The sequence below is a fragment of the Columba livia genome, chromosome 5 (genome assembly GCF_036013475.1).
Source record: "Columba livia isolate bColLiv1 breed racing homer chromosome 5, bColLiv1.pat.W.v2, whole genome shotgun sequence".
Lineage (NCBI taxonomy): Eukaryota > Metazoa > Chordata > Aves > Columbiformes > Columbidae > Columba > Columba livia.
In genome coordinates, this window is record NC_088606.1 from 67,607,570 (window position 1) to 68,076,773 (window position 469,204).

Consider the following 469,204-nt stretch of genomic DNA (forward strand, 5'->3'; position numbering starts at 1 on the left):
GAAGAGACCGAGCGCTGTCGGGGAATTAAGGGCTCAAAGGTGGCTCAACTACTGAGTTCCTATAAAAAAGCCTATAAAAAGTGCTGGTATGTGTAAGTGGCTGCCTGATGCTCCGGGTTGCTCTGCGGTTGTTTTTCCTGCCCACAGCTCTATCAGGCTCGTAAAGGGATGTTGCCTTTTCTGTAAATGCTTCCTCTCCTGGGGGAAGAGAAACACAGCGCTCTGGATCCTGCCCTTGGATAAACATCAACTAATCCGTGCTTAGGAGGGGCTGGTTTAATACTAAGGAGAAAAATATATGAATGTGTGCCCGGCAGCCATGGTGGATGCTGCTTTAAAACCAGTTTTACTATTAAAAGCCTGAATTACGGAGCGTGGCGAGGGATGCAGCCGCTATTGCCAAGGAGACTCTCGGGCTGTTCGGTGGGTTTGTGGCCATAGGAGGAACGTCCAGCTTATTGAGAAAAGCGCTTTTCAGCCTGTTGGCCGTAAAGCATCCACAACTACACCAGAAAACACGTTTTCAAACAATTCTAAGCCAGACTGGTGCATTCCCAAGCAAGCAGAGTAAATGAATGAAAACTAGCGGGGATATGTGAGTAGGTAAAGCTGGGGTGGAATTGTTAATTACTTGTAAATAGGAACCAGCATTGCACAAAGCAGTTAATCAGGGGTTTGAGGTTTGGTTTGGTTTGGTTTGGAGAGGGGTGGGTCGGGTTGGTTTGGTTTGGTTGGTTGGGGTTTTTGTTTCTTCCAGGATGCAAGATCATACTTCGGCCAGGAGAGAGGAAAAGACGTTAAACAGGGATCTGAGGGGGATTGCACAGAGAGGATATTTAAAATGCATGTTTAAATCAAGGTTATCTAATGACCTGGTGCTCTTCAGAAGGTCTGGTTACACAAAGCCTTACGTGACCAACTGATTTTTGCTGGGCAGGGTGTTAAGGGCAATAAGGGCGACGGGTGCGCGGGAGGATCGCGCCGGGGTGGTGTCTGCTCTGCCGCGGGTCACCCGGCGCTTTCCATTAGCGGCACAACAGGCACCGGGGGTGCTGGTGCAGAGACAGGGCAGTGCCCGCTTGCTCCGAACCCGCACGTGAGGACGCGTGGGCTCTTGGCAGCACCCGCGTTTCTCTGGCTTTGCAGCAACCTCCTGACACTGCTGTGCATCCAGCCCTGGAGCTACTGGGAAGCCAAGCCCGGCTTGTCTGGGCTGGTTTGCTCGGCAGAGGCGCTTGAGCTCAGCCAGAGGCTCCAGAACGGGTGTCCCTCGCTGACTCCCATCCTTTGTATTTATTTTTTGTAATCAATGGTGGCGTTCTCTCCATCTTGGGAAAGAACCTCTTGCAGTTAATGAATAACCAGAGGGTGATTTATCAGCGTGGGTCCCTCACCAAGAGGAGATAACGGCCGGGGCTCCCACCTCCCGCACCGTGGGAGCTGCCGTGGGTGTGCAGGGTGAAACCGCGTCTTCTGCTGTCCCACCTGTCCCCACCTGAGCGGGGACAGCACGAGGACACTCGCGGCCCAAGCGGCCGCCAGCAAGAGAGGCGCTGGGAGGACACGGCTCCTTGGGCTGACCGAGTTGTGCCTCCCTTGGCCTTTGTGGTGGCTGTTCAGGGTCACAGCTGGAACACCGAGGGGATTGCGGAGCACAAGGGTGATGGGAGCACCCGAGGAACCTGGGGGGTTCAGCTGGAGAACAGGAGCTGAGGGGAGACCTTCTGATCTCTGAACTGCCTGAAAGGAGCTTGGAGCCAGGGGGGTCGGGCTCTGCTCCCCAGGAACAAGCGCCAGGAGCAGAGGAAATGGCCTCAAGTTGCCCAGGGGAGGTTGAGGTTGGATCTGGGAACAATTTCTTGCCCAAAGGGCTGTGGGGCATTGGAACAGGCTGCCCAGGGCAGTGCTGGAGTCACCATCCCTGGAGGGCTGGACAGACAGACATGAGGTTCTCAGGACATGGGACAGGGATGGGGGAACGGTTGGACTCGGGTCTTTTCCACCCAAAATGATTCCTCAGTTCTACAATAAAACAGCCCCAAGCTGTGTGGGGAGCAGGTTTGCTCCCGCGGTCGGGCTGCTCCCCAGACACAGGCAGATCCATCTGGTTTGTACCTTACTCATCCCTGATGACCGTGTGGGCGATGCCGAGGCCAATGACCCCGGAGGAAATGACGCTGTCACGGCGCTGCCGTTACCTCTCGCCCGCCGCTTCGCGCTCCCTCTGCGCCTCTGAGCCCTCGGACAGAGCCCGATGGTTACGAGACCAGGAGGAAGGCAGCGAGTTCTAACAAAGGGAGTTGTGTGGAGCGTATTTCTCAAACATCCCTCCCTTGGAGCTGTGCAGACCGCAGCGTTTCCCCTGCCCGAGACCACCAGGTGAGGTAAGGATGGGATGGAACGATCCCAAACCCTTTCCAGACCCTCTCAGCAGCTGCTGCACATCTGCTGGCGGCTGTTGTGTGTGCCGGCTGTGGGGTCTCGCTGCCAGATACAGGTCCAAATCTGAGCCTCATCTCACCACCTTCTACCCTTGAGACCACAAAATAACCCACTTTTCAGCCCTACTGATCCAAAAGATGGTGCCTCAGCCTCAGGGTGCTGAATCCAGCGTCAGTAGAACTCCCAAACAGTTTTCCTCCATCCTGGCTGGGTGGGATTTCAGTCTCAGATGTTGGCTGAAGGTGTCAGAGATGCTTGTTTTCCCCACGTAGGTTAAGCTTAGCGGTAGGACAGACCGCCCTGTGTTGAAGGTGGTGTGGATACGCGTTCTCCATCGAATTCAGACGGACCCGAAGCAGACTCCTGTCGTCAATTCGCTTCATAGAAACTCTGCAGAGCGCAGGTGAGGCCACAAGGACTGTCCCCAAATCAAATCTCGACACAGCAGCTCCTTCCCACCCGAACAGCCGGTGACCGCAGTGCTGGTGGGTGCCACACGTGCAGGAGCCTCGGCAGCTCCTGGGGACGGGTGGTTGTCCCTGCCACCCACGCCATCTCACACTAATTCGAGTCAGGTAGGTACATTGGCTTATTTTCATTCTTAACCACGTAAAACGTGCCAAAACGCAGGCTGTTTATCTTATTTACAATTTCATTTGTTTCTGCTTGCCTGTGTGTTTTAACGGGGTTGGAAATAAGCAGCACCCGAGCGTTTTCAGGGCTCGCACACCAACGTGCCGTGTCCCGATGGAGCAGAACTGTGCCCAAGGCTTTGTGTTGGTTCTGCTTCTCACCCTGAACGCACGGAGACTCCATCCAAGGATAAAATCCATCAGATGGGTTGTCTTGTCTAAAATAATGTATATTCTCAGGATGCAGACCCTACCCTGCCCTGGCTGATGTATTCAGGAAACTATAGTTAGCCAGGCCACCTAACTCCAGCATACCTGGTGGTTTCAGCGCATCCTATTCAATGTATAAACCTCTTTCAAACGCGGATGAGGCCGATGGGCGCAGTCTGAGGTTTGGGGAGGCGCAGCTTGTGCACAGCGTGATTTTTTAAGCCTGGGGAAGGAGAAGCGCCGGGTACAACCGGCTGTGAGAGGGACACAGCCCCGCCGCCCCAGCCTGGTTTACTGTAGTCAATCAGCAACGTTTCTAGTCACCTGAGCGGTCTTTAGATCACAATGAGAACTTCTATAGGCTTAATATGCAAAACAAATGGATATATGCACGCTCGGAGCGTATAACGCATAAACCATTAGAGACACTAAATATTCCAGTGTTTCCAATAGCTAATTAACATCTTGTTTGGCATTTGGTGGTGCAGCCCCACCTGGATCAATGTTCCGTCTCCTGCTCAGCCGAGCCTCGTGTTATCTGAACCGACGGCTCTGCACGTGTCCAGCAGCCCGTGCCCCCGCGGGGCTGAGCGCCGGGACGGAGATAAAGACGCACTAAAGAGCTTTGCGGTGGGGGGTGGGGTGGGGTGTGGGGTGGGGGGACCGCTCAATTATTTTTTTGTTTTAAATTGGACTTTGAGATTCAGCGCCGGAGGGAGCAGCGGCCGCACCTTCCGTGAGTAACGTCCACCCGCCCCCGTCCCGGCGCTGGGCAGGGAGGTGTTTGCATAGGGGGTGACGGGGGAACGACGGGGACATGTGCGTGGGGAGGGGACAGCAGGGGACGGGCAGAGGGGGGACAGCGGGAAGGAGAACGAACGGCACGTTGCGATGGGGGCTGCGTCTCTGTCCCCTGTGTTCTGTGCAGCAATAGCGGGTCAAAGTGGCGCCTCTTAGGTTTTTTGGGTTCGGATCTCTCCAGTACAAGTTTGACCCTGAAATAATAGAATCGTCATAGTTTGGGTTGAAGGGACCTCCCCAGCTCCCCCAGTGCCAGCCCTGCCATGGAAGGGACATCTTCACTAGCTCAGGTTGTCAGAGCCCCGTCCAGCCTGGCCTGGGGTGTCTCATCCACCCCCTCTCTGGGAACCCGGGACAGGGCTCTACTGGACGTGCTGGATTCTGAGCTCGTTGCCGTGGGGGAACAGCTGCTCTTTCCCCTTTCAGGAAGGAGCGAGGTTGGGCACGTCCCTCGGTGCCACCGGCAACGCGTGTCCCACCTGCATTATCTCTGTAACCAGGTCCAGGAGGGGCGACGGCAGCAATCCCTGGGCAGAGAGCTGAGCGGGACCGAGAGCCGAACCCGCCTGAAGCAAATTAAGGTGAGGAGGACACGGGCCGTGGGTGCCTCGCTTGATTCAGACACCAGGGAGGGAGCAACAACAGGTGAACCCACCCAGGGGAGTTTGGTCAAAGTGACTTTAGACCTGAAGGCACAGTCTGGGACAAGTGCTGCTGCTCTAACCTCTGCCTTCCCGGTGCAAAGTGCGGGTGGAGGTCTCTTAATCCCTGATGGATCTTACGATATGATGCTGTGCTGATGGTACCACGGAGGTGGAACCACGTCGAGGTGCCTGCTGGCTGCTGAGATAGCGCAGCGCTGGGTACAGACACCTGGGGGGTTTAACGCTGCTCCACAAAGGCACCGTGTGGCTTCAGAAATGATTTCTGGGCCGTCAGCATGCCTGTTTGTGTGATAACTTCATAGCACGGACAATAGAAACGCGTGTTTTGTTCATCCCGTTCCCCCACGGTGTGTGTTACACTTACAATATTTATGGGGAGGAGGGTTTGTTGGGGTGGCAGCCGCTGTGCCGCAATTTGCATCATTAGTGGGTTGCTCTCAAATGACTTTTCAGTCTCGTTAGAGGGATGTGTGTCTTTTTGGGACTGGGAAGACTGGTCTGTGCCATGTTATGGGAAGGATGTGTTGCAGGACTGTTTAAGGAGAGAGGTGTTGCGGTTTTATTTTCGATAATCTACCACGCAGGAGTTTGCACCGTGGGGTGGGGAATCCTGGGCAAAGATGGGTTACGAACCCAGGGCAGGTTGGTCTCGGGGTCATTTGCCTTTCAAATTGTTTGCTCATCTTTGGACCCCAGTGCCACTGCAGGAACTTGTTCCCTGGCCAGCTCGGTGTATTTACAGGTCCCTTTGCTGGCTTTGGCAGCGCCGGTGAAGTGACCCAGAACAGCCTTGGCCTCCCCTTGTTGTTTTATTGTGCCGGAGCCGCTGAAGCTCCAGCTCCCTCCTGCCACTCCTGGGATTTATTAACTGGCCCTGAGACGTGTATGGGATGCTCCGTAGACCTGATGCCACAAGAATAAGACTTGAGAGCGGGCAGCGTTGCATTGTGAGGTTTTGCAAGCAAGACCAGTGCACTGAGCTGGATTCTCAGGTCCTAACTGTGCCTGTGAACATGTTCTCAAGTGAAATTTGGGGGTCTGTGCTCATCGGGGGATTTACTCCTGACAAGATGCTGTTGCTGAGCGGGGATAATGTGCTGCTGGGAGGACGCGGAACTGACCATCAGGGCTTGAATCCTTAGCAGGAGCGTTTGGTTCTGGGGTCTAACTAATACAGCCCAACATCTAACCAGGGCCTGACCGGGTTTAGGCCTGGACTAGCGCTTAGGCTCCGGGTGAAGATGAGTTTTTTGCTTCCTTCCCATGCAGCTTGTGGATGTGGGAGGTGAGTGTGTGTGCAGGAACAAGGGGCGTGGGGAACAGAGAATAACAATTGTCTTAATGGCAAGAGAGAGGGAGAGAGAGAAGAAAAAAGGGCTGTTGAGCTCTTTCTCTCCATCCCCGAAATAATAGACCTATTACTATCCCCAAACCTCAGCCCCCCTCCCCTCCCCAATAGAAGAATTGGTCACTGCACAGCTGTGCGAGCGAGAAAAATATATTTATATATATAAGAGAATCTGCCCTTCTGAATTGGTTTGTGGGGATGGACAAAACCTCATTGTGCGCTTTATCTGCCCCGAAGAGAATGGCCCCACAGTCTTGGGCTGGCAGGGGCTCCGCGTTTGGTTAACTGTGCTCAGATCACTGTAACTTCATTTAGATACTGTACTGTTATGGTTTTTTTTATTGGGGCATTATTATTGATTGTGGGCACATCTGGGGAAGAAAACACAACTGTTTCCCCAGCCCCCGCGCTGGAAGGGTGTTTGGGGGGGGTATAGACGGTTTGGGAGCGCTGCGGCTCGCTAAAGATTGGGAGCGGGGGAAGTGATTTTTGGGGAGGTACCGGATTCCAGGGGAGCCCCGGGGGCGGGAGGAGGAGGAGGAAGAGGAGGAGGCGGGGGAGGAGCGGGGCGGGGAGTTGCGGCCGGAGCGCTCGGGCAGCGCTCGGTCCCGTCGATGGGCAGCGAGCGGCCGCGCTCGGCTCCGGGAGCCCGGCGGGGCGGGGGGGGGCGCTGAGCGGCGGGGCGGGACGGGCCCCCCCGGCACGGAGCGGAGCGGAGCGGCAGCGAGCGGCCCGGGGGGATGCCCCGCTGCGGGCACCGGGGGTAGCCCGGCCGGTGCATGGCACAGCTATGGAGGTGGTGGACGAGACGGAGGCTCTGCAGCGGTTTTTTGAAGGTAGCGTGCGCGGGGGGGTGTGCGTCCTGTTTAACCGCAGCCTTTGCCCACCTAGGACAGGCTTAAGGAGGCCCCTGCCGCCTCGTCCAGCCATGCAGGGGTCCCTGAGCCCGGGTTGCATCCCACACGGGCGCCGCGGGTCCCAAACGAGCGCTGGGGTGTGTTGTGTGGGACGTCGGACGCTTGTGTGCACCCCGCTGGGGACCTCGGGGTGGCCGTCACCAGCCCACGGACCGGGCACAGGTTCCTGATCGTGTCTCTGGCGTAGACGTCACGATCCCCGGAAGGGTTTAAGAGACACGGTGATGAGGTTCTCAGGGGTTAGTGCTAGAGTTTGGTTGTGTTTGGACTCGATCTGGAGGGTCCTTTCCAACCAAAATGATTCTATGGGGCCACACTCTTGGTCCCGCTCTGCTCGTCTCAAGACCAGTGGCCTCTGTCCCTGTGCCCTGAGCTGTAGGTGTTGGGCACAGCACATTGGGAACAGGCTCAGGGCTCCACGCTTTGCTGGGGAAATGGCTCCTCTTTGCTCCAGGAGGTAGCAGATCCAACACTGGTGGTGTCCAGCAGACCCCCCATCTCATCAGCATTTCCAGGCCAGACCCCTTGGGGCACCGCGTGTCTGTGGTTCCCGTTCTCCTCCCCATCGCTGCAAACCAAAGGCAGCTTTTACTGAAACCAACGCTGGAAAAGTGGTTGTAAAGAGAATTTGGCCTCGCAATCAGGCAGGGGTGAAATACGGTTGCTGGTGGTGGGGCTGAGCTGTATGTCTGGGGACGTGTTGGGACCCCGATGTCCTTTGTTGTCCCTCGGCTCGCTGTTTCTCTGCCCGCTCTGGCTCTGTTGGCACGCTTCGCTCTTCCTTGTTGACTGTTGTTGCTGCTCTTCCTCGCTCGTTGTCTTTGTTTCTCCTTTGGTGCTGCGCCCTGCACCGCGTGCCCCTTGTTCTCCGGCGGGCTGCTTGCCAGCCGGGGGTTTTATTTGGTGTGACACCGTTGTGCCGATCAAGGGGGAACAACGTGCCTGTCCTGACGAGGTTCCGTCCCACCAGCAGGTCCTGGAGCTGGTGGCAGAGCTGGGGGGACCGTGGGGAGCGGGTTGTGTGCGGGGTCGGCTCTGGAGCTCGGGTTCCATGCACAGTGCTCGTGCTCTGGGGTGCGAGGACTCTGTCCCCTGTGTCACTTTGGCTGCTGGAAGGATTTAAGGTAGTCACAGCCCCAAGCGTGACAATATTCGAGAAGCGTTTAAACAACACCCTCAGACACATGGTGTGAATTTTGGGGTTGTCCTGGGCAGGGACAGGAGTTGGTGATCCTTGTGGGTCCCTTCCAGCTCAGGACATTCGATGATTCTAACCCCGGGAGGAGAGTGACGATGCGCCACACGGAGCAGACGCTCTCAGGAGCGATGCCTCAGCACCACGTCTCCTCTTCTGCTAAGGCAGACGCATCCCCTGGTTGTTCCAGCCGTGGTTCTGGGTTCCCGGGAGTGCCAGGATTAGCGAGGAAATGATCCTGTGGTTCTATGACGAGCATCCTTGCCCGCAGGCGCTCAGCGTGCGCTCCCACCCCGCTTCTCCTCATCCTTGGGGGGCATGTGTGAGTTTCAGGGCTTCATGTGGACCAACCTCCTCAATTCCACCCACCCCCTGTCCTCTGGGCACCCAGCACCTCCCCAGGCTCCTTACAGCACTTGCTCAAAACCCCGACGTTATTTACAGGCGTTGGACTTCAACTCTTCTGCAGAAGTGGAGTTTTTCTCCCTCCCCAGAGCATCATTTTGCAGGGGGGAGGTTTCTTTCTTTCTCTGCCTTGTTATTTCTGGGTGCTGGGGGTGATCCAGCTTGAACAGGGGGTTGGACAAGACGACCCACGGCAAGGTTATTCTATGATCTCAAGAGGTCCCTTCCAAGCTCAACCGTGCTGGGATTCTTTCTTTTTCCTTCTTTGTATCTTTATCTTTTTGCTTCTTTCTGCCTTTCTTTCGAATTAAAACCACCTAGTCCCTGTGATAATGTGGAAACTGGGGCTGAAGGGTATTTCTTACCCTCTGCTATTTACTTACTTGTAAAACTTCCTTTATAGAGCTTCTCCGAGCTTCACTTTTTCCATGGAGCCCCGGCATGGCCGTTGGCTTCGTTAGGGCAGCTGCGTCCCTTTGGTGCTATGGTAGAGCATCTGTTTCAACACAGCGTTTGAGGGTGAGAGGGACAGACGAGGAAGTTTGACCGCGAAGGATCGCGGTTCTGTTCGCTTTATGCAGCGAGGGAAGAAACCGGGTTCGTTCCTTTAGTTCCTGTGTTAATGGTGCTGCTCGGCGGGGGTACGTGGCCAAACTGACCCTCTGCTGTTCGGAACCGAAGGTCAGTGCCTTAAATCACTGGCTTTGCAGCACGGAGTCGGATTTTCCCTGGAATCTCGCTGTCCTGAAGAATTAATGGTTTCTGGATGCGTAATCCAGTGGTGAACAATAGATCTGTTAGAGGTTATTACTTTACAGGAATAAATTCATTAGTAGAATTGATTCCTCGCTGCCCCATCACTCCTTTCAAGGTGTCTGCTGGTTCCTTGCTGACGGGGAGCTCATCTTTAAACCTTATTTTTTTCTTATAGTGAAATATTTTCTTATCTCACAGACCATCTTCTGGCCAAGCGGAGATTTCGCACTAAGGGCATTTCTTCTTGCAGGCTGAAAACCCCGAAACAACTTGGGAATCCCCTTTCCTTCGCTTTCTTCAGGTTAGCGCAGGATCCCAGCGAGCCGTTAGCGGCCTCATCACGCAGTCCCCTGTAACGCTCCGTATTGCAGAGCGTCAGGCCAGGATTAACTGGGCTCTTCTCGCAGACCTCTGGGGAGGGGGCTGTGCTGTGAAGGAGCGGGGGGCTGTGCTGTGAAGGAGCGGGGGGCTGTGCTGATTCCAAACCCTGGCGCTCGGCTGGCGGCAGCGACAGCGCAGCAGGTCCCGTCCGCAGAGCGGGGCTTGTCTGGGAAGCGAGCACTCCCAAAATCTCAGGTCCAATTGCCTGTTTGTCCGCATAAATGGACTTTTATATCCATAAAGAGGGCTCTCCGCATTTGCATGGGCAGGATCTCCTTATTTCTTTGGAATGCAGCCGGCTGCTCTTAAGAGTGAGATCTGAGACACACGGGGACAGAGGAGCAGAAGAATGATGTGAAAAGTCGTTTAATCAAAGCTTTGCTTTGATGTTTGGGAAGGGGCTGGGGAAAGACTAACGGAGGGAGATTCAGGCTGGACACCAGGAAGACATTTTTTAGATTGAGTGTGGTGAAACGCTGGAGTAAATGGCACAGAGAGGTGGTGGCTGAACCATCCCTGAGACATCCCAGGCCGGGCTGGACGGGGCTCTGAGCAACCTGAGCTGCTGAAGATGTCCCTGCTCATGGCAGGGGTGGCACTGGGGGACCTTTCAATGTCCCTTCAACCCAAACTGTGATGATTCTGTGACATAATTCACACCCTCCTGGGATGAAGATGCTGTGAGCGCGGTTGTGGCGCTATGGCCTCGGAGTGTCCTCCAGGTGGCCGTGTCCTGGCTTAGGGACACCATCATTGTCCCTAAGCCAGGGGATGCATTTTGTGATGCTTAGCACCATCCTGCCTAGCGTGGGACGCTGGGGGTTCTGGCAGCGGAGGCGCAGGAGCTCAGCCTGGTCTTTCCATAGTGTTGGGAGTGTTTACCCAAAGCATTTGTATTTTGTATCAAAGGAAAAGCAGGGAGTTGAAAGCGGCTGACCCTTGGCTGGCATCCTACAAGAAACCTTCCCGTCCTCCCTGCCTGCCCCGGCGCGAGGGAAACGGTGACGCCAGAGCTCAGCTATTCGGGATCCCGCTCTCTCTCGCCTAATTTATGAGATAAGAGGTTGTTAAAGAATGTATATGGGGAAAGATGTGCAGAGCGGGGCCGGGGGGCGGGGGAGTGGGCGAGAAATGGAGAAAGAATTCCCAGCGCTGGAAGTTTGGAGGGTTTGGGGTTGAGATGTCGCTGGGAAAAGCAGGAGCTGGTCAGACAGAAAGGGCCGGATTTCAGTGAGGACGTGCGAGTCCTGTGGGGTTAATACATGTAATTTTTCAGCGTCCGTGTGTCTGTCCGTGCTGCCGGGGGGTCGCAGGAGCCTTCGAGCCAGGAGTGAGCAATGAGCACCGGGTGTTTGATCAGCAAGGCAGCGAGTGTGTTTGTATTAGCGGGTGTTTTTGCCCAGAGGAGCGTGTGTATACATGTGTTAGTGGTGTTCATTACTTGCTTGGTGATTTTTATTGTGTATTGTGGAGCGCTTTATGTGTGTGAGTGGGAAGCGCCGCTTCGCAGCCCTGCAGGAGGAGGTCTGGGCCGTTTCCCCATTTTTCCTGGATGAAGAAACATGAAATGCGGAGAGCTGAGCCCAGGACTCGCAGATTCACACCTTGTCCACTGCTCTGTGCCATAAGGGTCGCGTCTGTGTGTCCCGTGTGTCTGCAGGAGGGTTTGGGGATGGATGGGAACAAGTGGGAAAGGGCTTAGCAGGTGAAACTTCCACTGATGTAAACCAGTGACGCCGTGAGCTTCAGGGAAGAGGAGCGATGGTTCGTCTTCCAGCTCGCGGTGGGTGAAGCGTCCCTGAGCTGGGGGCTCTGGCCGGGCGGGTGACCCCGCTGTGAGTTACAGATCACGGGGGTTCCCTGGACCACGGGCACAGGGTCAGTTCCTGGAGACTGTGGAAAAGAGTCCCAGCGAAACAAGGGGCTGCTCTGGAGGCAGAAACCACGCACATAAACCAGGACAACCGGCCCCATGGGTGTTTTTAGGCATCTGGGTTTGCCATAGCAATGCAGCGCATCGCAGCGTCTAGTTCTTTGAATTATTGGAAAAAATGGCTTTTTCTTAGGGACATGGTTTAGTGCTAGAGTTAGACCAGGTTATGGTCAGACTTGGTGATCCTGGGGGGGTCTTTTCCAACTGAAATGATTCTGCTTCTTGGGAGCTGGGCTTCCCGCTGGCCGTTCCCCTCTGCCCGTCCAGTGACTGTCGGTGACTGAGTCAGACCCTCAATCTCCGCATCCACCAAACGCACCTCGGAGTCGGCACCGTGCTGGAGGGAGGATTGATTTCTGTTTGGTGTGGGAAGAGTAAGGGCAGAGGGGAATGGCTGGGAGAATCACAGGCAAAAAGCACGACGTGATCTCGGCCAGGGGTGCTGTGTGCCCAAACCCGGCTCTGGGGAGCAGCGGGGCCGCGGTGGCTTTGCGGGTGACAGTCTCTGCGGGGCCTGGCTGGCGCGCTGGGGGACGTAAGAGGCTTTGCGTGGGAGCGCTTTGCTGGCCCGTGACAGAGTGGTCCTGGGGAACCTGGTACAGCACTAACACATGACCGTCCCTCCCGGTAATCCCCTCGCAGCCCCAAATCCCGGCGGGTCGCGGCAGCCTCCCGGCCTCCTCCCCGCGCCTCCCACTCTTTGCCGAGGGGACAGCAAAACCAGCAGCGCGGGGAGCCGGGCGAGCCGAGCCGGGCAGCACCATGACGGGAGGGGACGGCGGGGAGGCGGCGGGAGCGTGACACTGCGGCCACCATGCTCAGGATGCGCTGGATCCGGGCAGGTAAAGGCGCCGACCCCCTGGCCCTCGCACGGCTCGGCTATTTTTCCCCTCCGTCTGTCTTTCCAGCGGGATCGTTGCCGGTTCTCCTCTCTCTGCCCTCTGGCTCCAGCTTCTCCTGCCCACCCAGCTTGTCGTGGTCAGCACGTGCCGTCAGGAGAGCGGGTGACGTGAGGGTGCTGGTGAGCCCAGCTCCATCCTGCAGCTGAACCAGAGGTGGGAAGAGAGGAAAACCTTCCCTTGAGCTCTGCAGCACTTGGCCGAGGCCAAGGGGACGTTCCTGGGCACAGGGGAAGCTGCCACCGCCATCCCAGCAGGACCAGCAGCAGGAGGTTCCCAGCGTCTTCAGCCAAAGCGCTTGTCCCCACCTACAGCTACCTGCAAGGGGGTTGTAGCATGGAGGGGTTGGTCTGTTCTACCAGGTAGCAAGTAATAGGACAAGAGGAATCGGCCTCAAGTTGCGCCAGGGGAGGGTGAGGTTGGATGTGGGAACAATTTCTTCCCCAAAGGGCTGTGGGGCATTGGAACAGGCTGCCCAGGGCAGTGCTGGAGTCACCAGCCCTGGAGGGCTGGACAGACGGACATGAGGTTCTCAGGACATGGGGCAGTGCCAGGGGTGCGGGAACAGCTGGACTTGATGATCTTGAGGGTCTTTTCCAACCAAAATGATTCTGTTCTACGATCTGCTTCTCAGGCCCAGGTTGTGCAGAACAATCTGCCCTTTTTCCCCAGTTTTCCCCAAAACTCCTTTTCTTTCCTGCATGAGCAAAGGCCAGGAGACATCCAGAAGATGGAGCAGAGCCAGAGAGCTGTTAGTAGGAGGGTGGATCCCTTCAGACGTCTGATAAGGGCCGGGTTGTGATTCAGAAGGAGCGAGGTGTGCACACCCCCGCCGGGGCTCCGCCAAGAGGTATTTTGCTGGTGTTCTGGTTAATGTATCTTCCCCAGGTCGTTGTCCCGCGAGCGATGCCTGGACACGGCCCCGCGGGAGGGAGCGGGGAGACGTGGCCGTCGGGGCGGCTTCGGAGGGCGTTGTTTCTGGAGGTGTGATGGGGGGATGGAAACGGGCACGGCGGTGACTCAGATATCCGGCTGACCCGCGCTGCTCCCGGCTTGCGCAAGAGCCCGCGGGGATGTGGGGAGGAAATTCTGGTCGAGAAAGAGCCTTTTGGGGTGCTGGATAGGCAGGACTTCCCTCTGTTCCCTCACCCTTGTGTGCTGGAGGCTTCACTAGGGCGGGGGTCAGAGTCACCCCAGCTGGACAATAACCGTGGGATGACATGGTTCCTGGGCATGGTTGGCCTCGAGAAGTGCCGCCCATCCAAGTGGTGTGTGGGGAATCATAGAACCACAGGCTAGTTTGGGTTGGAAGGGACCTTGACAGGTCATCTAGTCCAGCCCCTGCCATGAGCAGGGACATTGCGGGGAAGTTGCTCTCTCCTATCATAGCTCAATGGTCTCCTCTCTGCTTTCATCTCCATCTCTACCTGTGGTCACTTAGTGAGAAATAAAACCAGAAGAGATCTTTTGAAGAAGGAAGAGGGATGGAACCCTTGGTATGTGGCCTCTTCTAGTCAGGAACCTTATGGATTCCTCCTGTTGGGACACGACCTGAGTGATCCGGAGGCGGGAGCGGTGCCAGGCTGTGTGTCCACCCCCAGCAGTGCTGGAGGGGTCTGCCCTTCCTCTGCTGCCCAGACAGGGTCCTGGGCCGTGGCTTGATGTCCCATGTCCCTAGGGATTTCCCTGGCACCGCTCCAGTGGAACTTTGCAGAACAACCCCCTTCTCCTCTTTCTAGTAGTCTTGCTGGTTGGACTTGGACTTTGCACTCTCTGATAAGAACCCTGGTGAGCTAAATGTGTGTGAGGAATGATTAACTAACATGTACGGTGCCAGGGGACGGGGGAGCAGCTGGGGCTGGGGACACAAACACGAACAGGCTGGTGGCTTCTGGGCCCAACCTGGTGTTTGGCCAATGCCCCTCCCGTGCACCAGCTCATGGGGTGACATCCTTTAGGAGACAGAACCCCCACCAGGGCCTGCTCGGTGCTTCCCAGACATGTACCAGATCTAGGGATGGACAGGGAAGGATGAGGCCGTGTCAGGTCAGCAGGACAAGGGAGGACACTGCTCTGCAGGGACATGGGGTGCTCTGACAAATGGAGGCTTTGGACACCACACTTGGCTCTCTGGTGGCTTCCACCTTTGGTTTCGTGGATAGATCCCCTTATGGGGGTCCAGCAGAGGGAAACAAAGACGCTGAGGGGTCTGGAACATCTTTCTCATTGAGGAAAGGCTGAAAGAGCTGGGGCTGTTGAGCTGGAGAAGCTGAGAGGGATGTGATCAATGGGATCAGTATCTCAGGGTGGGTGTCAGAGGATGGACCAGGCTCTGTTCAGTGGTGCCCAACGCCAGGGTGAGGGGCAACGGGCACAGACTGAAACACAGGAGGCTCCATGTGAACGTGAGCAGAAACGTCTTTGCTGGGAGGTGCCAGAGCCTGGCCCAGGCTGCCCAGAGCGGCTGTGGAGTCTCCTCTGAGACATTCAACCCCCTGGGATCCTGTGTGATCTGCTCTGTGACCCTGCGTGAGCAGGTGGGGCCGGGAGCTACAGAGGGACCTTCAGCCCCACCCATCCCGTGGTTCTGTGATTCCCACACCCCTCCTCATCCTCCAGACGTTCTCCCGCTGGCACCATTTGCCTCACACAGCAGGGACAGGGGACATCTTCTGTCTGAGGCAGTGGAGATGGACACTCCGGTCAACCTTGTGCTCCCCACCATCTTCCAGCACACGTGGAAGCGCATTCGAGGCACGTTCAAATGAAACGCTTCCTTCCCAAAGGAAAGTGTAATGTGATCCTCAGGGTTCCACCACTTATCTCGCTGAACTTTGTTTGGATGCGGTTACTCAAAATGGCGAGAGGGAGATCGGGGAGAGCGGCCAGCCCTGGCCACGCAACCGAGATACCGGATTCGTTGTGGAAGGAGAGCAAACGCCTGTGGGTTTTGCTGGATATTTCTCTTTCGCATCCCAGTTGCTGTGACAGGAGAGCTGGCGTCAGTCTCTGCAGTGCTTAAAGTTTTCTGAGCCTCTCAGGGCTCATCCTATATCTTCTTTTCTTCCCCCGCTCTCCCGCATCCCTTTTGCTCTATCCGATCTTCTTTCCTTCAGCTGCTCCATCGTTAGTTTGCAGCGTATCGAAGGAGATGTACTGAGTGATGCCCTAAGTCATTGCAAACCACATCAGTAGGAAAAAAGCAACCAAGCGGGGCTGTGATTGCGGAGCAGCGTGTGGTGTGAACGGGGACCGAACGGACAGGAGCGGTGCGGGTTGGGACCACAAGTGAGTAAGCGATGCCACCGGCCGCAGTCTGGCTTTGCGGAGATCTCCGACTTCTAAAAACAGGAATGAAAGCCATTTTAGCTGGAACCAAATTAGGTTGGGTTTGGTTTTTTTTAACAGAGTCTGTTGCCATCACCCCAACATTGCAGGCACGTGTTATCTTGGGATACTCGGAGTGACAAACCTGCTTTTCTTACCCAAGGAGAAGAAGAGAATACTTGGCGGGGAGGGGGTGGGCATGGGGCTTGCGGAAGGCACAGGTGGGGGTTCCAAAAGAGCTGGAGCCCCAGTTCCTGTGAGCTTTCTCTGCTTTGGTGGCAAGGACCATGGGCTGTGCTGAGCTTCACTCTTGAGAAGTGGATGTAATATAGATTCATCTGGAATATGAAGATTCCCTTAGTTTATGTCCAACAATACTTATTAATCAGCAACTACAATTTATGACTTTTAATCCCGTGTGCTGATGACAGCTGACTGCTGGAGATCAAGATAAACAGGGAACCCAACATCTTATCAGCCCGTTTGATCTTGGCTTATCTCTTCTGTTGTGACAAGTAATGGTTATGGACATTGATTCAATAAAGCACTAAAAAGTGCGCTTTGGCTTTATTGGAAATGAAACACCTGCTTAAGTAAAGCAAAAGCTTAAAAACAGAGCGCTCTAAGGGCTATTGAGCCATTTCATAGTTGGCTGCTTGCTGATAAAACAGGGTGTTTCACAACGATGGACCCAGTGTCACTTTACGCTGCTTGGAAATCGGGTCCATCTTTGTGAAACACGCTGTATAATCAACGTTCTGCTCCTTGTAAGAACAGAAACTTGGTTTTGTTTTTGTTTTCTGATGAGGTCCCATCCAAATGAAAGTCTCAGGTCAATGAGAAGTACTGGGGAGGGGAGTAGGAGAACTTCTGTTCATCTTCCCCCCTCCTGTTTTAATTCAGTCCTTGGAAAGGGGGGTTGGAACGGAGAGGTGGATAGTGAAGAGTTGTCACACACAGCGTAGTAGAACAGGTAGTGATAACGGATGTTTCAACACTCATCTCATTGGCATTGGAGGGCTGAAGGGACACAAGGAACAGCAACATGGGGACCTTGCAGCCTGGGGATGGGTTTCGCAGCCCAGAGAGAGAAGTTTGAAGCAATTCCTTGTCAGGAGAACGTCATGTGCAGGCTGAACGCTCTCTGAAGCAGACAAGTAGTGGGATTTACTGTTTTTTTTGTTGTTTAAACCCTTTTCTCTGCAGTTTTGGAAACCAAACCCCACTGAGAGGGAGCTTTGAGAACTAGATGGTGAGAACGGGATTGAGAAAGTTGGTCTGATGTGTCCTTGGTTCGTCTTTTAAGATGCAGGTTGATCAGCTGGTGAATGGTCCATGTTAGCGAGTGAAAAGGGGAGAAGCTTTGGGAGGTTGAGGGGCTGCGGGAGTTCAGGGTGCTCCCTGGGGATAGTTCCAGCCTTAAGGACACTTGTGGAGTTCTCTGGTTTTGCAGAGCTAGACTCCAAGTCTTGTGTACATGTTGCTGCTTTGACCAGCCTGTTGTTTAAATGGGTCAAGGTGGGTTTTGTTGGTTTAGGGTTTTGTCAGTGCAAGAGAGATGTATTAAGTGGTGTTTTTTTCTGTTTTGCAAACATTATAGCGCTCGGTAAATCCAGAGGCTTTGTGTCCATGAACAGTGGGGAGGTCTCATGTTGTTAAGACATTTGTCCTCACTGCAGGACTGAGCTCCGAACCTCTTGGGACTGGCAACAGGACACCTGCTTTGAAAATATCCTTTCTTAAAATAAAGACGCTTAACTGAGCTTCAGGTTAGAAGGAACTATTGGATCTTCTCACCCAACCCATATAACAGCTCTGAGCAATGCAGAAACCGTGGAGGAATAACAGGTTTGATGTTTTATTTTACTGCCACAGAGAATTTCGTGATGAGGTTGAGGTTGCCAGGAGAACTGTGGAGCTTCGTGTGGTTTTGTGTTTGTGTTCCATTTGTAAAAAAAAACCCAACCAACAAAACCTCAACCAAGCAAAAACCTCCAGGTTTGGGCTTTTAAAGGAAAGAACTTGTCCTGGTGAACTGGGAGAGAACTGGTCAGTCTTTGTCCTCGGCTCGGCCCCGAGAACCTGCATGGGCTGAGAACTTCTCAGAGGGACTGGAGAAGTCAAAGAGAGTTAGAGCAGACTGACAGAACCTTTGTTTCTGAATTTCCAATGAGAGCACATCATACAGGTCGATCAGCACATGGTCTCACTTGCTGGTCTCAATACAGGTCTCTCAAAAAGAAAGTTTGGTGTTGTGCGTGGCAACTTCTTAATAGAATCATAGAGTGGTTTGGGTTGGAAGGTACCTTAAAGATCATCTAGTTCTTCTAGCAGATCTTCAGCTCTGTGTGCTCTTTTCTGAGAATGACCCAGGAGGTCAACTCCAACCCTATGAAGAATGGCCCAAGAGGTCAACTCCAACCCTATGGAAAATGGCCCAGGAGGTCAATTCCAACCCTATGGAGAATAACCCAGGAGGTGAACTCCAACCCTATGGAAAATGGCCCAGGAGATCAACTCCAACCCTATGGAGAATAACCCAGGAGGTCAGCTTCAACCCTATGGAGGATGGCCCAGGAGATCAACTCCAACCCTATGGAGAATAACCCAGGAGGTCAGCTTCAACCCTATGGAGGATGGCCCAGGAGATCAACTCCAACCCTATGGAGGATGGCCCAGGAGATCAACTCCAGCCCTATGGAGGATGGCCCAGGAGATCAACTCCAACCCTATGGAGGATGGCCCAGGAGGTCAACTCCAACCCTATGGAGAACAGCCCGAGAGGTCAACTCCAACCCTATGGAGAATGGCCCAGGAGGTCAACTCCAATCACTGAGTTGCCTCCGAAACCTTTGTCCAGAAGTTGAGAAGTTGAAGGGCAGTTGAACAGTGAGTGGTTTTCTGTGCTGAGAAACTTTGATTTTTCCTCCCTGAGCTTCTCGTAGCTGTGGAGACGCCGTCTGCTGCCTTGGGTTGTGTTGGGACTTCTGTAAAGCTTCTTATGCATCCCCACCAGGGTTATTTCAATTTTTTCCAAAGTCTCTCAGATATTTCCATGCCCTTGTGCTCTGTCATGAGGCAGCAGAGCGATTGCTGCCACTTACCAAGCGATTCATGATGCTTTGTAAGAATGAATGTGGTTTTTTCCCTTTATTTGCCATCCCACCAATCCATGTGCCCCCTTCAAGCTTTGCCAATGGAGAACAGCAATAGGAGATGCTGAATGACTTTGGCCAGGGTCTGTGCTGGAAACCCCTCTGCTCTTTGCTGTCTCGACACCAACAGCTGGATTTCAGCTCTGCTGGTGTTTGGTCTCTCCCAGGTTTTCCCTCTCAGTTCCATGCAGGTGCAGTTTCTAATCGCCATGTCGTTTGGCATTTAGTAAAATCCAGGGGAGAAATTCAAGGCTGATATTTGGATTGACGTCCAGCCCAGCAGAGCTCGGGGTGTGTTGTTACGGAGACCCCTCGATAACGCTTGTATTTATCAATCTAAAGATGCTGCTGGTACCACGAGCGTTGAGTGAAAAAGATGAAAAAGTGGATTTTTACAGGAAGGTTGTATTTTCTGCTCCATTTCTGCAGTGCTGGGGTTCAGCCCCGCTGGAGCCATGGCCCTTGTTTTTGGGGAAAGCAAAAGAAGGTGCATCTGAAGGAAAATAATTCCAAACAGAGATTCAAAGGGAAGAGAGACAGATGCTGCGGAGGTGATGGGAAGTGATAGCTTGGGGACAGTCACAGGGGACAGGTAATGTCAGGCTGATGGTGGTCGGGGCTGGAGGAGCTGGTTGTGGTTAGAAGATGCTGAATGGCCCAGCTGGGAAATCCTGGTGCTGTGTTATCACCAGGGACACTGGCAGTGAGCGGAGATAAGAAAGGGAGCGTTTAGATCGGGCTTGGAGGAGAGTGGGGCTGCAGCATCGTCCCCCAAATAGAAGCAACAAAAACCCCAGCCACGCAAGACAGAGCCCAAGGAGCGAGCTGGGGATGAATGACCTTGTGCTGGCCTGGACAGAAGGCTCTAAGAGGTCTTTTAGTCTGTTGATCTAATGACTCATCCAATTTGTGTAATTTCCTCGCCTCCTCACTCACAACTCGGCTCTTTGTCGCAGTCCAGGCTGGCAGCGGGACAGATTTGTTCGCCCGGGACCTACACACGGCTTTGCCCAGCAGGTGCCTTCAAACAGCAGCAGCAGCAGCAGCAGCGTGTGATCTCAAGAGGATGTGCCGGGGAGGCTCAGGTTGGACATCAGGAGGTTCCTCACCCAGAGGGTGCTGGACACTGGAACAGGCTCCCCAGGGAGGAGCTTGACACTGTCAAGGGAGCGTTTGGACAACACCCTCAGACACATGGTGTGAGTTTTGGGGTTGTTCTGTGCAGGGGCAGGAGTTGGACTCGATGGTCCTTGTGGGTCCCTTCCAACTCAGGACATTTTATGGCTCCCAGAGATCTGCCAGGTCCCAGGAGAAGGCTCTGGCTTTAGTTCGCAGGTCCCTGACCTTCCTCCTGTCTCTTCTGTGCTCAGCCCTTGGTGAGAAGATATTAAGATGTTTTTGTTTGCAAATCTTATTTGTTTACAAATATGTAAAGGGTGAGTGTCAGGAGGATGGAGCCAGGCTCTTCTCGGTGACAACCAATGGTAGGACAAGGGGCAATGGGTTCAAACTGGAACACAGGAGGTTCCACTTAAATATGAGAAAAGACTTGTTCCTGGTGAGGGTGGCAGAGCCTGGCCCAGGCTGCCCAGGGGGGTTGTGGAGTCTCCTTCTGTGCAGACATTCCAACCCGCCTGGACACCTTCCTGTGTAACCTCATCTGGGTGTTCCTGCTCCATGGGGGGATTGCACTGCATGAGCTTTCCAGGTCCCTTCAACCCCTGGCATTCTGTGACTCTGTGAAGATCTTACCCATCGTCATCCATCCCTCGTCCTTCTGCGCTCACAGCTCGGGCGGTGCCGCCGTGCGGTTTATCTCACACTGGGCACACCTCGCCCTTATTTTAGTCCTAGGATTTGCCTCTGCCTGTCTAATACGTGGAGATGACTCTGTTCTGCGTGTCGAGAGCCCGAGGAGCCGTTCCACCAGCGGGAACGTGTGCGGTCGGTGCCTTCCTCCTCCCCGAGCCCCGGTGACCTCCTCCTCCTCTCCTCCTCCTCTCCTCCCCACGCAGCGTCCTCGGGCCGGCACCTTCCCCAGCGTTCGTGCCGCTCCGGACGTGGCGCTGCTTTGAAGTGAGACCCAGAACACCCAGCGGGGTGGATGGGATCCAAGTGGCACATTCGGGATCCGATTTGTGTTGTCTACCGGCTGTTTGCTAAAGCCCTGGTGCGGGAACTATGTGCTGGTGCAGGAGACAGCTCACAGTTAGTGCGAAAATGCAAACAACACGTTTCTTTTCAAAAAAGCAAACGTCAGTTTCGGTATGAAAGCTTATAGGAAATAGTCGGCATGGTAGTAATCCCTAAGGATTTTTTTTTTAATAATTATTTTAATTGCGTCTTTACTTGCTGTTTATTGTGGGTGGTGAGAGAAGCTTAGTTTAGCTTAACTCAGGAAAAGGCAAAGTGTGAAGAAGGTGACTGAGCTAGTCCAAAACCATCTTGTTAAAAGCAGGTTTTTTGGAGCAGAGGGCTCTTTACCGGCTAGGTAAGGGTGTGGAGATATGTCATGCAAACTTAGATGAGGAACTGAAGGCTGGGAATTATTCTGGCCCCTCCCTTGGGAGATCAATTAATCAGCTGAAGCCTAATTCAGAATTGCATCTGTGCAAAGGATGCGTCCTCTGTAGAGAGGAACTCTGGGTTTGGGGGCTTACCCTGAGTAAAATCCTGTGGTCTGCGTGGTTTGGGGAATATAATGCTTGGCATTGTCTTAAAAAGGATGAAATAGGAGAGAAATGGTGTGCGCTGTAGCTGTGTGCCCGGCTGCCCAACTGCACTTGGTGATGTTGTTCTGCTCTCAGATCCCGGGAGGTGACACTGGGTCTCGGGAGGTTTGTCCCGCACGTGCAGCAGAGGCAGATGATGGTGGAGGAAACCCAGCAATGGAAGCAGCTCTTGGTGCCCCTCGTGATTTTTGCAGGAGTCCATTCTGGAGCAAACGTAGCGCTGAAAAGCAAGCGCCGTGTGGTCGCACGTGTGAGAAGGTAGAGCCCAACGGCCTGACGCTCCTGCTTGTGAAACATCGCTGCTGGTTGCACAAAAGCAGCGCTGGCCCTTCCCCGATCCCGGGCAGGCGGCCCATCGCGATAAATCGCTCTGCCCTCGCGCTCGCCCCGCTCTGGAGCTTGGCCAGAGCGGACAGCAGAGACCTTGTTGCCTCCCGGTTGAAGGGAGGAACGAGACGCCCAATCTGGACGTGGTGTTCCAGGCGATGCTTGGCTGCCTGTGGGCTTGTATTCTCTTGCTGTTTGATTATTAATCCTCCTGCCGAGGGACTGTTTCGTGCCGGGGGGTTTCCAGGAGAAGCATTGCAGCTCCAAGTCCCCAGTTCCCCGTGTTTGTGGTGCGTACATCGTCAGAATCGGGCTGAAAGTGGCCTCCTGGATCTCCAGGTTTCCCAAGAGCTGTTCCAGGAGCCTGGTGGCCCTGCAGGGAGGTCAGTGTCGCTGGGCTTCCTGTGACATGAGTGACATTGCTCTGCCATCAGCCTCTCCAAGGGTTTATTGCGTCTTCTGGTCTCCACCGAGCACAGCGAGGCTGTGGGCAGCGGGATCGTAGTCTCTGCTCAATGCCAGTACATAGCTGGTAATAAATATTAGTGTTTTTTCCTTATATTGCTGATGCACCCTGGCAATAAATCACACTGAAGAGAGTTTACCCTGAGAGGGAAAAGAGCTGCAGCATCGTCCCCCAAATAGAAGCGACAAAAGCCTCAGCTACCCAGGACAGAGCCCAAGGAGCGAGCTGGGGATGAATGACCTGGGCTTTAACCACCACAGTGGTGAGCTCGTGCGCATAGGTGTGACCCCATAGAAACAGATCGCTCCTGTGATCTTCCCCGAAACTTGCAATCTGGGTAAAGTCAGTGTGCTGCAGGGAGCAGAAGCGTTGACCTGCGGCTTCTCTTGTACTCTCCAGTTCGACTAAAGCCAGGTGGAGCGGGGTGGCCGCGGTGCTGGGATCCCATTTAGGGCACGGCCAGAGGAGCTGGAGACGTGGTTTGTTCTGCCACCAGCGTGTATGAACATCAGCAGAAGGGGTCTGATGGTTGCATGGAAAACTCTCTCCGCATTCCTGTTTTCCTCCCGGGATGGGGAATGGAGGTGTGAGGGTGGCAGAGCCGCACAAGGCAGCACTCCCTCCCTGTCACCCGATGAAGTGACCTTCTCTGGTCCTGTTGTCCCCTCTACCAGCCCATCAACACCCTCAGCAGAGAGATGGGAGATAACGGCGGCGTCTTCGGCCTCTGCGGGCTCCAAACAAACGGGGCGAACCTTGCGCCCCACCAAATGGCAACGCTTGTGTGGGTGCTGCTGTTCCGGCCATCTTTCGGGCATGAATGGACAAGCGGGGCATTGACAGGCTGCGGGGACACACACAAACGTTCCACTGTGTCCCCTCTCACACCTTCCCCTCCTCCTCCTCGGCCCCCGTGCCCGGAGGACAATGGCTCCATCCACGCCAAGGTTCACAGCTGGCAAGGGCGGAGGAGAGGCCAGGACACGGGTGGAGGAGCCGAAAGGAGAAAGGGATCCAGGAGGGTCCGGAGGGATAATGTGTAGGGGAAGGAAGGGATGAGGGGAGCAGGAAGGAGGGAGAAGCAAGAGGAGGGTTTGGGAAGGTGTGGGAGGGAGGATGGGCTCAGTCGTCCCTTCTGCGTGGATCCACCCGCCTTGTCCTGCGGGGCTGCCGGAGGGACGTGCCCATGTCCTGCCGTGGCCTACGGGATGGTTTCCTCTCGGGATGGCTTTCACCACTTGCCACATCCTCCTTGAGGCCTGGGAGGTGGAGAGAAGGCGTTATCTCTCTATATACACCTACACGGGGTCTATGCACCGGCTCATAGCCCCTTCTTGCTCATATGTCAGGAGTAGCAACACCATGCACCAGCTATGGGAGCAAGGGTTGCTGTGGGCACATTGAATGGTTTACAGATGCATCCCAGCTTATCCAAAGGTGCTTTTGTCAGACATATTCTTCTGTGTGTGTTATTTCAGGAGTTGTGGGCCTGTGTGAGAGCTTTCCAGGAGCTTTCCAGGGGACGTGCAGATGCTGCTGGGGACCGGGCTGTGGACTCTGGTGATGGTTTAGTTGTACTGCTGCAGTTCATTACTCTGAGTGCTTTACTGCTGGCACTGGTTCACTGTTCAGGTTGTTGCTCCAGGGTCTTCCTGGCCGCTGGAGATCCCGTAATACTTTCTACTCGCTATGGTAAATGTGGGGTCTTGGCTGAATCCCACCCATCCTGTATCTCCATTCCCAATGCAAGCTGTTCTCTGCCTCCCACCCGAGCTGGCGTGGAATGGTTTCCCCTCTCGGCAGCGAGAGGTTTGCGGCGGGGTGAACGTGGGAGCCGGGGTGTCATCTGGGAGCTCCCCGAGAGCTGCCAGGGGCGAGGGGGACAGGTACGGCCAGGCTGGGTGCAGCCCTGGGGAAGGTGTTGCGGGGAATGCGTGTGAGTGTCTGTGTTCAAAGCCCGTCTCAATTTCTTCATTCATTATTTCAAATACATGACACGCAAATTAAGCTCTTTGGAGCCCACATGTTCTGGGTAATGCCCAACTTCTCATGAACCCCCATCGCCTTAGTCCTGGGTTTGGTGTTTTCCCCTGGAACTTGTGCCACAGGTTCCCAGAGCTTGGCCTTGACCGTGTTTCTGGGGTGACTTTAGGTCTTGGCTTTTCTGCTCCAGCATGAACGGGGGATGCAGGAGCTGAACGGGGGATGCGGGAGCTGAACAGGGATGCGGGAGCTGAATGGGGGATGCAGGAGCTGAATGGGGGATGCAGGAGCTGAATGGGGGATGCGGGAACCGGACAGGGGATGCAGGTGCTGGACAGGGGATGCAGGTGCTGGACAGGGGATGCAGGGGCTGGACAGGGGATGCAGGGGCTGGACAGGGGATGCAGGTGCTGGACAGGGGATGCAGGGGCTGCCCCATTGCTCTGGAGGGGCACAACTGTCCTTGGCCATGGGCTGCCATGGGCACGTCCCCAGGATGGGAGGCGCAGTGGTGGCTGTACCTCTGTGTTGGCTGGGACAGTCCTGCCTTTGGTGACCGGAGGGGGAATGTGCCGTGTGTGCGTGCGCACAGGAGAAGGGTGTCCTAACGCGACGGTATTTCGGAGCGAGTAACCAGCCTGTGGAGCTCAGGGGTGGTCCCAAAAGCACTTTGGGGGAGACGGGGGAGTGATCTGGCTTTGGCGTCCCACTCGGGTTACAGGAGCCACTTCTGCCGGGAGTGACTGGTTATCGTTACAGTCAGGTAATAAAGAGCGTTAATTAAGGAGGAATGCTGGGCTGGTATCTGGGGGGAGGCAGGGGCTGCGGGGTCACCAGGGTTTCCAGCCCTTCGTACCCTCTGGGCAGCCCAGGAGCCATGGGGACATTGTCCCGCTGTCCCTTAGCCAAGGAGCTGGCTCTCCCCGGCTGGCAGGCGGGGTCTGGGCAGCAACGGGGTCTTGTCGTGTCCCACTCCATCACCTTTCATTTGCAGCCCCTGGTGTTGTTTGTAAGTAGCAAGGAATTGTCCTATGGCCTTTGGAGGGAGATTATTTCCAGAATAACCAGTAGCACTTCTGAGGTTAAGGGATGGTTTGTCCCTTGTGGATCAGCTTCTAGGGAAGCTTCTTTCACAGCTGGGGACCAGCTGCAAGACCTGGAACAAGGGACGAGGGACCTGTCTGGTGGGAACAGGATGAAGTCAGTGCTGTCCCTGCTTCCCTTCTCATCATTCCTGGAGCTGTGGTGAATGATTCTTACCCATGAAAATGCATTTATCTGCTTTCTGGGAGAGCTCCTGCTTGGAGAAGTGGGTCTGGAGCCGAGCGCTGACCCCGCAGCTCCCGGGGCTTAGCTGGTGTTTGGTTAGCGAGCCGTGGCACAGATTCCTCGTGCCGGCAGCCAATCCGCCGGACCAGGAGGATAAACAGGAGGACGCAGCAGAGGGTGCTGAGCAGCACCAGGCCCCGGGGAATGTGCCGATGCGGCAGCGCGGTTGCACAACCCCGCGCACTCGGCTGCGAGAACGCGCTCCAGCGCATCCTCAGGAGCTGCTGGGAGAGGGGACACCACACCCTGACGTGTGGGGCCATCACCCGGGAGCTTCTGGGGTCTCCTGTTCCATGGACCCACGGGATATTTTGTTATTACCTGTGGTTTTGTCACAGGGGTGCTCCGTGCCTCAGTTTCCCCACAAGCACCCTGCCCTAATGTGCTTCGTATGAGGAGAGCACCAAGGGAAGATCCTGGGGCAGGTGGTTGCAGCGATGAGCTGAAGGACAATCCCAAAAGCTGCGGGCTCTCCAGGATGCTCCAGCCACCAGCACCGCATCCACGAGCCTTTTCTCTCTGTTGTGCCATGTCTGACGGCTCCCAGACCTGCCGGGGACGCGAGCGAGCGCCTGCCTTCACACCGGCCTCCAGGGCAAGGTTTGCCGGCAGCAGAGCGATGGACACGGCCCTTCTGGAGGTCAAGGACTTCACAGCAAAGGGCCGGTGGCACCTTCCCGCAGGCTGCTCCCTCTCCTGGCTGCGCTGTGCTCCCAGCACTGCCCGGAGCTCGGTGTAGGTTGGATCTGGGGAACAATTCCTTCCCAAAGGGCTGTGGGGCATTGGAACAGGCTGCCCAGGGCAGTGCTGGAGTCACCATCCCTGGAGGGTTGGACAGACGGACATGAGGTTCTCAGGACATGGGGCAGGGACAGGGGTGGGGGAATGGTTGGACTCTGATCTTGAAGGGCTTTTCCACCCAAAATGATTCTGTGACTGCAAAATCCCTGGGATTGCAGGTGCTTGTCCCCATCCCTGCTGTGCTGGCAGCGGGGAGGGAGATTTGGCCACCGCAGTGCTGCTGGAGCTCTCCTTGTCCTGTCTGAAGTGAATGTGGGACAGCACTAGACATCTGCTGCACTTCTGGCACGTTTTTTGGAGAAACAACCAGACTTTCGGAGCAGCCCGTGGTGGAGACATCTCTTATACCTGTTTTGGGATGCAGACGTGTGGCAGGCAGGCTTGGCAGGGTCTACAGCTTTTCCTTTGTCTTAATGGGGCTTCGTTTGTAATTCAGGTCTGCAAACCCCCCTGAAAAAAGATTCACCTCCTTGGTATGTGGCTTCAGTGCCACAGGGATGCTCCAGGCTTGGCACAGCTGCTTCTCCTCCTCCTGGTCACTGGTGTCCCCCCACCCCTCGCTGATGTTCCCCAGCCCCTGAAGATGGTTGACCTCATTGTCATCTCCAGGTTCCCACATCTGGTTCTCGTTAGCAGAGCCCGGGATGAAGTTCTCCAGCTCGCTCCCTTCCTCCCACCCCTGGGTGACCCAGGCAGGATTAGGGGTGATTAGAAGACAAGCAACAGAGCAAGAATAGTTGGGGGGGAGGGACTGTTATAAATAGAAATACCATAAACTTATCAGCCTATCACTCGAGGTAAATTCTGGGTTTAATCTCTCAGACCTGTAAATATGACGACCCGCGGGGGCCGGATGCCGTTAACTCTTTGAGAGCCACGTGCCCATCTCTGGGCAGCGGGATGTGCCAGAGCACCTAAAAACAGGATGGGGAGCAGGTTCCCCAGGCAAGAGGGTGTCCCTAGGATGTCCCCAGGAGGGACAGGCTGGTGGAGCTGGGGCAGGGAGGAGGTGGCGGCGCGGGAAGCATCTCCGTTTGGATGTCGACGGTGTTGGGAGGTTTGGGGAAGGCAGAGAAAACCAGTCCAAACATTGGGATTCCTGACATTCTCACACGTACGGGGGCCTCCGCTCACCCAGCTCTGCTCACGAGGAGGGTGCCAAGGGTTTAACGTCTCGTTCTTCGGGCAAAGTTCACTTTTTGGGGGATCTCCTCGAGCCTTTTGCGCGGGAGGGCTTGGAACGTGGAGCAGGTGGAGGGGTGACACGGTGTGGGTGGCGACACGGGGGCCAAGAGGAGGACGGGACATGGGGACCTGGTGAGTTCAGGGGTTTTTGCAGCAGCACCAACTGAAGGAGCTGTGAAAGAGCAGCAGCTTCCCCAAGCTCCTCCATTTCTCTTTCGCTGGGAACCCGTCTCATTCAGAGCTGTACGAACGTCCAGCTCCCCAGGGTCCCTCCTCGGTGCCGTCCTGCTCCCTCCTAATCCCCCTTTGGAGGGGGAGGGCGCCTTGTTAGTGTCGTTAGGAGCTCGTGACTCTATGGAGAAGTATTAGCTTTTTAATTAATCACCTAAGCTGGCTTTTGGTAAGAGCTGCAGGCGGTGGGACGTTCCTCGTGCAGCCCTGACACCCCGGTTTGTTGCAGCTGCTGCAGGTGCCTCTGTCCCCAAGCAGAGGAAAGTGTTTTGATTTTTAGCGGGCACACATGCAGCTGTTATCGCGTCTCAGCCCCCGGCAGCTGATGCAGCTCTCACGTCACGGCGCTTATCTCCCCCCAGGGTCTCAGCTGAGGGCTCCTGAAGGTGCCTTTTAAGATGAGGTAGCAAAGAAATAGGAAATGACAGCACACCGCTGGATTTGAGGGCGTTTCTGGATAGGTCCTGAGCTCCTCTTCTGCCGTGGAGAAGCTGCGGGAGACTGGAGCTGTGGGGGAAACCCAGTGGGGTGCAACATCTTGAGACCTTTTATGGCCAGGCTCAGTAGTTTGTGGAAAGGCAGCAAAATTGGTAAAGTGCCTTTTTTTTGTTCTCTTTTTTTCTTCTTTGAACCTGGGTCCCGACCCCAGAACTTGAGATGAGGACGAGTTTTCTGATCATTTTTGCAGTGGGTGTTTGCCAAAGGTGTTGTGTGATTTATTGTGTGGACTCTCTGGCCAAGAGCAAGGGGTCCTCACCCCCAGCAGAAGGGTTTTGGCTGATGTTGAGGGTGACGGTGGCCAAGGAGCGGCTTCTTGTAGAGCAATGGTGAAGTGTCGGGAGCAGGCTGTGGCAGGGGGATGAGCGAGGGACACCAGCACCCATGGGAGCTCTTCCAGTCAACCCTAACTCCAACCTGGATAACGCCGTGGTCGCTACCACGTCACTGCAGCTTCAGGAGAAGATGTGGCTGTCCCAGAGGTGTCCCCCTTTGCTGACATGGGGTCTGCACCTGCATACGTGATGTTCTCAGGGACATGGGTTAGTGCCAGGGTTGGGTTAATGGTTGGACTTGGTGGTCTTTTCCACCCAAAATGATTCTATAAGCAAGGTGCTGGCACAACTGGGGACCTCGCAGGCCCTACCTGCCCTGTCCTCTTCTCACCACAATGCGTGGTTTGCCTTTGTCCCCAGGTCCCCAGGCTCTATGTGGTGCACAAAGGGTTAGGAATCTTGCACGGGAAACGCTACCCGGGTTTTTTCCCCTTTCTCCAGCGTTACTAAGGGAGAGATCCCCCCTGTGCACACATACACACACCCCCCCCCGTCCGTTTGGCAGAATTCCTGGCTGGATTTATGTCTGACGATTCGCTTCCCTTGGTATGAAAGGGATTTGCAGAGGGGAGAGCCGCAGTCGGCCCCGGGCTGGGCTGAAATCCCCCGTTTGGGGTTTTTTTGCGGTTCAGTGCTTGACCTTTCCCTGGGCCGTGGTCTGCAGGGGGAGCTGGGGTCAGGGTCTTCTCCTGGACAAGGGACACGTCGTCGTGGTGCTTTTTTCCCTTTCAGGAAGGGCCGGCTTCGTTATCTGGGCTGGGGGAGCTGGCGGGGAGCTGGGTTTTCTCTTCCACTTTTCTTGGCAGTGTCTTTGGCACCGAGGGCTGGCACCGACCCCAGAAGGCTGCAGACTCCCACTTGAGAGAGACAGATAAAGAAAGCGCTTTCTGTCAACAAAACCCAGCCCAGCTTCCCCAGAACAGGAGAGGGGAGGAGGAGCAGCAGCATGGGAGACAGGAGAGGGACGTCCATGGCTTCTCCATGGAGGAGACGAGGTGGAGAAGCCTCCTGCGGTGTCGGGAGCTGATCCAGAGCTGTTTGTGGCAGCAGCAGAGAAACTCCAGTGTGTTCGGCAAAGCTGAGACGGGTCCGAAGGGATGGAAACCATCTTTCCTTCTCCTCCTGCCTGCAAACCTCCCCGGCGAGACCGGTGGCTCTTGTGGTTCCTCTGGCAAAGCTCTTGCCGGCCCCATCAGTGCCAAGTTGTTGGGGTTGGTTGGGCAAGACCTGGCTCTGGTGCTGTGTGGAGCTGTGTCTTGCAGAGCTCAGGCCTAACCCCATGTTCTCCCTTCTCCCATGTGTGCTGAGCCTGGTCCTGAGCAGGCCCCGTGTCCCGGAGCCAGAGCCTGGCCTGAAAATGGCTGTAGACAAACCCCACTGGCACGTCCAGCTTCCAGGGTGGTGTCACTGCCATGGCTTGTCCACACGCCACATCTGTCTGCTTTTACACTGAGATGTGGATAGAATCATTGAATCATTTGGGTTGGAAAAGCCCCTCGAGATCACCAAATCCAACCATGTGCCACCCCCGGCACTGCCCCATGTCCTGAGAACCTCACCTCCGTCTGTCCAACCCGCCAGGGATGGTGACTCCAGCACTGCCCTGGACGTACCCATGGACAGATGGTGGTCCTTACACTGAAGGATCTGCAGATCTTCTCAGATCAGTTTTTGACTCTGCAGAGGTCCGGTTGTGTTTCTGACCTGCAAAGCAAAGACCTTTCGTGTCCTCCTCACAGCTCACGCTTCCACCTGCTCTCCCCTCGCAGGCCACGACATTAATGGAGCTCTGGAACCATCGAACATCGACACCAGCATCCTGGAAGAGTACATCAGCAAGGAGGACTCGCCAGATATGTAAGTGCCCCCCTTGCTCTGCAGCAGGAACAGCGTTCACTATTGTTTTTGGTGCGGTGATACTGAGCAGTTTCCAGCCCTGCAATTTGAGGAATTGTTTGGAAATCACTGTGCCTCCGTCCCTCCTGGAGTCCTGCTTTATTGCTCCTTGCTCTCTTACTTACTCATTTCCAGTTCTGCTTCCTGGCTCCTTGCCTTTGAATTTCCCTGGTCTCTCATGTCCCCTCTTTCCCCTCTCTGAGGACACCACAAAAGACTTTTCCTTCATTTGAGCAATGATAAAGCCAGCACTGGGAGCTCGGTGTGAAAGATTAAATCCCAGCACAACCCGAGTGTGGAGAAGGGAAGGTCTCCCTCTGTGCACCAGTGTTGGCAAAGCCGGGGGAGCAGCCCCGGTGGTGGGGGACACAGGGTGGGAGCAGGACCTTTGGGGCTGACGTGACAAAGTGACCTCCCTGTGCTGGTGTGTCAGCTGGAGCAGATCCTGGTGTCCTCACGAGCTTTGGGGTTGGTGTCCTGGGCACTCCTGGGCTTTACAGTGGATTTTAAACCCTTGGGGTTGCATCAGTGCCACCCACCCTGGTGGAACCTGTATGCTCCTGCTGGTGCCACCATGATGCTGCCTGGTTTTCTGTTTTCTGGGTGTCCCAGAGCACCTGGGTGACTCCATCCCTGTTGCTGCACGGCTGGGAAGGGTGGGCAGAACGTACCGTCTTGCTGTTCCTCTGCCGAGGTTGTCCCTCTGCCGAGGTTGTCCCTCTGCCGAGGTTGTCCCTGTGCTGAGGTTATCCTCTTCTCTCTCGCAGCTGTTTCCCTGACATCCCCGCGCACCCCCAGCCCTCCAGCTCGACCCCCATCACCGCGCCTCTCGCCAGCTCCATCTCCAATGTGACCAACCCCTCTCCCAGCGGTTCCCTCCACCTTCCGCCCCCGGGCAACCAGCTCCCAGTCCGACATGGGCCTCATCTGGCCAACCCTTGTGGACCCGCCTACGGTGCTCACCTCAACTGCAACAACAACAATGGCATGGTGGTGCCCAAGGGCTACCTTGGTGGCCACTGCCTAAACAACGTGGTCCCTGCAATCAAATCAGAGCCCAAGGCCTCCTACGCACCCGGGTAAGTGGAGCTGGGGTGGTAGAATGAGGGCAGATGGTGGGACAAGTCCTTCTCCAGGCTGGTGGCACCTGGAGGGTTGGTGTGGTTTGTCCCATGGTGCCTCCACTGCTGGCAGCGTCCATCTGCATTAAGCTCTTGCTTCACAGAGGGATGGTTTTTTACAAGTGTAGGTGCTGAAGTTTCCCAAAAGATTGTTTGGTTTGGACCTTGTCTGTGTTGAGTTTGAGAGGCTCAGTAACATCCCCCACGTCTGCTGGTGGTGGTGGAGCCATCAGCTCTGGGTGACCGGGATGCTGCACATCTGCACATCTACAAATGCATGATGGGAGAATATTGTAGCATTGTAGTGTTTGTTTTTTTTTTTAAGAAGGAAGAGACAAAGAATAAATTGGAATGACACAAAATTCAGTCTCCGGGATGTTCCCATAGCTATCCCAGCAGAAGACAATTCATTAAATGAGATGTAATTCCATTGGCCTGATGTTGTAGATACTTCACTCAAGAGAAGAAGGAGGTGGCGTCTGAGCAGGGTCTGGTCCTTGCTGCTGTCCCCCCATCACAGGGGAGTGGGAAGAAGATGATCTGAAGCTGGACAGATGAAAATCAAAGTGCACAAAGTCATCAGGCATCCGCAATAGTTTGTACCAGGAGGAGCTGGGCCCCTTCCTCCATGGAAGAGGGTGGATGTGAGGGGACAGGATGGCCCCTGGACATCTACAAGCCCCTGTCTGGCTTTTTTCCCTTGTCCTTGTGCCCTCTAGTGTTGTCAGCAAGTATGGCCTGGAGATTCCCAGGTGTGGGAGCTTCCAAAACGCTGAACCAGCCCCACTGAGGTGACTTTGGATGAACTTGGAAAGATCTTCCAGCAAGAGACAAGCTGAAACAAAATCTGCCCTTATTTTATTCCCAAACCAGAGAGTTCTCCCTTCCTGAGTTCCAAGAAAGCTTAGGGGGAACCATGGCCAAAAACATGACGTGATGGGTTGTCGTGTCCTGACGTTCTCCAGGGTGAGAGGGGTCACAAGGAAGGATCATCGTTTGCTGTTGGAGGTGGAGACCTCGGTTTGGATGTAGATGAACTGCGTCAGCTTTGATGGCAGCTTTTCTCCAGCATCCCAGAACTATTCTTCCCCGTTGTACCAGAATTTTCCTGGAGGAGCAATATCTCACGTGTTGGATACCAACAAACCCTTCGCTTGTGCTGGGCGTATCTGCAGGACCTCCTGATGTGAATTCTGCAAAACCTTGGCTTGCCGAGGCACAAATCCTGATAAATTCAGAAGAAATATAGTGCAAAGTCATGGCCAGGAGCCTGGAAATAAGGCTGGTGGTAGATGCTCCAGACCAAGTGTAGGAGGGGATGGTGGAAAGGTGCTCCAGGTGGAGGTGGAGGATGATGATGGCTCTTTGTCGGGGTTGCCCTACCTCATCCCTCTCCTGCTAGACAGAGAATTGGTTTATGGGGTTGTGGGCTCCTCTGGTGCATTTGTCCTATAAGGAGCAGATTTTGCTGAGTTACGAGGCTGCGGACACCTGCTGAGGCTGTGTGTCACTGGTGATGGAGCAGCTGTGGACAGACAGACAAGATATCTCCAACCCAAACATCTCCATGGGCCAGAACTTACTGCAGACATCTCCCTGCTGCAGCTTTGGGTTGCGGTGACCGTGGCTCGGTCTGGCCGGGAGCAGAGCTTCCATTTTTTCCATGTGTTTGATCTCCAAGACGTTGCTGGAGAATAGCTGGTATCTGAGATGGGCAGGTCCTTCCGCGGTGCACCAGGGCGGTGGAAGGCTTTCCCCTGGCCTGAAGGTGCGCGGTGGCCGAGCTCGTGCTGCAGCGGGAGGTGTGGGGAGGGGCTGCAAAACTGAAAGAAAAACCAAAGAAAAATTGGTTGCGATGAATTTGGAAATGGCTGAAGAGCCCAGCTTCTGGAGGTAAATAAGGAAAGAGAAGGCACCTGAGAGCTCCCCTTTTCATTTGGTTGTATTTTGCAGTCAGGGATAGATCCCGGTGGGGTTGGAGGTGTCGCCAGCAGCTGTGCTGGTGCTCAGGTCCGTGCAGGTCACAGGGCAGAATCCGTCCTGTGGGCTTCCCAGCCTTCGCTTTTGGGCATCAGATCCCAGCTCCCAGCCCAGTTTTACCCATTTACCCGTGGGGAAGCACACAGAACATCCCTGCTCAGCGTCTTTTCACTGGAGGTCTCACCAGCAGGTCACCAAAGTGTCTGTCCCTGCTCCTGAGGTCCGGGGAACCACGTGGGGAGCGGGGTGACAGTGACAGCTATGACAGATCCCATCACCCCGGGATTTCCAACCAGAACCTGGAGAGCGCTTTGATCCAACTGGACCTCTTGGTTGTACTGGGAACTGGTTTAAAATTATTTTCCCTTCTTTTTCCCATTGCTTTGCAGCACTTTACCTGATTCTCCCCCCGACTCGGGATCCGAAGCCTATTCCCCTCAGCAGGTGAACGGTAAGTGCTTCAAAAAGAGGAAAAAAAGCGTAATAATCCAAACCCCAAACCCACATCCTCCCCCTATTTGCTCCGTGCAAGTGGTTGGCTCTGAAATCTTTATCAGACGGGAGAAAACAGGCGGCTGCAATACGTGGGGAGATTATCAGTTAGTAAATATCCCCAGACTTTCGCCTATTGTTCTGCTGCTGGTCTTTGCGAGGGGGGAGAGCGAACGGAGAGGGGACGGGAGAAGGCGAGGTGGGAGCCTGGGGATACGGGGGGACACCGGCGCCGTGGGGTGTCCCCAGTGGGGCGGCATGTGGACCCCACGACCCTCCTCGTCCTGCCCTCCGCCGCGGGCGAGCGAAAGGCAAGAAGCCTGTCCCTGACATGGAGCCCGGCTTGGGGAGGCAGAAATGAACCCGCCGTTCTGCAGTAAGTTCCTTCTCCAACCTTTTCCTCCCCTCAGTGGGTCCCGGGGGGTCTTTGCTCCCCGTGCAAAGGGCAGACAGAGCTGGGTCCCCCCCCAGTGTCACTGCCCTGGGGAAGCCACCCCGTGTTCTTTGGTTCCTCCGATGACCTTCGCTGCTCTTTGGCGGAACAAACTCGTTGGTGAGGAGGGCAGGTTCCTCCGAGCCCCCTTCCCTGGGCACAGCAGCCTCTTCCCCATCCCGCCCAGTCCCACCAGCAGCAGCGCCTGCTCTGTTTTTTGATGGAAGAGGTCAAGAGTTCTGTTTATCTTGCTAAAAAAAAAATCCCTGGAATTCCTCCTGGCCCTTCCTTAAATATAACAAAGAGGCCGGGTTGCTCACGGTGGAGAGAGCTCGGGGAGCCCCCCAAAGCAGCTCCGTCCTCGCCAGGGAAAGATCAAATTCCCAGAGCTGTTTTTTACCCTGGATCTGGGAGCCCAGAATGTGGGTCCTGCGTCTGGCAAATGCCTCGGGCCCTTCCCCAGCCGGGCTGGGAGCCCGTGGAAGGTGTGATGTGCGGTGGACATGGTGAAGACGTGATGTCTTGCCCACTACCATCACTACCTGGCTGAAAAGCAGAGATAGTCCATCGCGGGGATGTCACCTGTCATCCCAGGGATGTCACCTGTGCGAGTGGAGATCCTGGTGGGCAGCAGAAGGCTCTGGAGGCAGCAGGATGGGTGGAAGCGGCCCAGCCTTCAATAGGAGGGCTCGGCGTAAATACATTTGACGTTCCCAAACCTCGCAGCGGGAGGAGTTTTCTGATTCCTGGTCAAGAGCTTTGGCCTCGTTCCTCAACCGCTGCCCGGTTGTTCTGAGACCAAAGTCCGTCCAGCCCAGTGTCTGGTGGCACCTGCTTGGGGAGCAGCCTGGCAAGGACTGTCCCCTCTGTCCCCTCCACGTCCCATCCCCTGTGACAGCCTTGGACAGCCCCTGGATGTGTTTTTTCCACACTTTCCTGGTGCTGAGCTTAATCAGACGCCAACGGAGGGGTGTGGAGCAGCTTGTCTTGCACTTAAAACACCTGCAAAGTCACCGTCCGTTTGCACCCCTTGGTGTCCAGATACCCCATGGGTCTGTCCCTCATTTCTTTGGTGCCCAGGGGAGTTGAGATCTTCTCTTTTAAAGCCGGGATGGGAGGGAAGGACTTCCATGCAGGAGAAATGTTGAGGTTCCACATGAAGCTTCACCTTCATCGTGCACCTTCTGAAACATTTCGTATGTCAAATCTCGAGCACGGAGGTTTTCCTGCGCGCAGATGTCCTTGCGTGGATCTGCTCACAGCTCAGTTCTCACACCTCTGGCACTGAAGTTGATGATTCTTTTCATTTCCCTGTATTTTTTCACTGCATTTCTTCACCTGCAGAATCAGCTGCGCAAGGGTTCCGTTTTTGCCAAAGCAGCACGTTTTGGGTGAAAAGCTGCTTCTCTTTGCAGTTTCCTTCTCTTCTTTACACCTTGTGCAGTGTAAAGCTAATCACTTATTTCTGGTCATTCCCGAAGCATGTTGGGAGGGATTCAACCACGTTGCTTGACTTCATGCACTTTATTTTTTGCTCTTAGCCTCCAAAAATGTTTTGGTTGCAGTTAAAGCCCTCGGCTGGGCTGTGCAAGGAGCTCAGGGCTGGTTGGAGGATGAGCAGCTGCAGAAAGGGGTGGATTTGCATGTCCCTCCACACACTGAGCTTTTTTTGATGGTGTTCTAGTCAAATCACCCCTTGTCATGGCCTGGCTGTGGTACCCAGTTCAAATAGAGGAGGAGAAAGGTGGGATCCCATTTGAATATCATCCCTTTTTTGTTTATTTAACTGGAGAGATCAAAGTTTCCTTGTGGTTTAAATTAAAAAAGAAAAACAAGCAGCAAGTGCCCCCCCAGAAATCCTCACCAGGGTAATTCATGTTGTCTCTTCTTTCTCTGCTTGTTCCCATGTCCGTCCGTGGGAATCTTCCCTGTTGTCCCTCAGCTTGAGGACCTGGTTGTCCGTTGAATTTTGGGTTGCAGAACCACGGGATGGTTGGGGCTGAAGGTCCCTCTGTAGCTCCCGGCCCCACCTGCTCACGCAGGGTCACAGAGCAGATCACACAGGATCCCAGGGGGTTGAATGTCTCAGAGGAGACTCCACAGCCGCTCTGGGCAGCCTGGGCCAGGCTCTGGCACCTCCCAGCAAAGACGTTTCTGCTCACGTTCACATGGAGCCTCCTGTGTTTCAGTCTGTGCCCGTTGCCCCTCACCCTGGCGTTGGGCACCACTGAACAGAGTCTGGTCCATCCTCTGACACCCACCCTGAGATATTGATCCATTGATCACATCCCTTTCAGCTTCTCTTCTCCAGCTCAACAGCCCCAGCTCTCTCAGTCTCATCACAAAGATGCTCCAGACCCCTCAGCATCTTTGTAGCTTTCACTGTACTCCCCCCAGTAATTCCATGTCCTTCTTAATCTGTGGAGCCCAGAGAAGATAAGCAGGACCCAGATGGCTGAGGGGCAGAGGAGCCGGGTCTGTGCAGGACCTGTGCTCAGGACACCCCACACACCTCTTCCCGCCGCTCTGACCTCTGTTCCTCTCTCATTTTCCAGATCCTCACCTCCTCCGGACTATGACCCCCGAAAACATGTGCCATGTGACCCCCCCTTCCCGCCTGGAGCACCCTCCTCCTCCTCCGCCCCCGCCGCCGCCACCCCCCCACCTGCAGGGCCCCCCGCCGCCCCCGCACCCCCACGCCCCCCACTTCCCCGCGCTGCAGCGGGACCTCTACCTGAAGCCCGAGCCCCTGATGCCGCCCTATGGGGTGCCCCCCATGGCGCCCGCCGACCTGCACCATGCCCAGCAGTCGCAGATGCTGCACCAGCTGCTCCAGCAACACGGGGCAGAGTAAGATCCGGGGCTTTTCGGCATTAATCTGTGTGGTTTGGGGAAGGGGCGGCTGGTGGGGGGCTGCAGAACATAGGAGCGAAGTTATTGGGTTTAATGGCAAGTTAAGGAGTGTGTGCTCTGGTTCTGGGAGAGGTGTCGAGGTGGAGATGAGCCAGTGTGGGGCGGGGGTTTGTGGTGCACAGCTTGGGGCTCAGTGATGGAAAACAAAGACGGGGCTCAGACCACGGATGTGACAGAGCTTGGTGGTCATGGGGCGGGTGGGTGGTGGTGCTGGGAGAGCCTGTGGCTCCCTGCGTGAACGTTTTGGATTTTCTGTGAGATCCCCACTTTTCCCTGGTCTTGGGGCTGTTCCCTCCCCACCTCTCAGCCTGTGCTCTCCCGCGGTCCCCGCAGCCTCCCGGTGCACCCCGCCAAGAAACGGAAACACTCCGAGTCACCCCCCAACACCCTCAACGCCCAGATGCTCAACGGGCTGATCAAGCAGGAGCCGGGGATGGGGTCCGTGCCGCTCAACCCCGACCGAGCCCCAACGCCTCCCTGGCACCAGCCGGGAGCGCTTTCACCAGGTACGGGGCTTTTTGCCCCCCCTTTTTTCTTCCTTTCCCTTCATACCCCCAGCATGCAAACCCCCAGTGCCAGCCAGGGGGATTCGCCCCATCTGGAACCCCAAGGAAGGGACAGCAGGGCAGTGGGTTCATCCTGGCCCAAATCTTGTGCCCGCTGGCAATGTTCAGATGACACTAGTTGCTTCCTTCCGCTCTTACCCAATCGGACACTCCGTCAGAGGGATTAAAATCAGTATTTTCCCCTTCACCACAGGCCTGATTCAAGATAACGACAGTCTGAACGGCTCCTACTTGGATCCCAACTACCAGTCGATCAAGTGGCAGCCGCACCAGCAGAACAAGTGGGCGACTCTGTACGATGCCAACTACAAAGAGCTGTGAGTAATTCAGAAAGAAAAGGAAAGTCTGATTCGTCTTTTGCATGTCGGTGAAAAGGGACATGGGTCAGGGGGATCCTGCTCACGAGATGGGCCAAGGATGTCCCTGTGCTGCCCCATGTCCTCTCTGTCACCTGCTGAGCTCTCCTCACCTGCACCGTGGTGGGGATGCTCTCCCTGCTCTACCTTTGCCATCGGGAAGATTATTTCTCTGAGGGAGGGTCAGGAGATGGGGCTGGTGCTGTAGGAGCCGGCAGAAGGCGGTTCGGCAGCTTGGGTGACAATTCAGCAGCTTGGGTGATAATCAAACAGGTTTGGTGGCAGTTCAGCCTTGGTCTGCCATGGAGGGTTGTGTTAGCAAATCCAGCCTTGCCCTGAGCGCGGTTTGGACCAGCAGCGCCTTTTCCTCCTGCCCAGGCTTAGCAAGGGCCTGGATTTTGAAACAAGTATTAAGGTTTTCTAGCCAACACATAGCACGGGTGGCTGGAGATCATCTAGAACCACTTCAGCCTGGCTCGAGACACCCTCCCTGCATTCCTGGGAGGTGACAGGGAGCTGGCAAGCGGCAGGTTGGCTTCCAGGAACCGCTCGCCCAGCAAACCCACCCCCCGCTCCTCCTCCTCCTCTTGGGGGGACACGGAGGAGGGGGCGCTGTGATATTTGGTGTCCGTGATACCAAATAACCCCAGGCCTTGTGTCGTCTTCAGCGACGGGACACGCGATGGGTTGTTCCCACGGCTGTTGGAGTCGGTCGCTTCTTTGGTGACATTCCATCCCATGTAAAATGTGTTTCCTGTGGTTTCCCCAGCCGTGGCAGGAGGGAAGGGCGACTTGGCGACTTGGTTACTCCTGGTTTACTAAACCATTTCCATAATGTTGATCAGCTTTAAGCTTGTGCAAACCCAGCCCTGCTCTGCCGCCGTCTTTGGGCTCACTCACCTAAAACCTGCTTTTAAGACTTCAAGCAAACCTCCTTCTGCGGCATTTAGGTCGTCATCCCGTTGTGTAATGGGTAAATTCCTTTTAACTGACTTCACGGAGGTTTTAGGAACCCACGTGCAGTTTGTTGTGCAGCTGGATTTGACCAGAATTAAGGGTTGAGGTCAAGGGTTGATTGATTCATTTTTATTTACATGCTACCTTGGCGGATTCTCCGTCCTTTGTGGTGGGTTTGGGGCTCGAGGAGAACCCACGCAGGCTGAACCTGCATCACTGTCTACATTTAAGATCACTTAATTCTCCCACTACAGCACCACAGCAGAGCAGATCTATGGGAAACACCAAAAGATTGATTCTCCTTCTCCTAGAATGGCATTTCCTTCGGTTGTCTAATTCAGGTTTTAGTAGGTAGGAGCCTCTTCCATCCTTTCTGCCTTTGGGGTATACTCAACAAGTGTGTCTGTTAGAGATCCGTGAGTTTAGTTTCCTCTGAGATCATAAAGCGAGGATCGACCATTCCCAGGCTGGTTTTTGCTCCAAATGGTCTTTTAGTTTGTGTGTGCCGGTGGATTTTCCTGCCCATGGAGGGAACAGATGTTTTTCCCCCGTGATCCAGGTGCTCACAACCTCTTCACAGCCCCAGGAATTTCAATTATCTGATGTTTTTTTCCTGCTCTTGTTCTTAAGAAAAGAGACCAAGGGGCAGGTCGAGGAGGGAGACGGAGCCCTCAGGATGCCGGAGCCCATAGAAGCCGCCTCCACACAGGGGAATTATTCCATTTCATGGTGTTTCCTCCTCTTCTGCCTCAAAAATAGTGGGGTCCAAAAGAAATCTGGTGGTTCCTGCTGCACAGGAGAGATCCAGCTGTGCTGCTGCATCTGGGCACGACGCTTTCTGTTGGGCGAGGGGAATAATTGCTTTATCAGTACTTTATTTAATATATTTTTGAACCTAAACAGAATAGTTTAGGCCATGGATTTATGTGGAACATTCCATGCAAAGTATAATCTTACAGGGCAAAAAATACTGTTAAATAGTATCCTGTGTTCTTCTCTTGCACACACAGGATTATGGTCCCTTAGTGTAGAATCATTTAGGTTGGAAAATACACTTAAGATCATTGAGTCCACTCGTATCCATCACTGAAATGTTCTCATTTTCTGCTGTTCTGGGCTATATCGTGGGGCCAGGTTCCATCTCAGCCACTGATGAGATGGGGGATGCACAGGAGGGACTTCAACTCATTCTAGAGTTCCTAAGTAGCTTTTTCTGCCTCCCCAGAGACCTGTGCAGTGAATTTAGTCGTGTGAGCGGCAGCAGATTCCCCATCCCCAGGCAGATGTGGGGCAGCCCCCTCTGCCACGAGAAGAGCAAAGGGAAGCCGGGCTCGTATGAACTACGCAGGTTTAGTTTTGAGACGGGACTACCTAGAATTAGGCTGGGTTAAGGAAATGGAGGAAAGAAAGGAGCGGAGAGTTACTGCTTGGATTCGAGTGGAGGTGCCTGGAAAATCTGTGTCTTGTCTCGCTGGGTTTGTGTCTCAAGCTTTTTTAACGTGGGCTGAGGAATCTGTGTTGGTTGGAGACCCAAGTCTCTGGCTTAGCTTTATTGATAGTACTTTTATATTTTTTGTTGGCCTTTTGCACTAGTTTAGTGGTTTCGGGCTCGCTGAACCTTCCGGAGGAGTTCGCTGGTCTGCAGCAGCGGTGGGACGGGGCACTTTGCTCCTTTACTCCTGCGAGCAGGGCTCATTCGTCTCCCTGACAGCTCCTCCTCCCGCTGCCCGATTGTGGAGGGGTTGAGGGAAAGCAGCTGGTAAATGGCAGAGCTTTGCTCCACGGAAACATCCCCGTGCCGAGCCCAGAGCCTCTCACCCCGGGAACTGGGCTGGCGCCGCTCGCTTCCCACCAAGCCAACCGGTGCTGTCCCCTGAACCTCAGGTCTGCGGGATAAGCCTGAGATTTCACTCCGCAGCTGTCTTTATAAACAGCACTAAACCTGGTTTTGCTGCAGATCCTGGGTCTCACCAATGGGATACAGAGTTGTGTGATGTGGTCCAGTCCTGCTGGATGTGTTTTTGGGGTAGGTGACACACGGTGCTGGCCCCAGTTGGGCTGATCCCGTTGTGATGGATCGCTCAGGATGGATCGCTCAACTGGAGGTTCCTCCATCCTGGTGGTTGTATCCTGGCAGAGAAACAAAGCGGGGACTGTGTGGAATTAGCGAGTGGCCCTTGAATTAGGGGCTCTCCAGATGTTACATCTTTGGAGTGGGTGAGATATTGGGGAACCTGGAAGGAAGGAGAAGAGAAATGGGGGAGACTTTTCTTCCAGAGAGGAAACTGAGGTGTGTGAGCATCCTCTGACAACCTGCTGTTGGCTGCAGGTCCCTGTAGGGTTCCCTTTCCATCAGAGACACATTTTTCTTTGTGGTGTTTTTCACTTTACACATGAACGTGGAGGACGAGGGTGCTCCCTCCTCCTTTGTGTGTGACGCCAGACGTGGCTGGGGGGGGTTGTCACCTCCCACCCTCACCCGAACTGGAGAAACCTCCCTCCTCTGTTCTGGCCTTAATCTGCTTTTGTCATGGGGAGCGTTTTGGCTAAAATAATCCTTTTGTTCCTGACGTTTTGCTCTCTGACCCCCTCGTTCTCCCTGGGAAAAGCCACTATGGCTTTGGTTGCCCTGGGGCTGTTGACTTGTCGTCGGTGGGTGTCACCCCTAATCCCAGGACCTTGGGGTCACCTGCCCTTCCTTCTCCTACCCCCACACAGACACCACGTCTCAGGAGGGACACGTGGTGGTGATTCTAAGGTCCCCATGGGTTAAAATGAAGTGGAGAATGTTGTTTTGTAAGTGTCACCAAAGTCTTTGTGGTGCTTCAGGCCGTGCTGTCCCCACACCGTGTGGCAGTGGGGAGTGGGTTTGCTGCTTCCAGGTGGGATTTACAACAAAAAAACACCAGAATAGGAGCTGCAGGGGATCCTGGAGCCTGGCTCCGCTCTATCGCCACGTGTTTAGCAGCCGTCGGTTTGAGTGAGGAAAACCAGAGCGTGTTTTGGTTAACCAGCGCGGTTTGGAAGTTGGGTCAGACCCTCCCTCTCCTCGGCTTTCTCTGGTACAAACCAAGGGGTGGGTCGTGGGTGCTCGGGGGTGCTCGGACCAGCCCAAACCACAATTCCCATCCAGAAGAGCCAGACGGAGAATTGGGGGCAGGGAGGAGGGTGAGCGAGGGGAATTCCTCTCGTGTTTCTGGGCTAAGGTAGCGCTCTGCTCCCACCGCCTGGGTTGTGTTCGGGGCCCCGCGCGGCAGCCCCGGGTCCCTGGGGTGTAAGAGATGAGCAGTTACTCATGACTGCCTGGAAATACCCCCAGGTTTCATCCCCATTAACCCCTTAAGAATAATTTTCCTCCTAGAACAAAGGAGGTGACCAGCCCAGGGACACCAGGGCGGCACGAGTGACCTGGCTGTATCTCCTGCTTCCCAAATTCCGCTGCTGTCCCCCTCGTCCGTCACTGTCAGTCTGTCCCCACCTCCCATTGCTCTGGGCAGTATCCATCTGTCTGTGTATCCGTCTGTCTGTCTGTATGAAGAGGTGGAAGTCAGAAGTGCTTTGCTTTTGTGGAAGAGCGCTCTGTAACTGTTAAGCCTGATGTCAAAGGCTGATATCCTCACCTCACCCACAGTGCTTTGATGAAAAACAACGGGATTTCGGTGTTCTGCTGGCTCTCTTGGATGGGGAGGGGGGATGAGAGATGTCTCCTTCCCCCAGCGCCGGGTGAGCAGCGTTCTGGGGGCCCCACCAGCCCAGGTCTGGCTCTTTGGGTGGTGAGAGAAAGGGGACTTTGCTGCAAAGGCCACATATTTCCCTCGTTCCCATGGTAACCAGCCCATTAAAGAGATGTAGATTAAACATCTCCAGCTGGTGTGTGTTCATGGGGCCCCCTCATCTTCCTCCTCCTCCTCCAGACCTGCTCGCTGGGACCTGGAAGCTTCCTTCACAGCAGGTGGTTGTGATTTCGGCAGGAATCCAGCACGATCCGGCACCCAGGGCTCCGCTCTGGGCTTTGGACCTGGGGAACTCCAGCGTGTGTTAAGCCAGGCTTAAGCAGCTTGCTCTTGTTAGGAGCAGCCCTTGGAAAGGAGATGCTAGTCTGTTGTGGCTCATATTTACCTTGTTTATAGTATTAGTGCTATAGCACAGCATATAGAGGGGTGGTTGCCCCAGGACGCTCATCGAATCCTGGAGAACAGGAGCTGAGGGGAGACCTTCTGATCTCTGAACTGTCTGAAAGGAGCTTGGAGCCAGGGGGGTCGGGCTCTGCTCCCCAGGAACGAGCGCCAGGAGCAGAGGAAACGGCCTCAAGTTGCGCCAGGGGAGGTTGAGGTTGGATGTGGGAACAATTTCTTCCCCAAAGGGCTGTGGGGCATTGGAACAGGCTGCCCAGGGCAGTGCTGGAGTCACCATCCCTGGAGGGCTGGACAGACGGACATGAGGTTCTCAGGACATGGGGCAGTGCCAGGGGTGGGTTATGGTTGGACTCGATGATCTCGAGGGGCTTTTCCACCCAAAATGATTCTGTGATTCTAACGCCTGCTGCCGTTTCCGCAGCCCCATGCTCACGTACCGCGTTGACGCTGACAAAGGGTTCAACTTCTCCGTGGGCGACGATGCCTTTGTGTGCCAGAAGAAGAATCACTTCCAAGTCACGGTCTACATCGGCATGCTTGGAGATCCCAAGTATGTGAAGACCCCCGAGGGCCTGAAACCCTTGGAGTGCTTCTACCTGAAGCTGCACGGAGTGAAGGCAAGTGGGAGCCAAGGGCCAGGAGCAAATCGCACAGGGAAGAGGGGTGTTTGGTGGATGGTTGGGATCAGGCAACACCCCATCTTCATGTGCTAAGGTGTAGGAAGGCGCTGAAGGCAGATCTTGAACGATGGGTCCTAAGATGGGCTCAATCACTGCCTGGGTGTCTTCAGAGCTGCCTCTGCCTCACCTTTGACTCTTGAGGTACACGGGCACCTTGGGAAGATCCTTTCACCCTCAAGGTGGGCACCCATGTTTGGAGAACAACCACGCTCATGTTGGGTGTTGGAATTTGGTTGTACTGAGTCACAGGGGGGCAGAGAGCTGTCCTGTGCCGGGGGAAAGAGGTGGGATGGGGGAAAGGTCTCAGCTTTCCACCCTTTGCCACATGCCCAAATCTTTCTCTCCAGCTCGAGGCCTTGAACCAGTCCATCAACATCGAGCAGTCGCAGTCCGACCGCAGCAAACGGCCCTTCAACCCCGTCACGTGAGTGTTGCCGGGGTGTGTTCACGTGGGGGAGTTCACCGGGAACCAGCAATAGCAGGAGAGGGTGGAGAGATCCCAGGATGCCTGTGGGTATCACACTCTTCAGTTTTCTCCTCCGTTTCCCACAGCAAAGTTTTCCTCTCTTTACATTCCCCACTCCATGCCCAGTTCGTAGACCTTCCGTGGTGGAGCAGACCAGGAGATGGCTGTTCCCTCAAGACCGTTCTCTCTCTGTTCTCCTTTCCTCAGGGTCAACCTGCCTCCGGAGCAGGTCACCAAGGTCACCGTGGGGCGGCTGCACTTCAGCGAGACCACGGCCAACAACATGCGCAAGAAAGGCAAACCCAACCCCGACCAGAGGTGAGAGCTCAGGTGCCTTCTCCAAACCCTTCTGAGCACGGGACGGCGCCCTGACCTCTGTCCCCTCTCGGCAGGTATTTCATGCTGGTGGTGGCCTTGCAGGCACACGCGCAGAACCAGAACTACACGCTGGCAGCCCACATCTCGGAGCGCATCATCGTCAGAGTAAGTCCCTCTGTGCTTCCTCAGCCTCTGCAGACACCCCGCAGCCCTTTATTGGATGTTCTGGGTAGAACCCCTGGGATTTGGGACCCAGGAGCAACAACCGCCGTGTTATTTGGTCTCCTGCTGTGCTGTGTGGTTCCAGTTGGGGTTGTTGGAGCAGCTCTGAGTGCTGAGATACCAGGTGGCTACAGAAAACAAGGATGTTTTCTGGAGAACAGGAGCTGAGGGGAGACCTTCTGATCTCTGAACTGCCTGAAAGGAGCTTGGAGCCAGGGGGGTCGGGCTCTGCTCCCCAGGAACAAGTGCCAGGAGCAGAGGAAACGGCCTCAAGTTGCACCAGGGGAGGTTGAGGTTGGATGTGGGGAACAATTTCTTCCCCAAAGGGCTGTCGGGCATTGGAACAGGCTGCCCAGGGCAGTGCTGGAGTCACCAGCCCTGGAGGGTTGGACAGACGGACATGAGGTTCTCAGGACATGGGGCAGTGCCAGGGGTGGGGGAACAGTTGGACTCCATGATCTCGAGGGGCTTTTCCACCCAAAATGACTCCGTGATGCTATGATATTCCTTTATGGATCAGAGCAGGCAGAGCCGGGGTTCCTGCAGGGCAGCAGATGATGCCAGGGGTGTCAGGCCCGGCTGGGATCTGTGCTGGTGCTGGCAGTGGATCCCTGGCACTTCCCAAAGCTCCATTTCGCACCTCCACGGCCATCCTTGACCTCTGGCCTTTCTCTGTCCGTCTATCCGTCTCCCTGGTTCTGCTACCACCGCTTTTCATCCCCACGTCCCCGTCTCTCCCCAGGCCTCCAACCCCGGGCAGTTTGAGAGCGACAGCGACGTGCTCTGGCAGCGAGCCCAGCTCCCCGACACCGTGTTCCACCACGGCCGGGTCGGCATCAACACGGACCGCCCCGACGAAGCCCTGGTGGTCCACGGCAACGTGAAGGTCATGGGTTCGCTGATGCACCCGTCGGACCTGCGGGTGAAGGAGGACATCCAGGAGGTACGAGCCACAGTTTGGGGTGATCAGGGGCCTAAAGAGGCACCGCAGAAAGTGTGAGTGTCCTTGTGAGCTGCTGATTCTGACATAGTCCTTACAGGCAAGCTGAGCTTTTGTTGACCCAATGGGAAGTGTCTTAGAAGTCTGGCTGTCCCAAGCGCAGCCTGTCCACCATTTCTTATGAATTTTGGCTCTTCCACTGTTAGCCAGAACTACAAACGCAGAAGTTACAAAACTGGAAAGAGATTAATCCACACCAGGGTTTGCCAGAGCCTCCACTCTGCTCCAAAATCCTCTCAGCTGGATGTTCCCAGCCAGAAAATCTGGGTACAATCACGTCTCATATTTATGAGACCTACCCTGTGCCTGGCTGTGCAATGGGACTTGGTTCCTCCTGGTTTCACTGCCCAAGGGACTTGTCCAGTGACAAGAACTGGGTATTAACCCCACCGTTTGTCCCCGTGGCCGGTTGGGGCAGCGCTCAGCACCATCTCACAACCGTTTTACTGCAAACCATGGTGGGTTTTGCTGCTTCAAGGTCAGATTTGTGGGAGTTTAGGAAGCAGCACCCCCGCTTAGGAGCTGGTGTGTCTGTTTTGTCGCAGGTGGACACCACGGAGCAGCTGAAGAGGATCTCCCGCATGCGGCTGGTCCACTACAACTACAAGCCGGAGTTTGCGGCCACGGTGGGCATCGACGGTGCCTCGGAGACGGGTACGTGCCCCGTGTCACACCGCGGGGTCCTCTGGGGTCTGCGGCCGACAGCGGCGTTCTGTCCGCGGTGCCGAGCGGCGCTGCCGGGGGCAGCCCCGGGCCAGGGGTGGGAGAGACCGGGCTTCTGATCTAGAAGCTTTTAGTAAAAACTAAAATGACTATTATTTTTAAATATTTATTTAAATATTAAATTAATTATATATTTTATATAAGTATATAAAATATATTTGTATGTCTTTATAAATATATAAATAATGTTACATGTAAATTTTATAATTTCTAATTTATTATTTTGTACTTATAAATTATAATGTAGTATATATTATATATAATACAATACGATATAATATAACATAATATGACATAATATAACATAACATAACATGACATAACATAATATAACATAACGTGACATAATATAATATGACATAATATAACATAATATGACATAACGTGACACAATATAATATGACATAATATAACATAATATGACATAACATGACATAATATAATATGACATGACATAACAATATATAATTTCTAATTTTATACATATATAAAAGTTGTATATAAGGTGTTATAGATATAAATGTAGATATTAAAAGTTAAAGAAGTATACATTAATATATATAGACAAATATAATATTTATTTAAAAATGTAAAGCAACTCCCTCTTTGGGTGGTTTATAGGGCTTCTCCGTGTACCCACCTCTCCCCAGGGGTACTCAGGGCACACATTACACAGGGGGGATGGAAATACCCTTGTGCATGTAATTGGGGAACCAGCTTTATCCGAAGGGTGAGCAGGGTTCCTGCCAACGCCCACACGGCGCGGAGAAGGAGCTCTGGCAGGAGGACCCTGCCCAGAACACCTTGTTCCCGCACAGGCGTCATCGCCCAGGAGGTGCAGGAGATCCTCCCCGAAGCCGTGAAGGACACCGGGGACCTGGTGTTTTCCAACGGGAAGACCCTTGAGAACTTTCTGGTGGTGAACAAGGTCGGTGGCAGCGCGGAGGGGCAGGGAGGGGCTGTTGAACCTGGTTCAAGGGAGTTGCCGAGCTGAAAAACAACACTGGACGAGGGGAAATTGTGATGCCTGGGAAACGTTTCTAAGCCAACACCACCCCTCTGAGCTTCAGCCCTGGCTGGTCCCTCGACGTCAGGAGCAGCAGAGATCGGCAGGGAGGAACCGGCCTGATCTTGGTGAAAAGTTGGCAGCATCTCCCTCAGAACAGGGCTCCTTGTTGGCAGCCTCCTGAGGGGAGGCTCTTAGTCATAATCTCTCCTTTCTCGATAAGATAAGGTGGTTATGTCAAGATAACCCAGAGCACCGGGCTGCCTGACCTCTCCGTCACCTGTGGCAGCCCGTTTGTGGCTCGAGGTGTCGAGGGGACAGCGTCCCATGTCACACACGAGGGGACAGCCTCCCTGAGGGGACAGCCAGCCTCCCAAAGCCACCAGCTCCCTCCTGCATCGCTCTGTCCCAAGTAGGAGCAGCCAGGGCTCAACTTAGTGCCTCTTTTCTCCTTTGTGGAAGCCTCGAGCCCTGCGGTTACATCTCCAGCTGGCAGGAGCTGTCAGAGTGACGTTTTCTGTCCCATCTGCCCGTGGCCAGGCCATTGCTGTCCCATGTTCTCCTCCTCGGGCCACAGCTCAGCAGCTGGAGACCTTCTGATCTCTGAACTGCCTGAAAGGAGCTTGGAGCCAGGGGGGGTCGGGCTCTGCTCCCCAGGAACAAGCGCCAGGAGCAGAGGAAACGGCCTCAAGTTGCACCAGGGGAGGTTGAGGTTGGATGTGGGAACAATTTCTTGCCCAAAGGGCTGTGGGGCATTGAACAGGCTGCCCAGGGCAGTGCTGGAGTCACCATCCCTGGAGGGTTGGACAGACGGACATGAGGTTCTCGGGACATGGGGCAGTGCCAGGGCTGGGGGAACAGTTGGACTCTAATCTTGAGGGGCTTTTCCAACCAAAACGATTCTATGATTCCATGGTATCTCTTGTTCTTGCGCCCAGGGGCTGTAGAAATCTGGATGTGCCATGTTGGATGATTCTCGAGCCCCAGAGCCAGGTGTTTTGTGGCCTTTCCCCTGGGACAGGGCATGGGCGAGCTGTCAGGGCCACCAGACCCGTGGGAGCAGGAGTTCCTCCATGTGCCGGACCACTTAATCTTCCAACCTCTTCCCTGGCAGGAGCGCATCTTCATGGAGAACGTGGGAGCCGTGAAGGAGCTTTGCAAGCTGACTGACAACCTGGAGACCCGCATCGACGAGCTGGAGAGGTGGAGTCACAAACTGGCCAAGCTCAAGCGGCTGGACAGCATGAAGTCAACCGTGAGCTCTGGGGCGTTCAGGTACGGGCTGAGGGCATGGGAGCAACGTGGAAATTGTCCTTTTTTGAGCCCAAACAGCCCTGAGCGACAGCTCAGCTTGGGAAAGGGGAGATGGGAAGGAATTATAGGGTGTTGGCCATTGTCGTTTGGCCTGGGGTAGATTCTAGGAGCTGAGATTGGTGAGACAGGTCTGACACACACATACCAGCCCAAAACACACCAGTATTAAATTGTCTCCTGGTTTCCCTAGAGAAAGTGAATGGCATTTTCAGGACAAAGAGTTTCTCATGCTTGCAAAACTATGACACTGAGCTCATGTAGGTTTTGGGGTAGAATTCAGGCTCTCTGGGCAATGACCCTGAGCAGATGAAGTGACAGGGGTCTGTGACTGTCACACAGAGATCCCCCCATACCAGAAATCCCGGCAACCTCCCCGAGCGCTGTCCCTGCACAGCTCAGCCCTGTTCCTCCTTTTCTCCTCGCAGCCAAACTGGGAGCCAGTTCAGCCGCACGGGAAGCGTCCCCCACAAAAAGAGACCCCACAAAGTAGCCAGCAAGGTAAGAAATTGCTCCCAAAGGAGCGATGCTACATGGGGGAGGGTGGTTTGTCCAAGAATGGTTGTCTGCGTGGTCCTCATGCATTTTCTTACATGTTCTGCAGAGGAAGAGACCCTATCTATTCCCTTTTATTGTTCCATCCCTAATGAAGCTGTTATCTGGCTTCTGCTCGGCAGGGTTCAGGGTTTGCAGGGGAGGAGGAATTGAGTGTGAGATGGGCTGGTTGGGCTCTGTGTGAGGATGGGAGCGCTATGGAGTCTGGAATTTATTTTTGGGGTGTTTTTCTCTTGCAGTCCCCATCGGTTGTCCCGGAACAGGCCTGCATCAGCCAGCGCTTCCTGCAGGGCACCATCATCGCCCTGGTCGTCATCATGGCGTTCAGGTGAGGTCTCCGGCTCATCGGTTCGCCCCACACCATCCCTGGGCTGTGCGGTGAGGGAACGTGAACCTGCGGCTTCATTCGTGGACTGAAATTCAGAAGCAGATCAGTCCCTCAATGTGTCCCTTGCCCCGTGCCTGTCCTCAGCCCGTACCTTTCTCTTTGTTGTTTTTCTTCCAGTGTGGTGTCCATGTCCACGCTCTACGTGCTGAGCTTGCGCAGCGAGGAGGATCTGGTGGATATCGAGGGGTTGGTGCCTCTGGGCTCGGTGGGAGGGATGCGGTGACCGGGAAAAAGGGGTTTGAATCACAGAAAACCAGCCACTGTGGGGTTACTGAGCGCGGTTCCAGGGAGTCAAGCTGTCAAGCCAACCAAACATGTCGCAGTTTAATTATCTGGAGCGAGAAGTGAGGAGCAGAGGAGGAAAAGGAAATATGCCGCTGTTTGGCTGCTCACAAAGCCGTTCATGGCCGCTCTGAATGTTCTTCGGAGTAAAACAGCGTCGCCACACAGTTTGCAGTGGGGCTGGACCAGTCTGTTCTGGGCAGGAGTTTTCCTCTGCAAACAGTGGTTTTAGTGTGGATTGAGCACTGGGGGAATGGCCCCAGCGTCACTTCGGGCACATTTCGCTCCTTGGGGGCCTCGCGGTACCAGATAACGAGTCTCTTTTTCTCTCTCTCTTCTTCCTTTCCTGTTTCTCTCCCTCCTCTTCTGGTTGCATTTTTCATCCAACCCATTTTTCTTTCCGCTTTCTCTTTAATTTTCCAATTCTTGTCTTTTCATTTCCATTACCTTCCACATCCTCTTTTAATTTCTCTTTGTCCTCCCCATCTCCTCCCGACCTCCCCACCTCCGTCCCGTGCCCCGTAGCTCTTTTGCCGTGCCCACCGCCTGTCTCCTGGCCCTCTTTCGGCACAGGGGCCCTGGGGTGCCGGTCGCTCTATGTCCACGGTATGTTACTGTTTCCTTATCCCACTATTTAATTGCTGCATCCCTTAATTCCTCTTCTTTTTTCCATCCACACCGCAGAAAAACAAGAACCTTCAGCTACATTGAAAGCAAAGAAAGGGATATGAATATATCTCAGCAAGTGGGAGTCCAGAAAGAAGGATTACAGACCTGGTCAGGAAGGGGGGATTAGGATTAGGAGATAGAAGAACCAATTAATCCAAAACTAAATAAAGAAATTACATACTACAAGCAAAGCAGGAGCTTTGGGAAGAGCGGAGGGAGTATGCAAAATGATGAAGACTTTGAAGAATTAGCCAAAGCGCTGTTCCTACCCTCTCTTCATATATGAGGGAGCTTTGTTGTGGGGGGTCACTCTCAAGTACAGGACAGAAAAAAAACCCTAAATTATCTATTTTTATGAGCCATCAGCGCTGGGAATGTTTGGAAAGGTCCTGAGGAGGGAAAGCTGAGTAAAGTAGGTAAAGCGCCTGGATGAAGGGATGTGCGGGGCTGCTGCAAAATACGTCCCTTAAAAGAAAAACAAACCATCCCTGTCTTTCAGCACCCTTCGAATAAAACCCTGCATAAAAAGCAGTGGAAAATGCAATTAATTTGTTCTTCTAAGAGCTCCACAATGGGGTGTTCACAGGAAACTATTAAAGAAGGAATTGCAAGACAAAGCCAGGAAGGGAGAGCGGTGACGAGTGGGGGAACGTGAGGGACAGGGGAGGGTTTTGGCTGGGCTGAGGGTTAATTCCAGAGGCTGGTGCCCACATTCCCACCAGGAGACCCAGCATTGGGTGTCCTTCCACTAGAAAGAGAAATGTAATAAGAGAAGTCTTGCAGGTGACAAAGTGTTTTGATTCCTCTAAATGAGTGAAAGCTCCGTTTATCTGTGAGAAACCTTGAGCGGTGCTGAGGGGAGAGACAAGATGTGGGCACAGGACGAGGAAAACGTGGGGCTGGTCAAACTGAGCCGCTCCTGGGCCTGGGGAGGGTCTGGGCAGGTAAAATCGTACACGTCTTTGGTAGGAACTCAGGACAAATTCCTGCTCAGCGGGCAGGTGCAACCCCTGAAGGACAGGGCCTGGGTTTATCACATATCTCCTGGGGTTATCCCGTATCTCCGTAGGCAGTCACAGGTGCCCAGAAATCGTGTTGCTGAGGGTTCCTGTGCAGATGGGGGACAAGCAGCCCCGGGCAGCGGTTCCTCCCTCCACATCTGCCTCAGCTCTGAGCCGCGGAGCTGCAGCGAAACCACCGAGGTTCCGTGGAGTGAAGCTGGGTGGGATGGTGCGTGTTTCTCAGAACAACAAAGCGAGGAACAGTTTGTCTCCAAGAGATAAGGGGCACCTCCCAGAAGGGATGGTGAGCGCCTGGAGCCCGTTATGGCTTAATATTTTGAGATCAGAGAGTATAAATCCACCCCGGAGATGGCTGCTGGGATTCAAACGCACTGAGCGCACCCTGTGCCACCACGAGCATCGAGGGAGTGTGGCTGGTGTCCTCTGAACCCTCTGGCTTCACCCTGCCAGACGTGGGGCTGCCACACGATGTGCTGGGACGTTTTCCGGCTCTCCTCGCTGTCTCTGTGCCTTGCTGCCTCTCTCCTGCCGTTCTTGTCCCAGCTCACTGCAGCCTCTGCTCCTCACCCCTGTGCTGCTCCGCCGCCCGCTCGCCGCCCCAGCCGCGTCTCTCTGCCAGTGACCCCGTTGAACCCCGTGCTGGAGGTTTTCACCCGCGTTTTTCTGCGTTTCAGGTCGAGCCAGAATGTCGATAAAACGCAGCTGGTGCGATCCACGGCCGCGTCAGACGGAACCGGTGGCAGGACCCCCACGCACCACGGTAGGTGGACATGGTGACGGCTCCGTCTCTGCAAACACCTGAAAGGAGCTTGGAGCCAGGGGGGTCGAGCTCTGCTCCCCAGGAACAAGTGATGAGAGGAAACGGCCTCAAGTTGCACCAGGGGAGGTTGAGGTTGGATCTGGGGAACAATTTCTTCCCCAAAGGGCTGTGGGGCATTGGAACAGGCTGCTCAGGGCAGTGCTGGAGTCACCATCCCTGGAGGGCTGGACAGACGGACATGAGGTTCTCAGGACATGGGGCAGTGCCAGGGGTGGGGGAACGGGTGGACTCGATGATCTCGAGGGGCTTTTCCACCCAAAATGATTCTATGGGCCGTGGTGCGGGTGGTGAACGTGGCTGCTCCCCTGTGCCAGGACCGTTCTGTTTCCCTGCTGGAAGGTGCTGGGGCTCTGGTTTTGCGGGAGGGATGTCGGGGACACTTGGCGCTGCTCCTGCTCAATGTCCCTCCACGTGTCCCTGCTGTTTCCCCGCAGTCCCAGAGGACACACATGACTTATCCTTCATCTTACCCGGTCCCGGCGTGCTCGCCTGCTTCAGCCCCCCGTGTTTCTCCGTCTGCTGCTCCGCTGCTCCCACCAACATCTCTGTTGTCCCCTCTGAGACCAGTCCCACTCGTGCCACTAACCGGACGGGTAAGTACCAGTCCAGACACCCCGGAGATGCTGGTACAACACTGAGCTGCGTCTGTCCCACCTCGTGTCCCCGGCCCCTCTCACCTCCTCTCCTCCCACTGCACGTTGCGACAAGGACCCTTCAAAACGCGTTGGGTTTGCTCCGCACCACGGAGTCCACAGCACTGCCAGCACAAGGTCAGGAGCAGCTTTGTTTGCTCCCTCACATGCCTGTGTGACCACGAAAGCAAATGGCACCTGGGGTGCGTGAGGAAGAGTGCGGTCAACAGGTCAAGGAGGTGAATCCCCCTGCTTTGCCCTGTTGGGGCCACATCTGGCGTTGTGTGTCCAGTTCTGGGCTCCCCAGTTTAAGAAGGACAAGGAATTACTGTAGAGAGTCCAGCACAGGGACACAAAGATGCTGAGGGGTCTGGAGCATCTTTGTGATGCGGAGACACTGAGAGAGCTGGGGCTGTTGAGCTGGAGAAGCTGAGAGGGATGTGATCAATGGATCAGTATCTCAGGGTGGGTGTCAGAGGATGGACCAGACTCTGTTCAGTGGTGCCCAACGCCAGGGTGAGGGGCAACGGGCACAGACTGAAACACAGGAGGCTCCATGTGAACGTGAGCAGAAACGTCTTTGCTGGGAGGTGCCAGAGCCTGGCCCAGGCTGCCCAGAGCGGCTGTGGAGTCTCCTCTGAGACATTCAACCCCCTGGGATCCTGTGTGATCTGCTCTGTGATCCTGCATGAGCAGGTGGGGCTGGGGATCTACAGAGGGACCTTCAGCCCCACCCATCCCGTGGTTCTGTGATTCCAAGTGCTGCCGGCCTCTCTCTGCCTCTCACCACCACTTTTCTCTCCCCTTTTCTCCACAGACCAAAGCCAGACCTCCCTCCAGCCGGTGACAAACATCAAAGCCAAATCCAGGGGCATGGCCGGGAAAGCCGCCTCCTACGCCAAGTGGCCCAAGACCCCTGACAGGTCTCAGAGCTTCGGCAGCCCCGCCGCCAGCCCCTCCGCCCCCTTCACCCACCTCCAGGCCAAAGCCAAGTCCGTGTCCCAGCTCTGGCTCCCCCGCAGCAGCTCCGCGCTGGGCCAGCGGCAGCGGCGCAGCCTCCGGCAGCCGGCGAGCGAGCGGCCGCACACCGAGCAGCCCGGCACGGACGGTAGGTGAACCCGGTTTGCTTCCCTCCCTACAGTGGCACCAGAGTCCTGGCTTCTCTCCTCAACCACCTGGATCTCGCTGTGTCCCCACCCTGTGGTCTGTTTGCCACCAGTTCTCCCAGTGCAGCCAGATTCACCTTCCAGCCCTGCCCTTCCTCTTCCTCCTCGCTGCCCTTTCTGGCCGTATAAACCAGTTGCTGGTTCCCTCCTGAGGCTGCTGTACCAGCATCTCCGTTCTCACCCCCATCTCGGCTTGCTCAGCCATTTCTGTATCAGATCGAGAGGAATAAGTGCACAAATTCGGTTGTGCTGGCGGCAGAGAGGAGTGTTGATGGCCAGCAGCTGGCACAGCCTGGGGCACATCCCATACCTGGACATGGCATTAGGGCTGGTTTATAGAGTCACACAATCACTTTGGTTGGAAAAGCCCCTCAAGATCATTGAGTCCAACCAGCGTTCCCAGCTGCCATAGCTTTGCTGTTCCTAAATAGTCCATTTTTCTCCCCACAGGGCCAGTCCCGGTGCTGAGCTCCGTCCGGATCCTGGAGATCGACCTGCCCATCCAGCCCCAGCACTGCGCAGCCGCCGGGACGTGCAGGTGAGCGGGGCCGGGGCTGCAGCCCCTCGGGAGCTCTGGGGGAAGCTGCTCCTGGAGCCTCGGGCTGTTTTCTGCTTCACCCTGTGCTGCTTTTCGGCCAGAGGAGCTGAGGCTCCGAGTCCTTCCCAAAATTGCGTTTCGTGACGTGCTCGACCTGGGGAAGCAGCCTGGGAAGCTGTTCCCTCTAAAGTCTGAGCCCAAGACAAAGTTGGGGTCCTGTCCTGGCCATCTCGGGGAGCTCTGACGCTCTCTCTGTGTCCCCAGGGCTGGAAACGTCACCTACCGCATCCCTGTCAGCCAGCTCACGGCCGTGAACACCAACCTGACCCTGGAGATGAAGTGAGTGCGCAGGGCTCGTCTCTGGGCTGTTTGGGTCCCCCTGAAGTCACGTGGACCCTGCGCTGTGTGGCCGCGGTGTCCCTGTGCAGGGACAGCAGGGTGTCAGCATCTCTTCTCTCCCCAGCTCCTCCTCTGCCGTGTCCGTCTCCCTCTGTGGCCTCGTCTCCAGCGACCCGTGCCAGGACAGCGCCAGCACCAACAGCTCCAGCGACGCCGCAGACGCACAGGTACAGCTCAGAAAATAAATCCACGCACCTCGCGTCATCCCAGAGCGATGCTGACCCGCCGGGAGGGAGAAACGGCCCCAGGTTGCGCCAGGAGAGGTTGAGGTTGGATCTGGGGAACAATTTCTTCCCCAAAGGGCTGTGGGGCATTGGAACAGGCTGCCCAGGGCAGTGCTGGAGTCACCATCCCTGGAGGGCTGGACAGACGGACATGAGGTTCTCAGGACATGGGGCAGTGCCAGGGGTGGGGAACGGTCGGACTCAATGAGGGGCTTTTCCAACCTAAATGATTCTGTGATCCTTTATTTCTACCCCGCCCAACTCCCCACGAGCCCCAGGACGGGGCTCACACGCGGAGCTGTGCGCTGCCGTAACGCATCCCAACAAAATCTCTTCGGGGGAAGCCGGGATTTTGCAGCTCTGTGCGTGTGGAACCCGCGTCAGACCCTTCTCCCCTCGAGTTTCGCCTCGCCCCGCTCAGCCCAGCTCCGTTCTGCCCTCGGGGACGTCGTTCCCCCCTCGACAGCACGTGGCTGTGGCTCCTCGACAGGGAGAACGTGCCCGGTGCTCAGCCTCCTCTCTCCTCTCTCCTCAGGACTCCACGCACCGCTGGCCCCTGGTCATGTTGGCTTTCCAGGAGTTCACCTACCACTTCAGAATCGCGCAGCCGGTGAGTACCAGCACCTCCTGCCTCTTTCCTCTTGTCCGGGGCTGAGCAGGAGAGCGATGCGGCCACAGAACCCTTTCTGGTTGGAAAAGATCGAGTCCAATCGTTCCCCATGGCAGGTTTAGCGGCCACATTGCGCCGAGAGCCCTGTCACAGCCGTCACCTTCCGCAGTGACACAGACAGCTCTGCTTTCTGGTTAGAATGTTTTCTGAGTGTACTAGTAAACCCCAAATAGTTGGTTTTACTGGTATTCTTGTTCTAGCACTGTGCTGTTTTCTACCAGCCTACATGTTTATAAACTCCGCCAAACGGGTAACGTGTTTTTCTCTCTGTGTTTAATAGCAAATACATTTAACTCATTATAAATGGGCATTTTATGCTTACTAACTTTTTAAAAACAGATGAAAAATATCCTCTCAAAGACTGATAGGTTAATTTTAGTTTTGAAAATACTAGACATTTATACAGGCCTAAAATTACATTCCACCCTTTGAAGGCAACCGCGAGGCTCATGTGGCCCCTGGAGAAAATGAGTTTGACACCCCTGCCTTAAGGTGAAAACCTTGACTGTATCAAAAAGGCGGCTTTAATATGAAATGTACTCTTGAACACCTTCTGCAGTGACACAGACAGCGGGAGGATGATTTTTCTCTGCCCCAGCGCATAATTCACACCCCAAATGTGTCCCACTCCCCTCTACAAGCTCTTTGTGTCTCTCCCAGGGCCAAGCCAACTGCAGTTCTGCTCCCGAGCACCTGGGACGCCTTTTCACCGACTATTATTTCCAGTTCTACTGGCTCTGTGAGTGAGTCCTGGCAGCACCAGCACCCTCGCACCGGAGAGAGGAACTGGTGACACTGGGGACACTCCCGCCCACCCTCCTCCGCTCGCCCCCGGCTCCCCGTGGGACGTGGAGCCGGTTTGGTCGCAGCCGGTGCCACCAGCACCAAAGCGCACGCAGAACGTAGGACATAAACCACAAAAAACCACGACCGGCCCCCTTGGACCTCCCGGGGTCACCTCGCAACATCCCACACCACCCCAAATATCCCTCTCTGTCCCTTTACGGGGACGCTTGTGTCCCCTGTCGATTCTCCCTCCCCGCACGACACTGGATTTGGAAGCGTCGCACCGGACCGGCTGCGGGCGGTGGCTCCGTCCCGCGCTGGTCCCCGTTGTGCCACGCCAGTTTCTTCACAAACACTGGAATTTGCTCGACACTGGAGCCCTTTTCCCAGCGCGGAACGCCGGAGTTTGGCCTGGAAAAGGCGCCGCTGTGCCTGGTCCTACTGGAAGTCGTACACTGGAGTTGCTGCTCCTCCTGTTGGCTCCACAGAGCCCCGGGGACCCTGGACTGTCCTCTGGGGACACGAGAAGGTGCAGCTTCAACGTCAGCCCCATCTGTCCCCTCCTCACTGTTCTCTTCGCTTTCATCATCTCCAATCTGGACGGATCGACTCCGGAACCCCCCAAACGCCGCTGCGGAGGCCGTGCCACGCGTGGGGACGCTCGGGAGAAAAATCACCTGCGTTCATGCCGTGGGACCTGCTTAATATTTGGCCGCCTGGTCGGTTCTCAGGTCACTGCGGCCACCTCTGCCCAGATGTGCGGGAGCGAGGCCACCAGCAGAGCCCAGCTGGGGACACCGAGGTGGCTCCACCACGTCCCCAGCCATCGGGTCCCCACTGCGGGGACGGCAGCGACCGGACCGTCATTGTCACTTGCAAAGCAGTTTTGTTGAGTCTATTTGGGGTATTTTACTGTTACAAGTTCTTAACTTGCTAAACTACTGAACTGTATTTGGATTTTGATTTTTTAAGCCGTGTAAATGGGTCTCGTAATCCCGTCCCTTCTGAGCTGCGCGTGTGGCACAGGAAACCACCGTGGTCACTGAGCTCAGCTGGGCCGTGCCAGACCCGGTTCCAGGTGACATCAGCGTTTCTGGAGGCTGAGCCTAAACCAGGTCCTGAGGTCTGAGCTGTACTTTTTTGTAACCCAGAGAGATTCTTCCTCCGGGAACCCTCCTCTCCCTTCTCTGGGGACAGTTTTCTCTCCTGTCACCGCAGCTCAGAACTCGTTGCAGCGAAGCGGCCGCAGCTCGGTGGTTCCCTGTGACACCAACAGGACGCAGCGTCTGTGCTGCCAAAACCGCTTTGTTTTTAGGGCGGTTTCAGGTCAGATCTTCGTCCCTGACCCCCCCACATGTACATCTTGTCCCACTGCGAGGAAAAAAAACACATCTGGAGGGGGAAGAATCAATCCAATCGCCAGAAACGCACTGCGAGCAGCAGCCGGAGAGGAGATGGAGCCTCTCGGGTGTCCCTGCGATGGGGTTCACAATGCCCCCCGCAAACCAAGTGCCTGAAGGGCAACAGGAAAAGCTTTTAGTGCCTTTTTTCTGCTAAACGGGACTGCGAGGGACCGGTGGGTTCCCCCCATGTGCCTCAAAACCGGTGGCCAGGTCACTCACGAACAACTCGAGGGCGAAGTCCAGCGTGACCCACGCGCGCTGTTGCGCAGCCGCGGGCTGACGGCAATCCTCGCCACCAAAAGAGGGGAAAATGCAGTTTTTAGCATCTAATATCGCGATATTGGTCTTTTGTCTTAAAATGCGTCACAAAACATACACCAGTTCCAGCAGCCGCTGCGCAGCGAGGAGCTCCGAAGGGTTTTGTCACAACAGAAGAGGCGCAGGATTGCTTCTGCACCTGCGGGAACAGCCGTTTGCATCAATTCCCCCCCAAAAAAAGGTGTTTTGGCCCAAACTGAAGATGCGTTTCCCCATCCCCAATCAGTAACACGAGAATTAACAATCAGGCCTCGCCCTGCACGGGACGGAGGGAGCGCTGAGCCGGAGTTTGGGGCAAATCCGCCCTTTTCGCTGGGAACTCGACGCTTCGTCGTCTCTCTCGACACCCTTGGCAGGAAAGGAGCGCGGAAACGAGGCCAAACTTTGGCTGTTTCGGAGTTTGTTTCAAAAGCAAATTCGCAAACGTTCTGTCCTACCGCTAGAGCTTAAAGCCTGTAAATAGAGACTACGCCTCCGCTGCGAGAATTAAGCAAAAACAACAAGTAAAGCACTAATTTGTTTGGTTTAAATGTTGCCGTCACAGCTTTAATCACTGTATATTGCCAGCGAGTTTGTAGTCGCATTCGTAGCAGGTTATTATTGATCATCGTTTTTTATTTGTGGGGAACAAGCGTGGTTTTCCCTCCTTTCTTTTCTGACTTATATTTATATTTTGCTGAATTTCGAGTGCTGAATCTCTAGATTCCTCACTTTGGGTTGGTTTTGTTTGGCTTATTTAGACTTTGTTTTATGCTGGAGGTAAATATGCCCGTATAAATAAATATATAAATACTGCTTTGTATCCAAGGGCGGCTCCTGGCACGTTCCTCCCTCTGCAACAAGAGGTTATAAAAGTGCTTCCCACGAGACGGAGGAACCGCGGCGTCGTTAATCAGCGGGAGCCTGCAGGTCAGAACAGGCTGCGGCTGCTACGGGGCATATTTTCCAACAGGTAGTAAAATAAAGCACTTGTTACTCACATCTCAGAGGTTGGGGCATCTGCAGAGGGAAAACTTCCTTCCCAGACAAATTAGGACTTTACCTGTTGAATTTCAGATGTTGAGATCTGGCTTTGAAAAGCTGGGCTACAAAGTCAAAGCTATCTCTAAAAATAGTCAGGCACGCCGTAAATAAACGAGGAGTAAATAAAGGGAGCACCACAAAGCTGCTGTTTGGGGATGAGAACAGGCAGATCCCACCAGAAAAAAGGGTGTGGGAACACGACGGTGCCAAAGGTCGAGCTTAGGGAGGTGGGGCAGGATGAGGAAGAAGTGGGAAGTGCTCGATTCCTGGAGTTTGGCTGCACGAGGTGACACTGAAACGTCCGTACACGGACGTGGAAAACTGTGATAACCATGGGGCCCATCCCCAGCTGCTGATATCAAAGTGGTTTAGAAAAAGATATCTAAAGACAAACCCTTGTGCATCACGGATCCAGTTTTATTCAGGTATGGTTTGCTTGGCTGGCAGAGAACGGTCCGTGCCTGATACACGTTCTGTTGGTGAAGTAGAAAAGAAATACAAAACGAGGTTCTGGGGCTCCACACCTGGAAGCGAACAAGAGATGGAGTTGGTGAGACAACGTCCCCCGTTGGAAGCCATTTCCACGTCCTGAATTCGGCTCAGGACTCTGTACAGAGCGGCTGCTGACGCCTCCCGCACCCCCCGCGCCCCGCCGGGCGCTGGGACCCGGAGCTCACAGCAGCGGGACGCTCCCGGGCGGTACCGGCCGCTCCGCGGGCTGGGCCTCACACGTAGATCCCGACCCAGAGCAGCAGAAACAGGACGCCGAAGCCCATGAAGAGCGACGCCACCAGCGAGATCAGCAGCTCCTTGTAGATGTCCCGCGTGTACTTGGTAGAAGTCACTTCATAGCTGCGGCCCGGGGGTTAAGGCGGGAACGGCGGCCCAGGGGAGGGGACCCCCCATTTCCCTCCAACCCCTCCATCTTCACCCCGAACCCCCCTCCCCGTCTCCCTCCCGCCTCCAGCCTGGGGATACACGAAGAACCAGGCGGTGAAGAACATGCCGATGGCCAGCAGCACCACGGTGAGGTGCGGGAACACGGCGGGGTTCACCGGGCTGGTGTATCTGCTCATGGCCTCCAGCTCCTGCGGGGACAGGGACACGGTGAGCGGGACCCCGGGCCTGGACCGGCCGCCAACCGCGGTCCCCAGTTCCGGCTTCCGCTCACGGCCCCTGACCGCAGCTCCAGGCCCCTGTCGCCACCCGGTCCCCTGTCGCCACCCGGTCCCCTGTCGCCACCCGGTCCCCACCATGTCGCCAGGTCGCGGTTCCCCCTCCGCTCCGCTCCGCTCCGACACGTCGCCTCCCGCTCCCGCCGCCGGAAGCGGAACGAAGCGAGCGGGCGCGGGGCACGCCGGGATAGGTGGGCGGGGCGAGCGGGAGCCGCTCTCTATTGGCTGCAGGCGGCTCCCGGCGGGCACTGCGGCTGGAGCGCGGGAGCGGACGGCGGGTAATGGCGGCCGGTGGGACCCGGGGGGAAACGGCGGTTCAGGGGAGTCTGGGGGGTAATGGAGGCTGAGGGGAGAATGAGGCGAGAAGGGAGCGGGGAATAATGGCGGCTAAGCGAGGATGAGGCGGACCCGGGAGGGATAGTGGTGGCTGCGGTGAGAATCCCAGGATGTCAGGGGCTGAAGGGCCCTGGAGAGCCCATCCAGTGCAATCCCCCATGGAGCAGGAACACCCAGATGAGGTTACACAGGAAGGTGTCCAGGCGGGTTGGAATGTCTGCACAGAAGGAGACTCCACAACCCCCCTGGGCAGCCTGGGCCAGGCTCTGGCACCCTCACCGGGAACAAGTTTCTTCTCAGATTTAAGTGGAACCTCCTGTGTTCCAGTTTACACCCATTGCCCCTTGTCCTGTCACTGGTTGTCACCCAGAAGAGCCTGGCTCCATCCTCCTGACACTCCCCCTTTAGATATCTGGAAACATGAATGAGTCCCCCCTCAGTGTCCTCTTGTCCAGCTCCAGAGCCCCAGCTCCCTCAGCCTTTCCTCACACGGGAGATGCTCCACTCCCTTCAGCATCTTGGTGGCTGCGCTGGACTCTCTCCAGCAGTTCCCTGTCCTGCTGGAACTGAGGGGCCACAGCTGGACACAATATTCCAGATGCTGCCTCACCAGGGCAGAGCAGAGCGGGAGGAGAAGGGGAGAATGATGGAAGGAGGGCAGGGAATGGTGTGTTGAGGGAGGCAGAAGAGGGGATAATGGCAGGGCTGGGGAGGCTGCAGCTGGGAGATGTGAGGGGGGGCGGGGGTAATGGTGAAGCTGAGAACAGCTGGAAAGGGGGTGGAGGGGTGAAAGGTCACAATGGGGCTGGGAGAGGGGAGGGTGATGGGAGAGGCTGAGGTACAGAGGGGGTAACGATGGGGTTGAGGGTGTAATACTGGGCTGCAGGAGGCTGAGGTGAGGGGGGATGGGGGTGTAATCGTGAGCTGGGGGAGAGTGAGGTGAAGGGGGGATGAGGGGTCTGTGTTGGCTGGGGGAGGCCGAGGCTGGGAGCAGGATGACAGCAGCTAGTGCAGCCCATGGGCTGATGGTTTGTAGCCACCTCCCTTTGGTCCCCAGTCCTTGGGTGCTGCCCCACAGCCCAGCATCCCCCGCCCTGCACCCCACACGCTGACCCCAGCACCCCCTTTTCCTCTCCCCAGGATGGGAATCCATGGCCTGGCCAAGCTCATTGCCGACGTGGCTCCCGGGGCCATCCGGGAGAATGACATCAAGTCTTATTTCGGCCGCAAGGTCGCCATCGACGCCTCCATGAGCATCTACCAGTTCCTGATCGCCGTGCGGCAGGGAGCCGAGGTGCTGCAGAACGAGGAGGGCGAGACCACCAGCCACCTGATGGGCATGTTCTACCGCACCATCCGCATGGTGGAGAGCGGCATCAAACCCGTTTACGTCTTCGACGGCAAACCCCCCCAGCTGAAATCGGGGGAGCTGGCGAAGCGAACGGAGCGGCGGGCTGAGGCCGAGAAACACCTGCAGGAGGCTCAGGAGGCCGGAGAGGAGAACAACATCGAGAAGTACAGCAAGAGGCTGGTCAAGGTGACCCAGCAACACAATGACGAGTGCAAGAAGCTGCTGACGCTGATGGGGATCCCCTACCTGGAGGCGCCAGGGGAGGCAGAAGCCAGTTGCGCTGCCCTGGTGAAGGCCGGGAAGGTTTACGCGGCTGCCACGGAAGACATGGACTGTCTGACCTTCGGCAGCCCCGTCCTGATGCGGCACCTCACGGCCAGCGAGACCAAGAAGCTGCCCATCCAGGAGTTCCACCTGAACCGGATCCTGCAGGACTTGGGCCTGACCTGGGAGCAGTTTGTGGATCTGTGCATCCTCCTGGGCTGCGACTACTGCGAGAGCATCCGCGGCATCGGGCCCAAGCGCGCCGTGGAGCTCATCAAGGAGCACAAAACCATCGAGAAGATCGTCCAGCAGATCGACACCAAGAAATACCCTCTGCCCGAGAACTGGCTGCACAAAGAGGCCCAGAAGCTCTTTCTGGAGCCCGACGTGGTTGACCCCGACGCCGTGGAGCTGAAGTGGACGGAGCCCAACGAAGAGGAGCTCGTCCGGTTCATGTGCGGGGAAAAACAGTTCAACGAAGAGCGGATCCGCAACGGGGTGAAGCGGCTGAGCAAGAGCCGGCAGGGCAGCACGCAGGGCCGGCTCGACGACTTCTTCAAGGTGACGGGCTCCATCACCTCGGCCAAGCGCAAGGAGCCCGAGACCAAGGGCTCGGCCAAGAAGAAAGCCAAGACCAACAATGCCACGGCCACCAAGGCCAAAAAGGGAAAATAACCCGACCGGGTGAGCGCAAACCACCGCGCGGGGGGTTTATGCTTAACCGGGAATTTTTAGGCTGATAACAAACATTTTTTCTGTCCCGCATGTTAGCGCTAGGCAGGATGGTGCTCGAGTGCTTCGCCACAAGGTTAGTGACTCTGAGAAGCCTCTTCTCACGCAGCAAGGGGAGAAATGAGCTGAAACAAGGGCGGTTTGGGGGTTTTGGGGAGCAGGGAACTGGGGAGCGGCATTCAGCAGTTCCAAACTTTGGCCACAGGGAGCAGAGGATACCCGGCAGTTAAAGAGAGACGCTGATCGCAACCACGGTCTCTGATATATTACCAGAAAATCAAATTTGAACAGCTCGAGAGCGCAGCAGGAGCTGGTAATAAAGAGATTTTTCTGCCTGACGCACTCCACCCAAAAGGAAACGGGTACGAGGAGAAACTGGGGCGATGCGCGCAGGAGTTGGGGAGGAGATGTGAAATAATGAGGTAAACGCCTCCCTTTAACAAGGTTCAGGTCTGGGTTCTGCCCTCCCTTAGTGTACTTGCTTCTCTTTGTGCCAAAAAGAAAATCAATTAATTTTAATCCCAATTCCAGCAAAATTTTGCCCCCTGTTAGTGCATAAGCTGAGAACAGCTGGGCTGAGCTTAGAGCCCTCAGAGCCTGATTTTGCTGCTGGGTTCTGGTTTATGGTTAAAAATGAAACCTCAGACAGAAACCCATTCCCTCTCTGACGTTGTGATCCACCCTCTTGTCACACACCCCAGACAGGGCCCGGGCTGAGGAAAGAATGACACTGTCCCCTTTTTTCCTTAGTTTATTTTATTGTGTATCTTGCATAGTCTTTTCCTCTTGTCAAAGCGATGTGCTTGGTTTTGTTTTCAGAATAAAGTTTATACACAAATCTGATGTTTCCCATTCTCTGGAGAGGCGGCTTAAACCTTGTTGGTGAAGGTGAGGAAGAAGATCCGGGTTTTCCAGGGCAATTTGTTAGTGACAACAGCCCAGGGCTCGAGCACAGGTCTGAAAAGAGAAGATTCAAGATTTAATCCTGGTGTTAACAGCAACTTTTGGATGTTTGGTGGACGTCAAAGTTCTGTGAGTCTGCTAAGCAGCCGGGCTTGTTTCGCAGGGGAATTCAATTAACATTGTGAAAATAATTGTGATTTTTGAGGCCCATCAGAAAATTTTCTTCAATGGCACACAGGGAACAGCAGCAGGCATCTGCTTCTCCACTCAGGTGGGTTTCACAGGTTTTGGTTTAACCTTAATCCCAAACCCAAAACCGGAGCTATTTTGGCAGGAGGAAGCCAAGGCAGCTGCGGCTTTGGGATCGATACAAGCGTCAGCACGCCTGTGGCTTACCCGGCGTGTTCTTTGCAGAGTCTGCACCCAAAAAGCCAGGAAATCACTGCAGGGAACAATCATTTTAAAAATCAATGGGAGGGGTGTTTTCTCACCCGCTCTGTATTTCTACATTTAACAAAGTTTCTGCCTGTGAATCTTTGTGCGTTCAGCCCCGAATCCTCATCACCTCTTGTCACTCTGAGCCACGGGGGTTTTTCCACCTGCTCAGATGGTTCAAGTGTCTCTTTTTCCTCTTTCATGCACCTTCCACCCGCGTTTACTCCAGGGTAAGTTACTCCTACACTATTACAACACACAGAAAGCTCTACTACTGCTAGTGTACAATATGTACACTGTATATTAGGCTATACTATGTGTTCTCTAGTAGGATATATAGCAGGCTCCACACTAGTATGATACACAGATTATCTACAATTTGAGTTCTGAATGATGAAGATAAACACATCTCAAATAAATTAATTAAAGTTAATTAAAATATGTTGCTGTTGCTGAGATCTCTCTGCCCCTTCACCGACGCTCACCTGGAAGTCGCAGCAGTTCAGACACTTTATCTACTGCAAACTTTGTCTTCAGCCTGAGCCCCATTGCAAAGTCCTTTGTCCTACTGCTTCTTGCTGATCCGAACTGCAATTAATTTATCATCACATTATTATAGATCATGTTATTACGGTGCCAAGAATACCTCAAGGCATGAGACAGATGAGGAAACCTTTCAATAGAGTTTAACAGCCTTTTCAGGTACCTTTAATTTACTGAAAGGAACAACGTTTTCTCAGGGGATTCACACAAAGAAAACCAGCCCTTAAATTAATAGAATTTCTCTAATGAACCCAAAGTAAAATCAGAAGCATGATTACAGAAACAGGCTTTGGTGTTCGTAGGCTCGGCTTATGCTGTTACACTGGAATAAATGGTTTATACCTTAGGCTGGACGAGCGTTTCCTCGGCCTCAGGCTTTTCCTTGGGGCATTTTCTGTAGCTGTGGCTTGAGAAATCGGTTTTTTCTAAGTCCAGACTCTAAAACCTGTTACACATGCAGGGAGAGAAACCATTTATGTACGTGTGTGACCTTGGTTCCAGCATTCACGCTTTCAACTGCTCAGACTATTAATACATAGTTTAAGTGAAGCTCTAAACTCACACAGGCCAAAGAGGAGAATAAATTCCAGACCCTGGCATCCCATTAAACATTATTTAGCACATTTTTTCAGCTTCTTTCCCACCTGTGGCTCGGTGCAGATGAAAATTCCGCCCCCTCTTCATCACCACAGAGCAAACAAAGGTTAATGAGCCTTGTGCAATTAATGGAGGGGGACAGGACCTGAGTCCAAACTTCTTCCAGACTCTTCTGAGAGTTTCTAATGATCCCTCAGTGCTCAGCTGTGATTTACTGCAGGGATTTTAGCCCCGATGGCCAAAGAGATAAATAAACCCGGACGCCATCCCCCCACACAAGCCCTTGGGGACAGCGGCGTCATCTCTGGTTGAAAATCCAGGGCCACGATACTCAGTGTCACTTGTGTCACCTCTGCAAGAGCCGCTTCCCTCGGAAGCATCGGAACCATCGGCAGAATGGAGGAAAACGGGTCGTGTTTCATCTTTCTGCCTTAGGATTGTGTGGACAGCACAAAAGGTGCATCAGAAGGTGGGTCAGGTGGTGATATCGCGCAGGACTGCGGGATCGGGCTTCAAATCTAGAGGAAAATTAAACCCCACAGCATCCAAACTTACAAGTTTGCTGGTCTCAAGGCAAAAACTCACTAGCAGAATATACCCAAACTGTATATTTTTACACACCTGAATTTCTAGGCATTATCCTCAGGCTTTCTTAGTGTGCAGCACCATCTTATTGGGACAAAACCGCTGCGAAAAACATTTTTAAAGCTGCTTTTCTGCCCTGAACATCCACGAAGTGCAGAGGGAAGACGCGGGCAGGACGGTGCTGTGGAGCCGCACAAAGCCCCGTAGCCACGGCGAAACCGCGATGCTTGCTCTCTAAGAGGGGTAAAAACATCACAAAACCACAACCAACCTTCTGCTTCTGCCCCCAAATTATTCCTCGTTTGCAGCGCTCAGGTTGGGTGGATCTGTCGTGGATTTTTGTACACAGGGATGTTCTCAAAAGAAAAGGAGTTCATTTAGTGGAAGGGAAAAGCAGCTGCAGCCAAAGCCTGGAAATATCCGACCAGTTATTTCTGGTATGTTGGAACCTCAGAAATATTTGTGAAGTGAAAACTCTGCCTGTTACAGAGATATAAGTTAAAAAATAAGAAATCTCTAGTTTTGTAGCACAGCAATGTAACTCAAATGCAAGAGCGTTCGGTCTGAATATTGCAGAGAAACCGTTTCTCCTCTGCCCCTGCTGCAGGAGGGAAATTGGAGGGATGATCCACATGGTGTGAAGGGACCCAGGTTTGGTTCCTGTAATTCACATCCAGCTCCTCTGTCCCTGCTCTTCCCCCCAGGTACCAGCCCACTGCCGCTGCCTTCTGGTTCTGGTCATTTTCACTACCAGGTGGGGTTTATTCTCACATTTTCTATTCTAAGCAAATATTTCCACTGCTGTTCATCACTCTGATATTATTGTTAATTAATGCCCGTTCTACTGTTTACACCAGAGTCTCTCAGGCGTGTGAAGGATCCCCAATGTCTGCAAGAGAGGAACTGGGACCGGGGAGGCTCGATTAGAAAAAAAACACTGTATTTAAAGTGTTGTGTGGTCTGGAAATGAGGGCACTGCTTTTCTTTCTGCTATAAGGAGCCTTCTGTAAGCGATTCTTACTTTTTCTCCTCCTCACCTCCTGGATTCCCATGAATCCAGCCATCAGATTTCTATTAAACACATAACACATCAGGTATAATTCATTCCTGAGCCCCATGGGTGCGAGGAGCTGCCTGAAAGTGCCGTGTTCCCTATGGCGAGCGGGGAAAAGGTGTCAATAATAGTTGAGCTGGCGCAGATACAAAACTCAGTGTAATAAAACCCTGTTTCACTGCGATTTGCCACACTGGGGGGAACGTTTCCCTCTGCGCTGGAACCTGACCGAGAATATCGACAGAAATCAGGTAATTCTTGCTATTTAGCAGGAGATTTGGGGTCCCAGGCTGGTGTGAGCAGCTGAGATCCAGCAGGGCGGAGCAGAGCGGGCATTCGGGACTCCCGGCTCATCTTCTCCCAGGAAACATTCAATACATCCCCCTTTCTGCCTCCTGGTGACACGAGATGACAAGTTTGCAAATCCCTCACGCCTTCTCCACTTTTCAAATGATACAATACTGCGCTCAATTTTTTTATTTTTAAAGGAAAAAATGGATTTTTTAAAAAAATTTCAGCCCTGTGATTAAGAGAATTAGGACAAAACGGCTTTTCTGAAGGGTTTGGGGTGAGCTGTGAGGGTTTGCTGAGAGCCTGAGCGTGGTTAGATGTTATCTCAAATATTAAAGCTTTGTACTTCTAATTAATGATTGAACGCAGCCCTCGCGGCAGCAGCCTCCCATGGCAGCCGCCTCCCATGGCAGCAGCCTCCCATGGCAGCAGCCTCCCATGGCAGCAGCCTCCCATGGCAGCCACGCTGTTGCTTTTTCCCGTTTCACCCTTTTTTTCCTCCTTCCAACAGCTACATTACTGCAGAGCAGGATAACATGGCTCCTGGCAATGACACCATGCTGACCCATTTCATCCTCCGAGGCCTGACAAGCAAGCCCGAGCTGCAGCGGCCTCTCTTCTTCATCTTCCTCATCATTTATCTCCTCACCCTGACGGGCAACCTGGGGCTGATCGCCCTGATCAAGACCACCCCCCCGCTGCACACCCCCATGTATTTCTTCCTCTGCAATCTCTCCCTCGTCGATCTTTGCTACTCTTCTGTCTTCTCCCCAAAGCTGCTCATGGGCTTCTTGGTGGACAACAAAACCATTTCTTACTCGTCCTGCTTCGCCCAACATTTCTTCTTCCTGCTGTTTGTGACCACGGAGGTGTTCCTGCTGGCCGCCATGGCCTACGACCGCTACGTGGCCATTTGCAACCCGCTGCTCTATGCCGTTGTGATGCCCGGGAGGGTTTGTGTTCTGCTGGTGACCGGCTCCTACATCGGGGGGATCTTGAACTCGCTCATCCAAACGTGTTTCTTGCTGCCGTTGCCTTTTTGCGGCCCCAACATCATCAACCATTTCTTCTGCGACACCAACCCCCTGCTGAAACTGTCCTGCGCCAACGACCGCCTCAATGAGCTTTTGCTCGTGGCCTTCAACGGGACCATTTCCATGTCCGTGCTCTTTGTCATTGTCGTCTCCTACGTCTACATCCTCCTCTCCATCGTGAGGATGAGGTCTGCCCAGGGCAGGCACAAAGCCTTCTCCACCTGCGCCTCCCACCTCCTGACCGTCACCTTGTTCTACGTCCCCGCGGGGCTCAGCCACATGCAGCCGGGCTCCAGATACTCGCTGGACATGGAGAAGGTCACCGCCATGTTCTACACCCTCATCGTCCCCATGCTCAACCCCCTCATCTACAGCCTGAGGAACACGGGGGTCAGGGATGCGCTCAGAAAAGCCACCACAAAGAACATGGGTTTGAGTTGCCGGCTGGTCAAACTGACCCCAATCCGTTGATAAAACTCCTATTTCTTCCTATTTCAAATAGTCCTTACTCCTCTTGTGGAGGAGTAAGGAACCACATGTGTTTACAGCAAATCTGAACCATGCTTTAAAATCTGCAGAGACTCCATTTAACAAACATCCTGTCATTAAAGGCCTCTGATAAATATTTCCTTGTCACCTCTTGTTTGTTTCTTTCTGTGAAATGATGTGATATCACAGGAGGTGGTAAAAACAAGCTCATAAGGTATTTCCCCCTCAAGCTACTTAAGAAGCTGCACTGGTTCAGGCAGTGATTCCCCCAAGGCAAGTTCAGGGAGGACTGGAGGCTTTTGGCAAGGAATATCCAAAAAAAGAAGGAAAAAACACCCCACTTTGGGTTGAGTACAAGGAAAAAATACCATCTCATTTGCTTCCAGGGGATGTGCCATAGAATTGGGGAAAGGAAGGAGAACCAGGGGGTGAGAGCAGTAAGTTCTGTGATCTGGCACCTCACATCTGCTTTAGGAGAAGCAGCAGCAGCTGGGAGGGATATTTCTCCCTGTTGACAAGGAGGTCAATGGGATTTCCTATAACTAGCTAGGGAGAAGTATTGTTTTCACGCTGTTTTCTTGCCGTGGAGTGGTTGTAAGTGATATTTCCTCCCTGCCGGCTCTTCCTCAAGACAACGGAGCAATAAGAGCTGCGATGCCCAGTCCCCAAAGAGCAGAGGGGGTCACCTGTCACTTAATGTTCATTTGCACATGGCTGCATCTGAATTAGTTCAGACATTGGGGTTTTTTCATAGTTAAAACATAAACACTCCTAGCAAGATTTCTTTCAGCTGGCCATAGGAACCACAACCTAAGAGAAAATATCACACTTACCTTCCCTGAGAGCTTGCTTTGTCCTCAGCTTGCACACAACGGGGCTTTGCTTTGCATTAATTCATGGTGTTTTCATGGTGCAATGTAGACCAGGACCAAGCACAGCTCTAAAAGTGGTTAAAGGCCCTGGGCTGAGCTTAATTAGTGCCCTGAGCCCTGGGCAGAGGGTGTGGGTGGGGGCCCCAGCTGCTGCTGACCATGGTGATTATGGTGATCACACGCCCAGGTGTCTCAGGGAGAGGAAAACTGGGGGTTTACCCTAAACACTGTTAAAGCGCCATGTCCAGGCTCCTCTGATGCGTCCTGATGCACAGAGGACGGAAGGACGGAGCAGAAAGGAGCAATGAGCCCCTTTGCTGCGTGTCAGCGATTCTCCTCCCTCCTCTGAGTTATGCAGAATAAAGGGCTTCAGCTCTCACCTTCCCCACCTCCCGGAGAACTTGTCCAAATCCCTCAACTTCTCATGAAAACTCCATCAGAAACTTGGATTAAAGGCTCTATATAATTTCACTTCATGCCATCTTAAAGCTGATTTAAACTCGTTGCCATTGTGCTCATTCATTATGGTTCTTTTAGGAAGACCGCGGTTTACAAAGGTATTTATTTTAAAACATATAATTTATTCACTTTAGCATTGTACAAGCAATAGTGTCCTTCCAGAAACTGTATAGTTCATTAAACACAAAATGTGCAGCTTGATTAAATGTTAAAAAACCTTTGCCTACTGTTCTCTTGGGAGTGTTTTCCACCTCAGTCACACGATGACATACAGAAGAGCTGTAACTCAGCCCATGTGGCTCAGGGTTTGTCACACAAAGCCTGGACATCTTACTGAGCACCCAAAAATTAGAAGGTCACTAAATGTAAAGACAAGACAACCCAAGGTTTTATTCGGGACATGCTCTCTAATGTGCTGACACACGTGTGCCCATGACAAGTTGCTAGCAGGACTCCATGTCCCCAGAGCCACCACCACGGCTTTGGGCTTCCTGATGGCTCTTGGTCACAAATTGCACCTGAGGTCCCAGCTGACCATGACCTGGATGGTCACATTCTGCCCTGCTGTTGCCAAGGTCACTTATTGTGGATAAACCAGCCCCTTGTGACAGGGTGGCCTCTGGCTGTATCCTGCAAGCCTTCTCAGGCCCTTCTTCTGCAGACAACCGCTATTAATATTTCCCACTCACAGCCCTTATGAAGGGACCTCATCGATGAGCACCTCGGCAAAACCTTGTAAGAACAGGCCTAATAGTGATCCTAGAAAGAATTCAGAGATTCAGGGCCGTATAGCATTTCTCTATATATCACTGACTTGAGCAGCTCCTCAGTTCTTCGAGTTAATTTGGGAAAAAATATTATTGAGCAGGCAACAGAAATGTTAGTAATTATTTACCTCCAATTTGAGCATCCGTTTTGTGGGCAATATTTTAATTTAACACAATCTAGACACAAAACATCGTGGTACTGTTTCCGTTTTGCTAGGAAAGCACTGACACTTATTCTGATTAATAATTGAAGGCTCACACCACAATTAAACTGAAGTTGTTTGCAGAGAACAATTCGTTATGCTGGTTCTCCATACCCTTGCGTCTCCTTGTCTGTAAGCAGACCGCTAATGACCAATAACTTCGTTAACTCCGAAGCACCGAAGAGCTGCAAATAACGCATTTTTCAAAGCCTGGGTAGATGTGGCACCAGCTTTCGCACCCACAGCTTCCTCAGGGCCCCCTTCACCTCCTTGTTCCTCAGGCTGTAGATGAAGGGGTTGAGGGCGGGGATCAGGATGGTGTAACACACTGAAACCAGCTTTGCCTGATCCTGCGATCTCGCCTTGCGAGGCTGGACGTAGGCCAGAGTCCCCGGCATGTAGAAGATGGTGATGGCAACCAGGTGGGAGGCGCAGGTGGAGAAAGCTTTAGGCCTCCCCCTGGCCAAAGGGATCTGCAGGATGGTGTGGAGGATGTAGGCGTAGGACACCAGGACCAGCAGGGCAGAGCCCAAGGTGTTAAGCCCAGCATCAGAAACCTGCAGGATCTCATTTACGCGGGTGCTGGAGCACGAGAGCTTCAGGAGGGCAGGTAGGTCGCAGAAGAAGTGGTTGATGCTCCTGGCCCGGCAGAAGGACAATGTCCCCGCCAGGCCGGTGTGGAGCAGAGAGCTGAGGAAGCCCATGATGTACACCAACGCCATCATGCCATAGGAACGAGCCCTGTTCATGGTGGTGGCATAAAGCAGAGGCTTGCACACAGCCATGTATCGGTCGTAAGCCATCACCCCCAGCACAAAGCACTCACAGATGGCCAGAGCAAAGAAAAAATACATCTGGGCAAAACAACCCCAAAAAGTGATGTGGCTTCGGCCCATCAGGAAGGTCTCCAGAGCCTTTGGGACGATAGTGCTGGAAAGGCAAAAATCTATGAAAGATAAGTGGGTCAGGAAGAAATACATGGGGGTGTGGAGCTGGGGGTCGGTGTTGATGACCAGGATCATCGTCAGGTTCCCCAGCAGCATTAAAATATACAGGGATAAGAAAATGGTGAATAGGGTGGTTTGGTGCTCTGGGGCATCGGAGAAACCCAAGAGGATGAAGCCGGACAAAGCAGTGAGGTTTTCCTCATCCGTCATTTCTGCAAGGTGAATTTGCATCAAAATAAAATGGCTCATTGAAATGAATCCCTGAGTGAGAAATACCGTGGAAACATTGGAGTTTAACCCATAAAGTAAATGCAAAAGAAAATGGTGTATTCTTTTTAGAAAAATACAAAGTGTATTTCTGCTTTTAATCCAAGTTTTGAAATCAAATAGGTGAAGGAGCTAATTACACAGCCGGATTTTAAAAGGGAATAATTCCGCCACGATTTATATGGACTGCACTAATGATACACTAAGAAATACCAAAGTATTTACTTAAGTGTAAAAAAATGAAGTCAAATAAACACATGCCAAAATGTGGAAAACAGAGACAATTCAGATTCTCACCGCTGATTTCTGGACGTTTTAAGGATTATCTTTCTTTCTTATTTTCTTTAGATTGGATCGGTGCTTTCCTGTGGCCTCACCAGCTCTGGAGGAGCCTTTTCCTCATGAGACAAAGCCACGCACTTGCAATCGCTTTGGGGTTTGGTGTTGATTTTTAATTCCTACAATTTTCAGCTTTTGAAGAGAAATCTCTGCTCAGGGCTGGAGCAGCGTTGTTACCTCCAACACACCTTTCCAACGACTGTGCTGAGCCATGACGCACTCCAAAATCCACCTAATGGTGGTAAAATACATCATATCGTATAACAGAATCATAGAACAACATATCCAAGCCCAACTTTTCAAAGCTCCATCTTGGTTATTCCCACCATGTCCCTCATCCAGCCCCTCCACAGGTGGATTATCTGATGGAAGAATTAAGTCCCAGCACCACCCGTTTTACTTTATTGACCTCTTGGTCAACATCACCTGGTCATGGAGACGTAGGTGTAGCTCCGTCTGGATGACTCTTGAAGCACGTCCTTGAAGCACGAATTTCTCTCTATTGACAACACTTCCATCACTGGGATTAACTGGTTTGTGTCCTAGAGGTGCCTGTTTCCATCCCATAGAGGCAACCGGTGGTGACCAGCTCATAACGTGAACCATCATGTCTTAAACAGCTTCGACATGCTAAATATTTAAAAGTATTTAAATACTAAATAAATTATTTAAAATAATAAAAATATTTAAGTATTGCCGAGTACAGCTGGAGCTACTTGTGCAGAACTTCAGAGAGGAGCAGAAGCTTTGATTCTGAATCTTCTTCTCATCTCAGCAGAAATGTGGGAAGCTTCAGCCATATGAACAAAACAGAGGCATTAATTAGGCTTTTCTTTGTTTAGCTTTATGAATTGATCATTTGAATGTAGATTTTTTTTTTTAAATGACACAAATACTACAGTATTGTGAGAATTTAAAAAGCAACCTGCTCCTCATCCCTTACAACACCGAGTCCAGCTCCCACAAAAAGGGACCGGTGTCCATTTTCCTAGTGTTGATCAATACTAATTAATATATTTTTTGCTGTATGAAGTAGACAAACAGCTAAAGAAATCAGTGGAGTCACAGCACGAAATGTGTTACAGGTTAAGGAATACCAGAGAGATCCATGAAGCACCGGGCTGGTTCTCCTTGTGCCACCGGGACATAAAACCCTTCCAAGCACACAAGAGGCAGCACAAGGGTCACCAGCTGGAGACCTCAGACCCTTCGTTACCTGTTTGGTTTAAAGCAGTGCTGGAGGACATGGTGTCCGCAGGTCCTGGAGACACCCACCCGATGGGTTGGAGATGCCCACCCGATGGGTTGGAGATGCCGGGGAGCAGCTCGCCCAGGCTGGCAAAGGGTTTTATCCTCAGGTGTTTGTGTGCCACGCTCTCCCTCAGGAGCCTCCTCCTGCTGATAATTATTTCGATCTGCTCAGCAAAATTCCCTTTCCATTGTCCCCCCCCAACACCTTTCTGGCTGCACCAACACCCCCCCGGCCGGCTCTCCAGGAGGGGCCTGCACAGGGACCACCTGGGCTTGAAGACAAACAAGTCCAGGGCAATTTGTGCTTTATTCATCCAGCTATCACAAACTCTCTATTTCAGTGTTTCGATGAAAAAGCCCTTTACTACCAACAGGGAAAGCTGACGGATCATCTAATGTTGCGTTGAAAAGTGCCGGAAACAAACGAAACAAAGCATCTGCTGTGCGAATGGTTTGACCGTGGCCATGGGGATTCCTCTCCAGCAAATACATTTATTTCCATACACTTCACTGCTTTCTGCACAAGTTTGTTCAAAAGCATCATTTTACACAGCTGCTTTGACCATATAACAGAAGTAATTCAGATTTACCAGGTTTATTCTGATAAATCCTGAGCGTCCACTATTCCTGAAAGCTTCTGCCAGATGAAGAGACGTTCTAAAACCCTTAATACAAATACTAAATGATAACTTTGTTCCAGACATTTAGAAAACACAAAGGATGGGGCAGATAGAAGAGAATACCCAGCTATGAAAGGGAGGGGAAGCAAGATGGAGAAGTGTGTTGATGAGCAACACACCATCACAGCATTATTTCATGTGACCTCACATCATGGTCTGGACCTCAAATTCATGGAAAATTCAGTTAACATCCTCTTAATAGCAGGAACATTACCAGAGGTTATTCATGAATATAGAACACGAGAGATCAGACACTGACTGGTTTAATGTCAGCAGAGCAAAACCACCACCTGCATTCTCCCTTTTCCTCCCTGAAGCCTGAAATTGATTATTATTTTTAATAATTATAAATAACACTTATTTTAGGCCGTATTTAAATAACATTTGCTTCGGACAATAACCTTCTGCCCAATACATGACAACTGTCAGGTCTTATGCTACAGGCAGGGAAAGTTCTGTCCATCCTAGACTTGGTTCAAGGCGACCTGGTGTGTAGACCTGGTTGAAGGAGAACCGTGTTCTCCAGGTGTCCTGCTTCCAGGTGCATTTAGTCCCTGCTTCTTGAAGGTGCAATATCTCACCTTTTTTCTTGAAGGTGCGATATCTAACCCTTCTCACCATGGCAGGGTTGCTGTCTCCTTTCAGCTGACCAGGAACCGTGGATGGACAAGGAGGAGAGGACTCTGCCTTTTGCTTTCCTCATGGAGTTCTTCATGTCCGTGTTCCGTAGGCTGTAGATGAAAGGGTTCAGCATGGGGACGGTGATGGAGTACAGCACCGAGACCACCTTGTCGTGCTCCAAGGAGTGTCTGGAGCTGGGCCGCAGGTACATGAAGAGGGAGCTGCCGTAGTACAAGGTGATGGAGACCAAGTGAGAGGCACAGGTGGAGAAGGCTTTGTGCCTACCGGTCACAAAACGGAGCCGCAAGGTGGTGGAGAGGACCAACAAGTAGGAGATTAGGATGAAGACTGTGGTGCTTAGGATGTTGAACCCCACCACAGCAGAAACCATTGCCTCGTTGATACGGGTGTCAGAGCAGGAGAGGGCGAGCAGCGGTGGGCCGTCACAGAAGAAATGATTGATCCTCCTGGACCCGCAGAACGGGAGACAAAATATGGAAACGGTGTGTATGGTAGAGCTGATCACACCGGCTAAGTAGGCCCCAGCCAACATCCCAACGCAAAACCTCTGGGACATGAGCACGGAGTAGAGCAGGGGGTTGCAAATGGCCACATAGCGATCGTAAGCCATGGCGGCCAGCACGTAGCACTCAGCGGTGGCACAGGCGGCGAAGGAGAAGAGCTGGGCGGCACACCCAACGAAGGAAATCACCTTCTGCTCCACCAAAAAGGTCATCAAGGTTTGGGGGATGATGGTGGAGGAGTAAGAGATGTCCAGGAGGGACAAGTGGCTTAGGAAGAAGTACATGGGGGTGTGCAGGTGCGGATCTATCCTGATTAATATAATTACTCCCAGATTTCCTGCTAGAGTGACCACATAGATGGCAAGGAACACAACAAAACACATCGCCTGCAGATCTTCCTGGGTTGTGAAGCCCAGGAGAATAAACTCGGATGCAAATGTATCATTATCTTCAACCATATTGAATATATAAGCAATTCAGCTGCTTTATGTCTTTCAAATGAAAATGTTTGACAACATCTGTAATAATGTTAAGAATGTCAATTTTTTACTATCAAGCAGTTACACCACTAAGTCAATATAAGGTTAATTCGCTTTGAGAGTGGAAAACCTCAAGTTCTCAAGGCTGATCTCCCTGCTCAGCCTTAGAAAACCACATACAAGTCCCAGCAACACACGTGGAAGCAGGTGGATATTTTAAGGTAAGGAAGGAGGGCAATACCATACCAGAATAAAGCATAAATGAATAAAATCATTTACACTTGGAAGTCCATGATTTTCACAATAACTGCTTGGAAAACAAAATTATTGCTCATCTTTTGAGTGCTCCCAGTGCAGTGTTAGTCCATGAGGAATAAATACCTGTTCTTCTAGGTGAAAGCACCGGAAAATGCGACTTTCCTTAGTGTAATTTTTCCTCTTGTAGGATGGTGCAGAAAGAAGAGCCGGAATTTGTGTTTGCTTCAGACGTGATGTCTGACTTGGAGAGAAAAGATAATCTCAGGCTGGTTCTGCTCACCGGGGAGAAATCAGCAGCTCCTAAAATCACACCCTATGACAGATAGAATAAATAAACATTGATTTTTCCTGGATAACATTAATCATTGCTTGACAGAGTTACACCGGAGAGCAAAACAAGAGTCTGTGCATCTGACAAACAGCCCCAAACTTAAAAGCCATCGTTATTTGATGACCCATTGCTGAGGGGGTGAGGCTCACGTCCAGACCCAGACATCTCATTTGGGATGTCCCATAAGCAACGCATCTGCTCTCCTGCTGTTATTAACGGGGATTTAGAGCTGCTTTTCACCACCCGTGTCAAGATGCCGGGGGCAAAGCAGAGTCCGAGGCTTCGCGGGGTGCCGGAGAGTGCGTCACAAATCATGAACATCGAGCGGTTTGGGGCCGAATCCTCCCCCCGAGGCAGTGTCCACCTGCCTGGGTGCAGACATCAACTGCCATTGGAGAACTGACCCCAATTTCACAATTAACTAAAGCTCGCCCACGCTCTTTCTTACTTGACAAGCCAACTGCTCCGCGTGGAGCCACCCGAGGTGTAGATATGAAACCTGGGAGGTTTCCAGGGCTACGGGTTGTGCCGTGTACGTGCTGCCCACCAGGAACCACATCTGCAGCCCAAAGACACCCACTAAAACGGAGATCATTTAAATTAAAACCCCATGCCTTGCTGTCTTGGATGAGGTATTATTCATACCGGCAGCCAGGTGGGTGCTCCACACTCCGCTCAATAACTCCCAGCAAACCCCCAAATATTTCTCCATGTCCTCCTGGGGACAGGACCTTCATTTGTGACACTTTCCTACTCAAATTCTGCAAGATTTTGCATCTCGTGGACAAAATGGTACAAGACCTTTCCCCAAGCTGCCCCAGGACTCACCAAGCAGCCTGTCTCTAGTGTTTTCCGAGATTTAATTTGTGATGTTATGAGTTGCAGAAACAGCAGAGGCTGCCGAGACCCAACAGCCTTCAGGGTCAGGGACCCATTTTCCTGATGTCAGGGTGGACGTTATCCCCAAAAATCTTAGTATGGAAACAAGGGGAGGGTTCCAGATCTGTAGAGCTAAAATTCACTGTTTGGCTGACTGCTGTTTTAAGCATCTTACACCCCAAACTATCCTGTGAATGCAGAAAAACCTCATTAATAAGATGGTTTAATATGCAATGCCCGCAGCATCCCTCTGGTTTCTCATCCTGACCACCCTGAGGCAGAAAGGGGGACACTCGGCCACTCGTCCCGGGGACCCTGCAGATGCTGTGGGACAAGGTGGGATTTTCACAGCGGGATTTCTGCCATTTGAAGTGGTTTTGATACTCACGGCTGCTCCTGTTGCAGCTGGAAAGGTCCAAAGGTCTGACAGGTCTTCTCCCATGTGATATCTACCTGTGTGTCCAGAGTTTTGTCCTTCGCGGTGGTCATGGAGCTGGGGGGAAATAAAATAAAAATTAATAAAATAAAATAAAATTTAAAAAAGAAAATAAAATTTAAAAAGAAAAAAAGAAAATAAAATTTAAAAAGAGAAGAGAGAGAAAAGAAGAAGAGAAAAAGGAGGAGAAGAGAAGAGGAGAGGAGAGGAGAGGAGAGGAGAGGAGAGGAGAGGAGAGGAGAGGAGAGGAGAGGAGAGGAGAGGAGAGGAGAGGAGAGGAGAGGAGAGGAGAGGAGAGGAGAGGAGAGGAGAGGAAAGGAGAGGAGAGGAGAGGAGAGGAGAGGAGAGGAGAGGAGAGGAGAGGAGAGGAGAGGAGAGGAGAGGAGAGGAGAGGAGAGGAGAGGAGAGGAGAGGAGAGGAGAGGAGAGGAGAGGAGAGGAGAGGAGAGGAGAGGAGAGGAGAGGAGAGGAGAGGAGAAGAAGGGAAGGGAAGGGAAGGGAAAGGGAAAAGGAAAGGGAAAGGGAAAGGGAAAAGGAATAAAATAAAATAAAATAAAATAAAATAAAATAAAATAAAATAAAATAAAATAAAATAAAATAAAACAAAACAAAACAAAACAATAAATAAAATAGTCCTGAGCTGCGGGGAGGTGTCGGACCAACCGATGCTCAGCTCAAAGGGGTCCTGACACCCTCCACTGCCAGATCACAATATAACCAATGTGGTTTGTAAATTAATGACACCAGAAGGTGTTATTTGAACAATACCAACTCTAAAATGGTGCTTTCTGTAGTTTCATACATCCTAAAAAACCCCAAAAGATGGTTAATTGATGTTCCTCCACTGCACGTGTGATATCTCTATTCTAAACCCTCCTTGGAAGCGCTCAGCCCCCAGCGCAGCTTGCACGCAATGGAAATGCAGCACGTCCTTCTCTCAGTTCACACTGGTGCTCAGAATGAAAACAAATGAAAAAAAAGCAGCATTAATTTTCATTTTGATGTATCTGCCTTTATTTTGCAACCAGCAACTCCAGGCACACTTTGCTCCCAGGCTGAGAGGCTGTTGCACCCGCTGCAGCTCCTGCCGGAAAGGACAAAACTCACCCCTTTGTCTGCTCAAAATAAACAAGAATAGAGAAAGACCCTAATTTTATCCACCTAACGCTCAGCATTTCCCAGCAAAGTGTGGGTTCACTCCCCACAAACGTCACCGGGATGAATCCACCACCCTCAGCCAGGAGCCGGGTACCTATATAGGCAACCTCAGCCATTTAACTCACTACCCAGCGCTCACCTGGGATTATTTGGGTAGTGACGGACGTGATTTGCGTAAATCAACTACATCGAAATTAATTTCTTCTCCTGCATGGGCTAAAAGTTCAGCCTTCTATGTATTTTCATTCTATTGTGAAATTTGGGATGGGTTTGTCAGGAGTGAAGATGGGCCGTAGATCCATAGGAAACAATTGATGTAGGAGATAATAATTTAAAAAATACTTGAATCATTTAAAAATAATAAATAATTTAAAATATCAGGAATTATCACTTCAAATTGTGTATGGTTAGTCCGAATTATTTAAGATTTTAAATGTATATATTTATAATAGGGCAGAGCAAACTCAATAACCTAGATTTCATAGAGCCTGAAATCTCACCCAAGAATTGCATTAGGAAAACAAAAAGAAAGGCACTTTAAAGCGTCATTTCAAGGGGAACTTGGTCAGAAATTGTTTAAACATCTGACATTGCCCATTTATTTTTAAGAGGCTCTAAAGCTGATGCTGGGAAAGTAACCGATGTAAACGGGCTGGGCCAACTGGATAGATGCTGCTTCTGATTTATTTAGATGCTATTTCCCAGTGTCCTGAACAAGAACAAAGCACTTAGCCAGCCAAGGCTTACGAGCAGTTAAACAAAAGAGATGTTTTCATCTTAAATAAAAAGGAACAGATATTCCCACCAATGCCCAATAGATGGTGACGATGTATAAGAAACCCTGATCAGTATTTTTCTATCGCAACTTGACAATTTCCCCCTTCCAGCACCTGTTATGGCCATTTGGCACCTCTTAGGGCCAACACCAGAGCCCAGCGGTGCAGAGAAGGAACCAAAACAAGTCATTCACCTATAAACAGGCGTGGATTTTATTTAGAAGTAAATGAAACAAAACTTCTGATAAGGAAAAGGGTGTCTAAAGAATAGATCTATTTGTGTGCTGTTGTGCTTTGCAAATGGCAAGAGTCAAGTTCAGGCTGGTAACTTTAGGATCAAATATGTAATAATAAAATAAAAATAAAATCATCATCAAAATTTAAATAAAAATAGCAAAATAAAAATATAGCAATAAAAATATAATAGTAAAAATAAAATAATAAAATTAAAATTAAAAATATAAAATGAAAATTAAAAATATAAAATGAAAATTAAAATAAAATAAAATATTATATAATAAACTAAAAATAAAAATATAAATAAATAAAAGCAATTACAACAACTACTATAATAAACTATTAACAAATTCATAATCTTGATTGTAACAATAATAAAGATGATGATTTGTAGGTGCTGACCAGGGTCAGGTCCCCGTTTGGGTTATTTTCACCATGTTCAGAGGGTATTTTCCCCACAACACAGCTGAGATCAAGTGTTTGCAGGTGGAAAAATCCTCATCCCAGCCAAACATTGTCCCTCCACGCCCCCTCCCAGAGGAGCTCGGTAGGATGGCGACATTATCTGACCTGCCCGTGCTGCACTGCTAAAGAAACAGAAGAGTTATTTTGGGGGGGAGGAGGAATATCACGGTTACTGTTCCCCCTGCTGGTATTGAATTCCCACAGCAACAAAAAGTTTCTGCTCAGAACATGGTGAAAGGGGGGGAAGCTGCACTTTCTGGCAGGACTTCTTGCAAGAGAAATAAAGATTATTATTATTATTATCATCCTCTTTTTGCTGTTGTTTCAGCATGTGTTGTCTTTTTCATTCCTTTTCCCCACTGCCTCACTCCAAAGTGCAAATCTCAGGATGCCAACTCTACTGATAATATTATTGTCTTTGTATTTAACAAACCACTGTGGGCATGAAATAGGAATCTAATTAGAGCTTTGTTTCGAGGCTTGGAAAGGGAGAAGTTGTAGGGGGGAAATAAAGGAGAAAGGCCTATGGTTTCCTAAAGAGAAGGGACAGAGATCAGTTTAACCCTGCAATTCAGCTCAGGAGCCTGGCTTCAAAGACACTTCTATTCAAGATTTTGTATTTCAGTCACTTGGTTTATTCACCATCACCCCCTAAATGCATTAAAGCTTCCAAGTTTATCCATTTGGATCTTGTGTTTCCAGCCTTCCAAGGAAGAGCTTTTCACAGCACCATAAATCACTGAGACCGCCAGTGCCCAACACCACCCATTAAATTATTCAGCATTTCTCTGGTGTAGACATTTTTTCTGCTAAAACCAACAATATTTCCCACGTCCATTTACTGAGCAGCTAAACTGAGGCTAGAGGGTGACAAGAAAAAACACTAACACAGATGTGTTGGCATATACGTTTAATACAATAATATATTGCATCATACATTATATAATATAGATATTTAATATTGTATTTTTACATGCACACTCCAATCTATGTATGTGTGGATAACTTGCCATTCATAGGACCAGAGATCTCCTAGATGTCCCTTCTGATCAAAAACTATCCTGTGATGTTCCACTTCACAGGCACATCAGGTTGCCCATGGCCTCGTCCAAGCAAGTTTTGAATGTGTCCGTGGGTGGAGGCTCCACAGCCTCCGAGATAAATCCCATGTCAGGCTTTACAGAGCGGGGTTCAGAGCCTGACTGTGATCCTCTCTGTTGTTCTCCTCAGAGCATCCTTCACCTCCTGGTTCCTCAGGCTGTAGATGAGGGGGTTCAACATGGGGATCACCACCGTGTAGAAGACAGAGACCACCTTGTCGGTGTCCAGGGAGTAACTAGAGCTGGGGCGTAAATACATGAAGATTGTTGTCCCATACAACATGGTCACTGCTGTCAGGTGGGACGCACAGGTGGAGAAGGCTTTTTGCCTGCCTTTGGCTGAACGGATCCTCAGGATGGCAAAGGAGATGAAGATGTAGGAGACCAGAATGGTGGAGATAGTGCTGAGCTCAATGACACCGGCCAAGGAGAAGAGGATCATCTCGTTGATGTAGGTGCTGGCACAGGACAGAGCCAAGAGGGGAGGAACATCGCAGAAAAAGTGGTTGATGACATTGGAGCTGCAGAAGGGCAACCTGATGATGAAGGTCATCTGTATGATGGAGTTGAGGACACCCCCCATGTAGGACCCCACCACCAGCCACATGCACAACCTCCGAGTCATAACAGAGGGGTAGAGCAGGGGGTTACAAATGGCCACGTACCGGTCATACGCCATGACGGCCAGCAGGAAACACTCCGTCGTCACAAAGATGATATAGAAGAAGGCTTGGCCCATGCAGCCAGTGAATGAAATGGTCTTCCTCTCTGATAGAAAGTTCACCAAAGTCCTGGGGGCAACCACAGAGGAGAAGCAGATGTCAACAATGGAGAGGCTGCTGAGGAAGAAGTACATGGATGTGTGGAGCCGTGGGTCACCTCGGATGACTATGATTATCCCCACATTGCCCAGAAGAGTGATGGTGTAGATGAGCAGCAACAGCACAAACAGAGCTGCCTTCATCTCCGCTCGGTCGCTCAGGCCCTCGAGAATGAACTCAGCCACCCATGTACGATTCTGCTCTGCCATCCAGGGCTTTGTGTCTGCCGAGGAAGGAAAAAGCCTGAAATATAGGACAGTGGAAACCATGTCTTGATTTATTTGAACTGAAATGGGATAAGTTTATAACTTACACCCAGACCATTGATTTCTAGGGAGCTGGAAGAGGGTGGACTGTACATAACCACGTGCTCTGAGGTTGTCTGAGGAACAAGGAGGTCCCTTCCAAATGCTGAGCATCCCAGCTTTCCCAAACACCTCCTCCCGCTTTCTGACTTGGGTCAGACCTTTGGGAAGGTTCACTTGTACCTCAGAATCCCATTTGGGTACCTACACTTCTATGAGATTGATGGATACAGCAGCAAAAAGGGTTTCAGGTGAAACAGACCAAATCATCAGTTCTTCACTTGACCTCCTATGATTAAGTTTTTCCTCCAGATTTGTTTCTACTGCTCCCTGTTTCAAACTGATCATGACAACATGCCCAGAAGAAGAGATCTCTGCTTAAAATTGTAGTAATTTGGTATAAATGTAAAAAAATTGTAGCTTTCTTTCATTTGTTTTGGAAAAGACATTGTGGTAATGAAAAGGGTCTTTAATTTGTTGGGAGGTGGGGAGGAACAGAAGAGATGGGTGTTGCATGGTCCTAAAACTTATTCAGAACATGAGGAGCTTTATACTACAGCCTCAGAAATCTTGGGGAGGTGAAGCCAGGGAGATCATGAGCACAATTTGTGTGAGAAGCTGTTATTTTAAACTGGGGTGAGCATCCAGCATTTCCTTGGTACAATTTAGAGAATATACAAATAAGAGAGTAAACACCATAAAACCTGTTGTGATTCCCCTGTGACATTCAGAGCAAAAGTGTTACCCACAGTGTCATGGTCTCCTGCATAAAAAGCTGATGTGGGTTTAACAAATGATGAATCAACCCTTTAGTAAATGAGTCTCTGTTTATAGGGGACAGTAGGCACTACAAAACATCATGATCTGGTCATATTAATCATGCCTTATATTTCCAGAAGTGGTCTGGGAGATGAAACCTGATTTTCAGAAGTGATTTAAGGGTCAGGAGACAAATGTGGGTGTTTAGGAGCATGAGCCAGCTGTATCATGCTGACTAAACCCAGAGAGAAGTGGGATCCACTGTGCTGTCCTGGAATATAAAGTCACACGGGATGCTCTCCTTGTGCAAACAGCAGCGCCCAACAGCTAATTGCACCTCGTTTCTGAGTGAAAACAAGGTCTGACTGGGACCACCAGCAGAAAACACGAGGGAGGGGAATGGTCAAGGGAAATAAAAGATCCAGACTGATAAATCACTGTTTTAAGGTGCCATCTGAGGAGGAAAACCACCTCAGAGGGAGGGTGATGGTAGCACAGGGTCGCATCTGGTGGTCAGGGCACTCAAAGAGGAGTCAATGCCATGGATGAGACCATGGAGCTGTGCTGAGCCAGACTCTCAGCTGGGGTTGCCTGAGTTGAGGCACCAAGTCAAGCTGTTCACCTGAACAAAAGTGGGAAATACAGGTTTCCATCCCCAATAACACAAAGGCTCAGGATAAAACTATTAAATCTTCACAGGATTAAAGAAGAGAATGAAAGTCTTACCCTACCAGATGAGCACCAGGGTTAGAAGACTCATTGAAGAACCATTCTCCATCAGCAGAGTATTTCTTTATAGGAACATTATTTACTTTTTAAAGTGATTATCACTTTATTTCAGGGACAGCAGATGGGTTAATCTTTCCTTGAGAGCATTCTCCTCTTCTCTTCTCCCAGGCTCCTTAAACATACCATAAGCACCACAATTTCTGATCTGTTGAATTCAAAATACCAGAGTGCAACCCAGCAGAAATATTTCATCTCTTTAACCCACACAGAGAAGCAAACCTTTACCTGGTATAAAGCACCCCAAAGGTGGGATTGACACCAGAGCAGGACAGTCTAACAGAGCTCACCAGGACCTTTTGGGGAAGGGTCACACTCACTTATGGACAGGGTCACCTCCTCTTACCAGCTGCAGGGTCTCTGCCCCTTTGGATGCCACCACAGCCTCAGGATGTCTCCATGATAAATCTGCAGGACCAGCCCTTGAAGCCATCCTTCCAGATGAACCAGAAGGTCTCTCTTAAGCCTTTGAAAGCCTCCTGCATATTTTAATTGAATGAAGTTCTTCACTTGCAGCAACGTGCTGCTTTTATGTGTGTCTGCAGGTCTTTTTGGGCGATGGACACCTCTCCTCAGGGAGCAAGTGTTTGTCACTGCTTTGGCTACAGTTCAGGTGTCTAAGAGACACAAATCTTGATTGTACATTGCCAGCTCCTTAATGAGGATCCAAGAGAGTCACAACAGTCTGAACTCCTAATAAAAGCTCAGCTACGGATGCAGAATCCCATGCTAATTATTGTCACAAATATCAATAACTATCACAACACTTGGCAGCCTCAAGGGACAGAAAAGGTGGAGACACACAAGTTAATCTTCAAAAGCCCCTCTGAAGACCAAGAGGGAGGTGAGAAGGTGCATCCAAAGGGCAATTTACTCCAAGTGTCTTAAACACTTCTTGCAAGCAGCTTAGGCTGTTGTAATTAGCTCTGGATGGGTGCCTGGAGCAGATGGTTGGGATTACAGGAGATGACAGCTGACCCAAGCCTCCAGGCGATGGTTAAGTACAGGGAGATCAGAACAAGATGGATAGACAGTCCATTAATCTTTCTTTTCCCTCTATGCTTCCGATATTTCTGGGAATATCTCAGCTGCCCATTTTTCCCTCCCTTGTGCAGAGACGGGTCATTCTGCTGCTCCACCTCCATGGCAAGATCTCCCATCACAGCCTGTTTTGACAAGAGATGGTATGAATCCCGTTCTTTCTGTGTATTTTCTTTTTGGCTAGCAGAAAATTGATAGCATATTCATGGTCATTTCAGAGTAATTTGCTTCTGCTCAACACACCCAATAGATACCAACATACTTCAGCTTCTGGAGCGTTTTTAGGAGTTTACGATATTTCTCACAGTGTAGCTGATTTTTTCCCTTTGAAAATGGAAGCCTAGATTTTAGATTACACTGACAGCACAGACTCACCATATAAATAACAGTTCATATTTGGATCATATTTGATCCATAAGTGGAATTTATTCATCTCTCAGTTGTCAACAACATTCTGCATAGACACATGGGTAATTTCGGGAGGCCTGTGTCCATACATCCTGTGCTATCTCAGGTGGAACTAGATGGATCAACAGACTCAGCAGAGCCCAGAGAGGGATTTGCCATGGCCAAAGGAGACCAAGCACATTGTCACATGGACAGGTTCTCCATCAGTGTTGTTGAGAACCCAGAGGAGTGGCTGAGAGATGGACACATGGGATGGGTTTGAGCTCACCTTGCTCCAGGTCAGCACAACATATGGACCAACACAAGCTATAGGTGTCCCAGCTTCTCCTCCAGTCTTCTCTTGGCCAAAGGGATGGCTCAAACACTCCAGGACTTTCAGGAACCCATGACCATCTGGAGGAGCATCTGGAGCCCAGCAGAAAACCTTCCATGATGCTGGAAACCAGCACAACCTGAGGGGCAAACCCAAATCTCGGCAGAGAAAAGCCACGCAAACAACCATGCTGACCCCAGACAAGTGTTTGGGTTGGGTGTAGCTCCATAAGTGACAATATTTTAACAGCCGTTTGGGGAGTTTCTGAGCCAACCTTTTCACTTCTGATTCACATTTGTTCCCACTTTACTACCAGCCCTCCAGATACAACTCAGAACATCCCCTCTTTTCTTGAAAAGGGAAATAAAAACATGTATTCCAGTTACTTCTTGCAAAAGAATGACAAGGAAGGAAAAACTATTTGTAGAAAGCATTTACACAAACAGTTATCCAGTGATTAGGTATAAACCTTGAAATGTTTATCACTAAATTCATCTCCCTCGTGTCAGCTCTGCAGCTGTGTTGTGTGTTGCCTCATCTAAGGGCGTTTTTTGACCTATTAATTTTCCTCTTATAATAGATAGAAATGGAAAGGAGGAGTTGCAAATAAAAAACACTAATATATAAACCGAAATGTGACATATGGTAGTGACATGACCCATAGGCTGGGTGGGTCTCAGCCACCCTGAAGTTAAATTCATCAGTCATCGTACATTTCCTATATGCAATATTATGTCTTTATACAACAAAGTTCACCCACGTTTATTTTAACAAGAACCATGGTCTGTTGCTCCTGCAAGGGAGCAGGACTAACATCAGATTTTGTGTTCACCTATTAAACTTCAAATTTGTCCAGTTAAATCCCACAGTTAATGGTCTTTCTGATACACATAACTACATGCTTTGAGAAAATTAGAGAAAAAAACAGAAATATTAATTCTATTACAACTAACACACCATGACTTTAATGTACATCCTTACATTTGGATATACACACTGAAAAATTCCACTAAACAGCACATTTAGGAACTGTCACTGTCCAATGCTTAGTGCTGTACATCAACAAAATAATTTGTAAGTATTTATTCACTATTAAATGCATTTTGAAGGGTTAATGTGCAGCAGAAAGTTTTTAAGAGAGGCTTCCAGAGGCATGAGCGCTGGCTGGGCTGGGGGTGCAGAGGGCAATGGGTGGTGGGTTGTGCTCTGGAGGTTGGGCAACACCACAGGGGTTTGTGCTCTTTAATCTCTTCCAATAGAGCCAAGGGGGACACCATGGTGTGCAGGGGACCATCCCACAGTACCTGAGCAAGGCCCACAGACCTGGGCCAAGACTCCAGACCATCAGGCAAGTTGGTGGTGATGAGGCAAGTCCAAGGTCAAGCCAAGTCCAGTCAATCCCCTGGTCAGGTTTGGGTCCAGCAATTTCTAGAGAGGCCCATGATCAAGCCAAGATGCAGATCAAAGTAATCCATGGGTATACACACCTATTGCTAAACTGGAAACCAGTATTCCTCCAGCATAACTCAAGAGAAAAGCCAGATCCCTGGGCTGAGCTTAAATAGAGCTCCTGGGCAAATGGGCAGAGGGTGGGGGTGGAGACCCCAGGTGAGGCTGGTCAGACCATTAGGGCCTATTAGTTCACTCTGGAGCAATTAATCACTGTTTGAAAAGGCCCATTGGTCACCATTGAATATAGAGGATGCCCAGACTCACCTGCTTAGCTGTGGACATCTGTGCCATAGGTACATTCATGTGGATCATCCCACCCTTGCTGGAAAACTGGGCTGTCCAGTGTCCACAGAGGGACATCGGCAGCTCCAGAGTCAGTTGTGCTTTGTGAACCATTTGGGGATCCTCCGAAAGACCTGAAATGTCTCAAAACCCATTTTCATTCTGTCGGGAAGGTCAGACCGAAACCTTTGCATAGTCCACAAGTGTCTCAGAAGCACCACTTCATGAGTGACCATATGAGCATGGTGTCCATATGAGCCGGTCACCACTGCCATGGTGTATCTGTGCCCAGTGATGCCTCATCCACATGACGTCTTTCAGGATGGCTTTCAGAATTGCATTTCGCCCCTTTTTTTCTTCTTTATTTTCTTTTTTCCCCTCTCATAAGCCCTGCCATGAGCAGCCCTGGAGGTTTTCTCCCAGGAGGACACAAGCAACCGTATTTACAGCCCTGTCACCTACAAGCTCAGCTATTTGAGCCTGGAAAGGAGCACATCTCACATCAGATGGTTAATAGAGGTTACACCGATGTGTAGATTTGGGATAAACCCTTGGCTCCCATCACTCGGTAGCAGTGAAGATGCAGGAGAAGCCGAAACATCAAGACAAAGCAGAGTCTCACCTGCCTTTAGGCAGTGGCCTTTCTTCTTCGTGTCATGTCCTCTTTTATTGGGCTCTGTTGGAAAACAGCCTTACCAAAGTAGGTTTTCTTTATAATAAGAGGGAGTAATGGCTTATGTAAATTGGTTTTCATTTACTTAGGGAGCTAGAGCAAGATGAACTGATTTATGCGAGGATGAGTCTTATTTTGTTATAAAGAAATGCAATATTTCAAATTGTCAGCAAAATACAAATCAGCCTTTGAAATCAGCATGTTTTAAAATTAGCTCAGTTCTCAAGTAAGCGTCTTAACTTAATGCCCATGTTTTTAGGATGCTTCCACTTGATGGAGCTCATAAGGGTATAAATCATGACTTTACCAATACAAATTTTATCTGTTGTAAATGATATATAATAATTCAATAAATGTGATTTGAAGGCTGGAATAATGATTAAAAGCCAAGGGAAAACGTCTGGAGGTCGTTAGCGCTGTGTAATCTGCATTTCACCACAACTGTGACTTTCTGTTCCTCCAGGTTTATGTGCAATCCTACAAGGTTCCTCTGCGATGTCTTCTGGAAAACAATTTCTTTCACACTGAAAGCGAATAAAGGTCTCATTATTTTATTAAATCTGAAAACATGAATGCTAGAATAAATCTGTAGTGTTAAGTATCCAAGCATAGGACAAAAAAAGGATGTTTGGGTTGTTTCAAATCCTTGTTCTTTTCTAAGTACCACAATTGAAAAACAAAAAGCATATACAATTTGAGTTTAGAAACTACAGCAGAGTATACCAAAGTGCAGTAGTTAAACTGAGGATAAACTGATAAACTGAAATAGGGTCCAAAACTGAAACTCGATGGTTTTAGTCGTTTTGATATTGTTCTTCCTTTTGCCTCAGCAGGTAACATCTGGTCATGGGGGGAAATCACACACAGACCAAATTCATCCTCTTAGGAATTACAGACAGCCCTTGTGTGCGGGCTCTTCTTTTTGGGTTGTTTCTGTTGATTTACATTGTCACTTTGGTGGGGAACATTGGGATTATGGTGTTGGCTTGGGTGGTTCCCAGCCTCCACACCCCCATGTACTTCTTCCTCACCCATTTTTCATTCGTTGACGTCTGCTATTCCACAGTCGTCTCCCCCAAAATGCTGGTGGACCTGTTATCGGAGAACAAAACCATTACATTCGCTGGCTGCGCGATGCAGTTCCACTTCTTTGCTTTCTTTGCCACTGTCGAGTGTTACCTCCTGGCCACCATGGCCTACGACCGCTATGTTGCCATCTGCAACCCCTTGCTCTACGTGACGGTCATCTCCAGCCACGTCAGGCGGCGGCTGGTGGCCTTGTCCTACCTGCTGGCCTTTCTCAGCGCCGCCATCTACACCAGCTGCACGTTTGGGGGTTCCTTCTGCGGACCCAACCGGATTGACCACTTCTTCTGCGACACCGGCCCCATGCTGAAGCTCGTGTGCTCCGACACCCACACCAGTGAGATGGTCATCTTTGCCTTTGTCCTCATAAACACGGTGGGCACCAGCACGATCATTTTGGTCTCCTACGCCTGTATCCTCCACACGGTCCTGAGGATGTGCTCGGCACGGAGCAGGTCCCGAGCCTTCCACACCTGCACTTCACATTTGACAGCCATTTCTTTATTCTACGGGACGATATTCTTCATGTACCTGCGACCTGCATCGAGCCACAGCAGCCTGGATAAGGTGACCTCCATCGTCTACACTGTGGTCACCCCCATGTTCAACCCCTTCATCTACAGCCTGAGGAACAAGGAGGTGAAGGGTGCTCTGGTGAAGTGCAGGAGAAGAATGCTAAACCTGTTAAACCGCTGTCTGTGCAAAAGAGCTGCATCAGTTAGGCACTGAACTGTTTATTGTATGTAAGAAAGCCTGTGATGCATTAAACCAGCTGGATTTTTCCCTAATCTTCACGATTTTATGTAGGTTCTTTCACAGTTTCTGCACAAAATTGGATGACAGAACTCACCCTGAGAAACAGACCCCACAATCACATCCTCCTCAGGAGGAAACCAGGAGGAGCGGAAACCTCAGACTTTATTTCACTTTGCAGTCACCAGCAGCTCCCTCCAAATACGCTCATAAGCTGTGCTTGAAGTTTAATTTAGTTCCACCAAAATCTATACCATTTCAACACTGACTTGATGAGCACTGAATCGCTCGAAGGGGAAAAATAAAGTAATGATCAGGTGTGAAATGAATTGTTCAGCGGCATCAGCACATGGTGCACGGTCTGCTGCTCATCGTCACAGCCATTCCCCTGGGTTGGTGTGGGATTTCTCATTGTGCATCCTAGCTTGAAGGGATCCAGAAAGAAATACCGAAATGAAATTGGAAACAACATATTTTGAGAAATGAAAAGCTAATTATGGGGTTGTAGTTTGTTTTTGCTTTTTCTTTTCCAGATCAGTTGCAGCTACCTCAGTGCTTTTATTTAGTACGCCAGCTGTTGAGTCGGAGCATGACTTAGCCAAATATTGTCATCTACAGGTGTAGGCTTCTTCATCTGACCATTGTCCACCTTGTTGCCAGCTTCTCTAGGAAGCATTCTTACTCCAAAATAAACATTCTAAATAGTTTATCTGAATATTGCATAAAAGTTCCCACTTCTCCCCATTGACTGCAGAGTTCAAGTTGTTCCCTGGACCAGGAAAACGTGATGACTGTTGTCTACACCCTGGTGATCCCCAGCCTGAGGAACTGCAAGTGAAGGATGCTCTGGGGAGACTCCTAGGAAGAATTCTTCTTTCCTCCCAGGTTCAGACCGGTAAAAAGACAGAAGCAACTAAATGCTAATAATTCGGGAGTCCTTGAGATGGCGTCTTTGTTCTGCAGCTATAGCAGTGAAAATAATGAGCATATAACATGGAGACCCAAGAAAGCTCTGAAAATTCTCTTTCTGGGGTGCAGGGAGTAACCGTGGGGGCTGCACAACTGTGCAGCAATGATTTTTTTCAGTGCAAAGAACGTGCTGAAGAGTTGAACTACACACCCCAGGGACCGGGTCCTTGAGGAAACGCAGAATGAGGCAATGGATAAATATCCTCAGCCACCCGCCACGGGCAGCGCTGGGCAGGCAAGGACATACCGGCAGGGATGTCACAGACACCATCACCGTGCTTTTGTTCTTGTGGTCTCTGAACTTGTGATCCCATCAGAGCTTGCTGGCCAAGACCATGAGTAAGTATTTCTGGGCAAAAAGGGCCAACAAGGGCTACGGTGTCATGGATAGCCAAGAAGATAAGTCTTCAAGGGGATTAGTTTTTCTTTTCTTTGTCTCCTTCTCTCTATAGCCCACATTTTGCGTTACCTGATGACAAATTCTATAATGGATATATGAGGCCAGACGAGAAAGTCATCAAGCCCGTGGTAGCACCTCTGGGAAGCAGTTGGCACCAGGGACACCAGAGAGGGTCTTCACAAACCTGGTTGGAGCACAGGAGAAGTTGTGAGGAAGCAGCAGGACACAGCTCATGTTCTGGCCTCCCTATGGAAGAGTTTGTAACTTTCACTGACTGTGAAAGTGCTTAAATTATTAGTTTTTAGGCTGACAATGTCAGGTGACACTAATTCCAACTTTTGTAGATGCAGTGTGCCTGTACTCGGGTGTGCAATCACCCTAAAAGACTTCTGTTTTCAGTCGTGTTTCTAAAAATAAAGGTCTTCCCAGCCACACACATTTGTAATTATGAATTTTAGGGCGTATGTCTGATCATTCAATGTTTGCTTGTGCAAAACAGAAAACTCAATGAGGTGCTGCTTTTACTGGTGTGAGTCACAAAAATTAATCCAGTCAAACTGTTGGTTTGTATCAGATGGCGAATCTACCTGCATTTGTCTTCAACACGTGTCTCCAGTTTCTCTCTATGCACTTCGAACTAAGGAGCCTCAGTGTTCAAGTAATTTAATACAAGACTGAGATTAATACAAGTAATTAATTAATACAAGTAATTAATACAAGTAATTAATACAAGACTGAGATTTCGCATTCACAAAAGTCAGGGAATGCACAGTCAGCAAATACTTACAGAGATACATGTAAACATACGTGCATGTATGTACCCACCCATCTTTTAATATCCTGTTTTCTGTATATATTTCATTAAAAATTAACCACATTATATGCAATATATAGAAACTGTTTGTGTGCATACCTGTACACACAGCACCATGCACAGTGTGTGTGTGTGTGTGTATGCACGTTCACAGCAAACGCAGCTCTCGAAGTGATGCAAAATTATGCAAACGCCAAACCTCTGTTTGACATAAAACAGCACAACCAAAACTTAATAGTGCAGCCCTTCTCAACGCAAAATTTACTCTGCTTTTTTCCTTTGCATGTGTGTGTTTTGGTACAGAGGAACCATGCTAGCAATATGGACACCCTTTTCTTAGCCAGTGGCCCCAGGACCCCCGCTGCAAATTATCAAATAGCCACCATGATCCATGTCTCAAATTAAGTCCCATTCCCTTGTCCATGGAGGAGAGGAACCATAGTTTGGTCACCAGCTTCATCCTCCTGGAGTTCACCACCGACCCAACGCTGCAGCTTCTCTTGTTCCCAGTGTTCACCTTAATCTACATCATCACACTCGTGGGCAACGTCACCCTCATTATGGTGATATGCCGCAGCTCACAGCTCCATACCCCAATGTACTTCTTCATTGGGAACTTGTCCTTCCTGGATCTCTGGTATTCCTCCATCTACATCCCCAAGATCCTCCTGAACTGCATCTCCGAGGACAAGAGCATCTCCTTTGCTGGGTGTGCTGCTCAGTTCTTTGCCTCCGCTGGCTCAGCCGGTATCGAGTGCTACCTGCTGGCAGCGATGGCCTATGACCGGTACGTGGCCATCTCCAACCCGCTGCTCTACACCGCTGTCATGTCCAAGAAGCTGTGCATGGGGCTGGTGGCTGCCTCCTACCTCACTGGCTTTGCCAACTCCATCCTCATTACCAGCCGCACATTCAACCTCAGCTTTTGTGACTCCAATATAATTGATGACTTCTTCTGCGATTTGCCCCCCGTGGTGAACCTCTCCTGTGATGTGACAGACAGCTACCAGCTGCTCCTGTATTTCATCCTGACCTACAACATCATCATCCCCTCCGTGCTCAACCTCACGTCCTACGCCTCCATCCTGGCTACTGTCCTGAAGATGCGTTCGGCTGTGGGGCAGTGGAAAGCCTTCTCCACCTGTGCCACCCACCTCACCTCTGTCACCATCTACTACAGCTCCATCCTCTTCATTTACGCCCGGCCCAGCTCCAGCTTTGTGGGGAGGAACAAGGTGGTCTCTGTGTTTTACACGGTGGTGATCCCCATGCTGAACCCCTTCATCTACAGCCTGAGGAACCAGGAGGTGAAGGAGGCACTGAAGAGACTGATGAGGGGACAGACAGCTTCCTAACAGAAAAACACAAGGATTACATCCCCAAAGATGCATATAGCAAGAAGTGTACCTATCTTTGCTTGCTTGTGTTTCCGTTTGTTGCTTTTCACAATAGGTGCAAGAGGATCCAACACAGGAGCATAAACTCTTCTGATCCTGAAGTGCTTCCTGATGCACAGGAGGTTCAATGTGCAGACAGGCCTCCTCTCCTTCCAGCTTCTCCCTATACATCATTTATATCTGGTATCAAATGGGATCTTAGCAGTTGCTGGCCTCATTTTTGTACATAATCTTCTTCACCCTTATAATAATTAAAACTGTTGGAAGGAGAGATTAAGTGGACCAAAGTAGATTCATCTCCTTCAAATTTAGATAAATAAAAGTTGAATGATTAAGTCGGAGTTCCTTGTCTCCATTTGTGATCCATAAAGTTGTGTTTCTGTTTTTCTAGTTCTTGTTCAGACAAAGAGTGCGGTTCGAAGGGTTTGGGTTTGAAGATCTCCCAGCTTTCTCCCCTTGCCCTGTTTTCATTCATGCCACAGGCTGGGGTCAGGCTGTATGAACTGGGTTCCTTTGGGATGAAATCAAACTGAAAATGGTCTTGAGGGGGACACCTAATGCACTTCCAACTTCATTAGGTGTTCAGATCCTCCCCAGAATAAATTTAATCCAGATAAATCTATTCTGAAATGCTTATACTATAGTCAGCAGGTCCATGGTACCAGTACTTTTGATGTTGAGACCTTCTCCTGTTGCACCACATCCATCCTAACCATCTGTCCTAGGATGTGACAAAACCTCCTCTTACTCCCAAATATTTCAGAGGGGACCTGGCGGACAATCTCATAATCAGACAATGGATTTTTTAGATGTCGAGATCCAGGTGAACCCATTCCCATGCTTGTTCTCCAGTCCCAGATTCATAACAGTAGGAAAATCACGTTTATGAAGACCAGTCAGACAAGGAGGATTTATGTAGTGTGTTTAAACTTGCCACGCAGTGTAAGAATTTCAAAAAACACAAGGAAATCTATCCCAAGGCCATTAATGACAAGAAATTTAAGGTGTGAGGTGTCCTTGAGATCCAAAGGTGAGGTGAAATGCCATGAGCTTCCCCACCTCGTCTGCTTGGGGGCCAAAAGCAGACAGGGACAAATCGCCCCATTAGCGACAACCAGGGGAACCACATTATCTGCACCCGTCATGAAGACAAGGATGTCTCTCTCTTTAGAGTGCATGACCAAGCTCGCACTAACACAGAGAGCCCTCCAGCAGGCCTGAGCTCCAGGCTCCCGCCATACAGCTGGTGACAGCTATTTCCATCACAAGTGACACTGCTCCCCTTCCCAGAGCAAGGAGTGGTCCTTGGGGACCTGCCACCCTTCTAGGAGTCATCAGCTTAACAAGACCTTCTGGGGTTTTACCAAGAAAGTTTCCTAATCACCATGAAAGTTTCTCAGCGAGCTTGTAGGTAACTTACCTCATTCTTCTTAACAAGCCATAAGAGACTAATTAGTGAGGACTAACAAGAAAGAAACTTTCCTCCTTGTTAACAACAAAGTGCACTTCTACAGCTGCCTCACTTGTCAGAACTAGTCCAGGTCCCAAAGCCAATGAGTTGGAGGTCAGTGTGTTGGTATGTGACCGTGTTAAGGACAATTGTGTGGGCCTGGATGGATGGAGAGCAATGCTCCTCAAGGCTTCTCTGATCAAAGTACCTGCCCCTCATCCCTGGGGTTAAATTCCCATCTGTAGACCAAGGTCCTTCTTCCTCGGTGGGATGATGCCATGACCCAGCAGCACCCTGAGCTCCTTGCTGAGGGGTCTGGTGTTGTGCTTGGTGGGAGCACTGGTTGTGGTGGGAGCTTCTTCCCGGCCAGGATCGGGTCTGCTCGGGGTCGCTTCTAAATGCTTCTACCTCATATTTGTTCCTGGCCAGCACTATTTTCTCTCCTATTGGTCTACAGAGTTAGCTACTACACTATAGTTGCTAAAGTTTGTTAATCATTCCCCTGTATCTCATGATATTTTTTTTTTGAGGGCAAATCACACAATTGCTCAAAAATAAGCAAAAGCAATTAATAATATAACTAAATGAGATCAAAATGCCAGGACAGGGAGCAGGTAACTGACTTGTCAGTATTTTTACAGTAACTCATAAGAGATGCCAGATGATAATTCTCTGGTCCTTGAGCAAGCTGCAGGCACTGCGGGCATTTCTCAAATAAATGTGAAACTACAGCTACAATTGAGCTAAAATAAGTTGCAGAGAAGGCCTGATGAGCGTTGTTGCAGTGAAATGCTGTTATGAAGCCCAGTGTTTATTGCTAGTACTGGGAGCACTAAATTACCCAAGTCTCATGTTCACCAGAAATGTGCCAATTATTTAATATGGAGAGAACTCTTGTCACACTGGAAGTATAGGTGTTACTTGTTATTGTTTCTCAAGACAGCAGTGGTAATACAAACTACAAAGGGTCAAAAGGGCTCAAAGTCTTGAAATTAAAATAATATGAGGCTGTAAACACAAATAACAGTAGACGTAAACCAAGAGGAGTCAATGACCCAGCAATTAGGAACAGGCAGAGACTTCCCGATACATTTGTCCCCAGTAGCTCACAGGAAAGATATGCTTCTTTTATATCATAGTATTACAGGAATTGAAAGTATACAGGAATTGATCCACCAGGGATAACTATTTTTCAGATGAACGTTTCCTCCCCATCACTCTCCTCAGCGCATCCTTCACCTCCTGGTTCCTCAGGCTATAGATGAGAGGGTTCAGCATGGGGGTCACCATGGTGTAAAACACAGAGGACACTTTGTCAGCGTCCTGGGAGTGCCTGGAGCTGGGTCGGGAGTACATGGATGCAGCAGATCCGTAGAAGAGGGTCACAGCAGCCAGGTGGGACGTGCATGTGGAGAAGGCTTTGTGTCTGCCCACCACGGAGGGCATCCTCAGAATGGTGGCCAGGATGTAGGCATAGGAGATAAGGATGGTCAGGCTGGTGACAAGCAGGTTGAAACCAACCACGACAAACATCACAATCTCATTGACGGTGGGGTCTGTGCAAGAGATGGCTTGAAGCGGAGGCCCCTCGCAGTAGAAGTGGTTGATGACGTTGGGACCACAGAAGGACAGCTGAAGTGTAAGCCCTGTGTGGATAGTGGCATTTGCAATGCCAGCAAGGTACGAACCAGCTACGAGCAGCACACAAACTCTGCTGGACATGGAGATGGCGTAGAGCAGTGGGCTGCAGATGGCCACGTGTCGGTCATAGGCCATGACAGCCAAGAGGTAGCACTCGGTGGTGGCAAAGACCGCATAGAAATAAAACTGTGTGAAGCACGCAGAGTGAGAAATGATCTTCCTTTCTGCTAGGAGATCCCAGAGCAGCCTAGGGGTGACTGAGGAGGAATAGCAGATGTCTAGGAAGGAGAGGCTGCTCAGGAAGAAGTACATGGGGGTGTGAAGCTGGGCGTCCAGCCTGCTTAACACCAGCATCCCCAGGTTCCCCAGGAGAGTGATCACATAGATCACCAAGAAGACCACGAAGAGGACAGCCTGGGCATCCCCCTGCTCTGAGAACCCCAGGAGAACAAACTCAGCACTGGAGGTGCGATTTCCTTTGGCCACCATCGTAACACAGCTGCTGTAGGAGAGCGGAGACACACCGAGTCAGCATCCTCCTCTTTTCCTCACAAACAAACGTTAAAGATGCATTTATTCTTATCAGGAAATACAAATTTCAGAGAGAAAAACTGTTGAACAATGTATTCAGTGTTTGTCTCAAAATGCATTTGAAAATAAACTAAGTGCATGACTGAATGTATTCCTAATGGTTTTATTCTGGTCACTGTTAATTTGGTTTGATAAAGTCACTTTGCAAGTTGAAAGGCTTATTCTACCCACTGAAGAAGTTTGTTACCTATCAGATCCAATGAGGTAGCCCCAGCAATTTCTTCGGACATTGGAAATCAGTCTGCATTTAAAAAAACAAATCAAAACCAAACCAAACTTGTTTCAGAAGATCAAAAGAGACAGAGCACTGGTGAGCCACCAAGACATTTTAAAAAGAATTTCCTTTAGGAGAGCCAGAACAAGTTAAAATAAAGCTCTAATTTCTTCCATTCCTCTGTGTGAAACTCTGAAACCATATCTGAAATGGGAGTTTAAGTATCAACCCCCCCTTTAAATATGGTGATATCCATATGATATCCATATCATTCTTGTGATGCCACTGAACTGAGAAAGACAGTGGAAAGAATTTTAAAGGGCTGGGACCAGTGGAAACCCCACCAATTCTGTGGTGCCATTGCAAACTGGGGGAGTAAGATGTTGATAAAGCAGTTTAAAAATGAAATAAAGCTAATACCTTCTTAAAGCAGAAGTTAGGAATAGTCACAGAAATTGCTCGGGGGGGGGGTTGATTTGTTAAAGTACCAAATGACACCATTAGAAAGGACTCTTCTGCATCAGGAAAGTTCAACACGTGCCCTACCTTGACTTACACGTGAGGCTCCCTCACCTCTGGATTTAATAAAGAAAACTTGTATTTCATTCCAGGATTGAAGTCAGTTGCAGAAACTTTCACCCCCCTCTAAAACAGTTTGAACTGAACAGATAACCCAGGTCGTGCTTCGATGTCATGATCTTCACGGTATAGCAAATAATAGACCCTGCAAAATCATCTCCTCTGTGTAAAAGGTCTGAGATAAATCAGAACCGGAGGACATTAAGCTTTGTTTGCCACCATTGTAACATGTCCCAGACGTTTCGCAGAGCCACTTCATCACCTCGTCCAAGCTGCTGCCCCCTCCAGCCACTGGACAATAATGATAAATCCCAGTAATCTGATTAAAACAATCAGCTGAGATTGAGGGGCTGCTGACCTCTGGTACCTCAGTTGGCTTTACTCACAGTCTGAGCTACTGGCCACCTTTAGCTTGGAAAAAGCAACTTATAAATGCCTGGGTTTCACACAACATAGCCTCGTATTGTGTGTGAGAATGGGCTCCTGCCTAAAGTCCTCCCCTTGCAACAGCCCAGCTCTTTGCAGCGTTATTGAGGCTAAAACTCACCTGTCTGCTCACATCTCAGGGCCTTTTTTGACTTGTTATCTCCTAGAACAAAATGTTATAGGTGAAATAAGCTCACATTTCTCCCAGTGTTGGTGTTAAAAGTGAGAATGATTTGCCAGGGATGAAGGGTATCAATACTTGACCAAGAAAATTGGCTGTTTATAGGTTTGTTTCATTGAAGGGTTTTACCGCTGCCCTCCCCTTGGGGTCACACACAAAAATTCTCTTGGGAACTGATGACTTCAGAAACAGCTCCTTAAGGAGGAGACGTGCATTGAGAAATAAACATGATTAGTTTCAGCAAGTTAAACATAAGCTCGAGTGTTTTCCCCACTTGTTCACACAAAGAATTTTGTATATGTATAAATAGAGTTGTGTATGTATACACATTAACTTATCTCCTGGAATAAATAATTTATGTCTTGGAGTCACAGAGAATGACAAAGAACTGGTGTAAGAAATGGAGATGCAAGGATTAGGGAATAGCTCAGGGTTTAGAGAAGCATTGCAAATGCTGTTGGGGAGGGAGGGAGAGAAGGGAAAACTATTCAGAAACTCTTCTGCTGCATTTTTTAAAAACATTACCTGGGTTATCCTGAAGTGTAAAAGCCCAAAGGTTTGGATCTGGGCATCTGTGGGAGTCAAAGCCACGCTTATGGAGAAAAGATTCTCTTTTATTGCTCTTAAAAACAGACAAGTGTGCTAGTAGCTGTGATTACATCTAGGGAGTTATTTCCTATCTATCCATGGCAAAAATCAACCTTGCTTGGGAAGGTTAATATTTGGGATCGGTGAGCTTCATATCAAAGCAAAAGCATCACTCTGACACTTTTCTGTTCTTTCTTTGTGGCTGCTGGGCATCCACACTCAGCCCAGTTCTAAATTATTGATTAAAAGCTGGTCTCACACCCTCACTTTTGAGCAGGGTTTCTGAAGGACTCCAGAACAGCACAGTGAGCTGAAGCTTTCACCTTATAGAACAGAACATGCCTTATTTCATTAATTAGTTAATTTATGTAAATTTAGTTAATTTCTGCTTCAATTAGCTCTTCAGAACACGCCCAGCGTGTGGCAGCCCATCATCTTCCGCTGCCGAGCAGCAAGTGGAGAAAAACGGGCGTTTTTTCCAGAAAACTTCACCTCACCCTGATGTGGGTGTTTAAAATAGATCAGATGAATCAAAGTCCCCAAATTCACAGTTGTCTCCATAAGGGGAACCGATGGTGACTAATTCGGATAAAAAGCCTACAATTAGATAGGATGACTCCTGGGCTGAGATGACTCAACCCCTGAAACCTGGAAGCAGAAATTATTAATAAGAAATCATAATAAATATTTCCTGAGATGGAAAATAAACTTCGCCTGGATGGAGACATAAGTAGGAGATGGTGGGGGAGTTTTGGCCAGCGTTGAGAGTCTTGGAGCCACCAAGTGAGTCGGGCAGGTCTGAGAACAACATATTGCCAGAAGCATGGAGGCTTTCTGTGTTGTCAACACCAGATGACATCCTGGGAAAAGCCAACACTGCTCAGATAATGTCTTGAAAGTCTGTTCCTGGCCAAGCTGAGTGACTCCTTGTCACGGGGGATAGAACTCCAACCTCCTCCTAAGCTGGTGGGTGTCTGTGGGGGAGACCCATCCAAGAAAGCAAGATACACAACACGGGTGGTCTACATGCAGTATATATGAAGTGTGGGGCTGTGCTGTTCCTCATAAAGACTATCTTTGGACAAAGCAGAGAAAATAATAAACCGTGTTTATTGTTCTACAGCAACTTAAGCAACTATGTAGGAAATTTGAGAAGAAAGTTATGAAAGACAATGTACTTCTCCAACATGTAGTCCTTAATTTAGCTTGTCCCCTTCTGCTCTGAGTCACCTCTTTCAGGCCACAGAATTTAATATTGAGTAAACCCTCTTTGGTAAAAAGTGTCAGCTGTGCATGTTCTAGAGCTGCTTCTAAGTTCATTTACTGTGAAAGCTTCACTGACAATGCATGTGTTTTTAGGATTGTCTTTCCTGCATTCCCTCCTTCTTTCAAACACCGTAGTTACAGGTGATTTACTTCTCAAGGGACCACAATGTGAATTAATTCCTAATTCAAACTCAGCACGACGTAGAGCACCTACATCTCGCCAGATGCACAGAACTGTCCGGTGCCCTTCTTCTGTCAGGTGTCACCCTTATTTCTTCTGCTCGTTCCGCTGTGGCAGGTGATGTCTGCTTTGCTTTGGTTAGAGCAGGACCTGTGGCAACCCATGAAGGTGAGGAGCTTGTTCATATCTCTTCTGAGGGTGCTCCTCACCTCCCTGTTCCTCAGGCTGTAGATGATAGGGTTGAGCATGGGGGTCACCACGGTGTAGAAGATGGAGGCTGTTTTCCCTTGATCTTCTGTGCGCTTGGAAAAGGGATGTAAATACAAGAAAGCCACGGAGCCGTAGAAGAGGGCGACGGCCGTGAGGTGGGAGGTGCAGGTGGAGAAGGCTTTGTGCCTGTCCTCCGCAGAGCGGACACCCCGGGTGGTGAGCAGGATGCAGGTGTAGGAGACAACGATGGCCAAGACTGAGGTGGTTACGATGAAGCCAACACACACGGCCAACACCATCGTATTGAGCCGGGTGTCGGAGCACGAGAGGAGCAGGAGGGGCGGCATTTCGCAATAGAAATGGTTGATGAGGTTTGGGCCACAGAAGGAGAGTCGGAGGAGAGCGCTGGTGTGCACCAGGGCATTCAGGCTCCCGGCAGCGTAGGAACCCACCACCAGCTGGACACAGACCCTGTGCGACATGGAAGCCAAGTAGTGCAGGGGCTGACAGACGGCCACGTAGCGATCGTAGGCCATGACGGCCAGGAGGATGGCTTCCGTGGTGCCAAATGCCGCAAAGAAGAAAAACTGGGCGATGCAGCAATTGAAAGAAATAACATTTCTCTCTGCAAGGAGGCCCAACAGGAGCTTCGGTGTGACAGATGAAGAGTAACAGATGTCCAGCAAAGAGAGGTGGCCGAGGAAGAAGTACATGGGCACATGAAGCTGAGAGTTGGTCCTGATGAGGACGATCATCCCCAGGTTCCCCACCAGCGTGGTGAGATAGATGATTAAAAACACCACAAAGAGCAGCTCCTGCAGGTTGGTGAAGCCCAAGAGAACAAACTCAGTCACATGTGAGTGGTTTCCTCCAACCATTGTCCTGGCACCAGCACAGAGAAGACAAAGAAACATGAGGAAGAGGTTAAATAATTTCTCCCAGAAGCATGCAGTGCCTGAGGCTAACGCAGGATTTGGTGTTTCCTGAATGAATACACCCACTTATTTGTAGGAAAAAAATATGATAGTTATCCTCAGTGGGCAGGCTGAAGGTCCGAAATAATACGTTGAAAAATAATACATTGACAAAATGATACCAAATAGTTTGTATATGGAAAAGAAATCTTAAAGCTTAAATTTTAAAGCTCTGGCTGTCCCATTATGGGAAGAATTGGTCTGCAAAAGATCTTGCAAACAATATATTTTCATGAACATCCACTTTCTTTCCAATATGTGGGCATGTTCAGGAGGATTTAATTCCTTTTGCGGGGGGGAGGGATGCTGTGATTCAGTGGGAAGCAAATACAATAATATTGTGCCTTAATTTGCCACCTTAATTAGTGTTGCATTAAATAGATAGCAGACCACACAGGAGTGATTTTCTGACTCCGTAGCAATATGTTTGGGTCAATTAAAACGAGAGCAGCATACCTGATAGCAATTTCATGCACGTGTGGCTTCAAGACTAAAAACATCCCCTTCTAATCTGAATTACACTTGCATGCCATCTTCCCTGCACCTCTCGGTTCTGCTAACATCAGGATTTTTTAATCCAAAGTTAGGAATTAGGATTCAGATGTACTGGAGGATGAGGTTTTTTTCCCCTTCAGGAGGGACCTTAATAACTTCAGTATTGCTCCATGGCAGAGTTCCTGCTTCTGCAGGGGGTGGACACACCGATTAAGGAAACCCTGCCCTATCTAGCAAGGAATTGCCTCAAAACCTCTCAAAATTTCACCCTCAAGTCGTTCTCGTAAAGACTCACCGGTCCTTGTGCTGAATTTAAACAGCAGCTCCGCCGGTATCCCCAACCCCCAGAAGGTTTCCCTATGGCAGCCTCCAATGCAGCTGCAATGTTTTAGTTTCCTCCGCACCCACAGGACAAATTACCGAAGGGTCCCTGAGGCACCTGAGAGCAGAACGAACCCTCCCCAAAGAGTGCGGGGTGACACAGAGACTTCTCTGGGAGGTTTTAGGGGTGGGATCCCCAAGGGGCATCAGAAATGACACCTGTGGAGCCTGAGCCATTCAGCTCCCATACACAGCTCAGTAACGAGGATGGGAACACAGGGCAATGCGCCTTTTCCTTGAATTTGAAAGATTTTTTCCTCCTCTAGGAACACTGGGGAAATAAAAATCCCTAATGGATTAACTTAAGGAAATTATTGCTTTATATTTGCAATGATCTGTTAGGTTGTTTTCTTTTGTACTACAGATTTCCATAGAGCAGATGTGGATATAGTAAAGAAAAAGCAGATTGAAGCACAGATACCAATTTTTCCATTGTGTTGTCATTTCCTTTTTGTGAGATAATGTCTCGTTTTCCACTTGTGCTCAAATAGGATTTGCACCATTGCTTCCAGGAGGTGGATTCTCCGAGCAGGTTCTACAAGCAGCATTTGCAGGGCTGCACCTCCCCAAAATCCCGTCTGCAAGGGTAGATGTGTCACCCACGCACGTGTCAGGACAGTCAGCTTGGAATTAAGTAGTTCTTCTGGTCATTTGCAACTAAGTGTGTGAATTTCAATCAGTTTGGGGAGGGTTTTTCGTTTGTGTTTTGGTGCTTTGTTTTGTTTTTCCTGCTTCCCATCTGCTGGTCACACACTTTGGTGTTCGGTACCACTAGAATTTCATCTGGTATATTTTTCTTCTTCTGTTCTTATTCACAGTTTTAAACAAATAAACAGAGGTGGCTGCTTCTCATGTTATCCACTAGAGATGACCTTAAAATATACATATTTGCTATTTCTTCACTGCTCGCTTCCCTCTTTCCATCAGCCTTGCTCTCCGTTTCGTTTTCTAGCGCTGGTGAAACAACCAATTCTCCGGGATGACTCTTCTCCTCCCATCGCTCTTCTCAAAGCAGCTTTTACTTCCCCATTCCCCGGGCTGGAGGTTCATTGCAGAAAGCCCCTTGACCAGCTGCCAGCCCTTTTCTAGGGGTGTCTTTGCTGCAAGAACATCCCGGTGGCTCATCCTCAACTTGGTGGCCACCACAACCTCCACATCCATCTCTTCCAGGCTGCCATCCAGCCTGTCCTGGGGCGATTCATTCCCACTGCCAGGACTCGGCAGTTTCCCTTTTTGAAGTTTGGGTGATTCCCGTCTGCCCATTTTGGACAGAAAAGAAAAGCTGTCTTTGAAAAGCCGTTTTGCATCATGTGCTTCAAAATTAAAATATCCCCAGGGTAGGTGTATGGTGCTCGGGAAAGGAAACTGAAAGTGTGGTTGTTCTTTGTAAAAAAGAGAGGTTGATTGCAGACAGGGTTGTGCTGAATCACTTTAATACCTTTAAATGGGTTCAGATGATCCAGTTGCAGTTGTGTACACCCACCTTGAGCAAGGCAACATCTCACACACCGGGTGGCCGTCTCCTCATCCTCATTAATTCCCTCCTTCACCTTGGGTGTAGCTGAGCATAGACATCTCAAACACATCCATTACACCTAACAACACCCAAACCAGCCGTTCCCAGGGTCTGCACAGTGTAAAACATCACCCATCCCATCTCAAATATTCACATTTTATCACACACAGAAGCGTCCCTTTCTCTGGGATGTCTCTTAGACTCACGTGCTGACACTGCAGGTGCCTAAAGCCACCCGAGGTTAGTCCTGTCCCATGTGTCTCTCTGTCCTCGCTCAACCCAACCTTCCCCTTTTCACTTTCTCAAGAAATGTGGAAAATGCAAATTTCTATTTCTTGGGTTCAAAGCGTCTTTCTGAGCTACAAAAGTTTGTAAAGGCAAACACAGAGAGGAACTCACCGGTGTTTGGGTATGGCCTCCTTGCTTCTTCCACCAGGACCTCAGGAGGGTTTTTTGCACCAGGACAGTAACTGTGTCTAAAATGAGCCATTATAACATCTCCCAATTCTCTTTCAATAACGAGAGATATATTGGCCGTTGATTTTAAGGGAAATAAAGCCAAAATTAGGCTTTCTTCTTTGTTTCTGTGCTAAGGGAAGCCAAAGGTTGCTTGGTTTCCAGCTAAAGGGTTATGCTCCTGGTTCTTCCCACGTATCTGGATGGCACACGAGGAAGAGGAGTCACCACCCCAGTGCAGGATTTCCACTATTGTAAGCCAAAACCTTCAACCCCTTCATAATAAAAGGGGAAAAAACAAACAAACACAACAAAAAACCATCCAAATCTGTTTCTGAGCCTTTTTTTTAACACATCAGCTAGAGGAGACCTCCAGAATGAGATTCATTTCACTCTCTTTTAGATCCAGGTTTTATTAAGACTCAAATGTGTCTGTCATTACCTAATTGTGAGTTAAGGTCTCATTACAGCTAAGGTGACTCTGGCAGACGCAATCAGCAGAGTTCATCAGTCTCTTCAGCTGTTTTTTGCAGTGTCTGCCTTGCACTGAGCCCCACCGGCTCGACCAGATCTTCCTTGGTCATAAAGGGAACCCAGTCAACGTATAGAGGTGACATGGTGTTTATTTAAAGTTAAGGAGATAAGTCCTTCCCCTGAAGACATCTGAAGCAATTCGCAACTCTAGTCACTAATATCTAAACAAGGGGAGGTGGCTCCTACCCCCGTGACAGCCAGATTTGCTCAGCTCTCTGTTTAAAACAGATTTAACTAGAATTAAGGCGATTCTGCCTAAAAGCACAAGCCTAGCTGGCTCCCGCGAAACTCTGAGATGCTGGTTTTCCCCAAATACAGCAACCCCTGCTTGAAAAACGAGCAAAACGCTTTCGGTTTTGAGGGCAGCAGCTCCGGTAAGAAACCACAACGAGCACAACAGCGCTGCAGCCACTGACTTGTGATTTTGAGACACTAAAAAGCTCATGTCCCCATTTAAACACCGGGTGACGGTAAAGGCAAGACCAGCTGGACACAAAGTTGTTGAATGTTGTTGTATTTTACATATTTCACACTAACAGCCATAGGTCACTGCAGCAAGAAGAGATGCTTTGGGGGTGTAAATAAAACATTAAAAATCATATTGAGTCTTTTATTTAAAGGAAAAGGCGGCAATCTTCCCCGCAGCTGAATTAAACAGCGTCTTGAGGGTGACAGAGGGGCAGAAGTGTGGGGGAACAGCAGCGGTTGTACACAGGGGTTCCAGGTCCACATCTGGAGGTGATAAAGAGGAGAACCCTGCTTGCTATGGCTGTGTCCAGGCTCTCATCGTTGTGAAACAGATAATTTACATGCAATGTGGGATAACCGTGTCTAAGTGCAGATTTTTAACTCATTTCTGGGTCAAAGAAAGGAAACACAAAGGAATTAATGTCATATTATTTTTGACGCGATGCCACTGGCAAGTTCTCCATATGCTCCATGTTGCAGACAAGGGTCAATCTGAGACCCTGAGGCACTGTAACTGTGGTCAGACACTGAAATAGGAACCAGGGAGGGTGCGAAGCCTCTGCCATGGGATGAGGGAGCACGAACAGCCTCGGGGAGGTTTGCCCTGGGCCGACGGTGCCAGACAAGCAGGTGACCCTGGGCTGGATTAAATAATAACCAGGGAATTACCAGGCAGCTTTGGGAACAAAGGAGGACCTGGTGACTGACCCTGCTTCGTTCACAATACAGGTCACCCAAATATAACGTTTAACTTCAATTTTCATCTGCCTAAAATGAAATTAGATGTATGGTGCTGAGCATCATTTAATGAGGTTCGAGCATAAAAAAGAAAGAATATTTCCTGCGGAGCCTGGTGTTTATTTGCTGTCACCTCTGTTTTTCTTGCTAAAGGTGTTGGCATCCTGTGGCCGGTTATTATGTCCCTTAGTGACTTTACAATGCAGTCTTGAAATGGAATTCAATTTAGTGGAATAGTAGAATCCACCTCATTTATTCTGATTTGCTAAGCAAAAGGGAGAGCAACACACGACACAGTTCGTCATTTTAGTCCAAACAATTGCAGATATTTTTGCCATATTCTTCTGGTTTAATCTGACCTGATACATAGGATCAAATAAACAGTAGAGGGCAAAATTGTAAATGAGGAGTAGTACATGCTTGTAGTTCCCTACCTGTGTCTTCATTAGGTTAAACTAACTACTAAGTATAATTATCAAGGTTTGGAAAACTGAGTGAAATTATTAGTATCTTGAACCATATTGATATTGTATCAGCCGGTGCAGTTCTAAATCTAAGCGCAGAAGACCCTAAAAATACAATCAATATGAGATATTTAACCAAAACCTGACAATATCACCCACATCTCCATTCTATCTGGCCATAAATTTACAGCATGCAAGCTCGTTTTATTTTTGTGAGTCTCCTCAAAGCCTCCTTCACCTCTTTGTTCCTCAGGCTGTAGATGAAGGGGTTCAGCATGGGAGTCAGCACGGTGTAGAGCATCACAGCCCATTTATCTCCTCTTGAGCTGTCTGAGCTGGGCTTTAAGTACGTAAAACACGCTGCCCCATAGAAGATGCTCACCGTGGTGAGGTGGGACGCACAGGTGGAGAAGGCTTTGCGCTTGCCCTCAGCTGAATGAATGCTGAGGATGGTGGAGATGATGGCCATGTAGGAGACCAGGACAAACAGGCTGTTGGACACAGCAAATAAAGCTGCTGAAGTTAAGATAATGAGGCTGATGGTGGTGTTGGAGGTTGAGAGCGATATCAGAGGGGAAATGTCACAGAAGTACAGGTCGATGACGCTGGAGCCACAAAAGGACAAGGTGAACATGCCAACGGTCTGGCCTATGCCGTTTGTCAGCCCCACGAGATACGACCCGGTCACCAGCTGGAAACAGCGTTCGGGGGACATGACCGAGTGGTAGAGCAGGGGACGGCAAATGGCCAGGTAACGGTCGTACGCCATCACAGCCAGCAGGAAGACTTCAGTCATCCCCAAAATACTGTAAATGAACTCCTGAGCCACACACCCAGCGTAAGAAATCACCTTCTCCTCTGACACAAAATCAGCCAACATCTTGGGGGTGATGACAGTGGAAGAACCGACGTCTATAAGAGCCAGGTTAGCCAAGAAATAATACATGGGGGAGTGGAGCTGAGGGCTGGCCATGATTAACACGATCATGCCAAGGTTCCCCAGGATAGTGGCAAGATAGACAAGCAGAACCATCAGAAAGAAGGTGACCTGTGTCACCGGGTCCTCTGTGAACCCCATTAAGACAAACTCAGTTGGTTGGGTGCAATTGCTTTCTGCCATTAGTTGGATGCTTGCTTTCCATGTGAATGACTTGCTGGAGGTTTCTTCTACAACGGGTGGAAAACCCTCTCTCCAGCAGGACCTACTTGGAGATAAATTACACCAGATCAAAAGGAAGAGTTTAAGCACAGATCAATTAGAAACAGGTTGCCAAAAGTAATATCTCAGCATGGGTAAAACAAATGGGGAGCTGCAAAAAAGGCAAAGCTTTGTAATGGTAAGCTCCCTAAATGTTCTTTATGGGAAAGCTTCCAGTTGTCATGCAGGAGCTCTTTGTGGTCAATAAGGAGAGGAAGCCCCCTGAGCATGGTGACCCCCAGACTTACCTTCTCAGCTGTTGTGGTGAAGACACAGGACAGCCAGCTCCCTGGTTTGGGGGCGAAAATCCAGAAAATCGTGAACGCCTGAACCCCAGGTCCCTGCAGGCAGAGGTGAAGAGCTGCTTCGTTTTTCGCAAGAGAAATCTACAGGACACGGATGGCTGGGACGACACCGTCCTGGCTCCTGGGTCTGGTCCTGGAGCTCCGGCTTGGTCTGAAAAGCAATGAGTCTCACTCACATCTCAGCACTATTGCTGCCTCCCTCCTGATGCTCTTGAAGGTGGATGTGAAGACACATCTGCCTGAAGCTCTGCAGGAGAGCTTGAAAATAAACCACCCTCAGCAAACGCCCTTACTATTTCACATAATTTGGGGATTTGGGGACTGTGAATCTCTTTGAGCCCCGGGAGAATAGCAAAGCTCAAAACAAGTCATTATCTTTTCTCTCTGCTTCATAGTTTGGAGAAGAAGCGCACCCAGAGGAGATGACCTCAGCTGCAGTGGGCAACAGGGCTTGTAGCTCTCTTCAGAGCAAACCACCGAGCAATACTCCATCTTTCACGGACACTTTCAGAGACAGTTACAGCCCCACAAGTGCCTGGTTTGACATTATCATGCCAGGGGGCTGAGGGCAACCTCACTGATGGGGCAGAGTCCCACAGGAGCTCAGCCAGGGCTGGTAATGGGGTCCATCAGCAGTGCCAGACACTACAGACGATGAATCACCTTTCTACCCATCTTAAAATCCTTGTGCTCAAACCACAGCTCGCCAGTTTGGCTGCAAGGAGCCAAAAGAAGTTCACGGCGACCTTGCTAAAGGTAAATGCTGTCCACTACTCTTCTTCTTGTCCACACAGCCACCAATCCTCTCATCAGCAAAAGGACTCCAGTCAGTCAAGGATGATTTACCCTTGGAACACCCATAGTAGCCGCTCACAGTCGTCTTTCTGTCCTTTCTCCACCTGGAAAGGGCTTCTGGGGGAATTTGTCTCTTAATCCCACTGGGGATTGATGCACCCGCAGTCCCTGTGCCCTCTGTGATGACGACATTTACCACCTTCTCCCCATCACACTGGAAATGCACCAGTTGCAAGGAAAAAAACAAGAGCCTGAGGGAGAGGTGCCCAAAACTGGAAGGAAGGTGATGGGAAAGACAAGGAGTGTGATAAAGGACAGAAAGGGGCAGCAAGAGGGGAAAAGAGCCCTTCTGAAGGGATGAGGGAAAGCTCTAGTGGATCTGATGGAGTTTCCCAAGCCCAATGGGAGACACAGGGCACCACTTTATACAGCAATGGTGAGTGCCAAGGGCAGCAGAAACTGACAGGGGATAAGGTCAGATGATGTATTTTGCAGAGTGGAAATTGGAAATACAGAACTATATAATCATTTTTGATAGAAGAGACCCTCAAGATCATCAAGTCCAACCATTACTCCACCCTGGTATTGCCCCATGTCCTGAGAACCTCATGTCCGTCTGTCCAGCCCTCCAGGGATGGTGACTCCAGCACTGCCCTGGGCAGCCTGTTCCAATGCCCCACAGCCCTTTGGGGAAGAAATTGTTCCCCAGATCCAACCTCAACCTCCCCTGGTGCAACTTGAGGCTGTTTCCTCTGCTCCTGGCGTTTGTTCCTGGGGAGCAGAGCCCGACCCCCCCTGGCTCCAAGCTCCTTTCAGGCAGTTCAGAGATCAGAAGGTCTCCCCTCAGCTCCTGTTCTCCAGCTGAACCCCCCAGGTCCCTCAGCCGCTCCATCACACTTGTGCTCCAGCCCCTCACCAGCTCTGGTCCCTTCTCTCAACTCACTCCAGCTCCTCAAGGGCTTCTTTGGGGTGAGGAGCCCAGAACTGACCCCAGGATTCGAATCAGCTTAGACACAGAAAGCCCAGACCCACAGCGAGTGGAGAAACAAGCTGAAACCTCCCAAAACCAGACACAAAAGGAAAATAAACGTCACATGGATTTGCACCAGAGTTTGACCAGATCCAGGCTCTCACCTCTGTCCTCAGCGAGGAGAAATTGTTCCAAGCAGAGTCAGGTTAGACATCACCTGGGACACGGAGAATTGGTGTTTTGGAGCCAGAGGCTGATGGGAGAGTGAACCCCCACACTCAGGGCAGAGTTTGGGGTTTCAGACACTTCCAGGATCACAGCCTCACTTTTCCTTTTCTCTCCAGTGGAACAACCAGCTGCAGACACCACAGATGAGCCCTGGTAGGTCCGGTCCTGCCCGGGGCTGAGTCCCCTCCATCCTCCTCCATCCTCCTCCTCCTCGCTGTCAGCGCAGCCTCTCGCACCTTCTCATCTCCTCATCTCCCCGCTCGATACCGGCCCCGCGGCCACCGACCGGCTGACAGCGGGAGATGGATGGGGCTGGGCCGGCACCACGGGGCAGGGGACACGTGTGGGGCTGTGATGGACACGGGAGGGCTGGGGACACGGTGTCTTTGCACCAGCCCTGGTCCCAAAACCCAGCGCTGCCTGCGCAGCCCCCTTGGCCCCCGGCAGCATGCGGGGGACGGAGGGTTTTTCCTCTGTTACGGTGGCTGCGGTAAGGATTTAAGTGCCAACTCCAAAGCAGAAGTGATGGCTGAGCCCCAGCTTCGAGAAGGAAAGAAGGAAAGAAACAGAGATGGAAGGAAAGAGAGAAAGAGAGAGGGAAAGAAAAAGGGAGAAAGGGAGAGAAGGGAGGAAGGAAGGGAGAGAAGGGAGAGAAAGAAGAGGGAAAGAAGAGGGAAAGAAGAGGGAAGGAGAAAAAAGAGGGAAGGAGGGAAGGAAGGAAGGAGGGAGGGAAAGAAGGAGGGAGGGAAGGAAGGAGGGAAGGAAGGAGGGAAGGAGGGAAGGAAAAAAAGAAAGAGAAAGAAAGGGTTTTCAGCCCTCACCCAGTGCCACCATCGCCTGGATGCCGCTGGGGACAGCCAGCCACCAGCATCCCCACGGGGATGGCCCCTGTTCCCTCCAGAGCCACAGCATCCTTCACCCCCCCCCCCAGCTCGGAGGGAAAGGGGGGCTCCGGGGTATTCCCCCCAACAGCCCCGGTGTGGGTCACCTCCCCTCCGCATCCTCCGTCCCCGCGGCACCAGCTTGTCCCCATCCATCTCCCGCTGTCACGGTGTCAAACACAGCGCTGGGAAACGTGGGGCGCGGGGGCTGAGCCGCGGGGTCCCGGGTGCCACAGCAGGGACGGGACGTGCCTTTTGTCCAGGGTTCTGTTTAGAAGCCCAGAGTTCAAGAAACGCCCTATTTTAGGGTGAAAACCATTACAAACCTGACAAAGATGCACAGCACCCACGAGTGATTTTTCCCTTAACTACGACATACATTGTAGGTTTACATTTCTAAAGAGCAATGACAGAATTCAATAGGGATTTTTCCCGTCACAAGTGATAACTGGTGTTTCATATCTTCTATTTTTCTTCCGTGAAATAACAGTCTAACAAGTTTTAAAATAAAATGCTTTCTGTAACAATAGAACTTTAAATAAAAACACGGGTTTGATTCAGATACTTTTGAGAAGACGCGGATACTTTTCCAAGATCTTCTGAGAAAGCAATTATTCCAACAGAGACCAGACGAGGCCTTAAAAAGACAATATGCTGTGTTTCAGACAAGGTTGCACTTCAGTTTTTCAAATAGTGTAAGTGCAATATTATTTAATCACTTCTTCTCTCAATGTGCCACCGATTTCCAGCTAGCCCACGTGTGAAGCTTTCCTTTTGGTTTTGCATTCTAGCTTAAAGAAAGCACTGTATGTCTTTTCACCCCCAATTGACTAGATCGTTAATAAATTTAAACAAAATAATCCTCCCAGAGCCGCAAAAGCTTCAGGGTCTCAGCCGGCGCGTTGTGGACGCCTCAACGCCTCGCTCCGACTCTAATCCTGGGTGTTGATGGCGAGATGGGTGACATGAGGGGGACAAGGAGACCCCGGTTGAATTGTCCCTGCCCAGCCCGGTACCCCGAGATGCGGCTGGGGACCAGTGGTGGCCCCAGAGCCACCGCTCGCCTCCCGTCCATCATCATCACCATCATCGCATCAAGGCATGAAGGCAGCTCGGGGAAGGGGGGGACGTGCTCCAGCCCCCCCCCCCCAAATGTCTCCACCCCCAAGCAGGGGCATAAAACCCCCCGGCAGACAGCAGGGGGACGGTGCAGAGGTGGCGCTGGGAGGGGACGTTGCTGGGGTCCCCGCTGCCACCACACCGGGACACGGAGCCGCAGACGCCTCCTGCCCACCCGCTGCACCCATGGCAGGTAACACCCACCTGGTGGGGTCCCATGGGGGGGTTGGGGTGCAGGGAGGGTTGCCCAGCCCCACAGGAGAATGGGGGTGTAGTGGGGAGGGGGATAAGTCCCCGGTCCTCCCAGCCCCTCTGTGCCGAAAGGGTGCGATGGGGTGGCTGGTGGTGCCCCCACAGCTGGGGTGCAGGATGGGGCCCCCACAAAACCTCCCTCACCCCCTGCAGCCTTCCTGGGGGGGTCAGGCGAGGGAGCCCCCTGTGTCACCAGCCTGGGCTGTGCCGGCGAGGGGACAGGGAAGAACCGGCACGTGTCCCAGGCGGCGGCGCGGCTGGAGATGGGCAGTCTCTGGGAGGAGTTCAACCGCCTGGGCACCGAGATGATCGTCACCAAGGCAGGCAGGTGGGTACCGGAGAGGGACGGGGGCTGCCAGGGTGGGGGACACCCCTGTCCCACCCCCCCATCCCCGCAGGAGGATGTTCCCCACCTTCCAGGTGAAGCTGTCGGGGTTGGACCCTCTGGCCGACTACGTCCTGCTGATGGACTTTGTGCCGCTGGACGACAAGCGATACAGGTGGGGATGGGGAGGCTGGGGGGGCGGGGTGGATCCTGCGGGTGCTGAGCCCCCCCACCCCACAGGTACGCCTTCCACAGCTCCTCCTGGCTGGCGGCGGGACGGGCCGACCCCGCAGCCCCCGGCCGCGTCCATTTTCACCCCGACTCCCCGGCCAAGGGGGCCCAGTGGATGCGGCAGATCGTCTCCTTCGACAAGCTCAAGCTGACCAACAACCTCCTGGATGACAACGGCCACGTGAGGACGCGGCTCTGGGACGGGTGACGGGGGGGACACGATGTACCCTGGCATGGGGGGGTCCTGCCCATCACCCCCTCTTTTGCCCCTTCCCAGATCATCCTCAACTCCATGCACCGCTACCAGCCCCGCTTCCACGTCGTCTTCGTGGACCCGCGGCGGGACAGCGAGCGCTTCGCCCACCAGAACTTCAAATCCTTCAGCTTCCCCGAGACCCAGTTCATGGCGGTGACAGCGTACCAGAACCACCGGGTGAGCCCCGGGGTGCGGGGACACCCCGATGTCCCCCCCACCCTTCCCCAGGGACCCCCTGACCCCGCTATCCCCCCAGATCACCCAGCTCAAGATCGCCAGCAACCCCTTCGCCAAGGGCTTTCGGGATGGTGACCCTGAGCCGTGGTAAGGCCACCCCACCCCGATACCACCCTGACGCCGCGATGAGGGGCTCCATGTCCCCCCTGAGCCCCCCAATCTCTCTGGCAGGTGCGGGGTGCCCGCAGGGTCCCTGCTGGGTGCTGTGCCCTGCGCCCGGGCCACTACGCTGCCCCCCAGCTCTGAGAAGCAAGAGAAAGGTAGGGGGGCTCGGGGGGCGGCTGACCCCCCGTTGCTGTCTCTCCCCCGCCCAGGGGCTCCCCACAGCCGTGGGGCACTGGCTGCCACAACCGGCCCCCCACAACCGGCCCCATCGGTGGCTCCATCCAGCTTCCCCACACCCCCCTTCCAGCATCTCGCTTGCCCCCCTGGTGCTTATGGGGGGACCAAACCCCACACCTTGCCCTACCCCCTGCCCGCCTTACCCCCCCTCAGCACCTACAGCCCCACCGCCACCCCCCACTTCAGCTACGGGCAGCAGTGACGGGGGGACACCCCCAGGAGCCCCTCCCCATCCCACCATGGGGGGACAGAGACGCAACAAACCCTGGGGACAGTTTTATTCGCTACCACAGAGGGGATGAGGACGATGCTGCAGCAGGGGGGCTTGGGGGGGACCCTGCCCCCCAGCACCCCCAGCAGGGTGGGGGATCGGGTCCAGCTGCTGCTCTGACCCCCCGGCATCCCCACGGCGCAGTCACTCCCCGGCGTGGGGCGCGAAGGCAAAGGGGCTCAGCTTGTACCCGGCGCCCACGTAAAACTTATTCTGGAACTCCACCCTGCCGAGGAGAGGGGCTGGTGAGGAACAGCTTTTGGGGGGGCGGTCGCACCCTTGTCCCCGCGTCCCCCCCTCTGTCGGGCTCACCAGTGCAGGCGCAGGGCATGCAGGAAGGCCGAGAGCCCCTCCATCACCAGCAGGATGGCCACGGTCAGCACGGCGAAGGCGGCAAAGACGGGGACCAGCACCACGCCGCCCACGTAGCGCAGCCCCACAAAGCCGTGACGCATCACCATGGTCCACAGCACCTCCGAGAGCTCTGCCGGGGGGACAGGGAGAGGGACGGGGGGGTGAGGCTGTGCCCAGGCCCGGGGAGGGGGGACACGGGGGACACTCACGCGCGTGGGCCAGGCTGAGCGCCCAGAGCCGCAGGTAGGACGCGGTGTTGGAGACACAGCCCAGGCAGTACTCGATGGTGTGGATCGCCTGATGCATGAAGATCTCAGCAAAATCCCGATGCTGCAGGGATGCGGGGGACACAGGACATCAGTGGGGGGCACAGCCACCCCCACCCCGCCGCCCGCACCCTGCCAGTGCCCCTCACCTCAGCGTCACCACTATGCCCCCCGCTCTCCATGTCCTCCTTGGTCGTGTTGACGGAGTTGCCGGATTCCTGCCCCTCCAGCAGCGGCTCCTGCTCCTCCGCGGCCACCGGCTGCACAGGGACAGCGGTGACACCCCGCTGTGACACCCCCCACCTGACCTCCCAAACCATCCCCCCAGCCTTACCGCGGGATGTCCCGTCCTGGGTGCACGCCGCCGGCAGCGCAGGTAGAGCGGTGTCCCCAGGAGCAGGACGGGCACCGACGCCAGCGCAAGCACCACCAGCACCGTCTGCACTGGCACCTGCACCAGAGTCCCCGAGCTGAGAACAGCCCCACTCATGACACAGAGGGGACGCCACGATGCTCCCAGCCTGGGCAAAGTGTCCCCACGCGGGTGTCCCACGTCTCCAGGGGGTTCCTACCTGCCCCCGGTAGAGCGGCAGGTTGCCGGGGTTGGAGGTGAAGAGGAACATGTCGATGAAGTGGATGAGGATGCTGGGGGCCACCATGGAGTCGGCAGCGCTGAACGTCACCCACTTGTAGAAGATGAGGAAGACGAGGTAGCCGAAGAGCGCCAGGAGGAAAATCATCTCGGGCAGGAGCTCCAGCACCAGCCGGTGCCACTGCTGGAAGTGCCTGGGCAGGGGGACATCAGCCTTGTCCCCACGTGTCCTGGGCTCCCACCCAGGTACAGCACTCACCCACTACACCCAAGTTCAGACGCGGTCCCCTCAGCGTGACCGTGGGTGACAAGAGCCAATGGGGACTCACACATGGTTGAAGATCCCCAACATGACACCAAAGCCCATGTGCACGATGCCCAGCACCACGGACATCTTCATCTTGAAGGAGTTGAGGAAGTTGAGATGGTTGGTGGCCAAGCTCCAGATCTGTGGTTGACAAGGTGGGTAAGATTCTGGGTCACCCCACCGAGGGTCCCACCTCGTCTGGTCCCCCACGGGACACTCACTGGGTCGATCCCGAAAGGATAGGGCCCTCGGAAGACACCGGTGACGTTGGGGTCCAGGGTGAGGGACGGGTGGGTGGCGAGGTAGTCAGAGCTGTGGGCAGAGCGAGGGGGGTCAGTGCAGGCAGGGACCTGGGGGGGTTCACAGGGGAGTTTGGGGGTCCCACCTCCAGGAGGAGTGGTTGGCCATGGTGGCCACGCTCCAGGCAGAGGGGAAGATGACGGTGGCTTTGCTGAAGCACTCATTGTAGATGAAGCCGGTGTAGATGGAGAAGGCCCCCATGAGCAGGATGAGGTAGCGTCCCTCAAAGAACGTCTGCCAGATCTGGGAAGCGGGGAGAAATGTGGCTCCCATGTCCCACACCACCAACCCTGACCCACATTGTTCCCATCCCACACCACCAGGTCCATCCCACACCTCCAAGACCATTCCAAACCTCCAAGATCATCCCATAACTCTAAGACCTCCCACGCCCCCAACCCCATCCCATGCCCCAAAACATGTCCCACACCTCCAGTCTGCCCTCCCGTGTCCCCTCACCTCGTTGGTGGCCTGTCGCAGGCTGGGGCTGTTCTCATACAGCACCATCCAGAGAGCAAAGAGGAACATGAGCAGCCCGTGCCCCACGTCCCCAAACATGACAGCGAAGATGAAGGGGAAGGTTATGATGGCGTAGGGTGCTGTGGGGACACAGGGACCGTGTCACACAGGGTCCCCACCGCAGCCCCGGGCCGTGGTGGGGAGCAGGGGCCCTTACCAGGGTTCACCTCCTGGTAGCTGGCCACCCCGTAGGCGTCCACGATGCTCTGGAAGCCGGCGGTGAACTTGTTGGTGCGGATGAGGGTGGGGGGGCTCTCGGAGGTGGGGACGCGCTGCACGAAGCACTCGACGCTCGAGCCACTCGTGTACTGCAGGGGGGACACCCGGCACTGACCCACGGCAACCCCAGGGGGGCACGGGGACCCCCGGTGACCTTTGGCATGAGGACAAGGGGACACCAAGCCACAGCTGGCATGGACACACCAAGTGAACGCCAGCAGAAGGACATGGGGACACCAAGTGAACCCCAGCACAAGGACACAGGGACACTGAGCAACCCCTGGCATGGGAACACCAAGCAAACTCCAGCATGAGGACATGGGGACACCAAACAATCCCAGCATGAGGACAGAGGGACACTGAGCAACCCCTGGCATGAGGACATGGGGACACCATGCAAACCCCAGCACAAGGATGTGGGGACACAAAGCAACCCTGGCCCTGAGGACACTAAGGAACCCCAGCACAAGGACATAGGGACACCAAGCTGCTCCTGGCATGAGGACACAGGGACACCAACAACCCACCGATCCCTGGCGCAGGGCGTCCTGCACTTGGGTGAGGTCCCGCACGGGACACCAGACCTCGGCGATGAGACACTTCTCGGTGACGTCGAAGCTGCACTGGTTGAGGACGAGGTAGATGGCCTTCATCTTCTGCACCTGCACCCGCCAGGTGGGCAGCGCCACCACCACCTTGTCCAGCACCTGCGCCAGGTACTGCTCCGTCTCCTCCAGCACCTGCAGGTGCCCCACAGCAGGTCAGGGACGGGCTGGGGGTCCCGGCGTGGCCCCCCCCGGTCCCTGCAATGGTCCTCAGCTCACCACGCTGAGGTCCTGGATCTGGTTGACCAGCCCGGTCATGGTGTCCGCCCGGCTGGCCTCGCTCTCCGGGTAGGGGTAGACGTGGCAGTGGAAGCTGCAACAGACGGACAATGTCACGTCGGGGGTGACAAGGCTCCCCGGGCGGGGCAGAGCGGGTTTTGCTCAATAAAGCTCTACATGGTGGGGGCCACCACTCACCAGGCTGAGATCTTGCGGATCTTCTGCCCGATCTGCTCACCCCAGTAGGAGATGAGGAAGATGACCCAGGTGATGTCCTCGCCCTGGGGACAGCACAGCCTGTGTCGCCCTGGCCATCCTGGCCCCCCGTTCCCCACCAGCCCACCCACCCTGGCGTCCTGCTCACCGTGGCCGGGTCCTCCATGGGCTCGGGCATCTCCACGAAGCTGGCCACCAGGTAGCCACGGCACGCGCGCCACAGCAGCCGCTCGAAGGCGCTGACCCGCCACGGGTGAATGACACCGGCCACAAAGCTGTGGGGATGTGGTGGGGACACTGGGACAGGCACAGCTCCACCGCTGTCCCTGCCCCATGGCCAGGCCAGCCCCCCATGGACCATCTCCAACCCTTACCCCAAACTTTACCTACAATTCCTGCCCCATGACTATGTTGTTGCCCCATGGCTCATCTCCAGCCCGTGCACTACAGCCTTCCCAGTTACTCTATGGCCATGTCGCTGCCCCATGGGCCAGCTCCAACCGTTGTCCTACAGCCTTAGCCACAATTCCTGCCCCATGGCTCATTTCCAACGCTTCCCCTACAGCCTTCCCAGTTGTTCCGTGGCCAAGCCAGTGCCCCACGGCCCATCTCCAACCCTTCCCCTGCCCCATAGCCATGTCGTTGCCCCATGGCCTGTCTCCAACCCTTGTCCTACAGCCTCACCCATGATTCCTGCCCCATGGCCATGTCGCTGTCCCATAGTTCATCTCCAACCCCTACCTTACAGCCATGCCCACTGCCCCACGGCCACACCACTGCCCCATGGCCACACCACTGCCCCACGGCCCCTCTCACTTGATCTTGCGGTCGAGATGCTGGTGCAGGGAAGGGTCGAGGATGGGCTCACGCTCCGAGAGCGCCCGCGGCCGCGCCGGGGAGCCCAGGGGAGCCTGTGGCGACGGGGAGCAAAGAGACAAAGCTGTTGGCACAAAACGGGGGCGCGGGGCGACACCCCCGTGCCGCCGCCCCCCCAGACCCACCGGCAGGCTGGTGAAGCGCTGTCCCTCGCGCAGGACGTGCAGGTAGCGGCGCAGGTCGCGCAGGCGGGCGCGCAGGGACGCGCGGTTGCCGCTGACCTCGCGCAGCTCCTGCGCCAGCTGCTCCGACTGCTCCTGCAGCCGCAGCGCCTCCCGCGCCAGCGGCGCCCGCGGGCTCCCGGCACACGGCCCCGGCGCCCGGCCCGCCGCACGCAGCTCCTGCTGCAGGAACGCTGCGGGAGACACGCCGTCACCTTTGGGGAGCTCAGCGGGGGGACCCCCCGAGCAGCCCCCCAGCGGCGCTCACAGAAGGTTTTCTCCATCTCCTCGCAGCGCCGCACCTCGCCCACGAAGCGCCGCTGGAAGGCGCTGACTTTGGGGTTCAGCTGTGGAGGGGGACACGGTCACGGGACAGACGTGGTGGGATGGGGGGACAAGCAGCAACCCCCCCCCGGGCAGACCAAGCACCCCCAAACTACAGCCCACAGAATGCACCCCAAGTCACCTGCACCCAACCCCTGCACCCATGGCACCCAAATCCAGTCCCTTGCACCCATACTACCCCAAATCACCCACACACATCCCCCTGCACCCATGGTGCCCCAAATCCAGTCCCTTGTACCCAAGGCACCCCAAATCACCCCCACACATTCCCCTACACTCAAGGCACCCCAAACTACCCAAACCCAGTACCTTGCACCCCAAAACAGCTGCCTCCACCCCCTGCACCCAGCTTCCCGCAGCACCCCAAACCACTCACACCCACCCCTTGCACCCCAACACATCGACCCCAACCTCGCTGCACCCTCCACACCCCAAACTCACCTGTACCAAACCCCTGCACCCACTGCACCCCAAACCACCCATCTCAAACCCACAGCACCCCATCCCGCCCAGATCAACCCCCCTGCACCCATGGCACTGCAAACCACCCACTCCAAAACCCCCTGCACTCAGGGCATCCAAATCAACCCCCCTGCACACAGGGCACCCTAAACCACCCATCCAAAATCCAATGCACCCACAAGCACCCCATCCACCCCAGATCAACCCCTCTGCACCCAGGGCACTGCAAACCACCCACCCCAAACCCCACTGCACCCAGGACACCCAAATCAACCCCCTGCACCCATAGCACTGCAAACGACCCACGCCAAACCCCACTGCACCCAGGACACCTATCCCAAGCCCCCAGCACCCACTGCACCCCATCCCACCCAGACCAACGTCCCTGCACCCAAACCACCCCCATTGCACCCAGAGCAAACCAAGCCACCTGCACCCGCCCCTTGCACCCAGGGCACCCCAAACCCGCCCCCCAGCCTCCCCATGGCCCCCCAGCCCCTACATACATCCCTGAACTCCAGCAGCCCCCGCTCGCCCAGCTCGCTGATGCAGCTGTAGGCCGAGGCGGACTGGAGGAAGAGCTGGGCCAGGCAAACCTCCTCGCTGCGGAACAGGGACCCCATGGTGCCCCCGGGACCCCCTCCCGCCCGGGCTGCAGAGGCGCGAGGGCACCTGCCTGGGGGAGCAGAGGGTGAGGGCTGGGGGGGGGGGTCAAGGTCAGGGGTGGCAGGAGGGCTGGGGGGCTCCCTGGGGGTCTGGTTTAGGGGTCACCCCAGGGGTCTGGCTGTGGGTCCCACGGGTCTGGTTGGGGCTTCTGGGGACCTGGTTTGGGAGTGTCACCCAGGGGGTCTGGGGGTCACCCTGAGAGTCTGGCTGGGAGTCCAGGGGTCTGGCTGGGGGTCACCCCAGGGGTCTGGGTGTCTGACTGGGGGTTCTGGGGATCCAGAAGGGGTTTTGAGGCGTCTGGGTGGGGGTCAGCCCAGGGGTCTGGCTGGGGGTCCTGAGCGTCTGTCTGAGGTTCTGGAGGAGTCTGGATGGGGTCCCAGGGATCTGACTGGTGGTCCTGGGGGTCTGGCTGGTGGTCACCCCAGGGGTCTGGCTGGGTTTCTGGTGGGTCTGGATGGGGTCCCGGTGCTCTGGTTGGGGATCCCGGGGGTCTGCCTATGGGTCCGGAGCTCTGCCTGGGGTCCCGGGAGTCTGGCTGGGGGTCCCAGGGTTCTGTCTGGGAGTCCGGAGGTCTGTCTGGGGTCCCGGAGGTCTGTCTGGGATCCCGGGGCTCTGTCTGGGGTCCCGGAGCTCTGTCTGGGAGTCCGGAGGTCTGTCTGGGGTCCCGGAGGTCTGTCTGGGATCCCGGGGCTCTGTTTGGGGTCCCGGAGGTCTGTCTGGGAGTCCGGAGGTCTGTCTGTGGTCCCGGGGCTCTGTCTGTGGTCCCGGGGGCCGCAGCGGCAGAGCGGGGTGAGCCGGGCTGTCCCCGCAGCCGTCCCCGGGAAGCGCCCGTCCCCGTCCCCAGCCCCACGCGGCTCTTCCCGGCACCGGGCTTGCAAAATACTTTCCACCCCCCTTCCCCCCCACCTCCCGCCCCATCCCCGCCCCGCTCAGCTGCATCTGACTCAGCGCCACCGCATCCCCGGGCACCGGCCGCCCCCCCGGGCCCGGCGGGGCCGCGCTGCCCCGAACCGCCGCGGGCGCTGCCCGGCGGGAGCGGAGCCGCCGCCCGCCCGTACCGGGAGCGCGGGGCCGATCGCGCTCGGCACTTCCTCTTCCCCAGGAAGGGCCCGGCCGCGGGGAGGGACCGGCCCGCCCGGCCCCCCCACCGGGGCTACCGGGGCAACCGGGACCGGCTGCCCAGACTGGAGCGACCAGGGCCGGCCCGCCCGCTCCCCCCGACCGGAGCGACCCGGACCAACGCTCCCCGGGATGCCCCGTTCCCCGGGCACACGGGGCCGGGAGCGAACCGCCCCCCCCACCGGAGGAAACGCGGGATCCCCCAGCGCCGGGACTGCGGGAATGTAATGGAAACCCCCGGCCGGTACCACCGGGACCCCCGTGGCTGCCCCGGGGAGCTGGAGGGTGGGAATGACCCCCCATGCCCCAGAGCCGGCTGCAGGCAGGAGAATCCTCCTCCCGGGAGAGGGGCGGGGGCCCCAGAACCCTTTAAACCCCCCAAACCCTCTAACCAACCCCCAAACACTTTAAATCCCCCCCTCACCACCACCCCTTGTTCCTTGCCTGCACCCCCACCCTCCACACCCCACATTCCTGTGCCCCCACCCCAACATGGGTGACAGCACCCGAAGGACCCCTGTCCCCCTCCCCAAATTGCAACCATGCACCCCCAGGCTGTACCTGCCCCGGGGGGGGTTAACCCCCCCCCCCCGCCCCAGTGCTGGAAAGGAACACACAGAAAAAGCCGGAGCTCCGGGTTAGGAAGGGGCCGGTGCCCCCAGTGCGGTTAAGGGGGTGCAGAAACCTCCCAGACCCTTTATTAGGGGAGCAGGGAGGGGTGGTGGGGACACCCGGCTGTCACCGGTACAGGTAATCGGCCTGGATGTTGGCCGCAATCTCAGCCTCCCACTTGTCGCCGTTATTGAGCAGCTTCTCCTTGTTGTAGAGCAGCTCCTCGTGCGTCTCCGTCGAGAACTCGAAGTTGGGACCCTGCCGGGATGCGAGACGTTCTCTCAGGGCTCACCAGACCTCCCCAGCCCCCAGGCAGGGGGTCTCGCTGCCCCACGGGCTCTGTGTCCCCCCCAGGTCACCTCCACGATGGCATCCACGGGACAAGCCTCCTGGCAGAACCCGCAGTAGATGCACTTGGTCATGTCGATGTCGTAGCGGGTGGTGCGGCGGCTGCCGTCGGCGCGGGGCTCGGCCTCGATGGTGATGGCCTGCGCGGGGGGGACACAGCGGGGGACACTTCAGCTCCCCCGGGGGCGGCGGGAGGAGGAGGAGGGGGGAGGAAGGCCGACCTGCGCGGGGCAGACGGCCTCGCAGAGCTTGCAGGCGATGCACCTCTCCTCCCCGGACGGGTAGCGGCGCAGCGCGTGCTCCCCGCGGAACCGCGGGCTCAGCGGCCCCTTCTCAAACGGGTAGTTGATGGTGGCCGGTTCGCGGAAAAGGTAACTCAGCGTCATGGCCAGGCCTGGAGGAAAGAGAGGGGGCTGACAACACGTTTTGGGGGGGGCTGGCACCCCGCAGACGGGACGGGGAGGCCAAGGGGGGTTTGTTCTGCACCAGAGCAGCTCCAGGACTCACCGCGGAAGAGCTCGGTCCACAGCAGGGTCTGCGCAGCGCGGTCGGTGATGGAGCGCATGTCCATGGGCGCCTCCTGGACGTTGACGTACTCTGTGGGGACAAGGGACGCTGTGCCCACCCCATGGGGACGGGGGAGGGTGTTCCCACCCCACAGGGACAGGGGAAAGGGATGAGGACACGGAGCCCCTACTCACTGTAGCACTCCCTGGGGACGGTGGTGCTGAGGGGACGCAGGTGACCCAGGGGGGCCGGTGGGGCTGTGGGGAGACAGAGGGGTCAGGGGGGGTTCTGGGGGGCAGAGGGGGATGCGGGGGTGCCCGGTGCGGCTCTCACCTGCGTGGGCAGCCCGGTACAGCAAACGCAGCGCTGCCATGGCCGGTCCTGCTGTGGCAGAGGGGACCAGCCTGTCACTCTGCCAGCCCTCGGGTGTGGGGACAGCAGGCAGTTAGGGGGGCCCTGGGACCCCCCCACTTCCCACAGGGGACCCAGGCATCCTGACCCCCAACCCTCCACCAGAAGAGACCCAGACCCCCCAGAACTCTCCCTCCCACAAGGGACCCAGGGATTTTATCCCCCCTCCTCCCACAAAGGACCCAGATGCCCTGACACCCCCCCAAGGGACCCAAGTGATCCCCCCACCTCTCCCAAGGGACCCAGGTGTCCTGACACCCCCAAGTAAGGAACACAGGTGTGTCCCCCACCCCTCCAAGTGTCCTGACACCCCCACCAAGAGACCCAGGTGTCCTGACACCCCCCAAGGGACCCAGGCGTCTTGTCCCCCCACCACCTCCACAAAGGGACCCAAGTGTCCAACCCCCTACCAACCGGAGCCAGGTGTCCAGGTCTCTCCTTCCCACACTGGCCCCAAGTGTCCCCTCAAGGGATCCTGGCACCCTGCTCGCCCAACCCCAGGGGACGCCCCAAGACCCCGCTCCCCAAAGGCCTCAGGCGGCCCATGTGTGTCCCCGGGGGGGTCCCAGGCATCCGGGCCGCCCTCTCTCCCCCACGCGGGGTCTGGGGACCAGGACGAGCCACCATGGGCCACCACAGCCCCCGAGTGACCCGAACAACCCCTCCTGGGCCCGCCCTAGGGCCGCGGCCGCCCCACTCACCTCCCCCAAGGACCCGGGCGTCCTGACCGGCCCCGCCCCCGGAGCGCACTGCGCAGGCGCGAACGGCAGCGGAGCAGGCGCAGAGCGGCGCCAGCGTCACGGGACAGGGAGGGGGCGGGGCGCTGGGGGCGGGGCAGGCAGCGCCATGCTCACTTCCCATTGGCCAGAATCCGCTGGGGGAGGGAAGGTGGGCGGGGCTTCGCGGAGTGGGCGGGGCGGCAGACGCGGAGGCACCGGGCCCGGGTTCGGGACTGTAGCCGGGGTGGGTGGTTGGCCCTGGGGAGCGAACCACAGGTTCCCTCGCTGCAGGTAACGGGGTTCCGGCCAGCAGCCCGGCGCCCTGCTGAGCTCCGGGGCGGGCAGCTGAGCTGTCCCGGTCCCCTACAGCCACCTCCTGCGTCACCGCTGGCTTCGCTCCAGCCCAAAACTCACCCCAAATTGCCCGGGGCACCACGCTGCCACCAGGCATAGGGTGACGGAAGTGGACGTGATCCTAAGGGGGTGGCTGAGGGTGACAGTGTGAGGGATGGGGACACTGTGGGTCTGGACCCCCCCAAAATGGGGTGACGGCGGCAAAGCCAGGCAGGAGAGCTCCATGCAAAGGCTTTACTACAAGTTACGCGGAGGAGAAAGCGACAGACGGCACCAAGGAGAGAGAACAAGGTTCATCCAGAAGAAATCTAACGAGAGACGGGGCTACTGCTGGGCCTGGGCTGCTCCTCTGAGAGAAATATAACTTTTGGCCCTTCCAGATGTGTCCTGACAAACAGTCCGGAGCGGGAGGAGCAAGCGTGGAGGAGGCGTCCTTCCAAATCAAGACCCAACTCGGCTGGGTTCCTTCCAGCTCAGGAAACAAGGGAACAGGGTGGATTTTGGCCCCCGGGGGTCCCAGTCCCCGCGTGGTCCGCGAGCAGGCTCAGAGCAGGGTGCACATGCCCTTGCGCTTGATCTCCAGGGTGGCCGTCATCAGCCCCTGCTTCTGCGGGGTGTACGGGGGGTAGCGCACCGAGTTGAGGGTCTCCAGGCCCATGTTGCGGTGCAGGCAGCCGCGCTGGTGCGTGAAGGTGTCGAAGGTGAATTTCCCGTGGTATTTCCCCAAACCGCTGTTTCCTGCAGGGCACAGCACGGGTGTGAACTCGCTGCGGGACTCTGCTGCTCATCAACACCGCTAAATAAACTTTTTTACGGGGTTTTTTCACGCAAAAGCTCCTGCTGCGGGGTAATGTGGATCTGGTGGAGGAGCTCTCACCCTTCCCCGCGTCCTTTCCAGCTCTACGTCCAGCAAATCCTTTCACTGCTCAGAGCCCTGAGTGCATCTTTCTTACATTATCTACATCAGCTTTGCTGCACCTACAAGGCTCAATTTCCCTTTTTAACCTCAATGGTGCTCTACCATATCTCTTAGGAGTTCCCAGCGTGGCCCCTGCAAAGCTCAGCGTCTTCCTGGAGCTCCTAAAAATACGGAGCCACGTTGGTAACACCGGTTCTTGTGACTCCTGAGGTGGCACACGGCGGTTAATAGCTCGGTGACTTCACATCCGAGCTACCGGGGAAGCTTTGGCAAATTCCATCTCACCACGATGACTTGACCTTCACCTGACCGGGGCTGCTATAAAACAGCTTCACCTGATAATTTGGGGCGGTTTGTCTGCATCATTTCCATAAAGATAAGTTACAGGATGGGAACCACGAAGAATTGTTCCCTGAGCCACAGTCAGGTGAGGAATAAATTGCGCTTTGCTGTCGTAGTGTCTGTCCCATTATGTCTGAATCAGCCCTCAGCCCCGACAGAGATGCTGAGCACGTGCAGCATAAAACCAAGATATTTTTCCCCAGAGAATATTCTGGGAAAGAGACAAGGAGATTGGGAAAGTATTTGGGGAAAATATCCTCAGAGGTTTCCTGTATTCATGTGCTCTTCCCTGCAAAATGCTACAACCAGAGCCCAGGGCTGGGCAGACCTTGCTTTTCACTTGAGAAAACGGTATTTTTTGATCTTGGAGAGCAGAAACTCTTTGTTTTTGCCCAGGAGGATCTCCAAGTGACCATAAGCAGGTTCTCCAGATGTTTTTTAGGGTTTTGCTCCTACTATTTAATCCTAAAAAGCAGAATGAATGTACGGCCTGCTCCTACCCAGCACCATGAGGAGGAATCTCGCCTGCCCAAGAGGGACAAGGCGTCGGATGAGTGAGGGACAGACCAAAGGGAGCAGCGCTGGACGAGCTCCCAGGCAAACCTCAGCCAGGCAGGAGCCCAACCCTGGCACAAAATTCACCCACGGTGCTTAGAAATACCAGGGAAACCACCAAGTGGCACAAATTTCCCTGCCTTTTATATGAAATATTTGCAGGGAACACTGTGGCCAGGGACGGGGCAGGTTTGGGGGATTTGGACCTACCGATCCCACCAAAAGGCAGCGAGCTCAGCGTCACGTGCATCAGGGTGTCGTTGCCGCAGAAGCCGCCGCTGCTCGTCCGCTCCAGAACCTGGTTCACCACCTGCGAGGGAAGCAGAGGAAGTGGACGTGGGTTTCGCAGCCTGACTCGTCAAATGTCACCCAACTCACCCGTCACCCGACTCAAAAGACCCTTCCAGAGCTTTCCGTGGGGTGTTGGTGAGGGGGGCACCAACCTCACCGCCCCATTTCCCTGTCCCCGCTCGTGTCCCTCACCTTGCAGTCACAGGAGAAGGCGTAGATGGCCAACGGCCGCGGCCGCGCGTTGATGAAGTCGATGGCTTCGTCCATGTTGGCCACAACGACGATGGGCAGGATGGGCCCGAAAACCTCCTCCTGCATGGCGGGGTCGGACGGCAGCACGTCTGCCAGCACCGTGGGGGCTGCGGGGAACAGTTACCGTGACAAACCACCCGCTGCACAGGCACAGGCCATCCCACTAACCCCCGAAACCCACGTCCTCACCGATGTAACGCTCCTTCTCATCCGTCTGTCCCCCGATGGCCACGCGCCCGCTGCGCAGCAGCGCCTGGATGCGGCGGAACTGCTTGTCCCCCACGATGCGGCCGAAATCGGGGGATTCCTTGGGGTTGGAGCCAAAAAACTCCACAATGGCCGCACGCAGGGCGGGCATCAGCTTCTCCTGCATCTCCAGGCTGCAGAGCAGGTAGTCAGGGGCCAGGCACGTCTGCCCCGCGTTGAAGAAGCGGCCCCAGGCCACCCGCCGGGCCACATTCTGCACGTCGCAGGTGTCGGACACATAGCAGGGGTTCTTGCCCCCCAGTTCCAGCGTCACCGGCGTCAGGTGCTTGGCGGCAGCTTCCATGATGATCCGTCCCACGGTGGGACTGCCTGCGGGCCAGGAGAAGACGCATCTCAGGGAGAATCCCACCATGAGTGTGGCACTCTGGGGAGCCACCAGACCCACAGATACATCCCAGATCCTCCAAGAGATCCCGAAAGCAAGTCCCCAACCCAGGGTCTGCATTCTCAGAGGGCGGGGAAAGGGTTCTGCTTGCGGGCAGGCTGCCCTGTGTCATGCCTTGGGCGGGGTAAGTCACAGTGGGGTGACAAGAGGGGATCCCACCTCCTCATGGCACAAAACTCAGGCCTGCAGGACGTACCGGTGAAGAAGATGTAGTCAAACTTGTTCTCCAGCAGCTTGGTGGTCTCCTCCACGCCGGCGGTCACCACGGCAAAGCAGTCCTGCAATGTAAGAGTCCCCCAGTGTCACCATCTGCCCCAGGTCACTCTGTCCCTGTCCCCACCAACAGCATCCTGGGCTGCTGGACGTGTGGATAACAGCTGAGCGTGGAGAAAGGACAGACAGTGGCACCTGGGACCAGGGATGGTGTGACACTGGTGTGTGCGGGACAGGGTTGGGAACACCGTGGCCCTGGGACAGAGAAAGGACGAGGACAGGAAAAGCTTCTTACACTGTCCAGGTAGCAGGTCAGCGTTTCAGCAACAAGTTTCTCAGTGTTCTTGGTGATCTCCGAGGGTTTAATGATGACACAGTTACCTGGGGAGAGACAGACAGGACATCAGAGCAGTGACATGGGGACAGCCAGCCCTTCTGGCACCCCAGCACGGGGACAAGGTGCTTCAGGGACAGGGGACAAGGGACAGGTTTGACTCACCAGCTGCAATGGCCCCGATGAGGGGCACCAGGAAGAGGTGGATGGGGTAGTTCCAGGGCGCGATGATAAGTACGACCCCGTACGGGTCCTTGCGGATGAAGGCCGAGTCCAGCTGTGTCACCTGCGAGAAAGGCCACCATCTCAGTGACGTCCCCAGCAATTCCTCCCACTTTGTTCACCCCCAGCTCAGCCCAGAGCTTCTCCCTTACCAGGTTCTTGTCCACATGCTCGTCCTTCATCCAGCGGCACAAGTTGTTCAGGGTGTCGTTGAGCTCATTCTTGCACAGGAGGATCTCGGTGAAATAAGCCTCGGTGGACGGCTGGGGACAGAAGTCACATAAGCATCGTCCCCACCCCGACCCCCATCCGCAGGGGACATCTCCCCTCTCCTCTGCCCACGAAGGGCAGGAGAAATTATTAAGTAAAAAATTACGAAGCAGAAGTTGCTCTCACCTCCTGCAACCCCCGGGGAGTATCAGAGTCCCAGAAATTTTATGAAAATAGGTATTTGGCCAGAGGAAAAAACAATATTGAACATCATGGGTGACACTAGATGAGCTTTGAGGGTCCCTTCCAACCCAAACTATTCTGACTCTATAATTCTATGATCTTCACAATATTTAAGAGCTCTTGAGCTCAATATCTGCGAACTGCTCCCCTGGTAACAGTGCCCTGAGCCCAAGGGACACCGAGCAGTGTCACCAGAGCTCCAGAGGAGCTGGTACCAGTGCCAGAGCCGCTGAGCTGCACTGGGACAGCGCTCTTGTGTTTGTGTCCCCACCACCTGGGGACATGAGCTGGCAGCAAAGCCCTGAGCTCCCTCCCACAGCTCGTGCATGAAAGCTGAAGTTAGGACCTCGCTTTGTTCCAAGAGAAATGGGAAGAAGAGCAAATGCTTAATTAAACATCTCGTGATGGAGCTTGGCAGAACCAGCCTCCCAGTCCTGACAGAACCCACCGCAGCGCCAGGGCCTCAACAGGTTGGGTGAGACAGCCCCAGTCAGGGAATTAAACAAACCCAACAGGTTTCTCCACGATAAACTGTCCCAACAATGCAAGGACTAAACAGACAGTGACGGGGAAGCAATGGTGGGACATCAAGGTATCACCTGCAGGCAGTGGGTCCTCTCTGCTGCATAACCACAGCCATGAATCAGAGGCTCAGCGAATAATTTTGGGTAGAAAAGCCCCTCAAGATCATTGAGTCCAACCGTTCCCCCACCCCTGGCACTGCCCCATGTCCCCGAGAACCCCATCTCTGTCTGTCCAGCCCTCCAGGGATGGTGACTCCAGCACTGCCCTGGGCAGCCTGTTCCAATGCCCCACAGCCCTTTGGGGAAGAAATTGTTCCCCACATCCAACCTCAACCTCCCCTGGTGCAACTTGAGGCCATTTCCTCTCATCTCTTGTTCCTGGGGAGCAGAGCCCGACCCCCCTGGCTCCAAGCTCCTTTCAGGCAGTTCAGAGATCAGAAGGTCTCCCCTCAGCTCCTGTTCTCCAGCTGAACTCCCAGGTCCCTCAGCCGCTCCCATCACACTTGGGCTCTAAAGTGGCTCCCGCACAGTGAAGCCGCCTTTGCAGAGCGCAGTGGTTGCAAAAACCCTCTACTCCGATGTCCTTTGGATTCCTCCGACCCAAAACCATCCCTGGGTGGGAGCCGTCCCCCATCACCACAGCAAAACGTCGCTTTGGGCCTGGAAATTCTGGTTGCTGACTCTCAGGTGGCAACTTCTCAAGTTCTACCACCAAGCCCCACTCCGGAGACCTTCAGGTGAGACACATCACTGGACACATCACTGCCAGACCAAGCTGCTCCTCGACATGAGGACATGTCCAATGCCTGGTGAAGCAACGGAGCTGCTCTCAGCCCAGGATGACAGTTGCATCATGAGGAAGATGATGAAATTACTGATGAAGACGAGCCATTAAGGGTTTTGACGGCACACAAAGGCTAGAAGGTGGGACATTAAGTCTGATGTCATCCCAGTTCCTCCAGAGAGGAACCGGCATCGCTGGAGATGATGTGCAACCTCGGTACGTAACACCGGATGAAATGCCCATCGAACTATGAAGCCCCGACTGCATAACAATCTTATTACTAGACAACCGGCTCTAATTACCTACAATTAGCAGACATGAAGGACGCACTTGGAGCACTGATGCCTATCAAGGCCTGGCTGAAGGAGAAGGCGCTCACCTCAAACAAACAAGGCAATTACTAGCCTAGGAAGATGTCAGGGCACGGCTGATGTGCTGATACACCCACGGACACGAGTCCTTTGGCTCTGAGCGCTTCCACTACCACATAAAACCAGTTATATGGCACCAGGACATGCCAGCTCTCCAAAAACAATTCCTGATGCCACCTCACCAAAGTGCGGCCTGTTGGGCTGTGGCACACGGTAGAGAGGGAGAAAAAGAGGGAGAAAAGGGTCCTGAAGCAAAATAAGGAGAAAGAAGAAAGGAGGAAGAAGGAAGAAGGGGAAGAGGAAGGAGGAAAAAGAAGAGAAAAAGACAGCTAAACATGGTGAGGATGCTCCTGCTTCCTCAACAGACCACCCAGGGGCTCCCGACATGCCACAACACCCAGAGTCACATCCAGGTCCCCACCCATGTCACCACCTTGGCCTTGAGCAGCCCTGGGAGGAATGTGCAAAGCGAGCAGGTTGCACAATGCCAGTAAACCCCCAGTGTGACCAGGCTGGCGAGCAGCACCCCAGGGCTGTCACCCTGTGTGGAGGTCCTGCAAAGCCACCGAGGAGTTGATGTGTAGGGTGGATGTGGCAGGTGACACTTGGTGACAAGTTCCCACCTTGCAGTGGCCAACAGGAGCTTTGCTCAGTTTAAGGGCAATGGGGACAGGGTTGGTGGCACCCAGGAGGGTGCAAGACCCAGACAAGGGGGTCTGCAGAGCCCCAAAAATGTGACCTGGCCCTGCCTCTCACCTTGCCCATGTCCAAGGCGGTGGCCTCCAGGATCTCCTGCTTCTTCTCATCCAGGAAGCGTCCCAGGGCCTCCAGCTGGGCCGTGCGATACTCCAAGGGCCGCGTCTTCCCCGAGAGCCAGGCTGCCCGCAGGTGGCTCACCAGCCCCGCATAGGGGTTCTCGCTGCAGGGATGGGGACATCAGAGGGATCCCAGCCCAGACCCAGCCTCTCACACTCCCAGTGACGATGCAGAGGAGCTCCACATCACCCCAGCCTAGTGTCACCCCAGCCCAGCATCAAACTGGAGTCCCAGAGTCCCTGGGGACACCTGGGTCTTCCCCTTGCTGCTGGGAACAAAGGCTCCTGTCTCCTACATGCCACCGTTCCTGGCTGTCGCTTGTCCCCTCCCTTGGGCCGCAATGCTGGATGGTGGCCCACAGACCTCCAAACTTGTCCCACAGGCAAGCACCCCATCTCCCTTCCGCCCCTCACTCTCACCTGCTGGCACTGCCGCTCGTCGGCCCCTTCCCGCTGCCTGCACTGTCTGCGCTGCCTGTGCTGCCCGCACTGCCACTGGCGGCTTTCCCAGCATCGCTGCCCACAACGTTGCACTGGCCGTAGCCCGTGGGCGGCAGCCCGGAGGGCTCGAGGGACTGGTACATGCCGAGCTGTTTGTAGGAGCTGCCGGTCCTGCGGAGAACGTGGTGGCCCTGGTGAAAGACACGGGGCGGTGGATGGTGGAGCTGGAAGCGCTGGAGATGCCAGGGCTCCATCCCAAGAGGTGTCACCCCAGAGCAGAACATCCGTCCCTGAGCCCGCGGTGTCTTTGAGTGGTGGTTGGGAGCTCCGGGCTGTCCTGACCGGGGGTGACTCAGCCCCGGTGCAGTTGCCCCAGGCTCCGGTGCGCCCGGAGGGGGATGCTTGGAATTCCCAGAACTGAAACAAGTCCCTGGCCGTGGGGCAGCATCCCAGGGTCACCCCTGGAGTCCCCAAGAACCATGGTGTATGGCAGCATCCCAGGCTGATCCCAGGGATCCCTTCCTGAAGGGAACCCCGCCATGGGGTGCCCAGTGCCCCACAGCCTCCCCCTGCATGGGGCTGGCAGAGTGTGGCTGTGAGGATAAGTCTGGTCGCTGGGACCTACCTGTGGGGCTGAGCGGTGGTGAGAGGAGTGCGAGGCCCAGCTGGTGCTGCCGAGGGTCAGGGTGTCCCTCCTAAATGCTGTGGGGCTGGTGGCCATGCCCCATGGGCAGGGGCGGGCAGGAGCCTGTCCCGCCTCCATGGGGCTGGCAGTGGGGACGCGGTCTGGGATGGAACCTCCCCCATGAGTCGGTGGCACCGGGGACCTCCCATGGCCACCAAACCACCACCGTGAACCCTGACCCACAGGGACACCCAGACACCTCTCACTCTGTCTCCAGGGCCACCTTGACCCCTAGGGACTCCCGCACACCCCTCACCCTGTCCCCAGGGCCACCCTGACCCATAGAGAATCACCCACACACCCCTCACCCTGTCCCCAGGGCCACCCTGACCCATAGGGACCCCACAGACAACCCCAAGTCACCCCTCCACCCACTGGCACCGGTTCCTCTGGCACGGCAGCCCTCGCCAGCTCCCCAAACTCTGGCTCCCCTGGCCGGTTCTAATTACCCCCCTTCGTCAACAGGAAGGGCAGCACCCGGCCCAAGACGCCCCGTCACTGTCCCCTGGACTCAGCCCCTACAGCCACACTCCCCGGGGACCCCACAGCATCCCCCAGGGAGGGGGAAAGGTTTCCCCCCGGGCAGCACCCCAATTTGGCACCGTGAATTTGGCTGTGGTGCCCGTGGCAGCCCCAGGAGCCAGATCCAGCTTTGAGAGTGCCACATGTGTCCCCAAGCAGCCCCCAGCAGGCACATGTCCCCAAGGGAGAGCAGAGCATCAGTACATGGAGTGGGCTCCTGGGGGGTGCCAGGTCCCAATTTGGGATGTGTCTGGGGAGAAGATGCTCCGCATGGCCCCTGGGGTGGGAGACAACCCCAGAGCAAGGGGGTCCCAGTGCACATGTTGCTTCCTGGCAGCTCCCAAAGACCCACAGGGGTTGTCCCCCTTTGTCCCCCATCTCGCAGGACTCATGACCTCAGCACCTTCCCCGAGCACATCTCAAGAATCCCCCGGTACCGGCTGGGCCGGATCCTGCCCTGGCTCCCCATGACAGAGATTTCAGCCTCCCCACCGCACCCCGAGGTGCCCCCACCCTGCCCTGTGGCACTGGCACCACGCAGCTGCGGGCACCCTGGCATCGCTACCTGCCCAGGCACCCTTCTGGCCCCACATTTTGGTGACAAGGGGACAGGCGGATGCTCCATCACCCCCCAAACCTGCCCTGCACCCCCAAAGCAGGGTGTTCCCCCCACCCAGACACCCCGTCACATCCCCCAGGCCGGGAAGAGGAAGCGAGAGCGGCAGAGCCTGGGACCGGCACCCGGCACTTGGCACTGCAGGGCACCCCGAGCTGGCAGCACCTGCGGAGCAGCTCTGGGGGCTGGTGGGAGATTTGGGGTGCTGGGGGGGACAGTGGTGCTGGGCAGGGGGTGGGATGGGACCTGTGCAAGTTGGGGTGGGTACTGTGCAAGGGGGGGTTGCGATGGGTGATGTGCAGGGGAACTCGGGGAGTGCTGTGCAGTTTGGGGTGCAATGGGTGCTGTTCATGGGGTGGTCAGGGTGCTGAGGAGGGGATCAGGGCTCTGTGCAGTTTGGGGTGCTATGGGTGCTCTGTGGGAGGGTCAGGGTGCTCTCTGGGGGGGTCAGGGTGCTCTCTGGGGGGGTCAGGGTGCTGAGGATGGGCACAGGGCGAGCACCGGGAGTGCAGGCAGGAGGCAGCAGCAGCATAGATGGGTGGGAACCGGGACCCAGGGGTGCGGGACACGGCGGGGTGCGGGACCCCGGCGGGGTGCGGGACATGGAGGGGGCGGTGCGGGAGCGGCTCCTTTAAACCTCGTCGTTCTGCCTCCCTCGTCCGAAAGAGGAAGCGGCGCCCGCCCCGCCCCGGGCCGGCCCCGCGGCTCCGGGTGTGGGGGTGCAAGGTCCAGGGGTGCTGGGTGCCGGTGTTGGGTGCTGGGTGCCGGTGGGGGGTGCAAAGCACATGGGTGCACCGTGCGGGGGTGCAGAGTGCAAGGTGTAGGGGTGCAGGACACGGGGGTGCAGGGTCTGACGGTGCTGGGGGGCAGCTCTGGGGGCACAAGACACATGGGCGCAGCATTTTGGGGGCACAAACAGGGTCCCCCCAACCCCTGCCACCATCCAGGCCCCCCACGCTAGAGGCAGAGATGGAGAAAGACCCCAACTACCTCCAGGACGCGGCCAAGGCAGTGGCAGGTGACAGGCTGGGAGCTGAGGGGACAGAGGCGCAGGTGAGACCGGGGGACACCCGTGGGGACTGGCACCGCGGTGGCCGTTCCCAGGGCTGAGTGGGGTTCCCCCGCAGCTGGATGACTTTGTGGGGGCTCAGTCCGACTACAATGAGGAGGAGGAGGAGCAGAAATATTTCCGCCGCAAGCGCCTGGGCATCGTGAAGAACGTGGTGGCCGCCAGCCTGGCTGGCATGCTCACCTACGGTGTCTACCTGGGTACGCCCTGTCCCCACCCTGGGGACACCCCTGCTGTGGCATGGGAGGCTCAGGGTGGGGGGGTAACAGCCCTGGGACGCCCCCCCAGGCCTCCTGCAGATGCAGCTGATCCTGCACTATGACGAGACATACCGGGAGGTGAAATACAGCAACATCCAGCTGGAGGACATCGACCGTAAGGTGCTGATGGGCATCAATGTCACTCCCATCGCCGCATTGCTCTACACCCCTGTCCTCATCCGGTACGTGCGACACCCCACATGCCCCCACCAGCCCCCCAGCACAGGCACCCACACTTTCCCCTCCTCGCCCTGGCAGGTTTTTTGGCACCAAGTGGGCCATGTTCCTGGCGGTGGGGATCTATGCCCTCTTTGTCTCTAGTAACTACTGGGAGCGCTACTACACGCTGGTGCCCTCTGCCGTGGCCATCGGGGTGGCCATCGTGCCCCTCTGGGCTTCCATGGGCAACTACATCATGCGGTAAGCACCTGGGGTGGCGGACGGGGAGGCTGGGGGCTCCGGCTGACCCGCTGTGCCGCGCAGGATGGCACAGAAGTACTACGAGTACGTCAACTACAAGGAGGACCACGTGCAGGAGCAGCAGCGGCCACCACGGGGAGCCTGCAACACTTACATCATCATCTTCCAGACCGTGTTCTACGCCTGCTTCCATGTGAGCACCAGCGGAAACTGTGGCACAGGCTGGGGGCCACACCGGGAAGCCCAGTGCTGAGCACCCCCCGTTATCCACCTTGCAGCTCAGCTTCGTCTGCGCTCAGATGCCGATGCTCTTCTTCCTCAACAACTACCTGTACCAGCTCAACCACACGCTCTACAACATCAAGCACTGCGGTGAGCGCGGGATGGCGCAGCAGCATGGGACAGCGTGGTGGCACCGGGACTGAGTGCGGTGTGTGTGTCTCCTGGGCAGGGACGCTGAGCCACGGCACGCTGTCTGGCTTCAACACCACGGTGCTGCAGAGCTTGCCCCGCAGTGTCAACCTCATCATCGTGGAGAGCGCGCTGATGGCGGCCGCCTTCCTCGCCATGCTAACGGTGAGCACTGGGGCGGGCCGGGGACACGCTGTGACACCGGCAGTGACTCACCGGTGACGGCGCGGCAGGTCCTAGTGCTCTGCGGTTCGGCGTATCAGCCCATGGAGGAGATCGACCTGCGCAGCATCGGCTGGGGCAACATCTTCCAGCTGCCGTTCAAGCACATGCGGGACTATCGCCTGCGGCATCTCTTCCCCTTGTTCATCTACAGCGGCTTTGAGGAGCTTTTTGTCTGCACTGGCTTCTCCTTGGTAGGGCCTGGGGAGAGGGTAGGGGGGTGACAGAGCGGGGACAGCCTGTCTGGGTGATGCTGAGCTTGTCCTCACTGCAGAACTACGGCGTGTGCGCCCTGGGGCTGGAGAAGTTGGCGTATCTCCTCATGGCCTACGGCTTCTCCGCCTCACTTTGCTCCAGCCTGGCTCTCAGCATGCTGCGCCTGCGGCGGCAGATCCCGCTGCTGGCCGGAGCCTTCATCCACGCCGCCCTCCTGGTGACACTCTTCTGTTGGGCACCACAACCCCGGCTCGTGGTCCAGGCGCCTCTGCTCTACACCATAGCTGTGCTCTGGGGCACGGGGAGTGCCCTCAACAAGACCAGCATTAGCAGTGAGTCCCGAGAACATCCCTGTCACAGTTTCTCTTGTCCCCTGGCATCACAGCTTGGTGGTCCCCAGCTCCTCGGACCTGCTGACAAGGGGCAGGACAGACCCACCGCGGCTGGGTCCTGCTAACGGTGCCACAAGAGGGGACACCGGCACGGGAGGGGGATGCTGACAGCCGGTCCCTTCTGTCACAGTCCTCCTGGGCATGTTGTATGAGGACAAGGAGCGCCAAGACTTCATCTTCACTATCTACCACTGGTGGCAGGCACTGGCCATCTTCACCGTATACTTGTGGTCAGAGCTGCCCATGAAGGTAAGGCTGGGTGGGTGGCTGTCCCCACAGTGTCCCCTGGCTGGCTCTGTCACCCTGGGAACCTGCCAGGCTCAGGGGAGGTGCAGCGTCACACCGTTCCCCCATTCTGTCTTCCTGCAGGCCAAGCTCTCCATCATGCTGGCGACGCTGGCGGTAGCAATGGGGGCTTATCTCTGGATGGAGCACAAACTGGCGCAGCACGTGGCCTATCGCCTGCCCCGCATCCCCCGCCCACGCCTCAGGATGCACGGCTACTGCTATCTGGAGGAGGACGACTCGGACGAGACCGGCTCGGAGAGCGACGGCAGCAATGACGACAACGACGAGCGGCCGACGGAGTCCGCCAGCAGGGAGGAGCTGCCAGAAGATGAGAACCAGCTGGGTTAGAGGCAGCCTAGAGACAGCGCCCCCCCGCCCTCTGAACCTGAAGTGGGGTCCACAGCACTCCCTGGAGCTACCCAAACCCCTTGAGCAGGCCCAAACCTCCAGATTCCCCTCAGGCTGGGCTTGCAGCACCCCCCCCACAAGCCCCAAAGACCCCCAAGCCAGGCCCACAGCCCCTCAGGCCAGGCTTGCATCCCTCAGGCCAGCCCCACAGCCCCTCAGGTTGGCCCGCAGCCCCCCAGCCCCTGAGGTCAGGTAATTCTTTGGAATTCGCTTCTGATCCTAATGAGCAGGACTGATCAGTCAGGAAGAGAGTATAAAGAACAGGTCAGGTATAACACCATCCTTCTAGATACATAATCAGAGTTTTCAGTAAATCGTTGGTTAGGGAAAACCTGAACCAAAGGGTACTGTATTCCATTCCATTTACTGGCTGCCCATGGCTGCATCCCTCTTGAGTTTAACCCCTGTTAGAAAGTAATGGTAGCTTTAACTTCCACATTTCTGGAAGCAGTGAGCTCCATACTATAGTTCTGCAGCATCCGAAAAAAATACTACCTTTGGGTTGTTTTAAACCTGCTGTTCATGATTTCCCCTGTGTGCCACCTACTAGAAAAAGTGAGTGAGAACTCCCTACCTTCTCTTCACAAGCCACCGTTTTATATAATTCAATCATCTTCCCAAACATTGTCACTGTTGTCTTTTTCAAACAGAAAAGTCCAAATGCAAATAGTCATGCTTTAAACAGAAACCATTCTCTGTGTTTCATTATTATTTTCTACCTTTCATTTTGTTCTGTTATTCCTTTCTACCTTCACCTTCTTTCTGACCTGGGAAACCAGAGCTTCACACTGTTGTGGCCATGCCACTGATGTACACAAGATGTCACAATTTTTTCCTGCTTCACTCTGTCCTCCTTTTCTAATAATTCCAGATATTTTTGACTTGGAGCTGGGAATTAAGTTTCCAAAGAATTACCTATACATTACCCCCCCACAGGCCCCCTGAGGTACCACATCCAAGCAGCCCGGACCCCCTTTTCACAGAATCCCAGAATATCAGGGGTTGAAGGGACATGGAAAGCTCATCCAGTGCAATCCCCCCATGGAGCAGGAACACCCAGATGAGGTTACACAGGAAGGTGTCCAGGCGGGTTGGAATGTCTGCAGAGAAGGAGACTCCACAACCTCCCTGGGCAGCCTGGGCCGGGCTCTGCCACCCACACCCCAAACAAGTTTCTTCTCAGATTTAAGTGGAACCTCCTGTGTTTCAGTTTGCACCCATTGCCCCTTGTCCTGTCACTGGTTGTCACCCAGAAGAGCCTGGCTCCATCCTCCTGACACTCCCCCTTTCCATATTGATCCCCATGAATGAGTCCCCCCTCAGTCTCCTCTTGTCCAGCTCCAGAGCCCCAGCTCCCTCAGCCTTTCCTCACACGGGAGATGCTCCACTCCCTTCAGCATCTCCGTTGCCCTACGCTGGACTCTCTCAACAGTTCCTTGTCCTTCTGGAACTTTTGCTACCCTACAGCTCAATAAAATCTCTCCCCACACCGCCTCCGTTGCCCCCGTACTTCGCCTTCGCGTCGTCGCGGCCTCTCCGCCCTCCATGAGGGGAAACAAGTAGCGGGGCCCCCCTGGGCGGGGACTACAACTCCCGGCGTGCACCGCGCGGACGCGCGGTGCACGCCGGGAGTTGTAGTCCCCCGGCCAGGTCTTTTTCCCTGCCCGTCTTCCCTCCCCGGACTCGTTCCCCCACAATCCCCCGCGCAGGCGAGGGGGTGATGTCACGTGTGCCGCCCGGCGGCGCATGCGCGCTGCGGGCTGTTGTTGTGGCGGCGCGGCCCGCGGCTCACCCGGCCGGGAGCGATGAGCGACAACGATGACATCGAGGTGGAGAGCGATGTGAGTCCGACCCCCGGCACCGCCACACACACCCCCCCGCCCTCCCCGACACCTCCACCCGCTGCCCGTAGCGCCGGGGGAAAGGGGCAGCGCGGTGGGGGGGTAACGTTTCGTTCGTGTTTCCTTCCTCCTCCTCCTCATGGGCCCGGTTCCCTTCACCTTCCTCTTCCTCTTCCTCCTTCCCGGGCTCCTCTCAGGAGGAACAGCCGAGGTTTCAATCCGCGGTACGTCCCGGGAACACGTGGGGGCGAGGGGCGGGGGGTGGACTTTTTGGGGGGGGGGGGGGCGCGACATGGGGGGGAGACACTTGTGTCTCTTGGGGGCTGGGTCACTTGGGGGGACACACTGTGGGGATGGGGCTTTGGGGGGGACCCGTGGGGTTTATGTCTTTTGGGGGGGATCTGTGGGCCTCGGGCTCCTTGGGGGTGCTGGGGATTTGGGGGTGTCCTGTGGGGCTGGGGCTCTTGTAAGGGGGAAATGGAGTTGTAGGTTTGGGGGGGGGGGGTGTGACATGGTGGGGGGGTTGTGTCTCTGGGCGGCGATCTGTGGGGCTGGGGCTCTTTAGGAGGAGTGTGGGGCTGGGGCTTTTGCAGGGAAGTGGGGGTGTCTGGGGGGGTTATGTGTGCGGCTGCATCTGTTTTGGGGGAGGAGACATGGGGGTTGTGTCATTTCAGGGCATCTGTGGAGCTGTTTCTTGGGGGGGGGCTGTATATGGGGAGTTTGACATGTGGGGTTGTGTCTCTTGGCAGAGGGTGGATGGGGGAACCTGCGGCTGGTTTTTGGGGGGCCACACCCCAGGGGGTGCAGGACAGGACGCTGGGCCCCGTTCCCCAGCTCTGCCTCCCCAGCGGGGCCCGCGGCTGCCCCGGCAGCAGGAAGGGAAGAAACCGAAAGCATCGGGAGGCGCCTCCTTCCCACGCCGCAGTGCTGCTGCCGCGCTGGAACGGCAGCCGCGGGCGCTTCAGCCGAGCTCCTGCACCAGCTCTGGGCACCTCGTTCACTTTTGGGACCCCCTGGGCAGCACCTATGGGTGAAGGGAGCGGGTGGGGGTTCCCTCCAGGGTGCCACCCCCTCTGACTCTTCTCTCCCTTCCCTCGCAGGCCGACAAACGGGCTCATCACAACGCGCTGGAGCGCAAGCGCAGGGACCACATCAAGGACAGTTTCCACAGCCTGCGGGACTCCGTCCCCTCCCTCCAGGGAGAGAAGGTGAGTTTATGGAGGGTAGTGGGTGCCCCGGCCCACGGCACGGAGGCTGGACGGCGATTTCTGCAGCCTGGACCTGGTGGTGGCTTCTCATTTTGGGATGCCGCTGCGGGGGACGTTTTGGTGCTCTCAGCCCAAGCCGAGCACCGTCAACGGGGTCCAGAAATGATCTCCCATGGAGCCGCCGAGGCTCTGGCCCACCACGGGCACCCCCGGTGGGTTTCAGTTCCCCTGGTAACATCGGCACAGCAGAGTAACCAAAATCCTTCCTGCTGCGCTGCGGGTGGGACGGGGCAACCAAAATGCCGTCGTTCTCCCCCAGGCAAGGTCTTTATCTCGCTGTTTATCCCACTATTGCAACAGGCATCCCGGGCCCAAATCCTGGACAAAGCCACAGAGTACATCCAGTACATGCGCCGGAAAAACCACACGCACCAGCAGGACATTGACGACCTCAAAAGGCAAAACGCTCTCCTGGAGCAGCAAGGTGAGCGAGGGGGGCGTTCAGGGGACCTGGGGCGGGGGTGACACGCGCAGCAAAGCTCTGGGTGACGCGGTGGCCCTGCCCTGCAGTGCGCGCGCTGGAGAAGGCCCGGTCGAGCGCCCAGCTCCAAGCCAACTACCCCGCGACGGACAACAGCCTCTACACCAACCCCAAGGGCAGCGCCATCTCCGCTTTCGACGGCGGCTCCGACTCCAGCTCCGATTCGGAACCCGACGAGCCACAGAGCAGGAAGAAGCTGCGCATGGAGGCCAGTTAGGCCCCCCCGGGGCCTCCCCCGCTGCTCTCGGCCGCCTGTAAGGACTCTCTTCCTTCTCTCGTAGAGGCTCTCGGACTGCAGCTTCCCAGCCCTCCCCGGCCCCTTTCCCCGCTCCAACCCCCACAGCCCCGGGGGAAGCTGGCCAGGCAGGGGCCTCGCAGCACCCAACAGACTTGGGGGGGTCGCACTATGTCCCCGCCACCCCCCCCCTCCCCAACTAGCGAGCCCCCCTCCCCTCTATTCTGATTTTTTAGGAGCATTTCTATTTATACCCGGGGACCACGGCAGTCCTGAGTTGAGGGGTGAGGCTGCACAGGAGCCCAGCAGCCCCCCCTGTGACCCCCTCCCAAAAGGCCAGACCCTGCGGGCAGCTGCATACCACCCCCCCCAACAAGCCCTGACGGGGGGGTCTCGCTATTTATTTTCTGCGTGTGCAATTCCACCTGCCCCCAGCACCTGCGAGAGCCGGCGGGGGGGCAGCACCCGCACCCCTCCCTCTGCAGCACTGGGCCGGGCTGGGTGGGCTGCGCGTGGGTCCTGCCCCCTCCTCCCTCCCTCCCTCCCTCGCCCCCCGACCCCTCCCCACCTCCGTGGCATTTTCTGAACTCTAGTGTCCCCTCCCTGCCCCGTAGGTGATCCCCCCCCTCCCCATTTTGATGCCATTCATTCCATGGATCTAAAGGTATGTTGTACATACTGCCCAGAGTTGTCTTGCAAGTTAAGGCTTCCCTTTACTATAAGACTATAAATAATAAAACAAAAAAAAAGCTTATTTTATCCTTCCCCGTGGTAACTGCCTGTTCTTGGAGTGGGATGGGGGGGCGAGGTGGCACCAGGGCGGCCCCCAAAACAGCCCGCGCTTGGTGTCACCTCCTGCCCTGCGTCCCCAGGGCTGCCGGCGGTGGCACGGAGGCGGGGGCAGCGATGTGCGCTCCTCGCGCACTGGACACGGCAGCTGTCGGTTCTGCTTTATTGATGCCAAAAGCTCCGCCGCGGCCCGTGGCCCCTCAGCTCCCGCCGGGGGGTCAGCGAGGTGCTCGGGGGGGCACAGCGGGCGCTGGCAGCCCCGGGCCGGGCCGCTTTTTGGTATTGCTAGCACCCTGAGGACCTCGCTCTGCCCGTCTGAGATGCCACAGGGGCCTCCCCATCGACCCAGGGGCTGGGGGGTCACTCCGCAAAGTCCAGGGGGGCTGCAGGACCCCCCCCTTACTCAGCAGCCGCTGGCTCCAGGTTGGGCACTGGCAGCTGCAAGAAATGCATCACTGCTCTCACCACCTTCTCTGGGGCGATGTTGTAGACGGGGTGCGTGGCCTGCTGTGAGAGGGGGGAGGAAAAAAGGTTAAAAATGCCTTTTTTTGGTGAGGTGGAGGAAGGGCTGAGCCCTGGCAGCTTGTGACACCTACCAGGCGGTTCTCGGGGACACCCAGGACCACCTCGTGGTGGAGGTCGCCGCTGCCGAAGTGCTGGGCGATGGCCAAGCCGCTCAGGCAGTAGCAGGTGTGGTAGAAATCCCGGGACCTTGGGGGGACATTGGGGTGCTGAGGGAGGGTCTGGAGCACCACTCAGCCCCCCCCAGGCTGGTACTCACTTGCCCGGCTTGTCGAGCAGCCCCCCGGCTGGGCACTGGCAGCACAGCAGGATGTATTCCTGCAGCGCCGACTGGTCCAACATCCAGTGGGTCATGCTGAGCGCCGTGTCGCCTGGAGTGGGGGAGACAGTGAAATGCCTGGGGGGGGCCTGGGAAAGTGGAAACCCCCACCCTGGGGTCTCCTCACACCTCTTAGAGATCCACCAAGGTGTCCAGTTAAGCCTCAGTGCCAAAACCCCCTGAGAACAGCGACATGAGGAGCCACGGTCACTTTGCGCTTTGTTGGCTCCCTAAACCGCCTTCACCCCTCCCTGGAGATGCTGTTTTGGGGGGGCAGAGGCAGGCGGGACCCCCGGTGCGTGACTCACCCCTGGCGTGGAGGGCGCGGTGGAGCAGGGGCAGGAGCCCGGCTTGCCAGAAGGAGTAACACCCGTCCACCAGCTTGTTGCAGCGGCCCTGGAAGCCGCCCTCGAAGCGCATCTGCCGATGGGTCACCCAGCGCTGTGCGGAAGGGACAGGAGCGGGTGGCAATGCAGGGACAAGGACCCCCTGTGGCCAAGACGCCCCCCCAAACCCAGTGAGAGCCGTGGTGCCACTCACCAGCAAGCTCCGGAGATCCAGGAGATGTTCCTGTTTGAGGATGACCAACGCTGCCATGCCGCAGAAGGTGTAGCCGCCGTGCGCCTCCATCCCCGGCACCCCGCCGATGCCGCCCTCCCAGTTCTGGCACCTGCGCGGGCACAGAGGTCAGGATGGCACCAACATGAGGGACTGTCTCTTGTCCCCACGTCCCCTGGCTCTCACCTCGCAATCCACTCGGCCGTCCCGGCAAAGAGCGCGGGCGTCAGGACGTTGGTGAGCGAGGCCACGGAGGCAGCACAGTAGGCACTTCTGCGGGAGGTGGGTGCTCAGAACCATGGCACCAGGTCCCCACCGTGGCACCGGGTCCCCCGCACATCACCAGCTGCCCGCCGTGACACCCAAGTGTCCCTCTGCCAGCGCTCACCCACCTGACGTCCACCTCGCCACCGACGTGCATGAGGAAGGAGCCATCGGGCTGTTTCAGTGAGTGCAGATATTCCAGCAGCTTCTTCCTGCAAAATCCAGGGGGCTGCGTGGGGGGGACACAAGTCTTGCCCCCCCAGCCCCGCGCCATCCACCCAGACCCCCCCACGCCACCCAGGTGCCAGCCATACCTGTTGATGACGCCGAACGCCTCCTCGGTGCCGATGATGCAGAGCGCGTTGACAGCGGCGTAGGTGGGGGCGAGATGGGGGTCCTGGCCGGGCCCCCCCCCAAAACCGCCTCGGGGGCTCTGGCAGCGGCTCAGGAACTGACAGACACTGGGAGGGGCAGGGGGAAGGTGGGGAAGGGGCTCGGGGCTCCCCAGCCTCACCCGCAGCACCTGGTGGGGTGTAACAGGGCCAGCCCGGCCCTGTTACCCCCCCCGTCTCCCCCCAAAGTCAAGGTTCTCTCTGTCCCCCATCTCCGTCCATCACAAGACGCCGGAGCGCGAGGCCATGGCCAGAAGAATGGGTGGCATTGATGGCACTGACAAAGCACTCCTTTGCTGCTGCCAGCGCGGGGACAGCGGGACGTGGCACCTCCGGCATCACGCGGGTGGCCCACGGGGCCACCGGGTCCAAGATGGGGGTCCCCAGGCTGCTGTTGTAGCCCCCCCAGCTCTTGCCACCCTGGTGTCACTTACTCAGAGGCAACTGACTGGGGAATGGGCTCGTCCAGCAGCTCCAAACTGTGCAGGATCCAGTAGCAGAGCCAGGGCCGGCTGGCGTCCAGACACTGCGGGGACAACAGGGGACAGTCAGGGTGGCCAGGGGGTGGCGTGGGGCCTGGGGTGCAGGCAGGAGCAGGCAGCGCTCTCGCAGGAGAGGGTACAGGCAGGAGAACCCCCGGAGCTGCTGCAGCATCAACACAGGGACAAGCACAACCCAAGGGGACACCAGGAACCACTGCGTCTGCCCCTGGGGCTGATAGTGACAGACTGGGGACAGCAAACGCCCAGTGACAGCCCTGGCGGCACCACTGCGTACCTCGTAGGCTTCGGTCAGCTGCCGGAGGCCTCGCTTCAGGTAGTGGAAGTGCTTATCCCGGTGCAGGACGAACCTGGAAGGACAGGCAGGACGAGGCTCGCAGGGAAAGCGCCACAGGGGACACCGGCCGATGTCACCGCGCTCAGGGGCGGTGGCCGAGAGAAGGGGTCGGTGCCCCGCTCTGCGTCTCAGCAGCCGCCGCAGCCACCGGTTTGAGGGGGAACTCGTTTATTTATTATGGAACTTACTGCGAGGCATGATGGTTGGTCTTGCAGGCGTCAAAAACCTCCTGCACGATCTCTTCCACCTTGGTCTGCCTCAGGTGACAGCGTGGGGACACGTGGGGTAGGGCAGGGGGGACACAAAAGACACAGTGAGCTCTGGAAAGTGTCCCCAACATGGTCCCCTCCCCGATACCCTCGATTCGGGGGGCTCCTGCCCCGTCTCAGGGGTTACTGGTGGCATCAGCTCATCACCTTCTCCAACAAAACCAAAGTGACCAAAAGCTACTTGGTCCCGGGGATCAGCTTAGCAGGAGCTTAGGCCCGGGATTAGGCAGGATTTGAGCAGCGGTTTTAAAGACAGAGTTTGGTTTGTCCCAGGACACCCCAGGGAAATCGCCGCGGGCCCCGCTCCTCCCGCTGAGGCCGGGACGGCGCAGCTGGCCAACCCGGGACTTGTGACACCGTCCCGAGTTTAGACTCGAGCTTACAACGCAGCTGGCGCCGTCCCAAGCCGGGATCATCCCCCGGGTCTCCAGGAAACACCCCGGCTTTGGCGGGGGTGTCTCGGGAGGGGTGACAGGGACAGCCCCGTCCCCCGTGTCCTACCGGGACCCCCCCGGGTCGGGAACCGCCGCCGTCGCCTTTCACCCGGTCCCGGCCCCCCCGGGAGCGTCAGCACCGCCGGGCCGGGACGGGGGGGGGCCCGGCTGCCCCCCAGGACCCCCCCAACCCCCGGGGAGGCGGGGGGTGACCCGTGTCACAGCCCCCGCGGGTGTCCCCCGGGAGCCGCCGTGCCCGGTGGGTGCCCCCCCGAGCCCCCCGGTGTCCGGAGCCGCGTTGTGGGGGGAGGGTGGATCTCGCAGCCCCGCCCCAGCGCCCCCCGTCCCCGCACCTGCTCGGCGGAGGTGGCGGTTCTCAGCCCGTCGTCCCGCAGCCGCCGCCGCCCGCCCTGCTCGCGGGGGGGGGACGAGGCTCCCGCCATGCTGCGGGGGCAGCGGCGCGACGGCGGCCGGGCGGGGACACGCGACCACGCCCCTCCAGGCCACGCCCCTGGCCGCGCCCCATTTATCCCGAGCCCCGCCCACGGCACCGCCCCGGCCGCGCATGCGCGGTGGGAGCCGGCTGGGGAGCGCGTCACCGCGCCGTAACGTCATGTCGGGCCACCTGGTTTATTGCGTCATTGCAGCGCTGTGTTGCGTCATCGCGCCGCGTTGTTGCGCTGTGTTGCATCGCCAAGCTGGGGCGCTGCATCGCGCAGTGCATGGCGTCATCACACAGCCACAGCATCCCGGGTGTCAGGGGCTGAAGGGACCTGGAAAGCTCATCCAGTGCAATCCCCCCATGGAGCAGGAACACCCAGATGAGGTTACACAGGAAGGTGTCCAGGCGGGTTGGAATGTCTGCACAGAAGGAGACTCCACAACCCCCTGGGCAGCCTGGGCCAGGCTCTGCCACCCTCACCAGGAACAAGTTTCTTCTCATATTTAAGTAGAACCTCCTGTGTTCCAGTTTGCACCCATTACCCCTTGTCCTGTCACTGGTTGTCACCCAGAAGAGCCTGGCTCCATCCTCCTGACACTCCCCCTTTCCATATTGATCCCCAGGAATGAGTCCCCCCTCAGTCTCCTCCAGCTCCAGAGCCCCAGCTCCCTCAGCCTTTCCTCACACGGGAGATGCTCCACTCCCTTCAGCATCTTGGTGGCTGCGCTGGACTCTCTCCAGCAGTTCCCTGTCCTGCTGGAACTGAGGGGCCACAGCTGGACACAATATTCCAGGTGTGGTCTCACCAGGGCAGAGCAGAGGGGCAGGAGAACTGCTCTTGACCTCGTGTCACAGCATCGCGGCGCTGGGGTGACAGCTGTGTTGTGTCATCGTGCTACAGCGCCACGTCATTGCAGTGTGGCACCTCGTTGCATCATCACCCTGCAGCACCGTGTCGCGGCACTGAGCACTGTGGCACACCGTCACACTGCCACACCACTGCGGCATCAGGCCGCAGGGCTGCGTTGCCACACCACGGCGCCACATCACCCTCTGTGCCGCGATGCTGCCGCACAGCAGGCTGGCACAGCACGGCGGTGCAGTGTCACTGCTGCAGTGCCACCTCACTGCACCGCAGTGCTGCATCGCTGCACAGCGTCCGCCCCACAGCGCTGCCCCACGCGCTGCTGCGCTGCACCCTGCTGCAGCCTGCGCTCCACCAGCCAGGCCTGCGCTGCCTCGCTGCACCCCCTGCTGCATGCCGCACCCAGCACTGCACCCCAGCACCCAGCGCTGTACCCCAGCACCTGCCACTGCACCCCAGCACCCACCACTGCACCCCAGCACCCAGCGCTGTACCCCAGCACCTGCCACTGCACCCCAGCACCCAGCACTGCACCCACCACTGCACCCCAGCACCCACCACTGCACCCCAGCACCCAGCACTGCACTCACCACTGCACCCCAGCACCCAGCACTGCACCCCAGCACCCACCACTGCACTCACCACTGCACCCCAGCACCCAGCACTGCACCCCAGCACCCACCGCTGTACCCCAGCACCTGCCACTGCACCCCAGCACCCACCACTGCACCCCAGCACCCAGCACTGCACCCCAGCACCCAGCGCTGTACCCCAGCACCTGCCACTGCACCCCAGCACCCAGCACTGCACCCACCACTGCACCCCAGCACCCAGCGCTGCACTCACCACTGCACCCCAGCACCCAGCACTGCACCCCAGCACCTGTCACTGCACCCCAGCACCCAGCACTGCACCCACCACTGCACCCCAGCACCCAGCACTGCACCCCAGCACCTGTCACTGCACCCCAGGACCCGCTTGCAGCTCCCACTGCAGCCCTGCCTGCAGGGCCACCCTGCTCCACCCTGGGGACACTCCAGCCCTGGGGACATCTCACTGTCTCCTGGTGCATCCCTGGGTGCCCCACACAGTCCCTCCATGGGGGTTCCGTGTGTCACCCCAGTGTCCCCTGCTGCAGTCCCAGCCCCTTGTGTCCCTCACTCTCTGCGAGGGGGGTCCATAATGTGACCCTGGATGTCTCCTCCCCATATTCCCCAGTGCAATCCCCTGTGTCCCCTGCTGCAGCCCCTGTGCTCCCCTTGATGCCCCAGAGCATCTCCCAATGTCCCCACCCATGTCCCCTTGTCCATCCCGTGTGTCCACCAGTGTTTCAGAGCATCTCCCAGTGTCCCCAACAGTGTCCCCCGGTACACCCCTGGCTAGTTCCCACTCTGCATCCCCCGTGTCACCCGCGGTGTCCCCAGAGCATCTCCCGCTGCACCCCCGATGTACTGTCCCTCGTGTCCCCCTCCCGGTGCCCCAGCCCAATTCCTGGTGTCCCCTCCGGTGCATCCCCGATGTCTTCTTCCCCGTTCCCCACGGCATCCCCCGCTGCATCCTCGGTGTCTCCCCGGTGCTCCGTCCCCCACATCCCCCTCCCGGCGCCCCAGCCCATCTCCCGGTGTCCTCTCCCGGTGCATCCCCGATGTCGCCCCCGTTCCTCACAGCATCCCCCGGTGCATCCCCCGCCCTCCCGCCCCCGCCCCGCGCCCCGCCCCGGTGCCACCCGGCGCGGCGGCGGCAGCGCAGCGCTCCCGCCCCCGGTAACGGCGGCAGCGGCGGCCCCGGCCCGGCCCGGCCCGGCCCGCCATGGCCAAGCAGTACGACGTGCTGTTCCGGTTGCTGCTGCTGGGGGACTCGGGCGTGGGCAAGACCTGCCTGCTCTGCCGTTTCACCGACAACCAGTTCCACCCCGCCCACATCTCCACCATCGGTACCGGAGCGGGGGAACGGGGAGAAGCCGGCGGCAGCAGCACCGGGGAGCGGGGGAGCCGGGGGGGCGGGCAACGGAGGCTCTGGGGAGCAGCGGCACCGGGGGATTTGGAGCACCGGGGAGCGGCAGTACCGGGAAAGCGTGGGCACCGGGCAATCGGGGAGCCGTGGGCACCGGGGAACGGGAAAACTGTAGGCACTGGGGAACCGGGAGCTCAGGGGAACCGCAGCACGGGGAAACGGGAAACCGTGGGAACCGTGGCACTGGGGAACCGGGAGCACCGGGCAGCTGCAGCTCGAGGAAAATGGGATAACCGGCGGCAGCGGCGAGCCGCGGCAACGGGCAGCGGCGGCACCGGGGAACCGGGAAACCGCAGCACCGGGGAGCCGGGAAACCGTGGCGCTGGGTAACCGGGAGCACCGGCCACCTGCAGTTCCAAGGAACCGGGGACCGGGAAAACCTCGGGGACCAGGAAAACCTCGGGGACCGGGAAGCCGCGGGCACCGGGCAACCGATAGCACCGGGCAGCCGCGTCATGGGGCAGTCGGGGGCACTGAGGAGCCGGGAACCGGCAGCACCGAGCAGCCACAGCACCGGGAAACTGTGGGCACCGGGGAGCCGCGGTACCGGGAAACTGGGGGCACCAGGGAGCTGTAGAACCAGGAAACCGAGTGCACCGGGCACCCATGGCACCTGGGAACCGGGAGCAGCGGCGAACTGGGAAACCATGGGCACCGGATAACCGCAGCACCGGGGAACTGGGAAACTGGGAGCACCGAGTAACCGCGGCACCAGGAAACCAAGAGCACCAGGGAGCTGCGGCACTGGGGAACCGGGGGCACCAGGAGCACCCGCCCAGCAGCGGGACCGGGGCCAGCACCCACACAATGACCCAGCACCCACACGGTGACCCAGCACCGGGGCCTGCCGGGCCTGGCACCGGCTGTGGGCACCGGCACTGGGCTGCCACCAGGACCATGGGTGGGCATGGGGGAGCCCCGGCACACAGTCTGGCAGCACAGCGTGGATTGGGGTGGACCAGGAGAGGGTGTGGGGACCAGAGAGACCCTGGTGACAGCAGCGGCAGTGATGGGGGGACACCCTGTAACCTTTCCCTCCCCATCCCAGGTGTCGACTTCAAGATGAAGACGATCGAAGTGGACGGCATTAAGGTGCGGATACAGATCTGGTGAGTGCCCGGGGGGGATTTAGGGAGGGGGGCCTGGTCCTGCTTCCCTCTCCTCCCCGGGTGGGGGCTGAGGCCTGAGCACCTCGTGCCAGGGGTGGTGGCACCGACTGACCTGCTGTCCCCACCACAGGGACACGGCGGGGCAGGAGCGGTACCAGACCATCACCAAGCAGTACTACCGGCGTGCACAGGTACGGGGGTGCGTCCAGGAGAAGGGAAACTGAGGCACAGAACGGGGTTGGGGGGTATAAATGGCCACCCCCCCTCCCACAGGGCATCTTCCTGGTGTACGACATCAGCAGCGAGCGCTCCTACCAGCACATCGTGAAGTGGGCCAGCGACGTGGACGAGGTGGGGGTACAGGGGTGTAGAGGGGTGGTCCCCCGTGGCCAGGGGGTTCTCACGCCGCCCCGCCCCCCTCCAGTACGCACCTGACGGCGTCCAGAAAATCCTCATCGGGAACAAGGCGGACGAGGAGCACAAGAGGCAAGTGGCCAGAGAGCAAGGGCTGCAGGTGAGCGGGGGCGGGCGTGCGCCCCCGGGCGGGGCAGGGACCCTTCCTGCACCCCCAGGGTGGCCAGGGCCCCCCCCGCGCCCTCAGCATGGCCAGGACCCCCTCCAGCCCCCCCTTGCACTCTCCAGGGACCCCAACAACCACCCTGCACCCCGAGCATCCCCAGGTACCCCCACCAGCACGGCCAGGGACCCGCCACCCTCCTGCAGTCTTCTCTGTAGCCAGGGACCCCCCCACAGCCCCCCGTGCATCGAGGGACACCCCCCCAGTTCCTGTGCACCCTCAGAGCTGCTCTTATGACTCCCTGTTAGCCCCCAGCATGTTCAGGGACACCCCCTGCACCTCCAGCACTATCCCCTGCACCCCCAAAGCACCCAGTGTCCCCCCCAAGAGACCCAGTGCCCAGTCCCAGAGATGCTCCCACACCAGCCCCCCCAATGCCAGCTCGTCCGTCTGGCCACACCTGGCTGTGCACATGCTGGGGGTGGAGGATGCTGGGGGTGACCCCCCCATCGCCCCCCCAAATCATGGTGCCACTGCCGGCCCCGCACCCCGCAGCTGGCCAGGGAGTACGGGATGGATTTCTACGAGACGAGCGCCTGCAGCAACCTCAACATCAAGGAGGTGCGGGGGGGGTGGGGAGGGCTGGGGGGATCAGGGGGTCCCCCAGGCTCACCCCCCGTCCTGTCCCCCAGTCCTTCACGCGGCTGACAGAGCTGGTGCTGCAGGCGCATCGCAAGGAGCTGGAGGGGCTGCGGGGCCCCCCCCGCACCCCCACCCTGGCCGGCCTGGAGGAGGATGAGCAGCAGCCCCTGGGAAGCGAGGACACCCCCAAAACCTGCTGGTGTTGAAGCCTGGGACCCCCTGACCTCCCCACTTCCCGAGCTGTGTTTTGGGGGGAGGGCACGATGGGTGTGGGATTGGGTGGTCCCGATGTGGGGGGAGCGGCGGGTGCCTGGTGGTGGTGGGGACCCAGGACCCCACCTGGGGGTGGCGGGGGCCGGGCAGGTGTTGCGGGGGTGCCCCCCATCCCAGCACCCGGGTGGGGTGGGGAGGGTGTCATGGAGGCTCCGTGCCCACCCTGTGCCCATGGGCCCCCCCCGGTTTTACACACACACACACTCACACAGAGTTTGCAAAATAAAGGTGATGCTGGAGGCGGCCAGTGGCTCCTGTGCTGCCGCAGGGGGGCTGTGGGCACGGTGCCATACTGGTGGCATGGTGACACAATGGCTGCACCCCAACGGAGCCACTGGCACCACGGGGCAGTGGCACAGGCAGTGCTGGGACACCGCAACCCGAGCGGGCATCAATAATTGAGGCTGTGCCGGGGCCGCCGGGATGGTGTCCCCTTTCCAGGCTGGGGACGGGTCTGGGGGGCACTGTGCCCATCACCATGAGGACTGTTGGCTTAGCCCTGGCTGTGGGGACAGGGACAGCGCGGTCAAACTGGATGGTGGTGGGCACTGGGATGCTGCTGAGCACTGGGATGAGCGGGTACCAGGGTGATGGTGGGTGCCAGGAAAATGGTGAGTACGGGGGCAACAGTGAGTACCAGGACAATGGTGGGTACAGGGGTGATGGTGGGCACCAAGGTGATGTTGGGCATCCCAGCAGACAGTTACCAGGGTTGACGCTGGCACTGGGACCAGTGGCCACCAGGACTGGTGGGCACTGCAAGAGAAGGCAGCAGGCACTGGGACAGCGATGTCAAGGCAGCCGCAGGAAAGGAGAAGCACTGGGACACCCGTCCCTCCCATCACCTGCCCTGCTCTGAGCCACCCACCTCCTGCATCCCATGCAGCCCCAGCTCCCGGAGTCCCGTTATTCCCCAATACCCATGGGTGCTCCCAGCCCACGCCCCACAGCATCCCGCAGCTCACGGGCATGGGGAAGAGCAGCTGTGCTGCACCATGAATTATTGAGGCAGGTAGGAGCATCGCCTTGGCCCCGCGCCACCCGCGCCCTCGTCCTCCCCGCCCGCTGTGGGTGCTGCCGGGTGGGATGGGTGGGATGGCTCCGGTTTCTGCCAAGTCACGGCGGGGCGAGGAGACCTTTGGAGCCCAACACATCACGTGGGCGCCGGGCAGCCCTTAAGGCACCGACGGGCGCGAGGGGGGGTCAAACCGACGGCACGCCCGCAGCCATGAGCATCCCCATCGCCAAGTCCTTCTACGACCTGAGTGCCACCTCCTTGCAGGGGGAGAAGGTGGATTTCAATGTCTTCCGGGGCCGCGTGGTCCTTATCGAGAATGTGGCGTCTCTCTGAGGCACCACCGTGCGGGATTACACCCAGCTCAACCAGCTCCAAGCCCGCTATCCCCGGCGGCTGGTCGTGCTGGGCTTCCCCTGCAACCAGTTTGGCTACCAGGTAAGTCCCTGGGGGTCAGTGCGGGTGCGAGGAGGTGGGGGAAAAAACACGGCAGGACCTCGGCTTTCTCCTCCCCACCACAGGAGAATGGGACCAACGAGGAGATCCTCAACTGCCTGAAGCACGTGCGGCCGGGTGGCGGCTTCGAGCCCAATTTCACCCTCTTCCAGAAGTGCCAGGTGAATGGGCAGGACACCCACCCCGTTTTCGCCTACCTGAAGGCTCACCTGCCCGCACCAGCTGACGAGGCCACGCACCTGATGTCCGAGCCCCGGTTCATCACCTGGAGCCCGGTGCGGCGCTCCGACATCTCCTGGAACTTCGAGAAATTCCTGGTGGGGCCGGAGGGGGAACCTTTCCGACGCTACAGCCCGCGCATGCCCACGGCCCAGCTGGAGCCCGACATCCAGCGCCTCCTCAAACTGGCCAAGTAGGGCTGGCTCCCGTGTCCCCCGGCTCAACGCCAGCTGCCACCCCCCGGGATGGCCCCAGCTCTCCGCCGGGTGACAGCCCCCCCCGAAAACGCCGTGGGGAGGCGGCTCGATGGGGGCAGAGGGCTGGAGCCACCGGGGTGGCGCGGGCTGGTGGCAATAAATGAGCCGGAGGGAGCGTGTCTGTGTCCGCGTGGTTTTTGGGGATGGCTGGGGGGAGGCTGCCAGGAACCAGCCCCAAGGTGCTGGATCCAGGAAACAGCAGCAGGATGGAGCGGTGCCAGGGGAGCAGCACCTGCGGGTGTTGGTGGGGCTGGGTGCCAGCAGCAGCACCCCACCCCAGGGGAGCGATTTCGGTTCACCTGGCCCCAGGAACACACATCCCTCAGCAGGGCAGGGCTGGGCTTACACACCCCAGGGAATGGGCCTTGGCGGGGGGCGAAGTGACCCCCACATGAGCTCCACACAGCCCCTGGGGGAGCAAAATTAATTAATTTCTCAGTGGGGTTTGGCAGGACACCGCTGAGCAGGGTGGGTGCTGGGATGAGGAGAAGGCAGGCTCCGGTATGGGGGGCGAGGAATCCCATGGGAAAAGCCCCCCCGATCCCTGCATCAGACCCCAACACCCTTCACCAGCTCCAGGGGGTGAAGCCCACCCCAAAGTGCTCCCGCCTGCACCACCAAGCTGTAACACATCACGTTTATTGCCCCACACACGTGGGCTCCTGAGGAAGGTGGGGATCCTTTGAGACCCCTTTTTGGGGTGACAACATGCTGGGTCCATTTTATGTCCTCAGCACAAGGGGGGCTCGGCCTGGGGTGTTCCCCCTCATCACCGTGGTTGGGGTGGGAGTCGCAGGGCAGCAGGTGAGCTGCTCCCAGGCACGTTGGAGCATCCAGGTGATCACCGCATCTGGGCTGGAGGTTCGGAGAACAGAATCATGTAAGGGACGGTGTTGCCACCAGCGATGCGACGGCTTCGCGACACAGGATTCGTGTTGGGACACAAAGCAGCTTCAGAAGAGAGGGGTCATCTGGCGGGGGTCGTCCGGGAGGATGCTGATGGAGTCCTCGGCGCGGCCGCAGAGCAGGCACAGCATGGTGTACTCCTGCGGTGGCACAGGACACCGCGGGGGGGCTGTCACAGCCGTGCCACAGCCAGGGAAACCCGAGCTGAAGCCAGCACCTGATCCTCTCGATTGCAATCAGAGCTGGGGGGGGGATCTTGTTTCCCCCCACCCAGCTCCCCTGAGCCCATTTTCCAGTGCTTTGGTGCCGAACAGGCAACGTGCCAAGGAGAAGCGTGGGTGAGACACAGGGCCCCCCCAGCACACCACTCTGGGCCACACACATCACGGACGTGGCTACGAGGCAAGAGGTGAGCTGGGGGACTAGTGCCAGGAGGCTCCAGGTAGCCCTGAGCACAGGGACGTGGCTCCAAAACCTGCGAGACTGGTGGCATGGTTGGCTCTGAAGCCATCCCTGGCGGGGGGGTCCTAGGGATGTCTCTGGAGCTGGAGGGGGTTTAGGGGGGACAATGCGCTCCCCCGGGTGTACCTGGTAGTCGTCCACCACGCTGAAGGTGTATTCGTGGCGCGCGATGAGGTGGTGGCAGTTCTTGCATAGGTCTGCGGAGGGGACAGCGGGTTAAGGGGACACGGCTGCTCCCAGCCCTGGGGTCACTGTCCCTGGGGTACTCTCTCCCGCCCCCCAGTTCTCTCAGACCCTTGTGGACAAGCACTGAGCATCCCCCCAGTCCCCACGGTGGCTCCCAGAGCATCAGATCCCCCAATTGTACCCCCCCTGGCCATCAGCTCCCTGACACCCCCTCCCTTCCCAAACCCTGAGATCCCCTCGGGTGTCACCTCCCCAGCCCCTGTCCCCCCAGGAGCATCAACCATCTTCCCCCGTGTATGGGGCCCCCAAATTAACCCTCTCTCAAGCTCCTCCTCCCCAGCCCTCCATCAACCCCCGGCCCCCAAACCCCAAAGGTCGCCCCCGGCGCACGGTCGTAGGTGACGATCTCCTCCCCGCCGTGCACGCCGGCCGCCCGGTTGCCGAGCAGCACGAAGTCCCGGCGGCCGCACTGCGCGCAGCCCACGAAGTTGAGGAGGAAGGAGCCGCCCTCCAGGCAGGTGGTGCCCTGCGGGGACAGCACACGCTGGCACCGGGACCGGGACCGACCCCCGGCGCCCCCGCCCGGCTCGGCCGTACCCGCTCCGGGTACTCGGTGCCCACGCAGCCCCCGCACATCCCGCTGCTGCCGCCGCGCAGATCTCGCGAGACTTCCGCGGTGGGGGGCGTGGCGTGTGGTGTTAGCCCCGCCTCTATGGGCGTGGATTAAGTAAAACTCGCGTGTGGGGGGGCGGGGTGTGAGGAGAGGGCAGGGTTTGAAGAACAATGAACTTTATGTGTGGGCGGGGTTTAGTTAAAAGAGGGCGCGGCTTGTCCAGGGGGCGGAGTTTGCCGTTTAACGAGTGTATAGATCGGCGGGGCTTGTGATTGGGGGCGTGGTTTTAGGGAGAGGGTGGGGCCAGCGGCAGCCCCTCCCGCACCCGGCGGGGAACCAGCGGGCGGGGCTGTGGCCCCCGCCCCGGTATCCCCCACCCTAGCCCCCCGAGCTGGGTCCACACGGGGCCTCCCCGGGATGGCCGGGGCTGCGCCTCGGGACCCGCCCTGCTCCCCCCGCGGGGTGCAGCCCAGTGGACAGCCCCTGGGCCGGTCCCGGCGCTCCGTGCGGGGCGCCCAGGGCTGGCTGGGGGGCGTGTGGGACCAGCTGCGGGCAAGCAGGGCTACTTGATGGCGTGCCTGGGCTAGCTGGGGAACACCCGAGCTAGTGGGGGGCATCTGGTGGTATCTGTGGAGGTGCCTGGGCTAGCTGGGGGGCACCCAGGGCTAGCTAGGGGGGTGCCTGGGACCAGCTGAAGGACCCGCTGGGATAGCCAGGAGTGCTGAGGACTAGCCAGGGGAACTCGGGGGGAGCTGGGGGGCACCCAAGGCTAGTGGGGGACACGCGAGGCAGGCTGGGGGTGCGCATGGGACTAGTTGGAGGAACCCCAGAGCCAGCTGAGGCGCATCCTGGGCAAGCTGGGGGCCTGCGGGGGCTGGCCGAGGTTACCGGGGGCTGCTGGGGGGCCAGCCGGGGTTACCGGGAGCCGGCTGGGGGGCCAGCGGGGCCAGCCGGGAGCCCCCCCGTGGCAGCGGGGCGCTGCGCCGCTCCGCGCCCGGCAGGTGCCGGTGCCGGTGGCGGCGGCGGCCGGGGGGGGCCGCTGTGCTGCATTGCGGGGCGGGCGGCCCGTCCCCGCCCGCCTCCGCCCGGCCCTCCCGGGGGGAGCGGGGCTATCTGGGCCGGGCAGCGCCGCTGGCCCCGGGCAGGAATGTCCCTGCGCGCCCAGATAATGTTATTTATATCGCGGTGTAGGGCGGCTCCGCTCCCCCCGCCCCGCTCCGGTCCCGGCTCCGGCCCCGGGCCCGCCGCCGCTCGTCCGCCCGCCGCCCCGTGCAGGTGAGAACCGCGGCCGCCGCGGGCGCCGCCGGCGGGGACCGGGATGCGCCGCCTCCGGGGGTGGGGAGGGGACCGGAGGGCACCGGGAGGCGTCGCGCCCCGGGGGGAAGCGGGGGCACCGGGGCGCGCTGCTCGCCCCGGGGACACCGGGTTTGGGGTGCGGCACCGGGCACGGTCCCGGGGGGCTGCGAGCACGGGGCAAAGTTTGGAACCGCTCCGGGGGGGCTCGGCACCCCCGTTTCCCTGCGCGGCGGGGGGGCGATGTCACCTCGTGTCCCCCGAGGCTGCTGTCCCCGTGGGGGACGCACAGCTGCCGGGACAGACGGGGCGGGCGAGTGGCGGTGACTTTCTGGGGACACCCTGGGGACACTTTCCCCGGGTGGGGGCAACCCTGAGCGTGGTATCCGCACTGGTCCTGGGCACTCCTGGCACCGCCAAACGTGTGCCAGTGGGACATGGTGGGTGAGCCGGCTCCGGAGCTGATGTGGGTCTCAGTGGGGCATGTCGCCGAACCCACTTCCACCACCAGTTTTTAGCAACTGGAGTTACTGGGAAGAGTTTTCTGGCCGCCGTGCCCTTGGCCCCCTTGTCCCGGTGCGGCGGCAGCAGGATGCTCACGGGAGGGTGTTGGGACAGGGAAACTCATGCCCGCGCCCCAGTAAACCGGGGGCCACCCAGGGCTGATTTTCCAGCTCCTGTTTCAGGGCGGCTTTTGCTTTTGCACATCTCCAGTTCCAGGAGTCAGGGCATTGTAGCACCCTTTGCTTCACTGGATTAAGCCAATGAGGAGCATTTGAGGGGGTGGCAAGCAAAGGAGACCCCTGCAACCCCTGTGAGTGCCGGTGTGACCCCCAAAGAGTATTTCGCAGCTATCGAGTGGTTTTAGGGCCCTGGCTGGTGATTTTGGGATAGGCGAGGAGGTGCAAGGGGGGCAGCTCCTAAGAAGGGAGTGGGGGCTCAGCCCTCGCCGTGCGCATGGGAGGCCTATTTATAGCCAAAAAATGTCTGTGGAGTGTCAGCACGTGTGTGTGTCACCACTGGGTTAGGTGACATGGGACAGTCCCGGCATGGCTGGCATCCGCACCGACTCCGGCCCTGGGGAAACCCAAACCTTTGCCCGCTGGATGCGAGTGTGGCCAGGGAGCCCTGGCCAGAGCGGGACGTTGCCGGCCGGAGGAGCTGTGCCATGCCGTGCTGTGCCATGCCGAGCGGGACCATCTGCTCCCAGCCCTGGCCATGCGCCTGGGAGGCAGGTGGCTGTTGGGGGGCTGCAGGGATGCCCCCCAGCTCCTGCCCCTTCCCAACAGCTCTGGGGCTGCACCAGGAGTGTGGCCAACTGCTGGTTTGGTAGGGATGCAAAATAAAAGCGTTAATTGGCAAAACGAAGGAGCTGGGGCGATGCTGGGCAACGAGTGCTCCAGGGACCCACCAGTTTTCTGGAGGAGGTGATGGGGCAGCTACTTGGGGGTGTTTCGGGGGACCTCGATGAGGTCTCATGTCAGTGTTTTGGCAGCACGCTGCAGTGGCGAGGGCTGAGCTGGGGAAGCGGCTTGAGGGTGCCACGGGAGCCAAACCACCGCCCCAGCCGCCGCCGGGGTGCAGAGGGGACGTCCCCCAGGCCCGGCGGGGGGACCTTGGCAGCGGCACAGTGCCAGCCCCTCACCGGGAAGTGCTGATTCACGGCGCTGAGCCGCCGGCCGGGGAAGGCGACGCTGCCCTGGCCCCGGCCGCAAGATGCTCGTGGTGGGGCTGGCACCCCGGCTCTCCCGGCATTCCTGCCGCTGAGCGGGAGCAATGACACCCCCCGGGTGGCAGGTGCTGGTGGCAGCGTGGCTCTGCCAGACGGGGCTGTTTGGAAGGCTCTGGTGCGGCAGAGGGAGATTTAAAGGGTCGGCGAGCGCCCGGGCTCAAAATGCACGTTAGCGGCTCCCTTGGGCCCTTCAGCTCCATCTCCTCGGATGCTCGCGGCCATGGCCCTGCTGTTGTGGTTCTGTGGAGATGGCTCCGCCAGGGCCAAGGTCGCCTGGGCGAACCGGCTGCAGCTCCTGTGCTGTTGGGGTGGGGGGGGGTCCCCAAACTGGGCTTCCCCAGGGGGTTTGCTGGGGCATGGGAGGGGGAGCCTGGTGCCGGCTGTGCCGACTGGCAGCAGCACAGAGCTGGAGCATGGAGGGCTGTGGCCGCGCTCCTGCACGCTCCTGCTCACACTTGCGTGGCCTTGCACACTCTCATCTGCCTTCTTCATGCACTTGCATGGATTTGCATGTCCTTGATTGCACATGCATGCTCCTGCATGTCCTTGTTTGCATGTGTGTGCTTTTACATGCTTTGCACACTCCTGCATGTTCTTGCTCGCATGTGCGTGGTTTGACACACTCCTCCTGCATGTCCTTGCTCATGCATGCATGCTCTTGCACACTCTGGCACGCTCCTACATGTCCTTGCTTGCATGTGCATGCTGCATGCTCTTCCATGTCCTTGCTCACGTGCGTGCTATTATGCACTCCTGCATGTCCTTGCTCATGCATGCACACTCTTGCATGCTCTGACACACTCCTGCATGTCCGTGCTTGCGTGTGCATGCTCTGACACACTCCTGCATGTCCTTGCTCGTGCATGCATGCTCTTGCACTCTCTGGGATACTCTTGCGTGCTCCTTGCTCACATGTGCGTGCTCCAGCACGCTCCCACATGTCCTTGCTCACACATGCACCCCTTTGCACGCTCCTGCACATCGTTGCTCACACACACATGCACTCTCTGGCATGCTCTGGCACACTCCTACGTGTTCTTGCTCATGTATGTATCCTTTTGCACGCTCCTTGGTGTCCTTGCACGCTCTGGCACGCTCCTGCACGCGAGCGCCTCCCCCGCCACGGCCCTGCCTGCGTGGCCGCGATTAGGGTGCAGCACCAGGGCGCACCCCAGCCCTGCCAGCCCTGATAAAGCTCCGCCAGCTGCTGGGGGGACCCTGGGGAGCAGGTGGCCGTGGGCTATCACAGCTCCTGGGGACACGTGGGGTTTGGGGGTGCCTGGGGTTCCCCACAGCCCCTGGCAGCTTGGGGGTGCCGGTGGGGTTCCCGGCAGGGGTGCTGGTTTTGGGGAGCCCCAGCCTGGCTCCCCGCACCCCTCAGGGGCCCCCGCAGCCTCCTCCTGCCCAGCCCGGCCTCCGCCAGCTGCTCACAGGCATTTTTAGATACCGGCCATGTCCTATCTGTGTCTCAAATGTCCCCGGGGGCGGGTGCCCCCCCCTGCCAGCAGCTGTCACCCGCTTTCTGCCACGGGTGCCGCTGAAGCCCCTCCATGGCGCAGGCGTCGGGGTGGGTGTGTGCTGCTCCCGCGGCCTCCAGGGCACCCAAATGTTGGGGGGACACCCAGGGCGGGGGGGACACCCCTGGGGACATGGCTGGGGGTGCAGAGTGGGCAGCCAGGACCTGGGTGGGGACAGTCAGTGTGGCACAGGCTCCGTGGCGGGGTGACCCCCCTGCGTGCAGCAGCCAGGTGCCCCCCAACACCTGGGTGACGCTAAATCCCTCTGAGCCGCTTAATCGGCAGCACTGAGCTGCAAATCCCCAGCGAAGCCACTGCGGCGGTGATGCCGGTGCCCACGGTCCCATGGCTCTTCCCCAGGGGCCTCTCGCCGGTAGCCGACGGCCACCCGGCCGGGGGACGCCGGGACCATGACCTCGGCCAACGACTACGAGCAGCTGGAGCTGCAGCAGCAGTACAGCCGCATCAACGTGCGCTGGGACGCCTCCGACGATGAGCTGGACAACGACAACAGCTCAGCGCGGCTCTTCGAGCGCTCCCGCATCAAAGCTCTGGCAGGTCGGGGATGGGTCTTGGGTCCCCTCAGTCTTCCCGGCTTGTCCATGCCGCCCAGTGTCACTGTGCCTGCTCTCATTGCAGACGAGCGAGAGGCCGTGCAGAAGAAAACCTTCACCAAGTGGGTGAACTCGCACTTGGCTCGTGTCACCTGCCGCATCTCGGACCTCTACATGGACCTTCGGGATGGCCGGGTGCTCATCAAGCTGCTGGAGGTGCTGTCAGGAGAGCTTCTGGTAGGACTTCCGTCCAACTGGGTACACAGGGACCCACGTCATGCCACGTCCCATCACACCATGTTGTGCCCCACCATGCTGTGCCCCACCGTGTCATGCCATTGCCATGTCCCACTACACCACACCATGTCCCACCAGCTCTGGTGCTTCACCACGGTGGTTGACCTTGGCACTGACTGAGGCTCCAGCAGGGCTGGGTGGCAGCAGGGGTGTCCCTGGGCAGGGGTGGGGGTGCCCAACGTGGAGTGAAGGGTGCTGAGCGCTGCCATGCTCCAGCCCAAGCCCACCAAGGGCCGGATGCGGATCCACTGCCTGGAGAACGTGGACAAGGCGCTGCAGTTCCTGAAGGAGCAGCGGGTGCACCTGGAGAACATGGGGTCCCACGACATCGTGGACGGCAACCACCGCCTTGTCCTTGGCCTCATCTGGACCATCATCCTCCGCTTCCAGGTGGGTGGGGGCCACCCCTCAGCTCAGCACCGCGTGGCTCATTCCCTCCTCCGTGGGTGTTCTCCCTTGACCCCGCGCTGTCCTGTGTCCCCAGATCCAGGACATCATCGTGGAGACGCAGGAGGGCCGGGAGACGCGCTCCGCCAGAGATGCGCTGCTGCTCTGGTGCCAGATGAAGACGGCAGGGTAGGTGGTGGGACCCGCACCCCACGAGGTCCCCACGGTCCCCAGAGGGTGACGGCGACACCCTGTCCCCATCGCAGGTACCCCCACGTGAACGTCACCAACTTCACCGCGAGCTGGAAGGACGGGCTGGCTTTCAACGCCCTCATCCACAGGCACAGGTAGGTGGCACTGCAGTGGGCACCGGGGTGGTGGTGGCACCGGGGGATGTCCCACAGGTGTGTCACCACCATCCCACACTCTCTGTCCCCAGGCCCGAGCTGGTTGACTTCCAAAACCTGACCAAATCCAACGCCCGCCACAACCTGGAGCACGCGTTCAGCGTGGCCGAGCGGCACCTGGGCATCACCCCACTCCTCGACCCTGAAGGTGAGGCTGCCACTGCCCACCCTTCTGCCTCAGTTTCCCCATTGCGTCCTGGGACATGTTCAGGAGCTGTGGAGGGACCAGGAGGTTTCCACCCCATGGAAGTGGGTCTGGGTGGTAGCAAGGGGGGACCTCATGAGGCCGTGGTGACCTGATGCCAGTGGGGTGACACAGAGGCCAGGTCAGGACTGACACCTCTTGTTCACGCCGGGCAGATGTGTTCACGGAGAACCCCGATGAAAAGTCCATCATCACCTACGTGGTGGCTTTCTACCACTACTTCTCCAAGATGAAGGTGCTGGAGGTGGAGGGCAGGCGCCTGGGCAAGGTAAGCGATGGCATTGGGGTGTCTGGAGGGTCCTGGCGAGGTGCCGGCACATAGTGCTCAGCGCTGGCCCCGCTGCAGGTCATCGAACACGCCAAGGAGACGGAGAGGATGATTGAGGGCTACGGGGGTTTGGCGTCCGACCTGCTCACCTGGATCGAGCAGACCATCGTCTCCCTCAACAGCCGCAGCTTCGCCAACTCGCTGGCCGGTGTCCAGCACCAGCTCCAGGCCTTCAGCACCTACCGCACTGTGGAGAAGCCACCCAAGTAAGTGTCCCTGTACCTGTGTGGTGGTGAGCACCCATGGGTGCCCCCCAGGGCTGAGGTCTGTCTCTTTGGGGCAGGTTTCAGGAGAAGGGGAACCTGGAGGTGCTGCTCTTCACCATCCAGTCGCGGATGCGAGCCAACAACCAGCGTGTCTACACCCCGCATGAGGGACGTCTGGTCTCCGACATCAATCGGGTACGGGGCCCATCATCACAGCACCCTCGTGGGTTGTGGGGACATGTGGCTACACCTGTGGCACCCAGTGGCCTGAGGGCAGCTCTTCTCCCAGTATCTCCAGGGGTTTTGTTGCCCAGATTGTCCTGAGGCAGCTCAGGTACATCTCCCGGGGCAATTTAGGTCCATCTAAGAGCAGTTTTGGTTTGTTCTAGAAGAAGTTTTGTCCATCTCCTGGGGACATTTTGGATCCATCCTGGGGCAGTTCAGATCCATCCTGGGGTAGTTTAGTCCATCTTGGAGCAGATTTGGTCTGTTCTAGAACAACTCAGGTCTGTCTCCTGGCGCAGGTTGGGTCCATCTCCTGAGAGCAGTTCATGTCCATCCTGGGATGGGATGGGTCCTGGGGCAGTTTGGGTCCATCCATCTCAGAACAGACTGGGTCTGTTCTAGAACAAGTTTGGTCCATCTCCTGAGGGCAGGTTGGGCTGTCTCCTGGGACATGTTTGGTCTGTCCTGGGATGGATCCTAGGGCAGGTTGGGTCCATCTCTGAAGGCAGTTTGAGTCCATCCTGGAGCCGGTCAGGTCCATCCCAGGGCAGGTTGGGTTCCTCCAGCCACACTCCCCTGCCCATGGTTGCCCATGGTGAACCACGTTGGGGTTCACCAGCAGAACAAGATGTGGGTGGGTAGAAGAGACACAGATGTCACCCCTGTCTGATGCTGCCTTTCCCCAGGCCTGGGAGCAGCTGGAGAAAGCGGAGCACGAGCGGGAGCTGGCGCTGCGCAACGAGCTGATCCGGCAGGAGAAGCTGGAGCAGCTGGCACGGCGCTTCGACCGCAAGGCCGCCATGCGGGAGGCCTGGCTGAGCGAGAACCAGCGCTTGGTGGCCCAGGTCAGGCTGGGGACACCCGCCCCGGGGACCGGGATGCTCCACCAGAGCCTCACCACAAGCTTTGTGCCGGTTGCAGGACAACTTTGGCCAGGACATGCCGGCAGTGGAGGCGGCCAAGAAGAAGCACGAGGCCATCGAGACGGACACGGCCGCCTACAAGGAGCGGGTGCAAGCCATCGAGGCGGTGGCCAGGGAGCTGGAGGTGGAGGGTTACCACGACATCCAACGCATCACCAGGCGCAAGGAGAACATCCTGCGGCTCTGGGAGCAGCTCCTGGAGCTTCTGGCCGCCCGGCGCCAGCGCCTGGAGATGAACCTCGTCCTGCAGCACCTCTTTCAGGAGATGCTCCACTGCATCGACTGGATGGATGAGGTCAAGGTGAGCGTCGGGTGCCACCATGGGTGGGGTTGCCTTGGTCGCACCAGGCAGGGTGGTGGTGGGAGGCAGATGGGGTGCTGGTGGTGGCTTTTGGGTGGAAGTGGGTGACAGCCGGGGCTGTCCCACAGGTGCAGCTGGAGTCACCCGAATCCGGGAAGCACCTTCTGGAGGCAGAGGAGCTGCTGCAGACCCACCGGCTGCTGGAGCGCGACATGGCCTTGCAGGCAGAGAAGACACGAGCCATCAGCGCTGCCGCCCTCCGCTTCGCCGATGCCGAGGGTAGGTGTATGGGGGGGTGGCTAGGACACCCTCCCAATGGGTGACCAAAAGGAGGCTGAGGGGAGACCTTATCGCTGCCTACAACTACCTGAAAGGAGGCTGGAGCCAGGGGGTTGCTGGTCTCTTCTCTCAAGTAGCAAGTGACAGGACAAGAGGAAATAGCCTTGAGTTGTGCCAGGGGAGGTTTAGATTGGATATTAGGAAAAAATTCTTCCCAGAAAGGGCTGTCAGGCATTGGAACAGGCTGCCCAGCACAGTGGTGGAGTTGTGGCGGAGGAAGTGCTTAAAAGGTGTTTAGATGAGGTTCTTAGGGACACGGTTTAGTGCTAGAGTGAGGTTATGGTTGGACTCGATGATCCTGAGGGTCTCTTCCAACCAAAATGATTCTATGATTCCATGACCACCCTGCTGATGGGTGCCCACCCTGCTCCCTGGCCAGGCTACCGTCCCTGCGACCCCAAAATCATCCGTGACCGCGTGAGCCACCTGGAGCTGTGCCGGCGGGAGCTGCAGGCGCTGGCAGCCCGGAGAAGAGCCCTGCTGGAGCAGTCCCGCTCCCTCTGGACCTGCCTGTGGGAGCTGGACGAGGCGGAGGCTTGGATCAAGGAGCAGGAGCAGCTTTACTCTGCCTTGGATTTCGGGAAGGACCTGCCGGGCGTGCTGCAGCTCCAGCGCCGCCACGCCGCCTTCGAAGCCGAGCTGCGTAGCCGGGGCGGGCGGCTGGAGCAGGCACTGGCGGCGGGCGAGGGGCTGGCGGCCGTGGGGGGCCCGGCGGCCAGGGGGCTGCGGGAGCGGGGGGCCGCGGTGCGGGCGCTGTGGGCGCAGCTGGAGGAGCTGGCGGCGTTCCGCCGGCGCGGCTTAAGCCAGGCCCAAGGTTTCTTCCAGTTCCAGGTGGAGGCAGAGGAGCTGGCGGAGGGGCTGCGGGACGCTCGGCGGCGGGCAGGCGCCGAGGAGCTGGGGCAGGATGAGTCCCGCACCCGCGTCCTGCTGCGGCAGCACCAGGAGCTGCTGGAGGAGCTGGCGGCGGCTCGGGAGCAGCTGGATGCGCTGGCCCAGCAAGCCGAGGGTTTCCCACCGGAGCTGCGGGCCGGCCCCGAGGCACAGAGCCGGCTGGCAGCCCTGCGGGAGCTGCACGCTGAGGCGGCCGCCATGGCCGAGCGGCGGGGCCGCCAGCTGCAGGATGCCCTTGACCTCTACACTGTCTTTGGGGAGAGCGATGCTTGTCACCTCTGGATGGGGGCCAAGGAGACATGGCTGGGGCAGCGGGAGGTCCCGCAGGCGCTGGAGGACCTGGACGTGGCGCAGCACAGGTGGGGCTCTGGCGGTGGTGGTGCTGCCATCCATGTTGTGAGTTGCCACCCGTTCTCAGCCCGGCTGTCCCCACAGGTTGGATGGGCTGGAGCAGGAGATGGCCACTGTGGCTACCCAGATTGCTGCCGTCAACCAGGCAGCCGAGGGCCTGCTGGCCAGTGGGCACCCCCGCAGCCCCCAGGTCCGGCAGTGCCAGGAGCAGCTGAACCAGAGGTACGGTGCTGGGTGACACCAGGGTGATGGGTGACACCTGGGTCCCCACTGGCCGTGTCACCCGTCTCTGCCCTGCAGGTGGGACCGGTTCAGGGAGCTGGCAGCCGAGCGTCGCCGGGCGGTGGGTTCTGCTCTGCGTCTGCTCAACTACCGCCTGGAGAGCGAGGAGACCCGGCAATGGCTGCAGAGCAAAACCCGGGCGGTCGAGGCCACCGCCGAACTAGGTCGGGACCTGGCCGGTGTCCTGGCCACCCAACGCAAGCTCTATGGAATCGAGCGGGAGCTGGCGGTTGCCGAGGACCGCCTGGCCACCATGCGCTCCCAGGCTGAGCTCCTGGCACAGGAACGACCCGAGGTGGCCGGGGAGGTGACTGAGCGGCTGGTGGCGGCAGCGACCGCCTGGGAAGAGCTGCAAGGAGCCCTGGGTGAGCGGGCGGCCTCGCTGGGGGAAGCCGGGCAGCTCCGGCGCTTCCTCCAGGACCTGGATGACTTCCAAGCATGGCTCTTCGGTGCTCAGAAAGCCGTGGCGCTCACCGATGAGGTGCCGGCCTCCTTGGCTGAGGCGGAGGAGATGCTGCGGCGGCACGAGGCTGCCCAGCGGGACGCGGAGGAGCACACGGCCGCCTTCACCGCCTTGGTGGAGACGGGGGAGCGGGTGTTGGGGGAGCAGCAGGACCCGGAGTATGAGGGGCTGCGGCAGCGGCTGCGCGGCGTGGAGGCCGGCTGGGCTGTGCTGGCCAGGATGGCGGACGCCCGGCACGGCTTCCTTGTCCAGTGCCGCGGCTTCCAGGAGTTCCTCCGTGACGCCAAGCAGGTGGAGATCCTCCTCGCCAACCAGGTGGGTGCTCAAAGTGGGAGTCACTGGGTCTCGGGTGACCCAACAAGGTGCTGATCTCTCGATGTGACCCCGCAGGAGTACACGCTGGCACACTTGGAGCTGCCGGCATCGCTGGAGGGCTCGGCGGCTGCCCTGCGCCGCTTCCAGGACTTCCGCACCAGCCTGGAGAGCAGCGCTGAGAAGGTCCCTGAGGTGGTGGCCAGCGGCACCAAGCTGGTGGCCGAGGGGAACATCTTCTCTGAGAAGATCACTGAGAAGTGCCAGGCTCTCCAGGAGCGGTGAGTCTGGTGACGTGGCAGCGGGCAGCATGCAGGCAGCGCGCAGGCAGCAGAGCTGATGCTGCCCATCTCTGGTCACCTCACCAGGCACAGGGATGTCACAGCCAAGGCGGAGGAGGCAGCAGGCTTGCTGCAGGACAACCATGAGCTGCAGACCTTCCTGCAGAGCTGCCGGGAGGTAAGGACGCAGCACGGCTGGTGGCACTGGGGTGTCCCCCCAAGCCGAGCCCTGACACCCCTTGCCCGCAGCTCGACGCCTGGGTGGAGGAGAAGATGCTGACAGCACAGGACACCTCCTATGGTGAAGGTCGTGGCCTCCATGGCAAGTGGCAGAAGCACCAGGCGTTCATGGCTGAACTGGAACCCAACCAGGGCTGGCTGGAGAAGATCGAGATGGTGGGTACCAACACCACTGCCTGGAAGTCTTGCTGGGTGGTCAGTAGGTCCCCATGCTGGCATGGAGCCACGCTGTGGTGGCCGACGATGTCTTTGTTGTTGCCGGCAGGAGGGGAAGGAGTTGGCGGGCCGCAAGCCGCAGTACGGCGAGGTGGTGGTGCGGCGGCTGATGGAGCTGCGGGGCCGGTGGGACGGGCTGCGCGGCGCCGCCGAGGAGAAGGGCCGGCGGCTCCTCGAGGCTCATCGCTCGGCGCTGTACGCCCAGAGCTCCGCGGAGCTGGAGAGCTGGCTGGGGCGCGCCGAGGAGGAGCTGCGTGCCACCGAGCTGGCCAAGGACCTCACAGCCACCAACCTGCTGCTGAAGAGGCTAACGGTGGGTGGTGGCACCTCACCATTTCCTTTGGATAGGGGTGCACTGCTCTTTCTTTGGGGCTGGGAGGTCTGAGGTGCCGGTTGTGTCCCCAAATGGTGCTGGCTGGTGACTTAGGGATCCCCAGCTTGGTTCTGTCCCCTGGTTAACGTGGCTCTCCCCTACCAGAGACTGGAAGAGCAAGTGCGAGCACGGCTGAAGGAGCTGGAGGAGCTGGGGTGGCCGGGACCTCCCCCGACGGGGGACGTGCCGGACACGGCTGGGCAGGAGCAGAGGCTCCGGCAGCGCTTCCTCGACCTGCTGGAGCCGCTGGAGAGGAGGAGGAAGGAGCTGGAGACCACCAGGGCCATCTACCAGCTGGGGCGGGATCTGGAGGATGAGACTGTGAGTGTCCTGCCATAGCAGCATCCAGGGGCACCCATGGGTGCTGCATGGTGCTCAGCGGGTGCTCTCCCCCGCAGATGTGGGTGCAGGAGCGGCTGCCCCTGGCGCGGTCCACGGAGCACGGCACCGACCTCCCGAGCGTGCAGCGCCTGGCCAAGAGGAACGAGGTGAGTCTGGGTGCAGCGTTGGCACCCACCACCCTAAATAGCCCCTTTGGGGCCACCCAACCCATGGGTGACCCCCACTGTGACACCCACCCTGCCGGCAGACGCTGCAGAAGGAGCTGGGGGGCCATGCCCCCCGCCTGGCCGAGGTGCTGAGCCGTGGTGAGGCAGCGGTGAGCGGGGCCGAGCCGAGGCCAGAGCTGGAGGCACGAGTGCGGGAGCTGCGGGGGCTGTGGGAGACGCTGCAGGAGGAGGCGGCCGCCCGGCACCGGCGCCTGCAGGATGCCAGAGAGGCCCAGCAGTATTACCAGGATGCCGGCGAGGCCGAGGCGTGGGTCAGCGAGCAGGAGCTGTTCATGGGAGCCGAGGAGAAGCCGAAGGTGAGGGGTGGCTCTGGAGGGTGCCTCTGGGTCTTGGGGGGGCTCTGTGCTATGTCATGCTGTGCTGTTAATCGTCCTGTACCACGTCGTGCCCTGCAATAACACACCATCCATCCCGTGCCACGTTGTGTCATCACATGCCGTGCCACTGCACCCTGTGCTGTGCCATCCATTTGGGTTGGAAAAGACCCTCAAGATCATTGAGTGCAACTGTTCCCCCACCCCTGGCACTGGCCCGTGTCCCTGAGAACCTCATGTCCGTCTGTCCAGCCCTCCAGGGCTGGTGACTCCAGCACTGCCCTGGGCAGCCTGTTCCAATGCCCTACAGCCCTTTGGGGAAGAAATATTTTTTCCTAATTTCCGCTCTGCACCTCCCCTGGCGCAGGACGAGGAGAGCGGTTTGATGATGCTGAAGAGACACGTGCGGCAGCAGCGGGCTATTGAGGACTACGGCCAAACCATCAAGGAGCTGGCGGGGAGGGCTCAGCAAATGCTCTCCGCAGGTCACCCTGAGGGGTAAGTGTCACCACCGTGTGTCCCTTGTCCCTGGGGACAGCCCCGTGCCCTCAGCACCAGGGTGGGTGGGTGGTTCAGCTGCAGCTCTGGTGGCTTTGGCCGCCCTGGCTGCATCGGGGAGGTGGTGACAGAGAGACACAGGGAGCACAGAGTGGTTCCTAAAAAAACAAACCCCAGTTGGCACCACGGGCGGGTCGGGCGCACCTTTTCCTGGGTGAGAACTGGGGTGTCTGTGTGCCGGGGCCGCGCAGGGAGCAGATCATCCGGCTGCAGGGCCAGGTGGACAAGCACTACGCGGGGCTGAAGGAGGCGGCCGAGGAGCGGCGCCGGCGCCTGGAGAACATGTCCCACCTCTTCCAGCTGAAGCGGGAGGTGGAAGACCTGGAGCAATGGATCGCCGAGCGCGACGTGGTCGCCTCCTCCCAGGAGATGGGGCAGGACCTGGACCATGTCACGGTGAGGGTGCCGGGGTGGGTGCGGTGGTGCTGGTGTGTGGCTTTGCGGGGGAAAATTTGACTTTTCTCTCGCCCTCCGCAGCTCCTGCGGGAGAAATTCCGTGAGTTTGCGCGGGAGACGGGCAGCGTGGGGCAGGAGCGCGTGGACCGGGTGAATTTGGCCATCGAGGACCTCATTGACGCGGGGCACACCGAGGCGGCCACCATGGCCGAGTGGAAGGATGGGCTGAATGAGAGTTGGGCCGACCTGCTGGAGCTCATCGACACCCGCATGCAGCTCCTCGCTGCCTCCTACGACCTCCACAAGTATTTCTACGACGGTGCTGAGCTCCTGGCCCTCATCGCCGCCCGCCGCCAGGAGCTGCCCCAGGACCTGGGTGAAGATGCCGGCACGGTGGAGGCTTTTCACCGCATGCACAGCGCCTTCGAGCGGGACCTACAGCTGCTGGAGACACAGGTGAAGCTTCACCCTGCTGCTGGAGGGATGCTCAGTACCCCTGAGCCGGCGGGATGCCTGGTGCTGTCACCACCATCACTCATCATCCTCCACATTCTCTGGGCAGGTGCAGCAGTTTCGGGAGACGGCAGCGCGGCTGCAAACCGCCTATGCTGGGGAGAAGGCGGCCGGGATCCAGGAGCAGGAGCAGGAGGTGGCGCGAGCCCTGCGGGAGCTGCTGGAGGCGTGCAGTGGGCGCCGGGCCCGGCTGGTGGACACGGCCGACAAACATCGCTTCTTCGGCATGGCGCGGGACCTGCTCTCATGGATGGAGAGCACCGTCCGGCAGATCGAGACGCAGGAGAAACCCAGGTACGGGGGAGACCAGCAGGCAACCCTTTGCTGTGACCCATTGCTGATGCCGCTGCTGACGCCGTCACCTCTCTGTCCCCAGGGATGTCTCCTCGGTGGAGCTGCTCATGAAGTACCATCAGGGCATCCGAGCCGAGGTGGACGCTCGCAGCAAGAACTTCAGCACCTGCATCGAACTGGGCAAGAAGCTGCTGCAGCGCAAGCACCAGGACTCGCCCGAGGTGAGAGCAGCTGGGGACCGGGGAGGAGGACAGGGACGGTGCCACCAGGGCCACCTCATGACGATGTCCCCTCACAGATCAAGGCAAAGCTGGTGGAGCTGATGGAGAAGAGGAAAGCCATGATGGAGACGTGGGAGCAGCGCTGGGACCAGCTGCGGCTGCGTGAGTGTGCCGGTGGTGCCGGAGGGGACCGTGGCTCGGTCGGAAGGGTGGTGACAGGGACCTGAGCGCTGGCTGTCCCTGCCCACAGTGCTGGAGGTGTGCCAGTTCTCCCGGGACGCCTCGGTGGCCGAGTCATGGCTGATGGCGCAGGAGCCCTACCTGGCCAGCACCGACTACGGGCAGACGGTGGATGCGGTGGAGAAGCTGCTCAAGCGGCACGAGGCTTTCGAGAAGTCCTCGGCCACTTGGGAGGAGCGCATCGCCGCCCTGAGGAAGCTGACAACGGTGAGGAAGGCTCAGGATAGAGCACGGCTGGTCCCCACTCACCTCTGCCTCAGTTTCCCCACCCTGTGGCCTTGCCACTAATGCCTTTGTCTGCTCCCCTGGCAGCTGGAGCTCCTGGGTGGGCGGTCGCTGCGTGACGGGCTGACAGGGGACAGGGTGACACACACCGAGGGTCCCGACTACCGCCTGGACCTAGACGGGGAGCTGGAGGCCGGGTAAGAGACACTGGTGCTGGGTAAGATACGTTGGTGCCATCCCCAGGCACTTGTGGTGACATCTTGGGCAGTAGCAGCTTGTGGCACCCAGGTGCCATTTCCAGCATCTCTACTCTCAAATAATTAAGGGGATTTTTAGCAATTTGCCTTTTTAGAGTATTAAATTGATGCAGGGAAAGGGCAGAGATGAAGGTTGAGCCCTGCCACGCTGGGACTTCCATCTCTGGGGGGATTGCGGGCGCTGGGACAGGGATTTTGGGGATGCCACACTCCGCTGGGGACACTGAGCCGGCTGCCTCCCTACCGCAGGTCTGAGGAGGAGGAGGAAGAAAAGAAGGACACAAGCACACAGGACACCTCTCTGCTCACCACCGATGGACCAGAGCCGGTCAGTTCTCGAGTTTAGCTTTCTCCTTCCCCAGCAGCAAAAAAACCCAAAAACAAACAAAAAAAGCATCATCCCGCATGTCCTGCAGCCCCCGTCACCGTGACCACGCATGCCGACACCTCCCGCATCCCCCCGCCGTGTTCCTTGCCTTGAGTTGAATAAATGCTGAATGACCCCAAAAAAGGCCGGGCGGGCACACAGGTGCTGCACCTTCCCCCTCACTCCCGCTCACGGGGTGTCCCTGGCGTGTCCCTGGGGTGGCTCGAGCGCCCCTGTTCCCTACCACTGGGCTGGCACCCATGGGTGTGTGGGTGTCTCCAGGCTGGGGTGGCAGCCAGAGCTGGAGTGTCTGTCCCCGGGCAGGCAGATCTCTGCCACCATCCTCTGCTGTCGACAAGGACGCATGTGTCCCAGGAGACGCCCATGGGGACATGGTGTGGACCCAGCCATGTGGCACCGGGCTCCCCAAGTGCCCAGTCTGAGGAGCAGGGAGAGCTCTGTCCCCGCATGGAGGGGGCATCAGGCAGAGCTGCCCATGGGCATATGGCAAGTGTGCTCCTGGCTGGTGGCCACATCAGCCCCACAGCATGTAGCCCTTGGGGCATCATCACCCCACGAGGCATCGTCACTGTGTGGGGTATCAGCACCCTGCAAAGCATCTTCACCCTTGGGACATTGTCACCCCAAGAGACATCATCACTGTATGAGGCATTGTCACCCCACAAAGCGTTGTGACCATCGGGACATTGTCTCCCTATGGGATTGTCATCCTGCAAGGCATCATCACCCCAAGAGACATCAGTCTATGGGGCATCATCATCCTGCAAGACATCGTCATCCTGTGGGACGTTATCACCCTGTGGGGCATCATCACCCTCGGGGTATTGTCACCCCACGTGTCTGCCACCTTGTGCTTGCTGCCACCCTGCTACCCCTGCCTGCTCTGCCTGCTTGGGGACAGGAACCCCTTCTGCCTCTTCTACCTGCTTGGGGACACAAGCATCTTCTGGCTCCTTGGGGACAAGATCACTTTCACCTGCCTGGGGACAGGACCTCCGAGTACCTAATCAGGGACAAGATCATTTCTGCCTGCTTGGGGACACAGGTGTCTTCTGGCTCGTTGGGAACATGGTCCAACTCTGCCTGCTTGGGGACATGGGCATCTTCTGGCTCCTTGGGGACAGGGTCCCCATCTGCCTGCCTGGGGACATGGGCATCTTCTGGCTCCTTGGGGACTTTGTCCAACTGCCTGCTTGGGGACATGGGCATCTTCTGGCTCCTTGGGGACAGAGTCCATTTCTGCCTGCTTGGGAACACAGCCACTTTCACCTGCTTGGGGACACAATCCTTCTCTGCCTGCCTGCTCAGGGACATGGTCACCTCCCAGCTGCCAGGGACAGTGTCCCTCCTCCTGTCCCTCTCGGCAGGAGCTCCGCATGGTGCGGCAGACATGGCTGCAGGGGGCTGGGGACATCCCTGGCTGCAGGAGGAGGGGACAGCTGCCCCACCTCCCCTATGGTGCCTCTGGTGGGGTCACTGTCACGGAGCGCTGGGGGTGACCCACCCCTTGCTCATGCCCACCGCCAGGCCACCAGCTGGGGACACATCCACATGTGGGGAAGGGACGGGACCCCAGGATGTGGCTTCGGGCGGTGACACCGGGGCGTAACACGGCTGTTGCTTTGCGGCAGCCGGCGCAGACGTTGGGCGATGAGGAACTGGTGTCACCACGGCCGCCGCGGGAGGAGCCGGAGGAGCCGGCCACGCTGCCGGCCCGTTCCTGCGGCGTCCAGCTCGAGGGCTACCTGGGCCGCAAGCACGACCTGGAGGCGGCCACCAAACGGGCGTCCAACCGGTAGGCGCTGTGACGGCAGCGGCAGCGGTGTGGGGACGCACGGGGGTGACGGGGCCGCTGCGGTTGGTGGCAGGTCCTGGAGCACGCGGTACTGCGTCCTGCGCGGCGGCCAGCTCGCCTTCTTCAAGGACGCCAAGAGCCGGGCGCTGGGGCTGCCATGCCACGGCGAGGAGCCCCTGGGGCTGCGGGACGCGCTGTGCGAGGTGGCCCTGGGCTACAAGAAGAAGAAGCACGTCTTCAAGCTCAGGTGAGGTCACAGCGCAGCACCAGGTGACGTGGCACGGGGTGGCACGCGCCTCAGTGGCACCTGCGCTCTGTCCCCAGGCTCAGCAATGGCAGTGAGTGGCTCTTCCATGGCAAGGATGAGGTGAGAGATGCCCCGGGGGGACATGACGGGAACAGTGGCATCCAGGAGGCGACATGGCAGGGCTGGAGATGCCAAGGGGACAGGAGGGACCATGGGAACCTAGGGTGCTGCCCAGGGGGCAGAGGGTGGCTGGTGGTGACCAGGGGACACAGGGTGGTCAGTGGGGACACAGGTTGGCTAGAGATGCCCAGAGGGGGGACACAGAGGGGACAAGCGGTGCCCAGGGGGGACACAGCAGTGCTGGAGATGCCCAGGGGATGGAGGGGACAAGTGGTGCCCAGGGCGGGACACAGCAGTGCTGGAGATGCCCAGGGGTCAGAGGGGGACAGGGGAACCCAGGGTGGTGCCCAGGAGGACAGAGGGTGGCCAGTGGTGCCCAAGGGGTCAGAGGGTGGCTGGTGGTTCATAGGGGACACAGAGGGGACTAACAGTGCCCAGGGGGACACAGGGTGGCCAGTGGGGACACGAGATGGCCAGAGATGCCCAGGGGGACACAGAGGGGACAAGTGCTGCCCAAGGGGATGCAGGGTGGCTGGTGATGCCCAGGGGACATGGGGGTTGGCCAGAGATGTGCAGGGGGACAGAGGGTGGCTGGTGGTCCCCAGGGAACACTGGTGGTACCCAGGGGACAAGGGGGTGGCCAAAGATGCGCAGTGGGGACACAGGATGACCCATAGTGCCCAGTGGCACACAGGGTGGCTGGGGAAGTTGTGGGGCAGCTGTTATCACCCAGGGGGAACAGGGTGGCCGGGAAGGTGACGGGGGTACCATGGGAGCCCCCCGAGCCCGTCCCTGTCCCCACAGGAGGAGCTTCAGGCCTGGCTGCAGGGGCTGAGCGCGGCAATAACCGAGTGCCGGAGCGGGTGGGGGAAGGCGCAGAGCCTCCCGCTGCCGCCCCCGGCCCCCCCGGAGCCCCTCCTGCCCCGCAAGGACAAGGAAAAACGGTTCAGCTTCTTCCCAAAAAAGAAATAACCCCCGCCGAGGTGGGGGACCCGTCACACCGGTGGTGTCCGCGGCCACGTGTGCGGAGGGACCCGCGTGTGCACGTCCGTAGGGACAGCTGGATCTATAGGGGCAGGTGCCGTGTGGGCACACGGAATTGTGGGTGCACACCTGTGTGTACATACAGTGGCAGGTATAGGTGTGTGCGCACCCTCTGTACGTCGGACCCATGCCCGTGTGCACGTGTGTATATATATATATATATATTTGTATTTATATATATACATCCTTTTCCATGCTTCAGGGTAGGCACACGCCTCTGTGGAGGTGAACACAGATGTCCCCGTGTGCACACACGTGTGCGAGGGGGGTGTGCATCCAGGGGTGCCTCCACGCGTGGGGGGGTGCAGCAGCCCCATGCACACGTGTGACCCCACCCACATACGCGTCCCCCCACATGCACACGTGCACACGCGTGTCCCGCATGCAGGTGCACCCCCCCTCCGCACGCACAGCCACGGGTGTGCATGCCCCCCACGCGTGCATGTCCCCCCCCAGCACCCACCTAGGGGGCTGCTGTGGGTGTCCCCCCAAGCCATAACCCCCCTCCCAGCGTGTGGGTGCAGAGGGGGCACCCCCAGCCCCCGCGGGCACCAACCAAAGAGCGCCGTCCCACCCCCCCTTGCCCGCACCCGCCCCGCGGGACCCCCCCTGCACCCCACGGCCAGGGGGAGCGCGGGCAACCAGAGAGGAACTTTTGGTTCGATTTGGGGTTTTTTTCTAATAAAGATGTGAAAGCAAGGTGGGCGCAGTGCTGGGCACCGGGGGGGCGAGGGGTGCCCCATTGGGCTGGGGGGCCGTGGGGGGGCCCCGCTTCCAGGTAAGTTGGGGGCCCCAGGGTGCCCCTTTTCCTGGGCAGATTTGGGATCCCCAGGGTGCTCCTTCTCCCAAGCAGCTTGGGGGTCCAGGGGGTTCCCCCTTTTTCCAAATAGGTTGGAAGTCCACAGGGTGCTCCTTCTGGGTGAGCTGGGGGTCCAGGGGGTGCTCCTGGGCAAGTTGGGGGTCCCCAGCTTGCCCTCCTGTGTAGGTTGGGGGTTCACAGGGTGCCCCTTCTCCCGAGCAGCCTGGGGGACCATGGGGTGCCCCCTTTTTCTGGGTAAGTTGAAAGTCCCCAGGGTGCTCCTTCACCTGGGGGTGCCCCTTCTCCTGGGCAAGTTGGGGCGTCCACGGGGTGCCCCACCTTCCAGGTAGTTTGGAGATCCACAGAGCGTTCCTCCTGGGTGAGCTGGGGGTCCATGGGGTGCCTCTTCTCCTGGCAAGTTTTGGGGTCCATGGGGTGCCCCTTTTTCCAGGTAGGCTGCAAATCCCCAGGATGCCCCTTCTCCTGGGGGTGCCCTTTCTCCTGGCAAGTTTTGGGGTCCATGCATTGCCCCTTTTTCTAGGTAAGCTGGAGCTTCATGTGCTGCCCCTTCTCCTGGGTAGACTGGGGGTCCGGGGGTGCTTCCTCCCCGGGGGGTCCACAGGACGCTCCTCCTTCTCCTCCTCACCCACCCTAGCTGGCAGCGTCCAGGGTCTGGAATTTCTGCCGCAGGTCCCTGACGAGGCCGTGGCGAGGGGGCTGCTCGGGGGGCTCGGGGGTGTCGGGGGGCTGGGGGCAGCGCCGCCGGTATTCCTCGGACGCCTGGTAGGCTTTGCAGCGCTCCACCACCGCCTTCAAGCAAATCTTCTCCCGGGTGGTGGGCGAGCGGATCTGGACGTAAGTGGGGGGCTCAGGGCGGGGTGGTAACCGCTCCAGCACCAGCACCCGCTGCCCGGGACCCAGGGGCGCCTCGGCCGCCACCCACAGCGCCCCATCGCTGCCATGTCGCGCCGGTGCCGGACTGGGGGTGCTGGGTCCCCCTCCAGCTTCGGCGCTGCGGCTCCGGCCGCCGCCACGTTCCTTTTCGGCCGGACGCCCCCCCCGGCATGGCCCCTCGGGTGCCGAGCGGCTGCGGCTCACCGGAGGGGGCCGGGGGGCACCGAAACGGGCACGAAGCTCCCGAACGTCGGGCCAGGCAAAGGGCTCAGGGCTGGAGGGGCTGTGGGGAGCAGCTGGGGAGGGAGGCACCGCCAGCCCCCCATCTCGTGGTGGGGCCAGCGCAGGGGTGCGGGGACACGGGTCCCCCGCCTCGTCCGGCTGCAGCAGGGCACAGCGGGTGCGGGCGCGGTGGCTCTTGATGCGGAGGCTGTATTGCCGCGCCAGCTGGTACACCTTGGTGCTGGGGTGCGGGGGGGTCAGCAGCAGCTGCGGGGGGGGCCCCTCGTCCGTGGTCCCAACGTCCGTGGTCCCCACGTCATCCTCCTCCAGGATGAGCAGCGGCTCGGGGGGCTGCACCCCGTTTTCCCGGCACGGCTCCTCTGGTGACACCACGGGTGACGCCGTGGGCTCTGCCGGCTGGATGCGCGGCTCAGGGCTCACGGGGGGGCAGGGGAGGCCGTTGAGGCGGGACACGGAACTTCGCACCAGCCCCTTGGGGATGAAGCTGAGGCTCTCGCGGCGGCAGACGCTGAAGCCGCCGTCCCCGCGCTCGGCGTGACCGTAGTAGTTCTTGATCTTGTCGAGGAGCAGCCGGTCGCGGCTGGAGAGCAGCGATTCCCGGCGGGCTCCGGCCAGCGGCTCGGGCGAGGGGACGGAGCTGCGGGATCCCCCGGGCTCCGCGGTGTCGACGTGGGGGACGCCATCCAGGCTGAGGGCGCTGCCGCTGCGGCTGGCCAGCCGCCCCCCCGGCCCCTCCAGCGCCAGGCTGCTGCGGCGGGACAAGCTGCCCCCAAAGCGCTCGGCGATGACGCTGGCCTGGTCCAGCACCGAGGGCGGCAGGATGCTGCCGGCAGCTCCGTCATCTTCCTCCTCCTCCTCCTCCTCCTCGCTGCTCAGCCCCTGCGAATCCTCCGCCACCGCGCGCTCTGGCTCCCTCTCCCTGACGGTCCCCGCTGGGGACGGGGTTTTGGGTGCCCCCGGCCCCTCGGGGTGCTCCCCGGTGCTGCCAGCCTGCAGGGGGGTGCTGGGTCCCTCGGGACCCGCTTGGGGGGACAGTGAGGCCGCACTGACCTTCTCGCAGGTCCCCCCTGGCCCCCAACTGCTCGGCCGCTTGGGTCCCTCTGGTGCCGGGAGGTGTCCCCCATTCTGCATGAGAGCAAAATGTGGGGGTCACGGGCTGTGGGGGGACCCCCAGCGGCTTCCAGCAGGATCCCCCCACAGCCAAAGGTCTTGCAGCAACGAGGGGTGCCCCAAAAATGATGTGGGGTACCCCAGGGGTGATGTAGGGTGCCCTGGGAACAATATGGGTGCCCCAGAGTTCATGTGGGGTTCCCTGGGAATGACGCAGGGTGCCCCAAAGCAATGTGGGGTGCCCCGTGTAGCACTATGCAGTGGGTGCCCTCCCTGGGGTTTGGGGGGCTGAAGGGGGTACCTGCTCCTCCTGGGGTTCCACTGGCACGCCCCTGGGCTGCTCCTCCTGGCAGCCCTTGCCCAAAGCCTCCTCTTCTTCTTCCTCCTCCTCTTCCTCCTCTTCCTCCTCCACCATCCCCTCAGCTGCTGCCCAGGCTCTGGGGTGCTGGGGGGGCTCCCCCACTTCCAGGAGAGCCCCGTCGCTGCCGGCGTGCTGCTCACAGGGGGAGCGCTGGGCTCAGTGCCCCATGTGCCCCCCAGCAAACTGCGTGACAGGGCTGGGGGACACCGGGCACCCAAACCCCCCTGTGCCCCAGTTTTACCTTGAGCCCTGCGAGCCAGAAAACAGAAACATAGAGGTTAGTGGGGGCAGCAGCCAAAATCCCACTCTCCCCAGCCCCTGTTCCCCCTCCACATGGCCCCCTGGCACCAGTGGCCGTGCCGGCTCACCTTGCTCGCCCAGCTGCCGCAGGATCTGCTTGGCGGGCTCTGCGGGGAAAAGGTTGACATCCAAATCAGGCGACGATGGCATTGTCCCCATGTGCCCCAGCCCATCCCCAGCTCCACCAGCATCCCCAGCCATCCCCAGTCCCCCCTGCCATCTGTACCCGACTGCCTGCGCCCCGTGTGCCCGTGCAGCCGGTCCGGCAGCGTCTCGGCACGGTCCCGTTGCTGGAAGGGCTCTGCGGGGACAGGGGACACCTGTCAGCACTGGCACCTGGTACCCACCATCCCTGTGGACATCAGTGCCACCCTGCCACGGTTTTGCCCCAGGGGACAGTGGTGATGGGGACGCTGGGGACACGCAGCTCTCACCAGACTGGCGGCGGCCCTGGCGCGGCTCGGCGCTGTCACCCAAGGGCTGGGAGGACCAGCTCTTCTTCAGGTGCTCGGGGCTGCAGCGGGGCAGGCGCGGGGGGTCTGCGGGCACGGGGGGTGACGCTGGGGGACAGAGGGGACAGGCGAGGGCAGGGAGGGGACCGCGAGCTGCTGGTGACACTCACAGAACAAGTCCATCTCCAGGATGGCTTCCTTGGCCTGGGGTGGAGAGAGATGGAGGGTGAAGTTGGGGTGCAACCGCTCTCCCCTTGCCGTGTGGGGGTGACCCCCATGCCAGCACAGTGCCCGTCCCCCCACCCTCACCTTTTGGGGGATGATGGCGTGGTGGTTCTCCAGGATGAGCCGCTTGATGTGGTGGGTCCACAAGCGCTTCTCCTCCACGCTCTTGGCCTGGATGGGGGACAGGGAAGGTGGTGGGGTCGGGCAGAGGGGTCCCTCGGGTGCCCCCTAACCCCATTATCCCCCTACCTGCAGGCTGTGCTGCTGTTTGCCGTGCTTGTAGTGAGCCAGGCTGAAGCAAAGTGAGTCCCGCGTGCTCTCGATCAGCATCAGCGAAGAGCACTGCGGGGAGAAGCCAGTAGCCATCAGCACCTTGTCCCCAGCACCCACCGGATCCCCATCCCCGGCACCCACCGGATCCCCATCCCCACACTGCCTGGGTCCCCATACCCAGCACCCCCAGATCTCCCATCCCCAGCACCCACCGGGATGTGGCTCTTGTAGACGTAGTGGTCGCCGCGGCGCTTGGTGATGAGGAGGGTCTTGTCGAAGAGGAAGACGGTGCGCTCGTGGCGCACCCGCTGCATGCGGAAGGTGCCCTCCAGCACCAGCTCCCCATAACTGGTCAGGTCCGGCCCCTTCCAGCCCAGCAGCAGCGACTGGATCTCCTGTTTGGGGTCCCCAGGGGACAGGTGGGTGCATCAGGCCACCTGTTGCCACCACAGTGTCCACCCAGTGCCACCCGGTGCCACCCACCTGCTGCCGGATGGCGTGCTCGTGCTTGCGCTTCATGTCATTGATGTACCAGGCGACGCAGGTCATGGTGTCGATGGCCTCCAGCACCACCTCGTAGTCATCCCCTGACTTGCGCTCAAAATGTTTGGCGATCTCCTGCCGGCAAAGGACACGGCGTCAGGGCTGCGCCAGGGGAGATGTGGCAGCCAGCGCCAGGCGTGCGCCACGCTGGGGGACTGGGATGTGCCAGGGAAGGGTGATGGTGCCATGAGCTCACACCACGCCGGGTGCCAGTGCCGCACCAGCCACCTGAACTCACACCCTGCCACATCCCCGTGCCACGCCAGGCACCCAGACCCTACCAGGTGCCAGTACCTTGCTGGGTGCCCGTGCCACATGCCTGCAGCGTGTGCCGGCTCACCTGGAGCAGCAGGTGGTACTTGAGGATCCTCTGGACGGGCTTGAGCAGGTAGGCGCCGAGGGGCAGCGCGTGCCGCAGCCGCTCCTGGCACTCACGCAGGAACCGCGCCTGGGCTTTGCTCCTCATGCACTCGGCCAGCGCTGCCACCGAGCTGTGGGCACGGAGCGGCTCAGCCCCCTGGCCGTCCCCTGGCCGTCCCCTGCCCACCCGTGCCCCCCTGCCCACCTGGGGTAGTTGTTGCAGTACTGTGTGTAGATGGCAAATTCCTGGCTCTGCGAGAAGGGGGAGTGAGGTGAGAGCCCAGCAAGGTCCCTGTGGCCCCCCCAGTGTCACCCTGCACCTCCCCAGTATCCCCCCACCATGCCCACCCTTACCCGTGTGACGAAGCAGACAGCCACGGCCACGGGGTCGCTGGCACAGCTCTCCAGGTTCTGCAGCAGATTGCTAAGGGGGGACAGAGGGGACAGGGTGACAGGAGCTGTGGGACAGGGTAGCAGCGACTGTGACCCCCAGCGGCACTGGGAGCACCCACCTGCTGAGCTCGTAGATGTCCTCGATGTTGCCGAAAAGCGCGCTGACCTGCTCTGGCCGCAGCACCGGCTCCTCCGTGTCGATAATCTTGCCCAGGTAACCCTGCACGGCAGCCATGGTTGGCACCGGTGCCACCAACCAGCCCCCCAAAAGCCCACCCTGGGGTGTCGCCCCAGCGCTCACCTCCACGATGCTGCGCAGGTCGCGGGCGTAGGTGCGCTCCGACTCCACAATCTCCAGCACCACCCGCCCCAGGTAACTGGGCTCAGCCCCGGGGCCACCGAAAGGTGCCAGGGGGTGCCCACCACGGTTAACTGGCCACCCCCCCGGGGATGCGTTGTTGTTGGTGTTGTGCAGCCCCTCGGCCCAGGACTCGGCCCCCCCGCCGGCCAGCTCCTCCATGGCGCGGCTGGGCTGCGGCACTGGGCTCAGGGCAGGGCGCTGCGGCACGGCGGGCACCAGCATGCCGGCATCCCCCGGCACCAGCGGGGCACAGGGCGGGTCTGGGGGAGGAGAGTGGCACAGTTAGGGGGTGTGGAGACCCCCCGAGGTCTGGGGGTGCCCAGGGAAGTTCACACCCCCACCATGGTAGAAGAGCCCCTGGGGTTGACCTGATGGCTGAACCCTCCAGGCTGGGGGTGCCAGCATCCCCCATTCCCAAAAATCCTCGGCTATGGATCGGCAGAGGCGGGATAGAGCCCAGCCGGATCGTGGCACAGCCCACCTGGGTCTCCTGCCCGTCCAGACCCTGAGATTTGGGGGTTCGCTCCCCTCTTACCCCGGATGAGGCGCCCCAGGAGCCAAGTGCTGCGCTCCCAGAGGACGAGGCGTCCTGGTGAGACCTGTGCCATCACCACACCGAGTCCCAACCCGCCGGCACTGTGTGCCGGGGCTGTGCGTCACCACCGCACCCAGGGGACACCTTCCCGGTGAGCTCAGCTACGGCTCGCCCTTCCGGACCGCTGGCCGCTCCCGCGCGGCACCAGGATCCTCCTGTGCCACCGAAACCGCTCAGTGCCACCAAAACTGCTCAGTGCCACCAACTCAGTTGGGGCACCTGAAAACCAGTCGCCAGCGGCAAAGTGTGCCGGAGCGGCGAGGGCTCACCGCCGCGCTTTTTGGCAGAGGGACATTTTGCAGCAGGGCACCGAGCCGGCTCACCCCGGCAAGCGGGTGGCCCTGGGGACGGTGACCTTCAGTCAGGCCACGTGCCGGCGGCGGGGCCGCCCGAGCCCCCCGGCACTGGGGGTGCTGGCACCGAACCGGTCAGGCTGGTTCCCGCCAGCTCCTCCCCACAGCCGTGCTGCATGGCCGCCATCCCGCCACCGCCCTCCCCGCGGCTTTCCCGCGCCAGCCAGGAGCCCCCCAAAAACCCACCACAGTTCCCCCAAAGCGAGGCCCAGCCCCACAGCCCCAGGCTGTGCCACAGCCCGGGCCCCCACATGCCAGCACCCTCTTGGCACCCGGCTCTGGATGATTTGGGGAGCAGTGCCTCCAAACCCCAAATCTTTCAGCTTTGCCCTGGTCCCACAGCCACCTCAGACAAGGGGGACACAACCCCATGGGCACCCTGGTACCAAAGGGGCACCCAGCCCTATGGGCAGCCCATCGTGCCGGTGACACCGGGGCCAGCAGACCGCGAGCATCACCACCCTGCAGAGTCCAACCACCATCCCCACCCATGAGGGGACAAGAGGGGACACTTGCGTGGCACAGGGGGGATAGATAGTGGCACAGCCGCCCCATGGCTGCCACTGGGGGACAGCTCCCTCGTGCCCACGGGGGGTCCCCCACGTGATGCCCCATGGCTGGGGATTTGCGGCCACTGCAACTCGTCCCCAACGGCCGCCCCCGGCTGCCCTAATCCGCTCAGCCCGCTGGGATTACGGCGCCGGCCCCACGTCACAGGGACGGCGGCCACTCGCCTCGGCCCCCCGGCCACTGTTGGCGCCGGGGGGGGGGGTTATCCTCTTACCCCCCCGTGCACCGCAGTGGACACGCAGCCGGCCAGAGCCCCTGGCTCTCACTTGCCACCTCCTCCGGGTGGGGATAAGCCCTGACCTTCACACCCAGGGGAACAGGCTGCTCCCCCTGACGCCCCCAGGCTGGGGGCTGCTGGGACTCTGAATGGGGCACAGGAGACGCCCCCAGGCTGCCGAGCTGGATGCAGCCCCGAGGTGCTGAAGGCAAGGACACGGGGGGCTGGCTCCAGCACGGTGGGTTCCCAAAACTCCCCAGGCAGGGGAAACTGAGGCAGGGGCCGGGGCTGTGCTGAGCCATCAGTGCCAGCACAATGGAGGTGGAATTTTCTCTCCACCGCTGGATCGCCAGTCCTGTAACACATTCCTGCGCGGGGGACGGGGCACAAGGCACGGCCCACGGCGCTTTCCCAGGGCCACGGCACAGCACGCCGGGAGAGGAGAGGGCGGGCAGGCTGGGGGTGCCGGGTCGGGCAGCCGGCCGAGCGGGGCCGGAGCAGAGCCAGCCTGGCGGAGCCATATAAGGGAAGGCGGTTCACCATTTCCAGGCATTTTCCAGGATCCCAGCGGCCCTGGGAGCGGGGAAGGTCGCTGCCGGCTCCCGTCCAGCTGCCGCGGCGCGGCCGTCGCTCCCAGCCCCGGCTGGCACCGCCAGCACCCAGAGGGCACAAGCCGGGTGCTGGCACTCCTGCCCGCGGCATTGCGGTGCCGCAGGTGGTCCAACACCACGGGGGTGCCCGCACCACAGCAGCCGCGATGCCATGCCTTGACGGGACCAGAGCCCACACCGGCAGTGCCACAATCCTGGGACACGGTGGCATTGACTCTGCGGGGCTGCCAAAGCCTCTTAGTGCCCGGCGCCCGTGGCATCCCGCGTGGCGGGCAGCCACCTAATCCCACCGGAGGGGCACGGGGCACGCTCACCCCACACACAACGGGGGGTCCCCGTGTGGTACCCCCATCCCAGTTCCCAGCGCACACCTGGGGGTCACCCCATGTGCCGCAGCCTCTGTCCCGCACCCCTGGCTGGGCCTGGGGTCCCCCAGCCCAGGTGCCTCCCAGGACCCCCAGTGCCCTGCACTCCCCTGGGACCCGCAGCCCTGCCCCACGGCTCACCAGGACCCTCTTCCCTAACGTTCCCACCAGTACCCACAGGGACCCACGGATCCTGCCCCACTGGGACCCACCAATCCTGTTCAACGGGGACGCAATGGCTCCCACCCCGTGGGCACCCACAGTACCGGGCACCCCCACGACCCACAGCGTCTGTTCCACCGGGGCCCGCGGCTCCCACGCCGCCACCGGGCACCCCCGGTAGCCCCGACTCCTGCTCCACCGGGATCGACATCTCCCGCCCCACCGGGGTCGATATTTCCCTCCCCACGGGGACCCCGGGCGCCGCTCCCGCCGTGTCCCGCTCCCGCCGTGTCCCGCTCCCGCCGGCGCGCCCCGGCCCCACGCGCCCCCGTTCCCGCCGCTGCCCGCGCGCCCCGGGCCGGACTCACCGCGCGCCGCCGCCGCCCCGGCCCGACCGTGCCCGCAGGAAGCGGCGGGAGAGCCCCGGGGGCGGGGACAGCGGCCGCCCCGCCCGGGCCGCCGGGCTGCTCCGGCATCGCCCCGGCCCCCCCCCGCTCCCGGAGCGTCCCGGACACGGTCATGGAACGTCCCGGACACGGTCCCGGGGCCGTCCCGCAGCAAACCTGGGCGCCGTCCCGGGCGCGGTTCCGGCATGAACCCGGCACAGTCCCGGTACGGTCCAAGCACGGTCCCGGCACCGTCCCGGTATGGTCCCGGGCACGGACCGGGTACGGTCCCCGTACTGTCCCGGTATAGTCCCGGTACATTGCCGGCACGGTCCCAGTACGGTCCCGACACCGTACCGATACGGTCCCGGGCACGGACCGGACACGGTCCCAGTACGGTCCCGGTACGTTGCCGGCACGGTCCCGGTACGGTCCTGGAGCTCACGGAGACACGATGTAGGGGGAGCCCGCACCCACCGGGGAACCCCGTGGGGTCCCACCCCAAGGGGACACGGGCACCCCGTGGGGTCCCTGCCCCGCGCGTCCCTACCAAGCGGGCACATCCGCCGGTACCACCGCCATGGGGTGCCGCTAGCGACACTCCCGTGAAGACCAGGGCAGCGAGGGTGCCCACGCGTGGGGGGACGCACTGGTGTCCCCTCCGGTGTCCCCTCCATCACCGCATCTGCCCCTCCCTCGCCCGGCTCTGTCCCCAGCCTGGCCGGGCTGGCACTCGCTCTTCTCGGGTCCCACAGCAGCCCGGGTGCTCCGAGCCCCCCAAATGAAGCAGGGGGGCAGCTGGACCCCTGCCCCACGTGTGACAGCCCGTGGCACCTGCCGCCACCAGAATAGCGCCATTCTGCGGCGGGTGACCGGGCGCCTTGTGCCGCCGTCACCGGGCACCCGCTGGCCCCGCTCAAAGGCAGGATTGTTTGGGGACACCCGGCCCGGCCCCCGCTGCCACATGGCGGGGCGGGTGGCACGGCTGGGGCTGGGGGGTCCCCGCCGCCCTCGCCGGGACGCCAACACGTGCTGTGGCAGCAGCGGGGGTGCGGGAGCAGGCGGGTGCCGGTGGCGCGGGTGGCAGCACCCGGGGAGCCCCGGGGTCTCGGGTGCTGCCCGGGGGGGGACAGTGGGTGCTCCGCCCCCCTGACCCAGAGCCTGCGCCGTGCCCCAGTCCCTGCCCCTCTCCTCAAACTCCTCTCCGCAGATCGTCCCCCCGGACCGCTCTCTCAGGACACTCTCCCCTGTCCCTCTCAGCCCTCCTGTCCCCAAACCCCCTCGACTTCCTTCCCCCCTCCCCAGACCCTCTGCCTCCGTATACCCTCCCCAAACCCTCTCCTCAATCCTCAATACCCCTTCCCCTCTCCCCATAACCCTCCCACCCTCAGGTCCCCAGGACCCCTTGCCCAGACTCCCCTTGCCCATAGCCTCCCTTCTGCACCCTCTCCCCAGATCCCCTCCCTACACCCCTCTTCTAAGACCCCCTCCCCAAATCCCCCTCCCTAAATCCCTTTCCCCAAACCTTCTCCCCACTACCTCCCCAGGCCCTTCTCCCCAGGCTCCCCTCTTCCAATAACCCCTCTCCTACACCCCCTCTCCCTAAATCCCCTTCCCCAAACCTTCTCCCCGACTCCCCCCACCCTTGCTCCCCACTTCACCCGCCCGCCCCCCAGGGGGCGCCGCAACTCCCCCCTCCCCTCCCCGTCACCCCTCGCGCCGCCCTTCCCGTGATGCCCCGCGCGGGCGAGGCGGGAAGGCGGCCCCGGCAAGATGGCGGCGGGGCTGGCGGAGCGGAGCGGCCTGGAGCTGAGCGTGGCCGCCCGGGGCCCGGCCCGCAGGCCTCGGGACCTGCTCTTTAACCCCCCGGGAACGCTCCCGCTCCCCGTCGGGCGCTACGGGGACAGCGCGGGTGGGTTTTGCTACCAGGAGAGCGCTCAGCTCGCCGCCGCCACCAGGAACCGCTTCGTGAGGTGGTGAGTGCGGGACAGGCCCCGGGGATCCCCCCTGCTCGGACCTGCCTCTTGAGAAGCTGCTAAATTAATGTACACTGTGATTAACTTTCAAAACACGCCATTATTAACCAATTGACATGAGATAAATGCTTTCTGACCACCTGCAAAAACAAGGGATATTTTTCAAGTTTTAGATCCTTCTGCATGACAAGAGGGAGACACAACATTCGGTAACACATGTTTTAGAAGTAGAGTGCTTAGTCTATATTTAACTAATCGTTAATAGATGTATTGTGTGTAAGAAACCACATTATAACTAACATCACCAATTATTTCTTAGTATAGATGTACGTCAAAATTTTCAGAATTGTAATGTATGTGTAATAATTACCTGAATATAAGCAACACTAGAGCATCCAGTCTTAGCAGCACTGATGGCGGGTGATCCCCACCGCTCCCTAGCACTGATAAAATAAACGCTGCTTAACAGTAGAATTGACTCTGCTGTTATGTTTCTTTCTTTGTTTCGCTCTCCCCCCGCTGCCCGTGCCCACCATCCTCACGCTCCCCCGCTCTCCCTGCTCCCCTCAGGACCACGTCGGGCGACACGGTGGAGCTGGTGGAGGAATCGCTGGATGTGAACCTGCTGAACAACGCCGTGCGGCTCCGCATCCAGGGCTGCCCGCTGCTGCCGGGCGGCGTGCACCTCTGCGAAGTGCAGAGCCACCTGGTCGTCCTGCTGGTCACCGCGCAGACGGTGCATCGGCTGCTCCTGCCGCATCCCGCCCGCCTGTACCGCAGCGTGAGTACCGGGCTGGCCGTGTGGCACGGCCAAAATTCACTCTGGCAGCCGCTTGCCTCGCTCCTTCCCATCGGGAGCCCCCAGTGAAGCTGCTGAGTGTGTTGCAAAATAGTAAAACCTTTGCTGTGCTTCTCAACGTGAGCACAAAGTGCTGTCTCCCACCCATACTGCTTTTGGCTATGACAGGGTTAATTTTGGCCATTACAGAGTTAATTTTGACTATTACAGAGCTACTTTTTGTTGGGCTGGGGTTAGTTTTTGTCGTGGTAGCTTCTGTGGTGCCGTGTTTTGGATTTGTGACCAAAACAATGTTGATAACAGGCTAATAGCTGAGCATTTGCTGAGCAGTGTTTGCACAGCCTCAAGGCTTCTTCTGTTTCTCACTCCGAATAGATTTGGGGGTGAGCAGCAGTTTGGGAGATGAGCTGCTGAATACAAAGCTCAGCTTTTCCTGAGCCCTTTCTGTTTGGGCTGGACTTTTTTTCCCTGCTGAGCAGACTACAGACTGGTTTTGGCTGGGATGGAGTTGGTTTTCTTCGCAGCAGCTCATTGTGTGGTGGATTTGTGACCAAAACAGGTTTGACTAATTCGTGACCGATCCATTTTGTAGCTCTGAGGATTTGTACCTCGGGCTGGAACCCTCTGGTACTTCCAGAGGCGCAGAGCTGGAGCCTGTCAGCCTCTCCTGAGTTCTGTAGAAAACTCTGCACTTTACCATCTTGCTTTCCAAACTTTTCTGGTTAAATTTCTTCATAGATCTTATAAACTGTTAAACCCTGAGTTCTCTGCTTCTTGGCCAGATCCAGTTCATCGGTGCGGGGTGGTTCTCTCTGTGGAAGTGAAAAGTGCTGGGAAAAGCGATCGGATGGGGAAAGTGAGCTGGAAATCTCCCCCTTTGTTTGGCACTGGATGTGCTCAGCACAGAGGGGAGGCAGAGGCCGCACACATCAGACTGGCAGCGTTTGCCCCCAAGCTGGGGGTGGTTCAGATTTGTGAACTGGGCTCCCATTTTGATAAAAGTTGGTGACATAACGCAAAATGAGGTGGGACGTGGCAGTCCTGGGGCCCAGTCCTGTGACAGAGGGGACGAAGTACCTTTGGGAGGTGGGGACTGAGGGCAGGAGGGGGAGGCCTGGCTGTGTTTGTAACTCATCCGCTATACACAGCAAGGTATAGAATCTTTATTTCACGTGGAAGATGGATCTTATGCCAAATTTACATCACATTTACCCACTTACTGTCCTTATTTTTTCGCTTGTGTCTGCTTCTGGTATGTCTTGTTAGGTTCTTTCCTCTCTTGGAGAGCTGATCGCTTGCTTTTAGGGTTCCAGGCAGCTTTACAAGGGCTGACGCTGTGTTGTGGCAGAGCTGCTCTGCACAGGGGGCTTGTTACCAGCATTTTGCCATGAGCTGAAGCAGCTGCCAGACTGCAAGACTCTTTGGGGCTGTTACAGTGTATGAGGGCGAGAGTGAGCAAGCATTCTGCTAGGAAATCCCAGGTTTTTAAATCCCTTTCCTGTCTGCTCTTAAAGAGCAGTGATTGTGCGTTAACAAGGGAAACGGGAGTGGTAGGAATGAGAGTTCTCACTGGAAAAGTCATTTTTATCAAGGAGCAGCGTCGCAGTTGCCATTCCACAGGTATCTGGTTGTCTTTTTCCGTGCGCTCAGGATTTGCACTCTCTGCCATTTCTCTCCTCCAGGAGCTGATCACAGAGAGCCAAATCCAGTCCGTGTTTACAGATATTGGCAAAATCAACTTCCGAGATCCCTCCAATTACTGTGTGATTCCCAGCGTGCCGGGCCTGGCATCCAATTCGGTGGCGTCGGCGGCGTGGCTCAGCAGCGAGGGGGATGCTCTCTTCGCTCTGCCCTCGGCTTTGGGAGGGATCTTCGTCCTCAAGCTGCCTCCTCACGACGCGCCTGGTAAGGAGCAGGAATAAACTGTGAAACGCCCCTCTTCTCTCTTTGATCTTCGCTTCGGTTTGATTTTCGGCACGTGTCATGCAAATTTAATCTGCACGCATGCAAAAACTTTTTCACGTCGTGTCTGTAAGCCCCTTGCTGGTGGCAGTAATTATTTTCTTCATGAGCACTCAGTATATTTCTTAATATCACTTTTATTTTACAAGGGACGGTTTCAGTTGTGGAATTGAAACAGAGCTCAGTGATGCAGCGTTTCCTTACTGGCTGGATGCCAACTGCCATCAGGTTAGTGTCTGGTGACCAATAAGCAACTAATTTTGTCTTTTTTTTTTTAATTCCCTCACTTACGAGTTTCTAGTTAAAGACGCACAAATCAGTGTCTATAAATACTCTGCCAAAAATGTTAAGTGGGTCACAGGCCCTATCACAGTGCGGAAGTTGGGGCGCAAACGCTGGATTAGTTCATCTTAACGGCGTCCCGCTGATTCTGCGTGTCTGTGTCTCCAAACATGTTCTGTCTGGTAATTGGCCTCGAAGGATTTGCCCAGGATATGGCTTGCGGCCAGCGCAGATTAAGGATTACAACAGTTGCATGTTCTTGCCCTTGTTCTGAAATGTCGGGCTCGTTCCTGATCGGCAGAGGTGACATGGGGGTGACAGGGACACTGTCTGCAGACGGGGTTCAGCGTTGAACCGTAATCGTTACCAAATTCTAGGCCCTGTTACTTGGAAATGGGATCAAGTCCCCTCAGGCCCTGAATTATTTCAATGTGATGATTTTTGGGGCTGATCAAACCCGTTTCCCTCTGGATCCTTAACATGTGTTCTTCTGGGGCTGGGGAAGCAGGGGATGCGCTTCAGCGGGTGAAGAACTGGGCGTTACTGGTGCAAAGGGCTCTTCTGCGCCTGGAATGCTGATTGGCACCGTCCTGCAGCGCTGCTCTCTCCTCCCCATCTCCTGCCACTCATTTATTTGATTTTATTTTGTGATAGAAACCCTGTGCCTTGGATCTGTGTGTGAGCTTTGATTTTCTTTCAAGCTGTTGAAATAAACCCTGTGTTTTCAGAGGTGACTGCGGCCCGTCCGACCTGCCTGTCAGCCTCTCCGTCCACTGCCTCGATCACGACGCCTTTCTCTTTGCTCTCTGCCAGGACCATAAGCTGCGGATGTGGTCCTATAAGGTGAGTGAGGCCTGGATTTGGGGGAGCAGCATCTCCCGTCACCGCTCGGGTGACAGTCTGAGGCTTAAGAAACGACGGCTGGGTGGTTGGCGTAGATTTGAGCTGTTTAATTGTCACTGAGTCATCTTCTGCACGCTGGGATTTAGGGCAATTTGTGAGAACTGTCGTGGCATGTGTTTGCAGCCACATGTTTGGCAAGTGGGTGGGTTTTCTTTCCAGCGAAGCCTTGTGCGTAGAGCAAGAGGCAGCGTGAGGTTTATTTACAAACACACTGAGCGCTCCGAGGGCCCAGGAGGCACAGCAAATGGATTTTCTGCTGCTTTATCCATAATAAGGGTGTCTTTGTAATGTGGCTCCTTGTCAACAAGAAGTTAATAAAAGCCTCTGCTTGCTACATACTGCTTGCTCCAGATACCGGTGCCAAAGCTAATGGAGCAGCACAACTGCTTTCACGGCTCATCTGCGCTGGAATGTGTGTGGTTGGGAGGGAGGGGAAGGTTTATCGTATGTGCCTGGGCTCCGAGAGCCTGTGTGCTGGGTGGGAGAGGGCACAGGTGAGATGGGGAAAACGAAACAGCAGCTCAGATGTGTGTACGGACGCTTTACTCACATATTTTAGGGGAAGATGTGAGGCCAGAAGGGGAAGAACGAATGTGAAGGGCAGTTTCTCAGTCCTGACTCTTTTCCTGATAATTTTTATTTTGCGTAGGATCAAATGTGCCTGATGGTTGCGGATCTGCTGGAGTTCGTGCCGGTCAGCAGGGACCTGCGGCTGGCGGCCGGGACGGGGCACCGCCTGCGACTGGCCTTCTCGCAGTCCCTGGGGCTGTACCTCGGCGTGTACCTGCACGCACCCAAACGAGGGCAGGTACAGAGTGGTGGGGCTTCCATCTTGCTTGGAACACATGGAAAATGTATAATTTCTCCTCCAATTTGGGTCTATAAGGCAAGAAATAGGGAAAAGTTTCACAGCTGACCCTCTGGAGAGAGTAGTGCTTTCCAAATAAACAAACATTTTTAGTCTCAAAGCGCTGCAAGATGCACTTGCTTGTGCCTTGGGAGTGAGCTCCCTGTGTGACTAAGCTGAGCTCAGTCCTTAGTTCACTTGTTCACCTCCTGTCCTGGCAGGATCCTGAAAGCACGGATGTGCTGTGGGAAAAGGAAAGGTCCAAAAGGAGCTAAAAGCGTGGAAATATTGATAGTATACTTATGTCAGGCTCCTGGGAGCGTGCAGACGCATCACTGCGTTGCCAAATGTTGACTTCTGTAGGACTTCTGTGAATAATAAATTTAGCAGGACAGAAAGGACAGCACAGAGCAGGCTCATCTGCTGGACAGCTTACCCTCTTGGTTCTCAGGGGATTCGCGTACGTAGCAGAAGCACATGTTGTGACTTCTGCTGTCCCTCTAGTGCTCTGCTTCCCTGGCAAGAACATGCAGAGCCTGGTTTGTGACAAGTGGCCTGAGGATTCGGGGCTTTTCCACCTCCGTCTCCTTCCCTGCCCACACCGTGTTGTCACTCGCAGTGCCCAGCAGTGGCTGCAGTACCGTTTTTCTGCTGCATTCTTTCAAAAGCACTAGAAATTCTTCAGGTTCAGGCAGAGACTAGTGTCCTTTCCGGAAAGGTTGAAGTCAGTGATGTCCGTACGTGGTGCAGCGGGGCAGGTTTTGGCAGGGTGCGCCCTCCTGCCCTCATCCTTTACAGATCCAGTGACTGAAGCCTCAGGGACAGAGAGGGACAAAGAGCTGAGTTGGTTTTTGGTGTCACCGTCCTTTAGCAAATGACTTAGGAGCTGTTTTTGTAGTTCTGTGTCTTCCAGCTCGTGAGCACCGAGAGCAACCGCTACAGCCTGGACCACATCTCCTCCCTCTTCTCCTCGCAGGTGAGCGCTGGCGCACCGGGCCGAGGGGGAGTTGCCTCCTGGGAGATCAGAGGGGATTTAACTGTGAATAAATAATTCTTCCCAAAACATGGTTAAATGATATGAGGAGATGTTTTGCTGTTGTTAACTACACGATCTGCTGTACTTGAATTGCTGATAAGAAGGTAAATATGTGCTTTCTCTCCCAGGAGACTCTTGTTGACTTTGCCTTAACCTCAGCTGAGATCTGGGCGCTGTGGCACAACGAGGAGAACCAGACTGTTGTGAAATACATCAACTTCGAGCAGTGAGTTTCTGTGCTGAGTCGCTGGTTCCCTCACAGGAGTAACCGCAGGGGCAGCTCCATGTCCTGCTCATTAAAAGCACCAATCGAGCTCCTCAACCTTTTTGCTGCCCAAAGTGTGTGGAGATGCAGTACCTAGTGCGGTGTTCATGTCACGTGCACAGCTATGGCTGCTTGCAGTGCAGATTACACGGAGTTTTAAACTTTTTTTTGGTTCTGCTTTATAATAAAGCTACAGCTCAGCTGCAGGAATGTGAAAAATGTAAGAAGCCGGGCGGCAGGCTTGCTGGGAGTGGAGTCTGCTGCGAACGTGTCGGAGGGAGGGCTGGATTCACCATCAGCTCCTTCAAGGTGGCTGGTCTCCAAGAAAGATGTTTTGAAGAGACCAGGGATGTGAAATCACCAGCTCTGTCTTTATAAAGCTGAGAGGGCAGGTTTGGTGCCTAACCACACCAGGGAGTTCATTCTGGGTAAAAAATGCTGTAAGCATGCAGGTTTAGGCAGAAGAACCTACCGGTGTGTCTAAGAGTTGCTTGGTGAGCACTTGTGGTGGGGAGAATGATGATGAAAATTAACGATTCCAACCTGTTCTGTGAGCTTGTGGCTGGGGATGCCACTGTGAAGCTTTTCTGTCACTTGTCACTAGTCGAAGCTCCTGTTGCCAGATTCGAGGGGCTGCGGTTGCTGTAAAGGCTGCGACCGCTGGTGGAAGTCACAGATTTGGCTCCCGGTTACGCTGTGTTGGAGCGTTGCGATGCAAGGCTGATTCTGGCTTTATTTTTCTTGCAGAAACGTCGCGGGCCAGTGGAACCAGGTCTTTGTGCAGCCGCTGCCTGAGGAGGAAGTGACGGTTCGGCACGATCAGGACCCCAGGGTGAGCCGGCTGTGAAACAGCAACGAGAAGTAATGGAGCTTTTCTGCCCAGGGGAAGATATTAAGACAGTTCAAGTGTACAAATTCTATTGATACAGTCTTAGAATTAGTCCAAATTAAAGGGGACAAGCCTTGGCCTCTGTTACCACAGTGCTAAGCATGGTTATGAAATCAGAAGTTCAGGGATGAGGAGAATTTAGAGTCAATCAAGGGAGACCCTTGAGACAAGATGGGAATAAAGAAGACGTGGAGTGTGCAGGGAGCCGTGTTGGTCACAGGAACTGCAAAGGGGTTGGAAGGGGAAAGTTTGGAGCAGCATGTGAGTGTAAACTGAAGCTGGAAAGAAATACAGTGCCGGGGCACAAGTTTGAGAATGGGAGGAAGGACCAGAAGCAGCATCTTAAATGCTCTTTTGACACACGTTTCCCTAACTTGCAATCGTTTTCTCTTTACAGGAAACGTACCTGGAGTATCTCTTCATGCCTGGCCGCTTCACAAACACCGCTATCCAGAAAGCTTTACAGGTCAGCAAGAGGGTGTTTGGTGCATTCTCTGCTCAGCTTCTCCTTCCCAGCCCTTTAGATGTGAGGCAACAGGATCCCTTGGAGCTCTTGGCAGGCGTCAGTTGGTGTTTGGTCATTTGTAGACCTGTCAGTAGGTGCTGAAGCGAGTTAGCGGCTGGTGTGCCGTGCTCCAGCCGGCGTGTGCTGACGGCAGGAGGTAGAATGTGGTTTCTAGAAGGTGTTTTCCCTACGGACAGCAGGTTGCTGGGCTGACTTCATGTTGTCTGCTGCTTTAGCCAGGTGAACAGAGACTCTCAGCTCGCTGTAGTGCAGTTTCTCAGAATATATCCCCTCAGTTCTGGTTCCTCTAGGACTTGTAAGAGCAGAGCAAGGCAACACGTGCTGCCTTTTTGTGGAAAAATGGAAAAAAAAAAAAGAAGCTTCTACTGCTCTGACTTTGATTCTTGGTGCTGTGACCTTATGGCAGCTTATAGTACGGTACAGGAGAGCTGCTCTGAAGGTCTGTGCAGCATTTCTTTCCTCACATTCCGATTCTGTCCCTGCCAGGAGACTTCCTCCGTTTCCGCAGGAGGAACAAAGCTGGGGTGCATCTGCATACCCTACATTTAGCCACCCGCCGTGATTTTTAACACTTCTGTCCCACAAAGCGCTGGATGATGCAGTCGCGTTTACATCGCTCAGTGCTGCTCAGACCTTGGGGAGGCGGCTCTCTCAGTTTAAAGTAAGAGTTTGCTGTGCTGCTTTTCAGATCTTTTCTCAAGGATCTGAGAGACACGTGGATCTGACGTGGGATGAGTTAAAAAAAGAGGTCACCTTGGCTGTGGAAAGTGAGGTAAGATATTTTATTTCTTCCCCCCTGTCTTTTGTTCTTACATGATAGTTCAGCAAAATTAAGTGAGATACAAAGCGAACCCAGGCCTTGTTTTGTCCTTTATTTCTCCAAAGGAGTTATGTGGTGTTTTTAAAAGTACAAATCTTCATCCCTCCTGTCTGTGTTTTCCATTCCCTCTTCTTTTTTTGAGTCTTTTCTTCTTTCTTGGTGTTCTGTCAACTCCCTGGGTGCCACCACCATGCACAGCTGTTGCTCACAATTTTGGACACTGCAGGATAATCTGCTAAGGGAACCCATCTGAAAGATCAACAGACTCTCCTTTTGGGTCTGAATTTCCCCCATTTGATCCTGTTTCTCTGGATTTTACTCTGATATGCCAGTTCTCTAAGCCAGCAGCCCTTCCACCTGCAGCTCGTCCTTGGGGCTACTTAGATTCTTGGTAGAAAGCTCCCCAAAAAAGGCGGGTTTGTATCCTCTATATCAGTCTTCGCGCGTTATGTTTTATGGAGATCTGCAGTGCTGCTCTGGGTCTTGATATTGGTGATTCTTTACAGAAAGATGTGTAGAAATGGTTCCTGTGGGCTTTGTTCCCCTTGCTGTGCTATTCACTGCTGTAGGGGAAAAAAACCCGACATTTTGACGGTCAAATGGTGGGGAAGAGAGCCATAATAGGCGTTTATAAACCTTAACAACATAAAAGTGTGACACGGGCCGTGAGAGACAAGACAACAGTGTGAATGTGCCAATTTTTCTCTCTGCCTCACCACTCGTATTCACCTAAAAGTCTCATTTTGGTCCCACCAGTTCCAGGGCAGCGTGACCGAATACGAGTGCTCGCCGGAGGAGTTTTGGCAGCTGCAGGTGGAGTTTTGGTCCAAGTTCTACGCCTGCTGCCTTCAGTACCAAGAAGCTCTCTCGCGGCCCTTGGCCTTGCACTTGAACCCCTACACCAACATGGTGTGTCTGCTGAAGAAGGTGAGAGGCTGAGCGATGGTGCCGCTGCGGCAAATTAAAGCGCTGACTTCCAGGGAGGAGTTGTTCTCCTGCGGTGTGGATTTGGGGAGCTTGAAAAAGGCTTTCTTTCCTTTTTTTCCCCCCTTTCCAGGGCATGCTGTCTTTCCTCGTGCCCTGCTCCTTGGTGGACCACCTCTATCTCCTCTCTAACGAGCACCTTCTGACGGAGGACGACGCTGCCATCTTTGATGGTAAGTGAGGAGATGCGGAGCTTTTTCCTTGTTGGAGGCTTAAATGCCGTGTGTCGGGGAAGCCCTAGACAGCGAGATGCAGGAATATCCATAGAGGCATCTCGGAGCGTTCCTGACTCCTCTATAGAGATAGTTTTCTTATTTTGGTGTTCGTAAGGAGTTCTGTTTTGTGAAACCTGCTATTGTGCTCACACCAGGGATTAGAAAATAGTCTCAAATCTGCTGTGACTCATTTCAGAGAACTTAAAAGGGAAGAATCTTGCGTTTCAGGCTGCCTGTCATTCAGTGACAGGGACCCGCGTTGCTGGATCTTTTGATTTTGTGGCCTTACAGTCCCCACCGAGAGCTGTAAGACCTGCTCTGCCTCAGTGCAAGCGCTTCTGTTTCAGGAAATTCCCCAATCTCTGTGTCTTCCTGATGGAGTAAACTCTTTCAGAGATTAGACAAAAAGGAAACTCCTCTGAGCACCCTGGGCTCAGATCTGCAAACTTAGTGTGATGTTTTTGTATAAATGTTTTAATTTTCACTGTGCCAGTTCTTGTCTCTGGGAAGTAAACGCTAGCGTGCGGAAAACTTGTTAATGTTGTCACCACAGTGCCCTCTATGCTTTGCTGGCCGTGGAGTGACGTTTCACTAGCAAAAGGCAACGGAAAATGTTACCTAAGCTCCGCTTTCATGCTGGAGTGATTTTTCAGATTTTTATAAAGAAGAATTGTCATCTGTTTGGTTGAGCTATTTCTGGATCGGAGGGGAGCGGGAGGCCTGGGCTGGGCTTGGGAGCCGGGCAGTCCCTGCCCTGTCTGTCTCAAACGTCTCAAAAAATGGGACTTAATTTAAAAAGCACAGACAGGACGGGTTGCATTGCAAAGCAGTGATTTAAACCCTCGGTGCTGAACGTTTGGATCGCTTCTCAGCAGGTGAAAACCCTCTCTCAGCTGCGAGAGGCGTTACTGCTGCAACGGGAGCACGTTCTGCTTGGCGGAGCTGAGCACAGCCATTTGCTCTGGGCTTTCTTTGCTGTTATGCTGCACTGATTACTTCCTTTCAACCTGTGTGGCTGGAGAAAAATCCCTTGGAGGGAATTTCATGGTTGCATCAGTATTTTTTATAATAAAGCTCAAATCTTTCTCTCGTCAACTCCGAAGTTTTAATTCAACCTCATATTTATCAGGGAAGGGTCAATTTGATGCGTGGGACTGAGATGAGTCTGGTAGTTTGCTGATAGGAGCTGAACTAACTGGTTTTTGAATGGTCCTCCCACCTTTCGCTTTGAAATATCTTGTGAATATACAGTTAGATTCTTTCATTGCAGATTTGGAGATGTCTCGTGATGTTGTCTGTCTTGTCCAGTGCCTTCGCCTGATCGGAGAATCAATCTCCATGGAAATGGCATTCATCATGGAAATGGCTTGTTCCCGCCTCCAGCCTCCAGAAAAGGCTGCAGAGCAGATCCTGGAGGACTTGGTAGCTAATGACACGTAAGGAGATGGTTGTTTGGGAGATATTTTTTTGCAGAAGCTCCCCTGCAGGGAGGGTTCCTGAGCAGGGATTGCCTGGAGCCCTCCTTGATTGGCATCAAAGTGTGTTTGGGACGTGCCTGCGCTCCCTTTGCTGCAGGAGACTTTTCTGGCTCTCCTCAGAGAAGGGGAGCTGCATACTAGTGATGTTTGCAGCGTCTTCTCTCCAGACCTCCCCTTGCTGTTGCCTGGGGCCCTCCTGAAAAGGCATTTTTGGGGATTCAGAGCAGGAGAGGAACAAGTTCCTGTTAGGTGATTGTTGCAGTGTGGAAAGCAAGTGTCCGCAGACGCTGGGCAGAGGTCAGAGCCTTGGTCAACGCTCCTGAAATTGTTCCCACGTGGAATGCCAGCTATCCCAGTGTTATTTCCTGGTAGCTTGGGGCAGTGGAATAAATAGACTTGTCCCTGCAGGCTCTGTAATAAAACTCCAGCCAGAGGAGGATTCCCTTTGAGAATGTCCCTGCCGATCAGATCCCACTGCCGGGGAGGAGCAGGGAGGGAGGGAAGGGAGCCCTCTTGAGTTTAAACCTCATGTTGCTGATGATTATTTCATCTTTTTTTTACTTGGCAGGGAAAATGTGATGGAAGATATCCACAGCAAACTGCAGGAGATCAGGAACCCCATCCATGCCATTGGAGTGCTCATCCGAGAAATGGACTACGAGACGGACACTGACATGGAAAGAGGTGAGAGCTCTGCGGCCGGGCGTTCGGGCTGGGAAAGCAGTGGCACCACAAGTGTTCTCTTTGATCGAGTTCCTCCTCTTATCTCGGTGATTTTTATCTTTCAGCTCATCACCTAAACATGCGCCTGAACCTCACGCAGCTGTACGGCAGCGGAACCGCTGTCAGCGTGGTTTGCTGGGGGGTCTGTAAGATCGCCACCATCCGCTTCCTGATCTGTCGGGACCTGCTGATCCTTCAGCAGCTGCTGCTGCGGCTCGGGGATCCTGTGAGTATGGCCCTCGGAGCTACTGCCGCGCTCTTTGAACTCCCAGATCTGGGGTTCTGCTGCTGCCAGAGTCTGAGCTCTGTCTCTTCCCACAAAAGGCTGGCGGCTGTTTGAATTACCGGAGGCTCGGGCGAGCCGCGTTCTCTCCTCCAGCCGCTTTTGTCAGCCTGAGCAAAGCAGCGGCATGCTGCACTCACACCCTGACTCTCTGTTTCCACACCAAGCAGCCAGGAAGCAGGAAACAAAACTCTTTTTGCTGGAGGAGGATATATTTCCAACCTCCCCTCCAAAACAGCGCTGCCCAAGCACGCACCGTTCTCCCATCTTCCCCGTCCCTCCCATGCTGCTGCACAGCCCAGCATGCACACGATTGCAGCTTTGTTCTCTGGCAGCGCGGCACCTTCGCGTCACAGCAGCCGTGTTTACCCAGAGGCTGCGGTTCCAGCCTCTGCAAACAGCCACCGTGACGGCAGCTGTGTTTGTGTTTGTGGGCAGGGTCCGTCCTGGTGGCCCTACAGCCAAACAAGAGACGGTGCTGATGGTTTGGGTGGACACGGGTGCAGAACAAGTCCCCAAACAAGAGGAGTGATGTTTATATCAATATTATTTACTTGGAAATCTTTCTGCAGAAGTTTTTTGGTTGAAAATAAATCCCCTTCTTCCTGGATAAGTTGCTCTGATGGCATTTAGAGCGGGTTTCAAGGTGCCCTTCTGGAGCCAGGCTCTCCCAAGGCACATGACCTGCTGCTTGCTTGATGAGGAACTGTTGCTTGGCCACCTTGGGGTTCTTGTGTCCTTCACAAGCGTGGATTGTTTTTCCTCTGGTGTCACTGAGCCGTGCTGCCATGGCCGGGGCACACAGGGTGCGATACCTGGGCAGCAGGGAGGTGATCTCTGCAGCAAAGCTGAGATTTCCCTCTCAGTGACATTGTTCCAGGAGTGCAAAGCAGCTTTTTGCTGGTGTCCTGGCATCAGCAGGCGCTGGGGATTGTAGACTAGAGAACACTTGGCGTGCACACAGCTTTGTTAAAATTTCCCCCTTGGTTCTGACGTGACACTGTCATGTCTGCCGGGGTTATTCTGGTGCGTGCTTGTCCTCTGGGTGGGCTGAGTCACCTGCAGGGCCACTGGCCACCTTGGCCACCAAGGTGAGCCTGAAACAGACCTCCCTGATCACCCTTGTCCTTGTGTTGCACTGAGCTTGGCCTCTCGCTTTGCCAACCCTTGTGCTTTGCTTGCAGATGGTTTTGGGAGGGGGACAAGTGTTCCAGTCCCAGCAGGACCTGCTGCACCGCACCTCTCCCCTGCTGCTGTCCTACTACCTCATCAGGTGGGCAAGCCAGTGCCTGGCGTCGGACGTCCCCGTCGACACGCTGTAAGTCTCTATTGTGTCCCTTGTGTCCTTAATTACTTGTAGTTTCCTGCAAATCCACCTGAAATGCCCTTCCTGGTATGCAAAGCTGGTGGTTGCTGTGGGAGTATCGCTCTTGGAGTCAGGTTGTGCTGGGGAGGTTTTGTTTTGTGTTTTGTTTTGGTTTTTTCGTTCCATGTTCTGAGCTGACTCTTTGCCTTGTGCTAACTCTGCCGTGTGAGGTCTCGCTGTTCTGCACGCTGTTGCCTTTTTTTCAGTAGTGGGAGTCGTTTGAGTTGAACAGTGAGCACAATTAAAGCAGGAGGCGTTTTGTTGTCTCTTTACTGACGGCTTTTTCTTCTCCAGGGAATCTAATCTGCAGCATCTGTCCGTGTTGGAGTTAGCAGACACCACTGCTCTGATACCCCATAAACTTGGTAAGATGTCCACAACTCCTCAGCTCTCCGTTTCTGTTCTTTATCCCAGGGAAGGGAAACGCTTCATGCAGTGAGTGTTGTCGAATGATCCCACTTTACATGGAAATGTTTGTTGAAAAACAACAACAACGAATTATCGTGTAATGTTGGACTCGGGACGAGAGACCTGGATCTTAGTCTCGGCTTGAGGAGGATGGCAAGGCCTCACTCAGCCAAACATCGTTAATTCTGGCCCAAATTAATTCAGCCAAGCTCAGCTCTTGCTCGTGCACGTTACAGTGGCTGTAGTGGGTCCATGGGTCCTTTATCCCACAGTGGCCAAGAGCAGCAGCTTGGGAAAGTGAGAGAACGTAGAAGTGTTTTTCCAAAACGTGCTTTTGCAATTCAGACGTGAGTGTTGCTCACCGCCAGTAGCTCGCGGGGGGAATTGCAGCTGATAATTCACTCACATGTTAAAAGTCTTGCTGCAAAGACATGTGCTTTGGGTTGCTGTCTTGCGGGAGAACATAAGGCAACTTAATAAGGAGGATGTGCACCTTGAAGTGGTTCCAGAGGAGGTGGTGAGCAGGGTAGGGAAGCAAGCGCACAGGTAAGGACCTGCTGCAACGAGTCTGCGCGGCACTTCGGGCTGAAACGCTGCGGAGGGAGCTGAGAAAAATCAGTGATGACCAGTCAGCAGTGGCACGTGTGACGGGCTGAGAGCTGGGCAGGAATTTCCTCCGCTCGCTGCCCAGCCTGGGGCATTGTGCTCTTTGTAAGCTGCCATCTTCAGAGCCCGAACTCTCCCCGGGTGAGAGTCTGGGTTTGGGAGGCATTTGCCTCGCTGTAAATGTCAGTGCGTGAAAGCAAAATTGAAAACATCCTTTGTGTCTGCCGGTGTCGTGGGTTATTTCTTGGCCCGCTCATGAGGAAAGTCCTGTTTGGCTGTTGCGCTTCAGGAAAAAATATGTGAAACGTCGGGAAGATAGAAAGGAGGCGGCAGCTTGGGGAGAGGCGTTGGGAACAGTCAGCTCATGGGAGGCTGGGCTGCTCAGGGGGCTGGAATGAGCAGGGAGGCATTTGAACAGAGCCAAATCAGCACTCCCTCAGCCCTGCCCTGCAAACTCTCCATGAGCAGCACAAGTGGCGAGAGAGCACAGCCTTGGTTTTTTTTTCTTTTCATGTTTTAATTGAGCTGCAGTTAATAAACACTGCAGTCTGTGGCTCTTTGATCTCCTGCTGCTCCCTCTGCCTTAAACAGACAGCGAGAGAAATTCAAAACCAACAAGTTCGAGTATTGAACGTGCTTATTGTTTTGTTCTGACTTAATCTGCCGCATTCGGGCTGATGAGCACCGCACGGTATAGAAAGCCTGGGGCGGCTGCTCTGGGGTCTCTCCTCACCCTTTTGTTAACTTGTATATTTTAGTATCCGGCCCTCAAACGATCGTGGAGCTGTTCTTTCAGGAAGTGGCCAGAAAACACATCATATCTCGACTGTTCTTGCAATCCAACACTTCTTTGGCCGAAACGAGTTTGAACTGGCCCCATCTCATCACCGCAATCGTGGCCGACTTTCTGCCGCTCCTGTATCCTTGGCTGCAAACTCGGTGCTCGCTCTCGCTGGGCTGCGACCAGGGGGAGTTTTCATGCGGCGTAGAAATGCTGGAGTCCCTGTATAAATTGTGTGAGATTGCACAGAGGCTGCGTATCACGTCCCAGTTCTGAGACTGGGAGCACTGCTGGGTCTGCGAGAGGAGGGCTGGGGCCAGCAGAGGGGTTAAGTTGGCCTTTTCCACCACATGCAGTTACAAAATCGATGTTTTCCGCACCCAAATTTCAAGGGCAAGTCCCCTGGACTAGTGACTGTTGTTAGTGTTAATGGGATTTGCGGGTATTTTGAGATTTCACAGAATCCATCCCGTTTAGGTGCACAATAAAGGATTGGAGTTTTTGACTTTAAGCCCCTGAGCTCCAGCAGCTCGCCTTGGCGAGGTGCGATGCCGGGAGATTTGGAAGGGTAACGAGATTTGGGCAGTCGTGGATTAGATGTACTAATGGTTTTGTTCTAATATGGATAAATCTTATTACAGAATAACAACTTGTGTAAAGAGCAGCTTAATCTTCTCTCCTTCCCCCTGCCACAAACTGAGTGCAGGAGCCTTGCTGAGTTTCAGACTAGTTCTCTGGGCTGGATTGTCCTTTGTTCTTCCTTAACCTCGGCCCAGGTGGCCCAGTAATCCCAGTTTCCTCTTCCCAGAGTGCCTGATGGGGAGCTGCCAGTACACCCAGCTGCAGGTGAGTGCTTCGTGCCGGCTCCGTGACCAGACCTGCAAGAGGAAGAGCAGGAGCAAGTGAAATAATCTCCTTCCGCACCTGGGATAGTTCCAGTGGCAGCTCTGCGCTTTGGCCCGTGCGGAGGCGTAACACGGCGTGAGCTTCGTGCGCAACTGCCTGAGCTCTGCTGAGAAATACCCGCACAAAATATTATCTTTCGAGTTGGAATTTGTTCTGCTTTCCCCTTGGTCACTGCTTTTTGAGCTCAGACCTGAGCTCATTGTCCAGAGTGCTCTGTTCCCATGTCTGCATTTCAGAGGTGATGGGCTGGAAGTTTGTTGTGCAGTAGAAATGGGCTAAAACTAAGGATTCTTTTGGAGAATTGTTAGAAATCTCTTTTAGAACCATTGCAGTGTCAGTGCAGTAAGCAAATCGTAAGGCAGCAAATATTTTCCATCTTCCTCATGCGTCCCTCTTGTCCCCTGTGGCATCCACCTCAACCTCTGCCCAGAGAAGGGCTTTTTGCTCGATATTTTGTACCTAGAAAATGCTGCAGAGAGTCTGCTGGGGAGTGATTGAAGATGGTTCTGATGTATTTCCTCTTTCATCTGTTTTCAAGAAAATCCAGGCGTAAGTGCTGAGGGTTATTATAGACCCTTTTTGTGGGGGAGCTCAGCCTCCCAGGGCTTATCTGACAGCGTGATACTGTGGGTAAGAAATATCTTTGCGGATCTTGTTTAAATATCACAGCAAAGCCGTGACCTTATCCCTGTGTTAGCTGCTGCCGTGCCCGCAGCCTCTCCTGTGGCACCATTGCAAACAGATTGCCCACAAGACTGGAGATCAGAAGGTTTTCTTCAACCCAGCAGCAGAAATCCTGCTTCAAGGGGGCTCTCATCTACCTCTTAAATGTCTTTACTAATTGAAAAAGGTGTAAGAAACATCTATCATCTTTGCTGTGCTCCCAACACGTGGCAGCAGGGCAAGAGAACTAATTTTTTCGGGTCTCTCCACATACCGCTGTGTTTCAGATCACTGTTTCTCCACCAGCTCTTCCCGTGCTCTTCAGGGGTTTGGTAGTTGCAGCTGCTTGTGTTCCAGTTCCGAACCACACGATACTTTGTCCGCAGCGCCATGTGACGTGCGTCATTCCCCATCTGACAGCGTCCTCGGGGCACGCAGTGCTAGGCAGGCTGGCGTTACTGACGTGGGTTTTCCCCCTGCGTAGCAGAACCTTTTATTCTCGCAGCCCCTCACACCTGGGGGCTGAACTGCTTTTCCTTTGCGCTCGCGTTGCCGCTGAGAATAATGTCAAATCTGCGGAGCTTTTGAGCCAGGAAATGCCGGGACGGTTTGGGCAGCATCGTTCTGCCTCCTGGCATGTGTGCGCTCTCGTGGCGCGGGCACGCTTTGAATTTCCTCGCATTGCTTTTGCCTCGCTTATGTCCTGCCTCCAGGAGATGCGAGAGACTTTTATCTCTGCAGGAATGGGCTCTTCCTCCTCCCCGCTACCTTCTGTTACGCGTACTGATCCCAGTCAGTCACGTAAACTTGGATTAAGTGACTTGACCTCAGGGAGCTAACGCCAGATTTGCGGTGAGCGTGAGCGTGGTGACCCAAATAGAGGTGGAGATCCGAGAAGGACCCTGCAAGGAACAGGCGGGCGCTGAGAAGGTCTAGTGACCAAAGCACTGGCCAGACAAGGGCCAGACCTCTCCTTGTCACTTACTCTGCACAACAAGCTGTTGAGCAAGCCTGGGCTGGGATTTCTCTGTTGTATCTGGCTAGTGCGAGCAGTGGGTCCAGGCTTTTTGTGGACCTGTGGCTGGGACAGACAAGGTTTTTGTGGTGGTTTATGCAAAGATACAGATTGGCTGATGAAACCTTGGCTTTACCGCCCAGTCCTGCCTTCTCCTCTTCCTTTCCCGCAGAGTCCCGGCGCCCTGCCAGGGGGACATCTCTGCTCCTCCGAGTGTGACAAGCACAAGGGATGCCAGCTTTTGAGTTTCCATCCTGCCTCCTGGCTGCTTTTTGACAGGCGATGACACTTTGCAGCCCTTACATCACCCTGACAGAGCGGGCACAGGGCCAGCTGGGGTTGTATCGCCCTGGAGTTCTGGCCAGTGTCCGGGTTGTGGCTTTATTTACGGTGTGTCCTTGGTGCCCTCACTGCTCCACCCCATTCCCATCAGTTTGATGTTGTGATCCATGATCTTCCTTGGCTGCTGTCCCTCTCCTGCGCACATTCCATCCTCCTGACACCTGCTTTGCCTTCACACAAACGTGCTCCCGTCGATGCTCTGTGCGCACCAGGATCTTGTTTCCTTTGCGGTTCCCTGCAGCAGGTTTGCGGTGGTTGTAGAGAGAATCGTGTCTGGTTTTGGGGGATGTGGGTGCTGTTTCTGAGGCGCTTTCTACAGGCACTGGAGCTATGAGAGGACAGGAGCAAATGGCCTCAAGTTGCGCCAGGGGATGTTGAGGTTGGATCTGGGGAGCAATTTCTTCCCCAAAGGGCTGTGGGGCATTGGAACAGGCTGCCCAGGGCAGCGCTGGAGTCACCAGCCCTGGAGGGCTGGACAGACGGACATGAGGTTCTCAGGGACATGGAGCAGTGCCAGGGGTGCGGGAATGGTTGGACTCCACGATCTCAAGGGGCTTTTCCAATCCAAATGATTCTGTGATTCTGTTCAAAGCAGGTTGTTTCTGGGGAGCACGTGGGGGATGTCTCCCCGTCTGAGGAGACTTTGGGGCTGAGGAAACCAGCCCTTGGGCTGGAAGAGCAGGATTTTGGTGAGCACAGCAGCTCAAGAGGCCATGAAAATAGCACTTTGGTGCTGGAGACTTTAACCCTCCCTCCAGTACCGGCTGGCCACAGATCAGGAGCGAGTGCTGAACTGAATCACAACTCCCGTTCCTCCTCTCCTGCAGGAATACATTCGCCTGCTGCAGCCGTGGTGCCATGTGAACATGGGCTCCTGCTGCTTCATGATGGGCAGGTGCTACCTTGTCATGGGTGAAGGGCACAAGGTAAGGCCCCTGTCTCCTGCTGCTGCCTCCCTCTGGGGTTTGGGACCTTTTCCCTGGGCAGGGAGGAGGTGCAGAGGGAGGACCAGCCTTGTTTCTGCTCTGCAACCTTTCATCTGGAGCTCTGCCTCATTGGAACAAAGAATGGGATGGGAGGGGGACGGTGGGATTTGCTCTGGGGGAAGTTCTCATTAGCTTGGGACCAGTGGGTCCCGTCAGCTGAAGCTGGAAGGGGCAGCACTGTCCTGTCACCGGCACAGCAGGCTGGGGGGGCTCACACAAGCTGCTCTCTGCTCTGGTTTTAGGCTTTGGACTGTTTCTGCCAAGCTGCATCAGAGGTGGGAAAGGAAGAGTTCTTGGACAGGCTGATCCAGCCCGAGGAGGGGGAGATGATCTCCACTCCGCGCCTGCAGTACTACAGCAAGGTACGGCTGCACCGGCCTGGTGTGCGCGGCACTGGGCGAGGAAATCCGCACCGAGCCCTTCCACACGGGCACCGCCTGCCGAAATAATTCCTGCCCAGTCCTCGGCTGTCAGGGAAGCGACTTGAGACTCAAACCAGACTTTTTTGGGAGGTGAAACCTCAGTGTAGTCTGTTTTCCTTTGGGGGGGACGGTGATGAGGTGACCACGGTGTTAAACTCGGTACTTTCCCCCGATTACTTTCCTAAGAGCAGAGGACTTTGTTATCTGCAGACAGAGGCAGGTGAGATCCAGCTGCTGGAGGCAGAAGCCAGACGTGTCCAGGCTTGATGTGAGGCGCTGCTTAAGGGGAAGGTTATTAAGCTTTGAGGCAAATTAAAATTAATGTCTTTAAATTGAGATAGGATCTTTCTTTTTACATAAAACCGTAGTTCAGACAGGCTGCAAGCTTGGACGTAGGCTCGTCGTCAGGGATTCCCTGATTTTAAAATCCAGGAGACAGATCGTTGGGTGCCACTGGAGAGGGAACTCTCCCAAATACAGCTGTGTGCTCGGGGACAGAATCATTTACCTGTCTGTCACAGAGGTTTACTGTAACAAGACTAAAATGTTTCCAAAAACTCACATGTGCAGAGATCGATCCTCCAGAAAAGCCATAGCCGGACCTGTTACGTTGGGATTTAGTTCAGGCCTCTGCGACTTACCAAAATCTTTCCTTTTTTAGTCTAATCACTTAGAAACATTGGCAAAATATTTGGCTGCTGGTATAGTTAGTAGAGACAGGAGTAGCTCTTAAAAAAACGAACAAAAAACCCCTCCCCAATGCTAGAGAATTGTCCTCTGCAGGTTCTGCGCTTGTTGGACATGGTGGGTTTACCGGAGCTGGTCATCCAGCTGGCCACGCTGGCTGTCATGGAATCGGCCGACGACTGGAGAAGCCAGGTACAAATCACTTTTGCATCAAGATGTTTCTTCAGGGAACTTACGTGGGACTTTCTTTTGACTTGGAGAGCTCACAACGTGCTGCTTTGTGCTCTTTGGTGTTTTCAGGCTACTTTGAGAACTTGCATCTTCAAACATCACTTGGATTTAGGACACAACAGTGAAGCATATGTAGCCTTAACGCAAAACCCAGATCCGAGCAGGTAGGTGACAGTTTTATGCCTTTGTGCTCTCTTGTCTCAGGAGTCTGTGTACTGGTTTTTCCATCAAACTGAAAGGAAGGTGACGCTTCGGGATAGGACATGGCTGCTGTGTTAAGAGGTTTTGGTTTAGCTCGTGTAAAGGTGTGTTTGAAAAGTCATAGTTCCTTTTTTTGTAATGACAGTTGGGATCAGCACTGCCTCAAAAGAGGAAACTGAGGGGGAAAAAATGATGCTGATTCAGGGAAGAGCCAAAAGGATTCACATGTGGCACTGGATTTGGAAAAGCTTTAGGAGGCCAGTCAGTTTAGTTTAATAAAGTTCAGTTTCAGTTTGAGCACCTGCTGGGAAGTGAACTGGGTAGAGGAAGCCTCAGCCTGGCAGGGGAGGGTGTAATGAGCTGGAGTAGCTGGTCTGGACGTTCAGAGAAGTAGGAATGTGTTTTGATGCTGAAGGAAATCTTACAAGGGAAACTGCCCTCCTGAGAGACCCTTGCAGGAGGAGGATCTGTTTCCAGCACAGGAAAAGTCCGAAGGAACCTCTTGGTTCTAAGCTGGAAAAATGCCGTGGAGCTTGTCACAAAGCAGCACCTTCATGGCTTAATACCTGCACCCTGGAGCTGGGTTTGTTCCCACTGCTCTGGAGCGGTCGCATGTTTCTCCAGAGCTGTTGCGCTTTTATCTCTGCAGGCAGCTGGACTGTCTACGCCAGCTAGTGGTGGTTCTCTGCGAGCGCTCCCAGCTCCAGGACCTGGTAGAATTCCCTTACGTGAACCTCCATAACGAGGTAATCACTCTGTGCTGGGAGGAAAGGGGGGCACAGCCACTCTCTTTAAAGGGATTATTGACCCATTTGAGCCTCTGGTCTTCCGCAGGTTGTGGGGATCATTGAATCTCACGCTCGAGCGGTGGACCTGATGACCCACAATTACTATGAGCTGCTCTACGCTTTCCACATCTACCGTCACAACTACCGCAAGGGTAATTTTGGGAGCGGGCATGTCACAGCCCCCGTGCCTGGGCCACTGCTTGCCCTACCCCTGCAGCATCCTGGGGTTCGGCTGATTTATCTGTTTATTCCCCTTCTCTCCTCAGCTGGAACAGTGATGTTTGAATACGGCATGCGCCTGGGCAGGGAGGTGCGGACGCTCCGAGGCCTCCAAAAACAGGGAAACTGTTTCCTGGCTGCTATTAACTGCTTACGGTTGATCCGCCCCGAGTACGCCTGGATAGTGCAGCCGGCTCCTGGAGCTGTGGTAGGAACTGCTGAGCTCGCTGAGAAGCCTCTGACCTCTTCCGGTGCAATAAACAGAGCTCTTGGCCTTCTTAATCTGCTGCCCCCATCTTCTCAGCCAGCTTATGCAGCAGAGACATCAGTCCTATTTGTCACCTTTGCGTCCTTGCCGCTTCTTTGCAGCAGGGTGGAAGCAGGGCAACTTTTGGGAAGGAGGCTGGTGTATATTTTTGGGAATAGATCACCTTTTGTTGAAAACAGAGCAAATCTTTCTTGGGGGAATCTGAACAGTGGAATACCAGTGAAAAGGAGAATTGCTGGGACATGGTTTGGGTTTCAAATCTGTTGGTGGGAGGTGGTGACCGTACCCAGATCAGCTAATGTATCTGATAGCCAGAGATAAATGTAACCTGAACTGAACTGCCAAGGGATTGTGTGGCTCTGCTGATTCAAATCAAGGCTTGAAATGGAAAGCAATTGGTCCTTTGGAAACCAGGTGGGGATAAACCTTCTCTTTCTGCTTTTTCCTGCAAGTACGAACGCCCTGGAGCATCACCAAAGAGAAGCCACGACGGGGAGTACACGGCTGCTCCAGGTACGTGCCTGGTGCTTCCTCTGCCTCTGAGATCCCGCAGCCTTTCCCCGGGCTCCGAGCTCTGCTGCTCGCTGGGAGGTGGCCCAGGGCACCCCTCACCTCTGATTCATAACTCGGGGGATTGTAAACTAATTAGCTCTCCCAATGTGAGGGTTTCCCAGTTACGACCTGCTGCTGTGTAACAGCTGTTCCGCAGGGAGCTCCTGTGCACACTCGTCTGCAGTTTGATGCCTTGTTGGTGCTTTTGTTTTCAGTGGAAACAACTTGTAATTTAAAAAAACCCCACATTTTGTTGCCTATGCTCTTGGAAACCCCGCTGGTGTAGCGAGTCTCTGCTGCTCGGGTCACCAAAGCAGAGGATGGTGGGGTCAGGTTAGACATGTAACTCAGCATTACAGTAGAAAAAAGTATTTTCACAGCAATTATTTCTGAATGAGCTCTTTTGTAGCGTATGCCTGGCAGTCAGAGCAGCAGCTGTTACCGAACATTAGATAAAAATCTCAAATAGAGATGGAAGGGGAGGCACACTTCAGGATAGGAAGGAAAGAGCAGCAAAACCCAACCTCTCTTTCGGTGCTTTGTGTAGTACGACTCCTCTTAGGGGAGCAGAGAGGTGTAAACATTGTGCAAAATGCCCCCAACAATTGCTTTTTTAAAATGCTGAGTGCCATTCTTGTCCGTCTGTTACAGCAACTCGCCAAATCGAGATCCTGGAGCTGGAGGATTTGGAGAGGGAGTGCTTGTTGGCGCGGATCCGGCTGACTCTGGTGCAGCACGACCTGTCCACAGCGGCTGTGGCAGGTAAGAGGGCCGTGGCGCAGGCACCTCTCACTTTGCCTGGGGGTTTGTGCTCATTTTAACACTTCTGGTCATAGCTCAGGTGAGGAAACAGCAGCTTTGTTCTGATCCAGAGGCAAACCCAGGACAAAATTGCGCCTCCCTAGCATGAAATCTTGCTGCCAAGTTCAGAGAGAGCAGAGCAGGAGAACCAATTTTAAGTTTTCCGCAGTTTTTTGGCATTGCCAAGCTCTAGTAGTGGTCTGCAGCGTGGGGCTGGAGCTGAGCTCGTGAAAGGCGTCTTTTGGTCCCACTGGAAAGTGCCCCCAGATGAAGCAGAGTTAGAGAGCCCGAGAAAAACACCTATTTAAATTGTTGTCCTGGACAGTCCTGCTTCGTGACACAGCGTTAGCTTATCAAAGTTGTTCCTTGTTGGGGAGCAGAAGGCTGCAACTCGCCCACCCCAACCCTTTATATGCCACTCTCTGATAACAATTGTGCAACATCCACAGACTTTTTTCCCTTAGAGTATCAGGAGGAGATGACTCCCCAGTGAAGGGATCGCAGGAAAAGGTGGTTTGAGGGCAAACTGGAGGCGCAGGGAGCTGAGTTGCCGCAGTTTCAGCCCTCCTCTTGCCTGCACTGGCAGAGCTGAGCTGACACCTGGTCACTGCTGTGCCTGTGACAAGGCTGTCCCCTCCCTGCTCACCTAAACAGCAGCAGCGGGCCTTACATTGCTGCCCATGTCCCTTTCCAGCCGGTGCTGGGTCAGTGATGGCTCCGTGGGTCGCTGCTGCTTTGTGCAGGGATGGCTCCGGGGCTCAGGAGATGTCCCGAGGCCAAGAAAGCCTCAAGCTGTATGGTGAGCGGCACCGCTGCAGGGTGTTTTACATTGGGCTGAACTCTGCCACTGAATCATGCTGGTATAGGCACCAGTAAGCACTGGGGTGTGACTGGGAGAGGCGCTTACCTGATCCTCCTTCCCCACAGGCAACTCCACGCCTGAGGAAACGCTTGCTCTCCTGGTGCGGGCCGGTCTGTTCGACACTGCCGTCACTCTGTGCCAAACCTTCAAGCTGCCCTTGACGCCCATTTTTGAGGGACTCACTTTCAAGTACGTAGTGAACTTCTCCCGCCTCAGGTGGTGCGTGGCTGTGGGAGCCTGTGCTGCGTGGTGCTTGGCAGGACGCAGCTCCCCAGGGTCAGAAGCCAGCACTGTCCCGACCTGTCTGCTCGCCGTGGCTGCTCACAGCCTCAGCAGCTGCTGGCTCAGGGGTTTTGAGGTGGAATTTGCTCTTCACATCTGAAAAAAATAAGAATAAGGGAGCCTTGCTGAGTGAGCAGGGGAGGGGACCGGTTTCTCCCTGGTCTCAGGGGAGAGCGACAGCATCTGACAGTCACGGCTGATCCCAGCCTGGGCACAACCATCACCTGGGGACCTTTCTGGTGAGCTGGCTCGTGGCACGTTCCTGCTGACGCCCCATGAGCTGCTTATGGAAGATTTCTTCAAGCTGTTGAGCGGCTCTCGAACAGCATTTGGCAGAGCACTCGCTCTTCTGTCTGATCTCCATGTTGGACATTTGCTCTTACACATCATCTCCCACCCCAGGACTCCTCTCCTTTACCTCTTGGCACTTCCAGAACACGTGCAGTGTCTGCAGAGTTCTCCAGGAGCTCTGCCGCAACCTGTTTCTGCAGCTGCATGCACTGAGGGCATTTCAGTTGTTATTAATTCCTCTCTGACACTTTGAGCAGCTTAGAAACCACTCAATAACCTTCTCCTGCCAAGCCAGCTCATTCGCAGCCATTGCTCGGGAACAGTCCTGCAAGGGGTGCGGGCGGCACTGGGGACGCGGGGTGGCGGGACTCTGGAGCTGCATTTCAGCTGCTCTGTCATGCAGGTGCATCAAGCTGCAGCTGGGCGGGGAGGCGGCGCAGGCTGAGGCCTGGGACTGGCTGGCAACAAACCAGCTCTCTGCGCTTGTCACCACCAAGGAGTCCAGGTAGGTAGGTCCTTGTCTGTGAGGGACACGTTGTCCCAGGCAGCGGGACAGTCCCCTGTGGCACAGCATCAGGGCTGCTTGCATGGTTTTTGAGGGGAAATATCGCCTTGCAGTGCCACAGATGAAGCCTGGCGGCTGCTCTCATGCTATTTGGAGCGTTACCCGTCCCAGAACAGCCTGTACCATCGCTGCGTCATCAACAAGCTCTTGGCACACGGGATCCCGCTGCCCAACTGGCTCATTAACAGCTACAAGGTGAGAACATAGCTCGGTGCATACTGCCCAAAAAATCACCCTGAGCTGCCACATCACCTTCGCTTCATCCCATTCCCAGCTCCAGGAACCTGTTCCAGGTGCTTTTTGGCTGTTCCGAAGGCTCAGAACTGGTTCCTCAGCATCGCGGCGGCTCCCGGGTGCGTTCCCTGGCTGATGTTTCCCTCTTTCCTTGCAGAGGGTGGACGCAGCCGAACTGCTGCGTCTCTATCTGAATTACGACCTGCTGGAGGAGGCCGTGGAGCTGGTCCTGGAGTACGTCAACGCGGTGCTGGGCAAAGGCCACCAGTATTTCGGGATCGAGGTGAGCTCACCTGCAGTGGGGACTGCTTCTTGGGGCAGATCCCACTCGGGGTTTGGGTGACGGTGCTTCCAGAAGAAACGGGTGTGGAAAACCCATCCTGGAGGAGAGAAGGAGCCTTTGATGGGACCAGCAGGCCAAGGAGGTTTTGGGACGTGGTTGCGAATGTGGGGAAGGAACATTTCTGTCCCCAGCATGCCACGACTCGAGATTTTCCTCTCCTCCTGCAGTTCCCGCTGTCCGCCACGGCCCCCATGGTGTGGCTGCCCTACACGGCCATCGACCAGCTGCTGCAGGCGCTGCAGGAGAGCAGCACCAACCATCACAACAGCGTGGTAGGTGCAGCTGACCCGGAAAAAAAGGAAAAAAATTGGGAATTGGGTCCAGGACAGGGCAGTAGTGCAGATTCTGACGCTTTCCCTCTTGCCCAGCTCTACCAGAAGCTGCACGCCAAGCTGGAGGACTATCAGGAGAAGGTCAGCGTGGCCACCCGGGATCGTCTGTACCGCCGCAACTAGTGCCACCGCATCGCCCTCGGCCACCTCTGTGCCCCACAGGACAAGGTGACGCCCCTGGAGCAGACGCCGTCCCGCCCCGCGCTGGTTTTACTCATGTTTTTTGGTTCTGGGAGGTGGGCGCACCTCCAGCGTGTCACCTCGCTGTCCCCGTCCCCTCGGGTCGCTCAGCGGTGAGCAGAGCTCCGGCGTGTGACCGTCACCGCAGCGGTGCCCTCGCTCTCATCATGTACCATACACAGCAGGTTTTGGCATTTCTTTTTATTTATTGTGGGATTTTTTGGATGAACTTTAATAAAATCAACGTCTTATTACAGATGGGTGCTGCTGGGGGTGCAGCAGGGTTTGGGGGCAAAGGGTGAACCAAGGGGGGGCTATAGGGCTTTTGTGTAGGGAACTTGTGATAAGACTGTGCTATAGGGCCCAGGGACAACGCTATGGGGCCAGCACTGTGCCATATGGCAGGATGGAGCTGTGGCCAAGGAACTTCCTATAGGGCCAAGGGGCAGAGCTATATCTTCAGGGGCCAGTATATGCCCTGTAGCCTCAAGGAGCAGCACCATCCTGTAGGATTGTATAGGCCAGAGAATCAGGCTGCACTATAGGGTCATACCACATTGTGCTATAGGTCAGGACTGAGCTATAAGTCTGGGGGGGGAAGCTGTAGGGTAAGAAGGGGCTGTAGCAGCATTATGCTATAGGATAGGGGCAGCACCATGCTATATGGCAGGATGGAGCTATAGCCCAAAGGAGCAGGGCTGTGCTATATAGGGCAAGACGAGGTTATAGGCTCTGGGCCCAGTCCTGTGCTATAGGGCAGGATGAGGCTATAGGTTCTGGGCCCAGCCCTGTGCTATAGGGCAAGACGAGGCTATAGGCTCTAGGCCCAGTCCTGTGCTATAGGGCAGGACGGGGCTATAGGTTCTGGGCCCAGCCCTGTGCTATAGGGCAGGACAAGGCTATAGGCTCTGGGCCAGGCCCTGTGCTATAGGGCAGGATGAGGCTATAGGTTCTGGGCCCGGCCCTGTGCTATAGGGCAGGACGGGGCTGCAAGCGCGGGAACGCTCAGCCCGAGGGGCGGGGCTATATGCGTGGGGGCGGAGCTTCCTCCACGCCCCGCCCCGCGCAGTGACGCACAACGCCGCGGTCCCCGCCCATTCCGCCGAACCGCGCAGGCGCGGCCGCAGCCCCGAGGCGCCGCTCCCGCCGCCGCCGCCGCCGCCATGGGGAAGAAATCCCGCGCCGCCCCGGGCCGCAGGCCCATCCTCCAGCTCTCCCCTCCGGGCCCCCGCCGAGACGAGGCGGCGGCACCGCCGGCTGAAGGAGCCGACTCGGGTTCCGAGCCGGGTAACGGCAGATGGGGTTATGAGACATGGCGGGGGAGGGGCGCTTTGTTGGCGGTGCGGCCTAGTGGCGCGGCCTCCTCGTAGCGCTGCGGCCTAGTGACAGTACCGGGGGCCGGGGGAGGCGTCCCCGCCGCCGCCTCCCCCGGCCCCAGCCCCTTGTTTCTAACGCCTCTTCCCCCCCCAGACGAACCTGAAGCGGTTGCCGAGCCCCCCCGCACCGCGCCCAACCCGCTGCCCCCCGCTCCCGCCGCCGTCAAACCCACAGGTACGAGACCCCCTATCACAGAAATAATATAACGATACATAACCCCCCTTAAAAAAGTCAGAGAGTTTGCTCTCCTTTTTTTTTTTTTTTTGGGGGGGGGGGGGCTGTCCCCTACTGCTTAATATTCCTAAAAACCTGTGTTTTTAATCTAAAATGTTTTTAGAGCAGGCTGTGATTGTTCTTATGTCTATTTCTTATTTTTTATAAAGGGGGGGCGGATTGTTCCCCTTAAGTGCTTTTTTTTAGGGGGGGGTGTCATTTTTTCCCTCTAAGTGCCATTTCTTTTTTAGGAACAATTATTAACCCCATCCCATATAATGTTATTTTAGGCTGTGATTGCTTTGTTTTTAATACTTTAAGGTGTTTTTTCTGGGGAGGTGATTGCTTCTCCTTAAGTACTTCTGTTTTCTAATGCATGTACAATAATTACCTCATTTAAGTCCTTTTTACATGGGGGAGTGGGGTGATCCCCCACAGTTTTTTTTTAAGGGAGTGGGAGCAGGGTTGTTTTACTATTTTGCTATATTTGGGGTGGTGGTAGGATGAGGAAATCCTTCCCCACGTGATTATTGATGGGGAGATGGTTTCTCATCTTAAAAATTTGGGTTAGGAGATATTTGTCTGTATTGTGTATTTTGGGGGGGAAGGAGAGAGGTGATTTTTTTCTCTTTGTTACTATTACTACTAGTTATTAGCTTTTAAAGAAATTTATTATCAACTTAATAATTATTATTAAAGTATTGGTATTTTGGGGAGCGTTAATTCCTTGCTTTGTGGTTTCTAGGCAGGATATGAGATGCCCCCCCTGACTTTTTTCAGGGCTGGGGAGCTGTATTTTTTCCTTCTGTTGTTGTTTTGGTTTTGTGTTGGTTGGTTGGTTGTGGCTGTTCCCCCCTCGCAGCATCAGTGGGGTGACAGCGGGACCACCCCAGTCGGGGGGTTGGACCCCTCAATGTGCCCCCCCTCGCAGAGCTTCCCCTGCTTCCCCCCCAGGAGGTTTGTGTCTGCTCGGTGCCTACGCAGACAGCGATGATGAGGACGGCGAAACCCCGGAGAAGTCGGCCCGTTTGGCAGATGCGAACGGCAACAATTCGGCCGACATCGACAGCACGCTGGCAAACTTCCTGGCGGTGAGCGCAGAACCAGGGATTTTCCTTTGTTGTGGGGGGGTGGGGAGACACAGAGCGGGGGTTTCATGATCCGAGATGTTGCCCTCTCTTGATAAGCCCCTGCTTTTGCCTCCCCTGGGGTTTGAAGATTAAACTGGGATGTTGTTTTTGCAGGAGATCGATGCCATCACAGCTCCTGCGCAGCCCGCCGAGCCCCCCGCTGCCTCCTCCTCTGCGCCACCCCCCACGCCTCCCCGCCCGGAGCCCAAGGAGTCGGGCTCAGGACCGTCCTCGGGTCCTGCCAACGGCACAGGCTCTGCGCCAGCCCCGGAGTGGCAATATGACACCCAGTGCTCACTGGCTGGAGGTGAGAGTCTGTCTCAGGGGGCTGCATCCGTCTCAGGGGGCTGCATCCGTCTCAGGGGGCTGCATCCGTCTCAGGGGGCTGCATCCGTCTCAGGGGGCTGCATCCGTCTCAGGGGGCTGCATCCGTCTCAGGGGGCTGCATCCGTCTCAGGGGGCTGCATCCGTCTCAGGGGGCTGCTGTCTGCAGCCTTACTCACCAAAGGGAGTGGAGGGTGGTGACAAGTGGTGGGCACTGGGAAAAAAGGGGTGACAGCAGCCTGGGGAACTGGTGCAGTTGGTGGTGGGACAGAGGCTCTGTGTGTCCCAGTGGGTGACGGTTTGTCCTTGTCCCCCCGGCAGTGGGGGAGCTGGAGATGGGCGACTGGCAGGAGGTGTGGGACGAGAACACCGGCTGCTACTATTACTGGAATACCCAGAGCAACGAGGTGACCTGGGAGCTGCCGCCATACCTGGCGACACAGGTCCAGGGCCTGCAGCACTACCAGCACAGGTGGGTGACACCCCCCAGCCCCAGATGGGGTCGTGTTGGGATGTTGTTGTTCCTGAGCCTGCCCTTCACTCTCCTCTTCCTCAGCAGCACCGTGGCAGCTGCCAACGGCAGCTTTGTGACAACTGCTGAGCTGTACCCCCAGGAGAAGGGAACTGGCCCGGGCAGCGTTGGCCGCGGGGCCACCCTCGCCAAGCGGGAGGTGAAGAAGGTCAGTCTAATGGGCCAAGTACCAGCTTCTAGTTGCCCTTTTGGCGATGGGTGGGTCACTCTGCTGCATTTGCAGCCCAGAGAAGGCCCTCATCGGCATGGGGCTCCTTCCTCTGCGGGCTGCGGTCTCCTGTGCTGTGTGGGGCTGGGGTGAGGGGGCAGGAGCCGCTGCCGGAAAACTCACATGGTTTCAACCTGCAGGAAGTGAATGAAGGCGTGCAGGCGCTCTCCAACAGTGAGGAGGAGAAAAAGGGGGTGGCTGCGGCTCTCCTGGCACCACTTCTGCCCGACGTGGTGAAGGAGGAAGAGGAGCGTTGGAGGAGGAAGGTGATTTGCAAAGAGGAGGTTGAGCCGCCTGCAGAAGAGGAGGCGAAAGCAGAAGAGGCAGCGGCTGCACCCGAAGAACCAGAAGCCAACAGGGATCCCCTGGAAGACACGCAGGAGGATCTGTGCAGTGTGGTGCAGTCAGGGGAGAGCGCTGAGGAAGAGGAGGAGCAAGACACCCTTGAGTTGGAGATGGTGCTGGAGAGAAAGAAGGTAGGTTTTTGTCAGGGTAGGAAGATTTTTATCAAGGTAGGAAGTTCACAGGTGCAGCCAAGAAATATCTGGCAACAGCCGTGGAGCAGCAGACGTTTGTGTCTGTCCTGCCTCCGTCGGGGGGTGACCCTGCGTTTTCCGTGCTGCTCCTTATAGATCTGTCCCGCTTCATGTGGACACTTTGAGGGCAAGTCAGTGGCTGTTGGGAAACTCGTGCTCTGTCTTTTTTGCCGTTAACACAGTGGTCTGATGAGAGCAGCTTTTTGTTCTTTCTCCACGGGTGTCTGGTAACCGCGGTCGCTCTCTGGGGGAGGCCCAGCTCCCTGAAGCGCCGCTCGCTGTCGTGTCTCTGCAGGCGGAGCTGCGTGCCTTGGAGGAAGGTGACGGCAGCGTTTCGGGCTCCAGCCCGCTCTCCGACGGGAGCCAGTCGGCCTCGCAGGATGCAGCCCGCAGGCTGGCGTCCAAACGAGGGAAATGGAAACTGTTTGTCGGAGCCGCCAGCCCTGAATCTGCCAGCCGAGGCTCCAGCAAAACGGGCCGGGAGAGCCCGGAAGCGGGAGACGCAGGTAATTGGAAACGCTCCCTTCGGAGGGAGGAGCGGGTGTTCGCAAAGGCCGCAGCCCTCTCCCGCCGGGGTCTCCGTTCCCCGAAGATTCGCGGGGTGCCCGGAGCCAGGACGGGCGCTGAGGTACGTGCCAGGCAGGGGACAGGCCCGGAGGGGTGGCTGTCACACACAGCTGGCCTTGTCGGCTGGCAGTGCGAGTTTCGCAGGCTCGGGGTAGCGTGGGGATAAGCTGATGCTTTGCCAAATTCTCTCCTTTATCCCATAATTAAAGAAAATAAACAGGAGAGTGCCTACGTTCGACACTATCAGGAAAATAAATAGTAGAGTGTCCGTTCTTGGTGCTTTATCAGGAGTCGGAACGCCAAAGCCTGATAATGACTGCTCACACTCTGCTGCTCTCCGCTTCCCTTCTGACGTTATAAACCCAAACCACAGTACAGAGGGAAGCGGTTACCTTCTCTGGTTCACGGGAGCGTTGTTTGATGCTGGGATGTATCACCCAAGCAATTTGTTTTCCTGTTAACACTCAGCCTTGCAGAGACTCCTGTCAAAAATACATTAAGAGCAGTTCAGGGGGTGTTGCTGAACATCGTATAGATATATCACCTTGGGGAAATGATGCGATTGCAGCTGTTAGCGCTGCACTACAGCTCGTGTTTTGCTGCCCAGCGTGGCTGTTCCCCTGTCCCCTGGGGTTTAGTGGGTGACAATGTGTGTCCAGGATGGCTCTGAGGGACAGTTTTGCTGGAGGGCGTTACGTTGTCACAAGAATGTCCCCAGAGCTGCCGTGTCTTCCAGCATCGCTGTTTTCCCGCTTACCTGGGGAACGCAAAGCTGTTATTCTAAAAGAACCTGTTGGAAGTTGAGCGCCCGGCTGCTGGAGGGTGACTCAGGAAACTGGCCTGCCCTTCAGCGCCGGGACACGCCAGGAATGTGGTTTTTTTAGCCTGAGGGCTTATCTCTCACTAAACGTCCCTCCCTGGAATTTGTCCCTCCCTGGAATTTGTCACTTGGACACTGAATTTATTCATCACTGCCCTGTGATGCAGCTGAGGTGAAATATTACAGTCCCGACAACTTTTTGAGAACTCTTGAGTCTTTGACAGTTATTTCAATTTATTTAATCTTCAATACCTTTTCTTGACAAATGACTAAACTGCCGGTGTTTGATTGCCGGCCAGGCACTTCTTCAGCCCCTGCGCTGTTCCTCCTCCCTGTGCTCGTGCTGTACCTCTGCTTCCTGCGCTGTCCTGGAAGGACCCCCGCACCAAACCACAGAGCCAGTGACCCTCTCTCCTCTTTAATTTCAGGCTCTTGGCACCAGCTCCTGTAGGAAGGAGCCCCCGGCTGTTTCCCTGCCCCGTCCCACAGCGGGTTTGGCTCCGGCGTGGTGTCCCCGCCGGCTGTCGGCAGCGCCGGGGCGGTGCCAGCAGAAGGGGCTCACCTGTCATTTTTTCCCTTGCAGCACCAAGCGCAGAAGCGGCTGATGCACATTCAGACAAAGAGGCAGAGTCTGAGGAGCCTCAGGAGAAAACAAAACCCCAAGAGGCACCAAAAATAGAAGAGGAGGAGCAGGACCTCAAGGTACGGAGCTGCAGAGGGGTGTGTGTCCGTGACCTGTCCTGGTTTGGGTAAGGGACGTGACTGAGCGCGCAGGGACGTGCTGGCTCCAGCAGAACCAGCAGCAAAGGCTTGAAAGTGTTTAAAACAACAGAAAAAAAAATTAAGAGGGCGTGGGGGGGATAAAGGCTGAGCCCTGCGTCTTGTCAGAGAGCAATCGCTTTTGTCATGGCTTTCTTCTCACCAGTAATGATACTACAGACCTGTGGCACGTTCAGTCATCCCATTTCCAGGCTGAAGACTCCTCGTCTGTAATTTCTCTGTCCAGAGGCTGCCAGTACCTGTTGCTCTGCCCTTCACCCAGCATTAACTTCTAGAAGTTATTAGTCAGGATTTGGGGAAGCCCTGGGGATTTCTGCAGCGACGTGCTGATTGTTTTTTCTTTTCCGAGCCTTGGTTTGCTCTTCTTGGCTGTGGCTGAACAATTCCCAGAGCCCCTTCCTGAGCTGTAGGGGTGACAGGTACACAGAGTGTAGGGGTGACAGTTACACAGAGTGTAGGGGAGATCTTTCCTATTTGTTTTTTTCATTCCCCGGTCGCTTGTTACCATGAGATCTCCCACAGCCTTAAATTTGGCTCCTGACTAATTCTGTTTCGTTAGCGAGTGTTGTCAGCTCCCTGTGGCAGATGGTTTACGGACAGGGAATCGCCAGCTCGTGGTGGAACGCGCAGCGCAGGCCGACCTCCGGCCCTGCCCTCATTCCCCATCGTTTAACCATTTTTTATGTGTGAAAGGGGAAGAGTTTGTTTATTGTCGTCCTGGCAGAATTAGCATCTCTCCCGTCAAAGAGCTCCAGCAGTTTTGAGATTCGTTTCGTCCCCAAAACTACTGAGCCGCCCTCAGTACGACATCTACATGAGGCTTTCCTGATTTTTATTTAAAATTGAATTTATTCAGAATAAGCCAGCAGCAGGACCATGTTTGTTGGCTGCTGCATCCCTGGGGGCTGCCAAAAGCCTCCTGAGCTGTCACCTCTGCTGTCCCCTTTCCTCGCGGTGCTCTGTGACGGACTGTGCCGCAGCGCGGTGTGTTCCCTCCCACGCAGGATCCCTTTAGAGCTGTTGGAGGAAAGCTGGCTCCTCGGGTAATCGCTACCGTTCGCATCGTCACTCTGGGGTAATCTCTTTTCTGCCGGCTCTCTGGTTTGCAGGAGATCTGGGTCCTCCGCTGCGAAGTCACCTCCTGCCGTGGGACCTTCCCTGGTGTCTCCGTTAACGCAGGAATTAATTTCCCTGCCTCGGGCTTCTCTAGTGCTGTTTGTCTGTCTGGCCCGTCCCCATCTCTGCAGACAGATGCTGCGTTGTCGGCTTTGGGGACCTTCCAAAGCCTCTTCTGAAGAGCAAAGGAAAAAAAAAAGACATTTGTAGTGCCCTCCTTATGACAATTTTGATGCCGCTCGCAGGCGTCCACCCTGTTTGTGCTCTCGATTGCTGTCTGGCTTGTAGCTGCTCTCCTGCAGCCCCTCAGTCAGGGGGATCGACACAGGGCGTCCCCGTGTCCCCCTGCAGTGCCCAAATCAGAGGTTTGGCTCCCGCGGGACGCTGGGTTGAGTAACAGCCACCGTGGGCTGGCCGGAACCTTCGCGCAGATTCTGTCTGCTCGGGAGGAAATCCAGAGCTGTTGCCCTTCGTGCTCTTTCCTCTGGAAAGCAGCGATTTAAAGTCTGAAATGATATCCTGGTCCGTTTCCTTTGGGAAATGGATTTGAAATATTATATTTAATGCTTTCTGCCCTGGGCGTTGCTCTGCGGTAACTCCAGAGCCAGGGCAGCGAAGCAGGTGGAGCCCATGCTGTCCCTCGGCTGGTTCAGAGCCGTGGCCATGCTGGGGGCTGTGGGGAGCAGGGAAGGGCCCCCCCGGAGGAGTTGGGGTTTGCTGGCACCTCCTGCAGCTACAGAGGAGGTTTCATCCTGCTGCCCACACTGACCCCGTCCCTGGGGGGCTTAGAGGAGGGGGTGGCAGGTGCACAGGGCCAGGGTGGCACGTCCCCGGCTGTGGGGCCATGGGCAGTCCTGAATCTCATTTGCCAGGGAAAGGCTGGCGCCGGGGGGCCGCAGCAGCCCCGTGACGCTCCCCAGGGCGGCTCTTGACTCTTCCCTTTCTCCCTGGCAGTTTCAGATCGGAGAACTGGCAAACACTCTGACTAATAAATTGGAGTTCCTGGGCATCAACAGACAATCTATCTCCAACTTCCACATGTTGCTGTTGCAGACAGAGGTAACCGAGCCTTGGCCCCTCGCTCCGGCCTTCTGTTCCGAAGCGGATCAAATAACTGTCCGCCGCTCGAGCGCCGAGGGCCGGCGCTGCGTGAACCTCGTGGCCGCGGCGGCACCGTGCCGTCTGTCTGTCCGTCCTTCCTCCGCGGGGGGCGAGCATGGCTTTGCGCGGAGGCGGTGTCTTCCTCCTGGCCCCCCCTGAGTCCCGTACCGTAAGGGAAACACCTTCCCGGACCTCGAGTCCTGTCCCCGGGGCCGCTTGCCGCCTCCCTCAACGGCTTCCTCCCCCGGTTCTTGCCCTCTAGACCCGCATTGCAGACTGGCGAGAAGGCGCTCTCAATGGAAACTACCTCAAACGCAAACTCCAAGACGCAGCTGAACAGCTAAAACAATACGAAATAAACGCCACCCCTAAAGGCTGGTCCTGCCACTGGGACAGGTACGCGCTCTCCTACCTTTCTCACCTTTCATCTCTGACATCTCAGACATGATTTGTGATCATCAACCACCCGACCGACGCTGGCGCCGTCCCTCTCGGAGACTCTTAGCAAGTGCTGGGCAGGCAGAGAAACGTCCGGCGCTCTGGCGGAGTTTGGGCCGGCCGCCAGAACTGGAAGGATGCAAACGGAGCGCTGCTCAGTGCTTTTTTTTGAGACGGAGCTGGTTTCCCCATCGGACAGAGCTGGTTGTCGCTCTCAGGAGTTCCAAGCGCTGCGGAGGGCGGGCCTGGGGGGTCGCGCATGCGAGAGCTCTGTGAACTTTGCAGGATCTCTGGATCAACTCTTCTGACCAACAGCTCTGACAAAGGACAAACTTCATCTCACCGACGGAATGAAGAACAAGATTTCTGTCTCCTGCCAGCAGGTCAGACCCAAACATTTCTTTGTTTATTTGGCTTTCTTGATGAATTTTCCTGTGTTTGAAATCTTTGCTCTTTTGTTTTTCAGCTCCCAGATCCGCTCCCTCTCTCTAGCATTCACTGTGTGTTTGACACCATAAAAGCGACCTCCGCGGCACCACGGGGTAGGGGGGCAGCCGCTTTTCTCCGTTGGGCTGTTCCCCCGGTGCCTCTTCTTCTCGGAGGGCGACTTTCAGCCAAAGGTGGCGGCTGAAAAGTCCCGCTGCTCACGAGAGACGTCGCTCTGCCGCACGCTCGCCTGCTTCTCTCAGCCCTCCCCTCCCTCGGGGCGGGGGGCTCGGGGCGCGCGGCGTTCACGCAGCCAGCAATGCAAAAAAAAGCCAAAACCAAACCAAAAATAGCTTGGAGCGATTTCGGCTCGGGCCTTCTCCTGCCTCTCGTCCTCAAAAAAACCAAGTTGTGTTGTTGTTGCGTTGGGAGAGCGGCAGCCCCGCTGCGGAGGGGTCTTCCCCGCGAGAGCGTCACGGCTGTCGCGGGCAGGCCCGCCTCGGAGTGTCCGTGGCCGGGAAGGGAAGCTGAAGTTCCCTTCTCTTTCTTGTGATTTAGGGAGCATAGACGCTATTTCTATGTTAACGAGCGCTCGGGAGAGTCGCAATGGGAATTCCCCGACGGGGAGGAGGACGAAGAGGAAGGACAGCGAAGCGCCGACAGAAAAGCCGACGGTCCTCCTAAACCACCTCCAAAAGACAAAGGAGAGCGCGCCGGGGACGCCGCCGAGCACTCCGCAGGTACGGCCAGGGCTGGGAATGGGGGAGCCGCTGTCATTGGGGGGTCCTGGTCCTGCAGCGGGGGTGTTGTGGGGTCCCACCGAGCACTGGGGCAGCGCGTGGTGGCTTTTGGGAAGCCGGGACAAGCGCCACTCCCATGTCCGAGCTGTCCCCGTGGGTTTTTAGCGTCTGCTGTGCCGGGGCTTGTCGGTCGGGCCCGTGGCCTGGGCTCTGCTGCCCGCTCCCCGGCAGCGCGGTCAGGAGCAGGCGGCGCTGTCCGTAGCGTGTGTTTTCACGCCGGTGTCGCTATGTATTCTTCAGGCTCCCTTTGTAAAGAATCCTTCCCAGGCCAAGCCCCCGCTACATCTCTCATGCCGCTCACTCCATTTTGGACTCTGCTTCAGTCCTCCGTCCCGGTCCTCCAGCCTCCTCTGCCTCTGGAAATGCCCCCGCCGCCTCCGCCGCCCCCGGACTCGCCCCCCCCGCCCCCCCCGCCGCCCCCGCCGCCCGGAGAAGACGGGGAGATCCAAGAGGTGGAGATGGAAGACGAGGGGGGCGAGGAGCCGCCCGCCCCGGGAACCGAAGAAGACGCTCCCCTCAAGTCTCTGGTGCGCCCGGCTGCCAGCAGCACCCCGGTGAGCTGCGGGGACAGGGGAAGTCACATGTGTGGCCAGACCTGGGGGCCATGTCCCACTTGGTGCTCACGTCCTCCTCTCTTCCAGGTTGCCGCTGAACCAAGCCCGATGCCTCTGCTCTCCGCCAAACCTCAGAAGAGAAAAGCGGCGGACATGAACCCGGGGCTGATGCAGCGAACGGCCACCATCGGCAGCTGCCCTGTCATCTACAGCCAGCCCCTCATGGCCACCAGCAAGTACCAGCCGTCACCAGTGCCGCTGGCGTCCCTGCGCCCGCGTCAGCGCCTGCAGAGCGAGCTCCAGGCGCGCCCGAACCTCCGCATGGCGCCCGGCGCCGCGCTGGGGCTGCAGCCCGGCTACCTGGGTGTGACGGCGCCCGCCGCGCCTGCCGTCATGAGCTACTCGGAGTGCGCGGCGCCCGTCAGCGTGGCCACCGCGCAGCCGGCGCGAGGAGCCCTGCCTGCCACTGCCACCGCCACCGCCGAGCAGCCGCCTCCCCCGCCGCCCCCACAGACGCCCCCGCCTCCCGTCCCCAAAGCGCCGCCGCCGCCGGAGAAGGAGAAGCCGAGGAAGGGGCGGAAGGACAAGGTAGGCGGGCGCTCTTGGTCGCGTCGGCATGCCGGGCGCCATCTCCTCCCTTTTCCTCACCGCCGGCCGTTGTGTTTCTGGCGCAGGGTAAGAAGGGGAAGACGAAGATGCCGTCGCTGGTGAAGAAGTGGCAGAGCATCCAGCGGGAGCTGGACGAGGAGGAGAACTCCAGCTCCAGCGAGGAGGACCGCGAGACCACGGCCCAGCGCCGCATCGAGGAGTGGAAGCAGCAGCAGCTGATGAGGTACCGACCCACCCGGGTCCACTCTGCTGGGAGGGGACGGGGACGTTCTTTTGTCCCCTGTACATCTCCAGCCCTGGGGGGGCACCCAGGGGTGGTGGGGACTGTCACCTTGCACCACCAGGCGCTGACCCCCTGTTTTGTCCCCACAGCGGCATGGCAGAGAGGAACGCCAACTTCGAGGCGCTGCCCGAGGACTGGCGAGCGCGGCTGAAGCGCAGGAAAACCGCCTCCAGCACATGAGCCGCGTCCTGGTCGGTTGTTTTTTGTTTTGTTTTTTATTTTTACAGATGTACAGTTCTTCACTTGACCGTTGTCCAATAAACTGTAGCAGTTTGGGACACGTTGTCTGTTGCTGTTCCTGTGGCAGTTTGGGGTGTGCGCGGTGTCCCTGTCACTGGGGCGCCCTTTGTGTCCCCACTGGCTGCGCGTCTGCCCGGAGCACCAAAGCCCTCTGGCTCGTTTCCCAGCTCCGCTCTGGGCCCGCCCCGTCCCTCCCTGTCGCTCAGCGACCGCGTCCCAGTTTCCCCGGCCCTGCCGGCACCAGGGAAGGGTCTTGCCGCACCTCGGGCAGCCATGCAGCCCTCGGGGCCCCCCAGGGATCGGGGGGCAGGGGGGTTTGGTGGGAAGCTGCTCCCTGAGCCCTACGACAGCTTCATGCGCAGCCACCTGCGCTACTACGGCTACTTCCAAGGTGAGCCCTGCCCCCGGGGACGTGTCCCCTTTTCCCCCCCAGCTGTTGGGGCTGCAGTGGTACTGTCCCCAAGGCCAGTGGAGGGGTGGGCAGAAGAGCCCCATGTCCCCAGGGGGTCCCACCGAGGCACCCGGTACTGGCAGCACCAACCAGAGCTGCCGGGGGCATCCCGGGCAGGAGCTGAGCTGTGAGTGGGACCCTGCAGCCCCCCAGAGCCGGGAGAGCACGGGGGGGCCTCTCCCTGTCCCTGCCTTGGGTGGCAGGTGGTTTTGGGGTACCCACACCCCAACTCTTCCAGCCTGGGCTCCCTGCTCTCAGCTACAGTTGTATCAGTGTGGGGAGAGCACACTGGAGCCCCCCATCCCCTCCTGGTTCCCTTGCAGCCCCTAGGGCGCTGGAGCCGGTCTCTGGCCAGGACAGGTGGGTCCCTTCAGCGCGGGGCCAGGGGACATCGGTGCCCTCGGTGCAGCACCGCAGGTCCCCGGGGGATCCACGGGATCTCTTCACCCTCCCCTGGGCACAGGGCCCCCTGCCCGCTCCCCGCTGGCCCATCGAGTGCGAAGTCATCAAGGAGCCGATCGAGCACATCGGTGAGGGAACATGCCAGCTGCGCCCCCACCCCTGCGCCGGGCCTCCCATCTGCCCATAGTGCCCACTCTGTCCCCCGCAGAGTGGGTCCCCCCTGAGCCGGAGCCCTTCTGCCCGCCCGCGGGCCCCGCGCGCCCCCTGGCCCCGCTCAGCGAGGACCAGGGCACTGTTGTCTACCAGCTCAGCCCAGGTACTGGGGAGTGGGCAGCACCCCGGGTACCCCCCAGTGTCCCCAGGTCTCCATTGCCATCCCTCTGGGCTCTCCCCGCAGCACCCCCAGGCTCCTGCTTCACCCGCGCTCGCATTGGGGGATCCCCGGGCCCCCTGTCCTTGCCGGCCACCCCCTTGGAGGGTCCCCAGGACACAACGCTGATCTTTGAATCGCGTTTTGAGAGCGGAAACCTCCAGAAAGCTGTCAAGGTGTAAGAGAGGGGCTGGGGGGTGACTGGGGATGGTGACCGTGGGACCAGGAGCCGGAACCGGGCCTGTCCCGCTGCGCAGGGGCCCCTTCGAGTACGTGCTGTGGCTGCGGCCGGACCTGTACACGGCCAAGCACACCCAGTGGTTCTACTTCCGCGTCCAAAACACCCGGCGAGACCATCTCTACCACTTCACCATCGCCAACCTGGCCAAGCCCAAGAGCCTCTACAATGAGGGGATGCGCCCGCTGCTCTACTCCCAGCGTGATGCCGAGAGCTGCGGCATCGGCTGGCGCCGCGTCGGGACAGACATCCAGTACTACCGGCGTGGTGTGGAGGAGCCAGCCGCCTTCTGTCTCTCCTGGACTGTGTGTTTCCCCCACGACGGCGACACCTGCTTCTTCGCCCACTCCTACCCCTACACCTACTCGGACCTGCGGCGCTACCTGCGGGCGCTGTGCCGTGACCCAGCGCGCTCGCGGCTCTGCACGGTGCGGGCGCTGTGCCGCAGCCTGGCTGGCAACACCGTGTACCTGCTGACCATCGGCAGCCCGGCCGCTGCGGCCAGCAAGCGGGTGGTGGTGCTGAGCGCCCGCGCGCACCCCGGGGAGAGCGGCGGCTCCTGGGCCATGCGGGGTTTGCTCGATTTCCTCCTCAGCGCCGATGCCGACGCCCAGCTCCTGCGCCGGCTCTTTGACTTCATGGTGGTGCCGATGCTGAACCCCGACGGGGTGGTGGTGGGGAACTCCCGCTGCTCCCTGGCGGGACGGGATCCCAACAGGGCGTACGGGACAGCGCGTGGTGGCTCCTTCCCCGGCGTGTGGCACCTGCGGGCCATGGTGGAGAGGTAAGGGGGGACACGGAGTGGGTGGGATGGTGCCGCTCCCGCAGCCGTGCCGGTGGCCATATCGTGGTCCGTGCAGGGTGCTGGCAGAGCGGGAGGTGGTTTTGTACTGCGACTTCCATGGGCACAGCCGGAAAAACAATGTCTTCATGTACGGCTGCGACGGCGGTGGGGCCGGCAGCGGGTCACGGCTGCGCCAGCGCGTCTTCCCCCTGATGCTGAGCAAGAATGCCCCCGACAAGGTGGGACGCCCTGGGAATGGTGACACGGGAAACGCAGCCGCTGTGCCGCTTCCCGAGGTGCCACCACGGCGTCCCCGCGGTGCTGGGGGACACGCTCCCCGCTGCGCTGACCCCGGGGCCGGGCCCAGTTCTCCTTCCCCAGCTGCAAGTTCAAGGTGCAGAAGAGCAAAGCGGGCACGGGCAGAGTCGTCATGTGGCGCTTGGGCGTCTTGCACAGCTACACCATGGAGGCGGCTTTCGGCGGCTCCACGCTGGGTGAGGGGCCACCGCGGGTGGGGGTGTCAGTGCTGGGGGTGTTGTTGGGCGGCTGGTCCCCGGGCTGGGACGCGGCTGCCTGTTCTGTTGTCCCCCGTCCCCTCCAGGCGGGAGGAACTCGCACTTCACCGTGCAGGACCTCAAGTCGCTGGGCTCCCAGCTGTGCGACACCCTGCTCGACTTCTGCGACCCCGACCCCGCCAAGGTGGGCGGCAGCCGTGGCTTGGACCGCGGCACCCCGGCTGCCCCCCGTGCCATCGGGGCCGCGGTGACGCCGGCTCGCCCCGCAGCTGCAGCGGTGCCTGGCGGAGGTGGACGCGCTGCTGCGGCGGCGGCTGCGCCGGGAGCCGGGCTGCGGTGGGTGGAGCGGCGTGTCCCCCTCGGAGCTCGAGTCCAGGTGGGTACGGCCGTGCCGCCCCGCGGAGCCCCGCGCTGCCGTGGGGTACAGCCGGTCGTGTCCCCCGCGCAGCACCAGCGGCTCCGACACCTCCGTGTCCGACGGGCCCGCGGTTCATCTCTGCGGCCCAGAACAGCCGGTGAGTCCCTGGCTGCCGCTGTTTTTGGGGAGGGACGAGGCCCTGGGGAGGTGTGACACCCCAGGACCACTTTGCCATCTGGCGCAGTCGGAGCAACGGAGGAGGAAGCGGCTGCGGAGCCGAAGAGCCAGGAACGCCCTGTGCCAGCCAAATGCCACTGTCCCGGTGAGCCTGGGACCGCCAGAACGCTCTGCCCGGTCACAGCGGGGACAGTCCTGCTGGGACACTTGTCCCCAGAGCTGTCGCAGCGCGCCCGGGGCTCCAAGGGGTGCAAGCCCTGCTCTGCGCCCCCAGGCCAGGCCGGGGCCCTGCGGGGCCCGCGCGCAGCCGGCTCTGCCCGGCCCGGCGGGAGCGCAGCGCGGCCGCCTCGCCGCCCTGACGCGGTCCCAGCGGGAACGGGGCGCGAGCGCGGTGTCGCGCCGCCGGCCGCCCCCGAGCGCCCGCTGCCCCGGCGGCTGCTCGCAGGACGCAGCCCCGGGAGCCCCAGGGCCGTCCCGGCGGCGGGCGGGGCGGGTGGCTGCCGCCCGCGGGCACAGGGCCCGTCTCCCCATCCACAGCCCCGGCAGAGCCTCCGCGGCCCCGCGCTGCCGCGCCTGTGCTCGGCATTAAAGGCGGCGCCACGGCCGTGACTCTGCGTGCTGGCTCCTGTTTGCACGGCGCGTTCCCCCCGCGCTCCCTCCCGCCCGGAGACCACGGGAGCGCGGCCCCAGGGGCAGGCCCTGCCCCACGGCAGTGCCGCAGGCCCCGCAGGCTCCTCTGCGGCCTCCTGGCCACCGTGTCGCTTCAGGCGCCATCGCCGTGGCGTCACCTCGGGCCTGCAGGCCGCGCCGAGGCCTTGGGCCCCGTTGCCATGGCGACGCCTCAGGCCTGTAGGCCGCGGTGACGCCTCACACCCCGTCGCCACGACAACGCCCCTCGTTGCCATGGCGACCCGGCGGGGCAACGCCCGCGGGGCCGGAAGCGAGCGGCATGCGCGCCGGAAGTACCGGGGGCGGAAGCGGAAGCGGCGGCGGCGGTGTCCTTCTGGGCCGTGACGCCGGGCGGCACCATGGCGGACGCGGCCTCGCAGGTGCTGCTGGGCTCGGGGCTCACCGTGCTCTCGCAGCCCCTCATGTACGTGAAGGTGCTGGTGCAGGTAAGGGGCGGCGCGCGGCGGGGAGCCGGGGGGGAGCGACACCGGCTCCGGTACCGGCTGCCTGTCCCCGCCGCAGGTGGGCTACGAGCCGCTGCCGCCCACCCTGGGCAGGAACGTTTTCGGGCGCCAGGTCTACCAGCTGCCCGGCCTCTTCGCGTACGGTGAGTCTGTCCCCGCCGTGGGGCGTCCCCGTGTCCCGCTGTCCCCCGTGGGGCGTCCCCGGGGGTGACGGGTCCCCGCTGTCCCCAGCCAAGCACATCGTGAAGGTCGATGGAAGAGCGGGACTCTTCAAGGGCCTCACCCCCCGCCTCTGCTCCAGCGCCATCGGCACCGTCGTGCACAGCAAAGTGCTGCAGGTACTGGGGGAGACGGGGACGCGCTGGGGACCCGGGGGGCTCTGCCAGCGGGGCTGGGGACACGGGGCACCGGCAGAGCCTCCCCCCTCCCCCGCGGCTGCGCTGACCCTGCGCTTCCCTCCCCAGCGATACCAGGAGGCTGAGCAGGCTGAGGTGGGTGAATCCTCCATCTGTCGCTCCCTCCTTCCCGCTCCCCTGGGGGGACACCCGGGTCTGGGGAGGTCGGGGCCTCCAGGGCTGGTGGGGAGGGAGCGGCGCCTTTCGGGGGCTGTTCCCCACCTGGTGCCTCTTTCCAGCCTGGAAGCAGCAAGAAGGAGCCGGTGTCCTCGCTGGAGCAGGTGCTGAAGGAGGTGAGGAGGGCACTGGGTGCAAGGGGGACTCGGAGTGATGTTGTCACCCCCGCCGTGTCCCTCTGACCACCCGTTTCTCCCCCAGACCTCCCGAGAGATGGTCGCTCGCTCCGCCGCCACACTCATCACCCACCCCTTTCACGGTAGGTGACCCCTCCACAGCCGGTGACAAGTGCCCGTTGCTCCCGCGTCACCCCAGGGTGTCCCCGAGCCCCTGCTGACCCCCGTGTCTGCCCACAGTGATCACCCTGCGCTGCATGGTGCAGTTCATTGGCCGCGAGACCAAGTACAGGTAGGGGCTGGGGCTGCTGGGGGTGGAAATGGGGCTGCCATGGGGGGCTGCCCGCCCGCAGACCCCCCTCTGACTGTGTCACCCTCCTTTTCCTCCCCGTGCCAGCGGGACACTAAGCGCCTTCGCCACGATTTACCGAGAAGAGGGCATCCTGGGCTTCTTCGCGTGAGTGCTGACAGCGAGGGGGCTGCAGGGTCTGCCCCCCAAAATCCATGGGGTCCCTCCCCAAAATCCGTGGGGCTTCGCTTGCTGTGTGGGTGTTATTCCTCCCTCCAGCTGCAGCTCTGCTCTCCCATCCTGCCCTCACCTAGTGTGCTGCTGGGGTCCCTGATTTCCCGTTCTGCCCCCCGGGGGGGCTTCCTGGCACTTGTAGCCACCAGCCCTGGGATTTGCGGGTGACATTTGACATTTAGAGCCGTTAAAACAGAACAAACGTATATTAAAATTTCCCCCTCCCGCTCTCGGTGGCTGGGGGGTCTTTTGGGTCCCTCCACTGCTCCTCTCTGTGCCCACATCCTCTCAGAACCATTCGTCTGAGTGTTTTGTCTCCGGGGCAGGGGGTTCCCCCCTTCACGTGGCTGTTGGGGACACAGGCGCTCCCCCCATTCCCGTTCCCCGGAGCTCACGGTCCCTCTTGTCTTGCAGCGGCCTCATCCCGCGGCTCCTCGGGGACATCCTCTCCCTCTGGCTCTGCAACATGCTGGCCTACCTCATCAACACGTACGCGCTGGAGAACGGGGTACGGGCTCCACGCCCCACTCGGGGGGTAGGACGATGGCAGTGAAGGATGGGGGAGGCTCAGGGGACATTTCAGGGGGACAGGGCCCCGCTTTGAGGTGGCGGGGGCTGAAGGTGCCATTTCTTTCTGCGCAGGCCTCCACCATGACTGAGATGAAGAGCTACTCGCAGGCAGTGACCGGCGTGAGTACAGCCAGCGCGTGTGTGTGCGCACCCCCGGCTGCATGACACCAGGAAGCCTCCATCCCTGGGGAAATGGGGTGTTTAGGAACCCCCCCCTGTCCTGGGGGTGGGGGGCAGAGCCGGGTGCTGAGCCTGCAGAGAACAGAATGTTCCATGGGCTCGTGGCTTCCACGTTGCCTGGCCCCACATGGAGCCGCCTCTCTCCCAGGGGGACCCTGGGGACTTTTGGGGCTCATTCTGCCCCCACAGAGGGAAGCGGGGGGTGGGTCCCTGGCGGGGCCGTGAGCCGCTGCCGACCAGCCCTGCTCCTCTCCCTTGCAGTTTTTCGCCAGCATGCTGACCTACCCCTTCGTGCTGGTCTCCAACCTGATGGCCGTGAATAACTGCGGGTGAGTCCGTTGGTGCCCCCCGCTGCCCCCCACCCGCTGCGAGGGCCAGTGTGGTGACAGCTGTGTGCCCCCACATCCCATAATTTCCAAAAAACACCTTTCCCAAGCGCCTGGTTTGCAAAGAGGCTCCAATTTCACTGTGGGGTCGATCCCTCATCAGTTGCACTGTGGTGGGGGGAGGTCAAAAGGTCCATTTTGGGGTTTTGCTCAGCGTGGAGCTGCAGAGGTGGCAGAAATAACCCCCCATGGGGTCTCCCCTTCCTCCTTCCCCCAGGCTGGCTGGGGGTCTCCTCCCCTACGCGCCCACCTACTCCTCCTGGCTGGATTGCTGGAGCCAGCTGCACCGGGAGGTGAGTGACCGTGGCCGCACTGTCCCCGACCACCAAAGAAAAGCCGGGTGGGAGCCCCACGGGGCTCGGGGCAACCCTGACTCACCGGACCGTGGCCATCTCCGTCTTCCAGGGCAACATGAGCCGAGGGAACAGCCTGTTTTTCCGCAAGGTGCCCGCAGGGAAGCGCTACGTGTGGGACGAGAGGAGGTTTCGCTGAAGCTGGAGCCGGGAGGGGGAATCGTGAAGCCGACGTCGGGCTCTGGGGGGCAAAGAATTATGAGAGAGTGGTGATTTCTATACAGTTTTTTAAAATCATTTAATGCTGAGAGATGAAGACGGGTGTGCGAGAGTCTGTTGTTGAGGCCGCCTGGTAAATCCACCGGCAGAAATCCCTCTCCTGCTTTCCCCAGTTACTCCAGAAGCGTTTTCCCAGCCTTGGTCCCGGATGAGGCTGTTTCAACTAAGGAAATTCCCCCTGGAACCATCAACCCCTTAAAAATAACTACGAGTTTTAAAGACGGGCTGTAAAGCATCACGGAACTTGGGGAGCGATGTCCCCAACCCCTCCAGGGGCCACTCATTAACGGCTGGGGATAATTGTAGTGCAGCAGCATGGGTGGTGGGAGGAGAGCGCTGCCCCGAGGCCTTGCGTGCCTCAGTTTCCCTCTCGGGGCTGTAGTGGGTGGGGGGAGCAGCAAAGGGATCGATCCCACTGTTGGCAGCGCCCGCAGGGGTGTCACAGCACCCACAGGTAAGAGGGGGCGCGTGGATGGTGACACATCTGGGCTGTGACGGGAGGGTTGGTGGGTGGGTTGCACACCCTGTCAGGGGGTTGTACACCCGGGAGGAGGCTTGTGCAGCGGTTTGCACAGCTGGTGGGGGGGTTGCACAGCTGGGGGGGTTGCACGTGCAGCAGGAGGATTGCAGGGCTAGGAGCGTGTGTGCAAAGCGGGGAGGTGAGTTGCACACGCGGTGGGGGGTCACGCACCGGTGAGAGGATCGCACACCCGTTGAACGGCGGGATCGGGGCTGCACGGGCCGCGGGCGGGTCGCACGCTCAGCAGGCTGTTGCACACCCGGGCGGGGGTTGAACGGCTGGCCCGGGGGCCGCCCCGCCGCGGGGTGCCCGGGGCGGGCCCGGGGGGCGGGCCCGGGGGCGGGCGGGCCCGGACGTCCTCCCGGCGCCATGGCGGAGGCGGGGGGGTTGCTGAGCGGCGGCAGCGAGCGGCGGTGCCGGGAGCGGTTGGCGGCGGCGGGGGCGGCTCGGCGGGGCGCGGCGGCGGCGGCGGCCGCGGTGCTGGTGCCGCTGTGCTCGGTGCGGGGCCGCCCCGCGCTGCTCTTCACGCTGCGCTCCCGCCGCCTGGGCGGGCCCCACAGCGGCGACGTCAGGTACCGGCACCGGGGCGGGTGCCGGGGGGGGGCGGGTACCGGTACTGACCCCCCGGTAACTCCCGCAGCTTCCCCGGGGGGAAGCGGGACCCGGCGGACGCGGACGCGGTGGCCACGGCGCTGCGGGAGACGCGGGAGGAGCTGGGGCTGGAGCTGGGAGCCGAGACAGTCTGGGGGCAGCTGCGGCCGCTGCCCGACCGGGTACCGGGAACGGGGAACAGGGACCGGGGGCGGGAGCCAGCGGACGCGGTGACAAGGACACCAGGGCAGGGATGGGGTCGTGGGGCACGGAGGGTGTTTGGGGGCACGGAGTGGCTGGAAACACTGAGGACATGGGGTGACAAGGTCGTGGGGTGACAGTGATATAAGAGCAGAGTGGCAGGGACAATGCAGTAGGGACACAGGTGACGGGGACATGGGATGACAGGGACACAAGGGCAGAGTGGCAGGGACGAGACAGTAGGGATACGGGTGACAGGGACACATGGGCAGAGTGACAGGGACATGGGGTGGCAGGGGGTGACAGCGACAGAGAGCACAGGCTGCAGACCAAGAGGGGTTGACACACGATGGGTGTCAGGATGTGGCGCAGGGTGTCCCAGCTGGGTGCAGGGGGTCACAGTGAGTGGGTGGTGCTTTGGGGAGGGGGTTTGTCACCCCCGTCCCTTGCTGTCACACCTTCCAGCAGGGACAGCTGGTGGCTCCTGTTGTGGCCAACCTGGGGCTGCTGGAGAACTTGACATTGACTCCCAACCCTGACGAGGTGGGTGACCCGCGCTGGCCATGTCCCCTCCCTGGGGTCTCCTCTTCCCTGGTGATGTCCCTGGCCACCCCTTTGCCTGGTGACACGGTGGCAGATGTCCCCGGCCACCCCCTCGCAGGTGGAGGAGATCTTCACGCTGCCGCTGGCGCATCTCCTGCGGGAGGAGAACCAGGGCTACACCCATTTCCGCACCGCCGGCCGTTACAGCTACACCCTCCCCGTCTTCCTCAACGGGCCCCACCGGGTCTGGGGGCTCACGGCCATCGTCACCGAGATGACGCTGGAGCTGCTGGCGCCCGACCGCTACCGCAGGAAGACCCACATGCTGTCCCGGAGCCCCTCAGTGTGACGTGGGAGGGGACAGGGTGGCCCCCAGGGGGTGTTTTTTGGGGGGTGTGTACAAGCAGAGCTGTCCCTGTCCCTCGGTTCTGTGGCTTCTTGTATTGCAGGGTGACTCTGCCGTGCACACGGGGATGGCGGGAGGGGATGGTCACAGGGAAACCGCTCTGTCCCCCATCGGTGCCACTGCCCCCAGGGTTCCATGGGCCCTGGTTGATGTCACACACTGTGATTTAGTAAAAAAACCCTGTGTTTTTGAACCATTTATGAGAGTTTCTAAGTCACAGCTGGGCCTCAGTGCCAGCACCCTGGGGTGGGGGGTACAACAGCCGCCCCCCAACACTAGTGTAGGCAGGAGCCGCCCTCGTGGCACCGTGGCAGTGACAGGGAGGGACACATGGCTGTGTGTGTGATACCCCGTCTGCTTGTGCTGCCCCATGACCAGACCCAGAGAGGGGACAGGCAGTCGCATGGGAAGCCAGGATCTCCAGTCTGGGGGTGTCGAGGCCCCAGCTGTGTGATCCCCTGATTCCTGGAGATCCCCCCGATCCCGGGGGATCCCCTGCTGTAGGACCCAGAGTCCCCCAGCACTCCCTTCCCACCCCCAGCCTCCTCCTGCCCCATTCCAGCAGAGACAGGAGCCTGTGAGCACAGCGGCATTTATTGGGGACCCCCGAGTGCTGTGAAAACCCGCCTCATCCCCTAGGCAGCCCCCCGAGAAGGAAGCGGCCATGGCCACTGGAGCCACTACCACCCCTCCTCTGCCACCGGCTCCTCACGCTGACGCCGCTCGGGCTTTGGCTTCCTCGTAGCGCCGCATCCTCGCCTCCAGCTCCGGGCGGAAATGGCGGATGAGACCCTGTGCCAAGGGGATGGAGTCAACGGGGTTGGGGGAGCCCACCAGCTCCCCCCAGCCCAAAACTGCCCCCGTCCCCACCTGCACGGGCCAGGCCGCGCCGTCGCCCAGGGCACAGATGGTGTGGCCCTCGATCTGTTTGCTGATCTCCCACAGCGCGTCGATCTCGGCCACCTGCGCGTTGCCCTGCACGAACCGCGCCATCACCTTGTTCATCCAGTCGACGCCTGTGGGGATGGGGAAGGACGTGGGGGTCCTGCAGTGCACCCCCCCATTTCACAGCCCCCCACCCGCCCTGGCCCCCCGCTCACCTTCCCGGCACGGCGTGCACTGCCCGCAGCTCTCGTGCTTGTAGAACTCGATGAGGCGAGCGATGGCTTTAACCACATCGGTCTGGGGAGGGAGGGGGGTTGAGGGCCCCGCCACAGCGTGGGGGGTTGGGGAGGGGGCTCCCCCTTACCGATTTGTCCATGACGATGACGGCGGCCGTGCCCAGCCCGCTCTGCGCCTGCACCAGGGCGTCAAAGTCCATCAGCACGGTCTCGCACACCGACTTGGGGAGCAGCGGCGTGGAGGAGCCCCCGGGGATGACGGCCAGCAGGTTGTCCCAGCCCCCCCGGACACCACCTGGCACAGGGAGGGGAACAGGATGGGCTGAGCCGGGCCCAGCACCAGCCCAGCGCAGCTCGGTGGGGTGTGCGGCGGCGCTTACCAGCGTGTTTCTCGATGAGTTCCTTCAGCGGCACCGACATCTCCTCCTCCACAGTGCAGGGGTTGTTGACGTGACCCGAGATGTTGAAGAGTTTCGTCCCCGAGTTGCGCTCCCGCCCAAAGCTGGCGAACCAGGCGCCCCCCCGCCGGCAGATGGTGGGGGCCACGGCCACCGTCTCCACGTTGGCCACTGTGGTGGGGCAGCCGAAAACACCTGGAAGCAGCAGGAACTCTCAATGGCCGCTGCGGCAGGACGGCAGCACGGGGACAATCGATTTTGCCCGGTCGCCATCATTTTGTGCCAGCGAGAAACGAAGGTTTGTGCCGCTGGGCGCAGCGGGAGGGCCGGGGCCGTACCCACGTCGGCGGGGAAGGGCGGCTTGAGGCGCGGCTTGCCCTGCTTGCCCTCGATGGACTCGATCAGCGCCGTCTCCTCCCCGCAGATGTAAGCGCCGGCGCCCCGCACCACGAACACGTCGAAGCCGTACCCCGAGCCGCAGGCGTTGCTCCCCAGCAGCCCGGCCTCGTACGCCTCCCGCACGGCCACCTACGGCGGGGACGGAAGGGTGGGTTTGGGGGCTCCCCACCGGTGTCGGGGGGACCCGCCCGGTGCTCACCTGCAGGTTGGAGGCCTCGTTGTAGAACTCTCCGCGGATGTAGACGTAGGCGGCGCGGGCGCCCATGGCGCGTCCGGCCACCAGGCAGCCCTCCAGCAGCTTGTGCGGGTCATGCCGCAGGATCTCCCGGTCCTTGCACGTCCCCGGTTCCCCCTCGTCCGCATTCACCACCAGGTATTTGGGCCTGGGGGGTGGGCGCTGTCAGGGCTGCCCGCGGGGCGGCCGCGGGGCCGGTGCCGGTGCCGGTCTCACCTGCTGTCCGGGGGTTTGTTCATGAAGCTCCACTTGAGGCCGGTGGGGAATCCAGCGCCGCCGCGGCCGCGCAGCCCCGAGGTCTTGATCTCGCCGAGGATCCAGTCCGCCCCCTTGAGCAGGATCTCCTTGGTCTTGTGCCAGTCGCCGCGGCGCAGCGCGCCCTGCAGCCTGCGGGAGCGGCCGGTGAGCCCGGGGCGGGCCGCGCCGGGACCCCCCGCGGCCGCCGGTGCTCACCTCCAGTCGTGCCGCCCATAGAGGTTGGTGAAGATCCGGTCCTCGTCCCGCAGCGACCCGAACTGCGTCTTCTTGGGCGCCGTCTGCAGGAACACACGGACTCAGCACCGGGGGCACCGGTACCGGCGGGACCCGCCGCGGGTCGGATCGGATCGGATCGGCCCGGCGCTGTCCCCGTCCCCGCTCACCGAGTAAGAGGCGGCGGGCAGGCGGCGCAGCGCCAGCAGCTGCCGGGCGGCCATGGCGGAGCGGGCGCCGGGACCGGCACCGGGACCCCCGTCACCTTCAGCCGCCCCCGCAGCGTCGCGCCGCGATGACGTCAGCGGCGAGCCCCGAAGACGCGACGCAGCGGTGACGCCAGCGACTGGGGCGGTAGCAGGGGCGTGACCACATGACGGAGGTGTGGCCACACGGCTGAGGGCGTGGCCACACGGCACCGGGGCGTGGTCTCTCGAAGGGGGCGTGACCAGGCTGGCGCCGCGCCCGCTCTGCCGCGTGCCCCGGGCGCGGGTCGGGTTTCGGCCGCTGTAACCGGAGGCTCCGGACACCCCCCGCAGCGCCCCCCGGGGCGCCCCGCTCCGACCCCCCCGGCCCGGGGGGGCTGCACCACCCGCTCCGCCCCGGGCCCCTCCGCGGGTCTGGCGGGTCTCACTCTCCCCTGGCCGCTCTCCTGTTCGGGGCCACGTTCCCCCCAGCGGCGGTGGCCTCGTCCTGGCGAGGGAGCGGGGCCGGGGCGAGCGCTGGGGCTGGGGGATCCGGTTTCCCTCCCGTCCGGCCCCGGGGTGGGGAGAGGGAGCAGGGACCGTTGGCGAGCAGTAGGACAGGGTGGCGGGCAGCATGTTCTTCCTCTTCCGTGGGCCCCAGCGCCAGGGCACCGGCAGCCCCGCGGCCCCCGCCTGCCGGGGCACCTCCCGCCCCCACGGCCCCAGCAAACGGGGTGGCCGCCGTCTCCGCTTGGCCCCGCAGCTCTGCAGGCACAGGGGTCCCAGCACCACCGGCACCCTGGGGAACCGGGGGCGGCCCCACCAAGGTGGTGCACGCCCCATGGAGCATCAGCGGGCCACCGAGGAGCCGGGGCCCCAGCCGCCCCCCGCTTTCGGGCAGGTAACCAGTGGTGGGGGTGAAGGCCGGGGTACAGCAGGGCTGGGGGACCCTGAGTGCCCCCGCAGGGAGAGGCTGGGGGCCGGGGAACAGCTGGGCGGCTCCCCACATCTGGAGCAGAGCGGCCAAGCAGGGAATAATCCGGTGGATTATGTTTGTGCGCGGGCACAGTGCCCCCCCCCGCCTGCCCTGCATATCCTCAGATATTCCCTAAAAACCTCAAATCCCCGGGCAGCCCCCGCCGCTCTCACACCGGCCTTGGCCCTGGCGGGGCGGCAGCCCCCAGCACTGTGCCAGCCGGCCCCCCCGGGGCCAGGCATGCCCTGCGGTGTGGGGCGGCCCCCAGCCATGGGCAACTGCACCAAGACCCCTGAGCGGAGGCTCCCCAAGGTAAGGCCGCCCTGTGCCCGCCCTGGCGGGCAGGAGGAGGGTGGGGGGAGCCCCGGCTCAGTCCCCCCCCTTGCCACCGACACCTACTCTGCCTGCAGGATGGGAAGCCGCGCTCTGGTGCTCCGGTCCCTGGCACCGGCGACGCCGAGGACGTGGCGGAGGCGGCACAGTCCCCGCCGTTGCAGAATTACTCGGTGCTGCAGGGGCTGGTGGGGCCAGCCTGCATCTTCCTGCGGCAGAGCATCGCCATCACCCAGCTGGTACGTGTCCCCTCTCCCCACACACCCGCCGCACCGGGCACCGCGCTGCCGCCCGCGAGCCAGCGGGGGATTTAGGGCAGGATCCCCGGGGGGATCGGTGGGAGTAGGAGCCACATGGCTCTTCGCGCTTTCTCTTTCCCAGGATCGAGAGCTGCGGCCTGAAGAGATCGAAGGTGAGGAGGCGTGGGGCCGGGGGACAGGGAGGGGATGGCGGCAGTGCCGGCGGTGACACCGTGCTGTCCCCAGAGCTGAAACAGGCCTTCCGGGAGTTCGACAAGGACCGCGACGGGTACATCAGCTACAAGGACCTGGGCGAGTGCATGCGGACCATGGGCTACATGCCCACCGAGATGGAGCTCATCGAGCTGTCTCAGCAGATCAGTAGGTGGTGGGGCATGGGGAGACCCCTCTGCTGATCCCTGTCCCCCCACCCCGGTGTCACCCCTGTTCTCCCGTAGCCGGGGGCAAGGTGGATTTTGACGACTTTGTGGAACTGATGGGCCCCAAGATGCTGGCGGAGACGGCGGACATGATTGGGATCAAGGAGCTGCGTGACGCCTTCCGCGAGGTGAGGGGACGGGGACGGGAGACAGCCTGGCGCAGGCAGCTGCCGCACGCCCAGGGTGACACGCTCACCCTGCAGTTCGACACCAACGGGGACGGGCAGATCAGCATGGCAGAGCTGCGGGAGGCCATGCGCAAGCTGCTGGGGCAGCAGCTCAACTACCGCGAGGTGGACGAGATCCTCAAGGACGTGGATCTCAACGGGGACGGCCTGGTGGACTTCGAAGGTAGGGGCAGGGAGGGGGCCGGGAGCATCCCCGGGGATGTTGGGGATGTTTAGTCCGTGTTCTCCCTCCGGCAGAGTTTGTGCGGATGATGTCGCGCTGAGGACGGCGCGTGCCAACACGGGAGCCGAGCCCCGCCGTGCCTTACGAAGACGGGGGGTGCGGAGGAGACGCCGGGCTGTGGCGGGGGCCGTGCCGGGGCAGCGCGGCACCCGAGCCCGGGGCAGGGCCCTCGCTCCTGCGGTGCCAGCGGTGTCAGACCCGCCCCAGCCGCGCGCCCGCCCGGCTGCCGAGGCCCAACGGCGGCGTGGGGTAGCGGGGCCAGGCCACTTTCTGGTGCAGGTTTGGCTGGGCGTCGGCTGCTGTCACCTCTGCTCCATCCTGCAGCGTCCCGGTCCCCTCTGGGCTCACCCCACCTGCTGTTCCCCGAAACTCCAGCTGGTTCATCCTCCAGCCTCCGCTCCGACCCCCGTACCCAGCGCCGGGGCAGGGAATAAATCCTCCTCCATGCCTCACCTGGGGGTGTCTGAACAAACATGTTAACTTTTTCAGGCTTTACCCTTTTGCAATGAAAAACTCTCTCTACAGACTTTTGCTTGTCATGTTGCATTTAAATAGAATTTGCTCGTGACCGTTCCCTCCACGGTTGAGAAGCAGAGAAATAAACGTAACAGCAGAGTCAGTTCTACTGTTAAGCTGCGTTCTTTATTGTATCAGTGCTGGGAAACACTGGGGATCATCCCCCATAAGCGCTCCAAACGCTGGATGCTCTTGCATTGCTTATATTCACATAATTATTACACACGCGTTACAATTTTTGAAAATTTTGGCATACAGTGCTATACTAAGAAATAATCTGTGATGTTAGTCATAATTGTTTAGTTTCTCACAATACATCTATTAATTATTAGTTGAATATAAACTAAGCACTCTGCTTCTAAACAATGTGTAACTGAATGTTCTGTTTCCCTCTTGTCATGCAGAAGGATCTAAGACTTGAAAAATATCCCCTTGTTTTGCAGGTCAGAAAGCACTTATCATGTCAATTGGTTAATGATGGGTATGTCTGTTCTAACTTAACCACAGTGTACGTTAATGTAGCAGCTTCTCTTCGATTCCCCCCTTTTCAATATACTTGCAAATTCTTTTGCAACACTGATCTACAAAATATTATCATCTTGTGTTGCAGTATGGGCATAATTGTCTGTTGTTGGATAGCAATACCAAAGAGAACATTGTAGCACCACACAAGTAAAAGTTCTTAGCGTTAAAATTAGGGTCACAGATATGAAGTAAAACTTTTAATACTCTGGGCAAAGCCCAAATTTTGCTTCGTAAGAGTAACGAAACTAAAATTCGCTATTGTCAAGATAACGATTATCACCAGTAACGCCCACAGGGGATATTTTGCAGTCTGGGGAGCACTGGTGGGGGGTGATCCCCAGCGCTGACAAAGCAGACGATGCTGTTTAACTGTGGAACTGACTCTGCTGTGAAGTTTGTTTCTCCGGTTCAGTTGCCCCCACGGGGCGCAGCAACCGGCGCGTCTCCCGGTGCGCCCGGCCCGCTCAGCTGCGCCGGCCCGTGGCGGCGGGAGGCCCGCGGAGCGCGGTGCGGCCGCTGGGCCGGTGCCGGGGGCGGCGGCGGCTCCGGCCCCGCTCGGTTCCCGCTCGGGATGAGGTGGGCGGGGCCGACGCCGCGTGTCTCCACGGTGACGGGCAGGGGGGCGGGGCAGGAGCGCGGCGGCGTGATGACGTATCGCGGCGTGGCGCGCAGGCGTCATCAGGGTGAGCGGCGGCACCGGCGGGGGGAGGCGGCCGGGTCAGGCCGGGCCGGGCCGTGGCGGGGCCTGCGCAGCGGGACCGGGCCGGAGCCGCCGCGCTCCGCTCTCCCCGGGTCTTGGGTCGGGTCTGTAGGGTGGAGCTGAGCTGAGGAGAGGCGGGCAGCGGCGCTACAACCGGCGGGGCGAGCGCGGGGGCCGCCCACCGACCCCCGCCGGGCTCCCGGGACCCGGCAGCGGCGGGCGGCCGTCGGGGATGTCCTACAAGCCCATCGCTCCCGCCCCCGCTACCCCCGGAGCAGCCAGCGCCAGCCCCGCCCCGCCGGGGCCGGGGGCACCACCCGCCGGTGAGCGCAACCCCTCGGTAACCGCGGGGGACGGGGGGTCCCGGGGAAGCGGAAGGAGCCCCGGTGAAAGGGGGGGGGCAGCCGTTAACCCTCCGTTCCCCGCAGCCACGAGCGTCCCGTCGCCCTCCGGTTCGGTCCCCGGCGCCGCCGCCGCGTTCCGGCCCCTCTTCAATGACTTCGGGCCGCCGTCCATGGGCTACGTGCAGGTGAGTCGGGGGGCGGCGGCGGGGCCGGGGGCTCGGGGGCGGCGCTCAGCCCCTCCGTTCCCTCCCACCCCCGCAGGCGATGAAGCCCCCCGGGGCTCAGGGCTCGCAGAGCACCTACACCGACCTGCTCTCCGTCATCGAGGAGATGGGCAAGGAGATCCGGCCCACCTATGCCGGCAGCAAGAGTGCCATGGAGCGGCTGAAGCGGGGTAGGGGCGGCCGGGGCGGGACACACACACCGGTCAGCCCCCGGTGCTGCGTCCCCTCCCCTCAGAGCAGGGAGAGGCTGATGTGGGGTGTTCTGTGCTTCTCCCCGCAGGCATCATCCACGCCCGGGCGCTGGTCAGGGAGTGCCTGGCAGAGACAGAGCGGAACGCCCGCACGTAACGGCTGCTGTCACCCGGGATCCCCCCCGGGGACCCCCGGTGTCCCTGCCCCGCTGGCGGCGGGGGGGGCTCTGTGCTGCCCGCACCCCCCCGGCTCTCTGCTCTTTATAAATGCGTGTTTTTATAAATAAAGGACATGGTTGGGACTCTGCCGTGTGCTGTGTCCGCCTGGGGGGTGCGGTGGGTGCTGGGGTGACTGGGGCGTCCGCGGGGCTGCCGGGGGAACGCGGGGACCGCTGTTCTGGGGGGGTGTAGCTGGGAAAGGGCTGGGATCAGGAAGGGCCGGCAGCTGCGCTGCGCCTGACCGAGAAGTGCAGGAACGAGCAAACCCCTCTTTTAACTCTTAAAATAACGGCTTTCGAAAATAAAAACCTGGGGTGTTTGTCCGAGCACCGGCGGCAGCGGCAGCTCGGCCCGGGTGGGGGTCGGTCCGGGGGTGCCGGCACACGCGGAACGTCCGTGCAGCGGCGCTCCCCGCCTTCCGCCTTCTGACGTCACGGCCCCCCCCTCCCTACGTCACGGCCGTCTCCGTGGGAACGGGCTGTGATGTCACGGGCCGAGGGGCCGGTTCGGAGCAGCGCAGGTTCGGCGGGGCCGCGGGTGGGGGGACGGCGGCGGGGGGCGAGCGGAGCCGAAGGAATCCGGAAAGAGCCGAGCGGAGCCGAAGACGGGGCGGGCGGGGCCGAGCGGGCGGGGGGCGCGTCGCCATGGGAACGGGGCGGGCTCGGGAGCGTCGCAACGGGCGCCCAGCGGGCCGGGCCGGGCCGGGCTGAGCCGGGCCGAGCCGGGATAACGGCCGCTCCCGCAGGCGCTGCCCCCGGCGGCGCTGCCCCCCGCCGCCATGCTCATCAAGGAGTACCACATCCTGCTGCCCATGAGTGTGGACGAGTACCAGGTGGCCCAGCTCTACATGATCCAGGTGCGGCTGGGGGCCCAGCATGGGGGTTGTTGTGGGGCTGAGCATGGGGGGCTGAGGGGTTGAATGTGGGGAGCTGGGCGGTGCAGGGGTCTGTGAAGCTGAGCATGCGGGGTTGGGGGCTGCAGGAGGCTGTGAGGCTTAGCATGGGGGGCTGTGGGGCTGAACGTGGGGAGCTGGGGGGTCCAGGGAGCTGTGGGGCTCAGCATGGAACCTGGGAGGGTTCAGGGTGCTGTGGGGCTGAGTCTTCGAGGGATGTCCGGGGCTGTGGGGCTGAGCATGAGAGGTGCAGGTGTCTGTGGGGCTCATCCTGGAGCCTGGGGGGTGCAGGGGGCCTGAGGCTGATCCCGGAGGGCTGGGATCAGTGAGCTCTGGGTGGGTTTGGAGCCGCTGAGCCAAGCCGGGGGGGTCCTGGGAGTGGATGTGGGGCTGGGGAGTGTGAGCACAGGGGAAATGGGGGTTGCGGGTGGATACAGGGGCCCTGGGGGCCTGTGAGGTGCCAGGTTTGGGGGGGCTGTGCTCACCCCACCACTCTCCCCGCAGAAGAAGAGCCGGGAGGAGTCGAGCGGCGAGGGCAGCGGCGTGGAGATTCTGGCCAACCGGCCCTACAGCAACGGCCCCGGCGGCAGCGGCCAGTACACCCACAAGATCTACCACGTGGGCTCCCACATCCCAAGCTGGTTTCGGGCTCTGCTCCCCAAAGCCGCGCTGCAGGTGGAGGAGGAGTCCTGGAACGCGTACCCCTACACCCGAACCAGGTGGGACCCGCTGGGGACGCGGGGTGGGCTGTGGGGTGGCCGTGCCACCGGGCTTAGCCCTGTCGCCGCACATCCCCCAGGTACACCTGTCCCTTCGTGGAGAAGTTCTCCATTGATATTGAGACGTACTACCGGCCGGACGCGGGCCAGCAGACCAATGTTTTCAACCTGAGCGCGGCTGAGAAGAGGCAGAGGATTTTGGGTGAGCGCGGGTGCCACGGAGCTGGCTCGGGGTGCCGGGCAGGACCCGGTGCCTGCGGGGGTTCCCCCACGGTGCTCCCCGGCTGGGTTTGTGGGTGCGCAGCGGTGCCCGAGGGGCTCAGCTTCTCAGTGTATGCAACATGCTTGGCTTTGCTCTTTGCACTGGTCCTCGCGTTTTGGGGACAGATATGTGGGGACCCTGGCAGGGGAAGGCGCCTGAACCCCCAGCTCCCTGCCCTGAGCTCCCTTGGCAGTGCTGCTAAACTAGAGTCTGTGTTGAAGATGTTTTGGGAGGCAGTTTTGTCCTTTGCCTTCTTCCTTTGCCTGTTTGCAGCCCTCCCCTTCCTGGTGCCAGCCTGCTCCTCGACACTTCCCTGTCCCACACAGTCTGGCGTGACTTTGCCTCTCTGGGTGTGCATGGGAACCCTTACCGGGGCCCTGCGGGGCGTTTCGGATCAGATGGAGCTGGAAAAGCCTGTCCCCATTTTCCCACCCCCTGTCCTGCTTCTCCTGCTCCCCAGGGCTTTGCTCCAGATTGCTCTCCAGCTCTGGGTATCTCTGCTGCCTACTGGGGGAACTGTTGGGCAGAACGGGGAGCCTGGGGTGCGATTCCTCCCCCGCCGGCGGGTTCGGCCCCGGCCGCTGTGGCCTCCCTTTCCCGGGGGTGTCAGTCTGGTTGTTTTAGGCGCTGGAGTGCAAAGCGTGACGCGCAGCCTCTTAAAATGGAGGCCTAAAATAGGCACTCGGAGGAAATGATTCATCTGACCTATTTCTCTTATTGGCTCTTGCGGCACCGGGGATGTCCGGCCAGGATGCTGGTGACTTGGGCCTGGAGGGACAAATTCTGCCCTTGCCACCCGCGGGCAGTGACAGGGACCAAGCGGACAGAGCGCAGCCATGTACCCGCTGCCCTGCCTCATCTTCCCCGTGGTGCCCGTCCCGTAGGGATTTTCTTTGCCAGGTCGTGCTCCCTCCCCGGTGTCCCGTAGCACCGACAGATTTAAACCGCATCTCGCGTTTCAAAGGGTGGCAGAGCAAACGCCGCGGTTCGTGTCAGGGTGAACCACGGGGACAGCGGCCTCCTCGCCGTTTTTCCCGCAGCGATAAAAGCAAACGGACCCTCCAGTTGTCACACGAGTGATGCTGTTGGGAGCTGCAGGTCCTTTCCCAGCTCCTCGCTGTGACCACAGCGTGTGGCCATCCCGGCTGCTCGTCCGGTGCTGGTGTACGGGCTCGTGTTCGCCCCACTGCTGCGGCCAGGCTCTGGCTGTTCTGTGGGCTTGGGGCAGCTCGAATTTCCGTGGTGCGGCTGCAGAGATGCTTTACTGGGGGGGCACACAGGGCTGTGCTTCAGGCAGGGAGATGTGGTCCCCCAGGGTGTCCTCTCAGCCCCTCTTACCACACAATTTAGACACCCTGGGCTGTTTTCCCACCCTGGGGTGTGTTTTGCAGGCTGGGGGGGTTGGAGGGGTTACAGCACTTTGCACCTCAGCTCCCGCCGTGGGAAAGGCCCGGCTCCAGCGCACCTGCCCTGCAGCTGCCCTCCTGTTCTCACTCTTAAAAGTCCTTTTTTCTCCTTTTTTTCGTTTTTTTGGCCCAAGCTGAAGGCAGAGGCCAGTGGGCACCTCCAGGGCAGAACCTGGGGATGGGCTGGGGTGACAGTGCGGGGACAGCTCTGCAGGAAGGTCCTGGGACCAGCGGGGTACCCTGGGGCCCCCAGAGCCCCCCAGGCCAGACTGGAGGGATCTGGCCTGGAGATGGGGCTGGAGCAGCCAAACTGCAGGAAATTTTGTGCAGGCTCAGGTCCAAATGGCCCCTCGAGGGTCCTTGGATCATGTTTTTCTGGGTGCCATCTATGATCTCCCCCTACAGTTATGGGGATGCCACCTCCATTTTGGGGGCTCACTCCCATTTTGTGGAGAGGGGGGCTTTGCCATCGCATCCCTCACCTTGATAGGGGCTCCTCCTTAGTCTCATGGTGGTTTTGCTGAACTCTGTGTCCCATTTTGGGGGGACCCTCGGGTCTGGGGGGGCCGACGGTGGGTCTCAGCACTGCACCGAGCTGCTGGATGCGCCTGGTCCTCAGCACCAGCCCCCACGTCCCCCGGGGTCGCCGGGGCCGCTCTCCCAGCTGCCAAATCTCCCGCTAATGCGTGTATGTGTGTCAGCCCGGCTCCCCGCACGCCTCGCTGCCTCCGCGCCCCCCCCGCGGCCCCCGGTGCCTCTCGCAGCCACAAGGCGCCGGGTCTGGACCCCGTGCAGGGATGGGACAGGTTCAGGTGCACCCAAAGGCACTTTGATATTAAACCCACGGGGATGGAGAGTGTTCGTTACTGATTGTTGGATGTGTGGCTCGTGGGAATAATTTCCTGTGCGTTTTTAGAGTCACAAAATCATTTTGCTTGGAAGAGACCCTGTTTTTCTACCCCGTTTTTCTCCCTGAGGGGTCTCCCACCCGCCCGTGTCCCCTCGCTGAGCACCCCAGGGTGACGAGCGCCGTTTTCCCCGCAGACACCATCGACATCGTGCGTGACCCCATCTCCCCCGGGGAATACAAGCCCGAGGAGGACCCCAAACTCTACCGATCAGCCAAGACGGGCCGGGGGCCGCTGGGGGACGACTGGCTGGAGACAGCAGCCAGCGGGACCCTGATGTGCGCCTACAAGCTCTGCAAGGTGGAGTTCCGCTACTGGGGGATGCAATCCAAGATCGAGCAGTTCATCCACGACGTGGGTGAGTGGGGACATCCCGACCGCTGGCCCCTTGGTGCTGCTGGGGGGCAGGTTTGGCGGGGGACACCCCGAGCTCGCTCCCTGTCCCCCCCAACATGGCAGGTTTGCGGAAGGTGATGCTGCGCGCCCATCGCCAGGCCTGGTGCTGGCAGGACGAGTGGACGGACCTGACGATGGAGGACATTCGGCAGCTGGAGGAGGAGACAGCACGGATGCTGGCGCAGAAAATGGCCAAACGTGGTGAGGCCGAGGAACCCCCCACTGCTGGGCCCAGCTCCGAGGGGCGGCCGGAGCCGGGGGGGCCCAGCGAGCAGGACGGAGGAGCCGAGGCGCAGGTTGGGGCCGATGCCTCTCCTGACGATTCCTTTGCCAAGCAGTGGTCCACCTCCTCCCGCTCCTCCTACTCTTCCCAGCACGGAGGTGAGGGGCTGTGTCCTGCAGGGGTGGCATGGGGGCCCCCAGACCCCCCGGGTGCTCTTCGCCATAGGACATGCCTCAGGGGACCCCCTCTTCCCTGATTTGGGGCTCTGGGTGCCCCAGGGCTGGAGGAACAAGTGGGGCTATGGGGCAGGATTGTGGTCTGGCTGCGGGGGCTGTGGGTGCTGACCCGGCGCTGGCGGCAGGGGGGGTGTCTCCGCAGAGCCTGTCCGAGTGGCGGATGCAGAACATCGCCCGCGACTCCGAGAACAGCTCTGAAGAGGAGTTTTTCGATGCCCACGGTACGGCGCTGGCTCGGGGTGGGCTGGGAGTGCCTGGCGGGGGCTCTGGGGTGGGGGTGCGAGCACAGAGGTGCTCCCCAAACCCACGGTCCCTCCTCCACTGCTGCAGAGGACCTGTCTGACAGCGACGAGGTCTTTGCGAAGGAAATGACCAAGTGGAGCTCCAATGACTTCTTGGACACGCTGGAGTGGCCGGCGGAGCTGGATGAGGCGCTGGGTTAGTTGTGGAGGGGCCCTGTCCCCAAACCCTGATGTGGGTGGCCTGGGAGGGGACTGCCCCCCCCGGAAACCCCCTCTGGGTTAATTGGGGCTATTTGCTCGCAGTGGATGGAGCCAGCGCCGCCAAGGTGGATGGCGAAGGACTGGGGGCGTCCAGCTTCCCCGAGGTGCGTGCCCAGCTCATCCCCTCGCTTGTGCCGTGTCCCCCGGCCGTGCCACCCGTCACAGGTGCTGATGGCAGCGTGTTCCTTCCCGCAGGGCGGCTCGGTGGAGAGCGTGGCGCAGGCGTGCCGGATCCATGCCCTCTTCCTCATCCTCCACAGCGGCAACATCCTGGACCAGGGGGTGGGTGAGCCGGGCTCCAAGCAGGCGGACGTGCAGACGCTGGCGGCCACCTTCGACGCCGTCACCCGCATCCACTTCCCCGAGGCGCTGGGACACGTGGCCCTGCGCCTTGTCCCCTGCCCGCCCATCTGCGCCACTGCCTACGCCCTCGTCTCTAAGTACGGACGGTAGTGCTGTGTGCCGGGATTGTGGGTGAGGAGGGGGTTGTCCCCATGGAAAAGCGCCCCAGAGCTGCGGGAGGGAACAGGAGAGGTGGTGGCCTCGGGGAGAGGACTTTACTTCTCCTGGTGCAGCAAGGACAAGAGGAAACAGCCTCAGGTTGTGCCAGGGGAGATTGAGGTTGGATCTGGGGAACAATTTCTTCCCCAAAGAGCTGTGGGGCATTGGAACAGGCTGCCCAGGGCAGTGCTGGAGTCACCGTTCCTGGAGGGCTGGACAGACAGACATGAGGTTCTCAGGACATGGGGCAGTGCCAGGGGTGGGGGAACGGGTGGACTCCATGATCTTGAGGGACTTTTCCAATCAAAATTATTCTGTGATTCTATGATTTAGGGCAAGCAGTGGGATGGGATGGCATGGGATGGGGATAACTCCCAGTGCAGCATCCTGGGGCAAGTGTTGTGCGGTGGGATGGGGACATCAGGGCAGCCCCATTCATCCTCCTCACATGTTCCTTGTCCCCCCCCACCTTGTCCCTCTCAGGCTCAGCCCCTACAGCCACGATAGGGACAGCCTGTCCAGCAGCCAGGACCACATCCCACTGGCAGCCCTCCCGCTGCTGGCCACCTCCTCGGGGAGCTACCAGCATGCCGTGGGGACCGTCATCGCCCGCACCAACCAGGCCTACAGCACCTTCCTGCACTCTGGGGAAGGCGCCGGCTTCTGCGGCCAGGTCAGACGGGATTTGGGGGGAGCTTTGCTGCAGGCTCCACCAGGGGCCATGCTCCCCCTGCGCGGGGGCTCGGGGACTCCGTCCCTCCTCACCCTCGCCGCCGTGCTGTTGGCAGGTGGTGCTGCTGGGGGACTGTGTGGGCGGCATCCTGGGCTTCGACGCGCTCTGCCGGGGCCGGGGGGGCGCGGGGGGCAGCCGCAGCAGCAGCCGCCGCGGCAGCCTGGTGAGTGCCGGGGTGGGGAAGGGGGGTTCGCAGCCCCGGTGCTGGGGTGCAGGGCTGGTGGGGGGTGTCTAAGCGGGGACCGGCGGTCACTGTGTTTCCCCCGCAGAGCGCGGAGCCCGTGTCCCCCGAGCTGTGCGGTGGCCGGGACCCCCTGGCCGAGGGGGCGGACGGAGCCGCGGGGTCGGGCCAGGCCAGCCCCGAGCTGGGGACACAGAGGGACGTCCACAGCTCCTCGGGCAGGTGAGAGTGACGGGGATGGTTGGCAGCGGCTGGGAACGCTGTTCATCTTCCCACTAATTTTGTGCCTTTCTGTCCGCACCAGCCTGGGCAGGAGTGTTGTGCAGGAACAGCCTGCCCTGGGGTGTCTTGCTGGGGCTTCCCCGCTTCCAGCAGCTCCTCCAGGCTAACGGGGCCGTGCTGGGCACAGAGTTGTCCCCAGGCTGGTGGGATGGGGATGGTGCCGTCCCTCCCCATGCCCACCAGCCCCGCTGTCCCAGCCTGCAGGCCAGCGAGGCCCCGCTGGAGGCAGAGGCGCCAAGGGACGGGGCGGAAAGCACCAGCACCCGCCTCGATTTTAAGGTATCCGGCTTCTTCCTCTTCGGTTCCCCGCTGGGGCTGGTGCTGGCGCTGCGCAAGACCGTCATGCCCGCTCTGGATGGTGAGGACCCCCCCAGCCACACTGCCCGCCCTGATCCTCTTGTGGGGCTCAAGTCCTTGTCCCCAGGTTGTGCTCCCCCACTCCCTGCCAGCCTGAGCTCCTCCAGGACCTCCCCAAAGATTCTGCTTGGGTTTGAGCCTCTTGCACGCCCAGCCCTGGTCGCACAGGTGTTGCTGTGTGCCCGAGTGTCCCCTTCGCCACTCTGTGCCAGCCCTGGCTGTCACCCGTGTCCTGGGTTTGCCCCCCAGCCTTTCCTCTTGCTGGGTCCTGCTTTGTCCCCGCTGGGTGCTGAGCTCCCGGCTGCGCTGCCCTGTGCCCGCCAGCCCTCGTGCCCTGTCCCTTGCTGGGCAGCCCTGACATCGCTTGCTGTCCCCTCTCTGTCGCAGTGGCCCAGCTGCGTCCCGCCTGCGAGCAGATCTACAACCTCTTCCACGCAGCCGACCCCTGCGCCTCTCGCCTGGAGCCGCTCCTGGCCAAGGCTTTCCACGCTGTGCCGCCGCTCAGCGTCCCCCGCTACCAGAAATACCCGCTGGGAGACGGCACCTCCTCCCTGCTGGGTGAGCACCCCCAGGGTGTGTCTGGGGGCTCCAGCTCTGCACCCAGAGCACCCACAGCTGCAGGAGCCCAGTTGGGTTTGGGGGGGGCAAAGAGCCCTTTGGGGCTGTGCTGGAGGGGGGTCTCGGGGTGGCCGGTGTCCCCGGGGGCTGGGGTGGCCTCACTGGGTGCTCTCCGCAGCGGACACCCTGCAGACGCACTCTGCCCTGTTCCTGCCCGAGGTGGACGTGGCCGCCCCCCCCACCCCCACCAGCAGCTTTGGGGGCTTCTGGAGGGGCAGCGAGCCGGAACCCCCCACTCCCGCCAGCACCAGCGAAGTCGTCAAGAGTAAGTGCCACCCCCTGCCCACCCCACCCCACTCTGTCACCTCGGGACGCACAACATGACCCGGGGACGGATTCATCCCGGCTCTCCCCGCAGTCCTGGAGCGCTGGTGGGGCCCAAAGCGAATCGACTACTCGTTGTACTGCCCTGATGCCCTGACTGCCTTCCCCACCATCACCCTGCCCCACCTCTTCCACGCCAGCTACTGGGAATCCTCCGATGTGGTGGCTTTCATCCTGCGCCAGGTACGGCGGGCACGGCGGGGCGGGCGGCACGGTTTGCCGGTGCCAGCAGGGGCTGAGGCAGGGCTGTGCCACTCGGCAGGTGATGGAGAAGGAGGGACCGCAGCCAGCAGAGAGCGAGGAGAGCTCTATCTACAGCCCCGCAATCCCCCGGGAGAAGTGGCAGCGCAGACGCACCCAAGTGAAGATCCGGGTACGTGCCCTGTAGCCAGCGGGTGTGTGACATTTTGCTGGGACGGCACCAAGCTCCGGCCACCCCTGAGTGACCAGAAAAACCTTGTCCGAGGGCTGATGCAGCCATGAGGGTTTGCTCCTGCCTGTCAGGAGGATGCCAGGATGGTCCCACAGCCCCACAGGGTCCCTGTGCCACCTCACGGGCTCCCTGAGGTGCCACCCGTGGCCCTGGCTGCTGAGTCCCCTGTGTCCCTGCAGAATGTGACAGCAAACCACCGAGCCAGCGATGTGATCGTGTGCGAGGGCAAACCGCAGGTCCTGAGCGGGCGCTTCATGTACGGACCCCTGGATGTGGTGACGCTGACCGGGGAGAAGGTACCACTGGGCTGGTGGGTGCCACCGGGACCCCATCGAACAGGGTGGGGATGTCACAGGGCTGGTGTCACCCACAGCAGGGGATGGGATGTTGTGAACCTGTGTGGGATGTGGGAATGGGGTTATAAGGACTTGTAGGTTGGGGATGTGGCTGGATCTGGAGGTTCAGTCCGTGCTCAGCCCTTTTCCCCCTCCCAGGTGGACATTTACATCATGATGCAGCCACTGTCGGGGAAGTGGCTTTACTACGGCACGGAGGTGACGAGCGGCAGCGGCCGCCTGACCTTCACCATCCCTCCAGAGAAGGCTCTGGCCATCGGCATCTACCCCGTGCGCATGGTGGTCAGGTGAGTTGCTGTGGGGGTGCAGTGCCACCTCCGTTCCTTCTCCAGCCCTTTTAGCAGAGCTGAGCGCCCCCTGAGCCCCTCCTGAGCGCCCCCTGCTCTCTCGCCCAGGGGGGACCACAGCTATGCCGAGGCGTACCTGACCGTGGTGGCCCGCGGCACCGAGTCGGTTGTCTTCAGCATCGATGGCTCCTTCACCGCCAGCGTCTCCATCATGGGCAGCGACCCCAAAGTGCGGGCGGGAGCTGTCGACGTTGTACGGTAGGTGCCCCTCTTGTGGTGGGGACAAGCCAACCCTCCTTTTGTGGCATGGTGACAACCCGGTTGGGGTGGCAAGGGACACCGGAGCAGGCTGCCCTCCTGGTGACGAGCTGGGGGATCTCCTGCCGCCCCCACACCCAGAGGGTTTTTGCAGTTTTCTCCCAGTTTTGGTCCTGAAACCAGTTGTGAGTGATATCCCACAGCTCTGCTGTGCCTTCAGCCTTGCTAAAACCCCCAGGAGGAGGAAGGTTTTGGGGGCAGCACCCATGTGTGGTGTGTTGGGAGATGCTCAGTGGCTTCCCGCCAGCAGGACTGTCCTCGCACAGGCTCCTGCCACCGACACGTGTCCCCTCGTAGGCACTGGCAGGACTCGGGCTACATGATCATCTACGTGACGGGGCGGCCTGACATGCAGAAGCACCGGGTGGTGGCCTGGCTGTCCCAGCACAACTTCCCCCACGGCGCTGTCTCCTTCTGCGATGGGCTCACTCACGATCCCCTGCGCCAGAAAACCGCTTTCCTGCAGAGCCTGCGCACCGAGGTGGGGACATGGGGGACAATGGTGGTGGTGGGGTCCTGTGGGCTGTGCCTCTGTCCTGGGTAGGGGTGGAGATGCTCGGAACTGGACTGAGGGCAGAGCTCAGGGCACAGCGGAGCAGCTCCCAGCCCATGGGTGTCACAACCATCCCACGAGGGTGTCCCAGTCCCTTGGGGTGGCTGTCCCCATGGGAAGGGCCACTCCTTGCCCTGACATTCCTGTCCCTGGGCAGGCGGAGATCAACATCGTTGCTGGCTACGGCTCCACCAAGGACATCTCTGTCTACAGCTCGCTGGGGCTCGCACCGGCACACATCTACATCGTGGGACGGGCCGTCAAGAAGTTTCTCAACCAGTGCCAGGTACAGTGGGTGGGACTGGGGACAGGCTGGGGCTGCAGGGAACGCTTGCTGACCCCGCTGGGGCTGTAGGAGCGTGCAGTGGCCATGGCCACCCGCTCAGGCTGCCCGTGTCCCACAGTTCCTGTCCGAGGGCTACGTCGCCCACCTGGCTCAGCTGGAGGCGGCGGCGCTGGCTCATTCCCCCAAGGGACCCCCCCGCCCCGTGCTGGGTAAAGGCACCTACGGCTGCCCGGCGCCCGTCGACTTTCTCCGCAAGCAGAGCCAGCTCCTGCGCTCGCGGGGCTCCAGCCAAGCTGAGCGGGATGGGGGGTCTTCGACGGCCCCCCCCAGCCTGCCCTGGGCCAAGCCGCGCAGCGTCAGCCTCAAGCTGGAGGGTGAGGAGTGAGGGTGACGCGGCCACTGTTCCGCCCAGGAAAATCTGGGGCTGGAGCCTGCGCTGGGCTCCGAGCGAGGAGGAGGTGAGGCTGCTGGGTTCCCCAAAATGCGTGGGGCGTTGGGAGACAGTGCTCTAAGCCGCCCTGGGGGCTGGAGTGATCCCTGCGGGGCTGAGCCCCCCTGCTGCCCCCACCCCGCAGCCCTGTCCCCCCGGTCCCCTGGGGCTGCAGAGCCGCTGCCGGGCAGTGCCCGGGGGGGTCAGCCCTTGGGGAACTGATGCACTGCCCCCCAGATTACTTGTCCCCAGGCAGGGCTGGGGTTGCTGCAGCTGCGCCCCAGGGCAAGTGGCACCTCCCTGATCCCCACCTATTTATTTCCGTTCGGTGTCGCTCGCCGGGGGGCAGGAGAAAGGCTGGGATTCAAAACGGTTCCTCCATTCTCTTTGTTTCGTTGCGGTATGAAATAAAGTGATATAAAAATGAGGCATCAGGGCCCTTGTGTCTGCTCTGTACCCCACCAGCCACACAAAATGCCACTACAGGTTCTTCCCCCTGGCCCCAGGCAAACCCCTGGTCCTGGGGCGCTTCAGACCCACAGCATCACACAGGGAGGGTTCCTGGGGCACAGCAGTTGGGTTGTGAACAATTTAGGGCAGGTTGTGGTGAGAAGCAGACAGTCTGGGCTTATTTAGCAGCTCTAGCGCATCCGTAACAGGGGCAGCGCTTACTGCAGCAAGGGCTCGGTTTGCAGTGAGTTTGCGAGGCCTCAGGGCCAGGGCTTGACAAGCTCCCCCCGAGCTGTTCCTGCCCTGCCTGCAACTTTATTTTACCTCATTTACCCCTCACAGACATTTTTCTAAGTGACTGAGCACCTTATAGCTAGTTTTACTTTGGTTTATCTTGGCACAGCACGACCAGAATTTTATGTAGATAGCGGTAACAAGCAGTTATTCTATATAAAATATTTACGATGCTGACACGAGGATGTAGTACAGAGGAAACAGCAGCTTGGGATGATAGCAGCAGCCTTGAGAAGTGACGCTGCAGGATGTGGTGCAGAACACAGGCGTGAAGGGGGAAGAGACAGCGCTGAGGATTCATACCGCAGCTGGAACCGCGCGGCCAGCCCCGCTGTGGTGGCTCAGCCCAATGCAAAGTATAAAAACATCGAACAACAAATAAAATGATTTGGCAGAGAGCAGCAGGTTTGAGGTCGTGTCACCCCATGTCCCTTCCTGGTGTGACGATGAGCAGAGTCTGGAGCCTGGCAAGGAGCTTCACGCTTAAATTGCGCTTCAGCCAAGCTCTGCGCTGCTTCACGCTGCCACTTAAGTGCGCTGTGTGTGCCCGGGCTGCGGCGAGCTCCCGGGCCACTTCCAATGATTTCAAATATGTAAAACTTGTATTAAACATTAATAAACATCCATGAACATTCCACATGTGGAATAACTAAAAGAACACGTTCCAAGAGCGCTCGGCTCTCCACTGCGGCCATGGGCTCTACTGCGAGAACATGCCCTTGAAGCGGACCTTGTCCTCGGCGTCCTTCTCCCGCAGCCGAGCTTCCAGGCTCCGCAGCTCCTTGGAGACGACGGGACGGAGCGAGGGGTCAAGGGCCAGCACCTTGGCAAAGTCGGCCTGCGCCTCTGCCACGTTCCACACCGCCGCGTGGGCCTTCCCCCGCTTGAAATACGCCTTCACGTTGTCTGTGGGGAGAGAGCTGACAGGAGCAGAGCATCGGGGGTCTCCCCAGTACCTGCTTGCCCCACTGGTGCCCACTGAGGCTGGCCAGGCTGGCCTGTGGCTCCTTACCTTCATATTTGTTGAGGATGGAGGAGCAGTGATCAAGCACCTCATAGTACTCCTCGCACTGCAGCTTGCACTGGCAGTAATTTAACAGCAGAGGGGTGATCTTCTGGTCAAGCTCGATCCAGTCCGGAGAGCCTGGCTGCTCCTGCAGGATGGGACAGAACAGGGAGAATGAGCCCTGTACACCAAAAGGGATCTGGCAACCCCAGAGAGGGGCCGGGGAGCCCCACCTTCATCTGGAGGTTCTTGAGACAGGCGATGGCATCGTAGTATTTGGCAGCCGCCTCCTGCACCTTGCCCTGCCGGTACAGCTCGTTGCCTTCCTTGTGGATCAGGGGTACGGCCTGCAGCTTCTCCTCATCCGTCATGGCCCAGGGGTCCTGCTGGTAGGAGCCGGGTGCCTCCACCTGCCAGCACCCCACAATGAGAGCAGAGCCTGGCTCTGGGCAGGGACAGGGCCACAGCGCCCCCCTGCTCACAGCCCCCACCCAGGGCAGGGCTGCTGGTGGCCGTCCCTGAGCTCCCCCCAGCCTGGGGCTGGGAGCACGTGAGCCTTGTCCGCCCCCCTCCATGCCCATGCCTCACCTTGAGCACTTCGATGTCGAAAATAAGGGGCTGGGGGTTCTTCTGGAGCTCATCGAGGTCAGGGTAGCCCAGGGAACAGTGGTCGTGCAGCTGGGCGATGCTGCAGCAGTGCCGCTGCCCCTCCAGCGGGTCTTTCCCTGCTGCGATGTTGCGCAGGCTCTTGGACACCAGCGGGTAGAGCACGACGTGCTGGGGGGTGGGGGAAGCGGCGCTGAGGGGACCGCACCGGGGCCGGGGGGAACCAGGACGGCCCCGGCTTCGTGTCCGCCGACCGCGGTGCAAGGGGGCGGCTGCGCCACGTGTGTGTGCGAGGCGCTGGCCACGCCCCCGGCCCAAACCACGCCCCCAAAAGCATCATGCCACGCCCCCGAGTGGCAAACCTCGCGCGCAAATCAACAAGCCAGGCCCCCGAGCAGCAAACCACGCCCCCACGGTAAACGGCAACTGGCTGGGCTCCTCCCCCCGGGCCCGCCCCCCCCGCCCCACCTTGGTGTCGCAGCGGAAGCGGGCGCGCTCCCCGGGCCGCATGGTGCGCAGCGCCGCTTCCCACACCGGCAGCTTGAACTTCTTCCCAACGATCAGCTCCATGGGCTTCCCCCGCGTCCGGCTGTCGTCCAGCGGCGCCTCCTCGTCCCCGCATCGCAGCGTCCGGTAGTGGAAGGTGGCCTGAGAAGAAGGCCGCGGCATCACCATGGCGACGGGGGTGGGGGGGACGCGCATGCGCGCCCTGCCCTGTCCCGTCCGCCACCCCCCCGTCCGCCAGCGGTCGCGGTTCTGACCTTGGTGCCGTCGCGGAAGTCGGGCAGCGGCCCGGTGCCCTCCCGCAGCACCTCCTTGTACACGCCGTCCGCCCGCAGCTGCTCGACCTGCTGCGCCATGGTCGCTGTGCCCGCTCCGCCCCGGCTCGGCCGCCTCCGCCGCCCTTCGGCTCTTTCCGGAGCGACGCGGCCGCGCTGCCGCGCCCCCTGCTGGCCGGGAGTGCGCGCCGCGCGGGGCGGTGCCTCCGGGCAGTGGGCGGGGCCAGCGGCGGCGGCGTGTCCGCTTCCCGCCATGCGCGGAGCCGCGTTTGGGACGAAAGGGAAGGGTTCGGTAATAAAAATCGCCGGAGACGCTCGGGCACATTTCTGGCAGGGCCCCGTGGTGCGGTGGCGGAGCTCCCGGTGTCCCTGGGGTGCACGGTGTGGGTGACCTCCCGGTGTGGGGACACCGAAGCCGTGTCCATCTCCTGCCAGTCCCAGCAGGGTTTCTGGACCCAGCAGCTCCCCCGGGGACAGGTGTAGACAGGAGGGACAGACACTCCCTGGCAAGTCCTTGCAGTGCCATCGGGGACATCCCAGGTAACACCAGTGGAGCAGTTGGCCCCAGAAGCCATCCCGGGGTGACACGGGGACATTTGCAGGTGGCAGGTCCCTGGTCCATTGCAGAGGGTGGTGGGACGTGGTGGTGCAGCCCGCGCCGCCGGCAGGTGTGTCCCCGCAGGGAGGTGTGTCCCCCCAGCCGGTGCGATGCCACCAACAGCTGCCACTGCAGGTATTGGGCCTTTCTTCTGCCATCACGATTTGGGCAGTTCCTGCACTTTTGGTGGCTTTGCCTGGGCTGGGAAAGCTGCAGCCATGTCACACCGCTCCGGCCAGAGCATCGTCACCAGCACGGCTCAGCGCTGCCGGAGCCCTCCGGGTCCCGCTGCCATGGGTGGCTCAGCCCTGTCCTTGTCCGCACACACCAACACCTCGAGGGAGCTCCCGCTCTCTTCCTCCCCCCGTGCCCAGCGGGTTTTGCTGGTGCTCAGTCCTGGGTGAGGCAGGTGGGTCCCCCGGCAGCGTTCCCCCCTCAGCGGCGTCACCGCGGTGTGCCGGAGCACGGCGTTATCGCTGGCAGCGCAGGTGGCCGGGAGCCGCATGCGGTCGATGCCGACACTGGGTTCCCGCCTGGGGAAACCGTCTCCTTCCTGCGTGCGCCGCGGGGCGAGCGGGGCCGCACCTGCAGGCAGCGCGGGCAGAGCCGCCATGTGCCGCCGGCACCGCGAGGAGCTGGGGATGTGCCGTCTGCGAACACCGCGGTGAGCCGGGGGGTGGCTGTCACCTCAGTGTCCCCCGTGGGGTCTCCAGACACCCCCAGGGAGGGGAGTGCCCCAAGGGTGGGTGCTGGCGTGCCAGGGGCCTTGGGCTTTGCCTCGTGCTGGTGCCCAGGGCGGCACTGTGAAGGGTCTGGGAGGATTTTGGGTGAATCCTGTCGCCCTCGGGACTGGGCTCTGGGAGCAGCATCAGCCCCACGGGGGCACACGGGTGGGGAGGTGGTGGCAGCAGGTGTCCCGGGGGGGCTGGTTCCCCTGGGGCCATCCGGGTGATGATGTGTGTGACGCCACAAGTGGAGCTGAGCCTCATATTTGGGCATGGAGCAGATCATTGGAGGCCGGGGTTCTGCCAGCCCAGAGATAACCCGCCTGATAACGGCTCAAAAGGTGCTGCAACCTCCATTGGCTCCCACTGCCGATATATCACCCGTGTCACCGCGCTGGGGCAGCCGGGACGGCACGATGGTGCCTGTCGGGGTGCTGGGGCTGTTGCTGTGGGTGCAGCTCTGCGGGGGTGAGCGCGGGGCGAGGGGAGCAGTGGGACAGGGACCCCCGGGGAGACAGGGACCCACTGGGCCGGGCTGAGCACCGTCCTTGCCGCAGGCACCGGGGAGCTGCGGCTGGTGGGCGGCGGCGGGCGCTGCGCCGGGCGGGTGGAGGTGAAGCACAACGGCGAGTGGGGCTCCGTGTGCAACTATGACTTCGACTGGGATGCCCGTTGGGCCACCGTGGTGTGCCGGCAGCTGGGCTGCGGCGGGGTGGCCAAGGCGTCAGCCTACGCCCCGTTCGGGCAGGGCACTGGCCGGATTTGGCTCCAGCCTTTCTTCTGCCGGGGCACCGAGGAGATGCTGCACGAGTGTCCTCACTTCGGCTGGGGACAGCACTACTGCAACCATGAGCGGGATGTGGGGGTGACCTGCAGAGGTGAGGTGGGGACATTGGCCATGCCGGGACACACGCTGTGTGCTGGGGTGTCCCCAGGCAGGGCTGAGGCTGTGCTGGTGTCCCGGTGCAGAGGCGGTGGAGCTGCGGTTGGTGGCCGGCGGGGGTCCCTGCGCCGGGAGGGTGGAGGCGAAGCTGCGGGGCCAATGGGGCTCAGTGGCAGATGACATATGGGACATGGAGGACGCTGAGGTGGTGTGCCAACAACTGGGCTGCGGCTCGGCCAGCAGTGCCTATGCTGCCGCCTCCAGCTTTGGCAAAGGGGACGGTCCCGTCAGCCTGACTATCATCAACTGCCACGGGGACGAGGCCACACTCTTGGACTGCGAGATCCGTGGCTGGGGACCCTATGATGCTATTCATGACTTCGACGTCGCTGTCGCCTGCCAAGGTAGGAGCCGGGCAGTGTTGGGGACGCGCTGGTGCTGGCACATCCCTCACTAGCACCCCCAGTGCTGGCACATCCGTCAGCACCGTCCCCGTGCCGCTCCTGGCAGGGTTTGCCCGGCTGGTCGGCGGTGACACCGCGTGCGCCGGGCAGCTGGAGGTGCGGAGGGGACAAACCTGGGCCAGCGTCTGTGAGGAGCACGTGGACGTCAAGGCCGGCCAGGTGGTGTGCCGGGAGCTGGGCTGCGGCACGGTGCTCGCCGTCCACGGCACCGGCCAGTCTGGGGCAGGAACGGGGCCACTCTGGGACCTGCGGTTCGAGTGCTCCGGCACCGAAACCCTCCTCTCTGCCTGCTCCCGGCAGCCGCCCCGCAGCCCCGGCTGCACCAGCCAGGCCGGCATCGTCTGCTCCCGTAAGCGATGGGGACACCGGGGGGTGTCGGGGGGTCCCCGCGCTGCCGTGCCCCCCTCTAACCCCATTCCTCTGCCACAGCCTACACGGGTTTCCGGCTGGCGGGCGAGAGCGGCTGTGCTGGGCGGGTGGAGGTGGAGGTGGGGGGGACGTGGGGGTCCCTCTGTGCCACCGGCTGGGACCTGCCCGACGCCCACGTCCTCTGCCGCCACCTCGGCTGCGGCGCCGCCATCGCCGTGCCGCCGGGAGGCTCCTTCGGCGCGGGGGACGGGCCGATGTGGCGCGATGGCTTCGGTTGTGACGGGAACGAATGGCACCCGGGCCAGTGCCCCGCGGCGGTGCTGGGGGGGCCCCCCTGTCCCCCCGGCCACAGCGCAGCCGTCAACTGCTCAGGTGTGTGTGGGAACAGCCCTCAGGGGCTTTGGGGCACCCTAAGACTTGGGAGCGAGGGACACAGGGTCCTCTGGGCCGAGGGGAGGGCTGAGCCGCCATCCCCCCAGGGTCTCTACACGGCTGGTGCTGCGGCCCCACGGCACCGCTGGGGATGTTGCAGGTGTTGCCGAAGCCCTGCGGCTGGTGGAGGGGGAGAGCCGGTGCGACGGGCGGCTGGAGGTGACCACGAGCCCCGGGACATGGGCCCGCGTGGCGGGGGGGCCGTGGGACACCGGGCTTGGCAGCGTGGTGTGCCGGCAGCTGGGCTGCGGCGTGCTGGAGAAAGTCTCTGGTGTGCCGGGCTTGGGCACCGTGGTGCTGCGGTGTGCCGGCACCGAGGAGAGCCTGGCACGGTGCAACGTCTCCGGGACGGCCCCCGCGCCAACCGGCAGCCCCGAGGAGGTGGCCGTCGTCTGCTCGGGTGAGTGTCCCGGGAAGGGCCGGGGGTGCCGGCTCCCCGAGCGGTCGCCGCAGCCCGGTCCCCTGTGTCCCCGCAGGCAGCCGGCGGGTGAGGCTGGCGGGTGGCCCCGGGCGCTGCGCCGGGCGCGTGGAGCTCTACGCCAATGGCACCTGGGCCACCGCCTGCCAGGACACCTGGGACCTCCCGGACGCCACCGTCGTGTGCCGCCAGCTGGGCTGTGGCACGGCGCTGGCGGCACCGGGAGCAGGTCACTTCGGTGCCGGAGTGGGAACGCCGTGGCCGGATGCCGGTGGCTGCACCGGGACCGAGGCGTCAATCTGGGCCTGTCTGGGCTCGGCACGGAGCGATTGCCGGCGCGGTGGTGGGGCAGGTGCCGTCTGCTCAGGTCAGTGCCGTGCACCCCCAGACTGGGGCCGGGGGGCCATCCCCGGTCAGTGCCTTGACCCCCGTCCCCCCTTGCAGATCAGCTGTCCCTGCGGCTGGCGGGCGGCAGCGGCCGCTGTGCCGGGCGCCTGGAGGTGCTGCACAACGGCACCTGGGGCGGCGTTTGTGCCAACGGCACCAGCCCCGCCACGGCCATCGCCGCCTGCCGCCAGCTGGGCTGCGGGGGCGGGGGGCGGCTGGAGCCTGCGCCCCCCGGGGACACGGCCCCCGCCTGGCTGGCCTGGGTGGGCTGCGAGAAGGGGACCCACTGGCTCTGGCAATGTCCCTCGGCACCCTGGCGCCTGCAGGACTGCGGCCCTGGCGGGGACGCCCATGTCGCCTGTGACGAGGACACTGATGGCACGAGCGGGACGCCCACCCCGTCCCCAGGTAGCTGTGCCCGTGCCGGCAGCACCCGCTGTGCTGGGCTGGCCAGAGTCCCCTCCTCACGCCGCCCGGCCGTGTCCCCGCAGGTGTCCCCAGCAGCACCGCCCTGACGGCAGCAGTGGGGTCGGTGCCGGTGTCCACGGTCCTGTGTGTGGTCCTGGGGACGCTGCTGTTCCTGGCGCTGGGCGCCCTGGCCGTGCAGATGTCCTGTGCCCGGGCTCGGCGCCGAGGTGGGTCCTGGGGTTGGGTGCCAGGGCAGAGCCGGTTTGGGGGTCCTGGGGCTCCCGCTCCAGGGAGTGGCTCAGAGGGTGACCCCGGTGCCACCCACGGTCCCCACGGGCCCGGGTGAGCACTGCCCGTCATTTCAGGCCGTGCTGGAGCTGCGGACGCCGTCTCTGATGCCGTATACGAGGAGCTGGATTACACCCCGGACCCGGAGTACCAGGAGGTGCCCAGTGGCTCAGGTGGGTGCAGCCCCCCCGTGCCTGGAGGTTCTCCCAAAAGAGGGGGCAACTCTGTCCCACAGCCCCAGCTGGTCCAGGTGTTGTGGCACTGGATGGTTCCTACGGCACGTGGGTGTCCCCTGGTCCCCCCAGGGCCATGCTGCCCACGGTGCCAGCTCCAGCCACCCCAAACCCTGTCCTCCCCCGGCCAGGCTCCCTGTCAGAGGGGTCGGGGACAAAGCTGCCGTATTACGTTGGGGATGGTGTGGAGGAGAGAGACCCCAAGGCAGCCGCAGGTAGGGACACAGGGACAGCAATGTGGTTGGGAGCCCCAGGGAGAGGGGACATGGCCAGGTGCTGGGGACACGAGGGGACACAGGCCCTGCTCAGCCAGGGGAGCCAGCTCAGCTGTGGCTGTCATTAGTGTCATTAGCGTCATCAATGACTGCTGGGGCTCTGGCTGAGATCCTGCAGCCCCGGTGGCACCAGGACATCCCCAGTGGTCCGGCCAGAGGTGGGTGGCACAGCCAGAGCCCTGCACCGCCTCTGGTTCACCCCGTCCCCTGTGCCTGTGGCAGAGTCCCCAGCCCAGCACAGCTCCCCGGATGTCTATGATGATGCTGCAGCCGTGCCAGAAGTGTCCCCCGCTCCCAGCGCTGGGGACATGTCCGAGGGGGTGACACGGAGGAGCTGGGGCTGTCCCCCACCCACAGGTAAGAGGGGCCAGGGCTGCCCTGTCCCCTGCAGAGCCACCTCGGGGTCTGGCCGTGGGCAGGGAGCAGGCAGCAGATCCATGGGGGATGCGGCAGGGACACAAAGCAGCCCCTGCAAAGCACCAGCCTTTGCTGTCCCCTAAGGTGGGAGCTGCCAGCCCTCAAGTCCTGCAGAAGCCACAGGGGACCCCCCGGCACAGCCCCCGGGGCACACGGACTATGACGATGTTGGCAGCAGCACCCTGGGGACGTCGCTGTGAGGATTTCCCTGGGGACACAGGTGCAGGGGGGTGGGGCCCTGTCCCCGAGGAGGGGTGGCCCTGGTCACGGAGGTCACCTCCCGCTGCCCAGGGCCACAGCAGAGCAGCAAACCAGCTCCTGTGTCCCTCCCGCACGCAGCGCTGCAGCGATTTCCCTTGAACTCAGCAGCACCGAGAACGGCGCTAGAAATGGCTCTGGTTGGTGCAGGGACCTCTCCGAAAGGTGGGGGGGGAAATTAAGCCCTAGCTGTATTTGATTAGTTAAAGGCTGAAATAATTATGTGTAAAAAAAAAAATAAATATATATAATAAGCAGTATTTTGCTTATGCTAAATTCAAACATATTGGGTAACTGGGAATTGTATGGGGAGGGGAAAATAGCCCATCAGTGTCCGGTTTCGGGGAGGTGCTTGGGAACCTTCACCGGCTGGAGGTTCGCGGCTGTACCGCCCGGCTCGGCCGCCTCCGCCGCCCTTCGGCTCTTTCCGGAGCGACGCGGCCGCGCTGCGGCGCCCCCTGCTGGCCGGGAGTGCGCGCCGCGCGGGGCGGTGCCTCCGGGCAGTGGGCGGGGCCAGCGGCGGCGGCGTGTCCGCTTCCCGCCATGCGCGGAGCCGCGTTTGGGGCGAAAGGGAAGGATTCGGTAATAAAAATCGCCGGAGACGCTCTGGCACCTTTCTGGCAGGGCCCCGTGGTGCGGTGGCGGAGCTCCCGGTGTCCCTGGGGCGTACGGTGTGGGTGACCTCCCACTCTGGGGTCACCAAAGCTGTGTCCCCCTCCTGCCAGCCATGGTGAGTCACCGTCCCGGCAGCTCCCTGGGGCCAGGAGGGACAGGCAGGTCTGTGCTGCAGCATCGGGGACGTGCCAGGTAACACGGATGGTGGGGTCAGACCCAGAAGCCATCCCGTGGTGACAAGGGGACGTTTGCAGGTGGCAGGTCCCTGGTCCATTGCAGAGGGCGGTGGGACGTGGTGCTGCAGCCCGCGCTGCCTGCAGGTGTGTCCCGCAGGGAGGTGTGTCCCCCCAGCCGGTGCGATGCCACCACCAGTCGCCATTGCGCGTCTCTGGGTGTTTCTGTCTTCGCCACGATTTGGGCAGTTCCTGCACCTTTGTTGGCTTTTCCTGGGCTGGGAAAGCTGCAGCCATGTCAGCCCCTCCTCACCCTGCTCCGTGTCACACCGCTCCGGCCAGAGCATCGTCACCAGCACGGCTCAGCGCTGCCGGAGCCCTCCGGGTCCCGCTGCCATGGGTGGCTCAGCCCTGTCCTTGTCCGCACACACCAACACCTCGAGGGAGCTCCCGCTCTCTTCCTCCCCCCGTGCCCAGCGGGTTTTGCTGGTGCTCAGTCCTGGGTGAGGCAGGTGGGTCCCCCGGCAGCGTTCCCCCCTCAGCGGCGTCACCGCGGTGTGCCGGAGCACAGCGTTATCGCTGGCAGCGCAGGTGGCCGGGAGCCGCGTGCGGTCGATGCCGACACTGGGTTCCCGCCTGGGGAAACCGTCTCCTTCCTGCGTGCGCCGCGGGGCGAGCGGGGCCGCACCTGCAGGCAGCGCGGGCAGAGCCGCCATGTGCCGCCGGCACCGCAAGGAGCCGGGGATGTGCCGTCTGCGAACACCGCGGTGAGCCGGGGGGTGGCTGTCACCTCAGTGTCCCCCGTGGGGTCTCCAGACACCCCCAGGGAGGGGAGCACCCCAAGGGTGGGTGCTGGCGTGCCGGGGGCCTTGGGCTTTGCCTCGTGCTGGTGCCCAGGGCGGCACTGTGAAGGGTCTGGGAGGATTTTGGGTGAATCCTGGTGCCATCGGGACTGGGCTCTGGGAGCAGCATCAGCCCCACGGGGGCACACGGGTGGGGAGGTGGTGGCAGCAGGTGTCCCGGGGGGGCTGGTTCCCCCGGGGCCATCCGGGTGACGGGGTGTGTGACACCAGAAGCGGAGCTGAGCCTCATATTTGGGCATGGAGCAGATCATTGGAGGCCGGGGTTCTGCCAGCCCAGAGATAACCCGCCTGATAACGGCTCAAAAGGTGCTGCAACCTCCATTGGCTCCCACTGCCGATATATCACCCGTGTCACCGCGCTGGGGCAGCCGGGACGGCACGATGGTGCCTGTCGGGGTGCTGGGGCTGTTGCTGTGGGTGCAGCTCTGCGGGGGTGAGCGCGGGGCGAGGGGAGCAGTGGGACAGGGACCCCCGGGGAGACAGGGACCCACTGGGCCGGGCTGAGCACCGTCCTTGCCGCAGGCACCGGGGAGCTGCGGCTGGTGGGCGGCGGCGGGCGCTGCGCCGGGCGGGTGGAGGTGAAGCACAACGGCGAGTGGGGCTCCGTGTGCAACCTACACTTCGACTGGGAGACCAGTTGGGCCACCGTGGTGTGCCGGCAACTACACTGCGGTGGGGTGGCCAAGGCGTCAGCCTACGCCCCGTTCGGGCACGGCACCGGCCGGATTTGGCTGCACCCGTTCTGGTGCCAGGGCACCGAGGAGATGTTGCACGAGTGTCCTCACTTTGGCTGGGGACAGCACTACTGTGGCCACGATCGGGACCTGGGTGTGACCTGCGGAGGTGAGGTGGGGACATTGGCCATGCCGGGACACACGCTGTGTGCTGGGGTGTCCCCAGGCAGGGCTGAGGCTGTGCTGGTGTCCCGGTGCAGAGGCGGTGGAGCTGCGGTTGGTGGCCGGCGGGGGTCCCTGCGCCGGGAGGGTGGAGGCGAAGCTGCGTGGCCAGTGGGGCTCGGTGGCAGATTACGCCTGGCACATGAAGGAAGCCGAGGTGGTGTGTCGGCATCTGGGCTGCGGCTCGGCCACCGGTGCCTACACCGCTGCTGCCAGCTTTGGCAAAGGGGACGGTCCCATCAGCCTGAGTATCGTTGAGTGCCGTGGGGACGAGGCCACGCTCTGGGACTGCGAGATCCGTGGCTGGGGACCCATTGATGGTTCTCACAGCTTTGACGTTGCCGTCGCCTGCCAAGGTAGGAGCCGGGCAGTGTTGGGGACGCGCTGGTGCTGGCACATCCCTCACTAGCACCCCCAGTGCTGGCACATCCGTCAGCACCGTCCCCGTGCCGCTCCTGGCAGGGTTTGCCCGGCTGGTCGGCGGTGACACCGCGTGCGCCGGGCGGCTGGAGGTGCGGAGGGGACAAACCTGGGCCAGCGTCTGTGAGGAGCACGTGGACGTCAAGGCCGGCCAGGTGGTGTGCCGGGAGCTGGGCTGCGGCACGGTGCTCGCCGTCCACGGCACCGGCCAGTCTGGGGCAGGAACGGGGCCGCTCTGGGACCTGCGGTTCGAGTGCTCCGGCACCGAAACCCTCCTCTCTGCCTGCTCCCGGCAGCCGCCCCGCAGCCCCGGCTGCACCAGCCAGGCCGGCATCGTCTGCTCCCGTAAGCGATGGGGACACCGGGGGGTGTCGGGGGGTCCCCGCGCTGCCGTGCCCCCCTCTAACCCCATTCCTCTGCCACAGCCTACACGGGTTTCCGGCTGGCGGGCGAGAGCGGCTGTGCCGGGCGGGTGGAGGTGGAGGTGGGGGGGACGTGGGGGTCCCTCTGTGCCACCGGCTGGGACCTGCCCGACGCCCACGTCCTCTGCCGCCACCTCGGCTGCGGCGCTGCCATCGCCGTGCCGCCGGGAGGCTCCTTCGGCGCGGGGGACGGGCCGATGTGGCGCGATGGCTTCGGTTGTGACGGGAACGAATGGCACCCGGGCCAGTGCCCCGCGGCGGTGCTGGGGGAGCCTCCCTGTCCCCCCGGCCACACCGCAGCCGTCAACTGCTCAGGTGTGTGTGGGAACAGCCCTCAGGGGCTTTGGGGCACCCTAAGACTTGGGAGCGAGGGACACAGAGTCCTCTGGGCCGAGGGGAGGGCTGAGCCGCCATCCCCCCAGGGTCTCTACACGGCTGGTGCTGCGGCCCCACGGCACCGCTGGGGATGTTGCAGGTGTTGCCGAAGCCCTGCGGCTGGTGGAGGGGGAGAGCCGGTGCGACGGGCGGCTGGAGGTGACCACGAGCCCCGGGACATGGGCCCGCGTGGCGGGGGGGCCGTGGGACACCGGGCTTGGCAGCGTGGTGTGCCGGCAGCTGGGCTGCGGCGTGCTGGAGAAAGTCTCTGGTGTGCCGGGCTTGGGCACCGTGGTGCTGCGGTGTGCCGGCACCGAGGAGAGCCTGGCACGGTGCAACGTCTCCGGGACGGCCCCCGCGCCAACCGGCAGCCCCGAGGAGGTGGCCGTCGTCTGCTCGGGTGAGTGTCCCGGGAAGGTCCGGGGGTGCCGGCTCCCCGAGCGGTCGCCGCAGCCCAGTCCCCTGTGTCCCCGCAGGCAGCCGGCGGGTGAGGCTGGCGGGTGGCCCCGGGCGCTGCGCCGGGCGCGTGGAGCTCTACGCCAATGGCACCTGGGCCACCGCCTGCCAGGACACCTGGGACCTCCCGGACGCCACCGTCGTGTGCCGCCAGCTGGGCTGTGGCACGGCGCTGGCGGCACCGGGAGCAGGTCACTTCGGTGCCGGCGTGGGGACGCCGTGGCCGGATGCCGGTGGCTGCACCGGGACCGAGGTGTCAATCTGGGCTTGTCTGGGCTCGGCACGGAGCGATTGCCGGCGCGGTGGTGGGGCAGGTGCCGTCTGCTCAGGTCAGTGCCGTGCACCCCCAGACTGGGGCCGGGGGGCCATCCCCGGTCAGTGCCGTGACCCCCGTCCCCCCTTGCAGATCAGCTGTCCCTGCGGCTGGCGGGCGGCAGCGGCCGCTGTGCCGGGCGCCTGGAGGTGCTGCACAACGGCACCTGGGGCGGCATTTGTGCCAACGGCACCAGCCCCGCCACGGCCATCGCCGCCTGCCGCCAGCTGGGCTGCGGGGGCGGGGGGCGGCTGGAGCCTGCGCCCCCCGGGGACACGGCCCCCGCCTGGCTGGCCTGGGTGGGCTGCGAGAAGGGGACCCACTGGCTCTGGCGATGTCCCTCGGCACCCTGGCGCCTGCAGGACTGCGGCCCTGGCGGGGACGCCCATGTCGCCTGTGACGAGGACACTGATGGCACGAGTGGGACGCCCACCCCATCCCCAGGTAGCTGTGCCCGTGCCGGCAGCACCCGCTGTGCTGGGCTGGCCAGGGTCCCCTCCTCACGCCGCCCGGCCGTGTCCCCGCAGGTGTCCCCAGCGGCACCGCCCTGACGGCAGCAGTGGGGTCGGTGCCGGTGTCCACGGTCCTGTGTGTGGTCCTGGGGACGCTGCTGTTCCTGGCGCTGGGCGCCCTGGCCGTGCAGATGTGCTGTGCCCGGGCTCGGCGCCGAGGTGGGTCCTGGGGGTGGGTGCCGGGGCAGAGCCGGTTTGGGGGTCCTGAGGCTCCCGCTCCAGGGAGTGGCTCAGAGGGTGACCCCGGTGCCACCCACGGTCCCCACGGGCCCGGGTGAGCACTGCCCGTCGTTTCAGGCCGTGCTGGAGCTGCGGACGCCGTCTCTGATGCCGTATACGAGGAGCTGGATTACACCCCGGACCCGGAGTACCAGGAGGTGCCCAGTGGCTCAGGTGGGTGCAGCCCCCCCGTGCCTGGAGGTTCTCCCAAAAGAGGGGGCAACTCTTTCCCACAGCCCCAGCTGGTCCTTGTGTTGCGGCACTGGATGGTTCCTACGGCACGTGGGTGTCCCCTGGTCCCCCCAGGGCCATGCTGCCCACGGTGCCAGCTCCAGCCACCCCAAACCCTGTCCTCCCCCGGCCAGGCTCCCTGTCAGAGGGGTCGGGGACAAAGCTGCCGTATTACATTGGGGATGGTGTGGAGGAGAGCGACCCCAAGGCAGCGCCAGGTAGGGACACAGGCACAGGAACGTGCTGGGGAGCCCCAGGGAGAGGGGACATGGCCAGGTGCTGGGGACACGAGGGGACACAGGCCCTGCTCAGCCAGGGGAGCCAGCTCAGCTGTGGCTGTCATTAGTGTCATTAGCGTCATCAATGACTGCTGGGGCTCTGGCTGAGATCCTGCAGCCCCGGTGGCACCAGGACATCCCCAGTGGTCCGGCCAGAGGTGGGTGGCACAGCCAGAGCCCTGCACCGCCTCTGGTTCACCCCGTCCCCTGTGCCTGTGGCAGAGTCCCCAGCCCAGCACAGCTCCCCGGATGTCTATGATGATGCTGCAGCCGTGCCAGAAGTGTCCCCCGCTCCCAGCGCTGGGGACATGTCCGAGGGGGTGACACGGAGGAGCTGGGGCTGTCCCCCACCCACAGGTAAGAGGGGCCAGGGCTGCCCTGTCCCCTGCAGAGCCACCTCGGGGTCTGGCCGTGGGCAGGGAGCAGGCAGCAGATCCATGGGGGATGCGGCAGGGACACAAAGCAGCCCCTGCAAAGCACCAGCCTTTGCTGTCCCCTAAGGTGGGAGCTGCCAGCCCTCAAGTCCTGCAGAAGCCACAGGGGACCCCCCGGCACAGCCCCCGGGGCACACGGACTATGACGATGTTGGCAGCAGCACCCTGGGGACGTCGCTGTGAGGATTTCCCTGGGGACACAGGTGCAGGGGGGTGGGGCCCTGTCCCCGAGGAGGGGTGGCCCTGGTCACGGAGGTCACCTCCCGCTGCCCAGGGCCACAGCAGAGCAGCAAACCAGCTCCTGTGTCCCTCCCGCACGCAGCGCTGCAGCGATTTCCCTTGAATTCAGCAGCACCGAGAACGGCGCTAGAAATGGCTCTGGTTGGTGCAGGGACCTCTCCAAAAGGTGTGGGGGGAAATTAAGCCCTAGCTGTATTTGATTAGTTAAAGGCTGAAATAATGATGTGTAAAAAAAAAAAATAAATATATATAATAAGCAGTATTTTGCTTATGCTAAATTCAACCATATTGGGTAACTGGGAATTGTATGGGGAGGGGAAAATAGCCCATCAGTGTCCGGTTTCGGGGAGGTGCTTGGGAACCTTCACCGGCTGGAGGTTCGTGGCTGTACCGCCCGGCTCGGCCGCCTCCGCCGCCCTTCGGCTCTTTCCGGAGCGACGCGGCCGCGCTGCCGCGCCCCCTGCTGGCCGGGAGTGCGCGCCGCGCGGGGCGGTGCCTCCGGGCAGTGGGCGGGGCCAGCGGCGGCGGCGTGTCCGCTTCCCGCCATGCGCGGAGCCGCGTTTGGGACGAAAGGGAAGGGTTCGGTAATAAAAATCGCCGGAGACGCTCTGGCACGTTTCTGGCAGGGCCCCGTGGTGCGGTGGCGGAGCTCCCGGTGTCCCTGGGGCGTACGGTGTGGGTGACCTCCCACTCTGGGGTCACCAAAGCTGTGTCCCCCTCCTGCCAGCCATGGTGGGTCACCGTCCCGGCAGCTCCCTGGGGCCAGGAGGGACAGGCAGGTCTGTGCTGCAGCATCGGGGACGTGCCAGGTAACACGGATGGTGGGGTCAGACCCAGAAGCCATCCCGGGGTGACAAGGGGACGTTTGCAGGTGGCAGGTCCCTGGTCCATTGCAGAGGGTGGTGGGACGTGGTGGTGAAGCCCGCGCTGCCTGCAGGTGTGTCCCGCAGGGAGGTGTGTCCCCCCAGCCGGTGCGATGCCACCACCAGCCGACATTGCGTGTCTCTGGGTGTTTCTGTCTTCGCCACGATTTGGGCAGTTCCTGCACCTTTGTTGGCTTTTCCTGGGCTGGGAAAGCTGCAGCCATGTCAGCCCCTCCTCACCCTGCTCTGTGTCACACCGCTCCGGCCAGAGCATCGTCACCAGCACGGCTCAGCGCTGCCGGAGCCCTCCGGGTCCCGTTGCCATGGGTGGCTCAGCCCTGTCCTTGTCCGCACACACCAACACCTCGAGGGAGCTCCCGCTCTCTTCCTCCCCCCGTGCCCAGCGGGTTTTGCTGGTGCTCAGTCCTGGGTGAGGCAGGTGGGTCCCCCGGCAGCGTTCCCCCCTCAGCGGCGTCACCGCGGTGTGCCGGAGCACAGCGTTATCGCTGGCAGCGCAGGTGGCCGGGAGCCGCGTGCGGTCGATGCCGACACTGGGTTCCCGCCTGGGGAAACCGTCTCCTTCCTGCGTGCGCCGCGGGGCGAGCGGGGCCGCACCTGCAGGCAGCGTGGGCAGAGCCGCCATGTGCCGCCGGCACCGCAAGGAGCCGGGGATGTGCCGTCTGCGAACACCGCGGTGAGCCGGGGGGTGGCTGTCACCTCAGTGTCCCCCGTGGGGTCTCCAGACACCCCCAGGGAGGGGAGCGCCCCAAGGGTGGGTGCTGGCGTGCCGGGGGCCTTGGGCTTTGCCTCGTGCTGGTGCCCAGGGCGGCACTGTGAAGGGTCTGGGAGGATTTTGGGTGAATCCTGGTGCCATCGGGACTGGGCTCTGGGAGCAGCATCAGCCCCACGGGGGCACACGGGTGGGGAGGTGGTGGCAGCAGGTGTCCCGGGGGGGCTGGTTCCCCCGGGGCCATCCGGGTGACGGGGTGTGTGACACCAGAAGCGGAGCTGAGCCTCATATTTGGGCATGGAGCAGATCATTGGAGGCCGGGGTTCTGCCAGCCCAGAGATAACCCACCTGATAACGGCTCAAAAGGTGCTGCAACCTCCATTGGCTCCCACTGCCGATATATCACCCGCGTCACCGCGCTGGGGCAGCCGGGACGGCACGATGGTGCCTGTCGGGGTGCTGGGGCTGTTGCTGTGGGTGCAGCTCTGCGGGGGTGAGTGTGGGGTGGTGGGCAAGGGGGCAGACAGGGACCCACTGGGCCGGGCTGAGCACCGTCCTTGCCGCAGGCACCGGGGAGCTGCGGCTGGTGGGCGGCGGCGGGCGCTGCGCCGGGCGGGTGGAGGTGAAGCACAACGGCGAGTGGGGCTCCGTCTGCAACTTCCACTTCGACTGGGAGACCAGTTGGGCCACCGTGGTGTGCCGGCAGCTGGGCTGCGGCGGGGTGGCCAAGGCGTCAGTCTACGCCCCGTTCGGGCAGGGCACCGGCCGGATTTGGCTCCAGCCCTTCTTGTGCCGGGGCACCGAGGAGATGCTGCACGAGTGTCCTAACTGGGGCTGGGGACAGCACTACTGCAACCATGAGCGGGACTTGGGGGTGATCTGCAAAGGTGAGGTGGGGACATTGGCCATGCCGGGACACACGCTGTGTGCTGGGGTGTCCCCAGGCAGGGCTGAGGCTGTGCTGGTGTCCCGGTGCAGAGGCGGTGGAGCTGCGGTTGGTGGCCGGCGGGGGTCCCTGCGCCGGGAGGGTGGAGGCGAAGCTGCGGGGCCAATGGGGTTCGGTGGGAGATGGTGCCTGGCACATGAATGACGCCCAGGTGGTGTGCCGGCACCTGGGCTGCGGCTCGGCCACTGCTGCCTACACTGCCACTGCCAGATTTGGCGAAGCGGATGGTCCCATCGGCCTGTTTGGCGTTGAGTGCCGCGGGGACGAGGCCACACTCTGGGACTGCGAGATCCGCGGCTGGGGACCCCTTGATGGTTCTCACAGCTTTGATGTTGCCGTCACCTGCCAAGGTAGGAGCCGGGCAGTGTTGGGGACGCGCTGGTGCTGGCACATCCCTCACTAGCACCCCCAGTGCTGGCACATCCGTCAGCACCGTCCCCGTGCCGCTCCTGGCAGGGTTTGCCCGGCTGGTCGGCGGTGACACCGCGTGCGCCGGGCGGCTGGAGGTGCGGAGGGGACAAACCTGGGCCAGCGTCTGTGAGGAGCACGTGGACGTCAAGGCCGGCCAGGTGGTGTGCCGGGAGCTGGGCTGCGGCACGGTGCTCGCCGTCCACGGCACCGGCCAGTCTGGGGCAGGAACGGGGCCACTCTGGGACCTGCGGTTCGAGTGCTCCGGCACCGAAGCCCTCCTCTCTGCCTGCTCCCGGCAGCCGCCCCGCAGCCCCGGCTGCACCAGCCAGGCCGGCATCGTCTGCTCCCGTAAGCGATGGGGACACCGGGGGGTGTCGGGGGGTCCCCGTGCCGCCGTGCCCCCCTCTAACCCCATTCCTCTGCCACAGCCTACACGGGTTTCCGGCTGGCGGGCGAGAGCGGCTGTGCCGGGCGGGTGGAGGTGGAGGTGGGGGGGACGTGGGGGTCCCTCTGTGCCACCGGCTGGGACCTGCCTGACGCCCACGTCCTCTGCCGTCACCTCGGCTGCGGCGCCGCCATCGCCGTGCCGCCGGGAGGCTCCTTCGGCGCGGGGGACGGGCCGATGTGGCGCGATGGCTTCGGTTGTGACGGGAACGAATGGCACCCGGGACAGTGCCCCGCGGCGGTGCTGGGGGGGCCCCCCTGTCCCCCCGGCCACAGCGCAGCCGTCAACTGCTCAGGTGTGTGTGGGAACAGCCCTCAGGGGCTTTGGGGCACCCTAAGACTTGGGAGCGAGGGACACAGGGTCCTCTGGGCCGAGGGGAGGGCTGAGCCGCCATCCCCCCAGGGTCTCTACACGGCTGGTGCTGCGGCCCCACGGCACCGCTGGGGATGTTGCAGGTGTTGCCGAAGCCCTGCGGCTGGTGGAGGGGGAGAGCCGGTGCGACGGGCGGCTGGAGGTGACCACGAGCCCCGGGACATGGGCCCGCGTGGCGGGGGGGCCGTGGGACACCGGGCTTGGCAGCGTGGTGTGCCGGCAGCTGGGCTGCGGCGTGCTGGAGAAAGTCTCTGGTGTGCCGGGCTTGGGCACCGTGGTGCTGCGGTGTGCCGGCACCGAGGAGAGCCTGGCACGGTGTAACGTCTCCCGGACGGCCCCTGCGCCAACCGGTAGCCCCGAGGAGGTGGCCGTCGTCTGCTCCGGTGAGTGTCCCGGGAAGGGCCGGGGGTGCCGGCTCCCCGAGCGGTCGCCGCAGCCCAGTCCCCTGTGTCCCCGCAGGCAGCCGGCGGGTGAGGCTGGCGGGTGGCCCCGGGCGCTGCGCCGGGCGCGTGGAGCTCTACGCCAATGGCACCTGGGCCACCGCCTGCCAGGACACCTGGGACCTCCCGGACGCCACCGTCGTGTGCCGCCAGCTGGGCTGTGGCACGGCGCTGGCGGCACCGGGAGCAGGTCACTTCGGTGCCGGCGTGGGGACGCCGTGGCCGGATGCCGGTGGCTGCGCCGGGACCGAGGTGTCAATCTGGGCTTGTCCGGGCTCGGCACGGAGCGATTGCCGGCGCGGTGGTGGGGCAGGTGCCGTCTGCTCAGGTCAGTGCCGTGCACCCCCAGACTGGGGCCGGGGGACCACCCCCGGTCAGTGCCGTGACCCCCGTCCCCCCTTGCAGATCAGCTGTCCCTGCGGCTGGCGGGCGGCAGCAGCCGCTGTGCCGGGCGCCTGGAGGTGCTGCACAACGGCACCTGGGGCGGCGTTTGTGCCAACGGCACCAGCCCCGCCACGGCCATCGCCGCCTGCCGCCAGCTGGGCTGCGGGGGCGGGGGGCGGCTGGAGCCTGCGCCCCCCGGGGACACGGCCCCCGCCTGGCTGGCCTGGGTGGGCTGCGAGAAGGGGACCCACTGGCTCTGGCGATGTCCCTCGGCACCCTGGCGCCTGCAGGACTGCGGCCCTGGCGGGGACGCCCATGTCGCCTGTGACGAGGACACTGATGGCACGAGCGGGACGCCCACCCCGTCCCCAGGTAGCTGTGGCTGTGCTGGCAGCACCCGCTGTGCTGGGCTGGCCAGGGTCCCCTCCTCACGCCGCCCGGCCGTGTCCCCGCAGGTGTCCCCAGCGGCACCGCCCTGATGGCAGCGGCGGAGTCGGTGCCGGTGTCCACGGTCCTGTGTGTGGTCCTGGGGACGCTGCTGTTCCTGGCGCTGGGCGCCCTGGCCGTGCAGATGTGCTGTGCCCGGGCTCGGCGCCGAGGTGGGTCCTGGGGTTGGGTGCCAGGGCAGAGCCGGTTTGGGGGTCCTGGGGCTCCCGCTCCAGGGAGTGGCTCAGAGGGTGACCCCGGTGCCACCCACGGTCCCCACGGGCCCGGGTGAGCACTGCCCGTCATTTCAGGCCGTGCTGGAGCTGCGGACGCCGTCTCTGATGCCGTATACGAGGAGCTGGATTACACCCCGGACCCGGAGTACCAGGAGGTGCCCAGTGGCTCAGGTGGGTGCAGCCCCCCCGTGCCTGGAGGTTCTCCCAAAAGAGGGGGCAACTCTGTCCCACAGCCCCAGCTGGTCCAGGTGTTGTGGCACTGGATGGTTCCTACGGCACGTGGGTGTCCCCTGGTCCCCCCAGGGCCATGCTGCCCACGGTGCCAGCTCCAGCCACCCCAAACCCTGTCCTCCCCCGGCCAGGCTCCCTGTCAGAGGGGTCGGGGACAAAGCTGCCGTATTACGTTGGGGATGGTGTGGAGGAGAGCGACCCCAAGGCAGCCGCAGGTAGGGACACAGGGACAGCAATGTGGTTGGGAGCCCCAGGGAGAGGGGACATGGCCAGGTGCTGGGGACACGAGGGGACACAGGCCCTGCTCAGCCAGGGGAGCCAGCTCAGCTGTGGCTGTCATTAGTGTCATTAGCGTCATCAATGACTGCTGGGGCTCTGGCTGAGATCCTGCAGCCCCGGTGGCACCAGGACATCCCCAGTGGTCCGGCCAGAGGTGGGTGGCACAGCCAGAGCCCTGCACCGCCTCTGGTTCACCCCGTCCCCTGTGCCTGTGGCAGAGTCCCCAGCCCAGCACAGCTCCCCGGATGTCTATGATGATGCTGCAGCCATGCCAGAAGTGTCCCCCGCTCCCAGCGCTGGGGACATGTCCGAGGGGGTGACACGGAGGAGCTGGGGCTGTCCCCCACCCACAGGTAAGAGGGGCCAGGGCTGCCCTGTCCCCTGCAGAGCCACCTCGGGGTCTGGCCGTGGGCAGGGAGCAGGCAGCAGATCCATGGGGGATGCGGCAGGGACACAAAGCAGCCCCTGCAAAGCACCAGCCTTTGCTGTCCCCTAAGGTGGGAGCTGCCAGCCCTCAAGTCCTGCAGAAGCCACAGGGGACCCCCCGGCACAGCCCCCGGGGGACTATGACGATGTTGGCAGCAGCACCCTGGGGACGTCGCTGTGAGGATTTCCCTGGGGACACAGGTGCAGGGGGGTGGGGCCCTGTCCCCAAGGAGGGGTGGCCCTGGTCACGGAGGTCACCTCCCGCTGCCCAGGGCCACAGCAGAGCAGCAAACCAGCTCCTGTGTCCCTCCCGCACGCAGCGCTGCAGCGATTTTTTTTTTTTATTGTTTCACTGTAAAGTTATTTTTTTTTTCTCTATTAAAACCCAAAATTGGTTATTGATTCACTTCCACGGCTCGTGCCTCGCATCCTGCTACATCAGCCATCCTTTGCGGATGTAGGGCGGGAGCTGGACCCACACATGGTGGGGACGGGGAAGAGCACATGGGGATTCTCAACCCAGTGGAGGCTTCCCTTGAATTCAGGAGCACCGAGCAGGTGCTAGAAATGGCTCTGGTTGCTGCAGGGACCTCTCTGAAAGGTGGGGGGCACCTTTCTGCCCCCCGCCAGGACCCCGCGGTGACAGGGCAGCCGGGCCATGGCCCCAGCCTGCGGCATGTCCTGCTCGAGCAGGTCCCCGATCTTCAGCTCAGGCTTCAGTGCCTGCAGAGCTGCCAGCTCCTGCAGTGCTTCCTCGTTTAACCCGCACGTGCTCAGGCTTTAAATAGAGGAAGAAAAGGAGAAAAGCTGTTAAAAACACCCTCCTGGGTGCTGGTACCCTCCTCCCTGTCCCCCAGCATCCCAGCGGGTGCTGTCCTGGGGTTGCTGGGGATGGACAGGGATGCACCAGGCACCTTACCCCAGGGTTCGCAGCGGGCAGGCGGGATGCCGGAGCTGCTGGCAGAGCTGCAGGACACCAGCAGCTCCCAGTTCGTTGTCGCTCAGGTCCAGGCAGGTGAGCTGGGAGGTCCCGGCCAGCCCAGCAGCCAGCGCTCGGCAGCAGGTGCCCGCCAGCCGGCAGCTCCCCAGCCTGCGGGACCGAGGCAAATGGGGACGGGGGGTTCACCGGAGCTGATTGGGGTGCGGAAGGAGGGAACCCCGACCCCGTCCCCTTACCGCAGCGTCTGCAGCCGGCAGGCGTGGTGCCGGAGCCCCTTGCACAGCAGCTCCACGCCGGCGTCACGCAGCCCCTCGCTGAAGGACAAATCCAGCTCCTCCAGGCAGGGGCTGGTGGCCAGCGCGGTGGCCAGGTCCTGGCAGCAGGCGCTGGTGAGGCAGGAGTACCGCAGCCTGCTGGGACCCGTGGGACAGACCCTCAGAGCCAGCCCAAGGCCGCTGGTGCCACCATAGTGTTCGACCCCACCATGGTGACAGTCCCCACCATGTTGACACTGCTTTTGAGGTCCTCACCCTGGGAGGGTGGGACAGAGGGATGATGCCACCCCAGAGGGACTTTTTGGGGAACCTGTGCTCCACCCCATGGGAGATGGGGTGTTGGGGGTGCCGGGGCCACTCACCGCAGGATGCGCAGGCGGCAGCTAGGCTGCTGCAGCCCCCGGCAGAGCAGGCGCACGCCGGTGTCACCCAGTGTGCTGTCACCCAGCTCCAGCTGGGCCAGGCTGGGGTGACGGGCCAGCAGCTCCGCCAGCTCCGCGCAGCAGCTCCGGGACAACCGGCACCAGTACAGCCTGGGGGAGACACAGAGACCCCGTCAGTCCATCACACCCTGTCCCACTGGCCGTAGACCCCCCTGCCACCCACCGACCAGCAGGGAGGAACCACACCCATCCTTAGCACAGCCAATCAGCAGGGAGGGACCACACCCTCCCCAGGCTCATGGGTGCCCAGCCCCATTCCTAGCACCCGCTGCTGGTCCCTGGGAGCTGGGGCAGCACCCACTCCCTGGCCTCTGGCTTGGGCGCCCCCACCGGCACCCCACAGCCCGTGGGGTGGCCAGGCCCCACCTGTACCCCACCCTGTGCTGGCAGTGGCACCGCGGTCATGGTTTGTGTTCTTACCGGAGAACCTGCAGGTGGCTGCCTGGGTGTCGCAGCGCCCGGCAGAGCAGGTAGGTGGGGGGGGGCAGCTCTTCCTGCCGATGGGGACATTCTCCGGCTCCTGGGGTGCTGGAGCTGTGGGGGGACAGAGCCCCAGGGGGGCACGGGCAGCCCTCACCGGCACCGGGTTGTCCCGGCTTCAACACCGGCACACACCCTGCTCAAGCTTGAGTGGTCTCACGTGGCACCTCCATGGCTTTGGAGATGCAAATGATCAGGAGTCATCTGCCCTCAAACAAAACTTGGGGTGCTCTTAAAATTTCAGCCCCAGGGATCCCCCCTTTGCATGCAAGAAGCCGCCAAATTGACACCCAGGTGCAGAGGAGCCTGTTCGGGCTGGGGAGTTGAGCTGAGATGCTCCACCTCCATCGATCCCATCTCATGCGGTGAATGGAGGAGCCTGTGTGATCCTTATTCCCCCACAATTCTCCCCAAGAGTAAGTTAAATCCCCTGCTGATGAACTAAACCCCAGTGAGGGGACAAGCTGGTGCTCGTGTGGAAGGAACTGAAATGCTTTTAAACCCATCCTTTGGGGTGAAGGAGGAGGAGTCTTTGCGATTTTGGGTCCCTAGAGCAGAGAGGGGTCAGTACTCACCAGGACTCTGCCACGGTCGGCTCTTCGCTGGGATCCTGAGGCTGGAAGGAGCATCCCCGGAGGGCGACACGGCCCAGCCCACCCCACTGCCTGATGCAGAAGGAAAGAGCCATTTGGTCATATTGGGTCAACTGGATGTCCTGCAGGTCCACGTCGGTGACACCAGCCAAGGCGCTTTGTGCGCAGCTTTCATCGTTCATCTCAAACACAAAGTGTAAAGCATCCAAATCTGACACCTTCGGTGCTTGGCCGGGATGGGCGATGCCCCTGTGCCTCTTCTGAAGCCACCTCAGCAGATCTTCCCTGGCTCGTCGTGATATTCTGCACCCGGTGATTTTGTCCACATGCTCTATTGATTTTTGGCTTACCAGCCCAAACAGGAATCGCACTGTTAAGTTCAAATCCTTCCTGGACTCACTATAGGTTTCTAATAACATATTTATGTCCTTTGTGAGAGCCCCCAAGTCACTGACCATTTCCTCATTGTCCTCCAGAACATAAAACATTGCTGCAAAAAACTCTTGGAGGTGCAGGTGGGTGAAGCTGTATATGTTTCCATGGTCTTTCTGTGAGATCTTCTCATTGAGGAAGAGGGGGAGAAGGTCTGGCTGGTCCAAGCTGTGGTCCTTGATGTCTGCCTCCTCAAAGAGAACCTTGTGCTTCCAGATGCCATCCGCAGCCAAGGAGCAAAGCCTGGGGAGGAATCGCTGGAGGTCCCGTGGGTTGTCCCCACCTCTGAACTTCAGTAACCAGGAGAGGTAGAACACACTCATCTGCGTGATGGGTTTAGAGCACTCAACAAGGTTTTTCTTCTTGGAAAGCTCTTGTTCGAGGATGGTGCAGACGATCCAGTTCATGACAGGGATGATGCACAGGCTGTAGAGCATCTTGTTGCCTCTGGTAAACCTGAAGGCCACGTCGGCTTTATTGGCATTCTCCAAATGCCTGTGGAAATATTCCTCCCTCATGGCTGCTGAAAATCCCAGTATTTCTGCGTAATACTCTCTCTCCAGGCACCGCCCCAGGCTTTGGAGAGCCGTTGGCCTCGTGGTGATGAGCAAGGAGGACTCGGGGAGAACACTTTTCTTCAACAAGCTCATCAGGGTGGTTTCCAGCGGCTTCACTTCCCATGGGTTAGAGCTCAGCTCATCTTTGGGCTGAACCAAAGAAAATCCCAAGGCCTCAAAGCCATCAAAAATGAACAAGATCTTCTTCTGGTCAGCCAGGATCTTCCCAGCTGGTGTTCGCCTGTGAGGGCAGCACGTGGAAATGAGGTCCACCACGCTCGCTTCCCTGGTGAGGGCAATGTTCTTGCAGTCTATGCAGAAGATGTAGTCAAACTGCGTGTAGAGGGCCCCTTCCACCCACCCCACCATCACCTTCCTGACTGTCATCGTCTTCCCCATCCCCGGGGCCCCCACCAGCACCACAACCTGCGGTGTTTGCCCATCTTCGCCAGGTTTAAGCAGCGTTTGTGCAGTGACGGTGACAGTGGCTGCTCCATTGCCAGCATCAGCACATCCATGGCTGGTGTCCACACCTTCGTGTTCACCTCTGTGTTTGCTCCAGGGCTTCCTGGCGATGGTCAGGTCGGTGTAGCGTCTGCTGATAGACAGGTTCTCCCCGAGACGGGCGTTCACCTCTTTGTAGCAGCAGAACTCCTGGACCACGTGCTCTCTGTATTCCTGCTTGTACCCTGTGCTGGCCAGAAGCAGAGTCAGCCCCAAGCTGGGGATCCCTGAGAAGCCCCAGCCAGCCCAACTGTGCTCCCGACACACCAATGAGACGCTTGTTCCAATGCTCGGGCTTTTCTACGTCCGGCAGAGGCACTAAGGACATTGTCTGTGAGAATTTAGGGCTTCTGGTCAGTTAGGAGGGTCCTTCTCCTCTCCTGGGTGTCCCCATCATCCTGATCCATCAACCCACCCTGTGATCCTCATCCACCCTGAGAGCAAATGCAATTGCCTGGGGCCACCTGCAGCTTTCGTCCCCCTCTGCTCGTGTCCCTGGGGCTGAAGGGACCATCCTGGGGATGCTTCTGGCTCCAAAGAGTCACCAAATACGTGCTCTGCAGAAATGTCCTTAATCCCCATGCTGGGAGGAAAGGACCTGTGCGGCTGCCTGCCAGGACATCGTTGTGTTTCCAGGCTCCCTGAGAAACCAAAACCTGCTCTTACCAACTTCTGCTTGTATCCAGGATCACTCAAGGGGCAAAAAGAGACAAAGAAAAACAAAATATACGCTGGTTTCCTACCTTTCTCCTGCTCAGCCAGGAGTTTCTCTGCGAGGTCTCTCTGGTTCATCTCTTGGAACAACCCGATCGCGATGTCCATCGCAGTGTCTTGGCTGTAGATGCTGCTCATGGAGCTGACGAGCGCGCAGGGGTGGGCGGCCTTGGCCAGGGAATCCTTGGGGATATTCCATCCTCTTTCCATGGGAACCGCCGATAACTTCGTCTTAAACTCCTGGAAGTCTTTAACAGTGAGACCCTGCAGAGCTCGTAAGAGGACGGCTAACGCACCCTCTTCCCCTGCCATTGCGGGATGTCACCTGGAAGTACCAATGGTTGGAAATCATGATGAGGTTTTGGGGCTGGGCAGCGAGTTTGTCCCATACAGCCCAGTTCTCCCTGCGCTAGAAGGAATGGGGACAGTCACCCCAACGTGGCAAGGTCAACAGGGCTGCAGGGTCCAGCACCATGAGGATGTCCCCCCAAAAACACCCAAAAAAGCACCCTGGGGGGTTTGTTACCAGCCTGGGAGCTGCGGAGTCCCCCAGCCCCGGGGACAACCCCGTCTCTTGGCACCGCATCCCGGCCGTGCCGTGAGGGACTCACCGCATCACCGGGGCAGCGGGACGGGGGGACCCTGCAGAAGGACCTGGCGCTGCCCCAAATCCCCGTCCCACGTGCCGGCAGGGTTTCGGTTTTGAACGGCGGCATCCGGCACGCCCTTCCTGCTTCCCGCCACGGGGCCTCTCGGCACCGGCCTCCAGAAAACCGCCCCGATTAGGAATTTAATACCCAAAGGGCTCTGGCAGCTCCTGCTCCTCCTGCCAACAGGTTGTGGGGTTGGCTGAAAAAACCCCGAATTTCCAGCCCTTCCAGAGCAAATGCACTTTGCTCTCTAAGCAGAACCCATCGCATCTCTTTGTGGATGGCGGTTATGTGAGTAGAGAAATAAAATACGGGAGGTACAGCTGGAGAAAAGGGGGATAGAAAACATGATGAGAGATGAAGAAAATGAGATTTCTCTTCCAAGCTCAGAAAGACTGGGAAGAAAATCTATGGAATGCGTGGTAAAGCACGTGGGAAGCCTGAAAATAATACTGTGAAACAGTTTAATAAGCCAGGAGCTGCAGCGACTCGGTTTAACTGCTGCCGTCTGGAAGCAGGGAAGGTCTGCAGCACCCTTGGAGGTGACCTGCTGGCGGTGGACAGCACCGGAGATGGAGCCCAGCAATGCGCGGGGCAGAAGCTGCGGGTCGAGGCAGGTCCCCGGGCCTCGGCTGGCAGATTTCACCCATCTGGAGCTTTATTTTCATTCAGTCTAAGCAGAGCAACCAGTAATTCCTGCAAGAGGATTTCTTTTCATGATTAAATATCTAACCTGGATCCTGTTGTGGGCTTGCTTAGCGTGGTCTAACAACTTAAAGCAATAATAATAACTCGGGATCTAAGAATAAAATTTGTTACAGCTCTCAAGGGAGCGTGGGGAGTTACAGCTGTTGAGATCTGGAGCCCCCCAGGCTGGGGACTTTCTGGTAAAGCATTGCAAAAACGCCCTAAAATGATAATAATGCCCTTGGAGAGTTTATTTGCTCACAGGATCAGCCTCGCAGGACAACAGTTTGCAGGGAAGCAGCCAGACCTGGTGACAGACACCAAATCCCATCTCAGGCAAGCACGTCAGTGTAGGAGGAACTTGCAAGGGGATTAGGGGAGGAAACTGTACAAGAAAGGGAAAAAAGTGTTGGAAACGGACGGAAAATTAAGCCCTAGCAGTACTTGATTAGTTAAAGGCTGAAATAATTATGTGTAAAATATCTATAAATATAATAAATAGAATTTTGCTTATGCTAAAGGCAAATATATTGGCTAACTGGAAATTATACAGGGAGGGGAAAATACCCCATCACTGTCCGGTTACGGGGAGGTGCTTGGGAACCTTCACCGGCTGGAGGTTCATGGAAATATTGCTCTGTGCCTCTTAACGCACCCTGCTGTCCAGTTAATTGCATTTACAATTTTGCAAAATTGTATTAATGAGGATAATTGCAATATACCGTAGGGCTAGGATGCTTATAGGTCAATACTGTTACTGCTCTGTGGGGTGGGACGGGTGCTGAGCAGGTGAGCGGATGGACCTGGGTGGAGCTGGGTCAGGAGATGGAGCCAGAGCCAGAGCCAGAGCCAGGACCAGGACTCCATGGCAGCGGGTGGGGAGGTCCCAGGTGGGGCTGCTCAGGGGCTACTAATAGCCCTTCAGGGGCAAATGAGCTGGTGTTTGCACTGCAGGGTGCTGAGCCAGGCAGCGCTTCAGCTGCTGCTGCAAACCCACTGTGGCTGTTGCAAACCACCATGAGGAATGTTCTTCATCCCGTGTCTCTGGAGATGCAGAGGTAAGAAAAATCGGCTGCTGCCCAAATGGCCACAGGTTTTTGCTGCTGTGGAGCCTTTTCCTCCCTCTCCAGCCATGGGTGGGTTAAATTGGGGTTCTGGGAGAGGAGAGATGCTCCTTTGGGGTTTCAGTGCTCCCTTGGGGGTTTCTGCTGCCTAGGGATGAAATGAATGCAAAGCCTATTGTGGGACCTGCTCTCCTGCTTTTCGTGCTCCAGTTTATGAATGGGGTACATGTGTTTTGGTCAGGAGGGGCTGAACCCAGCCGGTGGAGGAGGAAGGGACTGGGGAAAGTGGGATGGAGGCATGTAGGGGGTTTCCAGCTGAGGTGTCATGGAAAAGAAAATGCTTTGGGGGACTTGTTTAGCAAAGCTGGTTTTGAGGGGTGTTGGGAAAGGATGTTTTAAGACACGCTGGGAGTTTAGGGAGGAAAACAGACTTTTCACGGCAAATGTCTTGGCAGCTGATTGCAAATGGTGCAGCTGCTGCGCCAAGGTTTGTGGGGTCTCTGCTGGGCGGCTCCTGCTGCAAGGGGTGGGACAGGGCGGCCAGCGGGACGTGACGGGGCAGGTCAGGGGAGAAGGGAAGCAGAGCTGGCACAAAACTACTTGAAGGTGCAGGATTTTAGCTCTGTCCCTCCACCGTGCAGAGCTTCCCCTTGGCAGGACAGATTGCAGCCTCCTAACTCGCTGCTGGGGACAGTCACGCTCAGAAATCCCTTATTCTGGTGCAGGGAGCCCCATGTTCCTCTTTTTCTCTTGCTTACACACAATTATCCCACTTTATCAGATTGACACCCCTTCCCAGGATGTTCCCCCCTAGCTTTATGGTTATATTCAGTGTAATCGCTGCAAACCCAGGCAGGGTTTGGGGAAGCAAGGGAGGGGGCTCAGCGCTGCAGGGACAGCCCCAAGTCACTGACCCACGGCTCAGCCCCAAATAACAGGGGATGTGCAGATGCAGCTGGCCTTGCTGGTCCCCCCTTGGCATCCTGTGTCCCCCCCCACAAAGTCCCAGCCCTCCTCTCCGGATTGGAGCGCTGTCATCCTCCCCCGCCCCGCTCTCCATCTTCATGCAGTCTGCAGAGGTGCATTGTGGGAAACTCCCAGGTTTTCCCCCTCCCTCCTCTCTGCGCAAGAGCCAGCTCCCAAGGTGTGACCGTGCAGCTGGAGGACACAAGGTAAGAGCTGCTGCTTCCCCCCCACCACGCCAGCACCCGGGGGGACGAAGGGACGGAGGTGCCGGGGTATCAGCAGAGCGATGCGCAGTGTCCCCGCTCGGGGTGACGCAGCCAAATCGAGACACGGATCTACCTGCTCAAGGTGAGTGTCCCCGTGCTCGCAGCTGCTCGGGCTGGAGGCCGGGGGCTGCTGTGCCGTACCCACGCAGCTCGCCCTGTTAATAGACAGTGGTGATTTTTTTTTAACCCCAAACCAAGAGCAGAGTGAGGATGGTCGGCCCTGAGCGTCCCCCTTCCCAGCACAGCTCCTGTCCTCTCCTCTCCTCTGCTCGCTGAAGGTCAGGCGGGCAGAGGAGGCGTTTCTGCAGCCGTGTGGGAGCCTGCCCGCTGCCTGCCCGTGCCGGGATGTGCCTGCCCGGAGCTGGGATGGCCGCTGCCGCGCTTCAGCGAGGAGGAGGAGGCTGGAGCCCGGGGTTCGGTGCTGCAGAAGGATCCTGGAGGCAGAGGGGCTCTGGGAAGGGAGAAGCAGAGCTGCTGTGTGCCGGAAATGGGGCTGCCGGGAGGGAGGGGGGGAAGCAGCAGCATCCCCAGCAAAATCCTTCCATCCTGGGCAGGAAAGCCTCTGTGCCTCCCTGAGAGGTTTTGATCAGGTTTCCAGCTCCGCTCCCTCTCCCGTCTGCACAGGCAGTGGTATTTGTTCACACACGCTCTGCCCGGGTGGGTTTAACGTCTCTGGTTAGTTGCTGTCAATCCCAAGGCAGGTGAACAGGCAGCAGCCTTGGCTGTTAGTCCTCGCCTTTCCCCAGGAAGGAGCTGGGGGTTGTTCTGTTGGGCAGTAGAGCTTTGATATACTTGGATGGTTTTTTATATGGCTCCTGCTTTGTGCTGGAAAGGAGCTCACAAAGACAAATCTGGCTAAAAAAAGAGACCAAAATGGAGAGAGATGGCAGAGGCAAATATTTTTAAGCTACAGGGAGAAGATTGCAGCAAATGAGTGGGAGGGAGGAGGGCACCAGACTGGGCTCCTCTTTCAAGATGGGTGCTTCCAAGGATGAAATACATGGCACGGGGAATATCTCGGGCTTTTCAGCCTGATGTCCCCACGTCTATGTGCATCTGTGCCCTGTATGTTTGGAGAGACCTGTTGATTTGGTTCCTGCTTAGTTCTCTGTGACTATCTGGTGGGTTTTTCCTCGGGCTGGAGAGGGGAAAGGAAGAGGATTTTTCTTCTTGAATCGCTGTCAGTCCGGCAAAACTTTGCCATTGGGGTGAGCGGAGGAAACCCTCCCGAGGCAGCCCCGTGTCCCTGGGTGGGGCTTGTGCAGGATGCTGTCAGGAGCGGGAGGATGCACCGTGCCGGCCGAGCTCCCGTTCCAGCTCAGGACCGACCTCCACAAGTCTGACCTTCACAGGTTTGACCTTCAGCATCTCCCATCTCTCCTTTCTCAGCCATGGTGCCTGACGCCAGCCTCTAAACCCCCTCATATTGTGGTAGGATGTGGGGAAAAAATATTCAGAATTCCCCTACATGCTTCGTATTAAATATTCAATATAATGCTTCATCTTCAATATAATGCTTCATCTTCAAATATTCATCCCTCTGCATCCATCCCCTCCGCTAGCAGGACTGGGGACTGGTGAACACCCCGGCACATTCTCCCCATCCTTGTTTGGGTGTTGGGGAGGCAGATGGGGCAGCGGGGAGGGCTGGAGCTCTCTGAACAAGCATTTCTGCACTGGAGGAATTTTGGGGATCCTTCCCCAGCTTTCTGCAGGGAGGAGAGCGCTGTGGTTTTGCAGGATGAGGTAAGAGGTGGATTTTACCCCCGCGTGTGCCAGGAGCCTCCCAGGAAGGTCACTGCCTGGTGCTGAATCAGCCCGGTCTGCCTGCAGCAGCTTCTTACATTTCAGGCGCAAAGCAACAGTTTCCAGGCTGCCGCCTGCGGATTGGGGCAGCTGTCGGGTTCAGGACCAGGCTCTGCACGTGCAGAATTGCTTCCGTAATCGTTTTTCTGGCCACAGCTGAGCCAGAGGAGGGTGATGCCACAGCAGCCTGGTGCAATCCTGCGCTGGTTGCGAGGGATGGGTTTGGGATGCCCAGCAGCTGAAAAGGGCTGTTCGATTTGCTGCTGCTTACTGCAGTGGTTGGGCTATTTTAATGTGTCAGATAACCCTCCTTTTTTTTTTTTTTTGCTTGTGGAGATGGCATTTGAGAAATACAAGACCTACTGAGTGTTGGGAAGAGGTCTTAAAAGCATCAACCTGGGTACCATCTCCTGGCTTCTTGGGGAGCAGCACCGCAAATTGGGAGCATCCGCCCTCTTGCCAAAGGCAGTTTCCCAGGTGCTGGGTGTAAAAAGCAAAGCTTTGGTGGAAAGGGATGAGTTGTTCACCCTTCTCCAAGAGGCAGAAAGGCAGCATGAAACACTTGCTGATGCTGCCATGACATTGTTCCTGAGGTGGCATCGCAGAGACCTGAGCTCTGCCCCACGGCCCAGCCCGGGTGTCGGGGTGGAGGTTTTGGGGAATCCTTACCTATTCCCTGGGAAGATCTGAGTGTTTTGGGGGTGTCTGTAACCAGCTCCATGGGAGGACAGCTGAGCAGAGCCAAGAGCAGCGTGTGACCTCGGGGTGACAGAGGAAGGGGTGTCAGTGATGCTGAGCTCTGGAGCTGTGATTGGCAGGGTGATAATTACCTTTTCAATAGCAATGGGGAGCTGCTGGTTCAGCTTCTGCTGGGGCTTTTGGGCTCTAGTGGCCTCCTACCTCATCTCATCTCTGGGGATGTGTCAGCCTGTCCCCAGGAAGGGATGTGGCGCCTTTCGGTGCTGCAGCGTGTCCCCAGTGCCGCAGAGCTGCTGGGGCTGAATTGCTGGCTCTGCGGGAGCTGGAAAAGCATTCTAAAAGAAAGAAAATGAGTGTGTTTGCAAAATGGTGAGTGTGGCAGAAAGGCAAGACCTGAGCAGCTGCCCGGGGTGGGATGCAGGGGTGGCGCAGCAGCTGGGGACGCAGGATGCCCGTGCCTGCCTGGGCGATGTCATGTTTGTGGGTTGAACCTCTGTGGTCCATGCTCTGCATATCTTCCACTGCATCTCCTGAATCCTTCCCCTTGAAACTACTCCAGCGCCTCGGCCCGGTGTCCTGCCAAACAGCTGTGATGGAAAAAAGTCATCCTGGCTGAAAATCCTTCCCTTTGTTCCTCTGAATTTCTGTCTTGGGGTGAGTGATGCTCAGTCCCGCCAGGGAGATGCTTAAGATCCAACACCTCATGATTTTTGAAGGGTAAAAGCTACAATCTCGTTCTACTATTAAAAAAATGGAACTATAAAGTGAAAAAAATAGCGTTTCATTCTGTGTCTAAAAGCACAGCATTAAAGCTAGGGCAGGGCACAGCAAAGTGAGGTGCTCTGAAATTGTTTTAGCTAGGACAGTCCCTCAGTTTTAATCTTGTTTTAGTTACGACAGTCAGTGTTATGACCCTGAGAAGCCAGACTTTGCAGCAGAAGGGTATTTCCAACCTGACCTCAGCAGCGTCTTTCCAGTTTCTCTGTAATTCTAGAAACGGTTTTGTTGTAAACTGTGGCTGAGAGCGCAGTCGGGTCCAGCTGCATTGCGAGGGTTGGTGGCACTTGTGCGGTGACCGGACGGGTTGGTGGCACTTGTGCGGTGACTGGGTGGATTGTGCAGCCTCGCCAGGTGTGACTTCCGCTGCTGACAGCGGGTCAGGTCCCTACTGGTTGTAAATTGGTGCCATCAGCCGGAGCACGCGATAGACAACATGGGAGAGCTTGAGGCAAAATCTTCTATTTCCCAAGGCCGTTTTGGTAATGATTTCCTGATTCCTGCCTTGTTTCAGGGCAGAAGAAGGGGTTTGTGTTGGTTTTGTGCCCACACCTGGCAGCACCGGGTCTGGGTGCTGAGTGCCCCTTTGGGACTGTGTGTGGCGAATGCCCTGGTGGAAGGAGTGGGTTTGGCGGGGGTTTTGGCAGCAGCCTGGCTGTTTTTCAATAGGGTTATTTGCAGAAGTGGACAGCAATGTTTTAGAGCCCGCGTTGCCGCAGAGGAATGGCCGGGTTTGTGCCTGCCAGGTGCCCTGGAAGGGGATTTTGCAGCAGCAAACGTGTGATGGGAGTTTGCTGGGCTCTGACGAAAGGCAGGTGAAACTGCAGCAAGCCGCCCTTCCCTTGGTGCTGCACGTTTAAGGGCAGAGTCAGTCACATTTACCATTTCTCATGGTTCTTATTGCTTTAGTTTCACACGGGGTGAGAAAAGATAACAGCAAGAAAAAAAAAGTGGAGTGTGTTTTTGCGACGTATATGGCTGCGTACAGGCGGAGTGCCTGAACGGTGGAGGTTTGAGCCGTGGTTTTGATTTGAAAAACAAACCAAAGGTCGAGGCCCTGGCAGGAGCACAGTGAGGGTCTCTGCAGCGCCACTTCAGTCTCTCGGAGAAGAAAACATCTGCTGCGTCCATCCCAGCGAGATCTTTGGGGTCAGGAGAAGTGTGGCTTGCAGAGGTGACACTTGGCTCAGGTGTCTGCAGAAATGATGGTGTACAAACAGCTGTTCAGCCTTTGTCTGGGCTCGTGGTGGTGGGGAGTGTGTTGGGCTGTCTGCAGGGCTCCGAAATGCTGTGTCACCTGTGTGGGGAGCGTGGCCAGGCTGTGGAGCAGCCTCTGGAGGGGACACTGGCACCTGTGTGACAAGCTGGGACTTTGCTCCATCTGGGGCAGTCGGTGGCCCGTGGGGGTGCCCAGGGTCTGCGCCCCCTTTGCAGTTGTCAGAAAAAGCCCATTTTGCTGGGCTACAGACACCTGTTGCGTTTCTACACCTTGTCCTGGCACCAGGTATAACCCACCCTCCAAGCAACCGCTGTGTCCCCCAGGTTAGGAGAAAGGTGACGTGTCTCGGTGGCACGGGAGCAAGGGGCAGGGTCCTGCGAGGCCGGGGGCTGTGCGGGTGACAGTTGTGGGTCGTGGTCACCGCCAGCACCGGCTGGATGAGTGGTGAGGGCGCTGGGTCCCGGTGCAGCTGCAGGACTGACGCAGCCGTGGATTTGCTGGCAAATCTCCCCCGTGGCAGCGATTTGAAGCCACTGCTGTCACCTGGAAAAACACTTCCAGCAGCTGGCACTCTCCACAGCAAGATTCAGAGGGCTTGTTTGACAGGGAAACATTTAATCCGGGGCTGGGGAAGGCGGGGAGGGATGTGGGGAGTAGCAAAGAACAGATTGGGGAAAGGATTCATAAATATCTCATGACCGTGAAGTGGGTCACCAGCGTTTGCTGTGACGTGGTGCCGCTGTCTCCAGGGCTGGGCTTTGGGAGGGCTGGCGAACATGGCAGTTTGTCTGCACAGCGTGGTCCTGGGGCTCTGAGGCTCTTTAAAAGCATCTCTGACAAGCGGCTCCACGTTGCGTTGTGTTTTGTCACATTTGTTGTGCATTGCGTCAGGAGCGGGGGCCAAAATACACGGCAAGGTGGCTGAAATCGTCCTCGGGGAGCTGCCCACGGCAGCGGAATGAACACAAGCTCCTTATGTAAAGCTGGTTTAATATCTCTGGTAATATCGAGAGGCACTGCATTACCTCATCTGTCTTCACAGCACTTGGAGATGGGGAAAGGGCTTAGTCACACTCTGCCGTCACTTACCCGGGGTGCTTGCCTGGCATCTCGCTGCCTTTGAGTGTTTATTCCCCAGCAGCTCAGAAAGGGGGACAAGTGCTATTTGTCCCCTTTGGAAATGGGGAGTTGAAGCACTGGGATATAAAATCTGCTGCTCGGTTGCAGGATGAGGCTGGGATGGGGCAGGGGACTGACCCCAAAAATCCAGCCCTGATGATGAAACAGCCACAAAACCCTGGGGACACTTTCCAAAGCACCTGGTCCTCCAAGCTGCGTTACTTAGGGGTTAGACAAGGTCAAGAGCCCAAGAGTGACCCCCTTGGAACCATAAGCATCACTCCAATGGGGGGAAAAATAGGCCTGGCCTATCTCTGATGCCACATGCAAGCCCTCTGTGGACTTGTTGATCCAGCATGACCAGAGAACAGGGGAAGGATCTTCCCCGTGGTGCTGGAGAAGCAGCTCAGCCGCCTGTGGTGGTGCACACTGGTCTGTATTTCTGGAGAGCGAGAGCAAGGGTCTGTTTGTGCGTACACGTTAATGAGCAAGGTGGAAAATGAGGTTTCCTCGTTTCCCATGGGCTGATTTGTGGGAGGCTGAGCTTGTGCTACTGAACAGCTTGGGAGAACAGACCCTGAAATGAAGAGATAAGACCGACTGCCGATTTTGCTCGTGTTTCCAGCAGTGGTGAGGTGCCCTGGTGACTGGGCAGATGTCCTCGAAGGGCACTGGAGATGCTGCATTTGAGCCAGTAACTTGTGGTGTGGGGTTTTTTTTTGTGTTTTTTTTTCTGGTTGGTTGGGTTTTATTTTAGGTGAACCCCATGAGGGGAAAGTAGGACCAGCCGGGCTGTGAGTCAGCAAGATGATTCCAGTTTCTACCCTAGAATAACTCAGAGGTGTGACCCCAGCTCTGCCCTCAGCTGGTACTGTGTGGGGACAAATCCTGATTCGTTTCTTTTATTTTTTTCAGGTGGGTTTTGGTGGTTTCTTGCATGATGTTCCATTGATGTAGCCAGGACTTGCGGTCCCTCCTGCAGTCTGCTCACCATCCTTCCTTTCCTTAACTTTCTTCCACGCCCCTTTGGTGCATGAGGGGATCTTTGGGAGGAGAAAGGGAGGTGAGAATGGTTTTGAGCCTTGGGATCTCAGGAGGGACACCCCAAACCTACACCTGGGGCTCCGACCACTTCGGCCACGGCCTCTTTGGTGCTGGTGATATTCCATATTGCACCGCTTCCATCTGTGGGTCTCGTGTCAGTGAGTTCAGCCTCGTGTATCACACTGATTTGCACTGGAGAGAGTTTGTGACATGCAAAGGTGACATAGGAAGCCTGTGGTGGCACTTGATCCCCCAGTAACAGCCCCAGTTTCTAACAGACTGCTCCCAGTCACTTCAGCTCATCGCTGCCTTGCCTTTGTAGTCAGAACACTGCTGCTTTGTCTTTTCAAGGAGTTACGTATTTTCAGGTGCCTCTTTGAAGTGGCAGGATTCTAACGTTCCCCTTTATGTGTGCAGTTTGTCACAGGAACAAAATCTGCACATTTCAGTGTCAAATTACCTGCTCTTCGCCCAGCAGCTGGTGCCGCTGCCCGAATCCGCGATGCTGATTCAATCCTGAGAGCCAGTTTTGGCAGGTGCAAATTGCCCTTGCCAAAGGGAACCTGTGGGAGGAGAGGGGCATTTTCTGTCCCTCCGGAGCCTGCTTTGGTTTTAAATGACCAAATGCAGGTGTGCCAGCTGGGACTTCCAGAACATGCTGAAGGGACCTGAAATTAATGGGTGTTCAGGGTAGGTTCTTGCTCCATGGCACTGAAAACCTCGCCCTGTGCTGGTGTAAGAGCAAATGACTGCAGAATGCAATGAGGACTGTGCTGGGTGTTGATAGTGGAGATGAGGCTGGAAGAAGCAGTAATGCTGGCCTAGCAATAGGGACCCCTTTAATTCTTTGCCCAAAAGCCAACACAGGCCATGCTACTTAAAATAATAATGGGGGGTTGGTTTTTAAACCCCTCCTCTTTGCCCCAAAAGGGCAAACCGTCATGCTTTTGGGTTTTATTTCGAGACAGGTGGGAATGACAAAGTGAAAGAGAGAGTAAGTAGGGGTTAGGGGAGAAGATTTGAAGGTATATAAGTGTTTTTTCTGCCATCTCAGGCTCTTTCTGCACAGGTCAGAAAGAGTCAGGAGGTATTTCTGAGGCAGATGTTTTCAGCTGGAGGATGCCTGGAGCGTGTGGACGGACCTTTGTTGCCAATATAAACTCAGATAGGTGACCCTGCTTGTGGCGGATGGATTCTCTCCTGCTGACAGTGTGGTGTTTGAGGATGTGATGGAAATAATCAGCTTTTCATGGAGGAGGTGAAACCCCCCGTATGAGCCCTGTGCTGGGCGTACCTGTGGGGTGCAGCTTCCCACCGCACCCCAGGCTCTGCAGCAGCTTCTCCCGCTTGCAAAACTGCTGGTTTTTCCTTCTGATTTGGAAGAGTGAGGGGAAGATTGCAGGGCTTGGGGATGGGGCTGCTCTCTGCACGGGGATGAGGACCTTCTAATGGCGACATGTTCCCATCAAGCTGGCAATGACTCATCTGCTCCGTTCGGTGCAGGATTGATGCAGCTTTCAGCTGCGCACGCAGGAGATGGATGAAGAGATGTATTTGCTAATTTGCTGAGGGGCTGAGGCAAAAAGGTGCATTTTGGGGACCCAAAGCCCTGTTGCTTTGGCTGGGACCAGCTTGCTGCACTGGGTGAGTCTGCGCTGACCTCGAGAGCTGCAAGAACCAGAATCAGTCCCAGAATCATTCCAGGAGGGCTGTCATGGTTTTTGCTGCCTTTTTTTTCCTGCAGCAGCAGGAATTTGAAGGGCTTTTCTTTGCCTTTTTCTCCTTGATCACTGGTGTAATGATCTTTGCTCCTTCTTCCCAGCCTGGTTAAGAGCTGGTTTAGCTGCTGGCAAGTGAAAAACCGCCAAAAAGAGGCGCGGATTGTTAAACAAAGAAATAGTGTGGAAGGGAAAGAGAGGGAATGAAGACTCTTTTTCATAAAACCTTATTTTCAAGTGCTGCTGCTTGTGTGGGAGGCAGGAGGGAGCTGGAGGGGGGAGCAACGGGTAGACAGGCAGAGGCAGCAATGAGGAGAGAAGGCAGGAATAAATAGATGTGAGGAGCTATGAAGAAGAAAGCAAAGGTGGAGAAATAGGCCATTAGAGAAAAGCTTTGTGTGGTGGAATGAGGGAGGAGGAGGAGACAAAGGACTGGGGAAAAATCCTTCACACCTCTATGTACAGGCTCAGTTTTGGACAATGAGGAAAGCCCCTTTATTTTGAGCCTGTGGGACACAGAGGTGTTGAAAGATGAGCACAGGCTTGTGCCGTTGAAAGCCTTTCATGTGGATGCTTAAGAGCTGCTGATACAGATTTTGGGCTTAGATTGGTTTCTACTTCTTTTTAAACCTTTACTTTTTTTTAAATCTGCATGAGGGTGTTGACTTGCTTTCAGTGGAAACTCACTTAGAAATCCGGAAAGCTTTCGGCAGCGTTTGCAGCGGTGCAGGGCATGGTCGCGGACCAGGCGCCGGGGCGCAGCGCGGGCTCTGAGCTAAACCAGCGATCCCGCCCGCAGGGATTGGGAAACCAGATCTGATCAGCGAGGGACGGGGATAAACTGTGCAGAGACCCAGTTCTCAGCAAGGAGCACAGTTTGCCCCCTGCATGATTTACCCCACGGACCTTTCCTGGGGAAGCAGCAGCAGTTCAGTGCTTGGTTCATATGGAACGACCACACAAATAGTAGGGAGTGTGTGAGCAGCCCAGCTGATTGATATCAAAGCGACTGTGCACGTTATTTAATATTTATGACATGATGAATCTGACTCTCCCTGCTTTAACCTCTAAGCCCGCTTCAGTCTTGGGCTCCACTTACTATTTCTTTGTGTCATCATTGTAGCAAATGTAAAATGAGGATAAATTCCTTCCAAACCAAAGGAGCAGGTGACTGTGTGCAGTCCCAGCCCTGGATCTACACAGGGTTTCTACTGATCAAAGCAGAATAAAGCTCTCTGGAGGCAGTGGGAAGGAAAAGGGGAGGCAGGTGGTACCTACAGATTAATTACAAAATGAGTGGGGAGAGGAAAATATTCTTGCACTTGGCCAGGACTTTGTGTTTTTCTCCGAAGTCCCAAGGCACAGGGAAGGTCTGAATCTTGGTGAGCACCTGGGATTTTGTTTGTGTGGTACAAGATGCCCAAGTGTACAATACATCTTCAGTGATGGATGAGGGGGGAGCGGTGGTGGTTTTGGGTGTTAAAATGGTTTAATATCACAAACTCAGAAGTGTAAGTATTGTCCAGCTGCAGGCAAACAGTTGGTAAGCTTTGGTGAACATGGTGGCCACCAAACAATGGAGAACAGGAGGAGCTTCTCTCATACCACGAAAGCTTTGTTTTGGACCCAAACCAGGCATTTCTGTGAGTAGGTTTGTGTTTCTGCCCAGATGGAGATTAAAACATTGTGTTTGTTAGCCTGTTTCCCAGAAAAGTCAGCAGCGCACACCATTGCTACAGCCCTGGGACCTTCACCCCGTCTGTCATTAAGAGTGATCTGCGCTCGAAGACGCTTTGGAAGAAACCTCAATCTGTAGAGGTTTTTGAGGAGCCCCTTTATTTCCAAATCCAGACAGCTAACGAGCTCGTGTTTCACGTAGCAGGCAGAAAGCTGCCGGCAGCGCTGCAGGTAGCGGGGAGGTGGTGAAGCAGGCGATGGGGACCGACGGCTGCCCGTTCGTTCCTTGTTTCTCAGAGTCCCCGTTGCCGTGATGTGGCGCCCTCGGTCCCGGCGGCAAACTGCGCGGCTGTGCAGAGCTGCGGCCACGGGAGCTCCAGCCCGGCTGCCTAGCCAGGGTTGCCTGGGTGATGTGTTTTGTTGGGTTTTTATCACCCTCTGAAACACGCTTTGTCCATGTTGCTGAATTCGCTGCGTGCAGCCGTGCTCTTCACTGCTTTCCTCAGTTCCCCGGGGAAAATGGCTCCCGTTAATTGCCCGTGGTGCATTTGACACCCTGCTCAGCTCTGTAGGTGAGCCCAGGTACCCCCTGCAAGGAGAAGATGTAAAAGAGAGATATAATCACATTGGGATCCAGCTTTACAGCAGATTCACACAGTTGCACTGGGGTCAAGACACTGATTTGCACCAGCTGACAATCCAGTGTTTGTCTTATTTTGTTGTAGCTCCACCAGAAATACCGACAGTAATAACCCTTGCAGCTCTGGTACCTATAACGGGGGAAGCAATCCTATTTGGTTTGTTATGTTTTGTTTTTTTTTCTGCAGCACCCATCTGGACGGAGAGTATCACAAGATCACATATTAACCACTTCCTAAACTTAGCGTGGGATAATGCTGCAAAAAGAAGGGTAGAGGGTGAGATACAAGCAGGGAGGAGCTATTGATCTGCTTTCCCAGGGAACAAAATGCTCTCTCCTTAGTCAGGAGGAAGGGAGCTGTGGTGAGCAAATGGAAAGTAAGGTTTATCTGGTCGGACACGAGTGTATCTCGTCACTGACAAATGGTGTCACAGACGCAGCCAGGGTGGACTTGTCGTGGTTGCACACAGAGCCTGGTTGTGGTGGCTACAGATGTCAGTCAGTCCAACTTGTTCTTGCGGGTGCAAGCTCTGTACCAGATTTTGAATACAGCTCACAGGTACTAAAGAGCCAAGAGTTTTCCAGGTTTGTCTTCTCCTCTGTTGCCTTTGGGTGGAACAGCACTGGTTGGTTCTGGCCTTTCACTCACCTCTCGTTGCTCCTCTTCCAGGTGCTGTATCATGTCCAGGTAGGACCTCGCCAGCGCAAGAATCACCCAAGACAACCGCTCCAAGGGCTTGACCTGTCCCTCAGGTGGCTCCTTGGCTTTCCCCAGCCAGCGGGCGAAGGAGAAGAGCTGGGATTGTCCAGTCGCCACCCGCAGCTCCCCTAGGGATGGATTCCAAAGGCAACGTCCGAAGCGGAAACAAACCCGACGCCAAGGCCTCCAGCTCTGGGAAGCCAGAAAAACCCAACCCTGGGCCTGCCACGAATGCAGACAAGAAGGAGACCCCCAAGGAGCAGCCTGCTCCTGCCACCGCCACCTCTGCCGCCAAGAAGGCCGGCGGTGACGCTGCCGTCGTGAACAACCACAGCAACCTCAAACCCAGCGCGGAGACGCAAGAGGCCACGGGCCAGTCCCCTGACTCTGACCACAAGGGAAACAGCTCCGAGGAGTCACCAGGCAGCATCTTTGACAACATGAAGCCCTTGATCATCGTGGGAGGAGTGGCGGTGGCTGCGCTCGCTGTGATTGTGGGAGTGGCGTTCCTAGCCCGGAAAAAATGAAGATGGAGACAGGGTGGGGATTGGACACCCAACCCAGCTGTACAGCTCCTTTTGAGACAAATGCATGCAGAAAAATTCTATACATATCTATATATATAGAGCGAGCTAGGTAGGTCAACAACAAACACCAACTGCAACTCCAAGAGTCTTGTTCAAGGCAACTGTTCCAGTTTGACCCAGTGTGGGTAACTCCATGCACTCAGTGTGTTCTTTCATGTAATATATCTTGGCTTATACCACTGTGTATAGATTACAGCTTCTCCTGATCGGTGTAAATGGCGGTGTCCCCTCCCCTCCCCTGCTGTCCTCCCCGGGAGACACCCCCACCTCTCCTGCAGTCCCCTCTTTTCAAGTCCGGAGCTTTCTATGTCCCATCCTGAGTCCCCGCTTTGTGTTTTGGTTTCGGTTTGGTTTGAAGTTGGGTTGTGGTAAAGGAGGTGTAAGGGGAGGCAGAGCCCGTGCTGAGGCCCAGTTTGCCTGCTAGTGTGTGGGTTGGGGTTTGTGCCCTGGCATATGATTGTTAATTGTTAATATTTTTTTTTTAGCAGTGAGACAAGATGTAGCATCTATCTGTTCTGTGCTGACTGGAGTAGATAGATACAGAAGGAAGAAAAAGAAACACTTGCTTCATTTGAGTCCCCTATTTTACTTTCTTAAATGTTTTTTATTTCCTTGACTCAACCTTTGGCCACCGAAGAGGGGGAAGAACAGTTCTCAGCCAACGTGGGCCTTAACCATTTCTGTCTGCCTCCGAACACCCCTGCCCTAGTGCAAGGTCAGTGGTTTCACCCAGAAACACACCACAGAGATGGTGACGGGTCCATCACCACACGTGAACCCTCCCCAGGCAGCAAACACCATGTGTTCTGTTCCTAAGGGATTTTTCCACTTACTCTGATCGCTTAACCTTGCTGTCTGCTGTCCAGGTTCACTGCCTGGAACCCACCTCTTGTTTTCTAAAACATTTATGTGTGTGTATATATACACCACCCTGCCTTGAAGAATGTTCTGCATACGTACGTGCACGTACATATGTTTCTATTACTGCGGTCTGGGGTGGGGGTAAACAAATCAACCTGGAGACGGCCCTTCATTTGTTCCCCTGCATTCACACAAAGTGTCCGTGGTGTCTTTCCTGTGCCATTTGCATCACGCCGTGCAGCACCCAAATTCCTTTTCGCTCCTGGTTTCTTCTCAGTGCAAAGAATGTCTGGCTAGTGAACTGCTGAATGTATGACGTGCCTGTCGTGCTAGAAGCTCTAAATTACTGTTCCCCTTCCCTGGATACTCGTGTGGGCTACTTGCTTTAAAATAAGGCACTTTTAGACTATACCGAACTATACGGGACTGTGTTGTAGCGCTTTTGGAAGCGTGGGCCCAGTGTTGAGTCAGGTAGACCAAGCGCAGATGCCGTCCAAGCTCCTAAACTCGCAGCTGGGGCGACGCACTTCAGTCCTGACCTGCAAATAACATCCTCCTAGCAAACACCTCCTGTTCTGCCTTAATGTGCCAGGCTGTGCCGTGGGTTCATTTTGCAAACAAAAAAAGGTCCAGCGAGAACTAGGCTGAGAAGAGCAAATTCATCTCTCTCAGAATGGAAGCGAGATTGAAACCAAATTTGCTGAAGCAGAAGGGTTAAATGACTGAACTCGCTGTGCTAAATAAATAGTTGTTTCTTGTACTGAGCACACGCCGTTATTTGCTTGATGTTATTCTTTGTGTGGTGTTTGTGACATGGAGTCCTTTTAGTGATACCTCTGTGGGGAGAATGAACTAATGCTTAAAACTAATCAGACTCTGTGCTTGGGGTTTGAAGAGATCTAGATTGCTAGTTTACTCTTTTGATAAAGTCTATAAATTACACATTTGAAAACTGACTTCAGACGTTGCAGCTTGTCACTAAAACTATAGATTCAGTTACGACACCTCAGCTTAATCTATTTTTAAGGATCCATAAGATTTAATTTAATATAAAGATGTCATTAAGCTCTCTTGGACAACTTGGGAGGTCTTCGATGCTTCTAGCTTTAAGAAAGATGAAAAGAATTACACTTCTGCTGCTTTTTTCCTACCAATTTAGTACACTATGGATGCGCCCCATTATTGCTAACAGTTCTGCAGTTGGATGCAGAGAAATCTGGAAGGCAAAGGATAAGACAGCAGTGTTTCCAGGAGGGTAAGATGCTTTCTGCGGGTGCTGTTCGCCTCTTGGGCTCACGCTCAGAGCATTGAACAGTTGCTCGTCCTGAAGCACTTCTTAGCTCCGTTATTTTGAGTGATAAATTAAAAATGGGTTTATGTCTCTGCTGAATCAAAGTTTAAGGGTTGATCCATGGGGTACTGAAAACAAGGGGAATCTTTCCATTGGCTTTACTGTGCTCTGCTCAGGCCTCGGAGATCTTATTGGTACCAGGGATACAACTGCAGGTCATCCTAAAATGTAAAATCATCTCAATTGCCAGTTTTCTTTAAAACTGACAAAACCATTCCTTAGTCCTTCTGCTGAGCGTGAGGAAACTCACTATTAACTGCGCCAGCCATGCTCACAACCTCCTGCTACCTGCGTTAGTGTCTGTGTACAAACAACAACAGTGTCATTGAAAAAAGAAAAATCCAAACCAGAACTGGTGAAAGATGATTTCTGCCTTAAAAATTTCCTTTCCTTCCCTGGAAATGCCACTGGGGTTTAGAAATCGGCATTCTAACTATTCTTAGAATAGGTTGAAAATAAGTCCTGAAGATTTGAGAGAAAAGACAGTCTTCAAGAAATAAAAGGAAAAAGGAAGGCGAGGAAAGAATGTACTTGGAAGGTGAAATTCTTAGAATTTCCATCAGCTCTACAGGGAGCTTCCAGTCGGTGCTTCTGAGAGGGTGCAAGAAACAGTACAGAGAAGTGCAAAGATAAAAAGCAGTATTTCATTATCTTACCAATTTTGGTAAGGACACATCAGCTTGCCGGTTTGTTCTGCCTGTGCTTGATGATGCTCCAGCACCAGAACTCAGCACAGGATGAGCAGAATCTTCAACTGCCTTTGCAACATGAAGATCTGTGTTGTATCCCTGGTTTGCCACAGCAGCTTCAAGCGCTCAAGTTCCTGGGGCAATTGAATACCAACAAGGATACCATACAATTTTGTCATGTTAAAAACAAACCAACACACTAATAATTTGGCTTCACTAAGTTTTGAGCAGCCCTTCTTAGACCTGGTGCCTTTTCCCGAGTCAGTGGATAGGACCGTTTCAGTTCAAATCTTTAAAAGGTGCAGCCTCAACTCCCCAGTGAAAACCAACTCTCCTCTGGTGGTAGGTGCGGGTTGGTCACAAATTTGTGGAGAAACTAAAATTGTAGAAAGGGAATTTGAAGGTCAGATTACAGGGGATTTTTCTCTCTTGGTTTGCTTGGGTTCTGTTCCTTGTGCAGGGGCTGGTGGAAGCTCGCACGCCGGTGGCGGGGAAGTGCCCGTTGCTGCCTCGGGAGCCACGGGCATCTTTCTGACATGGGCGGCTTTTGAGTCAGGCCCTGGACGTGTTTTCCAAATGACGGTAATTTTCAGAGTGACACCTTGATTTCTTCCCTGTACAACAGACCTGCTTGTCACTTCCACATATTTACCTGTGTTCAACATACAGGTTTGGGTTTTCGTTTTTTTTGCTTTCAGAAACAATATGCTGCTAGACACATTTCCTGGAGGGAAATGGACACCTACCTACACACAAAGCTACACAGCTAATTTATACCTTGTTGAATTTATAATCTTGTCTATGCTTCTATGGACACTTTGTATGGGCTGCAGCTCAAATCCTAAAATAGTCAAGAAGTTTTCCTTTCCCATATAGTATTCTATTTACTTTGACTTAAAAAAAAAAAAAGCGTATAAATGCAATAATGCAGGTAGACTAGAAATACTAGATTGAAAATTAAAGTAGTTTAGCTTGTCCCATTGTGACTGACAGTGTTGTACGACACCCAGCGCTGTACCCTAACATTTTCCAGGCTTTCTACGTAGCTGAATCTAGTATTAGCTTTGAAAACCCATTGTATGAGTGGTGGGTAGATGGGTTGGAAACGTGTGCTCTCTACACACTGTATGTTACTCACATCAGAAGCTGTATGGCCACTCCATATGCTGTGAAACTGTAAATGATTCCCAATACACCTGTAACTCTTACCAGGATTGTGAGAAATAAACTATATACAGAGATCTATATACACACATAGATATATTGTATAATTCCTCATGTGAGCACCTCTGTGTACGTGGGGCTGTGAGTGAAAATTGCCGTTCTCCCTCTCTCTGTACTCATGAGCGTGTTTCCTGCAGGCTCGAGATTTACAGTGATCAGTGATCCCAGGGAAAACTGTACGAAAAGACAGTCCCTGCCCCAAAATAACTCCAGCCTGCCCAAGGAAAGCGATCCAAGGTAGACTACTGTTATGGCTGTGTAGGAGCTAAGGTGGACAACAAGTAAATGACTTATTCAGAGCCATGGAAGAAACCTTCCTGCTCCCAGCGACCCCAGCTCCAGGCTTGGCTGCACAGTTGTTTGCTGCGGCCTCTCTTCTGCCAAATTAGGGTGTTGTCCCATTTGCTTGGTTTTGTTTTTCAGGAGCATCTGCCCTCATGAGGAGTAAAACATCCCCTGGGCAACGGGCTGATGTCCGGGGGGTCCCTGCACATGGCACCAGCCAGGGGCTCCCTCTGACCCATCACAGGGCAGGAGGCTTTTGGAAGCACCTGCCACTGCGAATCCTGTCAGGTTACACCGGCTCCAAACAGGGTCTCTGAAGAAGTCTGCAGGCCTTTGGAAATGAATCTCTTAAGAACTGGGAAGATAAACGTTAGTAATCCCTTTGTGGTGAGGAAAAAGGGGTGGCCTTTAGTTGCAAAAGCATCAATTGTCTGCAGAAACAGGGTTGGGGACTCAAGTTTTAGCTTGTCTTAATATTCCTAAGAGCAGGAAAGCAAATAAATTCTTCCTGTCTGAGTCTGAGAAGCGGGGACGGGTGGTTGCCCGGCTGTCCCCACTGCCCCCAGTTCGGGTGTGTGAAATATTAACAGCACACAGATTGGGCCGGTGAGGTGCGGGTGAGCTGTCTGGGTGGAGATGGCAATATCTCCTGTATCAAGGGAGCTGAGGCTCTTCTTCAGCTCCTGGACTGTGGAAATGAACCTTCTTCAGCGAGAGCCCAGCCCCTTGGATGGGGCGCCAACAGGTGATGCTGCAGTTTGGGAAGTTTCCCTGTAATTTGGGTACAGTGGAGGCCACTGCGCAAACTGTCCCGCTCGGCCAGAGATGAAACGGTGCTGGAGAGGAGGGGGAACGGGCTGGGAATCCTCCTCCTGTGTCTCCTTCAAACAAAACAGTGTTTCCCTTCTCGCTGCCAAGGAGGCAGCGGCACAGACTCATGGGTGCAGTTGTGGGGCCAAGCGGGAGAGTGAAACTGGAGTCGGCTCAGTGCTCTCAAACACCAGCTGGGTATCTCCCACCCTTCCTTTCTGCCTTTGCTTCTTTCCCTCCGTATATTGAGAGTAACTTTACAAGCATGAAAAGCAGAGGCTGTGTTCACAATTATCTTAACCCACATGTTGCTTTTCCCTGCTCCCTTCTCCCGCCATCATTTAGCCACAGAAAATGACATGGTACCAATTCACCGCTTTAAATGAGAAACGCTGTGGTTATGTTTTACCAGACAGCATTCGAAGAGGAAACACTCAGCTGGCTCAGCAGAACCCTAACGCTCAGGTTCTGTAAAACCAACAGTCTGTGCCAAGCAGCAAATAATTCACATTGTCCTTGTGATCCTGCCACAGCACTGATTAATACTCACACTTGTTAACCCTCCCAATTAAGCAGAGAGGGGCTGCAAAGTGAATTCAGTGCTTGACAGATGAGAATTCTGCAAAGAGCATTTGCAAAATGATGCCGTTGGCACCTCCTGAGCAGTGCAAGATCAAGTATTAAGACATCGCTGTGTATTTAATCTCCCAGCAACTGCAGTGCACTCACATGCAATTTCTTTCTAAGCCTTCACCTTAAACTGTTGTCGAGTCCTCTAATGCTTTGTATCTTGGGCAGCCTAGGGAGGATGGGGAGAGCTGCTGGAGCAGGGTTTGACACAGTGGTTTGCTTTCTGCTCTTGTGTTTAGGAAAAAAAGCACTGGATTCTCAAGCAAGGAATAAGGAACATAAATGCGATGCTGCACACCACAAAGGCTTAGGCTGCTGGGGTGGCACTAAGTCCCCAGCATGACAGCTAAACTGAACAGTGAAATAAATGCGCTCTTAAAAATTATCATTATTTTTTAAAATAATTTTCTGGTAGATAAGCTGGAGCAAATAGAGAGGAACATCCAGGCATCTCCGCAGTAAACCAGCCTGTGGTTACAGAACACACTTTGGAGAAAAAAGGAGACTGAGGCATTGAAGAAACAGAGAAGCAGAGAGCCTGATGGCATAAGCTACATTTTCTTCAGTAAACCAGGCTAGAAAATAAGTCTTTTCAAATAAATAAACAAAAATAATAGCTGAATCGTACTGTCTTCATTTTATAGCTACCATTTTCTAATGGCATCGTTTCTCTAATACACTAGCAACCATCGAGAGATAAACCTATAAATAGGGAGATGAGAAATGCAATTCCAGACACTGAACAAGGTTTGCAAAAATGACTTTTCCTCCGGTGAGCCACAGCGCAATGACACCTGCAGTAAACGGACATTTTTATTGAATAAGAATGACTCATTAAAGATTAAGAACGTACGCAAGGAAGGCAATGTGGACCAGGCACAAAGGCTGGGAAGGACAGTTTCGGGAAGGTCTGGGTGACTTTATTTAGTTTGCAATTCTGATGCTCATTCCAGCGTCTCCAGGAAATCCCCCAGCTCTTCATCCATATATTTCACTTGTCATTATTTTTTATTTTTTCAGCAAACTGCTCTGACAGATCTGTGTGCATCTCATACCCCCCATTTAACAGAGTAGTGGTGGTTTCTTTGGGACGTGAACGAGCAGAATGTACATCTGTCCGTCCGCAACATCCCCGGCGTTAATTCTAGCAGACGGCAAAACCTGGTAACATGAGTTAAAAACAGCTTAAGCCAGTAATTTAAAAACTTTAGGGCTTATCAAAGGAGTTTTAGTTTTGTTACTCGTCATGTCGTGTCAGAAACGCATCACTAGCGCAATAAACCATGATCTGCAGTGGCTTGGGCTTCGTGAGAAGGTTTTGGGTGTTTGTTTGGCTGAGGAAGGGCTTTGTACAGACACAACAGGGAGGCTGGAAACTCAGCACTGCAGCTGGATGTGGCTTCTCAGCTGAGTGATGAAAATCAGCACAGCATTTCGAGGCGAATGCCTGCTTTTCCATTTCCAATCCACAACGTGGTGTCACCGATTTCCCTGCTCCGCGCTGCGGTGCTCCCTGTAAGCCTCCAGTGTTCCCGTCCTGCTGGGCGAGGGAAACAAACACAACACACATTAAACAATCAAATCCCGTTACAAAACGCGGCTAGGGAAACATCCGCGCTGCTGGAGCGGCGCTTGAGAGCCGCCAGGGACACGGCCAGGCCGGTTGGTGGCGGGGGTCGCGGGCGGGCCGTGCCGGCAGCTGTGCCGCATGGCCGGCAGCTGTGCCGCATGGCCGGCAGCTGTGCCGCATGGCCGGCAGCTGTGCCGCATGGCCGGCAGCTGTGCCGCATGGCCGGCAGCTGTGCCGCATGGCCGGCAGCTGTGCCGCATCACCCGCACCGCATCACCCGCACCGCCCGCCGCGGGGTTAAAAGGCCCCGCGCCATCGCTCTGGTCACGAGCGCTCTGAGCGCGACCGCGCTGCCGCGCGCTCCGCCCAACGGCCGCCACCGGCGCGCGCCCGTGTCCTTCGCCCTCCCCGCTCTGCGCATGCGCGGCGCGGCCGCATGAGGAGACGGGTCCCGCCGCCGCGTCCGCCCGAGCCCCGCACCATGTCGGAGCGGCTGGGCAAGCCCTCCTGCCTCATCGTCGCCAGCGCTGCCGCCGCGGGTGAGACGCCCTCGGGGGAAAAGCCCCATCCCGCCGGGCCCCGTTCCTCCCCGGCCGTGCGGGTTTCTGCGGCTGCCCCGACCCCCCGGCTGCTGAGGCTGGTCCCGGCCTGCGGGGCCTGGGCGCGGTTACTGGGGGCGCTGTGCACGCCTGGCTGTGCCCCAGTGGTTGGTTCTGCAGGGTTTACAGACTACCCGACCCTGCCTCAGTTTACCTGTCTCATTCATCTGCTTCTGCCAACCCCCCCCCCCCCTTATTGATTTATTTAAAATATGGATTCCTGACTCTTTGGTTACCTTTCCTCCTAGATTAATTTTTAAATACAGTACAGTTTGCCTTCCGGGATTAGTTCACAGAGACTTTGTTGTACATTAAGAATTAGTCTGATGTCTCTCAGTCTTTCCCCACCCCCCCCCCCCGCCCAGGTCCTCAATTTTGTAAAAAGAGCATTCCTTTGTTAAACATTCCTTACACTGTGGCCAAGCTGTGCGGTCATGCATGGGTGTGTAAACACACTGCTCCTTGTGCACCTGTGCTGTGCGCAGATGGGCCCCCTTTCTGTCACCACTCATGTCCCCTGTGCACAGCTGGGCTCTCCAGAGCCTCCTGCTCTCCCCTCTGCACCTTCCTGCTTCTGAGCTGCATTTGCACATACAGCTGGAGCCGTATTCCCTTCAGTTCTGCCTTCCTTCCCTCTGCCCTCCCTGTAACCCTCCATCCAGACAAACACAAATACCTTCAGCATGTATTTCTCAATACATATAATTAAGCTTGTGCATTTTTTTATACCTTACGATACCCCCTGATGTTACTGAGAGCTTTGAAGGTGAGCAAAAAACCCTAAACTTGTGTACTTTGCTAGATAAAATGAGCTAGTGTGGCTGGGATTAAAATATAACTGTTGTTTCCTTAAATTATTGGATGTGTTTTTCAGGTGTGTCAGCCCAGTCCTTCCTTCACTGCTTTACACTGACTAGTTCGGCTTTTAATCTGCAAGTTGCGACTCCTGGGGTAAGTAAAAAAGGGGCAGTTACTGCAATTTGAAACAAATTGATATATATCAACTGATGAGAGAGAATTATACTAAACTTTGAGAGGTGTTTCATTGGCTCTGCAGATTAAGGGACCGTTTTCTTTTAATTCTGTTTTCTTGATGTTCAGCTAAATGTGTGCTTTCTATAGTGTGGTTCTGAACCTCTGTCTGATATCTGTTACCCACAAAGAATGGAGGGGGAACTATTAGAAGAACAACTTCAATGGGAAAAATGGAAAACTTCAGGCTTTTGAGAGCTAAAGGCTCTCCAAATCCCACATAGCTGTCCTTCAAGAAATAAGCAGATGTTTGTGTGGGGATACTGACCACAGGCTCTGAACTGTGTTTTCGCCAGGGGAAGCCGATTGATTTTGTGGATGTGAACGAGAGCAACATGCGCTGGATACAGGACTTCCGCATGAAATCGTACGCCAACCCTGCCAAGCTGGAGTCCATTGATGGTGAGGGCTTTACTCTTGGCCAGTGTGGCATCTCCGTTTATCAGGGAAACAGACGTTTCCTAGCGTTAGGTCTTTAGGGGAGAATGACACAGAAAGGCATAAAACTCGTGTTTTAAGAGGAAGCCATGGCAACTGCAGTTGCTATTATTTTTTTTATTCAAGAGAAAGCCCTGGTAACTGTGTTTATTTTCTTATTTATCTTGGATTGGTAATTCTCTCTTATTATATGTTTATACACACACACTCTCTCTTTCTATATATGTTCTCTCTCATATATATGTATAAAATATATATTGCTATTTAAAAAAAGAATACATATTGTGCTGCAGTAGAAGCCAGTGGCCATAGCAATTTTAATCTTTGCTGGGGTAAGAACGTCACATTACAAATATATGTTCTTTGTCCTGTAAATGACCCTTTACTCCACTTAGATCCCTTAGTTTCTTTGTTTCTGACTCTGGTGTTGTCTTAGTTTTGTCAAATCTAAAATGGGTTTTTCATCAGGCTTTTTTGTATGTTGCTGGGATTACAATCAGTTTATCCTTTCCTCCTCACTAGGTGCCAGATACCACGCGTTGCTGATTCCAGACTGCCCCGGGGCCATGACTGACCTTGCAAACAGCGGCTACCTGGCCAAGATATTACAGCACTTCAGCGCTGGGAACAGTAAGTGAACATTATTAGATGTTTTGTGAAATAAAATAGTACTACCATGCTAGTCATGTGAGACTGTTACCTTCCAATGACTTAGAAACGTTTACATAGTTGAAGAGCATTTAGAACTGGAAAGAGCTGCTTTAGCGAAATGAATCTTTTCTTAAAAAGCATCCTCTTTATGTAAATATATATATAAAAAAAGTATCAGTAGCTTTTCAGTGTGTGTCAGAAGAGACTTATCTGCCTGACAGTGATAACAGGAAGGCTCTCTCCAAATCAGCAGGACTCAAGGTTCGTAGCCAAATGTGGAATGTACCAGGACTGTCATTAAGGTTGTAGTTAATCAAGACTTGTGTGTGTATCTCACTTACCATTTGACTGTGTGTTTTTGACTGGTGCTGTCTCTGGCCTTGGAGTTTACCGCTAGTAGCTCTTTGCAAGACTGGGGCAATTCTTACTGTCGTGTGCAGGAAAAACTTCACAGCCTAGGAGAGTATAAAGAGTGCAGTATGAATTTATTGCAGGAGGGCAAGATGCTGTAACACGAAGAATCTCATCTGTGTTTTGGCTGTTTGAAGATGTTCACAGCTGCTCCACATTGCTTTGATTTTTTTTCTTTTTCTTCCCCTAGAGCCTATCTGTGCCATTGGACATGGAGTCGCAGCTTTGTGTTGTGCTACCAATGAAGACAAGTCCTGGGTATTTGAGGGGTACAGCCTGACAGGGGTAGGTTGAGCTCTCACCTGACTTGCTGTTTAGGGGCATATTTAGCTCTGCAGGGGCCTGAGTCTTCAAGTGATGGTGTTTCTGGTTTTATTGGAGAATTTTCTACAAATCATCAGTTTGGTACTTTGGGTTTATGTGCAAGATGTGGGGAGATGTCATTGGCAAGGGGGCCCAAGACAAAATGCAGGCAGGGATTGTTGTCTCACTCCAGCTGTCACACGGAGAGTGTTTTCTGTCCCACTGTTCCATAAATTTTAAGTTGAATCAATGAAATGCTGGAAATGACTGCTGCAGCTCTTTAGATTGATAGCTGAGGGCTTTTAAGAATGACTTTTGTTTGTTTGTTTCATGAGTGCTGGAGGTAAGTTATATTTCTCACGGTGCTCTTTCATTTTGAAAGGTAGAGGAAGTTTTAGGAAAAAAGGCTTAGTACAAACTGGCTTGTAATTCAAAAAGTGGACAGATACTTTTGATGTTTTATTTAATGTACAGTCATATCTCTGACCTCACAGACCATTGAAGTGGCAGTTGTACCTGTGTGCTGAGATGATGCAAACCTTTGTAGTACAGCTTCTGGAGATTTGAATTGACATGCCATATTAAGAAATTTAGTTTATGGGACCCCCAAAGCTGTTACTGGTCTGATGTGCTTGTATTTGATGTTACAATCCATGATAAAATATTTTAAATGAGGCTTGATGTGGCCTAGCTACAGTTGCTATGGAAACTGTAAAATTTGAGTTCCTCCTGTGCATATAAAAGCTGAACTAAGTACTCTAAATTTTTCTCTCTTCATTTAAGCTCTTTCCCATATTCTTTCCAAGGCAGAATGCTGTTATTTGGACTCTGCAAGTGGCACAGCATTGGAGTCCAAATGCTTGTGTCCAACAGCCAGACAGGTCTGTGCTTTCACAGAGTTAATTGCACACACACTGTTCAGTGTCCAGTTGATGTGCAGGAATCTCTTGGTATCTCTGTTTATCTCACGTAAGAATTTTTAGCTTTTTCCCTACAGAAAATCTGTAGAAGCTGATTGTGCTCTTTTGGTTTTATGCTTCACTTCTATTTCATTTCCTGTGTACAGTTGGGAGAATTGTAGGAGGAACAGAAAAATAAATTGCAGTGTTGGTTTTGCTTGTCTTTTTTAATAAAAAAAGCCAAGACAGACTTTTTCTTTTGATCTCTTTCAGCCCTCTGTGTACGAACTAGTGAGGCAGCCTAATTTTGCCAGTTTGGCCATTATTGTGGAAGATTTCGTGAAAGATTCTGGAGCTACATTTAGTGGTGAGTTGTTCTATTGTTGTCCAGGACTTCATGTTTCATGGTTTTGTTTTGGAAATGAATGTTTGTCTACTAATTTTACACATAGTATTTTCTTTTTTCTTTAGTAGTCAAAATATAGAATTTTGACTTTGGAACTGCAAAATCTGAAGTACTGTCCTGTGTGAGGAACCAAAACCACTAAGGCACAAAGATGTCGCTTTTCTCCTCGATTATTTTTGGATGTGGAGGGAAAAGTGTCATTTTCCTTTACATGCTGCTTTCTTGCCATACTGAAGAGCTACAGAGAGAATGAAATCATAAGCTATAAATGGCTCTCTTCAGTTGCAGCTGTCATTCAGTCTGCTATTTTGTTAGGTAGTTTTTTAGAATCTGTCCTTACAGAGAACAATGAGGTGCCAGTGGAATTTAAGTCATCCTTTATTTAACAGAACAGAACTGACACAATTTGAAGTGGCCAGTTAGAGATTACGCCCCTGGCATAGACAGGAAACAGAACCAGGCTCCTAATGCCACACAGCTATTTTTCACTAAGAAGTAGTGCCACTGTCTTATCAAAATGCTCTATATTCTTTGCTTAATCCTCTTTCATCTCTGGTGTGCCAGCCTGTTTCTATGTTTAAATGGCATCTTTATGCTCTTCGAATGAGCTGCTGCTGCCATCTTCTGCAGAACAGGCTCGGCACTGGCAGTTTAAAAGCTGCTGTCTGTGGTACCCGTTATGTCACAAATACTTAGTTGCAGTGGTAATTACACATTAAGTAAGAACAGGAGAAGCACGTTGGGTTTGAAGGCATTTAGTCTCTAGATAGGCAGTAGTTCGGAGAGGGAGAAGAAAATAAGAGTTGTTCATAACTGACAAAATAATGGTTCTATCTGGAATTGAGGTAACTTTAAAAAAATATCCTAGTTAGAATATTGAACAGTTCCTGGTAGATATTAACATTTTGGGGTATTATCATTGGCCAGAAAATAAGTATCTTGCTGCAGGCTCTTTGTAGCATGGTGATTACAACTTTGTCTTATATAAGAAAAGTTTCTATTGTATTGCGGGGTCAGTACAACTCTAAAATACATATTTAGATGTTTTTATTATGAAAATCTCTTGATAAATGCAGTTTACCCATGTGGTGTCAATTGAATGAATCCTTTCAGAGACGGACTTTCTAGTGGAGTTGTTTCAGGATTAGGGGCTCGAGATTGTCCCTGTCTGGGGTTATAGATCAGCATGTCTGGACAAAATAGTTCTATCTTCTGTGTTACTTCTGTCAGAGGCACGATGTTGACACTGAAGAGGTGTCCACTAACACACTGCTGCTTGATTTTGCTCCGTTATTTAGCAAGCCTTCCGGATGCTGTACATGTCGTGCTGGACAGGCACCTGGTGACGGGACAGAACGAGAATTCCACTCTTCCTGCCATCCAGAACCTGCTTATTCTTTGCAATGTCAGGTGAGGCAATAGGGGAGATAGAACCAGGAGCAGACAGTGGTGGGCATCTCTTAGCTTCAGGAATAGTGTCCCCCAGGAGATTTTGTTCTTTTTTTTCCCTTGGTTAACTGCTGAAGTGCATGTTATCTTTGTTTGATCTAGTTATTCGGTTGGTTATGTCTTTTGGTAAAAAGGATTTGTGACTATTAAAAAAAAGGTAAAATGGGTTGGGAAATATACAGCTGTCTTTCATGTCTGGTAAAGTAAAATGCAGAATAGGCCTTACTAAACACTTTTGTTAAGAGAAACATCTCTTGTGTGTCATTCTTTGTGCTTTAGTGAGTTGCCATTAGTCAGCTGTCTTTTAGGATTCTGGGAATGGACTTAATGTCTTTGGTAATGGCTTGGCTGTTTGACTGTCTTTCATCTTGTCAGATAGAACACATATAAATAACCACAAACATCTTCTTTTGTTCAGGTGAATGTGTGTTAAAGTCCTTTCCTGGCTGTGGACTAACAGGTGGTGTCATGTTTGGATGTGTTTCATTCGGCAGGAAATGAAGGAGCAGGTCTCTTTGCAAATAGGATGGATGAAGAGCCAGCAGGCTAAGGATTTGCTTGTCTCTTAACTGCATAAAACATCCGTCTGTATTTCTGTTCTGGACTGTGAAGTGACAGTCAAGTGGCAATGTCAGGTTTTACACATGTAGAATGGATGAAGGTTGTGAATGAGAAAACGTTGAAGTGCATCACACTTCAGAAGCAGCTGTGAAACCACCTTGCATTTTTGTTGCTATATATTGTTTTCCCTGCTTCTCTCTAGACACTTCATTTACAGATGTGGGGAACTGTCTCTTTTTTTAAAAAACACAAAGTTGGTGCTATGGATACAAATAGCTGGAGCTGAAGACCTTGCTCTAGGTTGACATGATACAGGTATTTAGTAACTCTGCCCTGAAGAGCACTTGGAACTCTGTGAACCATCTGGTGTTTGTGTTTCAAATATCACAATCCACACCTAGAGCTTCATTGAAGTGATTTCTGATGCGTTTTCACCTGTTTTGGTAGGTCACAAAGTTACTGTCTGAACTCTGAATGTGTCTGGGACACTTAGATATACTTGGAATAGGATGGAAAATGCTGAGCTGAACTCTGAATAAAGCAGAACCAGTTGTTGGAAGGCAGCTCTGTGGTGACACTTGGCAGAATGTGCCCTTGTTTTCTTCCTTGCCTGTTCACATTATTGGACTTCCTGTTTAAAAAGTTTGCTCAGCAGTTTTTAAACGGTCTTCTAACTGGTTGTCTCTTTTCCTTTGTGGTGTTTGTGATTTTTGTTCTCTTCGAAATGTTTGAAATATTTCTCCCTGGCCAAATACATTGTGATTGTCTCTTGCTGGAATTTCATGGACAAAGAAATAAAATGTAGGTGGCTAATGTGGATCACATCTTCTGAGGAACTGACTGCAAGATGAAATCTGGTCTTCTCTTGCTTTTGAGCAACAGATGTGGCTCAAAGTTGAGCATGGAAAGGAATAATCAGCCTGAAAATGCTTTTCACTGTTGCAGGCTCAAACATACTACATCTATGGGAAAGCAAAGTAACATTTTTCCTTCACTCTTGGGCAACATTTCTGCAGTGCTCTGTGGAGGAAAGGATCTGTGTGGTTGCATGTATTTTTATATATCATAATACAATATATTGATTAGAACCAGTCATCAAGCAGGATAATTTGATGATCTAGTGGCAATGTCAGGAATCCTCAAACCATGCCGGCTCTTGATGCACTGCTTCAGCACATGTTGTGCAGTGTGTGGTTTTCCCCTCTACCTGGCTGGAGTGCAGCAATTGCACGCTGCAGGGAGGAGCAGCTTTTGGCAATGCTTGCAAATACTTGGTGTTCTGCTGTCTTTGTGAGCAGTTGTTTATAGAGGATTCTGGCCTCTAAGCCACATGACAGGCCCTTTTGTCCCAGAGCCAGAAACTGCTTCTCAAACAAATTGAAAGCTTCAAATTCTGGAGATTTTCAACCCACACAAATCCTGATTGTTTGTGCTGTGCTCTGGAGTGCCTGGTGCTTTGGTCCTAGGGATGTTCTCAGCCTGGCTTATTTCCCTACAACTCTGTCTGCTCCTGGTAACAGCTGGCTGCTTTTTTTTTTTAATTTGGGCAACCTTATACATGCAGAATGTTATATCTTGTCTGGGTGGAGTGTATGGGAGCATATTCTGTATTTTCCTCTGTTCCAATGGGCAGACATTGAAGTACCTGCTAGAAGCAACAGAGTGCCTGTGCAGTCCATGGAGCAGAAACATCTGTGGGATGAATCCAAAGGGATGAGGAGCTTTCTCAGATGATTTATCCCCAGGATAATCTTTACAGCAGTTGGCTCACAGCTGTAAAGAAACATTCCTCTGTTGCAGCCACATGAAAGATTTATTCACCAACGAGACAACACGTATCGTTGTGCATTGCAGCATCACACTCGCCACTAAAGCTGTGCAGGTGGTTCCTGCAGGGAAGAAACAAAAGGTGGAAAACATCTTTAAGGTAATAGGAGCATTATTGGCCGTTTTACATGCAAGCTGTGAAAAGGGATGCTCAAGGCACTTAAACACAAAGCATTTGCAAACTGATGCAGCCGTTGGAGTGAGCCCCAAGACCTGCTTGTGGATGTGATCTCAATATTGATGCTTTTTACATTTCAATTTGATTTAGGTTTTGGCTGTAACGATAATGAAAAGATCTTTCTAGTTTGACTAACCTTGTATTTACAGGGCAAAAGAGGCTAGTGAGTGATGTGAAAGGTGATGAGGAATGGCCAAATCCCCAACAGCTTGGGTTTTGGTAGCACAGAGGACTCATGGTCACACCTGGAGAGCTTCCTGCTGTACCTGCAGGCAAGGGCTGGCTGAGACCCTCTGGATCCAGAGGAGGTGCCATGGCTTGGGCAGACTCAGCTTTTCTGAGGAGAGAAAGCATTCTCTTTTCACAACACTTAACAGAGCATTTGCTTGCTTTATCCCTTGCATGATAGTCCTTGTTGCTGTCTGCACTTAATTGTTGTTATATAAGGTTATTTTCTTGGAGCTTCCACAGTATAATATTTTTTTTTAAATAAATAAAATGAACTTCCTGCTTTCTTTCCCCACCCCCCAGCTTTGCATGTTTGCATAGAGCTGGGTGATGAAATTCAAGACCTGCCCCCCCCGCCAAGGGAAGGTTGATAACATTGCATTCGTGCTCATCAGTTGATTGCTGCTCTCTGGATTTTGGGAAGGATGGGGAGCTGTGGGATGTTGCAGCCTCCCTGGAGGGTGGTGCTGCTGCTCTGGGCAGACATTCACCTTCCTCCTCAGCCACCAGCAAACTCTGTCCCCAAACACCAGCTGTGAAGACTTTCCTTTCCTCTTGCCAGTTGCTGAGGAAGGGGCTGCTGCTTCTGTGTACAGCTGGAAGGACGAAAAACCTGGGACAGTAGCACAAAATGCATGTGAACAGAGTTATATGCACTGTTGTGCTGTAAGCAACAAGCTGTTTCTGTGGCTTCCCAGTCATCTGTGGCCAGTGCTGCTGCTTTTCTTGGGAGGATGAGGGCAGCATAGTTAGAAATCTTGTCAGGAAAGCCTCGATCCTTTGTCATCTCTGAAAACATCACGTAACAGTGCTACTCTGCCTGCTTTCCTTAGAAATTATCCCTCCTCTGCATCTTTTGTTACTAAACCTTCTTTCTCTCAAAGGCCTCCTCTTGACGGATTTTTTGTGTAAAACAAATGGCCAACTCTGATTTGCAGCAGATTCTTTTAATTTCTAATCTTGAACTACTGAGTGAAATTTAAACAGTTGTGCAGCCACTGAAGGGAGTTTGGGAATAAGTCTGAGAATAAGAAACAGGACTTGGACTGCTAAGGTTCTGCAGGGGGGAAGCCAAATCCTCGCTTGGGTGCAACATCCCTTGCCATTAGTGCAATGTAGCGCCAGGCTGAGCATCAGACTGAGTGACGTGGGCTGTGGGAAGAGAAGAGTCCCCTCTGCCTTCTAGAGATGTGACATTTCCTTAGATAAAGCTGAGCCTGGAGGGTGCTGCGATTGGGTGGGTTTCACAGGGAAAATGGGAGACCCTTTTGCAAATACTCACTTTGCATGGTCCAAATACATCAGAGCTCACACTGTAAGCTGGATCCTGGTGGTAAAGCAAAACTGAAGTCAAACAAACAAAGGTCAGATTGTAAGCTTTTATTATACTGTTATCAAAATTGAACAGCAGGGCCTGCAGTGGCCTCTGACATGTAGTGGCTGTGGAACACTGAACCTGACAGTGCCTCCTGCGGTTGCTGTTGTCCCAGATGTCACATGTGCTGTGCAGAGATCCTCTGAGAGGCCCTGTGTGCACGCAAGTCCCTTCTCCTGCAGAAAGGCAAAAAGGAGGATTGGATGCTGTGGGTCATGGTGTGTTCCTGTCTGAGTTGGACTCCTGCACGGACCACAAAAGCAAACCAGCCCTGCCATTGGGTTAGAGTCACAAATTGCTCGCCTTCTGTACAGTTTTCCTTATTTTCCCAGCAGAGTTTTTCTTTTTAAATAGAAATGCTGGGTCATGGGATTTCTGTATAATGTTTCCAAGACTTCCAGGCTAAAGCCATGAAGCCCAGAAGCTATAGAGAGCAGCTGGAAAAGACAAAGCCTGACCTGGCCTTCTCCCCAGGCAGCAGCCCTGCTGTCTCCTCAGCCCTACCTGTGTCACCTCAGCCCTGCCTGGATGAGCCATCAAGTCCCGAGGGTGGGAAACACCATCAAACTTTAACCCGATCATTGCTACTGATGATGTGCTTGAAAGAGCAAAAAAAGACAGGAGACCGGGCAGCAGCTGCCAGTTGGCTGAAGGGCTGACAGCATGGCTCATGCACATGTAATAGGTACAGGCTGTTAGGCCCATGCATATCTGGGGAGACTCCTGTTGATTTTGAAGATGTTTGGCGCTGATCCTGCCATTTACGATCACTGTTTAGTGGTATTACTGCATTTAGGGCCTCACATTGTGCAGGTGGTGAGCGGTGCATGATCAGTCCCTTTACAGGCTTAGTCCAAGCGTGCTGCTGGAGCTGCGTCACTCACCTTTGTCTTGTGTTGGCATATACCACTGTAAAGAAAACCTCCTCATGGGGTAGGAGGCTGATCCTTTCCCTATTGGCTGAGAAATGCTGGTCTTCTGGCCCAGAAGAGCAGCCCTCCACTGGCATTTCCACTGGAAAGCAAAGCACAAAGGGTGTTCTGTAAGGGCTGTTCCCTTCGCGCTGTGATGTTCCTCGGCAGCTGCCCGTGGCTGGAGGCAGGATGCTGGATGCTGTGCTAGACGGACCTGCAGTCTGGGGCTGCTCTTGAGAAGCACAAGAAGTGTATCTGTTAGGCTGTATTAAAGCCTGAGCTGTTGTTCATAGTTGATGGTAACAAGGAAATTTCTATTTCAGTTAATTCAATAAGTACATTTCCCAGGATTCTGTAGTTGACCTAGCAGAGGCTGATTATTTTTTTTTTCTTCCCAAACCATGGTACTATTTTCTTCTGTAAAAGCAGAGGTTTGTGATTTCTGCAAGGGGCTGGGCAGCCCAGGTGAAGCCCATCTCACGGGGAGGGCCTGCTCATTTGGCTCCGGTATGGAGGGAGAACTTTCTGCCCCAAGGGCTTGGAAAGGTTTAACCTTTGTGGCTGGGAAGTATTTCTGGCTCTGGGTGCATTTGATAAAGTGCAAGGGCATTTTAAAATCAGATTTTAAAGTGTATATATTGGTTCTATGGAATTTACACCCATTTTATCTGCCCCTACTTGCTGAGTGCTTGTGGTTGCAATAACTAAAAGCGTTTCTGGGAGACAGCAGACATCTGCTCCCAATTTCTTAATCTGCGGAGGTGTGGAGATCTGGGAAGCCACTAGAATTTAAAAGGTGGACTCAGATGGGATCCTGGGAGAGATCTCTGTGGGGTAAAGGACACACAGGTATAGGCTGAAGGGTATGTGGTTATTGGGTTTTTGCTCCGTTTCAGAATGGATGTGGACTTTGTGACTTTGCCGTGTACATCAGACACCTCAAGACATCTAGTGTGCGCTGAAGAGAGGCACCTCCAGTGCTGAACTGGGAAACTGCAGCTGCTACTGGAGCAGGTAAGGGGTCCTATGGCACTGAACATTTTAAGCGTAACTTGTTCACTTCCTGCTCTTGAGGGGACCTCGTGTCTATACATGAGCCGAGTAAGGTTTGAGTGTTACTGAGGCACCCTCTCCTGCCTCCATTTTCCCTCTCACTGCGGTATTTTATTGTCTCTTGAGCAACTTTTGGAACGCTTCAGCGTTCTGACAGGTGATCCTTCTGAGTTGCATGGAGAATGAAGCTGGTGTGAGGACTGACCAGCCGGGGTCAGTGCTAACTCGAGTTCATGCAGCTTCTCTGCAGCACAGTTGAGTCTGAACCCTCCCACCTGTGAGAATGCAGTAGTGGCCTAAAATACCTTTGAATTCCTTTGCTGAGCAGTTGGGCATTAGGATGTGCTTGCCTTGGTGTGAGACAAGCTGTGGCAGGCCGAGAGTTGTCCAACTGCCTGGGTGGAGTTATTGTCTGTAAAGAAGCTTATCGGGTGTCAGAGCGGAAGGAAGATCCGTTCTTCAGGAGACCAGCAACAACCGCGCTGAACCCTCTGTACAGCAGTTCTGTGTTCGCCATTTCCACAGCCCCAGGTCTTCCTCTTCAGAATATGGGAAATACGTGGGCGCTTCATCACTGGCATTGTGTTTAGTGTTCACATTCCCCATATTAAGTAGGCTTGTTGCTCTGGGGAAATATTTTTGTCTGGCTGAGGATCCTCATCCTGCCCTGTCATCTGTTCTGGTTATTGTAATAGCAGTTTTTAGGAAACACGGTGAAGTGTTTGCTCTGCTTGTGAGGTGTGTTGCCTTTCTGAAGTCATGTCCAATTGCTCTGGTTCGCTGTGGTGCTCACTGGTGTGTCACCTCTGCGGCGGCCAGTCCCGCACTGGCGCTGTGCAGGTTTGTGACAGCTGTCCAGGGAGGTGTCATTTCTGCCTGAAAGTCGGGTTTGGGAGCGTCCGGCCAGCTGTCGCTGTGGCTGAAACAGTTGCCAGGTTATATGGCAATGTCCTGACAATAGTGCTGCTGTGTCACACTGACGTTACTCATCAGTTGTTCCCTTGGCTTGTTTTCTTGTATTATTCAAGCTGGATATAGTGTGTGTGTCTAAGTAGTGGAGCCTCAGTGCCGCCTTTTATTCCTTTGTTGTTTTTTTTTAAGAGGGGCTAAGTTTAAGCAACTTTATCAGGAAACCGTTGTGTCTACATATAAACAGGAACCTCTTGTCTACTCTTGATGGAACTGGAGCTATATAAACTAATAAGAGTTATATTTAATTAGTCTTAATGAAATACAGCATGAAATGTAATTACATGCATCCCAACGTAATAGAAAGCCCTGTAATGGGTAAGTGCTGCATTAGGATTAGGTCATTCCTGAGGAAGGCTGCCACACGGCTCTCTCACAAAAGCAGCATCTGAAGAATAATGAGGAAAGGATGCGGTGATAGAACTTAAAAAACCAAAACAAAAACCCCACAACCCCCCCCGTTTGTGGGGTAAGGCTGGCAGCAATTCCATGGCTGCTGTGTAAAGAAAAGCAGCCACTCCACAGGCAATGTACCAGACGATCTTGAGTTGTAGCCACGTGCTCACTCTGTCAGCTCAGATTAACCAATTGTCAAGTTCTTTTTGAACTGCTTGAGAGACTTAGTTACTTAATTTTGAAAGTGTAGCCGTCAATAATATAATGGGTAGTTGTCACTTGTGTTGTGATCGTGGTGGCATTTTCAGCTTCAGTCAGTTCTGTCTTCTTGCCCATACCTTGCTTTGCGCTCTAGGCAAGTGGTAAACAAAACGGTAATTGACAAAATTCCTAAAATCGCTTGTGATACAGCTTTCCCACTTTAAAAATGTTGTATGTCAGATTCCTCTGCAGCAGTGAAATGAACACATTACAAGGAAAGTCTGTGTTAATTTGCATGTATTGACAAAAGTGCCACAAAAATTTGAAATTCTATTTGTCCCTTTGCAAATCGATAAAAAACCATGATACAGAAATCTATCCATACACAGCATAAGACTTTTACAGGTAAGACATTGTACATCCATTATAAGCTCAGGTGATCCACTCGTTCAGCCTTGACCACTCAGCAGAACTCTGATTTTTCTACTTGCCATTTTCAGCACTGAACATTCGCTCCTAGAAAGAGAGATATCAACAAACAGCAGCTGAGTGTGAGTCTGGGAACTGGACTGCGCTTTAGCAGTGCAGGCTTAGGGCACTAGTCAGTAGTTGTCAGTCGGCAGGAACAAGCGCCTAAATCTGGAAGAGTTGGTGTGTAATTTTTCCCCTCAAAATACACAGTTCAATTAATCGCATTTGAAAGATTCTCCCTAAGCTGACAGCAGACTTTCCCATGGCCTGGCTATACCCAGCACATCTGCTCCTGGTGCCTCCTACTGCCAAGTACAAGCACGATTTATTTCTAGCTCACTAGCTGAAGGTTATTTACATCCCTCGCAGCACTGCTGACTGCTGACAAGTGCAGAAATAGACTGAAGGGACTTTTCACTTTGACAGTAGTGTTATCTTGATTAGCTGCTGCTCTGAACGCTGCCTTGGGCCCCAAGCAGGTGTGGCTGGATGTATCTGGTGTCGGTTCTTTCTTGAGATGCAGTGAAGTTTACCAAGTTCATTTAATTTAGGTGGCCAGTTTGCTTCCTGCCTGTATAGAAACCTGATCAGACTTGCTTAGAGGTTCCTAATCTTTAGCCGTACTGCACAGAACCATAGCTGCACTACTTGGAGGAACACGAGAGGTGACAAGAGTGTGATATAACATCTACCTTTAACATTGTCTCCAGTTTAATTGCATCTGCAGCAAATTTTCTGATCCCATCGGATAATTTCTCCACGGCCATTTGGTCTTCGTTATGGTGCCAGCGGAATGCCTTCTCATCCAGGTGGATCTTCTCCAGATCACATGCCTGAGCTGGGCAAGGGGAATTGAAAACGAAACAAACCATGTTACCAGATGATTATTATCAAACACCACAGCCTTCCTCAAACAGTCTCAACAGTCTGACCAACTACAGCTGTTTACAAATTTGAAATACCACTTTCAACATGACTTGCTACAGGATCACACTTTGGGATGCAAGACTGAAAATGCTCCTGATGTTGTTTTAGCAGAGAAAAAAGTCATCTAGATCATCAGTTTCTCTTAAAATACAAGGTTTACATGTATGCCGTTATCTTGTATCTGCTTCTGAATGGTACAGTACTTTCAGGCTTATTATCAAGCATTATGCAACAGTCCTACAGCAGTGAGACATTCTAAGCAAATATGCTGAACAATTAGGTCTTTGAGTATCCGGCAGGACCTAACAAAAGCTCAATTGATAACAGGCCTCCAAGCCAGCTCGGAGGCTGCAAGCAGCAACCCATGGCTGCAGCTGTGCACAAATCTCATTTTCTGAGTTGTAAAATAGCATTTTATAAGGCTACGGAGAAGCAGGAGCAGCACAGTGGGAACGTACATTCAAAGCTATCGTGGCACAGTATTGCTAGATCATGTCACTTGGTCTTGCATAGGATTAATTTCTAGAGTTTCTGGAGGGACAACACACCTTTTGGCATGTCCAGAGCTAATTGCATCACTGACACAATATTAACAGAAGGTTAAACCAGGCTTGGCGTCTTTGCTAATATTCAGGAACATTTCATCCCAGGCATCTCTCTGCACTCAACTGCGGTACTGAGTACAGGATTTCCTTCAGAGGTCAAGAATGATCCGTAAAGCAGAATGGAAGCAAACACCAGAGAGCTGAGCAGAACCGCATACTCAACATTCAAGGAGCCTGAGCAAGCCCGTGTCATGCAGAAGGGGACTTTAGTGGACTTACCCTCTTTGATGCTGAGCGTGGGAGTTAACTTGACATGCTCTTTGCTGAGCTCTGCCAACAGCTTGGGTGAGATGGTGAGATAGTCACAGCCCGTAAGTGCTTTTATTTCTCCCGTATTTCGAAACGAAGCTCCCATCACGATAGTTTTGTAGCCAAACTTTTTGTAGTAGTTATAGATCTTAGTGACACTCTTCACGCCTAAAAATGATTTAGAATGTGCTCAAAACCGTTTTTTATAAGAGGATTTATAAGAGTAAACTGCAGTTGGAGTGAGTAGCTATAGTGTTTTTAAAACAGATGTTAAAAGGAAAGCTGACCTGGATCCTCAGAAGGCTCGTAGGTTTTCTTGTCTCCATTTGCAACATACCAATCCAGGATCCGTCCTACGAATGGGGAAATGAGAGTCACTCCAGCTTCGGCACAGGCAACGGCCTGGGCAAAGGAGAACAGCAGGGTCATGTTGCAGTGAATCCCGTACTCAGCTTCCAGGACCCTGCGGACAGAGGCTGCCTTGAAACAGCAAATATACATTCTAGTAACAAGCTAGTAGGTGAAACTACTGAATTTCTTGAATTAGATTAGGAATGCGGTACAGTTTGTAAGCTTTAAAGTTTTAAGCTGACAGCAGATGTTCTGCGCTGCCAGACTCTGCTTTATTTGATGCTGTTCCTTGAACCAAATCCAGACAACAGCATCATATTTCAGGAAACTCCGTTTGTGGCTTGGCCCTTGTATGACCAAATTTTTCCTCCTTCAACAGAAAGCTGTAGCAGAGCACCTTGCTGTAGCCCTAGTAACAGTGCTTGAAATGTGTTTGTGAACAGGCAGAACGTGCTGTGAATCAGCAGAGCAGGTACCCACACACTTACTTGCCGGCCTGGATTCCTTCCCAGGTTGAAGAGAGCTTTATGAGAATACGATCTTTACCAATTCCTGCTTCCTTATAAAGGTCAATGAGGCGCCTGGCCCTCTGAATCATTCCTTCCTTATCAAAGGACAACCTTTGAAACAAGAGCAGGACTGCTTAGAACTTGACTTCTTACTATAAATGCTCCCCCTCAAACCACATTGAAAAAGATTGTCCTGTTTTATCAGGATTTATATGCCAATAGCAGGTTTGTGTTTAGAGATACTCCCTGGATTGAGGCAAACCGTTACAACAGATATCTTGGTAAACTGAGGAGACATTATTATACAGAAGAGAATGAGCAAAACTTTTAAGTCTACAGGAAATGCGAGGTTGCCCTTGTTTTAGGAACAAGAAGGTTACAAAAATCCAACCTCAGTCTGTCTTGTTTTTGTAAAGTTTCATCACCAAGCAAACTGGGTAATATCCATATTCTAATTAAACAAATATTACCAATATAAACTCTTGCTGGCCTTAGTGAACTGTCAAGTCAAGAACATCTTTCTCCAATTCACATCGTGTCTCTTTTTGTATGTACGAATATCCAGAGGAAGAAGAGCCAACCTTGCATCTACTTCTGTGGACACGCGGCCAGGTATCCTCTTCAGTATCTCAGCTCCAAACAACACAAAAAGTTTGTCACAGGCATTTTTGATCTGCTCTTCTTCTGACCTGAAAACCACAAAGAGCAAAATCTGTCATATGGGGGAAAAAAAAAGTGCATTCACACCTTGCCATGGATTGGAAGATCCAGTTTCACGGCCCATTTAACATTAAATTCCAGAGTTCAACTAGCCACTTCCGCTCTGCTCCAGGTTTATGTTCTGCCCTCTGTGCTCCACCAGCAGCATTATCCCTTGGATAGTATTTCCTCCTGTGTTTTCCTGAGCAGACCTAGGCGGCCCTGTGAGAACTGGTAAATGCAGATGCGCTTCTTCAAAGCACGTGTGAAACCATGACAAGTTTTCTTTAAGCATTGAGGCTTTTTGGGGCAGGACATACACCTATGAGTACACAAGGAGAAAACCCCAATACACTGCTAGTAGTACTAACCGCTGTTTGTACAAATAAGGCAATTTAAATATAGATCTACCGAGATTAAAAAAACCTCTTTACTTACCCGCCAAGTTTTTTCCCATAGGCAACGGCATCATCCACAAGTTCCTGGTAAGCTGGCATCTGAGCGGCAGCCAGGATCAGGGACGGGTTTGTGGTGGCATCCAGGGGCTTGTACTCATCGATTGCTAGGGAAATAAAAGCAGGCTGTTTCAAACCATCAGCAGGCCTGCGCAACTGAAAGGATTTTGCTCAAATATGTGAGAATGGAAACACTTTTGGCTGTAGGATTGCAGTGTTTGTGACAGAGCCGATTTGTGCACAATGATGTTTGGATAGCGCTGCCAGAACAAGGTTAACAGAGCTGCAGTGATCAATACAGCAAAGTTTATTCACCACTATGGACATCGCCCAAAAGAAATTAACTTGCAGCAATGACAGATGAAGTGGTACTAATTTTCACCTTCTTCCCCCTGTCCATGCCACGTTCACCAGCATGGCTGAGTTCCAGGAGTCACAGGGAAAAGACGAGGGGATCTTTCTTCCCTTCCAGCAGTGAAGTGTTTGGGTTTTTGTCTACAACTGCTCGAACCAGAACAGGAGAAAAAACCTTCATCTGTTGGGCTCTTACAACTTTTCTTATTGTTTTTTAATTTCAAATGGTTGCAGACCAGTTCTTAGTATCTGCTCTTGTAATTTCCTTGTACTAGCATGCTTCCTTCCTCACAGAAAGTATTTGGAGTTCTGGCTTACCTTAAGCCCCGGACTACACCTATTTCAGGCTGTGCCCATGCACTGTCCAGCCCTGATCACAGCAGAGCTGCCTGACTCAGCACCTTTCAGCTTACAGCCTCCCTGGGTAACACAGCTCAACGTCAAAAATAACAAAATATTCATTACCAGCTCATTTTCCTCAGCGTTTTTGCACAGGGATGAAACCCCAAGTGCAAATTAGAAACTAGCACCACTTGCTGCAGGTACATCCTTCAGGAGCCATCCAAAACAGCATCCTTTCCTACACCACACCGTACGGCCACGTTTATCTAAACCGATCTGGGAACCGGTGGTACCAACAGCACCTTCACCAGCACTGGTGTTGAACTGGAGTCCGATGGTGGCTGTAGCCCTGGCTGGAGTGTAGGAAGGATCCGGAGGTGACAACAGGCAGCCAGAGATCAACTGCAGAACTCCTTCAGGGAGCCTGTTAAGTCTGCAGCGGGCAGCACGCAGCCTGCACACAAGCACCCCCTTGGCCATCAGAGGGATGTGTTTTCCCATCATGCTTTCTGAGACCAGGGCGGACAGCGTGATGTTTTAAATTCATGTGATTTCAGCACTGGGCTGTAACCAGGTTTGTTGCAGCTTGAAGGAACACAAGCCTGACAGGGCTGAAGTTACTGAGCCACCTTGTGTTTCCAGCTCTTGATGAAGCTGTCCGTACCTTCCGTGGTACGGTGCTTGTCTGTTTCTCCCTAATACTTCATGTACCCTGGCACTCAAAATCAAGCAATCCAAAGCATTTAGCAGGCAGACACTACCTGGAACCAGTGCAGGGATGGAAATACAGGCAGGCAGTGTTGCGAGGGAAGCGTCTGAGCTGTTGCTGCCTCTCCACGTTCTTAAATTTATTAATGTAAGACATTTGACAGTTGCTATTTAGGACTGTTTTTTCATCATGTATAGGATTAGGTGAGCAGGACAGAGATTACCGCCGTCTCGGTGACGGCAGAGCTGGACTCGAGTGTTGCTCTGTACAACCCAGAGACGTTCAGGGCAGGGATGTGTCAGTCCCGCGGTACCGGGGAGCTGCGGGTGCCCGTGCAGGCGCTTGGGCTGTGACAGCGTCGGGACAAGTGGCTTTAGAATCGATGGCCACCTCCCTTCCTGGGAAAGGAGCGTGCTTGCTCACGCACAAGAGATAAGGAAAAACAAAAGCACTCTGGCATTATTTTATTTGCTTTGTAACTGCTTTGGGAAAAAAAAAAAAAACAAAACCAAAACAGAATAACAACAAAACCAACCAAAAAACCTGAACTGGTTATTGGAAAAAATGAACCATCAGCTTTGTGAGCACCGCAGAGCTGAGCTTGTCCAGCTCAATACTGGAATTGTACAGGCTAGTTCGAACTGGGGAAATTAACAACAAAAGGGAGGTTCTGGCCAATATCCTGCCCGGGCTCGACCGAACCTCCCCGTTCCCAGCTGCAAGGGCCGGGGTTCCACCGGAGCGGCGGTAACGGGCTGTCCCAGTGCGCAGGTGCCGCGGGGTCGGTCCCACCGGGGACCCGGCGGAGCGAGGCCGATCGGGCCGGGAAGATAAAGCGCAGCGGCGCAGCAGCCGGTAACGCCCGGATCTCCCGGACCCCAGCCCGGAGGATACCGGGTGGCTCGACGGCTCCCGCCGGGACCGGGATCGCTGGGAAGCTACCGGTGCCTGCGCCTTTTCCAGCACAGAGCTCCGGGCTGCCCTTCACGGGAACCCGAGAGCGGCCGCCCCCCCGCCCCGCGTTGGGTAACGGCGTTTTTCCCAACGCCGCCCTTGCGCAAAGCGCCGGTACCGAGCGGCCGCGGCCCCACCGCCCCCTGGGCGCACGGCGAACCCCCACCGCCGCCAGGGTGGTTCGCTCCCCCGCGGGCACTCGCCTCTCCGGCCGGGCGCGCCCACTCTGCGCCGCGGGGGAGAAGTGCGCGGTGACCGGGCGCCCCCCCTGCCTCTCACCGTTGAAATCTCCGGTGTCGGCCACCACGGTGGTGTGGTGCTTAAGCTGGTCCAGCACCGACTCCATCTTCTGCCGCTTCACGGGGGACACCGACATAATCCACGGGGGGGGTTCGCGCCGCCTATAACGATCCCTGCGTGCCCGGAGGGGAGCCGGCCTGCGCGCGCACCCGCCGCTCGCTCCCGACACCCGCCGCCTGTACGGGGGGGCGTGCCGCCCGCCAGCCGCCAATCCCATCCCAGCGGGAAGGCGGTGAGCCAATCAGGAGCGAGGAGGCAAGACGGACGCGGCCAGGAGGAGCCGGGGCAGGAAGAAACCCGCTGATTGGGTGGTTTGGCGGCTCGTGAGGAGCGGTCGCCTTGGTGACGGGGGATGCGCCACCATTGCCCCGGGCGGGAACGGGGACCGGGACCGGGAGCGGGAGCGTGGCGCTTGGTTCGACCCGGTCCAGGGTGCCCTGTTGTCCCCAGGAGCTCTCGTGGAGCCTCTTCGCGGCCGGGCATGGCTCCCGAGCCGCCCCACAAACACCTGTCTCTCTTAGGCCCGCAGGCCTCTCCGGGCCAGGGCTCTGCCTGGAACAGAAGATGGCGGTGGAGGGTTGGGGAGGGTGAGGGGCTCGGCCGGGTGGCAGCGCTGAGGAGAGCCTGGCAGCGGTGCCGTGGCTGGGGCAGCCCCTTGCAGGAGATGAGTGGTGCGTTTCCTCCCTTACTGTTGTGGCCGGGGCTCCAGCCTGCACTGCCGTGCTGGAAAGTGCCCCCTAATCCAGCACGGCCTGGGCTCTCCTTGGGCACCTGTGGCCGTGCGTTCACCTAAACTGCATTGAAGCTCTGGAGATCCTGAAAGTGATTGTGCTTCTGAAATGGGGAATGGGACTTGGATGGAAATGTTGCAGAATCTGCCACTTGGCCGTTAAACAGAGGCTCTTTGGATCATTCCGTTCCCCTCATTTTGCCTTGTATTGTTTCAGTTTTGGAGGCTGTGACAGTAATTTCTGTTACCGATATACAAGAACGTGCTTTTGCACAGTCTTCTCATGCTTTGTCCAGCCCAAAGAGAAGGTAATGGAAAGAAGTATTAGGCTTAAGCCTTGTTTGAATTTGGTGACTGTGTAGGAAACATGTTCTCATTGTCTCCAGGTCCTTTGCCAAGGAACCAAAGTGTCTCCCTTGTGTATCCCTGCCCTGCTCTTTGTTCTCAGCATTGACCAGGGCTGGGAGTTTTCCATTTGCCAGCTCACCCTGTAGTCATGGACAGTGCTTGTGTGTGTAAATCCTGGCGTGTTGTCTCAGTTGCGTGTTCCAGAGGTGAGAGAGATTTGTTCTTCAATAAAGTGAATGCTTTGGATTCAGCTGGTGGTTTTCCCTGCATTTGATTGCAATAGTGTGTGGGATTTTCACCTGCCCCTGTTGAGACATGAATGATATTGAGGCTGTAACATCCTTCCTTTTGCAGGGCAGCCCCCCAGGAACAGAAGGAAAAACATGCTTGCAGATACTCTGCTGTGCAGCCTGGCAGACGCACAGTGACAAGTTGTTATGAAAAGCCAGCCCTTAACAACTGTTTTTATGTCCTGTTCCTTTAATTTATATGCAAGTGAAAGAGCCAGAGATAAGAGTTATAAGTATAACTTAACTATTTTAATAAATCTTATACAGTGCATGGTTATATCATTTTATCCTTCGTTCAATTACATTAATGTACAGTACATTATAGCATTATCTGCAGGCAGTACAAATATAACAGATGCACAGCTCAGTCATATGGAAATTTTTAAAAGTGACTTCTGCAGTAAGGTCTACCGATATATTTATTTTAAGAAATGCTTCCATGGTTCCCAGCTTTACAGAACTGTCGCGTACGCTCCTATTATAATCCCAAGTAGCTCTAAGTCTGTGTGATTTTTTCCTTTACCCAAAGACACGAATGGTGTCATGTTTCCTAGCTTACTCTTTGTTTTTATTTTTATTTTAGAAATTATTTAGCTTCCTGTGCTCGTAACACCAACGGTTTGCCAGCGTTCACACCTGCTTCCCAAATCCAGAGCCAGGCTGCTCAGGAGGATCGTGCTCTTCATCCCTCCCTGACAAGGTGAGTGTCCTTGGCAGGTTCCAGCCCCTGTGGCAGACCAGCAGGCTTGTGGCTAAAATCGTGGTTCTCCTCTGTCACTTCCCTGCCTGCACGCTGATTCCGCAGCTGCTAACAATGTCCTCTTTCAAGATTAAGGAAATACATCATCCATTAGAAACATTTTTGGAAGAACAAAGCCGAAATTGAGAGGTGCATCAGTCTTCTCCGATTTAGACGTGTGTTCCCCAGCCACCTCTTTACAGCTTTTTCTGTTAAATGTGCAAGGACGGGCCCAGATTCTGCAGAGACTTGGGCACACGCTTAACCTTTAAAGGAGGTGGGAACAGTCAGGGGGTAAAGGAAAGCACGTGTGCGAGTCTTTGTGGAGTCTGGGCCCGAGTTCCCGTTCAACCAAAGTTAAGGTGTGTACATGAGAGAGAAAGACAAAGTCTTGCCACTCTGGGCGGTTTCTGTGGATGTGTTTGCTTTCCTGCATTCCTGTCAGGTTGGTCTGTAAGTAAAATATAAATACAGTGTGTGCCAAACTTGCTGCGGACAGGAAATCCACTGTGTGCTTGCTTGAGCTTTTAAAAGTTTGAGTAAATTATTGATGCAAAATCACTTAATTGTGTCTCTAGGGAAAGGGTTTTTTTCCTTATCCCTACTTAGAGACTGTAAGAGTGGGGGGGTGCCTCACTAGATAGATATAGATATATACATATGCACGTAGCATTATTCAGAAAAACAGGAAGTGAAGAACAACACCCTCTACAAAATTAAATTATTATTTTTTTCTTGTTGCCATTGATTTTGTGTTAAAACAGCCTTTCCAAGTGTGCTTGTGTTCCTTAGATATTTAGGAAGCGTTTCAGATTTCTCTTTGCAATGCAAATGCGAAGGTGGGGACAACACCCTGGAAAGGGCTTTGGGTGTGTGAGTGGGTTGGGAGCAAATGGCAGGAGCTTATCTCCGTGTTTGAGGCCTGGCTTTGGCAATACCGCGACTGCCTGACGCAGGATCAGGCTGCCCTGAGCCCCAGCCTTGGCTTAAGTGAGGATTATCAGGCTGAGCTCACCTGTTCGCAGCTTCAAATCCCCGCAGGTTTCACTCAGATCTTGCACATGATCACACAAGGAAAGCCCGTTTCCACGGTTCAAAGCCAGCACTAACTGGTACGTGTGTTTAAGGACACAGTCAGTCTCAGGTGGGCTGTGCTGCAATTCCAGCCTCCCCTGACAGAAGGATGGGGAATTGTCACGGGGCCTTTGCCAGTGGGCTGCAGGGGACACCTGCCACAGAGAAGGGAATGAAAAGTGGGGGAAAAGGTTTATTTCCTGGTCCCGCCTTGGAATAGTTCATGCTGGGCTGTGCTGAGCTCCCTGCCGTGCCCTCGGCCCCAGCCGCGCTGCCCAGGGGGGTGGCAGCAGCTCCAGCCCTTTGAGAAAAGCTTTGCGGGGTCTTTTTTGCTCAAACGCAGCCATTGTCATAAATTCAGACATGTGTGAGTTCCGATCCGCTCTGATCACATGCACATAAAATTTCAGTATAAAATATATAGTTATATATAAAAAAAAAAAAAGTACTTCATGCAATATTAAAACACCTTTCCCAATGGGACATGGTCTTATTGTCTACCCTTATCAACAGTGTTCAAGAAATTGTCACTTTGATGGCAACTACACCGCTAAGTGTGGAGCCCTCCTGTCTCTCCTCTGGACTGGGAATTATTGCTTCCGTTCCCTTTTTCTGCACTACTATGACTAACAGCTGAAATAAAGCAGATAGATTTTAATTAGCGGAATCAATCCTTTCCTGGCGACGCTTCATGATTTCTTGGAGCTCCGACTCCCCTCTGCTTTTCTAGAATGGAAACAAAAGAGGAAGTTTGAATGTAAAGTTCAAGCTGTAGTTCAGTGATAATATTTAACTAATCCTGTAAGAGCAGAGCTAGTTTCAAAGGGATGGGGGATACCAGTATGACGGCAGATCCGTTAGTGGAGGCGGGGTGATCTGCCTTACAGATTGGGGGCCTTTTCACTTAAAAGGCTTCTCAGGATTTTTAGGCTGTGTGGGTTTTGTTGGTTTGTTTTAATTGTGTTTCTTAAAATGCCTGTTCAGTGGGATGTCTGGCACTGCTGGTACGGGTACCCGCTCCAGGAGAGACTGTCCAGAACGCCACTTACCTCCAGCTGGTTTTTCTCCACTGTGATTTTGCTGTAGACTCTGTTGCCCTCGTCACCACACACCTTCTTCAGCTCCTCTCTGTTGAGGGAGAAGAGCTGAGCTCCGGTGAGGATGCCGAGGTGTTCCACTGTCCTGGGAAGACACAAGGCAGGAGATAAGTGTGCTGCCCGGGGCTTCTGGGAGTCGTGTGAATAAGCAAGACCGTTCCTTTATTTGCAGCTATTCACTAGGTCTTTTGCTGCGCCGTAAGACAAGGCTTATTTGATAGTGTATAAGAAAGAAAGGGAGTAAGTTTGGGCTCGGCATGTAGTCATATAGCCTGGATTTAATATGATTGAAATCTAATTTGCAACAGAGGCTCTGTAAGTGAATACAAGTGACTTGTAATCCAGTTGAAGTGTTGCAAGCTCCCAACTCATTTTTAAACAAAGGACGAGCATTTTGTGTGACAGTAAACCCGCTCTTACTCTTTGCTGAATGACTTTGCCTCCAGCCAGGCTTTGACTTCTTCAGTGCTGGATTCGAAGGTGAGGGGCACAAAGACTTCCTGAGGCTTTTCCACTTTGAAATTCCTCTGGGGAGGCTGAATTTTGTTGTTTGTGATCTTCTTTAGCAACTCATCGTTCAGCTCGTCCATTTGATGAATAAGTTCTGGGGAAACGAGGCACAAGGTAAAGAGCAGGGAATGAAATCCAGTCTTCAGTCACAAATCCTATGAAATGAATGTGTTTGTGGGGAAATTGTAAGGCAGGTGAGCTGTCTCATTGAACAAGCACATATTCCCCAGTCCATGTTTAGCTGGGGCTGGTGTGGTGTGGAAGAGGAGAGCTCGCATCTGCACAGGCCGTTGCTTTTAGCTAGAAGGAGCAACACTACCCATCGGGCTGCCTGGAATATTCTCGTTCAGAAGCACTTATGGGGGGAGAAGGGTGTCATATTTGGCAAAATAATAGGAGAATATGTTGATAAGAACACACTCGTTTCATGAGACTGGTGTCTGTAGCAGGTGCTGCTGAGGATCTATATTTTCACCTGCTTTATATACAAATTTCGATTGGGACCGATCTTGTTTCTCGTGTTGCTAATCTATCCTGTTCATCACACCTCATTCAAAGGACACAAAACCCCGCAACACGGACTAGGAGCGGTTTGCTCGAGGTTGTGAAACCTGATCTAGCAGTGTCTTTGCTCCCACCGATGCTGTCAAACGGTGACAAGGGACAGGGTCCTTTTTCTCTGGTGTCTGGTGGTGTATTTTTGCTTTAGTTTGTCAGCTTCCTGTTTTCGAGTTACTTAGTTCCCTTCGGGCTGTTGAAATAAGGAAATTGCCCTGCAAACTTAGCAGCAGGGAGGGGAAACAACCCAAACCACATGAGACAGCAGGTCAGGCAGGCCTGACTATGTCTGAGAATGAGGTTCCCATTTTTCTCTGCCTCTGTGTTGCCATTTATTTTCTTTCCATTTTTCTTCCAAGCGGAAGGCCAGTTCTGCTAATACCTGTTATTATCACCTTGGGGTTGAGCTGTAGCCCTGCTCCCTCCACTTCCCAGTCCTCACTACTACTTCTAATCAGTAATTTGTTGATCCAGGTCCTGCAGCTTTTGCTGTGCGGCTGGATACGAGTGGCAGGAAGCGCGAGCTGGGAGCGAGCAGCACGCTCGGACTGCAGTGACACATCACCCAGTGTCACTTTTTCCCTGAAACTCCTCAAGACTGTGGAGAATAGCTCAGTGTTATTAATAGATATGTGGCTGTGATGTTTGTATTTTGGGGTTTTCTGTCGTCCCCAAAGGGCTCCTGCTTCCAGGAGGGCCCAGGGGCTGAGCCCTGGCTGTGACTCCTGGGCTTTCTTGTGCTCTGTGACAGATGTGAATCTCATGTTTGGCAGATCCACTGGCTGCGCTTTCTCTGAAAGCACCGGAAAGGCCAGGCCAGGCCAGGCAGGCACTGTGTGTGTGGCAGGAGACAAGAGCGAGGGAAGCCAGAAAAATAATTTGCCCTGAATGTGAGTAGGGGCTGAGACAGACTGAGATGTGTTGGTGGGAAAGGAAACTCCCTCCCTGGGAGGAGGAGGGTGAAGCTGAGCACATTTTGGCCCTGTTTGTGCCATGGCGCGAGTCAGCGAGAGGCTCAGAGCTGCTCTGGTGGCTGTGGGACCACCTGCAATCTCCTCCGTATGTCCCCTCCAAACCCACTGCTGGCCTGGTGCTTATTACTGAAAGGTGCAGTTGTGCAGAGCATCGGGAGAGGGAACCACACTCAGGTAGGTCTGGTTACATGCACACAGCAACACATTACAGGGAAAGTGAAGAAAGAAAACCCCCAGGACAGAGAGCAAGCAAAAGCTTCAGTTTCAGTCTCAAAACGCAAAGCCTGGCTCTGAGCTCTCTGGCTGCCTGAGGCTGCTGTGTGTGGTGTAAGAGGCGCCGGGAGCGCGCTCTGGGACACGTACGTTCTTTGGCGTCCTGGGGAGAGTTGCGTGATAACATTTCACTGCCCCACTTGTCCCCGGCGTAGCTGGCAGGCAGCTTGTGAGATGGGCTGGACGGTCCGTAGCCCCTGGGGTTCAGTTCTCCTTTGTACCTCTGGTTAGACTAGGTGAGCAACAAGAAAAAAAAAACAACGTAAGATTGTATTTTTTTTGCCATTTTGCATTTTCTTCAACTTTTTGCTTCCCACCCACAAGAGCAAGTCGAGGGACAAGTTGCCGTGTTCTCCTGGGCTGACGTGACCTCAGATGGAGCCGTGTGGGAGAAGTTCATTTCTGGGGTCTAATGGGAAGGAACAGACCCCAGACCAAAGGCCAAAGACACTGTGAAGGCATTTACAGCCCCGGAAAACACGTCACACAGAGACATGTTGTGTTTGGTGCTGCCTTTGTTGCTGGGGCTGACGGCTCTGACCTGGCCCTTCAGCCTTTTGCTGTGCAGAACTTCCTGCTCACAGGACTTGTTGGGCATGGAGAGCAGAGGGTTCAAAAGAGTTTGTATATGAAGAGAAAGCAACTTAGGCTTTGCCCAGGCTGGGAAATACCAAAGTGGGGAAGCAATTCTCTGCTTCCTTAGGGCATTTGGGGCTCTCCACAGCTCAAGGCTGCTGCATGCATGGAAGGATAAGCCTCATTTGGGGAGGGTGAAGGTAAATGGTGGCAAAATGCAAGAGTTTTATCATAGGAGACTCAGGAATCTCCAGGATCTTGTTTTTTCTACCTGTGAGGGTTCATCCTGACTTGTGCACAGCATCCCAAGAAATCCAGGGACGTCTAATTACAGGATTACTCTGGGAGGCTGATTATTCCCCGTAGCCAGCTCCCAGTTAAATGTCACCTGCCTACAGACCTGTTCCAGCTCTTCCAGTTTCACCACATCCAGGATGTTATAAGGGACGTAACCAGCCTGCCCGCTCCGGTTGAGCAGCTTCCACCACTGCTTGTTGTCTTCTAACACCTGAGAGAGGGCAAAAAATAAATTTGCTAGTGAGAACATCAGATTTCTGGCATATGTAAACAGCACGTAGTGGAAATAAAGCACACAGTAACCTGAAATTGTCAGAATAGCATCATTGAGGCTGGGAGCTGGCAAACAGGTCTGTTGTGCTCATTCGCAGTTCAGGACTGAAACCTTTCCTGAACAGCATCAGAATTTCTCCTGGTGGTGACCAGGAGAGCATCTCTGGGAAGCAGAGCTGGGGAGTGGGAGAGCTCATACTTCCTACTTAATTTGCCTGTTTCTCCGTATATTTTCTTCCCAATGACTGAGTTGGTGTTGTCTTTTTGCATTAAAAAAAAAAAATCAAGAGTGGCTCCTGGCAGAGATGCCAGAGTGTTAGCACATAACTGGATTACAGGTTACATCGAACTCCATCTCATTGTAAGCACCATGTGGCAATGAGATTGCACCGCCCCTGCTCCTTTCAGCAGGCTTGTTCTTACCCACAACTCTGAGGTTTTTGAGTTTTTTCTTGTTTTTTTAAAGTAATCCTCCCCGAATGCATGAGCTTTGCTGGCAAGACCCACACGCATTTCTCATTCTAGCTACATTTTTGAACAGAACTCTTTTTTACACATGATAGATCTGTCAGTGTGTAAACCAAGTCATGTCCCACATTCTCCAGCTGCCAACAGTGTTGTGCTAAGAGAAAGGTTATGAAAATCATTGCAGGGTGGGGGGGAATGGTAATAATGAACATAGGCCCAGCAAGTGGGTGAGCAGTGATTTGTTTTCCTTCCTCCTCATTGCTAATTAAGATGTGACTGATGTGTTTCAGCTGAGCAAATGGGGCGGTGCGTGCAGCCTGCCTGCTCCAGCTCAGCCGTCAGGCTCTACGTTTGAGCAGAGCTTCGTGTCACTGCTCAGAAAACCCCAATCAACAGTAAGCTGGCACTTGGCGGTGCCTGCAGATCTCTGTCCCGTTCCTGGCAAGGGGAGAAGGGGATGCGTTTTCCGCAAGCACGTTCGTGTACCTCCAGGATTTCATCCTTGAGCACTGACAGTTCATTGGCATTTCGTGCAGTGAAGTCGTAGCGGATTTTGGCATATCTCTTCGGCAGAGCCATTCCCTGCGCCTCAAAATTCCTGCCGGAGAGAAAAAACAGAGCTTTAATGGCGGCCCATGTAATAAGTAGGGAAATAGATGTTCAGTGGCACAAGAGACAGACGGACAATGGTATGAATATTTGTGTTGGGAGGGGGCAGAGCCTCTTCGCTGCTCCATTTTAAGGAGGATTTTCACCCCTCATTTTAGTGAAATGTGTTTGGGAACAAAAAAGCTGTTGGGTTAGTGGCTTTATCGGAGACTGAGGCTGCTGCTCTCAGGGTGGGAGAAAAGGCACCTTCCCCTGACAATTGCTGCTTTGCAAGGACTGGGGAGATTGAGAAAGCACAGAGAAAATGCTCTGATTGCACCTCCTGTGAAAAATAAGTGTGAAACCCTCTGTCCTGCTAAGTGGAAACAACTGCCCACGTGCCTGGGTAGGGGAGAAGCAGGAGGCAGTGTTAAGGGAGAGGGTTTTGGAGATGAGTGGTGGTGGAACTGACTGCAAATCTGGGGTTTTGACCAGGCAGCGAGTGCTGAGCTCCTGAAGCAGAATTCTGCAGATTCCCGGGAAAAGTGAGTTTGAATGGTTCTATTCTAAGATGCGCTTTGGGGGAAGAGAAATGTGGTTTGGTGTTTTGTTTGGGAACTTCCGACACAAGGCTATGCAGTTTTCAACATTGAACTTGCTTTTCATTTGGAGAGAGACACACAATAAATATGGTAAATGGTCAAAAATTGAAAATGGTGAAGAAGTGGAATGGAATATTTGCTTTGACCCAAATTGAAATGGTTTGTTTTTCCATAACTTTTTGCTTGGCTTAGGAAAATTTTGCAGACCTCATCTTTTTCTCCTCCAGTTAAGATGGGTGTAGTGTTATTTTTTTAAATTCCAAAAATGTTTGCAGTGTGGAAAAGCTGTCTTGCCTCGGTGTGTAAGGGCAGGTAGGGACCATTTGAATGCACCTTCTACTGATCTTTCTGCTTATGACTTGCAACCTGCACAGCTGCCCCGTGCAGAAGACTCTGGGGTGCTGTGTTCGCAGTGGACGTGCCAATGGGGGCAGGTTCTCTTCCAGTTTATGTCACTTCTGTTGATGTCCAGCACTGCTGGCAATGAGGTTTTTTAGCCTGATGTTTTCCCATTGCTGAGTTCTTGGGTTTACTCCGTGATTTTTAAATCTACGGTCTGTGGGAGCTCTTTGTGGGTTGCTGAGGCATCTGTAACACCTGGCTTTGAAAAGCAAGGTCATTGTGCTGTTTCAGTTCATTTTAATGTCTTCACTAGATAATTCAGTGCCTGAAGGCAGGGAGGGGGAGGAAAACCTGAGGTAGGTAGAAATTACTTATTTTGTAGCGTTCCAGAAGGTAAATGGATTGTGAGGAAAGAGGTGGCGGCTGCGGGAGTTTGAGGCTGATGTGTACTTTGCACACACCGAGGTTTTACACAAGCATCCTTTGATTATGACAATATTGCCTGGGGCTCTCATGACACTTGTCTGCAGCGAGAAGCCTTGGTGTAATAACAGTACTGATGCACAGGTATTTTTGCTAATATAGGGCCTCTCAGTTAGAAAACTAGTTCAAACTGCTCTGAAAAAAGCGTGAGTATAGCAGGAAATATGTCTGTCCCAGAACCATCATCTTGGCGAACAGCCGGGCAAACTTGGCCAGGACCTGCTCTGGGCTCACAAGGCCGTCTCAGCACATTCTCATTTTCAGCATCTGCTTCAGTGCCGTTGACTTTGATGGGGTTTGTTTGTGTGGGCTTTTTTTCTTAAACATTATGCATGAGGAGAACTTGCTGTTGACAGTCTGAACAATAGGTACAAAGTACAGCAGCTATCCCTGGAGAAGGGAGATGCTCCTCGGCTCTAAAGCACAGCAGCTATCCCTGGAGAAGGGAGATGCTCCTCGGCTCTAAAGCACAGCGGCTATCCCCGCAGAAGGGAGATGCTCCTCGGCTCTTTCCTGAGCCCGCACTGCAGTTAGACCGGGTGGTGTCTCAAGAGACAGTCACCTTGGTAAAAAGGCAGCTGTAATTTGTATTTCAGGACTCCATGCTACTGTTTATGGTTTATCTGTGCTGAGACTAACAGAGGAAAATGTTTTGTGTGTGTTGTCTACCAGTCACTAAAACCAAGCTTAAATCTACTCAAGTAAACTAAGCTCTCCTTATTTTTTGTAATCTCACTGAGAAAAATGGGATTGGAGAAAAGAATTAGTTATTGCTCTTTCCCTACTCAATACTGTATCTGTACCATTCTATGGGTCCTCCAGGACCTTTGATGGCATGAATGGGAAGAATAAGTTGTTATGCTGAAATAATTGGATTTAAGGTATTTTGCTGTGAATTTGAAGTTGTTTGTTTGGTTGGTTGGTTGGTTTTTTGTGGTAGAGCTTTTAATTGTTTAGATTAGAACATAAAAACATGAAAGAAAGAGTCTGGTGTGAAGGTTTTTCCCCAGTCCAGAGCTGCCTACAGAACAGTGTGTGGTTAAGTGCTCTGCTGCTTCTGGGTTTCCCGTCTTTAAAGATGGGAAGGTGATAACGTCATGTCAAAACCCTGCAAAGCAGAGTGCGGCAGAGAGTTCATTTGCAATTTGGGAAGAGTTTGTTGAAACGTGGAGATTTTGTGGAAGTTTCAAAGGCATAAGCTCATGTAAACAAGCAAGGAGGTGAAAAGCCTCTAAACTTTGAACCAGAAGTACTTTCCTAAAGATTTTATACCACTGAGTAACTGGTGATGGAAAACACGCAGCAGGGCAGAGTGTTTGATTAAATTGCGAAAGAAACAGCTTTCCCTTGGAAAAAAGCCTGAGGCAAAGGGGTGGCCTGGTTGGGGACTGAACTTTTCAAGGCTTCTGAAGAAAGTGGAAGTTTTTCCTCAATTTCTACATTTATCTTCTTAATGAATTGTGTGAAATCAAGACCTTGTCACTTGTGATGAGCGGGGCTGGAAACACTTTTTTTTACGTAGTCGCTAATGAGTATGTTTCCCTTTGCCTGTGTCCAAAAGCAAAAGGAGGAGCTGCTGCCTCCAGTGAAACACACGGGCGCTTCCTCGCTTCAGACGTTCTCTGTGCGGTGCTGCCGGGGTCGGGCTGCGTTCCCCCGCAGCACTAAGTTTGCACGTGCGCACGCTTTACTGCTGGATTCCTCCTAGGAGCAGGTTCTTCCCGCACAAGGTGTTGTGGCTGTGGGGTGAGCGGAGAGATACGAACCTCTCTGAACGAGCAGAGAATGAAAGTGCAGCGCGGTCTGTTTGGCACGTGATCCTTACTATCGCTTTGAGCTGATGTTATGAAACAAGATCTACTGATTGACTAGTGAAGTCAGTCAATATTTTTGCCTCTTGGGGTGGAAAATAAATGTAACCCATTTCCTTGTAGAGCTGCTGGTGATTAAAAGCAGACAGTGTTTACATGAATAATCCCTCATCTAATCTTTCTCTTGATCTTGTTAACAAGCCTGAATTATGGCAGAGCGTTATCTACCGGGGTGCCAAAACATCCTGGTGGTGTGCTGCGTTGCGGTGGGTGTTTCTGCGGTTAGGAGGGGGAGCCGAGGCGCCGCTGTTACCTATTTACATGCTGAGTTACATTCTGTTTGAAGGCGTCCACAGCCTGTGTCTGGTCAGCGCTCTGGCCGCGCTTGAGCGAGGAGTTCCGGTACGGATATCCATTCGCCGACGAGAGCTGGAAAGGGAAAAATGGAGTCAGTGTCACCAGGAAAAGCGTGTCAGAGGAAAGGAGAGTGATAGCGGGAGATGAATCGTGGCCTGGAAGCTTTTGGTGCACGTCAGAGAAGTGTTCTTCAGGCAAACCTGTGTCCCTGGGGCTCAGTTACAGTGCAGTATCCCAGTTCCTCTTGAGCAGGAGGTGAGGCTGATTACTGCTGCCCTTGCCTGGCCTTATTTTCCTTCCATATTTAACTGGGGTTACCAGATCCAACTGAGTTTTGAGCTGACTACATGTTACAGACCAATACAAACTCCACAGATCCATCTCTCACTCTGAAAAAGGGGGAGGAAGAGGAGAAGAAGCGAGGATGACGAGGGGCACGAGACTGACCTCTTCTTGAAGGTGGCCAATATCTATTTCCCAGGGCGCTCCGCGGAAGATCTCCATGGGCGCTTCCCAGCCGTTGCGGAATTTGGGGATGTAGGTGGGGATATTTGCTTCTCGGGGCCACTCAGCTCTAGGACATGAAGCAGGGAATACACAGTGAGATTCAGAGGAAACGTGTCTCTGAAAGGATGTCAGGGAGAAGCGGGGGCATCGGGGCATCCTTGACCAGCTGTAAAATCCCGTCTGCCTTTCTCAGGAGCTTGGGGAACCTGCTGAGACAGCGGCTCTGTCCTCACCTGGATCTGGTCCATGTCTCTCCCAGGGATTCCCAGAGGTTTATCTCTTTTGGTGTCAGGTGTCCTCTGAGAAAGTCGGTGGTGTCTTTAGAAAGAAGCGGGCTGACCACAGACCTGGCAAGCTCGGGGCCACCGCAGCTGCTGACAATCTGGGTTAAACACGGATACACACAGATGGGAGAGATTTTGCAGGAAATGTTTGAAATATCAAACAAGCACACACACAGAAAAAGAGCAGAAGTAAAAGAGAGAGAAGTTAGTGGCTGATCCTTTGGAGTCTCTGTGCCTGCCCACAGGCACTTGAGAAAACATGGAAAATCGCTTGGTATTTGTGTGTCCCTTCTGGCTGCTTTTTCAAGCTGGGATTTCTGCTTCCTATTTTCAGTGCAAATATTGAGCCGGGTTTGCTTGCAGGTGAGGTCAGGCAGATTCCCAGCGGAACCAGAGCTGCCTTGAACTTCTGTTCACAGCGAGTCTTTGTTAATGAGGTGGAAAGATTCACATTTGCTAGCGTTTGTGTACTTAGTTCAAGCTGGAAATCAGATCAGAGGCCAGAAACACTGGCGTTGTTGCTTCTAGACCTCGCTGAAAAAGGTTTAGCCAGTTGTGAGCAGTTTTCTAACCCTTCTGCATACTCTGCTGCCTGTAAGTGCAAAAGCAACGTTAGGAATAAGAAGTGAGTTCACAGTGAAACCTGTGAGTCAGATTTACCAGTTCCAGCGGCCCAAATAGGAAATGCACCAGCTCGGAAGCGCTGGGGTTCTGGATGTGCTTTCTCAGTTTGGCCTGAAAAGAGAAAGGAAACCGGGTTTAATCCTAACCTGATTTTGCCTTCTCTTTCCTGTCACACCGAGGGATTGTTGCTGGGATTTGTGACAGCTAACACAGCCTAAAGAGTCAGGAAATTTTCAGCAGTGCCCCTGAAATCAGGGAAGAAGAGTGATCAGGGAGTAGGTATCATTCGGTTTTAGATTATTTTGTGTCAATTTCTGGGGGTGCTGAATTTCAGGAGTGGAGTACATACCATACTGTGTTAAAACCAGTCCCTTTGAAGCTATTTGGAGCAGAAGCAGAAAACCTTGGCTTATTTTGAAAGTCTTAGCGAGGAAGGGCCAGGCCTGTTGCTTCTGTCTCTTGCAAAGCTGAAAATCCCACTGGTTCCCCCAGAACAAGTATTTTGCGGGGTCCCTTGGCAAATTACTGACAAGGACGAGTCTCCGCCAGGGTCTTGCCTGCGCAAGTCTGGTCAGAGCTGACAGAATTCCCTTCTGGCTCGTTACCCTCCTGCTTTCACACGCCTCGCTAAGCGGAGCTGGCAGCGCTGGGAGCATCTTTATCATTCTGCTTTTCATTCCTGTCTTAAGACGGCAGCTCCTCAGTGGAGAAAGAGGAGGAGCCGGGGGTCCCAGGGCAAGGAGGGACCCAGGTATTGCTAATCAGTCATTGTTAACCAGACACTTTCCAGGCCCCTGGCTCGGGTGGCTTTGCAGCTGCTCTCTAGAAGGAGTGGGACGAGAACAATTTAAAGTAGAAAAGACTCTTTCGTGTGTGGTTTGTTTGTTTTTTAATATTTGCAGTCCTCTGTTTTATGCCTTGCAAGGATAACAAGGACTACAGCTCTCAGCAAACTACCCAGACGTACTTGCTTCTGCTTGTGGCTGTTGAATGTAGAGCAGGGATGTCTACAGAAGCCTTTGCAGAGCTGTGCTCAAGGTGGGCATGGCAGTTCCGGCTCTCTGCGCGCGCGTCAGGGCTGTATTTGCCAAGAGCTCCGGGCATCATGGGGCCCCTGGCTGCTCTGTCCCCTCCTGGACTTTACACTCTAGTTTCAGTTTAACAACCTGCCCCAAGAAACTTGCACAAGCCCGACACAATGTTCGTTGTGGACGCTGAAGAATCTGGAATCATGCCTTCGTCCCTTAATAATGTGTTCAGGTCAAATTTCACTTTAAGTGCTTACTACTGTGATATATGGGGAAGAAGCCCTGTCACCGCAGGGCACGGAAATACCCTGTCACTTACCAAGAGGTTAAAAGCCAGTTTGGTTTTCTGGAAGCAGTCGATGAACTCGGCCTCGCTTGGGGGTCTCGCTCGAAGGGTCAGCATGCCCTCTGTGGGGGGTGGTGGAGAGAAAGACACCTGAATCAGAGCATCCCTTTCCCTGCCCAGGACACCGTCATTTGCTGGCACACAGAGGGCACAGTGAGAAAGGTGCTGAGACTAGAACTGCTCCAAATCAAGGGTGCAAGAAAACGAAAAGTTTTCCTCTGTGTTGGAGGCTTTGTGTGCACTACGAGGGGACCGCAGACCAGCGGCACCTTCCCAGCTGCTGTAGCTGGCGTTGGGTCCATGGCCGTGCTGGGCTGCGAGCTGAGGGCTCCTCCCAACCTTTATCCCGGGCTCCCTGTTTGTTGTAGCCGTACCTGCTGGCCCTTTCTTCTTGTTCTTCTTCCCTTTCTTCCTTTGGTTGAGCTGTTTGAACGCCTCTGCAGCCTTCTGGAGCCTGGCGACAAACACTTCAATGTCATCCAGGGTGCAGTTCAGGATTTGCTGTGAGGACAGAAATGCGACAAATCAAGGTGAAAGGAGCCCAAAGCGCACACAGCTGGGAAGCCCCGTATCCAAAGCGTGCTGCTCTGTGCCTGCCTCATTTCCTGGAAGAATGCACAGGAATGGGTTATCCAGGCATGAAATGAAGCCGAATACATCACTTTCCGAACACAAAGCTGTGCCTGGGTGTCTGCTGGACTTATCAGTGTGACAAGTGACCCCTCTGCTAATGGGCGTCTGGAACGTAACCCCCAGAGCGGCCGGTGGGCTGGGGAGGAGCAGAGCTACCGCAGGGCAAAGGGGGCTGTGACTGGCGCAGGGGTTGTAACCGACCCACCTTATGTTTATGAGCAAACACAAAAAGAATCAGTTTAGCAATGACTGGATTTTGCCTAAAGTGTCTGCTCAGGGAGGAGCCCTTGGTTGCTTCCTCTCCTTCTGCCTATTGACCGTGTGCTGTTCTTGTTACCAACCGTTTCTTTTTCAATCTTCTGTGCTAACATGGCTCGGGACTCTTCATGGTCTTGAGAGCTGGAGCCTCGTCGTTCATAGTCTGCAAACAAGGGAGGGAAAAATACTTACTGTCAGAGGTTGAAAATAGGCTCCATTAAACGCAGGGACCTGTGGGATGGCGACTCCCAGCTTGGTTGGTTGTTCTGGGTTATGAGAGCACCTCAGGAGATCACAAAGAGCAGGAGGTGATTAAAGTTGCTGCCGATTAAATCTTCCAAGGTCACAGCACCTGCCCATCAACCAGAGGGTTGATAACGCTGCCTGTTTTCTAATATAAGCAGTGAATGAATCATGAAGAGCGTCCAGCTGCGGGCAGGGACCTGCCAGCCCCATCTCCAGATGCCGTGAGTCACCAGCTCCTTTGCCTTTGATGCACCTGAGTTATGCCCACTGAAGAGCCACCGCAGAGCACTCCACGTGTGTGTAAAGTGCGATTAGATTAACTCCCATTCGCTCTTCAAGCCCCGGCTCTCCGCAGGAGCCTTCCTCGTCCCAGATCTATCACTTTATCTAAATAGTAGTTGAGAAAAACCAAAGTAAGACCTGGAAGTGAATGCAAATGTCACTTGCTAGAAAGCAGCATGCCAGGAATTCTGCACGACTGAAGCTTAGGCAGGCCCGTGCACAAATCAGCGGGTTTGTACAAGCTCCTGTGCAGTCTCTCAAGCGTTTTCGGTGGGTGTTAAATAATAATCATCCTGCAATGGAAAAGCACAGGCGCCTCGCAGCTTCCAGGGGACCGACAGGGGCTGGTGTCTCAGTGTGAGCAATTGCTGGGTGGTCTCTTGTGGAAAGAATCAAGAGTTAGCTCAGTGAAATGGGGTTGGAAGGGCCAGGTGTTGCAGAGCGGGATTTGTGCAGTGAACTGGGGAGGCAGCCTAGGCAAAGCACTGTGAAAAACTTACATTGTCTTTAATGGTTAAGATGAGGCGATTAGTTTTGACAGGTTTTGTAGAAAAAGCAACAAGGCGTGTATCAAAGGAGAGGCTGTTTGATGGAAAGCTGCTGTGCATCAGAATAGAGATGCTTATACGTGGGCCAGCTCTGAACTATGGATCTGATTTTCATTGTGCAAAGCTGGACCTGAGACAGGCAGCTGGATCAGCTGCTTGGCTTCAGACCCCAGCCCGGGGAAACCAATGTGGGCTTTTTCTTTCCAGCTGGTGTTTGGAGTTTTCTGTTGTACCCTGATTGCTGATTTTCCTTGAACAGAGAAGTTAATCCCAAGGGAAGGTGGTACAATAGGCAGTGATAAAAAGGCTTAAATTTTGCTCATCATCTTTTTGCGTCATCATTAGTCAACTTGAGCTTTTGTCGGAAAAGAGCTTATTTCTGTTACCAAGAGCTGATTTTTGTTACTTCTTTCTGCAAAGAGAAATACAGGTTTTTTCAAGCCAGCTCAAACAGGCTGGAGTAAGGATGGTTTTGGAATAAGAATTGAGGTGAGCGCATGAGAGAGGCGAGCTCAGATCTGCATTTCCACGCTCAGCTCTGGGACAATTAATGAGAACCGCTTGGTTTCCAGGGGTGAAGTCTCGGCTCCTGTGAAGCCAGCAGGGCCAGGAATTTGCCTTCCTGACCAGGTCTGCGCGTTTTCTGGTCACCAGTGCCTGGTCCAAACTTCATGCGATGGCTCAGTTTTACGAGGGGCTTTCACCTCTTTTGGGAATTTCAATGTCCCCCAATACAGGTGTTGTCACAAGGGGTTTCTAGGAGCTTTGAATTGTTGAGCAAATGTTTACTGCTAACCCAGTGGGTACAAACCTTTCCTTTGGCCCAATTTTTATGCATTTATAAAGCACAGCCAGAGATAAAAGGGAAGTTGTGCCTTTGGTGCATCTGTGTTACAACGTAGTGAAAAGACACTGAGCTTCCCTGTGCCGCAGCAGTGGAGGGGCTGAAACGACCACAGGCCATTTCAGGGTGTCTGTGTGTCCAGTCTAACAAGCCCCCTGTCCCCAGGACGGTACCTGAGTTGTGCTGGGACGGGGGCGCCACCCGGTTCCTGTTGACGGCCGAGCCGCGCGCGTCGTGCTGGATGGGGATGGGCGCCGGCCCCTGCGGCGGCGGGAGGATGGATTGCCTCTGCTTGATCTTTTCTTGGTTTGCTCTGCAAGGAAACAACGCACAACAACCCTGTCAGTGGCTGCTGATCCCATTTCTGAGAGGCAGGTGTGTGAATGCACCATTGTAAAAAGGGCTTTTTAATGTATTTTTTAACTCCGAGCTGTATCTTGCGGTACTTACTTGAGTGTCTGTGGCCGTATCTTCTTCCCGTGCTTGTGGTCTGCCAGGGCACTTTCTATGTCCTCGTGAACCATCTCCGCCTCAAAGATAAAACAGGGAGATTTTTAAGGGCTTTGCTTTGGGAAGGATGGAGGGCTCTGAGCACGGAGGGGCTGCAGAGCCGGAGCACACTGGGCTGTGTGTTTGGCAGCGGCACGGGGGGCTCTGCTCACCTCCACCTCGTCGCAGTTGAAGAAGTGGATGTCGGGTTTGTGCTGCTCCGAATCCTGGCACACCAGGAGCAGCACGGAGGAGTAGCGCATCTGGTTCAGCACCGTCTGGCAGTGCTGGACTGTGGGCAGAGGAAAGTCCTCCAGCTCCTCCTAGAAGAGAAGGGCTCAGGCAACGGGGAACCATTGAACCGCTGGGGAATGGTGCTGTGTATGAACTCCTGGGATCCCTGGGGTTTTTTGTTGCTCACCATTGTCTAATCGCGTTGTTTTACCTGCACCAGTACACTTGTCATCCATCCCAGCGGAGCACTGGGAGGAAAGATGCTTTCTGCACGGGGTTTACCCTCCCACTGTCTCCTTGGGTGACCTTGGGCTAATATTCTCTAGCTTCTCATTGCTAAAATCAGGCGGCATCATCTCCGTGCCACTCTCTGGCTGCTGTGTGCCTTTTGTGCATCTACACATATCACCTGTCAAAACAGGGCGCTGTTCTCAGGCAGGTGATCCTACGTGTTATTTTAATGCTAGCAATGCGTCCTTCCTGCTCTGCTTGTGCTTCCCGCAGATCTCCATGGACCTGTGGCTCTGTGTCGCTCCCACAGAAAGCACTTCTGTTGGCCTGGAGCACGGCTCAAGGTGTCTTTCACCTGGAGTATCTGTGCTCTGGAGCCGCGACTAAACCATCACACACTAACCCGCCCTTTGAATTGGAGTCAGGCAGCCCCGGCGTGCCCGGGAGTGGATTTTGGTAGTGATTTGCCCTTATTTGGATCCCTTAGAAACAGGCACATGCTGCACCCTGCGTGTCATCCGAGAGCTCTGGGTACCTGCGACTCGCAGTCCAGCAAGCGAATGGATTTGTCGTTCACTTGCAGCAGCATCTCCTGCGTCCAGATCTTCTCTTTGGAGCTGAGCAAGATGAGTTTTCGAATGGCGTCGTCCACCGTCACGATGGACTCGCTCTTGTCCATGATGAAGGTGGCCAAGTGCTGAAGTTAGGAGGGAAGGAGGAGAAAACGGGTGAAAAAGCTTTTTGTGTGTACCATAAATCAGTGCTAAAAGCATCTCTAAAGGCTTGAAATACTGTTTGTGTGCCCTTTAGAGCAGAGGGTTGAAAAAGAGTTACTGCCAAAAGTTTATATTCTGGCTGTTAGTGCCAGCCTGTCTGTAGTGGTGAAAGATCAGGGTTTCGTAACACAGCAGGGCTTTTCATAACGAGTTTCACCACTTGCATATTTATCTCATCATATGTCAATGCTGGCAGCTCTGGCTCCCGTCCAGCAGCAAGTGTTTGCAAACGCTTCACACACACGAGTTAGTCCCCTGGCTTTTCTGAAACTGGCTTGGAAGTTTAAATACGGTAGTTGAACTTCACTTGCCAGCTGAAAGCATTTTGCTCATCTCACTTAGCACATCTCCCTGCATGGAACTTGTCCCAGGGAGGGAGCTCACAGAGGAGCTCACGCTCCAGAAATCAGGTAATCTATCCAACTCTGCCCAGCCACTGGGAGCGAGCGCTGCTCTCTGGGCTGGGGAGCACGTCCGTCTGCCGCAGGCGGGACTGTGGGGCAGGAGAAGCTGGAGCTTTGCCTGCTCGGAGCAGCCAGGCCGGGCCAGTGACAGCACGGCCAGGCCTTGTGCAGGTGATAACAGGGGAAGGGGAAAAAAAACGAGAAGGAAAAGGCAATGGTCCCGTTTCACCTTGTTCCCTCTGCCCTGCTGTGTTCCAGGGAGGAGACGGGAAGGAGAACGTGCCTGAGTGGGAAAGCAGCTGAAGCTTTTCCCCATCAGAACCAACTTTCTCGAGCAGAGACAGGCCAGAGGTTTTCAGGTGGGCAGGCTGTAGGTCTGAGCAAGGCGTCTGTGCCAGGGTGGTCCCCGCGCTGAGCAGCCCAGGGCCCAGCTCCTCTCTTCCCTGGAATATCGATGGCCCATCCACCAGCAGTAAATACACCTTGCTGCTGAATGAGCTGGGGGTCAGCTGAAGAGCCCCGGAGCAGATTAACCCTAATTAAGCCACAAAGTGGGGTGTGAAATTGGGAGAGGCTCTTTGTCGTCTCTAGTGACAGGGATGAGATTTGCCTGGCTTTTCTCCCTCCCATTCCTTGTCTTTGTGCCTTCTCCCAGGGATCAGACACAACCTCTTTTTAGGTTCAGGCAGTTTCTGTCTGGTGCTGGCTCTTTGTTACAAGGGTCAGGGTCTGGCATGGCGTGGCATGGCACGAAAAGCCAGGAGACCGGCAGGCAAAGAGCTACAGAACATGAGAAGAGGAGGAGAAGGGACTGGGGGAAAATCTGTCGTGTCTTCAGTAGCAGTTTCAACTCATGAGATTTAAAGCACTGGTAGCCCTGACAGCCAGAAAGGAATTCAGTTCTGGGAATCAGGGGTGGGCAGGGCTTGTGGTGACCAATTTGTTGTGCAGGTGTGGGCTGGATAATTCACAAAGACTGGAAGGAGCAGAGAAGATCAGAGACCCTGCAGAGTGTAAGACCCACTCCTGTGTTCGCAAAGCAGAGGTATTGGGTGAGGCGCTGTCTAAATAAAACTCCTGGCAGGTATTTGAGCTGAAAGCTAAGATTAACCGTGCCATCAGATACGAGAAACATACTTGGGTATACATTACTGTAATTGTAAAATAGTGCACGAGAAGGTATTCACAAAGTCAATATTATCTGTGCAGAGGTGACAAACCCTCTGCTTTCTGAGCAGTGAAGGGAATTGGTTTATACCTGATGACGGGCATTCTTATCTTTTCTATTATTATAACTGCCAGGTTTACAATCTTCATAAATTCCTGCGTTGTTTACTGTTAGGTAAGTTAATTTTCATGGAGGGGTTTGCTACTTGTCTAACTGGGACTTTTTAGGATATTTTTTACTTTTCCATTTTCTTAAGGTACCGGTGGAGTGAGAGAAGCTTGCTGCTGTCTTGATTTATCTTGTTAAAACCCCTTTCCATTCAAATATAGTAGCTTTTGTAAGAATGGGCAGTGACTCTGTCCGCTATTAGACTTTGATCAGCTTACAGGTTACTTCAGAGGGTGTAAAAATGCCTCTTGTGAGGAGAACTCTTCCTACCTCAGTGCCTGCCCCCGAAATCCTGTTCGCCTTGGTCAAAGTTCAAGGCAGAGACTTGCAAACGGGTTGGCATGTGGCATAATTAATGAAGAATTCATGTACATGTCATGGTTTAAAGTCCCTTCTCTGCTTCCATGGGTGACTTTACTTGGCAGGAGTCACTTTTTAGTTCAAAGAAACGTGTGTGAGAGGAGAGAAAGGAGAGGAGCCCATCCAGCCCGAAACCGCTGGCTCATAGGATGGAGCGAGGTCAGTCTTGGGAGAGGAGTCGTCCCAGGGCCTGTGCTGCTCTCATAGGCATTTAGTTTATCCCCTCCAAGTGTCTGTGGTGAAGAAATTCCTGTGCTCTGCCTATGTGTGCTCTTCATTTTCCTACACACTGTGTTACCAGCATCTGGCACTGACGCTGGCCGCTCGGCTCCCTAAGGTTTCCTTGCGCACTCACCTGGACGTGGTACTGGGAAGTCTCGTGCATTATGACATTGGAGTTGGAGTATTTTTTCCTTTGTTCTGAAAAAAACAAAAAAGAAGAAAACAAGCCTTCATGTTAGTGGCTGTTGATGGGCGTAGCAGGGTTTGAGAATTACAGCTCTCGTGATGGGCAGCTACAGTCGTCAGTGCGGGGGCTTCCTGCTTCAGACAGAGTGTTGAGAATAATAAGGCGTATTAACAATATTAACCTTTGTCACAAAGATTGGCAAATCAGGTGTGTAGCGTATACATTCACCTTGTATCCCTTAATGCTGCTGATAATTTAATTCCTGCAGGTCAGCACCACTTGTGGAGGAATTAAGCGTAGTGTAAAGGGCAGGGGTGGTGGGGACGCGCTGGGACGTGGACTGGGGAGGCTGGGATGTGCACGTGGCAAGAAATAAAGAACCCAACCACAACCCGGCAGTTTGGAGATAACAGCCCGTTGGAATGTCCTCCAGAAGCACCCTCTGTGCTACTGTGACGTGCTTAGTTTGCTCGCCCCGGTTCCTGGCAAGCGCTGGAGTTGCAGATAGGAAGGGCTGTGGGGACCAAGGCCAGCCAGTCAGGACCTGCGTTTCTTGTACAGTATTTTTATGAGGCAACAGATCTTCATTACTTCCTGCACTTCTTACTGGAAAGCAGATGTCAAGAGCAACTGGGAGAAAATTGCTTGGAATTTCATGAGGATATTGAATATAATCCTATAAGAATTTACCCTGCCAGCTCTTACTTGCTGTTTAATTGGTACTTGTCCAGGGATTCCTTATATTAATAAATTGCTTGAGTACTGGAGGAGAAACTCTCCAGGCGCAGTGGTGTGGGAGCATCCGAACTGAAAACATGTTCCTGGCCAGCAGAGGACATCCTCCCACCGTTCTGTACACTGTCACGCTTGTTAAAGCGTCTGCTAAAATAGCGTGTCTTATGCAGCAACAGTCACAACCAAAGGGATTTCAGAACACAGCAAACGTTAGTGCTCCTGGTGCTTTAAAGAAGTGTATATTAATCTTAGTTTGGTTGTGGTTTGCTTCAGAGCTGTCTTTAATGCCCTCTCGGGGGTGCTGACTGCTCTCTCGTTTTCCCCTTGTCTTTGAACACAGAAAATGCAGCCTTGTTTAGCAAATTTCACATTAAAGAGGCTGGCACCTAGAAAATTAATATCCTCATAGGAACTTGTTTGGTCAGCCTCCAAACTTATCTTAAAGAAAGGAACTTTTGGTGAAGCGGTGCAAGACCAAGGTACAACTTTCCAAACTGTTCCCTTAGCTTATACTTTCAGTAGCACGTCACATGTAATTGAAAAGCACTGCTGCCCGACGGGCGTGCACGGCCGCGGAAGAAGGAAGAGCGATGAGTGTGGGCGATACGGGCAGGGGACAGCTCCTGGTTTGCTCTTGGGTCGTTTGCACGTTTGCTAACAGGCTCTTTACAAGTGTATCTTATAGAGGTGCCTCTGGGAGTGACAGTGGGGACACCTGAGCTGGTGTGTGGGCCAAACCTGCCCACCCCAGGGGTCTCTGCGTGGGAACAGGCTCCAGCCAGGGGGCAGAGGACACAACAGAGCACCCACAGAAGGGAAAGCTGTTGTGCTCAGCACAAGTGGTGACAGACGCAGTGCTGCTCTGACAGCCTTCGCCTCTTCTGACTATGTCCCGGCAAAAATGGTCTCTGACCTCTTCACCCCAGGAAAGCGCGGTCCCCTGGTTACTCCCAAAGCAGAGTTGTTTTCTACAAGTTCTCCTAAGCCTGACCTTTGCATCTTCTCCAAGGGCATCACTGAGACTCCTGCAAATGGACAACATCTCCAGCAGCTGCTGCTGCTCCTGTTCCACACTGGTTTGGACCATGCGTCGTGTCCGTCCCTTTCCCTGAGCGTGCCTGAGTGAACTTGTCCCACAACCATTTGCACGGGGACAGCGGAGGGGTCAGTGGGCTGCAGCGATGGGATGGAGAAATGAGGGTCAGGATTGGAAAGGGTGGCAGCTCCTGAGGCTGGTGATAGTGATGGAGAAGATGTGACACTGAGCTACAGCCCGAGTGTTGGCTGGGGGTGATTTCCCAACTCTGACAAGTGTTCTTCCTTAGGCCTTACATATAGAAGGGTGCTAGCAAGGAGTAAATGCAGCAAACAGAGCATTCTGCTGTGCTAAGAGCAGAAAATAAATCCCAAAGCACCGGTTTGGAGCTTTAGCTTAGTCCTGGGGTGTCCTTGTATCCACTTCTCACCTGAATAGCCGTTATTTAAACCTCCTGCCAGTAGATGCTGTGCGAAGGAAGGAGAAGCTGCCCTGAACCTGCCGCTTTCCCAGCGTTAAGTGTCGTACAGGCACCTGCCTCCTCAGCACTGATCGCCAGGATTTCTGCGAATGTCCTTCCTCATGTGCAGGCCCTTCCATGGAACACGCAGCGTCCTGCCTAGAACAGGACAGGGTTTCCAGCCATCCCATCCAGCCCTGGGAATGCTCCTGTTTCAGCTTACTCTGATTTAGCTCACACCCAGTAGGAATTTGGGGTTTCTTTCCCTGTCCTGAAATCAGAGTCAGGGAGGGGGGTTAAAAACTGGGGATGCTGAAACAAGCTCAGACCTCTCGGGTGTATTAGACTATGAGTCTTTTGCGCAGTTTTCTTGCTGTCAGGTGCTCTCACCCCCGCGATCTGCCCAGGTTTGGGGCTGCAAAGTGCTGGTCAGGCACAGGGGAGGATGGAGGACATGTTCAGGTTTGCCCTGTGCTTTTGCTTTGGGTTCCACCTCTTCCCCAGGCTCCCCTCCCATCTCCGTTATGCTTTTTTTTCTGCTTGGCTTCTGTGGAAGGAGGATGAGCACGTCCCCGAGCTCAGCTCAGGCTCGATGTGCATCACTAGCAGGTGTCTCTCCGGAGCAAGCACTGGCCCCAGGGGCAGCTTTCCTTGGGATTTAGCTTGGAATTGGCACCTTTCTCTTGGCCGGAGTTGACAGAAGCTGATTTCAAGCTGATTTCTGACGCTTTTCAACACTTTTCTAACACTCTGTAAGCCTGGGGTGTGCCATCAGCTTGGCAGAACACCTGAGTACTTTGCACCTTGTATCTCTGTGCCTGGAAACACAACAGTGCGTTTTGCCTCTGCCGCTAATTCCCGGTAGCCCTGAAGGGACCGGCGTTCGCAAGTAGAAATGATTTATTGGTGGGCACAGTGGCAGAGGGTCAACAGAGAACACAGGTCTCTGAGCCGCTGCCTTGTACACCGCTGGCGCCAACTCAGAGGTGGAGCGAGGACAGTTTGGGGGGTAAAGACCTCAGACACCCAGCACAGCACCCTGCTCAGTCATTAGCCTCCAGAGTGACCTTGAGTGAATTAATTAATATTTCAGCACAGCCACTTCCCACTTCAGGCTCGTACTGAAGGGTCAATGGCGTTTTGTGTTTGCTGGGTGTTTTAATTGCAGTCTGCCCTACTTCAGATGTGGGGCAAGGGCTGGAATAGGGCACACGGCAACGCACCCCCAGGGACACGTCTGATGCGAGTAACTTTTTTTCCTCTCAGTAACCTCAATTTCCTCTCTGAGCGTTTCTCATGTAAATAGATGACACTAGTGGAAATGAGAACACTGCGTCTGTGTGTGGTGGAGACAAATTTGGATTTTTAAGACATCCCATCCCCTCCTTTTTCAAAGGGAATGGAAAAGGCCAAAGTGGTTGGTCTGGGAAAAAAGGTGTTTTACATTAGGACAGGCAAACGTCTCGAGCCCCGAAAGGAAGGGCGCAGAGCGGCGCCAGGAGCTGGTGCTCCCCCAGGAAGGGAAGGTGTGCTGGGGGCGCTGGGATCACAGAGAGAGGGCTGGCGCAGGACTGCGTTTCTGGTAGGACAGCCTAACCAGGCTGTACGTGGGGTTTCTGGTAGAACAGCCCACGGAGCTGCAGCGACGGTCAGGGCTGGCGGAGTTTCTGCATTACCTTTCAGAGTCGCAGAACTGGGACAAAGTGCCTCTATTTTGTCTCAGGATGCCATTCAGGTGACGTCCCAGAAGCTGCCCAGGGCGAGGAAAGGGGCGTTTCTGCATATTCGCTTTCCTGTCCTTTTCTTTAAGATGCCTGCTTGTTCTTTCTGAAATAGTTTGTCTTGTTGGCTTCTACCTGGCCCCACACCCATGGAAACTTTTATTTTTGTGTTTCCTGCTGGCATCTGCAAATATAGCCAGGCTTGGAAAGAGCCAGGCTTTCTGGGACAGCAGGGTGCCCAGCCATGGAAATCTCCCTCTTTCCTAGTGCTCAGTTTTGATTTCAACACAGAAAGAATTGAAGGTCCAGGCTGCAGATCACAAAATAGTCAGTCTTGGGCCACATCTATCCAAGAAGCATTGGGTGCTTTAAAAAAAGAGGTTTGTTTACTTGAAAGCAACGTGGTGAAACATTGTGGACTGTTCTGTGGACGCATCATGATTGGCTTTAACTTAACTCTGGCTCTGGTTTTGCTGGGCTGATGTGAATATGCCAGGGTGACTCCTGCAGGGAGGTGTGTGGCTGTTTGCCGGTGCGGATCAGGGATCCTCCACCTGTGACAGGTGAACTGCCTTGGCCAGAACAGCCTTTGGAGGAGCAGTCGCCTGTCCCGGGTGCCTCCACGCTGCCCTTATGCGCAGCTTGTCCTCCGCCTGCTGAATTTTGTATGAATGAACGCTGGCACGCTAGCAGCAGTGCCTAGTTTCCTCCCGGTCTATCTGACACCTCTCATACAAGGACATTTTGCATTTCTACAGCATCTTGCAACAGAGAAGGCCTGAGCACCGTAGGTGTTAACCAACCCATCCCCAGGAGAGCTCCAGTTTAGAAGCATCTTTGCTGCTTCTTGTGAAGCACGAAGTTCCCTGGTTTTCCTGTTAGCACCGTGGTATTTTCTGAAGCTTGTCTGTGACGCTGGGAGTCTTTGCATGGGGCAGCTATCATTCACGACCGGCATGTTAGTATGTGATACGGAAGCTCTCAAAGTGAATGAAAAGGCTCCCATTGAGGCTGGGGCAGCCGGAGGTGTGAACGGTGCAGGCAGGAGGGAGCTGTGTTACTGCTGGGAGGTGCCACAAGGCTGAATTCCTCCTCGGCACGCTTAATATTTGCCACCAGCTCAGAGCCAAGCGCTCACATTCCTCTTTTATTAGCTGAAGACACAACCCACTCTAGAAGAGCAAATAAAAACCTGACCCACCTCCCGGGTTGTGCAAGGACTGAGCCCAGCAAGAAACACTGCGTGTTTGTGCGCGGGGATGGACAGGAACGTTCTGTCTGCTGGGCTGGCACCCGGGGGCCGCTCAGCCAAAAAGAATCGGGGCATTGAGGAGCTGCAGGGGAGGCTCTGCGGCAGAGGTGTTCCTTTTTACCTTTACAACCAGAGCTGGAGGAAATATGCCAAGTTATTCTTCACCAAATAATCCAAAATGACGTTTTCTGAACTTCCCATAGCTACTAATGACAGTTTTTGAGTGTCAGAATACGTTTAGTAAGATTGGAGGAACCTTGATTTAATTAAACAGCCCAGGCAACTCAGTTTTCCAGCCAGCAGCACCCAGAGCAGGGCCTGCTCCTCCCAGCAGCTAAGCCAGGGCAAAGCTGAGCCTGAATGTTCCCTGTCTTACCCACGGCTGGGTTTTGATCTGCTATCTTCCTCTTTCCCTTCCAGCCCTGCTTTCAGTTGGGTATTAAATGTCCAAGGCTTTGAATAAAAGGGTCACCCAAGGCAGCGTGGGAGGAGAGCCGGGGTAATCTGAAGCTGGAATCTCGGATGGGAAAGCGGATGGAAGAAAGAAGCTGAACAGGCACAGAGGGAGCAGCGGGGGAGGACGAGGGCATTATTGGGGCTGGCAGGGGAGGGGATGGGGAATTAGTGTCTGGGGCACTGCCCTGACTCAGACCTGTGATCAGCGCTGCCCAGGGCTTGCTTGCGCTGGGCTGGGGGAGGAAATGGTGACAGCACATGGGGACACTGTCCTGTCTGTCACCCACCTGCTGCAGGAGCGCTCAGGCTCCCTGTTGTTGTCCCATTGCACGGAGCAAAGGCGCCCGGGGACGCTCCCTCCTCTGAGCATCCTCGTCCTGGCAAAGGGCAGGAGTGGGGAAAAGCAGCGCCCAAGGCTGAAATGTGCTGGCCGTGGCTGGGGACAGACACAGCTGGGTGTCCGTCTGCCCTGTCTGCTGCTCTGCAGGTTTTGGGCAAGCAGAGCAGGACCCTGGCAGCCCCTGGCTGGTGGTGCCGCTGCGGGCAGCACCAGTCCCCTCCTCCCGTTGTTTCCCAACCGGGAATCTGCAGGACGGTCAGGGGAAGTGGTTCCTCCTCCCTACGGCAAGGAGCCTTGATCTCTGCGAGTTCTCAGCCTTTCTGTCCTGAGGGGTGATGGCTTTAAAGGAATTGGCTGTTCAGTCAGTCAGGCGTGAAATTGCTTTATCCAGAATTGCAGCCTCGCTGCTTTACTGACGCAACGCCAGCCGGCTTCAGGGCACGGGCTGGAGCCTCACCCGAGTCAGACGTGCCTAACACCACACACCTGGCCTTCCTGCCCAGCTGTTGAGTCTCAGAAATTGGCTCAATGACTGCTCGTGCTTTCCAGTTTTAGCTTTTGCTAAAAGACACAAGGAGACAGATCTGCATCAGCAGGGGGATTGGACTAGATGACCTTTTGAGGTCCCTTCCAATCCCTAGCATTCCATGATTCTATGACATGGCGGTATCCCTGGGGTGGCACTGGTCAGATGCTGCCAGATCCCCTTGGCTTCAGGCATTCCGTGGTCCTTGCCGCTCGGTTTCTTGCCGCTGCTCCTGTCAGGGTTGTATCTTGCGGACAAACCAGCATGTGTTAAATTCCTGCACAAACCCTGTTCGAGCGGGCTGTGGGGAGGGAATGGCACCTCAGCGCTCCCATTGAAAACTCTGTGACTGCCATGTGGCTTCCAGCTGAAATAATTAACAAGCTCACGGGCAGGCAATAACTAATAGTAAATAATGACCCTTTTGTTGGTCATCGTGCCAAGCCGTCAATAGGAAATGCACATTCACAATGCAGCTTTAGGGAGAGCAGGAGTGTCTGGAGTCAGTGTTTCTGTGTGTCTGCTCTTGGGGCTGTTCGGTGTTGGCACAGCTCTCATCTGTGGTGGTATCTCACAGTGCAGAGAGAGACAGTGGCAAGGAATGACAGGCTGGGGAGCATGGGGGCTGGCGGGTCTCATCTTGGAGACCTCCCCCTGTGCCTGGGGTCTGTGGAGACCCCCAGGAGTCGTTTTGTGCCTCTTAAACATCATTTACTCCTTTGCCATTCTGCCAAGCAGCCGCCGGAGGAGCCTCCTCTCCCAGGCAGATGATCCCTGTCCCAGGCCAGCCGAGCAGGGGGACAGCTCTTCTCTTTGTGTTAGTGCCTGTGTCCTGTTACAGCGCCGAAGCCTTTCTTGGGTTACGGGGGACGTGCAGTGTCAAGTGATCGCGCCTTGCAGGCTGCTGCTGCTCAGCACCACGCTTCTCCAGCCTCATTCATTCTATAGGCAGCTTCTCTTGCTCCAAAATCCCTTTTCCAGCCCTGTACCCCAACAAGTTCTGGTCTTTACTGGCAATGAGTGTATCAAGGGTGGTGTGGGCAGGTTGGAGCCAACTGGCCGCTCTCACAAGTTCGAATACGAGGTGAGCTCTGCCCTCCTGCCAGGCTGGCGTCTCTCGTCACTGTGGTGTCCCTCCGTCCCTCCACATCCCGTCCCTCTGCTCCGTGGCCCTGCCGGGGCTCCAGCCTGGTTTGGGATCTGCCGGGTACTTCTGTGCCACGGCGCTTGAAGTGAGAGGCAAAGACACCCAAGCAGTTGGCCTTGCAACTGGAATCCTCTTGGCAGGGCAGCCAAAACAGGAGCGGGCTGCTCTGAACGCTGCTCCAGAGGCATTGCCCTGAGGAATCCACTATAATCATTAAACTCTATGCAGCTTCTTGTGGTTATGGGAGACAGCGCTGTCTGATCACCCCCGAGAGCAGCTCAGATGAACACCTGCAGAATCCACCTGGCTGTCACCGCAGACAGGGGTGGCAGAAGCTGCCCGTGGGACGCATGACGCCAAAACACTTCCTTCCAGCCCTTCCTCTGGCTTCTGCCGGAGCCACAGTGGTTTCTCCCCCACAGCCTTTCATCTAGGTTCAGTGCTGATGCCGGTAAGCGGAGAAGCAGCTTAATTTATTTATGGTATGCATTAACATTTATTCAGCTGGCTGCTGTGCGTTGAGGAAGGTGGCAACCTGATCGGCGTCAGCCATTCCACTGCACCGGAGCCGGGGTTCGCTCTGTGCTGGCAGCCACAGATGCTTCCAGAATGTGGAGCCGAGCAAACCTGGTGCTGTTTTGCTAAGCAGGGAGGAAAGGATGAGTATCCTGCTCCCATGGCAGCAGGAAACTCCACCAGGGACAGCTGAGTACGTAGATAGTATATTGAGCTCTGATGGGGACAGAGCTGGGGGAAGATATTTCAGGGCTTTAAGCCAGTTTCTCTGCAGAATTCCTGGGTGACTTGTGGTCTGGCTCTGTACCCCTCTGTGCTCACCGCAGTGCAGAAGACACGGTGCCGTGCCCTGTACTTATGACAGAATCATCGAATACTTGATGATTGAGGCCAATTAGAGCAGGCCAAGGGTGACGCCAGGGCAGCCACCATCGCTAGCCGCGAGGCCGTGTCCTCTGCAGACCTGTGTGGCCTGTGCGGTTCACACTAGGTCCTGGAACCCCCAGAGCAACCTCACAGTGATGCTTTTAAATATCCCACTCCAGGGTCTCGCCTGAGGTGGATTTAATGCTGCCGGTAAGTCCCTGTTCATGCTGGGGACACCGTGGCCTGCAGCAGTTGTGTCCCTGCAGTTGGCAGCGGCTCAGCATTCAGAGCACAGGTACATGGCCCCTTCCTCCCAGACTGCTGAGTGGTGGGAGGCGCTCGGCTGTAGGAAAATTCATCCTTGGAAGAAAGCTAAAACCAAGGCTGCTTTCACCTAGGAATAATATTTAGATGCCTCTGTGCATTGGAGCCGCTGCTGCTGGAAGGACATTACCCCATGAGCTTTAAATGCAGCAGGTGTCTGTGTGCTCTGAGTGTGGGGGTCGCTGTGCTCATTCTCGTGGGGCCTGGCAGCATACGCGGGCTGAGGGGCCAGCCTGATTACACGGGCAAAAATGGAAATATGAAAAGTCTTGGAAGCTCTGAGTGTCCCTTAGCAGCATTATAATCAAGGCCATCTCAGCTTGGTGTGATTTGTTTCATTATGAAACATAATTCTCCCTGGAATTTTAGTTCTTGCTTGCCCTCCACTCCCCAATGTGCCAGCTCACAGCAGAAATTAATGTTGGGGGAGGGAGGATCCAAGTGTGACGGGCCCCAGATGTTTAAGTATTGGTTTGACACACGCGGGGCGTCCTTTGAGAAAGGCATGCTGAATTAGCGGGTGGGTTTCAAGGTCTGCCAAGCAAAAGCCCTGTGTGTTTATGCAGTAAATTACTGCAGACCTCGGACCGCGCTTCAGAGACGGCAGGGAAGGAACCGGCAGCTGATTTACTTCTCCTGGGGACTTGGCCCCTGGACCCGTGCTCCTCATTTAAGGTTTGCTGGAATTTGATCAGAGAGGTCCCATCCCTGGTGAAATTTGCTTTTGGGGTGTGTTAATGTAAAAAAATTTAAAAGATGTAACTGTGTTGAAATGACTTATTTGAGAAACCGTGTTTGTTCTAGAGGCAGTTTGTCAGCCGTTCCCTTCGCGAGTGTTTGTGCTGCCGAGGCACCAGTCAGCCCAGTGCTCCCACTTACATCCCACCCCGAAACCCTGGCGGTCCAGAGCCTTCGCCCATGGGTGCCAACCTGCACGTGCCGTGTGTCAACCACAGTTTTCAGCGCTCGGTTTCATTTTTATGTGTCTCTATATGGTTCCCTATTTACCTTGCAACTAGAATCCTTCTGCCCTCCATCAAATCTGCAGTAGCTTTCAGTGCACAGCAAAAGGAATGATGCCATTGTCCTGCGTGCGCAGTGGAGCAGCACCCAGCCATTCCCACGCCTCGTCCTCTTGCTTCTTTGCAGGCTTATCCTGTGTCCTGTCATCTCCAGACACCGCTCAGCCTCTGCTTGGCACCTGCCCACCACGCAGCATCCGGGCTGCAAACGCCCCCAGCCACTAATACCCTATTTCTGATCTACCTTTGTTCCCACGTTTCACTTGTTTGCAGCTAATCGAAGTTAACAGTGATTTTGTTTAATGCTTCATCCGCCAAGACCCACCAGGGACCGCTCATCTCCAGGCAGGAGAGGTGGCCGGTGGACAGTGCTCCAGGCCACTCCACACCCATAAACCTCCAGGCAAAACCCTTCAGCAAAGTCACTTCCTAGCGACAAAGAAACCACCCTCACCTCGTAGCTGCAGAGGGAGAATTCTGATCGAATACAAGCTCTCCAACAGGGGCACACACAGTTTGTACCCAGTGAAAGCATCAGCCAGGCAGATTGACAGCTCTCGGGTGGGAGAGTTTGCAGGCTCAGACTCCCTGAAAGCTGCTCGTGTTCCCCCATCGACTTATCCAGGGGGTGACTGAGGGAGGTGAGTTCTCACACGACTTTCTGGTTTTCTGCCTGCCCCCCAGGCCAAGGCTTCCCCTGGGATACGTTAGAGAGCTGCTAAGATCAGGAATAACTGTTATTGATACCTAAGCGTTCCCTACAGCTCTTTGCCCAGTGGCTCCTCTGGAGCTGGGCTGGTTTATAAAGAAGCTGCAGATCAGGCTCTGCACGAGCACCATCCCGAATTCCCTCTGCTTCCAAAGAGCACTGGAGTTTTCACGGTTCGGTGCACAGCTAAAAGAGGATAATCATTAACCTGCTGAGGACAGTCTTTCTTTTGTTGGGCCCTTTATCAGGTTATCTTGCTAACAGAACTGGAGAGGATTTGGATGAGGGGAAGCAATGTTCTGTGGCACTTGTCCTCACAAAATCGCGCTGTCCGCAGCACAGGAGGCAGTGACACACAGGTAAGGGGCATTTTTACTGCCCTGTCAGGCCAGCCTGTTGCCTGTGGAGGATTCACATGGCTCTGATTGAGTCCCAGCCTAAAACTCCCCAACAGCCGTGTCCAGATCTCCAGAGGTGCTTTTGCTGTAGGAAACCCAGGACGTGTTTATGGGCACGACTCACCGTACAGGTCCTTTGCGCTCAGCTTGGCGGCTCCGTCCGCTCTGCCCATGCTGCCACTGGAAGAGAGGGAAGGTACAAATAAACTGTCAGCTCCTGCACCTTTGAAACATCTGTTTCCACGCTGTGGCTCACGCGATGGCCAGCCCTGCAGCTCACCCCAGGGGGACCAGCCCTGCCCTGCTCATCCCCTCCGTCAGACCTGGAGCGACTCCCAATTACCAGGCAAAGCATTTGTGTGTCAGACCGTGCTGGCGGCTCCCTCTGCAACCCAAGCTGTTATCCACACCGCAGGCACATGTCACTAAACCCAGCAGCTGGAAACAGGAGACAGAGGAGCCCTTCTAAGCCTGTCCCCACTAGAGTTACCTTCACACGCGGTGTCCCCTGGAAGGACGTTGCTGCTGGAGGGGCTGTTTGAAGGACAGTTAAGGGGGGTGTTACAGGGAGCAGCACAGGAGGCCCTTCCGCATTATACCTGAGCCCACCTAGACCTGTGGCTGTGTAAGCGCCAAGATTAAGGTCCCTAATGAATGGAACCTTTTGAGATATTCTCCAAAGGCAGGTGCAGAATATGTCCCATGTAAAAATGTGCCAGGATGTTAATTGTGCATAAACACTTGAATTTTGGGGTGTCAGGTCTCTAAGCAGGACTGCTAGGAGCACCCCTGGGTGCTAGGAAGGGGTGGTGGTGCCAGTGTGAGGTGGAGGAAGCCGCGGAGATCCTTACTTTGATGAGCTGGGGTTGCTGCTGAGGGATCCCTTGAGACTCATGTCGCTTCACAGGACAGGCAACTGCAGGAGAAGCAGAAGAGACAAGGTTAGTGATGAGGAAACACGCCGTCAGACAATTTATCCGTGTGCGTGCTCTGACGTGGGGTCTCCAGGCAGCAGGGTGGGCAGGCGAGAGCAGCCGGGTGAGCACAAAGGGGTTTTCTTGCTGCTCTCTGCTCAGCCACCTCTCTCAGCCCCGGCCCGGGCTGAAGGTGACACATCCCCGATACCTTTCCAAAACCTATTTCCGCCTCTGGCCCTTCCCTTCCAGGCACACCCTGACTTTGTGGTACTTTGGCACATCTTTTTTTAGCAAAGCTGCCCTGCCTACGGTTTAGCAGAGACTGGTGTGGCCTTTGTGGTCTGGCAGGGGCCATTAACAAACGTGCGGATCCCCGTGGCCACGTGCTCGTGTCTCTGAGTGTCCTGAGTCAATTTTCATTATCTTTCGTTATGTGGCAATTCAAAGCTCTGTACCAGCCCTTAAAGTGTCCTTACCAGGGCATTGCTTGCATAGAGAAGAGTGAGGTAATAGTGAACGCTGCTCCACTGGCAGCATAAGGAGGGGGAACAATTTCCTGCAGTGGCTGAGTGCTTGCTGGGAGGCAGACGGGCTCAGCTCACAGATGATTTTCCCCCGTCTTGCAGATGAGAATGATAAGTAATGTGAGAGAGATCCTGACACTTCTCTGAGAGCAGAACCGCTAGGCAAAAAAGAAAGGCAAACAAGGTGTAATAAACCTGAGGGGACGCTTTGTATTGGCATCCAGGGTATTATTTGCTTCTGTGCAGTGCGTGAGCTGAAGGAAAACCAAGACAAAAGTCTTCAAGTGTTTTTCTTCACTTTGGAAAAGCTGAGGGGGCACCTGCCTGTGGGGCGCTTGGCGCCTCTTTTTTGCTTCGGCTGGGTCGGACCCCGCTCACCTTCTTCTAAGGTTGTCAGAATTCAAAGGGATGGCTTTAAAATACGTGTCATTGGCCTGAAGGAGGAAATTCATCGGTGTCTTGGGTGGCATTTCCTGCAAGGGGACCTTTGGATGTGCTTGGTGTCCGTGACAGCCATCCCTGGCAGGCAGCAGAGCCGCCTCGCTAAGCTTTGTCTTAACTGAGCTCAGCCTAAAGCAGGTGTGATCCCTGGGGAACACTTTGGAGTCATCCCTGGCACCTGGGATTTCCCCTGCCGGACTGCTGCAGGGCTTGTCCTGTCCCATCTGCTTTTACTTCTGCTTTGTATCCCGGTAATACTCCTCAGTGCTGGGATGCTGTTAGAAGTGACTTTGAAGTGCATTTTGTAGCTGGTATGTGAAATTCTCCCTTTTTTGTCTCTCTTGTGGTTGATACTAAAGTCCGTGCACACACGTATATGCAGATATAAATTCATATACATGTTAGAATAGAAACTTGGTGTTCTGCCAACCCCTCCGAGCGTAATAAAACCCATCCCTGTGCCCAAGCTTGGGTAGCTGTGAATTTTCCTTCTGTTAATAGCTGTCTGCTGGTTTCCTTTTACAGTCCTCAAACTGCTCCTATCTCCCAGATCTCCGTGTGCATTAGCATAAGATACCTAGAAGAGGGAACGGGCTCTAATAAATAAGCCCAGCTCTGCTCTGTTCACTTTACACCATCTGGTTGCTTCGGTCCCATGGCTGATGATGGGTGGGGAATATTTCTGTCTATTATTGTAGTATTTCAGGCTCCCTTTCGCTTGCTGCAAGGCAGGCTGAGCCATCATGGGCCTCAGCCAGCAGAAATGTCACCGGACCCTGCAGATGTCAGGAGGACTTGTCACCGCGCTGGGGGGAACACCCGTGGCCCGGGAAACAGCAGAGAGGTTTTGTGCTGCTCACAGTCCCCTTTACACGCCGACGCTCCAAAAATCTTCCACACAGCCAAGCAGAAGCTGTAAAGCATTAGCACCGCTGCCATTTCAGCCAGGGGCTGATTAGAAATTGCTCCTTCTGATCCCCGCTGTGTCTCGGCATTTGTAACGCAGTAAAGCCCCACGTCCCCTCCCTGTGCCCAGCGCCGCGGGAAGGTTGCTCCTGTATCTGCAAGGGCCCGGAGCTGGAAGCACCGCGAGCGCCTGCCAAGTCAGCAGGTCCTTATCCTGCCGGGCTCCCTTCTTTTTATTTATTCATGCTATTTTCATTTTTTAACCTTTGCCTAGTTCTTGCCGCTGTTGTGAGGGCCGCGCCTGTGTTCAAACTTGTGTTGGTCGAAATGAGGCTGCCGTGTGATGCTGGCCAAGTTAAACCAGGACAGAGCCTTGTGCCAGAGCTTTTAATTCAGTTTAAATTGCCTGATATTAATTGAATCCCAGCTGGCAGACTCGGGGGGCACACGTTTCTGAGGCAATGGAGACTTTATAATGATTTTGCTAAATCGCAGGTCAGTAGGACTTGAATAGATGAAGAAAGGGCTGAGAGTATTTCACTTTTCAGTGCAGACGGAGCCCAAGATAAGACATGAGAGGTACCACGTCCCAGGCCAGGAGATGTCATGTGCTGAAAGACGGGGCCGCAGGGAGCTCAGGAGTCAGTGCTGAAGGACACCGAGGGGGCCACGTCGTTCTGTACTTTAAAGCGAAGGAAATCTCACTCCCTGACTTTCCGGACCGTCCTGTCCTTGGAGGTGGAATGTCCTCCCAAAGCCACACGGAGCCGGGGTCGGAGCCTGGCATTGTTGTCTGCGCTACATTTTGGTACTTTTATAGCAAATGGAAGCGGGCCATACATTGTTTTGACTTTCTTTGAGTCCCTTTGAAGAGGGAGCTGCAGTGTTGCAAGGGTGGAGAAGCTCTATGGGAGGGGAAAGATTAATAGCTCTGCTCCAAGGGCCGATCACTGCTATTGTCATACGAGATTTTTATTAGAAATACTTCTCCCTTGTCTGCCGCGTCAGAGATTTTTGTTCTTACAGCAAACAGAGATTGCGAAAACCTCTGGACTTTGGGTGAACAAACTTGAAAATGTGAAATGCTAGTGTCATTTTTCAGGGCTATTATTATTCTGATGACTGTTGATACTGATAGCAGCGTCTAGTGCTTGTGAGTGTCTGAGAGTACCCAGGCAGAGTGTGCTGGAGGTTTCCTGGTATCAGTCTGTTAGAATATGAGATTGTAGCAGCAGGAAAATGCTGGGCAAAATGCAACATCTTTTGCTGGAACAACAGGAGAAAAGCACAGCAAAAAGCCTCAAAAACTTAAGAAGCAACGAGCTACCTAGCAGTAGCAGTGAGAGCAGTAACGAGGATGCTACCGGCTGTGCATGGGGGCTGTGCCAGCTGCATGGTCTGGCAGAAACGCTTGATGAGCAAAAGCCTCAGCAAGTAACTTAAAGCATGGGTTGGAAACATTAGCCGGCGACCACATGATGTTATCATTTAAACTTCCCAGGACAACAAAGCGCTGTCTGTTCAGGTTGCTGGGTGTTTTCACAAGGGAATGTGACGCTGTTTGAGGGACTGTCCCACTGGGATGGTACTGAAGGGCCTGGCAGATGGGCAAAGCTACAATCCCGCATCAACCCACCAACAGAACAGCTTTGGGTGTGAGTGAGAGATTGGGGTCTGTGTGCTCAGTGCTGCTCACGAGCCACCAGGATTTACAAATTCCTGATGCCAGATTCTCCAACTACGTAGAGAGCACACGGGAAGTTACCCGCCGTGCCCCCCCGACACACACGCACAAACTCGTGTGTCCGTGGCTCTTTCCAGTCCACGTGCAGACAGACCATAATTCAGGTGTGTGTCAGGAGAGCAGGCAGCGCTGGCGGCTCTCGGTGCGGTGCTCTCCCCGCGGTCCCAGCTCTGCAGGCTGGCTGAACCAAACTAGGAGCTTTTATATTCCTGCCAGAAGGTAATACCTTCCTTCAAGAAACACAACCAAAAGCAAGTCCAGACAGCGCCTTGCTCTATAAATACCCAGGGAAAATGCGCAACTAGGCGCAACCTCCATGATCTTGGGAAAAAACTGGAAGCTGATGCCACTCCCCCTCCAAAAGATGTGCTTGCAGAGTCCCCGTGCTGAGTCACAGCTCCTCAGCTGACACTTTTCCTCTTGCTGGAGGAATCCCGCAGGAGCCGAGTGGAGGGGGACAGGGCGCAGGTTGGCATGTGCTGTGTCCGCTGAGCCCGGCTCTTGTCAGGGGTACCAAGCTGAGCTTTAGCTACGCTTGGGCTGCAGTTTAGCCAAGCTTGAGAACCAGACCCAGCAATAGCATGCCAAATATTCATAGGTGCTTTTGGACAGACAGAAGGAGGCAGATCAGTGCATCTTGCATAAAAATCCATTAAATGGTTTAAACTAAAAGACCCTAGTTCAAAACTTTCTAAGCAGGAGAAAGTGTGAGTCACTTGCATTCCCCAGGGGGGAAAAACGTGACGTGTTCCCCAGGCTTCCCGGGAAGAGTGTTGTGGGGAATTCTGTACTGTTTTATTTGTGCCCATAGTACAACTGATACCCAGAAAGTTTGCTGAAGAGCTACACTGGTAGTTGTCAGGCTGAAGGTTTTTCTGCCCCCCATCTTTATTTTACATCCCCCCCAAATGCCCCCTTGCCTGGTGCTGCACTCTGGGAGCTGGGTCACCCCAGCTGTGATTTTTAGCGGGGGAAGGATTTGACACTGCGACTGTGTTAATGAAAGGGATCCTTTGTATTTTCTTGGTGTAGAAATCAGGACTCAGACCTCAGGCCAGTAAAATTAGGGAGTGACTGTGTGTGTGTGTTATGTTCCAGATGGATAACGGCACAAGGCGCTGCTTTGCTCCAGCCCAGCCTGACGGGGGGACATGGAATTGTCTCCCTTCTCAGGGAAAACACCCGAACCCTGCGTGCAACTCGCAGAGTGCTCATGTGTTCCAGCTGCAAGCGCCGACTCCCAGAGCTGTTCCGCACGTGCACCTCGCTGTGTAGTGAGAATATCTCGCGTTTCTCTTATGGCTTTTCCAGGCTCGAAGGCATTTGTGAAATAGCTGGGGGACTCGGCACAAGGCTGACGCTGGTGGCCAGGGATGGAGAAGGTCTGAGCTCCTGCTGGGTTCGCACCGCGATGTTACAGCTCCGATGGAGGGCACAGCAAGATGTTCTTTATGGTGGGACTTCAAGGGCAAAAAGCTGATTTGCTCAGGGCTGTCCCATCCATGCTCGAAAGCTGGTGGGTGCTTTGGCAAAGCACCCGCAGCAAAACTGCTCCTTCCAGAAGCTTGGAAGCTTCTCTGGTCCAACCATCCACTGCCAGCACAGTAATAATACCTGGGTGCTCCTTGTTCATCCCCGATGGGTATCAGTCCTTTAGTGGCGGCTGTGGCTGTACAGCTGGGTGGGAGATTGGCCTTTGCTGTCACGATGGCTTTGAGCTCATCACTCAGGTTCCTTAATTGTTCATTAAACAATTGCTTTAATGTGTAGGTACAATGTGACCCTGCCTCATTTAACACTGTGCAATCCTCACAAGCTGGCTGCAGCAGTCCCAGTTTGTTGCTGCTTTTACAAGAGACCCGTAAAAATAGATAATAATAATTTTTAAAGAAATGGGCAGGCTGATTGATTTTTCATGTTACTTCCCAGCAAATGCCTTTAGCCCAGGAGGATGGCGATACTCCAGCCTGCACATCGCTTGCCCAGCCAGCGCCGGCCCAAGGGAGGGTGACGGGGTGACACGGCTGGTCCCTCAGGATGTGCAGAAGGGGTTTTGTTTGTGAATTAACTCCTCCACGCTGACCGGTTCATGAGCAACACAGGAGCTGAGATGGCGGGGATGTTTCCACCGCCTCCTCCTAAAGGAAGGGCATTTTTGGTCACTCCCCGAAACGCTGATTCAGTCTCCTGGCAGAAGCTGAGGCGCGCAGCAGGATGCTCAGCGTGCCAAGAACTTCGCTTCATCTGAGAAAAACTTCTGATTAGGCTGAGAGCCGCTTTGGGGGCCACACTTAGCTTCTGTTTGTCTCCAGCATGGTCATGTTGAAGTCTTTGGGGTAATCTGAACCACAAAATACTCATCTCCCTGCGTAGGAAGGTCACACCATGGTATCTTTCCCCAAAAGCGGCCCGTCTTCCCCCTGCCTGCACCAGTCAGTGGCTATTTCACTCTGCTCCCTGCTTGCCAAATGTCTGCCCACAGCAGCCAGGGCTTGGGGAAGCTAATGCATCAATCATTTTAATTTCCTGCCATAAAACTGGCCCTGGGGTTTTTGCTGGGAGGGTGTGACAGGAGATTTAAGGGAGGAGATTCATCTCTTGAAAATCACATCTGATGTTTAAGGCTTTTCCAGCCTTCTCTGGGCTAATCACGCCGACATTCGTTGCCATCTCTCCCCACCCCAGTTTGTGCTTCCTACTCATATCCTGTCTGGGTATTTTTGGCCACTCGCTAACAGTCCATTTGAGCTCCAGCTTGGCACCCGGGAGCCGGGCTGGGGTGTCACTGCAGGAGAAGGAGCTGCGGCGGGCTGGAGCAGCTCAGGGCCCTGGTGGCAGCCGCGGTGGCAGGGACGGGGCAGGGCTGGGAGCGGCTTTTGGGCCCTACGCCGAGAGGTGGTCTTGGGGCATCGGCACCGGGCGCAGCTGGGATCACCGAGGGTCCCTCATCCCCTGTGCTGCGCAGGGGGTAAATGAGCGGAAAGTGGCCACGCAGCAGCACTTAGTAGCAGTCTAATATTTTTTGTTCCTGTCGTTGGTATTTCCATATATTTGTCACAGTAGATAAGATTATATGTGAAAAGTTGTGATTTGTTACTTTCCGATCATCGTTGAAAGGCAGAAAGGGGGAGTTAATCCAAATGTGCTTTTGCTGCCAGTCATTTCTTTGTTTTACCTGCAAAATGCTGAGGTTTTCCAGTTCCCACAGGATCCCCACAGGAACCGTGTCCATTGCCGATGCAAAGTGTGTTCTGGTGCAAAATCTTTACCCAAACTTTCGTGCCCAGCTAAGGATAGCAGGTAAATCCTGGGCTCTTACACAGTGCTCAGCCATCATCTGCATTGATTTCTGATTTCAGGGCTTTCAGTAAAGCCACAAAGCTCTGTGGATGAGGCCACCAAGAGAGGTTTTTGTAGCACGAACAGCCAGTTACACAGTAACCAGAACAGTCCCATGAGAGAGCATTCCAAAACAAAACAAAACAAATGTTCCTTTGCCCTTTGTTTCACTGAGAATAGAAGGATGTGTGAGGTTGGCTTTATCAAAAGATTTTAAAAGGCAATTTCTAATCTTACTGTGCAGAAGTGTTTTAACAATCTTGCCGAAAAAAGGTTAATCTCCTGCAAGGAGAAGGAAGACAAAGCACAAGTGGTGCCGGCAGGAGAGGCCTGGGGTGAGTCTGGGCAACCTGCTCTGGGTTGGGCTGCAGGCCTCCTGGGTCCCTCCTGCCCCCGCCATCCTTGTCCTCTTGTCAGCAGCTAACCAAGGCCTCTTCTAGCTCGAGGTGTCGGGGCACAAGAGGACGTGAGTGCCCATCGCCCACGTGGTGCTGGAGCAGAGCGTGGCCTCCGTGAGCAGCATCGTGGCAGCTCCGTGCACTTGTCTTGGCAAGAACTGATCACGTTGGAGTCGGCATCACACGCTGCGCCCCAGGGAACAAACCAGGGGCTGCTGAGGGTGGTGATGGCCCTGATCTCAGCTTTCTCCGCTGCTTTAGGTTGTTCTTCTCACCTTTGACCGTTTGCTCACCAGATCTTGGCAGGCAGGGGGCAGAGAGCAGAAGTCTCTGGGCTGGTGCCAGCTGTGCAGCAGATGTTCTGGGGACCTGTGTGGTCTAGTTTGTGGCTGTGGCAGGTGGGCTTTGACCGCTCAGCTTGTTTCTTCCAACCACTCTTAGTCCTCGCCGTGATTAAACTTACGCGACGTTTCCTTCCACCGAGCAGTTGTGGGGGCTGGAGCTCCTCTCCTGCCATTTGGCTCTGAGGAGCCAGGACAGGGGCTGGTCCAGCAGCTCTCGCGTCACCCCTGCTCAGTGGTGGCAGTGGGTTGAGAGCACATGCGGATACCCAGAGGAGAGGCCCAGAACAGGACACACGCAGGGAGCCTCTCTGCAAAGTTTCCCAGCCTGCAGCAGTGGGATTTGAGAGCTCTCAGTTATCCTTTTTCTGCCCTGAACTTGCCCAGCTGCATTTATCCAACTACATATAAACTTTTGACATGCCGAATGGCCTGTGGCGAGATGCTGCGCAGCCGGGCTCCGCGCAGTGCACTCAGCCCTCTCCTTTTGTTTGTGCCGCACTTGCCAGCTGTTGGTTTCACGAGATGCCCCCCAGCCCTGTCACCAGTTCACAGCTGGTCCCTTGTTCACCATCTCCATGCCACGGGCCGTACCGCAGGTCTGCAGGAGAGCAGCACCTCAGCTCTCGCCCTTCCAAGCTGAAGTGTGTGGGAAGTTTCAGAACTTAAGTCACGTATACGGGGGCGCTTCCATCTTGATGTTGCAGGTGGAGCGGTGAGCAGGGGCTGCTCGCTGTCCACAGGGTTGTGCTGGCAGCACTGGCCCGGCTGCACCCCGGGTGTTACCTGCTGGCGCTGCCACGGGAGCAATGAGCTACAGTCGCAGTTTATCCAGCTGAACCCGCTCCTGGCTAGTTCAGTGCTGACGTACATCGTTGGGGCATCAGCCCTTTGACTTCAGTGGGGCAAATTCCTGTTTCCATAGCTCAGAGGTACTGCTCTGCTCCCGCAGTTGGTGAGGGTTTGTGTTCTCAGGTGTGGGAGAGCAGAGGTGAGTCGGCAGAGCAGCTGCTGCGTGGTCAGGTACTGTCTGGAGATGTTCTGGAGATGCTGGCGAGCAGGTGCCTGGTGGTACGAGACTCCTGCTGCCACCCCAGGGGACCTGACCCTCTTCTCATGTGTCTCTGAGCGTGGATCAAACCTGTTGAATTCCATCAAATTCTGATCAGAGGATCTGCTCGGGTGCAGTCTGGGGCACAGTCTCCATCTCAGGAGTTCTGACTGTGTCAGATATTAAGGGCTGGACTCTCAGCAAGGGACAATTTGCAGAACGGTTGTGGTCAGCGTGCACTGAGTGAGCACCATCCTCTGCCACCCAACCTGACACCAGGCAAGCGGCGTCCACGCCTGCACAAGCTACCTGGATACATGTTATTCCTCTTCCTTCTGCAGGGAGCTTTGAAAGTCACGTATCCCAGCCTAGAAGCAACGCCAAGAGCATCAGGGACTGAAAACAAGAGGAACTGCCTTGCTGTGTGAAAGTCAGTGGTACAGATTAACCTGCAGGAATGGCCAGAGACAGGTCCGTTCACTTCTTCCCCGGGGGAAAGCAGGAATATCTTTCTAGGGAACAGAGAGGTTTTAATTAGTGTTCCCTTCTGCATAAAGCCTGGCTCTCCTGCTCTGTCTCCTCAGATGAACACAGCTATAATTAAGAGGCAGCAGTGTCAGGAATGAGAGCAGGCTCCAGCCTGTGATTTATTAAGGGATGTTGTGGGTGCAATTACTTTTCTCTTTTCTCCTCTCCCCAGTGTTTTTATAAAGTGAATTTACTGATGAAAGGGACGTCTCAGGCTCAGGCAAATGGACGCCTCTGTGTTTATGTGCAGAACAGAGCAAAGGCAGCTGGGCCAGGGCAGCCAACAGCACCCTCCTTCTTGCCAGCCAGCAGCGGCAGGATGAGCAGGGACCTCAAAGGGTCCTGTTGGTGGCAATGAGGAGGGAGCAGCAGACAAGGACAAGCCACTTGTGTTGTCCACAACGAGGTGGGTCAGGTTTGGGTTTTGCTTCGTATTTGCCGGTGCAGGAATCTGGGGGAGCTCCCGGCTTTGGGTGGCAGCTCTGGTTCTCCTGGCAGCCAGCACCTCCAGTGCATGAAGAGATTAGAACTGTCTCAGCTTCTGGTCATCTTCAGCAGGAGGAAAGTTACGTGTAAACAGTCTGGGGGATGGTGATGTTGATTTGGATTGTGCCTGTTCTCTCGATCTTGATCATCCTGCCAGCAGGATAATTTCACTTTCTGAATTACTCCGTGCTGGTGAGCATTTCTGCTGGGTGGCTGAACTTTGGTTTACTGCTGTTCAGATGGTCTGCACTTTACCTTTGTAGGATATAAATCTGGACAGGTTGAGACTGATAAGACAGATGGAGGGAAAAAAAAAGAAAAAGAAAAAGGAAGCAGGAAGAACAAAATTCAAAGAAGTTCCAGTTATGAAAAGCTTTTGGGGGCCGGTACCCCAACTGGAAACCAGAAAAAGGAAAGCGTTCGGTGGCGTTTGTCGAGGTGGTGTTGAAAGACCCCAGCCCACCAAACATGGAGTGTCAGTACTCTGCTGGGCACAGAAAGAGCTGCCGTCACCTCGGGCAGGGTTGATTTGTGCCCGTCCTCTGTAGGCAGCGATGGATGGAAGGGCCTGGAGCCTCCTGAGCAGGTCCCAGCTCATCCCCGGCTCCCACACGGAGCGGTGCCGCCGCCATCAGCCTCGTGCTTCGTGCAGGTGTCGGGGTGCCTCTGGTTCAACCGTGCCAGGAGGAACAGTCACCTCCCGGCTTCGCGTGGTGCTTCCAACCAAACCGGGGCCAAGGCAGCTTGTCTGGTCGCCCCGGTGGCTGGTCCGGGGTGGCTGAGCAGGCAGAGCCTGTGGCTCCCCACCTTTGGCTTCCTCTTCCCGTGGGCTGAGAAGATTTGGTGTGTTCCCTCCGCCGGGGCTCAGCGAGCAGGTTGCAGTAACGCCCTTGGGAGCTTTTGGGGAATGGGAACGAGGGTTGGGCTCTGCTGGGGAATTGCAGTGCAGGTGAATGGGGAAGATCTCCAAACCGGTCCAGCGCTCAGCTCCACACCCTTCCCTCCCTTCTTAATTGCAATTCCTTCTGATTTATCTGGATTACCAGGAAACAAAAATACCAGGGCTTTTTTGGTTAATGCTCCCGGCATCGTGCATCTCAAATTTGCAGGCGGCGCCTTGGGAAGGGACGAGCTCTTGCCTTGTGCGCAGACTTGACCTTGTTCATGTGGGAGCAGCACAGGGATCCCACCAACACGGGATCCCCTTCAGCTCCCTCTTGGCAGTGATTTGATGCAGGGGAACTAACTATTTTAGGGATGGGTGACATACTTTTTCCCTGAGCTTGCCATTTCAAACCCGCTGCGAGCAGACAGAGTTGCTGTTTGCTACATGAAATCCTTAATGTTCTGCTCTGGTGTAACCCTGACAGGTGAAAAGCTGCGTGGTCTTGTGGGCAGGTGGAGATCCAAGAGCCAAATGGTGATCTTGGGCCTCCTGGGATTTGGTCTCCTGCGTCCCTCGGGTGTTGTACAGCGCCTGGCACCATCATGATGATGCTGATGCTGATGAGCAGGGAGGGTTTCTGGAGGTACCACCCTCCCCTCCCTCTGAGTGGGAGGCTCGGGTGGGGATTTTTCTGGGCAGCGGCTGAACCTTGGCCAAAGCGGGTGGTTCAGGAGGCCGTGCCCGCCTGCTGCTGTTCCAGGCAGACCCTGCTCCCCATAGAGCTTTACCAACCTGCCGGAAACCGCCTCAGTCACTCTGCGAAGTCTGGGCCCTTTCCCTGGCACTTCTGCTTGTGGGACACTAGGGAAGACTCATAAGGCTTGAGTATTTTTAGAGGGTAATTAATTTTATTGCCAGTCAGATCAAACTTGTAGGCTAAAGGTGGTGCACTGCCATCTGCCCTGGAGTTGAGAGCAGTTCTGCTGACTGCAGGCAGGTCAAGTACGTGTGAGGCCACAACTGAGCCGCGCACGAGGAGAAAACCTCAGAGTCTCAGCAACCTGGCCTGGCCTCAGCGCTTCGAGAGAGACCGTGGCATGGAAGAGAGGAAGCAAACAGAGTGTGACGCGGACACCGCTCCAAACAGCACCCCGGGATCCGGCCCTCTGAGAATAACGCTCCAAGGCTCCCCCACGCACTCAGGCTTTGCATCCAGACTTATTTTATATGGATGTTTCTCAAGCCCACGCAAGCCAACGCATATATTCTCCCTGTTTCACTCCTTTCTTTGTAACAAGGACCGAAACCTCCTGAGTCCTTTAGCGCATCAGGGTCTCTTCCACTTCCAGCCTGACTTACCCCTTGACCCGGTGAAAGGACTCTGTTTTCCAGCACATTCAAAGCCATCTTGTCAAGACGAGATGCTGACAAACATCTGGCAGATTTGGCCATCGCCAGCAGGGTGTCCTGTCCTGGCCGTGCAGCGTGGTGACTGTGCAGCTGTGCAGACTGTGCACCCGCATCCACCGACAGCCAGGCAGCCAGAGCCCGTCTGCAGGAGCTGCGTCACCAGGCGCAGGGCCAGGCTTTGTCACTCTAGCTGACGGCGAGTTGTTTGCAGTCAGCAAAGGTGGGCACCGAAAGGAGTCTGTCCCTGACACAGAGCCCGGCACCCAGAAGAGGTTTCGTGTTGTGTGCTGGCCAGGCTCTCACCTCTGTCCTGGTGCCTTTGCCCACCCTCTCGTTGGGGGGCAGAGGGGCAGGGAACCAAGGACTGAGATACTGTCTTGGCAAACTGCTTTATCGCACCAAGCGAGCCATGTGTGTGCATGCCGGCTGCACTTCACCGCCTTGCGCAGCTTTTCCCTTCCCCAGGACTTCACCAACATCCACTTCAATGATGCCGACGCTCAACTTTTTCTCAGGTGCCCGAAAACACCCCTGGTCCCTCTAAGCTCCAACATTTTATGATGAACCTGCCCTGCAGAGTGCAGTGGAGCAGATCCAGCTCTGGACCGCCTGCTGGAGGGCTGGGGCCCATCCAAAAGAGCACCAGGTCCTCGGTCAGTCAGGCTTCCTAACGCCACAGCAGCAGAAACCAGCAGCAGGTGAGACCCCGGCCCCGCCGCAGTGGGGACGGAGCTGTTGGTGTCATCCCAAGCACCCGTTTGAGCTGCGGTTTTACACAGGGCGAGGCAGCAACCTTTGCCACTCACAGGCACCTTCCCACAGTGGATCCCGAGCCTCTGGACAGACTTGTTTTAAAGGGCTCCCTGATTCAGTACCTGCCCTTTCTGTGTCTGAAGGAACAATTTTTCCCCCTGATCAACTAAAAACTCAGTTGCTCATCTAAATGGAGCCAGGACTGTGCCGCTGCAGGGGTCCGTGCTCCAGCCCGCCGGTGTCAGCTGCGTGCTGAGCCTCTTGCTGTCATTTCTTTAACTCAGGAAAAAGTCCTTTTTAGGGGCAGATCCCACCAAAGCAAGCTCGGCGCTGGAGCTCTTGGACAAACAACCAGCGATGGATCCGATCCCTGTTACAGCGTTGGCGCAGCGTTTCACAGCAGCCCAGCAGCGTAAGCGTTACTCCCCGTTGCCCTAATTACAGCAGGGCAATTACCTTATTTTACTACTGTGTTGTCTCACAATTATTTCCAGTATTTAAAAATAACGTCAGTCAAATAGTTTGTCCCTGAGCCTTGTCCTCGGTGGAGTTTGCACCGGCATTTTCCAGGCAAATAAGTGAAAGGGACAGGAGAGCTGTGCTCTGGCTCATCGGGGCAAGCGAAAGCTCCCGGAGCCCAAGCTGTCACACAAGGGATGGGGCAGCTCCCCCTGAGCCCTTCCCTGCCTGGGGAATGGGGGGTGGATGTTGCCAGGGCCCCGGGTAGGGGGATCTCACCCCGCACAGGAGCACCAGGTGCCCCGCGGGGAACAGCAAACTCATCTCTGTACGTGTCCCGAAAGGAGGAAACCCCAAAACTTACAAACAAACAGCTGCTTAAAACTACATCTCCAGACTTCATTAGGAACAGGAAAAAAAAAGCCCTGTTCTTGTGCCAGACGGACATTTTGCTGCCAAGAAAGTGCCACCTACTGATCAGGCCCGGCGGGGAAGTGCGGGAACGGGAAGCAAACCCCGAAAACATAATGCTGGAAAAAATACTTTTTTTCACCCTCCAAAGCCAAGCCAATTGTAGGCGCTGCTCGCCCAGCCCAGCCCCCTCTCCTGTCCCGCTCCCTCCGCAGCACAATCCGCCAGACTTCTGACGCAGATAAATGTTGGGGGGGTGGAATGCGAAGTTTTAGGCTTTGCGAAGGGGACTCACCGGTGCTGAGAAGCCGCTCTCGTCTCCCGCTGTCCCCTCGGCTCCCGTGCGTCCTCTCCCAGTTTGCCGTGCCCTCCTAGTTAAATCCTGCTGCCATTCTCCGGCAAACAAGCTCCTTCTCCCTCCCTGCACGGCGCTTTGCCTGCCCGGCCCAGAGGATGGAGAGGAGAGGGAGGCAAAGCCCACCCGGCACCCAGCCCGGGGGTCCCCGCGCTGCTGCCCTTTCGTCCTGGTGCCGCTCGCCCTGGTTGTCTGAGAGCAGGTGACAGAGGTTTCTTGGCAGAGGAGAGTGAAGGGGAGGGATGTGGAGCAGCGAGAGGTGGAGCTGGACCCGGAGCAACAGGTTACTGTATAACCAGGAGCCGGTGGCCCTGGCAAACTGGCTGCATCCCCGCAAGGTGCTGGGGGTGGCTGGGCCTTTGGTGCAAGGGCACCCAGAGCTGAGGTGCTGGCTGGGAAGGATGTGGAAAACTTCAGGTTTCTTTCACCCGTGAACACTTGGTACCCGAGGGGTGGCAAGGGAGTGCTTGGAGCTGGGTTTTCCATCGCCGGTGAGGGGGGGACGCGCTGCCCAACCGCCTCGTTGCGGGGGAACAAGGCAGCTTTTGTGCAGCCCGGTGCTCTCCTCCGCAGCTCCGCGCTGGCTCGCAGGGTGTTTTCCTCCAGCTGTGCTCCGACCCTGACATCTGCAGCGGGGAAAGGTGAGATGGGGAGAGGGCAAAGCAGCCTCTCTGCCCAGGTCCCCGAAGCAGCGGGGTGAGGAGCGGAGCCCCCCGGGTACCCCGCACTGTGCTCCTCGGGTTTACCCGGCCACAAAGCCCCTCGTTGTGCCCCAGCTCTACCGGGAGTAGGGGGCAGCAGGGCCCGGCTGTGCCACACGTCTTGGCACCGCGCTTGAGCTTGTGCTGAACATTGTTCCTGTGCTCTATGGGAAGGGTTTCTTTAGAAACCCCAGCCTCATCACATAGTCTCCAGGGGGAAATTTTAAAAGATGGCAAGGCCGCTCCTGAGTTTGTGTTGCGAGACTGTGAGGAGGATGTGTGGGTTGTGCTTGGGGTCTGCAGACGCTGTGTTTGGGGCCTGGAGGGACCCTGAGCTCTGGGAAATGGTCTCTTGTGGGGGCAGGCATAGTGCTTTCAAGGAACAACTGGTTTCATTTGCCTCAAGACTTAACGTTTTTAAAAGAATGGGATCGTTAAGCTGTAAAACATTAGCTGGATATATGGGTCTCACAGACATGTTTGTGGCAGTGTGGGATCCAGCTGGTTAGCCAGTTCTCTCCAAAAAACGGGGCTTTTAAGAGCATTTTATTGAAGTGCATGTGCATCACAGGCCTGTCCAACATGTGTTGACCCCATGGCACGCTAGAGAGACCCCCCGTCACCAGGAACAGCTGCAACCCCGACAGACACCGGAGGAAGAAACAGGAAAACGTTTCCACCGCAGGACGCAGGTCTGGAGGACGCCTGGCATCCCTAACTTGGCGCTTGGCGAGCTCCCTGCCACCGTGGTTTTCTCCGGTGCCTGCTGTGGTATGGGGGCCGGCGCTCATCTCGCTGCCTGGCCCGTGTTCAGACGCCGCGGCGCAGGGAGCCGCCCCGGGTGAGTTACTGCGGGAGGAATGTCGCCGGGCGGGCAGGAGAGAGCCCGCTTCCCGCATCACAGTTACGGTTTTGGCAGCTCGGCTTTGACAGAACGACCTCTTCCGCCATGGGAGAACGTGAACTGATCCGCGGTGTGATGCACCCGCCCAGTGCCCAGTCATCCTCCTCGCTGCGGTGTCAGTGAGATCCTGGGGAAAACGCGGTGCAGGACATGGGGTGACCCTGTGACATGGTGGCAGTCCCTGTACGGCCACTCTGCTGACGTGGCTCCCAGTTGTGGAACCAAATGATGGAGTATCCTCAGCCTTGCTCCTTTGGTGATGGCTCGAAGCCCTTCAGTGCTGTGACAGGGACATTGGTCGCTGGGGGCTGCGCCGCTTTGGACGGGTTTGGGTCTGTGCGCTGTTTCTGCCTCCCCAGGAGCACACAAAGGCCACGGACCCATAAAGCCCGATCTCTCAGAGTATCTCCGAGTTTAAAATCCCAGGAGGGTAACTTGCCTCTCAGGATCAGCCTTTTAAATCAGGCTGGCGGCAGACAGCCTGTGATGGCTGGAGAACAAAGACTTCTCCCTCGCAGAGTAAACAACACCCAAACCCAGCTCCTCAAAATATGTGTTCCTCTAAATTTTTAATGCCATTTTCATTGAACTTGCTCATCCTGTTTCAGAAGGGCTGGGCCTCATAATTAAAAGCTCCAGCAATCTTATGTCTGGCAAATGTCATCAATGGCTTCACTGTGCCGTGCTCTGCCTCTCTGAATGGGACCGGTTTGCAGAGGAGCGCCTGGCCAGGGCAGCTCTGGGTCTTTGTGCCAGCTCAGCGTGCAGAGAAGCTGTCAGGAAATCAGGGTCACCAGCAGAAACGACAATTCCCATTCAACGCCTGGAAACACCCAAGACAGAGGAGTTATCTGAAGCTTCCAGACTCTTCTTGCCTCTACATTCATCAGAGCGAAGGGCTCTCAGCAGCAGAAGGACCCCAGTGCCTGCTCATCTAATCCAAAAAAAGTTCATGGGCAATTCTGTTGTAAACTGGAAAACCGAAGCAGAGCTGTCCTGCCCTCTTGAGGGTGCCTACCCAGGTTGGTGCCGGTGAGGGCTGCCAGCCGTCCTGGTGTCTGTGACCAGGCTGCCAGCCACCAGGCTGTCCTCTGAAATGAGCTTAAAATGTGTGTTCATTATCGTATGTGTACGTTTACCCCATTGCTGACTGGCAGCAAGCGTTGTCCCTCTCTTGTTTTTCATCTGGGTGGTGGTCAGGGAGCAAAGGGCTCACCACGTTTATAACGTGTATAGAAAACACACGGTTTTGTAAAACCCAAGGAGGAGGCTGCTTTACCCTGCAGGCTGTCCCGAACTCATGGCCTGCTGTGGGGACAGCAGAAACGTGGCCGTCATCACCTCATTAACACCTTCATCAAAGAACCATTTTTGAGGGCTCTTTTCTGCCCCATCAGCCCAGGGATCTGGTTTGATGGCGCAGCGTCACAACTGCTTGTAGGGCCGTAGCCGAGGGGGCGGTGATCTGGATCCATGGTGGGTCCGACACCCGGGGCAGGGACGCCTTCCGCTGGCGTTGGGTGGCTCCTGAATCCGCACCCTGGTCATGCTGGTATTTTGTATTTTGTTTGCAGCGAGCACCACAGAAGGAAGGTCAAGTGCAGATGCTGTGACCCGAAGTTAACGTGTGAGACCCCATCTGGCGTTCCACCTGCATTCAGGTAAAACCAAATTCCACTTTGAAGTATTTCCTTTAGAAACTGTCGGATTTGTACTTTGTATAAGGCAGGTGTAAGTACCAGGAAAAAATGTTTTATTTGTATGCATACAGAAAGGAGTTTTGCTTGGTATGTTTGTCATCAGTGGGGCAGATACAGCTTGGTATGTGACAAGTATGCGGTGGGTACATTCCATTATGCCACGCAAATCTGGAAGGACAAACGGGCGGGTGTTTGATTCACGCGGATTAAGCACAGAAAATGTTGGTCCCTCCGTTTCCTGACTGCTCCTTAGTGCGCAATTCTGTCACTGTCCCCTTGTCTTCATGGGTGCAGCTGATCCCCAAATCATTGAGTCCAACTATGTCCCTGCACCGGACACCCCAAAATTCACACCGTGTCCGAGGGCGTTGTCCAAACGCTCCGTGAGCATTGCCAGGCGGAGCTGCAGCCCGCCATCTGAACGAGGTGCTCTGCGCTTCAAACGCTTCTTAGATCGCAAACATCATTTATTTGAATAAATAAATACAAAAATAGGAAATTGTGAATATAAAAGCCTGCTTGTACAAAAAGCCCACAAACTCCTCAAGCTTTACACTAATACATATTTTTGATACAGTAAAAAAATAGGAAATTGCACACTGTTCTTCATTTAGAAAACAAGGCTTGAATGCAGGAATTTTTGCAGAATCATGGAAATCAACACATTTAACACTGAATAGAAATACACCCGACAACATTCTGTTGGACTTTGAAACAGGGCAGAAGGGTGAGCGATTAGTGAATGTTTCCACTCATCTTAAGGCCTCCCTATAGAACACTGGAACCCTCACACTCCCGCCTTGGGCCTCCGGCTCCTTAAGAGCCAGCCGCGCAAACTCAGCTCTCCCACCGGGATAAAGCAGGTGCTGCCCTACTAAAGGCAGGGAAATTACCACTGGGCTCTGAGAACACAAATGAAATGAAATGAGAAGCAAACCTGTGCCCTCAAACACACGAGTGTCTGTGGGAGGGCAGAAATGAGCCCGGACTGCGCTGGCCTCATTCATTTCGGTGTCACTTTGGCTGCTGTTGCGCTGTGAAGACTCACGTAACCTCAACAGCGCGTAGCCAGACAATGCGCTGGCCGCTGTTCTGTGTTGGGAATGAAAATTCAGTCTCGATCCCTGATGAACACGAGAGCATTAAGCGCTTTTGCTGAATCGCCTCTTGCCTTTGCCCAGCAATAAGCTGAGGAGATGGTGTAACACAGCTGCGGGACAGGATGTTTCACCCGCCGCTCAGGGAGACCTCTGCCCCTCAAGAGCCTGTGCTTTAAACAGGAGAAAGCTTTACAGCATTTTTATATGCAGAAGAATGATTTTTTTAAAATAGAACCCCACTCTTATAGAAGAAATGTTGAAAACGTGTTGAAAACTGCTGGGGTTTAGCTGACAAAAGCAGCAATGGCTGAGACCTTTAGTACCGACTCAAACCCGTAAGCACAGAGGAGAACAGAGTTTAGAATGACGTCTGCTTTCAGCACGTACGTTTGCCACACCAAGAAGTAGACGGAGAAAACCACGCTCCCCACCGAGACCGCGAGGCTGAGCCCCAGCGGAGCCTCCTCTTCTGTCAGGTTACCCTTGCAGCCTGGATGGAGACAAAAAGCTGATGTGAGTCTTTGATTTCTCCTGGCAATATCACAAGCCACGTCGAGAATATTCCTGTTCAAAAAAGGCTCTAGTTGTCACAGCTCAGAGCACACTGAAATACCAGCCCCAGTTGAGGCTCTGTCAGCAAACGTAAGAACAAACACCAACAGACAGTCCACTTCTTGCTGACCAGAGTTAATCCAAATAAAAAGCACCCAGTTGATACTCAAAGTCACACCACAGATCATTGGCTCTGAAGCTGCAACCAGCTTGATCGCTCAGCTTCTCAATCAACCACCAAACTTTCCCCCGGGTCCCCCAGCGCCACACTCGGTGTGACAACTGCAATGCACATCTAAGGACATCCAACCTGATTTTAAAATCTTACGCAATATGGAATCTTCTCTGTTCCCTGCTCATCTATTCCTATTTCAAGTTACTGTCATAGTGGAGAAGCTGCACTTTTTTCTTCCTTGCATGTTATTTCCAAGCCGGTCTCAGCAGATTTTGCTGTTTGACTGCGTTAGGTTTGCAACTCGCTGCTTTGTTCGTCCAGCGGGCTCCAGGCAGCGGGGGAACTCACCCCGCAGCGACTCAGCTGACTCGGCAGAGACCCACCTTCCATAAATGGCTTAGGAATTTTAATAGGAACTTGTTTTTTTTAAAAAAAAAGGATTTTATGAAGTTTTATCAAGCTCTGGAGAGGGATCAGGAGGCACTTTACACTGTTCTGCCTCCGTGAAATGAAGATATTGGAACTGCTGTGTGTCTTCCAGATGGGGAGAAGGGAAAGGTGTAGGTGCTGTCCCAGTTAGATTGCTTGCTGACAACCCAGCTCTTGCTTTCAGGGGTGTTATAGATTATATTTCATATGAGAGCAAATTCTGTTTGACCCTCTGGCCAAATATATTGATCAGTCAGTTAAATTTTAATGACAGAAATGAACAATAATCTCCAACTGTCTGCTGTTCTGCTAAACTGGCAGGTTTTGACACACACTCAGTTTCAGAATGATTAACGTTTAGAGATGATATTCCGCTGAAAAGGCCCAGTGATAACGTGACATACCCAAGTATAACCGGAGCGCTTCAAGAATGGCCATAATGAAAAGCAGGGCTAGATCACGAGCCAAGAAGTCATCTGGATAACTGAAAACTTGACCTGTCAAATAACACAGAGTAAATAAAGCAGGAGTATAGAGCAGGCATGCTGACAAACCACAGCTGGGTCATAAGCACACGGCCAGTGTCTGGGTTAGAACATGTGCAACTTACTTTTATAAACAATCATTGCAAGAGTCACCAAGAAGTAAAAGATGTAATAGATGCCATTTACATAAAATAGAATCTGTAAAGGAAGAGATGAGAGCTGATTCCTGTTGTTAAGGATTTCTCAGAGCAATGAGGTGGGATCCATTTCATCAAATCACCATTTCCCAGTAACCTCAAGATCTGCTGCTGGGCCTTTTCCTACTAAATGCTTCAACTGTGGCCTCCTGGGTCGGGTTCAGAAAGTCACTTGAGACTGCAGATAGATCTACGTGGATCCACTGCCAGGGAGTTCAGAGCTCCACAATCCGTCATACACCCTCCAAACGCCCCCAGTTCCTATCTGGCAGGTAGATCCGCACTGAAGGAATCGTTTTCTCTTGAGGCACGGCAGCATGTGATAACAAAATAGAGGAGATGTGTAGGACGTCCTGGGGCTCACCAGCACAGGGAGAAGCTGGAATGTGGCTCCAGAATCCAGAAAGTTTGCCCGTTCATATGCGTCTTTGATAACCAAATGATACCAAATGCCTTTCTTAGCTTTAAATAATACAACGTAATCGATAGAAGAAGATCTCAGTGCAGATTTCATTATTTCCACACCTGGCTTTCCATACTCAAGATATTCTTTATCCTCCCCTCTCTTCCCTTTTCCAGTCCTGAATCTCTGCGAGCAGGGACTTCATCACGGGGAGACGCAGGGGAACTGCCCAGCGGGTCTCTGGAGGCAGCAGCACCCACACGCTGGCTCTGTTCCACTGCCCAGAGCAGCTCATTTCATTAAAACAGAACCAGGTTTGGGGGTTTTTCCAGTTGGAGGAAGGTGGAGCAAAAAATTACTAGATAGGTTCTAAGCATGGAAATCTCTGAGGCCAAGGGTGTCTCCTCTTTGGAGGCTTCTTAGATCTTGGCAGGAGTGAAGGCAGAGGGAATAAACATGAGAGAAGAGGAACTACTACTAAAAGCTGCTTTTACCACCTCCTGTGGGCTGCGGGTGAGGTGAGGTGAGGTGAGGTGGGGTGAGGTGGGGTGTGCGGCGCGGGGCCCAGCGGCCCACAGATCCCATTTTAGCCTCGCTTGCTAAGGAAATGAGAGTGACGTGACCATAAATGTAGGACCGCAGGGTGGGTTCAGGGGCTCGCCGCAAAATCTCAGCTAATGCTGCAAAAAAATCTTCCCCTGGAAGAAGTGTTTTACTGGTTTTGCTTCATAGGGATGGTGCTGATGATGGAAAATTCTACAGAATTAACACAAAAATAGCATTGTGCAGATTGATTAGACAGGAAGATGTGAATGCATTCCAGCCAGACCTCCTGAAGATTCCCACATGCAAAAAGGATACAACTGATGAAGTTCTTCCTTTCCCTGGAGAAGGAAAAAAATCAAAGAGAAGAAAATGAGTCTAAATATTCCCAAAAGTGCTGCAGAAACATTCAGACAACTGATGTTACTAGAGACGTCAAGCACGCTTGAGAAATTGGTTTTTCTCAGCTGATGGCAAGATTTACTGTTTTCTCACATTATGCAGTTCAGGTTCCAGAAATAACTTGTTCAACTACATCAATTCTAAAGTGATTTGGGGGAAACCCCTGTTGTGAAAAGTCACCAAGGAACCCATCTCTTTGAAACCATGAAGAGCAGCAGAGGCACCACCCAGAACTCGTTCATCCCGTCCCTTCGCAGGTGACATCCCTCCCTGCAACGACGCCGGAACACGGGGAACGCACAAGGGAACCAGAATGTGCCACTTGTTTTGAAATGGTGAGAAAGCATTCCCTGGTTCCTCTAAATAACACCCTTCCCAACCGGTTCCCTTCAAAAGCACAGTCATTCTATGCAAAACCTTAAGATTTTCCAAACCAAACGATTCTATGATTCTCTGTTCCAATCACCCACAGAAATCATACAGAATACTTTCTCTAAGCCAACCACTGCATTTTACGGTTTTCTTTCTGCAAAATACACACACGGATAAAATTCCCTTGCAACATGATGGCACTGACCTACTAAAGTAGCTCTTAAGTAACTCATTAATATTCTCAGCCTCTTGCAGCCACATGAGGAATTGAGAAGTTATGGTCACTGTTCCCCAGAGAGCAGAACTGCCTGTGAAAGGCCATTTCACCCGTCTGCTCGGAAGCATCAGCGGGACACGCTCACCTCCCCATCCTCACCCCCGGGTTTCTGGAGGGCACTGGCCTCGTCACCTCATAGTTTTATGCAGTTGGGCCCAAATTAATCCCCTCTAACTTTAGGCACCTGATTAAAGTACCCGATTTGGGAACACAGTGGAAATAGGCAGGAATTTTCGGTGATTTGTGCTGTATCTCTGAAGGGACTGGAGCTCCCAACAGGCTCATCCCTTCACATTTTGATGCTTCTTGTTGCAGAATGGGAGTTAAAGCTTTAATTACGTATCTTATTCTGCAGCGACTAATGGTAAAAGATGCGTTTGTATTTATACCCCGGTATAAGCTCTCGTGTGAAAGTAACACCTTGTGTCAAGGTGACGTGTCTTGCGCAACAAGGAGATGTCTCTGTTTTAAGGCGATTTTTGAATGTGAAGTAGGGTGTTAATTTGAAGTACCACAACGCATGTGCAGATGTTAATGTTCCAAAGAAGTGTCTGGATTGGAAACTTTTCCTGTATAACCAAACACTGATCTGTACTGGTGTAGCCTTATTAACACGGGGCAGCTACGCTGCCGTGACGCCAGTGGTATAGTTAGAGTAATACGATTTTACTGTGCAGGTGAATCCCTAATGGCAGCTCTCCAGCTTTAAACTTTTTATTTTTGAAAGTGATTTTCCACCAGAGGGCACTGACGACCTTCCTGCATCTGTCCCGCGGAGCGGCTTGAGAGCTGCTATTATTTCCAGCGGGCTGCCCCCCTGAGTGACAGGGGACGTGTCCCACGGGTGAAACATGTAGACCCCACACCAGGCCCTGACAGGGAACCTGCAGCTCCGTCGTCCTTACTATGCCAGCTGAATGTATAATGTCAGGTATAAGAGCAGGCTGCTCTTCCCAGCACCCCCAGACCATCTCACCACGAGGATTAATGAACTTGCAGCTGGGGGGGTTAATTGGAAAGCGAGCGTTCTGTACAGGGAAAAGAAAATCGTGACAAGAGTCTGACCCGTTCTCCAGCTGCCGCGGGGTTCAGAAGGCCGGTGAGCGACGCTGTGCACGGCGCAGGTACAACGCAGCCCATCTGCTGGAACACTGGCTTGTTTCTGAAGGGCACGGCGCCGTCCCAAGCACCGAGCGGCTGCAGAGGCTGCGGCCCCTGCCCCTCACTGCGCCAGCGCGGCCTCGGGGTTCGGGCAAACGCTGACTGCTCAGGCCAAAGCTTTCAAAAGCAACTTTGTCCACCTGGGGTTGAATTTATATCTTTTAGGGAAACCTCTGACCTCTTTGCAAGGGGAAATTAACCAGTTTGACCCCGCTAATGAGTGGGAAGGACTTTTTTTTTCTCTGCGTCCCGGTGGTTCATAATTTGAAGCAAAAACTTGAATGTTCAAGGAGTGTCCCTCGGGCTCAGGAAAGCTGTTTGCCTGCGAGCTGAGGTGCTCATCAGCCCGCACAAACGCCTCCTCACGCCGACACAAGGCCCGCAGCTGCGGGATCTACCTCAGCGTGTCGCGGCTGTCGCGATGCGGCTGTCGCGATATGGCTGTCGGGCCGGGCCCACCTCTGTCCCCGCGTCGCTTGCGTCGTGTCCGCCCGCCTGGGGCGGCGAGAGGTGTCCTGTGCCACGGTGGGGAGCAGCGCCGCGGTGACCCACCCCCGCCGCGACACAGGGAAGGAGCTGCCGGTATCGATGGCAACGCGCCGCTCACCTCGCCTCACGACCGCCATCTTGGCGCCCCGCCCCCGCCGGTCCTCCGGCGTCCCGGCAGCCCGTGCGCCGGGACCGTTCGTCTCCCCGCCCCCTCTCTGCCTTCGGGTGCGATCGGAGCGCTCGGCCCGGTTCGGCCGCTTTCGGGCGGATTCGGGCACTGCCCGTTCGGGCGTCTCCGTTCGGGCCGGCGAAGGGGAATTCGGACGCGATCGGAGAGAACTCGGCACCGCTCGGCTTTTCTCGCGTCCGCCTCACCCGCCTTCGGGCGCGATCGGAAAGGACTCGGGCGAGCTCGGGATTCTTCGACCCTCTGGGCCGGACCGCTCGGGGACTCGGCCCTGTTCGGGCGGGCTCGGGTTCCCCACCCGATCTGTCAGGTACCGCTTCGGGCCGCGCTTCTACGGACTCGGCCGGGCTCGGCTGCGTCCTGCCCTGGGATTGGCCAGCCGGCAGGAAACGCGGGCCCCGTTCGTCGGGAACCATCGATCGCCTTCGGCCCAGGCCTGGGAAGACTCGGGACACTTCGGGCACCATCGGAAGCGGTTCGGAAGCGCTCGATTCAGCCCAGGGAAAACGTTCGGAAGCGCTCGGGCGAGCTCGGCACCGCTCGGCAGCCCGCCGAAAAGCGCCCGAGTGACCCCGGAGGACCGCCCCCCCCACCTCGCGGCCCCGTCCGCCCCCCCAAAGCGGGACTCGGCGGCGTTCGAGGGGGAGCGGCGGGCGTTGGACCCGCTCGGACGGGCTCGGCTACCCCCGCCCGCCGCACGCCTCGGATGGAGGACGCCGACTCGGCGGCGAAGCAGCTGGGCTTAGCGGAGGCGGCGGCAGTGGCGGCCGCAGTGGCGGCTGCGGCAGGACCCGAGCAGCAGCCGCCTCAAACGGCGGCCTCGGAGTCGGAGCCGGACCCCGACCCCGAGGAGGAAGAGGAGGAGGAGGAGGCGGCGGCGGCGCAGGTGACGGCGGTGACGGTGATGGCGGCAGATGCCGAGCACATGGAGATGGGAGCCGAACCCCTGCCGAGCGCCGACGAGGCTGCCGCCGCCTTCGCAGGTCAGGGCGGGCGGAGCGCGCATGCGCGGCCGCCTCAGCCCCGCCGGCTGCCCCCGAACCCCCGGCCCGCACGGGCGCGGCCCCGCAGCGCCGCGCACACCGCGGCCGCCTCACCTCGGGACAGGCCAGGTCCCGGCTGCGGCTCTCGCAGAATTACACCGCTGTTACATGACATGTCGGTTTCTTCCCTGTAAAATGAGCAAGAGCCGGCTTTGTGCGTTTACAATTCCTTTGACCCTTTGTCCCGTTAACAAAGTGCCCTGAAACATGCAGAACTGTGAAGGCGAGTCCTGATACGCAGGGAATTTGAGAGCCCTTCATGCCTAGATGGGTATCGCCATGGGAGCTCCAGTGCTGGTTTTCCCCTCTTGCCCCCCACGAGGCACTGAAAACCCTCTGATTTCAGCCAGACAGCCAAAGATCTGTATATCACAGAAAGACTGGGCTGTAAGTTCGGGCAGTTTTTAACCAGACCAAGCGTACAGGGAATGGCACCTTTGAAATTAATGCATAGCAGAGGGGGAGGCAGTCGTTCTCTTTATCTTGGTGTTTGCCAGTCACCCCGCTTTTAATAAAAAGCATCACAATTTGGGGTTTTTTAGCACAGATGCGATATTCATTGTTCCTGTAGTTCATCACATGCTCATAACTACTGTTGTGGTCTCAAGGAGGTTAAAGCGTGTTCAGCCCAAAGCTTAGTAAAAATCAGAATGGTTGTGCTTGTAATAAGTGTGTCATGAAAAATAAAGCGAATTTTGAATAGGAAGGAAGAAGGAAATACAAGTCTATAGTTAGCTGTTTATCAGGCTCCATGGGTGCAGCAAAAAATTAATGTAACATCTGGTTTGCATTTCAGAAGTCACCACAGTGACAGTGGCCAACGTTGGTGCCTCCGCAGACAATGTTTTCACTACATCTGTGGCAAATGCAGCTTCAATTTCAGGACATGTGCTGGTGAGTCCGTCCTTTCGTTGCAGGGCCTTAGCAAAGAGTAAATGAGGATTTGCAATCAAGCTGTATCATCACAGTATCACAGTATGTTTGGGATTGGAAGTGACCTCAGATGATCATCCAGTCCAATCCCCCTGCCAGAGCAGGAACACCCAGGTGAGGTCGCACAGGAACATGTCCAGGTGGGTTTTGAACGTCTCCAGAGAAGGAGACTCCACACCCCCCTGGGCAGCCTGTTCAGTGCTCCGTCACCCTCACTGAGAAGAAGTTTCTTCTCAAATTTAAGTGGAACCTCTTGTGTTCCGGCTTGATCCCATTACCCCTTGTCCTATCATTGTTTGCCACCGAGAAGAGCCTGGCTCCATCCTCATGGCACTCACCTTTTATATACTTATAGACATTAATAAGGTCCCCCCTTAGTCTCCTCTTCTCCAAACTAAAGAGCCCCAGCTCCGTCAGCCTTTCTTCATAAGGGAGATGCTCCACTCCCTTAATCATCTTCATTGCCCTATGCTGGACCCTCTCCAGCAGTTCCCTGTCCTGCTGGAACTGAGGGGCCAGAACTGGACACAATATTCCAGATGTGGTCTCACCAGGGCAGAGCAGAGGGGCAGGAGAACCTCTCTTGATCTACTGACCACCCCCTTCTAATGCACCCCAGGTACCATTGGCTTCCTGGCCACAAGGGCACAGTGCTGGCTCATGGTCACCCTGCTGTCCCCAGCACCCCCAGGTCCCTTTCCCCTACACTGCTCTCTAATAGGTCATTCCCCAGCCTGTACTGGAACCTGGGGTTGTTCCTGCCCAGATGCAGGACTCTACACTTTCCCTTGTCACATTTCATCAGGTTATTCCCCGCCCAACTCTCCAGCCTGTCCAGGTCTCTGATGGCAGCACAGCCTCTGGCGTGTCAGCCGCTCCTCCCAGCTTGGTGTCACCAGCAAACTTGCTGACAGTGCACTCAGTTCCCTCGTCCAAATCGTTAATGAATATATTGAATAATATTGGCCCCAGTACTGACCCCTGAGGCACTGCACTGGATACTGGCCTCCAACTGGACTCCGCACCATTGACTACCGCTCTCTGGCTTCTCTCCTTAAGCCAGTTTGCAATCCACCTCACTACTCTATTGTCCAGGTACATTTTCATTGCAGTATACAGGTTTTAAGCCACAAAACCGTCTCGGGAACATACATTCTTTTCTGTATCACTTTTTTTATCTTTCCACCCCCATATACTCATTCTGTAATGGAACTGGTGACCTGGAACATGTAACCTTTGAATTTGGTTGACCGAAACCTCAAAAACTGACCTAATAACTGCCAGACTGATTGGTGGTTTAGGGTACGTTTGAGAGGGTTTGGAGGAATACTGAAATACATTGGTATTTTAACCCTGTCAGTTTAAACTCTTCATTTCTTCTACAGTCTGGAAGGACGGCCCTACAAATCGGGGACAGCTTGAACACCGAGAAAGCCACGCTCATCGTGGTTCACACGGACGGCAGCATCGTCGAAACCACCGGGCTGAAGGGGCCGTCGGCACCTCTCACCCCAGGTATGAGGCAGCCCGCGTTTGAAGTGTCATCCTCCCGGAGGGTTCGCTTTTTCTCCACTTTGTGTTTCTAGGATTAAAAATCTTTATGTGCATAATAATATGCAGTTGCCTTATAAGGATCATTTGTCTCCTCTTCAGACAGTACTTGAATTTCTTGGGAATAGAGGAATACGCAGATGGCTTTTTTTTTTTCTCCTGTCAGAAATATATTTAATTTTCTTATTCTTTGCCCTAACCCTTTCAAATAAGCTTCTTGAAGAATCTTGCCCTGCTGCAGGGCTGTTGGATGCCTTTCTACACCCATCCCACCCCCAAAGGCAGGTGGGTCACGTTAATATGGACAATAAAAATACAAGTCTCCTAGTTCTGCACATGGGTTCTTTTGAAATTATCCTTGAATCTAGTTTTATCTCCACTGGGGCTGCTTGCCGATATTGGAGTGTGGCAGCAGCTGACGTCGTTACTGCGGTTTTTGCTCACGGCTGCTCGGCAGTTCCCTTCGTGCCCACAGGATGTCATGGCAAACCTTGAGTGCCCCAAACCCCTCACAGGGCCGCTGCTTAGAGCATCTTTCCTAAGATGCCTTTTGCTTTATTTTGAGTCGTTTTCAGTAGATTCAAGCTGAATTTTTTGTGGTGTGCCCTGTAACCTTATAGAGGTTACCGAGAGCGTTGCGGAGCAGCCAGCATGCTTTTTGGTCACTGCCACCTTTCTTTTCTGTTTTTTCAAAGGACCACAATCTCCTCCTACCCCTTTAACATCTGTCCAAGAGAAAACTGGAACCAAGTACAACTGGGACCCGTCTGTGTATGAGAACGAGCTCCCGGTGAGGTGTCGGAACATCAGCGGCATTCTGTATAAAAACAGACTCGGCTCAGGTAACAACGGCCTCGGGTGAGGAGGCATGACGGCTACTCGTGTGCTTTTGACCAGGCTACTTTAAGGGCCGATTGTGAAGGAAAAAAGACAGTTTCCTAGCCAGCCTAGTCCCTTTGGATATTATCATTCTCTTCCATTTTGCTCTTTCTTCAGAGGCTTTTAAACTTTTTTCCTACATCTCTGAAGATACGGGCTGCTGTGCGGTGAGTCTCCCCAGTAATAGGTTGACTCCTCTGACGTTCTTTTTCTCAGAAGGAAAGTCGTGTTTCTGCAGAGCTCCAAAGGATCCCTGCTGGGATGGAAAATAGAGAGCTTGTCTCCTAATGGGACTCCGGAGCGGCCTTGGCCCCTCCTCGTCTCTCTTGTCCCTGCGGGAAGCTGAGGAGGCAGCAGCAGCAGTTGTGTCGGCAGGGCTGACTGCGCAGCGCTCGCCTCGTGGGCACAGTTTGCTTCAGGACCAGAAGGATTAGAAATTTAAGTGCAAATTAAGGAAGGGCTTTAAATTCACCGTGTTTATCCAAGAAAGACTCATCTTTATTGTGGCTGAGTAATTTTTTCTAGCCTTTTGATGCGCTGGCAAGGCCCAAAGTTGGCGCTCGCTAAGCAAGCACTGTCATTGTCTCAGGTGAGATAATAAATGGGCACAGTTGTCCTGGAGTGATGAGAAGTAGCAGAAGGGCCTGTGGGGTGATTGCTGCAGATTAACGGCTATTGTGTCCAGCAATTTCAGTATTTGCTTCTTTAGTAAAGTGACAAAACAATTCTTCACCTTTACTAACAGTTTATTTCTTCTGTTTCATTTCAGGAGGCCGCGGCAGGTGCATTAAGCAAGGGGACAACTGGTACAGCCCCACGGAGTTTGAAGCGATGGCGGGACGGGCCAGCAGCAAGGACTGGAAGAGGAGCATCCGCTACGCTGGGCGGCCCCTGCAGTGCCTTATTCACGTAAGGTTAAGTTTGCTTCCTCCATTCTGCTGGCAGGGGCAGAAACAACGTTTTGATTTGGTTGAGAATCAGTGGTGTGGGAGGAATTTTTCTAGATGGTTTTCAAATATCATAATACAAATCTTGCTTGTGCTTGAGAAGGGGTTACGGTTTCTGCAGGATGAAGTGCAGCCTCGGGCTGGGTCGCACAAGTTGAGAAGTGAGCTCTGACCCATGAGACTGTAACTCAGTACCCTGATCTGCTCCATTCTGTTTGTCTGGCCAATATATTCTTCACTTGCACCATACACTGAGTGTTTTCTGAGGTCCTTTACTTCCCGCAGTGTCCAGGAGTCTCCTGGAGAACTGGGCATTGCCATTAGGTTGACAGTTGGTTTCTGCCTGGGCAGAAACTTGATAAAGTCTCAAATTCTCATGTCCTTGCCTTTTGATTTGAAAGGTGTTCTTCCTTCACTCTCCTGTCTGCTCGCCGCATCCCCACGGTGGAGCGGAGCTGCTCTCTGTGACTGCGCAGGGTCCGTGGGAGGGAGTCGGTCAGTCTTTCTGGGAGCTGTCTGAATCTCTCAGCAGAAAAAAACCCTACAAAAGCACTAAATCTTTTAGTGTTTGGGTGACTCTAATGCTGAACTAGTAATCTTCTAATTTCAGGACGGGATTTTAAATCCTCACGCTGCCTCTTGTACTTGTGCTGCTTGCTGCGATGACATGACTCTGGTGAGTTGTAGGTTTTACATCCGTTGCTTTAAAAGCACTTGATCAATGGAGCTGCCTCAGCCGTTGCTGAGCAGGCTCTGAGTGTCCTGGACGTGCTGAGCAGGGCTGTGGTTGCAGCTTTTTCTGTGCTTCATAAAGAAAGGAGGTGAGGAGCTGCTTGCACTGTTGCGTACTAGCCTCAGTAAAACTGGGCGATGGTTATTGCTTTCTCGTCTTTTTTTCTTTTCTAAATAATGTATTTACATAAACTGCCTTTTGGGGGTGTCAAAGCTATATGTGATTTTTGATTCAAATTTTTTGAGCTGTCAGAAATGCTTTATAAGGCAGTAATGTAATACGCTATGTTGGATCATATTTTCATATTAAACTGCTTGGGTTTCTTGGTTGGTTTGGAGTTTGGTTTCTTGTTTGTTTCAAAACCGAGGTTAAAGTCCTGAAAGCAGAAGTCTTGAGCTTGACTTGGCCAGGTGTTCTGCCTTTCTTTTCTGCTGTGAACTGGGTGATTTGCTTGTTTCTCACACCTGAAACTAATGAATTGCTTCCTGCCTTCCCCTCACTCTTGTTCTGGGAAGATGAGAGTAAACTCGGAGTCTCCAAAGAGCTGCCTCAGGTAATGCCTTTGCTGTTTTCCTTTCTCCCTAGAGCGGCCCTGTACGACTCTTCGTGCCATATAAAAGGCGAAAAAAAGAAAATGAAATGCCTGCGACTCCAGCGAAGAAGGACTGCCCCAAAAACATCACTCTGCTTCCTGCCACAGCTGCCACCACATGTACGTTCCTTTCTCCTGGGGAAAGTCGCTGCTCTTTTTTGATGAAGAATTGCCCCAGTAGATAAGTTATATCCATCAGTGGCCCCTCAGAACTAACCAGCTGAGAAAACTGGCTGGTTTTTGCCACTTCTTTTTCACTGGACGCTTTTATCAGCTCGGTGTCTTTAGGTAATTGCGTTTCCTATTTTGTAGAAGCTAGCAGTGTTGCCACATCTGGGCTGCAAGTCAGGTAGGAAAAAAATGCAACTCTAGACCTCAGGAGGTTCCTTTTTAAGCATCTTAAGGTCATTTTGCAGTGAGCAGTAGGTTTCCTATTTTGAGCTCTGGGTTATTTTCCCCTTTTGGCTGCTCGCTCAGCTGGGCAGCGAGGGGCTGGGGGGTCCTGCCCTTGGGCACGAGTGGTGTCACAGGGGTTTGTCACAAATGGCAATTGAGACATTTCCCCCTGTTGAAATGAGCTTGAGGGTGATGCTGGCCCTTCTCTGCTCTGCCCGAAATCCCCATGCCATCCCCTGCACTTAACTTTTGTCCTTTAGAAGCTGGCGGGGGCTGTGGAATAAGCTTTGTGCTATTTATTGAAATTCATACAAAGTAGGTTCTGTGCAGCTGCAATGAAATCCAGAGCCTGCAAGTTGTTTATGGAAGAGGCAGAAGGTGATGCTTTCATCTGCAAATTCCTCTCTAACATTCAGGACACACTTTGTTACGTACTGGTTTTGATTGTCAAACCATCTGTGTGAGAACAGAAATTAATTTGCAAGCTCATCCAGCTCACAGGTTCGCAGTGCCATCCCCGTGTCCCTCCCGCTCCCCTCACACTGGCCTCGTCTGGATGATAACATTGCAAAGTGAACTGGGAAGCAGCAGCAAAAATCCAAAAAAGAACAGCCAGAAGTGAGAGGAGAGGAGAGGAGATGAGATGAGCAGCGCCAGCAGGGCAAGAAATACCCAAGGATTCTGTAGAGTTGTTTGGGTTCCCCCCGAGAGGCTGAACCTGTCTTGGTTGGTTAGCGTGGGGGGCGGCGAGGCTGCGCGCCTGCTCGCTGGCGTTGGCGGAGGACTCTGCGTGTCCCGGCAGCAGCTGCGTTTCACCAGGCAAAAATCTGTTTCCTCATTGTATTGAAACTGAATTATGGTTTGCGAAAAGATCCTTCTGGCCCAGCGGTGTGGCGCAGAATCTGCCTGTTACCAGGTAGCGGTGCCAGATTAATTAATCCTGTTTAGAAAGGATTTTCAACATTTTGGAGCCACTCAGGTATATTTATCCAACAGGATTTTGTGATTTGTTCCTCGCATTGGCCAAGCCTGTTAAATCACTGTGTAGACAGACAGCTAAAACTGTCCAGCTCACCAAACTCTCATAGAATTGGTTGTAATACACAGGTTTAAATGTTTTAATTTAAGTCACAAGAACCGCTCTTGCTAAAGTTGTAATAAATTAGGATCAGCCAGAAGCTGATGGGTTTTGTGGCCCTGCTGGATCTTTGCAGTAGGTGTTAAGTTTTGGATCGTATAATAATGCAAAAGTTGCTGTGAGTGAACGCGCTGGCGTCCCACCCCAGAGGCTGAGCAGAGCAGTGCCTGCAGAAGCCAAACGGGGCTTTTATTCCCACTTCCAGTTGTACTGGTCACAGGTGTGATCCAAACTGGGGTAGCACTGATCGGTGGGCTCCCCGAGGGGGTGACTCAGAACAGGGAAATGAAGAGCTGAACAGCCAAGGCCTCTGCACTGAGTGTTAATGACCAAAGTCCTTCTAATGTTTCCAGTCACCGTGAGTCCCTCTGGGCAGATCACTACCTCCGGCGCCCTGACCTTCGACCGCGCGTCCACAGTGGAAGCCACAGCGATTATCTCGGAAAGTCCATCCCAGGGAGACGTTTTCACTGGAGCTGCTGGTAAGAGTTCAGGTGTTTGTCTGCCACATATCCCTGAGAAGGAGAAAAAAGGGTTTGGGTGCCCCTTGCTAGGGGAAGCAGCATTCTGAATGCTGCACGAGGGATTTATTTCTCAAGAGTCACCAGAGGGACTCTGCCTAACCCACTGTCCTTCCCTTGAAATGGTTTCAGCAGCGTGAGATCTCTGCAGTTGCACCAAGGAGCTTAGAAGTTTTGTGCAGATGTTCCAGCTGCTGATATACACCTCTGCTGAGTTCTAGGGGTTTTGTCCTAAAATACTACCAAAAAACCCAAAAAATAGCTGAAAAAAAATGCTGAAAAATGTCAGAATAAATCAAACAAAATCTAAATGCCTGACATACATTTCAGTTCTTTCTGTTAGCCGTGTACGTGGGGTTGTAGGGAATGTGTGCCAGCTGTTACAGGATGGTTGTGATGCCGTTGTTGTTGTGCAGTTCAGGACACCAACGTGCAGCAGCCGTGCCGGGTCAGTCACCCCGAGCCCCACTACCCCAGTTACCAGGACAACTGCCAGATCTCCCCGTTTCCTGAAGCTGCGCTGCCAACGGCTCACCCCAAAATCGGTACGTTTTATCTCCACGGTGTGAGGGACAGCGGTGCTTCCATTTACTCTCATCTTTCTCAGCAAAGGTGAAGACTGAGGCAGAAAAATAAACCTGGCTGTTTGGCTGATGAGTTTTGTGGTTATTAAGATTTGGACAAGCAGATTTTCCACTCTGTGGAGAGTTTCCCACTCTGGTTTTGAGAACTTGGATTTGTTAGTTTCTACCAGAGGAGCTGTTGTGATCCTGCTGCCTAAATCAGCTGCAGTCCCCCTGCCTGTGCACAGGCTTTTGCCTCAAGTCTTTTCGCACCGCTTGGGCACTGTGGTGAAATATTTATTTAGCGTTTGATCCGAGGAGACCTTTATATTTATCTCACAGAAGCTTTTCTAAACATTCCCCATCTCTTCATGAATCCCCTGATACCTCAATGACCTTCCATTTGTCGAGCTGATGGACACAATAAGTGAACTAGGGTGCTGTTTGAGCGTTGCCTGGACCGATAGAAACTGGGAGTGTGGAAGAAGCTGGAATTGCACACTGGGAGTGTTGTTTTCTATGTGTTTCTGTCGAGCCTGTGACTCTGTGAAGTGACTCCGGTACTGAACTCGCTGACGCAACGAGCAGGTTTCCATCCCTGTGAACATGTTCTATTCCTTTGTGCAGTCTGAAGGCTTTTTAAAGCCTGTGCTCTCCCCTCTGTGTGAGCTGTTGTTTACTGATTCAGAGCAGCACCGTTCCGTTCCTGCCCTGTCCAGAATGAAACCTGGCTGCTGGTTTTAGCTCTTAGTCAGATCCCGATGTTACTAATTAAACATTGACTTTTTTTTTTTTTCACCAGTGAATACTGATATACCAATGTCAGAATGAGGAATTGGAAGTAATTCCTCTCAGATAAGTTATCAAATGCCGTGCTGGGATAAATACTGTGCTGGAAACATAGCAGTGGGAAAGGCTCTTCTGCAAACAGCTCCTGATAAGAGACCATTTATCTCTTCCTCATATCTGAGTGCAAATAGTTCTAGCCCAGTCATGTGCAAATGGATTGAAATTACTATTTTAATTAAGGGCCACTGAGGGTAAAATGTCCGGTTACCTGCAGGGAGAACTTGCAATGCTGTCTGTCAGCAAAGGGACCTGCAACGCTGCGGGTTTGGGACTCACCCTGTCTGCACATCTGTGCTGGGCTCCTTCAGCGCCGGCTGCTTGCCTGCAAAACGGCCAGGTGTGACTCCGAAAGGGTTCAGTGGTTGATCCACTTCACTGAGTTGCTGTCTGGGAAGACGCTCAGTGCTCAGTGCAGTGCTGGAAGGAGCCTGGTGCGGGAAGCGGGCGCTTCGCTGAGGAGCGGGTTTGCGCCAGCCTTGGGCCGGGGCTGTGGTTAAGATCAGAATTTGGGAAGCGCAGGGGAGTGTGGGGTGGATCCGTGCCTGTTTTTTGTAGTGTTGCAACCTGAGAATTGATGTCTGTGTAGTGACATTAGAATATTCCAGAAAACTTGATGTTTTGGGTCACTGAATAACTTGCTTAAATCTCACTTAGGGATGGTTAAAGGAAACATTAGGTGGACGTTGTGATGATAATGGCAGAGGAGTCCCTGGGAATGCTGCTCTTTCTGCTTAGTTGTGCTTCTCCCCGTGCTGGGAGGTGTGCATTCCTTCCCAGATAAACCATGAGATTCCAAGTACATGTTCACAGGAGGTAGGTCTGTTTAGCAAAAACATAGCCGGATTGGGAACTTTTGCAGACCATATTTTTTAAAAAAGGCAACCAAGTAATACAACAACAAAACTCTGCGCTTCATGGAAATGAATGCCCTCATTCTCTATATTTTCCTTTTCTTCCTTCCCGTTCAGTGCTAACCTCGCTCCCTGCCCTGGCGGTGCCCCCCACCACCCCCACCAAAGCCATCTCGCCCTCGGTGGTGAACGGGCTGGAGGTGACGGAGCAGCGCAGCTGGCTGTACCTGGAGGAGATGGTCAACTCCTTGCTCAGCACCGCCCAGCAGCTGAAGACGCTCATCGAGCAGGCCAAGCAGGCCAGCTCCTCCTTCCGCGAGGCGGCCGTCACACAAGCCAAAATCCAAGCTGATGTGGAGAGGAAAGAGGTAATCACGCCAGAGGAGGGGAGGTGACTCAGCCACAGGCATCATTTTGGCTGAGGGATGAACAGTGGTACCTCGCTGGTTCTCGCTGGCTTAGAAATGGTTTCTTGATGTCTTGAGGGCAGTATTACCAAGAGAAATGTGAGTTATTTGTATCATGGGGAAAGGAACAGAGTGCTCTGGGATTGCAGGAGCAGCGGGCAGCAGGCTGGTGATCCAAACGCTGGGTGTCCCGAGTCCTGAGCTCTCCCGTCAGCCATCCCTCGATTTCAGAGACGTGGACGCTGAGTCCTGGGCTGGGGAAGCCGGTGGGCGCTCTGCTGTGCGGCGGCTGCTCTCGGCGTGTAGTGTGAGCGGGGCTGGCGGAGGCTTTCAGTGGCCCCAAGAGACAGAGGGATATAAAGAACAGCAAGACGTTTGATCAACACGCTTGCTTGTGGTATTGTTTTAATAGCCAAATAGCAATTCTGAAGCTTGTGGCTGCGTGCTGGCTGCTGGAACCGTCCGGATGAGATTGCAAGTAGCTATTTCTGAATGCCAGTGAATTCTGTATTTGACAAAACCTCCAGGTTTCTGGAGGGCTGGCGCTGGAAGTACTTACAGTAAATGTCAAACAATGCGCTGTCTGCTTTCGTGTTGGCCGAAGGCGCTGTCCAGGTGTGACGGATGTTCCCCTGACTGGTAACGCAGGTCTCTTTCCCACCCTGAGCGCGCGCGTGGTGAAACCGCTGCTGCTGACGGTGAAGTGACTTGCGAGGGAGGGTGAGGTTCTTCCCCCATTGGCTGCTGTTGGTTTTTGCTGGACCGGTTTAATACAAAGGAAACGGGCTTTATGTCTGTTTTGTGAATTTCTGTGCAGCAGGATGTTCCCAGGTATTTAGAAGTGAAGGATTGTGACATTGTATCAGAGCTACAGAGCAAAGGCGCAACAGATTAACTCGTAATGGAGCTGTAGACTCAGCTCTTCCCAGAAGGTGACTTAGGACAGAGCAGGATTAAGGGAATCTGCTGGGAACGGGCTGCTGCAGCTTCCCGTCGGCAAACACCAAACAGAAGTTACATTCATGTTACTTAGGAGTCTTGGGGAGCGACGTGCTGAACGAAAACCAAACCACAAACCCCCCAGCTCAGTGTTTGTATTGACATCTAAAATGCGTTATGCTTATTACAAAAATAAAAATATAAAAATATTTGTAAGCTTTTTCTGAAATGCAGCATGTTGCCTGGCATAAAATACAACTGCGCTGTCAGGACTTCAGGAGAAAGTTCTGCACCCTCGCTATCAGTTACCTTGTGACGGAGTGTATCCGGCCTTCCTGACATCGGAACCTTGGGTTTGCTGCAGTTTTTGATTTAGGGAAAGACATTTAGGAAGAGGGTGAGTGGGGCAGCAAAGGCTCCGGCTCTCCTGCAAGAGATATTTGATAGTTTGCAGGACTGGCCCAAAGGAGTGGATTAATGTAATTTTTTTGAGTGTGCATTAAGCCATGGTTTATATCAGATAAACTTTTGGAGGGGGAGAATACATGAGCTGCCCAAATTCTGTGCCAGGAGACGTTGCTGGAAGACAATGAAGATATTCAGGCAACATGTTCAACAGTTTTTCTGTATAAATTAAGAAGAATCAGTGTTGAAATCTGACCAGTGTTTTAATGGAAATAGCTCTGTGCTTGTAATGCAGCGATGCCTTTGGAGCCGGCCCATTGGAAACAAGGTGGAAGATTAAATCAGCTAACAGCTGGGCCAACCGAATTCCTTTTTAGAAAGATTAAACCAATTCAGAGCTAGAGAGTATGAAATTAACCTAAAAAGGGCTGGGTGTTTAAGAAATGTAGCTCTAGTCAGCAAATAATGGCTCGTGTCCCTCAGAGCAGCAGGGAGGACAGCTGGGAATTGGAGGTTATCGGTTTTCTGGAGCCGGTTTTGTGGGCGGCCGGGACGTGCCTGGCCTGATCCCCTCCGTCCTCACGTCCTGCCGGCCCAGGCTGCGGCACCGGGCGGCCAGTCCCAGCTTCCGCAGCCAGTTCCCACTGGCGTTAACGCGTCATTTTCTTCCCAAGATGCAGCAGGTTTGATTCTTAGGCCAGAGGCCGCACCTCGAGCTGGCCGGTGTGTCCCCTGCCTTATGGCTTGGGCACGATTTTGGTTTTCCAGATGGTGCTTTTGGCGTTCCCCTTGCGTGGCGCATGCTTTGCCCGCGCAGTGCCGGGAGCGCTGGGGATGCCGGGCAGGGGTCCTGTTCTGCTGATTAGCCTGGTCTTGCCTATTTGTCAAATAACGGCAGAACTCAATCACAGCAAGAGGTTTCCTGGCCGCCTCCTCCGTCTTCCTATTAATTTGAATTTGTGTCATGGTAATATGAAGGTTTTGAAGGTTGTGATTTCACAGGAGAATAAATACTGCGATGTCAGGTCATAGAGGCACTTGTAAATTAAGCCTTTAATCTCCTTATATGTCGGGTCATAGTCACTCCTGGATAGACCTGCTTTGCCTGAAGGTGGGGACTTGGGGCTTTTCTTACTTTTTAACTGGTCCAAATACATTTACATCAGGGTTAGCGTGTAATCAAACTGGGATCGGTTCTGAAGTCCTTTGGTTTAGGACTCCTGTCCCCCAGCAGCACCTGCTTGGACCGGAACTGGTTCAGAGTAAACGTGCGACACACCCAAAGTGTCCTGTGAAAGTCCCCCAGAGGCCATTCAAAACCTCTTCAAGAGCCCTTTCGTGCTTTTATTAAAAAGAGGAATGATGGGGATGGTTGATGCTGTTTCTAAGGTCTTGAGTGTGTTGATTTTGTCTGTCTGTCTGTTGTTGGTTTAGTTTGGTATTTTGTGTGGGCTGGTGTTTCTTTTTTTTGACTGTGGCTCTGAAATGATGAGTCTGGTGTTTTTTTTTTTCCTTGCAGCAATATCAGAACCAGTTATTTCAACAAACGGAAGATGTGGATGGGAAAACGGAAATCATCATCAAGGTAAGCTGGGGATGCCTTGTATTTCACGAAGAGTCCTTTGTTCTTTGTTTCACTCCATTTAAAGATGCGGAGTTTTTTATTGTTGCTGCAGCAGTCAGTGCAGTGCGTCCGGCCTTGCCTTCTGGCCACGACCGCAGCTCTTAACACGCTGCTTGAGCAGAGTGCGTCCCCTTCCCCAGGTCCTCCTGATCCTTTTTCATCGTCTGGCCACATTAATCCATCTGCGTGCCCTGGGGGCTGCAGCGTCACCAGCTCTCGCAGGGATGAAACTTCTTCCTTTTTATCCTGGTGTTTAAAACTGCAGGATCCCCTCTGGCTTTGGGAACGGGAGTAAGAGTTGAGTTAGTTCAGGACCCAGGATTTAAGGCCTGCAGCTGTCTGTGGTATTCAACAGTCTTCCTGGGAGCTCCAGCTACAACTGCACGCACTGTGTGTTTTCAACATTTTCCAAGACTGTTCTGGTTATGAAAAGCCTCAATCAGGTATCCCCTTGGGACAGGCTTTGCAAGGAACTTTTAGGCCCCTTTTTGGTGGCTCTACATCAGGAATACAAATATAGCTCAGTCACACCAACCATTAATTGTAGGGACACTGGTGAGACGTGAGCGGAGGGTGTTAATCAGGGCGCTCTTAGATTGGTTGTGCTCAAAGAGAGAAGGAGCTGGTGGAACTGAAGACGCCAGTGACACTTCCACAGCTGAGAAGCGCGTCCTGCCAGGGCCTCGCGCCGCTGCTCCGACGTGCTAATGATTTGTCAGTGATTTAATGAGCTGGAAACAGAGTGCTCTGTGAAGTGCTGATTTTTGTGATAGTTCAATGATATTTCCACCTAAATATACAGGTTATGTTAATTGATGTCACTGATACAAGATTAAAGCGATAGACACAAAAACATCCTTTAAAAGCAAGGTGTGATTTTCTATCCATGTATCCTCTCTCGCCTCACTCCAAGGTTCAAGTGCTTGCTCCTGTTGTACCCTTCTTAATTGTACTCCTGTCCTCTCTTTCCCTGTTGGACACGGGGTGGTGCTGACTGCAGGGGGACCGGCCTGCTCAGCCTGTAGGAGCTGATCCCTCTTTCCTCTCAAAAAGCAACCAAATGTGCCTTTAAAACTTTAAATTGGAGATAAACTCCGAGCTTGGGTCTCACTGGCCTGCGCGCAGCCTGCACAGTGCGATTTGAACACGCCAGCCCTGCAGTAACCTGGTGTCTCTGGGGTGCTGTGGGCAGATTTTCATGACCACTCAGTGTCTCAGCCATGGTTTTGAGGGTTTTGTTGCCCACCAGAGAGGGAAACTAAGGTATATTTCACTTTCTGTGGTGGTGTTGTCTCTGACGTGGTCGCTTTGCTGTCCATTTTCACAGCAGTCTTGTGTCAACTGTGGCCGTGAGGCAACGAACGAGTGCACAGGATGCCATAAAGTCAACTACTGCTCCACGTTCTGCCAGCGCAAGGTATGAGCTTGTTTGTGGGTTGCAGATTCAGTTGTGGGGACAGGGCTGGGGCTGTGTGACCTGTGAAGAGCCAGACGGCTCTGGCTGGGCCTCAGCACAGCCAGAGGAACGGGCAGCAGAACTTGCTGTGTGGTGCAGGCAGTCGTAGCACGTTTGCTTGTGCAGCTGCAGCTTTCCAAGGGCCCTTTCCCCTCACGGCCTTTCCGTCTGCTCTCCCCTCGCAGGACTGGAAGGACCACCAGCACATCTGCGGCCAGTCGGCCGCGGTGACGGTGCAAGCCGACGAGGTGCACGTTGCGGACAGCGTCATGGAGAAAGTCGCCGTCTGAGCACAGCTACCTCTTCAGCCGTTCGCCAACAGCGAGGGGCGGCCGGCTGGATCGGCAGCCCGGCGTGAACGGTCTGTCCGTTACAAACCACACTCTTCGCACTAGCAAACTCATTTTTGAAAGAGTTTTTTTTGATACTGTGACAGCATTTGCCTACTCCTGATCCTCTTCCAAAACTCTGAATAGCACAGAGACTGTGAAAACCTCATCTGGAAGAAACAAGCCCCTCCTAAGTGCGGCCTGGCAGCTGGGAGCCGCCCTCGGCTTCACCGTTTCCAGACTGGAACCTCCACCATGTGGATTACAGCGCCCTCATCATCTCTCTTGAGATGGATCTAAAGCAGGTGATGCAAAGAGATTTGCCAGTGTTTCCTTTTCCCTGTGCCTCCCTACCTCTTGTTTGAAAAAAGAAATGAACCTTCTTTTGGTTTATTTAATTGCCTTGGTGAAGTCGATGCAAATTCTTAGTTTGCCATCAGAAGAACTTTTTTGGTTTTTTTTCCCTGTGTTCCCTCTGTGTTGGGCAAATTTGGAACACACTGGGGCTTCTGCACTCGAATAGAAGTGAAAAAGAACATGTTGTTAAATAAAATGCGGTGAAAGCGTGAGCGTGCCCAGCGGTGCTGTTTGATTCCCACAGCAGCGCTTTAACGTGCTAACACACGCAGGAAGCGGCTGCCGGGGGTGGGTGCAGCTACAGCGCAGCTGCGCTTACACGCGCGTGTCGCTATAGCTGCGCTTACACGCGCGTGTCGCTATAGCTGCGCTTACACGCGCGTGTCGCTATAGCTGCGCTTACACGCGCGTGTCGCTATAGCTGCGCTTACATATGAGTGTTGTTCCAGTTGTGGTTACACACACTTGTTGATCAAACCCAAAGTAAGAGAACATTAGCAGAGCTGTCCTGTCATTGCCATTTAGTAGCTACTAATTAAAGAGGTGGTAAGCATTAGGAAGTTACTTCATTTGCTGCAAGAAAATTATTTAATTATTAATGTTCTTCTTTAATAATTTAGGTTAATCGATGTCTTTACTGGTGTTTGAAGATTAGTGCCTCAGTAGGTCAGTGTCTCGGTGGACATGCGCACCTCTCCACTGGGGTTTTTCGCCTTGGCTGTAACAGCAGTGAGGGGTCACTTCTCCTGTCTGGTTATTGACTCCAGTTTCACGTTGGTGGGTGAGGAGGATTATCGTTCAGATTACACTCCAAGAGGAGTCACGTCTGAATCACAGTGACCCAACCCAGCATCATAAATGCTGTCAAAAGGAGAAAATGCTATTCAGAATTGCAGGAAAGTAATAATAGAGAAAAACATGACGAGTATACTGAAGTCTTATACTGGGGGTTTCTGACAAGTCCGTTCCCTTCTCTGTGAATCTGAAAGGTCTCGTTACATGATGCTCCTTGTGTTAGGAGGAGGTGGAAGCTGGTTCATCGTCTCTTGTGGCCGCACGCTGAGGTCTCTTGAGAAGTGCCCGTTGTTGGGATTGCAGCTGCTGAGGAGCAGCAGTTGGGACCTTTCCAGAACAGTCTCCAGCACCAGTCGGTGGCAGGTGATGGGTGTTGCTCTCTGGCTCTTCAGTGGAAAAGTAAAAGCTGCATGAGGAGCTGAGCTGAGCTGAGCCACCAGGGACTCGAGCTTTGCCAGGTCTCTGCCTCTGGGGTGACTGGGCAGCAAGTTACACACAGAGTCCTCCCCTGTCATTAAACAGTTTGTGTATAGCATAGCTGAGCCTTGGGTACTGTCTGAATTTTGGCTTTAATGCACCTTTTAAGGGAAAAAAAAAAAATCAGAAGAGGGGCAACTTTCCTAAATTAAAAAAAGGTACTTATGGCTCCCGTGTAATTAAAGGCCTGAGGGAGCTTCCCATCAGAGCCCTGGTGTCTGGGGCAGCTGCGCCCCGACACAGCGGCAAACTATAGGACTGAAAAATGGACAATATAATCACTGTGGCCATCTGGTATGTTTATTTGTTGGCGATAAATTGTTTGAGCAATTGTTATTCTTAGTCAAGGAAAAGCTTAAGACCTCCCTGCAGTACTTGTTTGTTTGTTTCTAAGCAAACAACTCACTCCTTAGAAAGCAACAACCCCATACAAAGATCATTACTCAGACAATTGCTGTTTTGTGCAATAATCATGTTCTTCCCTACAGCATTTGCTGCTCCCTCAGCTGCCCTTGGTGTCATTGCACTCAGGTTTACAAGATGATGTAAAGGATCTTTTTGTGCAGGTTGGAAGTGGTTCCTGGCAGGAATCATATGGCTTGGTGAGGAATTCTGGAGAACGAGCAATCGCATTGTTGTGCCTTTAAACAGGTAAACGTGCAATTACTCCTAGACAGCCGTGTGCACCCTTACAAGGACGTTGAGCCTCTGGTCCCCGGCAGCCGAGCGTGTTCTGTGCCCCGGCAGCCTGAGTGCGACCTGTCACTGTTCCCAGGCAGGGAGAACACAATTAGCGAGGCAGGAGCGCTGGTTTGTGAGCTGGTAACGAGCGAGGCGCCTGCCAGCTCTCGTCAGCCAGAGCCGCCGCGTGCGGAAGGGACGAGCGATACCGACCTTTACAAAGGGCTGGGAGCCAGCGTCCTTCAGCTGCCATCGCCGCTCCTGCCGTCCTCCCAACAAAGACAGGACACCTTAGGCAGAAATAGATCTTTAATGAACTATACAAAAACGAGCCCGTCGTTCCTTCTCCCCAGCCGTGCTGGTGGGCTCAGCAGAAGAGGCGCAAGACTTTGCGGAAGAAGTTCCTGAACTCGGTGTTGAAAACGGTATAAATGATGGGGTTGAGAGCACTGTTGACGTAACCCAGCCAAGTGACAGTGCTGGTGACTTGAGAGGGAATGGTGCAGGACTTGCAGAGAGCCCTGGTAATGTGGACCACAAAGAAAGGTGTCCAGCAGAAGAGGAAAGCACCTGCCAGAGGGACAGGAAAGAGAAAGTGATGTGAATGTTAAAAAGGCTTAAATTTAACATGTGCAGCCTGGGCCAAACATGAACAGAGACAGCTCAGAGTGCCTGGGGAAAGGCAGCAGATGTGCTGACAGGTAGAGCTGGGCTTACGCCCAGACAAAATATTCAGGACATCATTCTCATCCTAAACGTTGATGAAGAAAAGTCTAATTTATGTATTAGCTTTAGATTTACATTTAAGATACGAGGAACCACAGGTTTACCTTGAAGAAAAGGTTGGATTATAAGCACTGTCCATCTGTGGCTGTTGGCACGGCTCTGGCTCATCTCATCTGGGACTGAGATGTTCTCTGGATAAACATCCTCTCTCAAGGAGAGATGGTATGGCTGGTCCTAGGCCACAACCAGGCTGTTCCACAGGAACAAGGTGACCGTGCATGTTAAAACATGAGCCCATGCAAGACGGGGAGGACGGAGGACCAAAGACATGGCACCGAGGAGGTGGGACATGAAGGAGGTGGCTTTTATCTCGCCTTCATCTCCTCCAGCAAGGAGAAGTGTGGTTCAGACACACCCTGCCAGCCTGAACCCCGCTGCAGGACAACACAGCGTCTCCCACCCTTCCCCAGCCATCACCGCCTCTGCTCACCGACGACGACAGGCAGCACCCGCATGGCCTTCCGCTCCCGGCCGTTGATCTTGGCCCGTTTCCGACCGTGTCCGGGGGGTGGGTACTTGAGGTGGGGATAGGAGACAGTCGGGATGCCATTGTTCATCACATAGTCCCCAGGGTGGCTGGAGTGGGCGTAAGGGCCGCACTCCTCCGGCTCCAGTCCCGTTTGCTCTCTCTCAATAAAGGTTGAGGGGTGATAGAGCTTCCTGTTGGCCCCGTAGATGCTCCCCCTTAGCTTGGCCTTCCTGGCTTCTTCCCAGCGCTTGAGTCCTTGGAACATGGCGCAGTAGAGCACCAGCATGACGGGGCAAGGGATGAAGAAGGAGCAGATGGAGGAGTACACGATGTAGTTGTCATCCTCCAGCTGACACAAGCTGGGGTCCCGGTTTGGGACATTGTTGAGGCCAAATATGACAGGGGATGCTACAGCAAAGGCAAATATCCAGGTGGTAGATATAAGGATCAGCTGCCGTAGGTCGATTTGCCGCCGGTTGTAGTTCAGTGGGATTGAAACAGCGATAAACCTGTCAATACAGGGCACAGGTGAGCCAGGCCCAGGGTACTGTTGTCACCACTCGTAAGGTAAGCGAGCGATCCCAAATCTGCTTGCCACTCTCCTTCCCCCCGTTAATTCACTTACATAGCCCAGGCCTGGGCTCAACCAGTCCCCCTCAGAGGAGCAGCCAGAGGGGCAGCTCTGCCTCGTCACACAACTCTGCTCTCAGCTGGGCCACCACAACGGTGCTGGTGGGACACAAAGCTGGCGATGGGGACCAGAGGTGTGTATGGAAGCAGCTCAATGCCAGGACACGGCACTCGCTCCTCTGGCCTGAGGAGGAGGAAGGCACTTACCGATCCACGCTGATCGCACAGAGGTTGAAGATGGAGGCCGTGCACAGCATCACGTCCATGGTCATCAGGGCATCGCACAGCACCGTGCTGAGGGACCACACGCCTCCCTGGAACTGAAAAGATCCCCAGGGTCAGCAGACGACCAGCAGACCCCCCACAAAAACTCCACACTCATCAAATTTGCCACCCCAACATCTGCCCAGCAATGCGGGGTTAAGTGCTCGCTGCACAGGGAGCAGGGAGAGGATCTTCAACAAGTCATGAAGCTCCTCTTCCATTTTTCATGTCCAAACTGCTCCAGCGTCCTGTTTGCAGGTAATGTGAATAGTTCCTGTGCCTTACACAACTGTTTCATTCTGTCACGCTGAGCACAAGGCCACCCGCTCAAGCTAGCCGGATATAATCTCTTGTCTTCTCTGCAACTGCAGCACCCAGGGCAGAGCAAAGTGCTGCCAGCGAGAGGACGTGACCAGACGTGAGTTATTAGTCCATATTACTTGCAAGTGTTGGCTCTGCTGTACAAAAGATACCAGTTAAAAAAAACCTACACTGCTGCATCCCAAAGAATCCTCAGAAAGAAACAAAACCAAACAACAAACAAACAAAAGCTCTGCTCAAGCTGAGCCCCTCCAGCCAGGCTTAGCAGTTGGGAGGCAGAAGGGCTCCCTCATCCGCCTGTATCAAACTCACAAAAGCTCTGTCTTCCCACACCACCGCGTGTGGCCGGCAACACTGATTACGAATTAAGTTCTTCTAAAACGCACTCAGCTCCAGGCACAACAAACGGAGCTGCTTGGTCTGTGTTGACGATGTCTTGGGCCCGAGTGCTGTCTCTGTAGGGAGCAGGGCACCAAGTGGTAGTGCAGCAGGAACGTGAGGGCTTCTCTGGCAAGAAATAAGAACAGCAGAGCAAGAAATGGCGAGCTCTCCCAGGGGACGGGGCTGAGCAATCTCAAGATCCTTTTTTGAAAAGTGTTTCTTTTTTTCCCCAGAATGGAGCGTGTCTTTCGCTTGCCAGGCAGAGCTCCTCCCTGGAGGTGCAGGCGAACGCTGGTTTAGAGGTGCTGTTCTCCTGAGCATCACTCCATTTCATCCCCACTATGGCTGAAACAGGAGCTAAAGGTATACATATAAATAGGTATATAGAATTATATGTAGTACACATATATTATACTAATTGGATATATATTTTATATTGCTGTAGTAAAAGATATATAATATAGTAAACATTTATAGATATCGTTCATATACAGGGGCTTTAAAATGTTTTTCTATAATATATATCAACGCAATATATAACATACATCATATATAATTTATCCATATATATTCTATGTTATATATGTAAAATATGTATGTATAAGTTAGATTTAAAGTCATTATATTTATTATTAAATTTAGATAATAGAAATATAAAATGCCCCTTGGACTTCGCAGCTCTGCAAGGATTCATATTGGGCAGTAATGATGTCACGCACAGGATTATGATTAGTGGAGCCATTCAAGCCAAAGGAGACTCTGAAGAAACTGTCTGGCTATTTTTATACAGGTATCTCCTTGCAGGGAGGGCTGGATTCAGACCTGAGCACTTCACCCGGCCTCTTCTCCAGCACCGAGCAGCCACCACAAACCAAACTGACGAGCTGAATCAGAAAAAACAACCCTCAAATTTTTGCCAAGCTCACTGGGATCCTGATGAGTTCAGTTCAGATGATGAGTGAGGCAATTTGATTGTGGGCTACAGTTTTCAAAAGCTGTTTGTGATTTGGGGGAACTGATTAATTCTAAAAAGGACAAGAGCTCTCGGGCTGCGGCACCTTCAGAGGACACAGCCTGTGCTGTGAGGTTCAGGTCGGGCATCTAGAAAAAGCTACAAACTCTTCCCTTTCCCCACCAACCCCCAGTGCTCAGGCTTCGGGGAAAGTGCTGGGAGAGGACTTGCCGTTATACCACATTTCTCACCTGCCCACCTTAGCAAAATGTGCCAGGAGCCTCCCTGGCGGGTGAGCGACTTTGGCTTAGAGGCACAGCTGGCTTTGCTGGGTCATGTGGTGAGCGGTACCTAATTACAGGAGGTCACAGATTAGCCCGTCAAGGTACAGGGTGTGAAGCTTTGGGGATCACTGACGGCTCAGGCCGCCTTTAAGAAGTGCTCCAGCACAACTCCACTTCCTTTGGCTGTTTTGTGTTCACTGCTCTTTCCTGAGGCCCCTGTTTTTCTCCAGCGATGCAGGATCCGCAGCGCTGGCGCTGAGCAGACGCATCGTGTTGCACAGCAAAGCAGACACTACAGGCGAGCCGTCTCCCTTAACAAAATGAAACAAAGCTGCAAATAGAACCCCGCTAGCCAGCCTACCTGCTACGGCTTTTCTAGGGCTGTGGCTGTGCTCTGCACAGCTCTGCCAAGAATATAGTCTAAGCCTTAAATAAGTGAGTTGGACATATTAACCACCACGCTTGAAACCTCCGGCATCGCCTCCTGGAAGGTGGAAAACTCTATGTGTGTGTCGGGGGGTCACACTCTGCCCTGAGCTCAGCGCGTCGTGGGAGACAAGGAGTGTTTATAGGATGGTGATAATGATCGCCGCTCGGGACGCAAGCCAGACCCCTTTCAAAGCGATATTCCAGGTGCAGACTGGCTGCTTGTTCAGCCACCAAAGCTGGTAACACCAGTAAATTCACATGCAGCCACTGTGGTCTCTTACAAGATACCAATATCTCACTACAAACGGCACTGAGGTTCTGGAGCAACCCCTATGTGCAGGGGAGGAACAACTCCAGCCGCTGCTTACAAAGAACAGAAAGAGGCTATGGAAACGTGATCCTTCAGGCTTTGGTGGTGATGGCACCTGAGAAAATATACCCAGACAACAGCAGCCTGCAAGTGAACTGGGAAATGTCCAGCTGAACGTCCAAACAAGCACCCGCCTGCCCTCGGCAAGGCCACGGCTCAAGCACTGATCCTGAGAGCCCAGGCCAATCAGAAGAGTAATAATCCTTGCAAGTGGGCAAAGTCCAGCATCAGAGTCCAAGAATTGTCCAAACGCCCACAACAAGCTGACTCTGGGCCCTTTCTCATGGCCCGTGACGACTGCTGCATTCTCTAGAAGATACAATGCAAGGGGAAAGAGAGGGCGTGGGACACAAGACAAAGGTGGCCTCATGTCCGCCCTAATGACCTTTCTTGGCTTAAATCATTGAAGTGAAGGCTTTTCAGAAATGAGGAGCAAGTCTGACCATCCACATTGTAAGGGCACAAGACGCAAAGACGCCTCCCTCCTATTACTGGTGACTGCAAAGAAAATCCTTAGCGCTGGTTTGTAATTGCTGGCCTGTGTCACCTCCCCAGTACTTTGTGCAGAGACTGTGTGGCTCAGATACCAGCCAGGCCTAGAACAACATCTATTTCCACTAAAGCTGTATGATTCCAGGAAAGACTAATCTTGAACGCTGCTGCTGAAAGGATGACATGCATTCACAGAGAGCCACGGAAAATTCGGAGAGGTCTGGCCTCTCATCAGAAGAGCTGCATCACAGGCGCACAGACACGAGATGCTGCAAAAAAAAAGCGGTCTTTTGATACCAGTGGTACACAGACATCCTGGAAGTTTTATGCAGAACTGCATCACCCTCACCAAGAAAACAGGTTGTGTCATTAGCACTGGCTGCTCGATCGCTCTGAGAGTGCACGAGGCAGAGCGCTTGCCTGGAAAAACTCATCTTCCCTGACCTGTAGAAGGAGCTGGGTGAGCGCGCAGATCTCCTAAACCATTTCCTCTTCTTCGTAATCAATTAGCGAGATCTCAGTGGCAAAGATGTTTACATAACTGCCTCACAGCTCCTGCCAGCAGCCGCCGGATCAGACCTGGTCACAGCTCAGGCACCCGCTGTGGATTAAGGAGCGAGCAGATAAGGGGAGTTTGCAGAGCGCGGCAGGTAGGAGGTGCGTTCTACAGCCGAGTCCCGAGAGTGGAAGTTGCTCAGCCTGGCGACTGCCCTAATGCTGGGAATGCTTCCAGTTAATGAGGACTATATAAAACTGCTGCTGCAGCTCCTGTCAGCAGAGTCTTTGGCTAAAGGAAGCCCTTACACACAAAAATAAGCCTTTGTAGCCATGCAACTCCCTCACTGCAATTTCTAGTGGGCAAAGCCACTGTGAGGCTAAAGAGATCTACAGTATCTCCACAGCACCACGTAGCTCTGCCTTCTCTGCCTTCTCGTGTCCTCACCGCCTCAGGGGAGCGATAACCCCCGTTTTCAGTGCTCTTGGTGCTCCAGGCAGACTCTGGTGTCTTTTCCTGGCCTCTCTTCACACAAAAGCAGAGCTTTGCCCCTGGGGAATGATGGTGGAGCCCTGGGAGCTTTCCATCATCCCTGCCTTACTGGCACCGCACTGATTGCCAGGAGAGCACTTCACTCTCATCAGAAAGACAGGACCGCTGCAGAAGAGCAGCCTGCCTTCCTCATGGCTTTTTACCTCTCCCTGTCGTACTGCTAAGACTTCAGATTTCCGAGCAAGTTGGAAGATAACAGTTCTTTGTTCTTTGAACAAGTTCGGTGGAAAGTGCTGGACACATCTGCACCAGCACATTATGATTTGGGCCGGGACTGCATGTGTACATACCGACACCTTTGTGTAGCGGCCAACAGCTCAAACGGCAAACAGCACTAATCCACCTCCGTGCAAACCAGCACTCCAAACAGAATGAGGAATGAGCAGGGAACAGAAGTTCGCCTGCTTTTCTTTGAAGGTGGTACTTTGCTGCAAAGGAGGAACTGGCTGTAAACACAGCCCTGTCCGGAGTTCACTTCACGTCCATACTGGGGAGCTGTTCCATTTGGAAACTGATGCTTTCAACCAGTGAAAAGCTGATGTTTCTTCCCTTCCCATCTTGGTTACATCAGGTTGTGGAGGATCAGGACTGAGAAATGAAAGCGACATTTGGAGTTGTGAAAGGCCAGCTTCATTACATCAGCTTTAACACTCTCATTAAGTCCCCAAGCGTTAACTTGAGCTGCTGAGGTAGATAAATTTGACAGGACAAACTAATGCGGAGAGAGATACAGCCTGAAGAACTCCCAGCAATGCAGTCAAGAATGCAGTGATTGTGAAATGGTGCAGAAAAGAAACGGTTGTGACCACACACACCCATGTCCCCCTTGTCTAGCACCTGCTTCCAGCAACCCTCCAACAGTTTAGCTGCGGCAAAAAGTTATGCTGGCTCTGTCAAGTACAAAAGGAGACTGTGTGTCAACACATGCTGCCAACGCATCGGAATAAGCTTTCTTAACAACTAGAAACAACAGTCAAGATCAAGGCCTCTCCCGCTGTGCTCAGGCTTCTGTGAACAGCAGCAAGGCATAATCCACACCTCACAGGGAGGAATCCCAACCGCACTGAAGCGTGTGGGAGATCTCTTGTTCTGTGGTGATGTCAGATTTCAGCTCCAAAGTTTAAATCCCTCCAGCTGTCTTCTAAAGCCGTGACTGGGAGGGATGTTTCCAGAAACCTAACGCGAGAAGCCATCTCACAGGAAAAAAGGCACAAAGACGACTGAGCTTCTCCTGCTGAATGAAGTGGTCACAGTTTATCGTTCTGCTCCTGCTAAACAAGAAGCAAAAAAAATGCCTCAGCTGGTTTTTAAGTTTTCCAGCAAGCCCTCAAAGTCCATCTTTACTCTGTCAGGAGCTCTACTGAAGTTGAAAAATACCCAACTAAACAAAAAAACCCCACACCAAGAATAAAGGTTGAACTGAACGTTCAGGACTGTGCATGCCATATTTTCAATGGCTAAATTCAGTGGTACGAATGCAAGTTGAAATCAAGCAAAACAGCACAATCGCTATACACTGCACTCCCCCAGCTGAGCGTCTGATTCCAACCTACAGTTGTCACTTTTGCCTCAAGAAAATAAAATTTAAAAAAATCTGTCCCCTGGCACTGACTCAATGGCTACTCTGACTTTTCCTTAGCATATTCAGAACAAAATGAGCTGCAAATTCTGCATCGAATACAGGAGATTATTAAAAAAGAACATGGGCCCTGTGGGCTCTGAGCCCGCAGAGAAGCTCGCGGGCAGGGAGCGGGTATGGCTGCGGCACGGGCAGCAGCTGCTGCCCTGCGGCTCCTGCCCCTCTCTCCCTCCCTGCGCAACTGCTGAGCAGGACAGTACAGGTCCCGGTGCACGCTCGTTTTAGGGGGTCTCCTACACCTCGGAACGCCTGCCTTGTCGCAGGAGCTGCTGAAGTTGGAAGGAAGGACAATTCTGTTGTAAGACACCTTCGCTCCCTGTTGTTTAATACCCTGGGTGCAGAGACATGGAAGAATTACACCACGTAACGGATGTTTATGAACAGCTATGAAGTGAACACGTGAAGTATCATCATAGCAAAGGCACAGGCTGGACAGCACAGGTTCCTAAAGCTCATACGAAGCTGAACACCCGTTCATTGCCTGAGCATCCAGATCTTGTGGGATGTCTGTGAAACCCGAGGAAACCCCCCCACCTTCATGCCCAGTTGAAGGGAGATTCAGAGGTACCCCAGAGTGTGTTACTAGCATTTTACATATGCCAGCAAAACTCAGGCCTGCGGACTAGAGGAAAACACACTCGTGTGTGTGTGTCTGCCCACAGAATCAGGAACTGGAGACATGGAGAGACAATGGAAAAGCAAGGGGAAAAAAGGGAATTCCAGTTAGGAAGAAGTAGCTGAGAAGAATCATGAAGAGAGAGGCTTTCTAACTACCAAAAGTGAGTTAATGAGGGAAAAGCAAAACCACTGAAAACAAAGAGCATGGGGGGGATCCTGTCAGTGTGGTGGAAAGGGAGAGGGGAATCTAGTACTCCTGTTCTTCACGGGTCCCCATCTGAACGTGTCCCTCCAAAATACCTGTATCTCCAGAGAGGTCACAATGTCCTGCAAAATCCTGGGATGAGGTAGAGAGGCTAAAAGGATCCTAGGCTCTAATCTGCAGCCTGCCTTGCTTAGGAAAGCACAGACCCACCGCAGCCAGGTGCTGAGCAGCAGCCCTGGCATGGGAGGGAAGGGGAGATGGGAAGGCCGGAGCACTGCTGGTGTGCTCGTGTGTGAACCTTCGGGGACGGGAACACCGGTGGGAGTCAGCCCCCTTTGCTCCCTGAGGAAGCACTTAAGCCACCACCTTGCAAATCATGTGGCTGTCACAAAACACAGGGTTCATCTGACACCCCCAGTCCCCAAACTACAGCTTGCTGGGGCTGCTCAGTGCACACAAGGCTGCAGCCCAGCCCTCCCCACATCTGGAAAGAAGAGAACTCTTCTTCCAGCTACTGCAAGGGCAGGTGCAGAACAGCTGCTGGTTTGGTCCAGGGTTGTTTTCAACCACACGAGCAGGGAAGGAGCCACTGGCTGGTTCTAATGGTCAGGCTCCAGCGAGGCTCCTCACCCCGGGCCAACAAATCCCCCCACAGCCACATTATCAATCCCCGTTTATCTCCCTGTTACAGAGAGCCAGAGAGAGATGCAAAGCCACTCAAGCGCAGGAGCTCCTGTTTTTCTTTCCCTCAGCTGTCACGGTCTTGCAGGTGAACAGGTTTTGGAGATGAAATGAGCCAGTCTCCCAAGGTGTCTCTCTCTCCACGGGCACCCCACACACAGGGTCAGGCCTGTGCAAACCACAGAACCTGCCATGGGGAGCCCTGCAGCGAGCCAGCTAAAGCCACCTGGATGTAGGGTGACCAAATCCCATCCAGCTCCCTAGAAAGACAGCTTCCCCTGCTCGATACGGAAGCCCGTATCCTGGCTAAGATCTCCCTTATCACCAAAACCTGCTCACCTGAAGCCAGCACAGTGTCTGTCCCTTCCGAACCATTTGCTCTTGGCAGCCTGGGATGTCTGCAACGCGAGGGCTCCCCAGAGATGCTGTCCCGGCCCGGGGCAGACGTCCCGCTGCATCTCCGCTACGTGCGTTTGCTGCGTTTCCCCTCGATGCGCTTGCAGGTCGGGAATCTCCCGGCAGAACCGGGGACCCCAGGACCCTGCCCGAGCCGGCCGCCGCCACCGCCGCAGCTGGGCAATGCAGGCAGCAGCGCTGCCCTGCCAAACTCGGTCTCCTGCCGGTCCCACCCCGCAGCCCTGTAACTTTAAGGATCCCCGGGCAGAAAACCCACAACCCGCAGTGTCCGAGCAGCCTCACCTCGGAGTAGACATAGAGGGGCAGGACCAGGAGAGCGAGCAGCAGGTCGGCGACGGCGAGGCTGACGATGAAGTAGTTGGTGGTGGTTTTCAGCGCCCGCTCCGTGCAGACACTGAGGCAAACCAGCCCGTTGCCGCCCACGATGAGCAGGATGAGGACGATGCCCAGCACCAGGGCGGCGATGTTGTGGCCGCCCGGCGGTGGCAGCGCGGTGCCGTTGGCGGGCGCGGCCCCGGCGCTGCCGTTCCCCAAGGCGCCGCCGTCCCCCATGGCGCCGCGGCGCTGCCCCGGCAGCCCGGGGCATGGGAGTTCCCTGGCCGCGGGCTCCCGGCTCGGCTCCCGCCGCCGCCAGCCGTGCTCGGCCCCGCGGCGACGCTCCGGCCGCCGGCCGGCCCCAAACTTTCGGCGGAGCGGGGAGGAGCCTCCGCCGCCCGCCCGCCCGGAGGCAGCTCCACCCGGCTCCGGCCCCCGCCGCTCCAACTGGGTCACCAAGCGGCTTATGGGGCGGTGGCGGGGGGGGTGACACAGGCTCCCAGTGTCCCGGCCCCGCCGAGCCCCGGGGAACGGCCGCCGCGGGGGACCCCGACCCGAGGTGAGAGCGAGTGGTGGCGGCACGGCCAGCCCTGGAGAGCCCCCCTGGGGGATGCTCTGTGGGACCGACCCCTGGCTGTGACCGCGGTGAGGGCTGTCGGTGCGGGGCTTTGCCGAAAAAAAACCGGGGATTAACGCCTTGCCCTTCACTGCCCATTTAACCCAGCCCCACCTCCAGTGGACGAGTCTCCTTCTCCCGGGATTAGGCTTCGTGCTGCCTCTGGAGCAGGAGCAGAACAGCTGTGCACTGACACAGCTAAAATTCCTCTTTGATTAGCCGCCTTCTTCCAGGTACACCAACAATCGGCTGGGATTCTGGATTCCGCGTTTTCCACCCCGAAGCAGCTATCTGTGGCTCTGTGACCTGGGAGCACTTGTAGATATGGGGAGAAATAGTAAATATCACGTATCTTAAGTTTAGGTCTAGCTGCAGCCTCACATGGCATTCTCTTGAGCAATGCAAGAGGAAAGACTGGGTGAAATTATTACAGGTTATGTGAATAACTGGAAAATTGTATTCCAAGTCCTCTGCAGAATCTGGTAATATTTAGTGTGAATATAATTGCCCTGAGTGAGGGTCCAGAGAGTCACTAATTAAATTTGAGAATACTGTCAAGACAGGAGAGGCTGTGAACATTTTGGAGTACAGAGTAAGAATTCAAAATGGTTGTGAGAAGTTGGAGACATTGTCTGGGAATCACAGGTTGCATTTCAAAGGGGATTTTGCGTCTGTGCTGTGTTTGGGCAGGAATAATCAAGTGCAGCAATGCAGGATTGAGGGAGCAAGCGGATAGGCAGCAGGTGTAGGAGTAAAGGTGGTGGAGCAGGTCACAAGCTGAACATGGGGACTAGGATGTTGTACTGTGGAAAATCAGAGGAAAGGAAAAAAGGAAATGCTCTGCTGGGATAATGTGGTTTGTGAGGTACCCGTGCACCTGCAGCCTCAGCCTGGTGTTTATGGAAGGCAGCGGGAAGAGAAGGCGTAGCAGGAAAGCATCATTTACACTACATGGGGGGGGATCTACCCTATTGGCAGCTTTTTATAAGACAAGCGGCTTCTCAGAGCTGTTTATAGGCTCCAGCTATCAGAGTTTCATCTAATCTATTAAGAGACTTGGAGAATAAATCCTCTCTCTAACCCCCACCCTTGTTCCCCCAGTTCCTTACTCTTTTTTGAAGAAGGACGTGATTAGCCCTCAGCATGCACAGCACAGAAAGCCAGGGCCCTGTTTTCAGCCAGGGGGACACAGCCAGATCCAGGTACCGTCCTTCCCTGGCGTGGATTAACAGCACTTGATCCACACAGTCTGTTTCACCCAACTGCCTCAGGCTCCACAATTCCATATGTGAGTAGGAGAAAATTACCTTGCTCTAGGCACTTCACTGGCAATCTGGATTGCCAAATATTCTGTCCAGAGCTGTGGCTTCCAAGTTGTTTCTAAACCTAGCAAGATTGCATCCTTTTAATAGCTGCTGAGTTGTATGGCCCCCCCTCTCCCATCCCAAAGGTACATTTGTCATCCTCATGTTCATCCCAATACCCATGGATTCATCTGGTCATCTCCTGTTTCCAGCTGACCCAGCTTTGACATGCACTTAAATCACAGTGCAAAGACAAAGCTCAGTCTTACATAGCACAGGAAGGACAATTCCGTCTGCTCTGAATGGGACCAGATCTTCCTCCACAGCACTGGAGTGGGAACTCAGGTGCCTTCGGCTCTGCCCGTGCTTCCACGTTCCTCAGGACCAGGTTGGTTGGACCCAGGTGGGCTCACGCGTGCTGCACAGCCAGCAGGTCTAGAAGGGCTCATTTGGCAACACCTTGTCCACTGTGAAGTTCAGACAAGGAACATACATGTTATCCAGTGCGGCAAACCGGGACTAAACCCCACCAGTGGTTTTTAAGCCTTTATGTCTTGACAGTATGAGTTTACTCAGTGGTTTCACAGCTTTTCTGGTCTGGTGGTTGGTCCCTAAAACCAAGCTGCTGGCTCCCTTGCTGCTGGCACAGCCTTCACCCAGCGAGGAGCTGGGACAGAGGAACCGCTCTTACTAGAGCCCTTTTAATCCAAGAAGTCAACTCAAATTAGCCAAAGGAGGCCCTGAAGTGCGTTATTGAAACTGCACTGAAACCCTGTGTGGGCAGAATAGCCTGAATTTATTTATGTTTAAGTACCTGAGCAGCAAAGAGAGCAGGATGGGATTGTGACTGTAGGCCTTCTGCCTTCCCACAGGGATTAATGCCATTTATCTAATCCACTTTAACAGTTAATTTATATTCATTATCTTGATTTTCCCAGTGGGTTAGTGCAGAATGACTCTTAACTCTCAGTGTGGAAACCCTTATTCCAGACCAACAACGCCTTAATCCTAAACTAGTTTAATCCTGGAGTGGATTAAACTAATGTGAAATAAAGTTTTTGACTTCCAAAACGGAGCAGCCAAGCAAAGCACTAATCAGGACAGCTCTTGCAAACTCACAGGCTGCAGTAATCCCTGCTCACTGGCACTGCCACCCGCAGCTGCTCTTTTTGTCAGAAAACAAAGTTGTATTCTGTCCTAAATAGGTGCTGTGAAGGACACAAGGTGTGAGCAGCAGCAGCTTTGCCAGCATGGACACCCCAGCCTCACGTAAGACTGATCCCCCAGCCGCTCCATCGAGGATGTTCCTGTCCATGCACCAGGGACAGAGTCTCTGTATACACCTATGTTAGTGCTTGTCAGATGGGACTCTGGTACCCAGTACCTCTTCTGACCTCTGCCTTTCCTTCTGTGCCACACATCTGTGGCCACAGCCCGCGGCACGCAAAGACTTTGCTGGGGAGCGCAATGTCACTGTCACTGCGCTCCAGCCACCTCCACGCTCCGCTGCTGAGAGCAGCCCAGGGCAGCACCCATTCCTTATGCAAACCAACAAAACAGTGGCAGATTGGCCTTTTTGGTGTGTTTTGGAGTGCGTTTTGAGAAGAAACTCAGGAAAGTGAGCAGCGCAGTTGGCTTTCAGCAGGGCTTTGCTTGTTGGAGGGGGCAGCGGTGGAGCTGGTCCCCAGCAGCCAGGCAAGGAGCCGGGAGGAGCCCCCAGAGACTCCCAGGGTGAGTTAATGGAGGGTTTGGTTGCAAACCAGTCCAAAGGATCAGGAAAGCGGCAAAGTGAAACGTCTGCCGGAGTCTCCCAAAAGACGTGGAACTTGTATCAGTGTGGTTTTTCACACCCGATGAACTGATTTTTTTAAAAAGGAGAACAGAATTACCTGGCAAAGTTTCAGCACAGATGTGCCTAAACTCAACCACTGAATAGTACCCTGATAGCTGGGCAACAGATCACCTGGGCTATCTTCAGGTTCAGAACAAAGGGAGGAAAATAAAGAGCTTTTAAGGCCAATCCTGTTCCTTTTATTTGACATATTTAGCTGAGCAATTCTCTGTGAAACTATCATCTGCAGCAAAGCTGTCCTGCTTTACAATCTGCTTGTAATACATTTCCCAGAAAAGAGTCAGGGCAGCATCCTGCCTTGCAGGTTAACCTTTGCGGGAGAGGGACGGGGATGCCACAGCTCTCTTGGCTTTCCAGGCTCGCTGAGTCTCCCTCTAATAAGGTGCAGGGATTTCTGTATGCACTGAATAGGTCTTTTGACATTTAACATTCTGGCAAGTTAGGATAAATCCATGTAAGATGTGAAAACGCATGCATTTTTAACGGTGATTAGCTGTGGGGATGAAACTACAGATAAAATGGCTGGATTTTCTGCCTCTGTTAGCTTAGAATCAAAGCTAGATGTTTTTGTGGATGCCTGGTTTCAGACTAAGCCACATAATTGATCTCACACAGGGGTAACCTCGTGAGATACCAGGGTTTGTGTCATAGGGCAGATCAAATTAATGTACTTCAAGAGCCCCTGCTGATTTTAAAACATCTGTGAGCTTATTAGAGTCACTTGTTATGAAAAACCTCCTGGGGAGAAGTGCAAGGGCGCACATGCAGGGAGAGGCATGTCCGCGAGCAGCCAGCACCTGTGAGTGCACCTCCTTCCACCCTCACCTTCCCAAAGCCTGTTCTCGTGCACCTGGAAGGGACGTCCTTCCAGGTCCCTGACAAAGGCGACAGAGGGGTGCAGCTGAAACGAAGCCCAAGCAGCTGCGTAGCTGTCAGGAGCTGCTGTGCTCATTGCTGGCACTGCACATCTGGAACAGCTGGGCCAAGCCTGCATGCCAGCCAGGACACAGAGCATGTCGCCCTTATAATTAAAATTAATTCCCTGAAGTGCTTTCTCCTCTTCCCCAGACACAGCAAACAGCTGGAGGCTGAGATTACGGACGCTGATGCCAATTAGAGCCGTGATAAGGCCAGACGCACGGGGAGCATTAGGGCACAGCTCTGCGCTGGAGAGGCGGCACTCGGAGCTCCTCGGGCCAAGGTACGAGGTACTTCCAGCGGGACACAGAGCGATGCTGGGCCAGGAGGGCAAGGCTGGCCAGAGCAGCCCTGGGGAGGAAGCCATCCAGACCTGTCCCGTCATGTCCCTGCAGTGGTAGGTGTTGTCCCATCCATACATCCCACACTGTGGAGACTAGCTCGGGACAGGCAGAGTGCTCTCACTTCGGCAGTTCTCAAAGGGAATTTGGAAGAAGGCCCACAGGGTGTAAAAAAACAGCAAGTGATTGATGGGGCTGAGCCTTATAGAGTGATAGAGCCCATTTGCACACACACAGGCACTGGGAAGCCAGCAAAACAGAGAATAAACATGGCTTTTCCCTGTTTTGTGCATTGCTTTAAGCACAAACCTCCAAAAGGGACCAAGAAAGACTGATGTGTTTCTGTGACACTGGGTTTGTTCCAAGACAAGGATTGCTCCCTACCCTGTCCAGGGTTTGGGAATAATAACTCAGTCCACCTCGGGGCTTGGGAGTGGGGTAGGTGTTTTTCTGCAGTCCCACAGCCACATGGGACTGTGACTTTCCTTCTCCCTCCCTCTCCCATGCCCACCGACCGCTGCCCCTGCTCACCCCTTCCTCACATCCCACTCTTCCCTTTTCCAGCCAAAATTACAAGATCAGGTGGTGAAGATTAAAACCACTCCTGAAACCATCCTGTCCAAGAAAGGAGTATTTAGAAGGCTAAATCCTCCAATCCCCTTAACCCAATTAGGGTCCTTTCTCTTACAGACCTGGGAGAGGTGCAAGAAAGTTACACCAGCCTGCTCTCAGTAGATAGCAGCGTCATGGTCAGCTCCTTGGCATGGGAAGGCTCACCTGCAAACGTACAAGAGAAAATCCCCACTATACACGTGGACTCTCATGCATATATGTTAAGAAAGGAAAAAAGAATGGGAGAGGTAGAAGTTCCTGAATGCCCCATAAGCTGATTAGAGGGTATTTTACTTTTACGCAGGAAGGATTTAACCGTGTAGTTCCTAGTACCATCTGACCTCAATAACCTCCCGTACCATCACTGCATGGGGTCACAGGCTCCTCGAAGGTCAGCTGCACCTAGACAGCTCCTGCAGGACGGTGACACCATTGCTGGGCGTGTGTGCTGGATGAGATGGTCCTTCCCCAGCCTTCTCAACCTCTCTTGACCGTTCCGCACTTTGCCGTCCCAAAGCCACGGCCCTCAAAGAGAGCGGTGCACAGACTGTAGGAGCTTTTTTTTTTTTTAGGATGTGCATTTTGGCCACGTGTCTCCATGGAGAAGAGCAGCCTCAGCAGATCCAGAATTGCTGCTGCAACACAGCTGGGGTCTGGACTATGGCCAAGCTGGCAAGGAATTTTACCTTGTTGCCCTGGATAAACAGCAACCTCAAAGGCTGGATGGGCTTTTCTGGTCCCAGGTAGGAGCACCAATGTCCACATGACACTGTAGCAGCATTTATCCAGCCTGCTCTTGAAGGTCTCTAGAGATGGAGTCTGAATGCACCCACACTGCAGCTCCAGGCAGAATGCCTTTTCTGATCTTCTGTATCAGTTTCTTTGAAGTATGAATGGCAGTGTCTTCCCTTCGAAACTCAGAATGACCCCTAGGGCTCGCTGTGCTGATTTTCAGTCTGCCTGCACCCGTCTTGTGGTGTGGGGTCAGGATACCTGGCTTGATGATGAAGCCCTCTCTTTCAAAATACAGTTTCTTCTGTCTTTTTCTCCAACATAAAAAAGGCCGGGCTCATGTGCTCTCCTTAAACATTGCCAAATTTGGGACTAATAAATTTAGCATAGTTATAAGATGCTGCATTTCACACCTCTGGTTTGGTGACCCCTCCCTCCCAGTGTAAAGAGGAGCAAAAAGACCTTTCTCTGTGCCACTCTCAGCTTTAATGGCTTTGGGATGGCTCAGCTTGTGTGCAGTAGCCGTCAGGTACCCTTTAATTCAGAGCCTGGTGTTGAAGCAGGGATGGCCCCTCTGTTTCATAACCTTTGCTCACCCCCACGCACGAGGGTGTCTCCAGCCGGCAGCGTGGCTGCTGCGAATAGCCATCGCCCCCGTGGCAATGGATTTACTTAAGGCAGCTCACCACGGGTTTCTCCACGCAGCACAGCAGTTGCTGTCAGGCCTGAGCACACGTGACTGACACAAAGATCCCGGTGGCTTTACACCTGGCGGTGTCCCCAGGCCCTGCATGTCCTGCATGGCGCCCAGGCTCACAGAGCCCTCCTCCTCCTGCCCTTCCCAAGGAGTGCTGATACATGGCCGCAGCGCTCCTTGGCGTTACCCGTTTGCAGCATTTTGCTCTATGTCCTGTAAACATGGTGGAATGTCCCATAGATGAACAGGTAAGTCACTGGCAGCTGGCAGCAAGGATCAGTTCAGCCCTGACTTCTTGCAGCTGTGCAAGGAGCAGGGATTGGACCAGGGCAGTAATTTCCTTTGTCATTCTTAGAGTCAACGACCGGGAGCTTTTCTCTGCAGTGGTGCTGCACAGAGATGATGGGTTAGATTACAGTGATTAATGGGTGATTTAATCACGCTTTGCACTTGCTGGCTGCAGGCGAGGGGAATCTCCGCTCCCGCTTTGAATGCTCACACAAATGGAGAATGGGAAAAGCAAGGTGGAAATTCACAAAGCTCCATTTAGCTGATATTGCTAAGCAGTATTTTTTATCACTCCTGTTTCCAGAATGTCTCCTGATGAGAATTTAATGTTAATTCTGGTTAAAGGAGAATCAGTTGTTGTTTCAGGACTGGGAATTTGATTTGGGCTCAAGTTTATTCAGGCATACATTTCAGCTTGCAAAAGCTTTTGCGTTTCCTGGCATGATCCTGAATTTCCTCATCAGGAGCCCCAGGAGCTGCGTTTAAGCTCAAGCCTGTGGTTGTCACCTACGTTATGTTGCAATAGTGTTGGGCACGGCCACGCGCTTTTCTACCCCATCCCCTTTTCACTCTCTGCCACGTTTTTTTTCTAAGTAATTAAATCATGTTGTTTCATGTTCTTCCAGTCGCCAGGGGCTTTTGCTGCCCTGTCACTCACTCTCTGCTGCCGTCATGGGGCCTCTCCCTCACTGCGACCTCTCCTGTGTGCCCGTCTAGAGCCCCTTGGATTCCCACAGCAAACTGAGTCTCCCGAGGAGCCTGGGGGCCTTTCAGACCCAACAAGCATTTGCAAAGGTAGTGCTGAGGCTTCCTGCTCAGCGGTCGGTGGGTTATTCCTCAAAGGGAAAGAGGACGGGGAAAATCAGGTCCTGCCCAGCCCGCTAGGGATGGTGACACCCTCTGCTTCTCCAAAAGAAAAGAGATGGGTAGACAAGAAGACATGTAATATAGCCCCTATTTCTCCAGTTGGAAGTGAAGATTTATTTATAGTGATTAATCCTTCCACGTTACTTCATACAACATAAAGAAGGGGAGAAAGGGCATCATCCTATTTTCTCCCTCCATTTCGATGTCACCTTTAGTAGTGGTATTTGGGAGCAACCAGCTCCAAACCCCAGCAAAGGCAGGGAATAGAGTCAGGATGTTTTCTGCCCATATATGAGTATACTTCTCTTTGAAGCTGTGATACAGCCTGTTCTCAGCAGACCTTTCCCAGACATGGCTGTGAAACCAAAGCTTGAAAGGTGATATCCCCTCATGCAACAGTCAGCCCTTGTCCTACTGATCAGACAAGGTTTGCCCTAGAATGTGGCATGTTGTTTAGCCAAACCGCAGGTACACGCTCACCCACTCTTCCTGGCAAACAAAGTCTAAGCCAGAATTAAAAAGGAAGAACAGAAGATTAAGATCCTATAAAGAGGTAATTAAAGCCAGGAGGAGAGATAATGACAATCATAATGAATCACTTGGTACAGGGATGTTTGCCCAACACATTACTGTCGTTAGAGACAGAAGCAGGAATTATTACCCATCAGCAGAAATAAGGCCCCTCCAACTGCTGCGAATGACATGGTCTGCTTTAGAGAGTAATTAAAAGGACATTCCAGCCTGGATGCATTATTTGCTGTTAATCATGATTACCCATATTCATATCTTTACCCAAATAATTGCCTCTGATAAGGGCGCAGATTTAAAGGGGCGCATGGAGAGGAGCGGGCCAGCGGTGCATCGCAGCCGAGAGACAGCAGAGAGCCTGGACTGAGCACGCCTTGGTGAGTACGGCTGTGCCGACACCGCCGGGCTGGAGGGGCTGCCTTCGCCCCCTTTCGAATTTGGGGTGGTGGATCGCAGGCCTCCGTGATGCTTTGCTGAGCCTTTGCCATGAGGCCATCCACCTCCTGAACAGCATTGCTGCTAATACCTGGGGTTTTCCTCCTCTGGAGCAGCCAGAGGGAAAAACGGAGCTTAAACAGCTGGACCAGAAAGCTTCCAGAAATACCTGGTCTTTAGCTTTAGGTAGAGCACAACGGCTGGGCAGGAGCAAGAAGGTGCACCTCCCTGCTTCTGCCTCTTCTCATCTTGCAGCATCTCTAGAGCAGCAAACAGCCCCAGAAGGGCGGCTAGGAAGTGTTCAGGAGACTCTGACAGTCCTTTAGAGCTCTTTGTACCATCTAGTTTCAGACTAAAATAAAACCAAAGTGGGAGGACTTTGATTTTGGGTTAGTGAGTGCTATCTGAGAGTTTCCGGGACAGCAGCTAAGGAAGCAAGGTTTGCATCTTTGCAGGAGGAAGGCAGGTGTATTATAAATTACAGATATGGCTGCTGCGTAATCCTTGCGAAGTGTGAGCACCCGTATAAAGGCTCATACACATCTCTACAGGCCCAGGGCTGCAAAAAGAGCCTGGAAACAAAAGGGAAAACACACAATGGCCTGTGATAAACAGAATGTGCTTTTCTATTTCCGTAAGAAAACAAAATACAAGGTTCTGCTGCTACTGCAAATGTGTGTTATTTCTTTTTTTCTTCTTGAAAGATTAGAGGATAGGCAGACATTGGCACACACAAGAGCCCTTCTCTTCCCCTGTGTGCAGATGAACTTTTATTTGGTACATGCTATTTTTTTTTGTCTCAAGAAAACCCCAAGAGATTTCTCCTGGGCATCCTCTAGCTAACCTAATAAGTGTCTGTGTGGGATGTTTCCAGGAGTGCTTTAAATCCTCTCCCTGAAGGCTCAGCTCGCAGGCACTTACAGTAGAATGGGGTTTTGCCGCTGATGGGTTAACTCCACGATACCTCCCTGTGTGTTCAAGGCATATTGTACTGTCTCACAGCCAAACCGCGGCACAAGCATCGTCTGGCACAGCCAAGCTCAGCCCCGTGCTCCGGGACTGCATCACGGTGGTGGCGTAACGACTACAGACAACTTCCAGCTCACTGGCAAAGTGAAGAATTTCAAATGTTCATATTTTGTATTTAAAATAGATACTATTTTTGCTAGCAGGAATTCCTGCCTAGTTTAGTTATAGTGGCGATATTTATATAGCCCCGTCTCCTGTGTGGCATGTGAACTGTACCAGACAAGGACCAAAGCAATTTTTTCTGCTGCTCATAAAACCATGTGCTTTGATTCAGCAGAGAACATGGTTTCCCTGATGACTCGTCTGTGGCAACTAATTATTCCCGTGATTGTCCTGTCGCATTTCTCTGCGTCTCTCCCGTCCCAGGAGAGGTAAGCATTGCTTGTGCCTCTGCTCCCTTTTTCTCCATGGCTTTTTGTTCAAAGAGCCGGTGAGCTGTGAAGTCAGCCTTTTATCTGCCTTCCAGAACTTGCATCTGCTTGGCTGTTGGGTTTTTTTTCTTCCCTAAATTGATTTAGTTACATGAGTGCGAACATTGTGAACATTTTTCTTGCTTAAGAAGGGAAACATTGATTTGACTTAATTCAGGAGAAGAATCAGGACCTTGAACAGATCAAACTACAGACACTCCCGGGTCTGTTTTCCCACTCAGTACTTATACAGGCTGACAGAGGTGGAAGTTTCTGTTTGAAATAGCCTAGTCCCACGAAAACAACCAAAATTAGTCAATCCTGTAAGTTCACCAGTTCACAATCTTGTACATAAGAATCTGGCACAGGGTTGTCTCTCCTCCCACTTGTGCAGGTGCAATTAAAGCACTGAGAGACTACAGGACCCGGGCTGGAAGAGGACAGGTGAATACTTTAGTAAGAAGCAGGTGCAGGTGGTTTATCTGTGTGATGGTTAATGAAGATATTTCTTTTAAACTCCTACAAGATTCACCCTTTTTTTTTTTTTTGGTGAAACTTTGTGAAATGGGCACAAATTCTTGCCAATCTTTGTTTGGGACCCTCTTTCTATGAGGGAGCAGTTCTAAATGTCTGTTATTCTCTGGTTTTAAAACCACACCTTTTCATCTCTTTTTTCTCTTCCAACCTCCCAGGACCGAGACACACGCTGATGGGCTTTTCCACAGTGAGCTCAGCAAAATGAATGGCAATGCCTACGTGCAGCAGCTCGTCAAACAGCTGGTGGGCCTCAAGGAGAGGTAAGGACCAGCCGAACCCATCCTCCCGGGGCACAGAAGTCTCCAGCAGGAGATGGGGTCCCAGCAATGAGGGGCTGCCCGTGGGGCTGAGCTCTCTGTGGCTCCAGAGCCGGCCTGAGCACCGGCCTCACCCAGAAGATGCCCAAAGTGAAGGGAGAGAGGAGGAGAGGGACACAGGGCTCCTTGGTGGAAGGAGCAGCCGCGGTGTTGTATTTTCCCCACCACAGGTCCCAGAGGCACTCAGATGGACTGTTTACCAGTGAGTACAGCAAGATGAGAGGAAACGCTCAGGTTCAGAAGTTCATTCAAAATCTCATGGGCCGCAAGCGCAGGTAAGAGCTCTGCTTCCCGGGGAACGGGAAGGAGCTCGGGCCACGCGGGCTGCAGGGAGCCAGGTCGCAGCTCCAAGGAAAGGATGATTATCTACAAACGTTTGTAGATAAATGGGCTCTGTAGCAGAATGAGGCAGACCCTCTGGTTTTTGCAGTCCCCACCTGTGGCTCTGGCTGCCAGCTGGGCAGGCTTCAGACATTATTATATATGTGGCCAATTATGGGGTCTTTCTTCCAGCCAAAACATGGGGCCACTGGCTCCCACTGAAGCCACGTACATGTGCTTATAATCAGTTTAATATGTGGTGCACTGTGACACAGCTCACAACGGCTGCTGCCCTTGCTGCTGGTACGTTATGAAGCGGTAACCTTGCCTGAAGATGTTTCCTTCAAGCTTGGTCCTTTCTTCAAGGCAGAGACATAGCACACTGATTCCTTCCCATCTGTTCAGGGTGCTTTGCTAGCTTCTGGGGCATGCACTACTAACAAAATCATGGCGGATGAAGCAGATTTTAAATTTCCAAATGCTGGAGAAAGGTATATATGCATGGGCGGAAGGACACGCCAGTACTGGGTAATAAGGGGAAGTGCAAGTGCATATTAAAGCCTGTTTCTTTGCCAGCTAAAAAAGCATCTGAGCCTGATTTGAGGGGGATACTTCTTTCTGTTTCTGCATGGTGCCAGCTGGCAGGTTAACAGGGCACAGACCATGGGGAAGGTTGGTGAAGGGGTGAACCTGCCCTCCAGACAGCAGCGCTGCTCTACAGCTGTGATGGTTGCACTATTTGGGGTTTTAAAATTATTATTAATTTTCTTGATCTAAACCAGCCCTCCAGGCCCAGTCAACACAGATGTGCAGGGGAGAGAGGGAGGAAACAGCCACGAGGAACTTTGCTTTATGTGGTTGTACCGGAGCTTTCTAAACACCAGGTAGGCGGGACAGATTGTTACCTCTATGGCCCTGATCATCACAGTATTGAAGCCAAAACAGGACTTCTAGTAACTTGTAAATGCTTAGTTTTTGCCCCAAGTGCAGAACTCTGACGCAATGCAGCAGATCAGAAGGGCTCAGCTGATACTCTCAAAAATATCCTCAAAAAGGATAAGGGTAGAAGATTTGTTAAATTGTCCATATTTTAAAATCACTTCTGCCTCATTCCTCATCAGCTTGTGAGGCACTGTCTCGGGGAGCCTGAGTGCTGAATTGCAGCCCTCCATCACACAGTTTTGTACCTCCTGTCACTCTGCCAGCAACCACGCTCCCGGGGTGGTTTGCAGAGCTAGCAAATCAAATGCTTTCGTCTAAATGCGAGGTGGCGCGCGACTCTGTGCGATCTCAATCGATTTCTGTGCATGTGTTTGTGGTAATCTCTGTCTCTATGAGCCAAGCCCACCTGGCACTCAGTTTTGCCTTACCTAAAGCAAAGCTGGCATTGAGATTTACAGCTAAGAGCTACCATATAAAAGCCAGTTATTAAAAATAATAAAACCCAGGGAAATTAAATCTTTTTCTAATCATAGGTTGTTTTCCTGGACTGAAACAGTTGTTCACCCTATTCAGAAAACTAATCTAATAGTTAAAATAGAAAGTCTTTGCTACACTGTCTTGATTCAGTTGTTGATTGAAACACACACCTCAGGATGGGCTGTCCCACCATCTGGACATTGTCTCTTCCTAGTGACCAACTGCTTTCAATTAGACATCTCACTTTTAAATCACTAACGTTAGGTGGAATAAGTTCTCCCTTAGTACCTCTCGTCCCCATTGCCTGAAATAAACAGGGATGATAAAACCAATGGCCTTGCCTGTGCATTTGTGGGGTGCCTGGCTGCAGGTGGCCAGGATCTGTGTCCCTGTATCATACATCTGCTCCTTGGAGTCATCTTTGAGTTTCACAAGGTGGCCTTGTCACGCTTCCTGCAGCCCACGCGCCCAGGAATAACAAACCATCCCTCACTCTCTCCCTTCCAGCAGCCACTCGGACAGTGATGCCAGGGAAGCTGCTTCAATTACCAGCCAGTACGTCTGTCCCATCACTAAGCAGCTGGTTGCAGACGTGAAAGAAGATACAGACAGTTTCAACTGAAGGTGAAGGGAAAGAAGCGGCCAAAGAGACAGCTTCACATGTATATAGCCTTGAAAATAAACATGGAAGCTATTCAATTTGCTTAGGAAAAACCCTTGAGATCAGCAAATCAAAAAAAATCTGGAAAGCAGCCAAACCCCAATAAAACCTCTTAGATCATCACGAGTGAAATATCTGTCAGTGTGAACTGCTGTCAGTAGATGGAGCCGGAATGAAGCACATCACTTCCACTTTGTGGTGGCGTGTGGCTGCCTGCTTCTGGAGTCAAATAAAGATTTGGTAGTTACGCCTGTGCCTTGGCTGCTCTTGGGAAGCAGTAATAAGGGTGGTGCCATTCCAAGGAGTTGGAGCGTTAGGAGTGCAGCGTCGGGGAGGAAACTGTTTTCCAGGCTTCCCCCGCAGGAGGGGATGTTGGGACCAGTTGGACTCCTTGGCCGCATCTTGCATGGCTGGGGCTCAGGACTGCTCGCGATCCAGCCGGACAAAGACACCAGTATCAGGGCCTGCGGTCAGCAGAAACTTAGCCAGCTGCTAGATTTTATTGCAAAGAAACGTACCAAGAGCTACTCAACATAGATACACACTGTAAATGTTGTTTGCCCTCCATTCTGCACCCCTATTTACTGGCCCAGCTTTCTTATGGCCACTAAAGACAAAGCTCCACTAGCAGGAATGTGCTGAGGTTTATGTGTTAGCCCTTCACCATGCTGCCTGGTAGATTCCCTCATCTGACAGAACAGCAACTCCACCTTTGCTGGAAAACCAAGAGATTTTGAAGAGCAGCTCTAAAATCAGTCTCTTCAGCTGCAGCCATGTGTGCCTACCACAGAACTGCTCAGTCCATCCCGCACCATCGGTTTTCACCATGTACGATGTACCTGACGTCTGCAAAGAAGCTGGCTGCTCTCCAGTGCCCAAGGGAGCGCCCGTTCCCTTGCTGTGATGCTGAAATGCTGTTCTGACAGACCTTGGAGTTTGTTTATTTTGGTGCATAAGAAATCTCTGCTAGGAAAAAGAGCTCTTGGAGGAGTTTTGGAAGGAGTGCTGACAGCCTGTATTTTGTCAGGCCACTAATGGCCACCTGGCCAACATGCAGCACCCGAGAGCTTTCTGAAATCAGTTGGCATTTTAAAAGGAGCAGGGAGAGGAGCTCTTCCTTTTCCCCTCCTACGCGACAGGCAAGTTGAAGACAATGGTGTTTCTTTGCATGAGTGGCCAAGCACCTTGCTACATGATATTTGGCTTGGAAAAATTTCCTCAGAAAAAGACAGGACAAGGCACAAGGCAGCAGAATAGCATGCCGCTGGGGCTTTGGGAAGCTGCTGAGATGGAAGTAATTGGAGGCTGGATGGAGATTCTGGGGAGCATCCCTACAAAGGGCTGGCAGCTGGTAGAAGGGGATGTGCGTTGTCCCCACAAAGCTGCCGTGCTGCAGCTGCGCGCGGGTGCTGTGTCTGGGCCCGCTCTGCTCACCTCGCGGGGGAGCCCAGCGGTGCCTGGCAATAACGAGGTTTTCTCAGAAACGTAACTGATTATCGCAGCTCAAGGACTTGCGCAGGGTCGGGCTCCCTCCTTTACCACCCTGACGAAAGAACAGCCACAGTGGCTTTGTCTTCACTGCAACCTTTGCCTTTTCCAGAAATGACGGTAGGACATTTCAGAGCTGGCTTGGTTTTTTTTTACTGTGTTTCCCAGGAGCAAACTGGCAGATTGCAGCTAGAGGAGACAAACTAAGTCATGGGCTGGAGAGCAAACCTTGTTATAAAAGGGAATGTGGGCCATGCAGAAAAAGCCTGACCAAACCAAACAAAGGATAAGGGGCACAGTAGCATCATTAAGACTTTTTCCAGGAAACAGCCTGACCAAAACAGACCCTATCTCTGGTACATCGGAAACACAAATTTGCCCACTTCCTCCCCACGGGAGAGGCTTCCCAAGTGCCAGCCCTTGTCCTCCTTCATGCTCGTCTCAGGGGACTTAGCCCGGAATGCTGAAATGTTTCAAGTATATCCTTGTTGCTGCAGAGAGTTTAGGATAGGAAAAGACACAGGGACGAAGTAGAAAGAGGAATTTATGCATTATCATGTTCCATGACTGGTAAATACCTTTCAATAAGTCATCCAATGAGACGAAGGGGCAAAGGTTGAACTGCAGCAGTCCACTCCAGCCAGCCAGTGGTTCTTGCCTTCATGAAGCAGTGGACACAGAAGACGGCACGGGGAGGAACAGAGAGAAGAGGATCAGCTTAATCAGAAACGGGGATTTTTTTCAAACACCATGGCTGTTTCTCACTGGCTCGTCAGTTTTGTGCTCTTCCTGCTGCCCTTCGTAACGCGGGTTGCAGCACAGCAACAAGGTAAGCTCCTGCAGGAGGGCTGCGACCACAGAGGAATGACCCCCACGGCAGCTGGTTGCACCATTACAGATGGGAGACGTTTGCACTCTGATTCTGAGGCGGCTTTGTTCGACAACCGTCTCTCCAGTGGTAACCACAGAAGTCTTAGGTCACACGTTTTACCCAACGCTGTCACAATGTGAATCCCTGGGCAATATTGTCTCATTTGTGTGTTTTCCAGGGTGTTCTGTTGCCAATGACAGACCATCTGTTGATGAAAATAACCCTCCTGGCTACGTGGTGACCACTATCCATGTGGAAGCAGGCTTCACTGTAATGATTGATCCTACTTCTCCCGATGCTGTTTTTTTCACTATACAGGGGTCTGAGCTGCAGCTGAGCCAAAGCGTGGACTATGAGGTGAGCCGGGAGCGTCTAATAGACATGGCGTAGAGAAAAAGAGACCCTGCTGCCTTTCCTGTGCGGCAAGAGGAAAAGCTTGCTGGAGATTTAAGTGTCCCCTGCCATACTTGTCTATAAGTATGTGTTAGGAGGCATTAATTGTATCTATGCATTTATAACATAAAAATAACATTTGCAAAATCCAAATAGGTAATGGTAGGGGTAGAAATGCAGATTGGTGGGCAAGGAGCCTCAGTATTCTACACAGGCATTAGCATATGGATAGAGCTGTGATTCTGTTTTCATTAGGGAGTTTATTGGCATAACTACATTAACAGAAACTTACCCAGGGATTGTTTTTTCTGTAAGGATGAGAAGAGTAGTGCTGGGATGCAATGAGTTTCAACCTAGTGTCCTCGACTTCCAGGGATTCATAATCTGCTTCTAAAGGATTTAAGAAATAACTTTGAAAATGAAACCTATTCCAGTTGGGTTGGAGTTCGCTGCTTGGGAGTCCAGCCCTTTCACAAGCAGAGCTTAGGGAGGAGGGGGATCCGTGGTACGCCTGCTGTCACCTGCCTTCAGTGCTTCCGTACGAATTAAAGCAAGCGAAGGTTTTAAAACTGAAGATGTGACAACTGTAGTGATCAGAGCTCTCCAGGACTCATGTAAAATGATCCCTGTTTGCTTGTAGAAAGCACAGCTCTGAGCGGTACGGTGATGTGTGAAGCACGAAGGCATTATAAAAGGCCAGTGAGGTTGCTGCTAAATTATTTTACTTTCTTGCAGCACTCTGTACACAGCCACAAGCATCCTTAAGCTGCCTTTCCCTAATGTAAAACCCCACATTTATTTGAGCAAAGAACAACAGAGTTAACACCCTGAAGGTAACACTGTACTTGCTGCATGGTACATTTCTGTTTCATTCCATTTGAAAAGAAATGTCTTTGAAACCACCTGAAATCCAAGAAAATGGCCAATTAGCTCTGCCAATGGTACAGGAATCACAGGGAGAGAAGCTGGAAGATCAGTGTGCTTTGACTCCATCAGAAACAAGATTCCAGTGCTGATGGATGGCTGTAAAGGAAAGAAAGCTTAGATAGTCCTCAAAACAAGATAAAGCCTAGCAGTGTTTCTGATTCAGCAATGCATGTGTTTGTCTCATATATTTTAGAAAGAGTTAGTACATTGTGGCTTGCTTCTACAATGGCTGGTTTTTTGTTTTCACATACAGGAAGACACCTTGCTGCTGGTGTTCCTGACTTGTCAGAACGCTGCTGGGCAGGTGAGCGCTCCTGCAGACACTCAGCCCTGTCCCAGGGGACCGAAGGGCAGCGCGTACTTCCCTCTGCTTTCCTAGTGCCCAGACTGGGAGACGAAGGGACGTCCTTTTCTTTGCGGACATACACGCTCCCCTCACCGTCAGAGTGCCCGAGGCTCTGGGCATGGGGAGCGTGTGGGAACAAACCCAACCCACCCACACTGTGGGCTGGCTGCAAACCACAGCCACATCCACCATCCCCTCTGCTCCCTCTGCAAATCAGGATCACCCCCTAATGGTCTGATTTTTGTCTTTGATTCTCTCACTTCACCCTTTCTGCAGAGCGATTCTTTGGAAATTATTGTGACCATTGTCGATGTGAATGATAACAGCCCGGTGTTTAAGCAAACGAATCTCACCGAAGTTGTTCCTGAAGTAAGTATTTTATGGAAGTGAAGAGGGCACGGGGTCACCCGGTGCTGTGGGACGAGGGAAGGGTTGGCAAGGAGAAGTCTTCAGCCCATTTCACAGAGAGAATAACCATAGTAACTTTGTTTCAGGATACAAAAGTGAATGCAACCATTGTACCCCTTGAAGATTTAAGTGCTAGCGATGGTGACCTGGACACCATCTTTTATGAGCTCACAACAATAGTGCCGGTGAGTGTCTTTATTTGGGGGAAAAATGGTAGCTCTGGAGAATCTTTGTGTTTAATTTACCAACTTTGAGGCTGAGGTCACTGCATTGCCTTTAGTTCTCTGACGGGTTCTAGAAGAGGCACATCTTTTGCAAAACACAAATGTTGGTTTGGTTAGCAGAACAGAGCAATCGACATTGCAGGCATTGAATTCTTTTACCGTTCACGATTTTATTACGCTATACAGGTTAAGCTTTTGTCTAGGATATTCTAAGCCATATGATCCAGGTACGTCTTGTTGGGATGGTCTGTAAACGTATCAGGAGTGACCTTTGTCCCACACAGGGTTCGAATTGCACTGAGTCAAATAGGGCAAGGAGTTCTTGTCATGTTTGCCAACAGTGCAGAGTGGAGATAACGTGAGCTGCCGAAGATCGCAGAGAAGGTCTTTGGCAAAGCCAAAGGCAGATTCTGCTTTCCTCAAGTCCCACGTTAGTGCCTTAGTTTATTTGCTCTTCGGGGATTTGCTTGAACGTAGCAATGAGCAGTATTTCGAACATGTCTGTGATTGAGTCTGCTAACAGGCTTTTTCCTTTTCCCCTTCCAGGGCACAGATGGTTATTTTGCCATAAAAGGAGTTAATAACCCAGAAATTTATTTACAAAAAGCATTGGACTATGAGAAATTTAACTTTACGACGTTGGTCTTGTATGCAAGGGTAAGTTCTTTAGGAGGAACCAAATATCTTGTTTGCTCCAGTCTCTCTTACCTGAAGGGTAATTCTGAATAGGAGACTTCTGGGATGGCAGGAGGGAGGGTGGATACTGAGGGTGGTGAACTCGGAGCAGCCTCTCACCCTCCATAAATACACCGTGACAGATCTGTGTTCAGTCCACCTTTGCCAGCAGAAAGAGAGGAGTCACTGCTTTAGCTAATCTCACATAAACTGCTGAGCCTTAGACAGAATGGAGTTACAACAGCTAAAAGACCTTGGGCCACTGGCTTTTGCGCATGGGTTCTTCTTTTGGCAATAAAACTTGCATCTCATGAGTATGCTTTGCCGTTGGTACAGGACAGGCCTGTGGGCAGCAGTGACACCACCAACACAGCTACTGCAACAATAAATATATTTATTGAACAAACTGACACCAAACCACCCTGGTTCCTACCCTGTACCTTCATGGACACGGACAAACGCATTTGCATCAGCAGCCCCTATACCGGGAGAGTCAATATCTCCGAGATGTCGGTAAGCAAGCATGACCAAACAGTACCCTTGATGCTATTCTCAAACTATACCGGGATGCTGTAAGTGGTAATTTGGTCCTGTAGTGTGGCATGTAATGATTTGCTTTGTTCTTGCAGACGGAACCACTCAAACTAGAGCCAGGGCCTATCTACGCTATTGATCCTGACTACACTTTAAATGAAAAGATTGTGTACAGGATTGTTGGTGGTGAGTAGAAGCTGTCACCTTCCACAAACGGCATTGCTCATGTCCTCTGCATCACCTGCCGAGAGGAGATATCCTCAACAGCACTTGAGAGTTGAGGGCCGGGGGATTTGCCCTCCTGTTTCTGCCACAGCAACATAACTAGGGCCACGGAACCTGGAGGATTAAGTGGAAGAAACAGACTGTACAGAAAGAAAAAGAAAAAAAAAATTAACCAACCTCCATGCAAACTGTTTCCCAAGGACTTTGGCTTTTCTGGGAGATGAGATATGTTTTACCTTTAAGCTTTTAGACTTGATTTTGCCCAGTCTGGCCACAGCACTTTCATGCAGTCTTTGAGCTGCACCTAAAATTCCCACATCATCAGCATAATTTTCATACATTGCCAAGAATGATGTTTTTATTCCCCAGCACATCGCCACTGTGTAATCTGCCCTGGTTTAGTCTGAATTTCAAAAAGATTACTTGAATACAGTCAACTGATTGCCCAACCCTTGACGGGACCATTTATTTCACTTGAAGGTTTTCTTAAATTCCACCACTATTTTGGATGTAGTGTGGCCTCCCTACCCCACAGTCCATAGGGAACCACAGCCTGAGGAGTCCTTGTCTAAATACGGCCCACAGTGTCTCAGAGTGAGGAAGAGAATACACATTTTTGCTTTATTTTAATGTATATCCAACATAGATGTTTTTATGATTGAAACAGATTAGAGATGTAGGAAGCTGATTTCTACCCTTGCATCAATACAAGAAGGTTTCTGTGTCCAGGTTCCTTTTGTAGTCAGTAGAGAGAAATAAGCATTTCAGAGTCAAACGCAGCTCACGTTGAGGCCAATGTTCACAGCAAGTTGCATAAATCGCGCACTGAGATGCCAGTTTCTCCTCACGATATAGGTAATGAGCTCAGGTAGAGATGTCTTCCCTTTAGATGCCTAGAGCTATTTGAGACGCGTTCCCACCCAGCTTTTGTTTGTAGATTGGTTTCTTGCCTTTAAAATAGGAATAATCCTTCCCTTGTCTCTCCTGAAGTGCAGTTGAAGCTCAGTTAGGTTTTGGGTTCAGGTTAGGGAAGTGGACACCTTCAGTCCTCAAATTGCACCAGAGTCCCCGGGCATTTAGCAGAATTCAGGCTGGTTATATCTGGGCCTAGGTACTAGAAATGCAAAGCTTTCTGTCCTACCTCAGCTAGCTGGGTTCACACACATCTTCTGGATCTTTTCTTCTCTTGAGTCCCTCTGAATCCCTGGCCAGTACTCCCAGCCCTTGCAGCAACCAGGCAGGCAAGAACAAGCAGCATAAGAAGCATTATGCCCTGGATATTGTCACCAGTATGTGAAAAAGTGAGTCCATGAGCTCTGGGTGACTTTATGAAGGTATCTGATGACTGAATAGTCTTTCCATTTTCTTTAGGGGATGCAGACAACGTATTCTCAGTGAATGCAGACACAGGGAACCTAACGATGAACAAAGCAGCAACTGCCCCAGACTCGTACCTATTGCAAGTCATGGTAAGCCTGATGGCATTGCAGACACCAGTCCAGCACAGCTGGCTTTCTAGGAAGCAGCAGTCTTGAAATGATGTTTGATTAATTATTTTAATAATTAAAGCTAACTCTGTTACACCCTTTCTTTTGGAAGGGCCTATGCTTTTATGTGTCATCACTAATAGGAGAAGGCTACGTGTCTCTCTCTCTTTTTCTCGCTAGGCCACACAGGTCAACAACATACAGAAATACTCCATAGCCACTGTGGAGATTAAGGTCATCAATAAAAGTGAGTATCCACCATACTTCGAGAGCAGGATCTACTATGGAACAGTGTCTGTTGGTCTGGCCCCAAGAAGCTTTGTCTTCCAAGCTGGTGATCCTTCAAGCCCCCTGGTGATAACAGCAATGGATGAAGACTTCCCAGATGTAAGAAACTGAAAATGCACTGTGTTCTTTCTCACCGCTTCAGGCGTAAAGCAGGATCAGAAAATATGAGGAAGGGGAGGTGGGGAGAAGCAAACACATTTTCCTCCAGTGTCCTGTATTATATTTCTATGGAAATTCCGCATAGATCAGAACCACTTATGGTATGATGTAATGTGGAGAAGCTGCTGAACCCTCCTCTCCCAACAGCCAGTCCCACTCAGTTCTGTGTAGGTGGCTGATCCACTGCATGCTGGTTGAAGCCCAGGGTTAGTAAATACTGTGAACAGGTGCAGATCTGAATTAGGGACAGGTGACGTGTCTCCTTGAGGAGTTTGGGGTGGCAGGATCCCAGGCGGAGGTGTCTTCTCTCTGCCAGGTCAAGGAAAGGTGTTTGGGGGCTGGCCTGGGACGCGGAGCCAGTCCAAAGCAAGGGCTCGTTTTGGGAGAGCCATTCTTGAACAGCGTACTGGGAGAAGGAAAGGGGAAGAGATTGACTGACCAGCCATTCCCATCCCACCCTATTAAGTAAAGAAAAAAGTGCTAGTTTTATTGGTGCCAAGGCTTCCATAACAAGACTGGGGACCTTGCAGGGGAATAAGAGCTTACACACAAAGGAAAAAATGGCACAGACCTCAGCACAAGTATTATTCTCCATGTACATTCCCCTTTGGCACTATATTAGAGGCAGAACTGATCAAATTTACAAGGTCCTTTGTGTAAGTGTGTTTTGCTTGGGCAAATACTAAAGATACCAACACAAGCTTGGTAAGACTTGGGATTTTTCTGGAGGCAACACTTTTAGGATACATTCTTGAACTCTGAGCAACAGGGTGAACCCACTTGAGTTCAGCCCATCTCACCTCCCCAGTCCAGATTTGTTTATTTATTGCACTATTCACCTGCTCATGCTTCAGGTGCATTTGACAGGTTCTGCCAATGGGTTGTCACAAAGATGCATGCAAAACACAGTGTGGTTTAATCATTCAATCTTCTGGCTTTGCAGAAAATCAACCCAAACATAGAGTACTACATAAAAAACAGCACAGATTTCTTCGCAACCAAAGATGGGTTCATCCTGACAAACGTGATGCTACAGTCACCAGGAACTGTAACCATCGAGGTAGGGCGACTTTCTTCATTATCGTGCCAGGGCTGTGGAAGGAATGGGTAGATTCTAGGAGAGAAGCACCAAAGGTGGAATCCCATTAGGTAATGGATATAATGACAATCCTTGCCCCAAACCATTTGTATCATAAATGTATGAGGATGGAGGGAGATGAAGTGAGAGCAAATTTACTCTGTATGATACAGGCTAGCTGTAAAATTCTTTCTCCATTTCTGTGAAAAATATCATTAGAGACAAGCAAAAAGTCAACTGGGGAGAGTTTAGGAGCCCCCCTCCCACACTCTGATTCTGATTAACAGAACAAGCAGGGTGAGCAAGTGGGTAGGAGGTTGTGTGGGTAGGGCGGGGTATGGCTGCTGGCCTGCAGCCCAGCTCGGAAGGCTACAGCCCCACACTTGGAAATCCTTTGATAAATCCAGTACCTTTGTTGCTCAGGTCAAAAGAAGCAGTTAGTAACGTTAGACTTTCTAAGAAGCTGGATGTTCTCCTTGTCCATCTGCCTGCCCCACACTACCTAGTTATCTGCGTACAGCAGTGCTGGAAAGCTGCACACAAATGATGTACCTGGTTCTCGTGCAGGACAGGGACTATTCAGAGCTCTTCCTCCTCTATGACCAGAGATATTGTGAGGATATGGACAAGGTACTTTGTCCACAAAGTGTCCACCACATACCTTGAGAGAGATGGAGATCTAGGAAGTCCCTAAGCTCTTTTTTTGAGTGTTTTTTTTTTCCCCATGTTCACATAGGCTGTTGGAAAAGATACGGTGAGCCTGCAGGAGGGAAGCACTGTAATCGTGGTGGAGGTCATCCTTGCCACAGGTAGGCTGCATGTTTCTTTATTTTCTGGTTTGCGGAGACGACTGGGGAGCCCTCTCCACTTCTGCGGGCAAGCTGGCAAAGCCAGGTCACCCACTGAGGTCTGTGGCCCTGGGTTGAGCCAACCCCATACCTACGGTGGCCATAACATCCTTATGATGTGGTCACCACATGGCTCAAAGAGACTCCTGAGACTTTAAGTTGTGCTGTGTATTGTGGTGTCTTTTCTTGTTATTCCAGAGCTAACCCTGGGGTTGTTTCATGCTGTTTGGTGGGTCAGAAATAACTCAGGATGTCTTAGCATAGCAAAGGAGGGTTGCCCTGACACCTTGGTACATGGTTGCTCATTTTTAGCCAAAACCAGAGAAAACGACAACATTATTTCATTTGTTAACCAGAGCAGACAGGAGTTGGCACACCCCCACAAAACCAGGCTTCTTCATAAGCCAAGGCATTTTCTACTCAGGTCGGGTCAAGTTCTTATACTCCCAGATTTTAAGGTCTTTCCAGGAGAAATGACCCATGATAAATAAGATAGACATGAGGCTATGTACATAACCCTCCGGCTATCATTTGGCTTACACTTCCATGTGCACGCAATGGGTTGGAGAGCGCTTTACTGAGTGTTCCAATATCTAGGGAGAAATCAGAGTAGTTTTTAATGTACTCTCCTTCTGGGAAGTGGTAACTGTACATTGGCCTCTGGTTCCTGAGACAGCGGCACCGGCTCGCCAGGTTCCAGCTTTCACAGGCGCCGTGCCGCACAGGAGTTAAGGGTGGGGAGTTTCACGTCAGCTCTCTGGGCTGCGGCTCCCTAGGAGACACGATTAAGAAGCAAAAATCCACTGACACAAACGTATTAATGATAAACCAAGGGCGCAATCAAATGCAGAGGGAATACTCGAAGTCCATTGTCATAAAGGAGGTCAGCAGGAGAACGAAACTGTTTCATTAATCATTAAACTGTAAAGAAACTGATTTACACTACAAAATAAAGAGTCCCACTGACAACAACAAGCAAAGCTGATCAACCCTAAGAAGTCTTTCCACTATAATGTTGATTCTCTATACAAAGGTGATTCTGCTGACCAGTGGCTGAAAGCATAAGCTGCTCCTGAGAAGGCTGGTGCAGAGCAACAAAAGGGCAGGAAAGTGGGGACCTTTGAATGCTTTGTTTCCTGTTATGCTTTTTTATTTCCTATTTTAATGTGCTCATCAGTATCAGAGGTGGAGTTTCAGATTAAAGGAAGACTTGCGTTTTCACACACATATGTACAAACATACCTCATTTCTGCATGCTGGTGTAAATGAGTGAGGTGGGAAAGAACAAGATCTGCCCAGCTTTACTGCATGTAACATCTGCTGGCCTGACACTGTCACATATACATGAGCTTAGTGAAATCATGGGGTAAGAGCCGTTGTCCTGTAAACGGATGATATTTCCACTTCATGTAACTCATTGGAAGTGATAATAGTCTGTGAGTGGTCACCTTAAAAGCAAACAAGCAAACAAACCAACCCCAAACCTCTGCTTTCAGAACAGCAAACAAATGGCCTCTGTGACATTAATATGTCACTGTTACATTCTGCAGCACTAGATGCTTCTTTGCTCTTCAAAAACTGGTTGGATCTTCTCCCACAATGAAGCGTTGCATTAAAGACACAGCTGCCATTTGTAGGCTTTGTGACACTGGTTTGTTTTTCTTGTAGCTGTAACCGTCTCTGACAAGAGGTACACTGCTGGGGATATGGCCATCTTAGGTGGTGTATTAGCAGCGCTGCTATTAATTGCCTTTGTCTTCCTTGGATTAATGATATTTAAATGGTATGGAAAACCAGTCAGATACCTGATAAGTAAAAAGGTAAGTGCCTTGTTTGTACTTGACTCACTTAAAAAAAATTTTCTAGAGTTTGAAAGTGGGATCTGAGGAGGTTTTAAAGTATGGATGGGCTGTCCAAATACTACAAGCATTTGTGTAAAGGTGATGAATCACTCCTGAGACAGTGTTTGCGAAAGCAGCATTGCTTTGGTGTTGCTTCCTGTTGTTCTTTTCTGCTCCCTGAGGCTGGAGATGTGTGGCAGACAAGGAGCAGACACACAGGGTAAGGAGAGGACCACAGCTCCGTGGATGAATGTGATACATACCAGAGGTGGTCTCTGTAAAACCGGTGTCTGTGGTATAAACTGCTGTTCATCCTCTCTTTACAGTTAATAGAGAGAAAGGTCCTTTCATATTCTGTCCTAAAGCCTGGGCTTAAACAGTTGTCTGCACTGCAGCCATCAACCCCGGCAGCCTGGTTACTTTGACGTTTAGGGGGTAATTCATCTGAGCAGATGTTGGTCTGCACCTTAGGCTGGGACTGTGAGCAGCCTAGACTCCGCTGACTGCCACACGAGTCCAGAGCACATAGCTCAGGTGAACAACAACAGTCCTTCATCCTGAGGGAAGGAAATCCCCCTCCAGAGTAATACCTTGAAGGGATGGGTACAAATCGGTATGCATTGCTGGTGCCCAGCACTCCTGGGAAACATGCCAATGCTTATCTGAAAAAATCCAGACAAAATGCCAGTTAAAAAAATCCCTCTTCTAGGGAGCCATAGCTTTCCCAGGCTTCAAATATGTCTCACTGCAAAACAAACGGAAGCTTTTCTGAGTGGGAGTCAGTCACTTCAGCCACCCCTTTCCTCCCTCCCTGTTTTCTTTTCCATGCACTACAATCACAAAGGTGTCTGTTCTCCTGTAGTTCTCTAAGGAAATCTCTGAGGACTACCAGAACCAATCTTACCAGCAAGAAGAACCCCCATATGTGAACATCAAACAGCATGAGATGTCAGAAGACAGCAGTGTCCAGTCGATGGTACATGTGCTAGAGCAACCAGTGCTTTCTTTGCCCTCTTCCCACGTAGAAGAAATCGATAGCCTGCCAAAGGCTTCTACAGCTTCCACCATCATCTTTGACCAGGAAGAGAAAGGGGAAGAAGTGGAAGAAGAACCTGAGGATGAGAAAGAAGTGAAGTCCATCCTCAGGACTGACAGGCGTGTGGCAGATGATGGCTACAAAGCTGTGTGGTTTAAGACTGATGTGGATCCAGATGCTGGAGAGAGGGTTGAAGTGATTGAGGAAAATGCAGCAGATGGTGGTGATGACAGTGACCAAGACCTGGAGAAAAATGAGAAAGAGGAAGATGATGATTATGACAATGACAGTCACCCCAGAGGGCTGGGAGTGTCCTTTGCGCCAGAGAGCTCATCCCTCCCAGTTGCAGAAGGGGTAGGCAACAGGTCTCACACAGATGCAATGGCAGAAGATGACAATAACTTGTGATGGAATCAGGTCTGTACTCCCTGCCCCAAAAATGGGATGATCTCAGCTGCTTTGCTGACATGAAATCCATCTTTCTGCCCGGGAAGGAAACTGGAATACAGGAGGATGAGGTTGCCTGTTCTGCTTGTCTGAACACAGCAATTAAAGCTGGAAGAGGTTACAGCTAATTCAACCTTTTAGCAAGACCCTGAAATATCACTTAAGATTTTGGGTAGGGAGAACACGTCCCATGTTACCACCTTCCTGCCTGTTCTCCTGGGGCCCTTTACATCACATTTCGCAAACTGGCTGCAAGGTACAGCAGAGATGTAGCTGAACTGACTTTGAAGGAGTTAGCCCAGCTCATGGTAGCAATTTAGTTACACAGCCCAGTGTTCATCTCTGGTTGGTGGATAAATAAGCCAGCACTGACTTGTTGGCTGTTCCCTTTAGGGTGTTAAGAGTTTGACAGCAGCTGCAGGGTGTAAGCCAGCACGAGTCACCCTGACCCTGCAGTTGCTCATGTGGCTGTATGCAGGAGCTCACTCCAGGGCTCTGCTCTCTGCTGTGCTGGACTCTGCGCTCCCAGCACAAGCAGCTGGCATGTGCCACCACGGTCCTGTCCTGCCAGCAGCCAGGAGTTCACATGCTCAGGAACTGCTGCTTCCTGTGTCACTGGTAAGCAATGACTCATCCCATCTTCTTTACTGAAGGACCTTGTCATCAATTTTTCTGTGTCATAAACCCACTAATTTTGCACTGCAGGATTGCAACAAGAGAAGTCTCACGGTAGAGAAGCAAAACCAATAAATAATCCTGCCTTTTCCCTGCAAACCAATCTCCACATTGCTGACATTAATCCACATAAACCCTTGAGAGAGAGAAACTAAAGTATGGCTGCTTGGATCTGCATGTACAGCAAAGCACAAAGGATTTCCAAGGAGGCTTTTATCCTCTTGGTCCATATTTTATTTCTGTACATCTCTCTGACCCAGTGCTGCTAGTGCTCGGTTCTGCTCTCCTTTCTCTGAGGAGTGCTGCCCTTGCCCTGCGGACTTCAGGAACTGCACTTTTGCTGAAGGCGGAGCAGCTTTCCTCCTCACTGCAATAAAGTTATTTGCCTGGAAATTGCAAGTGCACTTAGCTGGATTATGGAGGGTGGGGAGTGTGCCGTGTGTTTGCCATGTAAGCACAGCTCCTCCAGTAGCTTAGGGTTATCTCCAGCAATCATTTCCCATGCGACTGAGAGAACTCTCCAGCAATTGCTAATTGCTAATCCAGCACCTTTAGTCACCAGCAAGGCTAGAGCCCAGCCTGCCCTCCACACTCAGAAGAGGGTTGGTGATGGGTGGGCGAAGCTGGAATGTTTCTAGTCTGATCCCTTCCAGCCATTTGCTTTTTTCACTTCTGGCTAAAGATCCAAAAATGTGCCACCGGCTTGCTGCTCCATTTCCCTCATTGTTGTGCCGTGTGGGATCTCTGCCTGTCTGCTGGCACACTGTTGTCCGTCTTCCCTCTGCTGCTGGGTTGTTTGGGCTTTAGGGCACATGTGTTGGCACACTGATTTATGGACTTCCTCAATTTGCAATCTGTACTCATCTGTTGGTGCTTCATCATCATCTTATTGGTGTGGTTCTCACTCTTTTAGCCTTTTGTGTTGGCATGCTCTTAATATTTGAGCCCAGGCACCCTCAATCTGCAATTCGTGAGCTGCTGGTGCTCTGGCTTCCCTGGGCTGGCGTGCGATTGAAATCCCGTCCCTGTGCTGCTCACCTGTTGGCCGTTCCTTCCTCTGCAGCGCCAGCTGCTCGGTCTGCTCCCCCACGAGCTTTCACCTTTTCCTTCTTTTATCCTGCAGTATTTGTACTGGAAATATCCAGAAGTTTGTGCTTGTTAAGACAAAAGTTAAACCGCAGCACTCAGAAGGGAAGAAGTGTGTTCAAATAGTGCCATCCCATGGACAGCAAAGGTAGCTTTTATTCTACACAGCTTGCATGAGAAAGCAGAAGTGAAGGCTGTAAAGCCAAATTGAAACCAGCACATGCAAGCAGGCAAATTTGAAAGGCAAGTAAAATACAGACGTTTTACCTTCGGGAAGTAACAGAAACAAAAAAATTCCCAAGTGTCTGAAAATCCATTTCTGTTCGCCCAAATCCTGACCCCATCTAGGACTCCATAGCCTCCCAGATTTCATTAGGTCTTCATTGGCGTAGCTGACAGCAAGCGCATCCTTTTGCCTTTTGTGTCTCCATGAGAAAAATGACTTTGGTATATGGCTAATTAGTGTGCAGAGGACACTTCTGGGTTTCGTTTTGAAGGGATGGAAGATAAAGTGGAGACCTATCCTCTTTGTGTGTAGGACAGCAGAACTACCTAGCATTTACCTGAATCAACAGTGAACCTCATCAGTCACGTGATCCAGAGAAAATTATTCAAAAAACAACTTCCAAATGACAGTCAAGTGTAGAAGACCTGGTTTAACCTGATTTGCTGTGGATATACAGTGTCTTTAGCACCAAAAGGAATACTTTCTTCGTTGAAAAAAATAGTTCAAATTTTACATGATAAAATCAGTCGCACACTCACTGACCTGCATTCAAGATTTCACAGGATTTCCTTCACTACCATCTGACTAGATAAAAACATTGTGTTCTAAGACTTGTGTGTATATACGACTGAAAAAGAAAACGTTGATTCAACTCAAACTCAGAGAACTGTCCAAGACAGAAACTGTTGTAGAATGTCAGGATTTTAATAAAACTTAAGCCTTTGTTACTAGGTTTAGCTTTGGGTTATTGCTCTCGTCTCTGTTAGCTGGCCATGTTGCAGCACACATGTTGCTCTGTATCTGAGCCAGAATACACAAACAGGATCAAAACCAGCCCCAATTATCAAAAAGGGTACATTTTCTCAGAAAACTTATTCAACAAGTGATTCAGCACACAGTTCCATAGTTTTATAAAACACATGCTGACCATGACATCCTGATACAGAAGTTCTATTTACAACAATGGCAATACTCATTATATGTAGAAAAATGTAGACGAAAGGACCGAAATTCCGATGTAAGTAAGAATCTTAGAACAGCAGGGATTTAGCATTCACTCTAAGCATGTTGTATCTTAACTTGTTGCACAAGTTCCCTCCTCCAGAGCTGCTCAGGATCTCCGCTTTCATTCCTCATCTTTTCCTCTTCGAAAGGCTTAGGTAACTGTCTGTTCTCAAGCTTGGAAGCCGGTTGTTATACCATGGGTTAGTCCTGTCTGAAACGCCAGGAGATGCAGGTCTCGGAGTGCTCCTGGACACATCAAACAAAAGACGCGTCCCTTACAAAGATCCCGGCACACAGAATCTAATGTATTTGAAATAAGGCACGAGAGATTGCTGTGGTGAATTCTAGAGACCGCATTTCTGGTTTTCACCCTGTTTTTCTTGAAGTTGAGATAAACACTTGTATGATAAGTCTTAATAGAATAGCTGAAAAATTTAAGAGATCATATTATACTTGATGTTATGCTTGGATTTGTATATCTTTATGCATACGTCATGCATTTTATTGTAAAATAAGTATGATAACTGTTGTTTTGTTTAAAACAAGACCAGTTTTCTGTGAGTGAGTTTTCCCTTCAGCCAAGTTCTTGTAAGGAACTGCACTTCTCTGAATTTGGCTGCGTGTTTTTCAGGCGCCGTTCGCTCCGGGGCTGCTAACGGTAGCAACGGTACACAGAAGAGCCCCACGTTCAGCTTTATTATTATGGAATAGTGTGATTACCACATGCCAGATTTGCTTTATGAGAAATATTTTTTTAAATTGATCACCTTTCCAAGAATAGCAGGCAGCTAATCTAGGTTACTCACAGGAAATTTCTGTCCACGTCTAAGGCAATGATTTTTGCAGCTGCCTCATATTTCAGTTTTTGTAGATACACAGTGCAGCAGAAAGACATCTGTACATTTAAGACCCTGAAAACATTGTTTTTTATTTGGATCTCAACTGTCACTTAAAGAAAAGTTAACAACTAGTCAGGGACACCTGAAAAGTGAGATTTTCTGTGATAACAAAGGCTAGTTGCATGCCGAAAGGAGTGTGTTCCCCTCAGAAAAAGTAAGATAAATATTTATGTTTTTCAGACAAAGAAATAAGCCGGAGAAACGAGCAGATTCGGGTCACCAGCAGAGCCACTGGTGGGTCAGAGGAGCATCAGAGCTGAGCGAGGGAAATGCTGGGGGCACACGCGAGCGGGAACAGGACGCGGGAGCGTTCCTTGCGGCGACAGCCCTTTTAGACGGGATCAACCATAACGTCATTCATTAGAAAATTTATTATGTAGCTCTGCTTGCTGCGCGCGGGCGGCGCGGGCAGCCTGAGGTGAGCCCCTCTTTCCCCTGGTGCACCGGGGCGGCAGGGCCGGTTGGGGCGGAGCCAATCAGGCGTGGCGTGGCGAAGGGAGCGGCCAATGGGGAGGAGGCTGGCGGCTGTTTGAATTTTTGTACGGGCTGAGGCAGCGCTGCCGTTAACGGCGCTCGCGAGGGACCTGAGGCGGCTGCGCTGCGGTGCGTGTGGCTGCGGGTTTTGGCGGGCGGCGCGGGCTGAGGGGAACCTCGCTCTTCCCGCTGGCTGCTGACGGGAAAGTGCGGGGAAACTTACCCGGTGTGAGGGGAGAGCGGCCGGAGGTGCGTCCCGGGGACCAACCGCCCTTCTGGAACCGTGTTGGAAACGGCTTCTCCTCTGGCCCTGCGCGAGCGGGGGGCCGTGAGGGACAGTCCCACCAGCCCGCTACAGCTCGTAGCTGAAGAGCCAAAGAGGCCTGACTCGGTGTGCGGTGCTGCCCAGGGGCCCGCGGCCGGAGTTGGCCGCTCGCCACCTGAGGGGGGGCTGCGGATTGGGAGGAGTGTGGGCCACGCAGGTGGGGAGAGAAACATCGTGATTTTAGTAGCCTTTGTTCCCTTAGATTCTTGATTGTAAATAATTGGGGTTTTTTTGTTGTTGTTTTGTTTGTTTGTTTGTTTTTAATATATAAATATATAATTCCCATGGAGGGAAAATGAATGCTTAATTCCCTCTAAAAGTTGGGGAACTGAACGGTAGGCTTGTGGCCACACAGAAAGTGTGTGGTGGGTCGGCTAATGAAAGCCGGTTCTGTCAGGTTTCAGGTCAATTTCCTGTTGTTTTTGTTGTTAATGTAGAATTGAAAGGAGAGGCTGTCATGTCACAGGACTGCAATGACGAGTGGGAGCTGAGCAAAGAGAACGTGCAGCCCCTTCGGCAGGGCCGTGTCATGTCCACCTTGCAGGAAGCGCTGGCTCAGCAGGACACCTCCATCCACACTGCTGTTCAGCTCAAAAAACAGTGAGCAATGTTTGGACACCTCCTTTCCCCTTGTCTTCCTGCCTCCGCATCAATTTTTCTATGTCATAATTAACTGTACTAATCTCATAGGCATTAAAAAAAGCAGAAAACAACAGAAGTTTAGTAATTGATGTCTATGCTACTATCACAGTCCAGGTATTTAGGACTACTTGGTGTGGGTGCTGTACAGCATACACTACAATCTTCAGGTTAGCAATGGAGCATTTAAACAGCAAACACCAGGGAGATTTGCTTGTGCCTTTAAATGTACTCACATAATTTATAAAGAGGAGAGGTTTGGGGTTTTTTTGGTCTTTCCTACAATAGTCTATTGAAGCAAGGTATTTCTCAGGAGATAAATACTTCCTGCTATCATAATGTAGGCACAGGTATCTCTGTGTGTCTTGTCATGCCAAACCACCTAGGTGATTTCATGTGAAGTCAGCAGGGCCTATGAACAGCTGCCCAGTACTTACTGAACCAGTGCTTATCAGCTGTATCTGGATCTTTTTTTTTTTTTAATGGAGTGCCATGGAATTGTTATTATACTGGGCTCTGCAAGATGGTTTGTCCAACTTGACTCGTTATGTTTGTGAGGTGTGATGGTTGAGCAGAGCCTCCCAAGAACAAAGGGCTGCCTGGGGAGCACTACAGGATGAAGTTGGAGCCACTGTCCAGCCCAGGCTAATGTTCTTGTCTAACTCAAGCTGCAAGGTTGTTTTCTTTCTTTCTTGCTGCCTGAGGGTGAAGTCTTCATGTTGTAGGGATGGAATGATGCACAGGAGTTGAAGAATGAGACAAGGTGATGGCGACTGTCAGTGTGGCCACTTAGATGTGTCTTCACTGTGCTTTCTGGTACAGGTCTGTAGTTGTCTGATCATCAGCCTTTTCCATCATCCTGTGTGTGTATTCCAGCCTCTTTCTATACTTAAATAAGGGACATTTCATACAAAAATTTAATTTCACGATATATCTGTCTGCTAATAGTTTTTCATAACGCCGCAAGTGTTCTTTCAAAGGAGTCCATATTAGCTTTGGGCTAGTGGAAATTCTTGGAAATATCCTTTGGAAAGATGCATATCTGTTCTTGCAAAATAATGATACATTTCCTAGCACTTTCATTTTTGAAGAAGAGTGCAAAAGCTTTTGATTGTTCTGGTCTCAGTAAAAGCTCAAGTCTAAATATATACTAACCTTAGTTTACATTGTAGAAAACATCTTTACAGTTATATACTTGTATTTATTGGATGGAGGCTGAGGGGAGACCTTGTTGCTAGTTGTAGACAACTACCTGAAGGGAGGTGGTAGCATGGAGGCTGTTAGTCTCTTCTCCAAAGTAGCAAGTGACAGGACAAGGGAAAATGGCCTCAAGTTGTGCCAGGGAAGGTTTAGATTGGATATTAGGAAAAAATTCTTCCTGGAAGGGGTTGTCAGGCGTTGGAACAGGCTGCCCAGCACAGTGGTGGAGTCACCATCCCTGGAGGGGTTTAAAAGGCGTTTAGATGAGGTTCTTAAGGACTAGAGTTAGGTTATGATTGGGCTTGATGATCTTGAGGGTCTCTTCCAACCAAAATGATTCATTCTATGATATTCTTTTTTTTTTAGGGAGTTTGAATCAGAAATCCGATTTTACTCTGGAGATGATCCACTGGATGTCTGGGATCGGTAAGTGTCCTTTTATTTCAAAGGAAAGAATAGAAAGGTCAGATATCCTTCTAAAAGCTACTATAATTTAATAATTAAAAGATAACATATTATTCAAAAAACTGTTATAGAGTTGATATTTCAATACTATGCCTGATTCTTTTTTTTTGTCTCCTTACATTGTACAGAAATAGAATCCTTGTGTTTTATTCAGAACTGATTTCCTATTAATATATTCCATTTCTAGGTACATCAAGTGGACAGAGCAAACCTTCCCTCAAGGTGGAAAGGAGAGTAATCTCTCAGCAATATTGGAAAGGGCAGTGAAAGCACTCAATGAACAGCGTCGATACTACCAAGATCCCCGCTATCTTAACCTCTGGCTCAAGTTTGTGAGTGTTCTGTGAATGTGTCTTCTGTGCTGCTTTTCTTGGTATTCATCATGGCATTTGCACAGTTGTTTGTTTGTAACAACAGAGTCACAGAATATGTTGTACAACTGGTGCAATATTAGAAGTATCTCTCTGCAAACATGTTACCTACTCCACTTTTTCAGAAGGAATTCAGACCTTAGGATTATTCAGTTTGGACAGCTATAAACTCCATAAGTTTTGTTATGGAAAAGCTAGTGCGAATGAGTTTAAGGAGATAATCAAGTGATTTAAAGGAAGATTTAATTGAGGAGGCTCCATAGCACAGTGGGTAGAGCTGTGATCTAATAGACATGTGGTCATGAGTTCATAGTCCCACTGGAGCCTGGGGGACTCTGTAGCAGCTACAAAGATCTTCAACTTGATCTTGACCTTCTGGGTTGGAAGGCTGGTCTCTCTTCATGGAAGGGAACCTGAGAGGGGCAGGAGGCTGCACGAGCAGCCGTAAGGTGAACCTGTGGGAACAGAGCTGGAGCTTAGGAATAAAAAGAGAATTTGGAAGGAGGGGGCAGGCTCTTCAAGAGGAATACAAGAATTCTGTGAGGTGATGCAGGGAGAAAATTAGAGGGCCAAAACCCAACTTCAGCCGAGCCTTGCTGCTAAAAGGCAACGAGAAATGCTTGAAATGAAAAAAAAATGTTCTGAATTCACAGGTGCATGCTATTAAACATGAAGCAATCAGAAAGTAATAGTAATTAATCTGGGCCTAAGTTTTAGTTGTTCTCATCTTCTTAAAAGCAGCTTCTCTCCAGGTTTAGCTTCTTGAGCTGATGTACTAGTTCCAAAACTGATAAGAAATATGTTATCCTTTATCTAAAGCTAAAATGACTGTTCTCAGGAATACTAATATGACATAGTTCAATCATTGAATTATCTCTGATTAAAAAAAAAAAAATAAGAAATTATTGGACTTGGAATAGATAGGCTAAAATTAAGGGATTAGTAACAATATTGACAAATGTATACATGCAGTCAGAGGTTTTTCTCATTATTATTCTTTTCCTATTGAATTCCTTTCCTTTACCTTGTGCACTGTGAGACGCAATACAATTGCATGTCCTGGCTTTACAGCTGCTCCTGTAAGACTTGTATCGAAACTAATGGGATGCCTCTTGCAGGAGGCATCAAAAAGCAGACAGGGACTTGGAGTCCTTTTTAGTCCAATGTGAGTACTGAAATACTTTGATTGTTTCAGGGAGATTGTTGTAATGAGCCCTTGGATCTGTACAGTTACCTACATAGCCAGGAAATTGGCACAACTCTGGCACTACTCTACATCACATGGGCAGAAGTACTTGAGGCTAGAGGAAATTTTAAGAAAGCGGATCAGATATTCCAGGAAGGTCTTCAGCGCAAGGCTGAGCCTTTGGACAAACTCCAGTCCCACCACAGGTAAGTTTCCAGCTAAAGAGATGAATTCAGAGTAGTCCTGTGTGATTCAGTGAATACCTGCTATGGTGAATTTTATGCTGACTTCTTCAATGTTTTTTTCAGGCAGTTTCAGACCCGTGTTTCTCGACAGACACTGCTTGGACTTGAGGAAAGTTCTGATGAAACAGATGTGGGTCTTCTGGGAGCTGCAGAACCTCAGAGAAGCTCACTGGCAGATCTAAAAGGCAGGGGGAAGAAAAAAGTGAGAGCCCCAATTAGTCGTGTAGGAGATGCACTGAAAGGTACATTCAGTTGCATAAACCACATATTATTACTGGAAGAGTTACGTATTTTTGTTGTGGAATTTGCACTTGAGTGTGATAATGTAAAGGTTAGTTTGCATAAATCTTTTTGCTTGCAGCCACAAACCAAAACAGAAGCTTCCAGACTCGTACCTCTCAGCAGCTTTCAAACAACCCGAGTTTTGCTGTATTTGATGAAAATTCAGCTTCAGCTTCTGGACCGGAGATTCCCGTACTTACCCCACAGCCGTGGGCAGCACCACCAGTTCCGAGAGCCAAGGAGAATGAACTAAGTGCAGGACCTTGGAACTCTGGCAGGGTAAGGAATCTCAAAGTAGACTGGCAAAAGAGGAAAGTGTGTGTGAAGTGATGACTTCTAATCTTTGGGATGAAGGTTGTACTTTTTCCCTTGCCTGGGGTTTGTGTCTATTTGTAACTACAGATCTTCCTAAAGAGTCTCTGGCTATGTGCAACCTATTCAGGTTTAGCAAGCTGATCTTGCTAGAATAAGTTTTAAAACTCTCTAGAGTTCTTAAATCAAGAAATTAGAATTCTTGTTAACCAGAAAAATTGGTAGAGATGACCTGCCGAACTGTTTGGAGAGCAGAAAAAGAATACAAGAGGGAAAACACTAGTCAAAGAAAGGGAGAGAAGCCAGGTATTAGTTAGTTCTGTAAGAAAAACAAGAGTTAAATTGACATGATACGATACAACCAGAAGGAAGAACTTGTTGCTTATTTTATGAAAATAAGGCATGTACAGCATTCTGCAAGCCTGTTTTGAAGTACTTGTGAGGAAAACAGAACAGTGGAGATCAAAAGAACTGAACTACTGTATCAATAGAGTATTTATCCTGACAATAGGATGACAGAAAGTAGGTTCCAATGGTTTAAACCAGTGCTGGAGACATGAAAAGAGTCAGCCGTACTACACATGTTTAAGCTGTTCTAGAGAAATTATTCAAGATATCTGGAGAAAATTAATCCTATGAAATCAAGTTTGTTTCATAGGTCCTTAGCTACCCCTTATTGTCCCCCTGCTCTTTGTAGATTAGAAGGGAAAAACAGAAAGTAATCAGGTGATAAAAATATTTTAGACTTAACTTAAAACAACTTCTATATTGAGAAGCTTAGAAACAAAAATTAGGATGAGAGGAGGAAAGAAAATGGGCTGAAATTCATGGAAACTCCAGGAATAATTACTACCAGATACAAAGCAATTTGATTAAGTGAATGGAAAAGTTCAGAAAATCACAGGTTTAATTTAGCTGTGAAGAATGAGGAGGAGGAATTATTAATGTAAAACTTCTGTTTATCAGTTGCCTCGCTTTGGTCTGCTTAACACATTCGTTCTGGTCCCCAAGTACTTTTGTATTCTTTTAATGTTTTTCCTTAGTGTTCTTTCTGTTCCCCTTTAATGAAATTCATTAGATTTAATTAAAAAAAAATCTGCAACTAGCAGAAGAGTTAAGGATGTTTAATTCCCCTCCAGTGAAGTGTGGTGCTTATTCTGGCTTGTGTTACAGTGAGAGAATAACCTCTTGTGTGCGCTTTGAGATAGTAAAAGCTGCACAGAGGAAAGAGGTTCTTCTTTAAGTGCCAGTGTGAAGATAGAGAAGTAAACAGTTTGAAAAATGGTGGAAAAGAGAAGCCAGTTTGTGAAATATCTCCACCATGTAACTTCTTCTGCTTAAGATTCTAGGGGAATTTCAAATAGGCAGATGAGGGTAACATGTCAGACTAAATTCTATTTGTCTTCTCTTAAATAATGGACCTCAGGAGCAGTTAAGGGATTTTTGTTGTCTCTGAATGACCTCTGAGAGGAAAATTGAGAAGTCTGGAATATCTTGGTGGGCAGCAGAAGGAATAATATCATAGAACTGGGACAGTCTTGGTTGAAAAATTAGGACTATAGTATTTTTGGAAAACAAACAAGAGGAGTGACTAGAATACCCAGCTTGACCAGCATTTCCTCAGAACAACAAAAACTAGGTACTAATGAGGACACAGGAGGAGCATGTCGTGCTTTTTTAGGTACCAGTTCTCAGCTGATGGTCTGTAACAGTTTATGGATCAGAACAGAATTCATTCTATAAATTGATCTTGAAAAACTTTCAGGTTTAACTTTTTAAATAGCAAACTATAAATGAGCCAAACACTGGGAAAAGGTATATTCAGAGTATAGAGGAATATGGAGTCTCAAAATGAATCTTTAAGCTGTTAACATTGACTTTTCCTTCCTCAGCGTCCTCGCAGCAGTGCAAATTCTGGTGTAGAAGTGCCCTGTCCACTGCCCAATTTCACCCCGTATGTGGAAGAGTCGGCTCAGCAGCAAGTCATGTGAGTCTTTGCTTCAGTTTAAAATGGGGTCTGCGTTTGAGATTATCAAAGCTGCTTTGTAAGATTCTGACTCATTTTGCCAAGTAGCCAAGCCTCTATAGCTGCAAAAAAATTAGAAATCTGTCAACCTGGAAGCTCTTAGTTCTTTAGCTTGATAGCAGAGGCTTTAGTAGAGAATGTGTAAGGATGTGGGAAGTATTTGACTATCGCTGCTCATTATTTGGGAGCCTACATCATATTTATATATGCTAATTAGTTGAATCGCTTAACTCGACGTGTTTACACAAAACCACAATTACCTCTCTTAGGATGCTGTTTACTCGGAAAGCAGCTCTGAATTGAGACAGATTTACTGCTGTTTTCCTCTATATTGGGAAGTCTGTGCTCCATCTATCTGGAGTTTTATTCTGAAACAAGCTATCAAAGTTTCCATGACAACAGTGTTCCTTAGGTCATGGAGGAGTGTGCTGTTTTGCCTGAAATTACCTTCCTGCTTGTACAGTGCTCACTGAAATGCAGATAAATCCCAGGAGATTTATCCTGCTGTTTTGTCAGAGCAGAGGAAAATGCGTTATTTTGCAAAGCTGCTGACCTTTCTTTTTCCATGGCTAATGATGGCCACAGAATGCGTAGGCTGTTCCTAAGAGAGAAGTGGAAAAGAACGTTTGATATTACCAACAGCTTCCATGGCTCTGAATTGCACATAATCAAGGAGTGATGAAAGGTGGCAAACAGCGTGAATTTTTCGTGTGGGTTTTGTGTGTTGCGTGTGGACTGCAGAATCACTCTGACCAAGGACACACCATGCTTTAGTTTAAGACTATGTAAAAATTAAGTTTCTCTTTAAGCAATAAGACTATTTCTTGCTCCTGGAAGTCAGTGGTGCCATAGAATTAAAGCTCTTGACATGCTGGTCTCTCAAACAGACTCATTACTTACAGAAGGCAGCATCTTTTTTATACCAGGGAAAAGGATGAAGTGAGTGGGAATTGAACATCATGCTAAATTAGCTGTAAGCAACTTGAGCATAGAGTTTGTAGGCAGTTTTATTCTATGTAGTTGAAAGTTTAAAAGCAGATTTTTTTTTTTTCTGCCTTTGACTTCATTTTCTCCTGGTGCCAGGGTTGTAAACCAAATCAAGTCTGAAAGTGTTACATTTAAACTCAGCAAACATGATGCAAATCATGCCATTCATTGTCATCCAGAGAAGGACCCTGTAGTGATCTTGGTAACAAGCCTCCCCCCCACAAAAAAAGCCTTAAAAATCCCAGCCATGAGGAGCACCTCTTTGCCTCATTTCCCAAATTCACCTGCAAAATAAAACAAATGTCTTAGAACTGTGCACTGTGTTTGCTTTTGAACTGTTTACCCAGAGCACAGTTAACGCTTTTTTTTAAGGTCATTTGTTCAGATCATCTTTTATTGAGGTGCAGAAAATTGCTGGAGTCATCTGGATTACTGGCATCTGTAAAACTGTACAAATTCTGGTTTGTGCTACATTGCTCGTTTCAGGAGAGACATTCAAAAAGCACTTCCAAGCTAAGAAATAGACTGGTACTGTCTCCTTTCACTGTACAGGGATGGAGGTGTGTGTTTGTTTTGTAATGAGGCACTTCATTCTTGTCACTCAGCATGTCACCCTTGTCACACACAGGCTGATGGAGCTCAAGCAAACAGATCCTGTTGCAGAATGCACAGCAATTCAGAGTATCATAAGAATTGTATTTGTTGTTGAAAGGGCCTTATTAACACTTGGTTTTGTTTTTATTACACAATTCGGAGTTGGTATGCTAGCCTTTTACGTGCTATCATTTCATTTTTCTTTGTTTCTTTTTGGCGTCAGAAGGACAGAATGTCTTTACAATATTCCACAACTTGATTCTGAAATGAGATATTTTTTCTCCCATGCTTGCTTTTCTGTGTTACAGTGAAGTACATATAATCAAAGTAATAATTGCATGTTTTTTCAGGACTCCCTGCAAAATTGAGCCCAGTATAAACCGTGTTTTAAGTGCTCGCAAACCTGAGAAGGAGGAGGACCCACTACAGCGAGTGCAAAATCGTCAGCAAGATACTCAAGAAAAGAAAGAGCTGGTGATGTACTGTAAAGATAAAGTTTATGCTGGAGTCGAAGAATTTTCTTTGGAAGAGATCCGAGCTGAAGTCTACAGAAAGAAAACAAAAAAGAAAACCGAAGGTATGCTTCAAAATGGGATGACATAAGACTTGAAGATAAAATCATAAAATTATGCTTCTTGTCAGTGTACAGCTGTCTGTTATTGCAGCTAGTTTTCTTTTTCTACTGGAATAGTTATTTAACTTCTCTGAGGTATAGAGAAAGTAACATACCCGACAGCTTTACATGTAAAGCATGAAGTGGGGAAAGAAGACCAGAGGTTTTAGCCCCCTTAAAAATAATTTAGGCTTCAGCCACAGATTGCATGTGAAATATGCATCATGCCTTAAAAGCTTCTCTCCCTTAGAGGAGATGCAGGCCCTAGCACAGAAGAAGGAAGAAATACAAAGGAAAATTGAGGAGCTGGAGAAGAAATTAGAGAAAGAAGAGGACAAGCAGCAACAACCACTTGAACAGGTACTGTCCTCATTTAACTGTGCTTGTACGAATAGCTACTAATTTAAGTAAAATACCAAAGGAGGAACTATATCTATTTCTCTTTAGCTAATATTTCTTCAACTTTTTGAAAGGATGATTTAGTCTATTTTATGCATACATCAACCAGTAGATGAATGCTCAGAGAAATATTGATTTTCTTCTCCCCGGCCTGCTCCCAGTTCATATCCTCTCACTGTAGGAATGTAAATCAAAGACTTCAAGGTATTAGATTTTTCCTTTTCTGAGCAGAGTATCCTTCACACAAGCACACTCTGGTCTGTCATTGCTTGCCTAGCAATGTCTAAACCCCAGTTTTCTTATAGGTTGCAAATAACAAGTAGAAGTTAATTATTTTAAAGCTCTTCCTTTTTTCCAGCTTCATCAGTTGGGCTAATAAAGTCTGTTCTGTCTTTCCCCTCCATCCCCATTTCCAAAACAAGGCCTTAGAGTAAATATTTTAAATAAGGAAATACAAGGTAGGGTGAATTTGATGTGAGCTATGTAAGCTCTTATGCATGTCTTCAGTAGTTGGAGTACAACTAAAATCTGTGAAAGTTATATGTGGTTGCAAAGATTAAAATTATGCATTTTAACTACACTAAGCAATAAGAATGGACTTTATTTTCATGCGAGTAAATTAAGTACAAATGAAAATGGCTGAAGATGGCTATTAATCCATGAGGGCTTTAACCACCTATGCAGCATTATCATAATGTTCTTTGAACCTTGTTGCATGGCTTGTGAGTCCATTACTGTAGAACCAAAATACGGTTTTGTTTCTACAGCCAACAGATATAACAGAAGCTTCACCGCCTATGGGACTGCAAGGATTTACTTCTTCCAGTGCAACAGAAGTTAGGGAGAAGCAGCATCAGTTGCAAAGGTAATACAGGTTCTTTGTCAGCAGTGAGAGAACTTGTGGGGATAATTAATTATGAGTGACATGGCTCACTAACAGATAGGCAGAGTGGAATATACCCCTAGGCATCAGCCTGGAAACAGGATCTGTAATCTATCTCTGTATATTTTCGATTATTTTTCTGAGGGATCTTAGTGTCTTACAAGTAGCAAGTGTCAGCTTGGCTTGCCTTTTTGACCAAGCTTACTTATGTTCTGTGAACATGTGTAAATTATAAGAAACAAGTTTGTATCTTTTTCACAGTGAATTCCAGGCCTCTGAAGATCCTCAGCTATATAAACCATTTTGTTCTGAGGGTAAGTGTTTAATTTTTTTACCATTAAGGAGAAGGCAATGTTAAAGGGAAGTGTTCTTTTAGATGAATAGGAAGACCGCAACAAGCTAAACTCAAAAGTCTAGGTGGATTAGAAGAATGAAAATGAGAACATGCTAGAAGTGCCTTTAACCGTATTCGGTAAAAGAATGAGCATCTGAGGTCTGAGAACTGTCACTATTTGAAAGCACTTTTGAGAAGAAGAGCTTTTTCTTTTTTTACTGACTGAAGAGCTTGTTTTACACTTTCATATATGCAGTCTTACTAAAGTGAGTAAAAGAGTTTAACACTAAGATTGATACTGTCTTAAGTACTTTTTCCTCAGGGGATTTGGTAGAGGAATACAATCAGAAATTACATATTCACTGTTGTTGTTGGGAAGGGCGCATGCTGAAGAAATTTAGTGTTGACCTGAGCTGACTACTGTTACTGTTGACAGGGGTGATCCGGTCTCTTGATGTATGCCCAGATACACAAAGGGGAAATGTGCTTTTAGACTCTGAGTCTGAACAGGGGGAACGGAGAGATGAGGCCAGTCTTGGAAAAAAAGGTACGAATTCTGAAGCTGGCTAACATAAGTTATAAAAGTGTGGTTTGTTAACATGACAAAACCAAGCCTTTTAAAACAGGTTTATCTAAATGTCAGTTCTGTAACTTCTTGCTAGGACTGGTATCTCTAAGACTGTGTATTAAATGTTTTAAATAGCATTGGATACACTGTTGTGGAGAAACTTGATCTTGTAAAGCATCTTGGGTTTTCTTTACAGATGTCGGTCTCCTTCCTCCACCAGATCCTGCTACGTCTTTCTCTGTGTTTGATGAATCCTCTACTTTGGCAAATCAGAATATAAGGTAGAATTATTCAAGACCTAGATTTCAGAGGGAGTGAACAGTGCGGTATCAAACCACTTTCTGTAGCAGCTGAAATACAGTACTGTTTCTTGGATGGATGTGGGGTGGGTTTTTTTGTTTATATTTGTATTTTTTTTTTGTTTTATTCCCTTACTCTACTTGGAAAGTCCATGATGAAGAAGTACTCTCCTGTTGTTCCTCCTCAATCTAGAACTATTTAAGCTGCTATATAAACTTTGTGAATTTTGGAGAGCTGTCTACATTGTGGTTTACTGGTAGTTATGTAGTAGAAAGTGGTAGATTGAAACTGTCAGGCTTAAACTCTTAAGGGGAATCTCAGTTGAGGATTGGAAGCTACTCTAATAAATATTTAATGGAATATAACTTTATCTTAGTTGTTCTGCAGATCATACACAGAAAAGTGCCCGTCGCCCTCTTGCTGTTCGTAAACCTTCAGATTCTCTAACTGCAAAGGAGAACATCCCACCAGAACCCTGTGTAAGGAAATTATTTACCTCATTTACCACCTGTCAAGGAGAAACCAACATAGAATTGCTGTTTAACTGAGTGAGACTGGTTGGACTGATGTGATGTGTGATAAGCAAGGATTCTAAACTTATTTCTGGCATGGTGATACTTGAGTTGGGTGATGTTTAAATTACACTGGGGATTTAATATTTTTATTAGGCTTTAAGGTGGCCAATATGGAGGTGAGAGTAGGGAGTCTTCCAGATTTTGAGCAACTGATCAGTGGCCAGGATTCCTCACACTGAAGCTTTAAAAAGTTAGTATGATGGAGAGCTGCACTCTTAAACGCTGCCTCCTGTTCCACACCAGTTTCTTGCCACACATCCAAACAAGAATCTCAGCTCCTGTGTTCCTCCCCTGAAGTGCCTTGCACTTGACTCCCTTAAACCTTTGTATCTTGCTTGCTAAGCTATGTGTCTTTGTCGCAGTTTTGCAGGTGTTTGCAAAACTTTCAATAGAGGTGATAGTTGCTGTCTCACCAAAGGACTTAGTTATTGCTTATCATGACAGACCTTTAGACTGGCTGAGTGAAAGGACTTTATTTTGAGCTGAGAAGGATTTTATGTACACCTACAGCATGAAATACTTGGCAGGGCCAAGCATGGTAAGAATCATGCTGATTTTGGTTCTAGAGTCAGACTGGATAACTGCATAGTGCTACTTTCCATGTTCTGTGGGCCTTAAGCGCCCAACATTTTAGTAAGCACTTTAATAAGATGCTTTGAGCTGAACTGAAACACACTTCTGAGATGGTAGATACTAGGTAGCCTTCAACAGCCTTAACGTGGCAACTCTGCAGTGCTCTAGAGGGTAACAAAGCTACTCTCTCTCCTTTGGAAAAAATGTGTGTAACTGTGACACAGAATGCTTGGGGTTGAAAGGGACCTCTGGAGGTCCCCTGGTCCAGCCCGCCTGCTAAAACAGGTTTCAAGTACTCAAGTTGAATGAGCAATGTAAGTAGACTACACGAAGAATGAGTGTTAGAATCATGTTGGAAGGTGTGAGGTGGAAGAAAGGGGAGAGATAAATGTTCAACTTTTAATTAAGTTTTTTAAACATTGACATAAAAACCTACAGGTTTTTCACTGTCTCTTATTTTTTTTTCAGGATGAGCTGAATGGAATTGAACCTTTGAGTGAAGATGCAATTGTGACCGGCTCCTACAAGAACAAAACCCTTTGTGCCAACCCAGAAGACACATGTGACTTTGTTAGGGCTGCCCACCTGGCCTCAACGCCCTTCCACGGGGCGCTGGCTCCAAGAGTCCCAGCTCCTGCTTTGTCACAGGCTCTCCTGAAGGAAGATTGTCCAGAACCGAAGGCTGCACCTCTGAATCAGGAAACACCAGTTTGTGAGGGAGCCTACAGTGAAGCTCTTTGTGTAAATAAACTGAGGTAATTAACAACAAAGCTTCTTAAGCCCCTTTTCCTCTGTGTCTTTGCTTGTGGTTTTACTATTCGGTTGCCCAAGAAGCAATTTTCTGCAGAGATCCGAATATACTGAAGACAGCCATTTCTCTGGCTTGGGTCCATTTTGCCTTGAGCAGATTTAAGAGGTAACAGCAAGCCCACTTGGCTTTTCAGCATTACTGCTGCGGGACTTTAACTCCATGCTTTTTCTACCAAATAACCTGCAAAGAAATTAATAAACACATTCTGTCTTTGGAGCCAGAAATTAAAAGTAGCATCATCAGTTCCTTTTATACTCACGTGGTTCTGTAGTTATTTTAGTATGTAAAATGCATCTGGTGATTGTGGCTTAGATTTCTTCTACAGAGGAGAAAGGCTGGAGAGAAGAAAAAACTGGCAAACAAGCTTCTCTTTTTTATAATTGTAAACAAAAAAACTCTCTTGCATTGGGTTTTCTCAATTTAGAACTGAGTTTGATATGTTAACTGTTAGTATGTAAACATGAATACCACGCTGAAGGTGTTTACTTGGCAAGTTCCCTGGGAAAGCATGCTGATTATAATTAGGAAGAGCAAGAGTTATTTCCCACCCAGCCCTCCACTGTTTTAAAAGCACCGTAGGTCTGAATTTTGGTAGATACTAGACTAATAAGCACTCATTGTGTTTTCTCTTCCATCAAATATGACTGCTACAAGAGAAGATAAAATTAATCCATAGACTAAAATTCTGAGTAGAACTGATCATTGAAGCTAAAAGGAAGCTCTGACATAGCTATTGGTTTTCTGCTGAGGATGGGAAAGGAGCTGGTGTTATCTAGACACTGTATCTTCTGGAAGTCTGAATAGTTGATGACTTTACTTGCAGCCCGATCATGGAAGCAAGTCTGGAAGATACTCGCTCGTCAGGTTCTTCTGTCTCCTCAGGATCTTCACTTTCCTCTGTTACACAAATATCTACTATTAAATACCTGCATATCCCTGAGAAACTGGAACTTGCTCAGAGCTTGCCCACTGAAACGGTTCCTGATTCTGGAGGTATCAGTGAAAACGCTACTGGTAAGTACTAAACTGAGTTTTGCTCACAATGAATAACTTGCAGCTGATGTTAAACTGGTGCTTTTTCTATATTTCCTAAATTCTACTCTGATTTCTGCGTATTTCTCATTACTTTGGCTGTGACTAAACTTGTGTCTCCCTTGTCAGAAATCATAGTGAGATATACAGTATATTATGACATCAGCATCCAAAAGATCTACATATTAATGTGATGTTATTTAAGGTATTAAAGCAGAGAATGTAGGAGTAATGAGGTTTAATGATAATTTCTTAAACTTTTGATCATTCCCATTGCTTTTTTTTTCTTGTTCTCTGCACACATCCTTTGAACTGCAGTTCTCAATCTGGATGTAGTAATTCTACTGATTACTCCTTAAGGCTGCATGGAGCAGAAAATTGCTTTGGGTGTCTGTCAGCTTATTCCTGTAGAATATGCCAATAAATTTCATAGGTTTGTGATGGTGAAATATTGGAACACCTATTTAGCCTTTGAACTATGATGTTTTCTGGATCTACTTTCATGGAACTACTTCCTGCTCAATACCTTACTGCAATGCTTTTCAAATAAATATAACAGTAGGTAATGATACTCTGGTTCTTACCTTTGTACTGGGAAAGCTTAAAATGTTGTCACCCATTACCAGCTGTGGTCCTGGAGAGAGGAATTCAGTAGAAGCCATCTGGTTCTGCTGTGCTTTACTCTGCCGATCGTTTGAGATCAATTCTCTTCGGGCTACTGTGGTTTTGTACAGATGAACTCATGTATTGAATGATGTTTCTCTGTGTCCTATTATGCAGGAAAATAAGCCCAGACTTAGATGTAGTTATCTGATGTGTCTTCCAGGAGGTAAAAGCCATTAAATTCTTAATATTGCAGTGAGCAGCAGAGTTGGACTCCAACTTTGTTTTCCTTTTCCTACATAAAACGCCTGCTGCATTCAAAGGAGAGAATTTCAATAAAACTCTATTTAAAAATCGCAAACTGATCACTTGCTCTTTAAAAAAGTGTTAATTTGCAAATTGAGTTTGAGTTCTGCTGTGGCTGTGCAGGCCTACCTAATATAATTCAGAGATTTGTCCTTTGTGAAAGATGCATGGTACTACAGTAGAATCATTGAGACCTCATGATGAGATGGTCTGGAAGGTAGTTTCAAAGATAGGTGCTATGTTCACTTCAAAGAACAAGAAATTATTGGATAGAGATTAATTGGCTGAAAGGCAATGCAATAAATGAGTGTGCAGACAGAAAACTTCCAATATCCAGACTACTTCTTGTAATCAAGTCACAGAGACTTAACACCTAGTTTCAGCTCATGTTTCTACTACTTGTCTTCCTAGGTGAGGATGTAACTCAGCTCTCGTGGACCACTGAACAGCGTAAGAAGCTTTTGGATCCTATGCCAGAATCACTGACTGCTTCTCCGGATTTTCACCTGGAGGCTGGTGCTCTGCCTGCCATGGAGTCTGAGAAGGAGGTTGAGCTAGGTGGGTCTGCCAGGCACCCTGCAGCGCAAGGGACCCGTTTGTGTTCTTACTACTCTGAAATATGCTTCATATTCACCCTCAACAGTTTTATGTGGTGTAGGTGAGGAGTAATGAACAGCTTGGGGCTGTATGTTTGCTGTGACAGCTCATGAATGTAAACTTTTGTGACAGGAAATGAGACTTACTGTATCAAATGGGAATACTGGACCAATGAAGAATACAAGATGTTTTTTGCCATTCCGGCTAACTTTCCCCAGTTGGATGCAAAGGGATTTGCAATAAAGGTAATGTGTGGTGGTATGAAATGTTAAAATGTCAGCCAATACGAAGTAAAATGTAGTAAGTTTGGTCTTAATCTCTGAATTCCGTGCTTGAAGATTGCTACTTCAAGTCCTCTTGCTAATTGTTGATATAGATTAAAAGTTTGAGTGTTAAAAATTACTTCCTTGGTGAAGTAGGGAGGGGAAAAAAGAGGATGAGAATAATATGAAGATGAGCAATTTTTGCTTTATTCCAAAAATAAATGTTCTCCTAATGTACCTTCTTGTAGGTGTATTCTCAGCCTGTGCCTTGGGATTTTTATATCACGCTTCAGTTACAGGAGCGTTTGAATACTGACTTTGACCAAAGCTTCAGCGAGAACGGCAGCTGTTACTTGTACGAAGATGGCTGTGCTGTCTTGCACAGGGATATAAATCGTCTCACACTTGGGGTCAGTACAGATAAACAAAGTCTGATTGTAAAAGACATGAACTCTTGCATAGGTACCATTGGTGAGTTTTCTTTGTCGTGATGTTCATTGCTGAAAACAGCTTCACATGTTTAATCCTGTAATCTAGCTCCTCTGTTTTTTTTATCTCATCTATGTATAAATTAGGACCGTTATAGCCTTAGAGCCTGTTTCTCATTTGCAGATCATGTGCTTCTCAGAGGCAAACCAATTTTTCACTCTTTTTTTTGTTCTTGAGTGATAAATGACCAGAGCCAAGAACCACATGTTCTTCCACAACAAGGTTTGCATCTAAAGCTCTTGTTTAACTTGGCATCTTTCAATGAGTTCCAGTCTGCTATAGCAAGGTCATTTTAAATAAAATCTTGTAAGTGCATTTGGAATTGTTGCATATCAATAGGATACAAATTGAACTGAAGACTGAAATCACTATTTAATCTCCTCCTCCTGATCTTTTGTCTACTTCTGAATAGTAGTGTCTCTTAAGAGCTCATGGCTTTCTTAATTCTGGCTGGGCTGATCAAGGGCGAAATCTGATCATACTGAACTTAGGGTAGGACTGTTACCTCTATACAGATGAGCAGAGAAAAAAGGGTGAGCTATAAATATTTCATTTATATGAGGTAGAATGACATATAGATAGATGTTTATTCCCTCTTTTCAGGATGTTATTCATGGCTGTAAGTCCATCCCAGAGGATGTTATCCTGCTGGTTGTTCACAATCTTCTGAGTGTGGTAGAGAAGCTCCACAGAGCAGAGATTGTCCATGGAGATCTGAGTCCAGAGGTGTTCTTTCTGGGAGACAGGTTAGTCTCTTTGTATGAATATGGGAGGACATATAATGCATGATTCCAGCTACAGCTCTTGCGCTTTTATTATTTCTCCTTTTTATTTGGGGTACTGATATTGCAGTCCATTATTTTTAGGCTACATTGGATTCTGAAAATAGTGAAAACTGTTTAGGAATAAATCTTTATTTTGTTTACTTCTATAGAAATAGTATGCAGTGATGTTGTAACACGTATTATGCTAGACAACATATTTTTGCTGTTGTGCCTATATTCTACTTTACCAATGCACTGGACAGCTAACTGGATACCAGTAAATAACTGACCTTTTGGTTTTACATATCTGAAAAACAGGAAATTAGAAGTCAAAGGGCAAGTGGGACTGGAATACCCAGACACTCTCCTAAACAGTTTTCTTTAAGCTCTTTCCCATCTTATATTAACAAAGTCACATATTGTCACATATTCCTTGGAATGTGATCCGTGAACTAGGTGTGGGAAGATGTTAACTTTGGAATGACTAATGGTTCGGCTATAATTCCATTAAAAGAAATTGACTGAGGCTGTTCTTAGTCTTCACTGATACATTAAAAATAGCTATTAACTTTAAATTTATTTTGAACTTACAGTTATCTAACAGGCACATCCCCAATATATTTTATTAATAATTTATTTATACATTACATACATGTACTACTGAAGTTCTAGTATTTTCTTCACACACCCCAGTGGATTGTCTTGCACATTCCTCAGGGTGCACACATCCTAGTTTGGAAATCCCTGATCTAACAGTGGCTTGATGGACTTGGATATCGTCTGCTGGATTTCTCTGTATGGATACAAACTAAATGCCAAAAAGTTAGGATGATGTTGGTGGGTTGTTCAGGTTTTTTTTAGACAGCAAAAGCTATCCTAGGACAAGTGCCCAGTATAAATTACAAAATATGCTGATAGCACACAAGTGTGTAAGGATAGTAGTGAGCAGTGCGATGTGTTGATATTGTTGGCTTGACAGTACATTGTCGCTTGTACAGATACCCCAACAACCCTTTCTGTTTGTCCTCCTGAGTGTCTGGACTAAGAAAGGCTTATTAAAGTATTACAGAGCTTAATTATTTCTTGTGTGAAATATTCTGAGATCTTGAAGGAGAGGGAGAAGTGCCAAACATTGAACTATTTTCTGCTTCCACCAACTGTGTCTCAGATAACTGTGACACATATCAAACCAGTGTCATCCCTAGCCCTTCAGTGTTCCCCACTGCCTGCTCTGGAGAGACCAGCATCCTCTGGCAGCTCCAGCTGCTTCCTGCAGGGTGTCCCTCCAGCAGCAGTTCTGGAGCTCACCGTCAGAGGGGAGCCTTGGCATAGCGCACACTCACCTGTACTGCACTGGGAAGTTGCATTAAAACAAACAAACAAACAAGTTGTGTTGTCTTATGCTTCGTTTGCTTTCTCTGCTCAGGATCTGTGATCCCTTTGCTAAGGATGAGATGACAAGAGCTCTGAAGATAGTGGATTTCTCTCACAGTCTAGATTTGAGAGTACAGTCTCGAGTAGGTTTATCCCACAGCTTTCCCATATCTCAGACCCCTCATGGACAACAGCTTCTGGTGAAAAGCTCTCTTCCTTATCAGGTGAGTCTCTGTTTAGCAGGGCAACTTAGTTTCCATGTTTCCTTTGCAAAAATCTACATTTTCTTAAGTTTTATATTTTGCAAACTCTGTGGAAAGCTCTGATCAATAAATACTAAATAAAGACAACTTTTCATCTTCAGCGTTAAGTGGAGGAACGAGCAGCGCTGTTGGAGCTGCTCAGTGCCTGTGACTACTGCATTTGTGTAGCAATCTATAATAAGACCGGAATTTCACTTTTTGAAGTTTTGTGCTTAGCAGGTCTCCGGAAGGTTCTGATGCAAAGACCAATTTAGACTTAAATGTCTGAAAGCACCAGCAGTAGGAATCTGTAGTGGATTTGCAGAAGTTGATGGAATTTGAACTTTCTGATGTTTGTTGCACTTGCAGGTAGACTTGGTTGGCATTGCGGATATAGTCCATTTGATGCTGTTTGGGGATCACATCCAGGTCTGTCGAGAGAATTCTATTTGGAAAATCAGTCAAAATGTATCAAAGTAAGTCCTTTTGCAGAGGAGGCTGCTGGGAGAGAACACAATTGTAACTTCCCTCACTTTCTTTCAATGGTACCATCCTCAAAGCTTAGAATACAGAACTTAGTGCTGTTGCCAATTTGTTGCTGATAAATTCTGAAGCTACTAGACTTGTTTGTTGTATAGTAGCCTTAATGCTGTGTAGGAAACAATTTGAAGCTGACTGTGAGCTTACCAGTCCAGTTAAGATGATTTTGCTTTTTCTTTTGTTTCAGAGAAGACTGTTTTAGTCTCTCACTTGATAAACCGAGCTTGGGGGAGTTTCTAAGTGGGTGGGTGGCGAGGAAGAAAGTTACATGAGCGTGTTGCTTTAGAAATGGAGATTATTTTGTTTTTCTGCTTTTTTTCATTCTAGGCTGTACTGAAAGGCTTCTAAGACACTAATCCAGGGTTCTGCCTGTGACAGTTGCAGAAACAGTATACATGCACAAGAAGGAAAATAATTTAAAATTGTCATTTAAGATCATGTGCAAGCAGCTTCTTTTGGAAGCTGCTGTTTGTGCTTGGGTATTAATTTCTCCTGCTCTCTTTTAGCCACATATTATGGGTATAAGACTAATCTGCCTTTATCTGCCCTTTTGTTTGTTCTTAGACTAAATGTGCATTTTGTTAGTCACATCCTGCAGAATTTTCTGGCTTAGTGTCTCATTAAGATTTTCCAGAACGCTCTGCTCGTGACAGAAGTTGCTGGAGAAGTCTGCATTAAGGATCGTGGTGTATTGGCTCCACTCGCTGTGTGAATGTCCTTGTATAACCATTGCTTTAAGAAAACCTGCTACCAGCCTGGGAGTTGCCCAGTTCCCTAGCAACCTGCATGACTTATACTTCCTAGTTCCTTGCGTTCAACCTTTGAAAAAAACAAAAAGCAAAACAAACCCCTCGCCTTAAACTGTGTAAAGAGGAAAAATGCTTTTTTCTTTATTGGGCATGTATATGTTTTTCTACTACTGACACCAGTGGTTACGAGGCTATAGCTCACTATATATACTGTACTGCAGTTACAGGACTAGGCTGTGAAGAACAAAATCACCAAGGGTGATTGTCCTCTGAAGAGGTGAATATCTGTGATGTATAGGCTGGCGGTAAATATATATGTTATACTGCCTTTGTTTTAGAAATACTAAAAAGATAAAAAGGCAAAAAAAAGAGGCAACTAAATCATTGACGGAGACTGGCTTTTGCTCTCTGCTGACAGGTATTCTAACATTGCCGATCTCTGAGCTAGGACAATCTGAACTGTCACTCAGAACTCTTTAGACTCTGCTGTGCCTCTTGTCTATGGCCATGAAGAAAATGGTCTTGTACTTGTTTTTGGTTAGGTTGTGTATGACTTCATTATTTCAGAAAACGTAAGTTACAAATGTAGAAGTACAGGGCAGATTCCTTCGGAGGCTGTGGCTGCAGCTGTTTTGTGAGTCACCTACGTAAAGCAGAGTCAGGATATTAGTTCAAAAGCCAAGGTAACTCCTCACTTGAGGGGGGAAAAGTGCTTCAGTAGTCAGAAGCCGTGCAGTCTATGGACTTCAGTGCGAGACTGAAGAACAAAGGGTTAGCTCTGATAGCGGTTACCTGAGACTCATGAGTCATTTCACCTTTTTATTCATGGTGTGTGGGTCTATCTGTGAGAGAGGGGATTTATTACAATTAATTGTCTCTGAAATGCTGTCTATATGAGAACTCTGGCAGATGGAAGGTAAGGGAAAAAAAAGCAAAACTGGTTGTAAACCACATTTAAAAAAAATTATTTCTCTTGCAGCTTTCCTTTAATATTGTCCTGTGAACTTAAGTTGAAAATGGGGGAGTAAGATTTGCCTGTACCCTTTATTCATGGAAGGGATCTGCCAGTTCCATTGGTTCAAAGAATGCTCTGGGTAACTCCTTTAACTGGAAGTGCCGTGGCTCAGTGTGAGTGCTGGCAGCTGGCAGGTACGCTACACGAGCTAACTGTAAAAACAGTGGGTTTGGTAGACCTGTGGAACAACCTGTCCAGTTACTATCCAGAAGCATACTGGTGAAAGAGGAACGGGCCCACGTGTATAAACTTAATACATTCCTTCCTTCCCTTTACATTTACTCGTGTGAGTGGAAGAATTATTTCAGACTCGGTTTTCACAGGGCATTTAGTGCTGAATATAGATGGAAATAGTGACAGACGTGTCGCATGTGCTTGCCATTTCACTGAAACTGCTCTGTTTGTTTTAGGACTGGTGACAGTGATTTCTGGAGTAAACTTTTTGGGAGAATTTTGAATGCAGATGGTAAGTCCACAGTGCCTCTGCTGAGGGAGTTAAGAGAGGAAATAAGTGACATGTTTGACAGCTGTTTCCAAGAACGTCTTTGTGAATCCTTGGCTGCACTGGGAGAAACTTTACTCCTGGAGAACTTCCTGTGATTTCACAGAGGACAAATACATTTTGTATTATAGAGAGGAATATGTTGTTAACTTTCTTTTTTGAAATGCAAGCATCAACAGTGATTGTAGTTGTTCCTGCAATACTTCACATGGGACTTGCTGAAGAATGTTGATATTGTATCAGTGCATAGATAACCTCCTAAGCCTGCTACATGAACTAGCCTGTGTCTGAGCAGTTTGCCAGAGAAAAGTGATTGTCATAACTGCCCTTGCCTCTTTTTGTATGGCTCCTTAAAAACGTGCTTAATACCTAGTTCATGCTGCAGTCACTGAAGTGTCTTTGTCTTATGTTTGGTTGGTCTTTTAACCAGTGTTTCATCAATAAAGTTGTATTTTGGTAGCAATTCTGTCACAATTAAACATTGCTGTCAGATGGTTTCAAGTGACTTGATTTAGTATCCACGCTGGAGTGCTTCTGCCTGCCTGGGAACCATTGGTGGCTGCTGGATACAAAAGCCCCTTGTTTGGTGGCAACTTTCATAACCACACAGGACTTCTGGACACATGCACACAACCTGAATGATTCTACTTGAACGTGCTCTCCTGGAGGATTGTCATATCAAAAAGTAGATGAAGTAATGAGTGAAAAGATGCATACTTATGTTTTTGCTTCTCAAGGCAAGTGTGTTAGTTACTTTTGCAAGCTCTAGAGTTACTGACTGGCTTGAGCATCTTTCAGAAATCTCACTGAAGTCTAAATTTGCCTCATGTCCTGAAGCACTTGCAGGTTTCTGTAGGAGGTTTTGTGGATAGATAGTTGTGTTAACCTTTTATGCACTGTATTATTGAAACCAGTACAAAGGCTTGTACTAATTTTATTCAGGAGAACAGACTTCATAGGATCCAAACCTGAGATGCTATGTACCTTAAGCACAGAGGAACGTCTCAGACTTGGGCTTTATTTCTCCTACATATGAAAGTGAGAGTAGCAGGTGGTATCACTAGCAATTTTTTCTCCCTATAAAACCAAACTGGCTTTAAGTGTCTTCTCATTTGTTCAAATTCTCTTGCCATGGTTCTATTTGATTTTTCTCCTGTTTGTGTGTGTTATCTCTGAATTCTGGTCCGGAAGTTCTTTCTGTATCTTCATTCCTGGTCTTTCTGCATATGTCCTTTGCTGCTCCTCTTGCTTTGAACTGTGTTCTTTTTGCCTTTCCACATACCTAATGCCTTCTTTATAGTCCCTTTGTAAAGGTTATATCCTCTTGTAATTCAGGAATAGGGCTAAATGTGCTGATAGACAAGCTTTAATATCTAATGTGAAGTGCTGATGATTTTTTTTTTTTAGTCTGTTAATGCCTCCAATACTGCTTCCTGTAATACAAGTCATTGGTTAGCAATCTGTTGAGCAAGCAGATGACAACAATTTATCTCTAGCCAGAATTTGGAGCAAAGAGCACTGGTAGCGAAACTAGGAGCTGTGCATTGGACTAACTTCACTTAGCTCTAGAGCCACTTGCATGTTTGTTAGTACTTTCCTTGAGCTGAAATTTGTTTTCTTTTGCTGATCTAACTTCCTTTAGACAAAGTCTGGCGAATCTCACTTCCTGTCCTCTCACTTTCAGCCTTTGCAGTTTATGCCCTGCAGCAGTGATAGGAAAACCAGGTAGCTTAGGAAGAGAATGCTCACAAGAAAGTATCGGCTATCCCAAGGAGTTCTCAGGCAAGATCTGTTTCCAGCTGACACAGAACTTCACTGTCGCTTGAGCTATTTCATAAACCTTGTTCAGACAGGAAGCTTTTGAGAACAGTCTGAACACACAGGTAAGAGGTAAATAGGTTTGATCAGTAATGCCATTGGCATCTGGAGAGGAAGGTGCCAAGGTGACTAATGTTTCCTGCGGGAAATGCCACACACTTGAAATCTTACACATCCATTCTAACTGCAAAAACAAACTCTTCTTAAAATTAAATGAAAGTTAAATTGCTTAAGTAAACTGCTCTAAAAGCTTTCAGCAGAATGACATTTCCTTAATCACAGACTTGGTTGATATAACACAAGTTGTGTGGTGTTTGTCAGTATGAACATTCATCAAACAAAGTGCCTTCTGAATTTGGCAAATCTGTGGTTAAATTTCAGAGCTGGAAGAGCTCTGTTGTAGAAGATGACAGACAGAATTGTGGAAGAAGGTAAACTTTCAGTGTCCTCAGACATGAGTTATTATTCCTAAAGAGAAAAAACAAAAGACCTTCTACTGTGTCAGGTATTTTTGAAGAAAAGAAGTCTGAGATGTTGCCTTTCTTTCGTAGCGTGTTTTCCATTTGAACACAAATTTGGTTTTGCACGTGTATTAACTGGAGGTGCAGTAACAATATCCTGCTCTTTGGCTACTGTGGCA

At 54.4% G+C, this 469,204-nt stretch overlaps 46 protein-coding genes and 1 long non-coding RNA gene across 117 annotated transcripts; 27 read left to right on the forward strand and 20 right to left on the reverse strand.

The window, feature by feature from the left end:
* The first annotated feature begins 6,665 nt into the window (after window positions 1–6,665).
* On the forward strand, window positions 6,666–60,208 carry MYRF (myelin regulatory factor). 3 transcript variants are annotated; one of them, XM_065066347.1, is made up of 27 exons: window positions 6,666–6,934; window positions 30,723–30,810; window positions 31,617–31,928; window positions 34,340–34,401; window positions 37,431–37,725; window positions 38,122–38,294; window positions 38,548–38,671; window positions 44,225–44,420; window positions 44,831–44,907; window positions 45,157–45,267; window positions 45,342–45,432; window positions 46,232–46,432; window positions 47,035–47,143; window positions 48,031–48,140; window positions 49,333–49,493; window positions 49,958–50,030; window positions 50,324–50,412; window positions 50,590–50,658; window positions 51,280–51,360; window positions 53,120–53,205; window positions 53,700–53,858; window positions 54,715–55,005; window positions 55,514–55,601; window positions 55,866–55,940; window positions 56,065–56,167; window positions 56,760–56,834; window positions 57,555–60,208. In XM_065066347.1, the coding sequence occupies exons 1-27, from the start codon at window positions 6,889–6,891 to the stop codon at window positions 57,639–57,641; spliced, it is 3,432 nt and encodes a 1,143-aa protein (XP_064922419.1). In that variant the 5' UTR covers window positions 6,666–6,888; the 3' UTR covers window positions 57,642–60,208. The 3 variants fall into 3 exon arrangements, with proteins under 3 accessions (XP_064922419.1, XP_064922420.1, XP_021138175.2); XM_021282500.2 differs by lacking the exon at window positions 6,666–6,934 and adding an exon at window positions 12,494–12,527; XM_065066348.1 differs by lacking the exon at window positions 51,280–51,360.
* Window positions 60,209–60,820: 612 nt separating this feature from the next.
* On the reverse strand, window positions 60,821–61,802 carry TMEM258 (transmembrane protein 258). 2 transcript variants are annotated; one of them, XM_065066495.1, is made up of 4 exons: window positions 61,678–61,802; window positions 61,403–61,512; window positions 61,128–61,276; window positions 60,821–60,948 (listed from the first exon to the last, which is right to left on the reverse strand). In XM_065066495.1, exons 1-3 carry the CDS (start codon window positions 61,678–61,680, stop codon window positions 61,150–61,152), a joined length of 240 nt encoding a protein of 79 aa, XP_064922567.1. In that variant the 5' UTR covers window positions 61,681–61,802; the 3' UTR covers window positions 60,821–60,948; window positions 61,128–61,149. The 2 variants fall into 2 exon arrangements, with proteins under 2 accessions (XP_064922567.1, XP_064922566.1); XM_065066494.1 differs by having other exon boundaries at window positions 61,102–61,276.
* FEN1 (flap structure-specific endonuclease 1) lies at window positions 61,779–65,120 on the forward strand. 2 transcript variants are annotated; one of them, XM_065066435.1, is made up of 2 exons: window positions 61,779–61,877; window positions 63,076–65,120. In XM_065066435.1, exon 2 carries the CDS (start codon window positions 63,077–63,079, stop codon window positions 64,223–64,225), a length of 1,149 nt encoding a protein of 382 aa, XP_064922507.1. In that variant the 5' UTR covers window positions 61,779–61,877; window position 63,076; the 3' UTR covers window positions 64,226–65,120. The 2 variants fall into 2 exon arrangements, with proteins under 2 accessions (XP_064922507.1, XP_064922508.1); XM_065066436.1 differs by having other exon boundaries at window positions 61,838–61,890.
* Window positions 65,121–66,110: 990 nt separating this feature from the next.
* Window positions 66,111–70,349, forward strand: LOC102097972 (olfactory receptor 5J3). Its single transcript, XM_065066455.1, has 2 exons — window positions 66,111–68,099; window positions 69,202–70,349. The coding sequence occupies exon 2, from the start codon at window positions 69,227–69,229 to the stop codon at window positions 70,193–70,195; it is 969 nt and encodes a 322-aa protein (XP_064922527.1). The 5' UTR covers window positions 66,111–68,099; window positions 69,202–69,226; the 3' UTR covers window positions 70,196–70,349.
* Window positions 70,350–72,717: 2,368 nt separating this feature from the next.
* On the reverse strand, window positions 72,718–73,671 carry LOC102097790 (olfactory receptor 8I2-like). Its single transcript, XM_005514852.2, has one exon. The coding sequence runs from the start codon at window positions 73,669–73,671 to the stop codon at window positions 72,718–72,720; it is 954 nt and encodes a 317-aa protein (XP_005514909.2).
* Window positions 73,672–76,602: 2,931 nt separating this feature from the next.
* On the reverse strand, window positions 76,603–77,928 carry LOC102097621 (olfactory receptor 5AP2-like). The gene has a single exon (XM_005514851.3). The coding sequence runs from the start codon at window positions 77,599–77,601 to the stop codon at window positions 76,603–76,605; it is 999 nt and encodes a 332-aa protein (XP_005514908.2). The 5' UTR covers window positions 77,602–77,928.
* Window positions 77,929–82,323: 4,395 nt separating this feature from the next.
* On the reverse strand, window positions 82,324–87,784 carry LOC102092801 (olfactory receptor 5J3-like). Its single transcript, XM_065066454.1, has 2 exons — window positions 87,650–87,784; window positions 82,324–87,098 (listed from the first exon to the last, which is right to left on the reverse strand). The coding sequence occupies exon 2, from the start codon at window positions 84,349–84,351 to the stop codon at window positions 83,353–83,355; it is 999 nt and encodes a 332-aa protein (XP_064922526.1). The 5' UTR covers window positions 84,352–87,098; window positions 87,650–87,784; the 3' UTR covers window positions 82,324–83,352.
* A 3,163-nt stretch (window positions 87,785–90,947) lies between these two features.
* LOC110356066 (olfactory receptor 5AP2-like) lies at window positions 90,948–91,916 on the forward strand. The gene has a single exon (XM_021282521.2). The coding sequence runs from the start codon at window positions 90,948–90,950 to the stop codon at window positions 91,914–91,916; it is 969 nt and encodes a 322-aa protein (XP_021138196.2).
* Window positions 91,917–94,545: 2,629 nt separating this feature from the next.
* LOC102097442 (olfactory receptor 9G19-like) lies at window positions 94,546–95,478 on the forward strand. Its single transcript, XM_021282522.2, has one exon. The coding sequence runs from the start codon at window positions 94,546–94,548 to the stop codon at window positions 95,476–95,478; it is 933 nt and encodes a 310-aa protein (XP_021138197.2).
* Window positions 95,479–98,155: 2,677 nt separating this feature from the next.
* Window positions 98,156–99,106, reverse strand: LOC102097255 (olfactory receptor 5AP2). The gene has a single exon (XM_013371334.3). The coding sequence runs from the start codon at window positions 99,098–99,100 to the stop codon at window positions 98,156–98,158; it is 945 nt and encodes a 314-aa protein (XP_013226788.2). The 5' UTR covers window positions 99,101–99,106.
* Window positions 99,107–101,986: 2,880 nt separating this feature from the next.
* Window positions 101,987–110,074, reverse strand: LOC106146026 (olfactory receptor 5J3-like). Its single transcript, XM_065066479.1, has 2 exons — window positions 109,922–110,074; window positions 101,987–103,662 (listed from the first exon to the last, which is right to left on the reverse strand). The coding sequence occupies exons 1-2, from the start codon at window positions 109,991–109,993 to the stop codon at window positions 102,712–102,714; spliced, it is 1,023 nt and encodes a 340-aa protein (XP_064922551.1). The 5' UTR covers window positions 109,994–110,074; the 3' UTR covers window positions 101,987–102,711.
* A 4,153-nt stretch (window positions 110,075–114,227) lies between these two features.
* On the forward strand, window positions 114,228–116,347 carry TBX10 (T-box transcription factor 10). Its single transcript, XM_065066429.1, has 7 exons — window positions 114,228–114,562; window positions 114,775–114,949; window positions 115,020–115,121; window positions 115,187–115,358; window positions 115,455–115,610; window positions 115,690–115,757; window positions 115,842–116,347. Exons 1-7 carry the CDS (start codon window positions 114,352–114,354, stop codon window positions 116,212–116,214), a joined length of 1,257 nt encoding a protein of 418 aa, XP_064922501.1. The 5' UTR covers window positions 114,228–114,351; the 3' UTR covers window positions 116,215–116,347.
* Window positions 116,276–123,545, reverse strand: TCIRG1 (T cell immune regulator 1, ATPase H+ transporting V0 subunit a3). 2 transcript variants are annotated; one of them, XM_065066390.1, is made up of 20 exons: window positions 123,449–123,545; window positions 122,231–122,400; window positions 121,186–121,264; window positions 120,882–121,111; window positions 120,697–120,791; window positions 120,029–120,155; window positions 119,863–119,945; window positions 119,665–119,758; window positions 119,368–119,580; window positions 118,779–118,929; window positions 118,562–118,701; window positions 118,188–118,345; window positions 118,024–118,114; window positions 117,825–117,943; window positions 117,476–117,689; window positions 117,238–117,354; window positions 117,053–117,163; window positions 116,847–116,967; window positions 116,596–116,767; window positions 116,276–116,509 (listed from the first exon to the last, which is right to left on the reverse strand). In XM_065066390.1, the coding sequence occupies exons 2-20, from the start codon at window positions 122,345–122,347 to the stop codon at window positions 116,428–116,430; spliced, it is 2,514 nt and encodes an 837-aa protein (XP_064922462.1). In that variant the 5' UTR covers window positions 122,348–122,400; window positions 123,449–123,545; the 3' UTR covers window positions 116,276–116,427. The 2 variants fall into 2 exon arrangements, with proteins under 2 accessions (XP_064922462.1, XP_064922461.1); XM_065066389.1 differs by lacking the exon at window positions 123,449–123,545 and having other exon boundaries at window positions 122,231–123,069.
* Window positions 123,546–124,141: 596 nt separating this feature from the next.
* On the reverse strand, window positions 124,142–126,572 carry NDUFS8 (NADH:ubiquinone oxidoreductase core subunit S8). Of its 5 annotated transcripts, none has more exons than XM_065066441.1 (7): window positions 126,089–126,572; window positions 125,310–125,357; window positions 125,171–125,233; window positions 124,977–125,066; window positions 124,691–124,863; window positions 124,481–124,609; window positions 124,142–124,379 (listed from the first exon to the last, which is right to left on the reverse strand). In XM_065066441.1, exons 1-7 carry the CDS (start codon window positions 126,555–126,557, stop codon window positions 124,248–124,250), a joined length of 1,104 nt encoding a protein of 367 aa, XP_064922513.1. In that variant the 5' UTR covers window positions 126,558–126,572; the 3' UTR covers window positions 124,142–124,247. The 5 variants fall into 5 exon arrangements, with proteins under 5 accessions (XP_064922513.1, XP_064922512.1, XP_064922516.1 ...); XM_065066440.1 differs by having other exon boundaries at window positions 125,310–125,360; XM_065066444.1 differs by having other exon boundaries at window positions 125,310–125,397; window positions 126,089–126,167.
* A 108-nt stretch (window positions 126,573–126,680) lies between these two features.
* On the reverse strand, window positions 126,681–134,409 carry ALDH3B1 (aldehyde dehydrogenase 3 family member B1). The gene is made up of 11 exons (XM_021282532.2): window positions 134,254–134,409; window positions 133,608–133,819; window positions 133,129–133,291; window positions 130,393–130,503; window positions 130,184–130,304; window positions 129,980–130,065; window positions 129,668–129,749; window positions 129,009–129,395; window positions 128,760–128,926; window positions 128,487–128,586; window positions 126,681–127,198 (listed from the first exon to the last, which is right to left on the reverse strand). Exons 1-11 carry the CDS (start codon window positions 134,389–134,391, stop codon window positions 127,005–127,007), a joined length of 1,761 nt encoding a protein of 586 aa, XP_021138207.2. The 5' UTR covers window positions 134,392–134,409; the 3' UTR covers window positions 126,681–127,004.
* A 1,005-nt stretch (window positions 134,410–135,414) lies between these two features.
* Window positions 135,415–139,825, forward strand: UNC93B1 (unc-93 homolog B1, TLR signaling regulator). Of its 4 annotated transcripts, none has more exons than XM_065066392.1 (12): window positions 135,415–135,639; window positions 136,399–136,504; window positions 136,579–136,720; window positions 136,809–136,962; window positions 137,102–137,200; window positions 137,264–137,393; window positions 137,479–137,572; window positions 137,652–137,776; window positions 137,845–138,027; window positions 138,108–138,381; window positions 138,572–138,690; window positions 138,811–139,825. In XM_065066392.1, the coding sequence occupies exons 1-12, from the start codon at window positions 135,452–135,454 to the stop codon at window positions 139,075–139,077; spliced, it is 1,881 nt and encodes a 626-aa protein (XP_064922464.1). In that variant the 5' UTR covers window positions 135,415–135,451; the 3' UTR covers window positions 139,078–139,825. The 4 variants fall into 4 exon arrangements, with proteins under 4 accessions (XP_064922464.1, XP_005514883.2, XP_064922463.1 ...); XM_005514826.3 differs by having other exon boundaries at window positions 135,419–135,639; window positions 137,039–137,200; XM_065066391.1 differs by lacking the exon at window positions 135,415–135,639 and adding an exon at window positions 136,038–136,177.
* Window positions 139,826–140,801: 976 nt separating this feature from the next.
* On the forward strand, window positions 140,802–143,726 carry MAX (MYC associated factor X). 4 transcript variants are annotated; one of them, XM_065066474.1, is made up of 6 exons: window positions 140,928–140,978; window positions 141,176–141,202; window positions 142,079–142,185; window positions 142,540–142,670; window positions 142,757–142,981; window positions 143,199–143,726. In XM_065066474.1, exons 1-5 carry the CDS (start codon window positions 140,943–140,945, stop codon window positions 142,942–142,944), a joined length of 489 nt encoding a protein of 162 aa, XP_064922546.1. In that variant the 5' UTR covers window positions 140,928–140,942; the 3' UTR covers window positions 142,945–142,981; window positions 143,199–143,726. The 4 variants fall into 4 exon arrangements, with proteins under 4 accessions (XP_064922550.1, XP_064922549.1, XP_064922546.1 ...); XM_065066476.1 differs by having other exon boundaries at window positions 143,577–143,726; XM_065066478.1 differs by having other exon boundaries at window positions 140,802–140,978; window positions 142,079–142,186; window positions 142,547–142,670; window positions 142,757–143,726.
* A 174-nt stretch (window positions 143,727–143,900) lies between these two features.
* Window positions 143,901–147,877, reverse strand: FNTB (farnesyltransferase, CAAX box, subunit beta). The gene is made up of 12 exons (XM_065066430.1): window positions 147,700–147,877; window positions 146,832–146,896; window positions 146,584–146,656; window positions 146,241–146,332; window positions 145,729–145,875; window positions 145,543–145,626; window positions 145,337–145,423; window positions 145,133–145,262; window positions 144,901–145,033; window positions 144,533–144,644; window positions 144,348–144,462; window positions 143,901–144,258 (listed from the first exon to the last, which is right to left on the reverse strand). The coding sequence occupies exons 1-12, from the start codon at window positions 147,787–147,789 to the stop codon at window positions 144,151–144,153; spliced, it is 1,236 nt and encodes a 411-aa protein (XP_064922502.1). The 5' UTR covers window positions 147,790–147,877; the 3' UTR covers window positions 143,901–144,150.
* A 2,473-nt stretch (window positions 147,878–150,350) lies between these two features.
* RAB15 (RAB15, member RAS oncogene family) lies at window positions 150,351–153,609 on the forward strand. 6 transcript variants are annotated; one of them, XM_065066445.1, is made up of 7 exons: window positions 150,351–150,586; window positions 151,715–151,775; window positions 151,906–151,966; window positions 152,049–152,126; window positions 152,200–152,261; window positions 152,848–152,913; window positions 153,018–153,609. In XM_065066445.1, exons 1-7 carry the CDS (start codon window positions 150,463–150,465, stop codon window positions 153,607–153,609), a joined length of 1,044 nt encoding a protein of 347 aa, XP_064922517.1. In that variant the 5' UTR covers window positions 150,351–150,462. The 6 variants fall into 6 exon arrangements, with proteins under 6 accessions (XP_064922517.1, XP_064922523.1, XP_064922519.1 ...); XM_065066451.1 differs by having other exon boundaries at window positions 150,353–150,586; window positions 152,200–152,289; window positions 152,985–153,310; XM_065066447.1 differs by lacking the exon at window positions 150,351–150,586 and adding an exon at window positions 150,999–151,567 and having other exon boundaries at window positions 152,200–152,289; window positions 153,018–153,313.
* A 392-nt stretch (window positions 153,610–154,001) lies between these two features.
* On the forward strand, window positions 154,002–155,271 carry GPX2 (glutathione peroxidase 2). 2 transcript variants are annotated; one of them, XM_021282528.2, is made up of 3 exons: window positions 154,002–154,219; window positions 154,490–154,660; window positions 154,744–155,271. In XM_021282528.2, the coding sequence occupies exons 1-3, from the start codon at window positions 154,088–154,090 to the stop codon at window positions 155,092–155,094; spliced, it is 654 nt and encodes a 217-aa protein (XP_021138203.2). In that variant the 5' UTR covers window positions 154,002–154,087; the 3' UTR covers window positions 155,095–155,271. The 2 variants fall into 2 exon arrangements, with proteins under 2 accessions (XP_021138203.2, XP_005514882.3); XM_005514825.3 differs by lacking the exon at window positions 154,002–154,219 and having other exon boundaries at window positions 154,269–154,660.
* A 506-nt stretch (window positions 155,272–155,777) lies between these two features.
* CHURC1 (churchill domain containing 1) lies at window positions 155,778–157,460 on the reverse strand. The gene is made up of 4 exons (XM_065066493.1): window positions 157,306–157,460; window positions 157,099–157,234; window positions 156,649–156,719; window positions 155,778–156,200 (listed from the first exon to the last, which is right to left on the reverse strand). The coding sequence occupies exons 1-4, from the start codon at window positions 157,342–157,344 to the stop codon at window positions 156,108–156,110; spliced, it is 339 nt and encodes a 112-aa protein (XP_064922565.1). The 5' UTR covers window positions 157,345–157,460; the 3' UTR covers window positions 155,778–156,107.
* A 909-nt stretch (window positions 157,461–158,369) lies between these two features.
* On the forward strand, window positions 158,370–177,324 carry SPTB (spectrin beta, erythrocytic). 2 transcript variants are annotated; one of them, XM_065066333.1, is made up of 36 exons: window positions 158,370–158,596; window positions 162,224–162,421; window positions 162,503–162,654; window positions 162,931–163,104; window positions 163,199–163,290; window positions 163,368–163,448; window positions 163,541–163,656; window positions 163,869–163,981; window positions 164,060–164,247; window positions 164,325–164,442; window positions 165,159–165,317; window positions 165,394–165,696; window positions 165,825–165,975; window positions 166,415–167,285; window positions 167,362–167,499; window positions 167,578–168,337; window positions 168,413–168,615; window positions 168,703–168,793; window positions 168,865–169,011; window positions 169,121–169,384; window positions 169,550–169,765; window positions 169,843–169,932; window positions 170,034–170,309; window positions 170,695–170,825; window positions 171,077–171,281; window positions 171,363–171,737; window positions 171,844–172,088; window positions 172,171–172,309; window positions 172,387–172,471; window positions 172,560–172,756; window positions 172,862–172,971; window positions 173,281–173,359; window positions 175,051–175,214; window positions 175,288–175,461; window positions 175,539–175,581; window positions 176,386–177,324. In XM_065066333.1, exons 2-36 carry the CDS (start codon window positions 162,274–162,276, stop codon window positions 176,551–176,553), a joined length of 6,966 nt encoding a protein of 2,321 aa, XP_064922405.1. In that variant the 5' UTR covers window positions 158,370–158,596; window positions 162,224–162,273; the 3' UTR covers window positions 176,554–177,324. The 2 variants fall into 2 exon arrangements, with proteins under 2 accessions (XP_064922405.1, XP_064922406.1); XM_065066334.1 differs by lacking the exons at window positions 175,051–175,214; window positions 175,288–175,461; window positions 175,539–175,581; window positions 176,386–177,324 and adding an exon at window positions 173,448–173,542.
* Window positions 177,279–187,392, reverse strand: PLEKHG3 (pleckstrin homology and RhoGEF domain containing G3). Its single transcript, XM_065066496.1, has 17 exons — window positions 186,181–187,392; window positions 182,880–183,199; window positions 182,698–182,798; window positions 182,540–182,609; window positions 182,391–182,437; window positions 182,166–182,316; window positions 181,766–181,900; window positions 181,495–181,677; window positions 181,259–181,351; window positions 181,094–181,180; window positions 180,955–180,988; window positions 180,767–180,871; window positions 180,559–180,633; window positions 180,401–180,439; window positions 180,274–180,281; window positions 179,973–180,164; window positions 177,279–179,686 (listed from the first exon to the last, which is right to left on the reverse strand). Exons 1-17 carry the CDS (start codon window positions 186,404–186,406, stop codon window positions 178,076–178,078), a joined length of 3,477 nt encoding a protein of 1,158 aa, XP_064922568.1. The 5' UTR covers window positions 186,407–187,392; the 3' UTR covers window positions 177,279–178,075.
* A 535-nt stretch (window positions 187,393–187,927) lies between these two features.
* Window positions 187,928–217,149, forward strand: NUP160 (nucleoporin 160). 2 transcript variants are annotated; one of them, XR_010473281.1, is made up of 37 exons: window positions 187,928–188,174; window positions 188,745–188,955; window positions 190,656–190,878; window positions 191,085–191,163; window positions 191,946–192,060; window positions 192,770–192,928; window positions 193,866–193,943; window positions 194,132–194,229; window positions 195,016–195,100; window positions 195,555–195,623; window positions 196,372–196,455; window positions 197,260–197,430; window positions 197,561–197,660; window positions 198,973–199,138; window positions 199,749–199,864; window positions 199,969–200,129; window positions 201,371–201,504; window positions 201,847–201,917; window positions 203,325–203,484; window positions 204,124–204,193; window positions 207,101–207,199; window positions 207,502–207,621; window positions 208,465–208,560; window positions 208,669–208,763; window positions 209,450–209,546; window positions 209,635–209,740; window positions 209,855–210,015; window positions 210,528–210,588; window positions 211,279–211,389; window positions 212,356–212,479; window positions 213,267–213,368; window positions 213,482–213,623; window positions 213,820–213,945; window positions 214,173–214,277; window positions 214,374–214,505; window positions 215,988–216,068; window positions 217,062–217,149. XR_010473281.1 is itself a non-coding variant. In XM_065066335.1 (35 exons), exons 1-35 carry the CDS (start codon window positions 187,972–187,974, stop codon window positions 214,458–214,460), a joined length of 4,185 nt encoding a protein of 1,394 aa, XP_064922407.1. In that variant the 5' UTR covers window positions 187,928–187,971; the 3' UTR covers window positions 214,461–214,773. The 2 variants fall into 2 exon arrangements, 1 of the variants encoding a protein (XP_064922407.1); XM_065066335.1 differs by lacking the exons at window positions 215,988–216,068; window positions 217,062–217,149 and having other exon boundaries at window positions 214,374–214,773.
* Window positions 215,598–226,609, forward strand: FNBP4 (formin binding protein 4). 2 transcript variants are annotated; one of them, XM_065066362.1, is made up of 16 exons: window positions 215,598–215,804; window positions 215,988–216,068; window positions 217,062–217,198; window positions 217,352–217,544; window positions 217,883–218,033; window positions 218,118–218,241; window positions 218,442–218,777; window positions 219,133–219,343; window positions 220,808–220,926; window positions 223,075–223,179; window positions 223,484–223,617; window positions 224,644–224,825; window positions 225,126–225,439; window positions 225,527–226,027; window positions 226,114–226,271; window positions 226,421–226,609. In XM_065066362.1, exons 1-16 carry the CDS (start codon window positions 215,681–215,683, stop codon window positions 226,509–226,511), a joined length of 2,961 nt encoding a protein of 986 aa, XP_064922434.1. In that variant the 5' UTR covers window positions 215,598–215,680; the 3' UTR covers window positions 226,512–226,609. The 2 variants fall into 2 exon arrangements, with proteins under 2 accessions (XP_064922434.1, XP_064922435.1); XM_065066363.1 differs by having other exon boundaries at window positions 215,599–215,804; window positions 218,121–218,241.
* An 89-nt stretch (window positions 226,610–226,698) lies between these two features.
* On the forward strand, window positions 226,699–230,926 carry AGBL2 (AGBL carboxypeptidase 2). Of its 21 annotated transcripts, none has more exons than XM_065066385.1 (11): window positions 226,699–226,962; window positions 227,346–227,552; window positions 227,633–227,972; window positions 228,052–228,816; window positions 228,893–229,055; window positions 229,184–229,310; window positions 229,418–229,515; window positions 229,601–229,711; window positions 229,780–229,846; window positions 229,934–230,011; window positions 230,712–230,926. In XM_065066385.1, exons 1-11 carry the CDS (start codon window positions 226,845–226,847, stop codon window positions 230,717–230,719), a joined length of 2,082 nt encoding a protein of 693 aa, XP_064922457.1. In that variant the 5' UTR covers window positions 226,699–226,844; the 3' UTR covers window positions 230,720–230,926. The 21 variants fall into 21 exon arrangements, with proteins under 21 accessions (XP_064922457.1, XP_064922456.1, XP_064922454.1 ...); XM_065066384.1 differs by having other exon boundaries at window positions 229,601–229,707; XM_065066382.1 differs by having other exon boundaries at window positions 229,184–229,515.
* Window positions 230,753–233,955, forward strand: MTCH2 (mitochondrial carrier 2). 3 transcript variants are annotated; one of them, XM_065066457.1, is made up of 13 exons: window positions 230,753–230,981; window positions 231,058–231,142; window positions 231,231–231,337; window positions 231,464–231,490; window positions 231,634–231,687; window positions 231,773–231,830; window positions 231,928–231,979; window positions 232,085–232,144; window positions 232,625–232,718; window positions 232,853–232,900; window positions 233,222–233,289; window positions 233,564–233,639; window positions 233,752–233,955. In XM_065066457.1, the coding sequence occupies exons 1-13, from the start codon at window positions 230,895–230,897 to the stop codon at window positions 233,836–233,838; spliced, it is 903 nt and encodes a 300-aa protein (XP_064922529.1). In that variant the 5' UTR covers window positions 230,753–230,894; the 3' UTR covers window positions 233,839–233,955. The 3 variants fall into 3 exon arrangements, with proteins under 3 accessions (XP_064922529.1, XP_064922530.1, XP_064922531.1); XM_065066458.1 differs by lacking the exon at window positions 231,464–231,490; XM_065066459.1 differs by lacking the exons at window positions 230,753–230,981; window positions 231,058–231,142; window positions 231,231–231,337; window positions 231,464–231,490; window positions 231,773–231,830 and having other exon boundaries at window positions 231,639–231,687; window positions 231,835–231,979.
* LOC135579680 (uncharacterized) lies at window positions 231,004–233,867 on the reverse strand. Its single transcript, XR_010473286.1, has 2 exons — window positions 233,725–233,867; window positions 231,004–233,032 (listed from the first exon to the last, which is right to left on the reverse strand). It is a non-coding gene; the product is annotated as an uncharacterized LOC135579680 (long non-coding RNA).
* Window positions 233,956–234,774: 819 nt separating the features above from the next.
* NUDT8 (nudix hydrolase 8) lies at window positions 234,775–236,377 on the forward strand. Its single transcript, XM_065066473.1, has 4 exons — window positions 234,775–235,010; window positions 235,079–235,211; window positions 235,696–235,773; window positions 235,892–236,377. The coding sequence occupies exons 1-4, from the start codon at window positions 234,808–234,810 to the stop codon at window positions 236,120–236,122; spliced, it is 645 nt and encodes a 214-aa protein (XP_064922545.1). The 5' UTR covers window positions 234,775–234,807; the 3' UTR covers window positions 236,123–236,377.
* Window positions 236,378–236,754: 377 nt separating this feature from the next.
* Window positions 236,755–239,161, reverse strand: NDUFV1 (NADH:ubiquinone oxidoreductase core subunit V1). The gene is made up of 10 exons (XM_065066423.1): window positions 238,974–239,161; window positions 238,786–238,868; window positions 238,549–238,719; window positions 238,297–238,480; window positions 238,037–238,226; window positions 237,681–237,893; window positions 237,429–237,595; window positions 237,280–237,361; window positions 237,050–237,195; window positions 236,755–236,971 (listed from the first exon to the last, which is right to left on the reverse strand). Exons 1-10 carry the CDS (start codon window positions 239,025–239,027, stop codon window positions 236,888–236,890), a joined length of 1,374 nt encoding a protein of 457 aa, XP_064922495.1. The 5' UTR covers window positions 239,028–239,161; the 3' UTR covers window positions 236,755–236,887.
* A 68-nt stretch (window positions 239,162–239,229) lies between these two features.
* On the forward strand, window positions 239,230–242,006 carry LOC102092146 (calcium-binding protein 2). 5 transcript variants are annotated; one of them, XM_065066427.1, is made up of 8 exons: window positions 239,236–239,889; window positions 240,122–240,276; window positions 240,375–240,540; window positions 240,679–240,709; window positions 240,783–240,917; window positions 240,995–241,104; window positions 241,180–241,327; window positions 241,402–242,006. In XM_065066427.1, exons 1-8 carry the CDS (start codon window positions 239,623–239,625, stop codon window positions 241,425–241,427), a joined length of 1,038 nt encoding a protein of 345 aa, XP_064922499.1. In that variant the 5' UTR covers window positions 239,236–239,622; the 3' UTR covers window positions 241,428–242,006. The 5 variants fall into 5 exon arrangements, with proteins under 5 accessions (XP_005514881.2, XP_064922499.1, XP_064922496.1 ...); XM_065066426.1 differs by having other exon boundaries at window positions 239,772–239,889; window positions 240,090–240,276; window positions 240,375–240,536; XM_005514824.3 differs by having other exon boundaries at window positions 239,230–240,276; window positions 240,375–240,536.
* A 1,085-nt stretch (window positions 242,007–243,091) lies between these two features.
* Window positions 243,092–244,189, forward strand: CDK2AP2 (cyclin dependent kinase 2 associated protein 2). Of its 3 annotated transcripts, none has more exons than XM_065066488.1 (4): window positions 243,092–243,111; window positions 243,557–243,657; window positions 243,734–243,866; window positions 243,977–244,189. In XM_065066488.1, the coding sequence occupies exons 2-4, from the start codon at window positions 243,643–243,645 to the stop codon at window positions 244,042–244,044; spliced, it is 216 nt and encodes a 71-aa protein (XP_064922560.1). In that variant the 5' UTR covers window positions 243,092–243,111; window positions 243,557–243,642; the 3' UTR covers window positions 244,045–244,189. The 3 variants fall into 3 exon arrangements, with proteins under 3 accessions (XP_064922560.1, XP_064922562.1, XP_064922561.1); XM_065066490.1 differs by lacking the exon at window positions 243,092–243,111 and adding an exon at window positions 243,118–243,468; XM_065066489.1 differs by lacking the exon at window positions 243,092–243,111 and adding an exon at window positions 243,118–243,451.
* Window positions 244,190–244,536: 347 nt separating this feature from the next.
* Window positions 244,537–255,737, forward strand: PITPNM1 (phosphatidylinositol transfer protein membrane associated 1). 2 transcript variants are annotated; one of them, XM_065066337.1, is made up of 24 exons: window positions 244,537–244,626; window positions 244,852–244,962; window positions 245,503–245,717; window positions 245,798–245,919; window positions 248,430–248,651; window positions 248,753–249,070; window positions 249,274–249,369; window positions 249,479–249,586; window positions 249,694–249,755; window positions 249,847–250,091; window positions 250,636–250,825; window positions 250,941–251,048; window positions 251,155–251,288; window positions 251,546–251,706; window positions 252,093–252,263; window positions 252,442–252,588; window positions 252,682–252,830; window positions 252,910–253,020; window positions 253,260–253,376; window positions 253,575–253,723; window positions 253,832–253,981; window positions 254,339–254,522; window positions 254,752–254,880; window positions 254,999–255,737. In XM_065066337.1, exons 2-24 carry the CDS (start codon window positions 244,885–244,887, stop codon window positions 255,263–255,265), a joined length of 3,633 nt encoding a protein of 1,210 aa, XP_064922409.1. In that variant the 5' UTR covers window positions 244,537–244,626; window positions 244,852–244,884; the 3' UTR covers window positions 255,266–255,737. The 2 variants fall into 2 exon arrangements, with proteins under 2 accessions (XP_064922409.1, XP_064922410.1); XM_065066338.1 differs by lacking the exon at window positions 244,537–244,626 and having other exon boundaries at window positions 244,662–244,962; window positions 248,753–248,890.
* Window positions 255,738–256,134: 397 nt separating this feature from the next.
* Window positions 256,135–258,673, reverse strand: AIP (aryl hydrocarbon receptor interacting protein). Its single transcript, XM_065066433.1, has 6 exons — window positions 258,428–258,673; window positions 258,135–258,314; window positions 257,649–257,837; window positions 257,294–257,470; window positions 257,067–257,208; window positions 256,135–256,960 (listed from the first exon to the last, which is right to left on the reverse strand). Exons 1-6 carry the CDS (start codon window positions 258,524–258,526, stop codon window positions 256,755–256,757), a joined length of 993 nt encoding a protein of 330 aa, XP_064922505.1. The 5' UTR covers window positions 258,527–258,673; the 3' UTR covers window positions 256,135–256,754.
* Window positions 258,674–259,496: 823 nt separating this feature from the next.
* On the forward strand, window positions 259,497–271,309 carry LOC102085698 (uncharacterized). The gene is made up of 28 exons (XM_065066508.1): window positions 259,497–260,236; window positions 260,326–260,646; window positions 260,738–261,055; window positions 261,162–261,464; window positions 261,545–261,856; window positions 262,017–262,316; window positions 262,393–262,701; window positions 262,779–263,129; window positions 263,213–263,356; window positions 263,495–263,590; window positions 263,782–263,865; window positions 264,148–264,282; window positions 264,427–264,538; window positions 264,847–265,182; window positions 265,326–265,407; window positions 265,549–266,155; window positions 266,774–267,094; window positions 267,186–267,503; window positions 267,610–267,912; window positions 267,993–268,304; window positions 268,465–268,764; window positions 268,841–269,149; window positions 269,227–269,577; window positions 269,661–269,804; window positions 269,943–270,038; window positions 270,230–270,313; window positions 270,596–270,730; window positions 270,875–271,309. The coding sequence occupies exons 1-28, from the start codon at window positions 260,041–260,043 to the stop codon at window positions 270,988–270,990; spliced, it is 6,795 nt and encodes a 2,264-aa protein (XP_064922580.1). The 5' UTR covers window positions 259,497–260,040; the 3' UTR covers window positions 270,991–271,309.
* On the forward strand, window positions 271,309–277,642 carry LOC135579674 (scavenger receptor cysteine-rich type 1 protein M130-like). The gene is given in 15 exon segments (XM_065066336.1): window positions 271,309–271,631; window positions 271,775–271,856; window positions 271,998–272,604; window positions 273,207–273,540; window positions 273,542–273,936; window positions 274,043–274,345; window positions 274,426–274,737; window positions 274,898–275,197; window positions 275,274–275,582; window positions 275,660–276,010; window positions 276,094–276,237; window positions 276,376–276,471; window positions 276,663–276,746; window positions 277,029–277,163; window positions 277,308–277,642. Coding segments are annotated over 15 exon segments (3,876 nt in total). The 5' UTR covers window positions 271,309–271,317; the 3' UTR covers window positions 277,418–277,642.
* On the reverse strand, window positions 277,564–282,932 carry LOC102085873 (NACHT, LRR and PYD domains-containing protein 12). 4 transcript variants are annotated; one of them, XM_021297693.2, is made up of 8 exons: window positions 282,786–282,932; window positions 282,204–282,499; window positions 279,950–281,645; window positions 279,315–279,428; window positions 278,814–278,984; window positions 278,413–278,586; window positions 278,156–278,326; window positions 277,564–278,014 (listed from the first exon to the last, which is right to left on the reverse strand). In XM_021297693.2, the coding sequence occupies exons 2-8, from the start codon at window positions 282,484–282,486 to the stop codon at window positions 277,798–277,800; spliced, it is 2,826 nt and encodes a 941-aa protein (XP_021153368.2). In that variant the 5' UTR covers window positions 282,487–282,499; window positions 282,786–282,932; the 3' UTR covers window positions 277,564–277,797. The 4 variants fall into 4 exon arrangements, with proteins under 4 accessions (XP_021153368.2, XP_064922436.1, XP_021153365.2 ...); XM_065066364.1 differs by having other exon boundaries at window positions 282,701–282,930; XM_021297690.2 differs by having other exon boundaries at window positions 282,204–282,930.
* Window positions 282,933–284,473: 1,541 nt separating this feature from the next.
* Window positions 284,474–301,951, forward strand: CEND1 (cell cycle exit and neuronal differentiation 1). Of its 4 annotated transcripts, none has more exons than XM_005509831.4 (2): window positions 284,474–284,569; window positions 297,177–301,951. In XM_005509831.4, exon 2 carries the CDS (start codon window positions 297,341–297,343, stop codon window positions 297,731–297,733), a length of 393 nt encoding a protein of 130 aa, XP_005509888.1. In that variant the 5' UTR covers window positions 284,474–284,569; window positions 297,177–297,340; the 3' UTR covers window positions 297,734–301,951. The 4 variants fall into 4 exon arrangements, with proteins under 4 accessions (XP_005509888.1, XP_005509889.1, XP_021153385.1 ...); XM_005509832.4 differs by lacking the exon at window positions 284,474–284,569 and adding an exon at window positions 285,599–285,747; XM_021297710.2 differs by lacking the exon at window positions 284,474–284,569 and adding an exon at window positions 285,678–285,889.
* Window positions 301,952–305,540: 3,589 nt separating this feature from the next.
* Window positions 305,541–329,880, forward strand: GATD1 (glutamine amidotransferase class 1 domain containing 1). 3 transcript variants are annotated; one of them, XM_065066467.1, is made up of 9 exons: window positions 305,541–305,752; window positions 306,687–306,763; window positions 307,141–307,246; window positions 307,805–307,912; window positions 308,535–308,629; window positions 309,820–309,913; window positions 311,251–311,362; window positions 317,381–317,498; window positions 327,980–329,880. In XM_065066467.1, the coding sequence occupies exons 1-8, from the start codon at window positions 305,650–305,652 to the stop codon at window positions 317,466–317,468; spliced, it is 783 nt and encodes a 260-aa protein (XP_064922539.1). In that variant the 5' UTR covers window positions 305,541–305,649; the 3' UTR covers window positions 317,469–317,498; window positions 327,980–329,880. The 3 variants fall into 3 exon arrangements, with proteins under 3 accessions (XP_064922539.1, XP_064922541.1, XP_064922540.1); XM_065066469.1 differs by lacking the exons at window positions 317,381–317,498; window positions 327,980–329,880 and adding an exon at window positions 311,820–312,786; XM_065066468.1 differs by lacking the exons at window positions 317,381–317,498; window positions 327,980–329,880 and adding an exon at window positions 311,896–312,786.
* On the reverse strand, window positions 319,384–326,218 carry TALDO1 (transaldolase 1). Its single transcript, XM_065066434.1, has 8 exons — window positions 326,008–326,218; window positions 323,353–323,476; window positions 322,797–322,904; window positions 322,195–322,326; window positions 321,643–321,818; window positions 321,326–321,523; window positions 320,267–320,412; window positions 319,384–319,619 (listed from the first exon to the last, which is right to left on the reverse strand). The coding sequence occupies exons 1-8, from the start codon at window positions 326,102–326,104 to the stop codon at window positions 319,587–319,589; spliced, it is 1,014 nt and encodes a 337-aa protein (XP_064922506.1). The 5' UTR covers window positions 326,105–326,218; the 3' UTR covers window positions 319,384–319,586.
* Window positions 327,624–374,405, reverse strand: EPS8L2 (EPS8 signaling adaptor L2). The gene is made up of 21 exons (XM_005509834.3): window positions 374,155–374,405; window positions 360,117–360,181; window positions 359,390–359,445; window positions 348,204–348,268; window positions 345,508–345,669; window positions 344,681–344,830; window positions 344,469–344,548; window positions 344,192–344,331; window positions 342,182–342,261; window positions 341,582–341,708; window positions 341,181–341,269; window positions 339,870–339,944; window positions 339,159–339,307; window positions 338,866–338,992; window positions 338,375–338,490; window positions 334,722–334,833; window positions 333,598–333,705; window positions 332,712–332,853; window positions 330,727–330,910; window positions 330,259–330,391; window positions 327,624–329,935 (listed from the first exon to the last, which is right to left on the reverse strand). The coding sequence occupies exons 2-21, from the start codon at window positions 360,158–360,160 to the stop codon at window positions 329,864–329,866; spliced, it is 2,211 nt and encodes a 736-aa protein (XP_005509891.1). The 5' UTR covers window positions 360,161–360,181; window positions 374,155–374,405; the 3' UTR covers window positions 327,624–329,863.
* A 176-nt stretch (window positions 374,406–374,581) lies between these two features.
* On the forward strand, window positions 374,582–410,794 carry DEAF1 (DEAF1 transcription factor). Of its 4 annotated transcripts, XR_010473282.1 has the most exons (15): window positions 384,998–385,274; window positions 386,131–386,228; window positions 387,653–387,782; window positions 388,514–388,660; window positions 389,467–389,606; window positions 390,255–390,320; window positions 390,963–391,089; window positions 392,857–392,985; window positions 393,441–393,569; window positions 395,405–395,655; window positions 398,558–398,623; window positions 399,990–400,079; window positions 400,304–400,752; window positions 405,842–405,971; window positions 406,399–410,794. XR_010473282.1 is itself a non-coding variant. In XM_065066414.1 (14 exons), the coding sequence occupies exons 6-14, from the start codon at window positions 389,529–389,531 to the stop codon at window positions 400,406–400,408; spliced, it is 1,041 nt and encodes a 346-aa protein (XP_064922486.1). In that variant the 5' UTR covers window positions 374,582–374,855; window positions 377,394–377,480; window positions 386,131–386,228; window positions 387,653–387,782; window positions 388,514–388,660; window positions 389,467–389,528; the 3' UTR covers window positions 400,409–401,016. The 4 variants fall into 4 exon arrangements, 3 of the variants coding, with proteins under 3 accessions (XP_064922486.1, XP_064922483.1, XP_064922485.1); XM_065066414.1 differs by lacking the exons at window positions 384,998–385,274; window positions 405,842–405,971; window positions 406,399–410,794 and adding exons at window positions 374,582–374,855; window positions 377,394–377,480 and having other exon boundaries at window positions 400,304–401,016; XM_065066411.1 differs by lacking the exons at window positions 405,842–405,971; window positions 406,399–410,794 and having other exon boundaries at window positions 400,304–401,016.
* TMEM80 (transmembrane protein 80) lies at window positions 377,552–384,758 on the reverse strand. Of its 4 annotated transcripts, none has more exons than XM_065066470.1 (5): window positions 384,223–384,332; window positions 381,722–381,744; window positions 380,386–380,479; window positions 380,180–380,272; window positions 377,552–379,109 (listed from the first exon to the last, which is right to left on the reverse strand). In XM_065066470.1, exons 1-5 carry the CDS (start codon window positions 384,239–384,241, stop codon window positions 378,904–378,906), a joined length of 435 nt encoding a protein of 144 aa, XP_064922542.1. In that variant the 5' UTR covers window positions 384,242–384,332; the 3' UTR covers window positions 377,552–378,903. The 4 variants fall into 4 exon arrangements, 2 of the variants coding, with proteins under 2 accessions (XP_064922542.1, XP_064922543.1); XM_065066471.1 differs by having other exon boundaries at window positions 381,722–381,734; window positions 382,383–384,280; XR_010473284.1 differs by having other exon boundaries at window positions 379,081–379,109; window positions 380,386–381,285; window positions 384,223–384,758.
* Window positions 403,049–413,820, reverse strand: DRD4 (dopamine receptor D4). The gene is made up of 4 exons (XM_005509837.4): window positions 413,026–413,820; window positions 404,850–404,962; window positions 403,974–404,521; window positions 403,049–403,327 (listed from the first exon to the last, which is right to left on the reverse strand). The coding sequence occupies exons 1-4, from the start codon at window positions 413,293–413,295 to the stop codon at window positions 403,125–403,127; spliced, it is 1,134 nt and encodes a 377-aa protein (XP_005509894.4). The 5' UTR covers window positions 413,296–413,820; the 3' UTR covers window positions 403,049–403,124.
* LOC102095904 (uncharacterized) lies at window positions 411,024–426,922 on the forward strand. The gene is made up of 10 exons (XM_021297708.2): window positions 411,024–411,601; window positions 417,899–418,031; window positions 419,274–419,444; window positions 421,045–421,213; window positions 422,100–422,190; window positions 423,552–423,648; window positions 424,380–424,484; window positions 424,712–424,816; window positions 425,645–425,746; window positions 426,792–426,922. Exons 6-10 carry the CDS (start codon window positions 423,560–423,562, stop codon window positions 426,901–426,903), a joined length of 513 nt encoding a protein of 170 aa, XP_021153383.2. The 5' UTR covers window positions 411,024–411,601; window positions 417,899–418,031; window positions 419,274–419,444; window positions 421,045–421,213; window positions 422,100–422,190; window positions 423,552–423,559; the 3' UTR covers window positions 426,904–426,922.
* A 2,120-nt stretch (window positions 426,923–429,042) lies between these two features.
* Window positions 429,043–442,939, forward strand: CDHR5 (cadherin related family member 5). The gene is made up of 14 exons (XM_005509868.3): window positions 429,043–429,259; window positions 429,480–429,658; window positions 430,875–430,925; window positions 431,244–431,336; window positions 431,462–431,560; window positions 432,146–432,256; window positions 432,611–432,787; window positions 432,904–432,994; window positions 434,405–434,502; window positions 434,701–434,907; window positions 435,911–436,027; window positions 436,782–436,854; window positions 438,562–438,713; window positions 439,597–442,939. Exons 1-14 carry the CDS (start codon window positions 429,181–429,183, stop codon window positions 440,176–440,178), a joined length of 2,109 nt encoding a protein of 702 aa, XP_005509925.2. The 5' UTR covers window positions 429,043–429,180; the 3' UTR covers window positions 440,179–442,939.
* Window positions 442,940–444,288: 1,349 nt separating this feature from the next.
* BUB1B (BUB1 mitotic checkpoint serine/threonine kinase B) lies at window positions 444,289–467,209 on the forward strand. Of its 4 annotated transcripts, none has more exons than XM_065066353.1 (24): window positions 444,289–444,526; window positions 445,345–445,507; window positions 447,113–447,172; window positions 447,399–447,543; window positions 448,778–448,974; window positions 449,077–449,255; window positions 449,375–449,574; window positions 451,500–451,594; window positions 453,565–453,791; window positions 454,078–454,187; window positions 454,994–455,091; window positions 455,371–455,423; window positions 455,880–455,990; window positions 456,208–456,292; window positions 456,688–456,790; window positions 457,928–458,214; window positions 459,094–459,284; window positions 460,623–460,769; window positions 460,941–461,053; window positions 461,320–461,481; window positions 462,164–462,306; window positions 463,751–463,922; window positions 464,310–464,416; window positions 466,655–467,209. In XM_065066353.1, the coding sequence occupies exons 2-24, from the start codon at window positions 445,365–445,367 to the stop codon at window positions 466,842–466,844; spliced, it is 3,318 nt and encodes a 1,105-aa protein (XP_064922425.1). In that variant the 5' UTR covers window positions 444,289–444,526; window positions 445,345–445,364; the 3' UTR covers window positions 466,845–467,209. The 4 variants fall into 4 exon arrangements, with proteins under 4 accessions (XP_064922425.1, XP_064922423.1, XP_064922424.1 ...); XM_065066351.1 differs by having other exon boundaries at window positions 444,307–444,711; XM_065066352.1 differs by lacking the exon at window positions 444,289–444,526 and adding an exon at window positions 444,621–444,831.
* The last annotated feature ends 1,995 nt before the right edge of the window (window positions 467,210–469,204 follow it).

Excerpts from the sequence above, each read along its gene's own strand:
- PLEKHG3 (XM_065066496.1), bottom strand. The coding sequence starts at position 186,406 with ATGCCGGAACCGCGCCCGGGACGGCGCCCAGGTTTGCTGCGGGACGGC. Across the intron at positions 181,352-181,494 it reads TCTACAAGAGCCACATCCCG|TGCTCTTCGCTGATGCTGAT; the intron begins GTGGGTGCTGGG and ends TTCTCCCCGCAG. Across the intron at positions 181,181-181,258 it reads AACAGCAGCACAGCCTGCAG|GCCAAGAGCGTGGAGGAGAA; the intron begins GTAGGGGGATAA and ends TCCCCCATCCAG.
- NUP160 (XM_065066335.1), top strand. The coding sequence starts at position 187,972 with ATGGCGGCGGGGCTGGCGGAGCGGAGCGGCCTGGAGCTGAGCGTGGCC. Across the intron at positions 188,956-190,655 it reads CCGCCCGCCTGTACCGCAGC|GAGCTGATCACAGAGAGCCA; the intron begins GTGAGTACCGGG and ends TCTCTCCTCCAG. Across the intron at positions 208,764-209,449 it reads CAAAACCCAGATCCGAGCAG|GCAGCTGGACTGTCTACGCC; the intron begins GTAGGTGACAGT and ends TTATCTCTGCAG.
- TBX10 (XM_065066429.1), top strand. The coding sequence starts at position 114,352 with ATGAAGGCAGCTCGGGGAAGGGGGGGACGTGCTCCAGCCCCCCCCCCC. Across the intron at positions 115,122-115,186 it reads CTGGACGACAAGCGATACAG|GTACGCCTTCCACAGCTCCT; the intron begins GTGGGGATGGGG and ends CCCACCCCACAG. Across the intron at positions 115,611-115,689 it reads CAGCGTACCAGAACCACCGG|ATCACCCAGCTCAAGATCGC; the intron begins GTGAGCCCCGGG and ends CTATCCCCCCAG.
- LOC102085698 (XM_065066508.1), top strand. The coding sequence starts at position 260,041 with ATGGAGCAGATCATTGGAGGCCGGGGTTCTGCCAGCCCAGAGATAACC. Across the intron at positions 262,702-262,778 it reads GGCAGGTGCCGTCTGCTCAG|ATCAGCTGTCCCTGCGGCTG; the intron begins GTCAGTGCCGTG and ends CCCCCCTTGCAG. Across the intron at positions 267,095-267,185 it reads CCTGGGTGTGACCTGCGGAG|AGGCGGTGGAGCTGCGGTTG; the intron begins GTGAGGTGGGGA and ends GTCCCGGTGCAG.
- LOC102095904 (XM_021297708.2), top strand. The coding sequence starts at position 423,560 with ATGGTTTCCCTGATGACTCGTCTGTGGCAACTAATTATTCCCGTGATT. Across the intron at positions 423,649-424,379 it reads TCTCTCCCGTCCCAGGAGAG|GACCGAGACACACGCTGATG; the intron begins GTAAGCATTGCT and ends CCAACCTCCCAG. Across the intron at positions 425,747-426,791 it reads CGGAGCTTTCTAAACACCAG|CCACTCGGACAGTGATGCCA; the intron begins GTAGGCGGGACA and ends CCCTTCCAGCAG.
- LOC102085873 (XM_021297693.2), bottom strand. The coding sequence starts at position 282,486 with ATGGCAGGGGAAGAGGGTGCGTTAGCCGTCCTCTTACGAGCTCTGCAG. Across the intron at positions 281,646-282,203 it reads CCTGGCTGAGCAGGAGAAAG|GGTACAAGCAGGAATACAGA; the intron begins GTAGGAAACCAG and ends TGGCCAGCACAG. Across the intron at positions 279,429-279,949 it reads CCGACCGTGGCAGAGTCCTG|CTCCAGCACCCCAGGAGCCG; the intron begins GTGAGTACTGAC and ends GTCCCCCCACAG.
- FNTB (XM_065066430.1), bottom strand. The coding sequence starts at position 147,789 with ATGGCGGGAGCCTCGTCCCCCCCCCGCGAGCAGGGCGGGCGGCGGCGG. Across the intron at positions 145,876-146,240 it reads CCCCAGTCAGTTGCCTCTGA|TGTCTGTCAGTTCCTGAGCC; the intron begins GTAAGTGACACC and ends TGCCCCTCCCAG. Across the intron at positions 144,259-144,347 it reads GTGTCCCCGAGAACCGCCTG|CAGGCCACGCACCCCGTCTA; the intron begins GTAGGTGTCACA and ends CCCCTCTCACAG.
- LOC102092801 (XM_065066454.1), bottom strand. The coding sequence starts at position 84,351 with ATGGTTTCCACTGTCCTATATTTCAGGCTTTTTCCTTCCTCGGCAGAC.
- AGBL2 (XM_065066366.1), top strand. The coding sequence starts at position 226,845 with ATGCAGCCCTCGGGGCCCCCCAGGGATCGGGGGGCAGGGGGGTTTGGT. Across the intron at positions 228,817-228,892 it reads CTGCGGGCCATGGTGGAGAG|GGTGCTGGCAGAGCGGGAGG; the intron begins GTAAGGGGGGAC and ends TGGTCCGTGCAG. Across the intron at positions 229,516-229,600 it reads GCGACCCCGACCCCGCCAAG|CTGCAGCGGTGCCTGGCGGA; the intron begins GTGGGCGGCAGC and ends CTCGCCCCGCAG.
- NDUFV1 (XM_065066423.1), bottom strand. The coding sequence starts at position 239,027 with ATGGCCGCCCGGCAGCTGCTGGCGCTGCGCCGCCTGCCCGCCGCCTCT. Across the intron at positions 238,869-238,973 it reads TGCCCGCCGCCTCTTACTCG|ACGGCGCCCAAGAAGACGCA; the intron begins GTGAGCGGGGAC and ends GTGTTCCTGCAG. Across the intron at positions 238,720-238,785 it reads TATGGGCGGCACGACTGGAG|GCTGCAGGGCGCGCTGCGCC; the intron begins GTGAGCACCGGC and ends CCGCTCCCGCAG.
- TCIRG1 (XM_065066390.1), bottom strand. The coding sequence starts at position 122,347 with ATGGGGTCCCTGTTCCGCAGCGAGGAGGTTTGCCTGGCCCAGCTCTTC. Across the intron at positions 117,944-118,023 it reads ATCCTTTCGGGATCGACCCA|ATCTGGAGCTTGGCCACCAA; the intron begins GTGAGTGTCCCG and ends TGTCAACCACAG. Across the intron at positions 116,510-116,595 it reads CATGCCCTGCGCCTGCACTG|GGTGGAGTTCCAGAATAAGT; the intron begins GTGAGCCCGACA and ends TCTCCTCGGCAG.
- GATD1 (XM_065066467.1), top strand. The coding sequence starts at position 305,650 with ATGAGGAGACGGGTCCCGCCGCCGCGTCCGCCCGAGCCCCGCACCATG. Across the intron at positions 307,247-307,804 it reads CAAGCTGGAGTCCATTGATG|GTGCCAGATACCACGCGTTG; the intron begins GTGAGGGCTTTA and ends CCTCCTCACTAG. Across the intron at positions 308,630-309,819 it reads AGGGGTACAGCCTGACAGGG|CCCTCTGTGTACGAACTAGT; the intron begins GTAGGTTGAGCT and ends GATCTCTTTCAG.
- LOC102097442 (XM_021282522.2), top strand. The coding sequence starts at position 94,546 with ATGGAGGAGAGGAACCATAGTTTGGTCACCAGCTTCATCCTCCTGGAG.
- LOC102097255 (XM_013371334.3), bottom strand. The coding sequence starts at position 99,100 with ATGGTGGCCAAAGGAAATCGCACCTCCAGTGCTGAGTTTGTTCTCCTG.
- LOC102097621 (XM_005514851.3), bottom strand. The coding sequence starts at position 77,601 with ATGGTTGAAGATAATGATACATTTGCATCCGAGTTTATTCTCCTGGGC.
- CDHR5 (XM_005509868.3), top strand. The coding sequence starts at position 429,181 with ATGGCTGTTTCTCACTGGCTCGTCAGTTTTGTGCTCTTCCTGCTGCCC. Across the intron at positions 431,561-432,145 it reads AGCTCACAACAATAGTGCCG|GGCACAGATGGTTATTTTGC; the intron begins GTGAGTGTCTTT and ends TTCCCCTTCCAG. Across the intron at positions 432,257-432,610 it reads CGTTGGTCTTGTATGCAAGG|GACAGGCCTGTGGGCAGCAG; the intron begins GTAAGTTCTTTA and ends CCGTTGGTACAG.
- FNBP4 (XM_065066362.1), top strand. The coding sequence starts at position 215,681 with ATGGGGAAGAAATCCCGCGCCGCCCCGGGCCGCAGGCCCATCCTCCAG. Across the intron at positions 223,618-224,643 it reads TGGTCCTGCCACTGGGACAG|GGAGCATAGACGCTATTTCT; the intron begins GTACGCGCTCTC and ends CTTGTGATTTAG. Across the intron at positions 224,826-225,125 it reads CGCCGCCGAGCACTCCGCAG|GCTCCCTTTGTAAAGAATCC; the intron begins GTACGGCCAGGG and ends TGTATTCTTCAG.
- BUB1B (XM_065066353.1), top strand. The coding sequence starts at position 445,365 with ATGTCACAGGACTGCAATGACGAGTGGGAGCTGAGCAAAGAGAACGTG. Across the intron at positions 447,544-448,777 it reads TTAACCTCTGGCTCAAGTTT|GGAGATTGTTGTAATGAGCC; the intron begins GTGAGTGTTCTG and ends TGATTGTTTCAG. Across the intron at positions 455,424-455,879 it reads TAAACCATTTTGTTCTGAGG|GGGTGATCCGGTCTCTTGAT; the intron begins GTAAGTGTTTAA and ends TACTGTTGACAG.
- FEN1 (XM_065066435.1), top strand. The coding sequence starts at position 63,077 with ATGGGAATCCATGGCCTGGCCAAGCTCATTGCCGACGTGGCTCCCGGG.
- PITPNM1 (XM_065066337.1), top strand. The coding sequence starts at position 244,885 with ATGCTCATCAAGGAGTACCACATCCTGCTGCCCATGAGTGTGGACGAG. Across the intron at positions 252,589-252,681 it reads CACCAGCGAAGTCGTCAAGA|TCCTGGAGCGCTGGTGGGGC; the intron begins GTAAGTGCCACC and ends CTCTCCCCGCAG. Across the intron at positions 253,377-253,574 it reads TGACGCTGACCGGGGAGAAG|GTGGACATTTACATCATGAT; the intron begins GTACCACTGGGC and ends TCCCCCTCCCAG.
- UNC93B1 (XM_005514826.3), top strand. The coding sequence starts at position 135,452 with ATGCTCCATCACCCCCCAAACCTGCCCTGCACCCCCAAAGCAGGGTGT. Across the intron at positions 137,573-137,651 it reads CTACAACATCAAGCACTGCG|GGACGCTGAGCCACGGCACG; the intron begins GTGAGCGCGGGA and ends TCTCCTGGGCAG. Across the intron at positions 138,691-138,810 it reads GGTCAGAGCTGCCCATGAAG|GCCAAGCTCTCCATCATGCT; the intron begins GTAAGGCTGGGT and ends GTCTTCCTGCAG.
- ALDH3B1 (XM_021282532.2), bottom strand. The coding sequence starts at position 134,391 with ATGGAGGCGGGACAGGCTCCTGCCCGCCCCTGCCCATGGGGCATGGCC. Across the intron at positions 130,504-133,128 it reads CCGCCTTGGACATGGGCAAG|CCGTCCACCGAGGCTTATTT; the intron begins GTGAGAGGCAGG and ends TTCTGTCCCCAG. Across the intron at positions 129,750-129,979 it reads TGACCTGCTACCTGGACAGT|GACTGCTTTGCCGTGGTGAC; the intron begins GTAAGAAGCTTT and ends CTTACATTGCAG.
- CEND1 (XM_005509831.4), top strand. The coding sequence starts at position 297,341 with ATGGATTCCAAAGGCAACGTCCGAAGCGGAAACAAACCCGACGCCAAG.
- MTCH2 (XM_065066457.1), top strand. The coding sequence starts at position 230,895 with ATGGCGGACGCGGCCTCGCAGGTGCTGCTGGGCTCGGGGCTCACCGTG. Across the intron at positions 231,688-231,772 it reads TGGAGCAGGTGCTGAAGGAG|ACCTCCCGAGAGATGGTCGC; the intron begins GTGAGGAGGGCA and ends TTTCTCCCCCAG. Across the intron at positions 231,831-231,927 it reads CATCACCCACCCCTTTCACG|TGATCACCCTGCGCTGCATG; the intron begins GTAGGTGACCCC and ends GTCTGCCCACAG.
- EPS8L2 (XM_005509834.3), bottom strand. The coding sequence starts at position 360,160 with ATGAGTCTCAAGGGATCCCTCAGCAGCAACCCCAGCTCATCAAA. Across the intron at positions 359,446-360,116 it reads AGCAACCCCAGCTCATCAAA|TGGCAGCATGGGCAGAGCGG; the intron begins GTAAGGATCTCC and ends CCTCTCTTCCAG. Across the intron at positions 338,993-339,158 it reads GAGACATGGACCAGATCCAG|AGCTGAGTGGCCCCGAGAAG; the intron begins GTGAGGACAGAG and ends TTCATGTCCTAG.
- CDK2AP2 (XM_065066489.1), top strand. The coding sequence starts at position 243,361 with ATGTCCTACAAGCCCATCGCTCCCGCCCCCGCTACCCCCGGAGCAGCC. Across the intron at positions 243,658-243,733 it reads CGTCCATGGGCTACGTGCAG|GCGATGAAGCCCCCCGGGGC; the intron begins GTGAGTCGGGGG and ends CCACCCCCGCAG. Across the intron at positions 243,867-243,976 it reads CATGGAGCGGCTGAAGCGGG|GCATCATCCACGCCCGGGCG; the intron begins GTAGGGGCGGCC and ends TTCTCCCCGCAG.
- CHURC1 (XM_065066493.1), bottom strand. The coding sequence starts at position 157,344 with ATGTGCGGGGGCTGCGTGGGCACCGAGTACCCGGAGCGG. Across the intron at positions 157,235-157,305 it reads GCACCGAGTACCCGGAGCGG|GGCACCACCTGCCTGGAGGG; the intron begins GTACGGCCGAGC and ends CTGTCCCCGCAG. Across the intron at positions 156,720-157,098 it reads GGAGATCGTCACCTACGACC|ACCTATGCAAGAACTGCCAC; the intron begins GTGCGCCGGGGG and ends TCCCCTCCGCAG.
- DRD4 (XM_005509837.4), bottom strand. The coding sequence starts at position 413,295 with ATGGGGGACGGCGGCGCCTTGGGGAACGGCAGCGCCGGGGCCGCGCCC. Across the intron at positions 404,963-413,025 it reads CCCTCTATGTCTACTCCGAG|TTCCAGGGAGGCGTGTGGTC; the intron begins GTGAGGCTGCTC and ends GGATCTTTTCAG. Across the intron at positions 403,328-403,973 it reads GGTGCTGCCTGTCGTCGTCG|GTGCTTTCCTCTTCTGCTGG; the intron begins GTGAGCAGAGGC and ends TCCCTCTGGCAG.
- LOC102097790 (XM_005514852.2), bottom strand. The coding sequence starts at position 73,671 with ATGACGGATGAGGAAAACCTCACTGCTTTGTCCGGCTTCATCCTCTTG.
- MYRF (XM_065066347.1), top strand. The coding sequence starts at position 6,889 with ATGGAGGTGGTGGACGAGACGGAGGCTCTGCAGCGGTTTTTTGAAG. Across the intron at positions 47,144-48,030 it reads CGACGGTGCCTCGGAGACGG|GCGTCATCGCCCAGGAGGTG; the intron begins GTACGTGCCCCG and ends GTTCCCGCACAG. Across the intron at positions 50,413-50,589 it reads GTCGTCATCATGGCGTTCAG|TGTGGTGTCCATGTCCACGC; the intron begins GTGAGGTCTCCG and ends TTTTTCTTCCAG.
- TALDO1 (XM_065066434.1), bottom strand. The coding sequence starts at position 326,104 with ATGTCGGTGTCCCCCGTGAAGCGGCAGAAGATGGAGTCGGTGCTGGAC. Across the intron at positions 322,905-323,352 it reads TATGGGAAAAAACTTGGCGG|GTCAGAAGAAGAGCAGATCA; the intron begins GTAAGTAAAGAG and ends TGTGGTTTTCAG. Across the intron at positions 321,524-321,642 it reads CGAGCCTTCTGAGGATCCAG|GCGTGAAGAGTGTCACTAAG; the intron begins GTCAGCTTTCCT and ends AATCATTTTTAG.
- LOC102092146 (XM_005514824.3), top strand. The coding sequence starts at position 239,623 with ATGTTCTTCCTCTTCCGTGGGCCCCAGCGCCAGGGCACCGGCAGCCCC. Across the intron at positions 240,537-240,678 it reads GCATCGCCATCACCCAGCTG|GATCGAGAGCTGCGGCCTGA; the intron begins GTACGTGTCCCC and ends TCTCTTTCCCAG. Across the intron at positions 240,710-240,782 it reads GCGGCCTGAAGAGATCGAAG|AGCTGAAACAGGCCTTCCGG; the intron begins GTGAGGAGGCGT and ends TGCTGTCCCCAG.
- SPTB (XM_065066333.1), top strand. The coding sequence starts at position 162,274 with ATGACCTCGGCCAACGACTACGAGCAGCTGGAGCTGCAGCAGCAGTAC. Across the intron at positions 163,105-163,198 it reads CCATCATCCTCCGCTTCCAG|ATCCAGGACATCATCGTGGA; the intron begins GTGGGTGGGGGC and ends CTGTGTCCCCAG. Across the intron at positions 170,310-170,694 it reads GAGCCGAGGAGAAGCCGAAG|GACGAGGAGAGCGGTTTGAT; the intron begins GTGAGGGGTGGC and ends CCCCTGGCGCAG.
- LOC106146026 (XM_065066479.1), bottom strand. The coding sequence starts at position 109,993 with ATGGCAGAAAGCAATTGCACCCAACCAACTGAGTTTGTCTTAATGGGG. Across the intron at positions 103,663-109,921 it reads CAGAGGACCCGGTGACACAG|GAGCTGCTCTTTGTGGTGTT; the intron begins GTCACCTTCTTT and ends ACCAACCTGCAG.
- TMEM258 (XM_065066495.1), bottom strand. Across the intron at positions 61,277-61,402 it reads TTCACCGCCTGGTTCTTCGT|CTATGAAGTGACTTCTACCA; the intron begins GTATCCCCAGGC and ends CCCGGGCCGCAG.
- NDUFS8 (XM_065066440.1), bottom strand. The coding sequence starts at position 126,557 with ATGCCTGGTGGCAGCGTGGTGCCCCGGGCAATTTGGGGTGAGTTTTGG. Across the intron at positions 125,361-126,088 it reads CGCCCGGGTCCTTGGGGGAG|CAGGACCGGCCATGGCAGCG; the intron begins GTGAGTGGGGCG and ends CCTCTGCCACAG. Across the intron at positions 125,234-125,309 it reads GTACCGGGCTGCCCACGCAG|CCCCACCGGCCCCCCTGGGT; the intron begins GTGAGAGCCGCA and ends GTCTCCCCACAG.
- LOC102097972 (XM_065066455.1), top strand. The coding sequence starts at position 69,227 with ATGGCTCCTGGCAATGACACCATGCTGACCCATTTCATCCTCCGAGGC.
- NUDT8 (XM_065066473.1), top strand. The coding sequence starts at position 234,808 with ATGGCGGAGGCGGGGGGGTTGCTGAGCGGCGGCAGCGAGCGGCGGTGC. Across the intron at positions 235,212-235,695 it reads TGCGGCCGCTGCCCGACCGG|CAGGGACAGCTGGTGGCTCC; the intron begins GTACCGGGAACG and ends CACACCTTCCAG. Across the intron at positions 235,774-235,891 it reads TGACTCCCAACCCTGACGAG|GTGGAGGAGATCTTCACGCT; the intron begins GTGGGTGACCCG and ends ACCCCCTCGCAG.
- LOC110356066 (XM_021282521.2), top strand. The coding sequence starts at position 90,948 with ATGGGGGGAAATCACACACAGACCAAATTCATCCTCTTAGGAATTACA.
- RAB15 (XM_065066445.1), top strand. The coding sequence starts at position 150,463 with ATGGCCAAGCAGTACGACGTGCTGTTCCGGTTGCTGCTGCTGGGGGAC. Across the intron at positions 151,776-151,905 it reads AAGGTGCGGATACAGATCTG|GGACACGGCGGGGCAGGAGC; the intron begins GTGAGTGCCCGG and ends TCCCCACCACAG. Across the intron at positions 152,127-152,199 it reads GGGCCAGCGACGTGGACGAG|TACGCACCTGACGGCGTCCA; the intron begins GTGGGGGTACAG and ends GCCCCCCTCCAG.
- DEAF1 (XM_065066411.1), top strand. The coding sequence starts at position 384,998 with ATGGAGGACGCCGACTCGGCGGCGAAGCAGCTGGGCTTAGCGGAGGCG. Across the intron at positions 386,229-387,652 it reads CAATTTCAGGACATGTGCTG|TCTGGAAGGACGGCCCTACA; the intron begins GTGAGTCCGTCC and ends TTTCTTCTACAG. Across the intron at positions 400,080-400,303 it reads CCACGTTCTGCCAGCGCAAG|GACTGGAAGGACCACCAGCA; the intron begins GTATGAGCTTGT and ends CTCCCCTCGCAG.
- TMEM80 (XM_065066471.1), bottom strand. The coding sequence starts at position 382,522 with ATGCTTCCGAGCAGACGGGTGAAATGGCCTTTCACAGGCAGTTCTGCT. Across the intron at positions 380,273-380,385 it reads TGCAATGATTGTTTATAAAA|GTCAAGTTTTCAGTTATCCA; the intron begins GTAAGTTGCACA and ends GTTATTTGACAG. Across the intron at positions 379,110-380,179 it reads AGCGCTCCGGTTATACTTGG|GCTGCAAGGGTAACCTGACA; the intron begins GTATGTCACGTT and ends GTCTCCATCCAG.
- AIP (XM_065066433.1), bottom strand. The coding sequence starts at position 258,526 with ATGGCGCAGCAGGTCGAGCAGCTGCGGGCGGACGGCGTGTACAAGGAG. Across the intron at positions 258,315-258,427 it reads ACTTCCGCGACGGCACCAAG|GCCACCTTCCACTACCGGAC; the intron begins GTCAGAACCGCG and ends CCTTCTTCTCAG. Across the intron at positions 256,961-257,066 it reads CATCCTCAACAAATATGAAG|ACAACGTGAAGGCGTATTTC; the intron begins GTAAGGAGCCAC and ends CTCTCCCCACAG.
- MAX (XM_065066477.1), top strand. The coding sequence starts at position 140,943 with ATGAGCGACAACGATGACATCGAGGTGGAGAGCGAT. Across the intron at positions 142,186-142,539 it reads CCCTCCCTCCAGGGAGAGAA|GCAACAGGCATCCCGGGCCC; the intron begins GGTGAGTTTATG and ends TATCCCACTATT. Across the intron at positions 142,671-142,756 it reads CGCTCTCCTGGAGCAGCAAG|TGCGCGCGCTGGAGAAGGCC; the intron begins GTGAGCGAGGGG and ends CCTGCCCTGCAG.